At 40.8% G+C, this 557,996-nt stretch overlaps 4 protein-coding genes, 3 long non-coding RNA genes and 3 pseudogenes across 29 annotated transcripts; 5 read left to right on the forward strand and 5 right to left on the reverse strand.

The window, feature by feature from the left end:
- Positions 1 to 120,413: 120,413 nt before the first annotated feature.
- Positions 120,414 to 126,293, reverse strand: LOC110344557 (uncharacterized). The gene is made up of 2 exons (XR_002387191.2): positions 125,802 to 126,293; positions 120,414 to 120,893 (listed from the first exon to the last, which is right to left on the reverse strand). It is a non-coding gene; the product is annotated as an uncharacterized LOC110344557 (long non-coding RNA).
- Positions 126,294 to 192,162: 65,869 nt separating this feature from the next.
- Positions 192,163 to 427,699, forward strand: Chd6 (chromodomain helicase DNA binding protein 6). 5 transcript variants are annotated; one of them, XM_021239068.2, is made up of 38 exons: positions 192,288 to 192,421; positions 193,839 to 193,924; positions 260,536 to 260,591; positions 266,339 to 266,859; positions 295,602 to 295,749; positions 297,559 to 297,708; positions 316,002 to 316,064; positions 317,068 to 317,126; positions 317,791 to 317,908; positions 322,935 to 323,021; positions 323,217 to 323,351; positions 326,523 to 326,644; positions 333,829 to 334,072; positions 335,596 to 335,772; positions 336,255 to 336,398; positions 340,009 to 340,264; positions 341,086 to 341,296; positions 350,977 to 351,172; positions 363,499 to 363,663; positions 364,954 to 365,133; positions 366,984 to 367,094; positions 368,904 to 369,106; positions 369,795 to 369,994; positions 370,691 to 370,850; positions 374,883 to 374,972; positions 377,385 to 377,488; positions 380,349 to 380,478; positions 382,695 to 382,755; positions 401,653 to 401,713; positions 402,322 to 402,538; positions 403,963 to 404,171; positions 405,155 to 406,738; positions 411,185 to 411,336; positions 411,916 to 412,122; positions 413,187 to 413,639; positions 415,793 to 415,984; positions 417,110 to 417,229; positions 424,643 to 427,699. In XM_021239068.2, exons 3-38 carry the CDS (start codon positions 260,559 to 260,561, stop codon positions 425,537 to 425,539), a joined length of 8,160 nt encoding a protein of 2,719 aa, XP_021094727.1. In that variant the 5' UTR covers positions 192,288 to 192,421; positions 193,839 to 193,924; positions 260,536 to 260,558; the 3' UTR covers positions 425,540 to 427,699. The 5 variants fall into 5 exon arrangements, with proteins under 5 accessions (XP_004858277.1, XP_087054028.1, XP_021094727.1 ...); XM_004858220.3 differs by lacking the exon at positions 193,839 to 193,924 and having other exon boundaries at positions 192,163 to 192,421; XM_087197900.1 differs by lacking the exons at positions 192,288 to 192,421; positions 193,839 to 193,924 and adding an exon at positions 221,748 to 221,785.
- LOC147822214 (U2 spliceosomal RNA) lies at positions 229,590 to 229,737 on the reverse strand (annotated as a pseudogene).
- Positions 338,953 to 339,091, reverse strand: LOC147822215 (signal recognition particle RNA; annotated as a pseudogene).
- A 5,904-nt stretch (positions 427,700 to 433,603) lies between the features above and the next one.
- LOC147822216 (uncharacterized) lies at positions 433,604 to 439,248 on the forward strand. Its single transcript, XR_015446108.1, has 3 exons — positions 433,604 to 433,720; positions 434,104 to 434,146; positions 439,143 to 439,248. It is a non-coding gene; the product is annotated as an uncharacterized LOC147822216 (long non-coding RNA).
- An 18,677-nt stretch (positions 439,249 to 457,925) lies between these two features.
- Positions 457,926 to 463,520, forward strand: Emilin3 (elastin microfibril interfacer 3). Its single transcript, XM_004858221.3, has 4 exons — positions 457,926 to 458,344; positions 459,447 to 459,569; positions 460,676 to 460,899; positions 461,154 to 463,520. The coding sequence occupies exons 1-4, from the start codon at positions 458,178 to 458,180 to the stop codon at positions 462,938 to 462,940; spliced, it is 2,301 nt and encodes a 766-aa protein (XP_004858278.2). The 5' UTR covers positions 457,926 to 458,177; the 3' UTR covers positions 462,941 to 463,520.
- Positions 463,521 to 463,618: 98 nt separating this feature from the next.
- Lpin3 (lipin 3) lies at positions 463,619 to 480,974 on the reverse strand. Of its 17 annotated transcripts, none has more exons than XR_002387165.2 (20): positions 480,786 to 480,973; positions 476,549 to 476,746; positions 475,193 to 475,288; positions 474,131 to 474,384; positions 473,879 to 473,962; positions 473,127 to 473,247; positions 472,617 to 472,965; positions 471,155 to 471,538; positions 470,685 to 470,778; positions 470,540 to 470,609; positions 468,816 to 468,908; positions 468,697 to 468,740; positions 467,933 to 468,071; positions 466,807 to 466,955; positions 466,513 to 466,599; positions 465,914 to 466,066; positions 465,622 to 465,736; positions 465,430 to 465,533; positions 465,023 to 465,239; positions 463,619 to 464,630 (listed from the first exon to the last, which is right to left on the reverse strand). XR_002387165.2 is itself a non-coding variant. In XM_087197911.1 (20 exons), the coding sequence occupies exons 2-20, from the start codon at positions 476,738 to 476,740 to the stop codon at positions 465,169 to 465,171; spliced, it is 2,568 nt and encodes an 855-aa protein (XP_087054037.1). In that variant the 5' UTR covers positions 476,741 to 476,746; positions 480,786 to 480,973; the 3' UTR covers positions 463,619 to 465,168. The 17 variants fall into 17 exon arrangements, 15 of the variants coding, with proteins under 15 accessions (XP_087054037.1, XP_087054036.1, XP_021094646.2 ...); XR_015446109.1 differs by having other exon boundaries at positions 465,023 to 465,334; XM_087197911.1 differs by having other exon boundaries at positions 463,619 to 465,334; positions 471,155 to 471,315; positions 471,439 to 471,538; positions 473,879 to 473,959.
- Positions 480,975 to 509,316, forward strand: LOC106010534 (olfactory receptor 2T27-like; annotated as a pseudogene). The gene is made up of 7 exons (XR_015446110.1): positions 480,975 to 481,276; positions 481,568 to 482,053; positions 482,571 to 482,683; positions 484,709 to 484,744; positions 484,949 to 485,054; positions 485,232 to 485,416; positions 504,848 to 509,316. The product of XR_015446110.1 is annotated as an olfactory receptor 2T27-like (transcript).
- Positions 481,773 to 501,297, reverse strand: LOC147822217 (olfactory receptor 14I1-like). Its single transcript, XM_087197756.1, has 2 exons — positions 500,788 to 501,297; positions 481,773 to 481,964 (listed from the first exon to the last, which is right to left on the reverse strand). The coding sequence occupies exons 1-2, from the start codon at positions 501,295 to 501,297 to the stop codon at positions 481,773 to 481,775; spliced, it is 702 nt and encodes a 233-aa protein (XP_087053882.1).
- A 21,916-nt stretch (positions 509,317 to 531,232) lies between the features above and the next one.
- On the forward strand, positions 531,233 to 553,381 carry LOC147822218 (uncharacterized). Of its 2 annotated transcripts, none has more exons than XR_015446111.1 (5): positions 531,233 to 536,050; positions 537,589 to 537,666; positions 542,838 to 542,958; positions 545,349 to 545,401; positions 546,370 to 553,381. It is a non-coding gene; the product is annotated as an uncharacterized LOC147822218 (long non-coding RNA). The 2 variants fall into 2 exon arrangements; XR_015446112.1 differs by having other exon boundaries at positions 552,662 to 553,346.
- The last annotated feature ends 4,615 nt before the right edge of the window (positions 553,382 to 557,996 follow it).

Genomic DNA, 557,996 nt, shown 5'->3' on the forward strand with positions numbered 1-557,996 from the left:
TCCAGCAACTGCTAGATGATGCAAAGAAGAATAACATAAGACTGATTGGAGTCAATGAAGAAACAGGACAGAGTGCAGACGACATAAAAAAACTCTTCACAGAAGTGATGGCAGCAAACTTCCCAAGGAGGGGGAAAGAACTTGACATACAGATAAGTGAGGCATATAGGACTCCAGCTAGCCTTAATCAAAAAAAAAACTACACATAGGCATATAATAGTTAGGATTCCAGAAATCCAACAGAAGAACAAAATTCTACAGGCAGTGAGAGAAAAGAAACAAAGCACATACAAAGGAAAGCCCATCAGAATCACAGCAGACTTCTCAGTGCAAACCCTCAGGGCAAGAAGAGCTTGGAATGATGTATTTCAAGCCCAAAAGGAAAACAGCCTCCAACCCAGATTGATGTAGCCTGCAAAACTATCTTTCAAAATTGATGGAGAAATAATATACTTTCATGATAAAGAGCACCTCAGGAATTTCATGAATACCAAACCAGCACTCCAAAAAATTTTAGACAATACCCTAGGAAAAGACAATGAGGATCACAACCGCAGGAAACCCAGCAGAATGAATCCATTGGGTGTGACAAATTAAACGCAAAGGGGGAGAATCCAACAAAAAGAAAAAGTCATGACAAAGCTTTTAAAACTTTTGACTTCATCTCCCTAATGAGTGTATAATTCAATCTTATTATTGTACTGATTAGTATTTTTCTGATTCTAGAGTTGCACACCATTCCTTGTGCTATACTGGCTATTTATCATCTTCTTATGTCTACATTTTAATTGGGTTGTCTATTAATGAGCTCTAAGAATTCTTTATATATTCTGCTCATAGGTTATATGCATTGTAAATATGGTCTGTTTAAGGACTACTTTTCATTTTCATGATGTCATTTACAGTTCTAAATTTTGATGGAATCTCATTTATCAATTTTTTTCTTTTATACATCATGTTTTTTGTATCCTAGGTAGTTCTTGCCTACCCTGAATTCATAAATATTTTCCCTTATAATTTCTTCTTAAACTTTTATACTTTTAGGCTTTCTTATTTAGGTTCATAGATCCCTTCAAGTTATTTTTATGTATGGAAAAAGGGGGTTGAGGTTAATTTTTTATATACGGATACCAGGTGTTCTAGTGCTGTTTGCTGAAGACACTATCTCTTCCTCGGCTCTTGAATCGAGTTTGTATTCTATAAAATGCTAATGTTAAATAATCTTTCAAAACTCAGTGGACCATATATGTGTGGTTCTATTTCTAGATTCTCTGCTTTATTCAAATGATCTATATGTCTTTTCTTACACCAACACTGCCTTGATTACTGTAGCTTTAGAAGAAGTCTTAAAATTGGGTGCTAAACATCTTCCAACACTGTTTTTGTTGTTTTTGTTTTTGTTTTTGGCTTTTCTGGGTCCTTTGTACTCCTACATAACTTTTAAATTTCAATATCCAATTCTTCATTTATAGCAAGTATACACAGACCTGAATTTTTATATATACCTTGTGTTTTCTAATCCTGCTAAATTCAACTACAAGTTCTAGGGGCTCCTAGAGATTTCTTAGTATTTTCTCTGTAGATGATCATTTCATCTACATATAAAGATTTTGCTTCTGCCATGCCAATCCTATCCTAGTTGTGTCATTTTATTGCCAGACTATTTTGGTGGGGACTAGGTTTCAAAGTTTAATGGACAGATAAAGAGTAAACATATCTGCCCTTGTTCCCCACCTTAAGGAGAAAGAAAGCATTGTATCTTCTCCATTCATACAAGGCATTCTCTCTGGAAGTTTGGAGTACATGTCTTTAATCTGTTGAGAAGTTTCTGTTCTACTTCTAGTCTCCTGATAGCTTTTACCATGAACAGCTGTAGAATTTGATCCAATACTTTTTCTCCAACTACTAACAGGATCATATGGCTTTTTCCTCTCCTCTGTTAAAATGATGACTTTTGGGGGTGGATCTTCCAATGCTGAACCAACACTGCCATCCCTATAACAAAACCACTTTCTACATCCTGCCAGATCTGACTTCGAATAGTTTGTTTTGTTAAACAAATTTCTATCTATATTCATACTTTTTTCTTCTATTATCTTTATCCAATTTTAGGATTAACACAATGTTGAGTTCCTTAAATGAGAGGAGAAGTGTTCCTTCTTTTTTCTGCTTTAATTGTTTGATATAATTGATCAGTTAAAATGTTTATGAGCCTGCTGTTGTCATATAGGTAGGTTTTCAAGGTAGGAATATACTTTCTTTAATAGGTGCTATTCAAATTTTATATTTCCTCCAGAGTTAGTTTCATTAATTTGTCTTCTAAGTTACTTCTTAGAAGTTGTCAAATTTATTTCAAAAAAGATTTTTGTAATATGCTTTCTATATCCTTTTAAATTCTGTAAAATCTGTGGTAATGTCTCCTAGATCTTAATATTGTAATTTTAAAAATGTATAACTGATATTGTGTAATAGGAAGAAAAGGTCTAAAAGAGCAGGGGAATTGGGAGGGATAGGGGAAGGGAAAAAAGGGAAAGGAAAAAGTATGAGAAGAGGAAAAAAATGGAAACAAGGTCTTTGCAAATAGGGAAGGGTGGAGGGGGTGAAGGGAGGGCAAGGGAAGAGGAAAAAAAAAAAGAACCAAGAGACTCATGTAATGGTACAAGATCCCAATGATGAATGTAACTGTATTGTATACCTAAAATGTGCCAATAAAGTTAATGGGAGGGAAAAAAAAGACGAGAAGGCGTCCAAGAGCGAGAACAGGTCAGATTTTCAAAAATGAGTAGGACTGTGTCAGGCAGAGTAGAAGGGGAAGGTATGCCATTGCGCAGTCCAAAATGCAAAGGTGAGAAAACCCGGGGCAGGGATTGAACAATTGGACTGGACCACAGGATAAAGGGGAGCCCCTGGAGAGAAGACTGAAAAAAATAGTGAGTGTATCGTGAATGACCTCGCAGGTAAATATAAACTTGAACTTTCCTGTGCTAAAAGAAGGGGAAGGAGAACGGAGAGGAAACCCCTCCTTGATTCCCTAATCCTCACACAATCAAATTAATATTTTAACAAGATTAACTTAACCATAAAACACATAGTATATCAGATAAAGGAAAGTCAAGTGTTAGATGGGTCAAGGCCAAAGACTAGAAGAACTGCAGGTCACCTTCAATGTTCAATTTCTTACCTGTCCAAAGTTATGATTTGATAGGAATGATATCATATTAATTTGATGTGCCTATTAAAACATAATTCACATTAAAATATGATTCATAAAAAAAGAAAAAGAAAATAGAATCATCAAAGATTATCCCTAAATCAAAAGTTACAATGGTATTTGCTTGAAATTGCAAGCACTAATTTTTGACCAAGCCATTTCTCAGTCTGGCACCTTTTTACCCCAGGACAAAGTTCAATTTGCTGGAAGCTGATAAATGTTCATGTCAATCAGAAGAAGATAGCGGTCTATGATAAGATTTGAAATGGAGTAACTTGTTTGCTGGAAGACAAGGTGAATGAGATAAAACCATCAAATATGGGAAATGAGAAAGCAGTGGGGAAGGCATGGTTAAAATAAATAAACAAACAAACAACAAACAGGCAAATTCAGACACCAAAGAAAGGTGAAAAAGAGGGCTAATGACAGAGGAACCTTCTCCTCGATATTCAGAATCATACTTAAAAACAATGCTCCATAAGCACTAAATAAGATCAATCCAAAGGGACTCACACCAAAGCACATTATAATCAAATTGTCAAAAGTTAAAGACAAAGAGAAATGGTGCTCCATCCCAAGCCATCCACTAGAGAGCATGACTAGGAAAATGGACTTTACTATGGTGGAAGTTTAAAACTGAACAAATATGTACTGAACACCTAAAATTCATTGATTGGTCAAACAGCTGTTTGATTTTCAACAATGATTAAAACATATAGTCTCAGGGCCAGGGATTTACCTCCTGAGTTCGACCCCCGGTACCCCCCAAAAAAACAACCATATAGTCTCCGCCCTTACAGGTCGGGTTATGGTAGAAAAGAGTAAATAGGGAGAAAGTTTAACAACACTTCATTGGGATTTGTGACATTTTATGACAGGAGAGTTAGAAAGTGCTGCGGGAGCACAAGGAGAGTATTATATCAATCAACTTAGATGATTTGCCTCAGTAACAAACAAACCCCAGATTCCAATTGCATTTAACCATGAATGTTTAGTTTTTACTGTTGTTAATATCCCCTCCAGGTCAGCTATGGCTCTGCTTCACCTGGTGTTCATTCTTTTTTTTAATTAATTTTATTGGTACATTTTAGGTATACAATATAATTACATTCATCAATGGAAATTTGCACCTTTACATAATCTCTCTTGGTTCTTATTTTTTCACACTTCCCCTGCCCTCCATTCAACCCCTCCAACCCTCCCTATTTACAAAGAGTTTGTTTCCAGTTTTTCAATTTCTCATATTAATTCCATTCCCTTCTTTCCTTTCCCCTAGCCCTCCCACTTCTCCTTCCCCTTTGCCCCTTTTCTTCCTATTTCACATTATCTATTATACCTTTTAGTCCTTATTTACACTTTCAGTTTCTCACACTGGAGAAACCATTCAGTATTTACACGTGTGTCCTATTTATTTCACTTAAGAGTATCACCTCAATGTGCATCCATTTAGCTATAAATGTTTCTAATTTCTCATTTTTTGTGGCTGAGTAGTACTCTATTTAATTTTTAAAAACCACATTTTCTTTATCCAGCTGATGGGCATTTGGGCTGCTTCCAAGTTTTAGCTATTACAAACTGTGCTGCTATAAACATGGGTGTACATATATCACTGTGGTATCATTCTTCTTTGGGGAAGATACCCAGTAGGGGAATACCGGGGTCAAATGGGACTTCCAGTCCTAGTTCTTTGAGGTATCTCCATACTGATTTCCACAGTGCTTGCACCAGTCTACACTCCCACCAGCAGTGGAGCAGGGTTCCTCTTTCCCCACAGCCCCGCCAGCATTTGGTGTTGGTTGATTTCATGATAGCAGCCATTCTTTCTGGAGTGAGGTGGAATCTCAGCATTGTTTTCATTTGCATCTCTCAAATGACCAGTGATGTTGAACATTTTTTCATGTATTTATTTGCTATTTCTACTTCTTTATCTGAGATATGTCTGTTCATTTCAGATGCCCATTTTTGGATTGGGTCTTTAAATTTGAGAGGTCTGATCTTTTTAAGTTCTTTATAAATTCAAGATAGTAGACCTTTGTCTGAGGAACAGCAGGTCCTCAAGATTTTTTCCCACATTGTGGGTTGTCTCTTCACACTGCTGGTGGTTTCTCTTGCTGTGCAGAAGCTTTTTAGTAAGAAGAGATCCCACTCATTGATTGTTTGTGCTAGTTCTTGGGCAACTGAGGTTTTATTCATAAAATCTTTTCCTACATCAATGTCTTTAAGAGTTCTACCTAACCTCTGTTCCAGCCGGTTCAGCATTTCTGTTTTAATATTTAGATCTTTCATCTATTTTGATTTTAATTTAGTACATGGTGAGAGATATAGGTCTAGTTTTAATCTTTGGCAAGTTGAAACCCAATTTTTCCAGCACCATTTATTAAAGAGGCTATCTTTCCTCCAGTGAGGGTGTTTGGCTCCTTTGTTGAAGATGAGGTGGCTGAGTGTGTTTGGAATTGTTTCTGCATCTTCTAATCTGTTCCACTGGTCCTCAGGTCTATTTCTTTGCTAGTACCATGCTGTTTTTATCACAGTAGCTTTGTAGTATAGTTTCAAGTTGGGGGTTGTGATACCCCTGCCATGTCTCTGTTGCCTAGGATTGCTTTTGCTATTCTAGGTCTCTTCTTGTTCCAAATGAATTTTTGAATTGTTTTCTCAACAATTTTTGTATTGTTTTTCTTTTGGTAATGGGGATCAAACTCAGGACCTTGCACTTATGAGGCAGGTGGCAGAACCACCCGGTGTTCATTCTAGGACACAGGATGGATTACTAACTTCTAGGCCAATCACATACCAGAAAGAAACACAATGATATGACCAAGCAATGACTCTTAGAGCTTCTAAACAGAAATAGTATTCATTCTTTCTACCATATTTCATTGCACTAAACAAGTCACACAGCCAGTGGAAAGTAAAATGTTCCCACAAGGATAGGTCCTGTGAAAAAGATCCCAGACAAAAGAGGCAGTGAATATTTTGGAAAAATATAATAAAATTTATCACAGTATTATAAAAAAGCATAGATTCAACAAAAGATTACTATACTAATATCCATGGCAACAATATTCATCATAGACAAAAAAATCCAGAAATAATTGAAATGTCTATTAAGAATAGAAGGAATTGGGTGGGGGATTTAGCTCAGTGGTTCTGCCGCCTGCCTTGCAAGCACAAGATCCCGAGTTCAACCCCCGGTACCAAAAATAAAAAAGAATAGAATGAATCAAAAGATTATTGTAGAATGCCATAAATATGTGCCAATTAAAAATAAAACCTTTTAAAATATAGTATATGCATACAATGAACCATAGAGTGAAACAGTATACAGGAAAGAAAAAAGAATGAGTTGCCACCATGTTTCAACATAAATGAGTAAAGAGACAGATTATAAAAGTAAATACTGCTTGATTATATTTACATGAGGTTTAAAAACAATCAACAATTATCTATGGGAATAGAGGTCAGAACAACAAACATATGCTAAAGAAACATAGGGGATGATGCAGATATTTTATAAATATACAATGGTACCTCGGTTCATGAACTTAATTTGTTCTATGACTTTGGAAAAGATGGCCACAGTTGTGTTTGCCACCTGATGCAGAGTTTGCAAACCAAAATAAAATTTTGCCAAACACTTCTGTTTGCAAACCAAATTGTTTGCAAACAAAAGCATATTTCACTCAAACTACCACTGTATGCTTTAAAATGGATCCAATTTACTGTAGGTATACTGTACCCTAATGAAAAGAATAAGGGGGGGCAGGAAGGGAAAGAGGGAGGAGGGGAGGGAGGGGGGAAATGGAGGGAGAGAGGGAAGAAGAAAGAAAGAAAGAAAGAAAGAAAGAAAGAAAGAAAGAAAGAAAGAAAGAAAGAAAGAAAGAAAGAAAGAGAGAGAGGGACAGAAATGAAGGAAGGAAGGGAGAAAGAGAAAGAGAGAGAGAGAGAGAGGAGGGAGGGAAAAGAAAAGAGAAAAAGAGAAATCTCTACCATAGACCTCTAACCCACAGAGGTGGGTAGCCATTCAGTGAAGGCTCTCCAGAGGAAGTCATTCGTAAACTCAGTCTTGAATAATGAGTAGAACATAGTCACATATATCAGAGGAACACATTGTAGCCAGAGGGACCCACCTAGGTAAAGACTAGAGACAAGAGAAGGGATATAACAAGCAAGATGCTATAATACATTCTAAATAGCTAGCATATCAGCTGCCAAGGGAAGTATCAAGAGCCATGATTGCTGGGACATTGCAAACCTTAGGGACATGTTGTTTTCTTTTTTTCTTTATGTGAAGAGCACTGAGAATCTACTAAATGGTTTTGAACAGGAAAATGGTATGGTCATATTTTCATTTGGGGAAGAGATCTGTCTGTTGACAGCAAAAATTAAGTGGAAAGGGGAAAGGGAAGGCTGGAAGGCATTTAGGAGAATGCTGCAGTTCTTGTGGCCAGGGAAGAGATAGATAAAAAAAAGAGAGTCAAGGATATGAATTGCCACATGGCTTTTGGGGGGTTTTTCTATGTTAATTGATTATCACAGTAAGAGAAAAAAACAGATTCAAAATATATTTAGGAGCAAGAATTGACAGGATTGCCAAGACGTCATTTGGTGAATGCTAAAGAAAACCAGGGTTTGTTCATTTGGAGAAGAATATGCAACATGCCAGCCCTGATGTGAAGGGCTGTTGGGTGGAGAAAGAAGGGAAGATGCTTAGGAAAATTAGATTCAATGGGCAACATCAAGGAGGTGTTCCTGCCTCTCTGTCCACCCTAGTAAGGAAACATAAAATTACAGACATAGCTAGAGCTAAACAAACACTGGATCATTACCTTGCAAAGATTGTGTAGAGAAAAGCCAAATATCAAGTGAAGGCTGCACTAGTTAACAACCTACAAGGTCCTAAATTGCTAAAAAAAAAAAAAAAAATCCTATGAACAAGAGTCATTTCATTCATCTCCTTTGAGACTAAATCTTACAACACTTTAGATCTGATCTGTGATGATATTTACCACAATTTACATAACGTGATCTGGGATTTCTGCCCAAAATATGCCCATCACCCCTATCTATCTTAATTACTCTAGTTTCATGAATGTGTCAGGGTGTATTTAAAACTTTTTCTGTGTTCACCAATCCCCATGAGAGTCTGCATCAAGGATAATGTCTGTGATGGTTAATTTTATTTGTCAACTTGACTGGACTAAAGGATGTCCAAGTAGCTGGTAAAACATTATTTCTTGGTGTGGCTCTGAAGGTGTTTCTAGAAGACAGCATTTGAATCAGTAGTCTGAATACAGAAAATCTCCCCTTCCCAATGTAGATGGACATCATCCAATCTGTTAGAGGCCCTGATAGAGCAATAAAGGAGGAGGAAGGACAAAATTGCCCTATCTACTTGATCTGGGCTATCCATCATTTGTTGCTGTTGGACATGAGCACTCTTGGCTTTTGGGCCTTTGGATACAGACTGAGATTTACATCAGTTGTCAGGCCTAAGGGCATGGACTAGAACTATACTACTCACTTTCCAGGGCCTCCAATTTACAGGCAGAAGGTTGTACATCCTAATCTGTCTTATGTATGTCTGCATATATCCTATTGTTTCTGATTTTCTGGAGAACACTGACTAATGCAATGTCTTACAAATTTCAGTTTACAACAACCTATCACATAGCCAGGTGTTATCAAGAGGATGAGCAGATATTTGGATAAGAGATCAGAGATGAAGCTGTGGATTAGGAATCAGGATTACATAAAGAGTTGTTGAATAGGAGCTTTGAAGAGCTCACCAAGGGCGAGGTTAGGGAGAGTTTCAGACTCATACTCATGGAAGTCTTGCTGAATCAGGGTTCATCTCCCACCTCTGACAATCCTGCTTCCCTTCCTTTCCTTCTGTCGTGCTTGGTCCAAAGCATTCTCCAAAAAATTTTCATGCTAATGTCCACCTTGGAGTCTTTTTCCCATGGAACCTAACCTAAAATCAATAGTGTCAGCCACAGCCATAAAGAAGACACATTGTCTGGCTCCATGGTCAAATGATGCTCATTTCTTTTGGGGAACCCCTGAAAAGCCATCTAGAATGTGCCTCAAGATTGTCCCATCAGGACACAAGGAGGCTGGGCCTTTTTTATAATCTATTGCTTGCTGAGCAGTACCTGAGCAAGGCTGAGCAGGCTGCTGAAACTTTGGAGGAAACAGCAAAAATAGATGTCATAGCACAACCTTGATGTGAGATGCTAACTAAATTATTACTATCCACTCCACTTGCTCCAAAATCAGATAGGCTGAAGGGGTATGGCATAGAGTATGACAGGAATCTGCTACAGTTATCACTTCTATTTCTTTTGGGTGAGAAGTGTGTATCAAAAAGAATCAGTTGTTTGCCTCTTACCTCCTACAACTCAGTACACACTTGTGAATAGAAACTGAGAATTTTCTTCTTATTTAAAAAAAGTGAATTAATTCTAAGGCCTTGGCAGGAAATGTAAGTTATTAATATTCAACACCTCAGTGGGAAATGCAGGTTTCACTTCCTCTGACTGACAGCGTCTAATGACAGCAATAAACTAAGGCTCCTGGATTGGCCAAACAGATGTTCTGAATTGACAAAGGGGGACCAGACACTGGCCCACTTGATGTCATTTCTGTGTTTTCTAATTGCTAAGCCCTGTTTAAATGTCTGAGGTTTAATATGTATTTGCTTTATCACCAATGAAAGGGTTCTACAGACAACAGGAACAAGCACCCTGATAAAACCAGAAAAGGGATATAATCAACACACAAATGGATGTGGATAGGAGTTCTGCCTGTTTTCCTGAAGTACTTCAAAGCAAATCCAGAATGAAATGGAGTGGGAGAGAAGGGTAGTGGTGCAGAAAGACAGAGAGATTAAGGTTAATTATTCTTGTTACTATGGTAGCAACCCAGAACATGCAAGTTAGACACACATTTAAAGTGAATCTTACACAGGACCATGTGCCCTCCTTCATCAAATAACTGGAAACACACAGTTAGCAGAAATAAATAACATTCTTAACCCACCTTACTCCAAAAAGTTTTCATCCTTGGTCATTTTAGGCCTGTAATAGCAGTGCCACCTGAACCCAAATATGCCGTAATAGTTTCTATACTGGCCTTTCTTTTAGGATGACCTATTGGGTTGTGTCTTGGTTGTGGTCCCTCAAAATTGGATTGTGGGTTCTGGGAAAATGGTGGAGCAGTACACAGCAATAAATCAACCTCTCCAAGATTCAGAATTCAGACATTGGAATATAAAAACTTGGAGAAGAAGAGGAAGGAAGTGGATCCTTGGGATCCAGGAAGAATCTGAAGAGAAAATTGGAACCTATACAGAAAGTGAAGAGACAGACCTCAACACTGAAAACGAAGGTAGTAAACTGAACTTTTGCCTCAGCATCTAGCTCGTGGCATAAGAGAGGATGCTCAAATCTAGAGACACAGTGAGGACAGGCGACTCCAGAGGCCTCCAGGGAGAAATACACCAGTAGAGTGGAGCAGTAGATGCTGTGAACTACCGCTGCTGGTGAGTGACTCCAGTCCAAGCGTCAGCCGTGTCCCCTGGAGAGGGTGCCTAGCCAGATGCCATTTTAGGGAGGAGCCAACTGAAGCCAGGACTCAGAGTACCCCTGAGTTGGCTTCATCTCAGGGCTTTCAATGACTGGATGAGGGACAAATGTGGGTGACATCCATGGTCAGGGAGCCTTGGTCAGACAAGTAAGAGACACCCAGAGTGTTGTGAGCTGAACAACTCAGGTCCCAACCCCAGAACCTGAGGCCAAGATCAGCTTAAATTTCTGTAGAGTTGAAAGTACCAGAATCATAATCCCATCCTATTTCTAATGCAGACTTGCTGGGGTTATCCAGCACCCTACTCTAATCCTATAGCAGGCTTGCTGTGTTCATCCAACATGGATCAGGGCTCTGTCTGCCTTTTTGTCTACCAGTGACAGCAGAGACACCCCCAGAATTCGACACTACCACAAAACTGTAGACCCCAGAAGATAACCACAGGCTTGAAATCATAAAGAAATCTCTTTTCTTTTTTGTTTGTTTGCATTTTTTCCTTCCTTTGTTTATGTTTTTTCATGTATATGAACATTGCTTTTAGTTTCTTTTGTTTCATTCTTATTTTGAGTTTTTCCTTTGTTCTTTCCTTCTTGTCTTCTTCACCAGATAGATATATCATGTACATGTACAAATTCTCTATAATGAATGTGGTCATTATGTATGTCAAGAGGGCACCAATACAATTAATTAATTTTTTAAATTGGTCCTAAAATAAAGATTCAACTGAAAGTAGTTTGGAAGAATGGGAGTGCAGGGGGAGGAGAACGGCCACAGGAAGCACCAGTCATAGAGTGGAGAAGTCAATAGGGAAGAGAAGGGAGCTAAAAAATGTACAGCAAGTTTCCGCGCTGGACCATTAGGATATTGTCCCACTGGGGAACTTGGGAAGACAACTTAGAACATGTGCTTCTTATCTACTTCTAGAACTGAAGTTGATGAGCTCCCACTAAACTGCTCAGGGCATACCCAGAACTAAACACACAAAAAACAGGTGTCAGTGATTCCAGCTGGAGGAGTAAGGCGTATTAATTAGGGTCCCAAGAGGAAACATATTCACTCCAGATGTTTCAAATTAGGAGACCTTAATCAAGAGACTACTTATAGCAGTGGGCCTTCTAGGTGAGCACGCATCACAATCACTCAGGGGAGGGGAGCTGGACAAAAACCAGATTTCTGTCCCCCACCCTCTAGAGTTTAATGGGGTGGGGTGACCTGAGAATTTGCATTTCCAACAAGTTCTTATAGAATGCTGATGCTGTTGCTCTGAAGACCACCTTTTGAGAACCCCTGACTCACAGAATTAAGAATTAAAAAGACTGTGGTATGGTCATATGGTGGAATATTTTACAGTCATAATAACAAAGTATTAATACATGCTACAACTTGGATGAACCACAAAAACATTATACTAAGTGAAAGAAGCCAGACACAAAAGACCACATAGAATAGACTCTTTTCATATAAAACATCCAGAATAAGCAAACCTATGGAGTCAGAAAGCAAACTCATGGTTGCTAGGGGCTGAGGACCAGGGAGAAATGGGGAGTGGTTATTGGATGTTTTTAACAGGTGTTCTTCAGTGGTGATAAGGTTTTGAAACTAGACAGGTGTGCTTCTAATATTACAAGGTTTCTTGTGTGATCCACAACAATGTAAATGTAATAAATGCCACTGAATCATACATCTTAAAATCATTAATTGTAGGGCCGGGGATTTAGCTCAGTGGCACTGTGCCTGCATCCCAAGAGCAAGGTCTTGAGTTTGATCCCCAGTACCAAAAAAACCCCAAAAACATTAATTGTATGTTATGAGAATTTTAATTCAACTTTTTTTAAAAAGGAGTTAAGGTGAGAAACTGATGACAAAATCCAAGGACACTAGGAAGAGCCAGACTTGTGCCTTTATAGCCCTGAAGAAACAAGGCAAGTTATAAGTGAAGCCCACAGAGAATGGGCACAAAAGGATTAGGATCACTAGGCTAGCACTAGAAATGGAAGTGTGCTGCTACCACCACCAGACATGGCACCAACACAGGGAGGGAGGGAATAGGAAAGAAGAATCCACATCTCTCTCTTTGCACCCTCTATTGTGTTCTCATTGGCCAGACCCAAGCAGAAGCCAAGTAAGGAAGCTCAGGTCATGCAGTCTATAGATGTTAGCCTTACAGGACCCAGATCAAGATGAGGCATGTGCAAAATAGATCTGGTGCACATGTGAGGCAAGCAGAATACCCAGCACACCCTGGTGAGTTGGCAGGGCTGGAACAACCCAACCAAATTTTAGCCAGTTTCTTTTCAAATTTTGTGGAGGAAGATGTGCTTAAAATCAGATACAGCTCAAACCCATCCGAGGGTAAGGGTCCCTTCCAATAAGTGAACCACAGGCTTCACAGACACTGTCCTCTTAGCCATGCCAGGAAGCAGAAAGAAATTTAATTCAAAGCAGCCTTTCCCATTCTATTGCCCAGCTTCAAACAGTTCTTTGGTCTCATGCTGCTTGCCTGAGTCATAGAATATTTTCCGTCCACAGATGAACAAAATACAGCCGCTGTCACCTGGTACCAGAAGGCCTCTTATTACCTATCTTCCTGTCCTCTTGAGTAGGGAAAAAGAAATATCCATGAGCAACTGTAGATTGTACAAATCACCCCTTAAAAATCTCAGATGCACTGATCATTTTCCCACTTTCTTGACCCTCTGATTTCACTGATGAGGCATCTTTTCAAATGAGAACCTTTCCACACATCCTTCTGAAAGCAGCCTTGGTTTAGCTAAGGACAGTCCAGGTCTGTCGGGCTCCACCTGCTGACACCACACAGCCTCCTGTGCTATAGGAAAGTCCAGACAGAGGTGATATTTGGCCAATGGCTGCTGTTTAAAGACAGCCTTCCTGAATGCCAGCCACCATCTGTTGTTCTGTCCCACAGAGAACCCTTTCAAAAGGAACTGCATGGGGTAGTTTCTCAGATCACTGCTCTTCATTGGTTCTGAGTTACTGGGAAAACACAGAAAAATCACATTAATCAAGAAAATGGAACTTTGGTCTGAAACATCACAAGAGTCTCTGCCCCCAGGAAAAGGCCTTCCCTCCAGCCAGAGAAATAGAACCACAGATAGCCTGAAGCCAGAATCCTGTTCCTTATACTTGTTTTTCAATTCCAAGTTCAAGAGATTTGATTAATGAAAGTTTTTAGATTTTAACCTCATAGATGAATTTCTCAGCCAACATTGATGAATTTCTCCCATCCATCACCATGCTTTAGTGTGACATGACTCTTGCAAAGTATTTATGCCTCCAACTTTGTTCAGAAATAAATAGAAAGGAATGAAGGAGAAAACCTCAGAATTTTGCTGTCTTAGAGCCTAGACATACAACGTACACACCCAAATAATACCCTCTGAGGACCACCACCTGCTATGAAGTTTGCAGGAGAGGAACAGTATCACAAACCATGTCCTTACATGCTTGTTTTCTGTGGGAAAACTCTTACTTATCCTTCAAAACCCAACTCATAAGCCACCTGTTCTTTGTGTTCTTCCACTCTGGATCTATTGTTGCTCTTTTCACATTTTATTGTAACTTTTGTTTGCATCTATCTCTTCTAAACTCTGTCACCCTGCACTCCCAGAACCTAGCACAATACCTAGGACATGGTAGGTGCTAAATAAATGCTCACTGGATTAGACAGAATCAGGAGACTTAAATTCTAGTTCTAGATTATAAGTCTTAAATAGTTTCACATCTTGACATTTCCATTTCCTGGAGTACTGGATGGGATCAATCACTTAGTATGCTACTTAAGTCCTAGGGTCAAAGTTGAAATATATATGTGTGTGAACTTTGAAGTTCTGCTTAGGTGTAAAGGATGACCTCAGGATAACTACCAAGCAAAGCCAAGACTGATATGAGCCTTGTGTCTCACCAGCTCACTTCTCCCTTGACCTTTAGGACTGGAAATCAGTAGCATCAGTCAAGTCAGAATATGCTACTTCATCTGTCATAAAATGCTACTCATGAAGTTCCAATGACTTTCATCTGATGGATGAGGAAAGGGAAACTTAATTTTTCTCCTAAAAAGTCTACCATGACTCATTCCCTGGCTTGATGAATTGCTGAGTGTGAAACTGTCATTTGGCCACAGGGTGTTCCATTCAACACTAGACCCTAAAATCCCAACAGGTAGTCCATGAAAATATAATAAGACCTAATAGATGAATGTATGGTCCAAAAATCTGGGAAACACTGGCTAAAACAAAGGTCAAAAAGTTTCCTTCCTGCAGGACTTCTCAGACCCTTTATTATTCAGCTATTCAAAGAAAATCTTCAATCATGGGGCTATAGTATGCTTCCTTAGGAAATTGGCAAATGGGGATTCTGGCTATGTCTGCTTCTCTCAATAAGAGATAAAACTAAGTATCAAGTTAATTATTGAATTTTAAATCCTTCCAACAACCCTGTGGATTAGGGAGCATTCATGCTCCCACCTCCTATCTGCTATATAGCATTCCTGTATCTTGGTCAATAATTCCTACGGTATATGAAATATGTATTTTTCCCACCTGCAAAAAAAGAAACTTTCTTGAGGAATACCAATAGTAGTGTCAGAACAAACTGAATTAGTTATAAATTCAAAAAGAGCTAAGAGCTTACAGTGGAATCATTGAAGCATTTGCTCCCAACCATAACCAAAGCATCACACTGCTATAATTCCTCAGCCTCACTAGGCCTTTGGAAGGTAGGATGACTGTATTGTTACATTTTGTCATATATCATTCCATTAGAAAACCAAGATGAACATCACTATATTGATGGATTATTTATGGATATGATTTAATATGATTATTCTCATTCTTTGGTACAAACAACTGAATTTCCTTAACCTCATATGAACTGTAAATAAATGCATCTTTAGAAAACTTTGGTACTTTTTATTGATCTATACAGATAAGGAAACTTAGAGTGGAGAGTTTATTACAAAAATACACCTCCCAAAACAGGTCGACTAGGCACTCTTTCCCTATTCCCACCGGATGTTAGCCTGAGCTGCTTCTACATGGAAATTCTACAGCTATGACTCTATCATCCCCAGAAAACTGAGGCTATGCAGTTGTAAAGCCTGCCTAGGGTCAGTCAACAAATTCAAGAGCTCAAGCTACTCTTGTTCTTTTATGTGGGTCTACTTATGGGGAACAGGGCAGACATACCATTATCAGAGCTCAACTGAAAGGCCAAAGCCAAATAAGCCAGGGTTGGACTTGGGGATGAGATCTTGAGAATGTGGTGCAAACTGGCTCCTGTCTCCATGCATCTCAGTGAGATGTAGTTAAAGAACTGAGCATGCACTGGAGTCAAGGGCATGGGTCCAAGTGCATGAAGCACAAGGAGCTGGAAGGTGACTCCTAACTTTGCAATCCATAATAATCCTAACCAGCTTTAAGACATAGCAACCCCTTCCCTATAGCAATCTCCCCTTCCTCAAAATTCTGACATATAGTTAGACCTGTTTCTCTATGCCTCTCCTGCAACTGTCAGAATTTTGTGTCAAATTGATGTATGAATTTGTAGCTATGTTCTAGTTAGGACTTAAATAGGGTGACTTAGGCAGTCCACAATCATAAAATCAAAAAGGCATTAAGCATGTGGATGGAGAATTGGGTACTAAAAGAAATACCTCTTAGTATGCTTATTATCTTCAACAGAGCAAAACAAATGTATGCAAGTTGCATTGACGCTGTAGGAAAGGACAATACTAAAAACTCTGGACAGCCCTAGTACATAGAACTTAATGGTACAGTACCTGTTGTGGCTCTTTGGCCAATTTGAGATACAAAAAGAAAAGTCATTAGGGCCAGGGATTTAGCTCAGTGGCTTCGTTGCCTGCTGCGCAAGGGCAAGGATCCGAGATCGATCCCCAGTACCAAAAACAAAAAAAAAGAAGGAAAAGTCATTGTCATTATCTTTGTTAAAGATGTTGCTATTGCCTTGATTTTATAAGTATAAAATGTATTTGCAAGGAGTTTCATAAGTTTTAAACTATGTTGGTCTCATATTTTTTCCTAAATTTTTATTATATAATTTCTTGCCATGAAAGTCTTTAGAACTATATTATATTTACAGTTGGAGAGAAGCTAGTTATATCTTTCTTCATGAATGAAATCATCATCAAAGCAAACATTCACACCATAAGCCTAGGGTCATCCTCAAGAGTTGTCCTGTGTAACTGTCTCCCTCACCCCCACATTTGATCTGATATATAGTTTTACCTCTTCCACAGCTATTCCCTCTGGCTCCAAGATTCCATTTACAGTGTCAAAGTGTTAATTCATCTCTTGCTTAGACCTTTCCTCCAGGTCCAGCTGATTTCCTTTACTACAGACAGATTTCTACCAGGAAAATCTGACCAGGTTACTACCCTACTTAAAACCCTTCAAAACACCTAATTCGTTATCAGCTGAGAAGTCCTTCCTTGTTGGGAGCAATTCCACATAATTTTGGGGAAAAATCATTTCACAATTAAATTATGATTAGGCCTAGTTTTCCTGTCTACAGGCATGTCAATACATAACTCCATTTTCACATCTGGTCACAGCTAAAACCTCGATGGTCCAGTGATGCTGTGATGCTCCAGGGCGGGATTACACCAGTTGAAGACATCCTTGGAAGGAACAAAATCTTCATTTACATAAATTCCTCATTGTTCTAGGATTATTGCCGGTGCCCTGAGTCATCCGTTACACCTGATGTACCAATGTAATGAATAAAGGTGTGGCAAGCTTGGAGTCTTTCATCTTTGCTGCCCAGAGCAACATTGATCAGGCCCAAAGCTCAGCTTCTTCTCTAAGTCTCATTTCTATTAATTAATTTGCTTTGTGCTGCCATGGCTCACAGGAGACTAGGACTTACTGCAGGAGTTCTAGTAACATCCCCTTTCCCTGTTCCCTACACTTCCTGGCCTGGCCCCTGCCTTAGAGTAACCTTGGGACTCTAATATAGACTCGCCAATTAATACAATTTCAATCAGCTATGTGGCTTTGGAAATATCACTTAACCTCTCTGGGTCACCTCCACCTCATTAGTAAATATAAATAATACCTATCTCATCGAATTGTTATGGGTACCAACCAGTGGAGTATAACATTAATTTTGTCATAAAGGGGACTAAACATGGGTGTTTCACACCCATATTTATTCTGTAGAATATTTTTATGATGAATTATCAATTTTAATTTTATAAGTTTTATTATATTAAACAATGATGGAGACCACCCTGAGAAAGCTACAAATTCATAAATTGGCTTTTTCTATTAGAAGTCTGAGTCTGCCTATTAACCCACAATGGCTTGCCTGAGGAGCCAGCAGTTGGTGTGTGGTAAGAGAACAATGCCCTACTCCACTGGTTACAGCAGAGGTCTCAGTGACCTGTGACATTGTGGCATCTTGGATGGCAAGACAATAGTGCAGCTAAGGGCAGCATGAATCATACAGAAAACTCCTATGGAGGTAAAATTTAGTCCATGGGAAGAAACCAATTTCCCATTAATCTATGAGGTGTTTCTACTAGGATATCTTGTTCCCTTATTGCTAGGACCCTGCTTGTGTCATTGCTCTCCACTTCACTGTTTCCCACACTGCCCCTTACCTCTTCTAGAAGTTGCATGATCAATAAATAGTGGCAAGCTCCAAGAGATAGTTTCTTAGCCAGATGAGAGCTTTGACTGTCCTGGGCCCCCCATTTATACATTAAGATCTTGTCTTTTCTTTTATTTTCCTGCCACCATATCCTTGGTCACATGATTGGGAGTTTGCACAGCTGCCAATAAAACAATAAATACTTAACAGGAAAAAATTACAAGAATAAATTATAGAACTTTTAATATTTATTGAATGTTTATAAAACAGCATCAGAATTTTCAACATCAACTTTTTTTTGGTAAATAAAGTCTAAAAAAGAACAACAAATAAATTCCTATGTGAACTCCAATGAAAATACCAATAGTACTCTTCAAAAAAATAACCTTTACTTTAATTATCACATCTAAGGCAATCTTCAAACAAAACAACAACATGTTCCATACACATGTATCACTTACACTGACAGCATATGTGCTTTGCTTTCCTGTCCTTTTTGTAGGACACACATGACATCTCACTGGTCTTGCTGTTTTGTCAGGAGGCTCTTATTATATTATACAATGTATAGTTAATATAAACATAAAATATCAATAAAATAAAGTATGAAATTATTAATATGTATTGCACATTTAGAATGAACATCAACATTTTCACATCAGCTGTGTACTTGTTTATAAAACCTAGAAGATAACATCAGAAATAAAAACCTATATTAAAAAAAAAACACCTATATGAACTACAATGAAAATACCAATAGAATATTACTACAAAAATAACCTTTGCTTCAATGTCACACCCAGGCAGTCTTCACACATGAAAACTGCATGGTCCATAAACAAGTATCACTTACAACGATAGCACGTATGTTTTGTTTCCCTATCCTGTCACCTGCAGGACACGGTTGACATCTTTTTGGCTTTCCTGTTGTCATAGGTCTTTGGGATGCTGTGACTGCCTGTTCACCTGTCAGCTTACCAGTGTGCTCCACAATTTTTTGTGTGTAGTTCCCTGAGCAGAAACATTTTGTTTTTCCTCTGCTATAAATGATCTCTGATGAGTTCCAGCATCAATCCTCTAAGAAAATTTCTCCATGGTATTTTGCACTTGTTATTTTCTTTGTAAACTATCAAACTATTTATGCCCCATATGTTTAGAATTGAGTAAAGCACAACCATTGGCCAGTGCTTTGTGTTTCAAGTGACATCATAGTTGTTGAATAACTCATCAATATCTACTCCACCTTTGGTTTTGTTGTAGAAAGTGCCCATCTCAGGCTTCCATTTTGTCAAGGTTTCTTCAACAGTATTTCCAACATGGTGCAACGTTGACATCAGTAGTACCAGTTTGTTTTTCTTTGCCATATAAGAGGCCGATGTAAATCTTTCTGAAATCCAAAGATTGTACTACAAAATGCTCAGTTTTGAAATTGCAACATTTCATTTGGAATTTCTGCTTTGTTCCTGCATACAGGTCCTGCACTGGTCCACTTGTGCTCTGTTGGCAAATGTAACAGCAATTGGAAACTGGTAAACCAATTGTCAAAAGTCACATTCCAACCTTACTGAGGTCCCCAGTCACACGGAACACACGCCGAATCAGCCCGCTGCAGACAGGCAGGTCTGTGCACGCCCTACCAAGGTCCTGAGTCACGCAGAAGACGCCTAATCACCCCGCTTTAGACAGGCAGGTCTGCCCATGCCCTACCGAGGTCCTGAGTCGCGTGGAAGACACCGAATCACCCCGCTGCAGACAGGCAGCCACCTGATTCCACACTACAAAGACGCAGAGGACACCAGACCACCAGACCAAGGTACTGAGTCCCACTGTTCCCGGCCCAGAGGTAGGGGCTTCTGAGCCATCGTCTCACTGCTCCTGGTCCAGAGGAAGGGGCTTCCAAGTCACCATCCCTCCCGCTGCTCCCAGCCCAGAGGAAAGGGCTTTTGAGCCACCTTCTGTCCCGCTGCTCCTGGCCCAGAGGAAGGGGCTTCTAAGCCACCATCCCACGGCTCCTGGTCCAGAGGAAGGGGTTTCCCAGCCACCATCCCTCCGGCTGCTCCCAGGCCACAGGAAAGGGCTTTTGGGTCACCATCCCTACTGCTGCTCGCGGCCCCTGTCCCACCTCACCCAGCTCAGAGGAGGTAATCCGTGCAGATGCTAACAGCCCCCCGCCCCAGTCGAAATGAGAAAACAAGTAAATAAGTCTCAAAGCCAGACTTCCAGATCACCTACAGCAACCCCAAAGGGAAATGAGATGAAACACTCTGATACTTAACCACCTGGACCCACTGAACTGGCAACAAAAGGGGATCCGGAAAAAATGAAATCAGAAATAATTTCTCAGATAACAGGAGAAATTGTGCCCCTAGTGCAAGACATGATTAATAAATCTAGAGAGGAGCTGAGGAACATGATGGAATCTCAACATAAGAAACAAATGGAATCCATAAAACAGATGCAAATAGATTTCCAAGACATGAAAAACTCCATTGAAAGTCTACACAGCAGAATGAGCCAATGTGAGGACAGATTTTCAGATATAGAAAATAAGATTGCAATTAGTGACCAGGAAAAGAAAAATCACTTCAAAATTATAAGGGAACATGAGAAATCGATCCAGCAGCTGCTAGATGATGCAAAGAAGAATAACATAAGACTGATTGGGCTCAATGAAGAAACAGGAGAGAATGCAGATGACATAAAAAATCTCTTCACAGAAATAATGGCAGAAAACTTCCCAAGCAGGGGAAAAGACCTTGACATACAGATAAGTGAGGCATATAGGACTCCAAATAGCCTTGATCAAAAAAAATCTACCCATAGGCATAGAATTGTTAAGATTCCAGAAACACAACAGAAAAACAAAATTCTACAAGCAGTCAGAGAAAAGAAACAAATCACATACAAAGGACAGCCCATCAGAATCACAGCAGACTTCTCAACACAAACCATCAAGGCAAGAAGAGCTTGGAGTGACATATTCCAAGCCCTAAAAGAAAACAGCTTCCAACCCAGATTGATGTACCCTGCAAAACTATCTTTCAAAATGGATGGAGAAATATACTTTCATGACAAAGAGCACCTTAGGAACTTTGTGAATAACAAACCAGCACTCCAAAGAATTTTACACAATATCCTAGGAACAGACATTGAGGACCACAACCCCAGGAAGCAAAGCAGAATGAACCCATCTGGCATGACAAGAAATTAAATGTAAAGGGGGAGAACCCAACAAAAAGAAAAAGTCATGGCAATGACAAGTCAATACGTTTCAGTTATAACCATCAACGTTAATGGTCTCAATTTACCAATCAAAACAAATAGACTGGCAGAAGGGGTCAAGAAGCAAAATCCAACAATATGCTGCATACAAGAAACACAATTAATTCAAAAGGAAACTCATAGACTGAAAGTTAAAGGGTGGAAAACAATACTGCATGTGACAGGAAGCCAAAAAAAAGCGGGAGTAGCTATACTCTTGGCAGATCAAGTAGATTTCAAACCAACACTGATTAAGAGAGATGAAGAAGGACACTACATCCTTGTAAAGGGAACAATCCAAGAGGAAGAGATGACAATCATAAATATCCATGGACCAAACACTAGCGCACCCACCTATATAAAACAAATACTAATGGACATGAAAAGTCATATATGCACTAATACAATTGTACTGGGGGACCTCAACACCCCACTGTCACAAATAGATAGATCAACTAGACTAAAAATAAGTAATGAAATACTAGAACTCAATCGAACTCTTGAACAAATGAACTTAACAGATGTTTACAGAGTCTTCCACCCCACAAAATTAGAAAACACATTCTTTTCAGCTGCACATGGGTCATTCTCAAAAATAGACCACATACTCACACATAGAACATGTTTAAGTAAGTGCAAAGGAATTGAAGTTGTGCCCTGTACATTATCAGACCATAGTGCAATGAAATTGGAGATCCATAGCAAAAGAAACTCAAAAAATTTCATAAACATGTGGAAATTGAACAACACTCTTCTGAATAACCAATGGGTCACAGAGGAAATTAAAGAAGAAATCAGACAGTTCCTTCAATTAAATGACAATGACAACACAACATATCAGAATCTATGGGACACAATGAAAGCTGTTTTACGAGGGAAATTCATAGCAGTGAATACGCATATTAGGAAAACAGAACGAGCCCAATTAAACAACCTGATGCTGAACCTCAAGCGTCTAGAAAAAGAAGAGCAGGACAACCCCAAAGCTCATACAAGGGAGCAAATTATGAAATCAGAGGAGAAATCAATGCAATGGAGACTAAGAGAACAATACAAAAAATCAATGAAGCCAAGAGTTGGTTCTTCGAAAGAATCAACAAAATTGACAAACCTTTAGCCAACCTTGTCAGAAAAAGGAAAGAAAAGGCCCAAATCCATGCAATTAGGAATGAAAAGGGTGAAATTACAACAGACCCAGCAGAAATCCAGAGGATCATCAATACCTACTTCCAGAACCTATATAACAATAAGATGGAAAACACAGAAGAAATGGACAGATTCCTAGACACATATGAAATACCAGAGTTGAATGAAGAAGACCTAAAAATTGTAAACAACCCAATATCAATCAATGAAATTGAAAATGTAATTAAAAACTTACCAACAAGAAAAGGCCAGGTCCTGCTGGCTTCACTGCTGAATTCTACAAGAGATTTAGAGAGGAACTACTCCCACTACTGTTTAAACTTTTCAATGAAATTGAAAGGGAGGCAATACGCCTGAATTCATTCCTGAAAGCAAGCATCACCTTGATCCCCAAAGCAGAGAAAGACCCAACCGAAAAAGAGAACTATAGGCCAATCTCACTCATGAACATAGATGCAAAAATCCTTAATAAGATAATGGCAAACAGAATGCAGGAGATAATCAAGAAGATTATACTCCCTGATCAAGTGGGATTGATCCCAGGGATGCAGGGATGGTTCAATATATGAAAATCAATCAATGTAATACACAATATCAATAGAGCCAAGGAAAAAACCCATATAATTATCTCCATAGATGCAGAAAAAGCATTTGACAAAATCCAACATGCATTTATGATAAAAACCCTACAAAAAATTGGAATAGATGGTCTCTACCCCAAACTGATAGAAGCCATCTATGAAAAACCAACAGCCAATATCATACTAAATGGTCAAAAACTGAAATCCGTCACACTAAAATCAGGAACAAGACAAGGATGTCCACTGTCACCACTCTTGTTCAATAGAGTTTTGGAAACATTAGCCACAGCAATTAGACAAGAGAAAGAAATAAAAGGAATAAAGATAGGAAATGAAGAAGTCAAATTGTCATTATTTGCAGATGACATGATACTCTATATAGAAGACCCCAAGAAATCCACAAAAAGTCTTCTAGACTTAATAACCAAATTCAGTCAAGCAGCTGGTTACAAGGTCAACACACAAAAATCAATAGCTTTCCTCTACACCAATGACAGACTCACTGAGAGAGAAATAGGGCAAATAATTCCTTTCACAATAGCATCCAAAAAAACTGAAATACCTAGGAATCATCCTAAGGAAAGAAATCAAAGACCTCTTCTCTGAAAACTATGGCACTCTGAAAAGACAGATTGAAGATGCTATCAGAAAATGAACAGACATCCCCTGCTCCTGGGTAGGAGGGATTAATATAGTGAAAATGGCCATACTTCCAAAACTGCTATATAGATTTAATGCAATTCCAATTGAGATCCCAGCAGCATACTTCATGGACCTCGAGAAAACAATCCAAAAATTCATTTGGAGCAAGAAGAGACCCAGAATAGCAAAAGCAATTCTAGGTAACAGAGACATGGCAGGGGGTATGACAACCCCCAACCTGCAACTATACTACAAAGCTACTGTGATAAAAACAGCATGGTACTGGCAAAGAAACAGACCTGAGGACCAGTGGAACAGATTAGAAGATGCAGAAACAACGCCAGACACACTCAGCCATCTCATCTTCGACACAGGAGCCAAACACCCTCACTGGAGGAAAGATAGCCTCTTTAATAAATGGTGCTGGAAAAATTGGGGTTCAACTGGCCAAAGATTCAAACTAGACCTATATCTCTCACCATGCACTAAACTAAAATCAAAATGGATTAAAGATCTAAATATTAAAATAGAAACTCTGAACCAGTTGGAACAGAGGTTAGGTGCAACCCTTGTGTAGGAAAAGATTTTATGAACAAAACCTCAGTTGCCCGTGAACTAGCACAAACAATCAACAAGTGGGATTTCTTCTTATTAAAAGGCTTCTGCACAGCAAGAGAAACCACCAGCAATGTGAAGAGACAACCCACAATGTGGGAAAAAATCTTCACCTGCTCTTCCTCAGACAAAGGTCTACTATCTCGAATCTATAAAGAACTTAAAAAGATCAGACATCCCAAATTTAAAGACCCAACCTGAAAATGGGCATCTGAAATGAACAGACATTTCTTACACAAAGAAGTAGAAATAGCAAATAAATACATGAAAAAATGCTCAACATCACTGGTCATTTGAGATGCAAATGAAAACAACGCTGAGATTCCACCTCACTCCAGAAAGAATGGCTGCTATCATGAAATCAACCAATAACAAATGCTGGTGGGGCTGTGGGGAAAGAGGAACCCTGCTCCACTGCTGGTGGGAGTGTAGACTGGTGCAAGCACTGTGGAAATCAGTATGGAGATACCTCAAAGAACTAGGACTGGAAGTCCTATTTGACTCTGCTATTCCACTGCTGGGGATCTTCCCCAAAGAATTAAAAGAATCATACCACAGTGATATATGTGCACCCATGTTCATAGCAGCACAGTTTGTAATAGCTAAAACTTGGAAACAGCCCAAATGCCCATCAACTGGAGACTGGATAAAGAAAATGTGGTTTCTTAATAAAATGGAGTACTACTCAGCCATCAAAAATAAGAAATTAGAGACATTTATAGCTAAGTGGATGCACATTGAGGCAATACTCTTAAGTGAAATAAATAGGACACACATGTATAAATACCGAATAGTTTCTCTGGTGTGAGAAACTGAAAGTGTAAATAAGGACTAAATATATAATAGGTAATGTGAAATAGGAAGAAAAGGGGGAAAGGGGAAGGAAGTGGGAGGGCTAGGGGAAAGGATAGAAGGGAATGGGATTCATATGAGAAAATGGAAAAATAGGAACAAAATCTTTGTAAATAGGGAGGAATGGAGGGGTTGAAGGGAGGGTTGGGCAAGGGTGAAAAATAAGAACCAAGAGAGACTATGTAAAGGTGCAAATTTCCTTATATTGTATACCTAAAATGTACCAATGATTAGAATGAATAATTGATAATGTAAAATAGGAAGACAAGGTCCAAAGGGGTAGGGGTAGTGGGAGGGGCAGGGGAAAGGAAAGAGGGGAAAGGAAAAAATGATGAGAAATGGAAAAAATGGAAATAAAGTCTTTGTAAATAGGGAAGGGTGGAGGGCATGAAGGGAGGGCTAGGAATGGGGAAAAAATAAGAACCAAGATGCATTATGTAAAGGTACAATTCCCAATGAGAAATGTAATTGTGTTGTATACCTACAATGTACCAATAAAAGAATTTAATACAAAAAAAAAAGTCACATTCCGATTAGTTTGGGTGATGGTAGCAACAAATGTGTCAACAACATCATTTGGTTTATTACTATACAAATAAGGACCTTATGCCTGAGTTTCATGATAAATTTATAAATTGAAAGCATAGTAAGTCTTGGCATCTACAAGAGCATAAATTTTTATGCCATATTTTGACCCATCAATTTTCCATAAGTCTTATACATTCCTATGATTACCATGAAAAATCCCTGCTAAGTACAGCAGACCTATGAATGCTTTCAGTTCAGCTAGTCATGTGTTATAATAAATACATTTTTAATATAGCTATTGGTGCACACAGAACATTTTACTTGTATTTCTGCCTTTGTGTATTTCACAGCATCTTGTAGCATTTCATCTGTTACAATTAACACTGAATGGCAGTGCTGGCATTCTCTCTGATATGTCTCACCCCTGACGAAACCTTAACTGTATTTTTGGATCTACTTCTAACATTGCATCATTCCATTTGGTTGCACAACCATTTTGCAACATTTTGACTAGTCAAATACGTACTCATATTGCTGTTTTCATCATCATCTGAATCAAGGATGTCTGCATTCCCTGTGTCTGTATCAGTCGATTCTTGCTCCACTTCACTTTCACAGGAACTTTGTCTTACATGGCCAACATCGAAGTCATCATCATCATCGTCATCATAAACTCACACCTCTCTTAATGTTATAAAAACATGTATTTTACCATAATGGATCATCTTCATCATCCATGCATGAATAATCTAATGATTCACTTTTGATCTCCTCCAAAACTTCAAAATCTGGTTTTTCATGGGCCATTGTACTGAATTGGGCTACTTGTACCAGAAAAACTAAAAGAAAACTACTTTTCTTAAAACAAATCCTCGAGTGGTGTTGGTGCATTATATCCTCTGCAAAGCTCAGGTAAACATACACAAAACCTCTTAGGTGGAGCATAATATGGGTGTAAATTCCAATTTGACACTTTGGCACAGGTGCACACACTTTGTCTTTCATCATACCAAATGGGAAAACACAAAGATTGCTTCCTATATCCCTCAGGAAAGTACTGAGACACACAGCTGGCTACTATTATGCTAAAGTAAAAATTTTCAGCAGAAAAGTATAAGATGGGTTGTTGTAACCCAGTGTTACGTCCTATGGGTTAAAATCCCCTATGCACTCAACTCAGTGAGTCCTCAATAAATTTTCATTGAAAATAAATCTCAGTAGAACTCTGAGACAATCAAAATTGGAAGAGGCAAGGAGCTAAATGTACCTGTTTCCTCATTAGCTGTTGGAGAGACAGTACTATATAACTGAGGAAAAACCACATTTTACCTTTATAATATCCATAATTTCAAGATTTGTAATCTTTATTTAGCAGAAACTGTTAGTTGTGCCTCAATATCCATTTTTTTTCTATTTGTATAGTGATAAAAACTCTGGATTCTTAGGCATTTGGCCAACCAGAATAAATACATACAATTCCAAGACTCCCCCACAGCTAGATGTGGTTGTATGGTTAAGATGGTTAAGTTCTGACGAATGAGATATGAACAGAAAGTCATGTGTGCAACTCCCAGTTCTGCCTTTAGACAGAAAAGGTAGGCTCTGCTCTCTCTCTTTTCTCTTTCCACAGAAAACATAGTGGTAGTATTACTGGATTGAGGGTTTTGTCCAGGTTTTTGATGTCCTAACCAAAGAATTGAGCAGGATAATCAAGAGTAACAGTAGGACCGATGATCTCTTTGAAAGAGAAGATGATACATTCCACAGGGTGGCAGCAGGCTAGAGAGAAGAGCTCACAGCACCTAGAAGGTTTAGTGTTGAGAGTTTTAAGCATCAGGATTTGGGGTGGGATGAGGGGTTGATGTAAAGTTTGACTCCTGTCAATAAATGGCTGGGCTCAGCCCTTCCATTAGGGCAGTGGAGTTTTTTACTTTTATGACCCTTTGAGGAACTGTCACAGCATCCAAAGCCAATGGTTGCAGAAGACTACTGGGCACATACCCAGGGACCTATTGTGTATAAGCTAAATTATCTGGTGACTTTTCCCTATTGTGTTTAAATGTGGGTATCCTAGTCCTGAACCAATGTTTAACTCAAAAGATAGATTTAGTCCCAGAAAGCAGGCACCAAGATGAGCCCTTCCCTTTTTTTCCCAGCTGTTTCCTCGGTTACTTTCTGCTGCAGATCTAGCAAAGAAGTGGACCCCAAGATGGGCCGGCCTTCCCTTCTTTCTTCAAGCTTTACCTTAGCTATGTCCTGCCTCCATGATGGTGCATCATATTGGACCATATGCAGAGATATAATATTCCGCAAACTGAGAAGTAAATACAGAAGGAGCTTGGGTCTTTGAGTGCCATCAAACAATAGAGCAGCCACACCAGCTTGGACTTTTGTGTATGAAAGAAATAAGTTCTTCATTTATTAAACCACTCATCTGAAGTCTTCCTAGACCAGCTAGAAACTCTACCACAACTAATATAATTTCAAACACATTTCATTTACCTTTTGGATCCACAGCCCCAGAAATATGGAGGGAGGGGAATGGTCTTTTCTGCAATGTCCACTTCTTCAAGTCTCTTGCAGTTCAGACCCAGGTGAGGTAGGCCCTGTCTTTCAATCAGTGAAGCTAAGAATTGTAAAAAGTGCCTGCAGAATTATATGCCAAAGACTTTCTATTATTACTGTATCAGTATGTCAAAACTGAAAAGCATGTAAGATTTCTCCAGAGAGGCCATCCATAATGCATTGCTGAACTGTGTAGGTGTTTTATGAAATGTGTTTTATTCAAGCTAGGATATACAACACTAACATTATTGAAAGAAATTGAGGGCCTGGTTTTCTCTTTTTAGTATGTTCATTATTCATGTTATGGTCCTTCAACAAAAAAGTAAAGTCATATACATATTCAATTTAATTTAAAATTTCATTGTACCTGCTATTCATCTTGGGTGTCCAATGAAGAAGAAATATTCCCTTATTATTCTTATATTAGTTTCTGACAGTTCAATTTCTCTGACTGCTATGTCTCAGACAACCTCCACTGAAAAAGCATATAGGTGATTGCTTTGATCAAAATTTCATGCCAAATCTGTTAGGTTCCATGTAGATTACAGCCTCTGAACAGAGACCCATAGAATGGAGCCTGCAGACTTCTCCATTAAAAGCATGCCTGCAGACTGGGAATCATTCAGGAGAATAAAAATATACTGATGCCAAGGTGCCATCCCACGCTTCTATATAACTGAATAGGGACACCAGGCATCAGGAAATCAAGGCAGAGCCTGGGCTGTGAATTACTAATTTCTAAGTTTGATAGGATGTGGTAATACCACAGGGATTACACAGAGAACCCTGTTTGCATCACTGACTTTTCCACATAGTTTCATTGTTTTGTGGTTTTCTACAGCTTTGTTGAAATATTCACACATACAATCTACCCATATAATGTATACAATTCAGTGAGTTTTAATAAATTCAAAGATTTGTACGAGCATTACTACAAAATAATTTAAAAATACAGTTATCATTGGTATCCACAAGTAATTGGTTTCAGGTCATCCCATAGATACCAAAATCCAAAGTTGCTCAAATCTCATAAAATGGCATAGTATTGGCATATAACTTACAGACATCCTCCTATATACTTTAAATCAGCTCTCAGTTACTTATACTTCCTAATACAATGTAAATGTTATGCAAGGGTTGTTGTGATATATTGTTTAGGGAATAATGATAAGGAAAAAATCTTGTACATGTTCAGTACAGATTCAATTTTTTAAAACATTTTCAAGTGGAATCATGTATACCTGATAACGCCGCCTGCTGCACAGATGCAAGGACCCAAATTTGATACCAGGTACCAAAAAAAAAAAAAAAACAAATATGTATACCTGATAAGAAACCTCACATTTCTTACCTTTCACCTGCCCTAGTCTCCCCATCAGCCCCCAAACCCTAGGCAATCACTAATCCACTTTCTAACTCTATAGATTTCCCTATCCTGGACATTTCCTATAAATGGAGTCACCTTTACTTAGCATAATGTTTTCAAGTTTCATCCATGTTATAACATATATCAGCATTTTTATTTCTTTTAAAGATGAATAGTTTTCTGTCATACAGCTATACCACAGTTTGTTTAATTATTCATCAGCTAATGGACATATGGTTTGTTTCCACTTTGGGCTACTATGAATATTAGTAATCCTGCTATGAACACTCATACACAAGGTTTTCTGTGACCATATGTTTCATTTCTCTTGGGTATGTACCCAAGACCAAATCTATTGTACCTCTATGTTTAGCCATCTGAGGAACTTCCCGGCTATTTTCCAAACTGGTTCCACTATTTTTCACTTATACCAACAGAGGAAGAGCTTTCTAATTTCTCTATATTCCCATTAAGACTTATATCTGTCTTTTTTATTGCAGCCATCCTGTTGGGAACTGCACACATAATCTCTGTGAAATCTTTAATAATTCTTTTATTTCTCTAATAGCTCTCAGTTACTCATCTGTAAAATGGGGTGATAGGAGATATGTCACAGTATTGTTATAAAAATTGAATGAAACAGGACATGGAAAATACTTAAGCTTATTTAACCCAAGCATTGTGAGCTAGTCGTGATCATTAATTAATGAAATAACAGCAGCTATAAGCAGGTAAGAAGGTAAAAAGACCAACACCAAAGGAATATCTCTTTGAATCAGTTATTTCTGTCCAGTGAAGGATAATTTTCTAAGATATACCCACTCAGAATAATTATTGTCTTGCCACTTAACTACTATCTTTGGCAAGTTATTTATTTTCTGAGCTTCAATTTCTTTTGAAGTCTTACACTTTTTAGTGAGAGGTAAAATTCAAATGAGATTATGTAATTAAGGCACTTTGTATTTGACACAAAACAGGTGACTATCAAACTTTTATTTTCAATTACTTTCTTTGTACAAGAATTTGAAAAAGGATAGGTCTAGAACAAGGGACAGTTTTATGGGACTGGAAGAGACTGAGCAAGTCATGAATGACCAAACAAGAATGGAGAGAATTTCTCCAGACTTAACACTGCTATGAAAGACAACCGTCCCAGGCTGTCTGGTCTTAGTTACTCCTTCAGAGATAGAACCCTGTGCTTCATGGAACAGCAATCAGTCCTAAGGAGGAAAATCTCTTATCGCTACATTCTCTGGGCTTCATGAAGGGAAAGCAGTCAGATGGAAGACGGTGGTAATCTGGGTCTCTGACTTTCTGCCTCATCCCATACTACCGGGCATAACTACTTGTGGCAAGATGTTTAAAAACTGTAAGTTGGCCTCTTTAGAAAGACCCAAAAGAAGGACATGTTGGACTTAGAAGCCTTCCCGGTGATCTATTATGACAGAATTTCTCAAGGCTTAATGTGTACACACATCACCTGGGGAGCTTGTTACAATGCAAATTCTGATCGAATATGGCTGGGGCAATCCTCAAGATTCCCCTTTTTTATTATTAAATTCTTTTATTAGTACATTTCAGGTACACAACACAATTACATTTCTCATTGGGAATTGTACCTTTACATAATGCATCTTGGTTCTTATTTTTTCCCCATTCCTAGCCCTCCCTTCATGCCCTCCACCCTTCCCTACTTACAAAGACTTTATTTCCATTTTTTCCATTTCTCATCATTTTTCCTTTCCCTTCTTTCCTTTCCCATGCCCCTCCCACTACCCCTACCCCTTTGGACCTTGTCTTCCTATTTTACATTATCGATTATTCATTCTAATCATTGGTACATTTTAGGTATACAATATAAGGACATTCATCATTGGAAATTTGCACCTTTACATAGTCTCTCTTGGTTCTTATTTTTCACCCTTGCCCAACCCTCCCTTCAACCCCTCCATTCCTCCCTATTGACAAAGATTTTGCTCCTATTTTTCCATTTTCTCATATGAATCCCATTCCCTTCTATCCTTTCCCCTAGCCCTCCCACTTCCTTCCCCTTTGCCCCTTTTCTTCCTATTTCACATTACCTATTATACATTTTAGTCCTTATTTACACTTTCAGTTTCTCACACCAGAGAAACTATTCGGTATTTATACATGTGTGTCCTATTTATTTCACTTAAGAGTATTGCCTCAATGTGCATCCACTTAGCTATAAATGTCTCTAATTTCTCATTTTTTATGGCTGAGTAGTACTCCATTTTATTAAAAAACCACATTTTCTTTATCCAGTCTCCAGTTGATGGACATTTGGGCTGTTTCCAAGTTTTAGCTATCACAAACTGTGTTGCTATGAACATGGGTGCACATACATCACTGTGGTATGATTCTTTTAATTCTTTGGGGAAGATCCCCAGCAGTGGAATAGCGGGGTCAAATGGGACTTCCAGTCCTAGTTCTTTGAGGTATGTCCATACTGATTTCCACAGTGCTTGCACCAGTCTACACTCCTATCAGCAGTGGAGGAGGGATCCTCTTTCCCCACAGCCCCGCCAGCATTTGTTATTGGTTGATTTCATGATAGCAGCCATTCTTTCTGGAGTGAAGTGGAATCCCAGCGTTGTTTTCATTTGCATCTCTCAAATGACCCGTGATGTTGAACATTTTTTCTTATGTTTATTTGCTATTTCTACTTCTTTGTCTGAGAAATGTCTGTTCATTTCAGATGCCCATTTTCAGATTGGGTCTTTAAATTTGGGAGGTCTGATCTTTTTAAGTTCTTTATAGATTCGAGATAGTAGACCTTTGTCTGAGGAAGAGCAGGTGAAGATTTTTTCCCACATTGTGGGTTGTCTCTTCACACTGCTGGTGGTTTCTCTTGCTGTGCAGAAGCCTTTTAATAAGAAGAAATCCCACTTGTTGATTGTTTGTGCTAGTTCACGGGCAACTGAGGTTTTGTTCATAAAATCTTTTCCTACACAAGGGTTGCACCTAACCTCTGTTCCAACTGGTTCAGAGTTTCTATTTTAATATTTAGATCTTTAATCCATTTTGATTTTAGTTTAGTGCATGGTGAGAGATACAGGTCTAGTTTGAATCTTTGGCCAGTTGAACCCCAATTTTTCCAGGACCATTTATTAAAGAGGCTATCTTTCCTCCAGTGAGGGTGTTTGGCTCCTTTATCAAAGATGAGATGGCTGAGTGTGTCTGGCATTGTTTCTGCATCTTCTAATCTGTTCCACTGGTCCTCAGGTCTGTTTCTTTGCCAGTACCATGCTGTTTTTATCACAGTAGCTTTGTAGTATAGTTGCAGGTTGGGGATTGTGATACCCCCTGCCATGTCTCTGTTACCTAGAATTGCTTTTGCTATTCTGGGTCTCTTCTTGCTCCAAATGAATTTTTGGATTGTTTTCTCAAGGTCCGTGAAGTATACTGCTGGGATCTCAATTGGAATTGCATTAAATCTATAGAGCAGTTTTGGAAGTATGGCCATTTTCACTATATTAATCCTTCCTACCCAGGAGCAGGGGATGTCTGTCCATTTGCTGATATCATCTTCAATCTCTCTTTTCAGAGTGCCATAGTTTTCAGAAAAGAGGTCTTTGATTTCTTTCATTAGGTTGATTCCTAGGTATTTCAGTTTTTTGGATGCTATTGTGAACGGAATTATTTACCCTATTTCTCTCTCAGTGAATCTGTCATTCGTGTAGAGAAAAGCTATTGATTTTTGTGTGTTGACCTTGTAACCAGCTACTTCACTGAATTTCATTATTAAGTCTAGAAGACTTTTGGTGGATTTCTTGGGGTCTTATATAGAGAGTATCATGTCATCTGCAAATAATGACAATTTGACTTCTTCATTTCCTATCTTTATTCCTTTTATTTCTTTCTCTTGTCTAATTGCCGTGGTCTATGTTTCCAGAACCATATTGAACAAGAGTGGTGACAGTGGACATCCTTGTCTTGTTCCTGACTTTAGTGTGAAGGATTTCAGTTTTTGACCATTTAATATGATATTGGCTGTTGGTTTTTCATAGATGGCTTCTATCAGTTTGGGGTAGAGACCATCTATTCCAATTTTTTGTAGGGTTTTTATCATAAATGCATGTTGGATTTTGTCAAATGCTTTTTCTGCATCTATGGAGATAATTATATGGTTTTTTCCTTGGCTCTATTGATATAGTGTATTACATTGATTGATTTGCGTATATTGAACCATCCCTGCATCACTAGGATGAATCCCAGTTGATCAGGGTGTATGATCTTCTTGATGATCTTCTGCATTCTGTTTGCCAGTAAGATTCCCCTTTTTAACAAGCTCCCCGGTGATATCTATACTATCCTTTCACAAAACCATGTCTTGAGGAGCAAGATATTAACCTTAGTTGTTTTGTTATTGTTTCATTTTACTGGAGCAAGAAAAGACCCACCTGTGGAGATGCTAGGAAGAAAAAAATAAAGACAGTTTTAAAGAGAAACAGGAAGTTTTCTAGAGCCTTTAGGATCTGCCCTGGGCCTAAAAACTGTTTCCTTAATTTGAATATTGAAAGGTAGTATCCCCTTCATATACAAAACTATGCCACAGAACTTTAACTATTTGTTTGAAAAATTAAAATGCACTAAGTATATCAGTGCCCATATCTCTATTAAGATATTGTACTATAGTTTTGAAAGATGCTACTTCTGGGGCTGAGGATGTAGCTCAATGGTAGAGTTTTTGCCTGTCATGCATGAGGCCTTGGGTTTGATCCCCAGCACTACCAAAAAAAGAGTTACTTCTATATTATTCTATGACTGTATATTATTTCTTACCATTGAATGTGAATCTATATTTCAAAATAAAAGTCTAACCTTAAAAACTATAATAAAAATTGTTATAACTCTAATGAGATGTTTAATCCTTTAGTAGTCTCAGTTTCCAATTCTGTGCTTTCAACAAAATAGGGAAGGTACTATTAAAATTGTTTGACCTACAGCTGCTTCCATACCTAGTGAACCTAACTTGATGGTTATAAAGACTGTAACCTACTCTTGTAACAAGTAGTGAAATCTCAGTCAATTGTTCAAAACATGTTCAAATAAGACAGATGTCAGCTATAACCAATGAAATGTCTCTACTCACTTCTGCATTCTGTAGGTTACATCCTTTTCTCTAACTATAAATATGTGGTAAGTGGAGCTTTCTGAACCATTTTTGGTCCAGACTGCTTCCTGATTCTAAAATTACAAATAAAACCAATTAAGAAGTGCAAAACTAGATTTCCTATAATTTTATCTTTTAATGGTACTTAATCAAGATGTTGATGGCAGAAGATTAAAAGTAGTCGGATGACTTTTTAAAGTACATTAGGAAGAAAATGATTTGTGGTTGTCGTAAATAAGTATCAACTCTAGATATGCTATATACATGTACAAACTCACCAAATGAATGCAACTATTATGTATTGCAAACATAAATTAATAATAAAAATATAAAAATAAACCAACTTCTGATGTAATGTAGAAAGGAAGGGATGGTTTTGTTTTTTAAATATTAAGATAAAACATATATTATTCTTATTTGACAGCCCAAAAACACAAAATTCTGGCATATAACATGATAAATGAAAGATAGAAAAGGCAGTAAAAGAGCAGAATGGAAGGACTGAATAAAATGGAGATGGAATGAAACACAGAGACAAAATAGAAAAATGAGTAGGTTTAGAAGTTTCTAAAGTAAGATCTATGCAGAGCCTGTTAAACCCAGAAGGCCTCTCAAACAGAGGAAAATGTTTAACAACTTGCCTGGGTAGAAGGTGGGTAGAAAAGCCCTAATTTGGAGCATTTGCCAATATCCATAATGTAAATATTCCCACCAAGATCATTTTAGGCCACCAACATAGGCCACCAACTGCTCACACAGTTGGAAAAAGATACCCAATCAGTTCTCATGAGCTGGTATGAACCACCTCCGTACACTGTGGCTCTGCCCCAACCCCATCATTTCACAGACAAGGGCCTGAAAACAAAGAGGAAAAGTACTTTGTCCATGTAAAAAGAGCCTGCAAGTGGTAGAGTTGAAATGAAAACCCAAGACTTTCAGGCCTCAGGCTAATAATTTTCAAAAAAACATATTCTTTCCCCCTTCATCCTTATTAATAACTTTCATTTGAAAATACATTTCACATTCCTAGACTCCAAAGCAGCTAGAGGATACCTATGTAGGCCTCGTTTGAGGCAATAAAATGAGAAAAGATTTTTGGTAAAAAGAGAATTGCTGGGCACAGAGGCACACATCTGTGATCTCAGAACACTGGAGAGGCTGACACAAGAGGATCATAAGTTCAAGTGCAGCCTGGGCAACTTAGTGACTTAGCAAGACCATGTCTCAAAATAAAAACTTAAAAATCTCAGTATGAAGGCCCTGAGTTCAATCCCCAGTACCACAAATAAAGCGGTTAGAGCAGAATTACCTTTTTCCCATCTCCTAAACATCTTGCAACCAAGAGATTAAAATTCCATAATGATGAAACTGAATGTGGTTTCCCCCACCAAAACACACGTTGCAGCTTGATCCCCCAATGTAACAGTGTTGGCGCCTTTGAGAGAAACTAATGCTCTTCTCATGGAAGAGATTTCTTGCTCTTGTGGGACTAGACTGGTAAAAGTACGTTGTTATAAAGCAAGCCTGCCACTGCCCCTTGGTCTTTCACACACATGTTCTTCCACTCTTGCTGCCTGTTGCTTTCCTGCCTTGAGATGCCATCTGTCATGTTATGATACAGCATGACACCCTCACCATCTGTGGCTACCCTAGTTTAGGCTTTTCAGCTTCCAAAACTGAGAATCCAAATAAACCTTTTTTTCTTACAAAATATGCACTCTCAGGTATTTTGTTATTGCAACATAAAACAGATTAAAATATTTAATGGTGTTTAGATTCCTGGCAACTTCTTGTACCAGCTGCAGCAGACCTAGACTTCCTGTTACGTGAAAAAAAATGAACCCAGCCAGCTTGGTTAAATCACCATCGTCAGGTTTCTGTTTCATGAAACCAACTGCAATCCCAGCTGCTATACAACCCCTCTGTGGTCAGATGGACAACAAATTAGAAACATCTTCTGAGTTTTACACCTAAAATAAACATTTATTTCCCCCATGGAATTCTACAGTTTTATATATATGTAAGGAAATGATTTACATTTTAGCAACGCACTTGGGAACTTCAGAAGCATCAGTTCCTTTGACAGTCAGCAGCTGTCTGATTGCCTTATATTCATTCTTTAAGAGATTGGACGTACTATATTTAGTTGGAATCAATGTATTCTGTATCTTTTGTGCAAAGGAAAAAGTTTTTAAAAACTAGATTACAATCTGAAGAATCCACTTAGCCACACTGTATCTCAAGAATCCAAAAACTATCCAAGGTGATTCTACTACAAATACAACTCGAATTAGTATCTGTTTTGAGTAAAGGTGACCAGGTGTTTTGATGTATTAGATGAGGTAAATCTTCCAGGTTACTTCTTCAAAGCCCCTGAAATCTGGGGCTGAAGTTTGAAATACTTATCAAATCAACGTCAGTTACATCATATGGCCTGGATAAGATAATACAGAGTCTGCCAAAAAAAAAAAATGTACACACACTTTAAGAAAAGAAAAACTTGTATAAATATTTTAATACTAAATTTATTGAGAAATCATGAGATTAATACATGTTACCTTTGGCCTCTACAATTACAAGAGGTCCTCAAAGTGGTGACCATTAGCTTCCAGACATTGATTAGTACACAAACTGGTACTAATTGGTACTATTAGGGTAACCTTGGTCATTGAGACTGCTGCACATGCATTTTCCATTTCTTCTCTAAGGGCCAGAAGTGTAGTGGGTTTTCTGTGATATACGACATCCTCTAGGGTCCCCATACGAGGGTAACACCAGCTGTTGAAAAGCATCATAGTATTTTTCTTTTCCTAAATGTGTATACAGTTTTTTGACAGACTCTGTATATCTTCAATGTCATTTCCTGGAACTCTCTCAGGGATTTATCTTCTTTAAAGAAATAAACTTTATTTAAATAGCATCCTCAAATAATTAGCATATTCTGTAACAATTAGAGTTTTAAAAACAAAAAAATCATATTTAAGGCAAGAATTTAAAGTTAAGCATTTGGTTCTGTTCCAGACTCTTTCCCCTGTTGCTTTCATCAGTATTACCTTGACCTAATTTGGGGTTCCTAAAGGCAGACTGCCTTCTTTTCTCTTATGTTATTACCAATACCATCCACACTGTCAAGCACTCTGTTTGAAACAACTCCAGAAGCAAAGTCTTCAATATGCTGCTCTTAGAAATATTAAAAAAGTATATTTCAAAAGGCATGATCACTCTGAAGTGCAATTTAACAACAAATATTAAAAATATGCTTACCCATTGCCCTCAGCAATTCCATTTCTAGAAATGGATCATGAATAAATACAAAAACCTGGCAGCACATTTTAAAAGAAAGAAAAGTAGAAAACAACCTAAATACTCAACAATAGGCAATTAATTAAATTATAGTATGCTATATAATGGAGGCATTAAAATAGTTTTAACATGGGAAAATAACACGTAACATAGGAATATGTTTCATAACATAGGAAAATATTCACAATATATGAAAAAGCAAAAACATATAACATGAATCTATTGGATAAATGTGTACGTGGGAGGACATACACAAAAATGGCCTTTTATATAAGTAACTATTACTTTCTTTATGTTTGTCTATGTTTTAAATAAATATATACATGACTTAAAGGGTTTTTCTTTTTTAAAAATTGCTGTTGCTGCTGCCACTGCCACTGCCACCTTTTACTACTGAGGAAATTATGCTTAATGGCCTTTCATATATCATCAGAGAGAATGGCAGGAAGAAAGCTCATCAGCCATGAGGATGGCAAGTTACTGAGAAGGAAAGCAGACACATAAGGTACCAGAGAATGATGACCAGAATGGACCAAATCAAATTTAATAGGGCTAGGGCCAAAGTCCTGCCTGGGAGATCATGAAAGCCTCTCTGCACAGTCCCAGAAAGGGTGGCTCAGCTTCAAAGCTTTGTGGATGAGAAATGATCTCCCCTCAAAGCCAGCTACATTAAGAAAAATTACATCAACTGCATTTTAAGGACATGAGCACACTGGAATAGGTCCTAAGAAAAATGGTCAGGATCCAGTGACAGCTAGAAGTTATAGAGTGAGGGAGACAGTTGAAGGAGTAGGAATTTTCACCCAGACAGAAAATGGCATGTGAGAGACCAAATAGAGGACACAGGAGCTATCTGCAAAAACGTGAGGCAATGCCATTCAGAAGACATCCAATCTCAAGTGCAAGTCTGGGCTGGTGAACATTTCAGCAAGGCTAATTTTAGTTGAAAATAAGGTTTAAAAATGTTTAAAAGACTAGAACTACCCGTTTCAATTGAGGGCACGGTGAGAGATAGTGAGTCCTTGCTAAGACCTAGTTTGTTTCCACACTCAAGTTTGTGTGTGTGTGCATGGTGAATTCTGCCCCACCTTTTATGATGGACCTAGTTAGTCAGTGATGTCTGCCCTCAGGCTGTTGTCACTTGGGCAGCTCCCATGTGCTATGTCCCTCTGAGCACCCTAATCACAGATTTCTCCACCTAGCTTTATGGCCTGTGGGTTTCTGAGGTCTCTCTCCCCACCAGAAGACACTCGGTCTGTTCACCCCATCTGTCTTGATTTGCCTATGACAGTCTGGCTCTGGAAAATATCTTTACTTCAAAACTTTTGTGTTCTTGAAAGTTCAAATATGTATTTTTCTGGTTAAAGCAATAGGCAGCCCAAGAATTAAGCTGGGGAATCCCAAGACCTTCAGATATGTAAATGAAGTGTTTGACTTCTGCCTAGAATTCAACTTCTTATCAAAGGTAAAATCATCTTGGATGGTTTTTATCACATTCAGCACATGTACTAGAACTGCCAAGTGGCAAATGAAAATATTAATTTGTACACTGATACCAGTATGCCTTTGGAATAGTCCATGATTTTGAAATGCTGAAAAAATTAGTTCTTTTAAATCTTTGTAGGAAATCTAATTTAAAAATGATAAACTTGTTTTAAAAAAACTAGAACTACCCAGAAACAGCCTTATAATACTGAGTTCCCCATCACTGAAGACATTAAGGCAAAGAATGGGTAACTATTAAAATATTCTGTAATGGAATTTCTGCATCCTATGGGAAATTAGACCTCAAAAACTTGTTTTCTTGCAGTTCAAAAATGTTACTATTCTAGAATAGGCAGCTTTCTTGAGGACAGAAGTAAGTTCCGACTTATCAGTTCTTGCCAAAAATTTCCTAGAGATTAACTCCTTTGACTTCATCTTCTTTCAAAATTAAGAAACTACTGAAGATAAAACTGTATTTTAAGCTGTTATCAATTACAGTTACCTACCTCTATGTGAATGAGTGGCCCTTTCCCAAGAATAGGTTGCCATGATGGTTGATGAGAAGCATAAAATGGCCCTGAGCCATAAAAGCAGCTATTTGGGAGCCACTTAAAGGGAGGGAAAGGGCACTCCAAGGACCAAGTTCACAATCTTATATATATCAACAAACCAACCTGGTTCTTGAAACTTCGTTTTAATTTCTATCCCATGGTCCAGTGCATGTGCCAATTACTCTCACTGTTTCTTTAATCCAAGGGTGGTTAATGAGCACCAGACCAGGCTCTCTTGGACTATATGAGAGAATGCCCACTCCACAATTGCCAGCCAGCTGTGCTGCTGAAATTAACTTGCTCAGCTGGCTCTCCAAATAAAGCCATTTAAAGAGTGCAATGTACCATAGAAAGCAATTTGTTTCCTTAAGATTTAGTACCCCACATGAAGATTGATTTTGATTTGAAAGACAGAAGCTACTGCAAGGTGAATAATTTTAAGTTTAACATATTCCTCCTCTCAAGGAGCCAAATGCATTAAAATTAGGAGCAAAGTGCTTCTAATTTGTCAATCACTCCCTGGATAATTCTGTTCCTACATTACCAGAGAAATTGCCCAAGAGACCTGGCTTTTGGCTCCTTTCATCTCTACTATTCTTTTAACTTGATCATGGCTGCAGTATGCAAATGGGCCTCCACTGCTAGAGGTGGGTTAAGAGGATATCCAAGATGAAGACAGCCTCAAGCCTACATTAAGTTTGTCAGGAGTTCAGAGGTTCGACAGGCCTCCTAAGCTTTGACATACATCAGGTTGTAGGGCAGAGCACTCCATGAAACAGTGATGGGGAAGACATTCTTCCACTATTTGAGATCTTGCAAGTGCGTGCTTTCCCTCTGTCTATTGGCAAGCACTCCATGAGGGCCTGCTTTGTATGAGACTCTGTTCTTGGCCCTTGGACATGCAGATGGCCAAGGACAGATTCAGCCTTCAAGGAGCTCAAACATCAGAGATAAGAAAAACCCCAGTTTCCCCTAAGGAGAAGAGTGCTGGATGGGAAGTCAGCACAGGACCCTGAGACCATTGAGGAGGGTGCCTGTTACAGCCTGAGGGTGTATGCAAAGCCTCTGGAGAAGGGAATGGCCTTGAGAATGGCATGACCAGACTGCGTAGATGATGGAGGATGGATCCAGAAGGAAAACTGGATACAAAGAGCATGTAGAGTCACTGCTAACGATTGTTAGATGCACTGGACATTCCAGGCACCATCATATGCACTTTACAGGTGTTTTCTCATTTAATCCTCACAACAACCCTCTTCAGTAGGCTCTATTACAAGGAAGACGCTATCATTATTCCAGTTTTACAGATGAGGAACCTGAGGTGTTGAAAAATTAAATGGCATGCATGAGGTAACAGCTTCTAACTAAGCCAGGATTCAAACTCAGTAAGCCTGGTACAAAGTCTGTGTAAATGCACTGCCTCTGAAAGACATGGATGGCTGGGAAAACTCACAGCTAGAGAGGAGGGAGGTGGTTCCACACCTCAAAGGACAGCTGAACATGCAGATGGAGTTCTCCTTGGAATCTGTGGGTTAACATTTGAAAAACTCCCAGCACAGAACCCAACGTGTAATAAGTGCTCCATAAATTATATTGATGATCATGATGATAAGCATTTGTGCAAAAATAGCAGGACGAAAGGCCAAGTACTTCAGCAACTTGCAAGGAGGGTCTTTTGTGTCATGCAAGGTCTGGACATTATCCTGAAAGTAGCAAAGATTCATTCTTGGTATGGAGGGGACATGCCTGTGGTTTAGGTATAGAAAGGTGAGCACAGAGAAGATGGAAGGCAGAGGGCAGAAAGACCTTGGAGGCATTGGCTGTGCCTTGAAGAAAAACACTAAAATTGGCTGGCATAAGTAGGAAGCAGGGAGGACAAGAGGTGGGATGTTTAGTTAGAAAACAGAGAAAGATTGAAAGTGGTAAGGAAGAGAAACATTTCTGCCTTAGCCAATTAGATGAATAGTAGTGCCATTTCCAAAACAAAAAAAAAATGTGAGGAAGGAAATGATGGATTGTGTTGTAAGATAGAAGGAAGCAACTATGGGGTTTACATGTGGGAATGAATGGTCAGTGGGTCTTCGGAAACTGTTACAGCTTAGATATGAAATATCTCCCCAAGGCTTGTGCGTTGAAGGCATAGTTCCCAGTGCAGGAGTGTTCAGAAGCAGGGCCTTCAGGACAGTGATTGGATCACAGAAACTCTAACCTCATCAGTGGATTTATTTATAATGTAATGGGCTGTTGGGAGGTGATGGAAACTTAGGAGGTGGGACCTAGTTAAAGGGAGTGGGTCATGGGGTTATTTCTTGTCCCTGGCCCTTCCTTTTCTGGCTTGCTCTCCACTTCCTGGTGGCTATGAGATGAGTAGCTCTCCTCCATCATGCCCTTCCATCATAATATTTCTGCCTCACCACAAGCCTAAAGGCAATTCTGACCATGGACTGAAACCTCTGAGACCATGAGCCAAAATAAATCTTTCCTCCTTTATGCTGATTTTTTTCAGTCTGTTGTTGTTTCACAGCAACATAAAGCTGACTAACAATGTAATACATACATAATCAAATCCATCTGATTGGAGTAAAAAGAAAGTGCCATCCCTACATGGCTCCAACAATCATACAGGATGACTTTAACTCCTGCTCACAGACCACAAAAAGAGGCCTCCAACACAAATTTGTCCCCTTCTCTGCCTTAGTCCTGACCTGTGTACCCTGCCTTACCTGCATGCTATAAGGCCTAGAATATAGGCCAGTGATGGCAAAACTTTTAGAGACCAAGAACCCAAACTGCAACCCAAAACCCATTTATTTATTTACTGCAAAGTGCCAACCCTGTAATTAACCCTGAACACTGAGATTTTAGTTTAGAACAATCCAATGTTTGTCTGCTGGGGTGACTTGGCTTGCATGCTGACAGAGAGGGTTCAATATGTCCATTGTGGCACACATGCCATAGGTTCACTACCACTGCTATAGGCCATTCCTCTCAGGGATTCCAAATTGCAGTTGCTTGATCTGCAACCTCCCAGCTTCAGGGTTTGCTCTCTCTCTGACCTTCAGATCTTCTCTCTGGCCTCTTACCATAAAGGCCCTGCCTTAGGCCCCCTGAAAAAGCCCCTCAGTCTTCTAACTCAGCACTAGCTGCCTATGGACTTGGCTTCTGAGAGCGCTGACCTAGTATTTTATGAGGAACTTGGACAAGAACGGAATGAGATGGAGAGAATGGGAAATGAGGCCTGCAGAGTCTCATTCCTTCAAGTTCAACAAGCAAGCCCCCAAATGGCCCACCCATGCCCATAGCATTGTCCAATGCCACATCTTCCATGAAGCTAACATCTGGATGATCCTGGCCCAAGATGAGCATTATTTTTGCTGAACTCAGATTGGTAAATTGCAAAGTTTTCTGAAAGGAAGATGTGCACATGGGAAAAATGAACTGATCTTTGTCAATTGCTCCACCTGCTGCTTTTGCTGAGAATGAGGCAAGCAGGAGCCATGGAGAGTAGAAGCCCTCCCCATCTTCCATGCTGCTCTAATCTTGGGCACTTCAGCTCAAGCAGGCTTTTTCGCTTTTCATCCTGTTCCTATGCCAGGATCTACAGTATCTCACACTGGGCCTGGCACATGGGAACAAAGCTTATCACTTGGCTATCACTTACTGAGGAACTACTATGCCAAGCACTTTACATCTTACCACAGTGTACAGACCAAGCCAGAGCTGGCACTCAACTGCTTCCTGTGAATGAGGCCTCCTTTCCAAGAAAACTTTCCCAGGTCTTTCACATAATGACCTTCATTTGAGTAGAGTTCTGTTGAATTGGGAGAGAAGGAAGCAATGGGCAAAGATGGGGAAGGGGTAAACCAGCACCCCTGTGAAGAAGAGTATCAAAGCTAGAAGACGAAAGACAGATGTCTACTGGGAGAATCAGGGCACCAACAGTGCTTCTTCAAGACCCAAACAACAAAGTATAGCAGAAATGGGAATGGAGTCCCTCTCCCCACTCTCCCTCAGGGAAGGGCAAATGTCTTGCTTTGCCTGCTCCAATGCAAAGACAAAGACCTGGTATGGCCAGATCTGATAGCCACACACTGACCAGGTCTTACTTTTAGATGAGTTACTTCTTATGAATTCATAGAGAGATTCCACAAATACTGCTTTTTTGCAATACACAAGAGGTGGCTATTCATGTACTCGTAGCATGGTGAACTTGGAGATGTGGACACCAAATTAATAAAGGCTGAACAAACTCCATCTTATGTTTGATAGTTGGACTTTTTGTTTATCAAAATAGACTCTTCAAGGGGTAATGAGGACTCCAGTCTTGGAAACACCTAGGCATAGATGGACGTACAAGCAAGAATGATTTTAAAAATGGGAGTTGAGCCATAATAAACTTTATGAGTGTCTTTCTATAACTTGTTCAAGGTTGCAAGGGTAGAGAATGGCAGAGCTGGGACTAGGATCCAGGTCTCTAGTAGCTATATTCAGCGCCTTAGCACATTGGCAACAGGAACAGGATTCCCTCCAAGACTCCGGCATTCACTGATCTCCAAAAGAAGGAAGAGTTGCAGTTAGCACTCTACAGCATGTAAGGCTTACTTCTTACCCTGTACAACTGATAACTATTCTGTCTTTGATATCCGATTCACTAACATCAACTCAGGAGGAGCCTTCCTGCTACTTCTGTACCAGAAATACTGCAAATTATTTCAGGTAGGGGAATAGAAACTAATCAAAGTGAACTGGCTCTTAAGTTGTTACTGGTTCCCTTGCCACATGAAAACCAAAGCTACTAAGAAGAAAAAGGAACCTGGGCTCATGGGCCCAGAGAGCCATAGGTGAGCCCACATGTGGGCCCTGCAAATGCTTTGTGAAAGACAAATGGCACACTGATACATTTGTTTCAGAAACAAAGCACCTAGCATTGCCTGCCAAAGACCAAGCCTGCCATCCCCCCAACAGCCAAACCTGAGAATGCTTTGCACCCACATGGAACTCTTGTCCCTGAATGGCTGAATCACTTTTGAATTTGTATAATAACAGGCTGTCATTAGAGTCATCTTTCCAGCTCTCTGTTCCAAATGTCCCCTAGCAAGAAGAGATCTGATCATTCCTGGCAGCAAAGTCGGGGCTCCAAGTAAGGTGCAAAACAACAGATAGGCACATTTGCCGCAAAGACTCACAGGGGAATTTGCTTTCAACATATGATGCTCAGTCAAGTCCCTTGATAAAAATCTCTTCTTCCTGAAAGCACTCAGGAAATAGCACCTTTAAAATTAGGGAAGCTCATTAGAGAAGAAGTTGGAGGGGACATAAGAGAGAATGTCTCAGCTCCCAGCTATATTTGAGCTGATGCCTATTGACGAGGTAGCAGCTCTGCAAGGTGCCAGAAAGAAGTGTTTCTAATCATCCAGGACATCCATTCAGCAATGGTGTACACAAGGGCTAGACTGAGAGGGTCCTGAAGGTAGAAAAGGTGAGGGTAGACATGGTGGTAATTGTAGCCTGAGTTTAAAAGAAACTAAGTGTTCCACCTGGTCTATTCAAGATGCAGTGCTTGTCAAGGAGCCCAATTTTAGGGCGGGAATGGGTGGACCTTTCAAACAGAGTAAACAATATTTAGGGTCAACAAGGAGCAAATGGGATATTCATGATGAACAGCCAAGAATGGACCTGGTGCTGCTGATAGCTAAAGAGACACCCAGATCCAGCAAGAAATTCAAATGCGGAAGGGAAAGTGAGACAGAAACCCAATGCCATAGATAAAAGAACACTACAGCTCAGAGTGTAACAGAAGTGTCTAGCATAATGTAAGTAATTAATCAATATTGCTTGACCAGAATCTGTTTTAATACATATATATTTATTTGTATTTATTTATTTATATGTATTTATAGGTATTATATATTTATTTATATGTATTTGATACATATATCATATATCATATATATGACACAAATCTTAAAGGTCTATGAATTTTTACCTATTGCACATCCATATGTACAACACTCAGACCAATACATACATTTCTTCTAGTTATAGTTCATTACTACAAAAGGCTTCTCATGTCCCTTCACAATCACAAGGGAACCACTATCCATCTATCCACACCATAGATTAGTTTTCCCTGCTTATTTTTGAACTTCACATATATGGAATTATACAGTATGTATATAGTGGCTTTTTAAAATAATGTAACATTTGGTCCACCCCTGTGTTGTTGCATGTAGCAGTAAGACCTTCTTTTTCAGTGCTATATACATAGTAGAGGTATTCTGAAGTTGAACACACTGCATATATATTCTATGTTGATAGACATTTTGGTCGTTTTTTTCAGTTTTTGGCTATTATAAATAATACTTGCTACCAACATGCTCATAATTGTCTTTGTTATTGATTCATGGTAGACATATACACTCATTTCTCTCTATTTATGTACCCAGGATTCGAACTGTTGATCATGGAATAGGAATACACTCAGCTTTACTAAACAGTTTTGCCATTGTACTTTATATCTTCATAGATATGTTCATGCATGACTCTGCCCACTGTTATGTGTTCTTGCTGGACTGACCGGCTTATTATTATACAATGTCCCTCTCTGTCTCTGGTGACTTTCTGTCTTCTGAAATCTATCTTATTTGATATTAATAGAGTCACTGTAATTTTTTTATTAATGTTTGCATGATGTGTCTTTTTTCATCCTTTTACTTTCAACCTGCATGTATTGTTATATTTAAAATGAGTATCTTCTAGGGGCCAGGGATTTAGCTCAGTGGTTCCACCGCCTGCCTCGCAAGCACAAGGATCCGAGTTCTATCCCTGGTACCCAAAACAAACAAACAAAAAATGAGTATCTTACTTTTAAGTGAAATAAATAGGACACATATGTGTAAATACCAATAGTTTCTCTAGTGTGAGAAACTGAAAGTGTAAATAAGGACTAAAAGTTATAATAGATAATGTGAAATAGGAAGAAAAGGGGCAAAGGGGAGGGGGAAGTGGAAGGGGTGGGGGAAAGGAAAGAAGGAAATGGAATTAATATGAGAAAATGAAAAATTGGAAACAAAGTCTTTGTAAATAGGGAAGGATGGAGGGGTTGAAGAGAGGGCAGGCGAAGGGGGAAAAAATAAGAACCAAGAGAGTATGTAAAGGTGCACATCTCCAGTGATGAATGTCACTATATTGTACACCTAAAATGTACAAATAAAAGGATATACAAAAAAAAAATTAGTATCTTCTAAGGGTTGAGGGATTTAGCTCAGTGGTGCCACCGCCTGCCTCACAAGTGCAAGGTCCTGAGTTTAATCCCTGGTACATAAATAAATAAATAAATAAATAAATAAATAAATAAAGTGTCTTCTACACAGCATGTAGTTGGGTCATGTCTTTACCCTACTCTCCCAGCCTCTATCTTTTTGCAGTTGTGCTTGGACCATTAACATTTAATGCTATTGATATGATAGGGCTTAAGTCTGACATCTTTGTTTTCTTTGATTTTTGTTTTTCTCTTTCATGTCTTGATCTAGATTATTTGAATACTTTGCATCTCCTTGTATAATTTCTAAATATAACATATATGCATAATTTATCAGTCTATTAATACCATTATCTTACACATTTGAGTGAAATACAAAAACCTGATTTCCCTTTATATCCTTTTATTTCCCCACTTATGATTGCCTTAAATATTTAATTTATATACATCTAGAACCACATCAGTGTTGGCATAAAATCTGCTTCCATTGTCAAATATTATTTAGAAAACTCAAGGGAAAAAAATGCTACTGTTTTTAGCCATATTTTGCTTTCTTTCATTTTCTTTTTCTCTTTGCAGATGTTCCAAAATTCCTTATTTTATCATTTCATTTCAAAAGAGAACTTCTGTTAGCCATTTTTTTAGAGTATGTCTGTCGATGACAAATTACCTACATTGCTCCTCTTCTGAGAATGTCTTTTACTTTCCCTTCACTCTCGAGTAATATCTTCACTAAGTGTACAATGCTAAGTTCAACTTCTTTTTCTTTCAGCCCTTAAAAAATACACCACTTACTTATTGGTTCCATGGTTTCTGAGGAGCAATCTGCTGTCATTCAAGTGGTTTCTCACCTGCACAGTAGGTGTTTTTCTTTTGTTACTTTCAAAAAATGAATCACAATACACTTCTTGATATGTATTTCCTTGGGTTTGTCTTTTTAGGGCTTTTTTGCCTTCTTGAGTCAATAGCTAATATCTCTTACCAAATTTGGAAAGTTTGTAGCCATTATTTGGGTATTTGTTTTTATCTCTGTCCTTTTCACAATTCTGAGCCCCCAGTAATATGAATATCAGAGTTTTTGTTATACACCCACATCTCTCTGAGGCTCTGCTTAACTTTTTCAGTCTATTTTCTCCCTGTGCTGCCTTGATTGAATTATTTCTATTGTTGTGTCTTTCATGTCACCAATTTTCTCCTCAGTTTGCTGCATTCTGCTGCTAAGCCTGTCCATTGAGTTTGTATTTTAGTTCATATTTTTTTCTCTAAAATTTCTATTTAGTTATTTAATATCTCCTATTTCTTTTCTAAGACTTTCTATTTCTTTGCTGATCCTTTTTTTATTCATTTCAAGAATATTCATAATTGTTCACTGAAGCACCTGATGTCTGCCTTTAAAATCCTTGCCAGATAATTCTAACATCTCTATCATCTTAGTGTTAGAATCCATTGATCATCTTTTTTCCATTACATTTAAGATCTTCCTTGCTCTTGGTATGATGAGTGATCTGGGGATGAAACTTAAACATTTTCATATTATATTCTGAGAGTCTGGGTCTTATTTATGGCTTGTGTTTTAGCTGGCACTAAAACACTGCTCCAATAGATTAAGAGCAAGGGATAGGGACACTACCTCATTACTGCTATGTGGACAGAGAAGGCCAAGTTTCCCCTCAGCTTCTATTGGCACCCAAGGTCGAAGAGTCCTTATTACTGCTTGCCAGGCAGCAGTGGAAATTCCAGCCCCACACATGGTCTCCACTGAAACCACAATTAGCTTAGCCATGATGTAAGTCCTGATTCTCCACTTAGCCTCTTCAAACAACAACCCAAGAGATACAGAAAAGGGCACCTTTTTACTGCCACGTGAAGAGGAAGCCCAGACTTCCAGTAGTCTCCACTGCCACACTGAAGGGAGCATTAAGTGGAGTTGTTATGGACTGATGAAGATGAAAGTCCCAGTTTTTGGCCTTCTCTGATACCATCCCAGAAGGAACACTGGACTGCCTCAGAGGGGAGTTTCAGGCTCCATACCTGGCCTTTGCTGGCATAGGTGAAAGTGGACTACAACTTTTTCTGTAGTAGTTAGCTACAGTAGAGCAATTACAGTATTGTTAAAAGTTTTCAGTCTTGCGAGGCTGCTACAGCTCTGTTGTTTTGGCTAGAGAGAGCACTTTTTTGTTGAAGTTTTTGATCTTCGCCTGTTGGCATTTCCAAATTGTCAATTTTTCACATCCAAGTTTAAAAATTCAGAAGCAAAAATAAAACCCAAGGAGCTTATCACTTTGTCATTCCTCAGGTTCTGAGGTCCCCAGCTTGTCTACATTCTTCTCTCTACTTTAAATGTAATACTCAGGGTTTTAACTGGACTGAACAATAAGAATAGGGAAAAGCATTCCTAACTTTAATTTCTCAAAAGCAGACATCCAATTCAATTTTTAAGGACAGTTAAAATTTTTCTAGACAGACATGAGCAAGTCACAAAACTATCTGCTTTCCCAGCCCTTCTTATCTTCAGGGAACTATAATCTTTAACCTGGGAGCTCGGCTGGAGCTGACCCATGGGGTCAGATGGGGTCAACATTAGAAGGTCTAGTGACAGGTAGAGAGAGGCTAGAGCTGACCTTGTTCTCCTAAGACTCAAAGCCACAAGCTTAGCGAAAATATGCACAATTTCATGACCAGCAAGTACAGGCCCTCTGATCCTGGACCCTGCCAGGAGTGCCCTCTTCAACCTCTTTCCCTGAGCCTCCACTCCTGCCTAGATTTTGCCACCCCTCCTTTTGAGTCAGGCCTTTATCCTGGTACCCCTTACTGGGAGTTCTCCTAAACTAAAGACCTGATCTTGATTCACAGCTCACCTGCCAAACCTGATGCTACGTACAGATTCAAATTGCAACCCTCCCCTACTTGTATCCCACCCACCAAACGTCACAGACACTTGGACAATGTCACCACATGCATCTTGAACTCACTGCATAAACCTCATCCTCCCCGCTGGAAGCCCATCCCAGATTCTGCTACTCCAGAGCACTCATAATCCCAACCTCATCACCCATGGCCTCTGAGAGCCTGAACATGCAACTGGCTTCTCCGAGCTTTAATTTTCTAATCTGTAAAACTGAAGAAATGTACTTTTCTCAAACAGCTGCTAGGATGGTTAACTGGTGGAACATATGTGCAGCCCTCAGCAGTAAATAGATGGAGATTAAAATGCTTAACTTCACTAATAACCAGAACATATAGAGGAGATATTACTTCCTAATCCACCAAAAAAAAAGTTGGTAAGAATTATTAGAAAAATATACTCTCACACATGTGGTAGAGATATAGTAATGGTTTTTTAGATGAAAATGTGATAACATGTACTGGAAAATGTACATCCAAGCCTATTGATCCTGTGGTTTTTAATTACAAGAATGAATCCATTTAAAAATAAGTAATTACACACATGCAAAAAAGGCTGAATATACAAGGACATTGATTGCAGCATTGTTTATAATAGTGAAAAAATAGCAACAACCTAAATGGTCATCAATAGGGAGATGGATAAATAGACTGTGTTGTACTCATCTGGTGGAGAAGCTATGCAGCAATTAAAAGAATAAGGCCAATCTGCACATGACCATGAATATGTTCCCAAGACTTTCTAATACTGTTTTGAACCACAAAACAATATTAGACTTAACAATACTGTTCTCTGTACATATGTAATGGATGCTTATAAAAAAGTGTATGAGAGTAAGTACAGACAGAATTGGGGCAGAGGTTGGGGTAAGGAGCCTGAGATTAGGATGGGAGGCCAAAGGAGACTTAAACCTACCCTGTACTGTTTTTATTTTTACCAGGATATGTTCTTTTTGCATTACTGACGTATTCAAAAATAAATAAATATTACCAATGTTGGTTTCCTAGTTTGACAAATACACCATGGTAATATAAGATGTTAACAGTTAGGGGAAACTCGGTGATAAGTATAGAGACTCTGTATTCTCTTTGCAAATTTTCCATAGATATAAAATTATTTTAAGATAAGCTTAGTTTTAAAAATCATGAAAAAAATTAATGAAAATACAAAAAGAAAACATAAGATATTTATATTATAGATTTTAATGTAGTAATATTGCAAAATATGTCAATAAAATAATATTCTGCCATTGAATCATCCCCAAAATATTACAAGGACAAAAAATATTGTCTCAGAACAATGAATATGATAAATCTCAGCTATGCACACACAAAAAAGAGTCCATGAACATGCCTGGTGTACAAATGAGCAGAAAACTGAGCATCCACACCTTAAGCCAGGAAAATTTCTGTAAAGGACCAGTGTTATGGCTTGTGTCTAGATGTCCCCCATAAGCCTCATGCAGCTATAGGTGGGGCTTTTTCAGAGGTAGCTGAATTTAGAGCGTGTGATTGATTCACAGTGCAGTGCTAGGATTAAGGGTATGTGATCACTAAATCAGTCCACTGATTGGTTTGGCACCACCCTAATCCTGGTAGCCTGAATACAATATAAGGGACAGAAAGAGGCTTGTCTTGTCCCTTGCTTGCTTGCTTTTACTGTCTTCTGCCTGCCATGAACTGTTTCACCTCTGTGATGCCCCTGTGGCATGCCACCCTGCCTTGGAGCCAGCCAATTATGGACTGAAAGTTCTATAAACTGTGAGCTAAATAAACCTTTCTTCCCTGAACTTGTGAGTGTTAAGTATTTTGTCTCAGCAATGACAAACATAACTAACATAGATAGCAAATATGTGGTTCATCTTGGCTTTTTATGACAACTATTCAACTCTGCCATTGTAGCATGAAGCCAGTCATAGATATATCCAAGTGAAAGGGCATGACTGCATTCCAATAAAACCTTACTTACAAAAACAATTTGCAGAGCCAGGTGTAGTGGTGCATGCCTGTAATCCTAGCACTCAGGAGGCTTAGGCAGGAGGATTGCTGCAAATTCCAGGCCAGCCTGGGCTACAAAGTGAGTTCAAGACCAGCCTGAACTACATAGTGAGACCCTGCCTCAAAAACTATTTGTTTTTGCAGGATATATTTGGTGCTATTTACTGTAAAGAATAAATTATTTGTTAAAATAATTAACAAAAAAGTATTAATTCATTATTTGTATTATAAATAATGAATATTTTTAATAATATAAATACGAATAAATAGGATATCCTAATGCAGTGGCTAGTATAAAGAAGTATTCAATAAATTTTGCTTCTTATCTCCTATATCCACCACCATCCTGCAACTGAAATCCCAACATGCCTGCATGGTTAACCTGCCAAGCCATTACAATTACTGTTCCATGCAACCAGGGTACCTGGGGAGAGAAATAAGAGTACAGCAGGTGCCACAGTTCAGCACTAAAATGAGCTCTGACTCCCTTATCTGCTTCTTCCTCCTGCAAAGACTTCCCAGGAGTCCCAGTCAGGCACAGGAATCTTCCAGAAATCTCTGGGCCCTCTCGGGAAGAACTGCTAAGGAGTATGCTAATTGGCACTCAGGCTGAGTGACAGTTATGTTCAGGAATGATTTGCAAATGGCATTCTCCTGCAGCTTATTAGGGGACTCATTAACAGTACAACAGTACATTACTTTCTAAAATTCTGATCTAAGCAGAAAATTAAAATTATTTGCTAAATGACCTCATAAAATTGAATAAAATATGCTGAGAAAATGAAAACTGCAATAGATCATCCTACAGAATTTGGCTAAAAAATATTTTTGTCACTGAGGGGCAGCATTGTGCTCTTTGTGCAGCCTTGGATGGGCCTGGTCCATGATTCAGATGAGATCAGTCACACTCAGGGTGGTATGGCCATAGACTGGCCCATGCTAGAGTCTGGCCAATCCCACCTGCAGAATGACTCAGTAGGCAGGTAGGGCTGTTAACTGGAACTCGTATTCCAACCTAAAACCATAGCAGCCACCTGCACCTCCCACATGTACACCCCTCTCAACCACCTAGTTCAGGCCTCCCCATCCTGTTATTTCAACCATGATCTAACTGACCTTCCTGTCTCCTGACATGGTCTCTACGATTTTTATCAAAATGTTCTTTCCAAAATGCACATTTGACTTTGTCATCCTCCTTAGTAATGTTCAGGAGAGCCAACTGCTTGAAGATCCAAAGTCCTTAGCAGTGATTCTCAAAGTGAGGTCCCTGGCCTCGCAGCATCACCAGGGCACAAGTTAGAAATGTTAGTTTTCAGACCTACTGAATCAGAAACTCTCAGGGTGGGGCCTAGCAATCTGAGTTTTCACAGCACTAATGGTGAGTCCCATGTATGCTTATATTTAAGAACTACTGCTCTGAAGCATGGCATAAAAGAAATTCTCCAGTCTGGCCTTGATTTTCCTGATTCCTGCACTCACTCCCTACTCTACCTTCCATCCATACCCAACCACACAGCTTTGTGACCCATCTAAAAGACTGAGTTTGTACCTTCTTCTCCCTCAGAGAAATTCCCTCCCTTTTGCTCGGGAAACACCACATCCTTCAAAGACCCAGCATTACAACATTCATTTAGTTTCCCATTTGAAGGGCCTCTCTTGCTTATATAAGTCCCAAAGTTAGCTCCTCAGTGCATCTGAAGAACAGCTTTGCCTGAGAGCCCTGGGAGGTAATTTTCTTCCCCAGCAGGCCCTGCTTAGCTTTCTGTGTTTCCCTTAATATCTGTTTAGACTAGCTACCTTACTTAACTGGGGGACTGGGGTCAAAATGACATCTTCTCAGGACCTCACACTGAACCTAGATAGAAGTTAATCCTTAGAAAACACTTGCATAAAAAAAAAGAATCTTACCAACTGAAGTATATGAGGAAAGTCTCTAAAAATCAGTGCAATTCACAGATAGATGAGCTCAGAGAGACAAAGATTTTCAAAACAGCAAGTTCTCCCCATCTGAACCACCTCCCACCCCCATGGAAGGGTAGCAGTTAGACTCAATATGTTGAATACAAATGATCAAGCTCACATGTGTTTTTATCACAAGTTAACAGCTCACTTAGCTGGAAAAGATGTGAGTATAGAGGTGTTGCCAACCAGCACAGGCAGAGTTTACAGCAGCCAGCAGAGGCCCAGATGTTTGGCAGTCATCCCTTCGGAGCATGTGAGGCCCAGATGATATATTTATCCACCTAGGACATATCTGAACTCATTCAACTTAACAAGAAATCAAAATCAACTCTAACAGTATTACTTAACCCATTTAATTCATTAATCTCTTTGGAGGACCAGTCAGCCCCCTGGAGAACATGTGTGGGTCATGAACCCCAAAACATTTGAATCAGTACCAGCCCCAGACTCTCAATTTTGAGGCCCTGAGAAATGACCTGGGAGAAGCTATGGGTCCCTAAAAGCACAATTTTAAAACTGAGAGAGAGAACTCAGTACTGAAGATTCTTAAGCAGCACCTTCAACCAGCTACTGGCCAATCTCAGTGGAGCCAAGCTCACCTCCTTCCCAAAAGTTAACTCAAAGTTTGGCATTGTGGCCTGATTGCCCAGGAGTATCACATTATTTTAGCTATGAGAAGAAACCTTAAATATCGTTTAACTCAGTGATTACAGACCCAAGATCTCTGAGCTACTATCATTATTTCAAAAAAAGCAAAAACAAAGAAAACAAGCTATTGGCCAAAAATCAGAGTGACCAGGCTATTATTCAAATACATATTTTATTTCTGAGAAAAACTAATAATCTCCAAAAGTATGAGACCCCAAAAAAAGAAAATTGATTTAAGGAAGCCTATGTATTGAAAGGACAGACATCTATAACTTCTCTCTTTTGTTGGGATAATAACAGCAAAGCTCTTAGCTAAACGGAGTAGCAAGTACAAAAAATCAAGTTTCCCTTCATTAGCTTGGTGCTTTCTTAGTAATATACCAGCTATCATTCATAAAATTGGGAGAATTTAATCCCTGGACAGCAACATCAGGATTCCAAAGGAGCATGTTAGAAATTCAAATTTGGGGGCCCATCCCTGACTTGCTGAATCAAAAACATAAGAAGTATCCCAACAGGGTGTGTTTTAATAATTTCTTCAGGTAATTCTCACACTGAAAAGCTTAAGAATCACTGCTACCTACCAGGAAAGAACACATTTACCACCTGCTGTTTTTTTCAGTTCAGGTGGAAGGGTGCACCCTGTAACAATATTAGGTGAACAAATCAGAGACTTTAGGTTGCTAGCCAGAAGCTTTCTTGGAAGTTTAGTCTAAACTGCTCACCTGAACTGGGGAAAACATTCAATGTCCAGTATACAGTACTATTTCTCCCATAGCCAGGATTCACAGGTCCAGAAATCAAAGAGTAAGAATAGGAGTGGCACCAATAGCAATTATCCTTAATGACTCATTAGCAAAATCTTTGCTTCCTATTTCTATGACCATAAGTTCTTAGGCTGGCCAAAAGGTCTTAGTCTTTAAGGGAGTATGCTTGCCCAAGGAAAAGCCACTGAACTACAAGTAGACTGCCAGCCACTTTGAACTTCTGCTCCTCAATCAACAGGCAAGGAAAGGAGTTACAGTGCAGGTTAGGATGATTAAGCCTGACTACCCAGAGGAAGATGGACTGCTACTGTATGATAGAGGTAAAGAGCCTATCTGGAACACAGGGGATCCCTAGGGCAGTGATGGCAAACATTTTAGAGCTTCCAATGATACAAACAACCTGCAGCAGTACACATGCCACAGATTCGTCACCACTGCCTTAGGGAATCTCTTAGTATTTCCGTGACATGATTAAAGTCAATGCAAAGATATAACAATGAAAATCAGGCAGGACTAACAATGGCTTACCCTATACCTTTCAAGAATGAGGATTTGTATAAACCCATCAGGTAAAGAACCACAACTTACTAACGTGCATGCCAAAGGCCATGAATACATAATGGATAGTAAAATAAGATAGTCTTAAATACCAGCTGTGGCCATATGACCAGTTACAGAAATAAGGTCTGAAATTATCATGAGTATTTCGTCCTTATTTTGTTATGAATATGCTTGTATGTGTGTCTATTTAGCAAATATCTTTGTTTTCTTTCTTCTTGTATCACATTATCAAATAACATGTGTTGACTTTATATCACATTGTTTATTGTTAACTGTAAATCATAGTATTTAATTATAAGATATCAAGGAGAAGAGCAAACACCATTTAAGTACTTCTCATTTTCTAGAGAAAGGGTTAGTGTTTGGGGGTTGTACACAGACTAGATGTTAAATGTTAGGTAAAGCATAACTTTGTTGTTGATTTTATTTGGAGAATAGGTATGGCTCATGGAGATGTGCATGGATGTCAAGTTGCCACAAGGTGGACTTGTGATGGTTACTCTTACATGTCAACCTGGCTAAGCCATGACACATGGATGTTTGGTCAAACACCAGTCTAGATGCTACCATAAGGGTATTTCAGATGATATTTGCATTTAAATCAGTAAACTTTGTTTTAAATCAAATTACCTTCCACAATGTGAGTTAAGCTCATTCAATCAGTTGAAAGCCTTAAGAGAAAGTAGAAGTCCTTTGGAAAAGAAACAATTCTGCCTCCAGATTGTCTTTGGACTCCAGCTACAATATCAACCCTTCCCTGGGTATCAAACCTGCGGATTTGGACATGCTGACCCCCACAATCACATGACCTAATTCTTTAATATAAATTAAGGTTAAAAATGAGAGGGACAGGGAAAGGAAAAGGGAGAGGAAGAGAGTGACCAGGGGGGAAGGGGAGAGATTTTCTATTGCTTTCCCTTTCCCCTGCCCTGAAACTGACCAGTACTCAATATGCCCTGGAACTGACCATCAATCTTTAGGCACATGTCCCCAGGCTAGAAAGTCACCATCCCTCTAAGATGCCTTTGCCTTTACTGGAAAGTTCTTAGGTTAGAAATTTATTCATGTGGTCAAGAAAAATCTGCTCCCTTACCATTCACCCTCTGTCTATCTCAGGCCTGCACCTTCTACATGGCCACTCCCAGCCCTGCATGCCTCACCTTCATTGGGACCTCAGGATGATTGCTCCGTGGCTGCCCCAGTCCCATGGAAGAGCAGTCACTGGTAAAAGTTGTCAAGCCTATGCCCAAATAATCTTACTTTCTATGGATTTTCTTAAAAGAACATCAAGGTCAGGGCAAAGGAAGGCGGGAGGGAAGAAAGGAGGAAAAAAGGAAGAAAGGAAAAAGGAAGGTAGAAAGGCTTTTCAAATATCTGCGAATTATTGTGCACATAATCCACAAAATAACACTAGGAAATGGATATTTTATTCTCTACTATTTTAAAGATTAGGGAACATAAGTTCCACAGGTATTAAAATAAATTGTCAGTGTTGATCCTCAGTGTCTCCTCCCTTCTTAGTAGGTCTTTTCTTCATCATGGCAAGATCATTGGCAGTAGTTTCTAATTAGCAGCCCAGTAGCCTAACACTTAATCTGTTGGTTCTTCGAGACACAAGACTGGTTCTCATTGGTCTATCTCAACTCACATGCCCATCCATGAACTAATCACAATGACCAAGGGAATGTAATGCTTTGAGTGACCTGGCCAAGATAATATGTCTTTCCCTGGCCCAGAGGTAGGAGCAGCCTCAGCTAAATGGAGAGAAGACAGAGGAAGGATACTACTAGCCAAGGAACAGGGAATGAGTGCTGGAAACAAGCAAGCAAGCAAAAAGTGTAGAAAAATGATTACAACAAAAGGAATTCCTGAAAGTACAATTAATGTCTCTTTATACTTGGTTAATCTCGTTCTGTTCAGAAATCGAGATAGATTGATGATGATGAGGAGGAGGCTGATGATGATGATGATGATGATGATGACAGATGACAGATGATAGATTCTGCTTTAAATTTTTAAAGCGTAATAATAATTGTTAACTTGGACAGTGGGTAATTCCAGCTAGCATAAATTTGGTGTCTACCCCACAACCCTAATCTGAAGTGCAGATTTGCTCTGTTCTCTTTACAGGGATGGACTGGGGCACATCTCTCATCCCCGGAGGAAAGTCTAATCTTTAAGATTCTTTCCCAGTTATTTTTCCCATTTGCATCATCACTATTTGAAACATATTTTTTTAATTTCTTGGATATTTCTAAGATGCTAAATTAGTTAAAACTCATTGACATTGCTTGTTCCCCAGTACTCAACATTATTTGGCTCAGTTATGGCCTTTAGCACCAGCCTGTATTTCATGAGAGGTCCCAATATTAAGCCTTTACAAATCAAATGTACACCCTATAATACATGTTACAAAAACTCCCCATACCACCCCAATAATAATTACTCATATCTATTACTCATACATAGTTACCATATATTTAAAAAGTAATTTACAATTCTGAATATTTAAAACTACACAGTGTTTAATATCATGAACACATTTTTACTAACTTTCAACTATGAACAACAATGTTTAATCTTAAAATTCCCTATGGCTTTAAGTAGAAAACAACTTTATAATTTTGGATTTATTCTTAGGTTTCAAAAATGTATTCTTGGCATATATGAGCTCTGGGTCTAGCATTTAAGAGCTTCAGACCGGATTGATAACTAGAGCCCTTACAGATACTTTCATTTAATCTTTCCTTTTGCTAAAGTTAGGAGCTTTGTAAATTCCTACTTATAAGGTAGACAAGGAAAGGCATTGAATACCTTCTGATTATTCCCTCACAGCTCCCTTGCCTGATATTTTCTTCGGACAAATCCACAGAAGAGAAAACGAAGAATAGACCATATTCATTCATTCAACAGATCCTCTGTGTGTGTGTGTGTGTGTGTGTGTGTGTGTGTGTGTGTAACTCTTTTCAAAAATTTCATTGCTGGAACATAACAATGGACACCTAAAGTTAAAAGACGAAAGGTTTATTTTAGTTCACAGTTTAGAAGTTTCAGTCCATAGTCAGCTGGCTCCAAATCAGGTGACATAGCAGAGGGGTATGGCAAAGGGGAAACAATCCATGGCAGGGCAGGCAAGAAGCAGCAAGCAGAAAGCCTCCCTATTCCATTCAGTCTACAAGCATATTGGTTGGTGCCACCCACACCCAGGGTGGGCCTTCCCATTATTCACACCCACAACTTTGCTAAACCAACCAGTAGACTAATTCAGTTATCACACACCCTTAATCCACATTCACATACCCTAGATCCAGCCACCTCCAAAAAGGCTCACCTATGAGGACATGGGGCTTCGGGGGAAATTCTAGATATAAGCTATAACAGTGACCATTGTGTATCAGGCACTGTGATGGGTACTGGGTATAGGATAGAGATGTTCTCTATCTTCATGAGATTTTTGGTACAGTATTAAGATAATCAAACTATAACCTTAGGCTAAATCTGGCCTACCTCTTGTTTTTGCAACCCACAAGCTACCAATGCTGTTTACACTTTAAATTGTTGAAGAAAATTTTTTTAAAAAATATTTTGTGAAATGTAGAAATTATATAAAATTCCCATTTCAATGGCCATAAATAAAGTTACATTGGAATACAGCCATGCCTATTCATTTACATATTGTCCTTAGCTTGTTTCACATAGTCGCAAATTTGAACAGTTGCAACAGAGACCATATGGATGACTAAAATGTTTACTGCCTCACACTTTACAGAATAAGTTTTCCAACCCCTGGGATGGTAAGGAAATGGGATGAAAAGGATATGACTACCTCCTGATTGTGAAACAGACCTGTTTCCCAACTAATAGATGAGGAGGCCATTGACTGCACTGTTTCTAGCCAAGGCTTTTGCTTATTGATTCTTCATAACTCTAACCTGACTTTTCCATTTGAAAGCCACCCGCTTCTTGCCCATTTGCTAATCGACTATAGACCTCCACATCTTCCTCCACCCATCCAGATCCCCTTGATCTATTTCTAGAGACATTTGATCAAGATAGTATCAAAGTACCTGGGGTACTTTGAACAATTCCAGTGGGCATCATGCACATGAAGCCCAGCCCATAATGCCCTCTACTATCTTTGTTCCTATGACATTGGTAATGGTGCCATTTAGCACCTAACTGCTAAATGTTTCCTGCCCCTTAGGAAAGTGAGTTCTGCCAACTGTGTCTTATCTACTGTTAATATTTTTCACAAAAGACTAGATGCACTATTTTTTGTTGTATTAGTTGTGTGCATGAGCTAGAGTGATATCAAGGATAAGGTCTCATCCTAGAGATGGAAGAATTCAATCCACACTCTACTCTTGCCACATAACATCTTGGCAACATTTTGCCAGACTCTGTATCTATAGCTCTAAAATGGAGATGATATCTCCTAGTTCACTGATTTGTTTAAATATTACTTAAGAGCAATGATTTTCAACCTGGAGAACTAATCAAAACACAGATTTCTTACCCCTACAACCAGAGATTCTGATTCAGTTATTCTAGAGTAAGACTTGAAATTTGCATTTGCTGCTTATGATAGTGTAGTGAAGAACACATGAAGGACACATTGTGATTCCCTTGCAAAGAAATGATAGTGATGATGATGGTAATGATGACGGTAGTAGTGGTGGTGGTGATGATGATGGTGATGATAGTGGTGAAACAATAATTCCTGAACTTAAGTGTTACATTATATGCGAGCTTCCTATTGTAGTAATTTCAACTTCATTCAGACATTGTGAAGATGGGATACTTTCTTCATAACCACATGAAAAAAATGATGTACTTAATTGTGTCACACAAGTCAGGAACAATTTTACTAGCAGAAAATATGCCTGTATTATATGTATACAGGTTTTTACATCTCAAAAAATAATAATACATAAAACACTCCTTTAAAAATCACATTTTAAATTTCTTGATAGTAATTATTGTATATTCATTTTTTCGCTCAGTTTAAAGAAAATTTATGGGAAAAATGTTAAAATTGAGAAAGTTCTATCATGATATCTTGATATTTTTGATGAAATAGAATAGGCCAGTACCGCATGATTGTAGTGTTCCCTGAGGGCATGGTTTGAGACCACATAGCAGCACAACTATAGCAAGTCAGTGATGAGTACGGTGAGACATGGCATTTTGGCAAGACTACCATGGCATTGATTTGATCCATAACACTGCAGGATGAGAAATGCAAAACAGAATGGACTTTGGAGGGCAGACCACATATATATGTTCACAGGGGTCAGATGCCACTTTATTAATTTGGGAAATACAACTGCCAGGATACTACCCATTCTTTGTGATTTCTCTGTTCCCCTCTCTTAGTGCATTTCATGTTTCTATGACAGAACACATGACATTGGGTACCCTATAAGTAAGGATATTTATTTGCTCACAGTTTTAGATGCTGACAACCCAAGATTGGGCAGCCCCATCAGATTGGCCCCAGGTGAAGGCCTGACTGTGCCACAACATGGCAGGTGGCATCACATGGAGACAGCATTGTGTGGGAGATTTGCAGCAAGAGAAGAAGTAAGGGTGCAAGCCAAGGAGGCCAAACTCACTTTGCAACAATCTGGGCTGGTAATAACCAATCCAGTCCCATAAGAAAGAAAATATTCCCTCTTAAAGACCTATTCACCTCTCAAAGGCCCAATACTATTATACTGGGGACCAAGACTTCAGCACATGACCCTGTAGAGGGATAAGCTATACTCAAACCATAGTACCTTTGGAAAGAATTCCTTTTTTATGGTACCAGGGATCGAACTCGAGACCTTGCACTTGTGAGGGACCACTGAGCTAAATCCCTGGTCCCAAGAACTCCTTTTTTAAACTCATCAAATTACCCAGTTTGAGTGTGTCATTGTTTTCCCAGTAGGATCCAACAATGACTTGAAAACCCTGCCTTGCAGAGATGTGATGTCACCAAAAGGAGTGTAGCTTGATCTAGTGTTGGAACTGTGAACAACCCTGAGACAGCAGTTAACACAGTGCCCAGAGGATGTCATGTTTCCCACAAAACACTTAAAATATCCCACAACACCAGTCTGAATTTGCTGTGGTGCTCTGTAGCACAGTGACACATAGTTTAGGAACTATGGATGTAGCATCATTCTCACTCTCTTGCATTCTTCTTTTCTATAGTTTAAGTAGGAAAAAGAAAGGCGAAGTTATGGCTAGCTCAATAAGAATTGTACCTAAGTATGTGTCTCTGCCTAGGAAAATCAGCTTGTGAATGGCTGAATTAGGGTAATAAAAAGAGCATAAAAGAGGTACTCCATGACTAGCTGACTCCATCTATTGAATTCGACTTTTCATAATCCTGCTGCATTTGACCTTGACTCTCAACCCTGAAAGTAACCCTCCACCCTCCTTGGGGCCAGTAAGCTTCCCTTCTGTTTCTACAGAGACGCCCTAAGTAGTTGCAGTAGTGTTCTTCCTCTATATTCTCTGTCTCTCTATGAGAAAAGTCAAGCAACAATTTGGCTCTGGTATTCACTGTTCTGAACTTTATTTTTCTTTAGGTCTCTTATCTCCTCTGTTCAAAGCCAATGTCTATTGCCACTTTGCAGCCAACATGGCCAGAGATGAAAGATTCTGCCATTATTTTCCCTACATAACAAATCACAAAGCTGCTTTATCCAATTCCTTGATTGCCTCTGTTTCAAGACTCATTGTTTCTAACTATCAGAGGCACATATGAATTTCCTTTTTATGCCTTTTCTCTTCCATTCCCTGCAAACACTTAGCCATTTATTCATTTTTATCAACACAAACATCGGTAACACTTCAGAATAATCAGCTTCACTATGATAGCTCATTTATTATTCATTGCAATAACCTTCAACTCACTCCACATCAATAAAGCAGAGAAGAACCAACTGAGCCCTCCCATGTGTGGCATGTGTGGCTCGGTGTGTGCTCTCAGGGCTGCCAGGCAAAGCCCTCTGCACACAGAACAGGCAAGATGCCCAGACTCTGCACTGGAGCCCACTGCACCACCACCCCAAAGCACCAGAAATCAATCAGGCTATAGGGCTCATGGCGAATCTCCCCCATATACTCCCTGCTGTTTCCACTAAGATGGAGCTGCAAAGAAAGGAAGTTTATGTCAGACAGTCTCAGCTTTCTTCCCAGCTGTGCTGTTCACCAGCAGATGACTATGAGCAGGTGACTTAACCCCTTTAAGACTCATTTTTTCCATCTGCAAAATGAGGTTATTATTACCTACCTCAGAGGTATATTATACAAGTAGTGAGTGAACTATGTGACATGTATAATGTTGGCACACAGTAGGGGCCGTACTGTATTACAGACCATGAGTCCACCTACACAGAGAAGCTCGGCTTTCAGGCTTCACAGTAATGAGGAGAGGCAACAAAGAACTTGCACACATAGACTTTCAAGCCAGACACTGGATGTATTGAGGCCATTTCTCCGCTTCCAGTGTCACTGTCCATGTATTAGTCCCTTAAACCCCTCTAAGCTTCTATAAATGGTGAATAATAATAACCCTCCTGCACAGAGTTGTTGTGAGGATTGCTGTGTTTCAGTGCATGGGATACATTAACACGTTGTCTGCGACATGCTAAGTATATAGCGAGTGTTCGATGGGGTGTTTTCACAACCATTATTAACATTAGCCAAAATTCCAGGCCACACCACACTAAAAACAGACGACAATAATATTACCGGGAAGGTTTCTTTTGCTTTCACTATGTATACCAGTGAAGGGTATTTAATCCTCAAAGACTCTCCTGTACTAGGGGTGTCCCTGAGAATTACACGCAGGTGTCTCAGTTACTTCCTATCTCTAGCTTCAGGGAGGGTCTGCTACATGGCTTGTCAAGGCTGGAAAAGCCCTAGAGAGAAGAATAATGTTGCTCCTGACTCAGGATTCTGCTCTTGGCCTAGAAGCCACCTTGAGTCAAAACTATGGGGTGCTCTTCAGAAGTAAGCTACCAGAATGGCACTTCCCACACATAGGAGGACTCTCACACCCTCCCCAGTGGACTACATACCAATACATGTGCTCTGTGAGACACTACCTTTGTTCTCCACATCTCTCAGGATTCGGTTGAAGCTTCAGGGAAGTTGAAAATTGGATTGGAAGCCTTCACATGCTCTCTTTTCTCCTCCATTCCAGCTTCTGTTACATTCTGTTGGCTCCCTGCCAATGTGCCTCTCTTAGAAAAGAGTATTCACATGAATAGCACACAGATATGCAGAGTGAAGTACTGCAAAGTGTACAGGGAAAGGAGGACTTGAGACTAGGACTGGCATGGTTCACTGCTGAAAGAAAAATGTCAGCCCTTTTTTAAAGTTCCCCCACTTTTGCCCAGTCTTGAGGACTTAGACAGAGAATGTCCTGGAAGCATCACAGGCCACTTGCATGCTAGAGTTGTTCAAATCTACAAGATGTTTAAGCAGGAAACTTAGCTTCCTCAGTCCCATTAGAAGATCTGAAGGATCAGAGTTATATTACTTATCTGCAATTACATAACAAATTACCATAACACTTAGCAGCTCAACACAACATAAACCCACTATCTCAGTTTCCGAGGTCCAAGAATCCAGGCATGACTGAGCTGGGTGCTCTTCCCAGGCCCTCTGAATAGGACTTCAGTCCACCTGTCTTATGTGACAGGCTGTGATCTCATGTGAAACCTCAACTGGGGACGCCATTTAAAAGTTCAGTCACTTGGTTGTTGGCAGGATTTGTTTCCTCGCGATGTCCAGAGGCTCGTCTTAGTTCTTTGTACACGGGGCTCTCCATAGAGCAGAACGTGGCAACTGGCTTGCTTTAGAATAAGCAGGCAAGCAAAGAAGAGAAAGAAAGCAACCAAAACAAAAACAGCATCTGGGTTTTTTGTATGTTTGTTGGAACATGTATTTGTAAACATGTATCAGTTAATGGCTTTTTCTTTTATCTTTCCATGAGTAATAGGTAGAAAGAGTACCTACTTCTCAGAGTTGTACATGAGAAATAAAGCATATCACAGATGTTCAAAATGCTTACCCCACTTGCCACTTCCCTAGACACAAGGGCCTGGGCAATAAATCCAGCTTTAGGAAATAAAACTGAATATTGTCCATCCAAAAAGGACTTCTTTTTACTTCATAGTCAGTCCTTTTATAACCTAATCTCGTAATTAACATCTCTTTACTTTTACCATATTCTCCTTGTTAGACATGAGTCACTAAGTCAGGCCCACCCTCAAAGGCAGAGGATTACACAGGGCATGAAAACCAGAAGGCAGGGATCTATGGGGCCCACCTTAGAGGCTGCCTCCAACAAAGGTGGTCTACAAAGAAGCCAGAAAATTAGAGCCAACAGGAAGCTTTTCTAAGTAGCCCTAGTGAAAGCAAAGAAAAAGCACATGAACAGGATATCCAAAGGGAGATTTCTGTAGGCAGCAATGACATAGTCCTCTTAGAATACCCACCAGTCCTGATTCAGTTTTCTGGTTGGCTAGGACTCTGGCCTCAGACAGATCTGCTTCAAATACCAGCCCCACTACTCTGTGCTGTGTGCTCTTTGGCATGTTACTTAACCTTTCTAAGCTTTAATTTCCTACTCTTTAAAATGAGGCTCGAACAAATCAAGCCACCTCATAGGATTGCTGTTAAGATGAAATAGACAATGCTCATATGGGCACAGTGCCCTGAACAGAGAAATTATTTAATGAATAACCATCATTAAGTGGCTAATAAAGAAACTGCTAATTTTGCCTCCCAGGTACCCTCCACTATGCGAGGGAAAATTGAATGAAGGGTCTGGGTTTTCTGACCAATGGAAAGATCTCTTCTCAACCTAAAATTAGTCCAGTGGTCTTTGACTCCTAAGAGCTCATCATAGGAGACTGGCTTTTATGGGTTCCCCACCTGTCCACAGGGAAATAAACAAAAAATGGGTACATCAGTTAGGAGTGCCATAATAAATTTCCACAGAACCAAGGCGTCAACAGGGTTGGTTTCTTCTGAGACCGCTCTCCTTGGCTTCTAAATGACCACTATCATGGTAAATTCTAAGTGTCAGCTTGATTGGGCTAAGAGATGCCCGATCACTGACAAAAGATTATTTCTAGGTGTGTCTGTGAGGGGGTTTTGAGAAGACATTCTCACAGAATAACTAAGGAAATCCATCCTGCCAATGTAAATGGGCACCGTACAATCTTCTGAGGGCCTGAATAAAAAAAGAAGGAGGAAGGGTAAATATCCCCTCTGTTAGGCTAGAACATCTTCTCCTGTCCTTGGGCATTGGAGCTCCAGGTTCTCAAGCCTTTGGGCTAATACTGAATTACACTACTGACTCCCCTGGGCCTTTATCTTGTGGACAGCAGATCATGGGACTTCTCAGCCACCCTAATCACATGAGCTAACTACTGTAGTAAATCTCTTCCTGTCTACATAGATATCCTATCTATATCTATCTCTATCTCCTATTAGTTCTGTCCCTCTGGAGAACTGTAACTAAGGCAGCCATCTTATCTTCACCTGGTCTTTCCTCTGAGCATGTCTGCATCCTAGTCTTATAAGGACACCACTTCTATAGGATTAGGGCACACTTTCAATACCTCACTAGCTTTAATTACTTTCTAAAAGACTCTGCCTCCAAATATGCAGTCATATTATAGGCATTGGAGGTTATGTGAATTTTGGAGAGACACAACTTAGCCATAACTATAGGCAAAACACTTCGAGGTGAGGAGATAACAGTGCCCTCTTCAAAACCTGAGTTGCTGGTGTTTCTGATTCTGTCGCATGAATGTACCATGTGTTCATCCTGCCACAGGGATCTCAACTCCATCCTCCCACCCAGTGAAGCCTTTCTTATCAAACATCCCTGTCTCGTCTCTCACTTACATAGCCTATACTTGCATCAGGAACAGCAGGGGAAATTCCTGAAGAGAATCACAAAAGAATATGAGGAAAATTATCACCTGTGTGGTGTGATGTGAACCCATGTTCCACCTCTACAATGGGGGGGGGGGGGGGACACAGGATACTACAAGGAGCAGCATATGTGGGACCCAGGTGACTTGAATAAAGGCATCTCTGAGGAGCACAGCAGGCCCCACAACCATTGCCATCCCTGCTAGAGGCAGGGAAGCTCTTCAGGGTGGAGGGGTGGACCGTACGGATCCCACAGAGCTGGAGCTACTCCCATGCTCCTCTGTGGGGGGCTAAGAAGTTGGACATAATTACAGCAGTGATTATAATTGTGGTGACCTTTGGACACAGAACTGGAAAAGGATTTTATAACAAGGTGTTGATGAGGCTGAATAGGATGTAAATGGTTCAAAGAGAGCCTTGAAGTGGGGCAGATGCATGGGTGTATGTGTGTGTTTTGTGTGTGCTATAGCAGACTTGCTTCTTTCCCAAAGACATTTCTCCTTCAGAGGCAGTCCTTCAAAGAACAGAGACAGGCACTCATGTGAGACACAGACAGAGCAACAGGGTGCTCCCTGACATGAAACAGGGTGCTCAGCATAGTTAGATCCACTGGGGATGTTGACCTCACCCTTGGACCTCATGTCAGCTAAGCTGATGGAGAAGAACCCTGATATCATATTTACCATGCAGCAGACACTATTGTGTTCTAACACACTCCAGCCCAGTTTGATCTTCATGGCTGTTTGTGATATAGGTATGAGTCCATTTTACAGATAAGAAATTGAAGCACAGAGAGGTTCAGTCATTTGGCCAAAGCCATACAGCCAGTAAGAAGCCATGTAGCACAGCTTCAAGGTCCAATCTTAGCTTTTTTACCTTCCAGATTGAGAAACAAGGATGAGCTGAGAATTCAGATTCCATGGTCAGTAAGAAGCCCACAAGGTCACCATGGCCACAATGAGAGGGCTTGGTCAGGACTCCAAGTTACCAGAAGTGACAGATACTGGATAGTAAGGGCTGAGAAGTGTTGGAGGGAGTGACACCAGACAAACAAGAGTGGGGACCTCTTAATCCTCCCCTTTGGCCCATCCATAGCTGCTTCCTCCTTCAAGTCACATCCCCCATCCTCCACTTTGCCCTGCCCCTGGCTTAGCCATCCTGCTTTACTCAACTCCAGGACCATGAGGCACATTACAAAAATGCTATGCCAGTCGACCCTGCTCAAAAGAAGAAAGAAAAGTTCTTTATGATGCACAGGATGGAAGGGGGCCTCCAAGAGAGACCTGTTACCTTTGCATTGGGAGTCTATTTTGTCTTTTACTCCTCTGGGTGAAAAGCAGAGACATTATGAGGTTTGAGCGATTTTTATTTTAAAAAATCTATTCATTCATGTATTCATCCACTCAACACATTTATTGAGCTCCTAATATGTGTTAAGATATAATAGAGATCTAAGTAGCGTCATCCTTGCCCTTCTGCAGCCAAGTGAGACAGTCATCAGACAATCACACAGATCGATGCAAAAGTATAATTGTAGTTAAGGGCAAAGGTAGTGAGTAACACAGTAGGAAAGCTTGGAGAACAGAACTTTGATCTAAGGAATGAAGGGATCCAGCCCAGCGAGAGTCTACCAGACAACAGTAGAGCACACTCAAAAGCAATATGACTGGAGGGAGTGTATTACTTAGCTACTGCTGTGTAAGTCTTACAAGCACAGGGTTAAGCTCATTCTTATTTAAAATTCTGTTATTGTGATCAACATAAATTTGTTTCATTGATTTTGATTTTTTCAAATAATCCAATACTCTGTCTTGGTTACTTTTACAACCTGAAGCAAGTGTCTCACTTGTCTCACCCTAGCCTCGGTCCTGAAACAGGGGCAGGGCCTGGTTCTTAGAAGGAGAAAGGCAATTATCTCTACCTGAATAGACCACGGACATTTCTAAAGGAGGCAGAGCCTGGACGGTTCCTGAGAGGTCAATAGGAAACAAGCACATAGATAAGACAAACTAAGCACAAAGTGAACAAAGTGTGCAAATTCTCAGAGATATGAAACAGCTGAGCCATAAAACAGGGGCAAATAGGAACTGAGGGGTTGGTTTCAGGAAGAAGTAGAAATCTACTGCCCAGGTCCTCAAGTACCATGCTGACCAACTCAGCCTCTGCTTTGTGGGTCCTGGAGGTTTGGAGCTTTGAAGCATGGAGAAGGAATGATTGAACTCCATTTATTTAACAAATAATGATTTAGCAATCACTGTGTGTCAGGTGGTCTAGAACAACAAATCTGTGAAGTGGGTCCATCTAGCAGATGAAGAAACTAAGGTACGGAAAGAATAAATGGTTTTTCCAAGTTCCCACAGTTAACAAGAGGCAGATGCAGGATAAGAGACAGGTAGCCTGTCTCTGAAGTCTCCATTCTTTTTTTTTTTTTTGGTACCGGGGATCGAACTCGGGTCCTTGCGCTTGCGCAGTAGGCAGTGAAAACACTGAGCTAAATCCCCGGCTGGAGTCTCCATTCTTAATCATTGTGCTTTGCTGCTTCTCTCCAACTCATAGTTTAGAGAGGTTGCTTTAGCCAACGTGTGAATTAACAGGAAGGCAGAAATGCAGAGAGGGATGTAGGGGATACAGAAGGAGACTGGTGCAGGGAATGAAGCCGGAGACTGATGCAAAAGCTGCTCTGAGTTGCCCTGGAAGGCAATTTGGGTAGCTTTAGTTAGGCAAGGAAATCAGTGCAAGGACTACGGATGTGGAATACATGCACTGTGTAGAAAAGGGAGAGGTCCAGGGTGATGACTCAGAAAGAGAGGGCAGGCTGGGAACCAGCCTTAGATGAACAGACCTTGGCAGGGACAGAGAAGCATGGTTAATGGTGGAGGAAAGACTGTGCCAAAGCGGGTTGCAGAGTACCATGACAAAAGCTTCAAAGCAAAAGAACATTTTACAGGGCCGGGGATTTACCTCAGTGGTTTCGCCACCTGCTGCACAAGTGCAAGGACCTGAGTTCGGTCCTGGTACCAAAAAAAAAGAACATTTTACATAGAATGGGAGATGCCTGCTTTGCAAGCAGCAGTAGAAAGCAAGGATGCTGTCGATGCTGCTTTCTCAGGACCATGAAAAGTGTGATGGGGGAAGAAAGAGCATCCTCCATTGGAGCAGGTAGAAAAGCTACAACATCTTGGGGAGGGCTATGTTTTTGAAGGCCAGGAGGTGGATGAAGCATCCTGTAACACATACGTTTGTATATAGCAAAAAGGCAAGAAATGCTAGTAGACAGTCTTGGTTCTTCATAGGAGAAAGGAGGGAAATACAAATGCCCTTTATCTCCACACTTAACCAGATCAATGATATGCTACTCCTGTCACAGGCAGAACTGTAGGCACAGGTAGCAAAAAGGGGAAGGAAACTTAAAGCTTTTCTAGTCAATGCTGCTTATTGCACAGATGGAGACTTTAGCTCATCGCTGCACTTCAGAGGATGGTTATCGCAAAACATTCATAATTCTCTCCCAAGACTTTTTTCTGGCTGCAAGGGAGCCAAAAGCCCCTAGATATAACCCTCCACAAATGGTAGCCTGGGAGCTGACAAGTAAATAGCCAGCTTCCTTGTACTTAAAATGGGACAACTTCCAGGTGTGCATAGCCAAAGTCCTTCAGAAGAATTGCGGCCCAGTTGCTCTAAGTGTAACCTGATGGATAACACACAATTTATGATAACATACGTGCTTGACAATGCACACTTTATTGACCTCCTTCGTTTTCCTATCTTACTTTTTATTCCTTACCAGGGCTTCATCTTGTTACCTCCCAAATAAACTACTTGCATTTAAATCCTCATGTCTGAGTCTTTCTAGAGACATCTAAAGCAAGGACACTAAGACCCAGAGAGGGAAGAAATTTGCCCTTAGCCACAATGTTTCTCAGTACAGAGCCATGACCCAAACTCAGGTCTCCCAACTCCAAATTCACTGAAGGAAACAAAAGCAAAACATATATGGTCACAAATATCTGGGTTAATTCATTTGCACATTATTATGGGTTAACTCACATTATTATTCTCTGTTCTCTACCTTTCCTGTAAGAGAATTAAACATCTTTGAAATAAATTACAGTATATCCCTATGTGAGGAGTAAACATCCTCACCCCAGTGAGAGAAGTCTTGGCTATGTGACCTCCTTGAACCAACAAGATGTGAGCAGAAGTGATAAATGCCAATTCTGAGCAGAAGTATTACAATCATAGCTAGTGTCATTGGTTCTCTTACTTTTTCTCTTCCTCTCCTTCCATGAGAATAGCATGTCCCCAGACAGGGGCTGCTCTTTTAGCCTGGATCCTGGAATTAAGACAAGCAACATAAAACAGCTGACTCATGAGAGGCATAAGATATGGGGAGAGAAAAAACTTAGTTATTTTAAACCACTGAGATTTGAGGACTCATTTGTTACTACAACATAACAAGAGCTGACTAATACATTCACCACATATAGGCTGCATTACTGAAAGCAAGTAGCTAAGCCACTGTGAGCCTTAGTTTCTTCCTTTACAGGACTGACTAATAGTAATATTATCTACTTAATGAGACTTTTGTGGAATCACACAAGAAGTTTTAGTACAGTGTCTGGCAAAAAATAAACACCAGGTAAATGTTGGCTGTTATTATGGTTTTCTCTGCTGCACAAGGTTTTCTTCTAAATGTTAAATTCCTCAGAGAAAACATAAAGCTCCTATAGGGCTCACCTTGCCTTGTTTATTAAAGGTACTTACTTTCCCTTCTGAATGGCCCTGCTCAAAAGTGTTTTGCCCCCACCAAAAGGCCACAAAAAGTGCCAAGCAAGGTGACCATGTGCTAGCAGGCCTGCATGCAGGAAACCCATAGCAGTTAATGAATCCCCATGGAGAGGTCCAGATTAGCCCTGGTTTAATACCCTGAAATGGCAGGGAGTCATTTATCCATGAGCTATGGCCTCTCTCTGTTGCCTGTGCATTACGAGTTATTTATGAGGCAATTTGCACAGTTTCACACTGGCTGGCCATTATACTGCTGTCTGCTAACCACTAGGAGGGTTGCTGAACCCAGAGACAAAATGGTCCTCCCCTGCCTCTACTTTGCCAGTGACAATAAGCCAGTGGTTTCCCCCTAGTGGAGCACATTTGCTCTTTGAGGATGAGAGCAGAGCCCAAAGCTGGATGAAGAGAAATCCTGTCACATCTGCAGCCCAGCAGCAGGATGCACTTGGGGGGCTTATTATGAAAGGCCAGGCCCCAAAAAAGAGCCTACAGGAAAACCACTGTTTGCAAGAGAGATTATTTTTATATGCACTCTAAGAAAGTATGCAGTTATGTCAGGGACATCCCTTCATTACTGTGATAGGAAAATGGCATAATCTTGTGAAATATTTGCATCTGGTTTGGCACGTAGAAAATTCTCAGTAAATGTTACCTGTTGTTATCATGATGATGACCCACATCCCAGCTTGTTCCCATTATCTTGGACATCATTCTGTAATGCCCTAGTAGATGTGCTGCCCCTGCCAGTTCATTCCATGACTACAGAAGCTTATGATTCCACCTAAATGGACATCACCAACTGTACTGAGGATCATCCTACCAACAAGTGAGGATCTGAAAGACAATTTGAGTCCATATGCCCCAAAGCAACACCATGCAGTACTATCTACTAGTAACAGTTGTTACCTTTGAAAGCTCAGCTTCATATCCTTGAAGTTCTTGGGTAAAGTGGTGTAACCGTTAAGCTAGATTGTCAATTTGATCGGCTAGCAAGCTGCCAAGGAGATTAGTAAAGCACACTTCTGGATGAGTCTGGGTGGTCATGGAGCCATGATCTTGGGTTTTATATCTGCTCCCTGGCCCTCCTTCTTTGGCCCTGTTCCTCTGATTTGCTTCCTTGCTGCCATGGGTAGAGAAGCTTTCCTCCACCAGGCCCTTTTCCTATCCCATTTCTGCCTTGGAGCGGCCAACCATGGACTAAACCCTCTGAAACTGTGAACCAAAATTAACCTCTTCTCCTTTAAGTTATGGGCATTGGATATTGCGTCCCAGTAACAAAAAGCTGACTAATACAAATGGCTTATGTGTCCCAATTACTACTGCTTATTACCATGATGGCTCCATACCACACAAGAGGTTCTGGAGAAGAGGTTCCACTGTGAGACTCCACATTCATTGGCAGAGGGGTTTATTGCTCTTCACAATGTAGGCAGGGAAAAGAACATATCTGAACTGAATGTATCCTAACTCTAGTGCCCTTTCTTCCAAGGTAACATCCTATCTACTATCCTCAAAACATGTCACTTTCTGCAATGATTTACCCCTTTAAGCCTTACTTATTCACTGTTTCATTCCATATCATGTTGTTCTTGGAACAAAAGCATGAGCCATTGTTTCCTATCATTTTTCCTCATAACAATGTCTATGCCTGAATGCTTCCCCCTTCAATTTCAGTAGAATGAATAAATCAGATATTGGTGGTATAATCTATTCAGTGCTTGCCTTGTGCCTGGCTCACTTTAAGTGTCTTGCATGTCTTATCTCTTTTAATCTTCACAATCAGCCAGTAAAGTCTGGGCCATCATAATTCCTATCCAACAAATAAGGGTAGGGAGACTACATGACTTGTCCAAGATCACACAGTGAATCAGAAGACCAACCTGAGTTTTGAATGCAAGTAGTCTGATTTCAGAGTGGGAGTTTGTAACACATTCAGTTTGTGTTCCATTCATGTCTCTCCAGGCTTCACCACTCCTATCTGTGTGATCTATCTGTGTGATCTGCCGCCAAAGTGGACTAGAAATACCAGGCCAACCAATGGCTTGGTGAATAAATATCCCAACCCCCTCATCCCTTAAAGGGGCTAACCCTGAAATGTGTGTTCTGTTCTGGCTCCCTATGCTCCTAATGGAATTAATATCCATCTATCCAAAGTGGTGATCTGATTGAGAAGGCAACTTTATATAGAGTTCCTCTCCTTCCCTGTCTCACTTTCCAGTGTTTCCTACAAGTGTTTTCTGGAATCCAATCCTAAATATGATATGTGCCGGGGATTTAGCTCAGTGGTTTCGCTGCCTGCTATGCAAGCATAAGGACCCGAGTTCGATCCCCGGTACCAAAAAAAAGAAAAACAACACCTAAATATGATATGTGTTTTCCAATCTGAGTCTCAGTGTCTGTTCCCAGGAAAACTCAAACTAAGACAATGATCTCTCCCCAAATCGACCCGATTCATTTCCTTTTTTTACAACTACAGTTCTTTACTCACTGAACCTACAAAATTCCTGAGCAGTTTTCAGAAATTTTATTCACTCAATCTATAATTGCCAAACAAAGGTAAAGGACAGCTGGTAGGTAGAGGTTATTTACTTATCTGCTTCATACAGACAGAGCATCAGTTCTACATTTTCCTGCATACCCAAAATAACTGACACCACAATTAGAAAAGTGTTCATGCATGCTATCTGCCTCAAGGACAGCTCAGACTCATTCAAATAGACCCAAACTACAAGCAATTCCCATAATTATGACTCCCAAGTGTTCACTTTTCTAGAGCAGATAATCTTTGTTTTACTGATGCACATCAACAACAACAAGATGATAAGTTTGCTGACAATTGCAGCCATTAGATAATGGAGGAGAAACTGAAGAGGACTGAATAGAATCTGATTAAATTGTGTAATTTCTACCAAGGAAGAAAAGCTGAGAGGAAACAATCTTCACTACCTCCATGGAAATCAGTCCCAAAGACTACAGGAAAAATACCCTCCCCACTTCCAGCAGAAAAGTACCCTTCATAACTCTAACCCTCTCATACTTGTCCTCAACCAAACTGTCACAGGTAGTCAACCACTGGATAGGTCATTTCACTCCTCTGACTTTTAGTTTCCTCATCACAAAATGCGAATAATAGTACCTACATCATTCATTCAACAACCTCCTACTGAATGTTAACTATGTGCCTTATAAGGATTAAAAGACATGATGTGTGAAGGACTTGCTACATAATAAGCATTCAATGACTTTTAACTAAAATCCTTAATTATCACTGTTGTTTGTATTTTATCCTTCAAACAAAACTGTACAGTAGCTGTTCTTATCTCAATTTTATAGATGAATAAATCAAAGGCTAAGAGAAAAGAGATTATCTGAGAAGAGCTGCACAGTCAGAATTTCTACCCAGAGATCCTGACTTGAAGTTTTCACCTCACCTAATGGGAGCTCTCCTCTCTTCCCACCTTCCAGTGACAAGATACCCCAGGAGATGATAACAGAATGACCTTTGTCATAAAGAGAAGAGACTTCTCAATGATGCCCTTATGCATGCCACACCCTTGCATCACGAGTTGTCAGTCTGGCAGGAACTTGAAGAAGAGCAAAGTTTGGACGTTCAAAGGTGGGAACTGGTCTCGATCCTCCCCTGACCCCATGCTCTCACGTCCCCCTGGTGGAGGATCTAGGAGACACTGTTTCATCAACCCACTAAATGTCAAGCTCACCAGCTAGAGAGAATATGTTTTGCAATCTGGGGAAAAGAGAAAGCCAGAAACAAGAAAACAAGAAATCTTGCCTTGTGTCAGGGAAATATGAGCATTTATGCACATACTAATTAAAACTGGCTCAGTCACCATAGGCAAACAGATAAAGGGGCTGGAATTCTAGACATCAACACCAAACAAAAGCTGCCTTCAAAGTACAATGTGTTATACAGGCTCCTGACAAAACCAAGTAACCATTTCCAGTGGTTTTACAGGAAATCAATCCCACAAATATTTAGCAAGCACCCATTGTATGCCCAGTTGATGTGCAACAGTCTAAAATACAAAGATGACTAAATAAAAAGTCAAGCACTGCTAGAGAAATAAGAAACCCAAAGATACAAATAAAGAGCAAAATAAGAGAGATGATAGGAAACGGAGATAGGCTTTGTGGAGGTGGGCAGACCTGGGAAGGAGGGCAATAGGGCCAGGTGGGGGAGGGCAGTACAGACAACCAAGAGGTAATCTGTGTATGTAGCACATACACAAACGAATGTGACTATTATATCGCACATACACACGAATCATAAAATAAGCAAATAGAGCGCCCACAGCCGGTACTGTCACCAGGGCAGAAGCACAGATAAAGAAGAGCTGTTTCTGCCTGAAGAGCTCATCTCGGGGGCGGGGGGGTGATGATGGAGGAGCTGAATCTACAGAAAGGGGTTCCCACAAAAACAAACCTGCTCCAAACGCTTGGAGGCAGGAAAGTTCATGGTTTGGAAGAGCAAGTAATTTGATGTAACCAAAATATCCCCAATGCGGAAGAAGGGGAAGGAGATGGTTTTTTTCATCACCCCAGCCTCAGTTCAAATGTCACCCGCTTCTTACAGACATATTTACTAACCATCCTACCAAAATACTATTATTTTCTATTGTATCACCATGTTTTGCTTGCTATAAAGCAAAGATTATCTAAAGTTCCTCTCATTATTTGTTTATTTGTTGGCATTCTCCCAACCAAAATATAAATTCTTTATACAAGCAGAGACCTTATTTGTCTTGCTCTTCCCTGTATTTCCAGCAGGAAGAGCAGGGCCACTAGAATATTGCTCAATAAATACTTACTTTTAAAACTGAATGGATAAATAAATCAATAAATAAGGGGTTTGCAATTTGGGTTCGTAGAGAACTTCAAATCAGGACAGCCATTATATAGGACAGCTTTGTAAGTTTTAATAATACTAGCTGCTATAACAAATAAACCAAACATGTCAATATTTTCACACAATAGGAATTTACTTCTCACTGCCTTAAAATTCCAATGCAAGTATTCACAGTTGGCAGTTGGCTTTCCTCCACATGTTAATTTAGAAGCCCAGGGTTCTTCCATCTTGTGACTCTACTATCCCCTGGAAGCATCAGAGACCTTTATTTCCAACTAGCAAAGGGAGAAAGAAAATATAAGAAACCCGATAAGCATCTTCAAAGCTGTAGCTCAGAAGTGACACAGCCCTGCCACTGCCTTTCCATTGGTGAGAACTGGTATCATGGCCCCATTAAGATGGAAGTACAATGGTTATATGAAATTTCCTATTTAGTGGGCACCTCTCAGTGACAACACCACACCATGAAGAAGGAGAATAAGTTTGCAATAGACATATCACCGTCTCAGTCACAACAGCTCTGTGTTCAGAAAGGCTAAACCATTTATCCAAGAATATTCTGGTCTCAAATCGTGGAACTGTCTCATCAGTAAAAGAAGTGGCCAAGTCTTTCCCATTCCCACCCCTCACCCTCAACTGAAGGCAGATGACATTGATCTGTCCTTGCCCAAGATTCTGAAGGATTTACCTATCAAAATCCTGTATCATTATGAGCAAAGTTTTACTTATTCTCTTCCTGGGGTAACCAAGAAGAATATGCTCGAATTATCCCAGGAGTCAAAAGAGGGAGCTAAGCAGAGCAGCAGACAGGATGCCAAAAGGGAATGGGGGAACTACACAACTAGAAAAAAATCTGACAAGGTTTCTTCCCACCACTGCAACCCTCCAATAATAAAAACAACAGCAAAAAATAATATTGATTTGACATTTACTGTAGGCTAAGTACTTCATAACCATTCCCTCATATGTCTTCAAAAAAAATCAAATATGGTAAAGAATCTACTGCTAGCCTCATTTTTGCAGATTAAAAAACTGAAGTTCAAAGATTCTAAACAACTAGTCAAGGAAGAGCCAGAATTCAGAAAGTCTGAAGTCAGAACCCAAACTCCAGTACCACCTTCAGCTGTCTACAGTTAGAATAGGGTCTCTGTGCCCATCACCACATAGGCAAGAGCTGCACAAAGCTACAGGACCTCAGCTATCAAAATTCCAAAAGCAGGGCTAGTAACTGAGGCTGCAAAGCTTCAGGCATGGCCTAGAATCTTATTTCCTGAAGGCCTAGCCCTGGGAGGATGGACTCTGTTGGTTTTTAGAAGCCAATCTTCTCTCTTGAATTCTTCCAAAAGAACAGGGTATTTTTAGGCATTAAGATGCCTTCCAAGCACAGCAGGGTTTGTTCAACTTGCCTTGACATTTCTGTTTTGCCTTCAACATATGAATATTTTTTTTCTTTCCCTTTCTTGCAATGAACCGTGCTATACTTCTAAACCAAACAGTGTGACATACATTCAAATTACAGTCTTCACTTATGCTGATTCGAGTCTCTTAAGTAACCAATCATTCTGACTTTGAGTGAGTTTAATTATCAGGGTACTTTAGTGAATAAATAACCATGTACACCATGTTAGCCTGGCTGACAGCTCTAATGGAACCCAGAGGTCTAGTCTCCTCTGGTAAAAATCTCTGAACTTTGGTCCTTTATACTGCATTGTCAGGATGTCTGAAAGGACCAGGCAAGAGGAGATGTGAGGTCCCAAGGCTGAACTCCTTTAGGGAAGACCTAACTCTCTTCTCTTTAAATAGCAACTAGACTAAGAAGCGGAAAAAAATATGGGTAACTTTTAAAATTCTTCAATGAAAGCATTCATCTTCAAAATGTTTTCAGACTCAGCATCTCATTTAATTCAGACAGTGGTTGTAGAGGTATCATTCTCCTACACAGTGCCTGGTATTTAATCAATATTTATTGAATGAATAACAATTCATTGATGAGGAAACCAGCACTCAGAAGTTACACATTGATCCACGCTGGCCCATTTAGTCCAGGACAAAGTCTGGCTCCTAATCTCAAATTTGCAAACTCAGTTATCAGATGACAAATCTGGGACCAGTGAGGCAACCAGCATCCCTGATCAGGTCATCCTCCCAGACCTAAGTCCACCAGACTTTAGCAGGTCCTAGGACTCAAGTTCTTCTAGTTCCATCTTCTATCCTGTTGTGTAGGAAAGACCTGAGGACCATCCAGGAACAAACCTCAGCACCAACAGCAACTTTGTAAAAAGTCAGGACACTTAGTTCCAAAACCCTCCCAACATATCCTCTCAGTTTTTCCCTCGACTATAATCCACTTCTATAAGCTCAAAAGATAAGAATGCCTCTAGTCATCTGCCCCTTTCTGCACTGTCCTACCCAGAGTTTCTGAATCTGTTTTGTTCAAGTATTCCTTAGCAATCTATTGAAGCCTATGAGTTATTTCTCAGAATACCACAGTTAAATGGATAAAATAAAACACAATGGATAGCAAAGATAACCAATCTGGGGTGCTCAAGCTGATAGCTGGAAAGAAATGCAGTCATCAAAGTCTTTTCTAAATGTGTTACAGGGATATATGTATTTCTTTATTAGTGCATTAAACAACATCTATTACAGAGTCTAATAACTTCTGTAATTTCACAATAGTGAACACAATGTTTGTAATATCAATAATAACTACCATGTGAAATGAAAATATCTGATTTTTTATTATTAACAAAGTCATATATACTGCTAAATTACTATAATTTGCTACCTACATTCAATAACTGAAGGAAATGGTAACTCAATTCCATTTTAGGAAAAATAACAGTGTAATATTTTCCAATCTAAGTTCATAGGCTTTCAGAATTCTATTGAAAACCCTTCAGTGGACCCCAAGTTAAGAAGCTCTGCTCTAACTAAGGACTGAACTGGCACTTTATCCCTATCTGGTACTGGATAAGGAAGAGTTTTCTAAGACAGCAACCTTGACCCACGCTCCACTCAGAGTCCTGGAACCTCACCATTTCAGAACCTTGATCCCCATTTTTCCACCCATGGCTATTTCCTAGAACTATGATTTCCTACCTGCTATTAGTTTTAGTATTTCATTATTTCCTTTCTGGCCAAATTTTCTATTTATTTATACATAAAACACACCCCATTATTTCTTTCCAATCTCCATAAATTACCCTTCTTTACAATATCTTCACTTAGAGGCTCACAGTGCATATTACACAAAATCACAATAGACATTGGCAAGAGAACACCAATCCTCACTCATTTAAAGTAGGTACCTTGATATCCATCCCTGTCACAGTTGGAGGAGAAACAGTAATTGCCTTGGAATTATTCCCTAATATACTGTGAAGACCAGGCCCTTCACCCTGAGTTCACCTTACATAATGTTAAGAAGCATGAACTCTGTCTTAATATCTACTATTTCATCCTCCTTTTACAGATAAGGAAATGAGCTCAGAAAAGGGAAGTAAAGTACTAACATTCACACAGCTACCATCATGGAACCAGGATACAGGAAAATCTGAAGGAAACTATTCTGTTATACCTGTCCCAACTTACTAGTTCTTTAGAGAAAATTTAAGTTGGATAGCTATCACTCTTTATATCAAAGTAAAATTCTGATGAACCAAAAATATAAACATAACAAGGCCATGCAAAAGAAGGCCATAAGGAAATTTAGGTAAGTAATTTTTATAATTCCAGTATGGTATTTTAAAAATGGTGAAGGCATTTTTAAAATATTGTGTCGAGAACAGAATCCAAACAGGAAAGACTGACATATTGTGGTACATAAAAATGTGAAACTTCTGTCTGACCAATAAATAAGCTTGGAAAAATATTTTCAACATATGTTACAGACAAAGGTTACCATTACTCATAGAGACAGAAAACTTACAAAAAAGTAGGTGAACACCACATTTTTTTAAGTTGGTAAGCAGAAAGAGATAATTCGCAGAAGACACATAAATAGGTAGTCAATAACTGATCTTCTCGATACAACTGGGAAAGATACTAAGGATTTAATGAAGTATCATAAGAGAACTCAACCATATTATTGATTTCTGCTACTTAGGAGAAACATGACTGTAATACCCACATGTAACCACTCCCCAAGATGATTGTAAGCTACATGAATTACAAACATGTGCTAATAAAATAAATTATAAAAAGAAGAAACATGAGTTTCTTAAGCCCAGGAAAAATGAATAGAGGCTTTTGTGCCTAGGGGCTGGGCAGTGAAATGTTATCTCATTCAACTCTAGGAAAGTGAATAAAAAGTGAGACAGGAAGTGGGAGCTAGAGAATACAATGAAAGGCAATACCCAGTCAAGAGGAGATTACCTTGGGGCTAAGCCTGAGAGGAGCTTTTCATGCAAATTTTCCATTTGAGGGAGAGCTCTTTGATCAAATTTGTAAGCAAAAATATTAAGAAAAACTAAGTTCAAAAAAGCAGAAGGAAAGAATAAAGATTAGAGCAAAAGATAATGAAATAGAAACAGAAAAAATAAAAGCAATAAAACTGAAAGTTGACTCTTTGAAAAAATCAACGAAATTAACAAATCACTAGCTAAAAATAGATTTAAAACAGAGAAAAATTTAAATTACTAAAATCAGAAATGAAAGAGGAGACATTACTAATGATCTGAAAGGGTAAAACAGGATTCTATGGCAGTACCACGAACAAATTTATGCCAGCATATTATATAACTTACATGAAATAGACAAACTACCAAAACTTATTAAAGAAGAAATAGAAAATTTGATAGGGTTATGAAAAGTAAAAAGATTGATGTTATTTTAGAACACAAAGAAAGCCTCAGGCACAGATAGCTTTACTAGTGTACTCTACCTGTCTTAGTCGCTATACTTTTCTCATTGCTGAGACAAAATACCCAACACCCCAAGTTAAAGGCGGAAAGGATTTTTGTAGCTCACAGTTTGTAGAGGTTTCAGTTTATAGTAGGCTGGCTCCAAGGCAGGGCAGAGGAGCATTGCAGAGCAGGCAGAAGGCAGCAAGCAACAAACACCAACAGTAATAAGCAACAAGCAACAAACCTTTTTGTACTTTATACCACATCCAGGGTTCCCACCCTTAAGGTGAGTAGCACTCACACCCTTAATCCTAGCATCGCATCCTTGATCCCAGCATCACACATCCTAGATCCAGCCACCTCCTAAAGTCCCCATCTATGACTGCATGAGGCTTTGGGGGAACATCTAGATACAAGCCACAACACTGACAAACATTTAAAGAATAAGTAAAACCATTTCTTTCAAAAACTAAAAGAGGAGGGAACACTGCCCAACTCACTCTGAGGCCAGTGTTACTCTGAGGCCAAAATAAGTTGGACAAATCACAAACAAAAAAAACTACATACTAATATCTCTTGTGAACATAGACACAAAAAGTGTTCAACAAAATACTAGTAAACCGATTCTGACAATATATAAAAAAGGATCATATACCATGACAAAGTGGGAATTTATCCCAGAAATTAAAAGTTAGCTTATCTACCTAAAAAAAATTGATGTAATACTACATATTAATAAGAGGCAAAACCCAATGATCATCTTGCAGATAAAGGAAAAGTGAACACCCTACATAATAAAAACCCTCACAAACAAACAATAGAACAAAATTTAAACTGATAAAGGAGATCGACAAAAGCCCACTGTCAAAGTACTTAATGAAAGACTAAATATTTTCCCCCTAACATCAGTAACAAAATAAGGATGTTAACCTCTATTTCACATTGTTTTGGAGGTACTAACAAGACCAATTAGGCTAGAGAAAGGAAGAAAAGTTATCCATATTGGAAAGTAAGAAATAAACTATCTCTGTTTACAGCAGATATGCTATATATGCAGTAAATTCTAAGGAACTCTAGAAGACTAGACTAGAACAAAGAACTAGAACTAGAAGTAGAAGACTAGAACAATTATCTTAGCAAGGTCCCAGGGTATAAAATCAATATTCAAAATCAACTGTATATTTATATACCGCCAATAAACAATCTACAAAGTAAACAACTCCATTTATAGTAGCACTAAAAAGAATAAAATAGTTGAGTAAAATTAACAAATGAAGTGCAAAACTTTTATTCTGAAAACTACAACATAATTAACTATCAAGGAAATGCAAATCAAACCACAACAGGGTACTGGTTCAACCGTTATATGGTCTATAATCAAAAAGACATAATAATAAGTGTTGGTGAGACTGTGTAGAAATTAAAATTCTCATACACTGCTGGTGTAAAAATGATGCAATTGTTATGGAAAGCAATGTGTTGGTTCTCCAAAAAGTTAATCTGAGTTACTAAATGGCCTAATAACTCCATGCTTAGGTATATACTCAACAAAAATGAAAATACATGTTCACAAAAAAAAATATATGAATCCTCATAGCAGAGTTATTCATAATAACCAAAAACTGGAAACAACCCAAACATCTATCAAGTACTTGAAAATAAGTAAAAGAAGCCAGCCAAAAGTGAATACATACCATATTATATGGTTCCATTTATATGAAGTAAACAGACTAGGTAAAACTATAGAGATAAAAGTAGATTAGTGATTGCCTACGGCTCAGATGATTGGTACAGAGAGTGACTGTTAATGGGTATAGGGTTGCCTTTTGGGATGATAAAAATATTCTAAAATTAATTGTGGTGATGGTTACACAATTCTAAAATACTAAAACCCATAAAATTGTGCACTTTAAATGGGTGGATTGTTTAATACATGAATTATATCTCAATAAAGAGGTTATATAAAAAGGAATTAATGATTTTTACAGTAATATCAAATTTTAACTCAAACAAAAAAGATATTAAAGTGGAAGAATGGAACCAATTATAATGAAAGTTTTATTCCACATGAAAATATAGACACTCTGAATCTTTAAGTACTCCATAGCATGTGTCATCAAAATATATAGTAAAAAGCTGTTGTAAATGTAAGAACTTAATTTTTAAAAGAGACTCACAGTTCTTATTGCAGGACAGATCACGAGGACTAAAAATAAGCAGGACTACACAGGATCTAATTAATGAAACTGGTAAAATTGATCCAACAGATAAGATTCAAACTGTGTAATCTCAAAAAAATAAAATAAACAGCACATTATTTTTAGGTGCCCATGAAGCATTTACAGACACTAACTCTGAAATAAAACCTTAAAAAGAAGAAATAACACATAACATATTTTCCAAACAAAATACAATAAGACCTAAGAATAAGAACACAAAATTGACACAAATTTTTTAAAAAACCAAATTATTATGACTTAAATTAGCTCTTAACAACTTTTGCTTCTAACAGCTATCAAAACCGATATTGCATTAAATTTTATAATCCATAAATTTAAAAACTAGGTTGCTCTTAAATGTTTTGCAGACCAAGTTTTTCCACAAAAGCATGACTAGGTAGATGATATATCTCCTTCCTATTTATGTTGCTGGCTCCAACTGGCATAAAAACTAACCTGTATCCTTATATTTGTTCATAGACATTTAATTTTTCTTTGTCCTTTATTTATGTCCACTTATTTCTAAACTACTGTGTCATGTATTCTTATATTATACTTATTTATCTAATGGTTATTTTCACCTTATTTAAAAACTCTAGTATCAAAGGCAATGACTTTCAGTTGATAATACCTTTGGTTGCATCTCAAAAGAAACATTTTTAAACTTTTTTCTGATTATAAAAGTAACACATTTTTGTAAATATAAGGTAAATATTTAGTAATGTATGACTTAGATGAGAAAATTTTTTTTATTTTTTTGAGACAGGGTATGCACTGTGTAGCCCAAACTGGCCTTGAACTCACAGTGATTCTCCTGCCTCAACTTCCCAAATGCTGGGATTCTAGGCATGTGTCATCATGCCTGGCTGAGAAAGTCTTGTTTTCTGTTATTCTATTCCTTATTTCACTGTTTCATTCTTAACTAATTTTATAATAATCAAAATTTTGTAAATATTCCTTCAAATTTTACTAGGTTATTAAGACTGTATGACCAGGGATTTAGCACAGTGGTTCCGCTGCCTGCCTCAAAAGTACAAGGTCCCAAGTTCCATCCCCAGTACCAAAAAAATTTTTTTAAAGACTATATATGTATATAATAATCTCTTTATCTGAACTGGAATCATACTTTCATACTTTACATAAAATTAATTCTTTCATCTTAGGCACATTAATGGTAATTTCCCATAATAGCATATACAGGCTTCTTTCAGTGGTATATAATTGTATGAATGTAATCATGCATTTAACAAATTCACCATTGGTTGGTATTTCAGTAGTTACCAATTTTAGATATTACAAATACTGCTGCAGTGAACATTTTTACTCATGCATCTTTGTGGTCATACAAATATTACTATAGGATTTGTAGTTTTCTCCTTATTATTCCACAGGTACAAAACAAGTTTGCCTAGGGCTGCAAACAAGATTGTCCATGACCTCAGACCCCATTTCTAACTAGCAACGACAGACAAAACAACAAGTACATGCCTAATATGGTTTCAGGATAGATGATATTGGAAATCCCCCAAGAGAGATACAGGAAAGGACCTGAATGGGAGTTTTTAAAACAACAGATCAAAGGAAGAAGGATTTCAGGTTTTATAAATGTTTGAAAGTAAATTTTTAGATTTGAAAACTTTTGGGGCAATACAGACCACTTTCTACCCTACTGACTCTACTCAGTCAGTACCGATAAGAGCTCACATGCACACCACTTTGTTCTACTAGTCAATGGGGCTATAGAGAAGGAACTACACACTAAGACGCAAATTCTAGGATCAAAGCAAGCAAGATCAACTACCAGGGTGTCCTCCATCCTCTCACTGCTGCCATGGGGCTGAGACCACCTGGGTGAGGAAAACAAGGGACTGAGCCCATCTGGATTGGGAAGTCAACACAGCCAAGTAATCCTAACCAGAGGGGACAGAAAAAGTAACTGAAGAGAACAGAAATCAATTAATTTGAAAGTAGAGCTGAACTAGTTATTTTTCAAAAACTCCCAGAATTTATATTTTTTAAATTTATTAAAATAGACTTGTGTACTCTCAAGCTGAGTAGTGTACTCTGGCATTCAGGAAGAAATAGTAATGGGGTACAAGGCAAGGTATGATGAGAGATAATGGCAGGAAGGAAGACAGGTGCCAAGCCACGAATCACACTAAAGCACGTTGATTCTACCTGGGAACAATTGGGACTGGTTTGTTCAATCTTAATCAGAAGAGCAGCATGATTACTCTAATTTAAGCTACATTAAATCTTTGCTGGAACAAAGATGAGCTATAAGTTCATTGGACTTGGAGTGATGGATGCTGCCTTAGTCTGTTTGTGCTGTTACGATAGAATACCTGAGGCTGGGTAATGTATAACGAAGAGAAATTTATCTCTTACATTCTGGAGACTGGGAAATCCAAGATCTATATGCTAGCACGTGGTGTCTGATGAGAGTCTTTTTGCTGCTGCCTCACCTAGAGACAAGGTGAAAGGGAAAAGGGGAGACAATATTCCGACCTCACATTGCAAAAGAACAGAGGAGAGTGAACTAAACATAATCCCTTTTCATAGTGCCATTAATCCACTCATGAGAATAGAGACTAAGGTCCTGAATTCCCCCCCTCTCCCCGTTAGGCTTTACCTCTCTACATGGTTCCACTGGGGCTTAAGTTTCCAGCACATGAATATGAGGATCACACTCAGATGATAGCAGATAGAAGTGCCCCACAAATGTGATCTGCTCCCATTTATTACCAACACTGACACATCCGTGAACACCTGTGAGTTTAGAGACAGTGAGTTGGCAGTGCTGGGCCAGTCAGAGGGGTGGCTCAGTGGGCTCTGCCCCACAAGTGATTCCAGTTGGAACTAGCGGCCTAGAAGAAAAGCCAAAGGTTGTCAAACAAATCTGGGAGTTGTAAGCTCAGCAGGTCGGAAATCAGGGCACACATTGTGAGCCAGACACCATTCTGGACATATTGTGCATGTTTTTTCTCTCTTAATTCTGCCAGGGGTTTGGCTCAGTGGTGCCATGCCTGCCTCACAAGCACAAGGTCCTGAGTTCAATCCCTAGTAACGGAAAAAAAAAATTATGTCTTAATTCTCAGAGCACATTTACAAGGATAATGTTATTTAAAGAAAAAAAATTTTAACTTATAGATGAGAAAATTTGAGGATTTCAGAGGTTAATTAGCCTCATCAGTGGGACTCAGGGGGCCCACCCTGACTTCTCCTTGGTGCTTCCCCGTGATGCATAACCCTGTGTGTGCAAAAGGGCAGAGCTGTGGTTCAAAAGTTATGTACACAGCAGCCCTCCCTGGCTTTGGCCCACACAGGTGGGGAATGGGCCTGGTGGGGAATGGGCACAGCCAGCAGGCAGAGGTATTATGGGGAGAGGAAACACCATGTCCGCTCCACGCTCTTATTTATTGTCTTTCCTTAAGTCACAGGCAGCTGCAGTTCCCTCCTTTCCCCTGGCAAGACCCTGATGGCCATACTCTTTCTTTCTTTGATGGTCATCCCTGTTGTCAAAGTGATGCTGACCTCCCAAGGACCTTGCTCATGCTATGGCACAGTCTAGTACCTGTGCCCTCTCACGACATGAAAAACAAAAACAAAAGTTACCGCTTGTGGCTACTTCCAGCTGAGTTGGGAAGGAACACTTTAAGGTTAGCACTGTCCATTGTCCCTCAATTATTCTCACCTTTGATAGCCAGCCACCTCTCTGGTTTACAACTTAGCTTAACTCTAAATATAGGGTTTCTGGCTGCCCCAGGAGTGTTCCTGTGGCAAAATCCTGCTAGGATCACCACAGTGCCTGCCCAACCTTGATTTTGCTTCTACCAAGTCCTGTGGTGCTGACCCAATCCCTACTCCCCACCAAGCACATACACACACCCCTCAAGAGGTTGGGTGTCCATTTAAGCCATGCTCTTAAGTGAAATAAATAGGACACATGTGTAAATACCAAATAGTTTCTCTGATGTGAGAAACTGAGAGTGTAAATGAGGATCAAAATGTATAATCGATAAAGTGAAACAGGAAGAAAAGGTCCAAAGGAGAAGGGGAAGTGGGAGAGGTGGGGGAAAGGAAAGAAGGGAAAGGAGAAACTATGACAAAAGGGAAAAATGGAAACAAAGTCTTTGTAAATAGGGAGGGGTGAAGGGGCTGAAGGGAGGGCAGGGGAAGGGGAAAAAATAAGAACTAAGATATATAACATAAAGGTACAAATTCCCAATGATGAACGTCATCATACTGTATACCTAAAATCTACCAATAAACTTAATGAATAAAAACAAAAGAGATTGGCTGTCTTGGATGACCATTAGCTACCAGGAATGAGAGTTTGCAGGGACAGAGCAGTGCAACAAGATCTACCCAGTATAACAGGAGAAACAGAAGAATTCAGAATCTGTGGGTTCAAACACTAGGGGCGATGAGCCACCGGACTGCAGTTAACATCGGAGACACAGAAAAACAGAGGAAGTGAAAAGAACAGAGCCAGGTCGGAGCAAGGGCAGAGGTGGGGCAGGTGCTATGAATCCCAGTGATGTTCACAACTGCCCTGATGGGCCAAGGGAAAGGTGTGTGGGAGAACCCCCAAAAGCTCACAAGGAAGAGAGAAGGTTTGGTGCCACCAACAAGGCAGTGTCAGCGGCAGGGTGACTGACCAGAGAAAGCGCTCCCAGGATGTCCATGACCTTCATCAAGGCTGGCACTGACACTCTTCTCACCTTAGTCCCAGACCTGACCCCAGAGAAAGTCTCAAAGCAGAAATCAGCATCAAGAACCTGGAAAAGTTGGACTCAGAACCAGAGAGGGTTAACATCTCAGAGCAAGGCTCCTAAAGGTATATGCTCCGAGTTTGTCTCACATAAAGAAACTGCAGCTCAGGGAGTCAAGGAGGCTGGCCCTTGGTCCAAGGCATCCACACAGACTCCCCTGGCTCTAGAGACCAGAGCTCAGCCAGAACCTTGCAGACCAGTCCTGAGCTAAGTCTATCAGAGGTGGAGGTCTTGGAATCCTGGCATCCCTGCCAGGGATTTTAGCCCCCAACTTTAATGGATAATGCGTTTATAATGATTTACTGAATAAATAAATGAGGTGAAGGGATTGAGAAGGCTATAAGGGCAAAGAATTCAACAATCATAAGGAAAGTGGGAATGTTTTTTAGTAGCTACTGTGTGATACATTATACATCAGCTGAGGACAGAGGGCAGGGACTTTCTAAACCCAAACTGATAAGGTTGTTCCTCTGCTTAAAATTCCTCAATGACTCCCTACCAAAATCAAGGTAAAATCTGAGTATTTTAAGGAAGTTTACAAGGCTTCACAAGCCCTGGCCCTTCCATACCTTTCCAGTCTCGCCTCTTGCCAGCCCCAGCCCCAACCTTTCCACCTCATGCTTACCTGCCCTTCATTCTGCATCCAGTCTATAGCTGATATTTTCTTTCAAATATAATCCTGCCATTTGCTTTCATCATTCAATGTTTCACTGATACCTGGATATATTCATACTTGACACAGTATGTGCATGATCTCATTTAAGCCTCCCAACAAAACTGCAGAAAAGGGATAATTATACTTATTTTACAATAAAACCTTTTATTTTACAAGAAAAGAAGCTAAGGCTGAGAGGATAAGTGACTTGTCCAAAGTGAATACTGATGCCAAGACATGTTTCCTGTACCAGGAATTCCATCAGTCAGTTCCAAAGGTGACCAACAAGCACAATATGGCAGGGCAAATCACTAGCTTTTCACAGTTTAATAGCTCTGAAACAATGAGTGGTGGGAGGAAAAAGGGGCCAAGGACTAACAGGAGTATGATGAGAGAGTGGCTCATGGCAACCACTTCATTCTGATTTGCCCAGAATTTTCCGGCCTTAGCACTGAAAGTCACACATCTCAGAAACCACCAACCCTAGTTTAAAAACTAAAAACTCTGGAGCCCACACCAGCCAGCCACATCCGCGGATGCCACAGAGGAATCCCCGGTCACAGAGAACCTGCCCCATGCAGCCTGCACCCCCAGCAGTGATCCACTTAGCCATGCAGGCGCCTGCAGGACCCCACTGCTCTGCTAGCCTCTTGGCTGCACTGCCACCTGGTTCCACACTACAAAGACACAGGGGACACCAGACCACCAGACCACCATACTGGGTAAGTTGGAGGGATCATCACCTCGCATTGGAACCAGGACTATCTTCAGGGGAAGGGCAGCTGGAACTTGCAGTACAACCCTGCAGAGTTCAACCCTACAGGAGGACAGGGAGCTCAACTTGGGACTTGCAGCCAGAAATCTGCCTGCATCTCACAGGTCTGCGACTGGCCTGCTGAAACTCATTGATTTATAGCTGCACCCTGCTATCCATGTTGTCTATTGTGACAGCAGAGACATACCCTGAAGTAGGCTCTTCATTTTCATTTTTACTTTTTATTTCCAAAATTAGTATTATTGGTTTGTGGTTTTTTTCTCCTCTTATCTTTATTTTTTTTCCTACTCTTTGCAAATTTTGGGTTTTCTCTCCTTTTTTTCTGCTTTCTTTTCTCTTTCCTTTCTCTCTCTCTTACACACACTCTCTTGCTGTCCCACACTGTTCATCTCGCTTTTTGTTCCTGTTCTGGCCCTCATTTGGATTTCTTTTTTATTTTTCTATCATTTTCTTTTTCCTTCTCTTGCCTGTGTCCTCTGGCCTCACTGCTAACCTTCCCCATCCTTCTACCTATCCCTCCCTCCCCAACTCCTTCTAACTCCCCATCCTTAAGGGTAAAATTGTTATATTGAAGAGTTTACTCACTATAAACATATGTTGGGTTGGTCCTCAATTTTGATTTAATTCACACAGTTAAAGGTGATAGATTAATAACTACCACAAAATGTCATTTTCTAAGATGTACTTGATGCTATGGTGTTGCTGATTGTCTCACTTGGGCTAAGGTGCTGTGATTGATCTAGTCAGCGGTCCTTCCTGGTATAATGAAAATGAGATATCCTCAGAGTCATTAGAGACTCAAAACTTAAAGACCAGCTATATCTGGAAGACACCTCTGAGAAGCAATCATTCCATAAGGGTTCTAATTACAAGCAACAAAGATACTTACAATAAGCAATTTTGAAGTATCAACCCAGGAGTTAAACCAAAGACAATACCAAAAACAAAAATGAGAAGACTTTTAAGCAATGCACAAACTCAGACTACTACCCCACCATGGGTAAACCCCGGGGGAAACGAAGTGGAAAAGTCCAATAATCAACCACCTGGACACCCTGAACTGATAGCACAGGAGGTAACAAAACAGATGAATGAGGCTCTAGAAAACTTCAAAGCACAAATAATTTCCCAGATAACTACAGAGATGGTGAGCAGAGTGAAAGACATGATTAGAGGCTCCAGAACAGAAACAGACTAAAAAAAAATAGATGAGCTCAGAAACATGCTGGAAGCCATGAATGCCCAGCATAAGAAAGAAATGGAAACCATGTTCACCCAACATAAGAGAGAAATGGAATCCATGAAACAGATTCAAACAGATATTCAGGAGATTAAAAACTCCACTGAAAGTAACCACAGCAGATTAAGGGAATCTGAAGATAGAATATCAGATATAGAAGATAGGATCACTGTTAAGGACCATGAAAACAGAGATTTCTTAAAAATAGTAAGGGAGCACGAGAAATCAATCCAGCAGCTCCTAGACAATACAAAGAAGAATAACATAAGACTGATAGGAGTCCATGAAAAAACAGAAGAAAGTACAATTGACATAAAAAAACTGTTCACAGAAATAACAGTAGAAAACTTCCCAGACAGAGGTGGAGAATTGGACATACAGATAAGTGAGGCATATAGAACTCCAACTAGCCATGATAAAAAAAAAATCTACATCTAGATATATAATAGTCAAGATCCCAGAAATCCAACAGAAGAACAAAATCCTACAAGCAATTAGAGAAAAGAAACAAATCACCTACAAAGGAAAGCCCATCAGAATCACAGCACACTTCTCAACACAAACCCTCAACTCAAGGAGAGCCTGGAGTGAAATATTTCAAACCCTAAAAGAAAATAACTTCCAACCTAGACTGTTGTATCCTGCAAAATTATCTTTCAAAATTGATGGGGAAGGGCTGGGGACTTAGCTCAGTGGCTTCACTGCCTGCTGCACAAGCACAAGGACCCAAGTTCAATCCCCAGTACCAAAAAAAAAAAAGAGAGAGAACATTGGAATATTTAAAAAAAAAATTGATGGGGAAATTAGATATTTCCACAACAAAGAACACCTGAGAAACTTCATGAACACCAAACCAGCACTACAAGCAACTCTAAACAATATCCTAGAAAAAAACAATGAAAGTCACAACTCCATGAGGCCCAACAGAGGGAAGCCACCAGGCAAGGTAAGAAACTAAAGGGAAAGGGGGAAAAAATAAATAAAAGAGCCAACAAAAGGAAAACATCATGACAAGGATGAATCAATATCTATCAATTATAACCATCAATGTTAATGGCCTCAATTCACCAATCAAAAGAAACAGACTGACAGAATGGATTAAGAAGCAAAATCCAACAATATGCTTGTATACAAGAAACATGCCTAACAAAAAGAAATTCATAGACTGAAAATAAAAGGATGGAAAACAGTTCTCCATGCGACAGGAACCCGGAAAAAAAGCAGGGGTAGCAGTCTTATTTGCAGACAAAGTAGATTTCAAACCAAAACTAATTAAAAGAAACAAAGATGGTCACTACATCCTTGTGAAGGGAACAATCCAAGAGGAAGAGATGACAATCATAAATACATATGGGCCAAATATGAATGCCCCCAACTATACAAAACAATATTAATGGACATGAAAAACCAAATAAGCACTAATACAATTGTAGTGAGGGACCTCAATACTCCACTATCACAAAGAGACAGATCATCTAGACAAAAAATTAACAAGGAAATTCTAGAAATGAGCCAAGTTATTGAACAAATGGACTTAATAGATGTTTACAGAGTACTCCATCACACAAAATCAGAATACACATTCTTTTTGGCTGCACACAGGTCATTCTCCAGAATAGACCACATGCTAGCTCATAGGACATGTCTAAGTAAATGTAAAAGAATTGAAGTTACCCCCTGTATATTATCACACGATAGTGCAATAAAATTGGAGACCAATAACATAAGAAACTGCAAAACCCCCACAAACACATGGAAACTGAATAACACCCTCCTGAACAATCAATGGGTCACAGAGGAAAGAAGAAATTAAACAGTTTCTACAAGTAAATGATAATGCCAGTAAAACATACAGGAATCTATGGGACACAATGAAAGCAATTCTACACAGGAAATTCATCGCAGTGAATGCCCATATTAAGAAAACAGAGAGAGAACTCAGATAAATAATGTAATGCAGAACCTAAAGCTCCTAGAAAAAGAAGAGCATAATAAACCCAAAGCTCATACAAGAGAGGAAATTATAAAGATCAGAGCAGAAATCAATGCAATGGAGACTAAGAGAATGATACAAAAAATCAATGAATCAAAGAGTTGGTTTTTTGAAAGAATAAATAAAATTGATAAACTTTTAGTCAACCTGATCAAAAAAAGGAAAGAAAACACTCAAATACATGCAATTAAGAATGAAAAAGGAGAAGTCACAGCAGATCCAACAGAAATCCAGAGGATCATCAATACCTACTTCGAGAACCTGTACTCTAATAAAATGGAAAACACAGAAGAAATGGACAGATTCCTAGATACATATGAATTTGCCAAAGTTAAATGAAGATACAGAAATTCTAAACACCCCAATTACAATGAGTGAAATTGAAAATGTAATAAAAAATTTACCAACAAAGAAAAGCCCAGGTCCTGATGGCTTCACTGCTGAATTCTACAAGACATTTAAAGAAGAACTATTGCCATTACTCTTTAAACTCTTCAAGGAAATTGAAAGGGAAGCAAGGCTTCCAAATTCATTCCTGGAAGCAAGTGTTACTTTGATTCCAAAACCAGGGAAAGACCCAACCCGAAAAGAGAACTACAGGCCAATCTCCCTAATGAACATAGATGCAAAAATCCTCAACAAGATACTGGCAAACAGAATACAGAGTGTCATCAAGAAGATCATACACCCTGACCAAGTCAGATTTATCCCAGGGATGCAAGGATGGTTCAACATCCATAAATCAATAAATGTAATACACTATATTAACAGAGTCAAGGACAAAAACCACATGATCATCTCAATAGATGCAGAAAAAGCATTTGACAAAATCCAACACCCATTCATGATAAAAACCCTACAGAAAATTGGAATAGAAGGGCTTTATCTCAACCTGATTAAGGCTATCTATGAAAAACCAACAGCCAACATCATACTAAATGGTCAAAAACTGAAAACTTTCACACTAAAATCAGGAACAAGACTAGGATGCCCACTATCACCACTCTTGTTCAATATAGTTCTGGAAACATTAGCCCCAGCAATTAGAAAAGAGAAACTAATAAAAAGAATAAAGATAGGAAAGGAAGAAGTTAAACTGTCATTATTTGCTGATGATATGATACTTTACATAGAAGACCCAGAAAACTCCACCAAAAGACTTCTAGACTTAATTGACAGATTCAGTAGAGTAGCTGGATACAAGGTCAACACTCAAAAAACAATAGCCTTCTTGTACACAAATAACAGACTCACTGAGAGAGAAATTAGGGAAACAATTCCTTTTACAATAGCATCCAAAAAAAATGAAATATCTAGGAATCAATCTAACAAAGGAAGCAAAAGACCTCTACACTGAAAACTACAGCACTCTGAAAAAAGAGATTGAAGAGGATACAAGAAAATGGAAAGACATCCCTTGTTCCTGGGTAGGAAGAATCAATATAGTGAAAATGGCCATACTTCCAAAACTACTATATAGATTCAATGCAATACTGATTGAAATTCCAACAATAAGCTTCACAGAACTAGAGAAAACAACCCAAAAATTCATTTGGAACCAGAAGAGACCTAGAATAGCAAAAGCAATTCTAAGCAACAGAGAGATGGCAGGGGGTATCACAATCCCCAAAACTACAAAGCTACTGTGATAAAAACAGCATGCTACTGGCAAAAGAACAGACCGGAGGATCAGTGGAATAGATTAGAAGACGCAGAAGCAACTCCAGACACTCTCAGCCACCTCATCTTTCACAAAGGAGCCAACCACCCTCATTGGAGGAAAGATAGCCTATTTAATAAATGGTGTTGGGAAACTGGATTTCAACCTGCCAAAGATTAAAACTAGACCCATACCTATCACCATGCACTAAACTAAGATCGAAGTGGATTAAAGATCTCAATATTAAAACAGAAACACTAAACTTGCTGGAAGACAAATTAGGTAGAACTCTTGAAGGCATTGGCATAGGAAAAGACTTTATGAACAAAACCTCAGCACGGAAACCAGCAGAAAGAATCAACAACTGGGATCTCATCTTATTAAAAAGCTTCTGCACTGCAAAAGAAACCACCAACAGAGCTAAGAGACAACCTACAATGTGGGAAAAAAATTTTAGCAGCTGTTCCTCAGACAAAGGACTACTATCTAGAATATATAAAGAAGTGAAAAAAAATCAGACCCCCCCAAAATTCAAAGACCCAATTCAAAAATGGGCATCTGAAATGAACAGACATTTCTCAGACAAAGAAGTAAAAGCAGCAAACAAAGATATGAAAAAATGTTCAACATCACTGGTCATTCGAGAGATGCCGATGAAAACAACACTGAGATTTCACCTCACCCCAGAAAGAATAGCTGCTATCAAGAAATCAAACAACAACAAATGCTAGCGGGGGTGTGGAGAGAAAGGAACCCTTCTCCATTGTTGGTGGGAGTGCAGAATGTTGCAACCACTGTGGAAATCCATATGGAGAAACCTCAAAGAACTAGGACTAGAGGTCCCATTTGACCCAGCTATTCCCCTACCGGGTATCTTCCCCAAAGAATTAAAAGAATCATACCACAGCAATATATGTGCACCCATGTTTATAGTGGCACAATTTGCAATAGCTAAAGCTTGGAAGCAGCCCAGGTGCCCATCAACTGGAATCTGGATAAAGATGTGGTTTTTTTATAAAATGGAGTACTACTCAGCCATAAAGAACAAGAAACTAGAGTCATTTATAGCTAAATGGATGCATATCGAGGCCATACTTTTAAGTGAAATAAATAGGACACACATGTAAATACCGAATAGTTTCTCTAGTGTGAGAAATTGTAAGTGTAAATAAGGGTTAAAATGATTAAAATGAATAATTATTAATTTGAAATAGGAAAAAAGGTCCAAAGAGGTAGGGGGGAAGGGGGGAAGGGGAAAGGAAAGAAGGGGGAAAGGAAAAATTATGAGAAAAGAAAAAAAATGGAAATGATGTCTATGTAAACAGGGAAGAGGGGGTGAAGGGCTCACAGGTAATGGGGAAAAAATAAGAATCAAGATACATCAGGTACAGGTGCAAACAACCAATGATAAATGTAAACGTATTGTATACCTACAATGTACCAATAAAAGAATTTAAGAATTAAAAAAAAAACTGAAAAGTCTGCATCGTAGAGATATCTCCATCCTCAGTCCCAAATAAATGAGGTTGGTTAGTCACCCTAACTAACTCAACTCAGTTTTTTTTTCCATCAAAAGAGATAGCTGAGGACAGGATGAACCCCTGGGGATTTACTCAGATGCAGCATTAAAGCTACAATTCAAATAAACAAGTACAGCAAAATCCAAAAAAATGGAAATGAGAAGAAGGAGTCCTACCATGGACAATGGCTGGCCATAATCAAGCTGGAGAAGAGGACAAAAGGGGCCAGAAGGGAAACTCAAGTCCAAATCTCTGGTTGTCTTATTTGAAGTTATATTTCTAATTCCTAGCACAGTACCTGGAACATAACAAGTGTTCAATGTAGGATGAATGAACGAATGAATGAATGGGCCATCACTACTAAATGTCAACCATTATGCAGCTACAGCACAGCCTCCCACCAAGTGGAACCCAAGGGACAAGTTGGACCCTGGAGAAGATGTAAGGGGTCAGGATAGAAAACTCCAATGGAGACAAGTTTGTGCTGGAGAGAACAACTAGTGGGAACTATGCTAATGGGCTCGCTGTGCCAAGGTTCTGGGGGAGGAACAGCCCTTTCAAGTCCAGCTATTTTCCTTTCTCTTAGGGTAAACCCAGCTTTTGGCAAACATGACCACAAAAGCAAGGCTTTCACAGAGCCTCCTCCAAAAAGCTTCACTGTGAGGAAGTTTTCATCAGTGGGCAAAATTCAAGACTAGTCAAGAAGGATTTCCATTGGGCAACCACTTCTAACTTGCGAAGAACTTTTCAAGGTACTAATTATTCCTGCAGCTGCAGGTGCCCTCTCTATGCTTAGGCCTAGAAAGCAGCACCACCACCACCTGGTGGCTCTTTTGAGAACACCATAGGGCTGTCAGTCCCTTCACCGTCTGGGTGTGCACAACCCACAATTTCTGAGAATTCACAACTTTGGTATCTTAATAAGGATATCTGCTGGGCCATTTGACAATCCAATCCACTGCTTAACCTTTACAAAGCTCAAAAACTTAAAATCAATCCCCAAATTCAGCCAGGAAGCAGTGACATGTAACCTTTCTTTTCAGAAGATTCAGTTTCCCAGGGAAAAAAAATGCACACTGGCCAAGCTAACTGGTGTGCAATACACAAGTGTAGATTAGAGAAAAACTACACTTCACAAGTCTTCCATCTTCTACCCATTGAGGTGCACTTTTCTTGCTCATAAATGGAAATATTGATTTTTTTTTAACTAAATGGTTTGTTCATTCATTTAGCAAATGTTTATTGAGTCGTTCTTACATCTCAATCCCTGTACAGGTACTGGGAGTATAACAATGAAGAAAAGAAATGTGATGCCTATCTACCATGAGGCTTATAGAGTGGCACTATGTGCAGGTGATGGAATAAGTAAAATAACTGCTGAAATACTAGTGCCCTGAAGAAAGTGCTAGGAAGGAGGACACAAGTGTGATGGAACAAGGAGTATGGTGTAGTCCAAAGTGTCAAATAGAGCTGTTCCTATGATGTGTTCAGATAAAACTAGATCTGAGTTCCCTTCTGGGAAATTCAGAGGACATGAATTTTCAAGGTTCCTGATGGGAGCTGATTTCTGTGTACAATGGGGTTTGAATAGACCCCTCCTACACACACAACAGTAGGGTTTTATCTGGTTCCTTTTCATTCCCTTCCCCATTTAAAACACACATGTACATGCACACACATCTATATTCACACACACGTACAACTGATTTCTCATTTCTTTGTGCTGAAGAGGAATTAAATTACATACAGATGAAACCTGCAGTCTGGTGCTCAGGTAGGGAAGAGCTGAAAGGCTCTTTATAAGAAAAACCTTATCTCTAAAGTTCAGACAAGCTGGGTCTGTAGAAAAGCACCTGAGCCTGCCCCAGGGCAGCAAGTCTCCAGCCTGTGGAAGGGAAGATGAGGTTACAGCTTAACACAGCTGGGAGAATTCATAGGTACAAACATTCAGACTTGAAAGAAGACCTTAAAGCTCACTCCCTCCTCATGTTTGAACAAGGATGACAGACTGCACATAAATCCTGAGTTAGACAGACATGGACCCTAACCCCAGTTACAGTATGATTTTCCAAATTCACTTCTCTGACCCATTTCATCATCTGTAAAATGAAATTAAGAATCTCTATGCTGCAGTGAGCCTCAAAGTCTATTATGGTCCCCCCAATCAGGATCTGACCCCTAAAAGCCCCAGACCTTCTGCCCTGCATGAGAGAACCAAGTATGATTGGCTCATTCTTTCTGAAAAACAATAATTCAAACTTCAGAATTTTAAACTTGTATTAATGTTGCATAGATTAGATGTTTTCAGCTGGGTATGGTAGTAGCCCATGTGTCTAATCACAGCACTCAAAAGACTGAAGCAGGAGGATTGAAAGTTCAAAATCATTTTTTCTGGGGTAAGATGAAATCTCAGTGTTGCTTTAATTTGCACTTCTCTAATGTCCAGAGATGTTGTGTATTTATTGGCCCTTTGTACTTCTTTCCTTAAGTGTCTATTAATTTCACTAGCCCATTTTTGATTGAGTCTTTTATTTTTGGGTGTCTACAGACGAATGCATGAAAAAAATGTGGAACTTACATACAATCGAGTACTATAATGTCATATTATAAAGTCATGAAAAAGAAAAAAGCAGATATATACAGGAAGATACAGTACCATATTTTCTTTATGGCACTATAAAGAATAAACGAGTCATGTGTAGGAAAATGGATGCACATTGAGACTATAATATTAAGTGATGTAAATCACAAACACAAGCTTACATATCGCATGGTTTCTGTTATATGAAAAAGCCAAACTATGAGTAAAGCCAAACAAAACATAACAGGAAGTAGGGAGATAGATCTTTCTCAAATAGGAAAGGTAGCAAGAGATGGAGGGAAGGGAGAGAGGGGAGGGAACAGGGATGAAAAAAAGTAACAAAGATGTGTTATGTGCTATGTGTATGTACTACCAACTCCACAAAGGAATGTAAACATTATGTACTGCAAACATGCACTAATAAAAACTTGTTTTAGTCAGAAGAAGAAAGTTCAAAGGGGCCGGGGATTTAGCTCAGTGGTTCCACCACCTGCCTTGCAAGTGCGAGGTCCCAAGATCAATCCTGGGTACCAAAAAAAAATGAAAAGAAAAGAAAAAGAAAGTTCAAGACCAGCCTGACCCCTCCTTTAAAAAACAGAGAGAGAGGTTTTTTAAAACATGCTTATTTTCCATACTAACATAAATATAAATGCATTATCGAGTAAGTCAATTGATAGAAAGGAACAGCTCATCCATACAGAAGAATACCAAATAATAAATATGCAAGGAAATATGGAAATAGAAAATAACCATTAAGCAGATAACACTTCATAATTGTTGGAAGCAAGATATTTGTCAGCATGAATGGGAAAATAGTAACTTCACAGTGAAGAAACCTGGCAAACTTCACATCCGCCAAGAGATTGGTGTTAACATCACAAGTAATAAGACAAATAGACATCAGTGAGACAATACCCAGAGAAAGGTGTGACATTGCTTCCGGGGTATTCTCACCCCCCAAAAAGTGTATACTCTTACTCTAATCATAGGAAAACGTCCAACAAACCCAAATTGGAGTCATTCTACAAAATGACTCACCTGTACTTTTCAAAAATGTCAAGGTTGTAAAAGACAAAAAAGACGGAGAGACTCTCACAAACTAAAGAAGACTAAGAAGACATGACAATAACATGCAATATAGAGCACCAGACTGGATCCTGGATCAGAAAATAAAGAACTGGTAACACTCAAATGATGCCTGTAGATTAGTCAATACCATTATATTAATGTCAATTTTATTGAGCTATTTAGTTATGAAAAAACCTCTGGAACAATTTGAACAATACAGAAGAGTATAAAGTAGAAATATCCCTCCCAAAGTCCTACCTTCTCTAGGCAACCACTGTTAATAGTTTAGTGTTTTTTACATGTATATAAAACGAAAAAGCAGGTGTATATTTTTATATGTCTCATGTACCTATACAACTATGTATTCACAACTACACATATAAATAGTTCATAACATGCTATACTCAACAAAGTGTCTTAGTTTTCGATATGGGTCTGCTTTTTTCTTTTTCATGACTTTATAATATTACATTATAATGACAGTCATTAATTTCTTTAATAGCCCAATATTTGTCTTCAAGTTTTCCTTACTATAAATTATACTTCTATTTTTTAAAAAACTATGTATTTGTTGTATCTATGTATGTAACTATCTTAAAAGTAGAGTGGTTGAGTCATAAGAAGAAGAATTTAAATTTTGATCATGCTTGTACCAGCAGTGAATAAAACTATTTCCTCATATCCCAGAAAATAATAAATCATTGGGTTTTTTTATCCGAATATCAATCCAAGGCCTCTGCCCATACTGCAAAGGAATTGTGAGTGCCTTGAGTGAGTTTCAGTTTCTCCACTTGATGGCCAAGTCACTTAAGCTCTCTTGTAGTAGCCAGGTTCTAGGATGGCCCCTAGTGATCTTGGTCTACCAGTACTCATGTGCTGATGAGATTTCTTCCCATACAGTATCAAAACTAATCTGCATGACCAAAAGAATATAGTAGATGTGATGGCAGGTGGCTTCTGAATCCAGCTCATAAAAAGACAAGTGGCTCTTCCTTGTCCTTCTTTGGATAGCTGGGATTTGTGAAAGCCAGCCCTGTTAATAAACTGATACTCAAAACCTCTATGGAGGGCTTGTCAGTTCTGCAGGAGAAACTGAAGCCTGCTGCCAACAGCCATGTGAGGCACTGTCTTTAAAAAAGAAAAATTATGCATCCCTGGCCAAGCTTTCAGACAACCACAGCCCAAGCCAACATCCTCCTTCAGCCTCATGAGAGACCCAAAATCAGAACCACCCAGCTAAGCCACCCCAGGTTGCTGGTACTCAGAAACTACTTGGAATAAGAAATGCTTGTTACTTTAAGCCACTAGGTTTTGGAGTAATTTGTTGTACAGCAATAGATAACCCAATGCACTCTCTGTGCCTCAAGTTCTTTATCTATAAGATGAAAATGATACTTAAGAATGCCTAATACACAGAGAAAAGCAGAAGAGGTGTCTGCCATCGGAGTGGTCCATGAGTCTTAGTGTCTCTCCCCTCTCTCCTTGAGAGAGCCTGTCACAGGCTGACAGCCCTGACTATACAGAGGGAATGTTTTGAGCTGTGATGCCTTTGACCTTTTCATTTAAAATGCACGTCAAATCAGCTTCTAATTCATTTAAGACACATTATTCTGGGAACGAAACGAGGAGTGAACTTTGTTGCAACGTGTTTCCTGCCCTTTTTTGTGATGAAATTACAAAGCAAACCATCCTGTTGCGCTGGTCTTCAGAGAGCTGCCAAACCCTCTCTGGGTAATCAGTGAATGGCTGCTGGGGGACCCTGGCCAGGGACAAGGTAGTGTGAAGGGCCAAAGAGAAGAGCTTCCTGCCTTAGTGTATATGCCAGGACAGGAAGCCTCGCCTTTGCTTCCAATCCTTGCAGACATACGTCCCAAAAATAAATTACTCCTCCTTTCCCAACTAAGGGATGTCCTCAGTGGATGGACTGATTGAGCCTAGTGGTGGTAAGGATGAGAAGAGGAAAGCCAGGAGCCGTGAAATCCCCAAGCAGGCTGGTCCTCCAGAATCCAGCCCAGTGAATCCTGAGGCCAGATCCTGAGCTGGCAACACAGGACCAACTGGCTGCTCCTCTTCCTTTGAGCAGCCCACTTTCTGCCAGCCCAGGCCAGCTTGGGACCTCCTCCTTAGATCATCTGTGAAAGCCCAGTCATGGATTCAGCTTCTATCCACAAATCCAAGTTCACTCAGACTAACTAGTGGTGCTCTCCACAGTGCCATCTCATGGCCGTTGTTAGCAACTGCAGCTTTCCCACAGGTCAGCCGCGTTCAAGGGAATGTCTTCCACCCTTTGTTAGCAACAATTTCTCCCCTCCTATATGAGTGACAAGGCTTTTTCGTTAGCCCTCCATGCCCAAGAACTTGACAACATTTCCAAGAAGGGCATCTGTCTTCGTCCGTTTCAGCTGATATAACAAAGTACTGTGGAGTGAGTGGTTTATAAAAAAGAGAAATATATTTCTCAGAATTCTGGAAGCTGAAAATCCAGATGAGGGTGGCAGCGTGGTTGAGCTCTGGCAAGGGCCCGCTTCCAAATTTCAGGCTGCCAACTTGTCATTGTATCCTCACATGGCAGAGAGAACAGAGAGCCAAAGCAAACTCTCCTTTTATAAGCTGAATCTTTTTATAAGGACACTAGTTCCATAATGAGGGTTCTACTCTTATGACCTAATCTAATCACAAGGAGCTCATAGTTTATCAATGGAGATAGAAGAAATGACATAATCCAAATGGGTATGGGGTAAAAGTAGCAGGTAATATTTATATAGAACCTAATTTATTCCAGGATATAATCTTGAAAACAGTCTGTCTTGGACACTTTCTTGTCACTGGGACAAATACCTGACACTCACTTAAAGGAGAAGAGGTTATTTTGGCTAATGTTTTTAGTCCCTAGTCATCTGGCTCCAAGGCAGGAAGGGCATGGTGGAAGGATCTGGCAGAGGAAAGCTGCTCACCTCATGGAGGCCAGGAAATAGAGAGAGAAGGAGGATCCAAGGAGGGAGACATACCCTTGTAGATCACACCCCTAGTGACCTTCCTCCAACCAAGCTGTGCCTCCTAATAGCAAGTCAGCTGTACCGCCCCCATAATCCAATCACATTCTACAAGCTCTGCTTCTGTGTACATGAGGCTTTGGTGGAACATTCCAGATCCAAACCACAACACAGTCCTTTGAAGTAGATAGTGTTCTTTTCCCCACTTTTCACGTAAGAAAGCTGAAAAAAGACACTACTAGGTCTAAAGTCATAGATATAAGAAATAGCAAAACTATAATTTAAGCACAGGTACTGAGGAACTATAAGCCACGCACTTAGCCACTGTATAGTCTGTCAGCCCTAGCAGTCTGTGTCCCTTTCTCTAAACACATAACGTTTTTTTCTTATTGAAGCACAATATATTAGTCAGCTTTTCTGTTGCTAGGACAAATTATGCAACAGCCATATTTAAATAAGGAGAGGTTTAATCTGACTCATGGTTTCAGGACATCCATTCCATGGTCAGGTGGCTCCAAAGCAGGTACATCATGGTGGAAGGTCGAGGCAGAAGGGTGTGACAGAGCAAAGCTGCTTAGTTCACAGCAGCCAGGAACCAGAGCAGGGAAGCAGTGCCAGAGAAGGGGTTAGGGACCATATAGACAGTCCAAGAGCACATATCTATGACCCACCCAGGTGCACCCAGAAGTGTGCTGTATAAATCCCTAGGGCATTTCCTAATCCAATCAATTTGACATACTACAATTAAGTCACACAAAGAAAAACAAAGTAACATGCCAAAGTTCATGTAAATAGTAAATGTAAGAATAAGGACCTAAGTCAAGATCAGCTAGCTCCCCTAGCAGAGAAGACCTGACCCTCAATCCTGTGTCTTGGGGAGGAGGCAAGGGATGAGGGAAGCCCTGGTAGAAGTGATCTATGCAGCCAGTACAGAGGCTAAAATGCATGTCCTGGAGAAAATATGGGTGAAATCAAGCCAAGCATCAAGACACTGGCTGAGGTTTGCAACGGGAACTGGGTGTGGAGTCAAAAGGAGAAAGCAGTGAATAAAGGACCCTAAAATTGAGGACCAAGCAGAAGATTGCACTCTCTGGAGGAAACATGGTTTGAGAACACCTGCTGTTGATAATTCAGGCTGGCTTAGTGGACCTGCCTTTCTACTTTGCACAGAGTTTGCCAACAATTCGCTAACATTCCCAGTCCCCGTACTCAAAGGCAAGGGCTTCCGACCATTTGGCTCTGAGACCACCCTTTATTCATTCCTTGACCCATCTATTGTAGGTCAACCACACTGAGGCCTTCTGTAGGACACTGGAGCCCTGGAACAGTTAGAGTTCCGATGCCATATACCCCGAGAGAGGCAAGGAAAAAAGAGCTGTGACCCACTGAAGGTGTGGCAACACCCGCTGGTTACTTCCTGAGCTCCTGGTCCAACGTTACCCTAGGAACAGACCAGCATAAGCAGATCAGTGACGGGGTGCTCACCCTGCTGAGGCTTTTGGAGCCACACAATATGCTTGATTGAAAGGCTCTTTGAGAAGCCTGATCTTTTTAACATTAAAGAATTAAATCAATGATGCCCCCATTTCAGCTTCTCTGTGATTACGTCCTTTGTGTCTTGTTTACTATTTAGTTAAAAACGTTCTAAAAATTACAACCTATGTCCTCTACGCCAAAGGAAATCAAGGAAGGGAGAAAGCAAAGAAAGAAATTAATGGGAAGTAAGTAGCCTACTATGTACTGAGCACTGTTCTAGGGATATTATATCGATTATCTGAGGATAAAAAAATATGATGTGTAACACCATTTATAAAAAAATTCTAGAAAGGGGGATGCAAACTAATCCACTGGGACAGAAAACACATCAGTCAGTGGTTGCCCAGGAATGAGGGTGAAGTGGAAGGAAACTTGGAGATGAGAGGTTGTTATGGGCTGAACTGTGTCCTGGAAAAAGGCCTAGGTTGAAGTCCTAACCCCTACTACTCCAGCATATGACTATATTTGGGGGTATGGCCTTTAAAGAGGTCATTGAAGTTAATGAGGTCATGGAGGAGGGCTGTAATCCAATAAAACCAATGTCTTCGTATGAAGAGATTAGGACTCAGACATGCACAGGGGGAAAACAGAGTGAGGACAAAAAGCGAAGATGCCATCTGCAACCCAAAGACAGAGGCAGACCCAGAAATAACCACACCTCCCAACAACTTAATCTTGGACTTCCAGCCTCCAGAACTGTGAGAACATGTATTCTATTGTTGAAACCACGCAGCCTATGGTTTTTGGTTAGAGTGGCTATAGCAAGGACATATAGATAGGTCCTTCACCTGGATTGTGGTGGTGGTTTTAAGGGTTCACACAAATGTCAAAACTCATCAGATGATATAATTTAAATATATACAGTTTATTGGATGTCAATTAGACCTCAATAAAGTTCTGGTTTCATTTTGTTTTGTTGTTTTGTTTTTGCAGTACTGGAGATTGAACACACTGTTTTTGCATTGAGCTACATCCCCATCCCTTTTTTATTTTTTATTTTGACACAGGGTCTCACTAAGTCATTAAGTTGCCTAGCTCCAACTTTCAAGCCTCCTGCCTTAGCCTCCCAGAGTACTGGAATTAACAGGTATGTACCACCATACCCAAAACTTCTCTTTAAACCTACTGTTAAATTACTGTTTTAATGTTGCCTCCAGCTGTGCTCCAGCAGGGAGGACCCAATGCTGGACCAGTGGAGACCCAGAGAGGGGGACATAGTTGCTCAGTGTCGTGAAAAGAGTCATCAGCAGAGCTAGAACCACACAGAAGCTCCCTGCCACCTATCAAGGCCCATGCATCTATCTCAACTTTGCCTGCACCTTTGAATGACCTGGCAAGGTTATTAAGCTCCCCACAACTGGGCAGCTCCCATTAATTTAATCAAGATATGTGAAGGTAAAACTGAGGCCTGAGTATTTCTTTAAGCTCCCTGTGTGATTCTAATGTGTACCCAAGGCTAAGCAACCAGTGCTTTACTTTCCCCTCCAGGAAGCCTATCTTAGAAAAACAGGCTTGCTATAGTACCTAGCTGAGCCCAGCCAGGCACAATGACACACTCACCTGCACTGATTGGGAAACTTAATTGCCTTAAGGCTCTATGCAGAGCCACCTGAGACTTAATCATTCCACCCACATCAAAATATTTACTCCAAATAGTCATTACCACCTGGAAGGGGCTTGCAGGTAGCTAAGGCAGAGGGGTGGGAAAGCAGCAGGGATCAGCACACCCTGTGAAGGAAGCAGGCTATTTGCAAAGGCTGCTGTCCATCATCTAATGCTCAGCTATCCCCCAAGAGATTTCTAAGTGTTTGCACTTTAATGCTGCACGGCCTAAATCATCCTATTCTGTCTGGTGCAGGTGCTGGAGGTTGGGAACATATAGTAGATGATTTGCATAAAGTGAGTAAAATTTGCATGGAGTGGGAAATTTGCATGCAGTAAATAGCTAAGGGGAGGATAAAATTATAGCCCAGAAATGGCCTAAAATAATGTGTTAATTTATAGCCCCAGTGTAATCTGCGTCCTTTTCTGAAAAGTCTCTGCCTCCAAAGAGGGACAGCTATCCCATTTCTGCATCATGGTTTATGGCAGGATTAAGAAGGAGAGGGCTGGGGGTGTAGTTCAGTGTTAGAGTGCCATTACGAATGAGGCCTTGGGTTCAGATGGACCTCCCCAGCATGGGGTGGAGTCTAGAAAAATGTGTGCTTCTGAAGAGGGAAACTAAAAAGTCCAGATATGAAGGGAGCTTATATTTCACATCATATCCTCTTGTACTATTTTAATTTTACATTTATTATTTTAAGAAAATAATAATAATATAAAATACACACCATCTAGTACCAGTAAATTATTAAACTTTAATAATTATGTATTAAATGTTTATTAAATTTCATTTCATAAGTATTATATTAAACTTCAATTTAAAATATATTGACTACTATGATTTTATTGTAATAAATTAATATTTAGTTCTTTCAGCAAACATGATATTCCAAGGGCTCTTGCCTCTGAGTTTGGAATGCCTATCTCCAACCTCCTTGCTTTCTCTCTTTTTATCCAAGGACAGTAAGAAACAGGAAACTGTGGAGACCAACTTTCTATTTTTGGTCTTCTCTGGAAAGAACAATTCCACCTGGACACATTCGTGAGCCAGCACAGCCCAGGCTACCTCTGAGAAAAGGTGTGAGGCTCAATTAGAGGTGCTGGGAATGGGCCAAGATTACTCCAGCAGGTGGAATCCTGCTACTGCAGCCCAGGAAAGGGGTCCCAGAGAAAACATTTGTCCCTGAGCGTAACCTTGGCTCCAGAGTTTGTAGTTGAAGGTGACTGCCACCTTTACTACCGTGTGTTCAGCCGGGGGCGGGGGCAATTGGTGTGACCAGGGAAAGCTGGGCACTTCGTCCCCAGTATAGCCACCTGCCAGCCTCGGACAGCCAAGCAGGGAAGATGTCAGTGTGGTCGCTGAATAACACCCCCCAAATATGTCTACATGCTAATGCTTGGAACCTGTAAATGTTACCTACAGAACAAAAGGAATTTGCAGATGCGATTAAGGGAAGGATCACAAGACAGGTAGGCGATCCTATACTATCTGGATAGGCCCAATGTAATCAGAGTGATCCTTACAAGAGGATGCAGGACAATATTAAGAAAGGAGTCTAATACTTGGAATATTAAGACTTGAGTTATGGTTTTGAATATGTCACATGGTCTCTCTGGGCCTCAGTTTCCATAACTTGAAAATTGTAGCAGTTACCTCCAACAGCATGTACTTTGTCTGCTTGGTGTGTCTGTGTTCCAAGGAAACTACAAAGGTCAATGCAAAGTCAAGACTGCCTATCTTTTAACAACCCATGAGCCCTTTCACAAGCTAAAAAGAACCTAATTGTTGGAGGACAGCCAACTGTCTCCCCTAAAAACAGCAGTGTGTTTCTACTGAAATCTCAATTTTTAATAGTTTAATTTCTATGCATTTTAGCTTTGGAGAACAATTTCTAATTTGAGAGCTTCATTTTTTTAATGTAAATTGGCTTTGACTTCCAAAGAACTGAGACGGAGTTCTGGGGTGTGGCCTCCAATCTTAATGACCATATTTGCATATCAATGGCCTCTCACTTCATTTGCTGCTTTGGCCGCCCTGGGAGCTTAGGTGGCTCAAGACGTAATGGAAAGATGGAAGAAATGCTGGTTGTTCTTCCTTTTCAAAAAGTTTAAATATAGGAACTGCTTTGAAATAAAAATTTCCCCATGGACTTTTGAAGTCAGACTGAGTAGATAAAACATAATATTTTATCAAACTTACTAAGTCTGTAAAATAGTATGGAATGAATTCTTTAACATTTGTATGAGTACACAAGCCCTTTGGAACTCTCATTAAACCTCCTAGAGATCATTCGTGCACCCTCAAATATTTACTGAGGGCTTATTTAGTGCCAGGTACTGTGCTACATGCTAGGGCTACCAAGGGAAGAAAGCAGATATAATCATCGTCCTTCAGAGTTTGGACACAAAAAAGACAGATCTTATAATATTGAACAACTGCAAAAACATAATCTGTAATAAGAGCAATGAGTAGAAGAATGGAGTACTCTGAGAATGTATAAAAAGCAGACTTCTCTGATTAATGAACAAAGGTGTGGAGAAAGAAAACACAGTAAAAGACAACACATATGCGCACGCGCGCGCACACACACACACACACACACACATCTCAGGGAACATAAGAGGAAAAGAGTTGTTTGGGACTTAAAAAACTGAAGAGGGGACAGTAAGGCATCATCAAAGACAGTAAGGCGGATAATGGTACACAAAGATGCCATAAATAAGATGCCAGGAGCCTCAGTCTTTTTTGGAAAGAGCAGTTGGATGCTATTGAAGAATTCTAAGTAGGAAGATAGTGTGGTCAGATTTTAAAAGATACTTTAGCTGCTATACAGAGAACAGATTCAGAAGGAGCCTGTGTGGAAGCCAGGAGAACAGTGAGGAGGCCATGGTATAGTGGCTTGGGCTAAACTGATGGTAGAGAAGATGGAGAGAATAAGTGGATTTGATTGCTGTTTAGGTGGGAAAGAAAAAGAGAAAGAGAAGCAAGTACCAAGGATGATGCCAATGTGTTAGTCAGCTTTCCCACTGCTAGGACAAGATACCCTGTGCACACAATTTAAAGCTTTTGTTATTTCATTCTCCACCTCTCTTAGAACAATGAATGCAAGAATAACCATAGGATGCTGTTAGAATTAAATGGAGGAAATGGAGTGACTCACTCACCTCTGTTGTTTCTAACTGTACTAAAGTTATAATCAAGATTAATGATCATACTCAGGTTTCTGACTCAAATAACTGAATGGGTGGTGGTGCCATTAATAGAGATGGAAACCCAGGAGGAAGAGCAAGCTTGGGATGGGGCTGGTGTGGAGACTCAAAAGAACAGTGTTGAAGGGGCCAGGGATGTAGCTCAGTGGTGCTGTGCCTGTCTTGCAAGTGCAAGGTCCTGAGTTCAATCCCCGGTGATGAGGGGGAGGAATATTTTGAATATGAGGAAACCTTGAGACATCTCTGAGATGAAAAGGTTGGTGTCAGAAGAGTAAGAAGACCAGTGGAACCTTGAACAACTCCAGCACTCTATAAAATTGCCTCTATCACAAATGTTAGCCCTTGCCCCAAGAAGTTTCTCTATGTGCTGTGTGTGCGATATTTGCACCTCCCTCCTGATGTACTTTTTTCTTTTTCTAATCCAAACCTCTTGACACATGTTCTATGTAGTATGTATTCTTGCCAAAAATTATACTCTGAATGAACTTACAAGGAAATAATCCAGACACCTCAGATCACAGGAAAATATATAGGACGAGGAGACTGCCCCTTTCAAAAATCCCAATGCCATGAAAGACGTAAAAATAAAAACAAGGGGACAATTTGGATTTTAAGTTGAAAGGACAAATTATAAAGGATATATTGGTAATGGTATGGGAAAATTAAATACGGCATATCTGAGGTTACTGTATCAATGCTAACATTCTTGCATGTAGACATGATGTTAGGATTGTGTAAGAATGTCCTGGTTCTCAGGAGGCACATCCTGAAGCACTTCAAGATATGTCTGTGGCTTTCAACTAGTCCAGAAAAAAAAATGTTCATATACAGATAAAGAGAAAAATAAAGGAAATATAGGAATTTTTTTATTTTTGGAGACTCAAAATGAAAGGTATTTGGGTTTTCTATGTGCTACTGTTGTAAATATTCTTTAAATCTCAAATTTTTTAAATAAAACATTAGGGAAGTTACAATAATACCTGAGTTTAACTACCCAAAATTAGGCTATACTTCACCATAGAGAGCGCTCCACAAGGCTGCCTTTTTAAATTAATTTTATTAGTACTATATATATATATATATCTCACACTTTCATCATAAGGAATTTGTACCTGTACATAATATTTGTTGATACTTCTTTTTCCCCCACTCCCCTCCCCTCCCTACAACCCTTCTTCCCCTCCTTATTTACAAAAGCTTTACTTCCATTTTTTTCCTTCTACTCTCTTTTTTCTTTTTCCTTCATTCTTTTCCCTCTGCCCCTCCCTTGTACCCCTTCCCATTTGAACATATTCATCCTACTTTCCCAATATATACCATCCATTTAAGTCCTTATTTACACTTTCAGTTTTCCACACAAGTGAAACAATACTATATTTAAATGTGTGTCTCTGATTTATTTCACTTACAAGTATGGTTTCAAGATGCATTCATTTACCTAAAAATGTCTCCACTTTATGCTACTTTATGACAAAGTACTATTCCATTTTTATAAAAACCACATTCTTTTTCCATTTATCCCCTGATAAACATCTGGGCTGTTTCCAAGATTTAGCTATTACAAATTGTGCATATATCGCTGCTGTGAGATGCTTTTAATTCTTTCAGAAAGATACCAAGAAGGGGACTAGCTGGGTCAAATGCAACCTTCAGTTTTAGTTTTCTGAGGAATCTCCACACCAATTTCCATATTTTCCATATTGGTTGCACCAAATTACACTCCCACAAACAGTAGAGAAGGGTTCCTTTTCCCCTACAGCCTCACCAGCGAGGTTGATTTCTTGATGAGAGCAATTCTTTCTGAAGTGCGATCGAATCTCAGTGTTGTTTTTATGTGCATTTCTTGAAGGAAGAGTGATAGTGAACATTTTTTCATATATTTATTTGCTGTTTGTACTGCTTCAACTGAGAAGTGTCTATTAATTTCAATACTCATTTTTGGATTGGGTCTTTATTTTAGGGGTCTGATTTTTTTACTTCTTTATATATTCTAGATATTAGCCCTTTGTCTGAGGAATAGCTGGTAAAAATTTTTTCCCATTTTGTAGCTTTGTAGGTTTTTGCTGAGCAAAAGCTGATTAATACGATGAGATTCCAGTTGTTGATTCTTTGATATTTACTGTGTGATCAGGGTTCTGTTCATAAAGTCTTTGCCTACACTAATGTCTTCAAGAGTTCTGCCTATTCTATCTTCCAGCAGATTAAGTGTTTCTGTTTTAGTAATTAGATCTTGGACCCACTTCAATATTAGTTTAGTGCACGGTGAGATATATGAGTGTAGGTTTAATCTTTGACATGTGGAAATCCAGTCTTCCCAGCACAATTTATCTAAAGGGGTATCTTTCACTGAATGTGTTTGGCTACTTTGTCAAAGATAAGGTAGCTGAGTGTATTTCGAGTTGTTTCTGGATCTTCTAATCTATTCCATTGGTCTGTTTTTTGCCAGTACTATGTTGTTTTTATCACAGTAGCTTTGTAGTATAATTTCAAGTCGGGGATTGTGATGTCCCCTGCCTTGCCTTTATTGTCTAGAATTGCTTTTGCTATTCTAGGTCTCTTCTGGTTCCAATGAATTGTAGGATTGTTTTCTCTAATTCTTTGTGGTGTGCTATTGGTATTTTGATCAGGATTGCATTAATTCTATATAACAATTTTGGCAGTATGGCCATTTTCACAATATTGGTTAGTCCATAGTTGGCTGGCTCCAAGGCAGGGTGGCACAATTCATGGTGGCACGGCAGAGAGCCAACAGTTCATGGTGATGGAAGATAGCAAAAGCAACAAGAGACCTTAACAGTGTCTTTCTGACCCTTTTATCTTATCCAGACTATTTAGGGAAGGTAGCATTCAGACTCTTAATCGTAGTGCCCTTATGCATTACACCATGAATCAATTCCACAGTCACACACCCTAGATCCAGCCACTTCTAAAAGAGCCCAATCGATGACCACATGAGGCTTTGGGGAGGCATCTTAACACAAGCCATAGGGCCAGGGATGTAGCTCAGTGGCACCATGCCTGCCTGACGAGTACAAGGTCCTGAGTTCGGTTCCTGGTACCAGGGAGGAAAAAAACAAATAAACACAAGCCATAACACTTAGCATCAGACACCAGCCCCAAGATTGAGGTCCTCAGGCCATGATCACATCTGACTAGCTGACCACAAAATCAGGGGTTCCCACTACCCATCTCAACTTCAACAATTTACTAGAATTACTCAGAAAAGTGTTACAGTCAGAAAAGTGCTAAACTTAGCATTATAGTTTCATTAGAACAAAGGATAAAAACTAGAACCAACCAAAAGGAGGAGCACATAGTGAGTTCTGGGAGGCTGCCCAATGCACAAGTTCCACTGCTATCTCCCTATGGAGTCAGAATGTGTTACCCTCCACATTTATGTGTGACAATTTGAAGTACTGTCAACCAGGAAGGTTCACCTGAACTACAGTGTTCAGAGTTTTTACTTGGGGTTCCATTATGTAAGCATCACTGATTGATCCCTGGCTATTCCCTTCCTCCCCTCCTTATAGGTCAGGCTGACCTATCAAATGGCTCAATCCTCTAATCATATCATGGTCAGGCCCCATCCCGAGTCATATCTCATTAGGATAACCTATCAGGGCCAATGATAAATGGCAAAGACATTCTTTTTTTTTTTTTTCGGTACCGGGAGTCAAACTCAGCTCCTCACGCTTACCAGGTAGGCAGTGCACATTACCAGCCAGCAAAGACATTCTTATCACTCAGGAAATTCCAAGGACTTAGAGTTACCTTCCAGGAATCAAGGACAAAGGCCACCCACATTTCTGTATTAAACATACATAAGATTTTAAAATAAATTTTAAATTAAACATTCTTAAGTCTTTATGAAAAATAACTATTGGGAAATAGGAGTGTAGCTCAGTGGTACAGTGCTTGCCTAGCATGTAAAAGACCCTAGGTTTGATTCCAGCAAGGCAAAAAAACAAAAACAAGAACCACAGTAGATAGGCCTAGAACACCTGAATCAAAAACTATCCAGATCCAGAGCCAGGCATGGTGATTCATGCCTATAATCCTAGCACTCATAAGTCTGAGCCAGGAAGATTGCCATTAGTTGGAGGCCAGCCTGTGCTACATAATGAGTTCATGACCTGCGTAAACTACATAGTGAAACCCTGCCTTGGACAAAAAAAAAAAAAAAAACTATTCATTACTATCTCAGCTATATGGATTTTCCAGCAGCAGCAGAGTCTGTTAGTCTGTTTGCATCTTGAGTTTAAAGAGACCACTGGGAAGCCAGGCATGGTGGCACATACCTGTAATCCTAGCAGTCTGAAAGGCTGAGGCAGAAGGACTGCAAGTTCAAACCCAGCCTGGGTAATTTAGCCACTAGCAAAACCCTGTTTCAAAAGAAAAAAATTAAAAAGGGCTGGGGTTGTAGCTTAGTGAGAAGGCTCTGAGTTCAATCCCCAGTACACACACACACACACACACACACACACACACACACACCACTGGGGTGTCTCAACAGTTTCTATTTCAAAGACTTTAGGATAAGTCACTTCACTTTCTACCCAGGGTCAGCTATAAATTGTAAACATGCAGTTGTGTAGGAGTGAGAATTAGAAGAAAATAACTTACATTTATTGCCCAATATGTAGTACTTTCCAATTCAATTTAACATGCCAAATTCTTATGGTAATCACTGCCTATACTACTCCAATCAAATCACAGCCTACTAACTCTCCAACCCAAACAGGGAGGAAGTCAGAATTCCACAAGCAGTGTGAAAAAATCACTGTATAATTGCAAATTAGAGCCATAATCAGCCCTCTGGCCCTTGAGCCTTCTTCATCATGAGGCTGTGAACCAAAATGACTTTCTGTGAGTATATCTGTAGGAGAAGAGATTCAAAGCACAAGACAGAGAGAGCTGCCTTGTTCACAGAGCCAGCTGGAGGGTAGAAGGAAGAAATGTTCATGAAAAATGAAAAGAGAAGACTTGTTATCCAGCAAATAGAGGTTCTAGAAGCATCGGTATTTTCTCTGTAACTAGTTTGTTTTAAATATGAAAGTGATACATGCAAATGGTTGGCCTCTTTGCAGTTTTTTGTTTGTTTAAGCATTCAAACAGGAAAAGGGTATAATAGGAGTGACATTCAAACTATTTAACAACTGTTTCAAGGATGCAGACCAATCAGAAGAAATTCTATCCACTCTGCTCTACTGGGAAGTACCCACTGAATAACAGCCTGATGTACAACAAAGAGGTCCAGTGTTAATTCCTTAGGATTCCTTCCAGAAATCAAGTTGGGGATGTAGTTCAGTGGTACAGCACTTGTCTAGCATCCACAAGGCCCAGGGTTCAATTCCAAGTACTGCAAAAAAAGAAGAAGGAGGAGAAGAAGGAGGAGGGGAAGGAGGAGAAGGAAGAAGAAGAGGAAAAAGAAAGTAAATTTCATGTCTGGATTTATGTTTTTGAAAATTGGCATATAGCATGGTTTTTCCTATAATAATGTTTTGCTGTGGGTATAAATGTGTCCCCCAAAATGTCACATGTTGGAAATAATCATCAAATTCATATGTTAATGGTATTTGGAGATGAGGTCTTTAGGGTGTAATAGTAGGCTTAATTGAGATCATAAGGATGAAGCAAAATCCTCACAGTAGCATTAGTGGCTTTATAAAAGAGGTAGAAAGACCTAAGCTAGCATGCTTGCTCTGTCTTATCATGTAATACCCTCTGCCAGCAATTCTCTCCTCAGACGCTAAGCAGATGCTAGCACCACGCTCTTGGACTTCCTAGCCTCCAAAACCATAAACCAAATAAATTTCTATTCTTTATAAATCACCATTCTCAGATATTTTGGTATGGCAACCTAAAATTGATTAAGGGTCTTAAGTATCTTTTTACATCCGTACACGTAGAGATACCTCCTTTTTAAGCTTCAGCAATGCTATTCAAGTGGTCCGCATGCCAGTGCTGGCCCATGAACAGTTTGTTACTGGTCTGATAAATATAAGGAGGAGTTTGTGTGTGAATGAGTATCAACTATGTATCTAAACTGATTGTTGGTGTTCTTTGGCTGAGATTTTTTGTTTGTTTTTGTTTTTTCAGTAAGACTCTCTTGGTAAAGTCATTGATTTGCACTCTGGCTCAAGACCTTTATTTGCTAGTAGATGAGGAACAAACAGTAGATTGTCTTCTCAGAGCAACACAGGCACAGACAACTACCCTAACTTGTTTAACCACTCCCCTCTTGATGAGCACTTGGGTTCCTACATTCGCTCATACACCTACATCTTTATGCACTTACTTGGAAGATGTTTCTGTAAGACAAATCCTAGGAGTGGAATCAAGCATTAGGCAAGTCATGGAAAAGCTAATCGTGAGGGTTCCAGAAAGTTAGGAGCAACTTCCACGATACCTAGGGCAACTCTTACATTTCATCAATGAGAAAATGCAAGTTGAGAGTAAAAGCAAGTTTCCAAGTCAACCAATATCTCTGAAAGATACTGGGCATCAGTGAAGCAATGTCTTAGACATAGTCTTAGAACCTAGCTCTAGGCATGGATGGAGTGACTGTCTCCTATAACAGTACAATTACAGATATCTGACGGTCATCCTGACCCCTGGTCCACAAGAAATCCAAGTCCTATTTCCATGGGTGTTGCCAGGCCTCCTGTGAAGATCTGTAAGGGAGACAATGGAACATACTGAGGAAAAAAAGAAAAAAGTTCTGAGGATGTATCTCAGTGGTGCCGCACCTGCCTCACAAGCACAAGGTCTTGAGTTCGATCTCTGGTACCAAAAGAAAAAAAAAAGAAAAAAGTTGCATTAGGACCACTTATCCCAAGAAAGGTGATAATTCACCTGAAATTTAGATGGTCAGAGGAAGGGAAAAAATGACAAAAAGGAACTAGGGGAAATGAAGAACTAAAAGAGTAGAGAACAAGTCATTTGGGCATGGTAACACAGGCCTGTAATCCCTGTACTTGGGAGGCTGAGGCAGACAGATCACGAATTCGAGTCCACCCTGGGCTACATAGCAAGACTCAAAAAACAATAAAAAATAGAAAACAGAGCTGTATAGGATGGTGGTATAGGTATAGATACTGTATAGGAACAAAAGCTAAGGGAAGTGATCACAGATTTAGAAGGAGAAACAGTGGAGTCCTGGAAGCAAAGAGAACAAAATTCGAAGAAAGAATAAGCAGGTAATAGCATCAAAGCTCCGGAGCAAGCAAATGAGATGTGAAATTTAAGATACCCACTAGATTTGGCAATGAAGAAACCACTGGTGACCTTGGTGAGAATCACTTCAGGAAAGCAGTGACAGCAAACTCCAGATTGTAATGGGTTGAGAAGAAAATAGGAAATGAGAATGGAGCTATTGAATACAGCTAACCCTTAGGCAAACCGGTGGAGAAGGAGGAGAGAGAACGGTGAGGTAGAAAGTGGCAGCTGGGAAAACTAGGAGTAAGTCGTAGAAGACCTTCAGTCAATTTCTCCATTCACAAGCAGGTCACTCACTGTCAGAGCCAGAAGCGGCTGGCAAGAGAAAGGTGAGCCCAGCTCCCTGCACCAGCCTCCACTGAATGGTGGTGCCCTGGGGATTTGTATAAATTATCCACAGAAATAGAACTCTCTGCCCACACTGTTTGCAAGATGTATGCATACAGTATGATAATAACAATAGCCATTTATTAATAGGCTATTTATGCAAAGACATTAAAGCTAAGAGCTTTACATAAATTCTCATTTAATCCCCACAACAACCCTGTGAGGTAGGCCTTATTATTTTCTTCAACTTGAAATGATGAAAATTGAGATACAAACTGCTTAATTAGCCTGTTACAAGCTATCCAGAAAATAAATGAGAGCATCAAGGTGCACAGCCAGGTTCACCCTATTCACACCTAAGCTCCTTCCTAACTATGAAGCCAGAATCTTACAAGATGAACTATATGAATCAGAGCCATCAGGAACATGTGGGAAGCTTTGTAATATGCAAAAGATGTACTTGCTTTTTTAATGAAAATTGGAGCCCAGACTCTGCAAGCTCCATAAATGATTAAATTTAATTCCATAAATGGTTCCCATGTTCACAGAAGTTTTCTTAGGCTAAGTATTTACCTCTTTACTCTGAACTACCTGTCATTGGTCTTCACACATGTTGGGATTCATACTCTTCCCTGAAGATGAAAAAAAAAAGTCCCTGACTGGTTATTTGAGAGAAAGAAGTTTCCCTTGCCTCAGCCTGGACCTAATGAATGAGCATTTCCAGGGGAGAAGCCTGGCACTCTGTGTATTTAGCAAGTTTCCCAGGTTAATTCTTATCTTCACTGAAGATTAAGCAACACTGTTTTGTCATTTCCAGCTAAGAATATCCTAAGTGCCATCCTGGACTCTAATTTGGATTCTTACAATCATTCTAAGATTCATAAAATGGGCATAAATAGGGCCACTGTTTAGATTAGATACTATACCAATTAGATTAAGATTTACCTGATTATAACAAAAACAAGGTAACAGTAGCTTAAACAAATGAGTTTAGAGGCAGAGGTAAACAATGCAGAACTGGTATGAGATCTCTAATCATTGGAAAAGAAGATTCTTGCTATCTGCCTGCCTTTTTTTTTTTTGTACGAGGAATCGAACTTAGGACCTTGTACTTGTGAGCCAGGAGACAGAACCACTGAGCTAAATCCCCAGCTGCCTTTTCATTATTAACATATCACCTCGTGACATAAAATGGCTACTCAGGCTGCAGCCACTGTGTCTATTGTTCTGACTAAAGGAAGAGAAGAGGGAATGCACCTCCCAGAAGAATCAGATCCTTTTAAGGTTTCTAAAGGTCCTTATAACACTTCTTGCTCATATTGCATTGACCAGAACTTGATCACAGGGCCACAACTAGTTCAAGGAAACTGAGGAACTCAATCTTTTATTTAAACATCAGGTCTCTGCCTCCTCAAACCAAACTTCAGTTATTTACAAAGAAAGGACAATAAATATTGATGTTGTAGCCATAAAAATGCATCTCTGCAGACCTCTTACTGCTGGGAGCTGAGAATTACAGTTTCTGTTCTTTGAAATCCATTGGCCACACTTCCCAGAGGGAGGCACCACCAATGGCTAAGTGTAATAGGGTACAAAGTTGGACTTGATCTTGAGAGATAAGATGGTGGACTGGCTCAAGGACTGACTGTCCGACTGCTTTGCAGAACTTTATTATTCTGCATCTTCCTTAGGCTAAAGGGCAATCTGAATGCTAACCACTCAACCCCTCCCACAACCCTCACTGGAGCTGATGGCTCTCCTGGCCTTCATTAGCTTCCTCTCCATTTCCTTCCACACAGTGATCTCTCCTAGTAAAATACTTGCATAATAATCTCATCTTGGCATCTGTATCTCAAAATACCTGGACCAGCAAAATTGACAAGGCAGTTCACAGTCCCTAGTGCAGATAATGCACATAACACTTCTGTAATTCAGTGATGGCCATGTAGTCCCCATCAATAAGTGATAACATATTGATCAACTTATCATCAATAAGTGATAACTGAGGGGTGATAATGGTGGGGGGGGCAGGAGGATGAAGTACTGCAGAGCAAGCCAAGGAGAAAGGAGTGTTTTACAAACACAGGGGACAGAAGGTCTGAAGCAAATCACTCTGTTTTATTCTCCTTCACCTCCAGAATGTTTCTAATACACTAAAATCTGGTTAAAATCAGCACCAAAGTCAATATGAAAAGCAGAGTATAGACTCTAGAAAGTTGTCATCACAGGCCAACTGAACTGTTATTACTTAACACCTGCCATTTCAAGTGATTTTTCAGCAAAAAGAAAAAAAGGCAGGGGAGCAGCCCTTGAGCCAAAATTGGACAAAATAAACCCAATTTCCTGAGCAACTCTTGTTCTCATATTGGAAAAATGATGAACAGAGATTAGTTGTCATGATGACCTAAGAACACTATTCTTAAGAAAAAGTGTTCAATGTAGAAGCTAAAGAATATGCAAATCTCAACAAAAATAACAAAGAAATACCAAGGAGAGAACAGTGAGGGAAGGTACAGTGAAGGTGAAAGGTAGAAGTGACTTTATATATGACACAAATGGCCCATGAGTCTGAGCAACGAACCTGACACATGGTAGGAGCTTAATAAATGATGGTTGAACAGATAAGTGAATGGCTCAGTCAAGGTTACAGTTCACCATTCATTCATTTATTAAAGAAGGATTTGTAGGGAGTCTCCTATTGCCAAGCTCTGTGGTAGACATTGAGGATGTTGCAGTAAGCAAGATAGTTGAAGTTCCCCCTATCCTTCTGCAGAAAAATCTTTTTTGCAGACATTTTATATGAACTCCTCTACTTCTGTCTTTCTACATTCACAGACTGAATGGGAGCCAGTGTCTAGAAAATTTAAAGCCCATACATTGTTTCAGAAATTCCTTCTTAGACTCTAAAATAAAGCTGACTCACCAATATAAAATTATCACTGATAAAACCTCGAATTTCTATTGACTTTATATTAATTATTGCTGCATAACAAATTACTTGTGATAGCCAGCTTTTCATCACTGTGACAAATTAATCAACTTATAAGAGGAAAGGTTTATTTTGGCTCAAGTTTCAGAGGTTTCAGTCCATGGAAGGGGACACAGTCCCAATATCCTCTTCAAGACATAACTTCCTTCCATGAGGCCACACCTCCTAAAGGTTCTACCACCTCCCAATAACACAGGCTGATGACCAAGCTTTCGACACAGGGGACTTTAAAGGACCTTTATCCACATTGTAGCAATTTCCCAAGATTTAGCAGCTTACAATAGCAAACATTTATTATCTCACAGAGATAAGGGGTGACTTAGCTGATGATGTGATTTGTGGTCTCTCATAAGTCATGATGTTAGCTGGGAATTCAGTCTCAGCTTTGACCTGGACCAGAAGATCTGTTTCCACAGTGGCACACTGACATGACCAGCAAGTTGACACTAGCTGTTGCCAGTAGGCTCAGTTCTTTACTACATGGGCCTCTCCTTAGGGCTTCTCATGACATGCAGCTGGTTTCCCCCTAGAAGATATAACACAATATTCCAAAAACAGAGATAAAAACATAGACAGAGAGAAGCTATGAGGTCTTTTATAAACTGCTCTGGGAAATAACATCGAAGGAAATAACATACAATAACTTCTCTCATACTCTCTTGGCCACACAGACTGCCCCTGGTAACATGGCAGAAGACCAGACAGGGTATGAAAACCAAGAAGTCGGGATCACTGAAAGGCCATCTTAGAGACTAGGGTCTCCAAGGAGAGTTCTCTCTTCCCAAATTCCACCCAAATTCTGAGGTAGGGTATTGGGAGCCGGCTCAAGATCAGGCCATGATCAAGAGGCATTTTGTTTGTTTTTTATATTTTGTGACTTTTTCTGTGTGTGTCTCGATTTATTTTGTTAAAATAGATAGCCTAGAGTATATACTCTGTTTATTATAGTCCTAGTTGACATAGTCCTAAAAACAACAGGCTTGCCTCTCCCTCTTCCCATCAACCTTATCAGTCAGCTAGTCTCGAAATATATATTAAAACAACAAATTACCAAAGACACCCTGTTCCATCTCCTTGTTTATGCTTCCCCTCCTCATGCCTTAAATAAAATAACACACAGGCTGCGGTGTTCTCTGCTCAACAGGCGGGGAGGCTCCGCCCGGTCCCGCTTTCATTCCCTCTTGTTTTCTTCATCTCCCATCACCCTACTCAGGCCCCAGACCCTGGCCACGAAGTACCGTGTAGGGGATACAAATATCACTATTTGAAAATACAGAAGCAAATAATGAATTTACTCAGTCCAGGAAACCTATGTTTTGAATTCTATAAAACTGATTTTCCTCAAAAAAAAATAAAACTGATTTTCCTATTTCTTACACATTTGTGGAAACTAAAAAACTGATCTTCTAGAAGATCAGAGTGAAATAGTGGTTGCCAGAGACTGGGACAGGCAGCGGGAGATGGGAGATGGAAACGAGTCAGACAAGCAGCCCCAAAACAGAGAAGAATTCATTCTGACTTTCTATAGCACAGTAGGGTGACTACTGGTTACAACAATCTATGATATATTTCAAAATAACTAGAAAAAAAAGTACAAAAGTTCCCAACACATAGACACTATTAATATTTGAAGACATAGGAGTGCTTATTACCCTGACCTGATCATTACCCATTATTTACATGTATTGGATTATCCAACTGTGGCCCATAAAAAACTACAAATGCTATGTTTCCATTTAAAAAAACGCTTGATTATCCTCAATTGTACTTCAGCATCATGCCACAGACAGAATAGAAGGACATCATAAGAAATTACTCCACTTACTTCATTGCTGTTTTCATAGCATTGTTCAATCAGGGGACCCTCAGGAAAAATTTCTTTCTAGTCTCAGGGTCAAGAAAAGTTGAGCTTCTACTAAATTAGTACTTTGTTTTTCCAGTAGAAAGTCTGGAATTCTGTTCCACTTGAATTTCCCTCTTCTGCTGTTCAGAAACTTGGGAGCCAAGTGTGTGAGCCCCTGCTGGCATTGTTCTAAAGCTAATGCCATCCGAAGTTACTTCTTTTACTGGTTTTCTATTTTCTCCAATTCCTTCAACTTTTTATCTCATTCTTTTGTACATTTTGTGCTTTTATAATTCCTATCAAAGCTTTTGTGAATTTGAATTAGCTTTTGTGGAGTTTTTAATGCCTGAAGTTTTTGCCAAAAAAGCCTGATGACCTGCAGCACATGTGCCATCTAGTGGTGCGAGAAACAACTGCCAGAATACAAATCTTGATTCTTCAGTTGTGTTTGTGTTGGGAAGGCTGGGAGTACTGGGTGAGGGGTATGGAAAAAGACCAGGAATCCTCTCTGTGCTATGCTCAGGAGTTGAGACTGCTGAGAATTAAACGGAATCCGGCTGGGCCAAAGAGCAGGTGACTGAATGACTGGAATCCAAGATAATTTATTAGAATTTGAAGAAATAGCCAAAAAGGAGTGAATATCTTCCAAGTGAGGAAGGCACTGGTAGTGGAAGGATTAGGTGAAAGGTGTTAGAAAGAGTAAACAATGAAAATAGGTCAGATTCAACCAAATGATCATCTGAAAGTTGCTTAATAGGAATTGACTGCAAATGTGAATCATTAGTTTTTAAATACTTGCTTTAACTATATAAAAAAAAAAACTTAGAGTCTAATGTTTCATTGAACTCATGAGTTCCAACTGAGACACAAAGTCATGGAACACAATGTCAAAGGTCATACAGCCTGTTGGTTAGAGGTCCAGGATGACTCTTGGGCCAGTCCTCCTTCTCTAGCACCACTAATCATATGTAGCAGATGCTCTTTTGGGGTTCCATTTTGTACACAATGTTTCAAAATAAAAATCATTTTTAAATGCTAGATGCAGCATGTTTCCAATAGATTATTACTCACTGGTTTTACAACTTCCCCTTGATACTCCTTCCCCCAAAAAATGCAAACTGGAGATAATGGTTATGAAGGTGTGGTTTCATTAATCTTCACTGCCTGCCAAAAGCTATCGGTTTGAAATGCTAGGGAACGTTTCTAGAAGCCAATCACAGTAGGTGAAGAGAGCACTAGGCTGGGAGAGAAAAGGTAAGTTCATTCACACCATGTTAACATAGTACCTGTTCTGGGAAAAGTTCTGAGCAGGATGCTGGGGTGGCACTATCAACAACGCAGACCATCTCCTAAGCATATGCATTCCATCTGTCTGTATCCTGATGTGTATTTTTGAGCACAGATCTTCCTACAGCTGAGCACAGCCTGGATCTGGAGAGTCCTTGAAGACCTAGCCTGCAGGTTTGTAGTCTCAGACTGAATGTCTTGGAAACATCCTGGAGTCAGAGACCACTGAGACGGTTGGAAATACTGTCTTAAATAGAATCTTGAGACTTCACCATATTGGACAGCATAGAGAGAGAATATTTAATCTTCTCAGAGAGTTCTTTTGGACAGTACTAGCCAAAAGCTCCTTCTTGGATTTTCTGCTTCCCTGTGTTCTATGCGATCTTCCAGGCCCTACAGAGACTGATTTAAGCAGAGACTGATATGAGTCATGGTTCTGGAAAAGGCAGATCCCCTATATAAAGACTGTTCCAGGCCGATGTCCTCAGAGGTACGCGACATACCAGAGGTATGTGACATACCAAAAATAGAGGACATTTGGAGTTCAGTTCCTTAAACTTTTCAGGCTTCTGTGCTGGCAAAAGGTGTTAAAATGGGAGCAAGGGGAACAGAGGAAACAATAGGAGACTCAAGCTTTGAGGTCAGAAAGACCTAGATTCCTATCCCAGGTTTCTCATTACTAATTGAGTGCTTTTTGGTCAAGCCTTGGGTACCAGTTTTCTTGCTAGCAAAAAGAAGCAAAGATCACAATTGTCATGAGGATTAAATGATACAATGGATAACACAGTATCTGGCCCATGATAAGCATGTATCAGTGTGGATTTGTTACTCATCTCTTCTCCCTCTTCCCAATCCCCACGCTGGGGATAGAACCCAGCCCCCCACGAATGCCAGGCAGGCACTCTGCCACTGAACTATACTCCCAGGCCCACTTTTTCACTCTTTTGTACGCTAATCTCCACTCTGCTGTGGATAGGAGCCACGGGTCACTTTCTCATCAAGTTAGTTATGGCTAGCTTCTCTAATCATCTTCTCTATAGATATTTATTATGGAAATTCCAACTGCCTGGCTTCGTGTTCTGCATCATTCAGAAATAGAAGACAAGTCCCTGAAAGGAGGAGCTCACTGCCTCATGGGAAAGATTGGTATTCAAAGCGGTAATTACATACTAGAGGGACCATAAGTTAATTAAGAGTGCACAGGGAGAAGGACACACAGGAGGTGATATTTCAGCCAAGACAGGTACGTAGAAGTTAGCCTGCAAGCACAGAAGATAGGGCATGCCCAGGAGAGGTAAAAGTACACGTCAAAAAGGGAAGGCTGGAAAGCAGGATAAATCCAGTTAGGAAGATTCTTAATAACTGGAATGAAGGGCTGGGGATTTAGCTCAGTGGTTCTGCTGTCTGACTCACAAGTGCAAGAACCTGAGTTTGATCCCCGGTACCAAAAAAAAAAAAAAAAAAAAACAGAACTGTAATGAAGAATTTGAACTAAAATTTGTAGTGGACACAAAGTTCCAAAGGGAGTAAGGTTGTCATATTTGAGTATTGAAATTTTTTCTATATTGCCAGTGTGGGAGTAGTTTAGAAGTTGCAGGGCTGGAAAAAATGAGGCTAGACTCTATTCGGTCCATTCTCTCCTTTCCTTACTGTGCTGTGGTCCCAAAGGACATCTCACGAGTTCTTTGAATAACAAAATATCAAGCTCTTTCCCACTCACAGCCATTACTACTGTTCCTTCTGCCTGGACCACTTTTCTCTTGGCTGTTACAGATGTTCCGTTTTCTAAGCCTTCGGGTCTCAGATCAAGCATTTCTTTTTCCGTAATTTCTCAGTCTAATGTGTGTTCCCCTCCATTATTCTCTCTTGAAGTGTCCTGTTTCTTTATTATTATTATTATTATTATTACAATTTGACACTGTATTATTTGTATGATGTAATCAGTATCTGTCTTCCCTAATAAACTAAACTCCATGAGGGGTGGGGTCATGTCTGCTCCCATTCAAAACCATGTCCTCAGCATTCATCACAATGTCTAGAAATGTGCTCGCACTTTCGATAGGTACTGTATGTATATAAAACTGTCAGAACAGCCACAGTGATCAAGGCTCGAACTCAGGAAGTAACAGAAAACTTGAGGAGACTAACACCTCACGAAGTATACAGGTCAGGTCTGAGACAAGAATCAGAATGAGTTCTAACTACACTTACAGCTGTATAGCCCCAAAAGCTCAACAACTCTTTAGCCATCCCACTCTGAATTTCCCCTCGGTAAAATGAGAACGACCCGCCCCTCATGTTTACCAGACAGAGCGTCCTTGAAGACAGAAATAAGGCTAAGGCTGGGTTGAAGGGCCATGCCGGATCCAATGAGAACACCTGGCAGACCAGGTAACGCTCCTGAAAGGAGGAAGTTACCTCCCGAGAAAAGTCTTGACATCAAACTTATCCCCCTCGTACTCAGCGCCATGCTTCTTTGTAACCTCACAAAACGTCCGATGAGCAGCACACGCGGGAAGTAATTACGGGCCGTTATCATTTCTTTCACATGGCTTCGCCATTTCTGAGCAAACCTCTCTAAATTTTATTTAATCGAAACCTAAACCTGAAGGGCGGTCACTATTGCGTGATAGAAGGAAAATTCTCAGGCAGATGTCCACGTGCACCGCCACCTAGCGGGAAGGGAGGAGCCACAGCGGAAGGCCTGACCTCCCACACCTCTTTCCCGCCGGCTCTTCCAAGAGTACTGGACCTCGGCTATACTACAATTCCCAGAGGACCTCACGGCCGGCCGCCCCTCCCCCCCTCTCCCCCCTCCCTCCCCCCCTCCCCCTCCTCTCTCTCTCTCTCTCTCTCTCTCTCTCTCCCTCCCTCCCTCCCTCCCTCCCTCCCTCCCTCCCTCTCTCTCTCTCTCTCTCTCTCTGTCCCTCCCTCCCTCCCTCCCTCCCTCTCCCTCTCCCTCTCCCCCCTACTCTCACCAAAAGGCCACACTCTCTTCTCCCGCTTCGAGAAGGCCACATTACTTAATCGAGAAGATTTAACCTGTCCACTCCCCGCCCCACCCCCCACAACTCCCATCTAGCGCTCCAGGACGAGCAGCCACCGCAAGGCGCTCTGGGAAACGTAGTTTCTAAAAGTTATCTGAGCAACGGAGTCAAAAGGAGAATGAGCTTTTTCAGCCAATTAGAGGTGGGCTTCGGCGATTCACGTTACCTTCGTTGTCAACAGTTCCGAGACTTTGTGTTTTTTTCGGAGTTATTAAGAATCCGGATGTCTGGATAGTAGCTCCTTCTAGTGCCTGGGCTTGACTTCTGGATTTGCCTCTCCCATCTCCGCTCTGTTTTTGTTGCCCAAACCGAGGGTCGGCCGCGTATTTGCGTATACCTAAGCGCGGCCTCGCTCTCTGTAACTTGCAGGCTCTGTGGTACTTCGCCATACTATTCTACGCACTGTCTCTGCAACAGCCAAACTGAACCATTGGAGCTTCTTCACAACTTTAGTGAAGTTATTTGATCACCTCATCTTTAAGGACCTTTTTACTACTTGTTCTCACTCCACGAACTAGCCTAAATCACAAATGTCATCGCCCACCTGATATCCTTATGTAACTCCAAACCGTAGGTTGACACAATTGCCTGCTTTTGGTTTGCTAGGTACTCCTGGAAGGGGAAACATACTGTACCTGTTCTAACATGTTTGTACCACTGCAGTCAAAGAGCTAAGCCCTAACTCGGTGATTATAGCATGAGGGTGGGGGCTAAATAATAGTAGAGGCGAGGAATCTGCTGCTGAGAACCCTGGAGGCAGTACAAGACCATGGAAGGGGTATTTCTGTGGCCTTCCACTCCACACTTACACTTCATAGTTGTCCTTCTCAAAAGACATGATAATGAAATGTGGAACAAAGCAAAATATTAGGGGATTGGTAATAAAGTACAAGATACTGTGAAGACTTAGAAATGTAACATACAAAGAATGATAAAAAATAGCAAGAATATATAGCAGACACTACATTGGTTTGTTAAAAGAGTTAAATGAGTCCACAAAACAAGTGATAAAGTATTTTCCAAAGCATTGTGATGGAAAGAGATAGTTTCTGATGGAAAGCCAGGCATATGCAATGTTTTTTTTAGCTTTCTAGAAGATTAAAAGATTATACCCAAAAGAATTCCCTTGAGAAGTAGCAGGTCTATGAGGACCCTGGAAAGCAGTAAGTAATCCTAGCTTCAAAAAAAATTTTAATGAATCTTTTTGAGGAGAAAAGGAGATCCAAAACAGGGGCACATCAGAAGCCCCTGCTGGGCTGCATCTGCAGAGGAAGAATCCCATGAAGACTGAGGCCCTGCTGACACACAGCTATTAAGCAAGCTTCAAGCCCCTGGTGATACCCATACAGCCTAACACTTCTCAGGAAGTGTGTGCCAAGCACTGGAGAGGAGATTTGGTTTGGTTTTTTTCTCTTACAATAATAATGTTTTGAGGGGTTGAAGGGAGGGCAAGGGAATGGGCAAAAAATAAGAAAAAAATAATAATAATGTTTTATTAATTTGTATGTTTCATTCCTCTGTAGCATAAGATTCATTTATCATTCATACACTCCATGAAATGCCTTAAAACGTATCTAATTATCTTCCTGTACCATGTGATATATGATATAATTAAGCAACAAACAGGTAAGTTAACAGTCAATTGTAGAGGTTATTGCATGGAAAGCAATCCAATTTCTTGCACTTCTACATATCAACCTTAAAACCTGATTCTAAATTTAAAGACATGCCATTTACCAACAGGAAATTACAACTACATTTACATGTGTCTCGGGGGGAAATGCATGCAGAAAATAACCACAATTTTATATATGCATGGCAAATAACTGGAACGAAACAAAACAATTCTAGAATCCCACATAAAATTAATATTTTAAGATTAGAGTATAAGACTCTCAAGGAATAAGAAAATCTACGTGTTTTGGAAAAGAAAAATCATATGGACATTAGTTTTGAGTAAGAGCAACACATCTTAAATTATTGGTGCAGAACCATTCGGGTTTTTGATGACTTGTGTCATTGCATACTAATAATTTGGTAAACTAAGAATTTATTTCTGGGAAAAAATTAAGTAGTTAATTATAAAATACAATATACAGCACCATTTTTTTAAATTTTTATTTTATTGGTACATTTTAGGTATACAATATAATTACATTCATCATTGGAACAGCACCATTTTTAAATTCTTAGATTCAGCCTATATAAAAACACTCTAAAATTGCAGTACAAGTTCCCAAACACTTAAGCTTAATTCTGTATTTAATTTACAGCAGACCAGCTCACCAACCCACACTTGACTGAGGTTAATATTTTGACTAATACAGAGATAAAACATCTAAAAATGGAGATTTTTTTTCCAGAATCATATTATTTATTGCTCCCTAACTTAAACTTTCATTGTTTTTAAAGCACTGGCTTCTAATGAAGTAGTAATTATTTTTAAAAACTTTTTATTAGTACATGTTTGCAGTGCATAATGTTTACATTCACCTTAGGGAGCAGGTACATGTACTTAACATATCTTAATGCTTTTTATTTCACACCCCCCCCATCTTTTGATCCCCTTCCCATTTCCAAAAGATATTCCTCCCTATTTCCTATTGTCTTTTATTTTGTTTCTTATATAAAAGAAGGTATACGATGTTTATGCTTGTGTATCTTATTTATCACACTTGGCATTATGGTCTTGAAGTGCATCCATTTTCCTACAGGTGACTCAAATCTATCCTTCTTTGTGGCAGAGTAGTACTCCATTGTGTATAAATATATTTTCTTTATCCATTCATCTGTTGATGGATATATAGGCTGCTTTCAAGCCTTAGCTATTATGAGTTGTGCTGCTATAAACATGGGTATGCATGTATCACTGTAATATGATATATTTAACTCTTTTGGGAAGATGCCTGGAAGGAGGATAGCTGGGTCAAATGGAATTTCTAGTTTTAGTTTTTTGAGGAGTCTCCATACTGATTACCATAGTGGTTGTACAAGTTTTACATTCCCACCAAAAATATAGCAAGGTCCCCCTATCCTCCTGAAGCCTTACCAATATTTGTCATTGCTTGCTGTTTTAATGATACCCATTCTTTCTGGAGTAAGATGGAATCTCAATGTTGTTTTAATTTGCATTTCTCTGATGGCCAAGATGTGGAGCATTTTTTCATATATTTATTTGCCATTTGCACCTTTTCTAAGAAGTATCTGTTTATTTCAGTTGTCCATTATTTGATTGGGTCTATTATTGTGGAGGTCTGTTTTTTTGGCTTTTTTAGTTGTTTGTAAATTCTAGATATTAATCTTCTGTCAAAGGAGTAGCTAGCAAAAAAAAATGTTTTTCCATTCTGTATGTTGTTTCTTCACTTTGTTGGTTGTTTCCTTTGCTGTGCAGAAGCTTTGTAATTTGATATAATCTTATTTGTTAATTCTTTTTTTGTGTGTACCAGGGATCGAACTCAGGACCTTCCACTTGTGAGGCAGGTGGCAGCACCAATGAGCTAAATTCCCAGCCCTGTTGATTCTTAATATTATTTCATATGTAATTGAGGTTCTGTTCAGAAAGTCCTTCCCTACACTTATGTCTTCAAGAGTTTTGCCTATTTTATCTTCGAGCAAATTGTTTTAGTATCTATGTCTTTTTTTTCTTTTTTGGCTTTTTGAAACAGGGTCTTGCTATGTAGTTCAGGCTGGACTTGAACTCATGATGCAGCACAGGCTGGCAGTCCTCCTGCCTCAGCCCCCTAGTACTGAGATTACAGGCATGCATCACCATGCCCAACTATATCTCTGTCTTTGATCCATTTTTATTTTCTTTTGGTGCATGGTGATAGAAACGTGTCTAGATTCAATCTGCATGTGTGTAACCAGTTTTCCCAGCAGAGGCTATTTTTCCTCCAGGGTATGTTTTTGACCTCTTTGTCAGAGATTAGATGACCTAATGGGTCTGAGATTGTTTATCTTCTAGTCTGTTCCACTGATCCACATGCCTGTTTTTATACCAGTACTATGCTGTTTTTATCACTCTAGCTTTGTAGTATAACTTGAAATCTGGGCGTGTGTTTCTTCATGCTTTGTTCTTGTTGCCCAGAATGGCTGTCTTGGTTACTTTCTCTTTGCTAAGACACAATATCTGACACCCAAAACTGTAGGAAAGAAAAGCTTATTTTGTCTCACAGTTTGTAGGGGTTTCAGTCGTAGTTGGCTGGCTCCAAGCCAAAGCAGCATGGCAGAGGGAAACAGCCTTGTGGCTTAGTGGCAGGAAGAAGAAAGTGATCAATGGAGAAGGGAGGAAGATATAACTTCCAGGCCACACCCCCAGTGACCTACCTCCTCCAACCAGGCTTCACCTTCACATTTAGCTATAAACTCCTCAGTGGACTGATACACTGAAGAGTATCATGCACCCATAATAAAATCACCTCCCAAAGGCCCCACCTACAGATGCATAAGGCTTTGAGGGGACATCTAGATATGAACTACAACAGTTGGTTTTGCTGTTATGGGTCTCTTCTGGTTCAGTATAAATCTGAATAGTTTTGTTTAGTTCTGTGAGGAATGCTATTGGTATTTTATTGGGATCGCATTAAATCTATATGTCAATTTTGGTAACATGGCCAGTTTGACAATATTGGCTCTGCCTACCCAGGAAGACGGGGCTATCTTTCCATTTTCTGATGTCCTCTTTGATTTCCTTTTTCAGAGTACAGTGTTTTCATTATAGAGATCTTTTACTTCTTTGCTTAGGTTAATTCCTAAGTGTTTAATTTCTCTTGATGATATTGTGAATGTTACTGTTTTCCTGATTTCTCAGTGAGTTCATTATTGGTGCACAGGAGCGCTATTGATTTTTGTGTGTTGATTTTGTATCCTCCTATATTGCTGAATTTGTCTTTTGGTGGAATTTCTTGGGTCTTCCATGTAGAAGGTGATGTCATTTGCAAATAAGGATAATTTGACTTCTTCCTTTCCTATACATAACCTTTTTCTTTCTCTTGCCTGACTGCTCTAGCTAATGTTTCAAGTACTGTCTTGAACAGGAGTGGTGATAATGGGTATCCTTGTCTTGTTCCTGATTTCAGAGGGAAAGTTTTCAGCTTTTCCTGATTTAATATGATGTTGACAATAGGTTTATCATAAATGGCTCTTATCAGGTTGAGATAAAGTCCTTTTATATCAGTTTTCTTCACAGTTTTTTTTTATCATAAATAGATGTTGGGTTTTGTCAGAGTCTTTTTCTGCATCTATCAAGATGATCATGTGGTTTTTGTCCTTGCTTCTGTTTCTGTGGTACATTAAATGTGTTGATTTACATATGTTGAACCATCCTTACATCCCTGGGATGAAACCTACTTGGTCATAATGTATGATGTTTTTTATGATTTGTTGCATCTGTGTTCATTAAAGAGATTGGCCTGTGGTTTTCTCCTTTTGTTGGATTCTCGTTTTGGAATAAGGATAACACTAGCTTCTAGAAATGAGTTTGGAAGTATTCCTTCCCTTTGGATTTCATTAAAGAGTATGAGGAATATTGGCATTATATCCTCCCTGAAGTTCTTAAAGAATTCAGAGGTGAATCCATTGGGTCCTGGACTCTTCTTACTTGGTAGGTTTTTTATAATTGCCTCAATTTCATTGCCTGTTATTAGATTATTCAAGAGTTTTATATCTTCTTGGTTCAGTTTTGGTTCAGAACCTAATTGGATTTGAAATAAAATCTATATTCCTATGAACAAGTGAAATTTTTATGATATTATATTTTCCTGTAAATGTTCAAAATATGTTTTTCTATTTAGGTCATCTTTGAGATTTTTGTATCATTTTTTAGAGTTTCTTCGTAAATGTTTTAAATATCTTTTGTTAAATTTATTACAAGATGCTTTATCATTTCTTAATGTTATAAATGACATCTTTTGAAAAACTAGATTTTCTAATTCTTTATGCCTGACCCATAGGAAAACAATTGAATTGCCTTGCTAAACTCTCATATTAACCCGAAAAATCTGTACTTTATCTTGGATTTTGTTATGTAAACAAGTGTAGAAATCGGTGAATCATTTCATGTAGGTGACGTGTAGTAGGCTGGAAGATGCTCTCCTCCAAAGACGTCGCTATGGCTTGTATCTAGATGTCTCCCAAAGCCTCATGTGTTCATAGATGGAGTTTTTCAGAGTTGGCTGGATCTAGGACATGGCATTAATGGTATGTGGCGCTAAATTAGCCCACTGATTGGAATTAGCATATTTCTGGCTGTGAATAGTGGAAATCCCACCCTGGGTGTGGGTGGCACCCATCAATAGGCTCATAGCCTGGATGGAACATAAAGGGAGAAAGAGAAGGCAGGCTGGCTGCTGCTGCTCGCTACTTCAATGTCTCCTGCCTGCTTTGCATGGACTATCCCTATTCTGTGATGCCCCTCTGCTATGCCACCCTGCCTTAGAGCCAGCCAACTATGGACTCAAACCTCTACAAACTGTGAGCTGAAATAAACCTTTCCTCCTTAACTTTGAGTGTTGGGCATTTTGTCTTAGCAATGAGAAAAGTAACTAAGATATATTTCCACACCCCGATTGCCAAAACTTGTGGATATGTTACCTTACATAGCACACAGGATTTTTTTGATGTGACTGAATTAAGTACCTTCAGATAGAGAGATTTTCCTGTATTATATAGGTGGGCCTGATGCAATCACAGGGTTGTTTTGATTTGGTTTTGGTTTTGGGTTTTTTTGGTTTTTTGTTTATTTTGGGTTTTTTAATTTGTTTTTGCTTTACTGGGGATTGAACCCAAGACCTTTCCATTGAGCTATGTCCTCAGCCCTTTTCTATTTTTTTATTTTGAGATAAGGATGTTCTTTTAAGGGAGATGCAGGAGGGTCAAAGTCAGAGAAAGCTATGTGATGACAGTCGTAGAGAAAAGAGAGGTAATAACAGAAGCAAACATAACTAACTAACCAGCCACATGACTAACATAGTCTCATGATTTTTTTCCTAATTTATTTGCTTTTTTTTATTTCACTAAATGTGTATGTTAGGGCTTGTGTCTTGATGTCCCCCCCAAGCCTCATACAGTCATAGGTGGGGAGTTTTAAAAGTGGCTAGGTTAGTGTGTGATGCACGATTAAGGGTATGTATTTACTAAGTTAGTCTACTGATTGGTTTGGCATAGTTCTGTGCATGGATAATGGGAAGGCCCAAACTGGGTGTGAGTGACACCACACATAGGGTGGGTAGCCTAGAAGGGATAAAAGGGAGAGACAGGCTGCTGCTGTTTCACTTGCTGCTTGTTGCTTGCTGCTTGCTGCTTCACTACTTCACTGTTTTGCCTGCTTTGCTGCATTCTGCATGCCATGAACTATTTCTCCTCTGTGATGCCCCTCTGCCATACCACCCTGCCTTGGAGCCAGTGATTATGGACTGAAATCTCTACAAATTGTGAGCCAAAATAAACCTTTCCTCCTTTAACTTTGTGAGTCAGGTATTTTGTCTCAGCAATAAGAAAAGTAACTAAGACACTGTATATGTTACTAAATGATACCTTGTTTATGTTTGCTTGCTTTTAAACATAGAAACAGCATCACTCCGTGTCGTTCCTAAGGGTTAACCTATCCACATAGTGATGGTCCATTATCTTTTCATTACAGTGTACCATTAGGTTGTGTGAAGATACTATGATTTATTTTCCCAACCATAGACATTATGTTATTTCCTTTTTTTTATTAGTCTATCATGTATACTAGTGTGATAGTTTCTTTCCCTCGCTTCCTTTATAAAGCTTGTCTTAATCAGTTACTGGATCTTCTGAGCTAACACTAGAATTTCCCTGACTCCTCTCTTTTTATTTCTTTGTATTTTTCTTCTACTATCTCAGAGAATTCCTGAAATGATACTGTACCTTACCTATTGAGTTTTTTATTTATGCTATCATGTTTTAAATTTTCAAGAACTCCAATTCTCTGGATATTCTTTTTTAGCTGTTCTGTTTTCATAAAAATGAGACTCACAAGGTCTAGAATTTTTCTTGAAATTTTCTTTTTCTTTCTGCATTTTCTTTTTCTAATATGGCTGATTGCATAATTGCTTGGTTCACAAATCTTTCATGTCAGTTTCTCCCCTGTGATGACAAGTGCTGCATAAGTAAAGGTAGCACAATGATGATCTAAATGCATAGATTGAGGCTCTCTTCCAGTTGTGTTCACAGTATGGTGTTTGGGTGGGGATACACCTGCTTCACTGGGAAAACACCAACTGTTATTAGGTCTTTTCTTTTGGCCTACTCAGTACACACACACACACACACACACACACATACACATATGCACACACCTTCCTTTCTTCTCCCTAGTGAGTATAGCTTGTCTGTCATTCTATGGCTACTGAGCAGGGAAAGTGAGTTGAGGGCTTGGCCATTCACAGATAGACTTTCACTTATGCCAGTTTTTAGTATAGGTCCTTGTTCTCAACTGTGATTGGGACCTTCAAATCCACAGCCTCTTTGTTTGAATATCCCATCCTCTTGCAATGAAGAGGAAGGTAGTTGCTTAGTTGTATAAAGTGGGGGTAAAGATCTAAGAGTCTCACTGCTTCTCAGATAGCCAAGATGTGTTTCTTATTTTTGGCCCGCTCCACTCCTATCTTCAGGTGTTTTCTACTTGGGGTCCTGTGGCAAAGAATTTATTTGTTTCTTTTCATCATGCACAACTCTCTTTTTTAGGTTTAAACTTCAACTTTCTCTGCTTTTCTACATCAGTTACCACTGACTTTCAGCTTCCAAAATGTGCTTGACATCTATCATCTGTTTCTATACCCTTGACAATTTTCTTTGTCCTTGTGTATTTAAGTGTTTTTGTTGTAATTTCTTTACCATCATTTTGAGGATCTAGGGAGGAGAAAAAAGAACTGCATGCGTTATCAAAAAACAGTATCGCCACCCTGCGATGCAGAGATGGATAAGTACCTGAGAGGAGATGCATTGGAAACTGCAGGATGTCTGCAGGGCCTCGCGGGTGTCTGTGGCAGCCTCTGATTTTCAGAGGCCTCTGTTGGCCGACTGCCTACCACTGTCAGTATTTGGTTAAGTGGCAAGTCAGGAGGAATTCTCTGCATGTGTGTTCAGACCAGCAATGGTTTTGCAAAGAGTAGCTGAGGAAAGTGCTGGTAAACTAGGGAAAGAGAGTTAGGCTAGGTGGAGCAATTAAGTCTGTCGGCAAAGCACTGATAACCAAAAGCTAGATGAATCTCCTCCATGCCACATTCCCCCTTTCAAGAGTTCATTCTGGAGAAAGAAGGAAAGGAGACAGTCTTGGGTGCACTGAAGGAATAGCCCAAGGTCACAGAGTTCACACAGACCGACCCCAGTTCAGACTGGATGAGCTGATGTGGACCTGACTGTAGCACCTAAGGTCAAGTCCCTGAAGGGTAAACAAGATTTCTCATTCCCAGACTGAGGGCCCCCTCAAAAGCCATGACTTGGTTTATTTCTGTACCCCCTGCATTGCTTCTGGTGTGGGGCAAATCACCACAAACAGGAGAGCTGTGCCTCAGACAGAATAGCAGTTTGCCTTTTGCATTCACCAAACAAAGGTAGATGAGGACAGCACAGTCACTCTCTACAGGGGTGCATTGTCTCAGGTAGCCAGAGAGGCCATCTTCCATCTAGGAGGAAAGGTATGCTATTGCAGATCCCCAGATCTTGGGGTAAATGCTTACTTTTCTCTTCTGATGATGAGGATACTTCAAGCTGCAGACCTCCTGAGTGGCCAAATCATGCCTGAGAAGTTCAGATAATGGGAGAAGGGCCTGGAACAATACCTCTTGTCTTGATGACTCAGCAGCCCCTGCTGCATCAGCAGGGATACCCGCTTCTGCTCTCTTCAGGGTGCTGGAGCCCCCACCAATGAGGAAACTCTTCTCCACTAGACTTTTCTGTGCTGTCACTTCCAAGGCCTGCACCTGCATCTCTTGCCCTTGAGCCTGGGAATCTGTGACCCCACAGGGGCAGCTCTAACAAATGGGTGATGAACATAGGAGTTTATTCCTCCAGCTGTCTTTCCAATGTGGGGGCAATCTTAAGGTGTCTCCAGAGAGACTGAATCAAAACCCTCCTTGGGACTTGCTGTCACACTCCTACTTGGCCTTCTTTCTTCCAGGGATGTCCTACCTATCCACTTTCCAACAAGTTTTCTCTGGGAGTACTTCTTAAATAACTTTTACATGAATCTTCTCAGAGTCTGCTTCTGGAAACTCAATCTAAGACAGCCTCCTATTTCAGAATCCCTTTCTGGTTCAGTGCTACTGAAAAATGGAAGGAATGGGAAGCCTTTTTTTAATCAAGACAATAAGAATGCTGGAGGCATAACTCATCTTGAGACAAGAAAGAAGTGGAGGCTTACATTAATTCTTCAAATTAAAAGCAGAGAACTGGGGTTTGGCAGGGAACAAAGGGTTTTAAAAGAGGAAGAAGTTGAGGGTTTAGAGGGGAGATGGCTGAGTGACAGTAGAAAAGCTGGCTGACTACTGCAATGAGCCTTCAGTAAAGACTGCTGCTCACACAAACTCTGCATGGGTGTGAGATTTGGAGCAAAGGAAATTGAATGAAAAGGCTGCACTGCAGAACAAAAGAGCACGATGGGAAGGCAAAGTGATCCTGCAACTGAATTCTGTCAGTGGAAGAGGAACTGTGAGCCAGAGCAGACTGAGGACTTTATCCACCAGGGGTTCACCACACGCATGCACATGTACCTGCACACTCACAGCCAACCCACTGAGACTGAAAGGAATCAAACAACTCCCCTGAGCGCTGGATTATACATGACAAGATAAGGTTGAAATAATTATTGGAGGAGAAGGTCTAAAATCCTCCCCAAGACCAAAATAGCATTTCCCAATGATTATTGATAAAGTGACTCCTTGGAAGGTGAGGGATACACTTAGACAGGAGGTGCTAAGGCATCTGTTCCCGTCACGATGCAGTGCATCCTGCAGTGTGACACCCTCCCCTCACCTATGACCTGAGCCACTTCCCCTCTCCTACAGGCCAGGGCAGCCCCAGGACTCCCTCCTCTCACTCCTGCCCATCCAAGGCTGAGCAGTTCATGCTGACAGCCCTGTGCTGCTCTCCCTCTTTTCAGCCCTGCTGTTGGCCTCCCTTCTCGGTATGACTAACATCCCAAAGATGGGTGATCCAGAGCCACGGAGATCCAGTGCAGGCAGGGAGCTGTGGACCTGCCTTTGAAGCCACTCCTGCCTCTGCATGACTCTTCTTTTCAAGCCTTTCTTCTACAAACAGCACCATTCAACAGGAACTGAGAGCTCTGTCCCTGCCTCAGTCCCTGATTATTTCTCTATCTCTCCCTGATTCCATCCCTGCCAGTGCTTTCCCCCTCTCACCACATCCCCCTCTTTTCTAAGTGTATCTTTTCTCCCAGTCCTGGCCTTTTTAAATCAAACTATCCTGTGTCTCTGAAGAAATATGACACAGCAAATTTGACAGTGCCCACAGTAACTGACACATCACGATGCAGTTCGTGCTAAGAGCTCCATTTTATTCTATTATAAATAATCATGCAAAGAACAGTATTTTAGATCTTTAGCTACATCTCTGAGTAATTCTTTTAGGCTGTTATGCTCTCTAGATGTTTTTCGGTCAAAGAGTACAAAAATTTTTAAGGCTTATGATTTTTTTAAAGACAGTCTCACTGTGTAGTCCAGGCTGAACTTGAACTCATTACATTAGTCCAGGCTGACCTCAAACTCATGGTGATCCTCCTGCTTCAGTTTCCCAAGTGCTGGGATTATAGGCATGTGCCACCATGCCCTGCTTTATGATGTATTTAGAAAAATCATTTTTACAGCATATGTACACTTAACTGGAGTTCAGATTCATAGCAATCTCAGATTTAAAGTTGGGTCACATGTGTTTTTCCAGGGTCCCTACAGGGATTCACATTCTGGAATATCTCTGCGGATTACTGTATCTGTAGAGGACATACCTAATCCCCTTTCTGGACCCTTAAATATTAATTCATCTGTTGATTTGTTCATTAACACATATCTATATCAAACATGTACCAACTGCAATCATGATGATTTAGTCTTGCCAAAATCAGAGCCAACTTCCTTCTTCAGTGGGCTCAATTTTGGTATTTGATATTTTAAAAATCAAAAAAGATGGAAATTTTCAAACACCACAAGACAGTGTGTGATCAAAGGTCATTTCCCCACCTATTTATTCTCTTCCCAGACAATACTAAACAGCATTCAACTCTCATCCACATTACCTTCAGTTGGTTGAAACTGCTCCTTTTTCCAAACATCTAAACAGCCTCAAATGTCCTATAATGTTTAGTCACTGGTTCGAAGGAAGGAGGTATTGGGGCCCTTTTTATTTTCTCCCTTAGGGCAAAATCCATGGGCCATAGTGTTCTTGATGCCCACTCATGGTGCCATGTGGGGAAGGTGCCTGGGGATTGAACATACATCCTCAAGCTTGCTAAGCAAGTGCTTTACCACTGAGCCACAGCCCCAGTCCCCACCCATATTCTTTTACCTCATTTGTGATGGGTTCAGTGGGCTGGATCCTCTGTATTATCCAGCAGAAACATGAAAATACACGCATTATATTTCCCTCTTGTTTCAGTATATGCTCACAGATCTTGTATAACCTACTCAATGATTACAGTTTTTAGCTTTATGGTGTCAAGAGGTTTTTTTAGGTCCACGATGAAAAATTTGACTGAAGGTCTCTCAGAACATTTAGGTGCCCTTAGAATCTCACAATCTAACGCGAGATACAGACATGTCAATCAAATAATCAGAAGACAGTATAACACACAAAGGCATTTCTGCCCTTGTACTCTTGGGGCTGTGGTATTTGGGGGAGAAACCAAAGGAAAAATCCTTAACACAATAAGCAAAGACAAGAGAACTTATTAGCTGTGAATTTTTCAGTCACTGCAACATAACAAATGCTGCAACAATCTCATTTACTGGGGCTAGAGATTTAGCTCAGTGGTGCTACCGCCTGCCTCACAAGAGCAAGGTCCCAAGTTCAATCCCCGGTACAATAAAAACCAAAACAAAACTGTAAGAACAATCTCAATTACTAAAAATACATACTTGTAGATTTCTCACTCAGGTGATGGCGGTTTACTGGGCATTGACCTTGATCTTGTCTGGGTTTAAATGGGCTTGACTTTACATCATGGATTCAGATCAAATCTGTTCTGTGCATATGGGGCCTCCTTGGACCTGTGGCTACCTGGTTACCATACTTAAAGACATGCAAGAGACAGTACCCAACATGTAAGTACATTTTAAGCCTCTGCTCACATTAAGTGCCCTTACATCCTCCTAGTCACATGGTGAAGTCCAAAGTCAAGGAGCAAGGAAATACAATTCCTTCTATGGAGATTGAGTGAGAAGAAGTGAATATATCGCTTCTCGGCTTTTTGGCTAAGATCAACTGTGGAGAAGAAGTGAATATTTGCTGAAGAATAATCTAGTTTACCACCAGGCAGATCTTGAAGATATTGTCTTAGAGATATATCTAGGGATATTGTCCTAAATAAAGGTGGGAGGAACCAGTGTTTCATGGAGAGGGACTCCATCAGGAAAGGATGCAAAGCACATTTAGGAAGTCGTGAGTGGTGCAAAGAGCAGAAGCTCAGGAGAATGTGGGAAAGGTTGAGAACCTGTAGGAAGCTGAGGCAGGAGAGAGAGACAGGAGCTAATATCTCAGGCCTGGAGGAAACCCAAAAGACCTAAACAGATTGACACAAAGTAGGAGCCTTGCCCTCTCCACTGTATTTTCAGAAGAATCCTGCCGTCTATTGGATTTTCTACTGTGTAGTGGGGAAAAATAAATAGTAAACTTTCCTATCATTTCTCTGTGCTCTCTACGCAACCAACATAACCAAACCCTTTTCCATCCAGTCATGTACAGAAACATACTAACTCTTCCTTTCCTCATCATCTCCTCCACTCAGCATGGCATCTAGTAAATCCTTATTGTATATACCCCAGAATGTGTAAACAACTGGGGAGTCTGTCTAAAAATATTTTATTTTTGATAAGGAACATTTATTGAAATAGTAGAACAAAATAGTAAATGTGAAAGATCTACTGCCTATCCCCAGAAACAGCCAGTCTTCTCTTCAATCTACAGCCTTCCAGATTATATAATTATATTAGATAACTAAATTATTTTTTCTGAACTAGGGTTTGAACTGAGACACTACATCACTGATCTATATCACCATGTATCCCCAGCCCCTAGCCCCATTTGTGCAGTAGAACTTTACACTGAGCTACATCTCCAGCCTGCCACCCCATTCAATTTTGTATTTTGAGACAGGGTGTGAGTTGTTAAACTGCCCAGAGTAGCCTCAAATTTATGACCCTCCTGCCTCAGCCTCCAAATAAGCTAGGATTACAGGTATGCACCACCACACCCTACTACAATTATACAGTGTTTCATGTTTAACTAGGTGCTGAATACTAACTCAAACATAACCGATCACATACTTTTAATGGCTGCATAGTATTTCATTGTTTGGCTAAGCTGTTACTTATTTAATCTGACTCCCAATTTTAAGAAATTGGGAAATTTCTGAAATTTTCAATTTCTCAGAAATTATCCACTGAATATATCCTTTTGATATGACTTTGCTTACTAATCTAGGTAGTTTTTCTAAGCACAAATTGCTAGAACTAGAACTATTTGTTCAAATGTAGATGTATATAAAGTTTTAATACAACTTGTCAAATTTCCTGCCAGAATGGTTTCACCATATTTCTCAAAGGTGGTGTCTGAAAATGACTTTTTCTCACATACTGACAGCCCTAGGTATTTTATATATTGTCAATATGAACAATTTTATCTCACTGTATTACAATAGAACAATCCCTTTTTACTTCCTATTGAGAAAATAATTTTTGAATTAGAATTATCCTAGCAGAGTCATCAACAAGTATGAGGGTAGAACATAGATGTTTTAGGAAAGATGAGTTATTAAATATTGAAGTAATAATCAATAAATTATCAAAAGATAAGTAAACTTGAGATAAATAAAATTGAGCTGTTTCTTTAAAAAGACTAAAGAAAAGAGGGTGGAACCAGGTGTGGTGGCACCCACCTGTGATCGCAGCACTCAGGAGGCTGAGGCAGGAGGATTGCCATGAGTTCGAGGCTAGCCTGGGCTACATACTGAGTTCCAGGCCAGCCTGAACTACATAATGAGACCCTGTCTAAAAAAAACAAAAAAGAGAAAAAGGGGAGTAGACTATCAAGCATGAGCAAGACAGAGAGAGAGAGAGAGAGGAGGGAAAAATGCCAAGTATAAGGAATAGTGTCTTTACCTCGACAAATAAATAAGAATTACATGTTACTAGAAAATTCTATGTTAAATTTTATGTTAATATGCCCAAAAAATTACTGAAAATAAATGGTATTCCTTGAAAATATAAGTTCCTAAATTTTACTCTAAAATAACTATACTCCAAGAATACACCAAAATCCATTGATAAAATGGAAAAAGTTGTAAATAGTCTATATCCCTCTTAAGCAACTTTTCCCCAAATGGTTTCATGAGTGAGTTCTAGGAAATATTATTTTAAAATACTATTTCTAAAGATGGAGAAACGGGGACAGTAGGGTAGGAGAAAGGAAAGTAAAAAGAATTAAGATGTGTTATGTACATGTACCAATTTCCCATGATGAATGTAATGATTATGTACTACACATATGTACTAATAAAAATAAATAAAAAAGTTTTTAAAATACCATTTCTTTGCTATTAGAATTAGCATCAAAATAAATAAATAAAATTAGCATCAGAAAATATGCAATTTATAATACAAAAGTGCACAGTTTATAATATGAAAGCATACTTAGGTACTTACAGATACGAAAGTTAAAATTAAATATTAGCAAGTCATACCCAGCAGTATATTAAAAAAATTATGCATCAGATTGAAATAGTGTATTACAGAAAGAATGATTGGCTTAACATTGAAAAATCTATGTCAAACCATTCTGTAATACATCAAATGGTGAAAAGGGAACAAAAAGCATACATTCATCTCAATATATGCCAAAATACATTAATTAAAGTATAACCTTCAGATGACTATCATAATGATGATGATGATGATAATGATGAGAAATGCCTTAATAAGGCAAGAATACTAGGGCCAAGGAAATTTTTTTAAATATCAGGAGCTACAACCAGCAAACTTAATAGTAAAATAGTAAACAATGGGGATGTATCTGTTAAATGGGATGCTCACTATTATTGCCAAAATGTTTCTGGGTCTCAGAACAACATCACTAGGTAAGAAAAATAAATGAAGGGAGTAGATATTAAAAGAAATAGCAAATTTTCTTTACTTCCAGACTATGTTCCTTTCTTCTTAGAAAAATCCATGAAAAATGCTGAAAGTATTATTGAAACCAAGATGTCAATAAAGTGGTGCAAGTTTGGCATGGTAGCACATGCCTGTAATCCCAGCACTCTGGGAGGCTGAGATGGGAGGATCAAAAGTTCAAGCCTACTTTGGGCAATTTAGCAACTTAGCAACCTTGTCTCAAAATAAAAAACAAACGCCAAGTACCACAAAAAAATTTTAATAAAAAAATGAAGTGGTGCAATACAAGAAACACATATACAGCTGGGTGTCATAGTGCATGCCTATAATCCCAGCACTCTGACAGGCTAAGTCAGAAAGATCACAAGTTTGAAACCAGTCTGGGCAATTTAGCAACTTAGGGAGACCTTGTCTCAAAATTTAAAATTTTTTAAAGGGCTGAGAATGTACCTCAGTGTGAAGACCCTGGATAGAACCTCCAGTACCACAATAAGTAAATATAAACACCTATATAAATCCATGACTTTCTTATACTCCAACAATAGCCAGTTAGTAAATACAGTGAGGAAAAAAGGAGATTCCACTTGTAATTGCATAACTATAAAATGTCTTTATGTGACCATAACCAGAAATATAGAAAATGTGAATGAAAATATTGAAAAATATTCCAAAAGAAAGAAAAACTGAAAAAGTTGGAGAAGTATACCACCCTTTCTGGTATAAAGACATTAGCTTTCCAGAATCATTTTATGAATTTAATACAGTTTCAATCAAAATCTCTACAGGATTATTTCAGAACTTGAAATATTTATTTTAAACTTCATATATGTCTGTAAGAATGTATGCATGAAAAAATGAAGAAACTTTTGAACAGGCTTATAGTCACACAAAATAATGAAGTGTTCATGAAACTGAGTTCTGACCAGTGAAACCCTTTTGTTGCTGCATCTGAAATCTTTTTTAAGGGACAATTTACATGGCAGATCCCAGCCAGAAGCAGTGTGAACCAGAGATGCATGGCTGCAGGTAGATCCCAGCCAGGGCCCGGCCCAGACAACACTGGGTCGGACACACAAGCCCAAGCAAAAGGGTGGCTCAGAAAAGAACTGCACAGATGCACAAGCATCAGCCAGAGACCCACCTCATACAATTAGTAAGTACATGGAGACCCTAGCCAGAAGCCTGCTCAGACACCAGGGTCTGGGTGCATAGCTCCCAGCCAAATGCCCTCCCAGACAACAGATACATAGGGGGGCAGGCCCTAGACAGAAGTATACCTAGATACCACCCCAAATCTGCACAGGCCCCAGCCAGAAACCCGCCCTTACAACAGGTCATCTCAGGAACCCAGAAGGCAAACATTCTGAACCCAGGAACTGGCACACTGGTGAGCAGCAGAGAAAAGGTTGCTCAGTGGCTTGCTGAGAATTGAAGACAACTGGGTGAGCAAAAAGTTGCCTCAACAAAAGCACAGCAGAGGAGGTGAACCTTCTGGGCCACCGTACCACCACACACCCCCAGCACCAAGGAGCAGAGCTGCCCTTAGCACAGAGGAGGTGAACCTTCCAGGACATGGTACCACCGCCCCCAGCAAAGAGGAAGTGGGCCACGTGGGCACCAGCAGAATACCACTGCCCCCACATTGAAATGAGAAGACATGCAAACAAATTTCAACACCAGACTTCCAGATTACCTAAGGCAACCCGAAAGGCAAACCAGATGGAACAATCTGATACTGAACCACCTGGACTCCCTGAACTGGCAACAAAAGAGGATCTTGAAAAAATGAAATCAGAAATAATTTTTCAGATAACACCAGGGATTGTGCCCATAGTGCAAGATATGTTTAATAAATCTAGAGCAGATGCAGATAAAAAAATAGAGGAGCTGAGGAACATGATGGAATCCCAACATAGGAAACAAATGGAATCCATAAAACAGATGCAAACAGATTTCCAGGAGATCAAAAACTTCATTGAAAGTCTACACAGCCGAATAAGCCAATGTGAGGACAGAATTTCAGATATACAAGATAAGATTGCAATTAGTGACCAGGAAAAGAAAAATTTCTTTAAAATAGTAAGGGACTAGAAGAAATCTATCCAGCAGCTGCTAGACAATGCAAAGAAGAATAACATAAGACTGATTGGAGTCAATGAAGAAACAGGAGAGAGTGCAGACAAAAAAAAAAAAAAAGCTTCACAGGAGTGATGGCAAAAACTTCCCAAGCAGGGGAAAAGAACTTGGCATACAGATAAGTGAGGCATATAGGATTCCAACTAGCCTTGATCCAAAAAAAACTACACATAGGTATAGAATTGTTAAGATTCCAGAAACAAAACAGAAGAACAAAATTCTACAAGCAGTTGGAGAAAAGAAACAAATCACATACAAAGGAAAGTCCACCAGAATCACAGCAGACTTCTCAACACAAACCCTCAAGACAAGAAAAGCTTGGAGTGACATATTCCAAGCCCTAAAGGAAAACAGCCTCCAACCCAGATTGATGTACCCTGCAAAACTATCTTTCAAAATTGATGGTGAAATAAGATATTTTCATGACAAGAGCACCTTAGGAACTTCATGAATGCCAAACCAGCACTCCAAAAAAATTTTAGACAATATCCTAGGAACAGACATTGAGGATCACAACCCCAGGAAGCAAAGCAGAATGAACCCATCTGGCATGACAAGAAATTAAATGTAAAGGGGGAGAACCCAACAAAAAGAAAAAGTCATGACAAGGATAAGTCAATACGTTTCAGTTATAACCATCAACGTTAATGGTCTCAATTTACCAATCAAAAGAAATAGACTGGCAGAATGGGCCAAGAAGCAAAATCCAACAATATGCTGCATACAAGAAACACACTTAATTCAAAAAGAAACTCATAGACTGAAAGTTAAAGGATGGAAAACAATACTCCATGTGACAGGAACCTGAAAAAAAGCAGGAATAGCTATCCTCTTTGCACATCAAGTGGATTTCAAATCAACACTGATTAAGAGAGACAAAGAAGGACACTACATCCTTGTAAAGGGAACAATCCAACAGGAAGAGATGACAATCATAAATATCTATGCACCAAACACTAGTGCGTCCAACTATATAAAACAAATACTAACAGACAGGAAAAGTCATATATGCACTAAAACAATAGTAGTGGGGGATATTAATACCCCACTGTCACAAAGAGATAGATCAACTAGACAAAAAATAAGTAAAGAAATATTAGAACTCAATCAAACTCTTGAACAAATGAACTTAACAGACATTTACAGAGTATTCCACCCCACAAAATCAGAATGCACATTCTTTTCAGCTGCACATGGTTCATCTCCAAAATAGACTATATACTCGCTCATAAAACATGTTTAAGTAAGTGCAAAGGAATTGAAGTTATCCCCTGTATATTAATAGTCCACAGTGCGAAGAAATTGGAGATCAATAGCAAAAGAAACCACAAGAATTTCATAAATACATGGAAATTGAAGAACATACTTCTGAACAACCAATGAGTCACAGAGGAAATTAAAGAAGAAATCAGTTTCTACACTTAAATGACAATGACAATGCCAGTACAACATATGTGAGTCTACGCGACGCAATGAAAGCAGTCTTAGAAGGGAAATTTAATAGAAGTGAATACTCATATTAGGAAAACAGAGGGAGCTCAATTAAACAACCTGATGGTGAACCTCAAGCTTCTAGAAAAAGAGGAGCAGGGCAAACCCAAAGCTCATACAAGAGAGGAAATTATAAAGATCAGAACAGAAATCAATGCAATGGAGTCTAAGAGAATGATACAAAAAAATCAATGAAGCAAAGAGTTGGTTCTTCAAAAGAATAAACAAAATTGGCAAACCATTAGCCAACCTTATCAGAAAAAGGGAAAAAAAGGCCCAAACTCATGCAATTATGAATGAAAAGGGTGAAATTACAACAAATCGAGCAGAAATCCAAAGGATCATCAATACGTACTTCGAGAACCTATATGCCAATAAGATGGAAAACACAGAAGAAATAGACAGATTCCTAGATACATGTGAATTACCAAAATTGAATGAAGAAGACCTAACAATTCTAAACAACCCAATGTCAATCAATGAAATTGAAGAACACGCCGAATCAGCCCGCTCCAGACAGACAGGTCTGCGCATGCCCTACCGAAGTCCCGAGTCACCCGGAACACGCTGAATCACCCCGCTGCAGACAAGCAGCCACCTGGTTCCACACTACAAAGACACAGAGGACAACAGACCACCAGACCACAGTACTGAGTCCCACTGCTCCCAGCCCAGAGGTAGGGGCTTCTGAGCCGTCGTACCACTGCTCCTGGTCCAGAGGAAGGGGCTTCCCGGTCACCATCCTTCCCGCTGCTCCCAGCCCAGAGGAAAGGGCTTTTGGGCCACCTTCTGTCCCGCTGCTCCTGGCACAAAGGAAGGGGCTTCTGGGCCACCATCCCTCCCACTGCTCCCAGGCCACAGGAAAGGGCTTTTGGGCCACCATCCCTACTGCTGCTCCCGGCCCCTGTCCCATCTCTCCCAGCTCAGAGGAGGTAATCTGGGCAGGCGCTAACAGTCCCCTGCCCCAGTTGAAATGAGAAAACACGTAAATAAGTCTCAAAACCAGACTTCCAGATCACCTACAGCAACCCCAAAGGGAAATGAGATGGAACACTCTGAGACTCAACCACCTGGACCCACTGAACTGGCAACAACAGGGGATCTGGAAAACATGAAATCAGAAATGATTTCTCAGGTAACAGGAGAAATTTTTCCCCTAGTGCAAGACATGATTAATAAATCTAGAGAGGAGCTCAGGAACATGATGGAATCCCAACATAGGAAACAAATGGAATCCATAAAACAGATGCAAATAGATTTCCAGGACGTGAAAAACTCCATTGAAAGTCTACACAGCAGAATGAGCCAATGTGAGGACAGAATTTCAGATATAGAAGATAAGATTGCAATTAGTGACCAGGAAAAGAAAAATCACTTCAAAATTATAAGGGAACATGAGAAATCAATCCAGCAGCTGCTAGATGATGCAAAGAAGAATAACATAAGATTGATTGGACTCAATGAAGAAACAGGAGAGACTGGAGATGACATAAAAAATCTCTTCACAGAAATAATGGCAGAAAACTTCCCAAGCAGGGGAAAAGAGCTTGGCATACAGGTAAGTGAGGCATATAGGACTCCAAATAGCCTTGATCAAAATAAATCTACACATAGACATATAATTGTTAAGATTCCAGAAACTCAACAGAAGAACAAAGTTCTACAAGTAGTCAGAGAAAAGAAACAAATCACATACAAAGGAAAGTCCATCAGAATCACAGCAGACTTCTCAACACAAACCATCAAGGCAAGAAGAGCTTGGAGTGACATATTCCAAGCCCTAAAAGAAAACAGCCTCCAACCCAGATTAATGTACCCTGGAAAACTGTCTTTCAAAATGGATGGAGAAATAAGATACTTTCATGACAAAGAGCACCTTAGGAACTTCGTGAATACCAAACCAGCACTCCAAAGAATTTTACACAATATCCTAGGAACAGACATTGAGGACCACAACCCCAGGAAGCAAAGCAGAATGAACCCATCTGGCATGACAAGAAATTAAATGGAAAGGGGGAGAACCCAACAAAAAGAAAAAGTCATGGCAATGACAAGTCAATACGTTTCAGTTATAACCATCAATGTTAATGGTCTCAATTCACCAATCAAAAGAAATAGACTGGCAGAATGGGTCAAGAAGCAAAATCCAACAATATGCTGCATACAAGAAACACACTTAATTCAAAAAGAAACTCATAGACTGAAAGTTAAAGGATGGAAAACAATACTCCATGTGACAGGAACCTGAAAAAAAGCAGGAGTAACTATCCTCTTTGCAGATCAAGTAGATTTCAAATCAACACTGATTAAGAGAGACAAAGAAGGACACCACATCCTTGTAAAGGGAACAATCCAACAGGAAGAGATGACAATCATAAATATGTATGCACCAAACACTAGTGCACCCAACTATATAAAACAAATACTAACGGACATGAAAAGTCATATGTGCACTAATACAATTGTAGTGGGGGACCTCAACACCCCACTGTCACAAATAGATAGATCAAATAGACAAAAAAATAAGTAATGAAATACTAGAACTCAATCGAACTCTTGAACAAATGAACTTAACAGATGTTTACAGAGTCTTCCACCCCACAAAATCAGAATACACATTCTTCTCAGCTGCACATGGGTCATTCTCAAAAATAGACCACATACTCACACACAGAACATGTTTAAGTAAGTGCAAAGGAATTGAAGTTATCCCCTGTATATTATCAGACCATAATGCAGTGAAATTGGTGATCCATAGCAAAAGAAACAAAAAATTTCATAAATACATGGAAATTGAACAATACACTTCTGAATAACGAATGGGTCACAGAGGAAATTAAAGAAGAAATCAGACAGTTCCTTCAATTAAATGACAATGACAATACAACATATTGGAATCTATGGGACACAATGAAAGCAGTCTTACGAGGGAAATTCATAGCAGTGAATATGCATATTAGGAAAACAGAATGAGCCCAATTAAACAACCTGATGCTGAACCTCAAGCTTCTAGAAAAAGAAGAGCAGGACAACCCCAAAGCTCATACAAGGGAGGAAATTATAAAGATCAGAGGAGAAATCAATGCAATGGAGACTAAGAGAACAATACAAAAAAATCAATGAAGCCAAGAGTTGGTTCTTTGAAAGAAACGACAAAATTGACAAACCCTCAGCCAACCTTGTCAGAAAAAGGAAAGAAAAGGCCCAAATCCATGCAATTGGGAATGAAAAGGGTGAAATTACAACAGAATCAGCAGAAATCCAGAGGATCACCAATACCTACTTCCAGAACCTATACACCAATAAGATGGAAAACACAGAAGAAATGGACAGATTCCTAGATACATATGAATTACAAAAGTTGAATGAAGAAGACCTAAAAATTCTGAACAACCCAATATCAACCAATGAAGTTGAAAATGTAATTAAAAACTTATCAACTAAGAAAAGCCAGGGCCCTGATGGCTTCACTGCTGAATTCTACAAGATATTTAGAGAGGAACTGCTGCCACTACTGTTTAAACTCTTCAATGAAATTGAAAGGCAAGCAATACTCCCAAATTCATTCCTGGAAGCAAGCATCACCTTGATCCCCAAAGCAGAGAAAGACCAAACTGAAAAAGAGAACTATAGGCCAATCTCACTAATAAACATAGATGCAAAAATCCTTAATAAGATAATGGCAAATGGAATGCAGAAGATCATCAAGAAGATCATACACCCTGATCAAGTGGGATTCATCCCAGGGATGCAGGGATGGTTCAACATACACAAATCAATCAATATAATAATACAATATATCAATAGACCCAAGGACAAAAACCATATGATCATCTCAATAGATGTAGAAAAAGCATTTGACAAAATCCAACATGCATTTATGATAAAAACCCTACAAAAATTGGAATAGACATTCTCTACCTCAATCTGATAAAAGCTATCATCTATGAAAATCCAACAGCCAATATCATACTAAATGGTCAAAAACTGAAATCCTTCACACTAAAATCAGGAACAAGACAAGGATGTCCACTATCACCACTCCTGTTCAATATAGTTTTGGAAACATTAGCCATGGCAATTAAACAAGAGAAAGAAATAAAAGGAATAAAGATAGGAAATGAAGAAGTCAAATTGTCATTAATTACAGATGACATGATACTCTATATAGAAGACCCCAAGAACTCCATCAAAAGTCTTCTAGACTTAATAACCAAATTCAGGAAAGTAGCTGGGTACAAAGTCAACACACAAAATTCAATAGCTTTCCTCTACATGAACAATAGACTCACTGAGACAGAAATAGGGCAAACAATTCCTTTAACAATAGCATCCAAAAACTGAAATACCTAGGAATCAACCTAACAAAAGAAATCAAAGACCTCTTCTCTGAAAACTACAGCACTCTGAAAAAAGAGTTCGAAGGTGATATCAGGAAATGGAAAGACATCCCTTGCTCCTGGGTAAGAAGAACCAAATAGTGAAAATGGCCATACTTCAAAAACTGCTATATAGATTCAGTGCAATCCCAATTGAAATTCCAGCAGCATACTTCACGGACCTTGAGAAAACAAACCAAAAATTCATTTGGAACAAGAAGAGACCCAGAATAGCAAAAGCAATTCTAGGCAACAAAGACAAGGTAGGGGGGTTGAAAATCCCCAACTTGAAACTATACTACAAAGCTACTGTGATAAAAACAACATGGTACTGGCAAAGAAACAGACCCAAGGACCAGTGGAACATATTCGAAGATGCAGAAGCAACGCCAGACACACTCAGCCACCTCATCTTCCACAACGGAGCCAAACAACCTCACTGGAAGAAAGATAGCCTCTTCAATAAATGGTGCTGGAAAAACTGGGTTTCAACTTGACAAAGACTAAAACTAGGCCTATATCTCTCACCATGCACTAAACTAAAATTGAAATGGATTGAAGGTCTAAATATTAAAACAGAAACACTAAACTGGCTGGAAGAGAGGTTAGGTAGAAATCTTGAAGCCATTGGTGTAGGAAAAGATTTTTTGAACAAAACCTCAGTTGCCCATGAACTAGCACAAACAATCAATAAGTGGGATCTCTTCTTACTAAAAAGCTTCTGCACAGCAAGAGAAACCACCAGCAGTGTGAAGAGACAACCCACAAAATATCTTCACCTTCTGTTCCTCACCTCAGACAAAGGTCTATTATCTCAAACCTATAAAGAACTTAAAAAAATCAGACCTCACAAATTTGAAGACCCAATCTGAAAATGGGCATCTGAAATGAACAGATATTTCTCAGACAAAGAAGTAGAAATACCAAATGAACATATGAAAAAATGTTCAACATCACTGATCATTTGAGAGATGCAGATGAAAACAATGCTCAGATTCTACCTCACCCCACAAAGAAAAAGAGAACTTTTTTTCTTTTGGACCTTGTGTTTTTGAGGCAGGCCACAGAACCACTGAGCTAAATCCTTGGCCCCGATGTTTAACTCTTTATTCCCAATTCTTATGTTAGCTATTTCATTTTTTTTGGCATTTTCTAGACTCTCCAAGACTTTAATAAATAATAACGAGCCATGCTTCTCACTTTTCATTCCTCTCCTCAATTGCACAGTTCCTCTACGTCTATCTTTCAATGGACTTCATCACATCTTACTTAAGGGCAAGAATAATATCTGATTTGTCAACACTCTTACCTAGTTCTCAGAATAGGTCAAACACTATAAAAATAAAAAATATCTACATTTCTAGAAGGGAGAAGTGACCAAATGTTGAGTTCAGCTATGATTAAAAGAGGATTCAAATGTGTTCTTTAGATTTAACAATAGGAAAGTCATTGAGGAACTTAGTGGCCATACTTCAGTGGTGAAGGCAGAAACCACTGGACAAAAATTGGCTTAAAAATTATTCTAGGCCTAATGAAACTTTTTTGTGGGAACATTAAGGAGCCTGAGCTTCTCTAGTGCTTATGAAAGACAAAAACATTTCAAGATGCCTGGAGCTCATGATGTACATGGAGAGCTAGAGATGATTTAAAACCATCCAAAAAGCAGAATACCCATTGAAGAACTGCAAATTAGACTTACTTTTTAGGACAATCACTCTTCCTAAAGAAAATAGAGCAGAATTCCTTGAATTCACCACTTCTCTCCATCACTTGCTTTATCTTTCCTTAAATCAAACTGTCCACCCTCTCCCCACTCATGGATTGCTGCAACAACTTCCTGCGCTCCTCCCATTCATCTTTATCTCCTGTCAATCTATTTTTCACACCACCTTTCAGGATAATTGCTTCACTTTATTTTCTGTTTTTGTTTTATTTTGTATATCAGAGTAATCTTGTATAGATTATAAATCTAATAATACATTTTTGTTTTAAAATAAATTATTAGAAATCATTAAAACATTAACCTGGCTTCTATATAGGCTCCAGCCTTCCCAGATAAGCTCTCAGGGGCATCAATAACTGTTCTGTGGTTGGTAGAATCCGTATCTGGGGAATAACCTATTCTTGGGGCTCCTAGAGAGAAACTCAGTTTCAGCTCTAGGAAAACAGAGTTCAATAAAAATCCAATGACCATTCTTTGAAGACTGAAGGCACAGATTTCCTGAAAACTTTTCCCCCCTACTGTGGAGCCACTTTAAATAGTGCTAAAACTTGGTGATGATGCTTTTCCCATTCTTCTGCTGAATGTTCCCTTCAGGGGGCCCTGATCCCTGCTGGAATGAAAGGATGAGTTTTTTTGTGAACACTGGTCTATAGGTCTATGGCTAAGGAAGGCACCCAGAAAATTTGGATGGGGTTTGGGGAAGAAGTTTCTTCTTGGAAGAGTTCATATTCAAACCAGTTCAGGCAAGGACTTGTTGATAATAATGGTGATAATGATGTGGTAGAATGGTTTTCCTTTCATATATCCCCCCCATCCTTTCAAAGTCTGGTTCCTCATGAAACTGAGCTCTGTAATCATGTAACTCAAGGTTGGGAAGGAGCGCACTCTTATTAGCATAATGAGACTCGGGAGAAATGTATCAATTTATTTAGCAAATATGTGCCAGATACTCTGTAATGAACATAATAATAAAAAATCTTTACACTTATGACACATACATTCTCATGGCAAGGAGGAACAAACATTAAACAAGTAAAATGCACAGCACAATGAGATAGTGATCAGTGTGCAGAAAAAAATAAAGTAGGAAATGAGCACAGAGTGTTGCAAGGAGAGCAAGTTAGCAATAGAATGGATTTCCAAGACACTCGAAGACCACAATAAATAATAACAGGTCATGTTTCATAGTTTTTATTCTTCCCATTGTACCCCAATAGTCAAAGGATGGTGATAAAACTCCACCTAAAAGATTGTTATTTGATTAAAGACATGAGGAGCCAAGGAAATGACCCACATACCCTGGCTACTTAGGATAAGGGCATTCCGGGAAGAGAGAAGAGTGAGGGCATAACCTCTGAGATTAGAGTACACTAATATGTTCGTGGAACTCAAAGAGGTCAGTATAGGCAGAGTGGCATGAACGAGGAGAAGGATAGCAAAGCACACAACCGGAAAAGTAATTGGACCTACGTATGATGGCACATGCCTGTATTTGTGAGACGGAGGCCAACCTGGGCTACATAGTGAGTTCAAGGCCAGCCTGGACTACATAGCGAGACCTTGTCTCAAATAACCAAAGAAAGAAGGGGAAAAAAAGGAAAAGGAAGGAAGGACGGAGGGAGGGAGAGAGAGAGAGAGAGAAAGAGAAAGAAAGAAAGAAAGAGAGAGAGAGAAAGAAAGAAAGAAGGAAAGAAAGAAAGAAAGAAAAAGAAGGTAGTTGAAGAAGATGATGTAGGGTCTTCTTGACCATTATAGGGCTTTATCTTCTTTTTTTTTGCTTAAATTCTTTTATTGGTACATTTTAGGCATACAATACGTTTACATTCATCATTGGGTGCTTGTACCTGTACATGATGTATCTTGGTTCTTATTTTTTCCTCATTACCTGTGCACTTTATCTTATCTCACTGATAGTAGAAGTGGTGCAACTTGGTCATATTCTGAATATATTTTGAAGATAGAACTAATGGAATTTATTTATAAATTGAATGTTGGATAGGAGAACAAGAAATGGGATCAGGATGAATCCAACGATCTTACCTGAACAACAGAAAACATAAAGTTACTATTTACCAGTATACAAGAAGCTTTGCATGAGCAAGTTTTGAAGAAGTCTGGAATTTAATTTTGGATGTGCTACATCTGAGATGCTATTAGACACCTAAACAATGTTATGAAGTAGGTAGTTACATATATAAGCCAAGAGCTCTTGGTTGAAGTCTGGGTTGGGGATGTAAATTTGGAGATGTTTAAAACTGTAAGACTGGATGAGGTTGCCAGGAAATAAGTAGGGACAGAAAAAAGAATCAAAAACTGAGCCTGGAGAAATCCAACATTTAGATGGGGAGATGAGGAAGAACTAACCAGAAGGCTGAGAAGGAGCAATCACTGAAGTAGAAGGAAAACTATAAAAAATAATGTTGTGGAAACTAACCATAGAAAGTGATTCCAGGGGCTGGGGATTTAGCTCAGTGGTTCCACTGCCTGCCTCGCAAGTGGAAGGACCCGAGTTTGATCCCCGGTACCAAAAAAAAAAAAAGAAAGAAAGGTATTCCAGGAGTGGAGAATTACCCACTGCAGACTAGGTTGTAATAGACAAGTAGAACTACCTCCTATAATGGAGTCATCCCCATAGCTCAGTGATATAAACAATTTAATTTCCCATTCATGTAAAGTATATTTGGCAATAGAGGGGAGGGATGAAAAGATGGAGAGAGAGGCTCTCTGCTTCATGATGACTGTCAGGCTTACCTGTAGACAGAGTCTGAGTATCTTGAGCTTGTGGCTCCCAAGGTCACTCTGGGTATCACCGTCCAGTCAGCAAATGGGGATGGAAGAGGAGGATTGTGCATGGGAAATATATTGATTAGACCCTGGCAAGAAATATAGTGCACATATAAGTCAGGTAATTTCAAACAGGCTTCATAAAGATACCACTTTAAAAAGTGTGTGTGGTTCCACTGCCTGCCCTGCAACCACAAGGACCCGAGTTCAATCCCCAGTACCAAAAAAATAAAATAAAAGTGTGAGCAGGAGCAGGAAACCATCAAATGATGTGCCATAAACCTGAAATGGTCAACAGTAAGCGCTGTTATGGTCCACGGGCTTGAAGAGGCAAAAGAAACTAGTTGTTAATAGAAATGAGAGAGAGAGAGATGTAGGGAGAAATGCTTGGCTGACCTTTCTGGAGAGGGAAGTGGCTAACTCGAAATATCCCCGTAAGAAGCCAGGGGAATAAATACCTCAAACTCACCCTCTTCCTTCCATTTTCCAGCAGGTATTTCTTCTTGACTTAACCCAACCAGAAACCAAAGGCTCACTGATAACACCCCTAATGGTTAGGCTCCCAAGGCATGAGCAGAGTGGAGAATGGTGAAGGTGTAGGAGGAGGAAGGGACAGGTGTTCAACATAGAAGGGTCTTGTGAGTCAGGCTTGAAAATTGCATGTATCCCTTACACTTACATTCCATTGGTCAGAATCTGTCACACGCCACATATAACTACAAATCAATCTGCAAAAGATGGTCTATGTAGTGCCCTGGAGGAAGGAGAGAGAGAGATTCAGTGAACAGCTAACCCCTTTCTACCATATGGTCAAACAATAGGAGAACTGATGATTGACCATTATATTTGGCTGTTTAGAAGCAACTGGTGATCTTGATAATCCAGTCTTGGTAGAGTGATGGTTGTCAAAGCCTGATTGAAGTGGATCCAAAAGACAACCAGAAGAGGCGAATTGGAGGTAGCAACTGCTAAAAACAGTAACCTCTTTTAGTAGATTTTGCTGCACACCAAGTGTGATGGTGCACACCTGTAATCCCAGCACTGTGGAAGCTAAGGCAGGAGGATTGCTTCAAGTTCCAGGCCAACCTGGGCTACACAGTGAGTTCAAAGCCAGCCTGAACTACATCACAAGACCCTGTCTCAAAAAGAAAAAGATATTACTGTAAAGGGAAGCAAAACAATGAGGTAGTAGCTAAAGAGTTTTGCTTTGGTTTTTGTTTTTTACAATGAAGAAATAGAAGCATGTTTTTATGCTGATAAGAATGTTCCAATGGAGAGGAAAATTGATGATGCAGGAAAGAGAGGGAAAATTGCTGGAGTGACGTCCTTGAGTAAGTAAGAAAGGATGGGATCTAGTGATAAGTAAAAGGATGGCCTTGGAGAAGAATACAGGCTGCTCATCTCTCAGAGAGAAAGCAGAATAATGGACAGGGTCCTGGTAAGGAGTAAATGTAGTTGGAGGAGGTTGTTGAAGTTCTCCCTAATTACTTGTATTTCCTCATTGAAAGGAGATGGAAAGTTCCCAACTGAGAGTGAAATTTGGGGAGGAATTGTTGGGAAGAATAAGATAATATGATATAGCCACTTAGAAAATGTGAGAAGTGCTGTCCATGTTAATTCTCCCAGTGAAAATGATCCAGTTGTTCCTGAGATGTTCCATTCCGAGACCATACCAGAGAAGACCTCCAGACTCACCCTTCTCTACTCTATCTGTAGACTTCAACTTGCCCTAAGAATAATAATAATAACAATAGCAATACTTTGAGCATTTATAATATCCAAGCACTGCTCTAAACACTTCACATGTAGTCACAACTCCTCCATGAAGTAGGCACTAATATTATCCACCACTATTTATAATGAGAAAATTGAGGCAGAAGGTAAATGACAGAGTAGATTCCTGAGATGCATTTAAACTCAAGCATTCTGTCTTTATGGCCCCTGCTCTTGACTTCTACATACATAGTTGGCCCTCTATATCCAAAATTCTGCATCTGCGGATTCAACAAACTGCATCAAAAAAACTGAAAACAATAACTGCATCTCTACTGGACATAAGTAAACTTTTCCCCTTGTCACTGTTCCCTAAACAATATAGTATATGGCAACTATTTACACTGTATTAGGTTTCAAAACTAATCTAGAAATGATTTAAAGTATACAAGGGAGGATTGTGTAGGTTATATGAAAATATGATACCATTTTATATAAGGGACTTGAGCATCCGTGGATTTTGGTATCTACTAGGGACCTGGAATCAACCCCCAAAATATACCAAGGATGATTACACATCCATACCCATTACAAGTGTCAAAAAGTGATAAACACTAAAGAGAGCTTGGATTAGGAGGAATAAATAAGAGCTTAAAATATCTGGTGCCAAGTAGATGCAGATGAGATTCTATGCTGGGAGAGGGCTGGCAAGAGCTTGGTTTTTGTTTGGGTTTTTTTGGTACTAGGAATCAAACTCAGGACCTTGTGCTTGCGAGGCAGGCGGCAGAACCACTAAGCTAAATCCCCAGCCCAAAAGCTTGGTGATAACCACATGGTGACCCTGAAAGACTAAGATCAAAGGGCAGAGCCAATATCAAGACCCCAAGGACAGGTGAACTAGGCTGAAGAAGACCCTCAGGAGTTTGTCTGTGTAGACTCTACATCAATCATCATATGATGTTTGACTTGATCTTAACTTAATAGTCTCTTGGTTCCTTGTATATTTCATTTGTTTCCATGATACCAATAATGATGGTGTGGTGAAAATTGTTCCCAATCAATGAGCGATGAGCTTTATAAGGAACTTTATCTGTGGGAATTTATCAATGAACCTAAAACCAAGAATTTTACTGACATTATCCAACTCAATGGTTATGACATCCCCGTGAGTTACAAGGGATTATTCCCATTTTCAGGTAAGAAAATTGTGGTCACAGCACATGACCAAGATCAGAGAGATAATATATAATGGAGGCCAGGGCTTGAGCCCATGGCTCTTATAGAGGCCAAAACCTACACTGACTACACTGTACCAGCTGTCTCTCTATTTTGGGATGAAGCATCAGGAGCACTAAGAAACCCTACAGGGTGCCACAGGCCTCTGGGGCAGGGCCTCTGGGTGAAAGGAACTCCCTTTAATGAAGGCAATTGAGAAACAATCCTCCTCTTTATTTGCTATAACAGGGGCTCAGAAAAGCTAATTATCTTCCCATGAACCAGTTAACTATTCAATTTTCTCCATTTGGGTAATTAATTATCAGAGTCAAATGCAGGATCCAGCTAATTTTAGAAACATGCAGCTGTAGGGTCATCTGAGGAACAAGCTCGGCTGAGAAAGGAGGAAGAGCAGGCGCCAGCTTCTGCCACGGTTTAAAGGGAGGAGGGAGTGTTGAGGGATGGGGAGAAGCATGCTTAAGGCTGGCTGGCTGGGATTCCCTCAGCACCAGAGAGTGGCAGTCAGTGTCCTGTAGATAAGAGCACAAAGCATCTATTGCAGCTGCCTGTACCACCTTAGGATAGAGAAAGCACTTCACAGAACAAATTCTTTAACTGCCTCCTTTCTCCTTTTTAAGGACCAGTGGGAACATCATGCCATTGGTTATCATATTCTCTCTTGAAGCCAGTTCATAATGGTGCCAAGCCACATAACACACACACACACACACACACACACACACACACACACACGGGGATGAGAGACAGAAAGAGACAGAGACAGAGAGAGAACACATTTGGGTCCTACCTATCTTTGGCCATCAATACATGTTAATGTCAACATTTGTCAAGAGCCAGGCATGTCACACCAAGGAGGTTAGGTACAGCTGCTTTTCTCTACTATAGACGAGAAAACAGGCTCAGAGAGAATATGAAACTTGCTCAAGATCTCATGGCTAGGATATGGCAGAAATTGGAATTTGAGCTCTATTCCTCCACTTGTATCACTGTTTCCTAAAGTAACATACTATTTGCACATGTTCTGAGCAGGACTAGGTGAAGATATTGGGATATTTTGAATGGCAAAGGTTAGAGAGGCACTTGGTTCACTAAAACAAAGTGAAGTAGTTGAGGATATTCAAATCCTCAACAAGCTCCTCAGCATTAGGGAACAGTCCTTCCATCTGCAAAAGCAGAGGGTCTAGAGTTCTGGCCACTACATACTCCCATGGGCTCCATGGTGTAGACTTGACCATAGACTCTCTTTTCTGGGCTATTTGCTGGAGATGAGGGTGATGGTGGGATTGATAGTGTTGATAGTTTTACTGAATACTTAGTATATACTTAGAAGTGTGATAATCACTTTAACATGCTTTTTTTTTTGTACCGGGGAACCAACTTGGGACCTTGCACGCTTTCGAGGCAGGTGCCGGAACCACTGAGCTAAATCCCCGGCCTTAACATGCATTATTCATCTCTAAAATGATCTGTCAAATTCTCATTTCTACTGTATAGATAGTTAATACAAAATTTAGTCCCTTACCCTTGGGGAGGAACTGAATTCAAATCTAGACAGTTCAAATCCATAGCCTACTTCCAAGTCAGCTGGGCTAAGGGCCGGAGTGGGGCTGTAAGGAACAGGGAAAGGGGACGTTACTAGAACCTCTGCAGTAAGTCCTAGTCTCCTGCAAGCCACGGCAGCACAAAGTGAATCACAGGAAAGGTAGAAAAATGAGACTGAGAAGAAGCTGAGCTTTGGGTCTGATCAGTGCTCCTCTGGGCAGCAAAGATGAAAGCCCCCAGTTTACCGCACCTTTTATTCAGTACATCAAGAGAAATAAATGTGACAAATGACTTGCAGAAAGTTCAGTACATCCGCATAAACAAGATGTAACAATCCAAGAACAATGCGGAACTGAGTAGATAGATGTTTGTTCCTCCCAGGATGTCTTCAGCTGGTGAAATCTTGTCCTGCAGAATCACAGCATCAACGGATCATTGAGGTCTCCGTTGTGACTGGAATTATGTCTCAGAATTCCATAGCTGGGCTGTAGGCAGGAGAATTAGGCTAACCAAATGATTTTACCCTAAAATTATGTAGCATTGCTCCCGACATGGGGACACCATGGACAGCTCCCCCACATCTATGAGGCTAGTTACGTCCCTGAGGCTGATTCATTGCACTTCTTGATGACCAAAAATGTGTATCCATTGTAAAGAGCTCTGCTACCTGACAGAGGGGAATTCTTCTTGGACTGAATGTTAGGGATCATATACTCTGGTTTGATTTAGGTCCCTGAGAAGTTTTTCTACAGTTGAGTCCTGAGCCAGGCACATCGTTCCTACAGGATCTATGACTTTTCTGTATAGCAGAACAGCTGCTGCACCCATCAGCCTATAGTGTGCCTCTTCCCGCCAGCTCTGCTCCCCCACGTATCCTGCCCTTCTGTGTCGCCATGGGGAAGGCAGTCTCCTCTGCCTCATCCTCCGCATTTCTATTTCTGACATCACCACAAACTCTCAGGGCCCAGACTGGGATTCCCCAGATTAGGTCCTCCTCCTTTGCCAGCCATGATGGAAGTTTCCAACTTCAAAGCCAGCCTCCCTGGCCCAAGCTGCTGGCCCAGAGCCCCAGCAGGTGCAGCATGGTTGCTAAGCAACATCTTGGGATCTCTGTGTGTTCCTGTCACATGATTACTGTTGCTAAGGAAACAAGTCCTCTGGCATCCCAGGATGCAGCAAGGCCTAATCAGTGGTGTGTTACCTGAGGCCTAACAAAAATCCTGTTGTCCCAAAACTGCTACAGGTGACTCTCAAGCTAATTCTTACCTTTTACTCAGGTACTGGCACTCGGAATGGAATGCCTAAACTGGAAGCTTGCCATTTTCTGGACACTCATGAAATCCAGGTTTTTGGGATGATTGGTGCAGAGATATATATTTATAGACTAGGTTCAGAAGACAATTTCATATCCCCAATTTCCCCTCATCTATAGATTCTTCCGTAGGAACAGAACAAAAAAGAATTTGTAGGATTGGAAAGCTGAGGAGGGGCTGTTGACAAGAGTTACATGAGAGCCCCAGGGCTGCAACAGCAAGAAAGCCAGACAGAGATTCCCCAGTCCCACCTCCCCACAACCACAGCTCAATCTTAGCGGGGAGTGGACCCCACAGCAAGGATGACACAGCTTCCCTGGATCTCTCAACCCAGACCTCCAGGGTTCTCTGCCCAAGATCAACCTAGAAATGAGGAAATCTCTCTGAAGGACAAAAGGATAAAGGGATGGACAATAGAAGAGGAAATATTTGAGACATGAGTTTCCATATTCCAAAAGTAGCCAACACAAAACACTGGAAATATTTTCACCCCAAATCACACCTCTGGAAAATATGCGACCACTGATGAAAAAGAGAAGATCCTAAAAGCTTCCAGAGAGTAAAAGCAATTTTCACAGAAAAGGTCAAAAATCATAATGACAATAGACTTCTCCAGTGGCAGATAGTCCATGGAATAATATCCCCTAATATCTCCAAGAAAAACGACTTTATTCTTTCCAATATAGGTGTTTTTATTTCCAAACTCTTTCATCTGATTGCCCCCTTTTGTAATACTCTGCCCTTTATTTTCATGCGTAGTGTCTAATCTAATCTTATCCTATCTTTTGAAGGCCTCAAACTTGGGTATCTATCTTTCACATTGGAGCCTTTTTCCTATATTTTCTCCTATATTTCCACTGGGGATGTTTAGCAGTTGTTTGGATATTTTGATGTTTGGGTTAAGATTAGGTTTAGATGTTTAGTTTGCCTGGTTAGACTTAAGAGTAAAACCCTAAAAACCCTGATCAGTCTATACACTTGACTGGAGCATATGGTCTTTGGGCTTCATTATAAGGTGATCTTTCTGGGTCCGTTTGTTAAGTCCTTTTTAGGCTGGCCAGATTCTCCAGGGAGAAAGACCTCCCATTCTCCTTCCCAAAGGACATAATCATGGCTGCCAGCTTTCTAACAGTTGTGAGAGAAGAAACAGGTTAAGAGTTTTATGTTTAGCATGCAAACTTACACTGAATTTTCTTGTTATTAGCAAAGAGCACCCATGCTTTTAAACATACCTGGCACCCCTCAATCTAGAAGCCCTTTTTTTTTTTTTTGCAGTACCACTGATCAAACTCAAGACCTTGTGCTTGCCAGGCAGGCCCAGCACCACTGCACTACATCCCAGCCCTAGAAGCCCTCTTTTATCTCCTCCAGAAAATAACCCTACAATCTTCACTAGAGTTGAGTAGGACTCCAAGAGTCTGTGTCTTAGCCTCGGAACCAATCTTCCTGTTTTAATCCCACCCAATGCTACCAATTCCCAAGCTTCTGGGGGTTTCTGCCAGGACACCATGTTGTTCTTTCTTGGCTTTTCCAATCCCAGCCTAGAATTTAGCTTTCTGAGTCTGGTAAGTCAGCTTCTGTTCATTCATCTGCTTTCCAGCTTCTAAAATTGTATTGCCACTTGAGGATACACTTTCGTGGTCTTTGTAGATTTAAACCTTTCTTTAAAATCCCTGCACTAATTTTAGTCAGATTTTGGGAGAGAGGCTTAGTAACTAATTACCTTTTTTCCATCTTCTGATGTGAACTCGGAGTATTTAAACTGAAAAACACACAGTATTAGAAAATCTGGATCCAGACTGCTCAAGTTCAAATGGTGGGTATAGCATAGATTAGCTGTTTAACTGTTTTTCTGTTGCTAATAACTCTGTGCCACAGTCTGGTTACCTTATAAGGAAAGGAGGTTCATTTTGGCTCATGGTTTTGGCTCAGGGTCAAGAGGTACCTGTAGCGATGGCCTTCTTGTTGTGAGTCCCAGGGTGATTCAGGGAGTTTCATGAAAGACAGCGAACTTATGAGAGACCTAGCTAAACTGACTTTTATAGCAGAGCCACTGTTGAGATAGTGCACTAACTCATTAATTCATTCATGAGTGCTGAGCCCTAATCACCTCTTAAAGGTCATACCTGGTCCCATTCAATCCTAATGGGGATTGAATTTCAACATGAGTTTCAGAATATGCAAACTGTGCATGGTGAAATTATAAAAACTCTGTTGTCCAGTTTCCATCTGTAAAATGAGTATAATAATGGTATATACTCTACATGATTATCTAGAGCTCTTCAAATAATGCCTAGAAAGTAGTAAATCATTCTACCAGAATTAATAATGGTTATAACTATTATTATTTAGTATTTATTTTTACTGTGTGCCAAAAACCTGAGGCAGGGAAAATGGGTCTGGAGAAATCAAGAGGAATATTCTGGGTTAATTTCCTCTCTTTCCAGCCTCAAACTGGTATGACCAGTTTTACTACTTGGGGCTATACCATGTAAATACAGTACGTACCCTAAGTAAATTATCAAACAGGTGGAAGATCTAGTTGTGCAAATATAGCTGGTAACAATGTAAATAGAGTATTCAAATGAACTGGAGACCAGCAGGGCAAGGCAGTTGTTTTCAAATGTGGTTGAATCCCTTAAGTATAATGGCCATAGGCATCATTCCCCAAATGACTTGCCCACACATTTATTTCTCAGCATCAAAATCTTGCTGTCTGTTACTTGTTTTGCAGGGCAAATGACACCATCTGGAGATTGAAAACAGCACATTCTTTCTGAAAGGTCTTAATCCCACCCCAGAAAAGTCCCAACAAAGTCTCCTCCCCTTGAAATGAGCGTCCTCATGTTTTCCTTCCTTCTGGTCTGCTGGTCTTTCATCTTTCTCCCGCTGCTCTCTTTGTCCTGCTGAGCAGGCAGCAAACTTCCAAGTTCTGCTATCTGATCTCATTGCTCAGCTTTAAGACAAATGAAAACAAAAACAAAACTCTTGCAATTTGTGAACTTTCCCTCCTGGAGGGTGTAAGCCATCAACTTCAGTGAAAGAAGCTATTCCAAGGAACTGGTCTTGAAACTGCAAAGGAGAAAAGATTGGGGGTGAGGGGAGCGCAAGGAGCTGAGGGAGCAAGGGAAGCCGGAGGAAGGGAAGGACCGAGGCCAGCCAGCCTCAGGCGGAACCATGCCTTCAGCCTTCAAGAAACAGTATTTCATTAACATAAGTGCAAGTACCAGCCAGGGAATTTCTACTGCAAATTCACTACCAGGCTGAGTACAGCTAGACATTTATAAAGTGATAGCAACCAGGTCTATCTTAGAAGATGCAGTCATTCAGGCCACTAACATCTGCATGCTACCACTCCCTGTGTTTGCACCCCTCTAATAACTTGCACTTTGCTCTTATCCCCATTTTCAAACACAGGACCACTGATTCCAGGCCAGAGCCTCACGTCAGATCATTCAGGAGTGCAGATCTCCCATGTGTTTATGAGCCTGGGAGGTTATTTTGAGAGGCTTCCAAGTGCACTCTTGTTTGGCTCCTGCCACCCGGTGATGGGTAAGGCTCTATCCATTGGCTAATACTCTCTTCCTCCAGGAACAGCTGGTGCTGTTGAGATGCACAGGATAACAAGGGGGCAATGCCTTGGGAACCAAGAGAAGACCTGTAGCTGTACTGCTTAAAGACGAGGATTTACAAAGTGTCTGGAGTAGCAACTCTTCCAGTTTTCCCATTTATAGCATGTTTTCATTTTCCAGAGTTCAGTGTTCAGTATCTCTCCCCTTTGTTATCGCTTCATGTCTGTCTCTCAGGCCAGTGCCCTCAGATTGTTAATTCCTGATCCCTAGAATCTAGAGCTGTCTTTGTTCCTGATATTTCCTAAAGTTTGAAATGGGACAAGGACACTTATGGGGAGAACAGTCAGGGATTCTCGGGCCTTAATACTTGACCTGCTACCCACAAAAGAAGATCGGTCTTTTTCCCTAACTTCACTTGTTAACAATGTATGGAATGTGCCTGCCCCTCAGGCTGAAGTCCCTTCCTTCTCAATTAAAGCTTTTGCCTGAAAATTCATGCTATGGCTTCAGTTTTATTTTCTATTATCACTGAAGCAATTTCCCATGTGCATCCTGTATCAAGCTGACTATTCAACTTTCTTTAAAATTCTGTGGACTCTGTTACAGTCTCTTTATTTTAATATTGCATATCTTGGACAAAGTCCAACCAGGAAAACAAAACCATTTTTAAAAAGAGGGAATTTAATGCAGAGAATTGGTTATAGCAGTTGTTATGGCTTAAATGTAAAATGTCCCCCCAAAGTCCCATGTGTTCAGAGGTGGGGCTTTGGCAGGTGATTGGATCATGAGAGTCCTGTACCCATCAGGGGATTAACCCACCGATGAGTTCATAGCTGAATGCACTGCTAGGAGGTGGGGCCTGGTTGAAGGAACAGATCACTGGGGGAGTGACCTGCAAGAGTGTGTTCATGTCCCTAGTCCCTTCCTCCCTGGTGGTGCTTTCTCTCTCTCTCTCTCTCTCTGTGTGTGTGTGTGTGTGTGTGTGTGTGTGCGCGCGCGCGCGCATGTGCGCTTTCTGCTTGCCTTGGGTTGAACAGCTTTCCTCCACCACTCTACCATGTCATTTCTGCTTTGGAGCCTGCCAACCATGGATTAAAATCTCTGAAACCATGTGCCAAAATCAACTTTTTCTCCTTTAAGTTGGGTATGTCAGGTATTTTGTTCCAGAAATAGGAATGTGACCAATACACAAGAGGTAGAAGAGCTGATCAGCCAAAGAGGACAGTGAAGCAACTCAGAGCTTAGCAACAGCAAGAAGCCACTACCATCACTAGGCTGGAGAGACAAGACGACTTGGTGTTACTGGAGCTCAGGGTTCAGGGTCAATGGGAAAAAGACAGGACCATGGCAAATACATCAGACGAGAGCTACAGTCAGAGCAGATGCAGCTACTGCTGAAGATCACACCTGTGGCAGAGAGGGGGAAATAAGAACCTTGGGTCCTCAGAGCTTTCCTCCTGACGTCCCATCTCTCACCAATACCCCCAAACTGCATTTTGCGCTAATCCTGCTGACAGAGGAGCCTAAGATAGGAGCCTGTGGGATCAACCCTACCATGACACAGAGCAAAGCAGGACAAGGACAAGAAATTGAACTAAGCACACAGACTTTGATCAGCACACACTCCATTACTTAAATTAAATTTGCTTAAGTATTATTTAATTTTTAGAACAAAATAAATTTAGCATTTCAACTATAAATAGCACTGTATATACATATATGTACACATATATGTTCAAAGTGTGTACACTATTATAACTCCTTATTAAATTCAGGTAGCATCTCACAAAACACAATAGGAAAGTCATCCCTATTAGAGGAAGGCACAGATTTTTTGTTTTTTGTTTTGCTTTTTTTGTTTTTTTGTGGTGCCAGGGATCAAACTCAGTCAAACTCAGGACCTTGAGCTTTCGAGGCAGATGCGGTGCCTCTGAGCTCAATCCCCAGCCTTAAGTTATCCCTATTACAGAAAGCTCTATCTTAGATATGGCAACTAAACTTTTCCCTTTCTTTATTGTTCATGCCAACAATGCTTCCTTAGACTCATGAATTTCTAAGAAGGGATCAGTAGCCCCTAAACAGCAGCTTTGCTAGCAGAAGTAGTACCCAGAGCCCTGGAGAAGTAAAAGAACAAATAGGGCAGTTAAGATTTTTCAACTTAGGAACACAAATCCTTGAGTTCCACACAAGTCCCTTGCCTTTTCTGAGTTACTTCCCTGCTGTTGATGATTACAAGATTAGGCTGGCTTCATATCAGAGCCCAGAGAAGGGGGGGGGGGCTTGGCATGACAATAGCACAAAGATAAAACAGGATTCTTTTTCTTATATAAGTTGTTCTTTTCTTACATAAGTTGTGTGTCAATAGACATTTTGTTAGGTGATTTAGCTTAGTTTAGTTTTGCTATTCTCACCATATAAGCAATACAAGTGTGCAAGTGGAGCACCCCATTGTATCAGCCTGTGCTGTCTTAAACGGATTCGCCAGCACTCTGCTCCAGCTTACATAATTCTGAGAAAGCAGTTCTAGTACAGCATTTAGCTCAGTCTCCATGAAATCAATGCTGGCTGTCCTCCCTGCAGGCATGAGAAAATGGTAAGCCTGAGGAATGGAGGAGTAGGGGAGGATATCGGGGTCTCAGAACAGGTACAGAGTAGATCCTTCATGTTTAATGCATTGACATTCAATGACAGAGTTAAGAGCAGAGAATAGGTCTGGTGTAAGCAAGCTGGATTCAGGGGCCCTTCTAGCTCAGACCCTGGTTCTGCTTTCCAGCCAGGATGCGAAATCTTCACCCATAGTGCACCTGGGTTTAGGTCTATTTCCCCCAGTGTCTGTCTTGTGATGAACTTCTCTCCAAAAAGTGGCAAAAGCTGAAGTTTCCACCCAGCTGTCTCATAGACACTTAAAATTTAATGTGTTGGCATATGAGTTTGTTCACACCACACATGGACACACACACACATGCACACACTTGTGCCATCTTCCTATCTCAGATAATAACGGTTTCTCCAGCCATTCAGCTTGCTAAGTTAGAAACCAAGATCTCAACCTTGAACCTGAGCTTCTCACCACCAGCATTTAATTCATTCTATCTCCCAAACATCCCTAGAGTCTAGTCATTTTCTTACATCCCTACAGCCATCACAACTGAAATCATCTGTTAATACTCGGACTGTACAGTCACCCCCTAACTGATTATTCTGGACACATTTTCCACACAGTTATCATTCATTCTTTCATTTCACGATTATTTACTGAGCATTTCTAGTATGCTGGGTGCTAGTGAAGCAGTAGTACAAAACAAAGTCCTCATCCTTGTAGAATTGCCAGCTGTCTTTCCTGAAGCACAAATATTGTCATATCTCTTCCCAGTTTGAAGCACATCAGTGGTATCTTACTGTCAGCATAAAACCCTAACTCTCTAATGGGCCTCACCTCTAGCTCATTGTACTCCATTACCTCCCTTGCTTACCTCCCCAGGCTTATGGAATCAGTTTCAATGGCTCAAATGAATCAGGCCTTCATATATCCTAGAAAATTCTAACCACCACTTCTCCTTTACTTAACAGCTATTTGTGCTTGAGGTCTCAGCCTAGGGTTCTCTTGGCCAAGGTTGCCAACTGAGATGAGTTAGGGCATATTGAGGACAATGGAATGTTGAGGATGCCCAGGATTCTTGAGACCTGAAACCTGCCTGCCATAATCACTATTGGCCATTCCTTCTTGCCAAAGCTTGAAAAGAAATATGAATCCAAAGCACAAGGCTAGAAAAATGCATACTCTTTTTTCTGCAGTTCTGGCCTCTCGTGTTAGATTGAGCAATCTGGAGGATTTCTTTGACTTGGGCTGGAGGAAAACCTAAATAATCTCAGAAGATATTTATCATTTTGGGCTCCTAAGCATCTGATCACCCATGCCATTTGGAAGGGAGCAGGACTACATTGAAGGGCTATATCCAATGACAGCAGTGCTGGCAGAAATGATCTAACTGAACTATTCCTATAGTAGGATCTTATCTGTCCTTTCTGAGGCCAGTTTTCCAGCCTTATTCTCACTGCTGTGAGCTACTTGACACTCTTCCAATGAATTCTTTTTTTTGTGGGATCACTGGATATGGTCTCTACTATTGGAATATAGAAAACCTGAATGGTACAATACTTTTCCTTCTCTTCTAATCCTTACCGTAAGACTCATTCCCAAGTCTCACTCCAATGGTACAAAATGGCACACCCAAGAAAGAATATACTAAGCAAGGTAGAGATTCTGAGTTTCATGGCAGATCTTGACTCACTGACCCACTTTTCCCCAATGGGTTGGCAACTCAATGACCCAGTCCATTTCCCTTTTTAGCCAGAGGAGGAAAAGAGAATTTCCAGACTTCTCTAATCTTACAAGAAGGAGATTTGCTTTTTGCTATGGTTAGTTTCCTGGCTGTTGGCCCATCCAAAATGGCATGTCTACTGCTTGATGGCAGAGCCAGGAAGAGAGATGCTGGATCTCTCTCTAGAGTGCAGCGATTGTGAGTAGGAAATGTTTGCTGCGTTTCCAGGCATTGTGTGATTCCCTGCAAAATGGGCACCACTGCTCCCTGCCTTTGTCACTTCACCATGCTCATGACTTAGCACTTATCTACCTCCATTTCTATCCCATAGCTTTGCTTCCTCTGGCAAAGAAACTGACTTCTTTTACCCCTATAAATCATTTATTCTCTCAGGGTCATAGTTGCTTTCCAGGCTCCTTTTGTCCGCCCCACAGCTTCTTCTGACTGATGACTTTGTTGCCCCACTGCCTTTTCTCTATGTTTCTTTCAACTTCCAACCATTATGCTGTTTAAGTCCATCTTTATCTCTTAGACTCAAGCTTCCAAACTTCTCAAAGGATGATGTAATTCAATCTGTTAATTACTAATCACATGGAGCCCCCCATAAGCTCTATTGTTTCTATGGCCACTTTTCTCAGAATGGCTAAAGATGTGGTGAACACATAGGCTAATGGATTTTCCCTTTAATCCAGTATTGGAGACACAATTTGTATGAAGTTAAGCATGTCGTCTTCATACATAGGTTAGCTGTTTTTCTGTGTTCCTTAACTCAGTGAATGTTCTGCTTTGGAGATCTTGTTTTCAAAATAAAGGCCCTTCTTGAAATTTACCTCTCTAGTTTCATCTCCTTCCACGCCCACTATGCTGCAAACACGTACCTTCTTCATACATCACTTAAAGCATGAAACCAGCTCTCTCCGTCCTCTGACCAAAGCACTGTCCCTTCAGTCACCCTCCACACCAAGGAACTTTATTTGCTCTTCCTTGTTTCTACTTTCATTCTGTTTCTCTTACAAGAACCCAGTGTGGAATATTTTAATACTCTGCCCTCATCTGCTAGACCAGTGGTGACAAACCTATGGCACGCATGCTGCAGCTGACTGTTTGTTACAATTGAAAGCTCTAAAATGTTCACCATCACTGTGCTAGGCCATGAACCCTCTGGGGCAGGAATAATGTCTCAGTAATCTTTGGGGCTGTCCATGGTGAGTGTCAGTGAGTATCTAAAGACTAACTCAGCAATGACCCTCAAACATCCTTCTCCTAGAATTTAGAGCACAGTCTATTATTAGTCCCCCATCCATTGGTCCAGCAGCTCACATTTGCGAGATGTGCAAAGCTGAGTGTCCTAGAGACATACTGGTTGGGTCTCACCGTCCCTTCCAGGAATGGAGCCTGCTCAGTATAAATAGGTCCTGAGAGCACTTCTCTCCAAAGAGTGGCACCAGCTGAGAAGACACAGCTGTGACCTAGGTGGTCTTTTGCCTGGGCTTCCAGAGGCTTTGGGCTGCCTGGCTGCTCCTACTGTCTTCCTATGGAATGAGCTCATTACCTCTTGCCGTGATTTCTCTTCTGATCCTGCAGGACTCTGGTCCAGGAGTGACTCAGCTGATTTACCTTCTGACATGTCTGAAGTAGAAAAGGGGAAGGAAAAAGGTAGGGGACCAATTTGGAACCAAGATTTGAGTCTTAATGTCATGAAGAAGCCTAGCCTTATGCATGGAGAGGGCCAGAAGGGTTAGGGCCAGGTCCTGGACTTACCTCAGGAGTGTGGCAGAGATTGTAGGAACCCTGACAGCTCAGAAAGGATTTAAGAGTTTGCAGGTTCTCACCCAAGCATAGGCTTCAAGAGTCTTCTACCAGGCAGCCAGAATTAGTGATGAGTCCAAATGGCAGGTGATATAAATCAAGGCTTATATTAGGCCCTCATAGCAAAGATTGAGACCAGAACCAATCCTCATAGAAAGTTGGAGGAGAAAGCAAATTAAACAAATCAGAGTAAGAGCAAGAGCCAGCACTGTGAATCTGAGTACACGCTGAGTGGAAAGAGAGACCAAGTCTCAGAAACACTCATCCATTCATCACCCCATCCTGGGCACCGGAAAGGCATGAGCATGGTCCTTGCCCTGCAGGAAATCCATGTTTAAGTTTGGTGGGAAGCCCAGGCATTTAAACAGAAACCACAATAGAACATAGCCAAGGCCATGGCAAGGTCAACACAGGGACTGTTGAGCACAGAAGGTGAGCACTTAACTCTGCCTTTTTTGAAGGAAGGTCAGGGAGTCTTTCATACTTGAGGTAAGTATATAAGTATATTGGTGGATATAAGAGCATTTACTAGTTGGAAAAGAGAACCCTGGGTATAGGCATGGAAGTATGTTACTGCAAAGCCTATGTGGGGCACTACAGGTAATTGGGTACACTGAGCACCTCTCAGTGTATGGCAGTCAACACTGCAGATGTTGAAGAAAGGGTGTGTTCCTGAAATTCTCCAATGTTTATAACTATATCATTTCCAGACTGAAAAGTTTCTTCTAGCACACATAAAAAGTGCTCATCTTACATACTCTGGGAGATCCACTTGCATGGGAGAGACATTGGGAAGCCCAGGTTCACTGTACAATAGTTGTGGGAATGGGAGAACAATGAAAATCCTACCTTTTAGTAAATATGGATTGTCATCTCACACCCCTAGCATCTGACCCAGCCAAATCATAACCCTTCCTCCAAAAGGGAGATGAGTGATAGTTGGCTTCTGTTTAGCACAAGTTCTTTTCTTCTTTTAAATGGGGGAGACTGACTTGGAATGACCTCAGGAGGACAAGGAAGCCGAAGCAAGAAATAAAAATGGAATTCAACTCAGTGGGTACTCAGGTGTTTGGACTCAACCTCAAACATGAATTTTAGCCTATTCGTTGAACCACATGTAGCCCCTGACCAGTCAGTATTGGTTCAGGAATGAGCCAAGACTAACCCTGCAGCTGGTTCCCTGGATGTTATATAGTGAAGTAGAAATTAGATACTGGTCAGAAAGCCCTGAGCCTTCTGAAAAGGCATGCACATGACTGAGAGGAATGAACATAGTTTTAGCCAGAATAGAGGCATACATCTATAATCCGAGCATAGGCACTGATGCAGGATGACTACACGTACATGGTCAGCCTGGGCAACAAACACAGCAACATAGCAGCACATCTCAAAAAAAAAAAGCAGTTTTAGGTTCAGAGTTTAAATACAGCCTATTAGCTCTGTGTCCCTCACCAAGCTACTTAGTCTCTGAGCCACTTCATGCTCAGCTGTAAAAGAGGGATCCTAGTACCAGCTTTCTAGGATTGTTGTGAAGATAGCACATGAGATAATTTGATGCATGTTGTATGTTCGAGAGGCCCAGGAAAGGGATGGGGGGAGAATTAGCATACAAAGAGCTAGTGCCTAAAATATATACACAGAGTGCTTTTAAATCAATCAGAGAAAGACTATCCCAACAGAAAAATAGATAAAATACAAAATTAATTTATAAAATAATGCATTTTAATAGCTATTAATCAAATATAAATATATATATTTTAAAAATTGGAGTTATAACAACAAAATATAATTTCCACTCAGCTTGACAATGTTTCTAAGGCATATAGTCATAAGTGCACTGAACTTCCTTTCACAATTTATAAATCATTTATATTCTTCATCTGTGAACTACCTATCCATATCTTATGCCCATTTTTCTGAAAGAATGCTGATCTTTTCTGATTGGTGCTTATCTTAGTTACTTTTCTCATTGCTGAGATAAATACCCAAAGTTAAAGGAGAAATGGTTTATTTGGCTCACAGTTTGTAGAGGTTTCATTTCATAGTTGGCTGGCTCTAAGGCAGGTTAGCATGGGAGAGGAGCATCACAGAGGAGAAACTGCATGCCAGGCAGAAGGCAGGAAGGCAGCAAAGCAGTGAAGTAGTGAAGTAGTGAGGAAGCAAGCAACAAGTGACAACCCTCTTTCTGTCCCTTATATTCCATCCAGGCTACTCACCCTTAGAGTAGGTAGCACTCACACCCAAGGTGGGGCACCCTTAATCCTACCCAGAACTATGCCAACCCCATCAGTGGACTAAGTTAGTAATCACACATCCTTGATCCCTGCATCACACACTCCAGATCCAGCTTCCTCCAAAAAGCCCCATCTATAACTGCATGAGGCTTTAGGAGGACATCTAGACACAAGCCATAACAGTGCATAAGAGCTCTTCACATATTTTATTTTAACCTTTTGATTGCCATATGTGCTAAAAATGATTTTCCAGCTTGTCGTTTATCTTCTGACTTTGTTTATGGTATTTTGGTTGTACAGAAAATTTTTTAAAATTTATATGACCAGAAGAATCAACAGATGTATCTTAGTCCATTTTCAGTTTCTGCACCAAAGTTTGAGACTGAGTAATTTATAGAAAATAAAAGTTAATTTCACTTACAGTGTTGGAGGCTGCAAACTACAAGAGCACAATGCTGGCATTTGCTCAGCATCTGGGGAGGGCCTTCTTCCTGCAGCCAATGTGGCAAGTGCATCACATTGAGAAGGAGAGCAAGTGAACTGGCTCACTTCTCTCTTCCTCTTATAAAGCCACACTGATGCCATCATGGGCTGCCCGCCATCATGATCTCATCTAATACTAGTTTCTGCCTAGGTCTTATCTCCAAATATCATTAACATGAATTTGAGAATCAAGTCTCCAATACTGAACTTTTGGGTGACACATTCAACTCCTAGTGAAATATTTTCTTTTCTAGTTTGGCAAAGAAGATAAAATTTCACAACACACAGTGTGAAAAACACTATTCATGAGATTGCTGGATGGAGTTAACTCAGACTGAACCCGCTTTATATTTAGGATCTTCTAAGTCTCACAGATCTGACTCTAAATTTCATATGTTGTCGTCTTCTTTTGAAGAATTTGTTTCCTGTATAGGTGTGAGCTCAGGAGGAAAATGCACTGATCACATAGACAGTATTCTAGTGGTTTCAAAAATTACATTTCACATTGAAAATTAATTGCCTGTGATCTGGTGTATACATTGCTCTATAAATTTACTTAATGTGAATCTGTCCTAGAGATGAATTTCTTCTTAGTGCTGACAAAAATCAAATTTCTTAGCTAAATCAGAGACCAGATCCTGGGATATGCTAATTCCTCAGACCTTTCTGAGAAATGTGTCTTACTACCTTGTCTCGGAAATAATCTTCAACATTTCCATGGTATATACATTCCTTTCTCAATAGTAATGATGAAGAATGCACCCCAAAACCCCATAACTAATAATAATTCATAGTCATGCTTACCACATTATTAAGCACTTTCTACTTATTTATTTATTTGTTTGTTTGCTTGTTTGTGGTGCTGAGGATAAAACCCAGGGCCCCCTATGTGCTTAGCATGAGCTCTACCACTGATCCGCAGTTTGGCATGGTTTTTTGTTTCGTCTTGTTTTTGTAGGGAGAGTCTTTCTATACTGTCCACACTGGCCTTGCACTCCTGGGCTCAAACCTTGCTCCACCTTCAGCCTCCCAAGTAGCTGGGACTGTAAGCACATGCCACCATGCTCCACATTCCTAAGCACTTTCTAGTTGTCCAGCACTGTTACTGTTTTTGGTACACTGAATGTACTAATAACCACAAGATTTATAGGATGTAACAACATTAGTTTGTAACTTATAAGGGTCCAAAAAATGGAGTAATTTAACTAAAGTCAAGAACGTGGTACTGCTAGTATTTAACACCTGGACTGTCTGCTTGCTTTTGGGCCTGTGTTTATGAGTCGATTATGACTTTATCTTGAAATCTCCCTTAAGCCTAGGGAGCTTTACTATTACTATCTTATTATTCCACTAACTATTCTAATAATACATTGGTGACCAATTTCTCACTAACTTTTCCATTTCTTCCTGAATTTTCAAATCTTCTGCACTAAATCATTCACATGAACGCTCTGTGAGTAACACAGGAATCTCCTGACAAACCTCTCTTCCCAAAATATCTGGGCTTCTATGCTTCCACTTATCAGAGGGTGATCAATCCTCTGACGGCCCAGAAAGGGAGGACAATGAGAGCTAAAGAAAAAAAGACCACAGAGGCTTGGTAATTTCAAAGTATATGGGGGGCTTGGAGGTCAGTGCCTCAGAGTGTGCAAAGACAAAGATTCTCCGAGCTGGTCACTATTCACTGGGTACACACAGTAACTGGGGGGACCACCAGGCGACTTGGTAACCCTATGACCACGAGGAATTTATGCTGATGAAGACCCTAGGTCACGAGGCTCTTATGTTGAGGAGAACTGTAAGAAGGGCATTCTTACAATAGCAGGTGAGAGAAGTTGTTAAGGAATTTGTCCCTCCCCAGGTGAAACCTTTCTCCTTCTACTCGGTTCTTAAGGAACCAGGAGGTCTTTAGCTGGTATAACCTGGTCCTGGAGTATCACAGCATCACTGGACCATTGAGGTCTCAGCTGTGACTGGAGGCAAAAATGGAGTTATGCCTCAAGCTACCATAGCTGGAAGCAGGAAAACTAAGCCTAATCATAATTTAATTGTGAAATGATTTTCCCCCAAAATTATGCAGAATTGCTCCTGACAGCCACTAGCTTCACAAATGCTGTGTTAAATTTAAAATATAAAGAATTTCTGGCTGGGGATTTAGCTCAGTGGTTCCGGTGCCTGCCTCCAAGCACAAGGCTCCGAGTTCGATCCCCGGTACCAAAAGAAAGAAAGAAAGAAAGAAAGAATTTCTTATGCATTGTCTTCCAGCCCCCAGAATTAGCTATAAGCTGATACATTCCATACACAGACTCAGGCCTCAAGGAAAATGTCTTTCCCTTACCATTTTCCAAAGTATTGATTTAGTTCTTTACTTCCTGAATGTGAATAGAGACTTATTTACCAGTTTCAGATGCTTTGGTAATGCTTAAATAAGTAAAATTGACCAGTCTATAATTGAATTTAGTTATTTGGAGGATATAAAAATACTGTTCAATTTCATTTTATGTGTTGCTATTTTTATGAGGGCTGGAAGGCATTCTGTAGATAGAAAAGTGGAAAATAGAAATGGAGACTGCATCGTGCTACAGGAAGGAATAAGTGAAAGAAACCTGGGAAGAAAGAAAGTGAATTAATTATTACTTACTTTTGCTAGCCACCATGCTGGATGTTTCACTTTGTATCATCGTATTTAATACCCACAACCACTCCAGAATATAAATTTATTGGACCCATTTCATGGATTAGAAAACTGAGGCCCAGAAAGGTTTAAGTAATTTGCTCAAGCTGGGCGTGATGGTAGAGACACCTGTAATCCCAGCACTCAGGAGGCTCAGGCAGGAGGATCACCACAAGTTCGAGGCCAGCCTGGGCTACATACTGAGTTCAAAGCCAGCCTGAACTGCACAGTGAGAACCTGTCTCAAAAAAACAAAAAATAAAAATAAAAATTTTTTAAAAATTTGCTCAAGAGAACATAGCTAGTTCATGCATAGCTAGGATTTGAGTGCAATTATCTTGGACTCTCAGTATGCAGGGTATGGAAAGTAAGAATAGATTATAAAACACAAACTGAAGCTTAACAGATAACTACAAAGATTAAAGTGAAACTAGCTATGAGAGAGGAGAAGAACGATGAGAGTGACAGATGAATATATGCTGACCATTAGTAAGAGGGATGGCTTCTGGATCTGCCCACCTAGAGCAGGCCAGAGGCAGGTGATGGAGCCGGCACTGATGGAAATCAGGGTGGGAGATGGCTGATGGGGCTCATAAAGGCAGAGAGGATGCTGGTGCGAGGACATATGAGTGAGAGGTATCTACGTGAAGGCAAACAGATGACAGGCTTGACACAGAGACAAGGGTCCTGGCCTACTCTAGGGCAAAGAAAATTCTGGGCAGAGGGAGTCTTAAGCTCACTGGTTGGCTCTTCCCTTTTGGAAGAACACTCTCCTTGACAAAGTCTTCCAGTCGATGACAGGACATGGGGGCACACGCCTGGAATCACAGCACTTGGGAGGCTGACGCAGGAGGATTGCTGAGCGTTTGAGGCCAGCCTAGGCTACACAGTGAGTTTAATGCCAGTCTGGACTATATAGTAAGACCCTGTCTCAAAAAAGAAAAAGAAAAGATTGAGTTGCCATGGCATCAATAATGTGCTAGCAGTCTTTCAATAGCTTTCCTAAAGATTGAATAGGAATGCCATTCACTTTTTTAAAAAGTCCTTACTAGCGCAAGCACAAGGACCCGAGTTTGATCCTCAGCACCAAAAAAAAAAAGTACTTACTGGATATTTTCTGTGTGCCAGACATGATGTAAGTGATAGAGATAAAATGACATGCAAAAACCTTTTGATCCCTGTCCTTGTGGAGTTCATGGTCTAGTGGAAGAGAATGACCTGATCCATGTGGTCATACAAATAAATGTAAATTGGAATTTTTGTGCTCCAAAAGAAGGATCTACAATACTGTAAAACCATACTAAGTAAAGATTTCTTGAGAAAGGAATGCTTGTGCTATAATGCAGGGAATGAGTACAAGTTAATGGCTTGAAAGAAGAGTATTATATTCCAAATAGAAAGACCATCAGTACAAAGATCACTTGTTTTAAATGGTGCATCGTGGAGAATGGAGTCTTAGTTCAGGATCAGGGCTTTGCACACATTTTTTATTGTATTTGGATGTCTTATTTTTCTAGTTAGAAAACTAGAAACTTTCCAAAATGCCCAACATTTCAGGTCAAAGATAATGTTTCTGTCTTAAAGGGTAAGATAGTTTTCATTTTTTCATACATATGTTTGTTCATCCATCCGATCAGATCTCCAACTAAGTATCTACTCACTTGTTTGCTACTGATTACCCATTCATATGTCTATTTAATTATCTATCATACCAGTCATCAATTCATGTTTGTCTTCTCTTCTGCCATCCCTATATTCATGTATCTATACATCTACCCACGTTTTATCTCCCCATGTCCTTATATATCAGTTTACCAACCATCCACCCATCTGTTTATCCACTTATTTACCTATGTAACCGTCTATTAATCTATTATCCACATATCCATTTATTCATTTATCTCTCCCTCAAACCAACTATTTTTTATAGAATCATTCATTTATCCTTCTATCCATTCTATCCACCCCCACACATACTCATCCACCTATCCATTTATCACTCATCCATTTAATTATCCAAGTATTTATCCATCTTCTGTGCACTTATTTACGTTTATTGATGTATTCATTCTTTTCTATTGTTGCTGTAATAAACTACAACTATTGTGGCTTAAAATAACACCTATTTGGGGGGTTACCAGGGATCAAATTCAGAAACTTGTGCCAGGCACAGTGCCACTGAGCTAAATCCCCGGCCCCAAAACAACACAGACTTATTACCTTAGAGTTCTAGAAGTCAGAATTCTATAATAGTTCCTAAGGGACCAAAACTAAACCCTTAGCCAAAACACAATCCTTTCCACAGGCCTTAGGGAAAAATCTATTTTCTTGACTTTTACAACTTAAGCCTACCTGTATTCTTGGTCTCATAACCAACTTTTTCCAACTTCAAAGCCAGCAGCATAGCATCTTCAAATCTCTGACTCTGTCTTCCACCTTTCGCTTACACTTATAAAGACCCTTATGATGATTTTGAGCCCTCTTCAATAATCCAGAATAATCTCTCCACTTTAAGGTTAGTTGACTAACAACATTAATTCCCCTTTCCATGCAAGCTAACATATATACAAGTTCCAGGAATTAAGACACAAACATCTTGCCTCCCACATTGTTCACCTACTTATGCATTTATCCATCCATTCATTCATTAATCCATCTTGGTGTTAATCCACCAATCCATCAGTTTATCCATGTATTTTCTCATATATATATATATACATATATACACATATACATATACATACATACAAGAATGTATGTATATATCCAATTGTCCATTTATCCAATGTCTATTTATTTATCAATTCATCCAACCAATCATTCACTTGTCTACTCTTCATTCAACAATCATCCATCCTAATTTCATTTATTTATTCAAAAATCCATTTATCTACCGAACAATCATACATCAATTCATCTACTCAACCCCTTATCTAATTATTCACGACTCATGAGATAATCTTATATCTTGCTTCTGACCCATTAATTAATGAAACAGTGCCCTTCCAAGATCACAAACATATGTGAGCTCATAGGCACACATGGACATTCACACCCCACAATTTGGAAATACTTAACAAAACAGGTAATTTTACCTGGATCTTTATTGTTTGTGCTCAACCACCTCTTTTTTTTAAATTTTAATATCAACCACCTCTTTTTCTGATACCAGCTCCAAATGACTTGGAGTTCCTGGCTCCTAACTCTAACTCAGTTTTGTTTGTAGTACTTTGTACTGGCTATGTAGTCTTCCTGGAATATTGCTTAGTTTACAAAGCCCCAACAGTATTGACTTTGTGTTGATCCTGATCTGCCATTCTCCTGGATGTTCCCTGAGGGAATGAGGACAATAAGTGACCCTGAAACATGTAAATATGTGTATAGGGGGTACTGGGTTAGAGCGATGTGTCTCCATGCGTTTTTCTACCACCCAATACCTCTTACTTCCATGATAAGGTTTGTCTAAAACCCATACTCCTCACGATTTAACTTGGTTGTTTTCCTGCACTACCCCAGGGAGGTAAGACAAATAGTACTATAAAATATTTGTAGTGTGATGGTCATAAAAGCATTTTGAAAATATTTGAATAATGCAAAGGCCATTTAAAGATCTCAAAAATTGCCACTATAAGAAAAGACTAAATAAATATGGCTAACTTTATTTTTTAAATTTTGTCTTTTCCCTAGACAAGTCCTATTAATAAGGTGAGAAAGTATATACTGAAATAAAAGCATAAATAATGGCCATAACTGTAAAATCACCACTCACAAACACAGCCATAATTTATAGTTGTCAAAACTGCTAATAGTCTTAGCATTATCCAAGATGTAGATATGGTGGTTTGTGGAATGTGTGAAATTCCCAGGGCTCAGCTAAAATATCACCTGCTGTGTTGCTCAGGAGAGCATATAAAAATGCAAATGAGTAAGAGTGACATTATGTTAAGAATAAAAGCTCCTATTTATTTTATTTTTTAAAAAGGTAAATCTTTCAGACTCTAGTACTTTATATACAATTAGTAACAATTTACTAGTTACATGCCTCATGACTGACCATGTCAAGACATGACTCCTGAGAACTTCGGCTAAATGACTGTTAAATTTTTGCACAGTTTTAAGACCAAGAATTCATCAGGGATACAAGATCTGGAATGGAACTGTTTGGACAAGTCCGAGTAGCCTAGCTTCTCTCCTGCAGATACCAGGCATTTGTTGGTTGAAGAAAAGTGTTAAGACTTTTTCATGGAGTTCAAAACTGGCCTACAAAAGCATGGTCTACTTTTTCAAAACTCTCCAAGAAAGTTTGAATGGAAAATATGCTGCCATCAGAAATGAAAAAAAGGGGCAATTCCCTATGACTGAGCAGCAGTCTGGTCTGGGAAGATGTCATTGCTCAACAATTTAACGATTCTAGGGCCCTGCGTCAAAAGATTTTGAAGGCACTTACATTTCAACAATGTAAGGTTACTTTGTAAATGTGGACTCTGACTAAGACATATATATGTACAAATTATACATTAACACTATATGCTTTGATGTTTCTCGTACAAAATGCTACATTCGAAATCCTCCATAATAATTCTTAGGTTTGCACTAAAGCTCTTTCACAATGCTGCAACTCATCTGATTCTCTTAACAAACTTAACTAATGGCCTGGATGGAGTTATATCCATTGTACAGATGAAATAACTACAGCTAGAAAGTCAAAGTCCAGAGATGGCAAATTGCTAGTTGATGGATAAGATCTGCCTGAACCACTGAATTGATAAGGACTCTGATATTAAATACAGGATTATCAAGAAAGGATTTGGTAAATTAGCTAGAAGTTTTCCATGGATGTGAGATGCTTGAGCAGAAACAAATGAGCCACACATTTCACATCACTTTTCTAATATTTTTCTTTACTCAACCCTTAACCAACATTGGCTGAGCATTGTAAGGTACTTATTAGGTGCTGAAAATACTGCAGAAGGAGGAAGAGGGGGAGGAGAAAGATGCAGGAAGAGGAGCAGGAAGGGTGAGGTGAGAAAAAGATATAGTTCATCTCTTGGAAGTCAAATTCCAGTCATTTTCATCATTCTAGTCTGTCCCTGATAAAAAAAAGATTGCTACATTTTCATCAACAATTCAGTGTTTCTTCCTGGGCACATAAGTAAACTACATTATTCAACCTCCCTTGTGGTTTAGTGTGACCTGTACTTACACCAATGATATGAGTTGGAACTGAGTCCCAACAAATGATATGTGAGTAGAAGTGAGGTGTATCATTTCCAGGGATATGCTTTCAGGAAGGGGGTGTGTCCTCATTACAATCTCTTTTCCTCCTACTTGGATGCCAACCATGATAAAAATCCTAGGGAATGATGTAGTCATGTTTTAGAAAGAAGTAGAAGACTGTATTTTATCCATTACAAATGCTTTTCTTGAAATGCCATATGAGCAAGAAACAGATTCTTTTTGGTGGAGCCATTATTCTCTTGTGGACATATTAGTTATAGCAGCTAATAAATGTTATACTACCTACTCTTAAATGACCTGGCTTCTTTGCCCTCCTTTCAACATGACTTTCACGCATCATGGTGGGAATTTAATTTATATTTTCAAGTTATGCTAGTTGGACACACTCCAACTTAGGCCACGAATTTGTTTTAACAGGGAGCACCAGAGGCATATTGAAGTTTCTTGCTTTATTCCATGCTTATGCTTATAAGGGAGTGATAATCATGTTTCTTTTGGGCTATAGTGGTGTTGTTCATTGTTGTCAAACTCTAAAACTGGCACTGTAATAAATACCCAGAGCAACCATGGGCTCTGGAGTCATATTGTCCAGGTTTAGCTTCAACTGAGTCTCCTAATTTAGTAAATATCAAATGTTTAGATCTAAGCATAGACTGCTTGCCCAACTTTCAGACTAGTTTGAGTTAGAGCCCAAGAATTTAGATTTCTATTCAATTCCTAGATTCTGCTGCTAATCCAGGAACCACACTTTGAGAACTATGGTTTTAAACCAAGTCAGTCAAGATAAGTTATGGTTGTTATCTTTTTAAATTAGCATGAGGCATCTGTATTAATTGGGTTTCTCTAGACTAGAGGAACAGAATAAAGAGGCTACACATAGTGAGTGCACACACACACAAGGATATTTATTATGGGAAATAGCTAATTTTATTGTGGTGGCTGAGAAGTTTCATCCATTGTCTGTAAGCTGGAAAATTATAGAAAGAAAGCAAATGGTGTAACCTCTTCTGATTCCAAAGGCCTGAGAAGCATAGGAGCCAATAATATAACTCATAGTCCAAGTCTGGAGGCCTGAAAACAGAGGATTGGGGTGGAGAAGGTGTAGGTGAAAGTCACAGAGTCTGATGGTCTGACAATCAGGAGCACCAATATCTGAGAGCAGGAGAATATGGTTTTCTGAGCTCAAGAAGAGATAATTCATATTTCTTCCATCTTTTTGCTCTATGTAGGCCCTCAATGGATTGGATGATGCCTACCAACATTGGTGAAACTGAACCTTTTCACTCCATGTACCTATTCTAATGCTAATCTCTTCTGGAAACACTCCCACAGAACCCCTAGAAATACTTTTATAATTTACTACCTGGGTGTCCCTGAGCCCAGTCAAGTAGACAGCTACAACTAATCATCACAGCATCTGGGTTTTGCAAACACTTTTTGTAATGCTTTTGTTTGTTTTCTTTTCACTTGTTCTTCTATAAAATCCCAGCCTTATTTTTGCTTGTGTTACCTGGAGCAGGAGCCAGAGGAACCTCAAACACTGGACTGAATTTCTAAAGGTGTGGCAGCTACTGTCCTTCTTCAGCAACTCAACCTGTGGCCCATAAACATAGATGGTTGACAGCTCTAGATGCCACTGCTTCCTTCCAGTAATGTGCCTCAGTTTTAACAACTGTAAAGGGAGGGTAATAATAAATTTTCCTTTATAAAAATGAAAGATGAGGATACATGTAAAGTATTTAGAATGGTGCCTGGTGCATATTAAATGTTCAATAAATATTATTATGAACTGTCAATGTAACAATCCATGTTTTATTATCATGGGATATCCTTCTCTCCAACTTACTTTCTTTTTAGGAAATATTTCTGGAAGCACCAAAAGAAGTAGTAGGAACTGGACTTTCTAGAATGTATAGTATTACATACAATAATTAAAATATATCATCGACAATGAATCATTGACAATGGATGGAATTTAATGGACAAATGAAGCTTGCTGCCATCAGTCTGGTTCAAGTTGCTGATGGTTGATCTGGATTCACTGTCACTAACAGGTTGTGAAACACGTAGTAAACACATGTTTGCTGATTGCAACTGAAATGAGCCATGGAACAACTTAAAATATCAAGACATCGACCATATGTTGAGAAAACACTTAAAATTGGGGGGCAAGCTTACAAAATAACCAAGCATAATTTACATTTATAGTAAATTAATGATGGATGCCACTAATATAATTTAATACTTAATACTGAGTGTATTTGTTAGCTATCACTGGAAAACAAATAACCCTCAAAGCTTGGTGGCTTAAAAGAAACGGTAAACATTTATTCTCTCACAGTTTCTGTCAGAAATTTGAGAATGACTTAGTTGGGTAAGGGGGTCTCTCGTAATGTTTCAGTCCAGATATTTTCTGGAGATGCAGTCTTAGCTGAAAGGTTGACTAACCATGGAGAATCCACTTCCAACTTGTCACATACTTACTTTCAGGAAGCCTCAGATCCTTGTCACACAGACCGCTCCGTAGGGCTGACTGAATGTCTTCATGGTATGGGTACTGACCAAATGATTAAAAGGAGGAAGGCTTCTGCTATGATGTCATTTGTGACCTAATCATGGTAGTCACGCTCTGTCACTTTCAAAATATCCTACTGGTTACTCAAATTGACTATACAATTGGAGATCTTTGGGCACCACCTTGGAGAATGGGTACCATGCTTTATTTCAGCAAAACCATGAGAACTAATTAATTAATTTTCAAAATGGCAGTGTTTTATTCCTAGAATGCAAAACAGTGTTGCTTCTTTTATTGTCAAATTACAGAGGGCAGCCTCTCTAAATTGGTCAGTAATGTTGATGGTAGAACTATATGTATAAGGGAAAAGATTCCACAGCAATTTGAGACTTAGTAAAAAGCCTCAATTTAAGCAAGTTTTTATGGGTAAAACTGTCTAACCATCATTGCAGGAAAGTATGTAGCTGTGTGAGGATGAAAGATTTATGCAGCTGTTTCAGGGTACAGTGACCAATATTTTTGAAAAATCCTGCCCAAGGTCATTTGTTGTACGACTTTCCATAAATCATAGTTAAATCATAAATAATCATTTATATGTGTAAACTCAGGTTTAAAAGTTCAGAATAGTAGTAATGCTATATATAGGTGAAAGTCCGAGCTCTTCTGTGCTGTAAGAGTTAAGTCAATCAGATTAATAGATGAAGGACAGAGGGCATGTATCAGCAGAAGGCACTAAAAGTCATGTCAGTTGACTTCAGTTGAATCAGCGTAAAGTTCATGTTTTGAAAAGAGCAAGTCAGTGTAAAGGGAATATGGGAAAATGGGTCCAGAGGGAAGGATATAACAGTAATGTAATAATAAATAATTTGTTGAACAGTTACCATGTACTAAGTACTGTGCCGGCAACATTTAGTTCACACAACTCTATTATTTGAATCAAGAAACTGTAAGTTAAGTGACTTTCTTAAGGTCATTAGTGGTAGAGCTGGGATTTCAATACAATCTATAGTGCTCCAAATAGTTGGCCTAAGTATTCTTATTCAGTTTTCTCTTGGGAAGTGGTACTTTAGCAGGAAGAATCCTTGTGGAAAATTCACCCCAGACATTGGACTGTTGTAGCTCCATGATACATACTAGCCATTTGTATCATCCCCTCAGTTCCAGGTTCCAGAAGTCAATTTCCAAAACTGACTTCTCTCCAATGCAAATGAAAACAACGCTGAGATTCCACCTCACTCCAGAAAGAATGGCTGCTATCATGAAATCAACCAATAACAAATGCTGGCAGGGCTGTGGGGAAAGAGGAACCCTGTTCCACTGCTGGTGGGAGTGTAGACTGGTGCAACCACTGTGGAAATCGGTATGGAGATACCTCAAAGAACTAGGACCGGAAGTCCCATTTGACCCCGCTATTCCACTGCTGGGGATCTTCCCCAAAGAATTAAAAGAATCATACCACAGTGATATATGTGCACCCATGCTCATAGCAGCACAACTTGTAATAGCTAAAACTTGGAAGTACCCCAGATGCCCATCAACTGGAGACTGGATAAAGAAAATGTGGTTTTTTAATAAAATGGAGTACTACTCACCACAAAAAAAATGAGAAATTAGAGACATTTATAGCTAAATGGATGCACATTGAAGTGATACTCTTAAGTGAAATAAATAGGACACATACGTGTAAATACCAATAGTTTTTCTAGTGTGAGAAACTGCAAGTGTAAATAAGGACTAAAAGGTATAATAGATAATGTGAACTAGGAAGAAAAGGGTCAAAGGGGAAGGGGAAGTGGGAGGGGTAGGGGAAAGGAAAGAATGGAATGCAATTAATATGAGAAAATGAAAAAATGGAAACAAAGTCTTTGTAAATAGGAAGGGATGGAGGGGTTGAAGGGAGGGCAGGGGAAGGGGGAAAAATAAGAACCAAGAGAGATTATGTAAAGGTGCAAATCTCCAATGATGAATGTCACTATATCGTATACCTAAAATGTACCAACAAAATAAAATTTAAAAAAAAATACTGAATCCTCTCCTGCAGAGAAAAAAAAAGAGGTCAGCATGAGATAAGACAGGCCAGGATACTCTGCAGGCACAATTCTCCAGGGGATTTAAAAAATATATTTTAAAAAATGTTTAAACTTGAAATATTTCAAATATATAGAAAATAATATGAAGCTACCACAAACTAGTCTTTATTAATATTTGGTTATGTTTGTTTCAGAGCTTTCCAAGAACTCTGAGAGGTTAAAACACAGGGACTTTAATGACAAACAGGTCTGAGACCAGTGCACCCATAAACCCTCAGAGTTGTTTACAAGGGCAGCATTATTGGAGGGTGGTCTTATGTTACCTTGAAGGACAAACCTCACTGGACAGATTAAGTTCTGACATACTTCAGATCTCAGCTCAAGGGCAGTTTTCCTGACCTTTCTGACCAAAATAGAGCCTTCAAGCACAATCTCACAGCATAATGTAACACTCTTTCTGGCACTTACCACTGTTGTGATGTTACATTTACTTTCACGACTGCTGGATTGATGCCTGTTACTGCCACATACTGCAAGTTCCATAAGGGCTGAATTTACGTCAAATTTTATTCATCATTTTATCCTCAACACATAGAACAGTGGTTGTCAGTAGTAGGCATTCAATAAATGTACTTTTAATGAGTACATTTTATTTTAAATATTAATCTCCTTAGTTACTTACCTATGAGAAATGAAATACATGTCCACACAAAGACTTGTATGTGAAGGTTTATAGCAATACTATTTATAGTAGCTCCAAAGTGGAAACAATTCAAATGTTCATCATTGAGTAAATGGATGAATAGAAGGCAGCATAGCCATACAATGGAATATCATTTAGCAACAAAAAAAGAATAAACTAACAAAATATTCTACAATATGGATAAACCACAAAAATATTATATGTGAAATAAGACAGACACATAAGAGTATATATTGTACTATTCTGTTAATATGAAATTTCTATAAAAGGCAAAAATACAAAGAAAAAAGCAGATTAATAGTTGCATGGGCCTAGGAGTGATCATTAAGAATTGACTGCAAATGGTAGCCAGGAAATTGGGGCGGGGTTTGACAGAAATGCTATAAAACTGGATTGTGGAATATGGGTTGCACAACTGTATAAATTTACTAAGCATCATCAATTTGCACACTTGTAGAAGGCAAATTACATGGTATATGAATTATACCACAGTAAAATGGCAAAAATGTTTTAAAAAATCAATTCCTTATTTAATCATTTTATCTCAACTTATGTTCTGTAGAACATTGTATCTTCAGGACATTGTACCAGAGACTGTTAGTTGAGTCTATTGGTTCTTTAGTAACAGGCCCAAGTTTTAACTCAGAACATAGAATATCAAAATAAAGTACATTTTCCAGCCTCCTTTGCAGCTTGCTGTGTCTGTGTGGCCAAATACTGGTCAAGAAGATGTAAGTAAAAGTGATGTGCAGTATTTCCTGGAAGCCCATTTAAGGGATTCAACCCTGCCTTTTCTATTTTGTCTTTCCTTTTCCCTTTTGAGGACATTCCAACTGATGCTGTATAGTCAGTTGAACCTTGAAGTGACCTTGAGATTGAAAGCTAAGAATGGTGGAACCAAAATATTGAAGTGTGGATTCCAAAGATACAGTAGAGCTTTCATGCCACTCTTGGGCTGCCTTCTCATATTTATTTTGTGGAAGATAAACAATTTTGTCAATATTATAATTCTTTCATTATTTCTATAACAGGCAGCCAACTCTAACCTTAAATAATGTCAATTTTAATCCATAAATGAAAAGAGAGTTCTATGGCCAAATCACTCTGAGAACTCTTACACTAGGGCAGTGATGGCGAACCTTTGAGAGCTTTCAGGGCCCTAAACAGGCTGCTGCAGTACATATGCCATAGGTTCGCCACCAGGAACTAGGGTTTACTAGATTTTATTAATGCAGGACTATTCAGTTTTCAATTAATTAAGTAACCTCCAAAACCCCCAAAAGGGGCTACATATGTACAATTCCCTCAAACAAAAGTGATCTCAAAATATCTTTTCAGTGGCTCATCTCATGGGATGAATAATTTGGAAGAGAGGACACGTTGCTTTAAGAAAAATCTGTATTTTGGGATCTTCCATCTTCTTCCTCTCCCTCTTCTTTTTCTTCTCCTTTTCCTCCTCTCTCCTTTTTCTCCTCCTCATCCATGCTCTCCTGTTCTTCTTCTCCTTCTCTTTCTTCCTTTTTAAACATTTTTTTTGATGCGATGGGGTCTTGCTATGTTGCCCAGGCTGACCCTGAATTCCTGGGCTCAAGCACTCTTAGTGTCCCAAGTAGCTGGGACTATAGATGGCTGCCACCATGTCCACCTGGCTCTCCTTTTCTAATCCATCCTTTTTGTAGGAAGCCAGAAAAATCTTTCTTAAACATAAAGCTGATGATAGCACATCTTTTTTATTTCCTTAAATAATTCCTATAGGATAAATTTTAAACTCCTTTATGCAACATAAAAGGCCTTTTAGGATCTGACCTTTGCCTTTTCTCTAGCCTTGCTCTAGCCATCTCATTGCCCCCTCACATCATGAATTTTTGGTGGTGCTGAGAACTGACTGTGTTCTTCCCAGTCTTTTTATCTGCTACACCCTCTTCATGGGCCATTTTCTACTTCCCACCTTTCCTGATCCCGATTCTGCCTCTAATCCTTTAGGACTAGATTCAGGTATCAGCTGATTAGCAATCATACTTTGAGCAATGCCTGCTTATGTGCCAGATTACACTAGGACTTGAATTACAAACACAATCCCTGCCTTGGAGGGGCATGGAATCATATGAAGTTAGGCAAGTACTTTATTAGGATACGCTAATGGCTACAACAATCTTCATTTCAACCTTCAACTTTCATTTTAATAACACTATCAGCTTATTTCTTGCTCACAGCATGTTCCAGTTCAGGTACCACTTTGCAATTACCCAGGGATCCAAAATCATGTTATTGCCATTTCCTGGACCTCCACTGGGTAATTTTGCAACTGGCCAGTAGATAGGAAAGGAAGAGAGTTTGGAGGATCCCATGGGAATTTTTAGGGGATGTCCATAAATGGGGCATTTATATTACTTCCGTTCATATCCTGCTATCTAGAGCTCAGTCACATGGGCCCACCTGATTACTGAGAAGTGTAATTTTGCTGTGAGCCTAGGAGGAAAACGGTACAGAAGTTCACGCCCCATTGGCATCTCCCCTGCAGCAGACCTTCAGTGGCCTAGTGTTGACCATCTCTTGTTCCAGCAGCTTCTTTGACATCCAGCTCTGCGGGCTCCATTTAATTGCATACAGCTGCATCTGATAGTGCTTTGCCTTATGGCCCTGCTGTGTGCCTCATGCCAGGGTCCCTGTGACATGAGTTTTGGGACACTACCAAAGCCCACTTGGCATCTAGGCATGAACAAGTTGTATGTATCTTTATCCAAAGAGAGACAAGCTGGTGGATAAATTTCCTTTCCTTCTTCTTCCTCCCATAAACTACTGAGGCTGATTTTATATGGCTTCTCAGAAGATAATCTGCTGAGCAGAAGCAATCAACCACACTTAGGAGAGGCGAGATTAATAACCATCCTAATAATTGGCTTTATTTCCTACTTTGTACTTTTGCCTCACTCCTACAGTACAGAATTGGGTTCTGATTTTAGATAGCCCCAAACCAGCAAAAAGCAACTTGGCTATCTCTGTTCCTCTCCCCACACACATACACACTCAGTGCTTCTCCACAGGTCCTTCCTGGCTGCTGTTTAAGTGCTTAAATCAGATTCCACTAAACCCCTTCAGTTCTGCAGACTTACTCTTTTCATGTTGAGCTTATAGCCTCTACTGCATATAGCCCCAGACCCTTCCTTAGTCCTACTCAGCTGTGAATCAATCATGACTTCTATTGATTCTTTGGTGACCTAACATTGTGTCTTTAGGTGTTTAATTTTTCTTGTGCTGCTGACTTTTCTCAATGTTTAAGAACAGCAATTACTGACAATTCTCCCTCTTGGTCCTGCACCTCTCCAAGACATCTCTTTTCTCCATGCCTTGCCACATACATGCTATTCACTCTGCCTGGAGTCCCATTTTCTTTCCCACCTCACTGACTAAAGCTGCTCTCAGGCTGATTCCTGGTCTGAGCTTCTTGAGCACTTTGAGGGCTCTGGAACCCTTGATTCTGGTGTTTGGGCTGAGGAGGCTGTGACTACAACTGCCTGGTCCTGATGCAAGTTCTGCTGGCTGCATCAACAGCTGGCTCAGGAGCTCAAGAAAGCTGTCCCTATTGAGCAACAGGGGAGGGGGGAACAAGCAGTTCTGTGTACTCACTCAATAGTGCCACAGGATGGGAGGTCCTCAGGATCTATGTGTCAATCTCCACCTTGTCCCCAACTAGACTATAAGTAAGTTCCTTGAGGACAAGGATGTCTGGCTTGCTTAATACTGTATTGTATTCATGCATCTAAAACAGTACCCAGAACACACCTGGTGCTTAATAAATATTTGCTTTAGAAAGAAAGAAAAAGAGGAGGAAGGAAAGGTTGTGAAACATCTTGGCCAGCCCTGACTCAAATGAAAGAAAGGTAGGGGAGTCAGATGGGTGGCAGGGTCTGCTACCTCTGTTTTTTAAAACTGTACAAATCTCTAATGTCTGGCAAGAAATGAAGAAGTATTCGGGCAGGGGATTTAGATCAGTGGTTCTGGCGCCTGCCTCGCAAGCGCAAGGTCCCTAGTTCGATCCCCGGTACCAAAAAAAAAAAAAAAAAAAAAAAAAGAAAGAAAGAAATGAAGAAGCATTACACAAAAGACAGGGCCCAAGGCTGAAAACCATAAGAAAACTGGGATTTCAAAGAAGCTAAAAATATTCTCTGTGGTGGTGCAGTAATGCTCTGCCAAATCCTTATAGTTAGCTATCCAGGACTCACTCAAGCTCTGCTCATCCTCAACTTACTGGACAAGATGCTCTTGGAATCATCAAACTCAGATTATTCCTCCTTTAACTAAGGTAAAATGAGACTCTAGTCAAAATCCAACCAGTTTCTCAGTGAGTACTGAAGATGGACCCACGCTATTGGAGGCAGGGAGTACGGAGGTAACTGCTAATTCTGATGGGAGGGGCAGTGATGGAATGCCAAAGGAGAATTCAGCCAAGCAGGGCAGACTCCCCATTCTTCCTTTCCTAATTGCTCCTTCCCATCACTGGACTATTGTCCTCCCTCCCTCCGTCTATTTTCTTTATGGCATTTATCACTAGCTGCTTCTTGTGTTTATTTTCTTTCACCTATTCCTTTAGAACAAGAGCTTTGTCCTATTGACTGCTGTATCTGTGGCCTTGGATCAATGTCTGGTACTTAGTGGGCACTTAAAAATTAGCTGCTAACGAACGAATTAGGGAATATAACAATTAGCTGAATCTCTGCCATATGCCGGGCTCTGTCCTTGAGGATGCTACAAGGGTGGTGGCAGAGATAGGTCCGAAAATAAATACGCCATGGCTCGACACCTGATTTTATAGCCAAGGAGCTGCAGGATCCCCAGGGCTCGGCAACTCCCGCGGTGTGCGAGAGCTCGGAGAAGCCAGGGAGCCAGACACAGCAGCAGGGGACGTCACTGGAGACCGACGCCGTGGCTCCTCTCTTCGCTTGGCCTCTCAGCATCTTTTCCTGATGTGCGGGAGCCTTGCCTCTCCTGGCGAGTATCTGCGTGACCTAGGCCCGAGCGAAACCCCTCTGTCTTGGGAATCCAGTCACATCCTCTCCCACCCCCGGACAAGCCAGCCTTGGACCTTCAGATAGCTCGCCCGCTACCTGCGAGACCTCCACCTGCTGGCCGAACCGTCGCCTTCGCCCCCGCCCGCGCACGCCCCAGGTCTCCGCCCCCTGGTGCGGTTTTGGCAGGCAGGACCCCGCCCCGCGCCCTCCGCCCCCGGGACCCCGGCCCCGCCCCGCCCCCGTGGCCCTGCCACTCTGCCCCCCCGGGGGGCGGGGCCGCGCGCAGCGGCTTCTCCGGCTGAGGGTGCAAGGCCGGGGGAGGGGGGGCGGGGCGGCCCCGTGTGAGCCAATCAGTGCAGCGATCACATCCATGCAAATACGAGCACAATGGAGCGAGCCCATCGCTCGCCCCTGCAAGCAAGCTTGAAATGGGCTTCTGCCTGAGCGGCAGCAGTGCTAACCAATGGCTCTGTGTTTGAGGCCTGCAAAGCCCAATGGTATGGCGGAAAAGGCGGGTCCGAGATGGGTTAGGGTGTCCTTGCAGGGTGTCTGAGCTAAACTTCACCAAATAATAGCTGTTTGTATTTTGGCTGCTGCAGGAGCCATTTTAGGTAAGTTCTTCTCTTAACTTTTTATTTTCCTTCCCGGCCTCGGCGAACCAGCCTTGTCCGCGGGCCCTCGGCCCCGCCCCGCTGGCCGGGCTGGGGTGCCCCTATGAATGGAGCTGGGATGAGGGGCTGCGTCGACGCCGAGGCCCAGCCCGGCCGGGGTCCGAGCGGGGCCCGCGGGAGGGCGGCCTGGCAGAGGGCAGGCAGCGGCCCGAGGCCTGAGGCGAAGGGCCGGCCTCCGCCGCGCCCTGCTCCTTCCGAAGCTCGGGCCGCGCTCTGACCCGGCAGCCGTCCTTGGAGTGCGCGCCGCGGGCCGCGCGCAGGGGCGGGGGTCCAGCGGACCCGGGTCGCGGGCCTGGCGGCGGGGCGGGGCGTGCGGAGGCCCCCCCCGGGGCGGGCACTGAGGGACCCTCCGGGCCCGCGGCGCCGGGGTAGGGAGGGGTGACCGCTGTCCCCGCGGCCGCCCCCGCGGAGAAGTTGATCCGTTCGCGTCCTGCGTCTGTTTGCAGGGGTGGAGGAGGGTGGGCTGGTGCCAGGCTGCTGCTCCGGGAGGGGCGGGGGCCCCGGCGAGTCCTCGGTTGGTGCACCCCCTCTGCCTCCTTCTTACGCACTCGTCCCGAAAATTGCAGCCCTAAGGGGCTCTAGCAATCCTTTTGCCAAGTTTTCTGCACTGTTAGATCGTATGTTTAAGCTTGGAAATAAAAAGAAAAAAAAAAAAAAGAATTTATCCCTTTCAGGGTATTTATTTTCTTCGCTGTTGAGAAGTAACGGAGTCCATCGCTCCCAAATTTCCAGGGACATGCCTTTCAGCTCTGCAGAGGGTTGGCAGCTTCTTGGTTTTTTAAAAAAAATGTTATTAGGAAATCCCCGCACTAGTGAGATAATTGAAATTTGAGTTTGTTTGCAGCTTCAGTTTTATTTGATCCAATTAAAAATGCATAAGCAGGCACTTTGTATTTGTGTACATAGAGTATTCCTAGTTTTAGTTATGACTAATATGACTGTGGTTTCGCTAGTGTGGTATCTAATAAGGGAGTATAATTCAATTTTGAGCTTGTAGGCCTGTGTTCTCCAAATTAGGGTTTATGGACCATTAGTAATCTGGCCAAGGCTCCTAGTGAATTTTTGGCATCTCTGAGCTTCTTTTCTTTGGGGCCGTGTGGGCCTTATTTCTCAGCCCTTAAAAACTGTTCATTTTTTCGTGACAGATATATGAACAGGAAAAAAAACACCATTTTTTGCAGCAAGCCAATATTTGCAGTTTGTAGAGTGTCTGGAATATTTTACCTAAGATTTCATTATTTCCCAAATGTTATATAAGAACACCAACCTCTTAGGCCCCAAATTTTGACATACTTCATGGGGATCTGCATGTGGCCTGTAGAAAGTTGGACAGTGACCACTGTGCTCTCTTCCCTAGGTTAATTGAGCATTCTGACTCATTTGGGGGTCCCAGTGGTGACAAATGGCACAGAAGTTTGACTGGAAGCCAAATTAGAAGATCAGGTTGGCAAATGGGGTGGGGAGGGTGGAGATTTGAGATTTTGTGAACTTAGTGGCTTTCAGGCAACAGAAAAGTTTGAGATCTGTGTATAATAAAATGATTAGGCATGAACTGTCAGGTAACATGGATTATGCCAAACACTGCAGGTGGTTTCATATAAGCAGTGCATCAACTGAAGGCCTGGGAAAATGGAGATTGGCAGAATTATTAATTTTGGAGTTCTTTCCATCCTAGGACAGACTATAGGTTACAGTATAATTCTTTTTGTATTTAGCAGCTTTCTTGGTTAATGCATGTGGTTAAAAGCTAACCTGTACACATTTTTTCCTCCCATTTTTGTTAGCTTTGAAATCTACCTGAAATAACCAGATTTCGATGCTTGATGTGGTCTGTCCATGAGCCAGATAGATCTCTTGGGAAATTATTGTGTTCAGTGGTGTTAAAGTCTCCATAGAGTCACATTTTTTATCCTGTAGTTACTTCTGTGCTTTACACATTTAGCTTTTTTGCTACAGCATCACAGACTCTTTCAATATGGTCATTTTCATCCCATAAATTATAAATTTTCTGTATCTTTTTTTTTAATAGGAAATCGAACTCATGGCCTCCCACTTGCCAGGCAAGTGCTGTGCCTCTGAGCTACATTCCAGCCCTATTTTCTGTATCTTTATAGTTATTTTTGTTAATAGTATAGTAGTAATATAGTTATTGGTTCTCTGACTACTCTACATTATTTCAGGCACAACCATATAAGACATTGAAAGACCAGGTAGAAGTGAAGTGAGAGAACCACACCTAACCCTGCTGCGTTTCTTTGGCAATTACATTGTTGTTTTTTTCTTTCTTTTTTTTGAATTTGATTACTTTTCTTATAACTATGTCAAATACCAAAGAAAATCTGAAGGAGAATTGTATGTCTTTAGGAACCACATCAGTATTGCAAAAAGCTTATTAGAAATAATAAGCCCTTCACAGTTTGTAATAGCTAAAACTTGGAAACAGCCCACTTGCCCATCAACTGGAGACTGGATGAAGATGTGGCTTTTTAATAAAATGGAGTACTGCTCAGCGATAAAGAATGAGAAACTAGAGTCATTTATAGCTGAGTGGATGCACATTGAGGCCATACTCTTTAAGTGAAATAAATAGGTCACATGTGTAAATACCAAATAGTTTCTCTGGTGTGAGAAACTGAAAATATAAATAAGAATCAAAATGTATAATAGATAATGTGAAACAGGAAGAAAAGTTCTAAAGGGAAAGAGGAACTGGAAGGAGTACAGGAAAGGAAAGAAGGGAAAGGAAAAAATATGAGAAGGAAAAAATGGAAACAAAGCCTTTGTAAATAGGGATGGGTGGAGAGATTGTAGGGAGGGGAGGGGAATGGGGAAAAAATAAGAACCAAGATATCTTTATTATGTAAAGGTGCATATTCCCAATGATGACTCATATTGTATACCTAAAAAAGATATAATAAGCCCTTGGGCTTTTGTGTCTTGGAGTTCTCTTTGGTTTATAGATGTTTTAAAGAAATTTTTGGTTTTCTTGGGAGGATAGCTTAGTCCCAAGCAGAGTTTGTGGTTATGTCTTTCTGTGTTAAACCACGAGGTTCCATTAAACTTAGGTTTCATTCTCACTGTGAATACTTAAGTTTTGCAAATTTTATGGGAAGACTTTGTATTGCAGTGACCAGATGTGTCACACATAAATCATACATGTTTCTGAATACCTTTGAACAGATTTTAGAATTCAGACTCTACCTGCAAAAATGTACTTTGATGATGGGCAATGATAATATCCAAATGAACTCAAGAAGTTATCACCCTCTTCTTCCAGCTGCCCCAGTATAGCAAGATTTGAAGAAGTCTTGTTTTTAATAAATATTTGGTAGATCTCTTATACTTCCATTCCTTGAAAAAGCTGTAGTTTAGGGCCCGGGATTTAGCTCAGTTGTTCCGCCACCTGCCTCACAAATGGAAGGTCTCAAGTTTGATCCCCGGTACCAAAAAAAAAAAGCTGTAGTTTAAAAGTGAAAAGCTGCAGTGAATTCCATGCATTCTCTTGTACCAGGTTATTATATTAAAAATTCTTTGAAATTCATAAAATAATAGGGCTTATATATCTATTCCCTAGAGAATATTTTTGTTTACAGTGGAATATGACGTACTTATGAGAGGAGCAAAAAGGACTAGCATTGATTGAATACCTGGTGTGTGTCTAGCACTCAGCCAGGTACTGGGGCTACAGAGATGAAAAGGTACCTCTGTTTTGATAGCCACTTCATGAAGTTTGACTGCTGCTCAGAGAAATGAAGTAACTTACTCAAGGCTATAAAGACAGTAGACGATAGAGCCAGAGTTTGAACCCAACTCATCTGAATCGAAAGCACACACTCTTTTCACCAGCTACTGTCTTTCCAAAGATTCCTTTAAAAGCTCACATATGCTGATGTGTTTTAGTAGTGTGGCCCTAGGTTAACACATCTTTCCTAAGTTCTTTTATACACACATCCATATTTACTTTTGCATTTCAAGAACTTGCCAACTGAAGAGGGGTAGGGAAGGCATCCTTTCCTCCCTTTTTCTAGAGTGCCCTTAGGGTTCAGGCAAAGCCTGGCAGTTAATAATCAATGTAGTACAGAAGGAGAATGCAGTCACTTTTTCCTTGCCAAAATAAAACGTTCTTTCCTTCATGTTGTGGAGGCGTTGATACCCTCATGAGAAATTCTGTTACATCCATAAAAGTCCTGAAGGTAGTAAAATGGAGTTATTTAAAAATATCTGTCCGTGTTCCTATTTCTGAACAAAACCATTTGCATAAATCCCAGAGGAAAATGTTTATTTTTGCCTGTACTACCTGTAATTGTTGGTTTTTACAGTCCGTTCTAGTGATTCTGTACATCCTTTTTTATTCTTTATGTTGTTTGCATCATTCTTCTATTCTGGCTCCTTCAGAATCTGTGATGGTATATAACAAACAGTTTCTTTCTTTCTGTTTTTTTTTTTTGGTACCAGGGATCGAACTTGGGTCTTTGCGCAAATAGTTTCTATTTTGAGGAATCAGGGTTTTGTTTTCTAATTGATGGATATTTTTTTCTTTTGAGTTATATGGAAGGACTTACTATTTTAGCAGGGAATAAACCCTGATTTTTCAATAGACTTCCATGATATTTCAGAAGAACTTAACATACTAAGACAGTATTTGAAAATTTCAGGAAAACTGGGAAGTAGAACTGTATAATAACCTTAGACACGAATCCAAATATACATAGAAAATGGTGATACTTGAATTTTCTAAGTATGCAAAAAGATTTGTTTTTCTGTCCTGTAAGGTTCTTTAGAGGGTATTCACTGATCTAATTTTATGGATCAAATGTGTGATTTTTAATCATGTAATTAAAATTTTAGTATACTTTGGATTCTCTCTTTTTTTTGGGGGGGTCCCGGGGATTGAACTTGGGTCCTTGCACTTGCACAACAGGCGGCGAAACCACTGAGCTAAATCCCGGGCCCTGGATTCTCTTATATACTGTGTGTCCAAGATGTTTTGGGAATCTCTATTTTTTTAATTCCAAGATTGTTTTTATATAAAAGGGCAGGCTTCAGGTCAAAAGAAGGCCTAACTGTTGCAAGTTTAAAGCCCGTTTGGGCTTTGTAGAGTATACAAGGCCAGCCTGGACTATGTAGCAAGACTTTGTTTCAAAAAAAAAAAAAGAGAGGAAGAAGAAGATGTAACTAATGTAACATTGACCTTTCATTCCTATCTAGTTATCTAGTTAGGTTCAGGCTTTTTAAAAAATCCCTGGGATGCAAGGATCCCCAGGGAGTCCTTTGGCTGGTCCATGAGTGCCACAAAATGGTATAGCAAATTTTTTATACGTTTTTATAGGAAGAGAATCCGCTGCTTTTTGTGATTTTTTTTTCTTTTTTTTTTTAACCGTTTACCTGTCCTCATCTCTTTGCACTCGCATACACTAACAACAATAAAATTGAGAATCAGTGATTTAGGTTGTTCCAAAACAGTTTTTTTACAGAAGCAGTCTGCTGCCTGGAGGCTGACTTCGTTGGGCCTATTTGCCCCGTAGCAAGTCCTGCCGTTTCAGCCTGAATCTGTGGGCCTGATCTTGGGGAAGTACTTCTGCTTCCCTTCGTGCCCCTTCCGGGCATTCCCTGGGGTCGTCCCCAGAGTTCTTCCCTCTGTGTGGCCCACTGAAAACTGCTGCATACCCTTGCTGCCTCCGAGAGTTAAAGGATGGAGTGGGAAATATGGGTTCAATGGGAAGACAAACTTACAGGTCCTAGGCCTCTCAGTTTCAGCCGTCTGCCTCTGCAGTTGGGTTAAAGGGGTGGCTATGGCAAAATCTTGTGACATTTCCTTGCTTTTAATACTTCCTATTCTTTATGTTATTGTTTTATTCAATATGTTAGGAGGAAAATGTTTTCTTATATTGAAAAGGAATAATTAAAAAGAATCTTTCCAATTTATATTTCAGAGACTTTAATGAGATTCTAGAGCAAGCAGAAATATTAATAGCAGCTCAAGAAGGTAGTTGAACTTGAAGTTATCCTGGAGCTTTTCTTATAGAAGTCTGTTTGTTGGGCCAAGCCAGAAATTGAGTACAAGAATCAGTTTGTTTGGGTTTATATTTATATTAGGGAAAATACTTAAGCTTTAGGCAGTTTGATGAAGTGGACTGACTCCTATAAGGGAACTCTGGTTTGTTAAGAAAAACCACCAGTATTCTTAGAATCTTTTGAAGGATTAGATCTGGTAAGCTGGGTCCAGATCCTAGACAGAGACTGTATTATTGCTTGTATATTTTGGCTTAATTCTTTGTAATTTAGCAGTATAAATTCAACTGTGGGTTCAATCAAAAGTTAAACCACAATCATTGTTGATCATGTGACAGAATCACATGAATGATGACACCGTTAGTTCCTTAAGCAAACCTGGCATAATGTCACTGTAAGGGATTTCGGGGTATACTGCTTAATGGAATTAACATTTTTGCCTTGAGTAAAAATACATTGAGAAAATGATAAATGATATAAAAGAAATGTTAATGAGAAACTTCAAAAAGTATAAAAATGTAAAAAGGCTTTCCAGATACCTGTAGGTTTACTCAAAGTAGTCCACAGATTTGTGGTTTGTGGACTGTTTCATGTCTGTAACATCACATGTACAGAATTTGTAAAAAAGTATGTAGATTTTTTACAGCAGTTTGTTTAAAAAAGAGTTGTCTTGAATCTAATAATAAAAGAATTATATTGCTGTCCTTGATTTATTTTTTCCTAGTAATCCACTATTCTGGTATTTTATAAAAGTATCAGCCTATAATTTATTGGGAAAGAATAAAAACAAAAAGCATAGAGAACACTTCAGAATGATGGGTAACATTGCCATTACCTTGGAGCTTGTTAGCTCAGAGGTGCTGCGCTTGCCTCGCAAGTGCAAGGTCCTGAGTTCGATCCCTGGTACAAAAAAAAAAAAAAAGAAATGAAAGACCTACTAAAATAGACTACTAGGATTAGGGCCAGGGAGAGAATATATGTGTGTGTGTGTGTGTGTGTGTGTGTGTGTGTGTGTGTGTTACTGTTTGATTGAACTCAGGGTGCTCTACCACTGAGCTACATCCTCAGCACCTGCCCTTTTAGAAACTTGATTTTGAGACAGTCTCACTAAGTTGCCCAGGTGGGACTTGAACTTGTACTCCTTCTGCCTTAACCTTCCCAAGTCATGGGATTATAGTTATGTGTTACTGTGCCTGGCAGGAATCTGTGTTTTTGTTGTTGTTATGAGACAAGTTTTCCACTATGTAGTTCAGTCTGGCCTTGAACTCACCATGTAGCCTAGGCTGGCCTCAAATTCTCAGGGCTCCTCCTGCCTCAGCCTGGGGCTGAGATTATAGGTGTGCACCACCATACCAGCTCATTCTGTGTTCTAACAAGCTATCCTGGTGATTTTTGTGCACATTGAAATTTAAGAAACATTCTTCCGATCAGCTCTGTCCAGTAGAACTTTCTGCTGTAATGGAAATGTCCAGTATCTGCCTGGGAGCTACTGGTCACATATGGTTTTTGAGCCCCTAAAATGTGACCATTATGACAAAGAGAATTTTAAATTTTATTTAATATTAGTTAATTTAAATATTCATGACTGTACATGGCTAATGCCACTGGTATTGGACCAGCACAGCTTTAAACCCTTTACTTCCAGTCCCCCTATGGAGATAAAGTAGATTTTTTTTCTCCAGCTGGAAAGGAAACTATGGTATGGAACAAGACTGTCCTTTAGTCTAAAATGAGACTAAGAAAGTTGTATAATTAAACTTTACACTTTATATTTACTTATTTATTTTTATCTGAAAGTTGATTTGAATCCTCAGAAAATAGTAGGATCAGAAAATAAGTTTGGATGTGTCTTGTAAGGCTTTATAAACAAGTTAGCTAGCTGTGCCAGTGAGGCCTTATGACTCTACATGTCTATAACCAACATGCATGATGTTGTTTAACCTGACTTCTGTAGCTCGTTCTTTCTTATAGTGATTTAAGATAGGCAGCTTTTAAGTGCAGTTGTATAGTTCTCCAGTTCTCGATAGAAAAAAATACTGCTTATAAGGATTCTCATTACTTTAGGTAGTAGAGAATTTTACTGTAAATTATCTCAGGTGTATCTGTCAGCTAACTTAAAGGGCAGTTATTCAGTTTATAAAGGAAATGTTTGTATGCTTATAATATTCACTAAGGCTCCCGTGAAAGACTGAGTCTTTTCCTCTGTCCTCTTCCCAATATATTTAAAAATTAATTTGATCAAAAAAGGGATTTCTTTTGCTCATTCAGGTTACATATACTTCTCTTTCTACCTTCCCCACCTGCCTGTACTTCAAATTTTAAACTTCTGAATATAAGATAGTGTTGATACTAGTATATTGATCAATATCCATTGGTAAATTGGAAATTACAATTAACAAGTAGATGGAAATTTAGCTATATAAGTAAATGAAGACCTGTGTGTGGAATCATAGCTTTAAAAAATGTTATCTGGTCATGATAAAATGAATCTAATCAAACAGCAATTTTATTAAACACATTTGCTACAGTTTAGATTTTCAGTAGGAAATTTTTAGTTATTTAGGCAGTGACTCTTAATGAAACAATAAAGGGTGTCTCATGGCTTGTGGCTTAGAATGTTAGGGTAAGAAGTTCCTAAAAGATTGTTTATAGAGCTGCCAACATAGCAAAACTTATAATGCAGTAGTGACTGTTTGGTGTGGCTTGAGTCAATGCTGTATTGTCAGTGATTGATGTTTATTACAAATGAGCACTGTTATCTCATTAATTTTGTTGAATGGATGGTCTTACACTCTGAAGGCCAAAGGAGTGAATGTGTTATCTGGGCAAGGGCTTCTGTTGAGCTGAAAATGACGTGAGTATCACTGATTGGAGGGCTTGAAATTTTATAGTATGGTGCTTTAGACTTTTTTGTGTAAATTTCTTCAAAGGATTTGAACTGACAGGTCTCTGAGCATGTATTGGAGTTCTAGGTCCCAAAGAATTAGAAAACTCTTCTCTTGGAACTGACAGTTGGTAGTTTGACAGATGCCAAGCTTTAAAACTTCAAGTTTATTCCCTTCAGTGCTACTGGTTTGACAGTGATTTCATAAGCCACACACAAATACTAGTTTCCTTATTTACTTGTAATAATCATACACTGTGCACTTATCTGCTGTCTGAATTTGCAGTGTTTCATGCTAGGCAAGGCTCTCCCTGGGTATTTTTTACTTTGTTGCCTATTCACTCTTGAACTAAGCTTTGTTGCTGCCATTATTAGTGTGATTTTGGCAGTTGTTTCTAGTTTAAGATTTATGATTTACCAGTTGACATCGTAACTAGATTCTTCTAAAGCAAAGCTTCTTGCTGGTTTCTTAGGAGTGGAGAAGAGTAGAGGTGGAAGAAGAGTAGAGCTTCTGAAGACATCTCGTTTCAATCTTATCATTTTATGAATAATTGAATGGGGTCCTTGACCTGAAAATATTTTGTGAAGCCACAGAGCTAATCTATGGCAAAGTCATAGTTAAGAGTTATTTTCTCCTTTTACTGTGTAGGGCTTCTTTCCCAGCCTCTAAGGTTTCAGATCTTGAGCCACATAGGAGAATTTCCCTTAAGAATGTATGGGGAGAGCTGGGGATTTAGCTCAGTGGTTTCGCCGCCTGCAGGCGCAAGGACCCGAGTTTGATCCCCGGTACCAAAAAAAAAAAAAGAATGTATGGGGAAACCCAGGATGTGGTGGCACATGCTCAGCTACTTGGAAGGCTGAGGCAGGAGGCTCACAAGTTCAGGGCTAGCTCAAGCAACTTAGTGAGACCCCATCTAAAAATAAAAAAAGGGCTTGGAATGTGGCTCATTGCTCCCTAGGTCCAATTCCTGGGTTAACCTCCCTCATCCCCATGGAGTATATAGAAGGAAGACTCTTAAGATTTGGAGTGAACCTGTAAAAGGCTGCATAATTTTTAAATGTTCTTTAAAATAAAACAGTAAAGATATTATCAGTGAAATTTTACAAGTCTTAAATGAGTAAGAAGGAGTAGTATTATTTTGGTAAGTTTTTTATAATGTCTTTGTGTACTAGAAATATTTTGGCGCGTACCCTTCTCTCATAGTGCAGTACTTTTGGCACTATTTTGGTAACTCCTGTGAACTTTTTTTTGCTTACTAGAAACTTCTTGGCATATCCTTTATGTATACTTGTACATTTATCTTTGCTTTATTGTACATAATGTATATAAGATTTCTTTCACATCTGCTTATTCAATTTTATGATTTAGGATTATTGAAATAGATCCCAGACCCCTCAGTTATCTTGCCAGTAATAATAGCTATGAATTACTGAGTGCTCACCACGTGCCAGGTATAGGGCTAGACTCTTCCATGGTGGGCTGCTTGTCAAGACTTTCACCAGTATTCTTTTTTTTTTTGGTACCGAGGATAGAACTCGGGACCTTGCGCTTGCAAGGCAGGTGGCAGAACCACTGAGCTAAATCCCTGGCCCAGTTTCACCAGTATTCTGCTTCTCTTTCTTCTGGGCACATGGTAGGATTGCACTTCTCTGTTACTGTGATGTTGGGCATGGCTGTGTGACTTGCTTTGGATATTGAAATATGAGAGGTTGTGATATGTGTCACTGCTAGGCAGATAGTTTTTCTTTTGAAAGAAATATGCATTTGTTACATAGTATAAGAAAATGAACCTTTGCTTTAAGCACGGGTTTTAAAAATGGTGTGTGAGATGTGTAAATACTGAATAGTTTCTCTAGTGTGAGAAACTGAAAGTGTAAATAAGGATTAAAAGGTATAATAGATAATGTGAAATAGGAAGAAAAGGGGCGAAGGGGAAGGGGACATGGGAGGGGTAGGGGAAAGGAAAGAAGGGAATGGAACTGATATGAGAAAAGGCAAAAATGGAAGCAAAGTCTTTGTAAATAGGGAGGGATGGAGGGGTTGAAGGGAGGGCAGGGGAAGGGGGAAAAATAAGAACCAAGAGAGATTATGTAAAGGTGCAAATTTCCAATGATGAATGTCATTAGATTGTATACCTAAAATGTACCAATAAAATTAATTTTAAAAATACTAAAACAGGGCCGGAGATTTAGCTCAGTGGTTTCGTTGCCTGCTGCGCAAGCGCAAGGACCTGAGTTCAATCCCTGGTACCAAAAAAAAAAAACCCCAAAAACTAAAAAAATAAAAATGGTGTGTGACTTAAGTCACTTTTTAATACCTGAGACACAGTACCTGACACCTGCAACTTAAAGGAGAGAGATTTATTTTGGCTCAGATTTTCATTGCATGTTTCCCAGGGTCCAAGGCAGAAATAGGATGATAGAGGGCCATGGAGGAAAAGAAGGTGTTCAAGCCATGTGGCCTGAAAGCAGAGAGTAAAAGGAGGAGCCAGGACAAGAATATACCTTTCCAGGTCACACCTCTAGTGACCCACCTCCAACCAGTCCTCCCCTCCAAACAGCGTATGTAGCTACTGAACTCATTAATGGAGAAATCCACTGATGAGTATTACACCCCATGATCCAATCACCTTCCAAACTTGCAAGCTGTGGGGGACGTTTTAGTTTTAAACTGTAACAGAATTCCTTGTTAACACAGCGTTAACTAAACCCCTCCTGGTGAATACACATGTATTATTTTGAATCCTCAGGAATAAGTGCCCATTAGCCCATGTTTTCCAGTGAGAGAACTGAGGTACAGGGATTGAGTTACTTATCCACAATTGCAGAATTAGTTTGACTTTTTGAGTCCATTCCTAAGCAGGATAATGTGCTGCCTTTCTCTATGCTCTACTATCTCAGTACTTGCTATTATGTATAGAATATAGGCTATACCCATGTATACCATCTTCATACTAAGGCTTATTTTTATCTTTCTATTCTGTCCCTTCTTACAAATGCTAGAAGCATTTGTAGAAGGATTTGTAAGAAGGCGTAGAAAGTTCCAGAGGTGCCTCATAACAGCTTTATCCTTCCCAATGTTGTACTGCAAAACCTCCATTCCTTTTTTTGTTACCTACTTCTACTGCCTTCTGAAATTCCTCCTTTTATGACATAGTAAGGATAGTTCCTTGCCTTAATTTAGTATCTTTGCATCTCTGATATTTTGAAGTTAAGTTTCTTAGGTCACAATTATCTTTATCAGTATGATGGCTGCTCAGCAATCACAAAGGCATTGTAGTATAGAGGGGAGATAAGATACACACAAATACCTGTACAGAGGTAATTATGCTATTTTGGCCCATGAAGTGTCATAGGACAAAGAAAAAAGGCCTTTGGGGGCTCAGAAAAGACAGAAATGGGAATCAGAAGGTATAGTGTCAAACGGCATTAAGTGAGATGGGAAGATAGGCAGGATTGGAATGTGGGGAGACTGGGCGAAATCCAGAAGAAGTCTCTAGATAGAAGGATGTGTAGGGTCAGAGGCCCATAGCACTGTACATCCATTCAGCAAATATTTATAGAAATCTTTGTTCAGGTGCTGATACAAACTTGGAGTGAAACAATAAACACAGCAAAACTCCTGTCTGTCCACAGGGTGCTTATGTTTTAGGGAATATTTAAATATACACAACTGTAAAGAAAACTAAAACAGCCTAATGAGAAAGAGAATAGGTTTCTACAACTAAGAAAAGCATAATTAATTTCAAATGTTTTTTAAGGATATCTTTTAAAGGAACCTAATGCAGAACTAAGTGGCTTTTCTTTTGTAATGGCTGGTTTCTGCTATTTCCTATAGTCATAGTTCTCTGACCCTCATTCTGGGCTCGTACAGATGTTTTTCTGCTCTTGAAACTTGAGAACAAGTCCCAGTGTCTTCCTGAGATCTTCCCTTTCTGTGACACATTTTGCCTATTTAATTAGGCATTTCATATTGAATTGCTATTGTTCTTTCTCATATCGTTACTCATTTGTTCCTTAAGTATGTGATGTCCATTTATTTAGTAGACACTTAAGGAATATTCATTATATTTTAACCATTACTGATCCAGGGAACTGGAAGATAACCGCAAATGGTCTCTGCCCTTGTGAAATGCACAGTCTATTTGAAGAGACAGGGAAACCATTGTTACATCATGATAAATGCCAAATTAGAGCTATATCCAAAGTTTTGTTAGAACATAAGGAGCAACCATCAACCCAGGGGAGTTTGTTAAGGCTTTTAAAAGGAGGGAACTTTTAAACTGGTTCTTGAAAGTTTCTTTGGGGGGAAAAAAAAAGAAAAAGAAAGTTTCTTTGGGGTTTAATAATCAGACTGGAATTAGTGTCCCTGAATTTAGAGGTTTTTATATGTAACAAATGCCTGTGAAAGCTCCAAGGCAAACATGGTGGCTGGAACATTATGGGGAGCCATGGAGTACTGGTGGGTGAGGCTGGAGATGTAGGTTGTTGAGATGCTTGCATAACAAGGAGTTTGGGTTTGTGTTGGCAGTGGGAAGTCATCAGAGGTTTTAATGCAGGAGAATGTCATATTTCCAAGCTTGGGGCAGTAAAGGTTGGCTTAGAACAGAGGTCCTCCAGCTTTGCTGCATATTAGAATCACTTGAAGAGTTTTTTAAAAATAGCAGTGCCCAGGATGCACACAATCACATCTGATTCTCTGGAGGAGAAATCAGGTGTTGGATTTTTTTTTTTTTATAACTTCCTAGGTGATTCCGAGGTGTGCCCAAGTTTGAGAGTCACTGTATTTTTTTCCAATTTTTTTATTGGTACATTTTAGAAACACATAAAAATCATATTCATCATAGGGAATTGGTACCTGTATATAAGATATCTTGCTCTCTTTTTTCTCATTCCCCTACCCTCGCTTCCACCCCTCTTCTCCTCTTTATTTATAAAAGCTTTCTGTTTTTTCCCTTGTAATCTTTTTTTTCTTGTCCCTTCTTTCCATTCCCACTCTTCCCTACCTGTTCCCCTTCTCATTTGAACATTTTCTTCCCATTTTCCAAAATCTGTTCGACATTGAAACTTTCAGTTTCCCATACCAGAGGAAAAATGAGGTATTTAAACATGTGGGTCCAATTTATTTCATTTAAGAGTATGATCTCAAGGTGCGTCCATTCACCTAGAAATGTTTCAAGCTTATCCTTCTTTATGGCAGAAGAGTACTCCATTGTATAAAAAACCCCCACATCTTTATCCATTCATTGGCTGATGGGCATTTGGCCTGTTTCCAAGATTTAGCTATTACAAACTGTCCCACTGTAAACATGGATGTGCATATACTGCTGTGGTATGATGCTTTTAATTCTTTCGGGAAGATATCAAGAAGGGGAATATCTGGGTCAAATGGAACTTCTAGTTTAATTTTATGAGGCATCTCCACAGTGAATTCCACAGTGGTTGCATCAGTCTACACTCCCACCAACAGTGGAGAAGGGTTCCTTTTCCCCCACAGCCCCACCAACATTTGTTATTGGTTGATTTCTTGATAGCAGCCATTCTTTCTGGGGTGAGGTAGAATCTCAGCTTTGTTTTAATTTGCATCTCTCAAATGACCAGTGATGCTTAACATTTTTTCATGTATTTATTTGCTGTTTCTACTTCATCTGAGAAGTGTCTATTCATTTCAGATGCCCATTTTTGGATTAGGTCTTTAAATTTGGAAGATGTCTGATTATTTTGAGTTCTTTATATATTCTAGATATTAGTTCTTTGTCTGAGGAACAGTTGGTAAAATTTTTTTCCCTTACTATGGGTTGTCTCTTCACTCTGTTGGTAGTTTCTTTTGCTGTGCAAAAGCTTTTTAGTAAGATGAGATCCTGTTGTGGATTCTTTGTAATATTTCCTGTGTGATCGGGGTTTTGTTCATAAAGTCTTTGCCTGCACCAGTAACTTCAAGAGTTCTACCTATTCTATCTTCTAGCAGATTTAGTGTTTCTGTTTTAATATTTAGATCTTTGACCCATTTCAATTTTAGTTCAGAGCATGGTGAAAGATATGGGTCTACGTTTTATCTTCTGCATGTGGAAAGCCAGTTTTTCCAGCACCATTTATTAAAGAAACTATCTTTCTTCCAGTGAAGGTGTTTGGCTCCTTTGTCAAAGATAAGGTTGCTTTGTATGTTTGGAGTTGTTTCTGAATTTTCTAATCTGTTCCATTTATCCTCGGGCCTGTTTTTTGTTTTGTTTTGTTTTGGTTTTTTGCCAAGTCATAGTAGCTTTGTAGTATAATTTCAAGTCAGAGATCATGATTCCATTTGCTTGGCCTTTGTTACCCAGAATTGCTTTTGCTATTCTAGTCCTCTTCTGGTTTTGTATGAATTTTAGAATTGTTTTCTCTAATTCTGTGAGATATGCTATTAGTATTTTGATTGGGATTGCATTAAATCTGTATAACAATTTTGGCAGTATGGTTATTTTCACTATATTGGTTCTTCCTACCCAAGAACAAAGGGTATCTTTCCATTTTCTGATATCTTCTTTGATCTTCTTTTTCAGTGTGCTGTGGTTTTCCATGTAAAAGTCTTTTACTTCTTTCATTAGATTGATTCCTAGGTATTTTCATTTTTCTTGATGCTGTTGTGAAAGATGTTGTTTCTCTAATTTCTCTCTCAGTGAGTTTGTTATTTGTGCACAGGAATGCTATTGATTTTTGAGTATTGACTTTCTATCCAGCTACTCTACTGAATTTGGTTATTAAGTCTAGAAGACTTTTGGTGGAGTTTTTGGAGTCTTCTATGTGGAGTATCATGTCATCCAAACATAATGATAATTTAACTTCTTTATTTCCTATCATTATTCTTTTTATTTCTTTCTCTTGTCTAATTGCTCTGGCTAGTTTTCCAGAACTATATTGAATAAGACTGGTGATAGTGGATATCCTTGTCTTGTTCTTGATTTTAGAATGAAAGCTTTCAGTTTTTGTCCATTTAATATGACATTGGCTGTTGGTTTGTCATAGATATCTTATATCAGATTAAGATAAAGACCATCTTTTCCAATTTTCTATAGGGTTTTTATCATGAATGAGCATTGGACTTTGTCAGATGCTTTTTCTGCATCTATTGAGATCATATGATTTTTGTCCTTGGCTCTGTTAATATGGTGTATTACATTTATTAATTTGCATATGTTGAACCATCTTTGCATCCCTGGAATGAATGGAATGAATCCTTCTTGATCATGGTATATAATCTTGATAATTTGCTGCATTCTGTTTGCCAGTATCTTATTGAGGATTTTTACATCTATGTTCATTAGGGAGATTGGCCTGAGTTCTCTTTTTTGCTTGAATCTTTCTCTGGTTTTGGTATCAGGGTAATGCTTGCTTCAGGAATAAGTTTGCGAATATTGCTTCCCTTTCAATTTCATTAAAGAGTTTGAGAAGTAGTGGCATTAGATCTTATCTAAATTTCTTGTAGGACTCAGCAGTGAATCCATCAAGGCCTGGGCTTTTTTGTTTGTTGGTAGGGTTTTTGTTGTTGTTTGTTTTTTGAGACAGAGTCTTGCTGTGTAGTTCAGGCTGGCTTTGAACTCACTGTGTAGTCCATGCTGGCCTTGAACTCGTGGCAGTTTTTCTGCTTCAGCCTCCTGAGCTCTGGGATCACAGGCGTGCACCACCCCGGCTGGCTGTTGGTAGATTTTTAATTACATTTTCAATTTCATTGACTGACACTGGTTTATTTAGAGTTTTTGTATCTTCTTGATTCAGCTTTGGTAATTCATATGTATTTAGGAATCTGTCCATTTATTCTGTGTTTCCAATCTTAATAGAATACAGGTTCTGGAAGTGGGTATTGATGATATTCTGGATTTCTGCAAGATCTGTTGTAATTTCACCCTTTTCCTTCCTAATTACACATATTTGAATCTTTTCTTTCCTTTTTTTTGATAAAGTTGGATAAGGGCTTTCAAAGAACCAACTCTTTGATTCATTGATTCTTTGTATTGTTTTCTGTGTCTCCATTGCATTAATTTCTTCTCTGATCTTTCTAATTTCCTCCCTCGTATGAGCTTGGGCTTAACTTGGTCTTCTTTTTTCTAGAAGCTTGAGGTTTAACATTAGGTTGTTTATTTGAGTGCACACTTTTTCTGATATGAGAATTGACCACTGTAAATTTCAGAGACTGCTTTCATTGCATCCCATAAGTTCTGATATGTTGTATTGGCAATATTGTTTAATTGTAGAAACTGTTTAATTTCTTCTTTAATTTCATTGGTGACCCATTGGTTGTTCAGGAGGATGTTATTTAATTTCCATGTGTTTATGAAATTTTTGTAGTTTCTTCTACCATTGATTTCCAGTTTCTTTGCACTATGGACTGATAATATTCACAGGATAATTTCATTTCCTTTGCATTTATTTAAGTATGTTCTGTGATCTGGTATGTAGTCTAATTTGGAGAGCATCCCATGTGCAACTGAGAAGAATGTGTATTCTGATGCCGTGGAGTGGAACATTCTGTAGACATCTACTAAACCCATTTATTCACACATTTGGTTCAGTTCTGATTTTTCTTTGTCAGTTTGTCAAGTTGACCTGTGTGTGATTGTGAGATATTGAGTTCCCCCATTACTATTGTACTAATGCTTATTTGATTTTTCACGTCCCTTACTATTTGTTTTATATAGTTGTGTGTGCTGGTATTTGGTGTATATATATTTATGATTGTTATCTCTTCCTCTTGGATTTTTCCCTTTACAAGGATGTAATACCCTTCTTTGTCTTTCTTCTTTTTGGGTACGAGGGGTGGAAAACTGAGGACCTTGCACTTGTGAGGCAGGTGGTGGAACTACTAAGCTAAATCCCCAGCCCTTTCTTTGTCTTTCTTAATCAGTCTTAGCTAGAATTCCACTTTGTCTGCAAATAGAATAGCTTTTTTCTGGCTTCCTGTAGCATCGAGTGTTGTTTTCTGTCCTTTGACTTTGTCTGTGAATTTCTTTTTGAATCAGATGTGTTTCTTGTATGCAGCGTATTATTGAATCTTGCTCCTTAATCCATTCTGTGTGTTTCTTTCAATTGGTGAATTGAGAACATTTACATTGATGGTTATAACTGATATGTATTGACTTATCCTTGTCATGTTATTTTCTTGTTGTTGGTTCCCTTTTTTTATTGCCTTTTTAATTACTTGGCTTGCCTGGTGGATTCATTCTGTTGGGGTTCATGGAGTTGTGGTGCTCGTTATCTCTTTCTAGAATGTCCTTTAGAAGTTTTTGGAGTACTCGTTTAGTGGTTATGAATTTCTTCAGGTGTTCTTGGTCAGGGAAGTATTTTATTTCTCCGTCAATTTTGAAAGATAGTTTTGCAAGGTTCATCTGTCTAGGCTGGAGGTTTTTTTTTTTTTAGGGCTTGAAATACCTGACTCCAAGCTCTCTAACTTGAGCGTTTGTGCTGAGAAGTATACTGTGATTCTAATGGGCTTTCCTTTATAGATGATTTGTTTCTTTTCTCTAACAGCTTTTAATATTCTGTTCTTGTATTGAATTTCTGGAATCTTGACTATTATATACCTTGGTGTAGTTTTTGTTATTTTTATTTTTTGATCATGGCTAATTGGAGTTCTATATGCCTCATTTATCTGCATGTCAAATTCTTTTTCCCTGCTTTAGAAACTTTTCTACCATTACTTCTGTGAGCCGTTTTTTTTATGTTGTTTTGTGCTATCTTCTGCTTTTTCATTGACTCCGGTCAATCTTATGTTATCCTTCTCTGCATTATTTACCAGCTGTTGGATTGATTTTTTGTGGTTCCTTGCTATTTTTAATAAATCTTCCTTTGCATGATTGCTAACTGCAATTCTGTTTTCTACCTTTAGTATTCTTTCCTCACATTGGCTTATTTTGCAATATATACTTTAGTGGAATTTTTAATCTCCTAGTTATCTGTTTGAATTTGTTTTATGGATTCCATTTCTTTCTTATGTTGAGAGTTCATGGTTTCCATCATTTTCTTAAGCTCCTCTATTTTTTTTTTTTTTTCTGTATGCGCTCTAGAGTAACTAAGTATGTCTTTCATTATGGTCACCATCTCTGTAGTTTTCTGAGAAATTATTTCTGATTTGATTTCCTTTTAGAGCCTCATTCACCTGCTTAGTTACTTCCACTGTCACCACTTCAGAGTCCAAGTGGGTGGCTTTTGAATTGTTCCACCTCATTGCAACTCTGGGTTTGCCTTTGGTGAGCCAGAAGTCTGGGATTGCATTTTCCATGTGTCTTCTCATCTTCTTTCTTCTTCTTCTTTTTTTTTTTTCAGTTTAATTCCTGTGTTGATGCTTGAAAATTGCTTTTGGCAGGTAGCTTTATTGCTAGTACTTAGAACCCATATGAAATGACTACTTCTTAGAGATGTTTTCCACATGTAGCTGGCTTCGAGTTTTGAGTCTGTTGCAAGATCCTACCTCTTCAATATTGGGGATGAGAGATTGCGGCCTATTTGGCCTAGCCCATGGTTCTTTGGCACTGGCCTATAGTGTTATGATCTTTAGGCAATCTGAGTCTTGGCATATCAGGAAGAACAACTGATTAGAACAATTATGTCACCTTGACTAAAGTACTACAATCAGCAATAACAATAGCATCAAATACAGTCTAAAAAATGGCAAACTGGTAACTATTAATTTGGCACCTTTAACCATATCAACTAGATTTGTGGTTATATATCAAAATCTAAAACAAATCAGAAAATTGCATCCAGTACATATACCCTCAATATGGTGATTTTACCCTCAGGGGAGAAAATTTCAAAGGGATTAGGGAGAAACAGAAGAAGAGGAAGAGATTAGAAGCAAGTCTGGAAGACAAGGGAATATTACACATTCTTTGGCAAGCTGGTGAAGAAGACAGGAGGGAGAGAGAAGGAAGAAATAAAAATCGTAACAGGGACAGCAACAAAAAACTAGAAACGATAGTCACACTTATATAAAAACAAGCAATAATCAAGAAAAAGAAAAGAAAACAAAACAAAAACAAAATAAAAAGAGGAAAAGCTGTCCACTTCAGGGCATGTCTCTGTTGTCACTGTTAGAGTGGGCAGACATAACCCAGATATGTGTTGATTAATCTCAGCAAACAGCAGTAGATTTAAGGTGGGTTAGTGGATAATCCCAGCAAACCCTCACCTTGTGTTCCACTGATGTTCAGGCTAATTTCTGGCTGTGAGGCTGGAAGCAGGTTTGTTCAGCCTGAAACACTGCGTGCCTCCTGCTGGTTTGAACTTGAGTCCTTGACCTCCTGCGGACTTGAACTCAATTTCATCTCACCCTGACACTGGGAGCCAGCCTGCAGCTGCTCTGAGTTCTGAGCTCAGTTTGCCTCTCTCCAAGATGGCTACAAGCCAATCACCCTCTCCTGGGGTACATTTGTACCTGAATAACTCTCAGCCCCTGCAGTCCGCTATGTTCTCTGCTGCATTCCACTGGTGCATTTCTTTGTGGAGAACCCTGGGGTTGCCAGCAGTCACCATGCATCTGCAAGTTCAAGCCATCCCTCCCACACAATGAGTCAGGGCTCAGGGAGAAAGCACTGCTTGCCTCTTTCCTCTTTTGCTTTGAGGTCCCTTCACTCTCCCATGGGCTTCAATTCTTGATTCAGATCCTTGCCTTCTCTCTTTCTTCTCTTCTTTATGTTGCTGTATTCTAGTGTCTGGACACCAAATCTTGGAGAGGCTCTTTCTCTCCTGTTCACGGCTCTGCTGTCTTCTGAGAACCACTAGTTTAGAGAGTTTTGCCAGTACAATAATGAATTAGGGGCCTATTGGGAAGACCTAAAAATCAGGATGAGAGGAGATAGCGCCAACCATAATTCTTTTCATTTAATTTTTTTCTAGACTTGACTTCAACAAAATTGAGACTTCCATAGCCAAGGTCCATTTGTACTTTGAATTCCTTATAGAAATTTGTACATAGTAGGTTCTTTGTTAAAATCTGTTTTCCTTTGTTCAGGTACTCATGTTGGAATACTTAGGCCATTTTAATTTAATTTACTTTTCTCTTATTTTGTGTGTGTCCTTTTTTCATATAAGTTACTGTATTTTTCAATTCCAAAATTTCTTTTTTTAGTATATGTTCGTAATTCAAAATACATTCATCTTGGGGAGTTGATACATGTATATATTGAATCTTCAGCCCGTTCCCTCCATCTCTTTTGATTTGCAAAAGATCTTTCTGTTTTCTGTTCTCTTTTATTTTGCTTTTTAAATTATTATTATTATTATTATTATTTTTTTTTTTGCCACCGGTAATCGAACTCAGGATGTTACACTTGCAAGGCAGGTGCAGTGCCACTGAGCTAAACCCCCAGCCCTGCTCTTTAAATTATTTATACTTTGCATTTCTCATATAAGATAAACCATGTGATAATTTAAACTTCTGTGTCTTATTTATTTTACATAGCATTATGATTTCAAGGTGGATCTATTTTCCTACAAATAACTCATTTATTCTTTTTATGGCTGAGTAGTACTCCATTCCTTTTTATTATTAAATAAAATCTTTAGGGATAACTTGGTATTTGTGTAAAATCCTATAATATACCCTTTAAATAAAGTATTAATATAATCTTTAAAATAAATAATCCAAATAAAAGCATCCAACAACATGTGAAAGGTGTACCTTAAAAATAACCCCTGATAATTTAAGTAGTCACTTAAGAATTTACCAGTGTGATATAGAGGCTGCTTTGGTTTGTACACTTCAGATAACCTGTCTTTGCCAAATAGTTGTGTGTGGTGTGTGTGTGGGGGGGGACAGAGGGAATGAGAGATGGAGGGAGAGAGTAGGGCTAGTGTTTACAAAATGCTGTGAAACATTTTTGAATCAGTTCTTCATTTTCCATTCTGATGGAAGGGAGTTGGAGCGTGTAGAAATTATAAAATGTTTTTTCTATTTGTTTTTTACGTTCTTCCTTTCAGTATCTTGAAAAACATCAAATGTACAAAATAATACAATAAATACCCATCTTCTCATTTACTTAGATTTACCAGTTATTAACATTTTGCCATATTTGGTTTTTAGTTGTCTCTCTGTATGTGGACTTTGCTTTGGCTATTCCATTTGATAGTTGCCTGCAGACATTGTGACACTTTATCCCTAAGAACTTTCATACATTTACCCTAGAAGGCATTATCCTACATGACTACAGTATAATTATATCACTCAAAAAACTTGATGTAAACCAATATGAAGTCCATATTTAAGTTTTTCCCATACAGTTGTGATTAATAGCCCCCATTAGGATCCAGTCAGGAATCCTCTATTGTATCAAGTACCATGTGTCCTACCTTTCAGTTTTGATTAGTTGATCTAGTAGTCACAGGATTTCAGATACGGAAATGAAAGCACCATTTGGAAAATGGTGTGACACAGCCTCTGGTCCTTATTCCCTGCTTACCTGCTTGCTTGCTCTCCATTGCAGGCTGGGAATCAGCCCTAGAAGACAGATGCAAAATTCTTAAGTAGACCCTAGCACTAGTGCACACCTATTTGTTCATGTCTTTCTGAGGTAGGAGAGCCTTTGCCCTGACAGAGTTATTTCCACTCTGTGATTAAAGCCATTAGGTCACCCATGTGCTTAATTTAAAAAATGTGATGGTGTTAATGAGACTTTGGGGAAAGATTTTCATAGCTGACTCTAAGTCATATGAAATTTTAAGAATTAAGAATTTTTCTGTATTTCTTAAGGACCATGAATAGCCAGTCTTTATATAGTTTGTAGGATTTTGTTTTATATATATATATATATATATATATTTTTTTTTTGGTACTGGAGATCGAACTCGGGTCCTTGTGTTCATGTAGCAGGTGGTGAAACTGCTGAGCTAAATCCCCGGCCCCTATACTATATATATATATTTCTTTTAATTATAAAGATCTATCTCCCCCTTTACATATTCTCAAGGGTCATGTCCTTTTGGTCCTTTCCCCTTGTAACTTTATACTTCTTCTAAGGCAGATTTCTGTTTTGCTGTTTTAATTCTTATGACTACAATCTGTATTTCCATCCCCACCCTCTCCTGTGTTCCAAATCTTCATTTTCAACCACATATTCAGCTGCTCTACCCTCTTCTCCCACATACAAAAGTGAACTCAGCATCTTTTCATGTAAACCTGAACACTGGTTGGATCATCACTGATGGTAAGGGTTAATTGTAAGTTGATTGGGAGCTGCTGAGGGGATTAGGAAAGGTCACTTCTGAGGGTATCTGTATGGGTCATGGGGTATAGGGGTGTAACTTTAGGCAGTGTATCTAGTCCTTTGTCCATTCATCTCTGGCACTGTTCCCATTCTCTGCTTCTTGGCCACCATGAACTAAGCATCTTTACTCTGCCACACCCTTCTGCCGTGATGTTCTGACTTGGAGCCAGCTGACCATGAACTGAACCCTCTGAAACTGTGAGCCAAATTAGGTTGGCACCTTTGACTTATGTGTAACAGGTCTTAGTGATAGGAAAGTTGCCTAATACAGTATATATACTTAATTCAAAGATTTGAATACTTGCTAATTATTTATTTATTTATTTTTTGAGGCAGGGTCTCACTATGTAGCCTAGGGCTGGCCTCAAACTCACGGCAATCTTTCCGCCTCAGCATCCCGAGTGCTGGGATTATAGGCATGTGCCACCACCAGCACTTGCTATTTATTTTATTTACTTATTTTTTATTTTTATTAATTTTATTGGTACATTTTAGGTATACAATATAATGAGATTCATCATTGGAAATTTGCACCTTTACATACTCTCTCGGTTCTTATTTTTTCCCCATTCCCCTGCCCTCCCTTCAACCCCTCCAACCTTCCCTATTTACAAAGATTTTGTTTCCATTTTTTCATTTTCTCATATTAATTCCATTCCCTTCTTTCCTTTCCCCTACCCCTCCCACATCCCCTTCCCCTTTGCCCCTTTTCTTCCTATTTCACATTATGTGTTATACCTTTGTGATACGACCTATTTTCTATTCTCTAGGCTTTTAAAATAGTTTTATTGAAATATACCATAAAACTCACCAGTTTTTATTCTGTACATTTTTAATTTAAAAAGAAATTCTGGTCTTCACCCACTGATTTGTAGAAGCCGGCAGGAAGAGCAGCATAGCTGGTCCAGAGACTAGCTACCAGAGAGGGGAGGGTCTTAACCTTGAGCGTTATGCTCAGTGCAGTCAGTGGACTATGTTTTAATAATTGTATTTAAATTTGAGAAGACTGTCAGTTTCACTCCTTATTGTGGGTTGAAGGCTAGAGAGCTTATGGCAGAGGCAGGGTGTAGGGAACTTTTTGAGCCTATGGATAAAATTCATCTGGTGGGCAGTCAGAGAGCTTGCTTCACAGAACATTGAAATGGGTACCACCATTCTGTGGTTTGTAGTGCCAGCATCTTCTCTCTTCTCTGAAAAAAAGCAAGAGAAAAGATTAAGGAGGGAAGATTGATCTCACATTAGAGAGTAGAACCTGGAATTATTCAAGTTCTCATTTAACTTACATCATCTGTAGGAATATTTGAGAGAATACTGTAGGGGCCTGGGTATTTGATTAGTTTGGTGTCATTAGTCTGTTGACAAGGTAGAAGGCACCAAGGAAATGAAACTGGAAGAACGAAGATGAGAGAGTCCAAAGAATGGGGTGTGGCTTTGCTGAGTGTGTTCATTTGGTCAGAGGGAAGCCCTGCATCCAAGAACTAATCAGTTGGGCAAGCAAGAAAGAGCAGGTGATAGAAAGACCCAGGGATTGTGTTTGGGAAGGGCAGGAATATGATAAGACCAAGTGACACTAAGGCATCCTTGACCCATCCTAGGGCCACAAGATAATTAGATCAAACATTTATTGAGTGCTTGATATACCCTGCCCTAAGCATTTTATATTTGAATTTCATTGAATCCTTTAACATCATGTGAGATTGTGGGTTTGTTATCATTCCCATTTTACTGAGACACAGAGAGGTAAAGTAGTTTGTTTATGGTGACATGGTTCCTAGTTCTTACACATATTCATGCAGGGCATTGGAGACCCTCCTGTATGGTGCAGCTTGACATAACTGAAGCTGTATTTAGGTGTAACTGCTGTGACTGCCCCTGAGTAACTCTTGCTGTTTTTTCTTGCACCATTTCTCACCAAATTATAGATAGGTAAGATTATTGAAGTCCTATTTGGGGCTTTACAATTGGACCATGATTTCAGGGGTGTGCCCCACTCTCTGATGTTATCTTTTTTTTTCTCTGATGTTATCTTGACATAACACAGGTATATTTCAGCCAGTATGTCACTTTTGTCCTAACCTGTAAATATGTCCTTTCTGACCCAAACTGCAGGGACTCCAATGGTATTGTTGCCACCCAGGACTATACTTCTTTCTGTGTGTCTTCAAATAAATTGTACCTGTGCAGTTCCAGATCTCTCTGCTTCTCTCTTTGGTCTTGCTCACATCACCTTGGGGCAAGTCCTTACATGCTAGGACTGGGTTGTTCCAGAACACATGTGTTGAAGCAGATGAACCTATTGCTTCTGGGATCATGACTGCTATACCGTATCTCCCTTTGGGACTGACTGTAGCTTACCTGGGAGGTCCCATAATCTTCATTTAGGTCATTGAGTCTCCAGATTGCTGTGCTGAGGTTCACTGGAAGTGAGTAATCACAATAACGAAAGTAGACGATATTTACAGTTTTTTTACTCCTTCTTCTTGAGTACAAACTGTACCTTATCTGGGAAATATTGAGAATCTCTAAAGTTTGGCTTTTACATTGTAGAGTACGTCCAGTAGTAGCCCTGTTTCCAGTCAGTTCAGTAAAAATTTCCATGCTTTATTAAGAGACCTGTCATAATTGGTGCTGGCGTGATAAATGTGAACACAGGGCAAATAGACATGATCAATATTTAAATTGCAATGAAAGAAAGCAGCTAGAACATTTAAAGGAATACAAAGGAGAGTGAAGAGGTTAGGAAGAACTTCCCAGAAGATTTAACATCTAAGTTGGGTTTTGAAGGATGCCTAGGAGTTTGCCAGGCAGGTAAACAGCCCCAGAAAAATGAAATGAAATTTTCTGGAAGGGTGGACAGAGGTTTTCTTCTAATATTCTCTAATATTACTACTGACTTTTTTTCTTTTGTGGTACTAGGGATTAAAGCCAGAGCCTTCACACTGAGCTATATCCGAAGTCCTTAAAAAAAATTTTTTTTAAATAAGATCTTGTTAAGTGGCTTAAATTTGTGATCCTCCTGCCTCAGCCTCCCTCCAGTGCTGAGATTACAGGCATGTGTCACCACACAAAGAAGAAAAGAACCTCAATTGTAAAAGTTTTTTTTTAAATCATAAAGATGTTGAGAGAGTGCTCAAAAGTTTTGGGTATAAGGAACCTGTGACCATTGGACCCACAGGAGACTGATTTGAAATTCTGTGAGCCTTGGTAGAGTGGTCTGCATATCTTATTGTCACCTTCCATCTTTGGAAATACTTGAGTGGTTGCAGCCTTATCCTCTAAACATATCTTCTGGATTTCTCAAGAGTCCTCCTCCATCACTAGCCTCTTCAGTTAGATGTATTTCAACAAAATAAGTCAGACTGAATCCTGCCTCCTCAGCAGAGAGAGGAGAAAGAGGAGTCTGTGGGTAACATTACATTAGAGAGTGTATCATATCTTTTATTTTTTATTTATTTATTTTTCTTAAATTCTTTTCTTGGTACATTTTAGGTATACAGTATTTACATTTATCTTTGGGTGCTTGTACCTGTACATGATGTATCTTGGTTCTTATTTTTTCCCCATTATCTGTGCACCCTTCACCCCTAAACCCTTCCCGATTTACATACTTCGTTTCCATTTTTTTTTCTTTTCATAATTTTTCCTTTCCATTCTTTCCTTTCCTCTTCCCCTCCCACCACCCCCTACCCCTTTGGACCTTTTCCAATTTCAAAGTATCATTTATTAGTTATTAATCCTTTTAGTCCTTTTTTACACTCTCAGTTTCTCACACTAGAGAAACTACTCGGTATTTACACATGTGTGTCTTATTTATTTCACTTAAGAGTATGGCCTCAATATGCATCCATTTAGCTATAAATGACTCTAGTTTCTTGTTCTTTATGGCTAAGTAGTACTCCATTTTATAAAAAAACCACATCTTTATCCAGTTTCCAGTTGATGGGCACTTGGGCTGTTTCCAAGCTTTAGCTATTACAAATTGTGCCACAGTAAACATGGGCACACATATATTGCTGTGGTATGATTCTTTTAATTCTTTTGGGAAAATACCCAGCAGGGGAATAGCTGGGTCAAATGGGACCTCCAGCCCTAGTTCTTTGAGGTATCTCCATACTGATTTCCACAGTGCTTGCACCAGTCTACACTCCCACCAACAATGGAGAAGGGTTCCTTTTTCTCCACACCCCCGCCAGCATTTGTTATTGGTTGATTTCTTGATAGTAGCCATTCTTTCTGGGGTGAGGTGGAATCTCAGTGTTGTTTTCATCTGCATCTCTCGAATGACCAGTGATGTTGAAAATTTTTTCATAGGTTTATTTGGTGCTTTTACTTCTTTGAGAAATGTCTGTTCATTTCAGATGCCCATTTTTGAATTGGGTCATTGAATTTGGGAGGTCTGATTTTTTTCAGTTCTTTATATATTCTCGATAGCCCTTTGTCTGAGTTAGAGCTGCTAAAAATTTTTTCCCACATTGTAGGTTATCTCTTAGCTCTGTTGGTGGTTTCTCTTGCAGTGCAGAAGCTTTTCAGTAAGATGAAATCCCAGTTGTTGATTCTTTCTGCTAGTTCCTGTGCTACTGAGGTTTTGTTCTTAAAGTCTTTTCCTATGCCAATGTCATTGAGAGTTCTACCTAACTTATCTTCCAGCAAGTTTAGTGTTTCTGTCTTAATATTTAGATCTTTAATCCACTTAGATCTCAGTTTAGTGTATGATGATAGATATGGGTCTAGTTTTAATCTGGCAGGTTGAAATCCAGTTTTTCCAACACCATTTATTAAATAGGCTATCTTTCCTCCAATGAGGGTGGTTGGCTCCTTTGCCAAAGATGAGGTGGCTGAGTATGTCTGAAGTTGTTTTTGCATCCTCTAATCTATTCCACTGATCCTCGGGTCTGTTTCTTTGCCAGTACCATGCTGTTTTTATCATAGTAGCTTTCTGGTATAGCTTCAGGTTGGGTATTGTGATACCCCCAGCCATGTCTCTGTTGCCCAGAATTGCTTTTGCTATTCTAGGTCTCTTCTGGTTCCAAATGAATGTTTAGATTGTTTTCTGTAGTTCTGTGAAGTATATTGTTGGAATTTCAATCGGCATTGCATTAAATCTATATAGTAGTTTTGGAAGTATGGCCGTTTTCACTACATTGATTGTTCCCAGGAACAAGGGATGTCTTTCCATTTTCTTATATCCTCTTCCATCTCCTTTTTCAGGGTGCTGTAGTTTTCAGCATAGAGGTCTTTTGCTTCCTTTGTTATATTGATTCCTAGATATTTCATTTTTTTTGGATGCTATTGTAAAAGGAATTGTTTCCCTAATTTCTCTCTCAATGAGTCTGCTATTTGTGTATAAGAAGGCTATTGTTTTTTGAGTGTTGACCTTATATCCAGTTATTCTCCCGAATCTGTCAATTAAGTCCAGAAGTCTTTTGGTAGAGCTTTTTGGGTCTTCTATGTACAGTATCATATCATTAGCAAATAATGAGAGTTTAACTTCTTGCTTTCCTATCTTTATTCCTTTTATTTCTTTCTCTTTTCTAATTGCTGTGGCTAATGTTTCCAGAACTATATTGAACAGGAGTGCTGATAGTGGGCATCCTTGTCTTGTTCCTGATTTTAGTGTGAAAGTTTTCAGTTTTTGACCATTTAGTATGATGTTGGCTGTTGGTTTTTCATAGATAGCCTTAATCAGGTTGAGATAAAGACCTCCTATTCCAATTTTCTGTAGGGTTTTTATCATGAATGGCTGTTGGATTTTGTCAAATGCTTTTTCTGCATCTATTGAGATGATCATGTGGTTTTTGTCCTTGACTCTGTTAATATAGTGTATTACATTTATTGATTTACGGATGTTGAACCATCCTTGCATCCCTGGGATAAATCCAACTTGGTCAGGGTGTATGATCTTCTTGATGACCCTCTGTATTCTGTTTTCCAGTATCTTGTTGAGGATTTTTGCATCTATGTTCATTAGGGAGATTGATCTGTAGCTCTCTTTTTGGGTTTTGTCTTTCCCTGGTTTTGGAATCAAAGCAACACTTGCTTCCAGGAATGAGTTTGGAAGCCTTGCTTCCCTTTCAATTTCCTTGATGAGTTTAAAGAGTAATGGTGACAGTTCTTCTTTAAATATCTTGTAGAATTCAGCAGTGAAGCCATCAGGACCTGGGCTTTTCTTTGTTGGTAAGTTTTTTATTACATTTTCAGTTTCACTCATTGTAATTGGGGTGTTTAGAATTTCTATATCTTCTTCATTTAACTTTGGCAATTTATATGTATCTAGGAATCTGTCCATTTCTTCTGTGTTTTCCATTTTATTAGAGTACAAGTTCTCAAAGTAGGTATTGATGATTCTGTAGATTTCTGCTGGATTTGTTGTGGCTTCACCTTTTTCATTCTTAATTGTATGTTTTGAGCCTTTTCTTTCCTCTTTTTGATAAGGTTGGCTAAATTTTATTTATTATTCGATTTTATTTATTCTTTCGAAAAACCAACTCTTCGATTCATTGATTTTTTTGTATCATTCTGTTAGTCTCCATTGCATTGATTTCTGCTCGGATCTTTATAATTTCCTTTTTTGTATGAGCTTTGGCTTTGTTATGCTCTTTTTTTCTAGGAGCTTGAGGTTCTGCATTAAGTTATTTAACTGAGTTTTCTCTGCTGTCCTAATATGGGCATTCACTGCTATGAATTTCCCACATAGAACTGCTTTCATTGTGTCCCACAGATTCCTGTATGTTGTACTGGCATTTTCATTTACTTGTAGAAACTGTCCGATTTCTTCTTTAATTTCCTCTGTGACCCATTGGTTGTTCAGGAGGGTGTTGTTCAATTTCCATGTGTTTGTGGGTGTTTTGCGGTTTCTTATGTTATTTATCTCCAATTGTATTGGACTATGGTCTGATAATATACACGGAATAACTTCAGTTCTTTTACATTTACTTAGATATGTACTGTGAGCTAGCATGTGATCTATTTTGGAGAATGACCCGTGTGCAGCTGAAAAGAATGTGTATTCTGATTTTGTGGGGTGGAATACTCTATAAACATCTATTAAGTCCATTTGTTCAGTAGTTTCGTTTAGTTCTAGAATTTCATTGTTAATTTTTTTCTTAGTTGTTCTGTTTGTTTGTGATAGAGGTGTGTTGAGGTCCCCCACTACAGTTGTATTAGTGCTTATTTGGTTTTTCATGTCCATTAATATTTGTTTTGTATAGTTGGGGTCATTTGTATTTGGTGCATATATATTTAGGATTGTCATTTCTTCCTCTTGGATTGTTCCTTTCACAAGGATGTAGTGACCATCTTTGTCTCTCTTAATTAATTTTGGTTTGAAATCTACTTTTTCTGCAAATAAGATTGCTATGCCTGCTTTTTTCTGGGTTCCTGTTGCATGGAGAACTGTTTTCCATCCTTTTACTTTCAGTCTATGGATTTCCTTTTGAGTTAGGTGTGTTTCTTGTATACAGCACATTGCTGGGTTTTCTTCTTAATCCATTCTGCCAGTTTATTTCTTTTGATTGGTGAATTGAGGCCATTAACATTGATAGTTATAATTGACAGATATTGACTTATCCTTGTCATGATGTTTTACTCTTGTTGGCTCTTTTCTTATTTTCCCCCCTTTCGCTTTAGTGTCTTACCTTGTGTGGTGCCTTCTCTCTGCTGGGCCTCATGGAGTTGTGACCTTCATTGTCTTTTTCTAGGATATTGCTTAAAATTGTTTGGAGTGCTGCTTTGGTGTTCATGAAGTTTCTCAGGTGTTCATGAAGTTTCTCAGGTGTTCTTTGTCATGAAAGTATCTAATTTCCCCATCGATTTTGAAAGATAATTTTGCCAGATACAACAGTCTAGGTTGGAAGTTATTTTCTTTTAGGGCTTGAAATACTTCACTCCAGGCTCTCTTTGATTTGAGGGTTTGTGTTGAGAAATCTGCCATGATTCTGATGGGCTTTCCTTTGTAGGTGATTTGTTTCTTTTCTCTAACTGCTGGTAGAATTTTGTTCTTCTGTTGGGTTTCTGGTATCTTGACTATGACATGTCTAGGTGTAGATTTTTTTTGGTCATGGCTGGATGGAGTTCTATATGCTTCACTTATCTGTATGTCCAACTCTCTACCTCTGTCTGGGAAGTTATTTACTATTATTTCTCTGAACAGTTTTTTTATGTCTGTTGTACTTTCTCCTGTTTTTTCATGGACTCCTATGAGTCTTATGTTATTCTTCTTTGCATCATCTAGCAGCTGTTGGATTGATTTCTCATGGTCCCTTACTATCTTTAAGAAATCTCTGTTTTCATGGTCCTTAACCGAAATCCTGTCTTCTATATCTGATATTCTGTCTTCAGATTGTCTTAGTTTGCTCTGCATGCTTTCAGTGGAGTTTTTAATTTCCTGAATATCTGTTTGAATCTGTTCCATGGATTCCATTTTTTTCTTATGTTGAGTGATCATGTTTTCCATTTCTTTCTTATACTGGGCATTCATGGCTTCCAGCATGTTTCTGATCTCATCTATTTTCTTATCTGTTTCTGCTCTAAAGCTTCTAATCATGTCTTTCACTCTGCTCACCTTGTCTGTATTTATCTGGGAGATTATTTCTGTTTTGAAATTTTCTGGAGTCTCATGCATCTGCTTTGTTACTTCCTGTGCTATCAGTTCAGGGTGTCCAAGTGGTTGCTTATCAGAGTTTTCCACTTCCTTTCCCCCAGAATTTCCTTTTTGTGGCGTGGAAGCCTGCATTTGTGCCTTGCTTAAGTGTCTTCTCATTTTTGTTTTTAGTACTGTCCTTGATTTAATTCCTGGGTTGATATTTCAAGATTGCTTAATGTAGGTATCTTTGTTGCTTGTGTTTTAAACCCTTGTGGAATGATTGCTTTTCAGAGGTGTCTTCTAGATATGGCTTGTGTTTGGGTTTTGAGACTCTAATGACTCTGAATCTATTATATTTTTCTTATACCAGGAAGGAAACCTAATTAGATCAATCACAACATGTTAGCCCAAATGACATAGTCAGCAATACCATAGCATCAAGCACAGCTTAGAAAATGACAATTTGTGGTAGTTATTAATCTATCACTTTTAATTATGTGAATTAAATTAAAACCGAGGACCAACCCCACATAAGTTTATAATGAATAAACTCTTCAATATAGCATCTTTCCCCTTTGGGGTGGGGAGCTAAAAGGAGTTGGGGAGGGAGGGACAGATAGAAAGAACAGGTAAGATTAGTGGTGAGGCCAGAAGACACAGAAAGATCACACAAACTCTAAGAAGTTGTTAAAGGCAAGAGAAAATGGCAGAATGAAAGAACAAAGATGTGAATAGAATCACCTAACAGCAACAGGGAGGCTAGATACCAAATTTACTTTCCTTTAAACCTAATGATAATCAAGAGAAGGAAAAAGAGAAGAAAAAAACAGTAAGGGAGAAATCCGAATCCAGTGCAGAAAGGAACAAATGGGGAGATGAGGGGCAATGTGGGACAGTGAGAGAATGAGACAGAGAGAAAGAAAAGATGAAAGAAAAGAAAGAAAAGTAAAACTTTGAAGAGTAGAAAAAAAGTAAAAATTAAAAATAAGAAAAAAAAATTTTTTTCTTTTTTGCAAATAGCAATAGAAATTATGGGCCTCCTTCAGGGTATGTCTCTGTTGTCACAGTAGGCCAGGTAGGAATCCCTGTGCATATACAAGTTGATGAGTCTCAGCAAGCCAGCAGCAGACCAAGTACAGTGGTCTGATGTGCCTTTATTGTAGAGATTCTCTTTACTTTTCTGCTGAGCTTCAGTTTTCTTCCAGGAGCCTGAGAAGCCCTCTTTCTGTTACTAACTTCTGCTCTATCTTGTGGCGCTCAGGACAAGGGTCTTTATAATCTCCTGTGCCTCTGTAGTGTGAGACCAGGTAGCAGAAAAGCCAGAAGGTAGGTGGCGCACGTGGTGGTGGGCCGCTGAGCGGACCTCACCGTGCCGTGGGCGTGGCCCGGGACAGCTGCGGGAGCTTCAAGCTGCTTGTCTTGTCTCTCCTTGTATAGTTTCTTTGGTGAAAGCTTAATTGATATGAGGCCTTTATTTTCTAACACAAGTTTTCAATTCTATAAACTTTCCTCTGAGCACTGCTTAAGTTATATTCCATAAATGAGCATATGTTGTGTTTTTATTATCATTCAACATATATTAAACTTTCTTTTGTTACTTCTATTTTGGCTCTGGTTTTGTTTAGAAGTGTCTTTTATTCCCATATTTTTGTAGATTTTATAGGTATCTTTCAGTTAATGATTTCAAATACATTCCTTTGTAGTAAGAGAATATTCTTTAGTGTAATTTCAGTTATTTTAAACTTGTTGACATCTGTTTTATGGCCAAGAATGGAGGCTACATTGGTCATTGTTCCATGTTTAGTTGGAAAGAATTATATTCTGCTCTTGTAGGGTGGAATTTTCTGCAAATCTTAATTAGGTCAAGTTGCTTGATAGTAATATTCATATCTTTTATATCCTTATAGACTTTTTTTCCTGCTTGCTCTATGGATTGCCAAAAAAGGAGTGTTGAATCTGCCAGCTATTATTATGGACATGTATATTTCTTTTATTTGTATCAGTTTTTCCATCAAGTGCATTTAAGTTCTCTAGTCAAGTATTAACCCTTCAGAGGTCACACCTGATCTGAGACATACAGACTCTCCTTACTATGGTAACACCTGACCTATGATCTCTGCAGGATTAAGAGTTACAGTGTATAATTTTGATAAAACTCCCATCACTATGGGAGCCTTTCTTCATTGCTTTGAATGTTCTGTTTTGTCAGTTCTGCTTTGTCTGATTTTAAACTTCTAGCTTTCTTTTGATTATTGTTTGTATGGTGTATCTTTCCCATTTTTTAACCTAATGACTTATAAAGTCTTTAAAATTGATTTGTTTTAGAAAATACATAACTGTGTGGTATGATAATCTCTGCCTTTTTGTTGGGATGTTTAGATCATTTACATTTAATGTAATTATGATATAGTTGGGTTTAAATCTGTCATTTTACTGGACTTCATCAGATCTGTTTCATCTGATCTGTTCCCCTTTTCCTCCTTATTCCTGCTTCTAGGTGGTTTGTTTGTTTAGCAATAAAATGGATTTTTTCTGTTTTTTCTTAAACATTTCAAATAGTGATGATGGTGATATTATTCCATCATAGAAAGCATATTATGTTGTGGTGGGGACTCTGCAACTAGACTGCTTGGATTTGAATCCTGGCTTAGCCACTTAACTAGCTCTATTTTCTTTGGCAAGTTATTTAACCTCTCTGTCCTTCAGTTCTTTATAATATGAGAAAAACAACAGTACCTATCTCATGAGATTATTATGATGATTAAACAGAGAATGCAATAAAGTTAGCTGCTGTATTCTAGCCTTTTAATTATTACTAACAGTGAATATTAGAAAGTCAAACTCAATTTTAAGTTCTTAAAAACATTGAGTAGGAAGACTTCTAATATCTGAATACTATTCATCATAACTACTTCTGTATAAATTACAAAATACCTTTACTTGGAATATTAACAGAAAAAGCTGAGCTAATTAATTTCTATCTTGTTAGTGGTAATGGTCTTTCTCTTTTATCCCAGGAACAGTCTATCCTGTTCCCAGGAGACTAAAATTAATAGAGCAATAGATTTCACAGACCAGCTTTCCCTACAACCAATTGTACATTTTCTTACAGTTTATTTTGAATTATAAATGTTAAAACTATATTCATCCTTGCCTTCTGATATCATTTGTTTGTATAATATCCCCTCCTTTTTCCTTCCATTATTGACCCAATCATGTTCAAAATACATACAGCAGATAAGATAGTCACCTTAAGGCAAGGATACCCTGGTGAAAGTTATTCAGTGTATTTCACAAATAGCTGTTGGGAAAATATTGTTAAGACTATCAAGGTGCAGTATTTTGGATTCATTATTTTCTTTACCTAAGAAGGTAAGGATAACAGACACAGTTACAGATCAAAAAGGAAGTGTTCTTGGGGCCAGGGATTTAGCTCAGTGGTTTCGCCGCCTGCTGCACAAGTGCAAGGGCCCGAGTTCGATCCCTGGTACCAAAAAAAAAAAGGGAAGTGTTCTTTGATGCCTATATTGTTTACCCCTTTTTTAGATTAGTGACTATCACATTTGAATAGTGTCTTCTTCTAAAACTGCAGTAGACTACTATTAGATGAAGTTTTGAAAAAAAAATAGGTGGCATATTTAATCTACAAACCTGTGATATAATTAGTTAATGTTTTAACGCTACTGATAGATACCATTTAAGAGGTAATACTAGCATGTACTAAGTTGGGAGAAATCACATGTAGAACAGATTGGTTTAAATATACTTTTTAAAAACCACGGTGATTTTTTTCTTATAATATTTCTTCAACTTATACAACAGTATTTATTTATATGAATATTGGAGAATCTTAAAAAGTACAAACAGATTAAACTGCTAAAGACTTAAAAATATGTATGTGCCACTTGCAAATGTATATCTTTAGCTGGGTGTGGTGGTGCACACCTGTATTCCTAGCCCTTTGGGAAGCTGAGGCAGGAAGATCAGAAGTTCAAACTCAAGCAAGACTGTCTCAAAATTTAAAAAAAGTTAAAAGGGCTGGGAGGATAGCTCATTTTCAAGGCCCTGAGTTCAATCCCCAATACTGGAATGAATGAAGGAAGGAAGGAATGAATGAATGATGCGTGTCAGTAGTAGTCAATTTCTTTGAATAATTTTTCACTGGATAGATGCTAGAAAGTTCAGTTTTGTATGAAGACATCTTGATTAAACCTTGGTTATAGACTATTGCTCACTTCAAAGCACACTTCTAAAGGAATATGGTAGGGGGATTTTTCCTGACCAAAAATACCTGCCCAAAGCATCGCACATACAGTTTTTAGAGGCCACTAGTGTCAGCTACTTTCATGTTTGTTTTACATATGTGAACTTTGAATAGTTCTTCTTGCCTCATTGATGGTGACCAAATGGTTGTGAATTTTCTCGTCCCTTCTTTCCCTCAACCTTAAAGTATTTATTTTTTATTTCATGAAATTTTAAACAATACAGTAGAGGAAGTAATACAGTGAATCCTTATGCCATTCTTGTTTTATCTATTCCTTCTCTTTTTTTTCCTGTAATACCTTTACAGAACATCCCAGATAACCTATCATTTCATTTTACCTGTAAATGTTTTAGTGTGCATATCAGGTATGGACTTTATAGAAAATAAAATGGTCATACCCAACAAATTTAATCCTAATTTCTTAATATTATCTAATATTAAATCTTTTTTCTACATTTTCTAAAAAAATGCCTTTTTATAGTTAATTCTTTAAATCAAGTCCAGATAAGACCCAGAGAGTACATTTGATTGATAAATCTTTTCAGTCTCTTTTAATCTATGATATACACACATACCCACCCATTTTTGCATCATGCCATTTATTTGTTGAGGAAACTGGGTCATTCCCTTTCCACACATTGTTGCTTGCTTACTGTATCCTTGTGTCATATAACATGTTACTCTTTCCCTTTATTAAGTGTAAATAGGTAGAGATTTGGAGGTATAACTTTTTATGGTTATTAACTATTCTTAGAGTTCTTAAAGGTACATTGGACTCCCTGTTCACATTAGAAGGTACATTGTATTTGTGTGTCCCACTTTGTACACTAAGATTAGTTGGTGACTTTATGTTGGCATAGCCCATGACCTCATTGAGCAATGAAACTCATGGGTGACATGTTAACAGTCTGCAAATTTCCAGGCTTATCCATCTTTCACATTGTAGTTCGAATTGAACATTCATTGATGTTTGCTGCCTAAATCATTTATTCCACAATCAGTACATTTTAAAAGTTGGAAAAACTTGTTTAAAAATGAAATGATTACAGTATTTTTTAAAAATGCAAGTAAAGTCTGAGGTGCCTGGAAAATTCAGTTATGCAAAGTACTTTTTTTCTCTGAATATGCCTAGTAAAAGGTATCATTGTGAAAGAAATTAATGTTGAAAAGCTCTGTTTAGCTGTATTAAACACCTCTTACTGTTTTTGAATGGAATGTCTTTAGAAGGGTTTATGGGAACAAATTTTACACTTGATCTTAGCCAAAAGGCTGAGAAGCAATACAAATTTTGAGCTGGAGCCATGCTTTTGGATTATTTTGCATTTGTGAAATGTTTTGTAATCTATGTTGAGATTTGTTCCTTTAACCAAGTAAAATAGAGTTCTAAAGTTCCTTTGGTTGAGGATTATGGATCATGGTAAAGATTTAACTTCAATCTATATAGGTCTTTTTTTCTTACTGCTGTTGTTACATATTTTTTCTGTGATGGCCATCTTGTGAATATCCATGGTACAGTAATATTTTACCTTGTATAGTATTTCCTATGTGCTAGATACAGTATTTTATAATTTGCATGTGCTAGTTTATTTCTCATATGATTATCATCTCTAACTTAGATAAGGAGTCTGAGCAAGGAGTGATTTCTTTTGTCTTGATCATACAAACAATAAATAGCAAGGATTTAGACCCTGGCAGTTTTGTAGAATGTGTGCTTTGACTTGTTACATTGGCCTTGGAAAATAAGTTTAATTGTGTTGTTATAAATAATGTACATACATATACTTATTTTATTCAGTTGTGTATATGTGTAGATGGAGTCTCCCTCCCTCTCCTCCTTTTTCTCTACTCTAAAACCCTTTTTGAATCTTCTGACTTTACCTTCTTTGACCAAGCAGAAACACCCCCAAGACCCTGGCATTCTCAACTGGCCTAAAGAGAACCTAAAAGTGGAAACTCAGTAATGACAAATCTTTTAGAGCTTTCAGTGTTAACAAACAGCCTACAGTGGCACTTGTGCCATAGCTTTGACACTACTGGAAGGAGTCAAGAGAAACCTGGCAGGCAAGTGAGTCACAGCCATATTCACACAGGATCCTGCTCTGGCCTTTGAACTTTGGCTGTTTTCCAAGCAGCCACTCAGGTAGATCTTAGGTACATAATTTTTTGATGCAGAAAGCCTATAGCTAGTATCTTAATAGCATAAAAACAAACTTTCAAATTCTCCAAATCATAATAAGCAGCAGCTGCAGATTCTGATTACAGAACCAAGAGTCAGAGGTACTGTAGAGACTACGTTGTTCCAGGTTTATCTATTGTCTCTTTGCTTAGTGTTTTGATTTTTTTAATTGCTTTTATTTGAAGTATCTTATATTTTAACAAAGTGTTCAATCTCTTTCCCTCTTTTCCATCCTTCATTCTGTTTTTACTTTAGCAAATGAGTTTATTATTTCTAGCAAATGTTAGTTCAGGTGGGAATAGTGAGTAATTTGTGTGGGCATGTTCTTTCACAGAAAAATCACTACCTTTCTCTGTTTTTATCTTTGAATTGTATTTATTTTATATTGATCTGATATGAAATTAATATATGTGGGTAAAAAATGACTAGATCCTTAGGAATCTGAATATTGTATTAACAATCTGATGGTTTGAACAGATGGATGTTATTAATAGGGATAAGCATTATGGAAAAAGATAATGAAGCTTCCCCAAGTCTGGTAGAGAAGATGGTTTTATCTCGTATTTTTGAATTTGTCTTTGAGGCTTCCCATGGTATGTGCCAGTGGTAAAATTTAACAGGAGAGGCTTGATTGAAGGTATTAGTTCTGTAGGTATTGTAGTAGAAATGGGTTTACAAACAACATACTTCTTAATTTTACTTATTTTGTTTATAAATTAAATATTGACATTGTATAAAATTTTGGAGATCATTATTACAGGATTAAATTTCCTCAAATAGAGAATTTATTCAAGTGCCTAACGTGTTTTAGTAAAGATGTTTTTACATTTCTGACAGAAGCAGATTTCCTGAATCATCTTCCTAACTTATCTGCAGCCTTTTTTTTTTAGTAAGTTTTGCCTGAAGTAAAAAATGAATTTTTCTCCTGTATTAAAAAAAAGCTGCTTTACTCAGCTAGAGAGAGAACTTAGTAAAACAGGGAACACATTACTGTTTTTGCAGGGTTCATTTCCCACATTTTTCCTCCTTGGTATGCTATATAGTTTTAGGAACTAGAGTCATAGGGTTATAGAGCTTTAGAACATTAGATGCTTCTAAAAGGAACATTAATTTTTTTAAAAAGCCTTTATCGTATCTTTTTTCTTTTTGGTACCGGAGGTCAAACTCGGGACTTTGCGCTTGTGAGGCAGGCACCAGAACCACTGAGCTAAATCCCCGGCCCAAAAGAGAGCTTTTTTGTTGTTGTTGTTACTGGGCATTGAACTTGGGACCTGGTGCTTGCGAGGCTGGCAGGCAGCAGAACCACTGAGCTAAATCCCCCGGCCCTGCCTTTATGGTATCATTGAAGAAACTGTCTGTTCTTTAGTTTCATTGGTGACTATTTTGCAGGTGTTCTCCTGTTGGTTGTTGAGTGAAGTGACCATCACCTCAGAGATAAGATAGGCTATAAAATGAAAGGGAGAAATTAGAGAATTGATTTGGTTTGGTGTAATAGAAATTCAAGATAATATTATGTTGGGTATTCATGAAGATAAGGTCAATGTGAGTTGCAGTTGTGTGGGGTTTTGTCTGATGGGTTAGGTGTGGTGCATTGTGGTGTCAGGGTGTGCTGCAGGTTAGCTTCCAAAGTCTGTCCTGTGTAAGTGGCCCTGCACCTTCACACTGGTCCCTGGAGTAGGCAATCATAGTCAGAGGTATGGAGCTGGTTTCACTGGGTGTGTGTGATGTGAACCATAGCAGGAAAGCGTGCAGTTTCTTTTTACAAAGTTATGTCTATGTTTGTGTGTATTTTAACTATCTTTTAAAGTCTTCTTCTTGATTTTCATGGTTTTTAATAGTTTCTTACAAGTTTACCAAATGAAGTCACATACTGTACATATATAAATAATTTTATATCTTTCTTTCCGGTTTATGTATCTCATAATCTTCTCCCATGTTCTCTAGAATGTTCAGAGCAACACTGATGGATGGCATCCTTGTTTTCTTCCTGACTTTTCATTTATTTTTTTTATTTTTGCTGGGGGGGGGGGTACCGGGGATTGAACTCGGGACCTTGTGCTAGCAAGGCAGGCAGATCCCTGGCCCCTTCCTGACTTTTTAATGAGAGAACCTGTAACATTTCACCATGAGGTCTGACGTGGTTTCAGATGGATATTTTTAAGAGTTGATACTACTTTTAACCTGATTAAGTACTTTAGTTCAGCTTTGATTTTGCAGTTAGAGGATACAGAACACAGAAGATAAGATAGAGTAGAAAATATATAGCTCACTAAGTAATACTTGAGTCAAGAAGTTATCAAATTAGAATATTTATCCTAGAAAAAACTAGATGATTTCATTACCTCCGAGTATAAGGAGAGTCCAGGCAGACAATTAAAAATTTCTAGATCATCTTTGAGAACGAGAAACAATCTTGTTTTTTTCCTTTGTTGAACTTTGTATTGAACAGAAATGCAGAGAAAAGCATTCAAAATTTAAATTATAGATAGTATGTCTGTCCCTCTCCCTACCCTTTCTTCCTCTTTCCATTCTCCCTCACTCTTTCTCTCCCTCTCCTCTTCTTCCTCTTCCTCTTTCCTTCCTCATTGTAGCCCTAGCTAAAATACTTGTGGGCCTCAGGGCATTGCAGACTTGAATTAAGGAGAAAGTTAGAGCCATTGTTTATCTGAACATTGAGCAACAAGGCCTTCTCTTTTACCTACATGTTTATATTGATCCTTGCCCTTTTCCTCTTTGTAAGGCCTGTGGTTAGGAGCTAGTGGGAGCTGGATTGCTTGTTGATAGTCCTCATCTGAGCTGTTTCTCTTGGCTTATGGTTAGAGAGCCCTTCTCTGCTTGGGATAAGATAGAATGAGCTCCCCAGCTTTCTTTGTCCTCCCTTCCATTCCTTATTGGGTGTGTTTAGAAATAAATTATTCAAACTTTTCATTGATAGTCTTTGTATGGCTCTTTAAAAAAAAACTCAGGTATTGATGTTTTTGGGTTTTTTGGTACGGTTTTGTTTCTTTTTGCATTGTTCTTTAGCTGTTTTGCTTAGCTCTCTTACTAGATCATGTTTTCATCCCACTTTTTGAGTCACAGTTATTTGTATCACTTTGAGCTTCTTATTTCCAATTCAGAGTTTTCAGAATTTAGTGCCTCCTTTTTACTTGGTCTTAGAAAGTTTAATTAAGATAATCTGCAATATCATATTTTCTCAGGGTTGTTATGTAACATTCACAATACAGGCTAAAAATGACTGAACATGAGAATTGAAGTTGCATATTAAGATTATTTCAATGTCAGGATTTTCATTCATTCAAAGAATATTTATAGAAAGTACTTTTTGCATGCTAGGCACAGGACTATGTAATGGAAGATAGTGACAAAATGACATTATCTCAGTCTTTATAGAATTGAGAGTCTGGAAAAATATTTTTAATTTCATCCAGAATGATGGTTATGGTGTCACTTTGGTTTTAGACTCAGTGTCCTGGGTTCAAACCTAAGCTCCACTATTTATTAAAGTTGGGTAACTTTAGAAAATTATTTATACTCTTAATAGGATAGGAGGGCCCCTTTCCAGTATTGGTGTTCACATTTCATTGGACAAGGTGTAGTGTTACGTCATTGAGTGGCACAGAAGCTCTCTGGGTTGCCTGGGTCAGAGTTATAGAAGTTGCCTGTTGCTAGGCAAGCAGAAAACAACCCTTTGGGGTAAGGTAGATGTAGATGAGGATGATGAATTAATTGGGCATGAGAATTCAGCACCCACATGGCGAAGGTCACAGGATACAACCTTTCAGGGTCCAGATGGGGCAAGTCTGTGGGCTGGCATGCAGAGGGAATTGTTATGTCTCTGTAACCCCGATGCCTAGAACACATGGTGTCTAGGTTTGGAGGGCTTCAGAAAAAACAATTCTCTGCTAAGTGAGTAGAAGCAGTCAGGATGTGTTGTGTTTGTGAAATCTGGAATCTCTGGTGTTTGTGTGTGGAGGACGACAGGAAGATGGTCACCAGGCCCAGATTGCAGATCGTGGTTGCTGAGGGACTGTGTGCTTTAGATATATGACTGGAGCAGAGTAACACCAGATGTCCCCACATACTCCACTGGTGACCATAGAGTAGAAGCAAGGACGAGCAAAACCACAGCACTAGAACCAGACTCTCTTTCTACTGCAGTGTCCCTCCAGCTCCCTCTACTGACCATACGTAGCATCATGATCTTTTAAGGAGACATGCAAGTCCAGTCCATTGTTGTAGAGCTAGTACAGAAGGTGTTTGGAGAGGCAATAAATTGATAACTGGTATAGAAGCAGGGCACAAGAGTACACATTATCTACTTCCACTTTTCTAAGGTACAAGAATGTGCAAAACTAATCTACAACACTGGTCGTATCAGGCTCATGGTTAGTTGTGGGAAAAAGTACTAGCACTCAGAAAGGAGGGTGGATGTTTGGTTTCCAGAAAGGAGTGTGGATGTTTGGTTTTTGTCTGTTTACAGGGCTGTGTGCAGATAATGAAGAGCTATACTTTTTAATGCATATTATGCTTTAGTAAAAATTAAAATGTGGCACATTGTGATTCAAAAAGTTAAAAAACCTAAAAACAGGATCCAGTATAAAATAGGGGAAATACCCAAAAACTCCATGGTATCTCAGTTTTTTAAATCAGTTGTCGAGAGTTATTTAACTTATGTCTAAAATGAGAGATCTAATTCATTCAACAAAAGTATTATCAGACTACCTTTCGAGATCAAATTGTTAATTATGAGGCCTTCTCTGGAGCATTGTATGCTGTCATTCTGTTGCCAGACACTCAGGTTCATACGTTCAGGCTTGTCTGCTCACCACTGACCAAATCAGAGGAGGCCACATATTTTGGTAAAAAGGAAAAAGGATTTTTTTCAGAGCTGTGTTTGAGGAAATGGAGGGGCCTATTTGCCTCAAATCACCATCTTACTGTGTATAAGTAGGAAAGGGTCTTTTATAGTAAGGAGCAGAGGGGAGGAGGAGCACCGAGAGTTAATATAGATCTCCACACTTGCTTTATCACTTCAGCTCATCCTGCCTTTTCTTGTGTAAAGGAAACCAGGCTCTGGCCTCCTGAGGCCAGCATCTGCACATTATGTCATTTCTTTTGGGCCAAGGAGAGAAGAGGATGTTGGTTGTATGTTCAGCAGGAGAAAGTTTGGAGAAATTGCTTGAAAAAAATCTAACTTTGAAAGTTCCATTTTGCAGTGCTGGTTACAGAAGTGGCTCAGTACTGTGGCTTGTTCAAGAGTAGGTAACTCTGGGAGTGGAATCTTAGGGAGTCTACAAAGTTGGGGGTTGAATGTGGATTTGGGGACTAGATATAGAATCTAGAAAAAAGTCACATGTATAGAGAGCAAAGGTGGCCAATAAACTATGACTTTAAACTATGGGTAGAATTCAAGGTGAATTTTATTCATTACTTATTTTTGAGACAAAGTTTCAACATATTGCCCAGGCTGACCTTGACCTCCTTTGCCTTAAGCTATCCATCCTGCTTCAGCCTTCTCAGTTTAAGAGTGCTGGGCTTCAGAGTAAATTTTAAAGTGGAACTGGCTGTTTAATATCTCAGTTGTTTGTTGTTAAAGTGAAATAACAGTAGTAGACTTGGAGTTACCTACTTTTCTGTACAAAGGTTGATATTTCTTAATATATGGGGTATGAGATTGTTTCTGTGCTTGGAGTGTCTGATGGTGATTTGGCTGGGCAAGGATTAACTTAAACAGAGAATCTGGAATGGTTTCTCTGCAAAAATTGTTTCTGTAGATTTTTTTACCCTTATTTATGGATTGAAGGAAGAAAATAATGTAAAAGGTGAAACTAGCCTGTGGGTCTTTTATTTTAAATTCAATGCACATACACCCCAACTAGTAAATGTGTACTTCTTATATAATTAGCCCATTCTAGGTTTTGGGGACACAGGTGAATCTGATGGAGTCCTTTCAACCTCTGGAGTATTATTATTATTTCAAGTTCCTCTCCTTAAAGGTTGCTTTTATCATTTGTCTGTTACACCCAGCTTTTTCAGCAACTCCAACTTAATGAGTTTCCTGACTTTATTTACTTCATTTTATTACTAGCCTGAGATATACTGCCACCAATGAAGACTTTCATTTCCAAATTTAGCATCTTGAGGAAAGGGTGCCAGTGATTGAAGATTTGAGGCTTATTCTGCATGTATATTCCAATGTGGCCTTTTGGAAATATGCTGCCCTCCAAACTGGACATCTGTGTTTAGAAACACCTTAAATTATGTCTCTTCCACTAGTTCCCAGTGCTTAGTTTGATGTTAAAGGAAGCATTGGAATAGGTAATATAAAAATATGTAAGCAGAAAAAAAATATGTAAGCTGGAGGTGATGTATATTAAGAAGTTAATTTTATATTTGCAAATGGTTGTCTTTTAATCTGGGAGTTGATAACTTTATGAGGAACTTAACAGGTTCCTCTCTGGTTCTCTTATTCATTCTGGGCATGAATTTTGTCATTTCTTAGACCTACCCCTTTAAAATTGTGTCCTTTGTCAGCCTGAAAACTTGCCATCTGTTACTTCTAAGCAAGGAATTAGGTGTTAGAAGTCAGTACTTTTAACAATATGTTGTTTGCTAATACAATATGAATTTAACGTAAGTGACCAGTCTATACCAATTTGTAAGCAAATTTTAAAAATTACAGTGTAGGGTAGTGTTAACAAATTTTAGTGGATTGGTTTAAATTTACACAAGGCTTGGGGTGTGGCTCGATAGTACAGTGCTTCCTTCCCATGCATGAGGACCCTGGGTTTGATTTCCAAAGAACAATGGCTCTCTTAAGTATTCTACATATTGTCTTTAGTGTGAAGCAACCAGATTTAGAGAAGCAGGACATTATATAATATCATTTGTTTGGCAGGAAATTTCTGTTGCCAGCCATGTACCCCACCATTTTTTCAAAAGTGGTCTTTGTTTACTTTTATAAGAATTTTTTTTTTTTTTTGAGACAGGCTCTTGAAATCTGGTTGGCCTTGAACTCTTTATGTGGCCCAGCCTGGCCGCAAACACTTTTTTTTTTTTTTTTTTTCTGAGCTACATCCTGTCCCTATGACAATTATTTTAAGGCTATCTTGAAATATTTACTATTTCCATGATTTTTTTTTGTATTAAATTCTTTTATTGGTACATTGTAGGTATAAAACACAATTACATTTCTCATTGGGAATTGTACCTTTGCATAATGCTTTTTGGTTCTCATTTTTTCCCCATTCCTAGCCCTCCCATCACGCCCTCCACCCTTCCCTATTTACAAAGACTTTATTTCCATTTTTTCCATTTCTCATCATTTTTCCCTTCCCTTCGTTCCTTTCCCATGCCCCTCCCACTACCCCTACCCCTTTGGACCTTTTCTTCCTATTTTACATTATCGATTATTCATTCTAATAATTGGTACACTTTAGGTATACAATATAAGGACATTCATCATTGGAAATTTGCACCTTTACATAGTCTCTCTTGGTTCTTATTTTTCACCCTTGCCAAGCCCTCCCTTCAACCCCTCCAGTCCTCCCTATTTACAAAGATTTTGTTCCTATTTTTCCATTTTCTCGTATGAATCCCATTCCCTTCTATCCTTTCCCCTAGCCCTCCCACTTCCTTCCCCTTTGCCCCTTTTCTTCCTATTTCACATTACCTATTACACATTTAGTCCTTATTTACACTTCCAGTTTCTCACACCAGAGAAACTATTCGGTATTTATACATGTGTGTCCTATTTATTTCACTTAAGAGTATTGCCTCAATGTGCATCCACTTAGCTATAAATGTCTCTAATTTCTCATTTTTTATGGCTGAGTAGTACTCCATTTTATTAAAAAACCACATTTTCTTGATCCAGTCTCCAGTTGATGGGCATTTGGGCTGTTTCCAAGTTTTAGCTATTACAAACTGCGCTGCTATGAACATGGGCGCACGTATATCACTGTGGTATGATTCTTTTAATTCTGTGGGGAAGATCCCCAGCAGTGGAATAGCAGAGTCAAACGGGACTTCCAGTCCTAGTTCTTTGAGGTATCTCCATACTGATTTCCACAGTGGTTGCACCAGTCTACACTCCCACCAGCAGTGGAGCAGGGTTCCTCTTTCCCCACAGCCTCGCCAGCATTTGTTATTGGTTGATTCCTTGATAGCAGCCATTCTTTCTGGAGTGAAGTGGAATCTCAGTGTTGTTTTCATTTGCATCTCTCGAATGATCAGTGATGTTGAACTTTTTTTCATGTATTTATTTGCTATTTCTACTTCTTTGTCTGAGAAATGTCTGTTCATTTCAGCTGCCCATTTTTGGATTGGGTCTTTAAATTTGGGAGGTTCGATCTTTTTAAGTTCTTTATAGATTCGAGATAGTAGACCTTTGTCTGAGGAGGAGCAAGTGAAGATTTTTTCCCACATTGTGGGTTGTCTCTTTACACTGCTGGTGGTTTCTCTGGCTGTGCAGAAGCCTTTTAATAAGAAGAGATCCCATTTGTTGATTGTTTGTGCTAGTTCACAGGCAACTGAGGTTTTGTTCATAAAATCTTTTCCTGCACCGATGTCTTCAAAGGTTCTACCTAACCTCTGTTCCAACTGGTTCAGAGTTTCTATTTTAATATTTAGATCTTTAATCCATTTTGATTTTAGTTTAGTGCATGGTGAGAGATATAGGTCTAGTTTGAATCTTCGGCAAGTTGAAGCCCAATTTTTCCAGCACCATTTATTAAAGAGGCTATCTTTCCTCCAATGAGGGTGTTTGGCTCCTTTGTCAAAGATGAGATGGCTGAGTGTGTCTGGCATTGTTTCTGCATCTTGTAATCTGTTCCACTGGTCCTCAAGTCTGTTTCTTTGCCAGTACCATGCTGTTTTTATCACAGTAGCTTTGTAGTAGAGTTGCAGGTTGGGGATTGTGATACTCCCTGCCATGTCTCTGTTACCTAGAATTGCTTTTGCTATTCTGGGTCTCTTCTTGTTCCAAATGAATTTTTGGATTGTTTTCTCGAGGTCCATGAAGTATGCTGCTGGGATCTCAATTGGAATTGCATTAAATCTATAGAGCAGTTTTGGAAGTATGGCCATTTTCACTATATTAATCCTTCCTACCCAGGAACAGGGGATGTCTGTCCATTTTCTGATATCATCTTCAATCTCTCTTTTCAGAGTGCCATAGTTTTCAGAGAAGAGGTCTTTGATTTCTTTCGTTAGGATGATTCCTAGGTATTTCAGTTTTTTGGATGCTATTGTGAAAGGAATTGTTTGCCCTATTTCTCTCTCAGTGAGTCTGTCATTGGTGTAGAGGAAAGCTATTGATTTTTGTGTATTGACCTTGTAACCAGCTACTTGACTGAATTTGGTTATTAAGTCTAGAAGACATTTGGTGGTGTTCTTGGGGTCTTCTATATACAGTATCATGTCATCTGCAAATAATGACAATTTGACTTCTTCATTTCCTGTCTTTATTCCTTTTATTTCTTTCTCTTGTCTAATTGCCGTGGCTAATGTTTCCAGAACTATATTGAACAAGAGTGGTGATAGTGGACATCCTTGTCTTGTTCCTGATTTGAGTGTGAAGGATTTCAGTTTTTGACCATTTAGTATGATATTGGCTGTTGGATTTTCATAGATGGCTTCTATCAGTTTGAGGTAGAGACCATGTATTCCAATTTTTTGTAGGGTTTTTATCATAAATGCATGTTGGATTTTGTCAAATGCTTTTTCTGCATCTATGGAGATAATCATATGGTTTTTGTCCTTGGCTCTATTGATATAGTGTATTACATTGATTGATTTTTGTATATTGAACCATCCCTGCATCCCTGGGATGAATCCCACTTGATCAGGGTGTATGATCTTCTTGATGATCTTCTGCATTCGGTTTGCCATTATCTTATTAAGGATTTTTACATCTATGTTCATGAGTGAGATTGGCCCATAGTTCTCTTTTTCAGTTTGGTCTTTCTCTGCTTTGGGGATCAAGGTGATGCTTGCTTCCAGGAATGAATTTGGGAGTATTGCTTGCCTTTCAGTTTCATTGAAGAGTTTAAACAGTAGTGGCAGCAGTTCCTCTCTAAATGTCTTGTAGAATTCAGCAGTGAAGCCATCGTGGCCTGGGCTTTTCTTAGTTGATAAGTTTTTAATTACATTTTCCATTTCATTGGTTGATATTGGGTTGTTCAGAATTTTTAGGTCTTCTTCATTCAACTTTTGTAATTCATATGTATCTAGGAATCTGTCCATTTCTTCTGTGTTGTCCATTTTATTGGTGTATAGGTTCTGGAAGTAGGTATTGATGATCCTCTGGATTTCTGCTGGGTCTGTTGTCATTTCACCCTTTTCATTCCTAATGGCATGGATTTGGGCCTTTTCTTTCCTTTTTCTGACAAGGTTGGCTAAGGGTTTGTCAATTTTGTTGATTCTTTCAAAGAACCAACTCTTGACTTCATTGATTTTTTTGTATCATTCTCTTAGTCTTGATTGCATTGATTTCTCCTCTGATCTTTATAATTTCCTCCCTTGTATGAGCTTTGGGGTTGTCCTGCTCTTCTTTTTCTAGAAGCTTGAGGTTCAGCATCAGGTTGTTTAATTGGGCTCGTTCTGTTTTCCTAATATGAATATTCACTGCTCTGAATTTCCCTCGTAAGACAGCTTTCATTGTGTACCATAGATTCTGATATGTTGTATTGTCATTGTCATTTAATTGAAGGAACTGTCTGATTTCTTCTTTAATTTCCTCTGTGACCCATTGTTTATTCAGAAGTGTGTTGTTCAGTTTCTACGTGTTTGTCAAATTTTTTGAGTTTCTTTTGCTATGGATCTCCAATTTCATCGTACTATGGTCTGATAATATACAAGGGATAACTTCAATTCCTTTGCACTTACTTAACCATGTTCTATGTGTGCGTATGTGGTCTATTTTGGAGAATGACCCATGTGCAGCAGAAAAGAATGTGTATTCTGAATTTGTGGGTTGGAAGACTCTGTAAACGTCTGTTAAGTTCATTTGTTCAAGAGTTCGATAGAGTTCTAGTATTTCATTACTTATTTTTTTGTCTATTTGATCTATCTATTTGTGACAGTGGGGTGTTGAGATCCCCCACTACAATTGTATTAGTGCATATATGACTTTTCATGTCCGTTAGTATTTGTTTTATATAGTTGGGTGCATTTGTGTTTGGTGCATAGATATTTATGATTGTCATCTCTTCCTCTTGGATTCTTCCCTTTACCAGGATGTAGTGTCCTTCTTCATCTCTCTTAATCAGTGTTGGTTTGAAATCTACTTGATCTGCCAAGAGGATAGCTACTCATGCTTTTTTATGGGTTCCTGTCGCATGGAGTATTGTTTTCTACCCTTTAACTTTCAGTCTATGAGTTTCCTTTTGAATTAAGTGTGTTTCTTGTATGCAGCATATTGTTGGATTTTGCTTCTTGACCCCTTCTGCCAGTCTATTTCTTTTGAATGGTGAATTGAGACCATTAACATTGATGGTTATAACTGAAACATATTAACTTGTCATTGCCATGACTTTTTCTTTTTGTTGCGTTCTCCCCCTTTACATTTAATTTCTTATCATGCCAGATGGGTTCATTCTGCTTTGCTTCCTGGGGTTGTGATCCTCATGTCTGTTCCTAGGGTATTGTGTAAAATTCTTTGGAGTGCTGGTTTGGTAATCACAAAGTTCCTAAGGTGCTCTTTGTCATGAAAGTATCTTATTTCTCCATCCATTTTGAAAGATAGTTTTGTAGGGTACATCAGTCTGGGTTGGAAGCTGTTTTCTTTTAGGGCTTGGAATATGTCACTCCAAGCTCTTCTTGCCTTGATGGTTTGTGTTGAGAAGTCGGCTGTGATTCTGATGGGCTTTCCTTTGTATGTGATTTGTTTCTTTTCTCTGACTGCTTGGAGAACTTTGTTCTTCTGTTTTGTTTCTGGAATCTTAACAATTCTATGCCTATGTGTAGATTTTTTTTGATCAAGGCTATTTGGAGTCCTATATGCCTCACTTATCTGTATGTCAAGCTCTTTTCCCCTGCTTGGGAAGTGTTCTGCCATTATTTCTGTGAAGAGATTTTTTATGTCATCTCCACTCTCTCCTGTTTCTTCATTGACTCCAATCAGTCTTATGTTATTCTTCTTTGCATCATCTAGCAGCTGCTGGATCAATTTCTCATGTTCCCTTATAATTTTGAAGCAATTTTTCTTTTCCTGGTCACTAATTGCAAACTTATCTTCTATATCTGAAATTCTGTCCTCACATTGGCTCATTCTGCTGTGTAGACTTTCAATGGAGTTTTTCATGTCCTGGAAATCTATTTGCATCTGTTTTATGGATTCCATTTGTTTGTTATGTTGGGATTCCATCATGTTCCTGAGCTTCTCTCTAGATTTATTAATCATGTCTTGCACTAGGGGCACAATTTCTCCTGTTATCTGAGAAATTATTTCTGATTTCATTTTTTCCAGATCCCCTGTTGTTGCCAGTTCAGTGGGTCCATGTGGTTGAGTCTCAGAGTGTTCCATCTCATTTCCCTTTGGGGTTGCTGTAGGTGATGGGGAAGTCTGGTTTTGAGACTTATTTATGTCTTTTCTGATTTCGACTGCGGCAGGGGGCTGTTAGCGTCTGCACGGATTACCTCCTCTGAGCTGGGCGAGGTGGGCCAGGGACTGTGAGCAGCAGTAGGGATGGTGACCCAAAAGCCCTTTCCTGTGGCCTGGGAGCAGTGGGAGGGATGGTGGCCGGGAAGCTCCTTCCTTTGGATCAGGAGCAATGGGATGGTGGCTCAGAAGCCCCTCCCTCTGGGCCAGGAGCGGTGGGAGGGATGGTGGCCTGGAAGCCCCTTCCTCTGGGGCAGGAGCAGCGGCAGGGATGGTGACCTGGAAGCCCCTTCCTCTGGACCAGGAGCAGTGGTACGATGGCTCAGAAGCCCCTCCCTCTGGGCTAGGAGCAGCGGGACTCAGTACCTTGGTCTGGTGGTCTGGTGTCCTCTATGTCTTTGTAGTGTGGAACCAGGTGGCTGCCTGTCTGCAGCGGGGTGATTTGGTGTATTCCGCGCGACTCAGGACCTTGGTAGGGCATGCACAGACCTTCCTGTGTGCAGCGGGCTGATTCGCCGTGTTCTGTGCGACTCAGGACCTCGGTAGGGCATGCACAGACCTGCCTGTCTGCAGCGGGCTGCTTCCGCCTAAACTCTTAGTGATCCCCCAACCTCAGTCTCCTGAGTGCTGGCATTACAGTCATGCACCATCAGCAAAAAGTTTTTTTTTTTTTAAAGAAAATTTCTATCACTTTTTGGAAAGACTTGTTTGTGCCTTCTGCACATGAGGCAAACATGATAACCAAAACCAATTATGAGAACTCTTTACTTACAGTCATCATGTCATGCAGCATCTTGAGTTATATATTCCCCCATAGGCTAGTTTTGCATTGACCTCTGTACTGTAATAAGGTGGTTTATTTAGAAATGATTCGCTGATCAAAAGTATTCCAGGTTCTTCTTACCTCAAAGAGTTGAATGTTACAAGCCAATAAGTGCCAAAGAATTTTATTTGAAAAGTGCAGGGTAAACGAGTATGGGAGAAACCAGCTCTGCAGATCAAACTTGGGCCAAAGAGAAAAAAGGGGGTGAAACAAAAATAAAACTGCACACTACGTCTGAGAAACACTTCATTGTGGGCTGTCATGCAACGTTACACACGATAGTAGCCCTCTGTGATGGCTGCCCTTTTTTTTATGCCATCCACATCTCATGGGAGTTCCCAAGAAGTCCTAAATACAGGGTCCTTAGGTTGCCCTTGGGTCTTGTGATTGACAGGTCCTGCTCATTTCCCCTCCAGCTTTGCCATGCCCGTCTACTATGTCATTTCCCCCAAGAAACATAAATCCCATAAATTTTTATGGAGGGCTGAAGGAGTGGAGGTCTCTGTCTTCTATACCTTCTTCAAGCTGGAAGGGACAGTAGACCCTCCCTATTAGGGATTATGTACTCTGTAACTACCTTGGGGTATTATGGCTTGTTGGCTGGATTGAGGGAAGAAAAATGTCAGAATATAAGGAGAAGAGTTAATAACCTTAGAACTGCCTATTTGACGGAAGAAAGAAGCTTCACTATTAGTTCAGATCTGAGGAGCAGGTCCAACTTCTACACTTCCTATAGAAAAGAATGTATGTTAGAGAGGTATGTCAGGTAAATTATCAAGAATCTAAGAGCCATGGTCTTATCAAGGTCTTGTGTACTCATTTGTAGCAGTACTGGAGCTTTGGTTTTTGAAGAGAAATTTCAAGTCTTCCCAAGTTTCACGGGAGTAGCTTTTTTCTTTTGGGTGATTTTGTTCTTTAGACAGTTCAAATAGGACTAGGTTTAATCTAAAAAAAATGAATCCAGTTATCTGTCTCTGCCACTTTTATTTCAGTGAGTGTTGCAAGGATCACTGAAAAGAGGCCTTTCCATTTTGAGTTTAGCTAGTCAGCTGGTGTTCCCTCAAGTGACAATGGTGCCTATTTATTTATTTTCTTAGGACTCTTCATACCTTATGGGCCACTATGACTCTTTCAGGGTCAAATTGTTACCAAGTTTTAAGGACACAGCCTAATGGTAAGGCAGCTGGGATCTGCAGGGTGTCCCCCATGGTGCATTGGCCTACTGACTCCTTAGAGAGAAGTGTGGAGCCTGCTTAAGGAACTCCTGCTCAGAAACTCCCGTAAGATTAGAATGGAGCCCCCTGCCTGGGACTCCCTTAGCCACTTGAGAAACAATATCCCTTGCATTTACCTGGATAGTACAAAGATGGCTCTTCTTTTGCATTCTCACAGCTGCTTGAGTGACCTTTACTGGGTCTCTGCTCAGACCCTTAGATGTATATTCTAAATTATCTGAATTTCTACTTTTTTGCCAAATATAATACTAGGTTTTAGGGTGCTAAAGTCTCCTTCTAGAGGTGGTTTCCAGGTTCCTTCTGTCCTGAAGAAAGAATTGATCAAGACAAGTGCAAACAGTAGCAAAATTTCCCATTTATTAAAAGTAGGAAAAGAAACAGTCTCTGCCGAGTGTGTTTGGGCCAAGTAAAAGTAAGAAAATAAGTTCATTCTACAGGAAGAGAGTGGACTACAGGGAGAGAACACAGTAGCCATTTATCTTTTTTTTTTTTTTTAAGGAAAAAGGTTTGGGGAAGATCTCGAGTGTTTTACAATTTAACTTTAATGCAGCAGAGTTGTAGAAATAGTATGTGAGGAGTATCATTTTAGTGCTAGGAATTCCATAGATTTAGTTGAGAAGAGGTTTTTGGATTGCCACTTAGGCTGGCTCTTCTGTTCCTGAAGAATGAGTAATACTAAGCCTGACCACATATGTGTGCTTTTTCTTTTATTATCATTTCAAGTAACTCATCTCCCTGAGTAACATCTGTGTTAGTATCTTAGTTACTTTTCTCATTGCTGAGACAAAATACCCAACACGTACAAGTTAAAGGAGAAAAGGTTTATTTGGCTCACAGTTTGTAGAGGTTTCAGCCCATAACCGGTTGGCTCCAAGGCAGAGTGGCATGGCAGAGGGGCATCGCAAAGAAGTAATAGTCCATGGCAAGCAGGCAAGCAAGAGCACACTAGCCCTTTTTCTTTTGCTTATATTTTATGCAGGATACCTCCCCTAGGGCAAGTGTAGCACTCAACACCCTTAATCCTAGCCAGAACTATACCAAACCAATCAGTGGACTGATTGAATAATCATACACCCTTGATCCCAGCACCACACACTCTAGATCCAGCCTCCTCTGAAAAGCACCCTCTATGACTGCATGAGTTAGGATTCTGTTAACATGTAGACTGTGTTTCCCCACTTTCTTGGATAGCTGTCAGGTGATTTTATTCCTTACCATAAATTGCTTTAGAACAATTTTAACAATTTGGAACTTAAATGCAGATTAACAGAATTACTTACAGTTATGTCCCTCAGGACATTAACTGTACTTATTATATGAATTATTTGTATAAAACACTTTTGTTTCCTATATGTAATATTACCTAAAAGGACAATCCATTTCATTTAAAATGTACTTCTAAGGTTCTCTTGAATGATAATTTTATCAAATGTTTTAATTACTTCCTATGCATTCTGTCCATGGATTGAAACAATCCCTCCCACAGTCTTGTCTTTTTTGCCATGTTGCCTTTACTTTTCCTTTTTTCTCTGTATTAGTATCCTCAGAATATTTTGGATTTCTAACCATCTAGTTGTGTTATTGGATGGAGAGTCCTATGGGGACTTCTTTGTGGGTTTCTGGTGTCCCAAACAAAGAATTGGACAAAACACACAGAAAAGGCAGTGAAAGTGTACATTTATTGAAGGCAGACAGAAGTACACTCTTCAGAATGAGAGTGAGCTGGTGAAAAGGCTCACAGTGGCCCATGAAAATAAAGAAAAGGAGTTTTGTTGTATCCAAAATTCCCAGGTTATCTCTCATATAAATAAGGCATTGAGAAAGTTGCTCTGTCACTCACTCAGCATCATACCATGTATAAACTGTCCTATCCAGACACTCTTTTGGCTTCTATTACATGTAAATGAAGGATCGGGAATAGTATTTTTTCATTGGTTATGCACACATGCAAATGAAGGATTAAAAAGCATTTTCTGATTGGTCATGTGAACAGCACCAGATTCAGATGAAGGATTAAAAATAACAAGTTTCTTTTCGGTTCTGTGTACAGTGATGATGGCTTCATTGGGAGTGTCTCTCACCCTGTTGTCCTTAGTCATGGCTTTCAGTTTTTGTCTCTAGAATGTCAGATAAATGAAATCATTCAGTATACAGTCCTTTCAGTTTGGCTTCTCTCAACATAATGTATTTGAGATTCATCCATGTTGTGTATATCAATAGTTTGTTCCTTTTTATAACTATGTATGAGTTTTTAAAAAATACCTCCTATCGTTTTTTAGACTTTCCATTTTGAGTTGTGTTATGGCTTGTGTTTATACGTCCCCCCAAAGCCTCATGTGATCATAGGTGGGGCTTTTTCAGAGGTGGCTGGATCTAGAGTGTGTGCTTCATTCATGGGGCAATGCTGGGATTAAGGGTGTGTGATAACTAAATCAGTCCACTGATTGGTTTGGCACTGCCCTAATTCCCAGTAACCTAGATAGAGTATAAAAGGGGCAGAAAAAAGCTGCTAAGCTCCCTTGCTTGCTTTTGCTGTCTTCTGCCTGCCAGGAACTGTTTCTCCTCTGCGATGCCCCTCTACCATGTCACCCTGCCTTGGAGCCAGCCGATTATGAACTGAAACCTCTACAAAGTGTGAACTAAATGAACCTTTTCTCCCTTAACTTGTGGGTGTTGGATATTTGATCTCAGCAATGAGAAAAGCAACTAAGACAAATTGTGCATCTTTATATGCTTTCTTAGCAAACATGAAGAAAAACTATCTATAAAATCATTTTGGTGCCTCAACATATTTTAACTATTTAGTATAGGTGGCTTCTAAGTTTGATGTTAATAGAATAACTTTAAAAAACCTGTATAGCAAGGCCCAGGGATTTAGCTCAGTTGTTCCCCCACTTGCCTTGAAAGCTCAAGGTCCTGAGTTCGATCCCCAGTACCAAAAACAAAACGACAACAGCAACAAAACAACCACGTAGCAGCCTGATACAATTGTGTTTTTTTTAACCCATTCTACAGTTGAAGAAACTGAGACTCGGGGAGATACAGTAAATTGTCCAAATCACACCACCCTTGTGTTCAGAAGCTAGAAATCTTCGTTCCCAGGCTGCAAGTATTACTGTTCTACCATTAAAGGAATTAAACTATAATGAGTCAGGAGGTCTTACACTCCTGCTTAGGCCTCCTGAGACTGAATATAGAAAGAATATCATTTCAAAGATATTTAGCTTCCCACATGACATTATCACTTGAATTTTCAGGACTCTGAGCCTTGAGTGGGCTTGGCTGTCAGGAGATGGGTTATTTTCAGTCCTGCAATCAAAGATCACTGATTTTCATCAGTTATTATGGACGGAGTCTAAGAACAACAAAAAAGCCCAGTCATATTTTACCTTACAATGTAATCTTTAATAGTAGCTCTGAAGTGCCTGGCTGCTTGTTTCTGCTCCTACCTTTAGGTGATTCTTACCAAGCAAGTTGATTTTTATCACCAGATTAGGCATAAGAAATTATTTTCTCTGGCTGAAGAGATGAACTGGGATTTGGAATTGATATTTATCTTTCTGTTTTATGAAAACATGTCTCATTTTAATTGAAGCTAGTAAAACATTTGGCAGCATGACTGAAGATCCCATTCAGTTTTGATTCTGTGAATACAACATTGTTGAAATGTTTCTAGACTATAGAGAGCTTCCTTAGTTTATACCTTTATATCATCTCAGGTACAACAGATGATAGTGAAGAATTATAGCAACACAAGATGATGGAATGTGTCAATAGTAATTAAATAGCCAGGGGATAGTCTTCCAGTTAGTAAAAGCTTTGTGGTTCAGTAGTTGGCCTATGAAGAACTTCCCAAAGTGGACTTTTCTAACAGGCTTAGTCCATAACAAGAAGTTTTTATTTGTTTTTGAGACAGGGTCTCACTATGTACTTCAGGCTGGCCTTGAACTCACTGTGTAGCCCAGGACGGTCTTAAACTCATGGAGATCATGCCTCAGCCTCCAGAATGCTGGGATTACAAGAGTGCGCCACTACACCTGGCTCCATAACGAGTTTTTAAATAGCCTTACTAGGAGGTTACTGTTACTCTTACTGCTAGATACGTCTTCTCACAGACAAGGATTAAAATCGCTACTCTTGATTTGCCTATTGGCTTACCAGCATGCTGCAGGGTAAAAAAGCTTTTACTCTTATACAGTAAATTGAGTGTTTAGAACACTTGTTTTTTGAAGAGGAGAGTCTTAAGTTAATGTTAGTGGTGTCAATATATGCTTCGCAGCCAGCAAAGCAAAGGCTTCCTCAGTTTGAAAGTGGTGGCAGCACTAGTGCCTTGTCCTTAGTAATATTTAAATAGCTGATATTTCAAGTTAGGGACCTACCTTTTGGGGGATTTGGATTTTTAGTTTAAACCTCACATTTCCTTTGCACTTGTAAATGGTCCTTTTCTTTTGATCTACTTGTGATAAATGGATATATTATGTGAATATACTTATTCATTCTTAAAATATCAGGCTAGCATTGTACTAGATACACAGCATTCAGAATAGATGTGGGCCAGGCCCTCATGGCCCTCTTAGTCTTACATATGAGAATACTTTTTGACATGTAATCATGAATTTAAAGTGTATGTGTTAGTCAGCTTTCCATTGCTGTGAGCAGAATGTGTGAAAAGCCAGCCATGGTGGCTTGTACTCCCAGCACTCAAGAGGCTGAGGCAAGAGGATGATCAGGGGTTCAAGGCCAGCCTTGGCTACATAGTGAGTTAAAAGCCATGTTGAAAAACAGAGCAAGACCCTATCCCAAAAAACACAATGGAAGAGGAGAATACATGTTAAAAAAAAAAAAAAATCAACATAAGGGATGAAAGATTCATTTAGGCTCACAGTTTGAAAAGTTTCAGTCCATAGTCCCTTGGCTTCATTATTTCTGGGCCTGTTGTGAGGCAGAAGAACATCATGGAGGGAGATTCTACTTGTGTGATAGTTGGGAGGCAAAAAGGATGAGAGAGCCAGAGAAGAAGGGCCCCTGAGACAAATATGTTCTTCAAGGGTGTTCTTTCTACCTCCCCACCTCCTCCAACTAAGCCCCACCTCCCAAGTTTCTATCAGTTCCCAGTAGCCCATTAATGAATTCATCAAATATATTAGCCTTGTTGGTGAGATTAGAGTCTTTAATTTCCAGAGTCAGTCAATTTCCCAAGGCCCTGCTTTTGAACACTGCTGCATTGGAGTCCAAGCTTTCCAACCTGAGCCTTTGGGGGACATTTCATGTCCAAACCCTAACAGTATGTTATCGCTAACCTGTAGTGAAGAGCATCAAAGCTTCGCCATATAGACTTTGTCTACCCTGAGTTATACACAAGGGTAACTTGTCAAAGAAGATCTTATTTATACATAGATATAGATTTTTTTTTCACTTTTTTTTTGGTACCAGGGATTGAACTCGGGACCTTACGCTTGCAAGGCAGGTGCCAGAACACTGAGCTAAATCCCCAGCCCCAGAAGATCTTATTTATAAATTGTCATGCATTCATAGATTTAAAGAATTCATAGATGTTTTTAAAAATTCAGTGTATTTCGGTGCTATATGCAATCCGGAAAGTTACTTCTCACCCAGAACTCACTGGGTATGTATAGGAAACCTTCAAAACAGAGAAGCCTTTCCTCTTACCAGTTTGAACATTCTAGTTGTGTGGAAATGTTTTCACTAGATCATAAGGTTGTCTTTGAAAGGAAGGAGAGGTCGTTTGTCATTTGAATTCCCTTCCATTGTTGGTTAGTTGGCAAGGCTTTAACAGGCTATAAAAATAAAACATCAGAGCACAAAGAACAGTTATTGAATGTTAAATATTTTAGCCATCAAATAAGAAAAGTGGTGTTGAAAGATTAAGTTGAGGGCACCTCCTGTAAAGTAGAACATATGCAAAAGAGAGAAAAATCAGGGGTGCAGTCTGGAAGGTTGGTCATGCCAATAATAGCAACAGGAGTTCCATTTAAAAAAAATAGGAAGGGAATTAAAAGACATAATACAAGAGGATCTCTCATATCCAAAAGATCTGAAAGAATTTCCAGTTTCTAAGAGAGTCTACCAGGTACCCAACGCCATCTATAAAATTAACCCTGAGGCACATCATTGTGAAAAGATGACCCTAAAAGGCTTTTGAGAGGGAAGAGATATCACATATAAGCAAGAAGAAATCAAAATGGTTCAGATTCAAGGACAATTGGGCAATGCTCTCAAAATTCCAAAGAGAAAGCAGTCTCCAACCTGTGATTTTCTAGTCCAGTGATGCCGAACCTTTTAGAGCTTTCAATGATACAAACAGCTTGCTGTGGTACACATGCCGTAAGTTTGCCACCACTGCTCTAGTCAATAAATTGTCACAGTAGAATAGAAACATTTTCCCATATGAGGGTCTCAGTAACCTACCCATCATTCAGATATATCCTAGAGATGTCTTCACCAAAGTGAGAGTATAAAACCAGAGAGCAGAAACCTGGGAGTCTACCCTTGAGAGAGACAAAGGGAGTGAGTCCCCTGGAAGATGGTGACGAAGAACCTAGAAAGGTATTTATGAAGCCTGTTGGAGAAAATGATGGAGTGGTCCAGTGGAGGACTCCAGATATAATGAGCCACAGGAAAGATTTGAACTGAAATTGAGAGGAGTTTTAAGGTTTGGATAGAGTATTTTGGTATAAAATAGTGATTCATAGAAAACAAAACACATTTTAAAATGAAGTAATTATCATTAGGGAAAGTTACACAAGAAAAGTTTTTAGCATAGTATAGTTTATAACTATTAAATATTGTTAAATATTTATTGTTAAATAATTGTTTAAATTGATATTGATTTAATAAATAGTAGTGATGATTATTGGAAAAATAACATTTCTTCCATCAAAAGGAGACTTCCTGTTTTTATAATTACTTTGAAACCTAGTCATGTCCATTTATTTACATACTCTCTGTGGCTTCTTTTGCACTGCAGCAGAATTGAGAACAGTAGTCCCCCCCATCAACATTTTACTCTCCATGGTTTAAGTTATTCACAGTCAGCTGTAGCCCAAAAATATTCAGTGGAAAATTCCAGGAATAAATGATTCACAAATTCTCAATTGTGTGCCATTCTGAGTAGCTTAAGGAAAGCTTGTGCCATCCTGCCCCATCCAGCTGCAGGACGTGAATGATCCCTTTTCCTAGCATGTCCTTGCTATATATACTACTCACTGATCAGTCACTTAACAGCTACCTTGCTTATCAGATTGCTCTCCAGGTATCATAGAATTGTATTCAAGTAACTCTTACTTTATTTAACAGTGGTTCCAATGCACAAGAGTAGTGGTATTAACAATTCAAATATGAAGAAAAGCCATAAGTGCTTCCTTTAAGTGAAAAAGTAAAAGTATAATAAATTATGAGAGGGAGCAACCACATTCACATAACTTTTATTACAGTATATTGTTCTAATTTTTATTGTTAATTTCTTACTGTGTCTAATTTATAAATTAAACATTATAGATAGGTACATATAGAAAAAATATAATATGTGTGGGGTTCAATACTATCTGTACTTTGAAGCACCCACTGAGAGTCTCAGAATGTAGTGTTTTTGAGTAAGTTGTAGATGACTGAAGTTGAAACTGAGACTATATGATACGGCCCGCAAAAGCCTAAGATATTTGTCATTTGGCCTTTTACCAAAAAAAAAAAATTTGATGACTCCTGTTCTATAGGAGAAACCAATAGAATGTCTAAAAGAAAAAAAAAACTAATGACATTTATAAGTGATTTAACTGGATGGAAAGGAGCAAAAGGAACAGTTAAAGTTAAAATTATTGTTTCTGGGAAAAGTGAATCAGAAGAGGGGGAAGAGTAGGGTTAGAGGGCAATTTTTTTGTTTTCTTTTAAGCTTTATATTATTCTTAAGCCAAGCACCTACTGTACTTTGAAAATGTGTGAATGAATATGCAAATGCTGAGAAATTTGATTAGATTAGGACAAAATATATAGGAAAGACAAAAAAATGAAGAAAGTGGGAGCTCAAAGACTTTCTCTGTAAACACAGCACTCCCATTTATTCACATGCTCATTCCATAGAAAATCATGTAGTGCCCACATGTTACATGCCGAGCTCATTCTGCAGAACAGGGTTTCTTCCTGGAAGGCCCCTAGACACTCAATAGGTAATGGCACACACATGCAGTTAAAGATGATAACGATAACGTGTTGCTACTACAGATAAGTGTTTATCACAAGATACTTTTGGGGTTTAGGGAAGTTGGAAAACAGCCAAATTTTGAAGGGTGAGAAGCCAAGCAGAGTGATGGAAGAATTTTTCTAGGCAGACACAGCTTGAATGCGCGAGTCGTCAGGGTAGGTGTCAGGACTTGGCACAGGTGTTTAGTATGGTGAGAGTTAAGGTGGAAAATGATGTCAGAGCAATTAACAAGGACTTACAGGCCAGATTGCTTAGGTAGAGCTCTGCACTATGAGGAGCTGTTGTTGTGCTTGTTGTTGTTTGTTTGTATGTTTTTGAAGACACAGTACCTACTGAGGAGGTATGATTTAGTGTTGTTTGCATTTTAGGAAAACATACTCTTGGTAGCAGTGTGAGTAGTAAGATGAGGGTACAGCCAACATAGAGAGTGGAGAGGCACTTAGGAGGTTATTTTAGGCAAAAATGATGCCATAAATAAATAAATAGATAAATAAATGTGCGAATAAAACAATGTGACTGAATTTAGGCATTATAAAGGGGTTAAGGGAAAGAATCAAGAATGATTCTCAGTTCTGGGCTAGGGACTCTTGTGAGGACCACAGGAGCAAGTATGTGTGTGTCTGTGTTTGTCTTTATTTATGTATAAATAAAGGGTGGTATTTTAAGGTTGATTTTGAAGAATTGTGGGGTTTCTTGGTGGTACGTGTGGGTTTCCTCATTAGAAGTGGGCCAGGATTTGGTTGGATATGTCCACTTAGAGATCAGGAGATAGGCTTGGATTTGGAGATGTGCTGTGTAGAGAGATGAAGATTCGGAGTTGAATGGAAAACTCAGGGAACTTTCATAGTATTGGGCACATTGAATCCTGGGCACAGTGACATTTAAGAATTAAACACGCCGCGGATTTAGCTCAGTGGTTTCGCCGCCTGCTGCGCATGCACAAGGACCCAAGTTTGATCCCTGGTACTGGAAAAAAAAAAAAAAGAATTAAACACAATAGGAGGAGGCAGAGCCTGGGAGCCTGCAATTGTTTGGAAATTAGGAGAGACTGACCTTTGAGAAACCAGTGAGATGAGAATTTTAACAGTAAGTGGGCCATACTTTAAAATGCTGCAAGGAAGTCAGAATAACTAGGGAGTCATTGCTAAAAACAGCTTGAAGGAAGTATATGGGAGGAAGTGAAATTTCAGGTATGTGGAGGATTTGTTAGTGTTGTTACTATTTTGAGTTAAACCTGTTGCTTTGTTGCATGGAGAACTGTGGAAAGGGAGAAGTTTAGTGATATTATAGGAGGGGAAATGATCCTTCCACCCAGCAAATGTTGTTCACTGAGCATCTGCTATAGGCTCATGTTATTCCAGGCTCTGGGAGTGTAGCATGAGCAAAACAGCTAACATTCCAGTGTATGTGTATGTGATGGATACAGCTAATAAACCCATACTAATAAACAAAATGCCAGGGAGTATCACATGTCAGAAATAAAATTAAATTAGGGCAAAATGATGAGGGAGGGAGATGCAAGTGCTGTTTTCTATAGGGTGGCTACAGAAGACATCACTGATGAGGTAACATTCCAAGAGAGTCCTAAGTGAAAGAAGGAAAGACTAATTGAGGAACTGAGGAGAAATGGAAGAGAGTGGATCCAAAGTCCTGGTGGAATGAAGGGTTGCTTGTCTTCAGGAGCAAGGATACCCTGTCCTGATGAGGGAGAGAAGACTTAAAGGACCAGCAGCACAAATGACCAGCACATAGTTCATATAGTTCACTGGGCAGCAGACATAATTGGCATCCTTTTTAATTCTCCTAAGACCCTGTGAGGCAGATGTTGTCCCCATTTGACTATTGAGGAAGTAACATCTGGAAGAAGTTCTGCATATCTAATCATTGTTGGAGCCTGGAATCAGACTCAGCTTTTTGATTCTGCAACTCCCTGCTATTAAAATACCTCCTATGGACTCTTTCAAGCCTAGCAAAAGACAAAGATAAATTTGTCCATTTTGAGTCATAGCGGTTATTAGGATAAGGAAGTAGGAACTGAGTACTTTCTCACCCTAGACCCTCTTTGTGGTCAAGAAACTTGCTGAGAGCTTGGACAGGGGTTTCAGGAAGGTGGCATTCCCCAAGACAGCTCTACATTCTTCTTTAACTTTTTCCAGGTGAATTGCTTCTTATGTCCTATTTCTGCTCCCTTCTACCATTTTTACCCTATGACAATGTGGGTTTGCTTACTTATTCCTGCTGTTGTTACAGTGGTGCTTAAGAACTAGTCTGGAGGCCTATCAATAGCAAAGGTCTCCATCCTTACTGTTGTCAGCTACATCTACTGTTGTGTTTTGTGAATGTAAAGGACTGAGAGGAGTCTGCTGTGCATGCACTTGGCTTTGTTTGCCAAAACACACTCCCATACTGAAATAGACCTTTGTGCTGAGCAGGGATTGTTAAGATGTAAGCTCTCAAGATATAGTGAATTTAATTGATTTCTGAGGATGAATGGTGGTTGAATACTGTGAACCTTATGTGGGTTTTTTTGGAGTTTTTTGGTACCAGGGCTTGAACTCGGGACCTTGCGCTTGTGCGACAGGTGCGGCACCACTGAGCTAAATCCCCGGCCCTGTTTTGTTATTTTTTAGTGTTTATAACAGCACTGAGGAACTTGGAAATGGCACTTGGGCAGAATTTTTGAACTAGAGGGCGACAGTAAAAAGAAAAATTTTTTTTCAAAATGTTCTCATTGGAACCTCTCTCCCTTTAAAAAAAAAAAAAAAAATAGAAGCATTGTTGGGTAGGTGAGTGTAGGAAGGAATGAGAACTCTTATATTGTTTGCTTTTTATATTATCAATAGCATATCTTCTCAATAAGGTAATTAAATACTGCATTCATGCACAAGTATTGAAAGGCAGTGAGGAGAACCAGAGTCCTACCAGTTTTCAAGTGATTTAGAAGTTACACACACAATTTTTTTCCCTGTCAACAAATTTTCTGGCTTACTCACACAGTTGGTGGTTTTAGAATTGCTTATGTTTCTAATTAAGTGTTGGGGGACTGAAATTGCTGGATTTGTTCCTTATTGAGTCAAAAGGATCTAATCACAACTTCTCAGTGATGACAACACAACAAGAAACATAAAACCTTTTCCAGTGTTGTACAGAGGTACAAGCTTTAAGGTGTATCTATTCATCTATTCTTGGTACTAAAATTTAGCTTTACAAAAAGATTAGTTTCATTTTTATAAACAATGCTATAAAAAGCCTTACAAAGTAGAGGTAATTTAAGAGAATGTTTATAAATTGTGGAGTGCTCTTCAGAGAAGTAACAGTCAGTGAATGCTTATTGAACACTATTGATACTCATGACATCTGGTAATTGTGGGGTGGCAGCATATTGGTGTGTGGTTACCCATAGGGGTTCTAGAAAGGATTTTACAGCAATAAGTTGAGGTTGTAAAGGATTCCTTTCAGTTAACTGGAGCAGTAATTCTTGGAGTAACATCACTAACTCAGGTTTCATATATGCTTCCTCTTTTAGGGTACAGTGAAGTGAGGGGGAAAGACTTAGTTTAGAATCCTTCACCACCTCCTTTCCATCAGGCTGTACTTGCTTCAGTCCTACCTTCTTTCCAGTCTTTCTAGCCTGAGCTCATCTGCCTTTTGTAACCTTCTCCAGACTATTATGACACAGAGTTGAGGAGTAGTGGTCCCTGTCCAGGGCCCAAGCAAGCTCTGCTGTGATAGGTGTTTTCATATTCCACCCACCTCATCCCTGAGCTTTCTCTAAGTCTCAGGGATATTTCCTCCTGGCTTGTTGCCTGGGGGTATATTCCATGGAACTAGCATATAAGAATATTGGAACTATTTATAGATCTAGTGGCACATTGCCTGAATGATTTTCAGAAAACTTGGAACAATTAAAAGTGCCATTAGAAGTGATAAGTAGGACCTGTTTTCCCACATTCTTGACAGTGTTAGAATCCTTCCTTATGTGCTAGTTTGTGATGCTGAATGAGAAATTGTGTTTTTTGATGTTTCTACTGCTTTGTGCTGGTATCAGGTCTTTATATATTGAAAAGTAATTTTTCTTGGCATTGGTGGAATTTTCTGTATTTTTAAGTGATTTCATTTTGTTGGGGAGAATTTTATTTGAGCACATATTTCTTATTAATAATACTCTATTATTAGCTGGAATTTTTTCCCCAAACTTCTTTCTACATTTTTTTAGTTTGTGATGGTTGAAAATGTCAGTTTTGGGGCTCAGGATTTAGCTTAGGGATGCTGTGCCTGCCTGGCAAGTGCAAGGTCCTAAGGTCAATTACCCATACTCCCTCCCCAAGAAAGCAAAGAAAATGTCAGTTTTCTAGGACTGAGAATTTAAGTTGTGAGATAAAAGAGATAAACTTGTACTAACATGACTTACTTAGAATTGACTCCACTGTAAACTTAGGAGAGAATATTATTTTAAGTCTACCTGCTATAATTCAGAGCAGTTACAATTTCCTGGGAACTGATAGCTTTCTGGGTAAATAATTGCTGGTAAATAGTTGTTTCATCTAAAACTAACTCTTGCAGTGATTCTTAGAAGCATAATTTACTAGCAGTACTTTCCCTTTCCTGATTTAACCACTTCTCTTCCCTCCTGCACCTTGTTCACTTTCCAGCTTTGAATCTCCTTGGCCACTGTGCACTTTGCAAACTGCAGTAGCCTTGTAGATAGTCTTTAGGGAGAATCTACGACATTTTATAGCGTGTGCTCCCCCCACACCTTTTGGTACTGGGGATCAAACTCAGGACCTCGCGCTTGCCAGGCAGGCACTGTGCCACTGAGCTAAATCCCTGGCCCTTTTTATAGAAAACACCTCAAAATCTTGGAGGAAAAAACCCCCCAAAATTGATGGACATTAAAATGATGAACTGTAATTCATTTATTCATCCCGTGGTACCAAGGATGATTAGAATCACAAATCTTTCACTTTTCTGTTTATGTCAAACATGCCACTTCCAACTAGGACTATCTCACTTTTAATTATTTTTAAGTTAAAAAAGTGAAGAATTAAGATGTGTTATATACATGTACCAGCTCCCTATAATGAATGTAATCATGTACTGCAAATGCACTAATAAAAATGAAAATAAACTTTTGCTGTAAATTGACAAATGATGCTTGTTTATATTTGTGGGATACAAGATGATGTTAGGATTTATGAATATAAAATGGAATATTTAAATCAAGCTAATTAACATATCACTTTATTCGTAAAGCTCTACTTAATGCCTACACATCACATTTATTTGGATATAAGCAATAATTATGAAACTGAAAGATAATTGTGTGCCTCTGGGATAACTTCCTTGGTGGTTAGTGTTCTAGGTCTGTGTAGGATGTCCAGGAAATTAAAGTAAACTATAAGTATGAGGCACCGTCTGTATCTAGCCTGGAATCAGAAGCCAACGTTCTTTGATCCCTCACATGTTTGTATGAGAGTCATACCTAAGGCACTTACTTATAGTTAGTGATCTAGGCAGTCCCAAATTCTAGGTTTCTTTTCTCTAGAATGCTCTACTGCATATTAAAGCCAGTTGCTGGATTCTTACGGTCTTCATAAGCCATTTATTTGTTACAAGTTCAGTGTCTTGAAAGATATTATGGTTGGAGTGTGGAGATGGTGATAATAGGGAGAAAAAATGTAGTTCCCAACCTTCAGATATACTGAGTTCATTTTCCCCAAAATCGAAGAATGAGTTATAAGGAGCAACAGGGGTTAAGAACAGGAAAAATTTATTGAGAGAGAGAGCTCCTGAGAGACAGGAGGGGACCTGAAAGTGAGTTGCCACCGAGATCCATTGTCAGGGGTAATTTATACAGCCAAGTCACAATGTGGGTAGAACGTGGATCAAACTATAATCAACCTAAAGGATTACAAGTATGGCTGCTTAGCTAATACTGATCCAATAGGGAAGCAGGTCATGTAGCAAGGGTACATGGAAAGAACAAAGACCTTTTTTTAGGGATGGATCAGAAGGTCCTGGTTACCTACCTGGGAGACTGATGTCTATCTGTTGGACCAGATGAGTATAATCTTTAGTTTACTGCTTATCCCTCGGGGAGGCATGTAGGCCTGCTCATTCCATCTTTATCTTGAGGCCTGGCCTTCGACAGATGTGCCTCCAGCCACAGTTATAATATACTCTCGTCTTCTGCACTGACTCCCTTGAGGGCCTAGCCCTGTCTGGCTGCCTAAAATATTTCTACCTAACTTAGCTGTTTATAGTAATGGGGATTTAAGTCTTGAGAATAAATTCTGTCATATAAAAAATAAAATATTTTAATGGATTTATTTCATTATGTAATATATGCACACAGTTTAAAACATCAAATAATATAAGAAAGCTTATAATGAAATGTAAAAGTGACCTTCCCCACCTTAGCACCAGCTTCTGGTTGAGAAAATTACTTTGAACCCCTTTTAGGTCTCTTATTGTCTGTATTTATGTATTTCTATTTTATTGCAATGATTTGTCCATTGTAAACATTATTTATCGTTTTTCTTCCAAAGGGGAAGGGGCTGGTGATTTAGCTCAGTGGTTTCGCCACCTGCCTCACAAGCACAAGGTCCTGAGTTCGATCCCTGGTACCAAAAAACAAAGGGGATAAGGGCTTACTTTATTGTCACCCTCTTTCCCTATTTCTCTCATTAAATTCATTTATTTTTTATTCTTTTTTTATTTTTTATTTTGGCAGTGCTGGGGATTGAACCCAGGGGCTCTTACATGTTAGTCAAGAACTCTACCACTGAGCTGTATCCCCAACCATGTTGTGTTGTGTTGTGTTGTGTTGTGTTGTGTTGTAATGTTATGTTATTGTCTGGTTGGGTAGGATTATGCCTGCACTGGAGGTTGTTGGACATAAATGTCCTGTGGAAGTAATCCTCTATTTTGTGTTTTTTGTGTGTATCATGGTTAATCTGGGGTTAATATAAAATGTATTATTTCAGGTTTTACCATGATCTTTTCCTTTTTTGTGTTTTACAGAAATAAATACCTTCCTTCAGTAGATGAAAATGAAAATACAGAAGAAAGAGAAGCAGGTAATTGGCCTCATTTCTTTCAAGCGAACACATCCAGTATACTTGGTACTCTTAACAACAGGAAGTGACACTGGCAGCATTGGCTCATATCTTCATCTCTAGTTGGTCCCTGTTGCTTTTGTTTTTCATTCTCCATGTGACAATAGTGCTCTCTTCTGAATGGCTTAATATGTGGATTTTTCCTTTTGCTCAGGTTATCTCCTTATAAGAATAATATAATGAAAACTGTAAATCAGAATATCATTCAAAATTAGACCTGTCTAAAAGAGAAATGCTTCCTTTCTTGGAACAGCTTCCCAAGTTTTTCTGAGAGAGAGATGCAGCCCAGTCTCTACATATTGATCATTTTGGATATTTAGATAAATAAAAGCATTCATTTATGAAATTCTTACTTACAATAATCCATGGAGGGTTTTCCTAGAGGTAATAGTTTTCCTAGAAGAATGTATCAACTATTTGACATTTGGTTTCTTGAAGGTGGAGGGAGCTCATAATAATTTTGGCCTGTGTGACTTGCCCCAGATCTCTTTCCTTAGTGGGTACTTTTGTGCCCCGGGTGGTTTTATATTGAAAGAGACCCTGAACCCCCAATCTATGTGACTCAGGCAAGGGAGATAGAGAGATCTGCCTCTGTCTGTTTGTAAACAGGCTAATTCTGATGGGCTGGTATTCATTCCACAGAATTGCTTGACAGCTTGGTAACTGGGAGGATCTGAATCCTTGCCTTTCACTGGGATGCCCTACTTCTCCTGTCTGTTCCTGGGGAGCCTTAGTCAGAGGTGACTTAGGGATATGGTTACAAAGATTATTTTTTAGACTATCCCTAGAAGATAGGTTGACTTGGATTCATCTGCTGCTAGTTCTTAACAGGAAAAGCAGTGACTTAAGTGCTATCTACAGTAGCACTCTAATGAGTTAGTTGTCAACTGGTAGGCAAGCACCACAAAAAATAGTTTCTTCTCCTGGGAATTTATCCTATGGATGGACTCAGACAAGTGTTACAGAATTATTTATACAGAGCTTCTATTCTTGTTTCCATTAAGATAGCAAACATGGAAAAGAACTCATATATCCATCAAAAATGAGGGTATTTAAATTATATTACATCCCTTTAGTAGAATACTATGCTGTTGTTAAAAAGAATATAGCACTGAAGAGGCCTCAAAACTGTTGTCATTTATCATATGTGGGCAGGTTTACAGTTCTAAAGCAATTTGCTTATTTTAATTTTTAGGTGTTTTTTAAGGTGAACTTTTATTTAAATAAAAACATTCTATAGAAATTATCCCAAAATGAATTCTCATATCTTTCATGATTTTATTGGTTCCTCTTCAGACCTTTAGTATCAGCCTTAGTTAGCTGGATTTTCATTTTAGACACCTCAGTAATATTAGTGAGCAGAATAGGACCTTTAATTAAAAGTTAATATTACCTATAGTAGAGGAGCAGGTTAAATAACTAGAGCCACTTTGAGGAATTATCATATGGGTGACTGAACTTCAAGAAGTTGCAGAAAAATTACATTAGAGCTGAAGCAGTCTGTGGGCACCAGGATTGAACATGTGCCACTGAGTCCGGTGCCAAACAGAAGAGGCACCACTCCAGAAGAAACCTGGGCTTTGGTTTCCATGGAACAGGATTGAAACTCCTACTCTGGGGGAAGTTCAGCCTCCTTTGCTATCACTTACATGAAAAAAATACATGCTTCACATTATAGAAAGGGATTAATGAGGTGATTTGTCAAGTACTTTCAGTATATACCAGTGGCAATGGAAATCTTTAGTATAGCAATAAAAATACCATCAAACTTTTTTTCTTAACGCTTATTCTATAGTGTTATAAGTAGCGGCAAATAAAACATCTGCTCTTTAAAAACTTTCATTCCTCTTAATTCATTTTTTCTCTTTGGAGAAAAATGACATGTTAATGCATTTTGTTTTGTTTTGTTTTGGTTTTTTGGTATCATGGATCGAACTCGGGTCCTTGCACTTGCGCAGCAGGCGGCAAAACCACTGAGCTAAATCCCCGGGCCTGTTAATGCGTTTTGATCTTCAAAATTCTTCATTTTGTTGTTTTAAATCTTATCAAATTAAATTAAACTGAGATGATAGATTTTATAAATTAATCAAAACTCAGTAATAAATAATTACACTTATTAACCAAAAAGGCATTACAGAAGTAGTGTGTGAAGAACAAAGGGTTTATAGATTGACTTGTATTGCCTAAGGAAGTGTTGCAGGAAAAGTACTTTAGTTTCCTTTTTTTTTTTACTTTTTGGTACCGAGGATCAAACTTGGGTCCTTGTGCTTGTGCAGCAGGCAACAAAATCACTGAGCTAAATCCCCAGCCCAGGAAAAGTACTTTAATAAGACACTTAAAATGAATCATCTATATTAAAAAATATACTGCCTCTAAGAAAAGTATATATATTTCAGTTTCTAAGATAATTATGCAGTATTAGGCAGAAAAAAATAGACAACTAAAATGTGAATTCTAATCACTGAAAACCCATGTGGCACTATGCTTTTTTGTAAAGTGACACCTTCATTTAACAGTGACAAACCTATTATCTAGGAATATTGATTTTTGTTCATCTCAGCTTGTTGCTTGGTACTTAGAGAAGTATAAACTATGACAATTGTGAGATATATGACATATGATATGATCTGTGGCACTTGTAATCTTTAGAGAGTTTTTGGTGCATAAACCCAGTGTACAGCAATGAATGCAATAGAAGACTGTCCTAGTATTAAATGGAATTAAAACTTGGAATATAACCAGGAGGTAATATAGTCTTCATTAACTGTGGCAGAACCTTGCTTCCATGACCAAGAGTCAAGTAAGCACAGCTCTCAGTCTTAAATCTTCTGAGAAATATAAAGCAGGGTAGGAAGAGTTTTCTTCAGTTATGCTGTGGGAATCTCAAAGTCCTTCAGACTATTAGACCTTGTTTCCCTCTTTAGAGTGAATATGGACATAATTTATTTACCAAACAAACATTTGTTGAGATTTTCAACATTTACTCATCCAAGAAGTACTTGAGCCCTACTTGAGGCCAGGCTCAGCAATGACTAAAAAAAATGTTTTAGAAATTTATAAACTGGGTTCAGAGAAGCAGTTAAAGTGTAGGGGATGGCATATGCCTCAGAAGGGGCAAGGTTTTCCTTTCAGAGTGAAGAAGTAATGCTCAGGAATTGGAGAGTGTGGAGGATAGGAAATGTTGGCTTCACCAAAGAATCTGAAAGTATTTTAGAAGAGGTAGTACTCTCCTACTCTCTAGGAATTATAATCTTGTCATGTTGCTTCATCTCTCTGAACTGATTATCTTATCTGTAAAATGAGGGAATAGACTAGACAGTTATCTCTAGTTTCTGGGAATGGAATTGCTTGGACATCAAGCAGGCACATGTTTAGTTTTGTAACGAACTAGCCGACCATTTCCCAAAGTACTGAATATTCTATCACATTCTGTCCAATCTGTTGGGATTCTTTGAGAGGTCATAAAGTGCTCAATGAAATGAGCACTTTTTGCCAGAGTATTCAAATCCAAGGCCCCTCTGGTCATTAGTTTTGTGGCCTTGGGCGCCTACTACTTTAACATTGCTAATCTTCCATTTCTCCCTGTACAGAATGGCCATCTTTACATTCACTTTGTAGGATTGTTGTACAGGTTAGAGATCATCCATTGTGGTTCACAGAATCCTACTATATCCATATTAAATGTATGCAATAAATGTTAGCTACTATTATTATTGCCTCTTCATTGAATCACCCTATACAACCTCCGTCCAGTTTCTGTGGTGCTTTCTGTCCTGCGTAAAGAGGTCCTAACATGAGGTATGTGTGGAAGAGAGAGTTTCACTCTGACCTACAGCAAGCAGCCTTGGTGGAATTAGGTCTATTATAGGTTATCTTTGAAAGCCTCTTTAGTGAGCAAACCTGTGTCTCTTTGTTTTTTTTAGTCTGTCCACCCTTGCATGCTAAGAAAACTTAGTTCCAGATCTCTCTGGCAAAGAGGTGGCTGTGCAGTATCCCTCAGATGTCCATGCACAGGATCTTAGCTTTCATTAGATATCTCTAACCCACAGTTGGGTTTCTTCGTGCCTTATATTTCATTTTTTCTTAAATTGTTTTTAATGGTAGTAAAAAAAATGTGGCATAAAAACACCATTTTAACCATCTTCTTGTATTTGATTTTAAATTCCTTTTATGTCTGCTTAGCTCCTCCTTTTTCTAATCAATCTTAAGTATTTAAATCAGCAATGAGATAGTAGTTGAATTGCCTCCTTCCCCCACCCTAGAGTTCAAAGACCTTCCAGAACAACCAGCTCCCCCTGGATTTAGGCTTATGAGGCTAGGCTTAATTTATGATGAAGACCAACAATAACAAACAGTCTTTCTTTTCTTTTTTCTTTTTCTCCTGGTATTCTCAGTGTTGTGTTTGGGAGCATCTGACTGCGAAGAGGTGGGGTGGGGGGCAAGGACAGAAGGGGAAATTTGCAGCTGAATTTGCAGTCTCCATCACTCCCAAGGTTGGCTAGGAATTGTGAACACAGACTGGGTAACCAGCACAGTGGAGGAAAACCACACCACCTCGGCAAGTGTTTGTGTGTTTATCATATGCCAGGCCTCTTGCTATGAGTGTAGGCTACTCTCAAATGGTGCAGTTTCTAAGCTGTAATGGTAATCATCTTCAGGGAAAGACTGCTAGTCCTCTCTGGGCTGTTTTTATATAGTTCCTTTGTTCTAGACCAAGGAGAGTGTGCTATTCTCTAGAGCTAGCACCTACTTTATTATCTGATTATTGCCAATCTTAGCTTAGTTATAAAATGGCACATATTTTGGGGAATACCACAACTGAAAGTATAAGATGAAACTTCTCCTTCCAAAGGGATGTTTCCTTAAAAGTCACTTTGGGAGGCTGTACTTTTACTTAAATGGTACTCAAAAAGAGCTTTGAAATTGCCTTTTTAGAGCTGCCTTCACCACCTGTGACACATCCTTTCTAATGTTATCTGTCACAGTTAAGCTTCCTCTATAATGGACAACTTAGTTTTTGCAAGTGGCCAAAAGTTATCTAGGGCCAAATCTTATGACTAATTTAGATGATCATATAGAATAGCACCATTTTTAGTCACAGATGAAACTTTGAATTTTCTTTTTTCAAAATCAGCCCAGATGAATGTCAATGCTGCTTGATGATAGGTGAGAACAAGATTTGGGGAAATAAAGCTGCACAGGAATTTGCCACTGAATCCTTATCACCTTGGTGATAGCACCTTAATTCAGCACTGAGGCCTCAGAATGCATTTGAATAGTAGCTTTTGTGGATTAGTGTGATAAATGCCATTCTCAGTCTGATCAATATGCTTAGAACTGCTAGTGGCATCAAAAAGGTATTTTGTGGGAAAATATTGTACTGTATAGTTGCCTGTTTTAGACATAAAGCTTAACAGATATTTCAGATTTCTTCCTGTAATGTAGAATCTCACAAATTTTTATATGCTAATTATTATTATTTTTAAACATAACATGCCATATATCAATACCTTGATACAGCACCACAAGAGCAAAGGCCATATGTGTCCTGCTTTGCCACTGTATCCCCAAGGCCTCACAAAGTAGGAACTAACACATAGTAGGAACTCAGTAAATATTTGTAGAATAAATCTATGCATTCATACTTAATAGCACTCTATGAAGCCTGCAATGGAAGGGTAATATGCTTGTTTTTCTGTCTTTTACAGTTGTCAAATTTAAAAGTTTTAAATCACTCCCCAATGTCTGATGCCTCTGTCAATTTTGACTACAAATCCCCATCCCCATTTGACTGCAGCACTGATCAGGAAGAGAAAATTGAAGATGTTACCAGGCACTGTCTGCCCCAGCAGGACCTATACACTACTGAAGAGGAAGCTGACACCCTTTTCCCTAGGAAAGTGACATCCTGCAATGGGATGGAGGACAGTGGAGGTGGAGGTACTGGAGTAAAAAAGAAACGGAAGAAAAAGGAGCCAGGAGAGCAAGAAGGTGCAGCAAAGGGAAACAAGGACAGGGAGCCCAAGCCAAAGAGGAAGCGAGAACCTAAAGAGCCAAAGGAACCCAGGAAGGCCAAGGAGCCGAAGAAGACCAGGGAGCCCAAGGAGCCCAAGCAGAAAGATGGAGCAAAGAAGACTCGGAAGCCCCGAGAAGCCTCTGGCACCAAGGAGGCCAAAGAGAAGAGGAGCTGTGCTGACTCTACAGCCAGGACAAAGTCCAAGAAGACCAGGTGTGTATCTTCTTCCCTTCCCTGAGCCCTTGCTTCTACCTCCATGGAATGGTTTGCTTTTGGCATTAGCCCAAGTTCCTAGGCCTAGCTTTACTGCTGTTGGGTAAGTTTCATACCTCACTTGTGTAAAGTGAGGTTGGGGTTGACCGTTGACACTAATGCAAGGGGCAAATCTTGGAAGTTACTGTTTTCTGATTGCATTCCTGGAGTTATGGTGCTTCAAAAACATTTGTGCTTTTAGGATACTCCAAGAATTCCTCACCTTCTTCAGACCCCAACTGTCCTGTTTGGTTTGTGTACTTAGTATGTAGCATTTTTTTGTTCGGTTGCTGATATTCTACCTTGTGCCTCTGCCTGCCATATTGATGTGCTCTCTGTGTCCATATTAACAACCTTCAGCCAAAATTGAACCTCTTTTTTTTAAACTTCTCCTCCTTTCTCCTGGTGAGAAAGATAACCTTGTAATTTGGCCATGCCATTTCTTACTATTCCTTTTAGACTAAAAAGAATTAAAATGTTAATATGCACATGGTGCAAGGGAAGGGTCATCTCAGGCCTGATACAGTGAGGGCAGGGATTTTTGGAACTGCAGCAATGTTGAGGTAGAATGTACAGTCATGAGTGGGAATCAATGGTCCACTGGCCTGGCAGAGCCATGGGTGTGTGCAGAGTTCCATATCCGAGAGCACTGGCTCCCAGGGCTCCAAGCTCTGAGAACATGGCCATTAAGTTCAGTTCTTGGCATAATGCCTTACCTTTTTATAGCTGTTCAGTAAATGATGAGGCCTGAGGAGACCATAGTGACTTGGAGAGATCAGAGGCCTGGGTGCAGATTCACCATAGTGGGTGATACGAAAGAGCCTATCTGGATAGCATTGTATTCCTTAAACAGAGAATATGGTGTTTGTCTATACCAATCTAATTTCTCATTCTAAATTTTTTTGTGCAAAAGATTATATTTAAACTTTTTGAGGAACTATTAAAAAAATCACACACATGTCTCAAGGAATTTAAGTTTCTGATATCTAAGTGCAGAGGCAGGATACCTCTGTCTATCTCGTCTATTGTGTCAGAACAAGAGCACGTACAAAATCTCAGCAATTGATGTGAATGCTAGGAGAACATAATAAAGTGAGACTATCATACTTGTGTTGGGGCAGGCACGAAGGAGGTAAGCATTTTCAGTGCTGTGTGCTTCAACTTGGCATCTGTTGTGTGGTTCATTTCTTCCTTAGGACAGTTTGTTAGGACCAGATGGATAATTTCCTAATCCACATTAAATTTTTGCCCCTTAATATTCACTGTCTTCTGCCTGGCAGGGTATTTCATCTTTTAACAAAGGGGCTTGAGGGTAGAGGTGGGGCATGAATTCAGAGTGTGACCATAAAATACCTTATATTGTAGAAGGCTGAGAAGTAGGCAAAATTAGATTCTAACTTATGAAAAACTTACAGGCTTTGTTTCTCAGTCAACATAGTAAGAACATCCAATCTCATTGGGAGGAAGTGACAGAGTGACTTTTTGGCTTCTGTCAATAATTTTCATCTCTATATTACTTGGAGAAGCTAAAGTGTTTCTTTAGGGTAGTAGCATATTTGAAGAAGGAGAATCAGATCTGAGGTAGTGGAGTTAGTTATTTGGTTTTATGAAGAACGGTAAGGAATCAGAACAGTGTTTGAGAATTAAGGTAATCAGAGGACATCTCACAGCCCTAGTAAGGGTCTGGCTTGGTATGAAAGGCAGTAGAAAGCCAGATATATGAGCTCACTTAGCCACTGATCTTTGGTGCTTATGGTTTTATTAAACTCTTCTTAAAGGAATTCACATTTGCATTATTTGAGATATAAAACAAAGTGATAGTATGCAGACATTGTTACAAGTTCCAATTTGGGGAAATGAGGAATTGTTTCACAAAACAAGATTGAGTGTCAAATGTATAGGCAAAGTTAGGCTTTGTTATATATACATAGCATTAATTAAAGGACCATGATTTTGATCTAATTAGGCTGAATAAACTAAGTAAATTGGAGAAATGCTTGTAGTGTTTTTGAGGACTGTTAGAAGACAGCAGGACCTTTTGAGATTTAAAACTCAGGAACAGGCCCAGGGATTTAGCTCAGTGGTTTCACCGCCTGCTGCGCAAGTGCAAGGACCCGAGTTCGATCCCCGGTACCAAAAAATAAATAAATAAACAAACAAACAAACAATACAGCCTTTAGGGCCGGGGATTTAGCTCAGTGGTTCTGCTCCCTGCCTCGCAAGTGCAAGGTCCCGAGTTCAATCCCTGGTACCAAAAAAAAAAAATTCCAAAAAACTCAGGAAACCTCCTGTGAGAGGAGGCTGACATATAGATCGAGATGTCGTCTCTTTAGAAATGTGGATAAGTTACACAAGGCTTTTCTCTCTATTTTGAGGCTGTATGGTAAATTGACCTATAACATAATAGAATTCTTCTGTGTAGCTCAGATAGGGTTCTAGAATGGTTAGCCTTTGATTTCTTTTCTTTTGTGTCTTTATAAAATTATTTTGGTTTTTTTAATGATTCCACCGATCAGCAGAACCTGTTTTAGTTATGAAAAGATATTAATTGATTTAAAAATCTGCTGGTTATTAAGCCTTAGTTTTTTGTACCTTTTAATTTATTCTTTTGTGGGAGGGGGTGAGATAGGATCTCACTATGTAGGATGGCCTTGACCTCACTATGTAGTCTAAGCTGGCCCCAAATGTGCAGCAGTCCTCCTGCCTCAGCCTCTCAAGTGCTGGGATTCCAAGTGTGCACCACCATGCTCGGTGATGATTTGTTCTTGTAGATTGGCTCATGCACATGTTTTGATTTGGGCAGTTACTGATTTAGACTCTGGGTAATACTTGATGGTGGTAAGTGACTCACCAGATGTTTGGGTTGCTGTAGAAGCTCCCCTATAGATATACAGACTGTCAGCCTTCCCCTCCTTCAGTCCAACTTTCAAACACTCCTGTTGTTTGTGTTGACAGCCGGTAGGGGTGGTCATAAATCAAATCCTTTTTTTCCCCATCTCTTGATTCTGAATCATTTGAGAAATAGCCAACAAAGAAAGAGACCTAGTTACTAGCTTTATTATTTTTTAATTTGTTTTGTTTTTTGGTACTGGGGATTGAATCTAGCTTTATTATTGATAGACTAGACTGAAAATTTTCCATTGCCTTGTGCTTAAAATCATGCTTCTTGTTACTCCCTCAGTTGAGTTTATCCATCAGAACTTCAGGTAGTGGAGATGCTGAGCAAGGTAGATGCTGTTCCTTTTCCTAGGTTTACCAGTTGGCTATGTCCTCAATTAGAGAAAAGAAATGGGTTTGAATAGGGAAGAAAATATGTTTACAGTATTGCTCCCTCTTTGGGGACAAAACATGCTTTTCCTTATGAAATCATAGGGGTAAGAAAATGGGATTCTAAAAACAAATGGATCCAGCTCTGCTCCTTGAAAATAAGATTCATATAAGATATATTAACTCCCACCAGGCGTGGTGGTGTATGCCTGTAATCCCAGCACTCAGGAGGCTGAGGCAGGAGGATCACCATGAGTTCGAAGCCAACCTGAGCTACATAGTGAGTTCAAGGCCAGCCTGAACTACATAATGAGACCCTGTCTCAAAAAACCAAAGAATAAAAAAATAAGCTATATTAACTCCCATTGATAAATGACATTAGGTGGTAGCTGCACTTTATAATTAAAGAAATGGAAATATTTAAAGTTAAGTAACTTGGCCAAGGCACAAATTAATGAGCGACATTGTCAGGATTTGATTCGAGGTTCACTTGATGATAAAACCCATTGTTTCCCTATAGCTTTTTATTTCTTTATGCCTTGCAAGGGGACATGAAGCATGGAGATGGGAGATTCCAGTGTCAGAGAAATTGGTTTTTATTTGCAGGAAATGGCCCCTCTTCTATAGAATTTCAGCTTGTATACTCTGTGATAGCCTTTCAAGGACTAAAATGGTTCCAATCTTTTCTTGCTCTGTTTCTTTTTGCTTTGAGAGGCAGCAAACAAATCATCAAATATTACTTTTATAAATGGTGGTAGGTCGAATCTAATAAATTTTTCTTTTCAAAGGTGATATTAATAGTGAAAAATACGTAGGACTTAGGGGTGAAAGCCTAGAGCTTCCAAATAGAAGCGCTAAAAAAAAAAAAATTTACACTACTCTTCCTTTCTCTCCAGATTATTTTTTAGTATGAGTCACAGTGTAAAGCTGAAGCAAGAAAATACCTTCACAGAAGTCAGGTTAGGCTCTATCATGTCCTTGAATCTGAAATTAAAACTTTATTTACTATAATTTATTCACTTGTACTGATTTCTAATTTTTCCAAAGAGGATTGGGGTCACTTGCATAAAAAGATTTACACAGACCTGCAAACACATTGGTACATGGCCATATAGCCAGAGCAGGGGTTTAGAAAAGTAGATGTCAGATCATCTGGGGTCATGAAATGTTGATACAGGCTTTGGAGAAGTGCTTTGGTCCTAGAAAAGCAATGTGCCAGTTTCTCAGGGAAGCCAGATTTTTATCAATCAAGAAAAAAAAATTCTCAGTGGGGAACATTACGTGTTGTAATGGACACTATCTTCAGTAGTAGTTTTTGTATGTCATTCTTCTATGTGCTTGTGAATTTCATATTTTTTAAGCCCTTTCTTAAAAGCTAGGTTCAGAGGGTTACAGCACAGCTTGGTGAGAAGGAATGAAGACCCACACAGGGTGTACACATTGGTTTCTGGTGCTCTTACTTGATACCCAGGCAGTGAGTACCTGAGGATTATGGTGATGTTCAGCCCTTCAGATTGACTACTTTTGAACAGGGAGCTGTTTTGACTGAGCTAGAGGTTGCTGTTAAAATCTAGAGTGTTGAGTTTTGGTATTGATGTTGCTAATTAAAGAGATAGCATAAACTTTGAAATTTCTGTACATGTCAGAATGGTTTATATTCTTTCTTGAAGTCAAGAAATGAATCAGTATGTGGACCCAGGTGGAGGACTGTCTGAATCTTTGGTTCTCAGACTTTGCTAGGTCTAGGAAATCACCTGGACAGTTTATTGGAGAAGTAGACTCCCTGACCACATCCCCAGAGAGGATGATTTATTAAGTCTGAGATGGAGCCCAGGAATCTGCATTCCAAAAGTCTTCCTGGTAATTAGAAGGTAACTAGTTCTTCAACCATTCTTTGAGAAACATAGGTCTCAGATGAAAGATCACAGGGAAAATAGAGCATATTTAATTTAACATCTGCTAGGAATAAAAAGGCAAAAAAGAGGAGATGACAGGAATGGTGTGATTAGTACCAGTCTCTGTTTCAGCCTTTAAGCCACCATTTCTTTGGGTTTGTCTACCCAAAGCATATTTTTCTCCCAAATCCAATAAACTTAGTAATATTCTAGAAGAAAGGTTTTATCTTTCCTCTTTTTCTCTGGGAGGGTTGCTTCTGGAAAGAGTTAAACCTCAGGACTTCTCATTATACAGCTATTGAAGCCCTTTGATTGCCACCTCGTCAGCTGATACTGTGTGGTGCAGGAAGGGTAGTCAGAGTCTTCTAGTTCTCCTTAGAAGAGCTAACAGCTGTTTTACTGTCTGAAGGCTGATCACCTGTTTTTGCTTAGAGTGGAGAACTGTACTAACACTGGTTTAGGCTCAGGAGATTCCACTGATGGAATGTTTGATCATTTATTAAAATGAAGACAAAAGTTGTGTAGGTTCTGAGTAGAGACCCTGTGCTTGGAGCCCACTAAGAATTATGGTGAGTAGGGAAGAAATCTAAGTGATAATGGTAGAGATTCCTCCCCTCTGCCCCTTTGGACTAAGTGTACATTCAGAGCACCTGGAGTGCTTATTCTGTCATCCCCAGGTCCTTCCACATTAAGGTCTGATGCACAGTGACCTTTACTAAATCTGTAAGAGAACAGTTACTAAATAATTCTCGATAAATGCCTGGTCATTTTCTTATTTGTTATATTTTTAGTGCATCCTTCCTATCTTGCTTTGTTTATGAAGAATTTTATCGAGAATGGATTAATGAAGGAAGGAAGGTGATACATAAGTCTCTATGAGCTTTCATTAGAGAATCGGCCTTGCAAGAATTCAAGAAACAAGCAACAATATAAACAAATGAATAAACCGGGTATGACTGCATATAGGATAGCTGAAAGGATTTAGAAGATTAGAAGTGTTTCAGTTCTGGTCTAGGGAGTCCCTTGAAAGAGGTGAGTACTGAGCCAGGTATTAAAGAAATTAGTAGATGAGAAAGAGACCAAAAGACATTTAAACACATATTCTTGGGAAGATTCGAGGTTGAGATGGTAGACAAAACATATTTTTGTTTCCTGTTCTCCACATCTTAATAAAATGTCAGGAAGAACAGAGGAGAATAAATTCTTCCAAGATGAAAGATGACATTGCATTTCTGAAGAGGAAGCCTAGTGCTGCAATAGCAGTGGATAAATGCTGTGGAGGGACTCTGACTCAGAGTACATCCAAGAGTTGCATTTATAGCAGAGACAAAAGTGCATTCTCGCACTGGAACTGGCATCTGTGAGTGACTAGAGGAGAGCAGAAATGGAGGTGGCTGAGAAAGGGACTGTCTGCCGTTTCTCAGTCCTAGGCTGAAGTCAGGTGATTAACTACATCGAATAGTTTGCCCTGGGGAGGGCCCAAGCTCCAAATAAGGTCGGATATTCCCAAGAAGGGAGCAGTAACTGCTCTGCCTTTTCCCTTGTTACCCTACAAGTGAGGAGAGGGACAGACATTTTTCAGAAATCCTGCCCATGTGTTCAGAGGCCCAGGCCACGTCTTCCGCTCGGGAATGTGGCTTGTGGAGAAAGAAACTTACTCAGCACCAGACTAGAGCCTTACCAGATACCCCTATCAGCAACCTGTACAGATATTAAGTTAGAATTCCCAGATTCAAGAAGATAATGGGTCTAGAGGAGAAAAATGGGTTATGAAAAATGAGCAGTCAGAAAACAGTTAATGAAACTTTAAAACATAGTTCCCTAAACTAAAAGAAGTTTTAAAAATATATTCAGTAGGGACAAGAATAGGGGACGTATGTAAGATCTACATTCATCATTCCTATCAGGCCCTCTGTAGCCATTACTTAATGGTGGAAAATAAAAAACTGGAGACATGACATACTTGGAGTTAGGAAGATGTCTGTCAAAAGCACTTCTTGAGAAGGAGATTTGAAGCACTAGGCATTGCTTCTGTTTTTCTTTTCAAACTTCTATACTGTCTAAATTTTTATTTTCACTTGGTTTTACTTTTAATAAGTTTATTAGGTAGAACATTGTCTTTTTATCTTAGAAGTTGTGATTGTGTGTGTGTGTGTTTTTTCTCTTTAACTACAGTATTGAACTACCAGTGGTGGTTCAGAACTGCCCAGCAGCGAGATATATGAATTACGGTCCCATTATGAGCGTGTTAAAAATCTATACCAACTCTGTTCTCTGAATATATAGACTGAGGAAATATGACCATTGTATTAACTGCTTAACAGCTTATCCGGACCATCACTCTGGCACCACATTTGGTTTTTTTTGTTTTGTTTTTTGTTTTTAATATTATTTTATTGGTACATTTTAGATATACAATATAATGACATTCATCATTGGAAATTTGCACCTTTACATAATCTCTCTTGGTTCTTATTTTTCCCCCTTCCCCTGCCCTCCCTTCAACCCCTCCATCCCTTCCTATTTACAAAGACTTTGTTTCCATTTTTTCATTTTCTCATATTAATTGCATTCCATTCTTTCCTTTCCCCTACCCCTCCCACTTCCCCTTCCCCTTTGCCCCTTTTCTTCCTACTTCACATTACCTATTATACCTTTTAGTCCTCATTTACACTTGCAGTTTCTCACCCTAGAGAAACTATTCAGTATTCACACGTGTGTACTGTTTATTTCACTTAAGAGTATCGCCTCAGTGTACATCCATTTAGCTATAAATGTCTCTAATTTCTCATTTTTGATGGCTGAGTAGTACTCCATCTTATTATTTAAAAACCACATTTTCTTTATCCAGTCTCCAGTTGATGGGCATTCGGGCTGTTTCCAAGTTTTAGCTATTACAAACTGTGCTGCTATGAACATGGGTGCACATATATCACTGTGGTATGATTCTTTTAATTCTTTGGGGAAGATACCCAGCAGTGGAATAGCTGGGTCAAATGGGACTTCCAGTCCTAGTTCTTTGAGGTGTCTCCATACTGATTTCCACAGTGCTTGCACCAGTCCGCACTCCCACCAGCAGTGGAGCAGGGTTCCTCTTTCCCCACAGCCCCGCCAGCATTTGTTATTGGTTGATTTCATGATAGCAGCCATTCTTTCTGGAGTGAGGTGGAATTTCAGCTTTGTTTTCATTTGCATCTCTCGATTGACCAGTGATGTTGAGCATTTTTTCATATGTTTATTTGCTATTTCTACTTCTTTGTCTGAGAAATGTCTGTTCATTTCAGATGCCCATTTTCGGATTGGGTCTTTCAATTTGGGAGGTCTGATTTTTTTCAGTTCTTTATACATTCTAGGTAGTAGACCTTCGTCTGAGGAACAGCAGGTGAAGATTTTTTCCCACATTGTGGGTTGTCTCTTTACACTGTTGGTGGTTTCTCTTGCTGTGCAGAAGCTTTTTAATAAGAAGAGATCCCACTTGCTGATTGTTTGTGGTAGTTCACGGGCAACTGAGGTTTTGTTCATAAAATCTTTTCCTACACCAATGTCTTCAAGAGTTCTACCTAACCTCTGTTCCAGCTGAATCAGTATTTCTGTTTTAATATTTAGATCTTTAATCCATTTCAATTTTAGTTTAGTGCATGGTGAGAGATATAGGTCTAGTTTTAGTCTTTGTCAAGTTGAAACCCAATTTTTCCAGCAAAATTTATTGCTTTTTTTTGCATATCCTTTTATTGGTACATTTTAGGTGTACAATGTACTTGACATTCATCATTGGAGATATGCACCTTTACATACTCTCTTGGTTCTTATTTTTTTCCCCTTCTCCTGCCCTCCCTTCAACCCCTCCATCCGTCCCTATTTACAAAGACTTTGTTTACAGTTTTTCATTTTCTCATATTCCATTCCCTTCTTTCCTTTCCCCTACCCCTCCCACTTTCCCCTCCCCTTTGCCCCTTTTCTTCCTATTTCACATTATCTATTATACCTTTTAGTCCTTATTTACACTTTCAGTTTCTCACACTAGAGAAACTATTCAGTATTTACACATGTGTGTCCTGTTTATTTCACTTTCGCGTATCGCCTCAATGTGCATCCATTTGGCAATAAATGTCTCTAATTTCTCGTATTTGATGGCTGAGTAGTACTCCATTTTATTAAAAACCCCACATTTTCTTGATCCAGTCTCCAGTTGATGGGCATTTGGGCTGTTTCCAAGTTTTAGCTATTACAAACTGTGTCCAGCACCATTTATTAAAGAGGCTAGGCGCAGAACAAGCTGAATCAGCCCACGACCCAGCAACAATCCACTGCCCGCCCCCCACTCCTCTGTACAACCACCTGGTTCCACACTACAAAGTTGCAGAGAACACCGGACCACCAGACCACGGTACTGAGTCCTCCTGCTCCCAGCCCAGAGGTAGGGGCTTCTGAGCCACCATCCCACTGCTCCTGGTCCAGAGGAAGGGGCTTCCTGGCCACCATCCCTCCTGCTACTCCCAGCCCAGAAGAAAGGGCTCTTGGGCCACCTTCTGTCCCACCACTCCTGGCCCAGAGGAAGGGGCTTCCGGGCCACAATCCCTCCCGCTGCTCCCAGCTCACAGGAAAGGGCTTTTGAGCCACCATCCCTACCACTGGTCCCGGCCCCTGTCCCACCTCTCCCAGCTCAGAGGAGGTAATCCATTCAGGCGCCAACATCCCCCCCAGTTGAAATGAGAAAACACGTAAATAAGTCTCAAAACCAGACTTTCAGATCACCTACAGCAACCCCAAAGGGAAATGAGATGGAACACTCTGAGACTCAAGCACCTGGGCCCACTGAACTGGCAACAACAGGGGATCTGGAAAACATGAAATCAGAAATAATTTCTCAGGTAACAGGAGAAATTGTTCCCCTAGTGCAAGACATGATTAATAAATCTAGAGAGGAGCTCAGGAACATGATGGAATCCCAACATAGGAAACAAATGGAATCCATAAAACAGATGCAAATAGATTTCCAGGAGATGAAACTCTCCATTGAAAGTCTACACAGCAAAATGAGCCAATGTGAGGACAGAATTTCAGATATAGAAGATAAGATTGCAATTAGTGAACAGAAAAAGAAAAATCACTTCAAAATTATAAGGGAACATGAGAAATCAATCCAGCAGCTGCTAGATGATGCAAAGAAGAATAACATAAGACTGATTGGAGTCAATGAAGAAACAGGAGAGAGTGCAGATGACATAAACAAAATCTCTTCACAGAAACAATGGCAGAACACTTCCCAAGCAGTGGAAAAGAGCTTAACATACAGATAAGTGAGGCATATAGGACTCCAAATAGCCTTGATCAAAAAAAATCTGCGCACAGGCATATAATTGTTAAGATGCCAGAAACTCAACCGAAGAATTTCTACAAGAAGTTCTAGAATAAGTTCTGCTGTTCTACAAGGAGTCAGAGAAAAGAAACAAATCACATACAAAGGAAAGCCCATCAGAATCACAGCAGACTTCTCAACACAAACCATCAAAGCAAGAAGAGCTTGGAGTGACATATTCCAAGCCCTAAAAGAAAACAGCCTCCAACCCAGATTAATGTACCCTGGAAAACTGTCTTTCAAAATGGATAGAGAAATAAGATACTTTCATGACAAAGAGCACCTTAGGAACTTCGTGAATACCACATCAGCACTCCAAAGAATTTTACACAATATCCTAGGAACAGACATTGAGGATCACAAGCCCAGGAAGCAAAGCAGAATGAACCCATATGGCATGACAAGAAATTAAATGTAAAGGGGTAGAACCCAACAAAAAGAAAAAGTGATGGCAATGACAAGTCAATACATTTCAGTTATAACCATCAACGTTAATCGTCTCAATTCACCAATCAAAAGAAATAGACTGGCAGAATGGGCCAAGAAGCAAAATCCAACAATATGCTGCATACAAGAAACACACTTAATTCAAAAGGAAACTCATAGACTGAAAGTTAAAGGGTGGAAAACAATACTCCATGCGACAGGAACCAAAAAAAAAGCAGGAGTAGCTATCCTCTTGGCAGATCAAGGAGATTTCAAATCAACACTGATTAAGAGAGACAAAGAAGGACACTACATCCTTGTAAAGGGAAGAATCCAAGAGGAAGTGATGACAATCATAAATATCTATCCACCAAACACTAGTGCACCCAACTATATAAAACAATTACTAACGGACATGAAAAGTCATATGTGCACTAATACAATTGTAGTGGGGGACCTCAACACCCCACTGTCACAAATAGATAGATCAAATAGACAAAAAAATAAGTAATGAAATACTAGAACTCAATCGAACTCTTCAACAAATGAACTTAACAGATGTTCACAGAGTTTTCCAACCCACAAATTCAGAATACACATTCTTTTCAGCTGCACATGGGTCATTCTCAAAAATAGACCACATACTCACGCATAGAACATGGTTAAGTAAGTGCAAAGGGATTGAAGTTATCCCCTGTATATTATCAGACCATAGTGCGATGAAATTGGAGATCCATAGCAAAAGAAACTCAAAAAATTTGAAAAACGCGTGGAAATTGAACAACACACTTCTGAATAAACAATGGGTCACAGAGGAAATTAAAGAAGAAATCAGACAGTTCCTTCAATGAAATGACAATAACAGTAGAACATATCGAAATCGATGGGACACAATGAAACCAGTCTTACAAGGGAAATTCATAGCAGTGAATACTCAGATTAGGAAAACAGAACAAGCCCAATTAAACAACCTGATGCTGAACCTCAAGCTTCTAGAAAAAGAAGAGCAGGACAACCCCAGAACTCATACAAGGGAGGAAATTATAAAGATCAGAGGAGAAATCAATGCAATCGAGACTAAGAGAATGATACAAAAAATCAATGAAGCCAAGAGTTGGTTCTTCGAAAGAATCAACAAAATTGACAAACCCTTAGCCAACCATGTCAGAAAAAGGAAAGAAAAGGCCCAAATCCATGCAATTAGGAATGAAAAGGGTGAAATGACAACAGACCCAGCAGAAATCCAGAGGATCATCAATACCTACTTCCAGAACCTATACACCAATAAGATGGAAAACACAGAAGAAATGGACAGATTCCTAGACACATATGAATTACCAAAATTGAATGAAGAAGACCTAAAAATTCTGAACAACCCAATATCAACCAATGAAATGGAAAATGTAATTAAAAACTTATCAACTAAGAAAAGCCCAGGCCCTGATGGCTTCACTGCTGAATTCTACAAGACATTTAGAGAGGAACTGCTGCCACTACTGTTTAAACTCTTCAATGAAATTGAAAGGCAAGCAATACTCCCAAATTCATTCCTGGAAGCAAGCATCACCTTGATCCCCAAAGCAGAGAAAGACTCAACTGAAAAGGAGAACTATAGGCCAATCTCACTCATGAACATAGATGCAAAAATCCTTAATAAGATAATGGCAAACGGAATGCAGAAGATCATCAAGAAGATCATACACCCTGATCAAGTGGGATTCATCCCAGGGATGCAGGGATGGTTCAATATACAAAAATCAATCAATGTAATACACTATATCAATAGAGCCAAGGACAAAAACCATATGATTATCTCCACAGATGCAGAAAAAGCATTTGACAAAATCCAACATGCATTTATGATGAAATCCCTACAAAAAATTGCAATAGATGGTCTCTACCTCAAACTGATAGAAACCATCTATGAAAAACCAACAACCAGTATCGTACTAAATGGTCAAAAACTGAAATCCTTCACACTAAAATCAGGAACAAGACAAGGATGTCCACTATCACCACTCTTGTTCAATATAGTTTTGGAAACATTAGCCACGGCAATTAGACAAGACAAAGAAATAAAAGGAATAAAGATAGGAAATGAAGAAGTCAAATTGTCATTATTTGCAGATGACATGATACTCTATATAGAAGACCCCAAGAAATCCACAAAAAGTCTTCTAGACTTAATAACCAAATTCAGTCAAGTAGCTGGTTACAAGGTCAATATACAAAAATCAATAGCTTTCCTGTACACCAATGACAGACTCACTGAGAGAGAAATAGGGCAAACAATTCCTTTCACAATAGCATCCAAAAAACTGAAATACCTAGGAATCATCCTAACGAAAGAAATCAAAGACCTCTACTCTGAAAACTATGGCACTCTGAAAAGAGAGATTGAAGATGATATCAGAAAATGGACAGACATCCCCTGCTCCTGGGTAGGAAGGATTAATATAGTGAAAATGGCCATACTTCCAAAACTGCTCTATAGATTTAATGCAATTCCAATTGCGATCCCAGCAATATACTTCATGGACCTTGAGAAAATAATCCAAAAATTCATTTGGAACAAGAAGAGACCCAGAATAGCAAAAGCAATTCTAGGTAACAGAGACATGGCAGGGGGTATGACAATCCCGAACCTGCAACTCTGCTACAAAGCTACTGTGATAAAAACAACATGGTACTGGCAAAGAAACAGACCTGAGAACCAGTGGAACAGATTACAAGATGCAGAAACAACGCCAGACACACTCAGCCATCTCATCTTCGATAAAGGAGCCAAACACCCTCATTGGAGGAAAGATAGCCTCTTTAATAAATGGTGCTGGAAACATTGGGCTTCAACTTGCCAAAGATTCAAACTAGACCTATATCTCTCACCATGCACTAAACTAAAATCAAAATGGATTAAAGATCTAAATATTAAAATAGAAACTCTGAACCAGTTGGAACAGAGGTTAGGTAGAACCCTTGAAGACATCGGTGCAGGAAAAGATTTTATGAACAAAACCTCACTTGCCCGTGAAGCAGCACAAACAATCAACAAGTGGGATGTCTTCTTATTAAAAGGCTTCTGCACAGCCAGAGAAACCACCAGCAGTGTAAAGAGACAACCCACAATGTGGGAAGAAATCTTCACCTGCTTTTCCTCAGACAAAGGTCTACTATCTCAAATCTATAAAGAACTGAAAAAGATCAGACCTCCCAAATTTAAAGACCCAATCTGAAAATGGGCATCTGAAATGAACAGGCATTTCTCAAACAAAGAAGTAGAAATAGCAAATAAATGCATGAAAAAATGTTCAACATCACTGATCATTCGAGAGATGCAAATGAAAACATCGCTGAGATTCTACCTCACCCCAGAAAGAATGGCTGCTATCATGAAATCAACCAATAACAAATGCTGGCGAGGCTGTGGGGAAAGAGGAACCCTGCTCCACTGCTGGTGGGAGTGTAGACTGGTGCAACCACTGTGGAAATCATTATGGAGATACCTCAAAGAACTAGGACTGGAAGTCCCATTTGACCCCACTATTCCACTGCTGGGTATCTTCCCCAAAGAATTAAAAGAATCATACCACAGTGATATATGTGCGCCCATGTTCCTAGCAGCGCCGTTTGTAACAGCTAAAACTTGGAAACAGCCCAAATGCCCATCAACTGGAGACTGGATCAAGAAAATGTGGTTTTTTTATAAAATGGAGTACTACTCAGCCACAAAAAATGAGAAATTAGAGACATTCATAGCTAAGTGGATTCACATTGAGGCCATACTCTTAAGTGAAATAAATAGGACTCACATGTATAAATACCGAATAGTTTCTCTGATGTGAGAAGCTGAAGGTTTAAATAAGTACTAAAAGGTATAATAAGTAATGTGAAATAGGAAGAAAAGGGGCAAAGGGGAAGGAAGTGGGAGGGCTAGGGGAAAGGATAGAAGGGAGTGGGATTAATATGAGAAAATGGAAAAATAGGAACAAAATCTTTGTAAATAGGACTGGAGGGGTTGATGGGAGGGCTGGGCAAGGGTGAAAAATAAGAACCAAGAGAGACTATGTAAAGGTGCAAATTTCCAATGATGAATGTCATTATATTTTATACCTAAAATGTACCAATGATTAGAATGAATAATCGATAATGCAAAATAGGAAGAAAAGGTCCAAAAGGGTAGGGGTAGCGGGAGGGGCAGGGGAAAGGAAAAATGATGAGAAATGGAAGAAATGGAAATAAAGTCTTTTTAAATAGGGAAGGGTGGAGGGGATGAAGGGCGGGCTAGGAATGGGGAAAAAATAAGAACCAAGATGCATTATGTAAAGGTACAATTCCCAATGAGAAATGTAATTGTGTTGTATACCTACAATGTACCAATAAAAGAATTTAATAAAGTGAAAAAACAAAGAGGCTATCTTTCCTTCAGTGAGGGTGGGCTCCCTTATCAAAACTGAGATGGCTGAGAGTGTCTGGAGTTGTTTCTACATCTTCTAATCTGTTCCACTGATCCTCACGTCTGTTTCTTTGCCAGTACCATGCTGTTTGTATCACAGTAGCGTGTAGTATAGTTTCAAGTTGGGGATTGTGATAGCCTCTGCCATGTCTCTGTTACCTAGAATTGCTTTTGCTATTCTGGGTCTCTTCTTGTTCCAAATGAATTTTTGGATTGTTTTCTCATGGTCTGTGAAGTATGGTGCTGGAATTTCAATTGGGATTGCATTGAATCTATATAGCAGTTTTGGAAGTATGGCCATTTTCACTATATTGATCCTTCCTACCCAGGAGCAGTGTATGTCTTTCCATTTTCTGGTATCATCTTCAATCTCTCTTTTCAGAGTGATATAATTTTCAGAAAAGAGGTCTTTGATTTCTTTCTTTAGGTTGATTCTTAGGTATTTCAGTTTTTTGGATGCTATTGTGAAAGGAATTGTTTGCCCTATTTCTGTCTCAGCGAGTCTGTTGTTCGTGTAGAGGAAAGCTATTGATTTTTGTGTGTTGACCTTGTAACCAGCTACTTGACTGAATTTGGTTATTAAGTCTAGAAGACTTTTTGTGGATTTCTTGGGGTCTTCTATATAGAGTATCATGTCATCTGCAAATAATGACAATTTGACTTCTTCATTTCCTATCTTTATTCCTTTTATTTCTTTGTCTTGTCTAATTGCCGTGGCTAATGTTTCCAAAACTATATTGAACAAGAGTGGTGATAGTGGACATCCTTGTCTTGTTCCTGATTTTAGTGTGAAGTATTTCAGTTTTTGACCATTTAGTATGATATTGGCTGTTGGTTTTTCATAGATGGGTTTTATCAGATTGAAGTAGAGCATCTATTCCAATTTTTTGTAGGGTTTTTATCATAAATGCATGTCGGAGTTTTTCAAATGCTTTTTCTGCATCTATTGAGGTAATCATATGGTTTTTTTCCTTGGCTCTATTGATATAGTGTATTACATTGATTGATATGCATATGTTAAACCATCCCTGGGATGAATCCCACTTGATCAGGGTGTATGATCTTCTTGATGATCTTCTGCATTCTGTTTGCCATTATCTTATTTAGGATTTTTGCATCTATGTTCATGAGTGAGATTGGCCTATAGTTCTCTTTTTCGGTTGGGTCTTTCTCTGCTTTGGGGATCAAGGTGATGCTTGCTTTCAGGAATGAATTCAGGAGTACTGCCTCCCTTTCAATTTCATTGAAAAGTTTAAACAGTAGTGGGAGTAGTTCCTCTCTAAATCTCTTGTAGAATTCAGCAGTGAAGCCAGCAGGACCTGGACTTTTCTTGTTGGTAGGTTTTTAATTACATTTTCAATTTCATTGATTGATATTGGGTTGTTTACAATTTTTAGGTCTTCTTCATTCAACTTTGGTAATTCATATGTGTCTAGGAATCTGTCCATTTCTTCTGTGGTTTCCATCTTATTGTTATATAGGTTCTGGAAGTAGGTATTGATGATCCTCTGGATTTCTGCTGGGTCTGTTGTAATTTCATCCTTTTCATTCCTAATTGCATGGATTTGGGCCTTTTCTTTCCTTTTTCTGACATGGTTGGCTAAGGGTTTGTCAATTTTGTTTATTCTTTCAAAGAAGCAACTCTTTGCTTCATTGATTTTTTTTGTATCATTCTCTTAGTCTCGATTGCATTGATTTCTCCTCGATCTTTATAATTTCCTCCCTTGTATGAGATCTGGGGTTGTCCTGTTCTTCTTTTTCTAGAAGCTTGAGGCTCAGCATCAGATTGTTTAATTGGGCTCATTCTATTTTCTTAATGTGCGTATTCACTGCTATGAATTTCACTCCTAAGACTGCTTTCATTGTGTCCCCTAGATTCTGATATGTTATATTGTCACTGTCATTTAATTGAAGGAACTGTCTGATTTCTTCTTTAATTTCCTCTGTGATCCATTGATTATCCAGAAGTGTCTTGTTCAATTTCCGTGTGTTTATGAAATTCTTGCGGTTTCTTTTGCTATTGACCTCCAATTTCATCACACTGTGGTCTGATAATATACAAGGGATAACTTCAGTTCCTTTGTACTTCCTTAAACATGTTCTGTGAGTGAGCATGTGGTCTATTTTGGAGAACAACCTGTGTGCAGCTGAAAAGAATGTGTATTCTGATTTTGTGGGGTGGAACACTCTGTAAACATCTGTTAAGTTCATTTGTTGAAGAGTTCGATTGAGTTCTAGTATTTCATTACTTAATTTTTGTCTGTTTGTTCTGTGCATTTGTGACAGTGGGGTGTTGAGGTCCCCCGCTACTATTGTATTAGTGCATATATGACTTTTCATGTCCATTAGTGTTTGTTTTGTATAGTTGTGTGCACTAGTGTTTGGTGCATATATATTTATGATTGTCATCTCTTCCTGTTGGAATGTTCCCTTTACAAGGATGTAGTGTCCTTCTTTGCCTCTCTTAATCAGTGTTGGTTTGTAATCCACTTGATGTGGAAAGAGGATAAACTGATAGGTATTGCCTTATCATTGTCCTGACTTTTTTGTTGTTGTTGGATTCTCACCCTTTACATTTAATTTCTTGTTGCGCCCAATGGATTCATTCTGCTGTGCTTCCGGGGGTTGTGATCCTCATTGTCTGTACCTAGGATATTATCTAAAATTTTTTGGAGTCCTGGTTTAGTATTCATGAAGTTCCTAAGGTGCTCTTGTCATGAAAGTATCTTATTTCTCCATCAATTTTGAAAGATAGTTTTGCAGGTTACATCAAGGTGGGTTGGAGGCTATTTTCCTTTAGGGCTTCGAATATGTCACTCTAATCTCTTCTTGTCTTGAGGGTTTGCATTGAGAAGTCTGCTGTTGTTGTGTTGGGCTTTCCTTTGTATGTGATTTGTTTCTTTTCTCTAACTGTTTGTAGAACTTTGTTCTTCTGTTGAGTTTCTGGAATCTTAACAATTACATGTCTATGTGTACTTTTTTTTGATCAAGGGTATTTGGAGTCCTATATGCCTCACTTATCTGTAAGTCAGGTTCTTTTCCCCTGCTTGGGAAGTTTTCTGCCATTACTCCTGTGAACAATTTTTTTATGTCATCTGCACTCTCTCCTGTTTCTTCATTGACTCCAATCAGTCTTATGCTATTTTTCTTTGAATTGTCTAGCAGCTGCTGGATTGATTTCTCATGTTCCCTTATAATTTTGAAGCAATTTTTCTTTTCCTGGTCATTAATTGCAGATTTATCTTCTGTATTTGAAATTCTGTCCTCACATTGGCTCATTCTGCTGTGTAGACTTTCAGTGGAGTTTTTAATCTTCTGGAAATCTGTTTGCATCTGTTTTATGAATTCCATTTGTTTCCTATATTGGGATTCCATCATGTTCCTCAAATCCTCTATTTTGTTATCTGTCCTCTTTAGATTTATTAGTCATATCTTGCACTATGGGCAGAACCTCTGCTGTTTTCTGATAAATTATTTCTGATTTCATTTTTTCCACTTCCTCTTTTGTTGCCAGTTCAGGGAGTCCCGGTGGTTGAGTATCAGAGTGTTCCATCACATTTCCCTTTGGGGTTGCTGTAGGTGATCTGGAAGTCTGGGTTTGAGACTTGTTTGTGTGTCTTCTCATTTTTGGGGTGGGGGGTGCAATTGGCGCCCATGTGGCTCACCTCCTTTGGGCTGCAAGCTGTGGAACAGCAGCCCTGAAGGCCCTACCTCTGGGCTGGGAGCAGAGGATCAGTGGCCCCGAAGCCCCTTCCTCCTTGCTGGGAGCAGTAGAAAGGCGGCCTGGAAGCCCCTTCCTCTGGGCTGGGAGGCAGCACATTTGTTTACATACTATCCTGAACATCACTTGGGTAGGTGTTGAATGTTTTAAGTTATACCATACACTGAAAAAACATTGAATAAATTGATAAAATTGTCATTTCTGTAGTTCCTGTTTTATCACCTTATAAACATTAATGAAAAATATGCACTTTTTTGGTCATCCTTTATTTAAATAATTGGACTGGTAAATGGTTACATGCAAAAGAGCCTTTTCAGGGTATTACTGTCTATATCTTCTCAGTCTGATACTCCTGGGAAAAGGATCAAAGCCTCTTTGGAAGTTGAGCTAGAAGCTTCACTGAAGAGTTGTTCCTCAAGTGGAGTTGTGGTCCCTGGGCTGGACTGCCCAGCCTCCCCTTGCCTGTGGAAGTAGTAATTGGGATTATGAGCTATTTTCAGTGGCTGTGGTAGTAAGTTCATTCTTTCTTGCTAAGGCTATGATGTACATTTTATAAGGTTTTAATTTTAGGATGGGAAAATGAATCATTTTGAAGTAATACATTTTGGTTGATAAGATATTTCAATACCTACCATCCATGAGTACAAATTAATAACAGACTCATTGCATTACAATATTGTGACATATATTCAGATCTTTCTCATATGCAGATTCAGCACTCAGTTTCTAACTCATGAGTTCTTACAAAGAACCTAGAAGTTGGGAACTGAAGATAGATAGGGTTCGGAGGAAAGTTTTAGAAAGCCTGTCTGCCTAGTGATTATATTAGTATAATGTAATTTCCTTTTTTTTTTTTTTTTTTTGGTACTGGGGATTGAACTCAGGACCTTGCACTTGTGAGGCAGACAGTGGCAGCACCACTGAGCTAATTCCCTGGCCCTTCAATTTTCAATTTGGAAAATTAAAAACATTTACTTTTCTAATAGAAATTATAAAAAGCAAAGATGCACAAAATCTTCTTGCGTCAGGAAGCCTCATAGAAAATAAGTGTAGCTTTCAGGATGCGACCTAATAATAAACTGTTTGTGCTTATACCCGATAGTTTTCCTGCCTGATAGGTATAGTTTATATGTTGAGAGTTTCTTGCTTGTCATAAATGTATAATAGACATGTTCTCAGAGTGAATATGTTTTATTGTAAAATTATTTGATTTTGTTACTACTGAAAATAAGTATTTGAACCTCAAAACTCATAATGTCTTCCATTTTTTCCTCTCTTGCAAGTTAGTTTTTCTAACTCTGAAAGCTAGTAATGTGAGGATTATAGAAGATTGTTTTGATCTAGCCTCAAATGTCATTTAATGGTGAGAATATCAGGCCTTTGTATTACTCAAAACTTCTTGGTTACAAGTGACAGAAACTCAACTTGAATTAGCTTAATTTGAAAATAATAATAAACATGGAGCTCACTGGCTTAAGGAATCAGACTCAGGTGGTTTCATTGAGGTTGTTTCATTTCAGCAAAGTTCTTTGTCTCCAACTCTCCTCTGTCTTTCTCTGGATCCCCATCCTTTGCACATTCTCTCTTCTCAAGGCTGGAGTCATGGCAGCCTGTACTTGTGGCCTCACATCTATACAACTTCATGACCTGAGAGGAAAGAATTCCATTTTCCTGTCTACTCCTGCCTCAAAATTAATTTACTGAAAAAAGGAGAGCTTCTAATTTGGCCTGGCTGGATTATGTGTCTGTCTTTGTGGTCCAGTCACTTAGTAAATGAAATAGAACACCGTAACCTAGCCTGAGCTATGTCTACTCTTGTGATCTGGGAAGCAGATTTGGGTATCAGAAAAAAAGATGCAGAACAAACACAGTATCCACTTCAGCAGTGGAATAGGTATTGTTACATCTTGTGTCTAGATGTCCCCGCAGAGCCTCATACAGTCACAGGTGGGGCTTTTTCAGAGGTGGCCGGATTTAGAGTGTGTGATGCTGGGGTTGATTCATGGTGCAATGCTAGGCTCAAGGACACTAGGATTAAGGGTGTGAGTGCTACCCATTATAGATAAGCTGGATAAGATGTAAGAGATAGAAGAAGCTGTGGTCCTCCCTTGTTGCTTTGCTACCTTCTGCACACCATGAACTGTTTCTCCTCTGAGATGCCTCCCTGCCTTAGAATCATCTGATTATGGACTGAAACCTCTGCAAACTGAGCTAAATAAACATTTCCTTCTTTAACTTTCGATGTCGGGTATTTTGTCTCAGCAATAAGAAAAGTAAGTAAGACAGAATTTGGTACCAGCGAAGTGAGGTCATTGCTGTGACTGTACCTGACCATGTGGTTTAGGAGCCTTTAGAGCTGGCTTGTGGGAAGAGTTTGGAAAGGTTTGGAGATGTCGGCTGGAAAATTAGAGCTGAAACGCCTTAGGCTATACTTGATTACAGATTCTGATCAGAGCTCAGAAGACCAGAATGCTGACAGAAATGATGCTAGTAAAGACCAGGCTCAGGAGGTTTCTACTGGGAAGAAGGACTACATTAGCTGCCCTGACTCCAGATGATATGTGTTATGCCTTGGCAGAAAGTTTGTCTGCATTTCACTTTTGACCAGAGACTTTGCCTGAGACTGAGATTAAGGGCAGTGGACTAATTAATCTGGCAGAAGAAATTTCAAGGCAGTCTAATGTTGAGGTGGTGGCATGACTACTGTTGGGGGCTTTTAGCAAGATTACATTGAGAATCAAGAGCAAAGAGCCCAGCAGAATGATTTAAAACATTTTGAGTTTGGTCGGGAAGGAAGTTCCAGTAAAGCTGTGGACTGCAAAGACAGAGCAGAGGAGATCTTGATTGCTGAGAAGGAATGGGAGAATGGAAAAGGTGGCCTGAGGGTATCACAAGAAGTAGTAGGACTCCAAATTGTAGAGCACCATGTTCCAGAATGGCAGCAGCCTAGGGAAGGTGTTCCTTGGGATTTGGTTCATAAGCATTGGACCCCTATAGCCAAGAGAGGAGGAAGCCAGGCTACTGCTCCAGCTGGCAGCAGACATTGGTGTCATCCACGTGGTGCTGGTTTTAGGTGCATGCAGAATGCAAGAGTTGTGAGATCAGGAAGGCTTCCATCCAGATTTTAGAAGGCCTGGAAGACCAAGCACTTTCCCCGTGAGAGGGCAGTGTGTGAAGCTGTAAGTGTGAAGCCAGAGGTACAGTGGAGACCCCAGAAGTTTGGAGAAGCCAGGAATGTGGATTATCTGAGGAAAACTGCAAGGAAGGAGAAGAGCTGGCCCAAGATGAAGCCATGGAAGGTACAACCACCTCCAGTGTGGCAGGGTCAGAGCCACCCTTGCCCTTTGAGTTTACAACTTGCCACAGATTGCTGGGGATCCTGGAAGTGGGACTGCAATTTAACGTTTGCCCTGCTGGATTTGGGGTTTGCTTTGTTCCTATTCCTGTGTATTATTATGTATCTGTTGTCCACTGTAGTTTTTATTCTCTTATAAATTAATAAACAATTTGTAAAGAGACACTTTAAGATTTTGCAGATGTCCTGCTCCTCTTCAAATTGTTCTTCATGATGATTTTAAAGGGCACACATGTTTTCTATGTGGTTACAAAATGATTTTCTAACTCTGCCACTATTTGTACGTTTACAATTTGGACACTGTAATAAAAACAGCTCTCCTTTCCTCCTTATCATCATTATCATCACTATAGAGTCCCATTGTTTCCAGTGACTTTTAATTCTGAACTGTCCCCAATTTGGTGCTCAAGTTTGAGTGCATCTTTACTTTCTGATGTAGCAAGATGTTTCAGGCTCACCTTTTGTATTCCCTGCTTTAGCCTTGGAATTAGCTGTTTCTCTGAGGAGAAACCAAGATCTGACTGCTAGACATACCATACATTGCTAATGGGGCATCTGTACTTTTAGGCCCTTTCAGTTGTCAAGGTTAGGGGCAAAATACACATGTGCAAAACTTGCACATAGAAATAAATGTACACATATATAGACACACACACCAATATGTACACATATACAGTGGTACCTCAGTTCACAGACTTAATTCTTTCCACAGTTCTGGTCACAAACCAAATCAGATGAGAACTGAATCAAATTTCCCCATAAAGTCAACATTGAACATAACCATTGAATTTGATTCGGTTCTCATCCAATTTGATTTCCAGAATGGTGGAAGGAATTAAGTTCACGAACTGAGGTACCACTGTGCATTATATGTATTTATGTATACATAATTTATTATAGAAATTATACATGTTTGTAGCTTCTCCTTTCTCAGGGATAACCCCAGCTCCCAACATCACCACAGGTACTCATTTGCTTAATATGTATGTAAAATCACATATGAAATAGTTCCAGGATTGCTTCGGGCAACTATCAAAAAGTTCAGGTTTTACTTGCTGTTTTCCCCCTTTCTCTCAAAAGCTAAGAATACTGTGTTCGTAAACCCATGGAATTGAGGTCTTTTTCTTTCTGTGTAGTAAGGTTATACTAATATTCTTTTGAAACATTAGGATAAATTTGAGCTTACATTTTATTTTTATATTTTTAATTTTTTAATATGTAGACGTTTAACATACAAGGAATGGTCAGAAGATACAATGAATGTTTAAAATAAAAAACTCATTACAGTAAAAGTCACATTGCAAGGAGAGTATTTTGAGGGGCATTCATAGAAATGTGTCTTTCTGTAATACATTTTTAAAATTTGAATATTAAATACATATTAACAGTATGTATTTTTTTGATCACCACGTGTTGATCATCAAACGTTTAAGTCAATATCTGTAAAATAAATGTATTTTGTATGTCGTCACCCACCATATTCACTGGTTCTGGCACCCTGTGACTTTTGGCTCTTCCCCAAAGTCAAAATGACCGTGAAAGGTAAACATTTTGAATCTATTCACGACATCAAGGGAGCAGCAAGGCATAACTAAAGACAATCCTGAAAGAGGACTTACACAGCTGCTTCAGAAAGTGACAAGAATGATGGGATAAACGTGTTTGAAGCAAGGGGCAGTATTTTTGAATGGGATTAATGGCAGTTTGTCTTTTGCTGTAATAATTTGTTTTTTGTGGGGTTTTTTGGTACTGGGGATTGAACTCAGGACCTTGTGCTTATGAGGCAGGCGGCGGCTCCACTGAGCTAAATCCCCGGCCTAATAATTTGTTTTTAAATTTAAACATTCACCATATTTTTCATTCATTCCTCATATTTCCACAAGTCAAATCTGTGTAAAAAGGTGTACTCAGAAAGTGTTAGTTCTTCCTGTATTCCTCTCACCCTTTCTCTCTCTATCTTCTGTAGATATTTTTTTTTTTTTTTGCTTATCCATCCATTGTGTTTCTTTTTGTAATGACAAATAGATATGACAGTTTCTACCTTTGTTCTTATATGGGATATTCTCTTGTACTTTGCTTTTTCACTTAATATATCCTAGAACTGATTACATATTAGTTTATAAAATTTTTTTCTTAATCATTTTACAGATGCATAGTACTCCATTGTATGTATTCTAATTTATTCACTCACTTAGGTTTAGACATTTAGGTAGTTTTGTTATTTTGCAGTTACCAAATAATGCTCTGGTGAATAATGTGCATGTGTTTCCATACTGTTGGAGGTATTGTAGGTTTTATCTTTGGGTAAATTTTGGTAAGTGGAATTGCTAAGTCAAAGGATATATGTATGTAGTTTTGCTAGGTATTATTTGGCCACTATTTTTGAGGAACTTGGAACTTCAAGGAGCAAACAAGTATTCATGTAACAAATCCACCTATGTATATAGCAATGTAGAGATTAAATGTTTTCATTTATTTATTAAAACTCTGAATTGTAAGGTTTCTGAAACTAACTCCAAAGAGGGGAAAGATACATTTTTTTCTAGAGTCTTCCTGGAGGATAAATTCAAGTGATATTTTCTTGATTTCCTATTTGAAAGTCCCATTTGTACGCTTACAAGGAATCTTTTCTTCCTGATATTTGTCTTTATCAGAAGAGCTTCAGGAAGAATTTTTGGAACTCAAAATTGATTCTTGCCAAAGGTAACCTCCAGAAAAATCACTTTGAAGATTTCCCAGGTAGAGTATCTTCTTATTTATCCTCAGATAAGTGAACAGGTTTCAACAGGCATTTTCTAGTTTTACTGATATACTTGAGTAGGTGTCCTCTCTACCTCACCTACCCCCAGCCTCTAGCTAAGAAAAATCTCATAGTCCGCAGGCTTGACTTTAGAGTGCCTCACCATATCTCCTCCTTATTTTCATCATTTTATGTATTTCTGAAAATGCACATACGATTCACACTAAACTGTCTTATTTTGAAGAAGTTGTATTCCTTAATTATAATTTGGGTTTGTAAGTATGATGTTATACAATGAAGCACTTGTTTCTAGCATTCATCAATAGGGACAAATATTTAAAATGGGAAGTAAATATGTAGAGACAAAGTTTTCTAATAAAGTTCATTTAGTAGATAGATGAAATTAATTTCAAATGTTGAGAAGGATCTAAAGTTTTACAAGAGTCAGTCAGTGGGCCTCTGAGCATACAATTTGAATGGTACCTTGAGATGTTATCACTTTCTTTAAATTTGCATTAAAAATAAGGACAAACCTTATTTTGCTGACAGCCATAAAAATATGAACAACTGGATTTGTGATTTTTTTTTAAAAAATTGATCATTGGAAATTTTTTTGTTGCTGATTCTCTTAATCATTTATTTTGAGATTCAAATAACATTAAAGGAGATCTAATTTTTTTGTCTATCAAAAGGGCTAGAATTTAAAAAATAATAGTCAGGAAATACATGGTATGGGGAAAAAAACACCCTGGAACTTAGGTGAGCTGAGCATTGTCCTTTGCTCTACTGCTGACCTTGGGACCTTTCCTGTCTTAAGCATCAGTTTCTTCATCTGGAATGTGAGAATTATTTTCTATGGCTCCCTGATGGGACTGAGGTTGTAACACCTCAATCGCAGTGTGTAAGTACTGTGTAGAATATAAGTACTATATACTATTCTTAGTGAGAAACCTTATAACATGAGATAAATATTCCTGTCAAAATTTAGTGTCTTTAAAACATTTTACTTGAGTTTTTTCTTTACTAATGTAAGTGGAAGCCTTTTTGCTTTTTCCCCTCTATTAAACACTGTAAACTTCTAAAATGGCTGGATTTCCTTGAGTTTCACTGCCTCAGGTTGGACTAGAATAGTTTTCATTGTGAACTTTCTCAGTAGATAGGTAAACAGCCAGTCTTCATCCTACAGTATCAAAAATAGGCTGGTTTTGTGCTGGCCTTGGTGAGGGGTGAAAGTATCTGAGAGAACAGATTGATTCATTGGTCATTGGTAGGCTTTCTGGACCTCACATCCCTAAACAAGGCCATCCCATTTCCCTCTTTTCCCACACACTGTCCACCAACTCACCTGATGGGAAATACCAGTAATGTGAGTTCTTTCCTCTTCCCTATTCTGTTGCTTGTTGAGACTTAATACTTGTACTTCTGGGGAACCTTTCAGAGCATTCTCGTGATTGAGACCTCATTGGCTGTATCTAGGGTATGTAATCAGTCCCTCTTACCTGCACTTGCTATTGTGGCACTTTCCTCACATGGCAAAGTCTAAACTCCCTGGCTTTCTATACCCTTAATTTTTCCTTCCAAATCTGTCACATGGTGTTTCTGTGCACTTGCTCTGTCATCCAGCCACACAGCTGACTTTTAGGAAATATACCTGTGACACTTACATTCCCCGGTGCCATGTTGAGTAAGAGCACAGTTTCTGCCTGGGTTCAGATACTGTCTCCACTGTTTCCTAGCCTTGTTACTCTGGAAATCTAACTAACCTCACTTTGCCTCAGATTCCTCACAATAAAATGAGAATAAAGATACTGTCTGCTTCATAATGTTATTGGAAAGAGATTGTTATGGCTTGTGTCTAGATGTCCCTCCAAAGCCTCATGCTGTCATAGGTGGGGCTTTTTCAGAGGTGGTTAGATCTAGAGTGTGTGCGGCTGGAATTGATTCATGGTGTAGTGCTAGGCTCAAGGGCACTAGGATTAAGAGGACAGCGCTACCTGCCCTAAGTAGGCTGGATAAGATATAAGGGACAGAGGGCTGGGGATTTAACTCAGTGGCACCGCCTCCCTCAAAAGCACAAGGTCCCAAGTTCGATCCCTAGTACCAAAAAAAAAAAAAAGATGTAAGAGATAGAAAGAGCTGTGTTTGGCCCTCTTGTTGCTTTTGATATGTTCCGCCGCCATGAACTATTCCCCTCTGCTGTGTCATCCTGTCTTGGAGCCAGCCAATTATGGACTGAAACCTCTACAAACTGTGACCTTTCCTCCTTTAATTTTGAGTGTCTCAGCAAGGAGAAAAGTAATTAAGACAGAGATAATCCATGTAAAGGACTTAGAACTGTGCCTGCCTGAATATTTTAAGTGTTATGTATAAGTATTAGCTGCAGTTGTCATTATTAATTACTGTTACTACTGTTTCTATCTAACATCTATCAAAATTCTTTGTATATCTCTGCTCAAGTAGTTTTCTTAAGTCTTCCAAACCACAAGCAATCTTATCCATTCTTGAATTTATCCATGTACCCTTTGCTTAAATCTTTTTAAGACCTGCTTAAATATTGAGTGCTTATGTGTACAAGGCTTAACTACTCATTCAGAGGAATACAAAACTTAAGTTAAACTTAATCACATGCCCTTTAGGAACTTAGAGTCCGGTAGAACATATCAGAGAGTATAAAATGTTCATCCATTGTGCAAATATTTTTTGAATAACAGCAGAAGATCCAGTCATTGTATGTAGTTACCCAAACACCTGAGCCTGGTGTCATGGTTTATGACTAACTTAGGTGAAAGATTAGAGATTGCATACTTTAAGCAAACCACAGTTGAAGTGTCTGGGGAGTGTGGAAAAAGAGTTTACTGTCTAGGAGGGTCAGCCAAGGCCTTTTAGAGAAGAATGTTCCCATCTCAGCAGGCTCGTGCAGTATGTTTGGACTTTTCCCATTTCTGCATCACTGAGGAAGCATTCAGCTGTGACTGTAGATGGGCTGTAGCATTTTTGTAACTGTAAGCTCCTCAAGGGTGAAGATAGTTTTCTCTTCATTTTTGAGCTCCTAGTGATTATTCCAGGTTTTATAAATAGACTTTGCTTAATAGAGGAGGATGACAGATTAGGAAGATGTCTCTTCCTATGTAACTTATAGGGACATTATAGTTTGATTTTTAATATCTGAAGCAATCAAACTTCATAGTGAAGACATTTGTTTAAACTGGAAGTGAGGTCTTTGGACATATTCATGTCATTTCTTATTACATTAATCATAGCCACAGTAGTCATTATAGGAATGTAATAAAATGAATTCTGCATCAATCCATGAAGATGTTTCTTCCTATATTTCTGTACATTTCTGGGAAGAAACTCTTGTAGGTTTCCCTATTAAAGCCTTCCCTGGACCTAGAATTCCAGGATGTGATTTCATGACTTTGATCATATGAGAAATCTCAGTTTTCAAAATTTCCCAACAGTTTTAATTCTGAATTTCTCCTTGTAGCAAGGAGCAAGGACCAACCCCAGTGGAGAGAAAGAAGAAAGGAAAAAGGAAAAGTGAAACAACAGTGGAGAGTTTAGAGCTGGATCAGGGCCTGCCGAACTCATCCCTGCGGAGTCCTGAGGAGTCCACTGAGTCTGCTGACAGCCAGGTACAGCTGTGACCAGGAGTTGCTGGAGGTGATGACTGCTGGACAGGGTCTTGCTGACACTGATCCTGGTGCTCTTCTATGCCTGTCTCTAGCCTACTATACCCTATGCACAGACTTGAGCTGGGCTTTTTCTGTCTTGCTGGGTGAGCAGGTAGACCACAAGCATTTTCCTTAGCCTGGCCTTCATACAGATAATCTCCCAGTTTTGTTTTTTGGTTGTTTTGTTTTGTTTCTTTAGTGGTATTGGGTTTCTTAGAAAGTAGTATGATATTAGGCTGCAGACAAAGTTGATGCAGAAAATGAAGTTTGAAGCCAAGCTAAGTAAGGTTCAGGGTGCCTATTTAGCCTCGTAGGTAATGCATTCAGTGATCAGAGGGTTAGGTCAGGGATACTTCATAATTCTAGATGCTGGAAAACCCAGGGTTGTACTCATTATGCCAAAATAGTAAGAGATGTTTGGCTAAATACGGAAAGAAGTAGTTGCCCGTCTGTTCAGTTCCTAAATATATGGCAAAGTGTGCCTAGGACACTGATGGTGATTTTTCCCTCTGTGTTCAGGCAGCTTTTCTAAGACATGAATTCTAATATTTGAAAGTGCTATTTCCTCATATCGGTAGCAGTTTATCTAAACCATGCTGCTACAAGGAAACCATTTAGAAGTAAGACTAACCTAGTGTACCTTCCAAGGTCACCTGGGTCCCCTTTAGTTTTTCAGTGATCTTCACTGTAGGAAGGTGTCAGCTTATCATAACATCATACTGTTCCTAAGTCCTAGTGTCTGATATCAGAGAAGAACCCCCTTCACTGCCTTTAAGCTGGAGCTATTAGGTATCCAGGTAGGTGGAAGACCAAGCACATCAATTTGATGGGATTTGGCAGGGAATTAAGTGTTTATAGCATTGTGATCTGTGTTTGAGAATGGAAAAGAGGGTTTTTGGTGGAGTACCTCACCTAAAATTAAACATTACAGAGGTGCCATAGTGAAAAAAAAGTGATGGGGAACATAGACGGATGCTCAGGAGGTATCCTTTACAGGAAAAGAGAGTTGAGAGTTTGGTGTTTGTTTTTTAGGGTTCAATATTTGAGATTGTGCTAGCAGGTATATAGATCCCTGAGGTCATTCTGCTGTTGGGGTGTGATACGTTTGTAGAAGTAAACTGTGTTTTTCTGTTTGAGGAGAGCTATTGTACGGCTTTGTTGATACATGTTGTTTATCCAAAAGATACAAGCTACTTAATTAGACATGAGGTTTAGATAGTAACTTGCCATTTTGTCACAATTAAGATGTGTCCCTGAATTTCAGAAGTATTAGGAAATTCTCAAAGTAAGTCCTAATAAAATTGATATTGATTAGTTTTTCAAACTACATTTTTAGGAGTTTTTCGTAAGTATGGTGAATTCAAGCAAAAATAAATAAAACTGTCATCATTGTCATAAAGTCTGAGCTTCCAGCTAATGCTAGAGTAGACCTCAAAAATAACTGGATGTTCTCCCATTCCTGTTTTATGGAAATAAAAACCAATTCCATAAAGGAGGGAAAATATCACTGCTATTGATAAATAAAACATCTCCCTCCTCTCTCTACATTGTTTTAGTGGATCATGGCAGTTTCAAGGTTAGACTTTTTCTCTCTCTCACTCAGGTAAATCCCATTTTGAGTGAATTTAGCCCTTGAGAGAGTTGGGTTTAAGATTCCTTTTGTAAGGTGAGAAAGCTTTGCTTGACATGGAAGTATGGATGAGGGTATATTTATACAGGCTTTTGCCTTTGACTCATAGAGCTGCTCTGACAGATGTGTTTTTCCTGTAGAAACGACGCTCAGGTCGACAAGTGAAACGCAGAAAATACAATGAGGACCTTGACTTTAAAGTGGTGGATGATGATGGAGAGACCATCGCTGTTCTTGGAGCTGGCCGAACATCTGCGCTCTCAGCTTCTACACTGGCTTGGCAGGCAGAGGTATGGCCATTTCATGAAGGTACTGACCTATGCTACATAGCCATCATGGCCTCCTTGATGGAGTTGTTCTGTAGCTCACTGCTAAACATAAGTTACATCATTTTAATAACTGCTAGTGACCTTTGAATGACTTTCTATTACACTTAGAATAAAATTCAGACTTTTTAGTATGCCCAGAAGCAGCCTCTGTGATCACACACATTCCTTATTTTACCAAATTCCCATTTTAGATAAACAACTTTTTCCTATCAGTATTCTCCAGCTAAAAGGCTAGCCATCTTTAATGAACTGAACTAACAGTTTTTTCCCCACCCACAGACCTTTGCCTGTGCTATTCCTTCTGCTTGGAATGCTTTCCACAATTTATGACACTGGTTGCCAACATTTAAGTTGTACCTAAAATAGTATTTCCTTAGAGAGGGCTTTCCTGTCTCCTTATCTAAAGTAGAAATGTGCCTCTCATCCCAGTGATTCATGGTTTAAACTAGTTGATTTCCTTCATAGAACTTACCCCAATTTGTAGCTAATATCTGATCTTATTTTGTTTCTTTGTGATTAGAATGTAAAAATCTTACATGTGCTAAATACATTAAATTTAGAGATTAAAGTCAAAAGAACTAGTAATTACATTGGAAACTCTGATTTGACAATTTTATATTGAGGGTCAGCTACAAAGCCAGGTCTTGGGTTACAGGGATGAGTATCAAGATATGGTTCCTTCCTCTGCACAACTTTGTCTAGAAGAAAGGACACATGGCTTTCTAATACCATGATAAATACAGGCTTAGAAATATATTCTAGATACAGTAACCACACAAAAAGAGGACTGGACAGACGTTCAGGAAAACAAAGAACTAGGAAGTACATTTGTACCATGAACTAAAGACTCAGAACCTGAATGGCACCATGGGTTATGTTATGACCAATGGATGAGTGTGGCCGAATGGTAGGGTTATGAGCTGAGGAGTGGTGGGGCATAAGGGCTGGGAGGTTGGAAGAGTCACTTGGATATTGGCTAAGGTGTGCAGCCTTTAAACTGTAGGTTAAATGAGGAGCAGAATGCTCATATTTGCCTGTTAGCAGTTCCTATTGGCAGCAAAGTCGAGGAGGATGGTAGAATTAGGACTTAGCAGGAAAAGTGTTAAATGCTAAAAATGAGGAGGCCTGTGCTGAGGAGCTCATAGAGAAATGAAAGAGAAAAGCAATAGCATGCTGTGTACGTAGGAGAGCATCATTGCCAGCAGCACATTCTGGGACACAGGCTGTCTGTTATTCTGGAGCCACTTGCTGACTTGGCAGAATCTGCTATGCATTTGGAGCGGCAGTAGCACAGATACCTGTCCCTCCCCAACCCTAGTATGTCTTACAGAAGCTAGTATTACTTTATCTTCTTCAGTCACCTTGCCCCCAATTTCAGAGTGTTTTCATACAGTTTCACTTGTCCTTTCACTCTGTCTTTGCATGGAAAGTAGCAAGGATGAGGGGCTTATTGACCCTATTTTAACAGTCAAGAAATTGAGGCATAGAATGATCCAGATCAGAGTTACATAGTAACTATTCATCAGTAGCTAGCAAGTAAGATTTGATTTCATGTCTCTGCTAGTGAGTATTCAACTAATGAATATAATATTTAAGAGGAATAATAATTTTATGTATTACCATTAAGGTACTTCTCAACCAAATAGTTAAAAATAGCTTTTTCAAGACTACTATAGGATGATAGGATTGTGTTGCTTTATAATAGGTTTTCCTTTCTTGGGGATTTTATGGTTGATTTGGTAGTTAAAACTCTATAAGGGATTTTATTTTCTCCTAGTAGCCATTTAGCCTAAGCCATTAAGCACCTTTCAGATGTTGTTATGGCTTCTCTGCTGGCACCTGAAGGGCAGCAGTGACAGAAATAATTTGGAAATATTTATGTATCTTATCAAGACTCCTTTTTCCTCTAAGGGTTCAACAAAAAGGGTTTATATATGGAGAAACGTAAGATAAAAATCTCAATTTACATTAGTTATGCCTCAAAAAATTGTACAAAATTTAAAAAAGAAAGAGGCCTGATATGTGGTTTTGGATTTGAGGATCAAATGTAGTCATGTTGTAGTCATATGGATCTGAACTGATTCTAAGGTCTATTTCGTAGTTTCCTGTGATAAGTCTCTGTTCTCCTTGATCTGTTACCAGACTAATTTTCCCAAAACACCAAGGAGAATTGTAGGTTCTTCGCAGTTTCTTGCTTAGGAATTGGAGGTGGTATTAGATCAAAACATTAAATATGGCCATACACTCCCCATTTTAGCCCCCCCATTCAGTATGGTTTTACTCTAAAAAAAAGATTACTTCATGTTCCAGATATGATATTCTTATGCTGTCCTCGTGTTGTCCTTTAGGTTCCTTTTGTTATGCTTTTGTCTTTGCTATCCTCTTTATAAGCCATTATTCATCCTTTTTTTTTTTTTTGGTACTGGGGATCGAACTCGGGACTTTGCGCTTGTAAGGCAGGCAGCGGAACCACTGAGTTAAATCCCCGGCCCTGTGAGCCATTATTTTTAAACTAAACCACTTAAAATCTTACCTCTTCCATGTAACCGAAGCTTTTCTCACTGAACTTGTTTCTTTTTTTTTTTTTGGTACTGGGGATTGAACTCGGGTCCTTGCATTTGCGTAGCAGGTGACGAAACCACTGAGCTAAATCCCCGGCTGACTGAACTTGTGACTGTCACACCATTCAACATTTGCCCTGGAACAGACTAAGACTAAACATGTTTATTTTATTTTTCCTGAGTGAGTATGCACCTTTTAAAACCAGGTCCCGGGCTGTACACCACTTTTGAACCCTTCATGGTACTCGGTAAATACTTGTTAATTTGAAAACTGGTTTGCTTCTTGTTAGAACCCCCCTTATGGGTAGCTGAATAGAAGTATATGAAGTATTTAGGTGAGAATGGGGTTGAATAGTTTTTGAGATTTTCTGTATAAAGTCTTTTAAATATATGAATCTGACATACAAATGAATGGATTAAAATGGTCTTCTTTAAAGGATAATTTGAAAAGATTCCAAGCAGTTAAGAACAGATGGTTGTTATGGAAGTGTGTTTGGCAGACAGACTTAGTTTATATCTGTGTGTATCTGTATACACTAAGTGTTTATACACACATGATCATACTTACGCACAATCTCGATTTAAGAAAAAAAATCCTGATTTTCCAATTTTTTTGTGACTTTGATGTGTATTTTGGAAATGCTTCTCCCTTTTTCTTTTAGTAAGATAAAACAGAAACCTGTTCTCAGTGTTTTCCTGACCATATTTTTTTAAATTTTCACAGTAGAATTTCATTTATATAAAGCTAAAAAGAGGCAAACTATATTGTTCGGAGATGAATACATGGACAGTAAAACTCTAAAGAAAATCAGGTAAATTAGAGCTCTGCAAGTCAGAATGGTGATCACTTTGGAAAACAGTAGGCTTCAGAGGAGAAGGCAAACACAGGATACTTTGATTTTTATTTTTTTTAAACCTGGGTGGTGGATATGACCTGAGCATTTCCTTTATAACTCTTTGCTAAGCTGTAGATTGTTTGTATGTATGTATGTATGCATGCATGCATGTATTTATTTATTTGTTTTTGGTTTTTTCAGACAGGGTCTCAACAATGTAGTACAGGTTGTTCTTCAACTCACTGTGTCTTGAACTTGGGGTGATCCTCCTGCCTCAGCCTCCTGAGTGCCAAGATTAAATGTGTTCACTACCATGCCCAGATTTGTAGATGCTTTTTTTTTCATTAAGTTTATTGGTACATTTTAGGTATAAAATATGATGACATTCATCATTGGGAATTTGTGCCTTTACATGATATATTTTGGTTCTTACTTTTCCCCCCGTCCCCTGCCCTCCCTTCAACCCCTCCATCCCTCCCTATTTACAAAGACTTTATTTTCATTTTTTCCTTTTCTCATATTTTTTCCTTTCCTTTCTTTCCTTTCCCCTACTCCTCCCACTTCCTTCCCCTTTAGACCTTTTCTTCCTATTTCACATTATCTATTATATATTTTGATTCTTATTTACACTTTCAGTTTCTCACACCAGAGAAACTATATGGTTATTTGCACATGTGTGTTCTATTTATTTCACTTAAGAGTATGGCTTCATTGTGCATCCATTTAGCTATAAATGTCTCTAGTTTCTCATTCTTTATGGTGAAATAGTACTCCATTTTATTTTTTAAAAAACCACATCTTCTTTATCCAGTCTCCAGTTGATGGGCAATTGGGCTGTTTCCAAGTTTTAGCTATTACAAACTGTGCCATTGTAAACATGAGTGTGCATATATTACTTTGGTATGTTTCTTTTGATTCTTTTGGGAAGATACCCAGCAGGGGAATAGCTGGGTCAAATGAGACCTCTAATACTAGTTTTTTGAGGTATCTCCATACTGATCGCCACAGTGGTTACACCAGTCTGCACTCCCACCAACAATGGAAAAGGGTTCCTTACTTCCTACAACCCCGCCAGCATTTGTTATTGATTGATTTCTGGATAGCAGCCATTCTTTCTGGAGTGAGAAGGAATCTCAGTGTTGTTTCATCTGCAACTCTTGAATGACCAGTGATGTTGAACATTTTTTCATATGTTTATTTGCTGCTTTTACTTCTTTGCCTGAGAAATGTCTGTTCATTTCAGATGCCCATTTTTGAATTGGGTCTTTAAATTTGGGGGGTCTGATTTTTTTAAGTTCTTTATATATTTTAGATAGTAGACCTTTGTCTGAGGAATAGCTAGTAAAAATTTTTTCCCACATTGTAAGTTGTCCCTTAGCTCTGTTGGTAGTTTCTCTTACAGTGCAGAAGTTTTTTGTGGGTTTTTTTGGTACTGGGGATCGAACTCAGGACCTTGCGCTTGTGAGGCAGGCGGCAGAACCACTGATCTAAATCCCTGGCCCAGTGCAGAAGCTTTTTCATAGGATGAGATCCCAGTTGATGATTCTCTGTGCTAGCTCTCGTGCTACTGAAGCTTTGTTCATCAAGTCTTTTCCTATGCCAGTGTCTTTAAGAGTTCTACCTAACCTGTCTTCCAGCAAGGTTAGTGGTTCTGTTTTAATATTTAGATCTTTGATCCACTTTGATTTTAGATTAGTGCTTGGTGAAAGATATGGGTCTAGTTTTAATCTGTGGCAGGTTGAAATCTAGTTTTTCCAGCACCATTTTTTTTTCCTCTTATTAAGTTTATTGGTACATTTTAGGTATAAAATACAGTTACATTCATCATTAGGATCTTGTACCTTTACATGATTTATCTTGGTTCTTATTTTTTCCCCTTCCCCTGCCCTCCCTTCACCCCCTCCACCCTTCCCTATTTGCAAAGACTTTGTTTCCATTTTTTTTCTTTTCTCATATTTTTTCTTTTCCCTTCTTTCCTTTCCCCTACCGCTCCCACTTCCCCTACTCCTTTAGACATTTTCTTCCTATTATACAATATCAATTATACATTTTTAAAATTACAGTATCAAGATCTAGAAGACATTACCACAGATTTTACAGAATGTAAAAGGATAGAAAGCATATTACAAAAATCTTTTTTGAAATGAATTTGACAACTTCTAAGAAGTACCTTGGAAGACAAATTAAGGAAACTAACTCTGGAGGAAATATAAAATTTGAATAGCACCTATTAAAGAAAGTATATTCCTAGCTTGAAAACCTACCTGTATTCCAGCACCATTTATTAAAGAGACCAACTTTCCTCTAATGAGGGTGGTTGGCTCCTTTGTCAAAGGTGAGATGGCTGAGTGTGTCTGAAGTTGTGTCTGCGTCTTCTAATCTATTCCACTGATCCTCGGGTCTGTTTCTTTGCTAGTACCATGCTGTTTTTATCACAGTGGCTTTTTAGTATAGTTTCATGTTAGGAATTGTATCATGTCTTTGTTGCCCAGAATTGCTTTTGCTATTCTAGGTTTCTTCTGTATCCAAATGAATTTTTAGATTGTTTTCTCTAGTTCTGTGAAGTATGTTGTTGGAATTTCAATTGGCATTGCATTGAATCTATAGAGTAGTTTTGGAAGTATGACCATTTTCACTATATTGATTCTTCCTACCCAGGAACAAGGGATGTCTTTCCATTTTCTTATATCCTCTTCAATCTCCTTCAGAGTGCTGTAGTTTTCAGTGTAGAGGTCTTTTGCTTCCTTTGTTAGGTTGATTCCTAGATATTTCATTTTTTTAGATGCTATTGTAAAAGGAATTGTTTCCCTAATTTCTCTCTCAGTGAGTCTGTTATTTGTGTACAAGAAGGCTATCGTTTTTTGAGTCTTGACTTTGTATCCAGCTACTCTACTGAATCTGTCAATTAGGTGTAGAAGACTTTTGACTTTTTTTGGGTCTTCTATGTAAAATATCATATCATTAGCAAATAATGACAGTTTAACTTCTTCCTTTCCTGTCTTTATTCCTTTTATTTCTTTCTCTTGTCTAATTGCTATGGCTAATGTTTCCAGAATAATATTGAACAGGAGTGGTGATAGTGGACATCCTTGTCTTATTCCTGATTTTAGTGTGAAAGCTTTCGGCTTTTGACCATTTAGTATGATGTTGACTGTTGGTTTTGCATAGATAGCCTTTGTCAGATTGAGGTAAAGACCATCAATTCCAGTTTTCTGTAGGGTTTTTATCATGAATAAGTGTTGGATTTTGTGGAATGCTTTTTTACCATCTATTGAGATGACCATATGGTTTTTGTCCTCAAGTCTATTAATATACTGCATTACATTTATTGATTTACATATGTTGAACCATCCTTGTATCCCTGGGATGAATCCCACTTGGACAGGGTGTATGATCTTGCTGATGATCCTCTGTATTCTGTTTGCCAGTATCTTATTGAGGATTTTTTTTAGGGAGATTGGCCTGTAGTTCTCTTTTTTAGTTGGGTCTTTCTCTGCTTTCAGCGTCAAAGTAATGCTTGCTTCCAGGAATGAATTTGGGAGTATTGGTTCCCTTTCAATTTCATTAAAGAGTTTGAGAAGTAGTGGCATTAGCTCTTCCCTAAATTTCTTGTAGAATTCAGCAGTGAAGCCATCAGGACCTGGGCTTTTCTTTGTTGGTAAATGTTTAATTATGTTTTCAATAAAACTGATTTAAATTGGGTGTTTAGAATTTTTATATCTCCTTCATTCAGCTTTGGTAATTCATATGTATCTAGGAATCTGCCCATGTCTTCTTTGTTTTCCATTGTATTGGAGTATAGGTTCTTGAAGTAGGTATTGATATTCCTCTGAATTTCTGCTGGATCTGTTATGATTTCTCCCTTTTCATTCCTAATTGCATGGATTTGAGCCTTTTCTTTGTTTTTTTGATAAGGTTGCCTAAGGGTTTATTGATTTTATTTACTCTTTCGAAGAACCCACTCTTTGATTCATTAATTTTTTTTTTATCGTTCTCTTGTATTGTTCTCCATTGCATTGATTTCTGCTCTGATCGCTATAATTCTTCCCTTATACGGCTTTGAATTTGTCTTGCTCTTCTTTTTCTAGGAGCTTGAGGTTCAGCATTAAACTGTTTATTTGAGCTTGCTCTCTTTTCCTAGTATGGGCGTGCACTGCTATGAATTTCCCTCATGGAACTGCTTTCATTGTGTCTGACTGGTTCCTGTATGTTACATTAGCATTATCATTTAATTGTAGAAAGTAATTTCTTTAATTTCCTGTAACCCATTGGTTGTTCAGGAGAGTGTTATTCAGTTTCCATGTGTTTGTGGAGTTCTTGTGTTTTCTTATGCTGTTGATCTCCAGTTTAATTGCACTATGATCTGATAATATACAGGGAATAACTTCAGTTTCTTTGCATTTACTTAAACATGTTCTAGAGCTAACATGTCTTCTGTTTTGGAGAATGACCCATGTGCAGCTGAAAAGAATGTATATTCTGATGTCGTGGGGTGTAATACCCTTCGACATCTATTAAGTCCATTTGTTCAAAAGTTTGGTTCAGTTCTAGTATTTCGTTGTTGATTTTCTGTATAGGTGATCTGTCTATTTGTGACAGTAGGGTATTAAGGTCCCCCACTACAATTGTATTAGTGCTTCTTTGGTTTTTCTTGTCCGTTAATATTTGTTTTATATGGCTGGGACCACTAGTATTTGGTGCATGTATATTTGTGATTGTCATCTCTTCCTCTTGGATTGTTCCTTTTACAAGGATGTAGTGACCTTCTTTGTCTCTCTTAGTTAGTTTTGGTTTGAGATCTACCTTGTCTGCAAATAAGATAGCTACCCCTCCTTTTTTCCAGGTTCCTGTCACATGGAGAATTGTTTTCGAACCCTTTACTTTCAGTCTATGAATTACTTTGTGAATTAAGTATGCATATTGTTGGATTTTGCTTCTTAATCCATTCTGCCAGTCTGTTTCTTTTGATTGGTGAATTGAGGCCATTAACATTGATGATTATAATTGATATGTATTGACTTATCCTTGTCATTATATTTTCCTATTTTTGGCTCTTTTATTTTTTATTTTTTCCCCCTTTCCCTTTAATTTCTTGCCTTGCCGGATGTCTTTACTCTTTTGGGCCTCATGGAGTTGTGACCCTCACTGTCTTTTTCAAGAGTATTGTTTAGAATTTTTTTGGAGTGCTGGTTTGGTATTCATGAAGTTTCTCGGGTGTTCTTTGTCGTGGAAGTATTTAATTTCCCCATCGATTTTGAACAATACAGGATATAACAGTTTTACAGGATACAACAATCTAGGCTGAAGGTTATTTTCGTTTGAGCCTGAAATACTTCACTCCAGGCTCTCCTTGACTTGAGGGTTTGTGTTGAAAAGTCTGAATTTGATGGGCTTTCCTTTGCATGTGATTTGTTTCTTTTCTCTAACTGCTTGTAGGATTTTGTTCTTCTGTTGGGTTTTTGGGATCTTGACTACTATATGTCTAGGCGTAGTTTTTTTTTTTTTTTTGATCATGGCTAGTTGGAATCGTATATGCCACATTTAATCGGTATGTCAAATTCTTTTCCTCTGCTTTGGAAGTTTTCTGCCATTACTTCTGTGAACAGTTTTTTTTAAATATCATTTGTACTTTCTCCTACTTTTTTGTGGACTCCTGTCAGTCTTATGTTACTGTTCTTTGCATCATCTAGCAGCTGCTGGATCGATTTCTCATGGTCTCTTACTATTTTTAAGAAATCTCTCTTTTTATGGTCACTAACCACAGTCCTGTCTTCTATATCTGGTATTGTATCTTTACATTGGATCATTGTGCTGTGAATACTTTAAATGGAGTTTTTAATCCCCTGTATATCTGTTTGAATCTGTTTCATGGATTCCATTTCTTTCCTTTGTTGGGTTTTCATGGTTCCCATTTCTTTCCTATGCTGGATATTCATGGCTTCCATCATGGTCCTGAGCTCATCTATTTTTTATCTGTTTCTATTCTAGAGTCTCTAATCATCCCTTTCATTCTGCTCACCATCTCCTGTTATCTGGGAAATTATTTCTGGTTTGAATTTTTCTAGAGCCTCATTCTTCTGTTTTGTTACTTCCTGTGCTGTTGGTTCAGGGTGTCCAGGTGGTTGATTTATCAGATTTTTCCACTTCATTGCCCCCAGAATTTGCCTGTGATGAGCTGGAAGTCTGGGTTTGTGCTTTGTTTAGGTGTCTTCTCATTTCTATTTTTGTTGTTGCTGCTGTTTTTGGTTTAATTCCTGGGCTGATACATCAGTATTGCTTATTGTGAGTATCTTTATTGCTTGTATTTAGAACCCTTATGGAATGATTGCTTCTCAGAGGTGTCTTCCAGGTATAGCTGACCTTTAGGCTTTGAGTCCCTAATGACTCTTAGGCAATCTCATTTTCAGCATAGCAGCGAGGACAGCTGATTAGATCAGTCACAGCCCAAGTGATACAGTCAGCATCAACAATAGCATGAGACACAGCTTAGAAATTGACAGTTTGTGGTAGCTATTAATTGGTCACCTTTGACCACATGAGCTAGTTCAAAATTGAGGATGAGCCCAAAATATGTTTGTAGTAAATAAACCATTCGATATAGCAAATTTACCTGTTGGGATGAGGACTTAGAAGGAGTTGGGGAGGGAGGTATAGAGAGATAGAAGGAGAGGAAAAGGTTAGAAGCAAGGCTAGAGGACACAGGAAGATCACGCAGATTTTGGGAAACTGTTGAAGACAAGAGGAAAAGACAGAGCAAAGGAACAAAGACAAGAACAGAACATACTAACAGCAATAGGTGAGCTAGAAACTGTATTCACCGTGCTGTAAGAATAATGAAAAAAACAAAAGAATAATGACAGTCAAGAGAAGGAAAGAGAGAAAAACAATCCAAAACAAGGACAGGAACAAGAAAAAAACAAGGACAGGAACAAGAACAAAGAGGGAGAGAAGTGCAGAACTAGAAAGGAGAGAGAGAGAAAAAGAATTTAAAATAAATTTAAAGGAAAAAAAAGGGGCCTCCTTCTGGATATGTCTCTGCTGTTACGGCATGGGCAGCAATGTGCAGATCTAAGTCGATTAGTCTCAGCAAGCCAACTGTAGTCCACTGAGATTCAGGCTGATTTCTGCCTGCAGGGCCCAAGTTGAGGTCCCTGACTTCCTGCAGGATTGAACTCTGCAGTGTTTTACCACAGGTTTCAGCTGCCCTTCCCTCAAAGCAAGTCAGGGTTCCTATGGGAGGTACTAATCCCACCAATTTAGCAACCACGATGGTCCAGTGTGCCTTTATTGCAGAACTTTTCTTGCCTTTCCCAGTGGGCTTCAATTTTCATTGAGGAGTCTCAGAAGCCCTCTCTCTGTTGTTCACTTCTGCTCTATCTTCTGGAGCTCATATCCATGGCCTTTATGCCCCCCTGCCCCAACACCTCTGCAGTGTGAATTGAGATACCACAGGGCCACTAGGCTATCGTATCTGGGAGCGGCTGGCCTCTGGGCTGCATGATCGGAGGGGGGGGAGGCTGGCCTCCACTTGACTGTTCCGGGGTGGGGGTGTAGATGCTTTTTTGTTTTGTTGTTTTTGTTTTTGGTACTGGGAATTGAACTCAGGACCTTGCGCTTGTGAGGCAGGTGTCGGTAGCACTGAACTAAATCCCCGGCCCTGTAGATGCTTTTTTAAAAGATACATTATTGATTCTTTAACACTGGCCCCCACTTCCCATTCTTTAGCAAATGCCAAAAAATAAGCTGAAGTTTTATTTCAAGCTCCTTCAATTTTACTTAGAAACTTTCTATAATGAAGAATGTTTTAAGCCTTCCATCCTATTAATGGTCAGAGTAAAGTCCTGTGCTTTCTTTATGCATGTATTAATGTTTCCTTACATTTAGTCCTAGTAAAATAAATCAAAACACACAACTACCAGAAACCATCTTTATCTGTTCTTCATGGTATGTAAGAATAAGAGAGTATTTGAATCAATCTGGTTGTGGGGAAAAAACATTGTTCCTTTTGGCATGTTACATACATATGTGAATGCTTTCTGTTAGTCTGGAGCAGGTAGAAAGTGGCCAGCAGTTGAGAAAGTTGTGTACTGGTTGGTAGATCTAACTCATATGTCACTTCATTCCCAAAGCCTCCTAATTCACCCAGTGCTCCTCTTGCTACTGTGTTCCCATAGCACTTGTATTATACTATTATTACCATGTCCAACCAAAAAAAATCTCATAACATTATTTATTATGAAATATTTATTGAGTACTTGCTACATGCCAGAACTTCCTGGATCCTGGAGATAACACTAAGGAACAAAAGAGACAAAAATCCCTGCCCTCAAAAAATAGGGGAACAGAGAGGAACCCTGCAGCAAACACTGACCTGGCCTTTTCCTCCAGACTTTTGCCAGCTTTTGAACCTACATGAGATGAGAGGCCAGAGGGTTAAGACCAAAATGTCCAAAAGGTAGAAATAACTAGGGAGGGGCTGGTAATTAACATAATAAATAAGAAAATTATGTAGTATATCAGTAACAAATGCTATGGGAATAGATAAGGAAATTATATGGAATTCAAGGTTGAAGATTATACTTTTAATAAGATAAACAGTTGCTTTATTAAAAAGGTAACATTTCAGCAAATGATTGAAAGAGATAAAAGAGGGATGAAGTCATGTAGGGGAGAGGAACATTTCATGGAGAGGGAAAAACCTATGCAGAGAGGGCCAGGGATTTTGCTCAGTGGTTCCATGGCCTGCCTCGCAAGCGCAAGGACCCGAGTTCGATCCCTGGTACAAAAAAAAAAAAACCCCATGCAGAGTTTCTGAGATAGAAGTCTGCCTGGTACATATGAGGAATAGACAAGGAGACATAGGAGGTAGCAGATAAGGGGAGCTATAGGATAGGTGAGAGGGAAGTTACAGATCCTGCAGGTTTTAAAGACCATTGGAAGGTCTTCAGTTTTTGCTCTGAGATAAAGAGAAACCTTTAAGGGTGTGTAAGTACAAGAGTGACAGTTAAAACAGTCATTCTGAATATTGTGGTGAGAATGGACTAGTGGAAGAAGAACAGAAGCCAGTAGACTAGTTAGGAGGCTCTTGGGAATAATTTGAGAAAAGTGAAGGTGGTATGGATCAGGATAAAAGAAATGGAGAGGATGAGAAATGGGCTGGATTCTGAATATATTTTGAAGATAGAGCCTACAAGATTTCTCGGCCAATTTAATATGGTGTATGAAAAGAAAAGGGTCAAGAATTACAGGTTTTTGGTTTCAGCACCTAAACTCAAATGGGAGAGGACTGTAGGTATAGACTACAGAGATGAGGATGAGAGGCATGAGACAAGACCAGGAGTTTGGTTTGGGGATATTTTAAATTTAAAACATCTCAAGTTGTTCAAGTGGAGATGACAAGCAACAATTAGACAGGAGTCTGTAGTTGGGGGAACAATTTTCAGTTGAATGTGTAAATTTGGCAGTAATGATAATGGAGCCAACATTTGAAATCATGAGACTGGGGTGAGATCACCAAGAGAATGAATATGGATGGAAAAGAGAAGAAATCCAAAAATTAGGGTCCAGAGTCTCCTATAATGGTGTTAATGTTGAAAGATTTTCCTCTGACAGGTAAAGTCGTAGCAGGCCAACACTCATCTACAGAGAGGGGAGATAAATTACAAAAAGCATGTTTTAAAAAGTCATCTGATAGCCATAGAAGCAACAAGAATTAGATGAACTAAAATTCCAAACAGTGAAAAACCATCCTAGGTGAGCTGACAATCATTGGCTACTTTCTTCTCAGGAGACATCCCTCAATTCTAGAGCCGTCTGAAGATAAGGCTTGGCCCAGAGAGACTGTTCTGGGTTGAATAAATCCTCTGAGCCTGCTGGTGATAGAGTATGCAGGGCTGAAATGATGGAAGCTGAAAGGAATCCCCAAACCAAGGGGATTTCTCCTAGAGACTTGTTGCATTTGGAGGTACCCCATGAAGCTAGGGGCTCAGCTAGGACATAAGTTGAAATCTCATAGTCTCACAGTAGTAATGTGACAGAATTCACTAGAGGGTATCCTACCACAAAAAACCCTGACTCTCCCTTAAGGTATTGCCAGATTTTTAACTTCCTTGGGGTTGGGGAATTAAAAGGTAAACTCAAAAGCTTCATAGGGAGTATGTTTCAAGGCTCAAAAGAAAAAACACCTGCCAGTCTTTCAGTCAGTGAGCTTGGACATTTGTGCTCAAGGAATATGGTATGGAATCTTAAAACAGTAACCCAGTCCTAATCCAACTCAGCTGGATCTTCTCCCAGTTTGTCTAAGTGAAAATATGAAATATTTGTGGTAGAAACTATTATTTGGAATTGTTATACTTCTTTTATCTACGTTGGAAATAAAAAATTACCAGATGTTCAAACAGCCTGGAAAATGTGACTAAAAATCTAGAGAATAAGCATGTAATACAAGCAGACTTCAGGTGACCCAGATACTGAACAGAAAAGAACTTAAAATTACTATGTTACAGAAAATAAGGAAAAGATGGACAAGATAAATTTTCAACTGAAGTTTCCCAACAGAGGATTGAATCAGTAAAAAGAATCAAATCAACTGTCTTGAACTAAAAACTTTATTTATAAAATTCAGAACCTAGTTTCAGAATAAATTTAGTCTGTGGCTCTACCACTCTGAACATGCCTGATCTTGTCAGAATAAGTTTAAAAGCAGGTTACCTATTATAGAAGATTAGTAAATATGAAGACAGATCAATAGAACATTTATAAACTGAAGCACAACAGAGAGAACAGGTAGAACAGAGTGAAGCATAAGAGACAAGCAGGACACAATGAAAAGGTCTGATAGACTGCTCACTATAGTCCTAGGCATAGAGAGGGTTGGAGTAGAGCAGTATTTGAAGATATAATTAAGGATCAAGAATTCCATAAACAAATGGACAGTATCAACCAGTAGACTCAAAGTCAACCCCCTAAGCAGGAGAAATATAAAAAGGAAAACCCAACCTAGACGTGTCTTAAGCTGTAGAAATAAAAACTGAGAAAACATCTTAAAAGCCATCTAAAACAATTGACAGCTAATGTAAGGGGTTTAAAATTGAATGTACTCCCTCTGAATTTTGGAGTAAGTGAAAGATTCCACTGTCATCATCTATATTCAGAAATACTCTGAAGGATCTGACTACCACAATAAGAAAAAAAGTAAAAAGTTTAAAGATTTGAAAGGAAGGCTGAAAACTGTTTTTTGTAGGTGACATCTATATATGTCAGAATCTACAGACTTTTAGTGTTAATAAATGTAGATTTAGCTAAGTTGCCATATATAAAGATAAGATATATCAAAACTATTTTAGGTCTATAAACTAGCAACACAAAAATCAGGAAAGGATAATTGTAAAATTCCGTTTGTGACAGCATCAGAAAATCGGATTCTCTGGAATAACTCAAAAGATATGCAAGTCCACTATACTAAAACATGTTGCTGAGAGAAATTAAAGAAGACCTAAACAAGTGGAGAGATACCCTATATGCATGTATTCAATACTACTGAGATGTCTATATTTCAGTCCCAGTCACAATCCAGGCAGGGCATTTTTTTGTGGGGAGAAGTTTATATGGAAATGCTGAAGACCTAGAATAGCCTGAGATAATCTTGAAAAAGAACTAAGTTGGAAGACTTACTCTAATCAAGAGTTTATAATCAAACTACAAAAATGAAGACAAGATAATATTGTTGTGAGAATAGACAAGTAAACCAATGGAACAAAATAGAGCTATATTGTCTGGTATGGATACTACTAGCCACATGTGGCTAGTGAGCACTTGACATGTGGCTAGCCCAAATTCAGATGTGTAAAGAACATGTGTAAGTGTAAAGAACACACTGTATTTTAAAGACATACTATGAGAAAAATAGTTAAAAATGTTTTAATGTTTATATGAATTATATGTGAAAATGACAATATTTTGGATATATTGGTTTAAAGAAATATATTATTAGGGCCAGTTACTCCTATTTCTATTTACTTTGTTAATGTAACCGCTAGAAAACTTAAAATTACATCTGAATTAATGACTTTGGTGGCAATAAAGATTTCTTAAGCAGGGTACAAAAATGCTACTCAGAAGAGACAAAGTGGACTATGTAAAACTTCTGTGTGTCAAAAGATGCGTTAAGAGATTGAAAAGGTAGGCCATAAACTGGTAGAAAATGTTGGTGATCTATATGATTTACCCTTTTAAAGGGCTTCAAATAAAAAAACATAATCTTTAAAATGGTCAAGTGACTTGAATAGGAAGTGCATAAAAAAAGGATATCCACTGGCTAGTAATCTTATAAAAAGGTGTTCCTTCTCAGTTTTCCTGGGAAATGTGAATTGATGACACAATACTACATACCCACTAGAAAGGCTAATGTGTTAAAGACATCACATCATCTGGAACTTCCATACATTGCTGGTGAGTGTAAGAATTGGTACAGTGAAAATACTGCACATTATTTTAAAAATGAACAGCCCACATGTATATGTGGTTTCATATACATGAAGTCTAATAGGTGAAACCATGGTGGTAGAAGTCTCAATAGTGATTACTGTCAGTGGGCATAAAAGGGTCTTCCAGAATTCTGGAAAGATTTTATAACTTGATCTTAGGAATACTTGTATAAGTGTGCACATATGTAAAAATTTATCACATTATACACTTGAGATGTATTTACTCTGTACATACGCCATACCTCAGTAAGCATTATTAGCACATCATAGTTCCTTCATGATGAAGACTGTGTGTGTGTGTGTGTGTGTGTGTGTGTGTGTGTGTGTGTATAAAATTTATGTATGGAAGACTGGTACATAAATATCAAAAGTACACAGTAAATAATGTGGGATGGAAATGTGGGAAAGAAATGAGTTCATTAATCTTGCTTCTGTTTGCTTGGTACCTGTTCCTTTGCTCACTGTCCATTTGGAGTAGTCAAGTGAAAGCACACCTAGCTTTGGCCCTTTGCAGTTGTAGTCTAGATATGTGATGTGTCTGAGTATATAGAGAAAGAAGAGATATAGATCAAGAATAATAATCGTGTCCGGTCTGTGGCCTCCGAGTTTGATTCTTATTTCTTCAATACATTTCCTTCTATGTCTTTTCCTCTTCTTTATTTAGCATTCCACAGGTATCTACTGAATACCTATTGTTACCAGACATTTTCAAGGCAAGTAGCTATATCAGTGACTCAAACAAAAAAGGATCCCTGTCCTCCCTCAGAAGATTTACATGTAAAAGTTCAAAACAAGCAATAAACAAAATCAGCTTTCTTCTTTCTTTGCCTTTGCATAAGGAGCAAGAAAAACAAATACTTAAGCAGAAAAACAGAAGCTTATATTTCTGTCCCGTCTGTTTAGTTGCCTTCTTGTTGATCAGTGAGAAAGGACTTTTGTCAGTTTGGATTAACTTGAGCATGACACCTAGCACAATGCCATGTGTCTGGGAAGTGTAGTAAATATTTGTAACCTTTGAGAGCATCTGTCTGTGTGCCTGCTTGCTGATTCCCATAATTCTTTGCTGCCATATGCCTTCTTTGTCTTTTATCTTTTTTAACTATCACATTTCTGAGAAAAGTTAATTTAAGATCTCTAGATACATTAATGTTTTCTGTACTACTGTGGCTTTGGGACAGTTGAGCCTTAGAATGAGTCTACCACAGGTGATAGTGCCACACAAATTGTACTCTGGAATGTGCCATCCTGAAGTCTAGCATATTAAGTTTAGCAGCTGGGGTTGTTGTGGTAAGTATTCTTTTCATATATTATTTTAAATCTTAACACTGTGATGGAGTTGGAAAGATCATAGTACATATGAAACTAGCAAAATGAAACTGCAAAGTCTTGGAAAGAATGTGAAGAGTACTCTGACTCAATGCATCCTTTTTGAAGTTTGTCATTTTTAATGCAGATTTTTTTAATGATAAATACTGTCTACATAGGAATTTCTTGCTGTGTATCTTGGGCAAGAAGGAATTTATTTGTTTTCTGTTGAGATGAGATTTGCATTCAAAGGGTGATCAGTGAACAGAAAGTCATTTCCAGGTACACAGAGGAAAGATGATACAATGTGGTAGAACAGTTATACCTTGTTTTTGCATAGTGCTTACTGCTCACAAAATGTTTTCACATATCATGCTACCCTCCTAGTAACCCAGTGTACCTTTTCCTACTATTCCATCTACCATATGGAAACTAAGAGATAATCAGTTGACTTGCCCAAATAGCTGGTGGGTGTTAGAATTGGGACTTTCTGATTACAAGGTACACAGCTTCTTTCTGTTACAGCTTTCTGAAAATTTTCTGCAGCAACTGTAGGAAGTTTTAAGAGAAAGGAAGTTCCAAGGCCAGTTTTAGTGGTGCTTAAGGTAGATCTGAAATTCAGTCTGAAAAGCAGAATGGTTTCTCTGCCTATGAGAGGGATGTGCCCTGAAATTAGAATACACCTTTTGAATTCTAGCTTTACAAAACATTTGTGATCTTTTGACTCTGGGCTGATGGGAAGGGTGCTTCAATACTCAAAGGTAGTCTTTGAAATGAAGTAGTACAGGTTGAGCATTCCTAATCCAAAATTGCCAAATCGAGAATGCTGTGAAATCTGAAAATTTTTGAGTTCTGACATGATTCTCAATGGTTTTGAATTTCAGATTTTAAGATTAGGGATACTCATTTGATAGTTTGTACCAACACCCAAAATCTAAGAAGCTCTGAAACCTCAAACACTTTTGGTCCTAAGCATTTCAGATAAAGGATATTCAGCCTATACTTCTTAGAGAATTATTCTCTTGGATTCTATTTGCAGTAATATTCTTTTTAATCTCTATTTCCAGGAGCCTCCAGAAGATGATGCAAACATCATAGAGAAGATCCTGGCTTCTAAGACTGTCCAGGAGGTTAGTGGCTCATGTTTCTAGTTTTATGTAACTAGCACAGATTATGCCCTCTGTGAAGAAATACTTTAGCTAGAGAATCTGGAATAGTTGTTCCTGAGTGGAGTGAGAGTTTGGCAGTAATATTGTCTGGCTAGTCAACACTTACTTTTACCTCCATGAAAGATTTTAGGACGTAAAATTATTAAATATATAGAATGGCTCAAATTTATAGTTTTCTCCATTGTTATTCTAACCATAGATATTTTTACCCCTCAGTATTTATTTAGCTAATTAAAAATTTTCAGTAGGGCTGGGGATTTAGCTTAGCAGCACCTAGCCTGCCTTGAAAGTGCAGGGTCCTGAGTTCAATCCCCAGTACCAAAAAAAAAAAAAATTATCAGTGGCTGAAAACAAAAGGAAAAAGAGTCCTAATAGATTCAGTCCCCGGTACCAAAAAAACAAACAAACAAAAAAAGCTGACTCTAAGAGTCCTAATAGAACTGTGTTGGTATTTTTTTTCTTTAGACATCTCAGAGCCATTATAAACCTCCCCTAGATAGAACTGTTCAAGTGAGAGAGTATGTTGTCACCCGTGAGAGCATAGCTTTATTTGTACTTCCTGTATTTGTGAATGTAGACTTCCTTGCCCTTGCTTAATGGGAGGGGTATGGGGGATGCCAGCCATAAATGAAGTCGCCTCTTCACCAGGCTGCATTCCTGACACTTCTCAGAGTCCTGGACCAACTCTGGTTTATTAGCTAAATGCTGTCCCCACCTGAATGTTGCCTTCTTGGAAGAATACCACTCTTTTTTTTTTTAAGTTTAACATATAACAAATAGCTCTGTATTTGGCCTTTGGAAAACTTAACCAATAGCTTGTTTGGAAAAAGCCTAGGAAAATGAAAATATCCTCAAGAGATCTTTATTCAAACTAGGCCGAGGTATTGATTTATCTGTTTTCTTTCGGTGTGGAAGGGTGATTTGCCTGGGATCTGGACTGATAACAGGTTGCTATTTGTTACAGGTTCACCCAGGAGAACCTCCGTTCGACCTAGAGCTATTCTACGTTAAGTATAGAAATTTGTACGTTTATTTAATATATATATTTGGATTTTATATGAATAAAAATTCTTTTTCCTTGACATTTTATTCTCTTTCTTCTGTATTTTCGTAAACTGGCCCCTAAGGCATGACCCACAGATTTTGGCTGAATCAGTTCTCCTTAGGCAGTAGCATTTAATTTTGGTTACCTGTAGACTTCCCTGGAAGCCTTTTTAAAAACTACTGAAATCCCTCTTCCACCGAAGACGCATTGACTCAGACTCAGAGTGGGCCCCAAGGAGTGATATTTTTTTAAAACTCCCTGGGCAATTCTCATGTGCACCTAGGGTAGAAAACTGCTGTCCTGTAGTGTATGCCCTGTTCTCATTTGCATTTTTCTCCCTCTCTGCTGCCTGTACATTTTCACTAATGTGCATTTGATAGCTTGCTCATATCTGACCATCCTTCTGCTCTGAGCCAAGTTTCTGTAGAAGCTTCAAAGAGATCAGTTCCTTACAATTACACTGTTTTGTGGGGTTTTTGTTGTGGGCCTCAAGGTCAAGGCCTTTCCAAGCACAGTCTCCAGCATTTTCATGACAGACCATTCTGCTGCCTCTCTGTAAGATCGTCACTCTGTTTATGGAAATCTTAAAGCTCAGTCATTTGCTAGCTATGTGTATCTCACTATTTGTGTATCTTTGGATAGTTCCTACTTACACTGTAAATGGGCTACAATGGAAGAGCTGGAAAAGGATCCTCGCATCGCACAGAAGATCAAGCGATTTAGAAATAAACAAGCGCAGATGAAGCACATTTTTACTGAGGTGAAGCAAAATTTACTGACTCACTGAACTGCTGCTTTTCTTGCAGATTAAATACTGGGTTTAAGTTTCAGTCCAAGTTGAAGTCACAGATCTGTTGTTCAGGTCAAAATGTGTGCTATGTTATATACACTGTTTACCTCTGGATAGTAGCATGACTAGGTCTACCTGTCAGAAGAGCGATGTGGCAAGAGGCATCAGATGTCCCAGAGCCTCCATACCCTTTGTCCCTGAAATTCTATCATTTATTTTAAGGAAATTGTCAAGTCTACACAAAGATTTAGCTATAAAGGGTTGTTTATATTTGGTGAAAAATTGAAAGGAAACAAAATGTTATAATAGGCATTTGTTACTATTTTTCAATTTTTATCAGTGCATGTTTGTAGTACACAGTGACTATGTTCATTATGGGGAGCTGGTATGTAACACATCTTAGTTCTTTTTATGTCTCCTCCTTTTCACCTCTTCCCTCCCTTTTCCCTCCCTGCATCTCAGTCCCATCCCATTTGCAAAAGATCTATCTCCTTGTTTACTACTTGCTGTCTTTTATTTGCTCTTTAATTATTTATACTTTGGATGTTTTTTTTGACAGAGTCTTGCTATGTAGAGACCTTGAAATCACTAAGTAGCCTAGCCTGCCCTCAAACTTGCGGAGTTACTTCTGCCTCAGCCTCCTGAGTGCTGGGATTACAGACATGCACCACACACTTGGCTTGGATTTTTCATATAAGAGAAATCATGCTTGTGTGTCTTATTTCACCTAAAATTATGGTCTCTTAATTGTGACTGATAATCACTGTAAATATATCCTAGAGAATGGAATACTGTATGTCTAGTAAAAAGAATATTGGAGAAAAATTATTAGTGATTTGGAAATTGCTTGGTGTTACGAACTGTTGTTAGAAAATGTCAGGCTCCAACATTATATGGGAAAGTTCCATTTGGGTGGTGCAGGAGAAAAGAAGCACTAAATAATACATAGAAAATGTCTTGAATAAATACAAGAAAATGTTGATACCATTTTCTGAGGTTGTTGGGATTTTGGTAAATTCTATTTTCTTCTCCTTTTTAACATGTAGTTTTCAATTTTGAATAGATAATGTTTGAAGAAAAGAAGCAACAAAACTTAATCTTACAGGGCCAGGGATTTAGCTCAGTGGCACCATGCCTGCCTCTCAAGTGCAAGGTCCCGAGTTCGATCCTCAGTACCAGAAAACAAAACAAAACTTATTCTTACAATGTAAAGTCATTAATACTAGACCCTATTGAGTGCACTCAGATGTCATCAAATTATGGTTAACTGCTGTGTAGACTTTAATAAATTCACATTGTGTTCTATTTCCTCCAGTGATAAAAATTAATTTAGAATAATCTCAATAAACATTCTCTTTAGAATCCTTCCTATTTAACCTTAAAGTTTGGCCTCTGCCCTCTTCATGACTGTATTAAAAGCTGTGAAAACTGTTTTTCATGGCAGTGTTCATCTAATAGGGACTTGGTGAAAGAAAGATGACAATTGGAACCATTCTTTTTTGAGACAGGAACTTGCTCTGTAATTCAGGCTAGCCTTGAAGTCACAATGTAGCCCAGCCTAGCCTTGAACTCCTGGCAATCCTCCTGCCTCAGCCTTCCGAGTGCTGGGATTACAGGTGTGCACCACCACACCCAGCAGAAGAACCATTCTTGAAACCCCATTGGTTATTCTATTTCTTAGAACATTTTATTCACTCTCATTTCTTAGCAACTGTTTGCAATGCAGTAAATTGTTAACATATCACATTCTTCTGTTTTAAGCCCTGCAAGATAAGACAGTCCATATCTTCCTCCTATTTCTATCACTGGCACTAGGCACAAGGTCAGTGCCCAGTAGTTATTTGTCTGTCCCCAGGTAAGGGAGAGGGCTTGCCTTGCACCAGTCCCCTGCTTCAGACTCTTCAGCATTTCCCTTTTTCTTGGAATAAAGTTCAAACTCCATAATATAGCCTACACAGCCTTGTGTGTCTGCTTTCTGATATATTCCCATGGGAGTTCTTCCTTGCTTGGGGACAGAGAAGAAACTGTGAAGGGGGGGGGGGTCTAGAAATAATGAAACAGGAGTTCACACTATGGTGGGAAAAAAAGGCATTTGAGACAGTTAGAGCATATCACGAAATTAAAATTGAGTAATAGCGGGGAGTAGTTCCAAAACAGCATCTTTGATCTCGACATAGTTGACATTTTTATTAGTAACTTGAATAAATATTCTTGTAATTTTTGAGTAGAGCATCTTAAAGGCCACTATATCCAACTGCTTTTTGAGGTAGCCAAGGCACATGTGATGACCCAACCTAAGAGGCTGCAGGATCCCACCCAGCACAGAGGTAGGGGCCTTCTGACTCAAAATCCCAACTCCTGAAAACCCAGACTTTCCAGCCACATCAGTGCTGGGAGAGCAAATGGCAAAGTCAAAGTTCAAATTTGCCTGTCCAGGCTAGCATGAGTAAAACAGAAATAAATGTAATGTCCTACAGTGGTATTTTAAGAAACGTTAGTTTTAAAATTGAAAAAAGTGATAGCAGTTCTAGGGAGAAAGGGTACTGCCAGTTTATTTTTCTGTAAGTTTACTATGTGCAGAGTCACACAAATCCCAGTCTGCATCACTAGAAGAGCCCTTCTGTGCCTTGCTGTTTTCATTCCTTAGTGTGATGTTCTTTTGAGAACCAGGACTCATTGAGGACTTTGAAAAACCTAAGAGCAGCTGCAAGAGGACTGTAGTGGTTGTAGAGGGACAGAAGCATAGCTGAGCAAGTAAGAACAAAGGTGGAAAGTGGACTGCACGATGGTCAGACCCGGGCTTTCTAATCAGACTGCTGAGGCTTCCTCCCATCACACACACATACGAAGAGCTGGGAACTTTGAGCCACCTGCATAAATTCCGTTAAACTCACCATCGTCATATATACAAAGTGGGACTTCTACGCTAAAAACCTTGCAGAAGACCTATACATAAGTGACACAGTGCTGTTGTTTTTTCAGCTTTTTTGAGGTCTTATCAACAAAGATTGTGTATAATTTGATGTTTTGATGAAGTAATCTATCCTCTTGGCAAATTTCAAGTATGCAATACAATATTTTTGACTGTTGTCACTATGTTGTACTCTGGATCTTCAGAATATTTATCTACATTACCGAAATTTTTGTACCCTTTACCAACATCTGTCCCTCCCCTGTGCCCCGGCAGCCACCATTCTACTCTTTGCTTCTATGAGTTTAGTATATTCCACATATAAGTGAGATCATATAGTTTTTGTCTTTCTGTGCCTGGCTTATTGCACTTAGCATAGTGTCCTCCATATTCATCCATGTTGTTGCCAATGGCAAGATTTTCTTCTTTTTCTAAGGCTAAGTAATACTCCACTGTGTGTATACAAAAAACACACTTTCTTTATCTGTTTATTATGGATGAACACTTAGTTTGTTTGCATATCTTGGCTGTTGTGGACAATAAATGGCACAGTGGATATAGAGGGGTTTAACATAGTTCCTGACTCATAACCACTATAAATATTCCATAAATATTAGTTGTCTGTATCATCCAGAGGTCTGGCAATAGAATGTATGAAGAATAGTTTGACAACTTAGCTTTAACTAGGGAAGAAATGTTAAAGACCCGGCACAGAGGAGAGAATCAGATTTGTGGTACCTCAATTCACAAACTTAATTCTTCCCACAATTCTGGTCACAAACCAAACTGGATAGAAACCGAATCAAATTTCCCCATAAGGTCAACATTGAACCTAACTATTGAATTTGATTTGGTTCTCGTCGAGTTTGGTTTGCAACTAGAATCATGGAAAAAATTAAGTTCATGAACAAAGGTACCACTATACTTGCTGCTCCTGTAGTGGAAGCTGTTCACATTAGTGAGTGAGAATTACAAGGAAGGAAGTTAGGCTATAATTATCAAATAATGATACAGCCTGTGATACTATTAAACAGGTAGAGGTAAAGCTGTTTTGGCAATGGATCAAGGTAGTAAATTTCTTAACAGGAGCAATTGAGGTTTTCCAGGGATGCTGTAAAAAGTATTTCTGCACTGATTAGACAATGAAACTGGATACCCCTAAAGTGCCTTCCAGCCTAAGAGGCAATAAGAACATCCCAGCAGTCCAGGAAGAGGGTCTATAGGTAAGAAAGACCTGGGTGACCATTTCTGTTTACACAGCTCTATGACCTTGGTCATAATGCTTAACCTCTTTGATTCAGTTTCCTCATTTATAAGGTAATTTTAGCATTTACTGTCTCTGTAAGGTAGTTCTGAGCATAAATAAAAGCACTCAGCATAACTTGGGACATGCATTAAATACTCCTAGATGTTGCTTATTGTTGATTTGTAAATCTTTTTCAACACATAGTAAACATAAATTCTAAGTGTTCGTCTCAATGAATTTTTACAAAATAAACACTTTTAACTCAGCCTAGATCAAGAAATATTACTTCATCAGTACCCAGTAAATTCCCTTTATTCCCCTTCTAATGTTAACTCTTGTCCTTATTAAGAAGGAAAAGAAACTTTAATTCCAAGTTGCCAAGGGAACCGAGGACCAGTAACACAAAGGGAACCCTTGTGATTTTTCTACATTCCCGTGATGACCAACAGGAAAGTCTTACCTAGCCATGGTGCACCCTCTAAGATATTTGTATCAATTGCTTTAAATTTAATCATGGAGACCAGAATTTGGGGACAGTAAAGAAGTTGTCTATGAGGTGACTTTTTCTCAAGCAGTCTTTGCTGGGGTTTTTTTGTTCTTCGTTTTTTGCGACGGTCTCACTGTGTAGTTTAGACTGGCCTTGAATTTAGTATGTAGCCCAGGCTGGCCTTGAGCTGTTGGAGATCGGCTGCCTCAGCCTCCCAAATGCTCGGATTATAGGCGTGTGTCACCCCACCTGGTGTTTTCTCATAGGGTCCAGAGTATCACTTAAAATGCTGGGTTTTAGATTTGAGGGAAAGGAGTTATACTTCTTAACTGTTCTCTTCTGTTTGTGTTAGCCTGATGAAGATTTGTTCAACCCAGACTATGTAGAAGTTGACCGCATCTTAGAGGTGGCCCACACGAAGGATGCAGAGACAGGGGAGGTGAGTATGTTGCCTTTTGCCTCTTCTAAAGCATTGTCCTTTTTTCCCATGTTTTGCTTGTTTGGTTAACATATGGTGTGTAATAATATTCACATTTTGTCACAAAAGGTAGATTCAGTGGCTCGCAGAGTATGATTGATGACACCTTTAATCCAGTAGAAAGAACACCTAAGTTTCTCTCCTGTTTCCCACTAGGAAGTAACACATTACCTGGTGAAGTGGTGCTCCTTGCCATATGAAGAAAGCACATGGGAGCTAGAGGAAGATGTGGATCCTGCAAAAGTTAAGGAATTTGAATCTCTGCAGATTCTTCCTGAAATTAAGCATGTGGTAATGTATCTAGATCTCTGTCTGATGTCTCCTATAACATGTAATTTTATGAACGTGGTGATTACGCTGCCCATTTGGCTGTACTCCTATGTAGTTTCTATGGCATCTTTGTCATTCCCTACATTGAGCCTTGCAGTTCAGGGTGTTTTTCTCCCCAAATCACACTTTCCCTGCACCTTGGTTATCTTCAGGTCTGGGCTCCATTTGAACATGTGCAACATTTAAGAAGCTTGGCTGTGTGCTTCAGTTTCTTAATGGGGCTGTCATGTGGAGTCAGTAAGATGGGATGTGTAAGGAATGCTGGTGTGCAGACGAAGGTTAATTGATAGTGTCTTGCTTCCTATTTCTTACCTCTTTCTCCATCAGTGATCTCTTTTCTTTTTTTAATAGTAAAATAATGTATTGTAAATAATCAAATAGGTGAGGAAAATGTAATAATAAAACAATGCTCGATTAGTGGTAAAGATATAAATGCAGAAGAGTGAAAGGTAAATAAGAGATTGGACAATTGAAACAAGGCATAGAAAAATGGTAGCCTGTTCTTAATTCAGTTTATCGGTCATATAGTAAGCATCTGCTGAGGTTGATTCGTATGAGTAATAATAAGAAACAAGGTATAAGCCCTATCCCTAGGAGCTCAGTCTAATAGAAGAAACGTGTACATGACAAAGTGCAGCAAAAAGCTGATTGTGATGTGTGGCATACTGCAGAAAACAATTAAGTGTGGGAGCAGAAAGGAGAGAGAATTTCATTCTGAAGCTAATTTAATTTATCATCTAGAAGTAATCAGAATTCATACTCATTCTCCCAGCCCAACTCCCACTTGTTCCTTAATCTGACTGTGCATTTGGCAGGAAAATGAATTCTCAAGTGTTTTCAGGTGATTTCACATTTCCTTTACTTCTTTGCAGTTGTGACACTGTTGTCCTCCCCAGCCCTTTGAGTCATAGAATCCTTTCACATTTGTCTTTTTTTCTAACTTATCTTATTGAAAATGTATACTTTGAAATTTTATCTCAAAAATTCTGAACTGAAATGGTAGCTAAAAATATAATTAAGCTGTCTTTTTTATATGTTAAGAAAAAGGCTGATAAGTGATATTTCCACTGAATAAGTTTAAGATCTTAGTCTGCACGTTGAAGTTCAGGATGACCTTACCAATCCATGGAAATAGGACATTCAGTATCTGAAATCACTGAAAGAGGAAAAACCTGGAGCAATGCCTAGATCAGCGAGCAATGCCTCCAGATTACCGCACTTCCACGGCAGTGAATAGAAATCAACAGTGAAATCACTCTATTCTGTAATGTCTGCATTGCAGCAAGCTAGGAGCTTGAGTCCCTAGAGGCAAAGATGCTTCCAGAAAGTCTCCATCATGTCTAGTACAATATGGAAGAATGGCCAGTAGGCTGAGTGCTTGGAGCTTTAGGGTTCCAGGCTGAGTGATTCCTGTAGGCTAATAAGCATAAGGTAATTTCTTTACAGGACAAGAACAGAACTTGTATAGGAATATCTTTGCTCAAAACATACTGGGTATGTCTTTAAATTTTTTTAATGGTACCGGGGACACTTTACCACTGAGCCTACACCCTCACTCTTTTAAAAAAAATTCCCACAAGGAATGTAAACATTATGTACTACACATATATGCTAATAAACTAAAATTTAAAGATTTTTTTTTTTTTTTTTTAATTTTGAGGCAAGTTCTCACTATATTCCCCAGGCTGACGTCAAACTTGCTATCTTCCTGCATTAGCCTCCCAAGTAGTTGGAATTACAGCATAATGCAGTCTTTTCTCTTTTATTTCTAATAATACCTGGAACTATGTGCTGGTAATAATATTCAACAGTGTTCCATTTCAAAGTGCTTAGTTTAACCACACCTAAAGCAGTTTTGCAGGTAAGTTGTAATATGATTTTTCTGAGAAACCATAGATGGCTTACACTCATCACCAAAGTGATGTAATTAAGGATTTTTTAAAAAAATCTCATCACATGCAAATGGGTTGGCTTTTTCATGTGTAAACCTTATTGTAACAGCACAAAGTAGAATAACCATAGACTAACATTGTTGTATAGAGAACTTTAATCTTAATACTCTCATTTATAACTATGGGCATAGTTAAGAATTTTAATTTTTAAGATCTTAAAGTGTCAGTGTAGGAGTCAATTGGTCTATAAGCAAAATAGCCATTCTGTTTCTAAATAATAATTTTTTAAAAACCTAACACACAAAACTTTGAATGGAAAAGCTCAACTCAAAGACTTAAATTATCTCCAAATTAATAAATTCATTGTAATTCTAATTGAAATTCCAGTAAGATTTTAAGAGAACTTGACAAATTGATTCTAAAGTTGTACAGAATAATAAGACAGAAAAGGCATTTTTGAAAAATAATTTCCCAAGCCAGGGATTAAGCTCAGTGGTTTCACTGCCTTTCTTGCAAGCACTCGGTCCTGAGTTCAATCCCCAGTACCAAAAAAAAAAAAAGAAAGAAGAATAATTTCCCATCAGATTATAGATATAGTAATTAAAGAGTGTGGCTTTATTGCAGACAAACAAGGCATTGGAAAAAATGAAGAATCCAGATACAGCTCCGTGGGTATTTTGGAGCTTAACATATAATTGTGTCTCAGATCAACAAAGAAAAAATTATTATTTTTAGGACCTGGTGTTTCATGTGGAATAATAAAGTAGTAATAAGACTGTTGCCACTGTTGTTTGAGAAGAATTTATGGAATTTGCAGTTTTGATGATACAAATTTTTTGCTGTATTTTCTAAATTTAGAAACTAACCAAGCCAGTATTTGACCCACTATGCTTTCTCCTAAGCTGGTACTGTAGACACAAAGAAGTACCAAGAAGAAATTCTGTTTATAAAAATTTAAAAATTTGACTAATAGTTTGCGGGGGAAATTGAAGTGTGAGAGTGGCATCCAAGAATCTAAGTAAAGCAGCACCACACTCAGAATTTTAGATAGGTCTGTTTTTCTTATTAATACTTGCAGTCTTAATCTAGTGAAGTCTAGATTAGTGAACATTATTAAGAAAATAATAACTCCAGCTTGAAATTAACCTTAGGATAGTGTTTGAGATTTACACCTACCTCATAATTATCTGTTATGCGCCTGACACCCTTCTCTACAGTCCGCTTCTTGCTTTCTCCTCAGGATCGGCCCGCTTCAGACTCCTGGCAGAAACTTGAAAAGTCTCGCGAATATAAGAACAGTAATCAGCTCCGCGAGTACCAGTTGGAAGGGATGAACTGGCTTCTTTTTAATTGGTATAACAGGTGAGGGACCAGAACCAGACCAGATGTTTATAGCTATAGGTATGTTGTTGCCTTAGCCTGGCAAAAAAAAAAGTCTAACCAAAAAGCTTAGAATAACCCTAGATGACCCTCTAATGAATGCTGTTGGGAAGGGGCAGGCAGTGGCACCTCTGAGCCAAATCCCCGGGCTTGTAATGCTGTTTTTTCTTTCTTTCTTTTTTTTTTTTGTAATGCTGTTTTCTATTTCTCAGTTTTAGTCCCACCACACTTCCCCATCTAAAAGGTAATGGATCTGGATTCTTAGGCTCCACTCTACTTATATATGAACCATAGATGTACTGGACTCATGCTATAGCACTTAGTTTTGAACTCTTTGTGTTCTGATTTTTTTATCAGAATCTAGCTGAACCAGATGAAATTTGAGAAGTCGGGTTGAGATTTTCTCAATATTCTAAGTTATACCTCATAGTAGTGACTTTAAGATTGTGTTGTAATGCAAAACATACTTAGATGAGGTTCTGGATGCCTTTGTTCTAGCACAGTCACTGCCACTTAGGGAGCATAATTCAACCAGACCAGCTCTTAGATTGCCAGTCTGAACAGTTAGGGAGTGAAACTAGATGGTTTTCGCACTCCTTCTAGGGGCATAGCTCTGGTGTGCCATCTGTGATTTTGGATCACCAGAAGAGATCAGCTTTTTACTGTGATAAGGGGTTTATTATTTTGGTTAAAATCTTGTCCTTTTGTAACATGCCAATGGTAGCTGATGAGAATCATGTGGCTTGATATCTTTTTATTTTTACCTTGAATTCATTTTTTAGGGGGAGTGGCCTTATTTTATTAGTACATTTTAAATATACATAATAATAACATTCATCACAAGGAATTTCTACCTAAACATGATGTATTTTGCTGCTTCTTTTTTTTCCATTCCCCTCCTCTCCCTTCAGCACTCTTCCCCTCCTATCTACAAAAGCTGTTTTCATTTTTTTCCTATTCTCTTTTTTTTGTTTCTTATTCCTTCGTTCTTTCCCCCCTGCTCCCCCTCCTTGTTCTCCTTCTCATTTGAACATTTTCTTCCCATTTCCCAATATCTGTTATACATTTTGGCCTTTATTTACATTTTTGGTTTCCCATACCAGAGAAACAATGTGGTATTTAAACATGTGTATCCAATGTATTTCACTTAAGAGTATGGTCTCAAGGTGCATCCATTTATCTAGAAATGTTTCACGCTTATCCTTCTTTATGGCAGAGTAGTACTCTGTCATATTAAAAAAAAAACACATCTTCTTTATCCATTCATCCATTGATGGACATTTGGGCTACTTCCAAGATTTAGGTAATACAAACTGCCACTATAAACATGTATGCATATATCACTGTGATATGAAGCTTTCGGGTAGACACCAAGAAGAGGAATAGCTAGGTCAAATGGAACCTATAGGTTTAGTTTTTTGAGGAATCTCCACACTGATTTCCACAGTGGTTGCACCAGTCTACACTCCCACCAACAATGGAGAAAGGTTCCTTTTTACCCACAGCCCCAGCAGCATTTGTTGTTGGTTGATTTCTTGATAATAGCCATTTTTTCTGGGGTGAGATGGGGTCTCAGCATTGTTTTAATTTGTATTTCTTGAATGACCAGTGATATTGAATATTTTATCATGTATTTATTTGCTGTTTCTATTTCATCTGAGAAGTGTCTATTCATTTCAGGCACCCATTTTTGGATTAGGTCTTTAAATTCGAGGGAGTCTGATTTTTTTTAGTTCTTTATATATTCTAGATATTAGTGCTTTGTCTGAGAAACAGCTGGCAAAACTTTTTCCCACGCTGTGGGTTGTCTCTTCATTCTGTTGATGGTTTCTTTTGCTGTGCAGAAGCTTTTTAATAAGATAAGATCCCAGTTGCTGATTCTTTGTGACATTTTCTGTGCAATTGGGGTTTTGTTCATAAAGTCTTTGCCTATACCAATGTCTTCAAGAGCTCTACCTATTCTGCCTTCCAGCAATTTTAGTGTTTTTGTTTTAATACTTAGATCTTTGATCTGTTTCAATTTTAGTTTAGTGCATGATGAAAGATACGGGTCTAGTTTTAATATTTGCATGTAGAAAACCAGTTTTTCCAGCACCATTTATTAAAGAGACCATCTTTTTCCAGTGAAGCTGTTTGGCTCTTTTGTCAAAGATAAGGTCGCTGTGTATGTTTGGAGTTGCTTCTGGATCTTCTAATCTGCTCCACTGATCCTTGGGTCTGTTTTCTTGCCAGTACTGTGCTATTTTTAGCACAATAGGTTCGTAGTATAATTTCAAGTCAGGGATTGTGATGCTCCCTGCCTTGCTTTTGATGCCTAGAATTGCTTTTGCTATTCTAACTCTCTTCTGATTCCAAATGAATTTTAGGATAGTTTTCTCTAATTCCATGAGATATGCTATTGGTATTTTGATCAGGATTGCATTAAATCTGTATAACAATTTTGAAAGTATGGCCATATCCACTATATTGGTTCTTCCATTTTCTGATATTTTTTGATCTTTTTCTTTTCTTTCTTTTCTTTTCTTTTCTTTCTTTCTTTTTTTTTTTTCTGCATGCTAAATTGTTTACATGTTTGATTGATTTGCTGCATTCTGTTTTCCAGTATATTATTGAGGATTTTTACATCTGTGTTCATTAGGGAGGTTGGCCTATAGTTCTCTTTTTTGGTTGGGTCCTTCTCTGGTTTTGATTTCAGGTTAATGCTTGCTTCCAAGAATGAATTTAGGAGTATTGCTTCTCTTTCAATTTCATTAAAGAGTTAGAGGAATAATGACATTAGATCTTCTGTAAGTATCTTGTAGAATTCATCAGTGAATCCCTTAGGACCTGGGCTTCTCTTTGTTGGTAAGTTTTTGTTTACATCTTCAATTTCATTGACTGTATTGGTTTATTTAAAATTTTTATATCTTGTTGATTCAGCTTTAGTAATTCATATCTATCTAGTAATCTGTCCATTCTGTGTTTTCCATTTTATTAGAATACAGGTTCTCAAATTAAGTGTTGATCTTTGGATTTCTGCAGGGTCAGTTGGGATTTCACCCTTTTTATTCCTATTTGCATGGGTTAGTCTTTTCTTTCTCTTTTCTGATAAGGTTGGATAAAGGTTTGTCAGTTTTCTTTAATCTTTCAAAGAACCAATTCTTCAATTCATTGATGCTTTGTATTGTTTTCTTAGTCTCAGTTGCATTAATATCTGCTCTAATCTTTATAATTTCCTCCCTCGTATGAGCTTTGGGCTTGAGTTGCTCTTCTTTTTCTAGAGGTTTGAGGTTCAACATTAGGCTGTTTATTTGAGCTCACTCTGTTGTTCTGATGTGGGGTTCACTGCTATAAATTTCTCTCATAGGCCTGCTTTCATTGCATCCCATAAGTTCTGGTATGTTGTATTTGCATTACCATTTAATTGTGGAAACTATCGAATTTCTTCCTTAATTTCATCTGTGACCCATTGGTTGTAGAGGAAGGTTTTATTTAATTTCCATGTGTTTATGTAGTTTTTGTGGTTTCTATTGCCATTGATTTCCAATTTCATTGCACTATGGTCTGATTATATGCATGGGATCATTTCAATTCCTTTGCATCTACTTAACCATGTTGTATGAGCTAGTATGTGGTCTATTTTGGAGAACGTCCCGTATACAGGTGAGAAGAATGTGTATTCTGATGTTGTGGGGTAGAACTGGAAACATGTACTAAGTCCATTTGTTCAAAAGTTTGGCTCTGTTCTGATATTTCTTTGTTGATTTTTTTTTTTTTTTTTTTGTCTAGTTGACCTGTCTGTTTGTGACAGTGAGGTATTTATTGAGTTTTTTATAGTTGGGTATGCTGGTGTGTGTGGATAAATATTTATGATTGTTATTTCTTCCTCTTGGATTGTTCCCTTTACAAGGATGGTAGTAACCTTCTTTGTCTCTCTTAATCAGTCTTGGCTTGAAATCCACTTTGTCTGCAAATAGAATAGCTACCCCTGCTTTTTTCCAGCTTCCTGTTGCATGGAGTGTTGTTTTCCATTCTTTGACTAAATTAAATGTGTTTCTCTTATGCAGCATATTGTTAGATCTTGCTTCTTGATCCATTCTGCCAATCTGTTTCTTTCAGTTGATGAATTGAGACCATTTACATTGATAGTTGTAACTGATATGTATTGACTTATCTTTTTCATGTTATTTTCGTGTTGTTGGTTCATTTTTTTATTCCCTTCTTTTTAATTACTTGCCTTGCCTGGATTCATTCTGTTGGGGTTCATGGAGTTGTACTGCTCGTTATCTCTTTCTAGAACGTCCTTTAGAACTTTTTGGAGTACTGGTTTAGTGGTCATGAATTTCTTTAGGTGTTCTTTGTCAGGGAAGTATCTTATTTCTCCATCAATTTTTTTTTTTTTTGTACCAAGGATTGAACTCAGAACCTTGCACTTGCGAGGCAGGTGGCAGCATCACTGAGCTAAATCCCTGGCCCTCTCCATCAATTTTGAAAGGTAGTTTTGCAAGGTTCGTCTGTCTAAGCAGGAGGTTGTCTTCTTTTAGGGTTTGAAATACTTGACTCCAAGCTCTCTTTGACTTAAGGGTTTCTGTTGAGAAGTATGCTGTGATTCTGATGGGCTTTCCTTTGTAGATGATTTGTTTCTTTTCTCTAACAGCTTTTAATATTCTGTTCTTGTGTTGAATTTCTGGAATCTTAACTATTTATTATATGCCTTGGTGTAGTTTTCGTTTTTTAATCATAGCTAATTGGACTTCTCTATGCCTCATTTACCTGTATGTCAAATTCTTTTTACCTGCTTGGGAACTTTTCTACCATTATTTCTGTGAGCAGGTTTTTTGTGTTGTTTGATGCTATCTTCTGCTTTTTCATTGAGTTTGATCAATCTTATATTATTCTTCTTTGCATCATCTACCAGCTGTTGGATTGACTTTTTGTGGTTCCTTGATATTTTTAAGAAATCTTTCTTTTCATGATCTCTAACTGCAATCCTATCTTATATATGACATTCTGTCCTCACATTCACTCATTCTGTTGTGTATATTTTCAATAGAATTTTTAATCTCCTGGGTATGTGTTTGAATCTGTTTCATGGATTTCATTTCTTTCCTATGTTGGTTGTTCATGGTTTCCATCATTTTCCTAAGCTCCTCTATTTTTTTATCTGTATCCAAAGTCACTAATGATGGTCATTGCGGTTGCCATCTCTGTAGTTATCTGAGAAGTTATTTTTGATTTGATTTTTTTCTACAGCCTCATTTATCTGCTTTGTTACTTCTGGTGTCACTACTTCCGAAAGTCCAAGTAGGTAGCTTTCGAATTGTTCTACCTCATTGCCCCCTGCATTTGCCTTTGATGAGCCGGAAATCTTGGGTTGCATCTTGCTTCTCTGTCTTCTCTCTCTCTTTTTTTTTTTTTAGTTTAATTCTAGGGTTGATGCTTGTAGATTCCTTATAGTAGGTACCTTTATCGCTTATTGAGAACCCTTAGGAAATGACAGCTTCTCAAAGATGTCTTCCAGGTACAGCTGGCTTTTGGGTTTGAGTGTGTTCCTAAATCCTACCTCTTCAATTTTGGGGGGAATGAGAATTTGCTATTTGGCCTAACTGTTGGTTCCTTGGCACTGGTATTGTTTATGACCCTTAGGCAATCTCAGTCTTGGCATACCAGGAAGGACAATTGATTAGAACAATTGTATCACCTTGGCTAAAGTAGTATAATCAGTAATAACAATAGCATCAAATACAGCCTAGAAAATGAAACTGGTAACTATTAATTTGCCACCTTTAACTGTATGAACTAGATTTGTGGTTATATAACAAGATCTACAGTAAATATGCCCTCAATATGGTGATTTTCCCCTCAAATTTAAGAGAAAATTTAAAAGAGATTAGGGTGAAAAAAATAGAGAACTAGTAGAAGAGGAAGGGATTAGAAGCAAGGCTGGAGCACAAAGGAAGATTATGTCACCTTTGGAGCACTGGTGAAGACAGGAGGGAAAGAGAAGGAAGAAATAAAAGCAAGAGTAGAACAGAACAATATAGAAACAGTGTTCACACTCATAAAAACAAGAACAAACAATTGAGAAAAAAAGTCTCACTTCAGGGTGTGTGTCTCTGCTGTCACTGGTAGACAGGGTGGGCAGACTGAACCCAGATCCGTATTAATCCCAGTAAGCTTGCCATAGATTTTTGGTGGGATAGTGGATAATCCCAGCAATCCTGCACCTTTAATTCCACTGAAGTTCTGGCTGTGAGGTTGGAACCCAATTTGTTCAGCCTACACATGTGCCCCCTGCCAACTTGAAATCGGCTCTTTGACCTCCTTCTGACTAACTCGGTTTCACCTCACCCTGACACTGGGAGCCACTAGATGGAGCCAGCCGGCAGCTGCTGTGTGTTCTGCTCTCAGTTGGCCCCTCTTCAAGGTGGCAACTGGCCAGTCTCCCTCTCCTGGGGGATGTCTGATCCAGAATAACTCACCAACCATTGTAGTCCACTGGGTTCACTGCTCTATTTTCCTCATGTGTTTCTCTGTGGAGGCCTCTGGGGTTGCCAGTAGTCACCATGCATATGCAGGTTCAAGTCCTCCCTCTCATGCAGCAAGTCAGAGCTCTAGGAGAAAGCGCCACTTGCCACCTCTTTCTTTTGCATTGAGGTATCTCTTCTCACTCTCCCCATGGGCTTCAATTCTCACGTCAGATCTTTTCTGGGTCCCAGGAACTCACTTCCCTCCTTCTCTTCCTCATGTTGCTGTATTCCAGCATCTGAACACCAAATCTCAGAGAAGCTGTTTCTCTGTTGTTTACCACTCCACCATCTTCCTGGAAGTCCCTACCTTGAGTTCTAAGAAGTTTCTCAGTTATGAAAAGTGGCTTAGTATGAGACAGTTTTTTTCTCTTTGTCTTAATATTATTTTAATTTTCAGTATTTTTATTTTTTTATTTTAACAGACTTATTTCATATATGTTCTCCAAGTTCCATTTTGGCACAGTTTCTCTTTGGAAGTAGGCAGGATATGAACAATAGCAAAAACCAGCCTCAGTTTTATCTCTGTAAAATGATGATAAACCCTTCATTAATAACTTTAAGATGATAGTATATTTCTGAAGCATTTTTCAGTCTTAACTAACCCTTATAACTTTACTATATTGATCATGAATTACTTGTATTTTTTACCCTCTGCAGGAAAAACTGTATTTTGGCTGATGAGATGGGCCTAGGCAAAACCATTCAGTCCATCACATTCCTTTCAGAAATATTCCTCAGGGGGATCCATGGCCCTTTTCTCATCATTGCACCTCTCTCTACTATCACCAACTGGGAGAGGGAGTTCCGGACATGGACAGAGATGAACGCCATTGTGTACCACGGCAGCCAGATCAGCAGGCAAATGATCCAGCAGTATGAGATGGTGTACAGGGATACACAGGTGAGCCTCACATCCATCACAAAGACTCAGAGATTGCCTGAGCTCAGAGTGGCCTTTGTGCCTCTTATCTTCAGGGGTTTCAGAGCCCTAGGTTACTGTTGACTGACCTTGTGAGTTATATATTTGTTGAAGCTGATTTCATGCTCTTCCTTCTTGGTTTATTTTAATTTATGATAAAGCACAGTATTTAAGGGAGTGCTTTCTCATCTTTCTGAGATATACCAGAGTTCTTTTTTAGGATACTGAAAGCTTAGCTTATTGATTAGCTTATAAAGTTGCTTTTGTATATAAAAGATTTTATATGAATTGTCATCTGATCAGGGAAAGAAGTGAGAAGAATTAGTGTATAGTGGATGGATTGCCAGCCAGGAGTTTGGAAAGGAGGGGAACAGACTGGACAGGGAAAAATAAAGGAAAAGCAGGTTTCGTATTATTAAAACCACAAAAGAACTTTTAAGTTTTTGGTACATGTCATCGCTCTGCTGAGTTTGGTTATATGCTTGTCCAAGACCAGTAAGAATTAAATTATCCCAGTCAGAGGAAATCTTGTATGCTTTTCCCAGGGGTTTCATAGATAGCAGGAGACACTTGGAAGACATCATGCTCTAACATGATGTAGGTCTGCTCTTGAAATGTGATGGCAACACTAAAACTGGTTAGGAAACCAAGATGTGTTCTCTCTAGTAACACTTATCTTGAGTGAATTGGGATGTATGCCTAAAACTGAGTTATAAGGTGAAATTAGGTGAAAATTAATTTTTTACAAAACAGTGAAATTAACTAAATCTGAAAAGTAGCAGAGGGTTTTCTTGGTCATTCAATCCATGGATAATTTAGACCAACTTCTGTCTAGGGATGATACCTCAATCATTCCCATCTATTTTCCTTATTATGACAATTAATAAATAAAAGGGGATCTGGGGAAGGGAGGAGCTCACAGGACCAGGGTGAGGAAAAATAAAAGGATTAAGATGGGATATGTATATGTACCCATACCCACAAAGAATATATTCATTATGTATCACATATATAACACTAATAAAAAAGAAATGGAAATAAGTAAATAAAAAATTCCCTTGCTGTGCTTTTGGCATCCATCTTACCTCTGTGTGTGTGTGTGTGTGTGTGTGTGTGTGTGTGTGTGTTTGTGTGTTTGTGTACACGCACACATGCAATAGTGGAGTTTGAATATAAAGCTTTTGCACTGAGCTATGTCCCCATCTCCCATTCCCCTCTTTTGTTGGTACAAGGTCTTGGTAATTCACTAAATTTCCCCCCTGCGTTCAAACTTGGATTCTTCCTGCCTCAGTCTCTCAAGAGTGCTGGCACTATGGGCCTGCACCACCAGGCCAGTTACTCTCTCACTCCTTTTTCACTGATGCTGTGAGGTCTGTCTTTTCTAAATACTGTAGCTGGTCATATATTCTTGCCTTTCTCAAATGAATAGCCCTCCCTTCTCTTAATCTGGCAGATAGTCTATTAATCATGATATAAAGCTGTGTCTTTGATTGTGTCATTCTCAGGGAAACCCCCTTTCAGGAGTTTTCAAATTCCATGTCGTCATCACAACATTTGAGATGATCCTGGCCGATTGCCCAGAGTTGAAGAAGATTCACTGGAGCTGTGTGATAATTGATGAGGCCCACAGATTGAAGAATAGGAACTGCAAACTTCTAGAGGGGTTAAAGCTCATGGCCCTGGTAAGAGCCAGGTTTTTACATAAATAAACACAGATAACTTTTATTCAGAGAAGTGTTCCTTAGCCATTCTGCATGTTATTTACTTATGTATAGTCTTTTTGGCCACCTGTTCTCAAAAGAACTCGGGGAACTTTCACATATCATGAAATTTGTGACCTGAAAATTTAAAGTGTTTTAGTTTGTTTTTAGGTATTGACTTGGAAGAGTGTCCAGTATATGGTGGGCAGTTACCCAATTTTTAGTGAATTAGTGGATGGTTGCTTTCATTAACATAAAATTCTATTAGTCTTAGACTCAGGGATCTGAAAGTTGATCTTTTTAATGACTATACCCCTGTGAAATGTTGGGACCCTGTCTTTTCATTAAATCAGAATAGAATTGCTCCAAATTGAGCACAGAATGCCTGGGCTTAGTTTTCCCTGCTAAAATGTATTGTTTTGGGAGCTCAAACATTGTTTGTCATTTATGCCTAATTTATACAGGAACATAAAGTGCTACTCACCGGGACACCTTTACAAAACTCTGTGGAAGAGCTCTTCAGTTTGCTAAATTTTCTGGAGCCAACACAGTTTCCTTCAGAGACTGCATTCTTGGAGGAGTTTGGAGATCTGAAAACAGAGGAACAGGTAATTAGGAGCCTGAAGGATTGAAGGCAATATATGCGGGTCACTTTCGTATCAAGGAAAGAGCAAGAGTTCTGTTATTATGGAGATAGGATTTAGCAAATTCTCACATCTCTGCTGCAATGAGCATTGCTTGCTTCATTTTGTATATTTGTTTATGTTGGGGAAGGCCACTTGATTGTTAGCAATTAGTCAGCATCCAGAATATCTTAAATTAGCATATTAGGCATCCTGGTTCACTGAACTCCCCTGTACATTCATTCAGTGATTTTGCTTATAGCTCTGGTCTCAAGAACATGGTGCTTTGTTCTACTTCTTTCATCCTTCACCCTTCATCTTATATAATCTGCTACATGTTCCCAGGCCCATCTTCTTGATTACAATACAGTATATGAGTAGTAAAGAAAACGAGGCAGTCAGGTAAATAAATTTTTGTTTAGTTCCATTTTGTCCAGATGAACTGATTTTACCTCAGTTTTTAAGATCTAGTCCCAAGTCTAATGTGTTGGACTTAAACCTAATTCAAAACAACCAATATTAATAAATATGTACTATGGGTAGATATCTCTACTAGGAATTATGGAAATAAGCCAGACAAGTTTAAATGCCCTATGAGGAACAGAGTTGGGGACTTTAAAGGAAGGAAAGGTCACATCTGTTTGAGAATCAGGGATGACTTTAGGGAGAGAATATGATTTACAAATGCATTTTGAGGGATAGAGAAGAGGTGATGACTACTTTGCATAGGAAAAAAAGCCCCATACAATCTGAGCTGTGGGATTTACTCAGTAGTGAGGAGTCATCTGATTGAATTGAAAACAGAGTAGATGAACAGGGAAATGTATAAGGCCAGTGGGGTTTACAGTTGTAGAAAGATCTTGAAAGACAGGTTGAAAAATCAGTAGGTATTAATAGAGAAACCATGCAAGGCTTTTATTGCAGGAATGACAATTAGTTCTGTTAAATTAATCTAGCAGTAGTGTGGAAATGGGATGGGATAGAGAGAATTTAGGGACTAGAAGGGTTTGGGAATTTCACTAACAGGTGTCAAGAGTACATTCTATTGGCTGCAGTCTGTTTCTTTCCACTTGTGGTACAAGTCAGACTTTGAGAACAATGAATAATCAAACGTAATTCCCCCTCTGCATTTTGCAGTACCTCCTGATCCTTTGAAAGCCAGCCCCAACCCTCTCTTCATTTTTGGACCATTAGAAATGCATCCTCTTCTCCCATTGCACTTAATTTTTGGTATGCATCTTTTCTTCTTCCTAGACAATGACCTCCTTGAGGACAAGGCCCACATCTTCTCCAAAGTTGTGTTTGTTGTATTGACCAGCACAGTGTCTGGCATATAGTATACCCTAAATGATTCAAGGTACGAACCAAGTGAAGGGCAAAAGTTGAACCCAGCATGTGGCAGATTGACATTCGTCCCTATCTTTAACGATTAGCCAGCTGTGTTTTGTCTTTGGGCTCTTATATAGTAATTCCTTACCCATTGGGGGGGATTAGATTCCTAAGTACCATTGATTGGTAAAATCAGGTTTCATAAAAAGAGTTAGAAGATTGGGGTTAGTTAGAAGAAAACCATAAAAGAGGCATCAAATGTCTTGGTTTTTTTTGTTTTTTTTTTTAATTTCTTAAAGCATTATGTATTTTAACTGACAAAAATTACATATATTTATTGAGTACATATTTATTAAGTACACCGTAATGTTTTAAAATATGTATACATAGTAGAATGGCTAAATAGAACTAGTTAACATAGCATTACTTTGCCAACTTTTGTTGTGAGAACATTCAAATTCACTCTAAGGTGATCCTCAGAAACACAATGCATTATTAATAATTGTAGACTCACATTGTACAGTAGATCTCTTAAACTTATTCCTTCTGTCTAACTGAAATTTTGTACTCTTTGATCACTGTTTCCCCAACCCCCGTACCTCATCTGTCTCTGGTAACCACTATTCTACTGTCTGCTTGTATGAAACATCTATATTTTAAAACATAGTAAATAAAAGTGCTAGAAACTGTTTCCAGAGTAAAGCATATACGTCATTGTCTAAAACCTACTCCAGTAAGTAACTCTCCTGATCACTGTCAGTCATGTTACATTGCTTTGGGAAGCACTGCTGCCATACATTCTATGCCTTTAAAACTTTTTGAACAACCTTTTCTGACTTGAAACTTGCACTTTCATTTTCCTTTTATTTCCACATCAGGGTTAATTTTTTGTATATATTATTTTATTGGTACATTTTAGGTATACAGTATAGTGTCATTCATCATTGGGAATTTGTACCTTTACATGCTCTATCTTGGTTCTTACATATTTCCCCCATCTCCTGCCCTCCCTTCAACCCCTCACCCCTCTCTATTTACAAAGACTTTGTTTCCATTTTTTCATTTTCTCATATTAATTCCATTCCCTTCTTTCCTTTCCCCTACCCTTCCCACTTCCCCTTCCCCTTTGCCCCTTTTCTTCCTGTTTCACATTATCTGTTTTTTGGGGTTTTTTTTGGTTTTTTTTGGTTTTGTTTTGGAGGGGAGTGGTTTGAGGCAGGGTCTCCCTTTGTAGTTCAGGCTGGTCCTGAACTCATTATGTAGACCAGGCTGGCCTCGAACTCAAGGAGATCCTCCTGCCTCAGCCTCCCAAGTGCTTGGGATTACAGGTGTGCACCACCACACCCGGCTTCACATTATGTATTTTACCTTTTATTCCTTATTTATACTTTCATTTTGTCACACTAGAGAAACTATTTGGTATTTACACATATGTGTCCTATTTATTTCACTTAAGAGTATTGCCTCAATGTGCATTCATTTAGCTATAAATGTCTCTTAATTTCTCTTTATGGCTGAATAGTACTCCATTTTATAGAAAACCCACATAAGGTTAATCTTAATTAGTATGCATCATGTTTTAGCTCAGGGTTACCTTAGGTGCATTATTTTTGAGTCCTTTATCCTTTCATTGTCTTCCTGCATGAGAGAACAAGACACCTTGCTGGTTCAGTGAAGTGAGTGGAGGTCTCTAGCCTCTAAGGGCTCTTAGGGACATAGTAGGGAAACAGTATCAAGCTTGAGGTGCCCTGATGTGACATCTCCCATTATAGCATGGAACAACATTATTTCTTTACACACTGCTACTCCCAAACACACATGCTGCTGCTGTTATTTAAATAATGTAGGAGGGCTCCATTTTCAGATTGTCTACTTCCTCTGTTCTTTCAGCAAAGTCTCCCTTTGTAATATATCATTTGTACCTCCTAACAAAACTTAAAATATTCTTCAGTTAATTCCTGTGCATGTATATGTGTTAGAGAAAGAATCAAAGATGTCTGTTTTCTCCATCCTAGAGAACAAATAATGTCTTCTTTTTCTCCTTTTTTATCTTGTGAGATTACCACATAGGTTCTTGGTAATTTTTGAGTTTAAGCCAGATTCTTTTTTCCCTTCATGTACTGTTGTAAACTCTCCATTTTCAAGAATCAGTCATGATCTTTCTTTTAGTCTGTTGTCCAGATGAGTAGCTAGTGAAGATTGGAATATCCTCCTAATCGTTCCATCAGGATTGGGGCAGGTAAATAGATATGGTTTCCCTGAACAGGTAAAGAAACTGCAGTCTATCCTAAAACCAATGATGCTTCGGCGCCTGAAAGATGATGTGGAAAAGAACCTTGCCCCAAAACAAGAGACCATCATTGAAGTAGAACTGACCAATATCCAGAAAAAGTACTACCGTGCTATCCTGGAGAAAAATTTTTCTTTCCTGACTAAGGGAGCAAATCAGCACAACATGCCCAACCTCATCAACACCATGATGGAGCTGAGAAAGTGCTGTAACCATCCCTACTTGATCAATGGTGAGTTGGGGCAGAAAGGAGTAACTCAGAGCTGGCGTGGACCTCTGTCAGAAGCAATGATAATCAAAGACTTCATGTAGTAAGTTTTCATTAGATGCTAGAACATACGTATAAAACTGAGGTTCAGAGAAGTTGATGGATTTGCATAAATAATTTAACTCATAAATACTGTACACAGCCATGTTTGAAATTTCAAATTCTCTGCCTCTGCAGTTCATAGTCTGCCTGGCAAAAGGTGGATAATACTCTGCCTTTTGTTACTCTTATTTACTCACAGTCTGGCTCACACTTTCCATTTATGGCCAAAGAAATATGTCACTTCATTGAATTAATGAAAATGTTGCAATGAGATTAAACTGCTGATGAATTAACAGTTTACCACGGTAGAGATGATGTTAGGAGAGTTTTCTTTACAGTGAAACTTCTGGAGAAATTTTTACACTTGATCTTAGCCAAAAGGCCGAGAAGCAATGAGAAATTTTTAAATTAAAACATGGCTTGGATATTCTTATAGCTAGTCTTGTGATGACAGAAAGTAGGAAGGTCTTTATTGTCAGCTTGCTGAGATTTCTTTACATGGGTGAATCAGTTTAGGATCCAACATCTTAATCCTTAACAAAGTACCCTTGATCTCAATGAGGTGAAGTAGCAAATCCTGCCACAATGAGCTCTATGAAGGCGTAGACCAGGAATACACACTCATTATATCTTCTCTGAACTGCAGGTCCAGGACCTAAGAATTCATGTTTCCCAGGATCTGAAAAACAGAGGTTTTATCCTCATGTTTTGTTAAAGAAGAATTTTGTTCCATTCCTTTTCAGGGGCAGAAGAAAAAATTCTGGAAGATTTCCGAAAAACCCACAGCCCTGATGCCCCTGACTTTCAGCTACAGGCCATGATTCAGGCAGCAGGGAAGCTGGTGCTGATTGATAAACTGCTTCCTAAACTGATTGCAGGTGGCCACAAAGTGCTCATCTTCTCGCAGATGGTGCGCTGCCTTGATATCCTTGAAGATTATCTCATCCAGAGAAGGTGAGACGTACATCAAATCTCTGCACCCAGTGCTGTCAGTTCTTTTTCTTTGGTATCTTTTTGATACATTCATGTTAAGCTTTAACAACAAGAAAACATTCTAAAATGGAGAAAATAAATCTCCTCTTAATTGAAATTCAGAATTAATTTTATGACCAAGTATACTGAAATTTAACTGGAGTGAATTTCATAGCCAATAATGTGGAGTCCCAATATGTATTTATATTCACTTTAGTTGTAAAGAACGAAATCAAAGTAGCATTAGAAAAGGTTAAGAAAATAACGTAGTTACATTTTTGTTGCTTAATAATAATGAGAAACACATTCTGGAAGGCATCACTAATTCAAATTTCTGAAAGCACATAAGCTGACAACTCAGAGAAAGAATTTTCTATCCTTTCTCAGCGGACTCTCTAAGGTTTTATGACACACTGGCTGTGATATCCTAATTTATTTTCTTGTTTGTATTCATATAATTCCTTGAACCTGAATTCTGTCACTCATACAAACAAAAAGTGTATAGATGTGGGTTATTTGGACTGTGTGTGGGAACTACATTTGTTATATCTTACACCATACCTTAGGTTTTAAGTTATTGCAATACATCGATGATCTGAAGATAAGAAAAAAAGATATTTCAAGATCAGAGAAACTAATAGCCTAAGCATTGCTAAGTTTAAGGAAAATCTTTGTTTTCAAATAGTAAAATTATAGCGAATCTCAGCCATGTTAACAGGTGTTCTTATCCTTTAAGATTCTGTTTCCCCTTATAAATTAACATGCACTTTGTGATAAATTTAACTATATGTACTCCAGTACTTAATGTTACATAAATAATTTTTTCAAGTCTTGTTAGGCAATAGAAGGATTTGTATGGTAGAGATGTGCATGTAGAGAATGATTGAGACCTGTGATTTTTCTTGGAGGAAGCTCCTATGAATAAACCAAAACTGGCACAGCAGTTTTATACTTTATAAATTCACTGTAATTCAGAAACTCATTGCCAAAGCACTTGCTTCTTATACTGTAGCCTTCAAAATTTATAGAACTAATAATTTGTAGGAAACACCCCCAAAATGAGTAACTCTCCCCATAATGAATAACAGATTTTTATAAGTACAAGTTTTTTTAGCTCCCTTTTTTGCTATTTTTCCCTTTATTGCTTATTACAATTCTGTGTTCAAATTAAGTATTACGATTTCTCTTGAAAATGTGGAAACATTTAACATCACCACCCTGTAGAAGTTCCTGTTCATGATTGGGTGCTTATCTTTTTAGTCTTTTTTCTTTGTACATATGTATGCTTAGTTTTATTGTTTGTTTGAATTGCTGTATCTACAGTCTACTGTATAATTGACATTTTTTTATTTAATATGCTATGGATTTTTTTGTTTTTCTACAACAAAATCTTGATGATCTACATGATATTCCTACAGATTGTTTCAATTTTTCTGCATTTTAAGGGAGTCAAAATGAATATCCCTTTATGACCATCATGAATGTTCCCAGTTATTTCCTTTTAATGTATGTTTTTAAATAAATTTGATATATATTTCCAAAATATACTCTAGTAAGAGTGTTTTACTTATGTGCTTTCAACTCTATATGAGAATGCTTTTTTTCCCTACTCTGATCAATATTTTTTCTGTTCCTTAATCTTTGCTAATTCAGTAAGCCAAAGTTATCATCTTACTTTAATTTTTACTTTTGATTACTAATGAGGATGGATTTTTTGGTATTTATTAGCTATTTGTATCTTTTTTATATAGATTTCTTATTCATGTTATTCCTCCATTTACGGTTGTTCTTTGACTTTTTTTTTTTTTTTTTTGGTACCGGGGATCGAACTCGGGTCCTTGCTCTTGCAAGGCAGGCGACAGAACCACTGAGCTAAATCTCCAGCCCCATGGCTTTTTATTAATTTATGAGAATTGCTTAAGAATATTTTGCAAACCCTTTTCCCAGATTTGTTTTTGCTTTTTAATTTTGTTTATGAATGTGGATTTTGTTCTAGTTTTTAGAAGCTCTACATTTTACAGTAGTCAAATGTTAGTCCTAAAATCTTTGTTTAAATTTTTTCTGCTTGATTCTAAGCCTAAGTACTTACATTAATGTGCTTTAAAAGTTTCTTTCATTTCTTAACCATGAGATTATATAAGTATTTTGTTCTTTTTACTCTTATGGTTTCTTTACCCCAGCTACATCCAACAAGATTCTTTTATATTATTATGATGCTGTCTGTCTCTGTCTCTTTCTCTTTTTTTTTTTTTCATTGAGTTTGTTGGTACAGTTTAAGTATACAATACAGTTACATTCATCATTGGGATCTTGTACCTCTACATGAGGTGTCTTGGTTCTTTTTTTTCCCCATTCCCCTGCCCTCCCTTCACCCGCTTCTTTTATCTGTCTTGATGGGAGTTCAGAATATTGAACCCAGGACCTTTGCACTGAGCTACATCCCCACCCCTTTTCACTTTCTTTTTTGAGACAGAGTCTCACTAAGTTGTTAAGTTGCCCAAGCTGAGCTTAAATTTACAGTTCTCCTGCCTCAGCCTCCCAGAGTGCTGGGATTATAGGCATTAATTTCATATCCAGTAATTACTTTTGTCTTTTTAATCAACTTTATTTTCATCAAAGTTATGCATGCACATAATTTAAAAAGTCCAATCATTCTGTTAGACTTCTGCATTTTCTAATTTTCTAGTTCATTATCTCCTTCTTCCAGTTTCTAAACCCCAGAAATAATTACTTTGAACTCTTTATTCTATTTCTTTGATATGTAGAAGTCTGTCTAAATAATATTATTACTTGGAATTTCTTGATATTTTTTAGTTTTAGGAATTATCTGTTATGACTCTGGAAAATCAGTTTTTAGTCTTCTTTCATTGCCCCTCATAATCATTGTATATTCAACTTCCTGTCCTCCCATCTTCCCAGGACATTATGTGATGTTTTGAGTTAGATTAATATTCTGGGTTTACCATATGATTTATGTTAAATTACAGCTTAACCATGTAGTATTCTACTTTTTCTTTCTTGTACAATTTTTATTTTTTCTAAAGCTAAAAACTATTATTTGATTGCTTATTCTTCTATACACTTATAATAATTCATGTGCAAACTGTGTCCTACTTGTAAAAATTTCCTTTTGCTGTGTCCCAGCACATCAGTATCAGGGCCACATCTCCTGGAGCCTCTGCTGTCCTCTCTGGCCTGTTCTTTTCACCTAGCACATGGAGGTCACTAACCTGCCTTCTTTGATCAATTCCTTTTGATTCAGATCTCCTTTGGTGGATCCATGTTGGAGCATCTCTTCTAGGAGAGTTTGAGCAAGGGTAAATGAGAGGTCTGACTATTTTTAGTCTGTCATCATTCTTGGTTAGCAGTTTGGCTGGAACTGAGATTCTAGGTTAGAAATTCTCTACAAAATTTTGAAGGTGTTTACTGTCTTCTGTCGAAATTGCTGTAGACAAGTTCAAAGGCCTTCAAATTCCTGTTCTGTATGTGATGCATTTTTTCTTTTTAGAATCTTTGATATATTCTCTTTGTCCCCAGTCCTATGAAATTTTACAAAGACCTGCTTCACTGTACTAGATTCTAAATAGATCTTTCCCACTTGAAATTGAAGTCCCTTCTTTCAGTTCTGGAGAATTTCCTCAGATTTATCTTTTTTCTATAGTTTTCTTTGTTAAACTCCTGTTAGTGACATGTCAGACCCTCTGGACTGATCACTTAATTTTCCCTTTTTTCTATTTTATATCTCATTATCTCTCCCCTTACCTTCTGGTGAAATTTGTTTACTTTATCTTCCAATGTAAATCCCTAGGTTTTGTTTCCATAGTTCTAGTTTTAAATTGATTCTCAGAACATTTTCTTACGGTTTTTCTTTTTTTTTTTTTATAGCACCAGTTATTTCACGATGGATATCTTTTTAAGGTTAATCAGAATTTTTTTAGCTGTCTTTTTGGTTCAAGTCTTATTTTTCTCTTTGATTATGTCTCTGTCTTTTATACTAGAATTCCAAGTCTACATTTTCCCCCCACCATTTAAGTGTTTTCCAGTGGGTTTTGGCCCCCATGGTTTCTGACAGAAGGTTCTATAGTCATTCAAATCATTCCCCTGTATGTAATGTGTTGATTTACTCTGCTTCCAAGGTTTCTTCTAATTTTTAGTTTTCAGCAGTTTATGATATCTAGAGTTCATCCAGAATTCTGAACTTCAACTTCACCGAGCTTCTTAATTTTATCAAATGAATGTCTTTTTTAGGCTGCTTTTGGCCACTTGTCTTTCAATTTCTTTTTGCCTCATTATCTTGTTTCTCTGTGAGACTCCAGTCACCTGTGTATTTGACCTTTAGATATTGTCCCACAAGTCCATAGATTCTGGGTTTTTAAAAAAATGTTTTTTATCTGTCTTTTGTTGCAGTTTATCTGCCTTCAAGTTTATTGAGTTCTCTGTAATCTCCATGATGCTTATTAAGCCAACCAGTGCTTTATCATAAGAAACTGTATTTTTTAGCTCTTAAGATTTTCATTTGATTCTTTATAAACTTTTTTCTTCACTCATTACTTACATCCTTCTACTTCATTGAGTAAATTCTAATAGTTGCTTTAAAGTTCTAGTCTGAACTGTAGAATCAAAGATTTGGCATCTGTTGATTATCTTTTCTCTTGAGAATGGGTTACATTTTCCTGTCCTACGTGTTACATAATTTCACTTTTTTTTTTTCCTAGACCTTTTGAATGCCATGTTGTAGAGATGTAGGATTCTGTAATATTGCTCTGAAGATGTTGTTGGTTGTTTTTTGGAGACAGTTAACTGGGGGACACTGAAAGTGCTGAATGTATCGATGTCTCTGGCAGGTAGCAGCTCCTGTCCCAGTCCAGACTGACAGTCTGCCCCAAGTAAATATGAGTCGGAGGTTCAGCCAGAGTAGAGTTCATATCCAGAGTTTGGAGTATTCTCCCCACCCCACCCCTTTCTGGGGAGTCCCTCTCTCTGGCAGTCATACTTGCTTAGGCTTCTTCCCATGGTGCTTTTTCTCATGAGTAGTAGCTGCCCTACGTCTCTGCCATTGTAATTGCAACCTCACCTCTACCCAAACCACAGTTTCTGTTCCTTTCCAAAATCTGCCTGCTCTTGTTAATTTCCAGTGCCGTCAGTAGGTTTTTCTGCTCATTTGTTTGCTTTTGTTTACATTTTGTGCAGGCTTTGTATTTATTTATTGCAGAGTTGGTATGTTAGGACCTCACCCCACCATAGCAGAAGTAGAACCTCATGTTTCAGGTCAGGGGCTTTCTTGGGATGTCTGCTGTCCTCAGCCATGAGATGGTGAGGCACTGTTGAATCAAAGTTCTGAGTATGTGAATGAGGCTTGTTAGCTGTGAGCTTCACTCTCCATATGTGAATACTACTCATCTGTCTGAATCATCTCACTGGGAACCCTCCAGTGTCAGTATATTTATCTCTATTTCTCTCCTCTGTTTTGCCTAGAAAGCAGAGACTTGAATGTGCTCTGCATTGGTTGTGGGGGAAGGGTAAGAAAAACTAGCCGTTTCTCATATTTCTCTCTCACATTTCTCCTCTTGATCTTTGGTCATAACTCCCAGAATAGAGAAGACTGTGATCCTTTATTTTACCTTTTTAAATGGTGGATTGAGTAGTCTAGAGGGTAATTGATACTTCAACAAATATCCCACCACTTCCCCTGTGTTTAGACGCTCCACGCTCCCACTTTTAGGAACCGTAGTGCCACCAATGTCTAATACCTTCAGATACCCTGCAGCATTAAGTCACACTGTTTCTTGCCTGGATTTAGCCTTCTTCAATACAAATACCACTTGGTATGCTTTCTAGCTTCCAGAATGTTGCTACTTTTGTTCTCTCTTGTGGATTTATTGGGAGAGTGATGCATAATGATTCTTACTACCATTTTACTAGAGGTTTGGGAAGATCCATAAATTAAATAGACATTTTAATTCATAATCCTTTCCTGGATTTCTTTTTTCATTTTAGTCTTCATGCCTTCTGTCATTTTGGTAAATGACATTAATGGAAGTTTCTTTCCAAATATGTCTTGATTCCCTAATTTTCTATTTACTAAAATAGTCTTTCCCCCGTTGACATAAAATACTATTCATTAAATACACTGAGATATTATATATGCTATGCATGTCTAGCCTTTCCATTCTTTTGGTCAATACTTCTCTTCTTCTGCTCATGTATTATTTCAGGTGAACTTTATAGAGTTATTGTTTAGACCTATCTCTGGCCTCTGCAGCTTGTAACTCTAGAAAAGTATGTTTATACACATGTATACATTTACATATCTATATAGATGGTTATCCATATGATAAGATTTTTATTGGCTTTTACTCATTAAATAGGGGAGGATTGCCATCTTTGCAAATTTAAAGAACATGCTACTCCTTATACTTCAGTCTTTTATGCACACAGTCGAGTCAATATATATGAAGTATCTACCTTGTGCTAGAGCCCCTTTCGATGTTACAGATATAATGGCTAAGAGAACACCATAGCTCCTACCTAGTGTCACATTACCGAGTTTTTGTATTTCTTATTGAATTCAATCCTAAGCATGTTGTATGTTTGTGGCAGTTGTGAGTGTAATTTTTTTCTTTCTGTCTATCTGTGTTTTCCAACTGGTCATTGCTAAGAGACAAGAACATTGTTCATTTCCCTTCAGGCCTTCTGAGGTCAGCATTTCTTGTGCCAGACATGTGACACTCCCCCCTCCATCCCACCTCCTGGCCAGTCCTTGGAGGTTTTCCCAGGGTGCCACCTGCTTCTTATGGAGATTTGACAGTGACTGTGAATTACAGTTTGATGAGCAACAGCAACTCCTAGGGATCTTATTCAGATACAGTTGTCACAGAGAGTTCATTGCTATGCTGGAGTTCGATGGGGAAAATTTCAGGACGTCTGATTCCTTCTTTCAGACTTATCAGCCCACAAGGTTTGCTTTGTTCTTGAGCCTCTTTGCCTCTCCAGCTGTCAGTCTGGTTTTGTTCCCACTTAATTTCATGCCAGACTCATACAGTGATGAGGGCACAGCTAGAGGATCTGGCTCAGAAGTGGGGGGAAAGTGGAAAATGATTTAAAAGAGCTCAAATAATTCCATTTTTAATTTTGTGTTCTTTGAGAGCATGCCCTCGAAACCTAAACGAGTGTCAGAAATGAGAGGTATTGTTCTAAACATCCTGCACAGGTTTCATTCCTTAAAACTTGTTACAGGGCTGGAGATTTAGCTCAGTGGTTCCGCCATCTGCCTCACAAGTTCAAGGTCCTGAGTTCGATCCCCAGTACCAAAAAAACCCCAAAACTGTTGTTACATCATAGCTGGCAAAACACTTAGCTAATTTTATGGGAATTTTTTCCCCTGGGTGACGGTCAAGCTACATCACTGCCATTTATTGATTTCTTCTTCCCCAAAGGCTGTGGTAATTCCCAGCTTCCCACTGATCCATATGTCATATACAGGCCTCATTCTCCTCTCTGATGTCCAGGGGTATCTAGTCCAAGAGCACCAAGTCCTCTGTTGCTGCAGCATTGCTCGTTTATGTGTGTAGGTGTGGGGGCAGCAAATAATATTTAATTGACTGTCAGCCTGTCTTCTCCAAATTCTGTGCTGCTTTTGCTCTATCACATACATAGCCAGAATTTGATTAAATGATTATAGATTGTCAGAGTACTGATTTATCAAAATCATTTTGCTATTTAGATATACCTTCTGTTCCACCTTCTGTTAGAGTTACAAGTTTCCAAATTTTACTAGTGTCTCCTTAATTTATTTTCTGTTTTAAAGAAAACATTTCTGTCCTACTACATGGAAATGTAAGGTACTGTGTGAAAGCCATCAGTCAGGTAGACCTGGCTTCAACTCAGTTACTAGCTATGTGACTGAACAAGATATTTTACTAATGGCTTTTAGTTTTCTTTCTCAGTTTCCTCAATTGTAAAAAGGGGATAATAATAAAAACGTGCAGGACTGTGGTAAGAATTAAACGTGATAGTGTATATCAGGCACAAAATGGATACTTAGAGCTTCCTCTAATATTACTGTTGTGGCTATTATAAATGAGATCTATATAATGTACATATTTAACCCTTAACCTTCATCTTATAACACAAAATCTTTTTGGTCTGCCTTTGTGACAACTGTTGCCTGTTTCATTTTCTACTATAGTTCCCATATAATATTGTTCTTGAACATACTCTAACATTTAAAAAAAGAAGAAACAAACCAAAAAAACATAGTCATACTTCCAGGACTGGTTATATTGTGGCTTTTTAAAAAAGAAGGCAGTATTTTTAGGCTTGTTCTTTTGTGTTATATCCCTTGCAAGTCTGAGTTGCTCAGGTTTCTTTATATGCACTATTTCCTCCTTGGCTTGTTTCTTTATATAGCTTTTCTTTTTCTTCTAGCAAGGCAGGGTTCTGTTGTCAGATTTAGTTTTCTAAGCCATCCCTGCACCAAGTCAACTACCCCTAGAATGTCTATTCTTATACTCTTATCAGCTCTTTCTCTTTATCTGAGTTTTAGAACTTAAATTCTAGGCTACACATAATATTTTTGCCAAGATTCATGGTCTTGGCTAATGTTGGGTTTAGATAACTTGGTCCTTTCATCACAAGTTCCTATTCTACTTGATCAGCCAGTTTTTCCTTGTTGGTCAGAATTGAGTCCAGAGTAACATCCCCTTGTTAATTCATTTGTTATCATTGGAGAAAACAAGAAAAGAATAAAAACAGAGTAAGATAGGAGAGAACAAGATTGCTATTATATTTTGGATATAATCAAGATCAGATATAATCTTGGATAGAGATCATGGATAAATTTCACAGTTTCTGTCATAAAGGTCCCTTCTGTATTTTCTCTTGATGGACAGTAATGATATATGACCCTCACATATATGTTCTTTTTCCTCTTTCCATTACCCCCACCATGCTATCCACCTTAGTTCTTAACTATCTACACAGGTTTATGCCTTCTTCCTGATATTCAGCTTTACTCTCTAACATTGTTTTCTTCTAAATATTCTTCAGTCTCCCTGCCTCTGATGTGCCATAGGCACTACTCCTAATTGCTTAGCCATATACTTCCCAAAAGACTGGTTTTAGCTATAGACTTGGAAGTTTTCCTGAGTACATCTAAAGTTTTAAGAAACTAGTAAACTAGAAATGATCAGCCCATATATAAAAGGAATACCTGGCAGTGTAGTCTTCTTACCACTCTTAGTTACCCTGAGGAGCTGGAGACTGAAGTGAACTCTGAGTTCTTGTTGTGAGTTCTGCTTACAGTCCATAAATAGTTGAGGCTTGTATTTGCTTTTTCTGGTCTTATGATTCGATTCACTGCAAATATAAGCTAGAGAATTCTTGAGAGTAAGTTGCTTGGACAATATTGAGGATCAATATTTGGTGTTTATAATTCTTCTTGTCCTTAGTTGGTGGCTAGTTTTTTGTTTCGGTTTTTTTGTTTGTTTGGAGGGAGGCATTTTCCAATGTAGTTTTAAGAGTCTGCTGTGATTCATATGTAGGGGGTGGGAATCCTTCTAGACTGCTATCATTCCTTTGGGCAAGAGCTTCCTGCATTATTTGCTATTCTCCATTGAAGTCATAATTAACACCTGGGCTTTCATTCATTTGGGTCCCCTCAGATACACCTATGAGCGAATTGATGGGCGAGTACGGGGAAACCTGCGCCAGGCAGCCATCGACCGATTCTGTAAACCAGACTCAGACCGCTTTGTCTTTCTTCTGTGCACCAGAGCGGGAGGCCTGGGGATCAATCTCACAGCTGCTGATACCTGCATCATATTTGATTCTGACTGGAACCCACAAAATGACTTGCAGGTAACCTTTAGGATGATTGCTCTTTACCTTAGCTGCCCTAAATCCCATAGTATAGTGACAGGGTCTGGCTTGGCTATAGATTATCTGCCATGCTCCATGCTGTGGTGTTAGCTTAGGGTCTTGGTCAGGAGATGAAATCTAGTGAAAAGTAAATTTTGTCCCTTCCCACTAATCATAGAATGTTTCTGTCCTTTTGCTTTAAATGAAGTGGTGTTTCGTAGAGATGGCCTCCAAATATATAGCAGAACTACTACTATTATCAGACATAAAGATACTTGGCATTTTTCTCTCAATTTGTTTATTAGTAGTCATATGTCATATACAGTAAACAACCTAACCCAAAGAGACAGGAAAGTACCCTGGAGTGGCAGCAGTGACAGAGGCCCTCTCAGTCTAGTACATTTGCTCTCTAAACTTAATACAGCATGTTAGAGTTTATATGTGCCTTAAGTGATTTTGCAGATTCTGTTTTCTAGTTTTAACCAAACTAAATAAATAAGACGCTTAAATGATTACTGCAAAAGTAAATTTTAGAAAGTAGAACAAGAAAATGACAGAGCGTGGCTTGGAGTTCTTCACTAACCCTATTTCAAAGTAAAAACAGTGATAGTCTAATCAGATTGGGCAGTGGATGAGCCAAAAGGATTCTAACTTGTCAAGAAGCCTATTTATATATACATTTTCAACCATTATTAATAATGATGAACTTCATCCCTAGTGTGTATTATATCTTGTAATATTTATTAATACAAGAATTGTGAGTGGAGTAGGGAAGGTAAGGAGATGGCTCAAAACATTTTTTCATAGATTGATCAAAGGAAGTTTGGAGGCTGAAGCTTCACATAACTCAAGAGGGGTCCCTGGGGATACTGCAAGGGAGAGAATGCCGGGAAGATGGCTCTGAGCTCATGGATATCTGAGCTTCTTCCTACCCACTCACTTCGATAGAGTCATTTGGCTTTGCTTGTTTCATTTAATGAGTTCCCAAATAAGCTGTTGTTTGAAAAACACTCTAGTAGGTAGCTGAAAAACCAGTGCTTTAAATTATTAAATTGATGGTGGCTGGCTAAAATGCAGGAAAAATATGGTAGTTATCATAAAGCAAATTGCATGGCACTACCTTCAACATGCAGCTTCAAAGAAAACCAGTAGTTATGAATAGCTCTCTATGAGCTCTTTCTCCTGGTGAAAGAATGTTTGGATAAAATGAGTTGCTAGATATAATAAGTAATCCATTTTTAAAAGAGTAACATATACTCAACACTAAAATAATAATAAGCAAAAGCTAACTATCAAGAACTGAATTAGGATAATGATACAGATTAGAGTGTGGAAAAATAATTCTTTTTTCCCCCCACTGCCTTTTAAAAAATAGTTGTTTTTTGCTTTTTGGGTTTTTTGGTACTGAGGATCGAACTTGGGACCTTGCACTTGCGAGTCAGGCAGCAATACCACTGAGCTAAATCCCCGGCCCTTAAAAATAGTTTTATTGAAATACAGTGACATCCATTCTTATATGTAACTTTTCTAGTCAATTTCATGTTACAGGAATTGAATAGTTGGAATAGAAATAACATATCTCACAAAACCTAAATTATTTACTATCAGGCCATTGGCCAACTGCCAAACTGGTGATATCTTAAGTTCTTGGTAGCAGTAATCTTCTATATTCCTTTGTGATGCTTACCTGACTCTGAGGCACAGTACCGTACCTAGGAGAATGATAGTACAAGAAACCATAAGTCCAATTTGTAGCCATGTCAGCAAGACATGTTTGAAGGGATATTTAGAAGAGAAATTTGAGGCATTAATGCAAGAGGCAAAGATTTTGGAATCACCCTACTTTTACCAAGTGAAGTATGAACATTACCAGTGAAATAGATGCAGTGCCAAGAAATGGGGAAAGTGAGAATCTTCAGTCCTTATGGAGGAGGTGAAGTCATCTCAGGTGATTGATTTATATATATAGCAACCAGAGGAAATGGGTGGAGCTATCCAGAATTAAGATCTGGGGACAAGGGAGAAGCTTTGGAATAGCTATTGTTAATATGCACTGTTCAGCCAGGAATAGTGGTGCACGCCTGTAAACCTAGCACCCAGGAGGCTGAGGCAGGAGGATCACCGCAAGTTCAGGGCTAGCCTGGGATACACAGTGAGCTCAAGGTGAGCCTGAACTACATAGTGAGACCCCATCTCAAAAGGAAAGGAAGGAGGGAAGAAAGAAAAGAAAAGAAAGCACACATGCACTGTTCAGGAACTAGCAAAAGATGGATTAAGGAAAAGCAGTGAAGTCCAAACTGTAACTGGATAGTATAGATTTTTTTGTGTGCTAAGTCCATTTCTGAACTTCACTTAGTGTTCAACATGAATTAAGCAACAAAAAGACCAACAGTGCCTATGATGCAGAGTGGCAGCTTGTACCCTAGAGCCTATCAAAAGCTTAATGAGTGAGGGAGTCATTGATAATGGCAGCCCACATCAGAATGAGAGTTAGAATTTTCCAACTTTTGATTTTCCAGACTGGCTTCTTTCTTACTAATCCACTGCTTTCTGTTTTCTTCATTATTATTGAGGTTTTATGATTCAGAGGGAATGTTGCTTTTTTCTTTTTTTAATGTCTACCAAACTGGGTAGAGATAAAAGTAGGAAATTTAATTTTAAGACAGGGAATTAGATCAGTGATTATTGAGGAGTGGGATTTGTGGACTATAGAGAAGGTCCAAATTCTCAGTCTCCCAGAGACTGCTCACTTGATATGACGGGAAAGAGAGCCCCAGACAAATACACACAGAACGGTGCACACACCTACATTCTCACCCTTTGCCCTATGCCCTCGCACCCAGGTATTGCAAATGTAAGAGAAGAGAATGTGTAGAGACTAGGATCCTGAAACCGTCCTGTGATTTCCAGGACTGCAGCGAAGTCAGCTATAAAGATTAATGAAATAAGACCCTTACCCAACAGAAATGAAAACTTAAATAGACTCTTTTCAAGTACTGTTTTTGCTAGGTAAGTCATGTTCCCACAATCATTTGTGCCAATTTTCACACTCTAGTATTTTTAATAAATGAATGAAAACTTTCAGCCACCTGCAGTTATTTGGGATTATTGCCTTTAGAAGATGGGTTTAGCCATAAAACATTTATATGAGAAAGTATTGAGGCACATACTACATGATATAAATGTTGAGACATAGAAAAGACAGTCCCATCATGAACAGAGTCATACCTCACTCTAGTGGAATTCAGAGGTCTCAGTTGGTATGATAGAAACATGTGTTCCCACTCTAGCTCAAACAGCCTGGCAAGATCTGAGACAGTCCATGGCTGTCCCAGTCAGGACACGTGGGGAGGCAGTATCAGCTTGAGGACAGTCTGTTCTCCTGACTGATGCCAAGAAGATCTCCACAGCACCTTAAAAGTGAAGCTAGATTGATTGTGAGGAGACTGGGTTCAGTCCACATAGCCTTGATTTCTTTTGTTAGTCAGCTTTCTGTTACTGTAACAAAATACCTTAACCAAGCAACTTTAAAAACAGGAAGGTTTGTTTTGGCTCACAGTTTCAGTAGTTTCAGTCTATGATCAGTAGGACCTGTTGCTTTGAACCTGTGGCCAGGCAGCATATCATAGCAGGAAGCACATGGTAGAACAGCCTGCTTTTCTTGTGGTAGTACGAAGCAAAGAGAGACAGGAAGAGGTCAGGTCCCCAGTATCTTCTTCAGGGGCATGCCTGGATGACCTAATTTCTTCCCACTAAGTCCCGCCTCTTAAAAGCTTCCACCATTTTCCAGTTGCTCCAAACCGAGGACCAAGTGTTTAACAGATACAAACTGTAACAGTTCCTGAGGCTGACCTCCAAGATAAAACAGTTTCCAGGCTGGAGAACAGAGCTCCATTCTCTGAAAAATCAGCTGAGTCAGCCTTACTTCCTCTGGTGCTTTTTTATTGTTGTTACCAAAGTCCATTTAGTAATTTTTCTGATCATTTTGGCGCGCACGCGCGCGCGTGCTTGTGTGTGTGTGTGTGTGTGTACACTTTTTGGGTAGAGTAAGAGGTTTAAGACTTGCTATAGATATTTTTTAAAATCTAAGTCTCATGAAACAGTGACATTGAATGTCATGTGCTGTTTCTTTTATCTTGTTAGAGTCTGAAGAATCCAATGAATCATATCACTCCTCTATGCCTAGATCTGAACCAATTGGAAGTAGACACATGAGTTATGATAGAGGATCAAAACAGAACTAGGCTTCTTAAGACTCCTGCACATACACACCCTCATCCCTAGGTTAAACTTACCCAACAGGCCTTCGGGCAGCCATCTACAGAGCAGGGGCTACCCTAGTAAACCTGCCAGTGACAAGAAGACTCGTGTGTTCAAGAGACAGGGAAGGGTAGCCAATCTGCACAAGCTCAAACCCTGCCCCATGTTTCATTGGTCTGGTAAGTCACTCCTTTAGGGTGGAGAGAGGAGGGGAGGTAGAGAGATTTGTTAGGTTTCCTCTTGGAAAAATGAAGGGCAAAAAATAAGACTCAATCCACACTACAGTATCTATTCTGCTAGCCTAGTATCACTTCTTGCCTTCAGAAATCCTCCTTCCAGAAAAGTGAAGGCACAAATTCATTAGGACACAAAATAGGAACGGGGCACTACTTAGAAACAACAAAAGAGATTAAAGTTAGTAACAAAAAATGTTATTGTTTTATCTCGACTATCAGAGGGAAATCAATTTTTTTGTTCCCCATACTAGAGACATCTTATCTAGAGATATTACATAAATGTCTATATCTCCTCTCAAACCTTGAATATGTTGGTTTTGGCATCATTATATGTAGAATATTAAATAGTATAAATTCACCTTTGGCCACCCTCATTTGAAAGGCACAAGCCCACAGTTTCAGCAAAGGTTCAGACCCACAGTTTCAGCAGCAGCAAGTGCTTTCTAGGTTTCCTGTAACACTTAAGCTGAAAACATGGCAAAGGGAGGTGACAGCAACCTGAGAAAGAAAAAGAGAAATGAAAAATGTGTAGCTTTTCTTCTTTCTATTTTTTTTTTTTTTTTTTTTTTGCTTTTCTTCTTTCTTAGAAAGAAGGCAGTCTTGCTGCTTGCCATAAAGGCAGAGATGGGAATAGCAGGGTATCCCCACCACCACCACCACAAGCATCTTCCTTTCTTTTTTTTAAGACAGGGTCTCACTAATTAGTAATTCAAACTGGGCTTGAATTTACGATCCTCCTGCCTCATATCCCAGAGTGCTGGGACTATAGGCATGTGCTACCCATCCAGCTATGCCTTTTTTTTACATCTTTCTCTTTAATTACTCTGTGATACCTGTTTTGGGTTCTCTAGCAGGCTTTTTGCACTGTAAGGTAAGAGTTCCTTGGGATTAAACCGTTCAACAGGGCTTAGCAATTCCATGACCTACCTTTGACTGAGGTCCCTGGAATCAGAATTCAGAAAATGTGGGAAGAAGTGTCCTGGCCAAGAGCTGCAGTCTGTAGGATTTTGGAAGGGAGGAGCGAATCCACCCTGAGGAGGCTGAACCCCTTCCATGATCACAGGAGCAGTACTTCAGGAGCTTACACACTGCTCCAAGAGAATGGCTGGTTTCCTTGGCCACTTCATCTGCTACCAGCTTAATACTATCACACCCTATTTCTTGATGTTATGTGTATGTCTGAGCTTGGAAGATTACACCAGTTTGCCAAAAGAAAGCAAGAGTTTGTAGGTGCATGCACAAATGCTCCATTATGTGATCCATTTATTCAGTATCTCTTGAACCCAAGAGGTGCCAGGAATTCTTTAAGTACTAGAGACACAGTGGTGAGCTAGATCGATAGTTAACACTCGTGGAGCATTCATTTCTATGGAGTAGGCAGTGAATGAGGAGAAATAAATACAGTAGCAGTATTTGTTATAAAGTAAATCAAGTAGAATGAAGAAATAAGAGTTAAGTGCCCTGATTTACAAAGAATGGTCTAAGAAGACTTCTTTAAGAAGGTAAAATTTGGACCTAAATGATAAGAAGGATCTTAAATTGTGAGATAAGAAAGAAGAATGTTCCAAACAGAGAAAACAGAAGTATGACCACATAGAGTGGGAATGAGCAGATGGACACACTGCTGCTCAGGGTGGGACAGGTCCTGACCGAACGGCATCAGTCCCAAGTAATGAGTCAGTTTTTTGTCTAGTATTTTCCTGCCTTTCTTTTTATTGTCTTCTCTTTCTTATTCCCTTTTTTCTGCTGCCCCAAAACACTTCTTTCCCATAATAAAAATTCATCTGTCCCTCTTGTTCTTAGCTGGCTCTCAACTGACTTAGCTGGGATACTTAGCTGAGCCCTGGACACAGTGATAGGTTGTGGGGAAACCAAAGTGGTGGTCTGAATCCCACAGTAGAAAGTGCAACAGAAAGCTCTGTGTGCTGCTTCTTTCCATTTTAGAAGAGAAAGATACTTTTCCCCAAGGAATGAGGCTGGAAAGTGTAGATTCAATTGTAAGCCTGCAAAGGACTTTGAAGGTGGGCAGATTCCTGGTCTCCCCAGTTCATACTGCATGGATAGCCCTTGATACCTTTGCTTTGTGAGTAGGTAGCCCATGAATGCAAACTTTTAAGATGTCAGGAGAAAAAATCCCTCAGCTTACAATAAAATACTTGTACATAGAAAACAGGATAAGAAACTTACTAGCCTGCTAAAAATGATTGGGTTGTGTGGGATTATTGGCTGTTTTTAACCTCTGCAAATACACAGTTTCATTAAGGAACAAGTACCGAGTATTAAAATATATTTTTAATGTAATAGAGCTAATGATTTAGAAAAATAGTACATGGGACAAAAGAAGAAGCAAATGTGTGTTTGGTTTTCTGAACCACCCATTTCATTTTCACACAATGCAATTGTAAAGATGCAGCATAAGGTTTTGCCAAGTTCTGAACTTGGGACTGGCAGTAGTAAATTGAAAATCAGTTTACAATCTGTCACTATTTGGGCACCTAAGCCATGCCCCCTTTCTTTGCATTGGAGTCACTGAGATCTGTATCTGTTTTATTTTCTGCATCCATTCCTGCAAATCATGACTCATTTCTCTTTGACTTTTGTTCTTCTCAATGTATCAAAAGATAGAGAGAAAACTATGAGCCTGCAAATCATCCAGGAGAATACTGTCATTTTCCCAAAGGTGTGGCAGGGTTGTGGAGTCACTGTCCCCGATTGTGTTCTACTCCAAAGGTTTCTGTGATTATTCTTCAGCTGACACATCTCATTTGGACCTTATTACAGTTACTGCCTTGCTTCTGAATGCTTTACTTTCTGTTTTACATCATGTTTTTGTGAGCTCTAATTTAAAAAATAAGGAATGGTTTGAGATTTGACTGTAAAATGACAAGTCTCTTAAATGTGACAAAATTCACCCTGTTGTAATTTCAGGTAAGTTGTTTTAGGAAAGTGCATGTTTTTCTCCTGCTGTCTGATACACTCTTCACCCAACTTCCTTCGATGTTAACATCTTATGTAACCATAGTATAATTATTGGAACCAGAAAAATTAACATGGATATAATACTATTAACTAATCTCCAGACCTTATTTGTATTCCTTCAGTTTCCCATAAATGATCTTTTTCTGGTCCAGGATCCAATCCAGGATTTCACATTCCATTTAGAGGTCATGAGTCTTTAGACTCCTGTAATCTGTGATAGCTTGTTTTGCTTTATTTTGGAGACAGGGCCTTGCTATGAAGTTCAGGCAGGCATTGGGCTCACTGTGTAGCACAGGCTGACCTTGAACTCATGGTGATCCTTCTGCCTCAGCCTCCCGAGTGCTGGGACTACAGGCGTGTGCCACCATGGCCAGCTTGTAATAGCTTCTTTGTCTTTTCTTGTCTTTTAGGACCTTGACACAAAGGATAGTGATAAGCTGTTTTGCAGAATGTTCCTCAGTTTGTGTTTGCCTGTTTTTTCGTGATTAGATTTGAAGTTACGCATTTTGTGCAAGAATATTACTAAGTGATGGTATGTTCTTTTCAGTGCATCATATCAGAGGATACATGATGTTAGTATGTCTCATTACTTGTGATGCAACTTTGAACATTTGGTTAAGGTGGTGTCTGTCAGGTTTCTCGGCAGAAAGGTGATCTTTATTTTTAAAAATTGGTTGAATATCATGCGAGTAGGTATCTTGAGGTTTTATAAATAGACTATTTCTCGTCCTATTTGTTTCTCACTATTATTAACATACCTCAGTGGTACTTGCCTTCAGTAATTATTACCTTCTGTAATAATTATGGTGTTTAACTAATGGTAATTTTCTAGTTCTGTCATTCTTCATTCATTAGTGGGAATTCTGTGAAGAACATTTATTTACTTATATTAGTATAAACTTGTGGATATTTATTTTATTTACTTGTGATTTTTTTTTCGATATTGGAGGTTGAGCCCCGGACCTTACATATACTCCTAGACAAGTGCTCTAGCCCTGAACTACATCCCCAGTTCTTTTCATTTTGGGACAAGGCCTTGCCCAGGCTGACTTTAAACTTGTGTTTTTGTTGTTGTTGCTTGTTTGTATTGATTTGATGTGGTTTCTTTATTATACTCAGGCTGGCCTCAAACTCCTAGCCTCAGGTGATGCTCCTGCCTTCGTCTCTGAGTAGCTGAGACTACAAGCACACCTAGTTATTTTATTTTATAATCCATTGCTCTGACTTACTTTGTTCTCATCTTTTTCCAGTTTGGCAGTAGCTTCTCTCAGTTTGATTCCTGTGTCCTTTGACATGCTCTCGTCCTTTTCTGAGGACTTCCTTACCTTCTGCCACTAGAAGATGTTCAGGTTCATGCCATGCTTTTTTCTGACAGAAATGGAATTGACCATTTCCCCAAGGGTCTCTTATTCTTTTTATTTGAGAATAGCATTTAGAAACTAAGATCTAGCTACTAGGTATGCCCATTCCTACTGGAGTTTTATTCCTCCTAGACCCTCTGTGAGATTTCTGATTCTAGTCTAACACTACACAGTTCATTTATAGCCTTCTGTTCCTTATTTGAAACTTCTTTCACTGACAGGGAGAAGCTTAGATATCCATATCAGAACTTAATATATTTCCTCACTTATTCAATCCTAGAATAAAAATGTCAAGTAGTCTTAGAATTGGTAGCTAATATTTTACCAAAAACAAAGTTACTAGAGTTTAATATTGATTATACTAGGCTGTTTGATCATTAGAATTACACTGTATAATCAAAATACCATTTTCCAAAATTACTTACCTCTCTTTTCAGTGTGGTTAAATTATTGGTGATACGGTCATCTTTTAAGATTCAAAAGCAAACTAAGACTATGTACATCAAACCTAACTCTCAGAGAGGAATTATTCTACATATTTAATACTTTTGTATGTTTTATTTTTATAAAACTTTACCTTGCAACTCTTTGCCTGAAGTAGTCATCACTGTGATGGTTACAAAGTGGTGAGTTTTCTTTCTCTCTCTCTCTCTCTTTTGTTTTTTTGTTTTTTGAGACAAGGTCTCACAGACTGGCCCTGAACTTATTATATACCCAGGCTGGCCTCAGATTCTCAGAAATCATCCTGCCTCAGCTTCCCAAGTGCTGGGATTACAAGTGTGTGCCACCACACCTGGCTTAAAGTGGTGATTTTTCTAATTCTGTCACTTGTTAATGTGTTTGTTACTTGGAATTCTAAGGAAGCATTTCTTCTTTTTCTTCCATTTATTTTTGTGTGAGTCATAGGTTTTTTATGCAGTGAGTTATAATTTATCAGTATCTGTTTTGATATTTATATAGTCCTAGACTTAGCCAGTTGGAGACTTTTCAAGCTTCAAGTGTTATTTTGATAGGTGTCCATCACGCCTTGAACTACTTCCTTCCATCACACACAGTGATGTGTTTCAGGCTCATCTTGTACTTTTCTTGCTCCAGCCCTACCTACAGTTAATCATTTCTCTGATATTTCTTGAATTTCTTATGGAGAGTTGATAGCTACAAACAAGGATCTGGACATTGGGTGTGTTCATTGATACTGGGATAACACTGCTTCTAGGCCTTCTCAGTGGATGCAGCTAGAATATGCATAGATACTTAAAAACAGAATAGAAATACACCTATTTTATAACATGCATTCACTTGTATATGAGTATAAACATATACAAATGTATCTATATATATTTCTACATTTGTGTATATGTATGTGTATACACACACCCACACCTCACCATAGTTTATACTTTATTCCTCCCATCCGTTCTAACACCATAGAGTTTTTCATAGTTTTCCTCCTTTCTATATTTGTAACATTCTCCAACAGTGAAAGCTTGTATTCCTGTTACCTCCAGTATATTTGCTCAGTACTAGATTACACAAAAAGTAGTTTCAGGATTGCTAACCCTGCTACTGCATAATAAAAGTTCTTTCTTCTTGTGTGTGTTGAAAACATTGTAGTTTGACTGGACATACTTAGTAGGGTATATAATAATCCTAAGAATGGGGACACCCAAAATTTTATACTGTTGTCCGTAATTATGTTTTGGTTGGGTTGTAATGGTATTATTCTCTTGAAACTGCAGTAAACACACAGACAGACATGAGTTCAATCAAATGAGCAATGATATTGAGGTGATTGAAAAGAAATAGAGATGTGAGGTTGATGAAGTTTTTTTTTTTATTTCAGAGGATGAAACTTGAGGTTTCACACATGCCAAGCAAGTGCTCTACCACTGAGCTGCATCCCTAGCCCTTGATGAAGTTTTTAAACTAAAAATATTAATACGACTGCATGATATATTTTGTTTTAAATATGTACATGATGTTCTACACATACCTATATACACATAGCACACTTGTACAATACTTATACACATACCATAAGTTCATACTGATTCTTCCAAATCCATTCTAACACTGCAGAGTTTATTCTAGTCTTTTGTTCCGTAACTGACTGGTTAATGTTAAAAGAACTTGGAACTTAAAGGCTCTCATGGGTCATATATGAATAGCAATGAGAATAATTACTGCAGTGGAATAAAAAACAGCAACATAGTTCAACACATGGTTTCATTGTGTTCCATTTAAAAATAAAAATAAAGGGCCGGGGGTTTAGCTCAGTGGTTCCAGCGCCCTCCTCACAAGCGCAAGGTCCCGAATTCGATCCCCATTACCAAAAATAAAATAAAATAAAATAAAAATAAAAATCTTCATTAGTCACACTGGAGGATAATTTGGGAGGCTGATTAAATAAAGGGACTAAAATGTTTAGCTTGTTTTCCTATTATTAATGGTACATCAGGGTAGCCAAAAAAAAACAAACAAAAAACTGATGGGAGAAAAATATATCCACTAATAAATTAATGGATTTAGGTACTGAGAATAGTTTAGAAAAAGACAAGCAGATAAAATGTGCCTCTTGGTGGAAATTGAAAGTTCACCTATGAAATATTTTGCCAAACATCAGCTCTTAGCCTGATCAAGTCTTAAGATAAAGCTCAATTTAGAGGATACGTAGGGAACAGAGGCACTGGCTCAGTGACACAACAGAATGCCATCAGCAAGATGTCAACTATGGGAAACCACAAGACAAATGCCTGGTCTCTTTAACAGATAAGTTGTTTTTGAAAAGAAGAGCAATAGAACGTGGGAAATATCTAAGATAGAAAGACTTGAAACATCAACTGATTGCAATATATAAGCTTTATTTGGCTCATTCAACAAGCAAATTTAAAGTTAAATTATGAGATAAGCAGGAAGGTTGGAACACTGTTTAGGTGGTTGGCACTAAGAATTTGAATGTAACAGTGGTAATATGACATGTTTTACAGCATACTTTATAAATACATACTGAAATGCACAAGGATGAAATAGTGTGATGCCTAGGATTTGCCTCCTCACAATCTTGGAGGGTGAGAGCATGGTAGAAACAAGGTTGTCCATAAGAGGTCATTATACTTTTCTCTGTTTTTGTCTGTATTTAAACTTTTCTATAGTAAAATTTTACATTTTTAAATTTAAGTGCTGTTGCCAGCTCTGGAATATTTCCCAGAGGAAAGAACAGCTTCCTGGGAATGAAGCACCTCACAGGTGCTCGCACATGAACCGCAAGCTTACCTTTGCTTTATTTCTGGTAGTAATTAGTAAACAATGGGTGAAGAAATGAGTGATCCCAAGATGGCAACTGACACTTGGAGGAGTTCTGTTCTGAAACCATTCCTGTGGCACATAAGTGTGAGAACTGGCCACTCACATTACCTGTGTAAGCACTCCTATTCCCAGGCTGTTGTCATTATGTACATGTGATGCAACACATGACCCTCCTCCTTCCCAGGCTCAGGCCCGATGTCACCGTATAGGCCAGAGCAAAGCTGTGAAGGTGTATCGCCTCATCACTCGAAACTCCTATGAGCGGGAAATGTTTGACAAGGCCAGTCTAAAGCTGGGCCTGGACAAGGCTGTCCTTCAGGACATCAACCGAAAAGGCGGCACCAATGGAGTAAGTATGCCGGAGCTGCTCTGGAGAGTGAGAAGTACTTATGTAGCACAGGTCTCTCTGGGTTATTCCTCCTGACTGTTGTTTCTGGATTCCTGTTACCATATTGAGTCAGCCCACACATCAAGTTGGATAATTCTCTACAGTAGAGGATAATTTGGGGTCAGGTCTGTGCATTTTCTAAGTGAATAATGAAAATCTCTAGGAATAGTTTTGACCAACATGCAATATTTTAGAAAACAGTTTTTAACCATGCCCATTAAGGAAGCCATTAGATCTTAACATTCTTTACTGTGTAAATACATATTTGTTACATGCCTTATCTCATAATCCAGACTTTGAGCTTCTTAATGATATAATAGTGTTATTTGTGTCCATCGTGGACCCCAGCAGTACAGAGCATATTAAAGATGCTCCCTGTGGCATGGTCAATGAATAATGAATGAATAAATTAGCAGCTATGGCAGTTAAAATGTTTTTTCTCTTTCAAGGAAGGGATTAAAATTGTAGCTAAGACTCTTAAATAGTCTTAAAGTATAGCAAACATCAGAATATCTCCTTAATCTCTGGGTTTAGGGCATCAAAGATTGGGAATTAAAACTTCTAAGTGAATTTTCTTCAGTCCAGATGTTCTTTATCCTCTTAGTTTGCATATGTTGCTAAGTATAATACTTCAGATTACTCATCCTTAGAGTTATGGAATTTTGTCTTGTGATTGATATAAGAAGACCCAGATTCTTAATTAGAACCAGGAAAGTGTGTTTTGAATCCCATTTCCTGTTTTCAACAAGAAGTTAAGAAGGTCACACTTGGCACAGGATCCTTTTTTTTTTTTTAGTTAAAAAATGACATTCACTTCCAATACTAATGTATTTGTTTAATAATGAATAAATCATTCTTCAGCTTATTTTGTACATCTGGAGGTTTTTAATCATACGGTCTCAAACTAAATTTTTTTTTAATATGTCAAATATATGTGCTTCAATAGTGCATAGTTTCAATGGCTTATGACGTTTGATAGCCAACATCCCAAAGAACATTAGGACTCTTGGATCATGTGGTGGGCTTTATTCCAGAGCTCCCTGTAGAAAATTGTCTATCTACCCTCTCCAGAGAAAATACAGGATACCTTTATCTAGGTTTTCATTTTTTGAAGTTTGTTGTTCCTGTCCTTTGTTCATTCTGATATCTGCAATTAGTGGAGGAACTGTATAGTGAATCATAAGGCCAGATTTGAGGCTTTTTCTCCTATATATTTTCCACTTTGTGAGTAGCCTGTGGTGACTTGTTCAGGTACAGCAGCTCTCAAAAATGGAGGTGGAAGATTTGCTCCGGAAAGGTGCTTATGGAGCCTTAATGGATGAGGAGGATGAAGGCTCCAAGTTCTGTGAAGAAGATATAGACCAGATTCTGCAAAGGAGAACTCACACCATCACCATCCAGTCTGAAGGGAAAGGGTCCACTTTTGCCAAGGTACAGGACCTTCTGTCATTGTGGGTAGGAAAGAAAAGAACGTTGTTTATTCTTCAACCCTTTTTAGCAACCCTTCTATTTCTCCAAATGCAAACTCTGGAAATTGTCTGACTGCACATGTGATCTGTGACTTCCTGGAAAATGTAGATGCAAATGTGTAGGGAAGGTCAGTAATGAGTGTGGGGCTGTAGAAGGAAAGAACTGAGCCTTTGAGAGCTGATGGTTAGCAGGAAGGTAGATACTAGCCTGCACTTGACTCTCTCTACTCTTCATGAGGGCTGCTCCAGAACCTTTGAGTAGTTATCTTGGTTCTCTTGTAGAGCACTCCTTGACCACTGTCAGAGAGTGGATCATCAGTGAATATTCCATTCCTCACACTCAACAAGCATGTTGCTCATTTCTTGGAAAAAAGATTTCATATGAGATTCCTAGCTTCTAGTCTTGGGGCCTCCTTCCTGTGCTATCTAGATCACTGGCTTTAGAAGTTTACAGATGACTCTTAGGTCACCCTGGCCATAGGCTTTGCTATTTTGTCTGTGAGCTTTGTGATCTGTTTGATTCAGTCTCCTATTTGATGACTCGTGCAGGACGTTTTTGTAGGAAGTTTTGTGCTCTGCAGGAAGAAACATGAGTAATGTGTTGCTTCAGTGCCTTTTCTAGAGTAAACATTTGGTTAACTGTTGAATTGAAGGAAAAATTTAGAAAAACCTTGAAGAATCAACCCTTTATAAAAGGGAACTATACACCAAATAACACATTAGTGTTACATACCAAATAACACTGCTGTTGTGTTCCAAGGGTTTTTTTCCTGCTTCTAAGTTTAATATGTTCACAAGGGAGCTGTAATTTGTATGTCTCGCTGCTAGGTGGCTCTGATTTGAAATCGCTCATTCCCACTGGCTTGAACGACTGGTAGTACATGCATGACTGTCCCATTGTGTGGCTTGTACTGATTTTCAGGTCTTTGATTACAAAAATGCAATAAAAGGCATTGATTTAACAGACCAGATGTCATCATATTATTCAGTGCCTTGAGGAAACCACTAACATGTTCCCGTTGGATTGAACCACTGGTGGTACATGCATGACTGTCCCATCAGGTGGTGAACCACCAGTGGTTAGCTATTTAACATTAAATTATGGAATTTAAATCAGAGCCACCCACCATCGAGACATACAAATTATGGCCCCATCGTGAACGTGTTAAAATGGTATAAAAATTATAATACAGCTAATTTGCAATTGTAAAAGCATATTATATACACCAGCAATGAGGTACTTGTGAGATTTCCATGTTAAAATTTAATGAGTTAATTATTGATAAACTGTTTGTTCACAAATGTAAATATTTTTTACATTAATGAAATAAATGTTTTAATTATTGTAATAATTTTAATTAGTATGAATAGTGTTAATTAATATTTTATATTGGGCAATAATTATTCAGATTCAAGCAACTAACTAGATTTGGTCCATTTATAGACTTTTTAATTAATTTTATTAGTAAAAAGACCAATAAAAATTATTAGATATATTTGTATCACTAATGATACGAGCCACCCAATGGAATAGTCATGCATGTACTACTGGTGGTTCAAGCCAGCAGGAATGTGTTAAGTTCCAAAAATCCATCTCAATTGAAATTGTGATCTCCTCACCAAGTCTTTAAAATAAAATTTTTAAAAAAAGAGTAGCCTTGAAATTTTCACATTTATTTTAGAAGCACTGTTAAGGATTTTTGTTTTGATATAGACAGATAATATATTTAACTTTCTGGTGCTTTGGAAATAATATAACTTTTATATGTACCTTGTTAAGCCACAGTTTATTGACTCTTATATCCTTCACAGGCTAGCTTTGTGGCTTCAGGAAACCGGACAGATATTTCCTTGGATGATCCTAACTTTTGGCAGAAATGGGCTAAAATAGCTGAACTGGACACTGAAGCAAAGAATGAAAAGGTACAGCATATTTTATTCCACTGACCACTTCATTGCTCTCTCATATATGTTCATAAATTTCTACATAGCTCAAGTCATTATTCAATCCTGTATCTTGGTTCTTAACTGAGATACTATTGTAATACACTTAAAACTTGCTGGACACATAGACAACACTTATAAATGTTAGCTATTATAACTCTATAATGACCTAATGGGACATACAGTCTACTGCAGATCTGGGAGATTTCACAAATGCAGTTATTGCTGGGACTGGCCAAACAGATCAAGTTCAGCTTCTTGTCTCTGCCATCATACCATCCCTGGCATGTGACTGTTTACCTGTTTCAATACTTCCTGTGAAAGCCATCTCATCTCTGACAAGTAAAAAGAAGAGGGATAAAAAACATGACAAAGAAAAGGTTATTGGCATTTCCTCCATTTTTTTCAATGCTCAAGTTTTCCTGTTTCTGAACATGAGGAAGAAAATGGGCTTTGTAATGAAACCAGTGTGCCTTTGGGTAAGGTGATCAACACAAGTGGAAAAAAATGAAGTAGGAAAGCCTATACTGCAGGCAGGATGAAAGGTCACATTTGTAAATATAACTGGCACTGGTGCCCAGCCAACTGTGAGACACCCATAAAATGTTACTTTCCCTTCCTCGGGTTCTAACCTGTCACCTCTGTTTAGGAGAAGTACATATCCTTTCTACCTCTCTTAGTTGAGTGTTGAACTCTTGTGGGTCGACAAACCCATGAGACAGTCCCTACTTACGTGTAGCTAAGGCAATGGCAAGCATCCAGCTATAACTTTTTCTGTAAGACCTCCAGCATTTGATTAATCCAGAATCCTTTCTCCCAATAGAAATGTTCTTCTTTGGGCTGGGGATTTAGCTCACTGGTGCCACCATCTGCCTTGCGAGCATAAGGTCCTGAGTTCAATCCCTGGTACCAAAAAAAAAAAAGGAAATGTTCTTCTCTCTTATATAAGAAGCTTCTGAATCTCTCTTAGTAATCTGCTTTAAGTGTTTTACAGTGTCATTATCAAGAAGCCACTCTGTGTGCAAAACTGTGGGGAAGAGAGGGAAAGGAAGACCTCCTGCCCTATAGGCAGCGAAAAAGCAGTGGGAGCATTTCAAGGTGGGAAGCAAGGTCATTGAGGCAGAGATGACACTGGAATTTGGCTGTCTGAACTAAGAGTTTGCAGGATATCCTGGCTCTGGAAGAAATGGGGACGGGGTGAGAAAAAGGAAATGATAAGATTGGAGAAGGCAGTGAGTGTGGTCAGGGGAGCCACCAGAATGAGTGAGATTCCCAAGCTAGGGATTTTGTGTTTTGGCAAAAGACAAAAGATTAGTGGATAGTACCAGAGTAAGCAGATGATGAAGCAGAAGGATATATATTTATCTTTAGAAAGTTGCCGCACATATGGAATTCTCTGACCTGTCCTGTCTCCAGAGCACAGACTGCTTTGTTCATGCCAGCTCACCACTCCAGTCTTTCTTGGCAAGCGCAGGTTGCCACTCTGGGCACTCAGGGACTTTGCCTGCATATACTCCTGTTAGAGTGACAGCAGGTGGTGGCCAAGAGGCCCTGGGGGCCAGGGAACATGCCAACTTGAGCAAGTCCCAGAAAAATCCCCTCTGCTTTTGCTGTAGTGATAGAGACAGCAGGTGTGCTATGAAGAGCCTTTCCTGCCAGAGGATGAGATGGGGTGTGGTACTACTTTCTCAGAAGTGCCCTGAGGATCCGCAGCAGGATGCATTTGTGCATTGTGATGACAGTGGAGAAAAGAGGGGCCTTCTATCCAACAGTCCTCTCCATTTCTAGGAAAGCTTAGTGATCGACCGGCCTCGCGTAAGAAAGCAAACCAAACACTACAACTCATTTGAGGAGGACGAGCTTATGGAGTTTTCAGAGTTAGACAGTGACTCAGATGAAAGACCCACGAGATCCAGACGCCTCAATGACAAAGCCAGGCGCTACCTCCGAGCTGAGTGCTTCCGAGTAGAGAAGAACCTGCTCATCTTCGGGTGGGTATTGGCTCTGCTTGATATGATACTGCTGTTGTTTTCCCATTTCTCAGCCTGAGATTTGTTCCTGGTATCTATCCAAACCCTGTGTAGTTACAGGGCTGATAAGATCAGCTGGCACAGGAGAGAGCTGTACTTTCTGCCCAGAATCCCTAACTTACTATGTGCTTTGCAGTCAGTGTACAGGTGCTATAGTTTCCTCAAATGCTTGACATGGCAAATCTCTGATATTAATTTTCTGCCTGGTGCTAATTACCTGCGTTTTACCTCCCCAAGGATATATAAGGAGTCAGTGAAACAGATGTTATAGTCAAGGCATGGTATGTGCAGAGCTCTGGCTCTGTAGAAGTGGAAGGCTCAGCTTCTTTAAGCTCACCCTTGCTTTTGAATGCTACAGCTGGACTGTTTCAGTTCTGCTTATTCCCTGCATCCAATATTTTGGTCCATCCTTTCTTAATAACCTAGCAGCCATATGAAGCTCTCAGTGTCCAAAGTTCAGATCACCTTAGTGACATTTGGTGTGCTGCAATGATGTAGTCTTCAAAGGCCTTAGAAAAAAAGCTCACAAGGTGATTAACAGACCCAAAAGAGGATGAAACATGCTTTTGACTTTTGTTTATCCTGTTGTGTGGAAGTTTAATGCATGGTCCTTCCTCCTTCTAATGCCCTTTTGTATTTCCACCATCAGCTGGGGCCGGTGGAAGGACATCCTGACTCATGGGCGATTCAAATGGCACCTGAATGAGAAAGATATGGAGATGATTTGTCGGGCCTTGCTGGTGTACTGTGTCAAACATTATAAGGGGGACGAGAAGATCAAGAGTTTCATTTGGGAACTGATCACACCTACCAAAGATGGACAGGCCCAGACCCTCCAGAACCACTCAGGTGAGTGGTACAAGAGCTCCCATGTACTTTCATCTCCTCTTCTTTGTGGGCCCACACTGCTGTGCTTTGGGTAATTTCTTTTTCTAGGTATATTTTGGAATGGTACCTATGTGGAAGGATGGTGATGCTCTCACTTCTCCCTTAGAATCATCCATTTTTGCCTGTGTTATTTTGTTTAAGGACTGTTGGGCCTCTTAGAGTTTCCCACATGCAGTCCTACCCACTAACCTGTATGTCACAGGGCTCCTACCCTAAGGTGGTGACTCACAACTGAGCTCTGTGACTCACCTTTTGCATTTCACCATTCTCTTCCTGTTCCACCTCTGTCTTGCCTTTACTTGTGCTGTACTTCTTCCTTGTACTTGACCAAACCTTTCCTTCAAGTTTCAAATCTGATCTTCCTTTCTTCTATAAGGAAAATCATAATGGCCTTAAGCGCACAGGCTATATTACACTGTTGTTGGTTCTCACGGGGTACTCGGTAAATCTTAGTGACTGATTAAAGGGTCCTAGAGATGACTAAGTAGGAAATCAAATACATCACCTCACTGCCTGTGGACTGAGGGGTGGGGCCTGTCCTCCAGGGCCCACTAAGCATGTCTTCGCTGCCTCCTTGCAACTCTAGTCCAGCTCTGATTTTATGCCCGTGTTGAAGCCCCCTGGGCTCATCCACATGCCCTGCACTTTCTATTTCAGGATTGTCTGCTCCAGTCCCTAGAGGGAGGAAAGGAAAGAAGATGAAGAACCAGCTACTGCTCCCAGAACTAAAGAATGCAGACTGGCTCACCACCTGCAACCCCGAGGTGGTCTTGCATGATGATGGCTATAAGAAACACCTCAAGCAGCACTGTAACAAGTGAGTGTGCCCCTCCCATCCCCTAGGGACAGCCTTGCTCAGGCTCTCTAGCTCCTGGGAACTCTACAGGGTGGCCACTTCTCCTATACTACTTATTATACAAGGTCTGGAAAGACAGGCTAGGGGATCTGTGGCCTAAGTTGGCTCGGAGTTCATTTCATACTATAGGTTCCGTAACTCCTGTCACAGTATCTCTTGTTTCCCGCAATGCATTGTGTACACCTGAAGATTTTTCTCATCTGTTTCTCAAAAGCCACTCAGGTTCCCCTCTGCCTCTGAGGTCATGTTAGCAAGGGCAGAACACTGTCCTTAGTGGCCACTACTCTCAGCACCCTATGCCAGCTTGCTTTTTCCTTTACTTTTCTGTTGCTATCATGGCCTCCAGTCACTTCATAGGCATGCCTTTGAGATAGTATTCTTTACATTCATAGGCTAACAGCTAAGGTGGGGTGGGGGCAGCAACAAACAGATAAAAAATAAAATTGTGTTCTTGCATAGTTTATCTTGGGCAGTTAGGACACTCAGCCACACAAAAGTGACAGTTTTACATGTTGCTATTTGTATCACTATACAGTGTATCTGACCCTTAGAAACCAGGTACCAGCTGGGATTGTGTAGGCCATACAAGAGTTACCTTCCCAGCATTCCTAGTGTGCAGTAAGAAGGCATCTTCTTACACGCCACTAGTTAGCAAGAGCTTATTACCTTATGGATTAAGATGTTTTGTTTCCTATATCCCTATAACATCAACCTACTAGCTCTCTAGTTGTGAGGTTGTAAGGCTTTTTGGTTTTGTTTTATACAGGTGAAGTCTCCTTTTCTCTTGATCATTCCATTTTAAGATAGGTCCTATGCCCAATACTATAATGAAAGCTACACAAAATATAGTAGTTTTGCATCTCACCATTCTGTCCCTGTTCCACTTCTGTCTTAAAGGACACTTACTGTTGATAGTAGAGCCCAGCTAGGGTAGATCCAAAAACATGTTTGATGCTACAATGTTAGAGTTATTACACAGGGAACAGGCAAAGAAGAAGCTGTCTGGGTAAGAGGGCTTATTGATTGTATACCTGGCAAGTAAAGATTTTACCGTTAAGCACATAGCAACAATATTTCTTGAACTAGTGAGACTTGTGACTAAAAAGTGAAATTTGAGGAGAAACTCTAGTCTAGCAACAGTTTGCAGGGTGGAGTAAGGTGAACCAAGAGCTGAATAGCAATTGAAAGAGTTCAGTCATAATTAACAAATTCACTGTCATCCTATATTAGATAAGGGTCAAGATAGGCTCTGGGGTCAAGATAGCCTAGATTTAAGTCCTGACCTAATTATTTAGCCAGCAGGTGAGTTATTTAACTTCTATGTGCCTTTTTTCCTTTGTTCACAAAGTGATGACAATAGTTCATACCTGTTAGCATTGTTAGGAAGATTAAAAGAGGTAATACATGCCTAGCACACAGTAAGCATTCATAATGCATTGTTTGTTATTATTAGTAGCATTTTATTTAGAGGCATAAAATTAGCATTAGAAGAACTTTAAAAAGTTAAAAAGCACCTACTTTAAGGTAACAGAAGTCGGGGTAGGGGTTCTCCTTTGGGGGAAGGACAGTGATTGGATGGGAGTCCAACAGTACTTCTTGGGAAATGTTCTGCTGCCTGATTGGAGTGCTAAACAAAAAGTTGTGTTCTGTTTATGGCAATTTATCAAAGCCATACATTTATGCACAGTGTACTTACAAAGGTATATTTCACATTAATATCATGTCTTTGAAAAAGAAAGAAAAACAACAATCCTGCCACCCAGAATATTAATGGGTTGCTTTGTTTGGCTAAAGCAAGGTGAGGCCTACTTGGTTCGCTGTCCCTTTTCTATGGGCTTATCTCAAATTGGGCTTTATCATCCCAGTCTTGGAGGAAGTAGTTCTGTATGAGGAATTGCCCATCTGTCCTTTGAAATGAGTGGCTTTCATGGGCTGGGGATTTAGCTCAGAGGTTCCCCCGCCTGCCTCACAAGTGCAAGGTCCGGAGTTCGATCCCCAGTACCAAAAAAAAAAAAAAAAAAAGAAATGAGTGGCTTTCATTTTGGAGAATAAGTAGATACTATTGACTTTAACTTCTATTCTCTTGTGCTACAGACATTGCCAAACATCAACATATTTGCTTCTCTTTAGAGACAGAAATAACTCTCCCAGTCTTATATCTTCAGATGGAGCTAGATCTCAGCAGGCAAGACTCTGACTTTGTGTTTCCGTTCTTACTAAGGAGGCTGGGTTAGTTACTTTTCTCTTGTTGCTGAGACAAAATACCCGACACCCAAAATTAGAGGGGAAGGGGTTTATTTGGCTTACAGTTCATAGAGGTTTCGGTCCATAGTCGGCTGGCTTCAAGACAGGGATGACAAACAGGCCTTGTAAAGGAGAAACAACATGGTATACACAGGGTAGCAAAGGCAACAAGAGGCCTTCACCGCGTCTTTCTGCCTCTGTTATCCCATCCAGACTACTGAGATTGGGGTGGTGCCAAGCCACTCACTCACAGGTAGTGGTTTAGTAATCGCAGGCCCTGAATCCCAGCGTCGCACATTCCAGATTCAGCCACCTCTGACCAAATGAGCCTTTGAGGGGACATCCAGACCCAAACCATATGTAGAGGCCACCAGCTCCTACCAGCTAAGCATAAGGGTCAGCAGTGGTTATAAATTCTTAGGGTTCTTCCCTAGGCTTTAGGAGGAAGAAAAATCTCAAAATTACTTGACTTGCTTAGCAGCTGAGTTAAGAATAGATAATAGGCATAAGGGTTCTTTCTAGTCTAAAAGTTCTAACTTTGTGTATCTACATTTATAACTTGAGCCCACGGTGGCATTGTCTACCCAGATCTAGTAGAAATTATGCCTTTTAGAGCACACGGCCTTCATTATTAACTTCTTTGAAGTAAGTCATACAGATGTGTTTTAAAAAATAAAAATCTGTCAAAAGTCTCTTTTCCCTTCGCCTTTAATTCCCTTGTTACCCTCTTGTCTTCCTTAAAATAATACGTATTGTACATACTGTCTGTGGGCCCTTTTCCAAAAACGAATTTTCTGGAAGTCATTTCCTGTGTAAGTACTGGAAATGTAAACAGATTTCTATTTCTGATGGCTAGCCTTCACTCTTGAGTGGTGTTGAGTGAATTGGAAGTACTTCTCCAGACCTCTTGGCTGCTTGGCCTTGAACGTGACATGCCTCCTCAATGGTGGCCTGCCTCTCCACTCGCTCTTGCTATGCACTCCTGCCTAAGCCCTTACAGTCATCTTCTCTACTCTCACTCTTCCCATGATTAGTCTTATTTCACAACTGCACTGTTGTAGGCTCCTCAAAATGAGGTTGAATTGTTTACTTTGTATATACTTCACAGCATTCAGCATGATGCAGGGAATATAGTGGTTGTTCAACAAATACTTATTTAATTGCTTTGTCTGAAATATAGTTGGTGTATTGTCATGGAACCTGAGCATGGCCTCTGCAGAATTAAAATACTATGAAAAAGTAACTTCTGATCTTTAAATATTCATTTCATTCTATATGAGTAAAACTGTTTGAAAATACTGCCAATCAGCATTGTTCACACTGGCAACTGGCATCTTGGACACCAGCTCTGCCTCCAAGGTCATTGTGGCCTTGAGGAAGGAGTATATACTCTTTTTTTTTTTTGTATTGGGGATCGAACTCGGGTCCTTGCGCTTGCGCAGCAGGCGGCGAAACCACTGAGCTAAATCCCCGGCCCTGGAGTATATACTCTTAAAGATCAGAAGACATACTCACAGGCCAGTCCAATAGATAACTAAGGAGATGGTTGCTTTCTTGGGAAAGACAGGATCATCATACTAGCATCTGCCATTGGTACATGGTGATTGTTTTCCTGGTGCTTCCTGGCATACTACTTCATACTACTAACTACATAGGAATGCCCATAATTTCCCAGTGTCAGTTTAGGGTGGAGGTCACAGATAGTCGTGCATTCTAATGTGTTTACATCAATGTGTTCACCTTTCATAGAGTCCTTTTGCGAGTCCGGATGCTGTACTACCTAAAAGCTGAAATACTGGGAGAAGCAGCTGATAAAGCATTTGAGGGAACTCCTGCCAGGTAAAACAAATCAACCTTAGCTCTGAGGGTTCAAGAATGGACATTAAATGCTTGTGCATGGACTGGCCAAACTGCCCACTACCAGTAACCCAAATGGTAGGCAGAGAGAAGGACAATTCCATCAGGATATCTTCAAGTAAAAGAAGGGAGAAAATAGGCTTCTGGAAACACAGCTTTTGGAAGGTTTTTAGTTTCTTCCCTCCCCACCCACCATGCTTTTGTAAGACTGCTTTTGAAACAGTCACTGCTCTACTTTAGGTAATCTTTTAGAATAAGTGTTAGTTACTCTGATTGGCTTAGTCTGCCAGGTATAGACTAAACTTTTTCTCAGAATCCCATTTTGGCCTTAGTACTCTTAATGCATTTGAGTATTTCTTGTTGACCTATTTGATTTGTTGCATCTTTGAGTCTCCCAAGATCTCATGGAATGAAAACTCTCTGCTGCTACTTGATAGAGCTGTTAGAAAGTCACAGTTAGGGCCGGGGGTTTAGCTCAGTGGTTCTGGCACCTGCCTCACAAGCACAAGGTCCCGAGTTCAATCCCTGGTACCAAAAAACAAGGAAAAGATAAAAATAAATAAATAGAAAGTCACAGTTAATAGGCGGAATCACCAGACAACCTCCTTCACCTTCCCTGGAGCTGCAGTTTTCCCTACACTCTGGTCATTCCTAGACAACACCAGGAATGCTGAGATTACCTGTGGCCATGGTTTCTTCTCCCCCCCCCCCACCCATTGGCCAGTGGTTTTAACAGTCATAGGAGCAGTAAAGGAGAGAAAAGCATAAGCAGCCTGACCATGGACAAATTATAATTAGGACCAGTCCTCACAATTATTATTACTTAACGTGCCTTCTGGAGACATGTAGTAATTTATAGCAGGAATAGGGAGTGGTGTTTTGGTAGATAGGTTCCAATCATATAAATACAGTAATATTCAACTTGATAGTTTATATCAGGTGTTACCTGGCAGAAATTGTATTAACTTACTCATTGCCCATCATATGCTTTCACAGACGTATAGATGGGTGTTACTCTGTAGAGGAAGGACAGGTTATTGCCCACTCTTTTCTTTCCTCTGCTTTTTTCTCAGTTTTTCACTGGTCTTACTGATGTTTAATGTCATGATGAAGAGCACTTGCCCTGAGGCATGGAGAATAGTTGTCCCTGAAAAGTCATTTAGCCGCTATGTAGGCAGAACAGTGATTTTCTGGAAAGCTGGGGACCAGGGAACACTAACCTCACAGAGGGAACTGGACCTACGAAGGGTTAGTCAGGCTTGTGTCACAATCAAAAGAGCTTGATGGAAGGAGAACTTGCAAATGTTGCAAAGAAGCCATCCTAAGTAGGGAGGAGGGAGGAGGAAGAGCCATCCTCACTGCTGTGTGCTAACCCTCAAAACCTTCAAAGACCAAGGGCTTCTCAGATGAATGATGACAGTGAGTTACGGGTCCACATGTTCTCCCAGAACATGAACAGAATTTACAGAGGGCTGATGAAACAAGACTGCGAACTATGCATGTCTGCACCCTGAAACAAATTATGTTTATCCCTTTGGCTAGTAGCAGTGCAACTTATGATCAGTTTTGACCCAACAGACTGTCAACAGATCATTCATTACTGGGAGGTGTTACCTATTGTGGCACTTGTCCTCTAACAGGCCCTCTTTGTATCCCAACTGTACCATGCCGACTCTTTTGTTTTCAAGTAGTGCTTGAGTCCTGTACATATTGAGGCAACATGTTGAGCCAGGATGATTTGGACACTATTGTTTTAAGAATTTAGTCATGTTTGAGTTCAGCTATTTGAGGGAAATTCTACCCTTCAATGACCAGTACTTATCAGTGGCTTTTGCTGTGCTTGTCAATTAAAGGTGCACATCAGAATTACCTTTTATATATAGATCCCAGGGCCAAATAACAATGGCCTCTCCAGGCATTGCTTCAAGGCTCGGTATCTGTTAGTCTAAAGTAGAATCTTGTCAGGTGTGATGGCGCATGTTAGTAACCACAGCATTCTGGAAGGCTGAGGCAGGCTGATAGCAAGTGTATGCCCAGCCTGAGCAACTTGTACCTTAACAAGACTCATCTCAAAATAGAAAGGGGCTGGGATATAGGTCAGTGTGAACCCTTGGATTCAACCCCAATAGAGAAAAGGTGGGTGGTGGGGAGGAAGGAAATCTGGAAATCAAGTACCTAGGTTTAGATAGTTCCCTATCTGACCCTGATGCAAATTCCTGTTTAAGAAATACTAGCCTACCGCCTTCTGAATCCTTCTCTTTGTCCTTAATTCAGCATCTCAGCTTGTAGCCAGGAATCTCGTTGAGAACCAGTGTTGGGATGGTAGCTTTTGCATTGTTTTATGTTTGTGCTGAAGGAACATACTCAAAACAGTCTACACCCTTCCTTCCACAGGGAACTGGATGTGCCTCTGCCTGACATTGACTACATGGAGATACCAGTGGACTGGTGGGATGCTGAAGCTGATAAGTCCCTTCTCATTGGTGTTTTTAAGCATGGTGTGTATTGCAGTAAAATTTTTCCCTTCTGGATCAGATCCCCCAGGAAAAATGATTCAAGCATTCTTTTACTAAGTTTCACATGCTCCTACAAAATTCCACAGTCCTATTAAACATTCGTCTCAGAAAACAGAGCCTTACCCCTGCCCTCTTGGGAGTCTTGACCAGTTGAATATATAACTCATGACAATGCTGTAAATATGTTGAGAAATTTCAAGAGAGGCACTGTGGTCACAAAGAACTCACTTGGTATTTTTCTTCCTTGCTTGCCTGTTTGTACTTGAGGGGAGACTGCCTCCCTCTCATTCACTTTTACTGGTCCTGGTGTCTGACCTAGTGCCTGGCTCATAGTGTCTAACTCAATGTTCTTGATTGAACGAATAAATAAATGAGGAAAATGCTAGGTTTTACCATTTCATATGTACATAGAATTCTAAGGTCATTGAAGATAATCTACATGTTCTTAGTGTATATCTTTTGTCCTATCAATTGAAAAGCATAGAAGATGGCATGGACCATCATTTTTTGTTTTCTTTTTTTTAACCAAGAGATTAAAGGAACTGAGAGAGGATTTTAATCATTTGGAAAAGCTCAGAATAAATGCTTTTGTCTTCATTTCTGGCAGTTTTAAGGTCCTGCTCTCTATTTCAGGTGACTGTGAACCTGTAGATAATTTACTTTTCAGGGATTATGTATCAGAAAGCCCACTCTGCCTCACCTCTATCCCTTGGTTAAGTGTGTGATGTAGTGCTATAAACGTTTTCACCTGTGTGTAGACTGGGGTTTTTGTTGGTCTTTTAGTCCACCCCAGTCCGCCTACCACAGATATGCTTAAAGGAGAGGAATATTACCATAGCTCTATCTCCATACCACCACTGCAAGGTCCCTATAGCAAGCCTAGTCAGAATGATGCTCTTAACAATTCTGAATTGCATTAAGTAACTCCTGCCCTGTAGGGCAGCCTGGATTTATAAAATGTTCCTCAAAATACAGATTTTTGTATTTCTGTTCATATTCTTAAGAGAGGAGCTTGTAGGCTAAGTGGAAAGAGGCAGACAGCCTCTCCCGAAAGACCTGTCATTTTGCTGCTGTCTTTGTTTTGTCATTGTTGCTCTGCTAGATCTTTTTAGGGCAGTTGTTATGGTTTTCCAGGGAGCTGAATGAACCTCTTTTCCTCACCTCCAGCTTCACAGTTAAGTAAGAAATAGAAATATAGAATCTGTACTGACGTCAGGCCCACACATGACAAGAAAGTCTACAGAGTAGAAGAAGATCCCACCTACTTCATGTTCTGTCAAGCTCAGAGTGTGAAGGCGGAACACCCACAGACAGCTAGCCTCCCTCAGTAGTAAAGGGACAGTGAAGGAGAGCTTTCACTGTCTTTCTGTCAGATAAATCACTGCTCTTTTTATGAGGAGGAGCAAGTGGAAACAATGGCAGGAATTTCTGTAAGACAACAAGAGTAGTTTTATGTGAGCTAAGGCAGAACATAGGGACAGGATGAGGATGGTTCTTCCTACAGTGATGATTGGAAGAGAATCACCAAAACTGACTCACCTTGTCAGTTGTCTTGTGTGCAGTGTCAGGCCCTGTACTAGGGCTAAAATTTGATGATGAGCAAATGGTAGAGATTGTGTTCCTAGGGAGCCTACAGTCTCATGAGAGAGGCCTACAATAATAAAATAATTGTCCTAAGGAGTAAGTGAATGAAGAACATGAGGCACTGCAATTTGTAGAACCATGTGCCTCCATGGACAGAACTTGTCTTGCAGAATCACACTGAATTAAAAGATCAAGTACCAGCAGCTCCTTAGAGAAAAAGTACCGGGTGCTGCCTACAGGTGAAGAATATAATTGCATCAACAGTGATACAAGAACAAAAACCAAAAATTGAAATACCCAGCAAAGTAAAATCGGGTCTGTTCTTAACCAAGCTGATCCTTGTTTACAGTCAGCTTTTCTATCCCCTGTGATGGGGTCTCTGTACATACTACAGAACTAGAGATTGACTTTGTAATGAGAAACATCAAAAAAGTTTTGATGATCATAAAGGAGTTTCCCCCAGGATAGTTTAATATGACAGGAGATTGGGACTTTTCCACAGCCAGATCCTGCTTCCTTATAAAAGTATATTAGTTGCAATACAATAATAACACAGTCTCACATTTGAACTTTATCAAATTGAAAGTGATTTTTCATTGTTTTGCCTCCCTTTTGAGTTCCCTCTTCTCCATCCAAATGCCCCATCTGTTGACTTTGGGGAGGTGGTGAGAGCAATTCCAAAGCCAATGTGGATTAGGGTTTCATCTTGAGTTTGGAAATATAGAGGCAACAGGTCCATTTTAACCCAATAAACAATCTCAGCAGTCGTTCTGTGTTTCAACCCTCACTTACATTCATCATTTTGTTCATCTTCCTTTGTAGCTCATGGGATAGAATTGGACTGCAAGAAAACAAGGCCTATTTAGGATATAACAAGTGTCCAGAGTTGAGGGATAGGAGGAAGAGGTTACAAAACTAACTTCCTGCAACTCCCTTTGCTGTCCAAAAGCGGTAACCTGGTGAGAATCTGGACCCTGCATCTGTTCACAGATACAAAGTAGTTACATAAACTTTCAGTTTTGGTCAGATACTGCCCAGAGGTGTGTGCTTTAGCTCCAGAGTCCTTCCCTGCTAGGAAGTCTCATAGGATCTCATTAACCCTAAATAAGTTTTTTTTTTGTTTGTGATTGTTTTGTCTTAATTTTTTTTACCTAATAGGGGAAACAAAATGACAATCTAGGGCCCAAGGCAGGTTTGAAGAGTTCTGACATGACTTCTGCTGTTTCTTATTGCTGATGTCTCGGTATTGCTTGATCAGGTTATGAAAGGTACAATGCCATGCGAGCAGACCCAGCCCTCTGCTTCCTGGAGAAAGTCGGGATGCCAGATGAGAAGTCCCTTTCAGCAGAACAGGGTGGTACAGATGGGACCTCAGACATTCCTGAAAGGTGAGACGTCTCATAAACTGACCTGATGTAACGTATCTGACACCAATCTGTGACCCCTTCCACATGTATTCAGTCTTTGTATCTGTTTTCCTCAGTGACTGTCATCTCCTTTAAATCTTGCTATGCTGCACTTTCCTCCCCAAATTGCTACTTTGGGTCTAACCTTCTATGCCTCAGACTTCCAAGCACTTTGAACAAAACACCAGTCTTGTCCTTCTTGGGTTCCCCGGGCTGCCCATCATCCTGTTCAGCTTGTTAACCTCTCATCTGGTCAGACAGTTCTCAAGAAAGAATTCAGACCTCTCACACCTGTTAGAAATCTGAGAGAGGCCCAACAAGTACAGGCTTCTTATTCTTGAAGTTCCTCATTTGAAATGCCAATATTATTTAAGGATTGCATGGTCCGAGAGAGGTAGATTTAGGAGCCAGTGCTTGATGGCTGTGGCATTTCAGCTTGTCAGTGGGTAGTGTGCAAAAATGTACAGAAGTGTCATCTTTGGCTGAGTTTTATGTACTGGTGGCATAACCCCAGAATCTAAAAATTCAGCCAGACGTGTTGGCACATGCCTGAAATCCCAGCACTCTGGAAGGCTGAGGGAGGAGGATCTCAAGTTCAAGCCCAGGTTGGACAACTTAGTAACTTAGTGAGACCCTGTCTCAGAAAAAATTTTAAAGGGCTGTGGCTATAGCTCAGTGTAAAGGCCCTGGGTTCAATCCCCAGTAACCCCCTCAAGCGCCCCCCAAAAAGATCTCAAGAAAGATAATGTAACTAAAACTATAGTTCTCCCCCAAATATGCACATTTTTGGAAAACATATCATTTATTACTTGGCTTCTGTTTAGTAAGCTCTTGGCTCAATCATCTCCTTAAAAGTAGCAGATACTACTTTACATTTCCAAGGGCTGTGATCAGGCCTGGCTATGAGAGCTTGGCACCAACAGGAGCCCCTAACCATCTGCTCAGATCAAGAAAAGTGACATGAATTTTTAATCCTTAGTGAACACTTTAGCTGTCATGATATTCTTTGCCCCAAAGCCATTTCCTATGGACAGATAATAAAATGCATTTTGGGAGATATTAACGAAAGCCCAATGACTGGTGATCCTGTTGTCAGATTCACTGGTTCAAGAAAATCACTCCCTGGGTAAGGTACCTGAATGTGTCATAAAGTTTATATTTTTGTGGGTAGCTGTCCTCTTGTGGTTAACATTAAAGATAGGCGATTTCCTGTCTCTAGGACGTGACCAGCAAGCATAAGCACATTTGGGACAAGAATGTTTCCAAGTCAGTTTTAAAAGGAATGTGAGAAACAGGCATCAGCTACAGTTAAGCTTATGAGAAAGACATTAGGTGGCTAACCTAGCTGCAAGTGTCTGATGGCAAAGAAGGCAAAATGCCTTTTCTTCCCAGCATGGAAGCAGAGCTCCCTTCCAAAAAAGTGATTTGCCAGATGTAATGATTCTCTGGGAAGATTCAGCCCTCTGTTGCCTCAGATTGGTGCATCGGGCCTCAATTGGTTAGTGTAACCTTTGGTCTATGTTTAAAAATGCAAAATAGGGCCCAGGATTTAGCTCAGTGGTTCTGCCATCTGCCCCACAAGTGCAAGGTCCCAAGTTCGTTCCCCGGTACCAAAAAATAAATAAATAAAAATGCAAAATATGTGAGTCAAAAACTTACAGAACTAAAAAGGATAAATTCACAATTATAGTTGGAGACTTTCATATCCTTCTCTCAACACTTGATAAAGCAACTAGACAGAAAATCAACAAGAATATAGAAGAACATAACTTTATCAGCTATCAAGATATAGTCAGTATATATGAAACATCCTACGCAACAAAACCAAACTACAAACACAAACATGTGTTTGCCACATATGCAAACAGCTCTTGAGGACCAGTAATGGCCTTTTTTCTGATAGTATCATCACTAAATAGCCAGCTTCAGAACTTGCCTGAGTAGACCCTGAGGCTCCAGGCTCATGCTGCCACCTCATTTGAGTGGAGGTCATTGCCCATAGAAGTGATGGTACCGTTCATGATAGTTTGTCTCATTCTTAATGTCTCTTGAGTTCTCTTAAAAAGGAAAGGAAAAACTAAAAAATTTGAGCGCCTGTGGAGGAAGGATATATTATTCCCTTTAGTTACGGATTTATGAGTTCTCTTCAAGCATGTGACAGAATAACTCCTGGATGGTATGTGGTTACTTTTATTTAGAAGCAACATGGATAAAGAAGACAATGCTGAAGACAAATTAGATGGCCTCCAGAAACAAACGGTGAGTCAAATGTGCTGTATTGATCATCTACGCTTTCTTTCATATTAAGGCAAAAACCTTCATTTTGGTAGTAGAGGTCTTGAGGAACTTTATTGCATTCCTACAGTTGCATGGTATTTTCACCAGGCTTTTATTATGGAAATTTCAAACATACAAACTGTGTTGCATTTTTTATTCTTCTATTTTCAGATAGCTGTAGATTTTAGATGAAATTGTAAAATCCAGTACAAAGATGTCCTGGGAACCCTTTATCCAGTTTACCTCTATAGTAATACCTTGCAAAATTGTAGTACAACAAAGATACATCCATAGCCCCACAACCACAAATATCATGATATTGCTGTCTCATAAGCACACCTGTTCTCTTTCACTTTCACCCCTTAGTCACTGATAACCATTAATCTCCATTTCTGTAATTTTATCTTTTTTATTTTTTGGTACCAGGGATCTAACTTAGGTCCTTGCACTTGCATAGCAGGTGGCAGAACCACTAAGCTAAATCCCCAGCCCCAAGTTTTAATTTTTTAAAGAAACTGCCAAGAGGCTGAGGCAGCAAAATTACAAGTTTCAGCCTAGCCTGGGCAATTTAGCAAGTTCCTGACTAAATTTAAGGGGTGGGGAGGGGTTCGGGGGCCCCCTCCCATGCAAAGACCTTAAATTCAATCACCAGTGAGAAAGAGAGAGACAGAGAGAGAGAGAGAGAAAGACACTGTTATTTCAGAGTGCTATACCATTTTACATTCTCACTAGCAATGAAATGTGATCTGCTTTCTCTGCATCCTCTGTCTTCACCAACTTTTGGGGGGGGGATCAAACTCAGGACCTTGCACTTGAGAGGCAGGCGCAGGCACCACTGAGCTAAATCCCCCGCCCATCGCTAACATTTAATGTAGTATTTTTTGATTGGGCCATTCTGATAGATACATGGTAATACTTCATTGTGGTTTTCATTTGCATTTTGCTAGTGGATAATGATTGTTGAACTTTGTTTTATATGTTTAATTGCCATCTTTATATGTTCTTCAGTAAAATATTTCTTCATATTCTTTGTCCATATTCTAATTTGGCCTTTTTTGTTTTACTATTGATATTTTAGCAAGTTCTTTATAGGTTCTAGATCCTACTCTTTTGTCAAATAAATGTTTTATAAACATTTTCTATACTCTGTGATTTATCTCATTTTATCTTATTCACGCTGCCCTTCACAGAGCACAAGCTTTTAATTTTATGAAGTCAACTTATCAATTTTTGCATTTATTGATTTTTTTTTTTTTTTTTTTTGGTACCAGGGATCGAACTCAGGTCCTTGTGCTTCCGCAGCAGGTGGTGAAACCACTGAGCTAAATCCCCGGCCCTGCATTTATTGATCTTGCTTGTGGTGTCAAGTGAAACACCTACCTGTCGATCCTGAAATTCTCTTCTCTTCTTTTTCTAAGTGTTATAGTTTTACATTTAAGTTTGTGATCTACTTTAATTTTCATGTAAGAGAATTAGATCAAGATTCATTTGTGCTTTTTTTTTTTTAACCCTATTGATATCCTATAACTTAAGAACCATTTATTTTCTCCATTGAGTTACTTTTAAGCCTTTGTCAAAAAATCCGTTGACTATATTTGTGTGGTTCTGTTTCTGGGTTTTCTGTTTGTCCCATTGATCTATTTGTTCTCTGCCAACAGCACAGTCTGGATTATTGTAGCTATATTATAAGTCTTAAAATGGTGTATACTAATTTATTTGACTGTATTCTTTTTCAAAATTGCTCTAGCTTTTCTTATTCCTTGGTCTTTTCATGTAAATTTTAGAATAAAATTATATCTCCAGAAATTCTTGCTGGGATTATGGTAGGAATTATATCACTCTGGGAAGAATTGACATCATTATTGTGTTGAGCTTTTACTATACTGAACCTTATACGTTTTTCTATTTCAGTCTTTGTAAAATTTCTTTCATCAACATTTTGTAGTTTTCAGCAAGCCAAGTCCTATACGTGTTTCTTAGATTACACCTCAGTACTTCATTTCTTGGGGGGGTAATTGTAAATGTTGTTGTGTGTACATGTTCATTACTAGTGTACATAAATATAATTGATTTTATGTTTATCTTGTATCTTGCAACAGTGCTACACTCTTTATCAGTACTAGGAGCTTTTTTCATGAGTATCTTGGGATTTTCCTTGTCAACAATCATGTCTGCAAATGGAGTCAATTTTATTTCTTCCTTTCTGACTTGTATACCTTTTATTTCTTTTTCTTGCCTCATTGCACTGGCTAAAACTAACACTGTTGAATGAGAGTAGGGAAGCAGACATCCTTGCCTTATCTCTGATATTAAAAGAAAGAAATTTGTCTTTCACTATTAAATGTAATGTTAACTACAGAATATTTTTTTGCAGTTGCTGTTTTTGAGACAGGGTCTTGCTATGTAGTTTAGGCTGGCCTGAACTATGTGGCTCACAGTTGCCTCAAACTTGGGCGATCCACATGCCTCAGCCTCCTGAGTGCTGGGATTGCAGACATGCTCCCCTATGCCCTGCTCACTCTAGAATTTTTGTAGATCTCTATAAAAAACGAAGACATTCCTCTGTATTCCTCATTTTCTGAGATTTTGTCATATGCAATTTTTACACTAATTGATATGGTGGTAATTTTTTCCCCTTATTGAGATCATTAATATGATGAGTTACATTGATTTTTGAGTATTGAGACAACCTAACATCATTAGTGTAAGCTCCACTTAATTATAATGTATAATTCTTTTTATATATTTTTAATTAATTTTATTGGTACATTTTAGGTATACAGTATAATGACATTCATCATTGGAAATTTGCACCTTTACATAATCTATCTTGCTTCTTATTTTTTCCCCTTCCCCTGCCTTCAACCCCTCTACCCCTCCCTATCTACAAAGACTTTGTTTCCATTTTTTCTTTTTCTCTTATTAATTCTATTCCCTTCTTTCCTTTCCCCTACCCCTCCCACTTCCTTCCCATTTGCCCCTTTTCTTCCTATTTCACATTATCTATTATACCTTTCAGTCCTTATTTACACTTTCAGTTACTCACACCAGAGAAACTATTCGGTATTTACACGTGTGTCCTATTTATTTCACTGAAGAGTATCGTCTCAGTGTGCATCCGTTTAGCTATAAATGTCTCTAGTTTCTCATTCTTTATGGGTGAGTAGTACTCCATTTTATTTTAAAAACACATTTTCTTTATCCAGTCTCCAGTTGATGGGCAATTGGCTTCCAAGCTTTAGCTATTACAAACTGTGCTGCTATGAACATGGGTACACATATATCACTGTGGTATGATTCTTTTAATTCTCTGGGGAAGATCCCCAGCAGGGGAATAGCTGGGTCAAATGGGGCTTCCAGTCCTAGTCTTTGAGGTATCTCCATACTGATTTCCACAGTGGTTGCTTCTTTTTATATTTTTATTAAGAGTTTTTATAGCTGTATTCATGAGGAATATTAGTGTACATCTATATTCATGAGGGATCTTTGTCTAGTTTTCATATCAGAGTAATGTAAGTTTCAGGAAATGAATTGTGCGTTCCCTCCACTCCTGTTTTCTGGAAGAGATTCTCTGGAATTGGCATTAATTCTTTAAACATTTGGTAAAGTCTTCCTCTGAAACTATCTGGGCCTGGAGGTATCTTTGGAAAGTTTTTAAATTATGAATTTCATTATCTATTTTATATTGGGTTCTGATAGTTTGTATTTTTAAGGAATTGGTCTATTTCATCTACGCTGTCAAATTTGTGTGTGTTGAATTGTTCATAGCATTTCCTTATTATTTTAATAGTAGGATTTGCAAGGTTTGTAGGGCTTTACTATTTCATTCCTGATTTTGATAATTGGTGTCTTTTTTCTTTTTTTGTCTACCTTTTTTAGAGAACCAGTTTTTTGTTTTATTAATTTTCCTCCATTTTTCTGAATTTTTTATGGTGGGTATTTGTGGGGTTGGTTGGTTTGTTTCTGTTTTCAGTGCTGGGTATTGAACCCAAGATCTTCCCACTGAGCTACATCCACTGTCCTTTTTAAATTTTTCTTTTTTTTAAGGTTTATTTTCTTTTTTGAGACAAGGTCTTGCTATGTAGTTCAGGCTGGCCTTGAAATATGTAGCCCAGGCTATGACCAACCTGCCTCAGTCTTCCAACTGCTGGGATGTAGGTGTGTGCTACCATACCCTTTTGTAATTTTTGAGACAAGGCTTTCACTAAATTGCTACATTGCCCAAGCTGTGTTTGAACTTTGGAGCTTTCTGCCTCAGCCTTTCAGGTTGTTGAAATTACAGGTGTGCATTGCCATGCCTGACTTAATTTCCTGTTTTTTAATTTTATTTCTCCTCTTTCTTTCCTTCTGATTGTTTTCGTTTTATTTTCCTCTTTTCCTAGTTTTTTTTTTTTTTAATCATACTGGGGACTGAATGCAGGGCCTCATATAAGCTAAGCAAGTGCTGTAACACTGAACTACAACCCCAGCCTTGTTTTAAAATTTTATTTTGAGCCATTGTTTCACTAAGTTGCCCAGAATGGTTCTCTTACCTCACCCTCCTGAGAAGCTGGAATTGTAGGCATCCTTGCCTGGGTCTTTCTCTAAAAGATTATTGATTTGAAATTTTTCCATTTGTCTAACATATGTAGATAGCATAACAAATTTTCCTCAGCATTGCTTTAGCTGTATCCAACAAATTTTGCTGTCCTCTACTTTTACTTTCATTCAGTTTATTGTATTTTAGAAAAATTTCTCTTCAGACTTCCTTTTTTGACCTATGGTTTATTTAGATATTTATCATTTAATTTCTAAGTGTTTGGAAATGTTCCTATTACCTGTCACTTCATCTCTAGGTTGATCTCATTCTGATCAGAGATCACATACTATATGATTTTGATTGTTTTAGTTTTTTTATGGTTTGGTTTATGGCCTAGGATATATATGCTGTGTGACAGAAAAATATGGTGAATATTTAGGTTTATTACAGTAAAAACCAATGCTGTTAATCCTTCTCAAAATATTCCTTCTCTTCAAACACACTTATCCCACCCTTGCTATTTTCTGAGGCAGTTCTGGAAGTCCTCTTTGTTTTTTTCGGTTGTGGTATGGTGGCTGCCTCAGTGTCCTTAATTCAAAACATTTACTTTTTAACATCCTTTTGTCTTTGGGAAAGAAACCTGAAGTCACTGGATCAGGATCCCAGATCTGGTGAGTAAGGTTGAAGAGGACACACTCTTTCTGTTGGATGACAGTTGGCAGCTGAATTCACCATAATTTTGAATCACACCTTGTAAAGACATGAAAGAGGACTTTCAGAACTGCTTCTGAAAATGAAAATGTATTCAAAAGAAGGGGGAGTATTTTGAGGGGGATTAATGGCAGTGTATCTTTCATTATAATAATTTTTTAATTTAAACATTCACCATATTTTTATCACACCTGTATTTTAGTATGTATTCTATCTGCACTTGAAAAGAATGTCCATTCTGATTTCATTGAGTAGATGTTCCATATATGTTAACTGTATCTTGATAGTTGATAAAGCTATGTTCTACTTACTTGCTGATTTTCTGTCTAGTTGTTTAATCAATTGTTGAGAGAACGATACGAAAGTCTCCAACTATAATTGTGAATTTATCCTTGTCAGTTCTGTCAGTTTTTGACTCACATATTTTGCAGTTTTAAACATTTGCGGCATACATTTTTAGAATTATATGTTCTTGGTAGATTGACATTACTATTGTTATATAATATTCCTCTCTAGCTTTTGTAATTTTCTTTGCTCTGATATGTATTGATATTAATATAGCTACTCCCAGTTTCTTCTAGTTAATATTTGCATAAACAGAATGCCTCCATTCTTTTACTTTAATTTTATTGAGTCATTCTTTTTTTTTTTTTAGTACTGGGGATCGAACTCAGGACCTTGCACTTGTGAGGCAGGCAGCAGAACCACTGAGCTAAATCCCCAGCCCCTGAGTCATTCTTTTTCTTTGTCACTGCCTTCTGATTGGTGTTTTCCTACCATTTACATTTGATGTCACTATGATACAAACCCTCTGTTCCTCATACTGGGTTGCAGACACCTGTACCATACCTTTCTAATAAAAATAAGTACTTTAGCATAACAGTAGCCAGCTGTGTGTCTTACTAGCCACACTGGGGGAATACAGGAACCAATCTCTGTGTTCACTCACTTGATACTATGGGCAGCAAGGCATATACACGTGTGTCAAAGTGTAAATGGGTGGGTTTTACTCACATTATGTGCCACATTACATTTTTGTGTACTTATAACTTTTTTATTAAATGTTTTCTTTTGATTTTTCTTGTAGAATTAGCTCAGTTCAGTACAATGTTGCATGAAAGTCCACTTTTACAACTTTGGGAAGAGGTTAAAAGTGAGTCATCAGGTGACTCAGCTACCAATGGTGATTTGGATCATGTAAGCCAGAGAAGTTAGCAATTTATGACAGATATGACCGATAGAGATATGACAGAAAGAAAAGTACAGAATGAAGACCTTGATTCAGATGAGAAAGAAAACAGTAATGTAAGTAAATGTTTGACTAGTCAAAATGCTACAAAATGGTCATGTATACCTAAACAATCCAGGGTTAGTGCTAGGTCAGAAAATGTTACTAGGTTCTTCCCAGGGGTGAAACCTATGTGATTCAGTATTGGAAATTGTGTGTAATAGATGATAGCTACAAGATGTTTTGTAATACCCTAATAATGAAATACGAGAAAACATTCTATGTGCATCAGGAGTGGTACTCAAAAGTATATTTATCATGACACCTCACTATCTAAACTAAAAGCCTTCATAGGGCCGGGGATTTAGCTCAGTGGTTCTGCCTCCTGCCTCGCAAGTGAAAGGACCCGAGTTCGATCCCCGGTACGAAAAAAAAAAAGCCTTCATAGCAAGATTTTATCATTCTGATCATCAGAATCTAAAGGATGTATGGAGAAGTAACAGATGTGACATTGAGATTTTTAGAACAATAAACTCGAGATTTGGTTTCCTTCAGAATTGCATACATTTTGATGATAAAAAGACCCACCAAGAAAGAAAAAAATCCAACAGTATGGCTGCTGGAAAGCTTTCTTTCAAACTGTCAAGCAAATTATACGCCATCTGAATATATGCCCTGGAAGATGCAAAGACATTGTACACCTTGAATTTAGAAATGTACCTTGGAACTCAGCCAACCAGTTGTCTTCATTCAATAATAAACTGTGATTTTGTGAACAGATTTGTTGCAACTATTTCAAAAGTAATCCAAATGTTACGTTCAATAGTTGATTCACTAGTTACCCATTGATGTTGCATTTGCTAAAAGAACACCAGTTGACCAGCTCAGGAACTATTCACAAGAACAAAGCTGAGATTCTTGAAAAATATGACAGGTACACAATAGAGAAATGTATGGTGCAATCTTTGGACTTCAGAGAGACATAACATTGGCCTCCTATATGGCAAAGTAAAACAAAATGGTATTGATACTGTCAACATTATATCATGATGATGAGATTGATAGTGAGGCCAGGCCTTGTGCTGCACACCTGTAATCCCACCACTCAGGAGGCTGAGGCAGGAGGATCCTAAACCTGTGCTACATAGCGAGTTCCAGGCTAGCCTGGACTACATAGCAAGACCCTGTCTCAAACCAAACAAACAAACAGAAGAAGACTGATAGTGAATTCTCAAGACAAATGAAGCTAGAAATGGTCAGATTTTAAAACAAAACAAAAGGCAGAGTATATTGTTGATGAATTATGCAGCAACTATGTCACTCTAAACACAAAGCAATGGCCAATGGTTGTGTTTTACTCTATCCTAAATATGTCAGGCTTACTTTCATAGATTACAAAGAAAATAACAAGCACAAAATATTACAGAGAAATTTTCTTAGAGGATTGGGACTGGAATGGATAAATGATCGATTACAACAGTGGAAGAACACTTATGTATCTGCCAAAAGAACTCCACAAAAGAATTTTGGAGCAGCCCAGTGAACAGACAGGTGAAACATCACAAGAACGTCCCAGGAAAACAAGATGTCAAGTGTGTCCTAGCAAAGAAGACAGGAAAACAACACACACGTGCTATCAGTATACGCAGTACTTGTATATAGAACATGTTCTTATGAAAACTGCCTTAGATGTGATAATTAAAGATTATTTTTGTGGTAGAGTTTTATTTGTATTTTCATTGTAGTCCACATAGGAATTTATTTCTGCTGATATTTTTTAGATCTTGTAAGCAGGTAAACAGTTGATGTTGAAAATGTTGATGTTTATTCTAAACACTCATTATATATTTTATTTTAATGATATTTTATTTTCCTGCTAAGTGGACATTGTGTAATATAATAGGAAGCTCTTGTCAAAAGAGAAAGACAGGGCCAGGGATGTAGCTCAGTAGTGCCGCACCTGCCTGGCAAATGCAAGGTCCCTCACCATCCCTGGTACCGGAAAAAAAAAAGTGCTATGAAAGGAGGAAGACAAGAGAGGTGGCAAGTATGGCCTGCTAAACAGGAGAGTAAAGCTTAGCATACATGCTTGTATATAGAACATGCTGTTGTCATTTGTGAAGTCTGCCTTAGGTGTGATAATTGAAGCAAAGATTATTTTTATGTTAGAGTTTTGTTTGTATTTTCGTTGTACTTCACATATCTCTGGTGTTATCTTTTAGATCTTGTAGGCAGATAAACTGTTGATATTTATTCTATATGCTCATTACATATTACAATTTTAATATTTTATTTCCTGTTAAATACACATTGTTTAATATAATAAAACTCAAAATTAAAATTAATAATTCATCAATAGAAATAATCCTAAAAAATAAATGTGGGCGTTACACACACACACATAAGGCAACTTTTCTAAAAATTTGCCATGATGTCCCCAGGGCTATGGTTAAGTGTATCATTTTATTGTTTTCTCTGATTTCTTATTGTCTGTTTTCTTTTTCCTGACTTCTGGGTTACTTGAATATTTTTATTCCATTTTGGTTTATCTACATTAAGACCAAGTTTAACAAAGAGGACATGTTCTGAGAAATGAATCACTAGGTGATTTTGTTGTTTTGCACACATCAGCGTGTACTTAAACTAAGGTGGCAGTGATATCACTAAGCAATTTAATTTTATGGCACCACTGTCACGTATGTGGTCTGTTGTTGATAGAAACATTCTTACACAGCACAAGATTATATATTTTTTATAGCTTCTTGTTGTGTTTCATCATATATATGTCACATATCACAGTCTGCCATACCATCGTTTCAAGTGCAGAAACGTCACTTTTACTTTTGTCCCTTTATCTTCCCTCATTTATAATGTAATTATCTTAAATATTTCTTTTGCATGCATTTAGAATCATATCAGATAATGTTATAGTTTTTGTTTCACTGTCAAATTAATTTAGAAAACTGAGGAAGGAATGTCCACTATATATATTCATATTTGTGCTCACTGTGATTTTTCTTCTTGGTATTCCAGGGTTTCTTTTTTTGTCTTTCTCCTGGTACTGGGGATCGAACTCAGGACCTTGCACTTGCAAGGCAGGTGTGGCGCCACTGAGCTAAATCCCCAGCTCTCCAGAGTTTCTTCTTTTATTGTTTTGGTTTTGGGAAATTTCTTTAACTATTCTTTTAGAGTAAGTCTGATCGTTATGATCCTCATAGTTTGTGTTTATCTTAGGACATCTTTTTTTAAATTAGTGCATATTACTATCACCACTCCTGTTCAATATTGTTCTGGAAACATTAGCCATAGCAATTAGACAAGAGAAAGACATAAAAGGAATAAAGATAGGAAAGGAAGAAGTGAAACTGTCATTATTTGCTGATGATATGATACTTTACATAGAAGACCCAAAAAACTCAGTCAAAAGCCTTCTAGACCTAATTGACAGATTCAATAGAGTAGCTGGATATAAGGTTAACACTCAAAAGACAATAGCCTTCTTATATGCAAATAGCAGACCCATTGAGAGAGAAATTTGGGAAATAATTCCTTTTACAATAGCATCTAAAAAAATGAAATATCTAGGAATCAACCTAACAAAGGAAGCAAAAGACCTCTACACTGAAAACTACAGCACTCTGAAGGAGATCGAAGAGGATATAAGAAAATGGAAAGATATCCCTTGTTCCTGGGTAGGAAGAATCAATATAGTGAAAATGGCCATACTATATAGATTTAATGCAATACCGATTGAAATTCCAACAATATACTTCACAAAACTAGAGAAAACAATCCAAAAATTCATTTGGAAGCAGAAGAAACCTAGAATAGCAAAAGCAGTTCTGGGCAACAGAGACGTGGCTGGGGGTATCACAATCCCCAACTTGAAACTACTACAAAGCTACTGTGATAAAAACAGCATGGTACTGGCAAAGAAACAGACCTGAGGATCAGTGGAATAGATTAGAAGATGCAGAAACAACTCCAGACATACTCAGCCACCTCATCTTTAACAAAGAAGCCAATAGCCCTCATTGGAGAAAAGATATCCTGTTCAATAAATGGTGTTGGAAAAACTGGATTTCAACCTGCCAAAGATTAAAACTAGACCCATACCTATCACTGTGCACTAAACTAAGATTGAAGTGGATTAAAGAGCTAAATATCAAGACAGAAAACTAAACTTGCTGGAAGATAAGTTAGGTAGAACTCTCAGTGACATTGGCATAGGAAAAGACTTTATGAACAAAACTTCAGTAGCACGGGAACTAGCACAAAGAATCAACAACTGGGACTTCATCTTATTAAAAAGCTTCTGCACTGCAAGAGAAACTACCAACAGAACTAAGAGACAACCTACAATATGGGAAGAAATTTTTAGCAGCTGTACCTCAGACAAAGGTCTATCTAGAATATATAAAGAATTGAAAAAAATCAGACCCCCCCAAATTCAAAGACCCAATTCAAAAATGGGCATCTGAAATGAACAGACATTTCTCAGACAAAGAAGTAAAGCCAGCAAATAAATATATGAAAAAATGTTCAACATCACTGGTCATTTGAGAGATGCAGATGAAAACAACACTGAGATTCCACCTCACCCCACAAAGAATGGCTGCTATCAAGAAATCAACCAATAACAAATGCTGGCAGGGGTGTGGAGAGAAAGGAACCCTTCTCCATTGTTGGTGGGAGTGCAGAATGTTGCAACGACTGTGGAAATCCATATGGAGAAACCGCAAAGAACTAGGACTAGAGGTCCCATTTGACCCAGCTATTCCCCTACTGGGTATCTTCCCCAAAGAATTAAAAGAATCATACCACAGTGATATATGTGCACCTGTGTTTATAGCGGCACAGTTTGTAACAGCTAAGGTTTGGAAACAGCCCAAGTGCCCATCAACTGGAGACTGGATAAAGAAGATGGGTTTTTTTTTTATAAAATGGAGTACTACCCAGCCATAAAGAACGAGAAACTAGAGTCATTTATAGCTAAATGGATGCATATTGAGGCCATACTCATAAGTGAAATAAATAGGACACACATGTGTAAATACCGAGTAGTTTCTCTAGTGTGAGAAACTGAAAGTGTAAATAGGGATGAAAATGATTAAAATGAATAATTGATAATTTGAAATAGGAAAAGGTCCAAAGGTGTAGGAGTGGTGGGAGGGGAAGGAGAAAGGGAAGAAAGGAAAGGAAAAAGTATGAGAAAGAAAAAAAATGGAAACAAATAAATTAGTGCATATTAGTTTTTCATAATGGTGGGTTTCATTTTGAAATATTTGTACATGCATAAAACATTCTTTGATCATTTTAATCCCCACATTACCCCTCTTTCTCTTCCCTTCCCCAATCCCCTTCTTCTCTAATAGTCTCCTTTATCTCCTTCATTCCTGAAGGAGATTTTCTCTGGGTATAGGATTCTGGATTGATGCTTCTTTTCCTTCCTTTCTTGAAAAATGTGCCACTTCCTTCTGTCCTCCATAGTTTTTTGATGAGAAATCAGCAGGCATTCAAATTGGTTTTCTCTTACATAAGGTATCTTTTCTCTTTTGCTGCTTTCAAGAATTTTTTCTTTCTGTTTCTCAGAAGGTTAACTATGATATTTTTAGAGTGGATTTCTTTGACTTTATCCTGTTCAGAGTTTATTCACCTTCTTGAATCTGTAAGTTTATATCTTGTGCTAAGTGTGGGGTGTTTCCAGCCCTGATTTCTTAGAGCATTTTTTCTACTCTGCTCTTTTTTTTCTCCCCTTTTAGGATGCAAACAAAATGAATATTAGATCATTTGTTAGATTCTTACAGGTCTCTATTTAATATTTTTTCCTAATCTGTTTGTTTCTGTTCACATTTCTTTTTATTATTCTTCCTTAAAGTTTACTTTTTTTTTTTCCTCTTCCATCGTGCTGTTGATCCTGCCAAGGATTTTTTTATGTGTGGTTTTTGGAGAGTTTTTTTCTATTTTATTTTTCAGATCTAAAACTTCCTTTTGATTCTTCTTTGGATTTTGGTTTCTTTGCCAAAATTTGCTTAGCAAGCATGTTTCCAATTGCTTATTGATGATTTTTAAGTTCTTATGTCAGTAATTAAAATTTCTGTTATCCCAGGGTTGGCATCTGTTGAATATCTTTCTTTTTTTACTTTAAGGTCTTTCTAATACTTATGTAAGTAATTTTTTATTGAAACTTGGGGTATTATATTGTGAGACTCTAGATCTTACTTAAATTTTTTTTAATGTTTTAGTTGACTTCTTGTGAAGGTAAACAGGGATGGAGGGACCACCATATTTCTGTGAGGTAGGGGCAGGCCTTTGTGTTTCAGGTCTGTTCCCAGTAACACCTGAAAGGGATGTTTCTCATTACTCTTGGGCACATAGCCTTTGCTGACACCACGGGTTGAGGTGAAACTTCTCATTACTACCTATCGGGCTGAAAGTCCTGGCCCCTACTTAGCTTTTTCTGGCATCACCCCAACAAGGGAATGGATAGCTCTGTTAGCACCTCAACAAGGTAGACGTCAAGGCTCCCCCAACTTGGCCTTTGCTGGTTGAGCCCATTTTTGTTTTTAATTGTGTGTGTGTGTCTTTACATGTGTACACATGTAGTTTTATTGTAACAAAGCAGCTTGTATACTTTGAACGTTTAGAATTGCGCATCACCTTTTCCTTTCCAGTGAAAACAAAAAAGAATTTAAAAATAAGCCAACAAAATTACAATAAAGAATGTCAGTCCCAAGTAAGACCCTGTAAATTCTGTTGATTCTCCCATCAAGTGACAGGGCTCAAGTCATCATTAGGAGTGTTTTTAATTTCTTTTCTCTGTAATTCTGTATTGTTGGGCTGGAGTAAAGCAGTTATTGTCTTTGCATTATCTATGTTCTTAACCTGCTTTTTCAGAGTCCTTTGCTAGAGAAAGCAGGCCTTTATTGCAGTTGTTTGTTTGTTTGTTTTAACTACACCCTATGGCATTTATAGGTAGCTGACTTCTTTACCTCCAAATCCAGAATATGTGAGGCAAAAGAAAATCCAAGGAACTCACCACCATGTTGTTCCTTGAGTTGAGGTCCCTAGTTTGTCCTCCCTTCTTTTCTTTACCTTTCAGAGTTTTCTTATATTTGTTTCATGTGTAATATTAATATCCAGCGATTTTAGTTAGACACAGAATGAGAAGTAGGGATATGTGCATGTCCTAGAAACAAAAGTATTCATTGTATTTTTAAGATTCTGGGTCTTTGCATAAGCAGACTGAAATTTCATCTTGGCCATAGCAACATTTGACTACATCTTCTCTTGCTTTGAGCAGTAGAACAAATGTGTCTGTTAAGAAACTTGTGGATTCTGGATCCCAGAGGTTTACATACCACTTCACCAAAATGACTCCATTACCAGGGTCATCCATCTCTCTTCTCCTGATCATCCCCGAAGAGTTTTCCATTCTTTCTCTTTTACACTATTGATTGTAGCCTGCAGAATGTGTGGTATTTACTTAGGCCTTACCAGATTTGATTTCTATAATAGTAACAATGACACTACTATCCCAATGGGAAATAAGTATTTTTTGAGGACATGTTTCCCTGCGTTCCCAAGGTTTGACAAGCAGAGAATTGAAGCAAATCCACATGAAGTTTCAGACTCTGGACCTGAAGAAAGTTGGCTTCTGGTCTTGACACGAAAAACTCCTTTGTAGGGAAGGAGGAACTCAAATAGTGTTAGCTAGCTGAAAAATACAATCAGACAACACATAAACAGTGTTTCCTTACTCACATCTCTCTCTAAACCCTGCAGTCTCTCCATAATAAAATCCTTGAAGCCAGGCATGTAGCACATCTGTAATCTCAACTATTCTAGAGGCTGAGGCAGGAGGAGGATGAATTTGAGGCCAGCCTAGGCAACTTAGTAAGACTGTGCCTCAAAATCTTAAAAAAAAAGTAATAATAATAATAAAAAGGGTGCCTGCCTTGAAAGCGCAAGGTCCTCTGAGTTTGATCCCCGGTACTGAAATAATAAAAAGGGCAGTTGGGTATGTAGTTTAGTGCTTCTGGGGTTCAATCCTAGTACTAACACCACCATCCCCCAGAAAAATTCCTTTATTTCACATTTATATTTGATGTATAATATCTGTGTGAAGGTTATGCAAAAGTAGGATACTTGATTTTTCTACAAAATGAAAACCCCTGAGAGTCTTCATGACTCTGGCTTCACATACTTTGTTGCTTCTACACAGAGACCTTGTGTTCTTCTGGCAAACTCCTGTGTAACTTTCAGTATCTAGCACAAGGGGCACCTCTTAGGTGTCCTTCCCTCTGCCTGATTTGGGCCTGGCAGAGTTGGTGACTCTTATTTTTCCACTTTGTTTAAAAGCATTTAACACTGCATGTTAACCGTTTGTGTTTCATAAGTACTATGCTGGGCTCCAGATAAGGTTTCTACCTCTTTCACTATTACAGTCCCAGAACCAAGCACTCATTGTTTGACTAATTGTAAGAAGACAGGTCATCCATCACCTGTTGCATTGTTGCTGAGGTTTTATAAGAGTACAGAAGAAATTGCCCGTGCTTTCAGGACCCACCTGACATGCCCTCCCACTGCTATTCCCACTACCTCAACCAAGCCAAGACCAAATAGGGGAGGAATTCGGCCCTGGAGGGGCATCCAAGAGCAAGGGAGTAACTTAGTTTTGGATAAGAAAATGGAGCCTGTGTGGAGTTAAGTTGCATTAGTTACCAGTGCTTTTGTTTTTTGTTTTGTTTCAATACCATTTATTAAATTTTTTTTTTAACTTTAGGTTTATTTTCCTCTTCATTCAATGATTGATTTTTTTTTAAGTACATGTTTGCAGTACATAATAATTACAGTGCTCTTGAGTCAATTCAGGTTTTTTTTTTTCATCCACCAGAGCAGTTCTACACAGGGGTTAAGAGCTCATCCTCTGGAGTCAGACCTTCTGGGTTTGGATTCCATCTCACCACTTAATAACTACTTGTAATCTTGAACCACATTATCAACCTCTCCATTCCATAATTTCCTCTTATCTAAAATGGGTTGTTAAAATTAGTAAGTGAAAAAGTGCATATAAAGTACCAAATGCATTGGGCCGGGCATTTAGCTCAGTGGTTCTGCCGCCTGCTTCGCAAGTGCAAGCTCAAGGACCCGAGTTCGATCCCTGGTAGCAAAAAAAAAAGTACCAAGTGCAGTATCTGACAACTGACCTGTGCTCAGTAGACTCATTATTGCAAAGTTTTGTTGTGTTATGAAGACTTTTTTAAAAATATATACGTTAGTTAAAAGATAGAAATATTAAGTGCTGATCTAGTAGTCAGACTGCTTTTCAGTTTTTCCTCAGACTTGGGTATCATTTGATGGACAGGCTTTGTGCCACCATTTGATTAAGTACTTTCCATGCTTCTACTGATTTGTGTCTTACAATCCCCTATAAAATAAGCGTTATTGTCTCCATTTTGGAAAATAAATGAACTTGAAAGAGATTAAAGCAACTTTCCCAAGGCTAGAAAGCCATGGACTGTCAGACTCCAAACCACGTATGTCCTAAAGTTGGGAGAATTGTGTGTTGTAACCAACCCATGTCCTTTGTTGTTAACCCTCTGTGGTCAGCAGTGTGGGATCCTCACTCTGAAATGATTGATTCATACTTCTAAGATGAGTCAGTGATATGTAAGTAGAAATTGAGATGTTAAATGTTAAACTGCGCAGTTCAGGTACAAGGCCTTCTACATGCCAGCGAACTTCCTGTGACCCAGAGCTGTCACTACTCTAGCACATCACATGCATTAAATGGGTTGTTAACTTAACCAGGCATGGTGACACATTCCTATAATCCCACTAACTGGGGAGGCTGAGGCAGGAAGATCATAAGTTCGAGACCAGCCTCAGCATTTTAAGAAGGCTTTGGGCCAGGGATTTAGCTCAGTGATTCCACCACCTGCCTCACAAGTGCAATGTCCCGAGTTCGATCCCTGGTACCAAAAAAAAGGCCTTGTCTCAAAGTTAAAAGGTCTGGAGTTACAGCCCAGCACTAGAGTGCTTGCCTATCATTTTGGAGGCTCTGGGTTCAAACCCCAGTTCCACAATTAATTAATTGTTAATAATTAAAATTCTCATATCCTTTTCACTTGAGCCACTGATAAGCTGATTCTTCTCTATTATGTGATTTCTAGAGAGGGGAGTACTGCTGAGAGAGGTCAGGATACAGAAAAGGACAGTTGCTAATACCAAAAGCTTTCCATACCTGAGTTTTACGTCAGCCTGTTCATGTTTACTGAACTGTACACCAGCAGAAACTGTTGAATGGCCTGGAAGGAAATCCTGTGTACCCTTGTGCCTAGCTCACACCAAGCTGGGAGCCTGCACCCATGAGTTTGGGATACGATGATTGTATGTTAGCCACCAGCGCATTACGATGATGTACATGGTGGTTCCAGAGCTCACTGCCCTGGTTTTATAGACAGTAGAACATTTTTCTCCTGGAAGTGTTGATACTGGTAAATTTCAGCATTGAAAGGATCTTCATAAGTACTTTGAGTATGTCCAATGAGGTTTTCTCTGACAGGAAGATGTATGAGTCATTTTGGGTTGGTTTGGGTATTTTTATTTTTGTTTAACTGCCTAAATTGTAGGACAAGATGAAATGACATACTAAAGTGCCACTTCAAATGGTAGTTTCCAGGCCGGGGATTTAGCTCAGTGGTTCTGGCACCTGCCTTGAAAGCGCAAGGTCCCAAGTTTGATTCCCAAGTTTGATCTCCAGTACAAAAAAAAATGGTAGTTTCCACTCTTCACTGACATTACATGGCAGAAGATAGCTCTGGCTCCCAGTTTTAAATATGTCTTCACTCACCAAAACAGATTTTCATTTGAGATTCTCGTGTTGCCCATTTTTTAGATAGCTTGGAGTGTGACTTTCAGATTAAACTACCTGTATTTGAATCCCAGCAGTGCTGCTTACTTAGCCATGTTGATGACCTTGGACAAATTACTGAACTTTCTGAAGACTTATTTTCTGGATCTGTAAAAATGAGGTCTGAAATGATTTCTACCTCCTGAGCCAGTTCACATAACTAAACAAGATAAGCCAAATAAAGGGTTTTACACAATGCTTAACACAGTTCTTGGTAATATTAGTAACTATTTTCACCATTCTACATAAGAGAGAAAAGCATTCAGAAAATGCATTTCTGTTCCTTTTTACTTTTTCAGAGTTTTCTCTTTCAGCTCTTTCTATGGTGCCAGGGCCCCAAGAGAGTAATTTGAGTTGTAATTATTGGTATTCTTATATATCTATCCGTTCCTGTGGTATCTAGGTATTGGTCTCCCATCTAAAGAGCAGCAAATACTTTGAGTAAAAGACCAGATAGTAAATATCATGCGCTAGGGAACTACATATAGTCTTTGTCCACATATTCTTCTTCCTTTTTTATAACACTTTTTAAAAAGATAAGAACGGGGCTGGGGATTTAGCTCAGTGGTTCTGCCACCTGCCTCGCAAGCGCAAGGACCCGAGTTCAATCCCCGGTACCAAAAAAAAAAACCAGATAAGATAAGAACCATTCTTAACTTGAGGGCTACAGAAAAATGAATGTAGGATATGCTTTGCTGACTCTTGTTCTCTTTAACCTCATGCTTTAGAGTGGCAGAGTTTTGAATCCTAAGGCTATTTAGCACCATCATTTAGGTAAATGATAGTAATAGGAAAGCAGTAAGTTAACAGTTTAAAGTGGAGTCCAGCTGAAAAATAATATGATCTTTTTTCCCACCTACATGGGCCAGATGGTGCTCTTGTAAAGGATTTTGTAAAGTTCCATTCCTAAGACCAAGACAGGGTTGTGAAAGGATCTTCTAGCTTCAGCTAGACAAATACACCAACTTGAACAAGCTCTGTGCCTGTGATCTTACTCCAGATTCACTTGGAGCTTCAAATTGTAATTTTAACTTTAAATTCCTGGGGTTTTCCACCAGCAGGACTCATGTCTGGAACAGTCATGTTTAATGAAAATAGTGTCTGTTGCTGTGAAGCTAACTATAAGCATGACACTTTTTCACAGCAAAAAACAAAAATGCAAGCACATTCTTTGTAAAATGACAGTATTAAGTTGCAAGTGACAGTAATAAAGCAAATATTTAAATTCACAGCTAAAATAGTGCTTGTAAAATATAATTGCCAGGGAGACTGCCAGTTCATTATTCTTTAAGCTTATTCTCTGTGGAAAAAATTATTCCAAGGAAAATAAATGCTTATTTCACATGAACTTCTTTCAAGCTGCGTTTATCAGGTACTGTCTTGGTCCCTAAGATGTCCATAGGCAGGGATGCCGTTTGTGCATGCCCATTCTTCCATGTGGAGCCCGTCTGAGGTGGCGTCTTCTAAGTTCGCTCTTGCTGATGGAGTGGTTTTCTTTATCCCTAGGAGAATTCCAGTGATGGTGGTGAAGGCATTTTTGGTGAAAAGAAGGATGACAGCCAGTCAGGTGAGACTGTGTCCTTCTGAAGGCAAAGAAAAATAAAGTCCAAGTTTGTGGTTACTTGGAGTTTGTATGTATTAAAATGCTATTTTTAAGGATACTCTTAAAAAGCCAAGTAAGTTGACCTTTACACTCCCCTAGTCACACATGGTTCTGGCCCTCTTCTCCCTGACATTGAAATGCAAAATAAAATGATGTCTTAAATTAGGATGGACTCTAACAGGTAAAAAGGAATTAGATTTTGTTGCTTTTTTGTTTTGTTTAGAAAAGTTAGAATTTGCATTTTCTGAATTCAAACTTAATAGAGGCTTTGGCAGTTGGACAGACCAGCTACACGGAAACCCGTAGTACTCCGTGGAGAAAACAATAAAGGGTTTGCTCATTCCTGAGCTGTAGAGCAAGGTCCTCAAATCGGTTGTACCTTCACAGGATAGGAGAGTTATTGGAGAGATAACAGCAGACTACCACATAAAGTTGTCCTTCCTGCTATGCTGGGCTGATTGTTAAACTACTTCGATGAAGTTACTGTGTCAGCTTTGTTTTTATTTAAACAGAACCAAACTCTTATTTCTAGTTCTGTACATAAATACTAATATCCTCACTGATGTTTGAAGCCCAGGATAGCTCCGACCCAGACAAATCACCCTGGCCAGTTTCATCTGCTCTCACAGCTCGTCTCCGGCGTCTGGTCACTATTTACCAGCGCTGCAACCGTAAAGAGCTCTGCCGACCTGAAACCCTAGGACCAGGTAACCAAGGATACTGGGTTCAAGAGGAGATGTTCAGGAGAACCTCAGAAATGGACCTCATCAACAAGGAAGCCCAGAAGAGGTAAAGGCCAAGGGCCAAAAGGACGTGCTAGACTGTTCACTGGGTAAAAATAACAAAAGATAAAGCTGATAGCTGAGGAGAAAGTACATTTATGCTCTCAGGTAAAGTTACACGGTCTCCGGAATTTATTAAAGGCACCCTCAACAGTGACAGTGTTGTCATGGTGACTGGGGAGTTTGATGAGGTCTGAGACATCCTCTGCTCAGAATTTCCAGACTTTAATGACTTTCCCAACTTGACATCTACCCTGAGTCAGAGACTTCCCCCCAGTCTGTGGGGATGTGGCTTAAAAACACCACATTGGCATATATGAGACCATCTCAGTCAGACTCCCTACTTTTTCTAGCAACAAAGGACATAGTGTACATTGAAGCTGTCTTTATAGCTATTTTTATCAAACCTTTGAGAGCAATAAATATCATAAAAAGCAAGCCCAGAAAGAAGGTATAAATTACCAGTAATTACTTGTTCATCTAAGAATTAAGGTAACAAAGGGTAAAGTAGGCCAGCACAATATCACAAAGTTGCAGTTCTTTGAGTCTTTATGTCTTTCAGTCCAGTGAACCATTCAGTGAATTAAAGAAACACCATATAGCAAATCCAATTAATTCTCTCTATTCTTTCTGAAATTTGGTAATTTAGACAGAATATTTCTCCTATCTGGCACAGCTGCAGAGAGAAAAACCAGAGCCCCTTCCCTGCTTCTCACTCTTCCATGGACTCTTACTCCTCTGCCTAGCTGGGGTGGAGAACACGAAGGCCAAGAACTCCTCATACAGACTGTGGTGGCATGTAATTATCCCACCCCTAAGTCATTATCTTTATCCTATGGGATTTAAAGACTAGAGGACCTTTGTGTCTCAGAGGAAAAACTGACATGGACACCCCATCTAAAGAACCAGTGGGAGATGGGGAGTTAGGACATATGCACTGAGATGATGCTTCTCTTCCCTTCTCATCTCCAGTTTCCTCAGTTGTAAGATGAAGAGATTGACTTTAATGGTCTGGAAAGTCCTTCTAGGATCCTGTGATTCCATGTTGTCGTAGATATTTAAGCATATATAATATTTTAAAACTTTTTATCTCCTACAAGTGCAAATTAAGTAGATAATTCCTAAAATTAATCACTCAAGAGATAGCAAAGTCTGCACACATGATCTTGAAATAGAGACGTAAATACCAGAAGGGAGCACTGAAGACTTGAAAACAGTTCTCTCCTTGAGAGTGGGGTTATAGCCTGTTTCATTTAGAAGCCTATCAGATAAATTTAATTTAAATAAAAATACATAGTGACATAAACTAGTTCCACCAGCTTTCTTGATTTCATGGGTTCTTATAGTATGTGCTCAATAAGCAGTTAGATTTCTTTAAAAAAAATAATACAAGGGGATAAAAACAGTTCTTCTCGCTGATTAAATCTTAAGGTGGACCAGGAGAGAGCAAGCAGACTTCTATAGAACAGTGTCTTCTTTTGGCGTTGTTTATGATCAAGAGAAGAAAACCTTTGACTGGACCCAGTTCCGCATCATTTCCCGTCTGGACAAGAAGTCAGATGAGAGCCTGGAACACTATTTTTATAATTTTGTGGCGATGTGCCAGAATGTCTGTCGTCTGCCTGCATGGAAAGACGGTGGTGAGAAAATTGTTTGTCAGCATGTTAGCGGAGACAGGGAATGAAAATGCTGGTATTCAAATTGCAGAATTACTTTAGCTATAACTGAAAAAAAAGTCTACCTGAGGCTTTCAGGTAGGGACATGTAGGTTCTTAGAAATTCATGTACTTTTAATTGGGTTTACCCTCAATTAAAATACTGTATCTCTCCCACATGATGTAACTTCAGTCTAATTAAAATCTTACAAGCCAGGCTTGGTGCTACACACCTGTAAGCCCAGCACTCAGGAGGCTGAGGCAGTAGGGTCTGAGGCCAGCCTGGATTGCATAATGAGACCCTGTCTTAAAAAATGAGAAACTACCATTTACTTTTTGCGAGGTTTAAAGTTTTTTTTAAGTCATATCAAGATTTATGCTACTTTGAGCTTTGTACCTTTCTTATATTAGACTTTAATAACTTTAAATGTTTTATCATGTATTGACTTACAGAAAGTAAATGGGTTTTATGTAAACATCCCCTGATCAGATAGAGACCCCGTCTGTAACCTCATCCTGGTTGGAATTTGAAACAACTTCCTTTAGGCCCCCCTTCAGCCTCATATTTGTAGCTACTGTATGCTAGATATTGTATATTAGAAAGATCTGGACCTTTAGTTTTGGAACCTATTTTGTCATCCTTAAAACAGGAATGATGAAAATATATCATAGGATTTCTGTGAGCACTAGATAACACCTAACAATATAAAGTAGCTAGTATAGACAGAGCACATAGCATATGCTTATTAAATGGGAACTAATACTACTTACAGAACTGATGTTTTCCTGCTCTTCTTTCACCCTCACTTGTTTTATTTTTATTCATTCCCTTTTAGCTTCGAGTTTTAATGGGTCCCACACATATTAAAACTGCCAGGGTAAACTGTAAGACCAAAGATGCAGGGGGTTAGCAGGGCAAGAAGTATTCAAAACCACCTGAAATGATAGGCTCTGCATCTCCCTTCCAGGTCCCCCTGATGCCACCATCTACATTGAACCCATCACTGAGGAACGGGCTGCAAGAACTCTGTATCGCATTGAATTGTTACGGAAAGTCCGAGAGCAGGTACTCAGGTGTCCTCAACTGCATGAGCGCCTCCAGCTCTGCAGGCCCAGCCTCTACCTCCCAGTCTGGTGGGAGTGTGGGAAGCATGATCGAGACCTGCTCATTGGTACGGCCAAGCATGGGCTTAACCGTACTGACTATTACATCATGAATGACCCCCAGCTGTCCTTCCTGGATGCCTACAGAAACTATTCCCAGCATAAAAGAACTGATACTCAGGCACCAGACAGTCTCTGTTGTCTTTACCAGACCAACTCCAAATTATATGAATCTCTTACCTATACTCAAATGAATAGGACTTCAGAGTCTCTGGAAAGTGAACCTGAGAATCTGGTGAAAATTGAAAGCAGAGATGATCATCTTGGTCTGCCTGGGGGCAGCTTTCCTGATGTGACTTGTGACAACTTTATTTCTAAAGTTCAGGATGTCATTTCTATCAACCATGATGAAAGTCTGCTTCCTGAGTCCTTGGAGAACATGATGTATGGTAAGAAGGTACTCAGCCGAGAGCCAGGCTCTTTTCAGGAAGGCCCAATTATCAATACAGAATCCAGAAAAGATGCTGTTGCCATGTTGGCAAGCAAAAACACTAGCTGCCGGCCCAGTGACCGTGAGGCAGAAATAGCTTCGGTCTCTGTTATGGATAGCTTGGAAGCAGGAGTAGCTCAAATGAACATTAAAAGTGGAAAATCTTTGTTGACACCCATTTCAAAAGAAAGGGAGCGCTGCTGCAGTGAGGCAGGGCAGAGACCTGAAAGCATACGGCAGCTGGAAGCCAAATGCTTACCTTCCCCTCCCTTGGATTCAGAAAATGAAAGTGGGTTTGTAGATATGTGCAGTCTTAGTGTCTGTGACTCTAAAAGAAATCTCTCATCAGATCAGAAATTAATTGATTTATTAGAAAACAAAAGTTTAGAAAATAAGTTGATTTTGAGTCAGAACCAGAGTGATGAGGAGGAGGAAGAGGAAGGTGAAAATGAGGAAGAAACTTTAGCCATGGCAGCAGGCACAAGAGAAAAGCCAGAGATTTTGCATCTCACGAAGCCCATTGCTAACATCCCAAGGGAAAAGAACCAAGGCTTCCATCTGGATGAAGCCAAGAAAGGAAGCCTAGAGATGGTGAGCCAGACTCCTGGACCATCAAGGGCATTTCCTCCAGCATCCTGTCAGTGCCACTGCAAACACATGGAAAGGTGGTTGCATGACCTCGGGAATGATGAATTTGAAGTGGAGAAATCCAAGGCTTATAACCCAGACCTGTACAAAAGCAAAGCCAATAATACCACAGTGGAAGGGGAACCCACTGCTATCCCATCAGAGCCATTTAAAGTGAAGCCTGAGCTTTTTAAAGAACCTTGGAAAGAAAGTACAGAAGGGAAAAAAGGTTTCTCCACATATGCTCCTGAAGGAAGTGAGCCCAAGTCAGAAGACATGGATTTCGAGAATAAAGATGATTATGACAGAGATGGGACCTGCCATAGTCAAGGTACAGTATGTAGAATCTTACAGTATTTTGGATAAACCAGTCCTCCATGAAAAGAAAGAGAAGGAAGGTGGGTGGAAAGGTCACAAGTTTTACGATTTCTGAAAGGGACCTACCTACTTTGACCGTGTGTTCAAACCAAAAGTCATGAATATTAGAATAGCTCAACAGTGATCAACCCAGAAAACTAAGGATGATCATTGACAGTCATAGCACTTTTTTTTTTGGTATCAGGGATCAAACTTGGGTCCTTGTGCTTGTGAGGCAGGCGGCAGATCCACTGAGCTAAATCCCCGGCCCCAGTCATAGCACTTCTGCTGCATCAGCCATGTGATTTAGACAGGGCTTATATGCTTTTATGCAATAGATGCAGTGTTCTTGCACTCGATCAGTTTCTCCAAACTGAGTAAAACCACTTTAGGACATCAGAGACCTGCAACTAAAATAGATGCCAGTAATTTGCAGGAACTCCAAAAATACAAATTACAAAAATACATAAACCACTTAACAGTTTACCTCAAGTGCCATTCAGGCAGCAAGTTTGTTTATCCACCAAGTGTTGCTTGGGCAGGTGTCCTTTCAACCAGTCGATTCTTGGATTCTTGTTTGCACAAGATAAACTTGTACATCTGTTTATTTGTATTACATTTTTTTGCATACTTTCTTCTTGTTGTTTGGTTTTTTTGTTAGTTTTTTTTGGGGGGGGGGTTTGTTCTTTTGGTACCAGGGATCAAACTCGGGACCTTGAAACGTTTGCAGGGCAGGCGGCAGAACCACTGAGCTGAATTCCCAGCCCTTTTGCATACTGTTTTATTTAGAACATTGTATTTGCCTTTGATGTTTGTTTCTAGTGAAATCTAATAATGAGTTCTGGTTATTTTCTTTTACTAATTCGTGTTTATTTTATTTGTGAAAAATAACCTATAATCTGGTCTACAATTTATAAAAATCCTTATCGTAAGTACTTTAGATATGATTTTTATACTTCTCCAGAACTCTGATATTCTTTTACAGTACAAAACAGACATGTTTGGGACACTTGAGACCAAATAGGAAGGAAGTGCCAAAAGATCTACAAAAGAAAAATTGTAAAAGAAAAAACTGAGAAAGGGAGAAATGCTAGCAAATCAGAGAGGAAAAGTCTATGAAATGGAAAGAGAAAAAAAGATGTCTCTTTATTGTCAACTATTCATAATACAGAAATGTTGGAACTTTGTTTTTTTTGGTACTGGGGATCAAACTTGGGACCTCGCACTTTTGAGGCAAGAAATGTTGGAACCTGAAAGAAGTTAAATTTTAAAAATTCCAATAGTGGTCAATGACTATAATAATTCTATGGGTAGTGTTGACAGAGTTCACCAAAATCTCACAAGGTATCCTGTAATCAAAAAGTGAGGAACGTCTCGGGCTGGGGATTTAGCTCAGTGGTTTCGCCGCCTGCCTCACAAGCTCAAGGACCCGAGTTCGATCCCTGGTACCAAAAAAAAAAAGTGAGGAAAAAATATTATTATAAAATATTCATGCACCTTCTGGAACAAACCATGTGGAACTCCTTTGTTATTTATTCAAAACAAGGGAGTTCAGAAAGTCATTAACAATTTAGATTAGGTCTAATAGACCAAATTGAAAAATATGGGAAGTGAAATGCCAATCCATCATCAGCATCTTCACCATTACGTTTAGTGGGTAGACATTTTATTGAAATTATACCACCCACAGAAAAAAAGGAAAGGCCAACATGACAGTGTTAAAGTGTGTTGTTCAAAGAAAGACAATAATGCAAAAAGAATTCGAAAAGAGACTAAATATTACTGTTCAGATTGTAACATCAGGTTGTGTATTGAATGTTTTAAGATACACCACACACAGAAAAATTATTGAATAAATTTGATAAAATTGCCATTGTTGTATTTCCTGTAATATTATCTTATAAAAATTAACAAAAAATGCAATTTTTTGGTTATCCTGTATTTAAATAATTGGACCGGTAAGTGGTTAAGTTGGGCATTGAAAGCAGCATTTATTTGGTTTAGATTCTTTTCAGTAGCTCAACACAAAAATAATACAATTATAAGTAACTAAAAAATAGATTTGAGGGCCGGGGATTTAGCTCAGTGATTCCTGCGCTTGCGCAGCGAGCGGCGAAACCACTGAGCTAAGTCCCCGGCCAATTTGACCTTTTTAAATAGGGAGATCGTAGGTAAGGATTCAAGTTAGAAGAAATTTCTAAATGTTAAAAAAAATCTAAGTGGCCCTAAAATTCTTTATGCTTTGTGGGAATATAAATATAGCGATCAGGAATCCTGAGGAACAACAACACATGAATTGTACTTGTTTTTATTTCCTCAGATTCAAGAGGACATATTAGGGTGAAAAATAGCTCCTTTATTCTTGCCATTATTTAAAACAAAAACAACCCTGTTGTTGTCTGCGTGGTGTCAATGGTGGCTCTCAAGGAAACTCACCCGACCTCTTTTCCTAGGACAGTGATTCTGTATTACACAGGGAAAGAGAAGAACAAAGCTAAGCTTCTTAAATTGTCTAGCATCTTTTTATTTTTTTGTTTTTTTAAATTTTTTGGTATGGGGGATTGAACTCCGGTCCTTGCGCTTGTGCAGCAGGTGGCAGAACCACTGAGCTACATCCCCAGCCCGTCTTTTTATTTTTAAACTCCCCCTACTTTTGGTTTTGGTCGCTGATTAATGACTGTCTTGGGAAGGAACAATTATGAACCCAAATCAAAATTTACATGCTAGGTAGGATAAGGACTGAGAAACTAAACTAAAAATAGCTTGATGGAATTGTGGCCCCAGCAACCCAGGAAGAGCCAATCTGCAGTCACGCCCCATTCCGGCTTCCATCTGGATGAAGCTGAGAAAGGAAGCTTCCAGGTGGTAAGCCAGACTCCTGGGCCACTGAGGCCCTTTCCTCCAGCAGCCATTAGGGATCTCTGCCATGTGTTAAATTACAAAACCCACATTGCTTTTTGAACCTTGTTGTGGGAAAAATCACCAAATAATCAGTCTTTGGAAACTCGAACAGTTAAATGAGCACAGTATAAATGTGATTGAGAGAAGAAAATAATTTCCTCTTTCCCTTCTTTGATGTTAGGCCAGCCTTACCTGAATCAAAGCAGACCCGGCTGCCAGTCGTGGACCTGGTGATCCCCATAACTGGATAAGCATTGAGTACCAGCATTGGTGGGGTCCCCTACACCAGTGCTTCTAAAAGTAACTTTGCAGAGGCCAGTGGGGATTCTTCACACACTGGAAATACAGGATAGGTGATACAGGAAGGTTAGCTGTCTTTGGAGCCTAGAAATCTGCAGTCCTGACAGTCCATTGCTCCTGGCCTCTTGATTCCTCAGCATGTCCAGCATCCCCTTCCTGGGTATTCCCTCTCTACCAGCCTACCTAAGTAGATTCTTCCCTTTTTATTTCCCATCACAATACCTTGTTTCCTTCTCTTTCTAGCACTTGTCATGGCTTATAATTTTCGTTATTCCTTTATTGCTACTGCTCTCTTGTCTGCCCTCATGAAACTGAGAACCTGAAGGTCCAGGCCATGGCTCTTGTTTATTCTAGAGACTACCAAGCCTAGCAAGTCCTATTCATAGTAAGGGGTCTCTGCAGCTCCACAGGAGACTCACTGCACAGTCAGAAGTGAAATCTCCACATCTCTTAAGGATAAACATTTTTTGTCATTTCACAAAGAAAAAAGGCCCATAGCGTTTATGCCTTGGACACTTATTTCATTGCCACCTGTTCATTCCATCACTACTGATAGGTGGGTCTTTGCGGATCTACTTCACATTGATAAAACTTTTGCCATTATTTAAACTTGGAAGAATGAGTTGCATTTCCATTTTCTTCTATCAGGGAAGTAATTGAGGTGTTCCGGGGATTTTTTGCATGGGGGGAGAGGGTGGCAGGGTCTCACTATGTAGTCCAGGCTGGCCTTGAACTCACTATGTAGCCCCGGCCAGCCTTGAATTCATAGCAATGCTCCTGCCTCAGCCTCCTGAGTGTCTTTGCATTATTTTTTACATGAATCAGATCTATTTTACCTTTGTTATAAGATCTGTGAATTTTAATTCTTCCTCATTGATATCACCCTCTACTGTGTTACATTACATACTACATATACCGTCCCTTCAAATGTGTCAAAGTATTGTAATGTTCAGTTTCTCCTTGTCCACTATACCAATGAGAAATGTGGTCATTCATCTCCTCTTACTCTTGGATACACAGAGAAATTTCCCTTCTCTTTTGTTGTTGGAGTGTGACGATTTAGTTCTCCTGCCTGGAAATAGAAGATATAGTAATCAGTATTCAATTTGAAATAGCACAGAGTGGGATAATTTTTAGAAAAGACAAATCAGATGTCCTAATCTCTCAGATCACTGCTATCTCCTAAGTGCTTAATTGGTTTTTTAACCTCTTTTCCCAGACTATCCAGGGAAATTCTCTGAAGAGGAGAGCAAGAGCTCAGCATCAGGTGTTGCAGGAGACCTTGGGGATGACCCACAGGAGGCCCGTGCTCCTACCATTGCTCAGCTGCTGCAGGAGAAAACCCTCTACTCCTTCTCAGAGTGGCCAAAGGTATCTCCCAGAGCTTGCACACTCCACCTCAAGCATTTTCAGCTGCAATTATTTCAAGCCTTATAAAGTGTAACTATGAAACAAACTGAGGAATGTTCAGTATTTTTAAAGGGTAGTAGTTATGTCACATTTAGCATTAAAGATGTATGCACTTGACTAATTAAGCCATAAGATGAGTGTATCAAATTGTCCTCGTATTTCTAGCACCGTGAATTTAATCTTCATTCCAGACTAGAAATTTACTGTAAGGCTTATAAAGTGAGTCTGTTTGAGTGTTCTTTTCCTCTTTTTTTTTTTTCCCCCCAAGCTTACTATATACTGTTTTTATTTTTTAATATTTATTTTTAGTAATACATGTTTGTAGTACATAATGATTACATTTATTATGAGAAGTTGGTACATGCACATAATACATCTTAATTCTCTTCTAATACCCACCCCCCACCCCACCCCCCACCCGCACTCCTTGCATTTCTTGGTCTCCTTCCCATCTGAGTGCTCTTTTCTGATCACCTCCTTTGGATCTCAAAGAACTTTGCTCGGGGCTTACTTCTCAAAGCTGGTATTTTTTTTCCCCAGGATCGGGTGATAATTAATCGCCTAGATAGCATCTGCCATGTGGTGTTAAAGGGGAAGTGGCCTTCCAGCCAGCAGTATGAGCCCTCAGGCATACTGTCCACCCCAGTCTTGGCCAACAGTGCTGGTTCTCGGAACAGCCTCTCAGAGCCAGAAGCGGCAGAACACAGTTTCAGCAGTGGTGCCACACTGGCGGCTCAGGTCCAGAAGGTAAGACCATAAGGGTGGTGTGGACCACAGAACAACAAACTGTGACCACATTCCATTTCACATTTGGTTGTTCAGTCAACAAGTACCCACTGAATGGACAGTGGGATGTTTGAGTTTTTTGTTTTTTGTTCTTGTCAAGCCATTACTATTAATTAAAGAATTTGGACTTGATCCTGTAGGTTGTGGAGAGCTATTAAAAAGTTTAGGGATGGGCCAGGGATTTAGCTCAGTCGTTTTGCCGCCTGCCGCACAAGCACAAGGACCCGAGTTTGATACCCGGTACCAAAGAAAAAAGTTTAGGGCTATAGCACAAGGTAAAAAGCAGGGTTTTACAGCTCAGCTGAAGTCTGTGGGTTGGCAGAGGAGGTGACGAGAAGGGAGAAGATGCCTCAGCTGGGGGCCAAGTGGGGAACTAATGCAGAGAGAAAGCTTTAGACCAAGTTAGAGGCAGAGTGAAGACAAAGAGAGGGAGAAACTTGATGACTGGTAATATGTAAGGAGAAGGAGGAGTGATGGATATGTAGTCCTTAGATGACTGAGAGAACAATGGCAGCTGGTAGAAATTTGGAAATCGAGGCAAGATTAAGCATTTCTGTTTGAATATGATGAATTTTTTGAAGTTAGTTGTTAGTATACTGGTTCTCATTCTTGACTGCTATCAGAATCAGAAGGGACCTTGAAAAGTTACTGATTCTAATTTAATTAGTCTGGGTAATGGCCTACATATTAGGATTGTTTTTTCTTTTTTTGACTTCCAAATGATTCCTATTTACAGTTGAGGCTGAGAATCCAAGTCATAATCGTGCAACTGCAAGTGTAGTCTATGACTAGCAACTTTGTCAGCATCTGGGAACCTGTTAAAAATGCAGTCTTAGGCTCTGCATGCCCACCAAAGTAGAATCTGCATTTTAACAAGCCAACCAGATGATGTGGTACTAGCATTTAAGAAGGCTTGAGTTCATAGAACTTCTAAGAAGATGAGTAGGGAAGTCAAACCAGGAGTTGGAGCTACTTCGGCCACAAAAGTGGCATTCAAACCTCTTTTGCCATGTGTGTGTTCACAGGAGAGCTTCTTAGCTCCAGTATTCACAAAAGATGAACAAAAGCACAGACGTCCCTATGATTTTGAGGTGGAGAGGGATGCCAAGGCTCGGAGCCTAGAACAGTTCTCTGCCACCCACGGGCATCCCCCCATCGTCCTCAATGGCTGGCATGGGGAGTCAGCTATAGACCTCTCCTGCTCATCAGAGGGGTCCCCAGGAGCCACATCCCCTTTCCCAGTGAATACCAACACGCCTAAGATTGGGGCCATCGGTTCACTTCAAGGAGCCCTTGGCATGGACTTGTCTGGGATCCTGCAAGCTGGGCTCATCCACCCAGTGACTGGACAAATTGTCAATGGAAGCCTCAGAAGAGATGATGCTGCCATGAGGAGGCGGAGAGGAAGACGGAAACATGTTGAAGGAGGGATGGACCTCATCTTTTTGAAGGAGCAAACACTTCAGGCGGGAATCTTGGTGGGTATACAAGACCCCTAAAAGTACAAACATTGACCCTTCTACATAGAGAAATAAACCCTTCTTTCTCAGGCACTGAAGTATTTTGGTTTGTGAATGAATCTTTTATCCCTGTTTCAGTTGGCCTATTTATTTTCTCTGATTATGAGTTACCTGCCTCCATCTTTTCTAGAAATAGATAGACACTAACCATTAATGGCCCTTAATCTGCATGCAACCTGGAGATGAACCATGAGATCATGTCACTTCAAATAGAAGCAGCCCAAAGCCTCCAGTGTCTCAGAAGGGCCACAGCCAATTGAATAAGCAAAGAATGAGGACAGAGTTGAGTTTTTGCTTCTCTAGCATAGTGAGGCTCTCCAGGAGCCAAGGTGTGGGAGAAGAAGCAGAAGTCAGGACCAGCTGAATGTTGATCCCCAGCTATACTATCTGATATTGGGCGACAGCAGACAAAACACTTAAGTCTCACATTTCTTTGTATAAATTGGGGAGCAACCGCTACTGCAGAGGGTTGCTGTGACTCTCGGAGACCACACTGAGACAGTACACTCTAGACTCAGACGTTAGACATAGTGGTGCATGCTTATAATCCCAGCAGTCTTACAGCCTGAGGCAAGAGGATTTCGAGAAGCAAAATAAAGAATAAATTAGGGCTGGAGATGTAGCTCAGTGCATAAGCCCAGGGTTCGATCCCAAGTACCCCATATATACATATGTACATACATACATACATGCATGCATGCATGCATGAATACTTGAGATGTTGGTGAACATTTGAGGAAGCCAGAAACTGTGTGCCTGACCAGGAGAAATCCCCTTCATACTGTGCTTAATGTTGTATTTTGAGTTTCCCCATTTATTGGATTTTGAGCCCCAGAATAGGAATTACATATTGTGTTTTATTTTAAAAGAAATAATGCCATTATTCATTGGGTACCTACTGTGTGGCAGGCATTGTGTTCAGGATTTTTCATGATTGTCCTATTTGATCCTCACAACAGCCTTGTGAAGCTAAGTGTTTTATAGATGAGTAAACTGAAGTTTAAAAGCATTAAATAATTTACCCAAAATTATCCAGCTGCTAAGTGGCCAAACAGGAAACCCAAGCTAAGGACCTTGTACTCTAGATGCTGAGAGCTTCACTGCCTAAGTTACATTATTTGGTATACATCTTCCTCTTAGACTTCCTATATAATTTAGGAGGTTTAAATGTCAAGTTCTTTCCCTACCTAATCCTTCAAGCTTATTTTAAGTTACATTTTTTTAAAAGTAGAAATCCATGATTTCTCTGTAATACTCATAGAATTACAATGGAATGGCAGGTTAAAATTTTTTTCCTTGTTTTCACAGTGTTTTTTAACACATTCCCACCAGCGTGAACCGTTGGTGGCACAAGCATAACTGTCCCATCAGGCAGCTTGTACCCACCAGTGGTTCAGAGCTGCCCAACAGCAGGACTTATGAATTAAGGCCCCATCATGAATCAGTTAAATTTATTAATGCAGACACTTATTTAGCACTGGTATTGTATTTTGCAAGTAGACCCCAGTCTAGGCAATGGTAACCTATAGATGAGTAAGGCAGGTAGTCAAACTATAGAGAGACAATGAGTGAGCAGGTCATAGTGTAGCATTTGCTGTTACCTGAGAGAGTCATGAACAGGGTGCTATGGGGACAGGACCTGGAACAGCCAGTGTTGCCTAGGACAGTCAGTGATAACAGGAAATTGGAGCAATCAGGATGGAGTTGGTTTGGCGCATAGACGAGGGAGAAGGTCACTTCAGTAGAAAGAGCATCCAACCTGTACAGTACCAGTGGTCAGTTGCGATTGTATATGGATCTAATTCAAGCACTCCAGCCATGTCAGGGTAAAAATAGGTGGAAGCCAGGCGAGGTGGTGCATGCCTATAATTCCAGCACTCAGGAGGATGGCCTTGAGTTCAAGGCCATGCTGGCTACATAGTGAGTTCAAGGCCAGCCTGAACTACATAGCAAGACCCTGTCTCAAAATAAATAAATTAAAAATTTTTTAAAAAATAAATAGGTAGAAAAGTTTAAAGAACACCTTACATATTTAACTTTTAGGAACTAGTTTTCCTTCTGTTTTAATTAACTACACATACTCATTAGATATTCATTTTTCCTTTGTCCAGGAAGTCCACGAAGATCCAGGACAGGCCACCTTGAGCACTACACACCCTGAAGCCCCAGGACCTACCACCTCGGCCCCTGAGCCAGCAGCAGCAGCCAGTGGCCAGGCTGAGAAAGCCATTCCCAGCAAGAGCTTGCTTGACTGGCTGCGGCAGCAGGCTGACTACTCCTTAGATGTTCCTGGCTTTGGGGCAGTAAGTGTTTGTTGGTGCTGCCTAAGACTGCTGTTAAATTCCTCCTAACTTGGAGCTATTTTTGATCAGCGCATGCTGAGGGAAACCAGAAGGTGGAAGCTATTTGGGAGAAATCTATGTTGATTGAGAACATTTTAAAGTCGATTTTGTTTTGTATTATTTTTGTTTTTTAAAGTTTAAATTTTTGGCCAGGCATGGTGGCACATGCCTGTGATCTCAGCACTTGGGAGGCTGAGGCAGGAGGATCACCACATGTTTGAGACCAGCCTGGGCTACATAGGGAGTTCAAGGCCAGCCTGGACTACATAGCAAGACACTGTCTCAAAGAAAAAATAAATAAAGTTTAAATTTTTGTTAAATCCTCCAGTAACAGAAATTACAGCCCACATCATAATACTGTGCCAAGAAGTATATATGCACAATTTTAAGAGGATAGAACATGCCTCTTTGCCCCCCAAAATGACAAGATGTCATAAGCTCACAGAGAATTCTTGAGGTTGCATAAACTCTACCATTTGATGAAAATATTCCAAGTTAATATATTACTACAGGGGTTGAGTGGCTGCATTCTTAGTTACAGTTACTGGTTTGGGTCATAACCTTCAAGTCATCTTGCTGCTTTTGCTCTAAAACTTCCAGTTAGGAATCTTTAGGAGGCTCCTGAGCTGATATTTTTTCTTGATTTTTCTTTTCTCACTTGCTCATTTACCCTATCACCATGTTTGTCCACGGTACATGTGACTAATAAGATGCATAGGTAGAGAGTGCACAAGAAATAAGAGAACGGATTCACAGGTGCATAACTGATGACATACAAAACCACCTGGGTGGGTTGCAGTGGAGAGAATATCAGAGGAGCAGGCTAGGAATTCAGCAGTGCCCTGGGAAGCTGCTGGGTAAGTTGGGTGCTCTAATCTTAATGGCTCAGGGCCCACACAGCCTGTTTTCCAGCTTGCTGCAGGAATTCTGGTGCTCCAAGAAGAGAAAGCCTAGGTGAGGGCTGGCAGTAGGATCCTGTGCAGCGGGCCATCAATGAGAAAATAACAAAACAGCTAAAAAGCACCCCTCTTCTCAGAAGACTCTGTGACAGAATGTTTTGTAATATGGTCTCCATTTGCCTCCTAGAATTTTTCAGACAAACCAAAGCAGAGGAGGCCACGCTGTAAAGAACCTGGAAAATTAGACATCAGCTCTCTGAGTGGAAAAGAAAGGGTTCCTGCTGTCCCCAAGGAGCCAGGACTGAGGGTAGGAAGAAGGTCACGGGTGTGGGGGCAAAGGGAGCATCCTCTTGGAGCTACTCGTTGCATACTTAAGAGAAAGCCCCAGATGGAAGTAGGTAGCTGAGAAGTGGGTGACATTTTGCAAAGGACAAGAGGCCAGCACAGGAAGTTGGTAAACAGTGTTAAGTGGTGCCGAGGGCATTTTTGAGCAGCAGTGTGACTTTCCATGATTATTTGTTTCAACCTTTACTTCCTAAACAATTAAACCATTCCCAGTGCCTGTTTTTGTCTCTATTTTAGAATTATAAGAGAAAAGAAAACTTAACCCTGGGCAGCAGTGTTGCCCAGTGTTTACCAAATTTCATTATTGGAAATTTTTATTTCTTATCCAAGTGTTTTTGACTTCCATTTAAGATGCTTTTTCCTAGTACATCCTCACTAGCAATGAAAAACAGCTGATTCCAAGCACTGCCCTTTTCCTGTTATAGAATCATGAGCCTGGAAGGGACTTCAAAGACATCTGCAGAATACTTGGAGTGTAACGAATCTGGGTTAATTATAGTTTACAGATGAGTATTAATTTGGACTAAAATAACCATAACCTCTAGGGGGCAGCACTAACATTTCATTTGAAAATAACATTAAGCATGGGCATATTGCACATCAGTGAGCTTTTAACCTCCTCAAATTGTATCCTCTCCAAGTAGGAGCTTCTGAAAGTCTTCTTGGGGACATTTGCTCTTCCCAGGCTGCTCCATAAACTCCTGCTGTCCTGAACACTGTCTCTTCAGTGCTGTACCAGCTGCAGCTTCCCTGAGTATGTTCTTTCTTGGTAGGATTGCCTGAGTATAGTTTCTTACGTTAGCTGCAAAAGACCACCCACCCTAGTCATTTCCTCTTTCTGCAGAAAGGAATTATTTAATGTTCCCAGAGAATTTGTCGCTGGCTTTGTTACTCACCGTGCAGCTCCATAACAACTGTTCTCGTTCATCAGTATGCATGACCACAGTCAGAGCAAGGCCTGGGCCCAGTTCCCCAAGTTTGTCCTCGTGGAAAAGCTGTCCTTCTTACCTGCTCTGTTGTCAGAAAATGTCTTTACCAGCCCCTTCTTGGACCTATTTGTGCTATATGCGCAGATCCGGTTTCTGTTTTTATCCTGTCCTTCCTCACCTTTCCCCTTGTGTTTCGTGCATGGCAGGTGTCTCCATTAAGTCATCAGGTAAAGGCCTCCAGCTCCTTTCCTCATTGGAGCCCCTGAGCTCTTGATTTAGACATGTCGGACAGCTGTGTGCTTTCCCCCTTGACTTTCTCACTTCTATTTGTCTAACAATTTCCGTCACTTCTCTGGGAGCTAATGTTCATTCCAACTCTGCAGACACTGGCCCTTTCCAGAATATCTAATTCTAAGTTGCTCTTGCAAGCCAGTTTCCTCCCAGAGATACATTTTTCCTCCTTGGTTAAGTAAACACATTCCCTGCCTCTGAGGCCCTTTTTCTGCAGGAAGGCAAGAATGGGAAGCTCTTGTCCATGTGGTCCTTGGGGCCCTCAGCCTTTCCAGCAGGGACAAGCCTATGTCCTCCACTTGGCTCCAGGTGGGCTGCGTGTGCCTGCAGCTCTTCCTGGGACCTAAGCCCTCCAGGATGTTCTGCACCCCTTCTTCTCACAGAAACTCTTCATCCAAGTGAGTGCTATAACAAATGGCTTATAGACAACAGAAATTATTTCTCATAGTTCTGAAAGTTGGGAAGTCCAAGATTAAGATCTGGCCTCTGGTAAGGGCTCAAGCCTCACAGATAGTCATCTTCGTGCTGTTTCTTCACATGTAGGAAGGAACAGACAAACTCTCCAGGGTCTTTTATAAGGACACACCTCTTTCATGACTGTATAACCCTATGATCTAATCACTCCCCAAAGACCTCACCTCTTTATGCCTTTGTTAGTAGGATTTCATCATATGAATTTGGGGGGGAGACAAACTCTTAGTCCATACCAGAAACCCTACCCCTTCTAGAAATGCATAAAAATCTCACAAGGAACTCCCTTCCTCTATTCTCTGAGGTCACATAGCCCTTCTGCTATGTGTGCTATAGTTTAGGTGGGAGCAGTCCACAGATTTGGCATAACACAAGCTACACAGAAGGCACTGGGCCTCAGCTTTGTAATGCCTGCTACATGGTGGTTGCTTATTAACTATATGTATGCACACATATTTAGTTTATATATGTAAATTATGAGTATATGTTATAAGTAAATATGTTTTTATTTTTGCTGAGCCATATGACAGTAAATTTTAGAAGTGATACATCACTCCTGAATACTTAGGCATGCATCCCCTAAGAACATTTTCCTTTGTAATTATTTCCATTACCTTGCATGTGATTATTAATAAGTTCTGATATCTAATTCATATTCAGATTTCACCAGTTGTACAAAAAGCGTCCTTAAGAGCTGGCTTCTGCTGGTTTGGTTTGGGGAATATTAAGTGAAGAGCCACACATTGCATTTGGTTTTTGGATGTCTTTTCACCCAGTGAGTAGTTGTTATGATACAGGGATGATATAGATGAAGTAGGACCTCAAATGATATAAGGGAAATATTATAATTTCCAACCTGTTAGATGTCTGATACATCAAGTTTGTGTTCCCTAAAATCAAAGAATGAATTCTAGGAACAACAGAGGTTAAGAATGGGAACTACTGGGCTGGGGATTTAGCTCAGTGGTTCCGCCGCCTGCCTCACAAGCACAAGGTCCAGAGTTCGATCCCTGGCACCCAAAAAAACCAAAAAACAAAAAAAAAGAATAGGAAATATTGGACCAGGGATTTAGCTCAGTGGTTCTGGCACCTGCCTCACAATCTCAAGGTCCCAAGTTGGATCCCCAGTACCGAAAAAAAAAAAAAAAAAAGAATAGGAAATATTTATTGAGAGGATAGCCCTTGAGAGGCAGGAGGGGTCTTTAATGGATAGCCAGGGACCCCAGTTCCAGGGAAGTTTTATAGAGCAAAAACCACATGGGTACAACGTGGGTTAAAGCTGTGATCAACCAATACGATTACAAGTATAGTCAGTTAGTTAATAGTGATCCAGTGGGGAAGGAAACAAGTCATGTAACAAGTGTGCATGGAAAGAACAAAGACTTTTTCTAGGAAATGATGGATCTGGAGGTCTAGATCACCCACTATGGTGACTGATGTCTAGCTAAGACTTCAGTAGAACAGGTGTTACCACTTATCTTGTCCTTTGGGGAAGCAGGCCTGGTCATTTCATCATTATCTTGAGGCCTGGTCTCCAACAGACACATCTCTGGCCACAGTTGTAATGTGTTTTACTTTGTCCTGACTTGAGGACCTAGCCCTATCTGACTGCCTATAATATTTCTACATAACTCAGCTGTCTATAATAATTGGGTGAACCTGTTAAGCTTCCGGGGCAGAGTAAAGGAAGCTTTGATGGCCACCTTCTCTAACCTCCACCCAAGAGTTTTAGAGTCGGAGTAAACATTGTTGTGTATTGAGGATTTTTAGGTAGGAATATGCCCATGCAGTCATCTGGAAAAGCAACTTTGCCCGTGGTGTTGCTTGAATGTAAGGACTCTCCTTTTCCTTGCTTTCTCTGCCTCCCCTGGAAAAGGAAGCAGGTTTGCTCCCAGGGTATAATTACCAAGAGAGACAGCTGCCAAAGCCCGATGTGGACGCTGTGTGTGGTCGCTGAGCTGCTGGGAGGGGCACCTGCCTGGGGTGGGTAGCAGCTGGGTGACTGGAGCAACTCTCCCTCCACAGGAAGTGGTAAATGCTGACTTCCTCTGTTAGAATTTCTCTTGCTGTGGTGTAGATGAAGAGCTCCTTTCTGCCCCTAGCCCTTTTACTGTTGCTCTCTAGACCTGAAGAGAAAAGACTAGCCTGTTCCTTTTTTAAAAGCTCTCATTTTTGAAAGGGCCCTACATTCTCTCTGTAGCTGTAGTTCTCATAAAGGACAGAGAATGGGTGTTTGTGGACATCCTGATGCCTGAGGAGTATTCTGTGTACCAAGCAGACAGGGCTTCATAGGCTGGTCTTAAATGAGTTATTTAGTCCTAGATACCCTGATGAGGAACTCAATTTATGGCAGACTGTTTGAAAATAAGGTGGAGGTATTATTCAACAAAGTGCTGGGCTTGTTTTCTTCCTAACAGAAAGACTTCTGATATCAAACATGCATCTCACAGAGTTATAAGGGAATGTGTGTATATAAAAGAAGACATTCCACAGTACCTTTCCCTGGCTCTTGACTGTGGGTTGCCTGCAGGCAGGAGGCCTTAGAGAAGCCTTGAGGGGAGTTGTGCTTACCTGGCCAGGGCCCTACGCCAAGGTTATGAGCCATAAAGGGCCCAAGATTGCACAGGGGAAACAGAATGTCTGGCTCAGAATGAAGTGGTTTGCACTGATGAACTCAGGAAAAACTGGTAAAAAGTCATCTTCTTAGCTTGGTCCTGTCTATTAGATCTTACTTTCTCTCTTTAGGAACAAGAACTAGCCAGGGCTATCTCCCTGGTGATTGTCCACAGAGCTGGGACATGCACTTGCCCAGAACAAACCATCTTCACACCTAGCCAAGTGGCTGGTCATTTTGGGAAGAAGAGGAACATGATATGGAAAGAGTCCTGGACTATTGCCTGCTCTGTCCCTAACCAGGGAAATCCTTGTCCTTCTGTTAGTGAAAGGGAAAGGCAACCAAACATGACTCTTAGAGATTCCTTCCAGCTCTGTGATAGTAAACCAAGTTTTTTTGAGAAGAATTTTCTCCTGAGAGTTGCCATCTCAAAGCTTTTTATCCATAATGGGCTAGTTTTTCTTGAATATTCTTTGGATAGTTGAATGAAAAATAACTATGTCTGAGGAGTCAGAAATATCAAATGCACATATTTCCACATGTCTGTGAATCTGTGAGTTCTCAGTGAAGTGTCCGTGGTAGTAGTGTGAGCCTTAGTGTTGTTGTGATGGTTAGTTGAGATGGTGCAATTGAGCCCTTGGCTTGGTGTCTGGCACATGGTAGGTGCTTCTTTAGCTGCTGCTTTTCCTGTTAACCACCACTCCTTCCTGAACACTGCTCTGTGCCAGTTTCCCTGCTGCTCACTGCTCCCTGCTCCCTGCTTCCACTTCCTGCTGGGGAAATGGACACAGCCCAACAGCTTCTCCCCGGAGAGCCCCCTGCACATGTCCTCAGAGTGCCCTGAGAGCCAGAACCAGTGTTGCCAGCTATCTTTGCAACTACCCCTTAAGCAAAACTTTGTTGAGTTTCCTAAGAATTTTACTCATTTTGGGAGAAGAGAGTGAAACAAATGGGAAATGCCAGAGACATGAATCAGTTTTATAAATCAGTCCATGGGCAAACGCTAAATAGACTTAAATAGACTTAGCGCCTCTTCGGCCCCGTCCACAGTCTCAGCCCTTAGATTAGCTGCCCTGACTTCTCTCTCCACGTTCTCTAGGACTCCAGGTCCTAGTATTAGGGGTTGGGTTTTTTGGGGGGTGTCCTTCTGGTGTCTCTTAGTGAGATCCACACACACCCCTTTTATTGCCCCAAGTGTCTGCTCCATTGAGAAGGGCAGCCAGGTCCTTGCTTCTTATTCTCAAAGACAGAAAGGAGGCTGTGAGCTAGGAGAGCCTCAGTCAGCTGCTTCTTGCCAGATTCCTGTTGCCCACTCACTCCAGACTGGCAGAAGGGAAGGTGTTTACACAAAGGAGAGTCCTGAAAACGCACCAGGAGTACCTCCTAGAGACCCATGGAACTGGAGGCTGATTGAGCTCTCCCACCTCACACTGCTTTGCCAGCTCCACATTCCAGCCTCACAGCCAGGACACTGTTCTCAGTATGAATCCAGTGTCTTCGGACCCATCAGTACCACCCTGAACATCCTAGCTTCACCATTGCTCAAATCAAGGCAAGGTGGTAAAGAGACACTGGCTTTATACCGACCATAGGAAGGGGACAGTGGGGTGAGAAGGGCCACTGCACTGCAGTGTGGCTGGGAAGGGCTGGCTGACCTCCCAGGCACCAAGAGGGAAGGGCTTTTTATCTTCCCCTTCTGTACAAGAAGACTGTCCACCCGACAACATGAATATAAGTCACCTTCTGTGCAGGTAGAGGGGAGCTACTAGTAATTGAACCCAGGGCCTTCATACGAGCTATATCCCTGGCCCTTTTTATTTTTCATTTTGAGACGGGGTCTCACTAACTTGACCAGGCTGGGCTCAGACTTGTGGTCCTCCTGCCCCAACCTCTTTCAGCATGTGCCACTGCACCCAGTTTTAAGTCACTTTTTTTAAAATCCTGTGGACATACTTTACTTGATAAGAGCAGTGAAAAGTGGAGGGCAATAGAGAGAAAGGGATATGCGTAGTTATCCAGGGAGGAGCACAGGGATTGTGGGCAGTAAGTCGTGAAAGAAATGGCTCCCTTTCAGTGGGGAAAACATTTTTCTCTTTAAGTGGAGGTTGTTTGCATCATCTGTGAAACAGATTCAGAGATTAATCCATCGTAATTGCAATGGTTGGTTTAATTACCTCTCTGCCTCCAGACCCTGTTTTCCAGGTGGCCGTTCCCAGCTGCATCCTTCCTGCCCCTAAGATCCTGAACCACCTTCTCAGAGAAAGGAGGGTATAGGGCCACAGCCTGGGCTTTCCTTGTCACCATGCTGCTGCCTTCTCACTGCCACCGTTAAGGCACTGTACTCTGATTCTGTGTGGCATAATTCTCCTGGTGTGTGATGAGGAAGGGTCCAAATGTGTAATGCTAGAAGCGCTGTGAGCAGAATGCTAACTGTGAAGCTTTTTACTAATGAAGAAAGTTGGAGAGTAAACTTCCAAAGAGAAGAAAAATACATGGGGTGGGGGTGGGGGTCCCAAGCAAGCTTTGCCTCCTGTGAGTCAGGTGATGTGTTAGATACTCCACTGTCAGTGACTTTAAGATAGGTATTGTTATCATTTTTCTCCAAAACTGACGTGTTAACTGACTCTCCTGAGCCCCACAGCAAGAGTGCTGCAGAGCCAGGATTTAAAAACTAGAATCCGTCTGGCTCCAAAACCCTGTCTTGCATTCTGTGCTTTGTTGCTTCGATACAAACCTTACTGTGTCATGACGAACGTGAATGTTGCCTCCTGGTGAAGGGGTTACAGCCTTGAATCTCAGCAAGACCCTGTGCATCTTCAATGCTGGTCTCCAACTCCTGGTTCTCTGCTAGCTTCTCACACAGTGGACCCTGCTCTTGCCAGTGAGAGTATTGGAAGCACTGCTTGGCGGTGACAGGCACCCTGGTTGTTCCCAAGCCACCAAATGCTCTTGACCTGCGTGAGCCCTTCGTGGAGCTGGGGACAGTGCAGAGCCCCAGTCATCATCACCCCAAGCTGACCCCCTGCAATCCAGTAACCTTCAGCATCTTATGTTTCTTTGTCCTTTTCAGGGGTTTCTCCCAGAAAACAAGTTCAATCACACCCTGGCTGAGCCTGTACTTCGGGATGCAGGCCCCCGCAGGAGGGGGAGGCGGCCTCGGAGTGAACTCCTCAAAGCTCCAGCCATTGTGGCAGACTCTCCCTCTGGAATGGGGCCACTATTCATGAACGGGTTGATTGCAGGCATGGACCTGGTGGGATTGCAGAATGTGAGAAATATGCCAGGCATCCCTCTCACCGGGCTGGTGGGTTTCCCAGCTGGCTTTGCAACCATGCCTACCGGTGAAGAGGTGAAAAGCACCCTCAGCATGCTGCCCATGATGCTGCCAGGCATGGCCACAGTACCCCAAATGTTTGGTGTTGGGGGACTCCTCAATACTCCCCTGGCAACCACCTGCACATCTACTGCTCCAGCCTCTCTCTCAAGCACAACAAAAAGTGGTACGACAGCCATTGAAAAGACTGCAGAGGACAAACCCAGCAGCCACGATGTAAAAGCAGACACATTAGCTGAAGACAAGCCTGGTCCTAGTCCATTTTCTGATCAGTCTGAACCCACAATAACTGCTAGTAGCCCTGTGGCTTTTAACCCATTTCTCATCCCAGGAGTGTCTCCTGGACTCATTTACCCATCCATGTTTCTCTCCCCTGGTATGGGCATGGCTCTGCCAGCCATGCAGCAGGCCAGACACTCTGAGATAGTTGGCCTGGAGAGCCAGAAGAGGAAGAAGAAGAAAACAAAGGGGGACAACCCAAACCCCAACCCAGAGCCTGCTCCCAGCTGCAAAAGGGAGCCAGGCCGTGATCAGAACTGCATCGAATCTAGTACCCCTTTACCCCCAGAGAGAGAACATGTGGCACAGGCTGGAGAAGGGGGACTCAAAGACTCCAATAATGACACCAATTAGAACTTTTTCGTTTAAGAAATTATTGTGACTTGTAAGTTTCTTATCCCATAAAGGTTTGTTACTTCCCTCACTTCACCTTCATAAGAACCTGTGTTTCCATAAGTAATATGACCTACCTAATTTCCTGTTTGAGAACTATGGTAACAGATGTTAATAGTTTCAGGGTCTTGCCACTTTGTTAGATAAGTGTCGTCTACCTAGTCTAGGAGGCACAGAATTCTCATTCAGTTATTCAGTCGTTCATTCCAGCAATTGTAGTTAATACAGTACTTGGTGACACACCCTGCCCCCTTCTCTTCCAAGTTTCCCACTTATCTGAGAAAAATGGCAAAAGAAAGCTGTCCAGGATTTACCATTGAAGGATCGAAGAACAGATACAAAGAGGAGCTCTTTTTCTTGTGAGCTAGGTTGAATAGGAAAAATGTAGCAAGAACACCAAAAAGCACAGAAAAAGGAAGTGCTGGTGTGTATTTTTGAGTTAAAATATATCCCTATTTTATCATGATTTCTGAATGAGTAGTATAGTCCGAAGTTTATAACTAATGGTTGAAAATGCATATATTGATTTTTATTTTGTTTGGTACTGAGGATTTAACTCAGGACCTTGCACTTGTGAGGTAGGCGTGGTGCCACTGATCTAAATCCCTGGCCTTTGATTTCTTTATAAAAAACAAAAACGTTGCCAGTAGTAATATAATTTCCCCCGTCATGGTTATTCAGTTACATGCAGGAAGAACTAATACTAGCTGACTAGGCATTATTTTATGTATATGTATCACACTTCTCCTCAGTTAAAAGGTGACTCTAAATTGGAGAAAGCTTCACACGCTTTTGAGTTACCACCAGCAGCCAGGGTGGGGCAAGGGCTCACACTTGCAGAGTTGCACGTTGCTTCACAAACACACCACCAGAACTGTGCTCTCACCTCCTTCTCCCAAAACCTCCTCTGGTCACTCATTTGTCTCATTGTGTTCCAAGAGTTCTAATGGGTTTTTATTTGTGCTTTCCTTCATCAGGAATAAGGCTTTCAGAGCCTGGGAGAAGATAGTCACTCAACACTTGGAAGGTTCTATCTTCAGGGTTATTCGAGGTTGTCAAAATGCACGAACCATCTTTCACACTACAACTGTGGAAAGTTTTTTCCCCTCTCTCCATTACTGCTTTACTCTTTATATCTTACAGTTGGGCCCAGATTCCAAATTATCACTTAGCTGAGACTGTTGCAAGTCAGCAATGTTCTCTGTCGTTCCTCTGCTTGCCCATGTTTAGGAACTGAGTGGGGAAGGACCCGCCCAAGCAGCACTTCCCATTTGCTTTCACCTTTGCACATGTGCATCACATCCCTCCCGATGCTCTTCTCCTTCATGGACAGCTCACAGTGGATCGGAGGCTTGAGAGGAGATTGCAGATCAGCACTCTAGGGGCACAGGGCTTGCAGGGCCATTGGAAGTGTTATGAGTGTTACTAGTACCAGTTTCACTTTGTGTTGTCACAATTCACTGTATTTTTTACCGTTTCTGTTACAGTTTTGCTAATTTATCAGAAGGTCCAAAAGTTTGACATAACTGTTTCAGTTCACATTATTTATTTATGATGCTTTTGTCATTGTCTTTTATACATTTGGAATTATAAATTATGTAAATGTTAAAATGAGCATCTCAAAGAAGTCTGTTAAGTTGTGACCAAAAAAATTCAATCAGATGTATTTTCAAAAAGCAGAGTCCCAGTTTTATGAATCAGAGATATAAACTAGAAATGCTATAACTGATCCTATGAGAAGAAAGAATCTGAAAATTGAATAAAACCTATTTAATGACATTCTTGTAGTGTAGATGGCCTATAATGCTGACAACAGATTTCTTAGAAATGCTGCTCTCTATTTAACTAACATTTTCTTCATTTTGCCTCCAGTGGAAGCAGAAAGGGTTTTTTCAGCTGTTAAATCCTAAAAATCAATATAATTTATTTATGTAAAAGAAAAAAATCACTCAATCGATATATTTTTGAACCTTTTAAGTACTAATTTTCTTTTTATCAAGTAGAAAAAAATGTATTTGCCCTAAATCCTTAAAATACAAATGCTATAAAAATTCCTGTATCTTGAAAGCCTTACTGCAAATGAGTATTATAGACATCCAGCACAGTCTGGTTTTCGTTGTTGTCCTTGTGTTGTTGTTGTTTTGTATGGAAAAGCTGCTTTCCCCAGGTTCCACGTAAACCTCCAGTAGGTCGCAGGGTTGAATGTGGATCTGACGTAAAAACCTACCAGCATGCTCAACCCCTTGTTATATCTTACCGAACCTGTATGTTAACTCGGGTGTTCAGGCTTCTGTTTGACTGCTTATTGTGACCCTGTTTTTGCAAAATGAAACTGACACTCTGTGGATTACTTGCTCTGTAAGGCATAAGTGCTTCTTATGATTATTTTGATATTTTTAAGAGCAAACCCCAAATTTAAACTCTCTTCAGCAAACTTGAGCCTTTTCATCTAATTCCATGTTACTTACAGCCATAACTTTTCTTGATCATTCTTCACCCCATGTCTCACATAATAAATTGTCTGTGGTCTTGATCCTGAATTTAAAAAAAAAATGTTTAAAAATCAAATTTGTATTTGAGGAATTCAGTGGCACTTGCATGTCTCTTACAGCCTTGGCATTTTACAAATGCATCATAGGTACTCAAGGAATCTACTGTCTTTCCTATGTGCCTCGTTCATGCTGAGCACCCTGTTGAAGCTTGCTAAATACTTAGCCATGAGTATTGGCCTGACCTGTATCTCACCCTCCCAGAGTACCACATTAAAATGTACCCTGGAAGGGAGTTGGCAGCACAGCTTCCTGCTCCCACACCTGGGTACCAACACTGTCAGCTGATGCCTCGCCAGCACCTTCACTCCTTACCAGATGTCCTGCCTCAAAATATGCACCTGGGACTTCTAAGGGAACTAGACTTTCTGAGTTGGAGCAGGTCCATAAGACACAGGGAACCAATAGTTGAAGTTCTCAAGGCTTTCTAAGAATTTTGTGGTCCTTTGAGAATCATGACTCACTGGGTATGAAGTTATCACTGAAGCCAGCAGGAAAGCACCAAACCCTCATTTAAGGCTGAGCAGACCCAGCCTCACCTTTTTGAGTCCCTACCAGGTGCCAACAGATAGGTGCAAGAATGGCCTGAGGAACACAAGTAGTATTGTTAAAGAAAGCCTGGGGTGGGGGGAGCCCTCTGGTACTGTTTTTTTGTTTTTGTTTTTGTTTTCAAGTGAAGTATTACAGGCTTTATATATCTAATCAAGACTTAGTCCTCCTGGATAGAGTAATAACTTACACAGAATCCGTAGTAAAGTCTTGGTTTCATTTTTGTCTCAGACCTTGTCCCAGTAAGTCCTACATCCGTAAACAAGGGCAGAATATATAGCTAGTCCAGTACCCTGGGCCAGTGTCGTGTTCTTGCCATAAGTGACCTCGTTTGTCCTCACAGCATTGAGGAAGCTGAGTAGAGGGAGGCTGCAGCTGATCTGACTAATGAAAGCCAACAAGCTGCCAAGACCATCATCAACCACAGAAAGCAGAGCTGGGGCTAGACCCCATGGTCCCATAGCTGGAGGAGGCAGCACCCAGTCCTGGCTTTTGTGAATCTGGGGGAAGGGATTGGACTCAGAAATATTGACACTGGGAAGAGTGGAACACTTGAAAAAGTGTCACCATCTGGCCCTCTGGAAAATTTTATGGTTGATTCATTTACACAGAATTCCTTAAAATTGTGTCTTGCAAGAATTACTGTTCATTTGTCTGACCTGGAAACTGCAGAAAGACTTCTTTCTTAAGTGAGCCCAGTGACTAAGATCTTGCTTCTAGACTGGCTGTGTTCTTGGCTTCTCCAAACCCAGCCTGTGTGGTTCAGGAGCTCAAGGCAGAGTCCTGAGACACACAGTTTATGCTTCTAGTGGCCACCATACTTGCAGAGCATCTGTGGGATTAGATGGGGGACAGGGAAAGGGTAAGTTAAGTTCTGTCTCCTACTAGGAAGACACTCCATGAGGTCAATGTGGAAATGGAAAGGAGGAGGAACTGTGATAAGTTTGTGCTGCGTGGAGTGCCATGGTGCTAGAGTTCTGGCTCGTCCCCAGCCCAAACCTTGGAGGACAAAGGAAGAGCTAGACTGAGAAGGGAAGGGGAATAGAGGCCCTGGCAGAGATACAGCTTCCATGAGGAAGAGGAAACAACACCTCTGCTTTCTTCATCTGTTTCCTCATCTGTAAAATGGGCAGAATTTCAATTTGTACCTAAAGGATTGTAGGTGGGATTGATGAAAATGTCAACTGCTTAATACTGTGCCCATTCTATTATAAGTCATTTATCTTTACTCCTTTTAAATAGCCAGTGAGGGAGGATTACCAGTCCCATTGGAAAGAGGAAAATCAAGAATATGGAAAGGGCAAAGAAGAGCTTGCTCCAAGTCCCAAGGCAAGTACAGAGGGGACCTGGGATTGGACTCAAAGCAGGGCAGGAAACCAGCTTTCTAGCCTGACTGTCCCAAAGGCCCTGCACATAAGAAAGAATCCTTTCTTATGTGCAGGGGATGAAGAGGCTATTGTGGAGCAGGGGATGGAGATGCCTGCAGATGTGAAGCCTCCCTCCATGTAAGGTTGCCAGACTTAGGGGAGAGAAGAGACATTTAAATTTAAGTTTCAGAATAACATTTTTAGTGTATCCCATGCAGTATTTGGTACATACTAATACTAAAAAAAAAAAAAAATCACTGCTTATCTGGGATTTAAATTAGATATCCTACATTTTATCTGTAGTACAGTACACATTTATAGTAGGCATTTCCTCTAGATGAGGTTTGCTCAAAGTGCTTTATGGCCATGTTCTGAATCCCTACAATAATGCTTTGAAATCACCTCCATATAGATGAGGGAACTAAGACCCAGAGACACTAAACAACTTGCCCAACCTTCTAGATGGCTGATATCAGAGAGCCCAGGACTGTTTCCAGAGTAGCACTGAGACCTATGGGGAAGCCAGGATAGAGGCAGGCTGCACCTCTGCAGTATAGTATGACAAAATAGCATGAACCATGATGAGCAGGGGAGAAGGGCTGTGGTGGTCCATGCTGCCAGTCCAGAGGCCAGTAGGGAGGCAGTAACTCATTTCTTCCCCATCGCTCCTATGCTGGTGTTCAGAGGCATCTGGGCGGGGCTTCAGTTTAGGGTCATCCTGGTGTCCAGGCTCAGACTCACCAGCCTCGGGCCTAAGGGCCACGTGAGAAGCAGCGTCTCCTTTGGTGGAAAGAGGGATGATGGGCTTGAGTGTAGAAGGGCCCAAGTGATGGAGGGGACCTGTCTGGGAAGGGGGAGACGGTGCATCTCAGCTACTGTGCTCTGGCTGTGACCTGTCCTCATATGCAGCACTAAAAGTTGCTCCAGCACAGCTTGGTTGGTCCTGCTCTGCAGGCCACTGTGCCAGGCTTTGATAGGCCTGAGCTCATTTTAACACAGGTTCCCCAGATGAAGACCCAGCTCAGGTCAGTGGTCACCTGCCTTCAGCAATACAACTAATGAGTAGAAAAGCAAGAATCTAGAAATAGGTCTGATTCCAAAATCTAGTATCCTTGCTCTGGTGTTGGCTTTGTACATGAAGCCACAGGCCCCAGACTAGCTTGACATTTATGAATTATGGAAGAAAGCAAAAGAATAGTTCATGAACATGAAAATTATATGAAATTCAAATTTCAGTGACCATAAATATTTATTAGAGCACAACCAACCACAATCATTTCCCTTATAGATTTTCTATGGCTGCTTTTATGCTAAAGCTGCAGTTGTCACAGAGGCCCTGTGGCCTGCAAATCCAAAATATTTTACTACCTGGCCCTTTATAAATACAGTTTGCCAAGCCCTGTCCCATAACGTCATTTCCATTAGTAGATTGAGTACAAAAACCAAGTCATTTAAAATATTTGATATTAAGTCATGTAGTTTTGTAGAACTATGAATCATAATAGAATGTGAGATACATTATATCCACATTTAAGATGAAACAGACTTCTGAGCAGCTCTGGACTTTAGGCAGGCCTCTCAAAGGGCCACTGTCAGGGCCCTAGGGCACCCTTTCACTTTGGCAAAAAATTGGAGCCACCCAGCCCCGCTTTCTCCATGCTGGATCTTGTTTGTGAGTTGTAAGAAAGCCAAGAGAGGACAGATTTGAATATGCCAACAAGAAAGAGGAAGAGGATCCAAAAAGCACAGGAAGAGGAGAGTTGGGAAGACACAGAGGAGACCAGGAAGCAAAACTATCCATGACTAAGGAAGGAGGCCCACATGAGAAGGTCCTCAGTCTGTGGCTGTGGGCTGACCCACCTACAGAGTGGGCCACAGGGAAACCTCACAGGAAGGCAGGCCTGGAGGATAGACACAGTGCTCACATTCTCAACTGAAGTCTAGGCAACAGGAAGGCCAGGCATGGGCAACTTAGTCCCAAAAGTGGTTCCAGGTCCATGCCAGGGCCCTGGCCCAGGCTGCCTGGTAGCCATGTCCTAGGAAACAGAGCTTAAAGAAAGACAGCAAAGAGCAAGTGAGACTCTGCAGAGTAAGAGAGACCCCCTCTCACTCTTCCCACACGCAGTAGCCAGGGCAGCAAGCATACCCCATGAGCCCCTTCCCATTGCCAACTTGACAGAGTTGATGAGCCAGCCTTGACCATCTGACAGAGATGATGAGCTGGCCTCCCAGAGGCACTGGGCTCTTGGAAGCAGATTGGGGACTTCCAGGCTCTCCTACATTGGGTCAAGCTGGCTGTGCCCTGCCATTGGTGACCTGAGTATGGTTGGAGGCCAGGATGACCTGCAGAGCAATTAGATCCATAATCATTGCCACCTCCTAACTCAACACCAGGTAGGGGGACTTGAGACTCAGTGGATCGTTACATTGCATTCAAGTCTCCTGTTGGCCTGTGTGCACTATGACACAGTGATGGTGCCATCGGTGCCCTCTGAATTGTCATGAGTGGCATTGGTCTGGGAGATTAGGCAGAGAAAGTACCACAGTTTTCAAAAGAGGAAAATGAAGGTTTACCTATCTATAGCCTAGTAAATTTGCATCAATTCCAGTGGGCAAAATTGTACAAAGACTTTTAAAGAATTTGTATTAATCTGCTTCAGCTTCCACAACAAAATACCATAGATGGGAGGAGTAAACAACAGACATTTATTTCCCACTATCTGGAGACCAGCGGTCCAAGATCAAGGTTCAGAAAGACCAGTTGGGTTTCTGGTGAGGGTTCTCTTGCTGGTTCGCAGATGCCATCTCATTGCAGGCTCACATGGGATCCCCTCGGTACAGACACATGGAAAAAGCAAGGTCTCTGGTGTCTCTAAGGACACTGATCCTGTGGCATCAGGACCCCACCCTTATAACCTCAGTTACCCTTAACCACTTTCTTAGAGACCCTATCACAAATACAACCTCACTGGGCTCAAATACAATTCATATGGGTTGGGAAGGGAGATACCAATATTCAGTCCACATTGTGCCCACAGTTTACTAAGGGCCATGAAGAGAGCAGCCATAGTGATGGACAAACTGGAGAATGATGGATATCCAATCCCCACTTGTATGACTGTACACAAAGGGAGCTAAGGAGCAGGCCTGTGTCCATCTAGAGAGACATCCATGGCTCATGGGCTCTTTTCTCAGATAAAGTGTGTAAACTCATGTGCCTTCCTGCATGACATGGGTGTGATTTAAGGCATGAGACATAGTAGAGACTCAAAACTCAACGTCTCTTGACTGTAAGAAGCCCCTGGTGCTGGCCATAGTCTGTGGATGCCAGGCAGGAGTATGGGCTCTGTGTTGCCTGGTATTTCATTCATCAGAGGACAGAAATTCAGATATTTATGTAAAATCCCCTGATTTTTAAGTGTGAAATAAATTCTGTTTTTTGACAGCCCACTAGGCAGACACGTATCTGTCCACAGGTTGAGACTAGTGTGCAGCATACAAGTTTGCTGCTTACGTAATTGTAGAACTACAGGCACTGACCGACTCCTGATATAACCAACAGGTGACCTGTGGACATAGAAGCAAGAGAGATTTAGAGGGAAATGATTCTTCTGTCCCCCACTGCCATGTCAGCTGGCTCTCAGAAGCAGACTACTACTAAAGGGTCAGGAGTCCAAGTAAGTGCAATGTACAGGCCTGGCTAAGAAGCCTTGCAGAGTCCCCTTGATCTAACCCATCAGAGGCCTCACAACTCTGTGGCTCCCACCACAATCTTGGGGTGACAACTGTGTCCTCAACCTTCTCTATCCCCAGCACATTTGGGCTCCAGAATTCTCCAAGATTTCCAGAGAGTGAGTAAGCTCACTACAGCCCCCTGCAGGTCAGAATGAGGAGGAAAGAAAGAGTCCAGGAGGGGCCCAGGCCTGGCCTCAGCTTTCCTTAGATGTTAAGTCTCCTTTCTGGCTCCAACCCAGAGGGGTCAGCCAAGGTCACTCCAGCAGTCTGACACCACTCCCCCCACCCCCTACTCCAGCTCTGATCCAGGCTTTTTCATTCACAGAACTCAGACTTTCCAGGCTGCAAATCAGGATGACAGAGGCAAGGTGAGTGTCTTCGGTGGGAGGGAAAGAGAAGAGAAAGCTGTTGGAAGGGTCAGTGGGGATTGGACCAAAGGAGCCAGCCTCTCTGAGGGCATCCCATCCATATCCAGCACCCAGAACCCTCCTAGAGCTGAGTACCAGCCAAAGACTTCTGGCCTCCTTTTCACAGGGTATCCCACAAGCTACCCTTCCCCTTTTGGCCATAGCACCTCCCTCAATGCAGCCCACAGGCCTCCCATTGACAGGCCAGTGAGAGGCACTGCCATCTATGCCCTGAGCTGTCCCTCAGGATCCATTCTTACCCCACAAGATAGTTCTCAGCATTCTGGGACACCTGAAAGACCCCGTGCCAACAGAGTGGAGATCCCCAAGTAGCAGTTGTTGGTACCAGTGTAGAAGAGTCCTCCCTTGTGCCTCTGTGGGACTGCATGCACGAAGCCTGAGGCCCCCTGCCCTCAAATTAGGTGAACACTGGGGAAACTCCACCCCATGCTCAAACACTGGTTGATCTGGGCCTTGGGTTCCCCAGAGTCCTGGGGAAAGAGCAACCAGGCCCCCAAGCCTGCAGCCTGGAGACCCTGCAGATTGACAGCAGCACAGAGCTGCCTGCAGGTGGGGCAGACCCAAGCTCTCCATAGTAGCTCACCAGGGCCAGGGACTGCAGGATCCCAGAGGGAGCCTGGCTTCTGGATGGCCTGGCGCATCTCTCTGGGGTTCTTCTTCCCTGTGAGTGAAGGCTGAGCTGGCTAACCCGGGGGTCCCACCAGCTCTGCCACCCTTGGCATGAAACCCTGAGATGCTGTGGTGGTCCTCAAACAAAGCTTAGCCTCAGGCTTTGGGGCCCCCTCTGGCTGAAGCTCAGCAGCTGATGTTTCTGTTCAATCTTGAGACTTGCAGCGGGGGTCCTGAGCCCCCCAAGCAGGGTCCCCACCTGCCTGTTAGGCTATTTCCCATGAGTCTTTTTATAAAGAGTTTGGCTGGGAGCCAGGGAAATTTTGGAAAGTATATGGGCCAAGCCAAGCTGTACAAACCTGTCTTCTTCCCAGAGCTGAAAGAGGCCAGGTTGTTCCCAAGTGTAGAGGCGGAGGCAGGAGATGGAAGAAGGAAGACAGCTATTTTAGGAGACCTTACATACTGCAGAGCCCCAAGCAGCAGTCCAGGGAAGGATAAGATGGGTAGGTACAGCCAGAGGAAGCACGGTTGGGGGCCTAGTACCAAATGTCTCCAGTAGTAACACAAATGAAGCATGCACACACACCGACTCAAAAGCAGTGAGGTACAGATATGGTTACACAGGTACCACAGTATGCAAATGTGTATAAACTTACGCTACTGTGTACAGAAATACACATAGACACCTATACCTAGGTAGTTACTCTAGATGCAGAGACATGCACAAACATGCCCGTATAGACAGACAGTGGTACACATCTGTAAAGATACACATTTAAAGAGGCACCCTGCCGACTGAGCCATGCCAGGCCAAACCCAGGAAACTGGGAGAGGCTTGAATTCCCTGTCCATCCAAGTCTCTGGGACCTAACATACACAAACATATGCGCACATGCTCACACACACACACACACCCTGGGAGGGAACCACTTTCTTCATGGGAGCTTTTTGGATCCAGCACAACATGCAATCAAGACCTTGTGCTGGGAAAGAAAGCGCCTTTGTCTGCTGGGACTGGGGCAGTGGGAGCAGCTGCAGCCTCCTCCAGAATAAGGGCCAGGCCAATTCCTCACCCCTGGGAAGAAGGTCAGGTCAGGCCTGGGATGGGGAGGCTAGGAGGTGGGGGCTCTGGCAGGCCCTGCCACCAATCCCAGGATGCAGCTTCTGGCTGGTGGCACAAAGCCTAGAAAGCAAGTTGTCCCGGCCCTCTGACCTGGTCTGGCCCAGTCCCCAGAACAACAGTGGTTCTGACCTTCAGCCCTGGTGCTACGCTGACCTGACTGAGGCCTGCTCTGTGTCTTCTGTGTGCCTATAGCCTCACTAATTTTTTTTTTTTTTTTTTTTTTTTTTTAGCAGAGAAAAAGGTCAGGCTCTGGAATTAGAAAGATCTGAAATTAATAATCCCAGCATTCTGGGTGGCTGTTTCAGGAGGATCGAAAGTCCACGCCCAGCCTGGGCAATTTAGCAAGACACTCTCAAAATTTAGTAAAAAAAAAAAAAAAATTAAAAAGGGCTGATAATGTAGCTCTGTGCAAAGGCCCTGGGTCCAATCCCCAGTACAAGAGGTTGGGGGAGGTTAGGAAGGAAGGAATTGAGCTATGGTTTCATCTCTGTCTAGTTGGGTGACTTTGAGAACATGCTAAATACTCTTGAGCCCTAAATTTGAGCTATTACTTTTACATGGTCAGTGTTCAAAATACAGAAGCAAGTCCTCTTTACTCAGCCCAGAGTGTTCAGTGGCCTTCTCTCTGTGCACACAGTATCTGTGGACCTGGGAACGCTGGCCAGGGCCAGCTCCAGGCAGTCTCTCCTGCTTCTGTAGTCCCAGAGAGAGCAGTTCCCAGGTCCCATTTGCAGGGCTTCCCTCTTTGGAGCTCTCTTCTTCCTTTTGCACTTTTCCCACTCCCAAGCACCCTGCCATGGTGCCACAGAGGGCCCAGTGCCCTCTGCACCTCCTCACCACGTTCTGAAGGTGCCTAAGACCTGTTCCCTTGAATCTGAGTACCAAACCTTAATTAGGAACAACCAACCCCATTTTCTAACTCAAGAAAAGTGCTATGGTTAGGGGTGGTTTGTCCCTTCCAAAATTCATCCTGCAATTTAATCCCCAAAGTCATAGTGTTGAGAGGTGGTAGAAGTGTGTGGGTCACAGGCAACGCCTTCCTGAGGGGATTGACACTATTCTCTGCTCACGAGAGTGGGTTCATTCTCACAAGAGGGGCCTGTTCCAAAGCAACGCCACCCTCTTGCCTTTCCTCTCTCCTCCACACACTGGTGTTCCCTTCCACTTTTCCACCACGTCATGATGCAGCAGAAGACCCTCAGGTGTGGCTGCCCAATCTTGAAATTCTACCCTCTAGAACTGTGAGCTAAATAGTGTCAGGTTTTTTGTTATAGCAATGCAAAATGGACTAAGAAAAAATTATTTAACCTTGGGAGCTGTAATCACCCTGCAAGTGCAGACACACTTCTTTCTTTGCAACACCCTAAAACTTCGGAATGTTGCTCTCACAGCTCTTTTTTGCCTCCAAGTGGTTCCCTGGTAGACTGTGGACATCTCAAGGGCAGGGGTGTGCCTGGCCCACAGCCTGCTGGGAGCCTCTCATAGTGGACCCAACAGTGGCTTTCAGTAGTTCAAGTGCATTCAGGTACCAATATTCCTTGGTATATTTCTCTCTTTTGATCCTATTGTAACTTGGCATCTGTCTTAATTACGATATAATTAATGAGACATAATTTAATCATAGTTCAATAACTTGTGTCCTTATTTTTAATAAAATCATTGTTTCTGGAAAGAAATGGACTGAACCTGAAACTTGGCTAGGGGAGTGTCAGCTCAGTCCTTGTGCTGTCACCCTTGGTCTGCTTAACTGGTTCATATAATAGTGGTTGAACATTTTCCCCGCACCAGACCTGGAGCGGGGAACAAGGCCCAGGGAAAGACCATTCTAGACCCATCGTGTGGATGCTCCCAGTCCATTTTCTGTTGCAGTAACTGACCACAAACTGGATTAATTTATAAAGAATAGAGATTCATTCAGCCCACAGTTCTGGGGACTGGGTAGGCTAAGCACAGGGTACTGGCAACTGAGGGGCAGGGCTTCTTGCTGCTTCATAACAGTGAAGGGCCTCATATCTCATAAAGATGGAGGACATGGGTGGGGATTTAGCTCAATGGTTCCTCTGCCTGCCTCAAAAGTGGAAGGTCCCAAGTTTGTTCCCTGGTACCAAATAAATAAATAAATAAAGACAGAGGACTTATGTGTCAGCTCAAGTCTCTTCCTCTTCTTATAAAGCCACTAGTCTAATCATGGGGGTCCCACCTTGGTGACTTCATCTAACCTAAGTACTTCCGAAGGCCCCACCCCTGACCATTAACATAGGAATGTGGAGATTTGAGGGTGGTGTTCAAACTAGTGCAGGGACCTAGGTAGTTGAGCAGAGAATGGCAATCGAGTGTGACAAGGCCTGTGGGACCCCAACGGGAGTTTCCTGGGTGGGGTAGAGAAGAATTGGATCAAAGATGGTTCTGCAGTCCAGGGAATATTTGAGCTGAACCCTGAGTAGCAGTTGGATTTGTTTCAGGTAGAGATGAGAGAGGGCAAGCCAGACAGACCAGCATTTGCAAAATTCATGGAAATAGGGAAATGTCTGATGTGTGAGAAGGAATGGAAAAGTGTTCCATGTCCTAGGTGGAGAGAGAGGAGACAGTTTGGGCTGAGCCAGGGAAACAACTGGCATGAGACAGGACTGTGACTGCCAGGGAGGGAGACTGGGGAACCCCTGCCGCAGGAAGGGCCCCCAGCTCTAGCCTGGAGCTGCCCTCGGGAGCTGTCCCTGCTCGCTGCAGCTCAGCCCCACCCTCCCCACCTTCATCCTGGGAAACTCTGCCTTCATTGTGGTCAGATTCCCCTCTGCTGTGGCTTAGGGAACAAAATTATGAAGCAGACATTCTTGTGTGAGCTCTTTACATATTAAAATCTTGACCCTTTTTTTCCCAATTTGACCTTTATTTTATTTTGTTTTGATGGAAAGAAGCCTCACATTGTTATGTTATAATAATCTTTTAAGCTATTCGTATGTTCTCTGTCCTAAAATTGCATGAGTGCTATGGGTCTTTTTATGGTTTAATGTCTAACATTTTTTTCCTAACATTTAAACCTTAAAGCCATCTGCAGTTTATTTTGGTGTAAGGTAGGAATCTAATTTTATTTTTTCCAAACCGTTAGCCAGTTATCCACTCCCATTTTCAGAGCAATTCATCATTTCTGCACTAGTTTGTTTATTTTTTTCAAATTTTCATTTTCCCTCTACTCAATTTTTAAAGGTCTAGTTGCTATTAAGAAAAAAGAAGAATGAGAAGAAGAAATATGGAAATATATCGCTCAGAAAGTAAAAGCCCTCACTTCTCACCTCCCCAAGGTAATACCCACTAACTGTTATACCTTCATTACTGTGTTGTAACACATATTAGGTTTCTCTTAAATAGAGGTATATGGAGGAGAAAATCCAAACAGGATCACATCTCTAGATAACATTAAAAATATGTTGACTTTAAACACACACACACACACACACACACACACACACACACACAGCTAGGCATGGCACTGTCTACCTGGAGTCCCAGCACTCTAGAAAGCTGAGGCAGGAGGATAGCAAGTTCAAGCCAATTTGGTCAATCTAGCAAGACCCTGTTCCAAAATAAAAAATAAAAGAACTGAGGAGGTAGCTCAGTGAAAAGGGGTTCAATCCCATACACCCTAAAAAAAGAAATAACGTACAGATGATGTTGGAAAAGTCAAACAATTCTGAAAGATACAAAATGAAAAATAAGTACTTCTCCTCTCACTCACTTCAGTCTCATACCAAGTCCTTGTCCCCAAAGGTAACCATGGTCAAAAGTTCTTATTTGCTTTAGTTTGAAGTGCGTTTCTCTGCCATATTCCACACTTTCATCTGTAGACAACTCTATTTCTGGACTTTGTTGTCTATGTCATCCCTTTCTCTGCTATTCTGGTACTAGTACCAGACTGTTTAAAGTATTTGAGTTTTACTGTATGTTTCAACAGCTGGGAGGGCAAGTCCTGCCTCGCTGTTCTTCATTTACAGAAATGCAGTGACTATCCTATACTTATTTTCCACATCAACTTTATATCGCACCTCCAAGCATTTGATTGGAATTTTGTTGAAATTGTATTGTTCTCATGGCTTCATTAGGGGAGGCTATTTTCTTTATATAAGAGCTTCCCGTTTGACACCTCTGTCCTGTGACTGCATGCAGACTCTGAGACTTTTCTTGTTTGGGAGCTTGAGCGTCCCTCAGCAGAGCATCTTAATCTCAGCCTGTCTGGTGTTGCAGCTGCAGCCATCTAAAAGGAAAAGGATTGGCGACCTGGTCTTCCTGCACCCAAGGGCCATGAGTTAGGAGAAGGGTGTACGCTGCTCAGCAAAGCTCCAGAGAGCAAAACTCAGACCAGTTGGGGGTCACCCAGAGGCCACCTTTGGCTCAGCAGTCGGAAAAATGTTCTATCTGTTGGAGCTGCAGGGCCATGGAACAAGCTGCAGAAGGGGGGCGGAGAGCTCTCCACTACTGGCTCTGTTCCAGTGTTCCAGGGAAAATGCAGCCTATGATACCCAGAGGCCTCCTGGTTGGTGACAGGCATGGGGAAGGATGCTGGGTCAGCAGGGCCCCGGGTCTTTCCACTCTGCTCAGAAAGCCCCAAGGCTTTCCAACCCCACTTTGTCCTGCTTACCTTATTTCCCTTTTTGCAATGACCCTTCCAGGTGGAATAGTGTTACTCTATCTTCCATGCAAAGGCAGGGAGTCTCAGCATACCAAGTGACTTAACAAAGATCACCCAGCAAGGACTGGTGCCACTGGGATTCCAAAGCATGTCCTCCTGAACTGCCTTCCTATGATTGTCTCCTGGGAGTCCCTGCTCACAGTCATGGCTGACAATAGAGGGCCCAGGGCACCTTTCCCACCTTTCAGTCCAGAGACAGCTGCTGGCCAGGTGAGTAGCCCAGCGGGCAGCAAGAAGTCACCTTCAGCCTGTCTTCCATCCCTGGTTCTGCACGTAGGGCTGCCTCTCTCCCCCGGGCAGCTCTTAGCTTGGCTCACAATGTCCCCAGGGGGCCAATGGGCTTCTTGATTCCAGGCTGCACATCTGGAAGTTGACACTATTAAAACAAACCCCATTATATAACAAACGGACATCTGGAACCCATTAACACAGAGTTTTTAGGAAAAGAAATTGTTTTGGATGTGCTCTCTCCTTAGAATGTGGCAAAGTGCCCTTCCCCTGACTGTCCAGGAACCCAGGGACAAGTGGCTTCTCCTGAGCCCTCCATCTCAGGCCAGGCCAGAGGTGGACTTGGCAGAAATAGGGACAGATCTCTCACCAGACAGGCAATTTCATTGACTCCTGCTGCGTGCATTTCCTCAAGCCTCCTTTCTAATTTAATTTAAATATGTAGTTAGCAAACACTTGAATGCCTACTATGTGCAGCTGTTCCATATCATTCACATGCTGCCCCACACCCCCAACTCACTGAACCTAAGTCATCCATCATGGCTTGAGAAAAAAAGACCATGAATCAGGTGTGGTACACATGGGTGGTTTAGTTCCAGCTATTCAGGAAACTGAGAAGCAGGATGACTTGAGCTCATGCATATGGCACCAGGCTGGGCACCATAGTGAGACTCCATCTCGAAAACAAACAAAAAAAGAAAAAAGACCGTGGACTTCCCAGGGTTTGAAACAGCTGTGTTCCAACATTTCTGGGCCTCACGTCCCTCGAACACCAGGCCGGAACACCTTAGCTGATCTCTAGAACTCCCAGGCACCCTCAAGCCTCTCCCAGAATTGAGCCCTACTCTTCATCCCTGGGCACAGGCATACCAGCAACTAAACAATGGCTGAGGCACTGTACACAAATGACTGGGGCATGAGGTGGTTGTCTCTGAGTGGACCTTGATATAGCAATGAAGAGCCTTTGTGAGAAATATCTGGCTAACGTTTTCAAATAGAAATTTTATTTTCTTAACCCCCCTAACAGTTTATAATGAAAATGTTCCAATATATAGAAAATTTGAAAGAATTAAACACCCATGTATGTATACCCACCACCTAGATTGTAAAACTATTAACAATGTGCTATATTTGCATTTTTACCTAAGTATTCCAACCATCAAATCAAAAGTAATTTTCAGACATCAGTACACTTTACCCCTTAATACTATGCAGGCATATTATTAACTAGAGTGTAGTGTTTCTTTCTGGTTTTCTTTGAGGCAAAATTGACAGAGTGAGATGCACAATTCTTTTTTTTTTTTTTTAGTACTGGGGATCGAACTTGGGACCTTGAGCTTGCAAAGCAGGCACCGGAACCACTGAGCTAAATCCCCGGCCCAAGATGCACACTTCTTAAGTAAACTATTTCAGTGAGCTTGACAAATACAGATACCTGCATAGCTCCAACCCCTATCATGATATACAACATATCATCAACCCCAGAAGTTCCCCATGCCCCATCCCAGTACATCTCCAACCCACACTCCTCCCAGAGGCAGCCACTATTTTCGCTATTTTCACATAGATAAGGTATTATGGGCTGAATTGTGATCTCTCAAAATTTGTATCTTGAAGTACTAACCCTTAGTACTTCCAAATGGGACTGCATTGTTTAAAGGATGTTTAAAGAAAGAGGTGTTTAAAGAGGTAATTCAGTAAAAATGAGGTCATTAGGGTGGGCCCTAGTCCAGCATGACTGGCGTCCTCATAAAAAGAGGAAATTAGGACACTGGTACAGGGAGGAAACCATGTGGCGACTCGGCGAGGACAGTCACTTAGGAGCCCATGGGAGAGGCCTCAGAAAGAGCAACTTGTTCCACACCTTCTCCAGAAGTGGCAGGGAAAACAGAGCTCGGTCACTTAAGGCACCAGTCTGGGGTACTCGGCACTCTGCCTTGGCGGCCCTGGCAGACTATATACTAGGTTTGCCCTTTTAGGGGGTGGGGGTGGAGACAGGATCTCACTATGTAGTTCAAGCTGGTCTTGAATTCACTGTGTATCCCAGGCTGGCTTAAAACTTATGGCAAACCTCCTGCCTCAGCCTCCAGAGTATGAGGATTACAGATATGAGCCACTATGCCTGGCTTGCCTTTTATAGAATTTAATATAAATAAAGTTAAATGCAGTTATTAATTTGTGTCTGGTTGTTTTGCCCAACATAAGACTGTTGGAATTCAACCATGTTGCTATGAGAACCAGTGCTTTGCTCCTTTCGTTGTTGACTAGTATTCCATTATATCACTATTCCAAAATTTGTTTAGAATTTGGGCAATTTTTTTTAATAACAAGAATCATTTGGTAATGGTTCACTTTATGTCAGCTCAGCAACAGAGTGGATATTCTACTCACAAGGGAGCTTCAGAACTGCTGAGTGCCTGTTCATCCTGATAAAGCATATTGTATGCCTCCTGGAATGAAAAGCTCCCCAAGATGTGATTCAATGGTAGCACATCATTTTTATCTGTGCTGATGCAGACAAATCCATGCCACAGGGGCCTCAGATTATCATCCATCTGGTGACAAATAACACAGCGATTACACAAGATTTGGAATCGGGACGCCATGGCATTGAGTCGTCCTTGCTCTGTGTCCACTTCATCTCTCTGAGCCTCATGTTCCTCCCAGGGAAAAGAAGCTCATGGTTCTTTCCTCAGGCCGCTTGAAGGTTGAAGGAACTGATACGTATAGTGCAGAAAAAGCGAAGGCTCAGAAAGTGTTCCGTGTTGTGATTTGTCTTACTCGGCAGCCATTAGGGCCTGAACCTCTCACAGGAAGGGGCAGCAAATGTGGATTTACGGGCCACCAAGAGTAGAAAATTAGCTTCCTGCACTGTCCTATGTAATAGCTGAGACCAAGGAGCAGGGTGGGGAAGACCGTGTCAAATCACCACGCTGCCGAGATCAATTAAACTGACGCAATCGTAGCAGAGGTAGTACTTTAGGGTTTCATAAAGCACACCCTCAATTGTGGGATCAAAGTGCTCCCAGTGTGCCCAAGTTTTGCATGTGTTTGACTGTTTCCATGTGTTATTTTGTTCCATCTGAATGGGGCAGTTCAGAAATTTACTTCACTTTGTCACGATCATTTCTGGCAAAGTATGAATTTAAATTTGATGGTCTAGGAACCGACACTTTATAGTAGATATTAATACTTTTCCTTTGACAAAATGGGAGAAATGCATAATCCAAATTGCCATCATTTGTTTTATTTCAGAAATTCTTTTCTTCTGAAAGAAACATTTTCAACTTTGAAGTCCTTAGGAATTACTTTTTGGCATAATTTATCCACTCTGTCCCAAGTGGCCTTGAAAGGCAAATAATTTAGCTCTGATGATTATCCTTTTTTGGCTTCTAAAGACAAGGAAAAATGTCTATATTTCACTTTGAAGCTTATTAGAAGAAAATTCCTATGACACTTATCCTAGAATAAAGAAATTTAAAACAAAAGATAAATTCAGATTTGGAAACAATGATGGCAATTCGATTGGGTCACCTGTGGGATGTGAAGAGTCATTTACTACAATTTCCTGTGGCTTGGCAGTGTGTGATGTGTCCATTTGCAGCTGAAGATGCCTTGAGAGGCCCAGCACAAAATGTGCTGGAAAGAATTCACCCTGCCTCCTCACAGTTCATCTTCACCTGCTTCCACAAGCTTGGAAAACTCTCTTCATAGGTATATCCTGTCATGCCAAGAACAGAACTGAGAGCATTTAAGGTTCTCTCCTTTCCTCCTCAAATGACATTACCATGACCAAAAGAAATATAGAAACTCCTCAACCCTCCTTCAGTACTGCTCAGGTTTCTGTGCACACTTGCCGTGTAGCTACGTGTGTCATCTTGGACCTGGCCAGAGGGGTTTATTCAAATCAATTGCACTTGGCTGGTTTTTTGAGAATTTTTTTCTTTTTTTTTAGAGGGTGGAGAAAGTTGCAAGGGATCAATTCCAGGGCCTCACACATGCTAAGCACACACTCTGCCTCTGAGCTACACCTCTAACCTGCTCTATTTTATAATCTTGTGCTAGAGGGTTGATCTCAGTCATCTCAACAACATCCATGAAACCAAAAACCTCTCTCTCTCTCTTTCTCTCTCTCTTTCTCTCTCTCTCTTTCACTGAGACGGGGCCTCACCAAGTTGCCAAAGCTGGCCTCAAACTTACAGTTTGCCTGCCTCAACCTCCTGAGTGACCAGGATGCCATGTGTGCACATCACAAGCCTCTCTTTAGTCAAATCTTGCCAATGATGGCAGCTTGAAAGTCCCACTGCCCTCCTTTCCCAGCTCCAAAAGTGCTGCAGTGGCTGGGCTAAGCTCCAGCATCAGCTAGCAGCCAGACCTGACGGGTAGGGCAGTGCCTAAGTGCTGAGAGGTTTGGCTCAAGATTTAGTCTCCCTCTAGGCCAGACAGTAGAGACTGGCCCCAGAGAGCCCTGGGTGAGAATCAGATCTCCACTGTTACAGAAGAGAGCTTGGCATAGGATCCACCAGAGAAGAGGCCCAGTCAGTAGCCCTGGATGGGCCTGAGTGGACACATACATCCCCCCGCCCCCGGGGCTGACAGATGGAGAAGCAGAGTGCTCCCTCCTGGAGCACAGCAAGGCACAGTGAGTTTGTCAGCTGGATGTGGGCCATAGGAATGATGATTGCTACAAGAAGACAGAGGGAGGGAAGACTGCACCTGAGGAAATCCAGCAACCAGGAAGGAAAAGCCTGCGATATGCTGGGAGCTGCAGGAAGAGACCAGCTGCAACCTGCAAGATGACAGGAAAAAGAACATAAAACAATAGGAATACTTTTTTTAAAATCAGATAAAAAATAAAATTCTTTCCTAAATGAGGAAACATGGTTTTAGATTTAGAATTAATTGGAGGAGGGATGGAAATTTGCAGGAACCAAGTGGAAGTGATAATCAGAAACCCAAAGCAAAACTGTACAAGAAAAATGGCATAAAGAAAAATAACCATCTAGGAAGACAGGGATCTAGGAGGCATAGTTCATGAATGATAAAAATAAGCATTAAAATCCTACGAGGAAAACAAAGCACAAATGGAAGAGAAGCAGTCGTTTTTTAAATAGGCAAACTTTCCGTGGTTTGGAGAATGCCTTGGGTTCGCAGATTGGAAGGCTCCTTGAGTTGCAGGCAGGAAGGATGGAAAAAGACACACAACGATGCAGAATCTGGGAAGATTCCGAAATTCCATGGTTAAAGAGAAAAGTCATATAAACTTCCCGAAGAAAATAAGTCGACAGAACTAGGAGAATCAGAGTAAAATCAGTGCTGGGAGGCAGTGTGAATCACCTCCCCAGTCCACGGAGAAAGCCTCCCTGTACCAGCCGGCCTGCCATTGCCTAGCCAGGGAGGAAAAAGCCAAAGGCCAGAGAATTTCGTCACACAGAGGAAGATAAGACAGACATCTAATCAGCCAATAAATGAATCCAGTGGAGATGTGAGAAATGAAGAGAAGAGGAAGCCATGGTGAGCCATGAACCAAAATCTTGGTGTGGTAAGTCAGCACCAAGGGAATAAAGATGAGACAGTGCTATGGTCTGAATCACCCCTCAAAGACTCACACTGATACAGCTATGGTGGTGTAAATTTCTAATAACAGCTACTTGGAAGGCTGAGGCAGGAGGATCAGGAGTTCAAGGCCAGCCTGGGCAACTTACTGAAACCTTGTCTCAAAATAAAATTTTATACAGCCTAGCTCAGTGGTAGAGCTCTTGCCTAGCACATGAGAGGCCATGAGTCCAATCCCTAATACTGAAAAAAAATTCATGTCGAAATTCAGTTGCCACTGTGCCAGTATTAAGAGGTGGAACCAGCTGAATGGTGGTGCACGTCTGTAATTCCAGTGCTCTGAGGCTGAGGCAAGACAATGCCAAGTTTGAGCCCAGCCTGGGCAATTTAGCAAGATGGTGTCTTAGAATGAAAGACTTTGAAAGGGCTGTGGATGTAGCTCAGTGCAAAGGCCCTGGGTTTAATCTCCAGAAAGAGGTAGTACATTTAAAAAGTGATTAAATCATGGGGTGGGGCATGAATGGATCCAGGCCATCATCACAGAAGTGGGTAAATTCTAATCAGTCCTCAGCCCTTTAAAAATACGGGGTGGGCTGGGGATGTAGCTCAGTGGTGCCTCCGCCTGCCTCATAAGTGCAAGGTCCTGAGTTCAATCCCCGGTACCAAAAATAAATAAATAAATAAATTAATTAATTAAAATATAGGGCCATACTATAGCAGCAAGAAGGCTGAAGTTTGTCACCCATATGGCCTCTCGATCTTGGACTTACAAGACTCCAGAGCTGTGAGTCAAATGAACTTTTATGTATAATTTACATAGTCTGTAGTATTCTGTTATAGCACGAAAAAGTGGACCAAGACAGATGGAATGTGTAATATAAACCCTAAATAAGTATTTTCTTTTAAACGGGAGAGATGGCAATAAAAACCATCCCTAACCTACAACTAACTGTGCTAAATGTTCTTGGCAAAATGTAGTTGAAAAGGAGAGAGGGGGCCAGCAAAAGCATTTTAAATATCTTTTATTGGCTGGGGAGGAGAAATACAGGAAGAGAGCCCCTTGGTGGAAGGAATTAATTGGTACCTAGTTACCATGGAAGTTTTTTCATTACAAAACCCAGAAAAGGCAAAGTCAGTCTTGAAGGAAAACAGCATGTAGTGGAGCTTCCAAAATAAGAAAGGGAAAAGATGACGGGAATCTATTGTCAGTTGTTCCATCTCTTCTTTTTTTTTTTTTTTAAACTTTTATTATGGAAATTTCTAAACTCATACTACAAAAGGGAGAATAACACAATAAATCCCCGTGGACCCAACACTGGGGCCCAATGACTGCATTATTAAAACCTGAGGATATTGATGGTCATAAAAACTTGCAATGTTTCCATTTTTTGTTTTCCTAGCAATTTCATTTAGAATTTGCAGAAATTAGTGCTGACCATCACTGGCCAAAAGATTTCTTCTCCTTCAGTTTTGCTTCTGATCCACTACTCCAGAATTATGCCTTCATCAGGACTACAAGCTGTGCTTTTTGCCTGGTAAACAATATTCTACCTTCTCCATGGCTAACTTTTTTTTTCTGTGCTGCAGATGGAACCCAGGGTCCTGGGCATCCTACGCAAGCGCTCTACCCCTGAGCTACATTCCCAGCCCCACAGCTGACTTTTTACTTTTTTTTTTTGGTACCGGGGATCGAACTCGGGTCCTTGCACTTACAGGGCAGGCAGTGGAACCACTGAGCTAAATCCCCAGCCCAGAGCTGACTTTTTAAATGGCAGACAACTGGTAAAAATCACCAAATGTAAAATCCTTCTGATTACAAAGGTTCAAAAATCCTAGCATTGACACTAGACTTTTTGGTGCCAATTCTTTTAATTTGTGAACTCAACCAGCATTTATTTTCACTCAATAAGGGGACACCTGGTTTAGAACAGCTTCGTTCACCCTCTGCTTCATTTTGGTGCCAGATGTTGATGACTCTGGAAAACTCTGTACCATCACTTAATTCCCGGTGAGTTCTTAGTGGAAAAGAGCAACAAATAGTCCTTACCTAATCCAATGGAAACCACAGGCACCCTGGGTGAAAACATCAAAAAGTAAAAAAGGATAGGAAATATTGACAAGCACATCTATAAACAAGCAGGTGAGCAGGTGGACACCAGCCAGGTAAAGAGGGGCTGTGGAAATGCCAGCCAAGTTATTGCCAAACATTCCTATTTTCCTTCATTTTTTTCTTCTTTTTCTGAAAATGTGTGACTTTTTTTTACATTTCCACTGTCTTAGTTCAGACTCTGTCATAAATGAACCCCTGAGACTGGGTAGCTTATAAAGGAAGGATGTTTATTTTGCCTCAGGGCTCTGGAGGTCCAACAGCATGATATTGGCATTTTCTCAGGTTCTGACACAGGCCAGGTGCTTCTCCATGCATGATGAAAAAGGAGAAAAGCAAGCAGGAGCATTTGGAAAAGAGGAGAGGACAGAGGAGCACTTTATAACATCAGCCTACTCCCTAGTGAGACCTAATCTCTTCCCGAGAGAACTAACCCAGTCTTGAAGACATTCTGAAAGGTCCCACTACCCAACACCATTACAGTGGCAACTGAATTTGAACAGTTTGGTGAGGACAGAAGCATAGCAGCCATAAAGCAAACTGTAGTGTTATGATTCATAATTTACATACTTGGTTACAGGTAGTTTTGAAAGCCCTGTCATGATTCTGCTGATTCTAAATTTATTTCCCCCTGGGAACCTGGTCAGAGTTCATTGATCCTTACCACCCCTGCCCTCCAGGTTCTCCCCCACTCCCAAGTTCTTTCTCTGCAGCCCTGCATATACCGAATAAGCCACGTTTTTGTCTCCACCCTTAAGCTCCAGGAAGCTGCAGACAGTGGGTAGTCACTGGGTCCTTGAAGCCTTGTAGCCACTGCAGATGCTGGGGTGTAGCTCTTCTTCAGACTCACTTCTTGTGGACCTCATCTAAATATCCCTTCAACCCCACCCCAAATCTCAGGAGAAAACCCCACCTCCCATTTAGCACAAGAAGCAAAGGCCATTTCTACTTCCCGCCAGCCCTGCAAACCTTACCACACTCGCCTGCCTCTTCTTCCCAACCCTGCATCCTTCTCCCACCCTTGTCCCTTGGGCCTGAGTCCTTCCCTTCCAAGGCCTGGCCTCCCTGTCTTTGACTCCATCCCCTCTGCCTAGAAACCTCAGCCCTTCCATCCTGGCATTCCCACCCTTCTTGGACCTCACTCATTCCCATTCACCTGCCTGACTTTGTCCTTCCTCCTCCCTCGTCCCTCCTTAGCCTCCACTCTACTCCCTGACCCCTGCAGCACCCTTCACCCTGGCTCCCCAGCATGGCCCAGGCACAGGGCACTGCTTCCCTCTGGACATCCAAGCCCTCACCTGTGACCTCTGGGTTTCTGGGAAACCTCTCCTCTGCTCTTGGCTCCCTGTCTCTCTTTCTGCATCTCTGTCTCTGCGTCTCTCTCTCTCTCTCTCTCTCTCTCTCTCTCTCTCCCCCTCCCTCCCCCCCTCCCCCCCTTCTCCTTGCCCACACCCACCATGCCCAACACCCCTCCTCCTGCTTCTCTGACCACATTTCTCTGATCTCCTTCGCAGACCCTTTTCCTTGTTTTTCACCTTTACTGTCCCCAGCTTTCTCCTTACACCACACCAGCTCTCTTGGAGATCTCTTTGCTCCCCTCTTTCGCCAGTGAGCTTAATTTCTCTCCAATTTCTGATAAATGAGATAGTGTGGGTTTTGAATATTCATCTTGTTTTTGTTATGAAGACTTTCTTTATTTGTCTCTCTCTTCCATTGCATTAGAAATCCCTGAGCCCAAGCCCAGTCTCCTGAAGAGCACAACCCTCCACCCAGTGCATGGAGACATTTCCCTGCTCTTCCCAGCAAGGCCGGCCTGACTGTCACAAGAGTGCCTAAAGCTCAGAGCCCTCAATGTACAGAACTCCAGTTTCTCCATTGCTGACAATTTTGGCTCCAGCTGGGGCTGGAGCAATCCAGGTTCTTCCTGACTCTAGGCAAAGGAACAGAATGAGGTTCGGGGGAGAGGAGAGGGAGGGTCACCAGGAGGAAAGCTCAGAGAGCACCGGGAGAGGCTGGGAGGAAAGGGTAGGGGTGGGGGACTTACCAGGGACCCAAAGCTGAAAGGATGGACAGTGGACAGCAGCTGCCTGGAGGAGCCGGACCAGCACAACAGGGAGGGACAGCCTCGGGGGCTGCAGCCAGCCACCTGGTCTGCCCGATAGGCCCTTCGTGTCCTATGACCAGGTCTTCACCAGTTATTTGGGAGGAGAGGGAGGTCACCCAGACTACCAGCCAACTTCTTGCCTGTGCTCCAGGAGGAGTCCGAGGCACCATCGGGATGTGCATGGAATGGGCCTCCTGATCTTCCACCGGAGGGCTATGTTAGGTACACCCAAGCATCCCCAAGCTGGGAAGCAGCAGTAAACCGTCCCTCCAACTATGGACATATCCTCTTGCCCTGGGATATCTTTCTCCTCTGGGTAATCCACAGATATCCTCCAATTCAACCTGACTTCCCTTCAAACTTGTGTCACCTTTCTTTCCTCACCTCACTAACAGGGACCCTCAAGTCAGAAACCCAAAGTCATCCTGGAAACCCTCAGAAGTCACCAGGCTCCGTAATCTCTCTGCATGCTTTCTGGTCCCGTCCATCCTCTCTGATGTACAGAGGCTCTGGCCTGCAGCTTGGGCACCAGTATGACTTTCTGACTGGCATGGCAGCTGCTCATCTTGTTCTCCTCCTCATACCTGCTCTAAGACTCCATGGTGGATAGCTGGCTGGCAGTGGGACCTTTCATGATACCCAAGACCCAGGGGAGAGAGGACCGAGGTAGTACAGGGCAAATGGGGAGGTATGAAATGCAGCCAGGGAGGAAGATGCTGGAGTCCTAGCACAGCCCCCAAGGCAGAGGAGAGAAGGGAAGAATCAAGTCCCACCATGAAAGCCTTGTGTCCACTCCTTCCCAAAGAAACAGGCTACCAACCAATGCCAGCAAGGCCAGGAATGTGGAAGCTCCTGCTCCAGAAGCTTAACCTGGGAAAGGCCCCAAAGGTCACATGGTAGGTGACAAGAGCAGGTGGATGGGTCCCAGGCTAAAGAAGAAGGCTGAGCTGCTAGAGGGCAGGGGTCAGAGCCGTCAGGCCCTGGCAGGGAACCCTTTTGAGTGGATGGCAAATATATCATCTAGCCTGAAGCATGAGACAGTAGCTGAGGCCCCACCAGGGTTGGCCCCATGACTCTGACCTTAGCCCTGACCCTTCTCTAGCCAGCTCACTGAAACCTGGCAGCTCTCCCTCCAGAATGCCCACCCTCTGTCTCCAGCAGCTCCTGCTGGCCTAGAGCACCCTTCTCATGGCTACAGAGTGACCCGTCTAAAACCCATGGTTCATCTATTCAGCAATCATGGTCAGGAAATGGCCTCATATCCAGGACCACCAGACTGGAGGCGAGCTCAGCACAGGGACTGACGTGGGCAGGGTCATGTAGGACGTGGTCTCAAGTGGATTCACAGGGGCTGGAGACCAAGCACCTCCATCCACCACTTCCCCAGCCTCCCCAGTCCTCCACCTGCATACAGCCCTTCCTGGGCACCAGCATCCCTGCCTGAGCACCTCCCTTGACTGGAGCACATTTCCCACACCCAGAACACCCTCTCTCTAGGCAGGCCCCTTCTGACTCTTCCTGGGACTTCTCCCAACTCTCATCCACCTCTGCCCTTCCCAGCCTTGCACCCTGAGGCCAGTTTGTCTGTGCTTCCTGCACCAAGAAGGTGCCCAGCAAATGTCCCAGTGAAGAGAAGTCACAGCAGAGCAGGTCTGCGATAAGAACAGTGTCTGGTTGAAGGTCAGGTCCTGCCTGTCCAAGGGTGAGCTTTCCGTAGCAATGACCTGCCCTTCCCTCCCCGGAGGGCATCCTGTTTTGGCCTCTCAGTACCCACTCATCTCATGCCTGCACTGCCGACTCCATCACCAGCCGGTAATCCTGTGTGCTTTTCACTCTAGTGCCCAGGAATAGAAGAGGAAAGCATGTGGGAGTCCTTCCCAGGGCCTTGCGCACACACATACCCCCACCACAGGGCCTGGCAGCTCTGCTGCCCCCGTGGCCTTTCCCCATCCCTGTCCTAGACAGGCCCAGGCTCCAGCCCCTCCAGCAGGGAGCGGCTCCAGCCCACTCTGGCATCAGAGCGACTGTGGCACACACCCTTGGTCAGCAGCTGCCTTCCCAAGGCCTCCCAGCTCAAGGCTCAGCCTGACTCTGGCTGTTGAGGGCACAGAGAATGCAGACCCTAGCCCTACTCCCTGCATTTGAACACATGGACCATCCCTGCCCCAGGACTGATGTTTTGTTTCCCCTCTGCCTGGCATCTTCCAGACACCTTCCCACACTCACAGCCTCCAAATCAGCCACCAGCCCTTTGCTCTGTTCCTTACCTTGAGTGCCTGTTGGCCTGGTGGCTGACAGTTGCAGGGCCCGCCCCACTGGTCCCCCACTCCTATGCCTGCTCCAGGCAGCAGCAGCCACAGGAAGTTTTTCAGGCAGTTCTGCACACAGAACAAGAGTCTATAAGTTCATACTCTTCACTGGGGCATTCAAGGCCCCTCTTGTCTGGCTCCTGCCAATCTCTGCTGGGGTCTGGGCCACCCAGAGCTCTGTACTCTTCTCCAAACACACCAGGATCCCTCCTGCCTCTAGGCCATGCGCGCTCCATATGACCAAGTCTGGAATGGGCTGTCTCATGATGCACCGTCTGACTCTCCCCAAGCTCAGGCACCTAGCCAGTCTGTCCTCTGAGGATACGCACCATCCTGTGGTCCCTTGTATTATGTTCACTGACCCCTTTGTTTGCAAGTCTGCCTCCCTGACTGGGCTTAGGTTCCCCAGAAGTGGAGCCTTGAAACAGAGATCTGGGTTCAGGAAATTTATTAAGGGCAAGGATGGCTCTCAAGAGAAAGCCATAGGGAAGGAGGGAGGCGGGAGACAAAAGGCACATGGGGGAATGAATGTCAGGTAAAGTCTAGGTAGAGCCTGACCCAAGGGCTCTGCAACATAAACCACACTGCTGACCTGTCCCCTAGGGTGAGGAAGGAGCCTTTGTGTTCCTGTATCACCCAGTCATTGGCTGTGGGGTGAGGGATCCATAACTTCACAGGGTTGGTGGCTATCATCAGCCAGGGGCGATTCACAGCACAAGGGGTAGATGTGAGCAGTAGCAGTTATCACATCCACAGTGAAGAGTGTACTGGCCAGGTCAAGGCGGACTGGGCTGTGTCCCCGCAGCCCCTGTTGAGGAAGACCTCTAACAGGTTTCTGAATGGATGAGAAGTATGTGGACTCCTGGCTCACCCAACTCTGGCATCCCCCAGCCTCACAGCTACATGTGCTGCCCTGGGAAAAGGTCCTGCCCACAGCCAGGGGAGTTGCCACTGTAGGGACCAGAAAGGAGCCTAGACATCCAGTCTCCAGAGAAGGGCTCTACACTGAACCCTGCCTGACTCATTGAACATCTGCTATGTGCCCAACCATTCGATGGGAGCATTAACCAAAGACCTCATCTATTCCTTATAATATCCATCTTACAGATAGAAAAACAGAGGCTCAGAGGAGGGACAGGACTCCAGGTAGGTCATGCAACTTGTAAGTGGAAGACTTGGGATTCAAACTGGCCTGAATGACTTCCTGCCTGGTTTCTTTCCCCCAAAGCCAGGAGGATCTGGTAGCTCAGCCATTCCTGCCCACTGTAAGAGGCCGGTGAGTCCAGGGTCATCTCTCTGCCCCCCAGCTGTGCTCAGCTAAACTCAGAATCCCCAAGGGTCACATCTGGCATTTGCAGTAGTTGGGAGGCCCACACATACATTTTGCATATAAATTTGTATCATGGTTGCATCTGGTTTGCATATGTCCACACTGAGAACTCATCAGCACTGCACAATTTTTAAAATGCTTCGAAGCCACCCTCAGTGGAAGTCCATCAGAGCTTTACAGAGTCCAGTGTCTATGATTTCTTGGCTCTCTGGCTCTCGCCTTCAAACTGTGTCTCTACCCACTCCAGGTTCTGGACAAGCCACACCTTTGTCCAGGTGGAAGAGGGTACTGTAAACACCTGCCTTAGAAACTTATGCGGATTTGGTAGTCACCTTTTTTGATGATGCACTTGTCATAAAAATGTTGAGTGTGCTTTGAGCGTACTGGGGTTGGGCACAGTGCTGCTGCCTAGAACTGCCAAAGGTGGCCCCATGGGTAAGGAGGCCCAGGTGTGTACTCTTAGGAAAGGAGAGGATGGTGAACAGGGACCAGGGACTGGACAGTGTCTGGAGCCTGTACTGTAGGGCCAGTGGCACCACAGGTTGGCTTGGGGGGAGTAGGGGCTGAGTGTCTCTGAGCAGCAGAGGGCTCATCTGCCAGAAAGCTGGCATATTCCGTGCTTTCTATTTCTGTCTCTTTAGGAGACTACATTCCATAAAACTTTGTGACCTTCTGGGTGAATCCTGGATAAAAGAGGAGAGACAAAGCCTAGGTGAAGTGGAAGGAGCCTGCAGAGAGGATGGAACCTCGATTTTAAGAAGCACAGAGGCAGGGAAAGGGTATCCCAGACATATGGGATGCCCAGTGCCAGGGCTCCATGCTCATTTACCACCAGGCAAGCATCTTCCAAGGACCCATTCCCGAATTTTTTCTGCCCCAGGAGGCCCAGAGAGGAAGGTAGAAAGTTTCAGTGTCCAGCAGAGGTTTTCTTATGTCTCCCCACTGGGCAACTCTAAATGCAAGGCTTTATTCTTATGTCTGTGTCGGATAATTGTATCATCCTGCAGTTTTCCCAAGGAGAGAGGTAGCGCATCTGTCACAGGAGGCAGTGAAGACAGCGAAAGTATGTGTATGCAGGCGTGCACACGAGTGATCATGGAGTGGAGGGTGGGCCAAACTCTGTTCCTGTGTGTGGCCCCTTCGCCTGTCTCTGTCCAGGTGGAGAAGCTCCAGTCTAAGGCAGGGAGAACACGACTGTTTGCCTCCCGCCCCTGCCGCTGGCCTCCCTAGGTTTCCTGTCTGGCAGATGTGAAGTGGCCTCATCATCCATGGGGAGACCCCAGGCTCTGCCTGCATCCAGCCAAGACCCTAAGCATCTCTCTATGCTGACACCCTCCGCCTCCTCCCGGATGAGGCCCAGGCCCTGGCTCCTCAAACTGATCCAGTTAAAGAGGGAGCATGGTTTTGATGTCGGCCACCTGGAAAAGGAGGAGGCGGGCTCTAGCTGTCCTTCTAGGCCCCTGTTACGTGGACATTTCCCACTTGAAGCAGGGTCCAGCCTCCTTCCTGTGAGTTGTGGGCCCCACATCTGGGGCTGGGGAAGGGAGTGAAAGGAAAAGGGTGGGAGCCCTTGGGAAAGATCACAGTTTCTGGGGTGGGGGAGAGTTCTCCCAGAGCCAGCTGGGCGGTGCTGCCAAGCGGCCAGAAACCAGCCTCTGAAGAGCAGCTGAGCTCTATTCATTTCCCCCTCAGACATCTCTCACTTTCTGAAAACCAGGTTAGCGGTTACCAGATCGAGAACTTGTTGTGGATACTATGTATCTGCCCCCATCAAAATGACTCCTAACATCTCCATGAAAGGCTACAGAATGGAACATTCCAAGGGTGTATAGGTAGGGTACAAGACTGTTTTAAGCCTTCTTTACTTGCCTAATCCATTCAAACTAGCTCAAAGGTAGGTTATTGGAAACAGACGGGGAAAGCCATGGCTTGTCACCAAATGACTATATATTTCAGCCTGAGTTCCACAGCACCCTGTATCAGCCCTCTTCTCCCCTGCCAACCCTCCTTCTCAGTTCCTCATAGCTCCTGCGGAGCCATGGCTTCAGCATGCCATGCTGTGTCCTCTTATCACCCCAAAGGCTCCAGTAGTGGATCGAACAGAGCCTCTCCCCCCCCCAATTCATATCCACTGGGATCCCAGAATGTGACCTTACTTGAAAACAGGGTGCTTACCAATATAATTACCTAAGATAAAGTTATGTTGGGCCTTAAATTCAGAGACTGCTGTCCTTTGAAAAGGACATACAATCACAGAGGGGGAAAAAAAGTGAAGGTGGCCATGTGAAGACAAAATCAGAGTTTGGAGTGATACAGCTGCAAGCCAAAGCACTCCAAGGATTGCTGGGAGCCACCAGAAAACTGGAAGAGGTAAGAGGATTCTTCCCTAGAGTCTTTGGAGGGAATATGGCCCATGGACACCTTGCTTCTGATTTCTATCTTCCAGAATTGGGGGACAATAAGGTTCTGTTGTTTTAAGCCTCTGAATTTGTGATTGTTACTACAACCCTAGGAAATAAATGAAATCTACAGCTGGAAGCTGGATTCCCTTCAGCCTCTGTTCCATAATTCCAAAGCCCAGGAGAAAGGATAATCAGTCTGGCTTTGGTTAGGTATCTGTCCCCAGGGATGGATGACCCACAGGCTGGAAGAGGGGCAGGGCATGGATCTGGGCTTCAGAGCTGCCCCTTCCGGTATCCTCTGATACCATCACCTTACCCGGAAGCTGTTTGTTCACATCTCAGAGTTGGTTTTTGAAAGGTCTCTCCAGGCAGGCCCAGGAGTCCTGTGAATTCTATACGCCAGCCAGCCTCTTGTGTGAAGACACGTGGCTGTGGTCAGCTGTTTAGATGAGACCTAGACAGGAAGAGGTGCCACTCTGTTGAATGGCAGAACCAGGATACAAAAGGCACCTTGCAGATTAGAAAGTTAACAAGATGATGTTGCATAAGGATGACTACAAAGAACAACTCTTGGATTCTAAGAGCCGATTTCGAAAGCAAAGTATGAAGGAAACTGGCTTAACACAGCCGAGACCTGAAGGTTTTCTTTATCCACATGCTAGTAATAAACCAGAGCCAGAGCCCAGGAAGAGCAGCAGAGCACTCTTGTCTGAGCTGAGAGATGGTGGGCATTTGCATCCCATACAGAGACTGGAGACAACACTGATTCTATGAGAAAAGCAGAGGGGCGCTGTGTCCACTCAGCTGGGTCGCACAGGTCGTGGGGAGAGGAGCCTAAAGGGCTATCAGATCTCATCCGCAGCCCCCCCACCCCCATCACGATGAGTGAGGAGCCAGAGGCAGCCAGCCCACAGGGACAGACTGGGGTCAGTTCCAGGAAGATGACTGGGTGTGTGGTGCTGGTCCACCCCGAAACCCGATATTCTCGGCTCCAGAGCCCTGATCTCCGAGGACACACGGACTTTCAAGACCAGAGTATCTAGAGGGTGGGCTGCACCTTGAGAACCCCTTGCCCAGGCCAACCCAGGGGTCGGCATCTCTGCCTCTCCTCTGGTATCTGTGAGCAGGCGAGGTAGTAGCTGGTGGTGTTTGGGGGAGTTCCGAGAGCGCGCGGCGGCCTGCTTAACTCACGCTTACAGGCGGCCCCTCGGGCGCCCGCTCAGCGCCGGGCTAGGGGCTGGCGGTGGAGGCGGGGGCTGGCGGAGGAGAGCGGCGCGGCCCGAGTTTATGCTAATCAGCGCAGAGCCCGCCTCCCGCCTCCCCTCTGCGGCCCCAGCCGCGGGCAGCGCCGGCCACTCGGAGGGACGAAGCCGCCGCGAAGGGCCAGGCGACTAAGTGAGCGAGCTCCGGGGTCCGCGAGTGGCTGTGGGGCCCCGTCCGGCGAGTGGAGGTGGCAGCGTGGCGGGCGGACACCCGCGGGGTCCGCCGCCCGGGGCCAGGTGGAGACGCGGTGGCCGCAATGGGTCGCCGCCGCCTGCCGGTCTGGCTGTGCGCCGTCGCGGCGCTGCTCTCGGGGGCGCAGGGTAAGGGCGCGCCGCTCCTCTCTCGGCCAGTGCAGCCCGGCGCCTCCCGCTACAGCCTCTACACGACGGGATGGCGCCCCCGGCTGCGCCCGGGGCCGCACAAGTAAGCGCGGGCCGTGCGGCGGGAAGCGGGAGGGATGGGGCTCTCCCACCTGCCCAGACCCTCGAGGGCCATGGAGGCCCCTGGCACCAGAGGCCGCGGCGTGGAGGGGCGGTGCCCGGACTGAGCCCGCGCGGGAGCAGGAGCACCGTGCTCCGGGGGCTGCGGGGCTGGCGAAGAGAACTAAACTGGGGGGCCCTGGCGCGGCGGCAGGGATCCTGGCAGTGCCCGCGGAAACCCTTCTGGAGAAGTAACATTTTCCAGCTGCCCCGAGTGCAAACTGTGGGCGCAGCGGACCAGGTGGAGGGAGCGGAGCGAGGGCTCCGCCGCGCCTCTGAGGCCTCGCGTCTCTCCTCTGCCCCTCTGGGTAGGAGGTGGAGCCGTGCACCCGGATCTCTTCTCCCCCTTCCCGAGGCGACCCCAGTCCTAGTAACTTCTAGGGAGGGAGCCCCGACGTGGCTGGGCCACAGAGCTGGTGGTGGCTCCGGATTCCAGGTCCAGTATTCTGGAAATGGCAGGGGGCCTCAGTGGTTAGCTCAGGCCCGAATTTGAGCTCTAACTGAATCTGAGCGGTATTGTAGGAGGGTGCCCAGGCATAGCCAACACGAAGTTTGCTGAGGTGCAGCAAAGCAGGCTTCCTGAAGGAGGCAGCGCAAGACCTGGTCTAAGTGAGAAAAAACTACATCTGGGGAGGAAAGAGGAGAAGCCTTGTCTCAAAAGAGCCACTAAACTGGAATCTCAGAACTTCACAGGCAAAGATAAGGCACTTGGAGGTAGAGGGCGGGAAGTGTGGCAGGCACTTGAGGGACAATCCAGGGAGGTCTCTTCCCCCCCAGTCAGGGAGGACAGGGTCCTAGTTTGGTATGACACTGAGCTCGGTGGCACCACTGAGGACACTGGGATCAGAATGTCAGCAGTAGAGCTGGGCCTGGCCCAGAATACTCTGGACTCCAGCCAAGGGCCCTGACTTCTAGGGACAAGGAGAACAGGCAAAAGAGATGGAGGTCTGGTTCCCTGTTGAAACCAACAGGTAGGGGAAAGAGGGTAGGGGCCTCACTGGGCCTGGCTCAGGCCAGATATTCCAGGGGACCACTTTCCCTTGTAGGGCCCTCTGTGCCTATGTTGTGCACAGGAATGTGACCTGCATTCTACAGGAGGGAGCAGAGAGCTACATAAAGGCTGAATTCCGGCAGTGTGGATGGGGGCCCAAGTGCCCTGGAACAGTCACGTGAGTGCACCCCCTCCCACCCACTTGGGATCCCCGTGCACAAGCCCCATTTCTGTCTTCACCTGGGAGGAGAGCCACCTCTGCTGCAGCTCCAGAACACCAGAGAGCTCCCCTGAGCCCCAGAGTGGGCCAGGGCCTTTTGAAGTTGTGCCAGGGCATCACTCAGAGGCAGAAGGAGCTTGGAAACCACAGAGGGATGAGGAGAATGTGGCAAGGGAAGAAGCAGGATCTGGCTAGGAGGAAGGGACAGGTGGCAAGGGGGTGGGGGGGGAGAACCAAGGGTCACTGAGGCAACGGTTGATGCCACAGGGGGCTGAGGCAGATCCAGGGAGGACTGTGGTGACCATGAGAAGGTGGCCTAAGGGTGAGGGGTGGAAGCCAGAGTACTGGGGATTAGGCAGACAGGCAGTCGGCATGGGAGGGACAGACATGATGTACAGGTTTGCACTTGGAGGGGTCTGAGTGTGCATCTGGAAACAGATCTGTTCTCCAGTGTGTCAGTGGGTGAACAGGTGAGGAGGGTCCCATCATGAGCTCTGCCTTTATCTTTAGGCCTTCCCCTCCCTGCTGAAAATCGGAGGTGCCCTCCCTCCAGCCTGTGACCAGAGTGGATTCCTAGAGTAGGCTGAAGGAGTGGCAGGAACTACAGAGGGCTAGTGGGAGTCAAGAGTGGCTCCAAGGCAATGGGAGGAACCACCAGCCTCAGCTCCAGGGCAATACTCCTTTGCATCCATAGGGGAGGGCTTGGAGCTTTGTTCTCCAAGACACCACTTGGAGCCCAAGTAGAATTTTTTGTGGCTACATGAACTAAAGAGGATCTGTATGGTCTGGGGAGGATTGGAGCTAAATTTGCTATCCTTCCCAAACAGGATGGATGGGGCTTCTACCTGAATCCTCCACTCAGAGCCCTTAGAGCCCCTGGAAAGCCCCCACCCCACACCTCTGCCACCTTCAGCCCCTAGAAAAAGGAAAACCCTTGGGGTTTTCCCCAAGGGAAAGAAACAAACTTCAGGCAGGCATCTGAGGGTGACCCCAAATGCCAGCTAGGGGACAGGACTCTCAGCCTGCAGGTATATGATCTTGCTCTCTCACTCTTGCTGGCACAGGTACCGCACAGTGCTCAGACCCAAATACAAGGTTGGCTACAGGACAGTGACAGACCTCACCTGGCGTTGCTGCCCAGGCCTCACTGGAGAACGCTGCCCTGAGCACCTCACGGATCATGGGGCCACCCCACCCCAGCTGAATCCTGAAGCCCAGGTTCCCTCAGGGCAGGCGGGCTCAGGTCCCAGGCCCCCTGCTTACAGCCAGGTGGCCCCGGGTCCCCATGGTGAGTCTGACTCGGGATACCTTCCCAGGTGCCCGGGTGTCTTGGGCTCGGTGACAGGGGCAGGGAGGAGACTGACCCAGGCTCCTGAGGTCTGGCAGGGTTGGGGAGGGCATGTCTCACCCTGAGTAGGCAAACGGGAAGTTGTGCCCGGTGAAAATGCAGGCTTAGAGCAGGAGGCCTCCCAGGGGGCCTGGGAGCACAATGCCCTGGAGAGCGGGGCTGGTGATGCTCCTGGAGTCTCTCATCTTTTCCAGGAAGAAAAGGCCTAGGGCTATTGGGTGAGCGCCTGGGACGCCTGGAGGGTGATGTCCAGCGCCTGGCACAAGTATATAGCACCCTCAGTGGTCTGGTGGCTAGCCATGAGGACCCCAACAGGATAACTGGGGACTCCAGAGCTCCTGCTGCCCCTGTGGGTTTGGGGGTCTTCCCAGAAGGGCATGTGGATCCAGGAGACAGAGCAGGAGGACCACTCACAGCTCCCCTGGGTGAGATCCTGAGCAAGTTAACAGAAGTGAGCAACACGCTTCGCAGCAAGGTGCAGCTGCTAGACGAGGTGCATGGACTCGCCCTCAGCCACGAGGCCCACCTGCAGCAGCTTCGGGAAGCCCCGCCATCCCCGCTGACCTCTCTGGCACTGCTGGAGGAATATGTGGATCAACGGCTACAGCGACTCTGGGGGAGCCTGCTGGGTGGCTTTGAGCAGAAGCTGCAAGGCATCCAGAGCGAGTGTGACCTTCGGGTGCGGGAGGTGCGGCAACAGTGTGAGGAGGGCCAGGCAGCCAGCCAGCAGCTACACCAGAGCCTTGACGGCCGGGAGCTGGCCCTGCGCCGGGAGCTCTCACAGCTGGGCACTCAGCTGCAAGGCCTGAGTGTGGCTGGCGGGGCCAGTTGCTGCGGCCAGCTGGCCTTGATCAGTGCCCGTGTGGACAATCTTGGGAAGAACCTGCGGGCAGTTGTGGAGGCCCACAAGGGCCCTGGCACCTCAGCCAGGGATGAGCTTGAGCATCTGTCTGCTGCCATGATTGAGGGAGGTGTGGATGGGCTGCTTGAGGGCCTGGAGACCCTCAATGGGACAGAGAATGGAGCGAGCAGCTGCTGTCTGAGGATGGAGCTGGGAAGCTGGGGTGTGGGTGGCTTCGGGTCCATGCTGGAAGAGCGTGTGCAGAACCTAGAGGATCGCCTGGCGACATTAATTGGAGAGCTAAATCAGGACAGCATCCCACTGGGCAGGTCTGTGCGGCCCCTCGTGCCGACAGAGCTGGCCGTGCTAGAACAACGGCTGGTCTCCCTGGAGACCTCATGCACCCCCAGTACCACGTCAGCCACCCTGGACAACCTCGTGTCAGAGGTGAAGGCCTGGCAGAGCCGGAGCGAGACCCTCCTACACCAGGTGGCCAGCCACACGGCTCTGCTACAGCAGCTCAATGGCACTGTGGCTGAAGTCCAGGGGCAGCTGGCAGGAGGGACGGGCAGCTCACTCCAAGGTGAAATCACTCTACTGAAGGTCAACCTGAACTCAGTGAGCAAGTCGCTCACAGGCCTCAGTGACTCTGTCAGCCAGTACTCTGATGCTTTCTTGGCTGCCAATACATCTCTGGATGAGCGGGAACGCAAGGTGGAGGCTGAAGTCCACGCCATCCAGGACCAGGTCAGCAGCCAAGGCTCAAGGCTCCGGGCTGGCCACAGGCAGGTCCTGAACCTGCAGGGGGAGCTAGCGCAGCTCAAGGCTGGTATGGCCAATGTGGCCAGGGGGCTGAGCCGCTGCCAGGACACCACCCGAGAACTCCAGCGTGCCGTGGGCCACTTCGACCAGCGGGTGGCACAAGTGGAGGGCATGTGCAGGAGGCTCGGCCTACTGGCTGCCAGCCTGGACAGCTTGCCCACCGAGCCACTTAGGTCCAGGGAGGGCCTGTGGGGCCACGTGGACCAGCTGAATCGCACACTAGCCCAGCACACAGAGGACATCGCCCATCTCCGAGATGACCTGCTGGACTGCCGGGCCCAATTGGCTGAGCAGGTGAGGCTAGGGCAAGCCGACTAGGCAGCCTGGATAGGATCCAAGCATCAGATCGCATCAACTCTGGGAACAGCATCCCAGAGCCCAGTCTTACCCAGCCGGGCCTCCAGGCCTCCCGGGACCAGCCCAGCTGCCACCTCAGAGGCCGTTGGACCAACAGTATCAGTCCAGCGTCGTATGACTATCCTGGTCATCAGTGTTCCACAAACTAGACAATTCAGGATAGTGATCAAGGCAAGGATGTCATGCATGAAGGCCAGGATGGACTTCAAAGAGCACACATTCCATGGCCTACAACTTGCTTTTTTACAGACACATTGGAGTTAGCAACTGTGCAAGTTCTCCTTGCCCATTCTCAGACAGGGGCCTATCCACAGCTCCCTTTGCCCACAGTGGGTAGCGTCAGCCCTTGGAGATTTCTGTTCCCTTGTACCTTGGCTTCTACCATAGCCATCTGGATGAGGGTTCTGCAGGAAAGTGGTCCCCACTGGAACTATCCTCACACATGGCAGCTTCATGGATGCTGTTTCTGAACCAAGGACCAGAAGCCACCAGAGGTTTCCAACTCCCCACATCCTTCAGAACTGAAGGGAAGCACAGAGACCCACTGAGGGTTTTCTTTATTTTTTCTGATCCTCCCTCAAGGTGAGGACTGAGGCAGCTGTAGATTCCTAGACCAAAGAGTGATATCCAGGCAATCTGTTTGGAGACTTCACTTTATTTTTTTTTTTTCCTTTCCTTCCCCCAAAGACGTTTTCAGGGCTCTGGTCCTCTTCTTTCCAGTTGGAGAAAAATCTCCTGTTCCCACAGATCAGTACCTCTCTCCTAAGTGTGGCTTTAATGTATATGGAGGCCCAAAGGAAGCCAGACCCTGAGAAAGCCATAGCTGGGGAAACAGGAGATTAGGCCTTGCTTTTAACACCCTTACAAAACCCTAGCCCTGCCAGGATGATCACAGAGAGGTAAGCAATTCAGGTATGAAACCATCAAGGCACAACTGGAAAAACACAAGTGTTCCTCAGGCCCACACAATTCCCACCTGTGCCGAGGCTGTTGGCCTTGGTTCCCCTCACGGTGGCATGGGCCTCCTGTGCTGTCTGCAGGACCCCTTCTGAACATTCGGTGCTGTGCCCTCCACCCTGGCACCATGGGAGGAGGGCAGATTCTGGATTAAAGCTTTCAGCCAGTCTAAAAGTGCTTTTTTTCCCCAAAGGCAGTGTGAGGGAAGACTGCTGGGGGTGTCACCCTGTGCCTCAAGTGAGAGCTCTCTCAGCAGCTGAACACTGCACTGACTCTCAGAGGCCAGGCGAGGTGGTCAGCAGACACCACCTACCAGGGCCAGGTGTGAGGCTGAGTCCTCAAAGGATGTTCTGAGAGGATCAGGGACAGTGGCCAGGCTGCGATGGGGCAAGCAGGAGCCACGTTTCCTCAGTCCTTGTGGGATCCGAGTTTCCTTTTTCTGACGTCAGGCACCAGCGAGGGAGGCAGTGATGCCCAGCTCGGGAACTGAGCAGGGGTGGGGCCGTGGAGAAGCTGCTTTGCAGGGCACAGTCTAGGCTCCCACAGGAGCACGGCTTGAGCACGGTGTTCTTTCCCAGTGCCACTCAGCCATGCCCTGCTGCCACTGATGCCCTCTTCCCTATACAGATAGGCCTCAAGTCTCAGAGTCTTCCTCTTGTCTGACATGTTGAGTTCAGGCAAAGTCCCAGGGTGGCTGGGACAGGACAGACGGACACATTAAAGACAAAGACAAACCCTGGAAGGGCCTAAGTGACTTTTTTTTTTTTTTTTTTTGCCGTGCTGGAGATGGAATCTAGGGCCTCATACTTGCTAGGCAAGCTACATCCTCAACCCTTTTTATTTTGAGACAAGGTATTACTAAGTTGCCCAGGCCAGGCTCACTGGCAGTCCTCCTATCTCAGCCTCCCAAGTAGCTGGAATTACCGGCATATGCCAGCATGCCCAGTAGTACCATGCTATAGGTCAAAGACACACAGATCTATGGCAGCTGCCCTATACCCTTTGTCTGGGACATGGGAGTCTCTGTGGCTACAAGTCAGTGTGTACCCGCCCCCCTTCCTTTAGTGTTTTAGAAGCCTGTTGTACCTGGCTTCTAACCCCTTGTACCTCCAGATGCCCAGTCCTGGACCAGACCAGTGAGGGGCAGCTGGGGCTGGCTCAGGCCAGGGTATCAAGGTCCACGGCAGGTAATGGCTGCCGCCAGTAGCAGAAATTGCTGTACTCAGGGTTGATCAGGTCTGTGCTGGGGCCACGGGCCACAGGCGGGAAGAGGAGCTCAACCACCTCACCAAGCCGTTCATACCTACAGGCAGAACAGGGTGGCACTGAGAGCCTGAGTCACTGCCAGAGCTTGGCCTCTGCCACAGCAGGTGGGGGCTCAGCATCCTGCCCAGGATCCTACCAGGAGAGGAGGTAAAATTGGGGCCCAGGGAGAGGCCAGGGCAGGGGGACATGGCACAGCACAGGGGGCATGTGGCAGGGTTTGGCCTCACGTGGATTTGTGGTTCTTCATGAGCTCCTGAATGAGTTCTCCCCGGGGGTTGACTGTGAAGATTCGAGATTCAGGTAGGCCTACCTGTCGGTAGGCAAAGACATCCTGTGGAACAAGGACATGGGTGGTAAAAGTGAGGCTGCTGGGGGCTAGGGAGGAGGGGGCTCAGCCCGTGGGGAGGGGGCACACTCACATTAGCCCTGTTCCCAAAGGCAGCATAGAAGGGCTGTCCATGGGGCAGAAAGAGCTGCTGGATGTCACTCAGACAGGCAACCTTGAACACCTCTGGCTTCTTCTCAATCACCTCCCTGGAGCAGCCATGGCCACAGGCAGGGAAGAGAGCCAAGTAGGGGCAGTAACCAGAGGGGGCAAGGGCAGGTGACCCTGCCCCAGCTCACACCCAAGAACAAACACTAGCTAGGCTGGGCTGGCCATGCATCTGCCCCTCCCCACAGGGACCCCGGGCTTGTGTATGGGGTGGTTACCTGTGGAGGGCAGAGAAGAGGCTGCTGGGAGACAGCAAGATGGGGCCCTTGGGGAGGCCGCAGCCACCCTCGCTCACCCACTGCAGGTACCCCTTGGTGAGGTCAGCCATGCCAATAGCCCTTGCTGAGCAGTACAGGAACTTGTACCCATTTCTGGGGGAGAGGGTGAGGTGGCTCAGAGTTATCAGAGACTAGCCACTCCTACCCCACCCCTTGGCTTTGGCCACCCCACCCCAGCCCAGCCCGTGGTTCTGGCCTTCAAAGTCAGAGGGCTTTGCAGGGAGGAGACTTAAGGAAAATGGCAAGACCAGGCCTGAAAGAGATGGCCTCAGTGGCTGTCCCTGCTAGAAGCTCAGGCACATTCCTGAGACCCAGTGGGTCAGGCTCCCACCCAGGCTGAGGCCAGGGGTTAGATGGCTCATAGGAGAACTAAGAACCAGGAAGGTCTCAGTGCTCCATGGACCTCCCAGGCTGACCCTCTTGTGGCCCCTATTGGTTCCTAAGCTTGGCTTCCAAGGGCAGAGGTCAGAGTGGTCTAAGACATCCTGTTATCCCCCTTCTACATGGGGGCCCTGGCTCAGTCCGAGCCCAGCACTCACAGGTGGATTTTGTTGTAGAGACTAATGATGCCTTGATGTGTCCAGTCTTTCCCCAGCTGGGGCAGAATGTGTCCTAGAGCATCCGACCTACAGTCAGAAAGGGTCACTCTGAGGCCATCCTACATGGCCCTCAACCTCCATGGGTGGGGCCCAGTGGGGTTCGGCCCCCACCCAGGATGGCCTGATAGAAAGGGAGGGCCTCCCACACTGTTCCCTGCCCCTCCACACACCCAACACAGAAAGAAGTGAGTCCTCAGGCCCTCCCTGCCCTCCTCCTGGTCAGCAGGGCCTCACTTGGTGATGGTGCCATCGATGTCAGAGACGATCACCTGGTCATCCCATTTCCACAGGTAGATGGTGGCCTTGCAGCGGCAGGTGCCCTGGTACTGGGTGGTCACGCTGAAGACTACATCATTGGCACCTTCATGGAGGTTCAGGCGCCGCTGGAGCCAAGCAAGGGAAGGGGTTGTGACCTGCCGCTGTCAGACACTATCTACCTCTTTCCACCCAGACTGTGGCCTTTGACCCTCACAGGCCACTCATTCTCCTGTTCCAGTTCAGAGGCCATTCCTAAAGGGTCTAAAGACAGCCACACACAGACCCACATGGGCAGAGAGTATCCGTGCTGACCTGGGCCCTGCACGGCTCGGGCACAGGAGCCCTGACACCCCCCGCCCTCTTTTACTCCCTTAGGATGTGAATCTCAGACAAGCCACAAGTCTGGGACTCCCTACCCAGGTTTCCAGGGTGATCCCAAGGCTTGGGCTATTCCTAGAGGGAGACACCCCTCTCTATAGATGGGGTCCCTGTGGGATCTTCACAGGAAGCCCTTACCTGGGGCTAGGGTACTTGACTCAACATTCCCCTAAAGAGAGACCTAGTCCTCTATGTGGGCCATAGAGAAGGATGAGGACAGCAGCTCTACCAAAGCCAGGTAACTTCCAACCCCTGGCTGATCCTGAAGTAGGAGTGAGCTCCAGAGTACCAGGTCAATGGTGGCTGCTGTGTACCAGACTGGTCAGCCCCTCCTGCACACTTCCCTGACCTTGGTGCCACACTCAAGAGGGAAACTTATTATAGGAGCCACTAGTTACAAGCTTAGGGAACTCATAACAGCCCAAATCTGAAGGACTTATCAGCATTTGTTTCTTTTAGTGTGGTTTCCAAGGGCAGACCCAGAACCAGCTTGTTCACTGCAGGCACATGTCTCAGTCAAAGCATTCGACAGAAAAATGGGTTGGTGTGGAAGAAGTGAGGCCCCTGTCCCTGATGGCATTCAAGCAGAGGCTGGCAGGGAGCATGCCCAGAGGATGGATTCTGGCCTTTGGTGACCCGTGCCTCAGCTTTGCCCCAAAAGACTGGGACAGAATTAGATCACCCCTGCTAGGAGGTTCAACTCACCCTGTGTGTGTGCACTTACAATCTGATCAGAAGAGAGGCGGAGGGACTTCTTGTAGGTAGGAATGTAGGCTGGGGCTGAGGGTGGTGGGGAGGGGACCTCCAGGATCACAGGGCTGTCTGGGGCATCGTCATCACTGCTTGGGACTTCTGTCTTCTCCCTGCAGGCAGGACCCACACTCAGGCCACCTCCCCAGCAGAAGGCCAGTCATTTGAAGTAGATGTTCTCTCAACCCAGCCCATGAGCAGCCTGGGGCTTGTCCTTGTCCTTCCAAAGACCACCCTCCCCTCTAGGTGCCACCATGTGTGTGGGGGGTGGTGGCAGACACTGGGGCTGGCTGGTCATGTCCAGGGTGCAAGGCCTGGCCTGGAGATGTTTACCTAAAACACCTAACATGCATCCTGGGACCTATTCCTAGTTCCACTGCTGTGGTCTTAGCCAGTCCATCCTTGGTCACCCTCCACCCAACTTCATGTGGCTGGGTCACTTTGGAGGTGAAAAAAGCAAACCAGATCATCTGACCCCTGTGAGCTGGGGAGAGAGAGGCCTCACCTCTCCTAAACATGGCAGCCCCTTGTCCAGGCCAGGAGTCTGAGCCCCTGTTCCAGTTCCGGCTGAGGGACATTTAATATGTCTCTAGATCTAAATTTTCCCATCTGTGCAGTATGGACATGTTCAGGAATGAAGAACCAGAGCTGGGGAAGGTGCTGCTCCACGTCCCCCACTCCCTACAGCAATCCTCCCCAAGCTCTCGCTGCAGAGCCCTGCCAGGAGCTCCAACTCACCCCTGGTGCTCCCTGGCTGTGAGGTTCTCCCTCTGGACACCCTGCTGCAGAGGAACAGCCATCAGTGAATTTTGCCTCCTGTCCTGTGCTCGCCCCACCTTGTGTCCATGACCACCCACCTCCTCTGCTGGGAAATCCCTTCGTCGCCAGGAAAACCACCACCGCCCACCCTTCTGGGGCATCTTCTCCTTCTCCAGCTTGTCCACGGTGCTCTGTGGGCAGACAAAGTTCTTTCTGCACCCTACAAACCTACCTTACGTTCCCCAAGGGGCCCCCATGAGTCCAAAGTCAGGACCAACCCTACAGCATTACACTGTGAACATCAACAGGCTGAGAAATCATGTTCACCTCCCTTCAGAGATTCCAAGTGATGACTCAAGAAGCTTTGTATGGGAGATTAGGGCCATTACTGTTCCTCAGCCCTGACCTAGCTCCAGCCCCACCTCAGCCTGGCCTCAGCCACAGAGAATAGCTGAAGGTAGTGCTGCCCTGGGAGTTTCTTAAAAACTGGTATTCCATGCATGATGCTGCCAAGTGGCAGCAGAAAGGAGTCTATAGCTAGAACACCCCTCAAACTCCAAGGCAGACATAAGCAAGCCACTGAAGTCAGTAATCCTCTCCCATGAACAGCCTCCCGCTCTGTATGTTCTCGTTACCATCTGATTGGGGCAATATGACCTTGTGAAAAATGCTGATTAGATCTGTGCTAAATAACCCCAGGGACAGCCCAGGCCAGGGCCCACCTGAAAGACACCAGCACATGTACAGACCCAGAATGGAGAGCCCTAGTTCAGGAAGACATGGGCTTAGGGACACCAGCCAGGGTACTCCTTGTGCTGGAAGCAGGTTGGGTGGGGTTCCTCAGGGGCCTCAAGTAGCGAGTCTGTCTGGGTAAGACCAGGAGAGCCAAGCAAAGGGGTGGCTGTCTTCCTTCTCACTAGGTAGAATAGTGTCATATAAGGGAGATGGCTGTCAACATCTGACTAGTAATGCTCTTTGGCCAAGCCTAACCTATCCAAGAACAATGATTCATGCCAGGGTGGGGCCCTAGAAAGCTTCCAGAGGCACAGGCTGGAAATGCCCAGCAAGGCACTGTCCTCTGAGTGAGAGCCAGATGGAGCTTCTGGAAGAGAATGAAGAGGCTGGGTCATTTTCCACCTCTGGGAATCTGTACCTGCTACTCCCTGCCTCAAACTGCTCAGGGCAAACTTACTCTCCAGTCTGCCAGGGGGCCCCTGGCTCAGCAACCCACCCCCCATTGTAGGCTCTTGCAGCACACTAGTCCTCTCCTCCCCAGCATACAGCTGAATTTTATATTGACTGAATGATTTCTTTGATTAAACCCATCTTCCCAGAAGTTGAGGACAGTTTCTGTTTGGTTCATGACTGTCCCCAATCTGGGCCTAGCACATACTAGGTACTCAACAAATGTGTTCTGATTAAGTGAGTAAGCAGCCCTCTGCCTTTCCTGGAGGGGTAGTTTTAGAGGAAGAGGAAGGATGAGACCCTTGTCTCCCAAGACTCATTTTTCAGACCCAAAATCTTCCCATCAGAGGCACATCTTAGTTTAGGCATCCGTTGGATGTTTATGACCCTCTGGTGCGTCCTGAGCTCCCTCCTCTGAAGTAAAGTCCCAGTGAAATAGGATCCACCCATGGCTAGGAAACCCCAGAGAGGTGGGGCTTTGTACGTATGAGATGAGATCAGGCTTGGGGACCTCTGTCTCCCCTCTCAGAGTTGGTCTTGCAACTAGCAGCTGCAGGCCCTCAGGCCTGTCTCTCCCCTCGCTTGTTAGGGGCCTCTCTATTCCAAGCTATGGCCCCAACCATGTTCCAACCATTACCTTGGGCAAGTTCTTCTGGTAAGCTTGCAGGGAAAGGATCATGGGGGCAGCCACAGCCCAGTTATAGTACCTAGAGAGACAGGATGGGTGTTGAGATTGCAGTGGGTGAGTCTTGGGCCACCAGCAGCCCCAGCCTGCTACTTACTTCTCATTGATTTTCACCACGAGGTTTGAGTCATCCAGGAGCCCAGGGTTTTTGGTGAGATCCTGGTAGGAGACGATGTGCTCGTTGAATTTCTCTGGGCACACAGGCAGAGAATGAGGGCTGAGGCCAGCACGCCCCACGTGACCTGCTATCCCCCTGTGACTCCAAGCTCCCACACTCTATTACACATCTCCCGCCAGTTGGTTCTTTGACCTGGCAGGAGTCCTCCTTATCTGTGGTTTTGCACCTGTTCACACCCCAAGGATCACAGGAAAGTCACAGCTTCGTGGCATTTGCTTCACAGGGACTTGGGAATGCCCAGCCTGTGCTGACCAAGAGAGGCCTCCAGGGAAGAGGATGGCAGGGAAGCTGGCCTAGCCTCACGGCTGCTCTGGAGGTCTTCCCTGCTGTCCCCTGTCCTTTGTGCTCCACACTAACCCTTAGAAAGGCTCCGTTCCTGTCAAACCTACCCTGGGAAATGTTCCGGCTGTCAGCCAGTCCACCGCAGAGGGACAGTGCTATGATGTCCACTGAGTCTGGAGTGGATTCCGGTTCACGTTCAGGGTTGGGGCTCCCCAGGAGCTTCTGGCTGCAGGGTTCACTCCACCGCCTGGCTCCTAGCCCACAGTTGCTGGGGGCAAAGGTGTTGACAATGATATAAATACAAAGAAGAAAGGGGCAGGTTCCCACTCCTTCCAGTAGCTTGACAGTGGACCTTTGGCCCCCTGGGGCCTTGGCACCTAGAACCCAGCACCTTTGAGGGAAGTAAAGAGCTGCATTCTCAGAGTCCAGGGAGGACAAGTCATCCAGGTAGATGTCACTGGGGCCCAAGTGCTGGCCTTTCTTCTGAGAGCCTAAGGACAGAGGAAGGACATATGCTCAGTGGCACGAACAGCACGTGTCCCCTTGCCTTATGACTCCCCCAAGTCATCGCTGTGCAACAGAACTGACTGCAATGATAGAAATGTCCCGTATCTTCACTGTCCAATATGGTAGCCACTAGCCATACATGGCTATTAAAAACCTTTAACAGGGTTGGTGTGACAGAGAAACAAAATATTAAGTATAATTAATATATATATTTTTCCTTTTAAACTGGGGATTGAACCCAGGGTCTTTACACTGAGCTATACCGCCAGCCCTTTTGTACTTTTTATTTTGAGATAGGGTCTTGCTATGTTGCCCAGGCTGGGCTAAAACTTGCTATCCTCAGGTCTCATCCTCTGAGAGTGCTGGGACCATTGGTGTATACCACCACACCTGGCTTGCTTAGTTTTTTAAAGCTGCATATAAGCCAGTGGCTACTGATTTGTTTTTGGTACTGGGGATTGAACTCTGGACCTTGCACTTGGGAGGCAGGTGACGTTGCCACTGAGCCGAATCCCCGGCCCCCAGTGGCTGCTGATCTGGATGGTGCAGCCCAAGTGCCTCCCGTCACTCTTTGCTAAGGCCCAGCCTGTGAGCTAGGGAAGGCCCATCTCTTTGCATTTTGCAGACTTCTTATCCCAACCCTCTCCCCTTCCTCACTCAAGACTTCGCAGCTGCCCTCAGTTCCTAGACAGGAAACCTCTCCCCCTTCATCTCCTCCTCATGCTGTTTCCTCTGTCTAGAAGTCTCCTGTTCCTTATTTGGGTAGATCTTTATCATCCATGACTCAGCTCCAACATCACCTGCTCAGAGAAGCTTTCCCTGATCACTTGATTTAAATAATCCCCTTTCCAACCAACTGCTTTGTTCCCATGTGGCCCATGCCATGGTCTTCCTTGTTACAATGTGCCGTTTGTCTCTCCCGGTGGACTGGCAGCCCCAGGAGAGCTGGTCCAAGCACAGTTCCTAGTGCAGTAGGTACTCAGAATGTACTTGAAGTCCCAGAGCCCACCCAGGGGATAGCATGAGGGCAGGAAGCAGTACAAATGGTCAGCCAGCACTCACTTTTCCCCCTGGAGACTTCCGGCTGCCCAGTGGGAGCAGTATCCTCCAGAAGGGCCCAGTTCCATGATTTAGCAGCAGGAAGGAGGTTTGCATCCTTGGAGCTCTGAACCTTTGTTTCTTCACCCACTGGGGAGGACTGAGGGCAATCCATCAGGGTTTTCCTCCAGCGGGACTCCACATCAGGCCCAAACAGATTAGCACTGTCCCCTGTTTGTGGGATTTCGAGTCCCAAAGGGCCCAGGGCAGCCACAGAGGAGAAAGAGGTGCTGGGTCCCCTTTGAAGAGGAGTGGTTGTTCCAGTGCCACATACAGGGACTACTGAGGACTCAGGCTGCTCAGCTTTGGCCACCTTCAAACAAACACGGGAAGAGATTGGCTGGTGCTGGCCTGCCTCCCATGCCCCACAAAGCCTTGAGGAAGGTGGCCCAAGTCTCAGTCACTCCAATCCCAACCCACAGGGCCCAGGCGCCCGTGAAAAGCAGAGACAGGGGCTTATACAGAAGAACTTACCTTCGGCAGCCTCCCCCAGGCCCACTGCATATGGGACTCAGCTATCAAGGGACTGGATTCTGAGGCCCGCAGCTCCAACTCTGAGTCACTCTTAGGGAATATTAGGCCACCTGACAAGAGACTGTAGGAAATATACTCAGAGGCCTCCCTGACCCAGCCCCCACCCTCTGCCGCCCAGTCTGAGGGGAAAATATCTGCAACATAATTTGTGTCCATGTTGAACTCAGGATATACAAAGAAATGTAAAGATATAAACACTATATAAATATACAAAGAAGTCCCATAAATCAAAAATAAGACCATCTAGTTTAAGAAAAAAAAAAAATGAGGGCAGGATATGATTGTTCCATGAAAACAAGGTTTCCTTTGAGAGTGATGGAAAGTTCTAGAACTAAAAGTGGTGGTGGCTACGTAACATCCTGAATGTACTTAATGTGACTGAATTGAACACTTTGAATTGATTAAAATGCTAAAATTTTTTTTAAATTTTGGTACTGGGGATCGAACTCTGGACCTTGCACTTGTGAGGCAGGCGGCGGCACCGCTGAGCTAAATCCCCAGCCCTAAAAAGCTAAATTTTATGTTGTGTGTATTTTACTGCAATTTTAAAATTAGCAAAAGACTTGAACATTACAGAGAAATACAAATGGGCAGCAAACACATGAAAGGGGTTCTATGTCATTAGTCATCAGAAAGAGGCACTCTGAGACCTGGGTCTAGAGAGCCAGGCTGCAGCCCACCTGGGCGCTTACCTGTCCTGGGGGAAGCACTCGCCATCAGAGCAGGGGTAGATGTCTTTCGGCTGCAGTGACAATTCCCTTTCCAACTGAGCACTGCTGAAGGACCACAGGGAAATAGTCACCAACAGGGTAGGACACACCAGGCAGGGGACAGGAGTCTGGATATCAGGGGTTTGGGGAGGTGAAGCAGCTAAAGCCCAGAGTCCTACAGCAACCCCAGATTGGTGTCCCCATAACCACAGCCTTCGCCGGATTCCTACACACCCTAGGGACTCTGGCTTCAGCTTTCCCAGAGGGGACAATTCACTCTCGGCTCCAGCCTCCAGCTCCTCAGAACTAGACTCAGTTGCTACTGCATCCTCCTTTCGCCTGGATTTCTTCCTTCGACGCTTCTTCCTCCGGCCCTTGATGATGAGGCCTTCAGGCTCACTGGTGGTGCCAACCTGGGAGTCTGAGGGGAAGCCAGACAGGCCGCCCCAGGGGATGGGGGAGGTGCACAGGCGGGGAGGCACGTCTTCCTGTGGAGCAGACAGCTGCAGAGCTGAGGTGGGATGCCACATCTACAGCCATCCTGAGCCCTACCTGAGGCCCAGGCCTTGCAGTAAGCTCATTCAGGGTCAGAAAGGCCAGTGTGGACACTGGGCAGAGGTAGCAGCAGCATGGCCCATAGCCAAGCTGATCACAGTGGTCCCTCAGAGAGTAAAGCAACCCCAGGGAGCCACCTACCACCCCGGCAGGCCAGGCAGAAGCAGCGGCGCTGCCCCTCATCTCCTCCTCTGTCCAAGTCTGTTACAAGGAAATACCAACTTCTTCAAGGCTCTGCCTAACGTTACCTCCTCCAGGAAGCTTGCCCTGACTATTTCCAACCCCAATTCTAATTCCCTTCACTGTAGTGACCAAACAGGTTTATGTGTCTGTCTCCCTGACTAGCCAGGAACTTTCTTTGAAGGCAGGGGTCACCCCTTGTCTGAGTCTGCTACATAATCTCTAGCATACACATAGTTTGTAAGTTCAGCCACTTTAAACTCCTCCATGGGCTTGTGCTGGGCCTTCTCCTCTCCAGGCTGCTCAGGGACGGGGGCGGGGGGGGGGGGCTCCCGGAATCCCTTGGGGGTAGCTCAGAGGCCCGCTATTCTGAGACCTGGAAGTAGCTCCAGCCAGAGCTGGCGCCTTCTCTGGGCCCAAAGCCACCCCCCACTGACCCCCCGACATCAGACCTCTGCCAACGGGGTGCTCCCAAGGGTGGGGACAGTGGCAAATCCCGAGGCCCCACCCAGAGGCGGCACCTGTGATGGGGCAGGCTCAGGCTCGGAGGGCAGCCCTCACCTCATCACTCTCCAGCTCCTGGACAAAGAAGGCCTCCCCACTGTCCCCCAGCTTCATTTGCAAGTCCACCGGCTCCCCATTGATCTCAATGTCCACCTGCAACGGGAAGGGGGAATGTGTGGTCCACACCACAGGCCCTCATGCCATGCTCTAGTCCACTGCAGACACAGCTCCTTGCTGCCCCAAGCTCTGCCCTGACTGAAACCTTCTAATCCAGACCTAAGTGTGCCTGGCTACTTGTTTAGCACTTGGTTTCCACATTCTTCTCTTTCCCATGCCTCATGAGCACAGTGACATGATCTGTCCTGTTCCAGTCCCTAGGTTGTTGACTGCATGAACAATGGTGAAATTCACTGCTTACTGGGTACTTTGTATGTTTTTTTGCACAAATTACCTTTTCAATCTTCACAACAACCTCTTGCAGTCACTCCTATTATCATTTCCACTTTATAGATGAAGACAAGGCTTACAGGGAGTTTAAGTCCTTTGTGAGGAAGTGGCCTCACAGCAAGTGAGTCTACGAACCCAGAAAACCTGAGTCCACCACCCAAACTCTTAACCTCTGAGTATACTGTCTCTCATAGATTACACTTTCCTGTAAGCATTCTGGAAAGTTCATAGTCACCTCCACGTAAAGGAAATTAGGGATCCACCTACCATTGTTCACACCTGGGGCGTTGGGGCTAACAAAAATCTCTATCACATTCACCTGAGCCAGGTTTCCTAAGGGAGAGGAATGAACCTTGGAGCGTCCCCACATAGCTGGCCCTGAGGCGGCATTATCAGTTCCTGTTTACTCTTCCAATCCATACCAAGACCACCACCACCGACAGGTAGTGAGGTCACAGACACAGGTGAAGCGGCCGGGCTCACACATGAGGTGATTTAGCAAGAGCAAGGGTGAAGTCTTAGTAAACTCCAGCCAGGTCTGACGGCTGCAGCAGTTGGTCTGGCCTGCCAGGCCTCTTCTATGGAAACATGGGGGGGTCTTCCCAGGGTCCGGACCCCAAAACCTTCAATGAAAATGCAAAATAAGAGAAACTTTCCCAAAGGACAGATGCCCACCCAAGAGAGGCCTGGGTCCTCTCCTGGGACTGAAGTGGATGTCCTGCCCTAAAGGGCCAGATGTTGTGGCACATGCTGGAAATCCCATCACTCTGGGAGGCTGAGGCAGGGAGATCATAAATTTAAGCCTAGCCTGGGCAACTTAGTGACTTAGCGAGACCCTTTCTCTAAATAAAAAATAAAAAGGGGCTGGAGATGTAGCTTAATGTGAAGGCCCTGGGTTCAATTCCCAGCACTGATTAAAAAAAAAAAAAATCTCACAGCGGCCACCTGACCAGCCAGAGCACTCACCACCTTCTCCCGAGATCGAAGGACGCCCAGTTTGCCAAACCGGACATGGAAGGGCGAGCACCGGAAGGAGCCATCCACCTGCTTCACCACCAGCACGTCGATGCCACCACTCAGGGTGGTGGGGTTCAGGCCCCGGTAGAGCTCCTTCACAGTCCCAAACACCGTTTCCGCCAGTTGCCCCACGTAGTTCATGGCTGCCTGTGGCAAAGAGAGGCAGTGCTGTAGAGCAAGGCTCCCTCTGTAGAGGGATCAGCCTTCTGTGGCCTGATCATCCAGATGCCAGGTTTATGTTGAGTCCTGCCTGAGAGCAGGAGTGAGTGCCTCTGCACAGAGAGCTGTGGGATGTGAGATGCTCCCAAAGACAAGGGTCTACCCCTGGCTTGCCCACCAGCCTCCCGTGGGGCCTTCAGACGGCAGGCTCCCTTCCCCAACTGCTGATCTCTGCATCTGCAAAAATAAAGGCACAGGGTATGACAATACCTATGTGCCTGTGCTTCTAAATGCCATGACTCATGGTAATGACCATAGGGCTCAGTGGGCATGGCTCATTTAATTGTCGCAACAACCTGTGAGGCTGGCAGAGTGAGTATTACTACTCCTGTTTACAGGTGAGCCAGCTGAGGCTCTGAGAGGTGGAATGACTTGCCTAAGATCTCACATCTAGTAAGGACAGGACCTAGGATCCGAGCCCAGACTGTGGAGTGAACCATTGGTGTGACTCAACTGTGGAGACAGGAAAGGGTGGGCAATGGGGGCAGTTTCATGATAAATCAGCCCCAGGGCCCTGCTGGGTAATGAGTGACAATCTTAAAGGAAGCGGGCAGGAGGGGTCTCTGCTTGTCCATCTGAGAAAGGGGTTCTGCTGTCTCATTGTCTCCTGGTTCTGGGGATTAGAAGGGGGTTTGGTGGGTCACTGTGGCTCATCTGTGGGGGACCAAGAGTGGGGGTATCCAAGAGAGCTAAGGCTCTGCTCAGCCCTACTTCTGGAATCAGATACCCAAGGCAAGGTGTCTCCTAGAGCTGGGGGACCAAGGCTCCAAACCTCAAATTCCTTCTTAGTTTTCCTGATGGGATCCATGTCCATGGCTGGCCAGGTCCACAGCCTGACTCTAGGACCTTCAGATCAGCCCCCAGTTTCAGACCAAGATTCAGCCAGGAAGGTCCTTGGACCCTTGCTGAGGACTTGGACAGAAGCTGCTTCTTTCCCCAGTCAGACTGGTCCCTCCAGCTTTCTCACATCAAGCAGGGCTGAGTGAAGCAGAAGCAGGAGGCTATGGCAGCAGTGGAGAAAAGCCAGGCTGTAATAAGAGCTGCCTCCAAGCTGGCATGATGTCCATGCTGCCAGCCTCAGCTCATCGTTCCTGCCTTGGGGTCCAGGCCAGTGAATTGCTGCACCTTTGCATGCCAGGACCCAGACTGTCCCATCTCCATAGTGCCTCTCTCAGGCCCTGCATCATCAGAACCACTGGAGGATGCAGCCTGCCATGTAAGACCACCCCCCAAAGAAGCTAAATGACCTATCCAAGGTTAAGTGATTTATCCATGCTCTATTAAGCTAACAGGGTACAGATGTATGTGTATGTGTGTGTGTGTGTGTGTGTACGCGCGCGTATGCGAGCCAGTGTGTTGATGGCTCATATCCAGGTCTGTTGATTCCATGCTATGGGCTCCTTCTAGTCCATGGTCCCAAAACCACATCACAGTTGTCTGCAGAGAGGGCAGCACAGCCCACAGCCTCCTCTGTGCTGCCTTACATTGAAATGTGGTCCATGATCCAGCGGCATCAGCATTGTCCCTGGGGGCCTGTTAGAAACAGAAACTTGGGCCCAACACAGCCTCCCTGAGTCCACATCTGCACTTTAACAAGATCCTCTGATGATGCGGCACCCTTTTGGGTTTGAGAAAAGCTGTCTGTGTGCACAGTGCAAGGCCTACTCTTGGAAGAGACTGAATGACAGGACTCCCAGGGTCGGCATTGCTCAGGTAATGCTGCTACCCTTCCTGTCCAGGGATGGCAAACCAAGCAGTGGATTCCCTCAGTCTATGCTGGAACTTCACCCACAATTTGAATTGCTAAAGTGACTGTGGAGTGAAATGAAACTCTTCAAAGTTCATAGTCATCTCGACGTAAAGATTTGGGCCCACATGTCCTAACATCCTAAGACAGGATCCCTAACATGTCACTCAAATTCAGTAACTATTTTATCTGCAAGTCACCTGCTTATTGTGTGCTACAAGCTTCCAGAAACAAAAGAGCAAACACGGGAGAGGCAGAGCAGGAGAAGGGTCTTAGCTACTGGGGGCCCATGTCTGAGCCACCTGCCCTGCTGAGGGATAAAGAGCTGGCGTGGAGAGGATGGTGGCGGGTTCAGCTTGCTCTAGCAATTTCTCACCTTCAGGATTACTACCACTTGGTGCTAGAAAATTCTCTGCTGTGGGCTGCTGTGCACGGCGCATCCCTGACCTCTTCCCAATAGATAGGTACCAGTAGCACTTCCTCTCCCCAACTCCAGGTCGTGCATCTGAATTGCCTACTGTCATTGCTAAATGTCACCTGGAGCGCAAAATCGCCCTGATTGAGAACCAATGATCTAGTAGAAAGAGATCAAGGACCAGAGACGGGCACCGAAGGGACACTTGGGTCCTATTCAAATCCATTCATGGAGTTTTTCAGGCAAGTAACTTGCTGGCCTCAGTTTTCCTTTCTATGAAACAGGCCTCAGCTCAGACTCATTTCAGCTCAGATGTCACAGGAGTCCGGAATTCTTTCCTCTTTCGGTTCCCCTGTCCCACCACTGGCTGCCCCACCTCACCTGCCAGCTCAGCATTTTGGGCTCCTCCCCCTACCTACACCTACCCTTGAGGGCACATTCTTTCCCCAGGATTCTACTGTCTCCTCCCCCCACCCCCTCCTCCATGTTCCGACAAGGACCTCTGTTGGCTCCCTTCTACCCTCAAAGGAACATGTCTAAAATCAGCACTTCATCTTTGTCCCTGGAAGCCCAGGCCTCTGAACGTCTCCCAGAGCTCATTGGCACTCCTCCCTTGTAGGCCTTCTGCTCTTATCACCCAGTTCCTGGTCCTCCAGCTGACCTAGTTCAAAGCCTTATCACCAAGATCCCCAGGGCCGGGGATTTAGCTCAGTGGTTCCACTGCCTGCCTTGAAAGCGCAAGGTCCTGAGTTTGATCCCCAGTACCCCCCCGCCCCCCCCCCAAAAAAAACCCAAACCAAGATCCCCAGATCATGGGTGGCCTCGGGGCATTATGGGTCAGGGCACAAGACCACCTGGGTTCTAATCTGCATTATGCCGATTACTAGCTGTGACTCTGGGCAAGTCACATCATCTCTCTGGCTCTATTTTCTGTCTTTGGTGGGGATTTTATCAGGTATTGGTGAGTAACTGAGATAATTTGTATCAAGCTCTGCTGTGTAATAAATGGCCATGTGTGTCACCTAGCAGGAGCAACAGCATCTTCTGTGGCATCATGACAGCCCTGCTCACTCAGGCATAGGGCAGGCTCTGATGCACTGTCTCTGCTTGCAGTTGAGAGTTTAGGCACATTAACTTGTTATTCACTGCCCTGCACAAAGGTGGGCCCACTCTTTGCAAAATGAGCAGATGGGCTCCAGGCAGGCCTGAAGGGTGCCTTGCCTAAGCCTCAGGCTCCACTCAGAATATCCACAGGCCTCCCAGGGTAGTTCTCAGCTCTACTTCAGGGAGCCAGAACAACCGCCCTGGATGAGTTCTCTACCCTCCTGGGTTTCAGATCTGGGTGGCAGGGATATGGCTCTCCACCTAGGACCAGAGGGAGCAGGAGGATAACCACTTCTATTGTCCTCCAAGAGAAAGAGTGCCCCCCCCCCGCCCCCCAGACTGATTCACCCAGTCCCGAGGCATTCTGGGCAAGGGTCAGACCATGTTTTCCCACTGAGGACACCATACCAGAGGTGAGCATTCTCCCCAAGGTCACACAATCAACCCGGGGTAAAGCAGGGCCTGTCTCCACCAGAGGCTTTGGCATCTTCTCTGGAGATTCTATCTTCAGCCTATCTGGGAAGCCCACAGCCTTTGGGCCAGAGAGGGAAGGAAAGGAGTCGGGCCCCTCCACTCCCGAGTTCCCAGCTGATAGCTACAGTTGACACGGACCCGCGAACATACAGCAGAGAAGTTCTGGGCAGATGAACACGGCAGGAGGGGAGAGGGACATCTCTTCCCCGGCCCAGGTCGGGCCCTACCTGGGAAGCTGCCCACTGGATCTGGACCCGGAGCTTCCGCCTCTACCTGTGTGCAAGGGATCAACAGGTAAGAGTCCTCGGCCGCACTCCCACTCCCGGCTTCCGCCTTCCCGGGGACTGGGTAAGATCTCAGCTCCACCCCTTCATCTGCAAGGTGCGACCTCGGCAGTCTCCCCTCCGTCCAAGTTCCGCCCCGACCCGGAAGGAAAGACCCCGCCCCGACCGGTCTCCCCCGCCGGAGGCGGCCCTCTCCTCTGGCCCTCCGGCTCCACCAGGACCCCGCCCCGCCCCGAGAGCGGCTACGGGTGGAGCGTCCCTGGGGCCGGCCACCTGCTCCGCCGCCAGCCGGGTTTGAGGTGGACTTTGGAAAACAGCAGACCGCGGTCCTCCTGAATTTGCCTCCAGCTCGCGCAAATTCTTCCCCCAGTCTGAGCTCGTTTCCCGCGAGTCACTTGACATGACATTTGAGATGACACGAAATGACTTGTGAGGTGCTTGGCGCTCAAATTCCCCATTCAGGAGCAGCTTTCCCTGACTCTGTCACCCTGGTCTAGACAAGGTCCTACTGTCGTATGCTCACAGCCCGTGGTTGTAATTCCTTATTTGTTTGAATGCTTATTTGATTAACATCAGTCTCTTAAAATGTTTATTTATTGATTGGTTGGTTGATTGGCTGATTGGTTTTTGTAGTGCTGAGGATGGAACCCAGGGCCTGGCCCAGGCTAGCCAGCGCTCTACCGCTGAGTTATAGCCCCAGCCCTGAATGCCTTCCTCTTTATTAGGGTTTGAACTCCGTCGGAGCAGATCACGTTCATCCTTAAACTCCAGCGCTCAGCACAGTGTCTGATACGCAAGGGCGCTCAATAAATGCCTTGCTCCTTCGTTCCTCTCGCCCAACTCACTGTGCAGCGGCAGTGTGGGCTCAATACAGCCTCTGGCCAGCAGAGGGCAGATGATGACCCGCCCTCTCACGCAGCCTTGCTCTTTTCACTGGTATGCGCCACGGGAGGCAGACACAGGTGTGCCCAGGTGAGGAGAGGGCTGGGTTTCCGACAGGTCGGTCGCCTCTTGTACCACTGGCGAGGGCTGGACCCCAGAACGGCTTTTCCCTTTGGATCTGTGATTCGCCATCTTCTCTCGATCAAAGACCTCTCTGACAACCTCTGAGGATGCACGCTTCTGTGGGATATGCCGAGACAGATCAAAGGTGAAGGAGTTCGCAGAACAAGCCCAATGAGAGGAGAGGGCCGGCGATGGAGAAAAGCCAGGTATAAAAAATACCGCAGGAGCCAATTCCAGCATTCTGGGAGGCTGAGGCAGGAGGATCGAAAGTTTGAGCCTAGGGCCGGGGATTTAGCTCAGTGGTTCTGCTGCCTGCCTCACAAGCCAAGGACCCAAGTTCGATCCCCGGTACCAAAAAAAAAAAAAGACAGAAAATTTGAGCCTAGCCTGTGCCATTTAGTGATTTAGCAAGATCCTGTCTCACAATTAAAAAGGGCCAGGGGATGTGGCTTAGTGTGAAGTCCCAGGTTCAATCCCCATTCTGGAGGGAGGGAGGGAGAGAGAGAGAGAGAGAGAGAGAGAGAGAGAGAGAGAGAGAGAGAGAGAGGGAGGGAGGGAGAGTGGGAGGGAGAGTGGGAGGGAGCCCAGAAGGACCTGGAGAGGGATGGGGGAGGGTGAGATGCTGCCATCATTTTTCTGTGACTCAAAGTGACAGAGCTTGTTTGGCCTCAGTTGTTCTCACGTTCGTCTGAGTCTCTTCTCTTTCTTCCTTTTTTGAGACAGAGTCTCACTGCACGGTTCAGACCGGCCTTGAACTCACTGTGTAGCCCAGGCTGGCCTCAAGTGAACCTGTGGCTCGCCTCCTTGTCTCAGCCTTCCAAGTGTTGGAGTTACAGGTGTGCACCACCACGCCCAACTGGTACCAGTCTTGAACCTAGTGTCAGGTTGCTACCACAGAATAGCACTGCCAGGAAGCACAGATGGTTTGAGGGGCGGTGCCGTGCCAGAAACATGTCCCTGGCAGCATAACCACTACATGTGACAGTAAAACTCTGGAAACATCAAGGATTTCCTGAAGGAACCTGAGAGGGAAGGAAGGATGTGGTCACAGGTTGGAGGTACAGATGCCAGAGCTGATCTACCTTTTTGAGCCTCAATTTCACCTGCAAAATGGTGATAAAATTTACCTTGCTGGATTTTGCTGTGAAAATTTACAGCATAAACCAAATCAATAGTTCTCTCTTGGCTGTACACACTGATGATCAGGGTACTGGGATTTAAACTCTCCAGGTGGTTATAATGTGCAGCCAAGGCTGAAAACCATGGAGCTAAATAAAATGCTGAACACAGTACAGGGCACAGTAGGTATGCAGTAATGCTCATCACACTTTTTAGTTCGCTTGAAAAAAAAAACGGATCTTTTTTTTTTTTTTGGTACTGGAGATCGAACTTAGGTCTTTGCTAGAGGCAGGATCTTTATTGCTCAGGCTGAACTCAAACTCCTGAGTTTAATTACATGATCTCCTGCTTCAGCTTCCTGAGTAGCTGAGATGAGGGGTGTGTTCCACCATGCCTGGCTTTAGCTCACAATTTTAAAGATGGAGCACAAATTTTTTTCATTGTTCTTTGTTAGGGGGGAAAAACTTGATATAAAAGTTGTTGCAGAAATTGGATTTCCAACTGGCTTTTTTCCAGAACTGTGAATAATTGGCGGGGGAGGAAGGGGTGGGGTAGGCAGAGGCAATCCCTGGTAGTATGACTTGTCCTAACACCCAGATGCCTATATCTGGAGTGAAGGGCAGAGGCCAGCTTTTCCTCTCCTTGGGTACATACCTTAGATGGGCCTAGACCACTGGCAGCTGTTGGTTTCTCATTAATCAGAGTGGAGGTGGTACTTCCTTCTTTATGGAACTTGATAGCCTATGTGCTTTATTAACTCACTGATCTGTGATCACTGATGTACCCTGTCCTCTGCTTTCTTGCTGGCTGACTTGGCAGCGGTGAGTAGTCCCTCTCACCCAGGATTGCAGCTGTGGTTGTGTGTCATGGGAAGCGAAACTGGCTGCTGCAAGCATTTCTTTGACCACTGCTGGTGGACTTGGTCAATGTGGGAAGGAGCATGATGGACACTGGGGTTGTCTCCCTGTAGCATGCATCCTTGGGGGATGGGAGGCAAGCAACTGGTGTGAGAGTAGAGTTGCCAGATTTTACAAATAGATCTGTCACCTCTTGTGCTGCCGGCAAGGTCGAGACCATGGGTTTTTCAAGAATTCAAAGACAATGCAAATGAAGAACTTAGCATGATGTCTGCACATAAAAGAAAAAGACACCAATTAAATTTGAATTTCAGATACACAATGTGTGTTTTTTAGTATAAGTATGGCCAGTGCAATCTTCAGGACACACTACAAAAATGATTCATTGTTCATCTGAAATTCAAATTTAATTGGGTATCTGTTATTTTTATTTGCTAAATCTGGCAAACCTATGTCTGTCCAAACAGGCAAATCTCCAGGACATGGCACTTGCTGCCCATAATAGCCCCCTGCCCGACTTCACCTGTCACTGCGGGGCTCCAGAACCCTTCATGGTTCCCAGCTGCTTCCACAGTGCAATTAGGACTCCCTGGCTACTGTGCTGGGTCTTAGCTCTTCTACCACCCCAGCTGACCACTGTGGACCCTTCTCCACCTCTCCTGTCCTTGTTTACCATACCTGGAATGTCTCCTGCCCAGTACCAGGAGCAAGTGCTAATGCTGAGTACCTACTCATTACAGACACCATGCTGAGTTCATTTTCATTGTGGCTTTAAATTCTCCAAAAACCCAGAAGACAGGGAACAGCAGTTATTCTCATTTTACCGATGAAGAGACTGCTGCTCTAAAACAGTGACTTTTCTTTTTTTTTCTTTTTTTTTTTCAGTGCTGGGGATGGAACCCACGGTGTCACACATGCTAGGTAAGTACTATACTAAGCAACATCCCCAACCCTGACATTGATTCTTAAAATGTGGTCCCTAGACTAGCAGCATTAGCAGTACCTGCGAACTTGTTAGAACTGAACATTCTCAGGCCCCAGCCCCAACTTAACAAGTCAGAAACTCTGGGGTAGGGTGGGGTAGCAGTCTGAATTTTGATAAGTTCCTTCCCTCTCTCCCCTCAGGTGATTCTGATGCTTTAGTTTGAGATCTGTTGCTCTAAGAGACCAAGCAACCTCGGGAGTCTCCCATTCCTTGCTGCAGAGGAAGAGAGATGGCAGAAGCTGCTGGGTAGGTTATGATCTTATTGACACCATGCTTGGGGTCACACTGGACATGCCCCAGGGACCCCACAGTCTCTCTGTGTGTGTGTGGTACTGAGGATTGAACCCAGGGCCTTCCCACTGAGCTACATCCCTAGTCACTTAAAAAACATTAAAAAAAAAAATCTGTCTCACTAAATTGCAGATGCTGGGCTCGAATTAGTGATCCTCCTGCATCAGCCTCAAAGAGTGGTGGGATTCCAGGTGTGCACTGCCACACCTGGCTCACAGTCTTGGAGGCTCAGAGGGAAAGAGCAGACACCAATGAGGCAGCTTCGTTGTAAGATGATGAAAGCTGAGATAGAAAAAGCCCAGGAGCCTATCAGCGAGGTAAGAGAGGACACAGAAAGCTTTCCCAAGTAGATAGGTCAACAAAATCAGCTGGAATTCGATGGGAATGGGTGGGATAGTGTTCCAGGTGTGGGAACTTGTTTGGACCACGGCCGTGAGAAGTCACCTGGAAGAGGTTCACTGTTGGAGGTGGAGCAATATGAGAGTGTTTTGTGGAGTTCCCTGCTCTCAGAGCAAACGAGGTCTTAGGTACTGAGAAAGAGCCCTCTGGCTTCCAGCAGAATAAGCACTGGAGAGGATGGATGGTGGTGGGGAAGAGAGACCCAGGGGCTCCAGACCTTCTCTCTCTTAGATCGAGAGAGCGTCTACTCTCCCAGGTGTTTGCACAGAATCAACCACCAATTGCAGCCGTGGGCAGGTGTACCAGCACTTCCGCAATGAGGGGAGAGGCGGGACGGGGAAAGAAGCTCTGCCCCGCCCCCTGCTTCCAGTCGTCCCACCACCCCGCTCGGTCCTCAGGTCCCCTTCCGTTTCTGGCCCTGGATGTGATTACGGATCACCTACTTCGAGCACAGGCGACTTCCGTTGCCAAAGAAGCCTTTGCTGCCAGCCGAGGCCTGACCAGTCTTGGCTAGATTGCTTAGTAGTGCAGTACGGGGCTGGGCAGTTCCAGGCTCTAAGTAGCCTTCCCGAAAAGACGTGAGATTCCCGAGGCATTTTGGAATTCATTTGTGATTTCTAGTCTAGAGAAGAATGCTGAAAGATCATTAACCTCTGTATGAAGTGGAACTTTCTGTGTGCTAAAAATTATTTTAGGACTTAGCGATTGTTCCCCACCTCCCATGCATTTGGACCACTTCTCATTATGCTGCGTAACTCAAGGAGGGGATAGCATGGTGCCCCCCCCCCACGCACTTAGATACTATAGATGCTCAAAAACATCATTTAGGGAAGATTAGGAACAGAAATGTACCTCAGTGGTACAGCATTTGCCTAGCATGTTTGAGGCAATGGAATGGATCCCAAACACCGCAAAACAAATAAATAAATAATAAATAGAGGAAAGACCAATTTATGATGTGTCTTAAAATATAGATGGTACATATATAGTAGGGCAACAGAGAGCCTAAGTGGTGAATGAAGGCACTGATGCTGGATAAAGTGACCACAAGGGGCTGGGGATTTAGCTCAGTGGTTTTGCTGCCGGCTGCACAAGTGCAAGGACCCGATTTCAATCCCCGGTACCAATAAATAAATAAATAAATAAATAAATAAAGTGGCCACAAGGACTCACTGGCCTTGAATATGGTACAAAATCATGAACATTGGGCAAAACCACAAACAAGAATTATTGAATGATTTGAGAACAGTGCATATTTCCAGATTGCATGGTATGATATCCTTCACGTAGCATCATATATATATGTTTTTAAATGTGCAACCATCTTTCCAAAGATGGGCTCCTTGGTTTTCCCAAAGGCTTCTCTTAATCCTTACTTAAATTATTTTGAAACTACTCCCTGATTACCATCTTTTTCCAATTTGATATTACCAGTATCTGTCAATACTGTGTGGAATTCAGTTCTCCAACTTCTTTTTCATCGGCTCCGTAAAATTCAACATCTTTGGCAGGGTGGCAGTTTTATTTTACTCTCTACTCACGTCGCATAGTCAGAAGCCAAAGGTGCCTGACAGCAGGATGCTGTTAAAACCAAAGTTAGTTCTCTCCAAGACCCTCCAATGGCTCCCAGTTAGCCGCCCCTTCTCAGCCCTCCTCTCTCACTTCCCCCTCATTTGCTCTGCAGCTGCCATTCACTCGATCATGGCTCCTCAAAGCCCACCAGACGCATCACTTTTCTGCTTCTTGGTGGAGCTTCCTCCATCTAGAATGCTCTTTCCCCAGATACTCACAGGATTACCTCCCTCTCCTCCCTCACAGCTACTCATTTGAATGTCACCTTCTCAGTGACCACTCCTAGGCACCTTTCTCTGCTCTAGTCTTTTCCAGAAGCACTAATTACTTCCTCACATGCTATCTAACTTACTTCTTGATGAGGTCTAGCGTCTGTCTCCCTCCAGAAGAATGGAAGCCCTGTGAAGACGTTTGATCTGTCCTCACTGACATCCTAAGATCAGTGTCTGGTACATAATGAGGCTCCAGTAAAGATTAGTGAGTAGATATCCACATCTTAGATGATCTGGCCTCTGCCTTGAAGTTTCTGTCCTTTGCTGCTGCCAGTGGATGAGTTCCCCACACTTCTGGGCCCCGTCTCAGGGAACAAGACTTGTTGCTCCACAGCTGCCTGACTCAGGAGGGCCTTCCTAGTGCACCAGTGTCTTGACCTTGTTTTGTCCTTGCCAAGTCACTAGCATATGTGAAATACTCAATTCCAGCTTCTTGTTTTTTAATGGCAAGAGGGTTAAAAAGGAGCCAGGAGAAGGGAGACAATGAGAGAAGCAACAGAGTGGAGAGGTGGAAAAAAATATAATCATAGATTTTCCTGGGGTCCCCACCCTGTCAGCTTTCCAAGAGACTCAGCAGTAGTGAGCAGTAAGCCAAGGCTGTGTGCCGAGTATACTGAGCTGTGGGCCACATGGCAGAAGCAGGCCTGTTGAGTCATGGGATGCTCAGCTACTCTGCTTTGTAGAGTTTGGTGTGTAGAATGTTTTGTTATTTACAGTCCAGCTGTCTGTGTAATGACTTCCTTCCTGTGGCCTTGTTCACCCAAGTGCACCTGAGTGACTAGCTGAGTCGCTGCATTCCTTGCTGCTTTAGACACTGGCCCCAGCCCCAAGGAAAAGTCCCTTCATATAGATGGGATCTTAGGGAGCTGCCAAAGAGTGTCCAGGGAAGACCCCTGTCCTTAATCTGAACCCCTCCTCCAAAACATGATTTTTAAAAAGCACAAGTAAAAATAGACAAGAAGTTCCATGTGTTAAGTTCCTGGGGAATGACCAAAGCCTTGTCCCACAGCCTGAAGAATTATTGGTCAACAACCATTATGTCAATACTAAATGGATGTAGTAGGAGCACCGCAAGAATCAAAACCCATTGCCTGTCTTTTTGCAGTATAAAGGCTCATAAACTCAAATGAAGAGCCTGGGAACTCTCAGGGCCAGCTGGTGGGAATATCAGCTTGCCTAGCCTCTCTATAAAATAAGGAGGTAGTTCTCATTAGAAAAATAAAGTATGCATAGGGCTTATAAGTGCAGCTAGCTCACTCCTGGGAATCAAGCTGGGAGGTTATTGGCTGTAGTAATATTCATGGATAGGAGAGAAGTGGAAACAAAGGAAGCCCTGAGAGATGAGTTAGTAAAACTTGGTAGTTTCATACCTTAGAATTCCTAGTGAAAAGCTATGAATTAGATATACTGAAACAGCATGGATGGAGCTTAGAGTAGGGAAAAAAGAGATTTTAAAAATATTTTTTTCAGTTTTATAAAGGTATAGTTGACACACAATATATCACACATTTAAAATACAGAGTATGAGTTCTGATGTGTCTATGTCCTTGTGAAACCACTGCTGCAATTAAAATAATGAATATACCTATCACCCCAAAATATGAAGTACATATATATGTATTAAAATGGATAATGTTTAATACCTACAATTAAGTTTAAAGGTTCAATAGTATGTGTAGTATAATCCTATATATACAGTATAATCATAAATAATGTTTAGATAACTTGAAAAAAATACAGGGGAATATGTACCACAATTATGTTTATTATTGGACATCTTTTTGAAATTGCCTGGCCAAATTTACACACATCTCCGTCCATCTCTGTGTGTATTTTGCTAAGGTGCCTGGCACCTCAGAACTTGTATGTGCCTGTTGTTGTTCCATATCATGGACTTCAGGGTCACTTGAAGATTTAGCACTCTAGAAACGGGTTATTGTGGCTCCCTAACTGAGAGATTCCATTAAATATCACTCTATTAAATATCCCACAGAGTGGGAGGGGTAGGGGAAAGGAAAGAAGGGGAAGGAAAAAATATGAGCAAAGGGAAAAATGGAAACAAAGTCTTTGTAAACAGGGAAGAGTGGAGGGAGTGAAGGGAGGGCAGGAAAATGGGGAAAAAATAAGAACCAAGATACATCATGTAAAGGTACAAGTTCCTAATAATAAACGTAAATGTATTGTATACCTATAATGTACCAATAAAAGAATTTAAGGGAAAAAAAATCCCACAGAAAGGTACCTGACCCTATTGTTCTCTGCCTTCACAACAGGGAGGTATGTCAGTAACTTCCTTGAGCTTACTCACCTCTAGGACCAATTTCTCTCCATCTCTCCAAGGAGGAGATATTCCAGAAGAGGCTTGGTTGTCTGTGGATGGGTACAAAATGGTGACTCATCAACTTGTTACCATGAAATATGTCTTAGCACCACTTCTGCATTCATAAGTAAAGTAGTGGTGGAAGCTTATGGGGGTCGGGGCATGTTAATTTTTGACTGGTTATGAGTTTTAGATAAAGGTAGTCATAAGGTATGTGTTGTTTTGTGTCTGGGTTTTTTGGCTCCACTTTCTTTTTGTTTGTGTTTAAAGCAGGGCCTCACCATGTAGCCCAGGCTGGCCTCAAACACATGATCCTCCTGCCCCAGCCCCCTGAGTACTGGGATTACTGGTGTGAGCCACCATACCAGGCCGAAAAAGGGTATAAGTATCAAAATATAACCAAACCCAAGGATACATGATAGGAAGACAGAACCTAACTAAAGAGATCTTTACAGTAGTGACAGAGTTTTTCTACCCTAACTGATCTCCAGACAATGCAAAAACAATAGAAATATGAGAAAACAATGCAACAAGGTATCCCCCATCAACCCCTAAGTCTCCAAAAGCTGATCTTATGGGCATTAAGTAGAGGAAGCTATAGGCAAAGAACTCAAAAATAAAATATTAAAAATGTTTCAGGAGATAAAAATAAGAAACTTAGGGCTGGGGATTTTGCTCAGTGGCACCATACCTGTCTTATAAGCTCATGGTCCTGAGTTCAATCCCTAGTACCAAAAGAAAAAAAGAAAAGAAAAAAGAAAGAAACTTAGAAGCAAATAGATAAGATGTTTAATGATCTCAAAGAGGACTTAACTAAACAGATAAAGCATTTTACCAAAGAAATGCTCAAGGAGCTTAAAGATGAAACAAACAATAAACTGAGTTAAGCAAGAAAATACGAGACATAAATGACCATTTTGGAAAAGAATTAGAAAGTATGAAAAGAAAGCAAGCAGAGTCAGATGATATGAAAAAGTCAATGGAAAGTGGGAGTAGCAGAATTGACCACTGTGAGGACAGAGTGTCAGAAATAGAAGAGAAGGCAGATGTATAGGCTATAAACTCAATGATAGCCTAAAAACAAGACACCATGCAAGCTAGACCCAATACCTGCTATGATTCAAAAGAAAAAAACCATCCTCAGAATTATAGAAATAAGGGGAAAATTAGAAAATGACTCAAAAGGTGTAAAAACTTTATTCACTGAAATGATAGCAGGAAAGTTCCCAGATCTAGAGCAAAAAACCATATTCAAGGCCAAGAGGCATATGGAATCTCCAAATAGCCACAACCAGAAAAGAATCTCTCCACAGCACATCATAATCAAAATCCCAGAAATTCAACAAAAGGAGAGAGTAGTAAAAGCTGTTAGAGAAAAATAGCGAGTAACCTAGACAGGCAAGCCCATCAGAGTAGCTACAGATTTCTCAGCACAAACCTTAAAGGCCTGGAGAACCTTGAGTGAAATTTTTCAAGCCCTAAAAGAAATTGTTTTCTTTGAAATTGTCTGTCAACCCAGTCATTTATGTCCTGGAAAATCAGCCTTCAAAATTGACAGAGAAGTAAAGACTTTCTATGACAAAGAAATCCTGCAGAAAGAGTTGACCACTACATCAGCCTTGCAGGAAGTACTTGGTAGAACCCTACATAGAGACAGAGAGGCCATCAGTGTCAAAGAGCCCTAAGGAAAGTGTACCTGTGACTGGGAGAGTTGCTAGACCGAAGGAAAGAGCAAAGGAATCAGAACTGGAAAAATAACGCAAGGACAAGACTTAATAAACAGACACCTTACAGTGATAATGCTCAGTGTTATGCATCTCAACTCCCCAGTGAAAAGACACAGTGTGGACAGACTGGATTAAAAAAACATAACACAACCAAAAATTAGCTGCAGGAGACACACCTCATCCAAAAGGAAGTACACAGACTGAAAGTGAAAGCATGGAGAACAGCACTCCATTTAAGAGGAGCCTGAAAACAAGCAGGAGTAGCTATCTTATTTTTAGATTCATCAGACTTCAAGCTAAAACTGGTCAGAAGAGATAAAGAGGGTCACCACATGCTGGTAAAGGGAACAATTTAACAGGAAGAGATAACAGTTGTAAATATGTATGCACCAAATGTTGGCAGACTCGATTGCATGAAACAAAACTACTAGACTTAAAACAGCAGAGAGATACCAATACAGGCATAGTGAGGAGCTTCAACACACTACTCTCATAATTAGATCAACCATGGTACAAGATCCCAATGATGAATGTAACTGTATTTTATACCTAAAATGTACCAATAAACTTATTGGGGGGAAAAATTAGGTCAACCAAACAAAAAAACCCAAAGAAACATTACAGTTAAGCTACATCATTGAGCAAATGCACTTAACATATATCCACAGAGTGTTTTATCCAGAAATAGAATACACATTTTTCTCAACAGTATGCAGAAGTTTTTCCAAAACAGACCATGTCATAGGCCATAAAGTATGAAGAACTGAAACAGTCAGTGGTATATTCCAAATCATAGTGGAATGAAGCTAGAAATCAGCAAAAGAAGCCACAGAAACTATGCAAGCATGTAGTATTAAATAATACATTAATAATCAATGGACCACCGAGGAAGTCAGGGAAAAAATTAAAATTTTTCTAGAATCAAATGACACTGGGCTAAGCCAGGCATGGTGGCACATACCTATAATCCCAGATGAGACAGGAGGATTGCCATGATGAGACAGCCTGGATTACATAGTGAGTTCAAGTCCAGTCTGAGCTACAGATTTTCCTCCAGATTTTTCAATGAATCAGTAGATTGGCTTTTAATTTCCAGAGTTAAATTATAAAATTATGTCACTCTGGTTCTTCTTTTTGCCTTCCTACCTAGAACATGTTATTTTTATTGGTGGCTTCATAAAATTCAATTTTCGCATTTCTTGTTGTGTTTTTTGAACTAATGTATTGTCATGAGTTAGACTGCTTCAATCATCAAACTTAAGCATTTGTTCTGGGAAAGGTTTTAGTTTTCAAAATTTTTGTTTTTAGTAATTTAATGTATTAAATCATTCATTGACAAATAACATTCATATCTAATTCTGGGATGAAGTGTGTTTCTTTAGGTTTTACTAAATAGAATATTTAAATGAGTTGAATTAAGAATTCTATCATTCAATATACTTATGGGTTTTGGCTGTGAAACCCTTGAAATCTACTTTTTTCAGCACATGAATAATATGCAATGGACTACTATTATGATCTTCATTCTGTGAAACTGATCACTCTTATAGCTTGTATCTAGTTGTCCCCCCAAAATCTTATGCACTCATGGGTAGGGCTTTTCCAGGGAGGCTGAACCTAGGGTGTGTGTTGCTGGGACCACCTTGTGTGATGGTAAAATTAAGGGTGTGTGATCCCTAAATTGGTCTGCTGATTGGTAAAGCATGGTTCCAGGTGTTGATAATGGGGAGGCTGCCCTGGGTGTGGGTTGCTCCATTCAGGTGGACTGTGGATTATGGTGGGCAAGGCCAAGTAAAAGCCATTAGAGTTGTCTCTACCTGGGAAAACAGAAAAATAAAAAAGTCACATCCCTTGGAAGGATTGTGTAAATTATTGTCAACAAAAGGACTTGAAAGATACAAGGGTGGTAGCTGTCATCACGTCCTCAATTAACTCTCCTATTTGATGTGTGTAGAAGACAGATGATCTCAGATGATGGTGCATTTCCATAAGATTAATCAAAGGGTGATTGAAACTGTAGCTGCTATACCAGTCGTGGCTTGCTTATTTGAGCAGATTAACACATCTGCTTGTAGTTGGTATGCAGGTATTAATTTGGCAAATGCCTTTTTCTCCATTCCTGTCCACAAGGCCCACCACAAGCAACTTTCACTCATCTGGCAAGGCCAGTAATACACCTTCACTACTGTGCCTCAAGAATATATCCACTCTCTGGACCTGTGTCACACTTAGTTCACAGGGAGCTTCATCATCTTTCTCTTTCACAAGGTATCACACTGGTCTATTACACTGGTGATATTATGCATATTGGACTGAATGAACAAGAGTAGTGGCCACTCTGAAGTGAAACATTTGCATGCCAGACAATGGGAAATAAATCCTCCTAAATCTCAAGAGAGCTTCCAGGCCTTTGACAATGAAGTGGTGCTGCATCATTGATCCTTCTTCTCCTGAGCTTCCTTCTTGAACTGAGCAGCTACTGGACTCTCCAGCTTTCCAGCATGCACTCAGCCGCTGAAGACTCTTCCATCCCTCATCCTGTAACCCTACCTTATAAGTCCCCATGGATATTATACATATATTTTCTGTTGATTCTATTCTTAGAGAACCCTAAACAATACAGGAAGCAAGCCTGAAGAAAAGACACTGGGAGAAAACTAGTAAAAAGCCAAAAAAGTAGAGTGAAGAAGGAATAAAGTCATCGCTATATAGTACACTTGAAGCTAATCAAACAAAACAAAATGTAATACAAGTAATTTCCTTTGAAGGAATAATCTAATATGCCAAAAATACAAAATGAGTCAAGTGTAAAGTGGCCTGAGAATTAATTAGCTGTTGCATTTTCTTCAATAAACTTCCTTGAAAGGACAGGTGAAAATCCTGACAGGAGAGGGTGTGAGACCAGGTGGGAGAAGAAGAGCTAAACAGCAGAGTTGGTGAAGCATTCAATTAAAGAAGGGGCAGAGACACTGCCTCAGATCAGGAGGATCAGGGTGCTTGTCAGCAATTATGCTGACAGCTTTGCTTGTTCCTGTGGAAGCTCCACCTGTCTTCATATTCCTCAGATCCACTCTATACAGATCAGTGGGCAAAATGTAGAGAAAGCAAAAACAAAGCTTTTAGAAGACAAGATAGGGAATATCTTGCATAGGAAGAGATTATGTAAACAAGACATGAAATTCTCCAATATAAATGAAAATATAGGTAATTTATTTTATATAAAAACCAACTATATAAAATATAGGTCAGAAACTAGCAGATCATATAAAAAACAGAAAAAGTTCTTCATATGTATTAAAATAATCTTATCCATGAACAAAATAAGGTATGTGATGCAAAAAGGGCCATAGACTCCATAGGTTCTTTACAAAAGAGAAACTCTAAATGATGGGTAGATCAAAGAAACACTCATCAATGTGAATAGAAAACCCAAGAATATATTTTAAAGTCATTTTTAGCAGAAGTAGATATGAAATGGATTTGCAAATATTAAAAATCCAAAACACTAAATTTAAATCTGTTTAAATCTGAAGCTTCTCTGTTGGTGGGACTCTACAGTGCTATATTTATATTGAAGTATAAATTCTAGTGTATTTTAATGTTTGAATTCTTTTTGGTTCATAAATTCTACCCTTCAGCATAGGCCTTAGTTTTTGCATTTAAAAATAAGGACACAGGTACAGAATCATTCTCAACAGCCCCAACCTGGAAACAGGATACATAGGTAAGAGCCATCGAATGGGTGTGTTAGCTCTAGTATATGCATCCAGTGGAGTGTCATATACTAAGGAAAATGTGCAAACTATTTCTATACAAGATAGTGCAGAAAGTAATACAAATGTAATACTATACTTGCTAAAGAAGAAAATGCCAAAAAAATTTTTCTAAACACTTTCTGTTACCTTGCTTATTTATATTTTTCATTCATTAATTGTATTGGTACTTTTTGCAGTACATAGTGATCACATTCATCTTGGGAAATTGCACCTGTACATAACACATCTTAATTCTTTTTTGGTCCCTTTTTCCCCCTCCCTCCAATATTTCTTCCCCTCCCCCTTTACAAAATCTCTAGCTCCATTTCTTTCTCCTTCAATTCTTTTTTTTCTTTAAATCCCTTTTCCCTTCTTTTTCTCCTCCAAACCCACTTCTTTTCCCCTACACATTTGACCAAGTTCTTACTAATACCTATCCTCCAGCAAATCTAAGGACATCAAGTACAAGGCAAGTCCAATTTAAAAGGTAAACATAGGAAAAAAACTATGCTGTAAAATGTACATGAAGGTAGAACTGTGAAAAAGACAGAGGAGACCAGTCTGCAGTGGCTCTCACGGTACCTTTCCATCCATTGGGCCTGGGTGGCTGTGATCATGTGCTCTGGGACCGGGCAGCACCCTGCAGAGCCCTGTGTGCTGCTGGTCTCCAGAGGCTGGGGTGCAGGAACCATCAGCACACTGCCTTTCAGGGGGCTGCACAGACCCTGCACTGTGCTGCAGCTTCCCTGTGATCCAGGGGTGCAAAACAGAAGGGGACATTGCCTGGGTTTGCAGGGCTGCTAACTGGTGCTGCAGGTGAGAAAAAGTAGTATCTTTTCCTGTCCCAGACAGCTTCATGAAAAAAGAGGGATCAACAAAAGCATGACAAATTCATTAATGTAATTTTTGTGGAACTGGAGGCTTCAGAAACAAAACTCCAAAGATCCAGGGGAAAATGTGTGCTTTCATGATGGTCATGCAGGAGTCTGATTGGAAGATACTGTGATGTAATCTCATGGTAATAACTTCAGGGAGGGGAACTGGGCAAGGCTGGGTCCTTCCTGGCTTGTTTGTGAAGTCTCCTCCCTTTGGTAGCAGGGCAGGACCCTTCTAGAATGAGGGTTTCCTTTCAGACTGAGGGTAGAGAAATCATCCATGGGAGCTCTCAGGGAGTGAATAAGAAGGAGGTAATGGGATGCCCTTTCTGCTTCTGCAGTTTTCTCAGTTTCTTTCAGCCTAAAATATTCAGGACACCATGGTCTCATATTCTGGGTTGTCATATTGTGAGACCTGAGATTTGGATTTAAAACTTTTCACATTCATGGACATAGTCATAATAGACTAAACTAGTTAAAGCAGTTAAATGACATAATCAACTCTGTCAAACAAAAGCGTCCTTATCAGTCAGTGTCTTCACATCCATAGCAATCCAACCATCCCTGGGTGGGCCTGTGAGAGGAGGGAGACTGGGGAGGTGGGAAGGGGACTAGGAATGGAGGGCAATGGGGAGAAAGTGGAAGTAAAAAGTATGAAGATGGGATATGTACAGGAACCTAATCCCAATGGAGAATGTATACCCAATAAAATAAATACAAAGAGAGGAGATGAGTACCTCATCACCCCACCCACAGAAGAGCTTCCTGTCACAGAAAAGCATTTCCAGATGTGACAAAAAGTGGCACTGGCAAATGTGTTAGGTGGAATCAAAGAAGTCTACACTGAGAAGGCAGTGTGAGTACTCACAGAGTGAGCTGCAGGCCAGGCTGGGGTGCTTATGTGTTCTTGGGGGTGCTGGGGACTTAGGATGTGTTTCCCTATTGTCTGTCAGGCTACCCAGTAGTGGGATGATTCAGAATGGAAACCATTTGCATGTGTTTGAAGTTTATACATAGTGTGTATATAACACTGCATCTGGGGGTGAATGTCTGTGGAATTTGTGAACCTGTAGTATTAGAGGAAAAGAACAGACATAATTTATAAGAGAACAGTACAGCCTCAGTTTATAAGCTTATTGTACCTTAAAGCCCTCTTTATTTTTATTTTATTTTATTTATTTATTTATTTATTTATTTATTTATTTATTTATTTTTGCATTGTGAGTATCCTGGAAAGGAAAATAGGCATGGTAACTTTGGGTAAATATTTCTATTTACTAGAAGAAGGAAGCAGGATGCTTATCTGATATTACATACAAAAATAATTTAAAAACTTCATCCCTTAAGACCTTATTCTGTGTAATTACTAGAAGAGAATGTAGGAGAATTGCTTACTTCATTCAGCTGGGCAAAAACTTGTTGGATGTGTTGGCTAATCTGAGACAGCAACACAAATTAGCAAAATTTCACATTAGAGTGCATTAAACTAAACATTTTTCTTCATGACAAAATAAAAAATATAGAGAGTAAAGGAACAACTTGCAGAATGGAAGAAAGTATTTGTACTCCATATACTGAGATGTGACTAATATGGAAATATATTTGGAACTGAAGCAACTGGATATAGAGAACATAAATAATCCAGTCCAAGAGGACAGAGCACCTACATAGACTGTTCTCAGAAGAAGATGTGAAGTGGCAATAGATACATGGAGAATATCTCATCACGACCAGTCATCTGGAAATGTAAACTTAACCTGCAAGGAGACATCACCTGACATCTGTTAAGATGGCTATTGTCACAAAGATGAAAGGTAACAATGTGGGTGAGGTGTAGAGTACAATAATCCTGGGCCCCATTGGCAGATTTGTACATTAGCACAGTCATCATGGGAAACAGCATGGAGGTCCCTCAATATACTAACTACGGAGTTACCATATGGTGGAGGAATCCCCTCCCCTGTATCTAAGGACTGGAATCAATCTACTGAAGGAATATGTGTGCTCTCTTTATGGATGCATTGTTCACATAGCTAAGATATGGAAGCAAGCAATGTTCCCTCATCAGATAAGGAGTGAGACAATGTAACATATACACTGGGTGGAAAATTATACAGTCTTAAAAACGGGAGAAGTTTTTTTGATTTGCACCAACATGGCTGCACCTGGAGGACATTTTTCTGTCACCTAAGGCAGGCACAGGAAGACAAACACTTAATGACCTCATGTAAACGTGAAGTCTAATAACTTTGAATTCATAGATCTACAGAGTAAAATTAATTTTAATATGTCCTTGCAGAGAGGGTTTGATTGCAATAGGAAAATATTGACTAAACTACATAAGATTTCAATGAAACACAAAGAACAAAGTTTAGTGATCTACTGCACAGAAAGACCACTATAAGTATAATGCATTATATAGTTTTCAATTCCTGAAACAAGTAGATTTTAAAAGTTTCACACCCCAAATTTGCCACAATTAAACATTCCACAGTGTAAAACTTATATCAAAGTACTATAAGTAAATGCAATTGTTATTTGTCAATGAAAAAATAAACAAATATATTTACAAAAATGAAAAAAATTAGAAAGAAAAATGACCAGGGAAAAAGATTAGGTTATAATACTACATTATCTGAAACTACACAAACATAAATTTAAAATGGAATTTCTTAAGTCCCTTAATATATAATAAGTTCTAGGTAGACAGTCAACACAAATAAGAACTAGAGTTGCACAGTTTAAAATTAACACAGAAAACTAGAAGTGAATCTAGTTGTTCATTCAAATATTTTAATAAATACTAGGACAGGAAGTCTACAAATAAATTTAGATGGAAATAAAATAACTGGGTAAAATAAATTCATATTAAATATTCAATGATTCAGAACTGTTAACTCGCTACCTTTTTAAGAGTGTTACTTAAATATAAATTTGAAAGTGATATTTTTTCCTTCAAAACAGCTATGAAAATGACCCAGGTACAGACATATTTTGAAAAGAAATGTGGATTTGGTGGTTAGCTTGGTTGGGGAAAATATTTCACAGGAAATGGAAAAATCAAATCAAGATTTGCACCTTACACTCAGAGAATTTTCAATGTCACCTATACCTAGATAAAGCTGGAGAAAACAGATGTAGCCTCCTCAGAGATGAAACATTGAAAGTTGAGGTATCTCAGGCATCAGAGGAGGGTGAGGCACATCCAGACTTTCACTAGGGCACGATATCTGGATGACAGGAGGTCCATGGTTCCAAACATCATTTGTTTCTGTCAGGAGCAATAAGTATGGGGATGCAGGTAGCCTGATGCATCTGTTGTTCCAGTGCTGGACTGGGACTAAATGGGCACTAGCATTTCCACGCTGTTGTTTTCCTAGACAGGTCTTCTAGATGAAAAAGGAGGGAAGTTTTGATTCAGTTCTGAAATAGAAAATTGCTAATATGTACTTTAGTCACCAGAATGGAGATTCAGCTCTTAGAAGTTAGAAAAATAAAACAGTTTCCATTTTGAGTGAATGTATTTGATGAGAAAACTGTTCCACTCAGTGCAAGCATCACCTGCTGCTCTCCAGGCAAATCCCAGTGGCAGTCATCACTCCATCTGTCTCCATGCTGTGATACAACTCATTGCCTTCCTTATCCAGATAGTTTGAGTGAATTAGCATGGCTGCATCTTTTCATCTAAAGCACAGAGAGGAAAAAACACTCCCAAACTACAATTTTTTGAAGGCCAATTGTTTTGTGCCCTAATTTTCATTGAATATATAAAGAGCATTTTAGAAGATGAAGCATAAAGTGGTGGTGAGGATCTGTGTTAACTGCCCCATTGTGCCCTCAGGCCTGGGTTGTCCCCCTGTCTAATCTCTTTGTTACTTATCCCAGCCTGAGTGGAAGAGCGAGTGCAAAGAGCACAGTGCAGACAGCAGGGTCTTCTCACAGGACCACTCAGTGCGCTTCTCCAGGTTGGTCAGATCCAGCACCTGAGGTTCTTTTCTCACAATAACACAAGTGTCTGTTAATGTGGAACTCATACTCCATGCCCTGCTCCTTAAAGTGCCTTAGTTTTTTGCTAAAAGTTATCCTAAATATTTTCAAACAACTTTTTAGTATAGACCAAACTTACAGTGTTTCAAAAAGCATGAAATATACAACAAACTTAGCATGAATAGTAAAACAATGATTTCTACGTCAACATAACAAATGCAAACAACAAAAATATGCAGAGACAACTGAAACACGATAATCCACAGGTTAGACTCCAGGCTTAAAACATACATAACATATGAATTAAGCTACTTTCAACTGATAGATTTATATTTATGTTTTAATTGAGAAAAACCTTGACTGGGAACTCAGAGAATCTGTTTAACATTCTTCTCAGAGCAGCACTGATCTCCCTGTTGCATAGACAGTAGATGATGGGGTTCATGAATGGGACACCGTGCTGTAGAACATGGCAGTCAGCAGATTCCTAAAGGATGGTTTTTTTTGCAGTGGGCCCTAAAACTGTCACTAACTCAGAAATGAGAACCAATAAAAGAATGGCCAGCTGGAGGGTACAGGTGAATATGGCTTTGTTATGGGCTTCCACAGAATGTATCTTAAGCACAATTGAAAATATAGTAAGATATGACATGAACATAAATGTAAAACATAGTAAGACCAGGCAAACACTTATAAAAATCAATACAACTTCAGAAAACTGGACATCTGAGGATGATATCCTCAGAATTTGAGGAATATCACCACAATATTGCTGAATTACATTGGTCCTGGAGAAGGGAAGCCTGAACAGAGCACCTGTGTGGATAGCAGAGTAGACCAAACCAGAGGCCCAGGAACCAGCTGCAGCTTGGGAGAACAGAATCAGGGTGATGATGAGCCCATAGTGCAGAGGGTAGCAAATGGCCACATAGTAGTCAAAGGACATGACCACCAGGAGGGCAATCTCTACTGCTCCAAAAAGGATGTTCAGGAAAATCTGTGAAGCACACTCTTTCAAGGATATCATCTTATTGCCTGTCAGGGAATTCAGTATGTTCTTGGGAACAATAACTGAGATGCTTCCAAGGTCTATGAGGGCCACATTGCTTATAAAAAAGTACATGGGAGAGTGCAGACATGTGTCTGTCATGATGACAATGACAGTCACTAGATTCCCTGTTAGTGCTCCCAGATAAATTCCTAAGAACAGCACACCTTGCAGTACCTGGAGCTCCCTGGAGCCTGAAACACCCATGAGGATGAATTCTGTAAAGATGGTGAGGTTATCCATATCTGCCTACCAGCCATGGTCTCTGCAGAGTCACAGGTTAAAGTGATATGGTGATGTTCCCAGCAGAATGTAGACCACTTATGAGAACTACAGTGTGGCTTCTAATCAGGAGCTCGGGATACAGTAAATGGACATAGTTATCTTGAAATGCAGTGAATGGACATTTTCCATTTCATTTTCCTTTCCCAAACTGTTGATACATATTGTATTAGTTTGTATAATCATCAAATGGGAGAAGTAATCAGTAAAGTACTTAAAACGCATCCAAGTCCCCACAATCTTTTACTTATTTGGGATATTTAAGTGTTTTATAGTCCTAATGGACACCTCAAATATTTTTCCCATTTGCTTCAGTGTTGGGTGGCTTTCCCTTACCTACTCTATGTGAGATTCTGTAACAACCCCAGGTATTCAAAATTCCACATCTGCTCCTCATTCTCTATGTTCCAGAGTGGAGAATAACTGTGATGCAGTCCCTCTTCTAGCTGATGCTGTCATCAGTTTTCCCTTAACAGAACTAATACATGAACCTGTGCATGTTTGATGATGATTTTGATTCAAATGACATCAGGCTCATCATGCTGCACCATTCTCTCACTTCAGATGCTCTTCCAGACCTGTGTGTGAGCTCTTTATTTCCCCCTTTGCACCATCATCTATGCAAGATGTTATTTTATGTAGGAAGTAACAGTTCTCTTTTATATTGGCAGTGTAAAGGCTGTTCCCATCTTGTATGGCCTTGTCTATGTATTGTATAAAAAGAAGAAAGGGAGAGAGAGAAAAACTTATTGAAGTAGTTTTCCTACATGCAAGCTTCTCCTCAGAATAGATTCTTATATTTAATGAAGTGCCAACATTCTACTCAGAATTCCCATCTGCTTGCTTTCATATCTTTTGCTAAAACCTCATTATTCTTAAATTATTGTTTTATATTTAATTTATTTACCTGTTCTTGTTTTGATGCATTCAAATCACAAATAATCTGTTTGGAAATTACCTTTTCAGTGTTAAAATTCGTTATATGAAAAGGTCTAATCAGTATTATTTTCTTTTCATTGGCAAAACCCAGAATTGTTGGATTATAGTATTGAAAATATTATCATCACACCTTTAATACTTTGTAGATAATTACTTGGCCATTATAACAACATTTACAATTCTGAATTTCATTTGCAAAAATCTAATTATTTCCTGATAGTGGTACATTCATATGGCTTTCAATGTTTTCAAATACTTTATAGGAATTTTTGGTGTGGTAATTCTTTGAATTACATCTGTTATTTTCACTTAGCCTTGTTTCTCCAGTGAAGAGAAAATCCTTTGAGCACAGAAGGTCAATTTCGAATCCCTTGCTACCTGATTGGGCTGTTGCTGCAACATGGTGCACATCACTGCTGTAAACCACACTAGGGCAATTTTGGATATCTTCATCAAAATAACAGATGGGGTCATTAGAAACCTGGTTCTTTTTTCCATCTCTTCTAATTACATCTCCTTCCTTCCAATTGCAATCAAATGCTCAAGCTCCCTGAGCTGAATTTACCTTACATTTCCATTCAGCACAGTGCATCTTGATCCTGTGAAGAAAAGGAAATCCAAGGATTATTCCCTCTTGTTTAGGTTCTTAGAGAAACCTTGGAATTATTTGACCCACAATTTTAAAATGTGGACAACAGAATGAGTGTGATTGCTAATTCCTCATAAATTGTGAAATGGGTGAAATACAAAAATATATCTAAAAATCAATATTATGATTTTATATGATATGAAATCCAGTTTTTATAAAAATTAACCAAAATAATGACTACACTGGACATCTCAACATTTTTGTTAATATAAGGACTATGTTTACTTACGTGCTTTTATCTCCATGAAATGCCCTCATAAATTTCATTAGCTTATAGATTTTTCAGTTACCCTTTATATATTTTTTTAATTTTTTTTGGTACCAGGGATCAAACTCAGGACCTTGCCCTTGGGAGGCAGGTGGCAGAACCACTGAGCTAAATAACCAACGCTTTAGTTACCCCTTTTAATTCCAGCTCAAGGAAATATTAAATTCTCATGTGCTGATGCTCTCTTCCAGGGTGAATTTCCCTCTCTATGGTTTCTGCCTTTGGACCTGGGCCACATATGAAACACAGGTCCTAAGAAAACATTGGAAGAAGTAATTACCTAAAATAAATACCAGAACTGATACAGTCTGTCTATTCTACAAGTACACATACATTGCATGGAGCTGAAATAGTTATCTTAGCTTCAGATTTTGAAGTCCATATTTCACAGGTACTATGTGACTTACACATTATGAATGTTAATGGAAATGAAGAAATTCACATGGATAAATTTACCTGAGCAGTGAAGCACTGAGTCCAACCTCACCAACATGAATATTGTTTTTGCTCCATGTGAAGAGACTTGATGAGATTCTTGGTTCTGCTTCTTTCTTCACTGAGTAAATTCAAAATCACTTCTCAGTGAGACTCCCAGTGTGGACTGTTCATGCAGCCCGGCTTCTGAACTCCTGGTTACCATAGTAGATAATGCAGATCCACATGATGCCAAAAGAGATTGTCCATACAACTTACATATGTGGTAAAATATATATTTATAATCTAGTGCCTAAGAGTAAAGTCTCTTTTGAGAGGCAATATCATCTAGTATTATTTAAATCATCATCTCTCCTTTTTATTAAAACTTATATATTCTTTATTACTCTCATTTCACTTAATCATGTTAAGTTGTATGTTAATAAGCAGTAGGATTTTTTGCTAAAGGAGGGAAAATAAATACCCTTTGATCATAAATATGATTTTTTTTCCTTTGATAATTGTTTTCTGCTAGTTTTTGGGTTGCTTTATTTCTTCTCACACCCCATAGCTCTTGTGGTTTATTTTTCAGCATGAAATCATTATCTTCAAGAGACAAACACCTAGAAAATATGTTAAGCAATTGAATTTTACAATTTAAAAACTTGTCAAGATTGACATAAATTGGTAAAATCCATGTGACTATCTCTCCATAGGCAAAGCACATGTTCCTGCTGGGTGGCTCTGACTCAGGACTCTCAGTGTAAAAGCTGGAGTCTAATGTGCAGAAAAGGGGAGGGGTCATCGTCAGGCCCTTTACTGTTCCATTTCTATTTATTTGGGGTGGTTCAGTTTTTACTCTTTTCTGTGTATCAGCTTCAAGGTGATATTTGGTCTGTGTGTGTGTGTGTGTGTGTGTGTGTGTGTGTGTGTGTGAGAGAGAGAGAGAGAGAATAAATTCTCATAAACCATAGTCATAGACAGGCTTCCTTGTGACCTCTTACAGGTAGCCAGCCAGCAATAGTCAGCAAGCAGCACATCCTTCTTGAGTGGATTCTTGAGGGAACACTGGCGTGACTTGACATAGCACAGTCCTGCTCAGGATGTTCTCCTGGGAATTAAGATTTGAGCTTTGTAAGATGAGAATAACATCTGTACATCTGCTGAGCTGCCCAGGACCCCATCACCTGACATTCCCCAACTTGCTCTCCCACCATTTCTCTCTACTGTGTCACCTACAGGACTGCCGAGTGGGGCAATTACTCCATGTATTCAGACTTTGTCCTCCTGGGATTGCTCAGCATCTCCCTGTTCCACTGGCTTCTCTCTGTGCTCATCTTGCTGGTCTTCCTGATCTCCACAGCCAACAACACTGCCCTGATTATGCTCCTCTGTGTGGACTCCTGGCTGCAGATGGCCATGTACATCCTCCTCAGCCAGCTCTCCCACATGGACATGCTGTACATCTCCATCATCATGGCCAAGATGCTGTTGGACCAAGGAATGGGCCAGTGAGCCATCTCCTTTGCAGGCTGCATGGCCTAGCACTTCCTCTACTTGACCTTGGTGGGGGCCAAGTTCTTTCTGCTGGGCCTCATGGCCTATGACCACTACATGGCTGTGTGCACCCTGCTGTGCTACCTGGTGCTCATGAGCCGCAGGGTCTGCCTGCTGATCATGGCAGTGGCCTGGCTGGGCGGCTCAGTGAATGGCTTCCTGGTGACCCATGTCACCATGCAGTTCCCCTTCTGCGCATCCCAGGAGATCAACCACTTCTTCTGCAAGGTCCCCGTACTCCTGAAGCTGTCCTTCAGTGACACTTTGGACTACGAGACAGCCATGTACATGTGCTTCATCCTCATGCTGCTCATCCCCTTCTCTGTCATCTTGGCCTCTATGCCCATATCCTGCTGGCTGTGTGCAGCATGCATGAGGCCGAGGGCCAGCAAAAGGCTGTGGCCACCTGCTCCTCACACATGGTAGTTGTCACCCACTTCTAGGGGGATGCCATGTACACCTACATGTTGCCTCACTCCTACCACACTCCTGAGCAGGACAAGGCCATGTCTACTTTCTACACCATCCTCACACCCATGCTCAACCTGCTCATCTACAGCTTGAGGAACAGGGAGATGGCCGGGGCCATGCGGAAGGCCCTGGGCTGGTGCCTGTCCTTGGGGAAGGTGACTGCTTTCTGAAGACTGGTGCTTTCTGCCAAATGTTTGCAAACCAGGACACAGGGCCTGGTCATTCCCTTTGAGTGTAGCTGCCCCTCTGTGGGGAAACTCCACATGTCACCAGGGCCAGTTGTTTAGGCCATGCTTGGGACTTGGAAGGCTGAGGTTTGGGGAACTTGGTCTGTGTGTTTGGAAGCCATGAGTCATCTGAGCACTGGTCCATCATGGTTGGAGAGTGAAGTGGAGATCTCAGCAGTCCCCCTCTGCTTCCAAAAGGCCCTGTCTTCCTAGCAGCCTCCTGGCTGCCAAGCAGTCCCAGCAGAGGAGACTCAGCTGCTCCCATCAGCTACTCCTTCAGCCTCTCCCTCCACACTCACCCCTACCAGGAAGCAGTTCCTCACACTCAATTTCGACTCTTTTCCACATATTAATTCAGCGTCACACTGACTTTCCCCCATGTGAGTTTTTGGCATTTATAGAAATATTTCCTTCCATCAGGGCATCATTCCTTCTTGGAAAAAATAGTTCTCACTCTATGCAGTGTGTTCTTGACTCAATTCTCTCAGCACTGCTTGTAGCCTCAAAGGTATGTGTCACACTTTGGAAGAGACCAGATCTTTGAGATCTGCATTTATGTTTTGCTATAGTGTTTTTGCTGAAATCATCCTAGAACAATGAATTGAGTCTTTAAAATGTGATTGTGTGGTGTTGGTAAAAATGGACAGCTCCATTTTCTACTGCCCATGCAGTGACTCCTGATGATATAATTTAACAGGAAAAACTGGGGAAATATATGTCACATCTGTATTTTACTTTTGAATCCTCATGCAAAATAATAGAACTATTTTGAAAGTTAAATGTTTGTTCTTGAGTAAATAATGTACAATTCTCACCTTTTTCTATCTTTTATATTTTAATTTAGCTTAGTATATTTAATTATTCCAACACTTTTTCTCTTTTGTACTAAATAAAGTGGAGAAAATTATATTTATTTCTCTTTTCTTTAGCTTTTGACCACTTGTCTAAACTCATTTTAATTTGACTTCTCTGTGTTTCCATTTTCCTATAACTTCAGAATTTCTCATCTTATATTTCAGTATCTGAGAAGGAAATCATTACAAAGAACAAAATGCACCTATCTGAAAGCTCATTTTGAAACTTAAACAATTTAGTTATCTAAATATATTAGAAGACATATCTGGAAGTTGACATGTGTTTTAGAAAATTCTAAGCTTCTCCTCTTGGAAAAGAAAGGAAGCAACTTGATATGGAGTTTTCAGTTATTTTTTCTGTTTTGCATTTCCAGAGTGGACAGGGTGGAGGATGACATTGTTTCTTAACCCTAAATGTCCTGTCTTTGTCAGTGACACCCAGCTTGGAACTACAAGTTGGAGTTGGCTTTAGATTGTGTCATGACATTGTGTCCTGGGATTCCTCTCCCCAGGCCCTCACTCACTGTGAATTTTATTTCCTCCCCCTGAGCCATGAAGAGAATGAAGTAGGTTGTGATCAGAAGCTGTGGCTATGTTATGATGTGGAAACAATGGGTCTGCCTCCTAAATGGACAGGAAAGAATGGGTGATGTCAAGGCAACTGTATTCTCATCAAAGAGAAGCTTCCCAGGATAAATCTGTATGCTCCAGTTAAAGATATTTATTGTGTCAGGTTGGATACTTTAATTTGTCTTCTTGTATCCCTGTTTTTCAATATACTAAATTAGGCTGCTCTAATGCAATTCTTACTTCATAGGGTAGTACTGAGGGAGAATGAGGTAACTAACCAGTACAAACCCCATTTGGCTAAGGAAGGTGCTCTGTACCACAAGGTGTTATTATAATTAATTCATCACTGGGCCAGGGATTTAGCTCAGTGCTTCCGGTGCCTGCTTTGCAAGTGCAAGGTCCCAAGTTTGATCCCTGTTACCAAAGAAAAAAAATTAATTTGTCATTGTCCAGAAGGGAAAATGAAGCCTTCCCCCCACACACTTTTACTCCAGGGTGGTCTTGCACCGTGACATTACCCTCCAAGCAGGATTCTTTCCTGCAGGGAAGAGGCTACATAAATGAAGGATGTCTTCAAACAACAAATGATCATTAATAAAAGGTGCTTTATAGATTGCTGTCCTGGCTGGGCATCACATAGCCCTGTAATAACAGAGCAGTCATTCCTCTAGTGCATCATGGATAGCTGAGGTATCACACAGTACTCTTGATTCTGATTTACACTAATTTTAGAAGCAAAAGAAAAAAGGCAAAATACCCAAATATGAGGAAATATTTTGGGGAAGGAAATTACTTAACCAGATTTGTAGGGCTTAACTCCCTCCTATATCAACCCAGTCAATCAAGAGTTCTCATACCTTGAGGTGTATCTTTGCATGCTGAGTTTTTGATACAGTGTGAACACTAAAATTTTATAAATTAAATGAATTATTTTACTGTAGCATGCTCTCTTCAATATCAGCCATTCTCACCATCCTCTCCTTCTTTACCAATATCTATTCTCCTCCTTACATTTTGACTGCCCTCCCTTACCTGTAACTTCCACATCACCCACCTCTCCAATCTCATGCACTTGAGTCTGTGTCTGGCCATAACCCATGTGGCTCTGTGGAGCGATCCTCACACCCTATGGAAGTGTCTGCTCCAGCTGCTGATTGGAGATCATGGAAAATGTTCTTTAGAAATAATTATTTATAGAGTAGTGTCCTAAATGGTTGCAAATGTGTTAAATTTTGCTTCATCTGTAATTGGAAATCATAAGCTGTAAGTCTGTGTCTAATGATCAGTAGTGAGTAGATATCAAGTTAGTAATGCACTTATTAGGTGGTTTTAGTGCATGGAAAGTCTTCAGTTATTATCTTCACTGATCTCCTGCTTCCCAAACAAGATCATTTTTTTCTTTAAATTGTTCTCCTTGGATAAATAAAGTACGAGAAATTTCAGTTTCCCTAATGCAATGTCTTAATATACTCACGTGAAGGATTTTAAAGCATGTATGGCTTGTATTTTTCTCCATTGCTATTTATTTCTTTCTCCTTTCCTTTTTTCTTTTCCCCTGGGCCCTTCCCTTCATTTTATCTTACTTCACTTTCCTTTCTGTTTCTCCTGTCTCCTTGTTTTCCCAATGCATTTGATAGATGAATAATTCTGAAAAGCACTAAATGTTTGTAAGTTTTAAATGGTATATTTTAAATACAATTTTCTCTAACCAAAATAAGCCACTGACTTGGAAGAGAAGGCCTCTAGCCATCACAGCACTATTTATTACTCCAGAGGGATCCCAGGCTAGATAAGAAGTTTCTGTGATGAAATATCAAGAAACAGTTCCAGTCTTTCCCTTGGAAAAGTGTGCAGCTCTGTCTGGCCAGAGGGAATGGCCTCCACTGTGGCAGAAGGCTATGCAAGTGAACCTGGATTAACTGATACCCCAGAGGTCACTACTGGGGATCGTGGAAATCCACTATTAATCAGCTTCGCTTGGCTGTGGCCTCACCTCCCTCCCCAGGTATTTACAACACTTTCATCCCGCTGCTACCTTACTGTAGCATGTGCTAGGCTGCTCTGAGGTAGAATCTTAGATTTTTATGTGATCAGAGAAGGGATTACCCAAATGTCTGGGCATTTTCTTTGGCCATCACCCTGTAACTTTGGGAAGGCCACCTGGAGTCACTTTACCTGAGAAGAGCTATGTCGGTGATCTCTTTTGGATTGAGGATGATGAATACAGGTATTCACTTTTTTGCAAGCAGATTGAAAAGGGGATGGATTTGCTGAAAACACAGGGATAAGAGGAGACTGGTGATGGTTTTCAGGTGCATGAATGAGCTTGCAGAAGGGGAAAAATGCATGTGGGAGCTAAAGGTTAGAAGAGGCTGCTCAGCATTCATTATGAGGACTCTTCAGATGCTGCTGGGCAGGGTGCAGGGAGTATAATATTAATGCAGCAGCATGGATTGCTGCCTTTTGAATATTGCTAAGACAGGAATGCATTGTGTATGTAGTCATGTGTGGGTCAGATTTCCCTGCGTGGTTGGGAAGAAATGAAAGTGCTGAGTATGATCTTTTCTGTTTCTGTTATTTTCTAACCACCCACCTCTTTTTTAATTTCTTCATAAGATGCACACATGTGCTTGTGATGATTTGTTCATAACCAGCTATATTCCATTCATAAATCCACTGGGTGCCAGCCTAGCATGCTGCATGAGAGGCTATCAGGCTGAGCAACTAAAGCAGGACGTGGTGCTGTCTCCTGTTGGACACCTAGCACCTAGGGTGGAATATCGAACACATTGTGTGTGGGGCTCTTGGTCTCTGCTTCTCACTTTGTCCCATCACTGCTGGTTGTGAATAAACTGCCTCTGGTGACCCCTATTTCCTTCCCTACGCCATCAGTGGGGTGGAATAAATGGGCCACATGTATGCCAGATGCTTTGGCTTCCATTGATACCACCCATGCCAACCCTGCTGTTGGGAGAGAGTAGCAGCCCGCTTCTGGTGGGGGCAGCTGGCAGCTTCACTCAGTGCTCCAGGAGCCCAAGTGTACTTTTTTTCTGGTTCATTGTTGGTATTTTTTGTTGGTACTGGGGGTTGAATCCCAGGTCCATTGTTGGTATCTTTGACAATATTTGTTTTAAATATGTTGGCATCCTAGATTATCTTCCTATGGAACAAATTCTTGGTTTAGTGGGTGTTCAATAACTGCCACCCACACATCATTACAGCATTAATTTTTGAAATAAGAGCCTCTCCTATCTTCTTTATTTTGTACTGTGGAATTTCTAAATTGACTGTGAGAGTGAGCAGGGATTGTAAAAAGCTTAACTTTTGAGTAACTTTAATTAAAAATTATAATGCACACTGTGAATACATTAAATGACTTCAACGTGAAGAACGAAATTAGTGTTAAGAAAATATGTAGGCTTACATATCTGAAATATATATATATACATACACGCAATAAGGAGATTGCAAATATGTCACATTTCTTATTTAAAAATACAATGAAACCATCACCCATGAATATGAATCTAGATGTCCCTTATATTCACTACCATTTGGAATTCTATTATGTGCTAAAACTTAATTTAGTATGACTTCAATTAGCAAATCCTTCAATTACCTCTGCTCCATTATTACTGGAAATAGCACCAATATGAATTGTTTTACAGTAAGTTGACCACTCATTTGACCATCTCCATACTACAGTTTCTGAGGAGTAGAAATTTACGATTTTCACACCCTTAACAGTGAATAGGTAGTCTCTCAAAAATCAAAGTCATTCTCATTCAAAGCAGCAATGTGTGTGAGTCCTCCCTGCACCCCAGTGTTCACACCACCCAGCCTCTGCTAGAGGTTCAAGTTGAATGGGGTTGGCTGAAATCTCATTTCTACGGGGCAGCCTCTCCTCCCTGATCTTTGGGCTTTGCAGCAGAAGGAAAAGAGACCAGTGCTCAGTTTCTAGTTCTTCTTTTTTGTGAACTTTGTTCACAACCTAGTTACCCCATAACCAAGTGGCTTAATTTTAAGCCACAGGAAAAAAAATTCTCAAATTTATATGTATTAACCTCACTGATTGGCAAGTAAATTTTATTGCTGTTTGCCATGGTAGATCTGTTTTCTATGGCAATTTTATTTTGGATTAAAATGCACATAAAGCTTTCATATTTGTCTTCAGTACATTTTATATAAAAACATAGTAATACTTTAGGTCATACTACTAGCAAGGTATCATGTTAAGAAAAATAACATATCCACAATTTCCTTTGTATTGACTATACATGTTTTAAGATCCTTCATTTATTTATTGAGCAAATATTTACCATGTGCCAGTCAAACCTTTAGATGGCAGGGTACCCAGTTCATCAAATAGGCCCCTGTCTTGACTATGTGAGAATTAAGAGACAAATGCTAAGCTAAGTAGGGACACAGTGTGCCAGGTGGGGTTAGGAGATGGGCAGGAGTGTGAGGCCATCAAGTAGGGTGGGACTAAGGCCCCTCTGAGCAGGGGACTTTGCACAAAGCCCTGAGGAACATGAGGCCATGACCTTGCCCAGACATGGGCACTGGCTAGGTGAGCTGTGGAGATGGAGGCCATGGGCTGGGGTCCCTCGAGAGGGGACAGAGGGCAGGAGATTGCTGCTGTACAAGGCACTGAACCAACAGACTGGAAGAGGCAAAGGGTCCAGAGCCCGATGGGTCCTGAGGTGGAGAGCAGCGTCGTACATGCAGTGCAGGCTCCAGCATCAGTGTAACTTCCATGCTGAGAGGAGACTAGAGGGACAGATGGTAAAGAAGAGAGGTCACAGACAGCTCCCAGAAGACCGGGAGGACACAGTGCTGGACTAGACCAGGTTGCTAGGCATGAGTGTGTTCAGAAGTGCTCCTGCTTCATTTGAAGAGGTTTATTACTTTTGGAAAAATGTTTTGATTCTCTTAATAAACTATGTGATGTAATCTCTCACTCTTAGTATGGATTAGCTTCATTAAGTTTTTAAATCTAAAATAGAATTTTTTTTATATTCACAGACATGTATAAAATGTATCTTAGATAATATTTATTTCCACTTGTCTGGGGGAGGTGGAGGAGAACTTGAATGAATTTGTGGGAGGTGGGGTCTCACCTCGAGGCCCTCAGTGCTGAGCACAGGGTTCTGGGGCAACTAGAGTAGGAGGCAGCCTGAAGTCCTGCACAGTAATCAGGACGAGCAACCAGCAGAGTTTGCAGTGAGACTTTATAATGCTGATACCAGAATCTCGCTTCCATATCCAATATTGATTGTGTTTTACTGATTCTGTTAGCAACTTTTTCATTGTCATTAAAATTCTTAGATTCTGTAAAGCTCAGTATGACTTTGGCGTGGTAAAGGACAAGCATCCAGATTCCAATCTCAGATAAATGATGATTTTTGTTAGTGTAAGTGTTTCACAAACATGTGAAAATAAATTTTAAATGTTTATCTGACAGGAAAGATTACTCAGCCTCCTGTATTTTCATTTACTACCTCAGGGGATCCTAGTTCCTGGGTCAAAGGCCCTGGTTCTATGACCAGAGAAACAGTAAACTCACAGCATAGGCCCAGGCTTGCCCCTGGATTGGACTCTGATTCTGACATATACAGACATTTGATGCCAAGTCACAAAGGCCTGGGACTGTAGGAGGAGGAGAACATTTTATCACAAGTATGTTTGTTTTCCTTTTTGCTTTTTAATAAATCTTTAATCCATCTGGTAAGAGGAAGAGGTGAAAATCCCTTTGCACCTGCAGCCAGTTGCTATCTCGCTCCTTTACCTGCTCTCCATAGCTCTTTGGTCCAGGGCTAAGTCCTGACCTCACTGCAGGTGAACATCAGCAGACATCTGTATGGTTAATGGTTAATTCCTTGCTCCTATTCTCTCTTGGTGACATGGATCCAACATGCTAACATTTTTTTACCTCCTTCACCTGTTCCCCAAACCCACAGTACTAGTGAGGAGCAATAAGGAAATCAGTCTGGCATACTCTAAACTGTGCCGCTATGAACATGGGGTCACATCTATCACTGTGGTATGATTCTTTTAATTCTTTGGGGAAGATCCCCAGCAGGGGAATAGCTGGGTCAAACGGGACCTCCAGCCCTAGTTCTTTGAGGTATCTCCATACTGATTTCCACAGTGGCTGCACCAGTCTACACTCCCACCAGCAGTGGAGAAGGGTTCCTTTCTCCCCACAACCCTGCCAGCGTTTGTGATTGGATGATTTCTTGATAGCAGCCATTCTTTGTGGTGTGAGGTGGAATCTCAGTGTTGTTTTCATCTGCATCTCTTGAATGATGAGTGATGTTGAACATTTTTTCATATATTTGTTTGCTGCTTTTACTTCTTTGAGAAATGTCTGTTCCCTTCAGGTGCCCATGTTTGAAATGGGTCTTTGAATCTGGGGGGTCAGATTCTTTTCAGTTCTTTATATATTCTAGAGAACAGTCCTTCTGTCATTTTTCTTGCCTTGTTTCTTTAATGAATACATTTTCTCTCTTCACTTAGCATGTCAATTATACCTTTTAAAAATGTTTGTGTGGGGCAAGGATTTAGCTCAGTGGCTTTGCCGCCTGCTGCGCAAGTGCAAGGACCAGAGTTCAATCCCCAGTACCAAAAGGAAATATTAAATAAATAAAAATTTAAAAAAAATGTTAGTGCTTGGCATAGAGTTTGCAATATATATTTACAGCTTATCTAAGACCACCAAGTCTCACTTGTTTGTTTCAAATAACAGTATACTGCTTCTCTGGTAACATAGGTACCTTATAGCGGAGAATTCTCAATTCCCCCGTGTTACTGCTCCCTATGCCAGTGGTGGCAAACCTATGGCACTTGTGCTGCAGCAGGCTGTTGTATCACTGAAAGCTATAAAAGATTCACCATTCCTGCCACTGTTGCTGTCACCGATTCCACTCATTCATAAACTATATGCACCCAATATAGTGTTGCTACTATTACTTTGAGCAGTTGTCTAATAGATTAAGAATAAAATGTTCTATTTTACCATTCTTTATTCCTCTCCAATGCCCTTTCTTTCTCCCTTCCCTTGTTACTGTCCGCCTCTCCCCACCTCTTTTCCTCCCCCTCTCCTATCTTTCTTCCTTCTACCTTCCTTAATTCCTTCTTTCCTTTCTGCTTCCTTGGTCTCTTTCTTGTCATATTTGATTTCTATCTCTAAAGAACTTATTGGAACATTTCTTGTCTAGCGTATCTGTTGGCATTACATTTCTTCAGTTGTTATTTGAGAAAGACATTTTTCTTTATGTCAGAAATAAAGTTTGGCATACAAAGAATTTTAGCATTGTACGGATGGGTTATTTGTTTCAACACCTTACATATTTTCCTGCATTCTCTTCTTGCTTACATGATTTCTGAGAACGCTGGTGTAATTCTTACCTTTGCCTTTCCGTAGGTAAGGTCTTATCTCCCTGCTTTTTACAAGATTTTCTTTGTTTTTGATTTTTACCCATTGAATTTGATACGTGTACTTATAATTTTTTCTGTATTTACCTTGCTTATTGTTGTAAAGGTTCTTAAACCTGAGATTTGGTGTGTGTCCTTCATTTTAGAAAATTCTGAGCTACTATTACTTCAGTTATTTTTTACGTTCCTCTCTTCTTCTAGAGTTCCCATTATGGGCATGTTATGCCTTTTGTAATTGTCCCACAATTCTTGAATGTTCTGGGTTTTTTTTTTAAATTCTTTTGTTTTCTCTTTGTCTTTCAGCCTAGGGAGTTTCGATTGACTTATCATCCAGCTCACTGATCTTTTCCCCAGTCATTTCTAATCTGATCATCCTTCAAGGCATTCTTCATTTCTGCCACAATGTTTTCTTGTATCTCCCATTTCCTTTTGATTGTTTGTTAGAGGTTCTATTTCTTTTTGATTATGTTACTGAACTGTTCTTTCTTATAGGTATTAATTTTAGGGTATAGTAGTTTTTATAAAGGCTGGTTTTCATTGCGGGATTTTCATACAGGCCTATAACATATTTTGATCATATCTAGCCCCCTATTACCCTGCCTCACACCTACTTCTTCCTCTTCTTTATTCCCTTTCTCTGGTCAAGTAGTGTCCCTCCTGCTTTCACGTCCAGTTTTTAAAAATCCATGTACTTATTTTCTGAGTCTGGCTTATTTCACTTATTGTGATGGTCTTTATGTCCATCGGCCACTGGAGGGCAGCAAAGCCCTGCACTGAGATCAGGCCCTGAGGTTGCCAGGGGCCCCAGCTCTGCCAGTACTTTATGAGGATGCATAGCATAAAGAGAATATGTTCGTATATTCGTGCTTATTTCTACCACCTTATTCTCTCTTCCTCTCTCTCTTGCTTTCTCTAAGTGGGCTTGAAGCTTTTCATTATTTCTTCAGAAGTAATTCACCTCACTGTTTTCTTTTTCAGAGAGAGAAGGAGAGAGAGAGAGAGAGAGAGAGAGAGAAAGAGAGAGAGAGAGAGAGAGAGAGAGAGAGAGAGAGAGAGAGAGAGAGAGAGAGAGAGAGTAGGTTTTTCTCAGTAGCCCAGATTGGTCTCGACCTCACAGAGGTGCTCCTGCCTCAGTGTCCGAGATCTGAGATTGGTGGGAAGCACCACCATGCCTGACTTTTCCTTTTCTCTTGCAGTTAGGAGTGATGTATCTGGTTTCTGGTGCTTCCCTAGTGACCGTAGAAATCACACCCTGAAGTTTTGCTTGTTCAATTCAGGTCTTTAAATTTCTTGATTAACTTTTGTTTGGAAGAGGTTTAGCTTCCAGGAAAACTGAGAGAATGCCGGGCTGGCACAGCTCAGAGCGAGGGTGGGGACCTAGGCTCCCCAGAGGGCAGAGCATCTCCATCAAGCACTGGGGACTCCTCTGCATAGGAGGACCCTGCCCTTTCCCGGTTACCTGATGGTTTGTTCCTGGGGCCACAGTGACGCCCCGCTGGGATCCTTGCCCTGAGGGCTCCGCTGGGCGCCTGAGCTGAGCTCCTCAATGGCACAGGCGGGTCTCAAGTGAGCTGTTTGCCGCCCTGGCACTCTGCCTTCCTGTGGCCTGGGGCCTTCCGCGTCCTGCGACAGGCGCTTCCTTTCTTGTCCCGAAGGCCTCTCAGGGACCCTGGTGGCTGCGCTGAGCTGACAGGGAGAGTGAATTCTGGACCTCGCTGGTCCCGGCTTCCTCCCTTCCTGTTCGCCCACTCTCAGAGCTGCTCTCCTGGCTTCCACATGGTCCTCTGCGTGGCAGTGTCCCCGCTGTCCTGGTCCGGGAGGAAGCCTGTAGGGGCGCCACTTCTGCTGGGCTTCTGCACCCCGGAAGCTCCTCACTCTCCTGGGTGCCGAAGGGCAGAGCACGCAGCGAGCCCACACGGCCAGCAGGGGGCGCCCGAGCCCGCCAGGTGACCCTGGTCCCTGAGGTGCTGTGTCAGAGGCTGTGCGAGCGGTTCCAGCCCGGCCTGGTCGGGCCCCAGGAAACACCGGGTCCCGCCTGAGGAGGAGCCCCTTTCCTCCTCATGGCCACGCGAGTGTGGACACCGGCGAGCCCGGAGCTGGGCTAGTTTAGTGCATGGTGATAGGTATGGGTCTAGTTTGAATCTTTGGCAGGTTGAAATCCAGTTGTTCCAGCACCATTTATTAAATAGGCTATCTTTCAGGGAGGAGGATTTTAGTGAAACTCAAAGAAGCTTAGATCACATGACAGCACCCACCACACCACATGACCTAGGAGTCCAGGTCAGGGCCCCCATGACCAGGAGGCACTAGGGATCATGGAACATCTTAGAAAAGAGCCTATAGTCCCAAGAGCTGAAGGAGGAAAAGAGGCAGATTGTAGATGTCCAGAGGAAATTGCCAGCACCCTCTTACCACTTAGCTTGGCCACCCGGATCCAGTGCTCCACCACCCTGGCCCTGTCTCCAGCCCTCGTGCTGGGACCCCCAAAGCAGGAGGTGATCGTGCAGTTGGCCACTTGATTAAAATGTGTGATAGTGGTCCGAATGATGGGCGCCAGAGGTTCTTTGCCCTTTTTGTTTCTCCGGGTCCAGATGGAGCCCAGGCAGTCCCAGGGCACCACATTCTTGAACAGCTCCTGTGCAGGAAGACAGCATCCCATGGGCAGAACCCACCCCAGATAGTCGATGGCTTCAGCCATCCACAGGCAGGTGGCCGTGGCCTGAGCTGGACATCAGGAAGCTGCAGATATGGACAGAGACTTCTGCAAATGGCCGGTTTTCCTCCACTGCCCACTAGTGATGTCCAACTTATGACCTAGGACCTAGCACTGATGTGAAAATCAGTGGCATTTTCCCCGTGCCCATCCTCCCAAACCTCCAGCACAAGCAGGCATCTCAGTCCCGCTCATTCTGAGGTATTGTCTTCTTTCCAACCTCACCTGTCCTCTGCTCCTTTGCCCAGGTCAGTGGCACATTTCCTGGGACAGCTAGGACTGGGGGCTCTGTGTGGGTGTGTGCTGTAGAACCCATGAATCTCAAATGCCTACAAAGTGATAAGGCTGGCCAGGTCTCCTGGAATGATGGCAAGGTGAAACATGGTCTTGCCTGCACCTCAGTGCACACCCTCCTTGGCCAGTTGGTCCAACTCCCGGCCCTGTTTCCCAATTGTTCAATCTCAGTTGACATCACAGTCACTGTGTGAAGTGGGCATGTGAGTGCCCTGTCTCTACTGTGGACCTCCACCCAAGGACAGGAGTGGCTTGGGGCTGAGAGACAAGTATAGGTGATGCAGTTGGTAGAAGAAGGAACTTTGATCTGGGAAACTGGGAGTGCCAGGACTGAGGAGATCAGTGCGAGAAGGATGGGTGTCCCCCACCCCACCCCACCCCACAGAGCTCAGCTGCTCACCACACCCATCAAGGTCAGCTGCTCTGCCAGCAGCTTGGGAGAGAAGGCTAAGAGCACCTTCTGCAAGGACCTGTCCTTGTCACCAGCAGCAGAGAGGCAGGAGTGCTGTGGAGCTGGCTTCTGCTTCTCTCCTGTCTCCAGAGGAGGCTCTATCTCTGGTGCTGGCTCTGGCTGCAGAGCAGGCCCATGGTGTTCTGGACATGGAGCCGGAGCTAGGAGGAGGAAAGTTCAGCAGTGTCGGTCACTTGCCAGTTCCCTGCGGAGCATAGAAAAGACATCCTGGCCATTTGGGGGATTCCAATGCCCAACCAAAAGCCATGAAAGCCTTCCGGACTGCTGTGGCCCTCACCACCTGTTTCGGCCTCGTGGGGCTCTAGATATTCCACCTGAGCAAGGGGAAGGCACAAGGGAGGCTCCATGTCTGCTCCAGGTGAGTTCACTTGCAAGCCGGCCTTTTTGATCTTGATTTGGGGAATGTCCAGTGGATGGTGCCATTCGGACCAGGTTTCCAAAATGGGAGAGGTCATGCTGGGGAGAGATGAGTGAGCAGCAGAGTCAGAGGCCCGGGCTTTTCTTCCACCCTGCCTCTCTGAGACAGCGTCGCGTCTTGGGTGGTCCTCCGTCCCTCAGTGTAGAGGAGAGCTGACCCCACCCCAAGCCCTCTGTGACTGTCCTAGCCTTGGCTGACTTTGTCCCACTAGGCTAATGCTAACATGGGTTTCCACTTCACACTGATGATCCTTTCTGAGCAAGGCAGGCACAAAACTCCGTGCACCTGAGCGCTCGGGGCTGGGCTCCAAGCAAAGTAGTCCACAACAATCTGTATGGTAGCAGTCCACAATGTTTGCTGTACCTCCAGCCATGAAGTGGGGGCTGCGGGGGTGGGGGTGGGGCAGCGGGACAGAGCTCTGACACCTCATGGCCTGCCCCTTTCCAAGCAGGCCCCTTACATACCCTGAGCGCAAGGGGAAGCACTGCCCATGAGAGGTCACGGCTGGTGCTGACATCCAGGATGGGCACTGGGCTGCCTCTCTCACATGTGGGTTCCCCCTGAACATTAGCTGGAAACATCTGTGGCCAGAGCTGAGCCAAGGCCGGAAAAGGCTTGGATTGCAGTCCTTTCTGTGGCTAGACCTTCAGAAAGTGGGAAAATGGCAACAGCTCATCCTCCCCTCTCCACTGTCTCCCTCCAAGGGGTCAGGACGGGAGACAGCTTCAGAAGTGCACCCAGCTTTGTTGTGTTCTAATACCAAGGAAGTGAGGTCGCATCCTCAAAGTTTCACTACAGTTAGGGTGAGGAAGTGGCTTAGGATGAAGGGGCAAGGTGCAGTTTGGGTTGTGGTTTTTGTTGGGATTTGTTTGAGTTTTAGGAATACATTTAGGGTTCTATCATGGCTGAGGGTGGGAGAGTCAGTGTTAGAAATTTGGCCTGCAGTTTACATTGTTGTTTATTTTTATTGTGCAGTTCACAATCATTTGAGGAGTGGCTACGTGTACATAACAGAGCTTGAAGGGCTGGGGATTTAGCTCAGTGGCACCATGCCTGCCTCACCAGCACAAGGTCCTGAGTTCAATCCCCGGTACCAAAAGAAAGCAAAACCAAAAACACAGCAACTCATAATACAGCTTGTATATATTACGAGTTTTAGGTTTATATCCAATTAAGATGGTGTCAGGTAAAAGGGCCGAAGACCAAGATCAGACCAGGCCACAGTAAGCCTTTATTAGGGGAATAGATCTGCTGGGCTCTCTCTCAACAAAGGAGAGACAAAAGCAATATGGCCGGGGCAGGGAGAGTCTTTTATAGAGACTGGGGTGGGGTTTGTAGGGGCTGAGGTGGGGTTGAGTGAGGTAGTGACTAGGGAATGGAGGAGCCAGTGATGTCACTAGGTTGTAGGAGGTGAGTATTAGGTTACTTTCTAGGTGGGAACAGGGGCATGCTGGGAAGAAGGGTTTATTCTTTGGTGGGAGCAACCATCTTGGCATGACATCACACAGGGTAGGGGGTGAGGCACCATAGGAAGAGGGCAGCTACTGTACATAATAGCTGCTGAGGTGGTGGGAGACCTATCATTCCAGGCTTTTGTTGTATGATAGTTGGGCGAAGGTCTCTTCTTCTGGAGCTGCTTCCTGCTGACCAGGGGCGAAGATCGGGGCTAGACCTGGATCTGATGAGGCCGGTGGCAAGTGGGGACCTCTTCCTTTTGCCGTACTGGCTGGTACCCTGCCATGATGAACTCTGTGACTGTCTGGCTGGTGAATGCCCTCAATCGTTCCTGCAAGAAATTTTGAAAACAGCAAACCAGGCACAGTCCAAAACAGAGAATTAAACAGATAATACTGAGGGGTCCCAAGAGTAGTAATAGCCAGGCGAGCCATGAGTTCCAGGAACCAAACGTACCCCACTATTGATTAGTACCTTGGGGGGCATAGCTATCTGGCCCATTGAGTTTTAATTTTTTTCATTTGACATGTAATTTTTAATTTATTATTTACATAGGTTTTACAGAGACAGCTGGATGTTTAGGGGCCCATTTGTTATAGAAGTAAGAGACTGTTATGGAAGAGATCATAGCTCCTGATCTAAGGGCCCCTGTGTCATGTCCTTGCTCTTAGAGAATGAGTGGAAAAGTGATAAACACAATTTCTATAATCTTTATAATCCTTTGTTTGGAATATAAAAGGTGTATGTAACTGAGCAAATGTCTTTTGGACGCCAACCTACTGATGAGTGTAGTGTTACTATGAACCTGACTTCTCCTTTAAATTCAAGGCCAGGACAGTTTGATTCCTGTATCTCTCAGTTTTTGGAAGCCTCCTAGATATATTTAAAAATAAAGAGAACTGATAACCTCCACAAGGACCCTGGCCAACTTGAGGCAATCAAGTGTAACATAAAAGGCTTGATCTTTTTAGATACGGGTAGGTATCCAGGAAATATGAGCACAGTGAGAAGCACCATCATAAACAGAGAACAAGGATGTACATTATTTTAAAAGGAATAAATCTTGTAGCTGCTTGGTATAGAACTTATCCTGACTGTGGCTGACAAGCAGGTGATTTTTTTTCCCAATACTCTTACTTTATGGTTTTTGTTGGTTTTTTTTTTGATCCCTACACAATAGTTAGTTAGTTATCACAGAATCAGAAAAACACCTATCTAAAAGGAGAGATCTGGAGACCAGTGGTTTCTAGGATTGGGTATCCGTAAAGAACTTCTTTTAATTTTTTTGAAAAGAATCTGTACACACTTGTAGCTAATTAATGATTTTTGCTTCTATTTAGTACCCAAAGTTTTGTCTTTTTGAAATGGCTGTGTCATGAGTGAAGCAAAAGATTTTAATGGGTGGGCTATGTCTTAATTTTTCTGAACCTAGCTTTATTATTATGTCATTGTTTTATACCTCTTTTGGTTATTTTTTCTGCTGGGTGTTTAAGACCAAGTTAAAGCGAGACCTATGTCAATCAATATGAACGTCTTGTTATCTATTAAGGTCAGCTAAGTCTCCCCACGCCATTACTTTGGAACCATGCATAGTGCCTCTCTGCTCCTCTGTCAGTGTCAGCCGTCTGGATGGGTCATGGCCTTGCTTGACCAAGTTGCTTTCAGTGAAAGCATTGGAGATATTTTTCTTGGTGACCCTCCTTTGGCACACAGTATATTGTCCTCTGGTGTCCAGCAATCTCCCAGTTTAGGAGGTTGAGTGACTTACCAAAGATGTAGGACCCTGTAGAGAAGGTTCCCTCATGTCCTGGAATGTTGTTGACCTTGAGAGGCCAGGGCCAAAATATTGGCTGTCCTCATAGCCCAGTTACCTTTCAGTCCTGGTCTCCAGACTTTAGTTGTTGAACATCCAGAAGAGAAAGTCAATAGCGTTAGCATCGTAACAAGAATAATGAACTTAACTATTATAGTTTTACTGGAATAGCAAGCATTTTGGAATTTAAAATATAGAGAGCTCTTACTGTTATCATCATGGTTGTTTTTTAGTTGTTGAATTCCTGTAGAATATTAACAGAAAAAGAGCCACAAATAATATTTTAACATGACAATTATGATGACTTTACCTTTGTAACACATTTAAATGTCCATCTTGATATAAAATAGCCATTGTTAAATGTACTCATTTTTTAAAAACACCAAAAGTTTTTACCTAAATTATTATCTTTAAAAAACAAATAAATAAATAATCATTTGATAGGATACCATCTAAAGAAAGTAGCCCATATATGTATCTGTTATCATAAATAGCTAGAGTGTATGGAAAGGCAAATACCTGAATTGAAAAGAGCTTAGCATCATAAACAAATATTAGAAAACCTGTACAGTCAGAAAGTACAAATACATTTAGTACACTAGAAAAAATAAAACCTTGTTATTGTTGTTTTTTACAGGATATTTAGTCCTTTAAAAATGACCAGTGTAAGCACACCATAATAACATATTTAGAATTTATCCCTTTGTTGACAATTGATATAAACAGTATAATAATATATTTAAATAATATTTATTCCTGTAAGTCTTTTATAAGGCTATGAAAACTATCGGGTCAGTCTGTGGTAAGACGAAAACTGTTGAGGTCCCCCTAGTGAACAAAGATTGGAAAATATTTCCATGTGGCTGCTCCTTTGTTCACCAAGGGGAGCATGCCTTGAACTTAATAACCTTTATCCATAAACAAAACAGCTGTACGATTGGACAAAAAACAAAGATATAAGACAATTTCTAAAACTAGGGTGCACTCAAATATATTTAGCCCAAAGGAATTATAATCTCTTTATAATTTTAGGTTTATAATTATCAATAAGACTATTTAAAACTTTTGGTAAGTCAATTAACAGAGATGTCTTGTAGAATTAAAATCAGAAGGAATGAAACCTCTATTCCCATAAACCTTTTATAACAAACTTGAAACCAACAAGTAAACATATATATTTCCTTCATAAATCATTTCCACACACCTTCTTCATGTACCTAGGACTTTTGGTCTTGTCCTGCTAACAAGACAAAAGTATGACATTCTTTTATTTCTAAGAGGGGTGTAATTCTGAATCTGTTTCCTGATCAACAGTGTGAAGTGGAAACCCATGTTAGAATTAGCCTAGTGGTACAAAGTCAGCCAATTCTAGGACAGTCACAGAGGGCTTGGGGTGGGGTCAGCTTTCCTTAATGCATGCTCTGAACTTTGGCACCCAAAGAAGCCAGGAGCTTCCTGGGCGCAGAAGCCCAGCAGAGGCGGCCCCCCTACAGGCCTCCTCCCGGACCAGGACAGCGGGGACACTGCCACACAGAGGATCGTGTGGAAGACAGGAGAGCGGCTCAGAGCGCGGGCGAACAGGAAGGGAGGAAGCTGGGACCAGCGCAGCCCAGAATTCACTCTCCCTGTCAGCTCAGCGCAGCCACCGGTGTCCCTGAGAGGCCTCCGGGAGAAGGAAGGAAGCGCCTGTCGCAGGATGCGGAAGGCCCCGGGCCACAGGGAGGCAGAGCGCCAGGGCGGGCGAACAGCTCACTTGAGACCCCCCTGTGCCACTGCGGAGCTCAGCTCAGGCGCCCAGCGGAGCCCTCAGGGCAATGATCCCGGCGGGGCGTCACTGTGGCCCCAGGAACAAACCATCAGATAACCGGGAAAGGGCAGGGTCCTCCTAGGCAGAGGAGTAAGGAGTGCTTGTTGGAGATGCTCTGCCCTCTGGGGAGCCTAGGTCCCCGCCCTTGCTCTGAGCTGTACCAGGCCAGCATTCTCTCAGTTTTCCTGGAAACTAAGCCTCTTCCAAACAAAAGTTAATCAAGAAATTTAAAGACCTAAATTTAACAAGCAAAAGCTCAGGGTGTGATATCTAAGGTCACTACGGAAAATCCAGAGACCAGATACATCACTCCTAACTGCAAGACAAAAGGAAAAGTCAGGTGTGGTGGTGCTTCCCAGCAATCTCAGATCTCGGACACTGAGCAAGACCTAAAGACTTTCTCTCTCTCTCTCTCTGAAAAAGAAACAGTGAGGTGAATTACTTCTGAAGAAATAATGAAAAGCTTCCAGCCTACTTAGAGAAAGCAAGACAGAGAGGAAGACAGAATAAGGTGGTAGAAATAAGCACGAATATACGAACATATTCTCTTTATGCTAGGCATCCTCATACAATCCTGGCAGAGCTGGGGCCCCTGGCAACCTCAGCGCGTGATCTCAGCACAGGGCTCTGCTGCCCTCCGGTGGCCGCTCGGTGTCACTGCACGCCCCGCCTGCTCTGGTCCCAGGAGGAGAGAGCTCCAGCTTGGGAAGCTGACCTGCAGGGATGGGTGCCCCTCCTCCTGCCCCCAAGTCGCCCTCCCATCCCTCTCCCTTGGGGACAGTTTAGAGCTACCTGTCCGCACAGCCTCACGCACTCACAAGCCGCCTCTGGGAGGTGATTGCCTCATGGGCGTGGTACACCTGGGTTGACAGGAGGTGGGATCTGGGCTGAGAGAAATCGCCTGGTTCAGGGCCTGGGAGCCTTCATCTCGCTGCCTCTGCTCCCTGGACTCTGCTTTCTGTCTGCCAGGCCCCTCTGCCATGCCGCGCTGCCTTTGAGCTGCTGACTAGGGACTGAAACCTCTCCCAAGTGCGAGCCGAGATAAACCTCTCCTCGGTTAACTTGTGTGTGTCCCGTAGCGTGTCTCGGTGACCAAGTCACTCCCCTCGAGGTCCTGCCCTTGACACCTGCACGGCACGTGAGTGACACCTCTCGGGGGCAGGTCCAACCTTGGCTGTTGGGGAGGTTCTGGAGACGCGGTGGGGCAGCCCCCGGTGAGTCCTGGACGGGTCTAGGCCCCTGCCCCAGGTGTGTGGTCAAAAACAGTACATTGTGTGGGTGCAGGAGTGGCTCTGCCTGTGTCCGACGCTCTCCACAAGGCCCCGGCAGCTTCCCGGCCACACCTGTGCCCACCTCAGCCTGAGGGTGTGGGCCCACCTGAGCCACACTAGAGCTCCTGACCTGGCAAGACCCGTGGGGTCCTGAGCCTTCCACGAGCTCTAGGAAGGCTCGATTGGTCTCTGGGAGGGCCTGACTCCCCTGCTGCTCAGCCACCACACAGCGCCCAGTCACGTCCTGTCCTCCTGGGATTTCTTCCCCAGCTAGCAAGGGCGGCCCATTGTGACCTCACTGGTGCATAGGGCTGTCTTAGTCTGCAAGCTGCAGTCCTTCTGCCCCAAGACCTCTGCTGCTTTGCTGATCTCAAGACACTGACAATATTGCTTGCTGTCTGCTCAGGGCCTGGTTGTCTCCATGGCAAAAGTCTTTGGCCATTCATACCCGTGTCCATCCGTTGCCTCAGCCTTTCTCTTCAGCCATGGCAAGTGTCCTAGAAGAGGTTCTTCAGCCTTAGTCAGCCCACTTTAGCTTGCTCCTTTTCTTCCTCGTAGGCACAACAGGCATTGGGCTCTCCCATCCCAACAGCAGCAATATGCATCCTTTTCAACTGGAATAAATTTTAAAGTGATTTTTTAAATCATGTCACCCATAATTCATTCATTCATTCATCTGTTATGGCCGAATTTGGGACCCATATCATTTAACCATATTTCAGGCTAAAAGTAAGAAATAAATTTGAAAGCCTTAAGCAACGAAAAGCTGGTTTGTTTGTTCAATTCTGACATCTGACTTCAGGAAGGATTAAAAAACTTCCAGCATTCACTGTGTTGTTCTCCTTCCTCAGACCTGGCTCCACTTCTGGGTTCTTCGGCATACCTTCTCTTATCTATTCCAGGCTTCCCTCGGGCTGTAGCAGCTCTCAGATGATTTCCCAAGATGAGAAGGCTCTCATTTCCATCATTTCAAATAACATTCTTCACGTTTGTTCTGATTGGGTTTGTGTAAAGGATTTAGTCATAACCAACCTGTATAACCATGGAAATGACTATCCTCATTGGGTTTAATCCAAACAAAATCCCCTCCCAAATGTACACAGTGGAGGTCTTGGGTTGAAGGTGGAGGTGTTCTCCCAAAATGAGCTGCGATGTTCCTACAACTGTGCGTGACAAAAAGTGTCTGTTACACGGTTCCAACTGTCCCTGGGCATAAACGTACACATCCCATCCTCTTCCTCAGACATTACGTTGCCTAAATCCTCACCCAATACAGTCCCAGCTTCCATTCTTTGTTGCATTTCTAATTCAAACATTTAGGTGTGAAACACATGTCACGTACACACATCCTTGACATCCACACCTGATTCGGTCTGAGATCACCTAAGCTGAAATAGCCCTGATAGCCACACTGTTCTTGATTATCACTAGTCAATGCTTCTGTGAAATTAATATCTCCTGCTGATGCAGGTACAAGTGACCAAAAGAGAAATGAGGAAAGAAACACAGTTCAGAAACCCATCTGTGCACTCATTTCACAGTTATAAATACTTCAAGGGCCAAACTACTACTGCAAACAGAACAGGGCGTTGGAGCAAAACGTGAAAATAAAAACTCATCATCAGTACTAACTCCCATTCTGTCCATCTTAACGTGCATTATTGAAAAGAAAATTGTCTTCAATAAATTGTAAGGTTTTATGCTCTAAATATTGCCTAGATTTCTTATAACACTTCTAGATCACTTATCAGAAATGGCATCCTTTTATGGAAACTACAGGTTATGGATTCTATCTGGATGTCACCCTCAAGCCCCTTGCACCCAGAGGTGAGGGCTTCCAGAGGGTGATTAGGTGATGGGGGTGCTACGCCAGGCTTGGTGTCAGGATGTGGGCCTGGTTGGAAGAGGTGGGTCAGCTCGGGTGTGACCTGGGAGGGTGTATCTTGCTCCCTGGCCCACACTTTACCATGTGCCTCCTGGCCTCCACCAGGCAAGCAGCATTTCTATCAATGTGCACCTCTGACATGCCATCCTGCCATCCTGGAACTAGCTAACTAGGAACTGAAATGTGAGCTGAAACAAACCTCTCTTCCCTTAATGTGTAGCGCTGAGTATTGTGTTCAGGGACAAGAAAGTGGGTGATACAGATGTTGGTACAAGAAGTCCGGTCACTGCAGCGACTGTACCTCACCAGGTGGTTCAGAGGCCTGTGGAAGTGGTCCACAGCAGTTTGGAAAGGTTTGGAGGTGCCAGCTGGGGAAGCAGCCCTAGAATGCTATCATCTGAGCTTGATGGAAGATTCTGGTCCGAGCTCAGAAGACCAGAGTGCAGAGAGATTGCAGATGAGAAAGGCCAGACTTAGGAGGTTCCCGTTGAGAAGAAGGATGCCAGTGGCAGCTGGATCCAGGCCATGTGTGTTGTGCTCCAGCAGAAAATAGGACTGTATTGTGTTCATGTCCTGAGATTTGTGTGAGACTGATACGAAGGGTGGAAGGATCATTCATCTGATGGAGAAAATATCAAGGTAGCCTAAATATCAGGCCGTAGCATGGATGCTGCTTGCTACTTTGAGCCAGGTTTGTGCTGAAAATGAGGAGCAAAAGCCCATTTAAAAACTTTTCAGCCCCCCACCCCCACCCCAAAGAAAGGCCTGTAAAGATGGAGCAATGGACAGCCTGGTGGATTAAAGATTAGCATTAAAAAGAATCCAAGTACTTTACAATAGGACAATGGAAAAGATGCCCTGAAGACATATAAGGAACCCAGAAGGCCCAAGCTTTCCAAGGCTCACAGTTGCAAAAGGGACTTTGTTTTGAGAGGAGAGCCCCAGGGCACCCTGCTTGAGAAGGGCCACCTCGGCGGGTTCCCTGGGATTCATTCAGTTCACGGTGCTCAGCCATCCAGGCCCATGGATGCTTCTGCAGCCATGATGCACAAAGGCCTAAGGACTGCTTGGAGCCAGTGGTAGAACTTTGTGTCATCTACAGGGTGCTGTTTTCACAGGTATGCAGAACACAAGAGTTGAGTCAGGAAGGCTTCCGCCCAAATTTCCAAAGAAGGCCTGGCAGGCCAGGCTGGGTGTCCCTGAGAGGGCAGAGCATGCAGCTGTGAGAGTTCAGCCAAGGGTGCACTGGAGAACCCAGCATGAGGGTGCAGTCAGGAACATGGAACACCTGCAGAAAGCCACGCACCCAAACATGTAACCCTCATCTAATCAGGAAGGAAACGTCAGGAAAACTTAAATTGAGGGACATTCTGTAAGATATCAGCTCAGTCATCCTCCAAACTGTCAGCTCATACAAAACAAAAAAAGGAAAACTTGTGAAAACGTCAGTCAAGGGGCATCTGAGGGATGCAACAATGAAATGCAATGTGGCAGCCCGGACAGGACTGCAGATTGTTGTGGAGAGCAAGTGGTGAAGGTGGATCTTAGGTAGTAATTATACATCAATATCTGCTCACTCCTTGTACAGGATGTACTAGACTAAGGGATGACATTAATAACAGGAAATGGAAGAACTGGGTGGCCATCTTAGTTGTATATAAATCTAAAACTCGTCATGTATATAAGCTGTACTACGAGTTGTTGTTGTTTTAGTATTTTTGGTTTTTCCTTCTTTTGGTACCGGGGATTGAACTCAGGACCTTGTGCTGGTGAGGCAGGCATGGTGCCACTGAGCTAAATCCCCGGCCCTTCAAGCTCTGTTATGTACACGTAGCCACTCCTCAAATGATTGTGAACTGCACAATAAAAATAAACAACAATGTAAACTGCAGGCCAAATTTCTAACACTGACTCTCCCACCCTCAGCCATGATAGAACCCTAAATGTATTCCTAAAACTCAAACAAATCCCAACAAAAACCACAACCCAAACTGCACCTTGCCCCTTCGTCCTAAGCCACTTCCTCACCCTAACTGTAGCGAAACTTTGAGGATGCGACCTCACTTCCTTGGTATTAGAACACAACGAAGCTGGGTGCACTTCTGAAGCTGTCTCCCGTCCTGACCCATTGGAGGGAGACAGTGGAGAGGGGAGGATGAGCTGTTGCCATTTTCCCACTTTCCGAAGGTCTAGCCACAGAAAGGACCGCAATCCGAGATTTTTCCGACCTTGGCTCGGCTCTGGCCGCAGATGTTTCCGGCTAATGTTCAGGAGGAACCCACATGTGAGAGAGGCAGCCCAGTGCCCATCCTGGACGTCAGTGCCAGCCGTGAGCTCTCATGGGCAGTGCTTCCCCTTGCGCTCAGGGTATGTAAGGGGCCTGCTTGGACAGGGTCAGGCTGTGAGGTGTCAGAGCTCTGTCCCGCCGCCCCAACCCCCCGCAGCCCCCACTTCATGGCTGGAGGTACAGCAAACATTGCGGCCTGCTAGGGTATGGATTGTTTTGGACTACTTGGCTTGGAGCCCAGCCCCGAGCACTCAGGTGCACGGAGTTTTGTGCCTGCCTCACTCAGAAAGGATCATCAGTGTGAAGTGGAAACCCATGTTAGCATTAGCCTAGTGGGACAAAGTCAGCCGAGGCTAGGACAGTCACAGAGGGCTTGGGGTGGGGTCAGCTTTCCTCTACACCGAGGCACAGAGGACCACCCAAGACACGACGCTGTCTCAGAGAGGCAGGGTGGAAGAAAAGCCCGGGCCTCTGACTCTGCTGCTCACTCATCTCTCCCCAGCATGACCTCTCCCATTTTGGAAACCTGGTCCGAATGGCACCATCCACCAGACATTCCCCAAATCAAGATCAAAAGGGCCGGCTTGCAAGTGAACTCACCTGGAGCAGACATGGAGCCTCCCTTGTGCCTTCCCCTTGCTCAGGTGGAATATCTAGAGCCCCACAAGGCCGAAACAGATGGTGAGGGCCACAGCAGTCCGGAAGGCTTTCATGGCTTTTGCTTGGGCATTGGAATCCCCCAAATGGCCAGGATGTCTTTGCTATGCTCCGCAGGGAGCTGGCAAGTGACTGACACTACTGAGCTTTCCTCCTCCTAGCTCCGGCTCCATGTCCAGAACACCATGGGCCTGCTCTGCAGCCAGAGCCAGCACCAGAGAAGGAGCCTCCTCTGGAGACAGGAGAGAAGCAGAAGCCAGCTCCACAGCACTCCTGCCTCTCTGCTGCCGCTGACGAGGACAGGCCCTTGCAGAAGGTGCGCTTAGCCTTCTCTCCCAAGCTGCTGGCAGAGCAGCTGACCTTGATGGGTTCGGTGAGCAGCTGAGCTTGGTGGGGTGGGGTGGGGTCGGGCCGGGGACAGCCATCCTTCTCACACTGATCTCCTCAGTCCTGACATTCCCAGTTGACCAGATCAAAGTTCCTTCTTCTACGAATTGCATCACCTATACTTGTCTCAGCCCCAAGCCACTCCTGTCCTTGGGTGGAGGTCCACAGTAGAGACAGGGCACTCACATGCCTGCTTCACACAGTGACTGTGATGTCAACTGCGATTGGACAATTGGGAAACACAGCGGGGACTCAGACCAACTGGCCAAGGAGGGTGTGCACTGAGGTGCAGGCAGGACCATGTGTCACCTTGCCATCATCCCAGGAGACCTGGCCAGCCTTATCACTTTGTAGGCATTTGAGATTCATGGGTTCTACAGCACACACCCACACAGAGCCCCCAGTCATAGCTGTCCCAGGAAATGTGCCACTGACCTGGGCGGGCAAAGGAGCAGAGGGCAGGTGAGGTTGGAAAGAAGACAATACCTCAGAATGAGCGGGACTCAGATGTCTGCTCGTGCTGGAGGTTTGGGAGGATGGGCACGGGGACAATGCCACTGATTTTCACGTCAGTGCTAGGTCCTAGGTCATGAGTTGGACATCACTAGTGGGCAGTGGAGGAAAACCGGCCATTTGCAGAAGTCTCTGTCCATATCTGCAGCTTCCTGATGTCCAGCTCAGGCCATGGCCACCTGCCTGTGGATGGCTGAAGCCATCGACTTTCTGGGGTGGGTTCTGCCCGTGTGATGCTGTCTTCCTCCACAGGAGCTGTTCAAGAATGTGGTGCCCTGGGACTGCCTGGGCTCCATCTGGACCCGGAGAAACAAAAGGGGCAAAGAACCTCTGGCGCCCACCGTTCGGGCCACTATCACATATTTTAATCATGTGGCCAACTGCACGATCACCTCCTGCTTTGGGGGTCCCAGCACGAGGGCTGGAGACAGGGCCAGGGTGGTGGAGCACTGCATCCGGGTGGCCAAGCTAAGTGGTAAGAGGGTGCTGGCAATTTCCTCTGGACATCTACAATCTGCCTCTTTTCCTCCTTCAGCTCTTGGGACTATAGGCTCTTTTCTAAGATGTTCCATGATCCCTAGTGCCTCCTTGTCGTGGGGACCCTGACCTGGACTCCTAGGTCATGTGGTGTGGTGGGTGCTGTCATGTGATCTAAGCTTCTTTGAGTTTCACTAAAATCCTCCTCCCCGAAAGATAGCCTATTTAATAAATGGTGCTGGAACAACTGGATTTCAACCTGCCAAAGATTCAAACTAGACCCATACCTATCACCATGCACTAAACTAGCCCCAGCTCCGGGCTCGCCGGTGTCCACACTCTCGTGGCCGCGAGGCGGAAAGGGGGAGCCCCTCAGGCGGGACCCGGTGCTTCCTGGGGCCCGGCCAGGCCGGGCTGGAACCACCCGCACAGCCTGGGACCCAGCACCTCAGGGGCCAAGGTCACCGCGCGGGCTCACTGCGTGCTCTGCCCTTCCGCACCCAGGGGAGCGAGGAGCTTCCGGGGTGCAGAAGCCCAGCAGAGGCGGCCCCCCTACAGGCCTCCTCCTGGACCAGGACAGCGGGGACACTGCCACGCAGAGGACCGTGTGGAAGCCAGGAGAGCGGCTCAGAGCGCGGGCGAACAGGAAGGGAGGAAGCCGGGACCAGCGTGGCGCAGAATGCACTCTCCCTGTCAGCTGGGCGCAGCCACCGGGGTCCCTGAGAGAGGCCTTCAGGACAAGGAAGGAAGCGCGGAAGGCCCGGGCCACAGGAAGGCAGAGCGCCAGGGCGGCGAACAGCTCACTTGAGACCCCCCTGTGCCACTGCAGAGCTCAGCTCAGGCGCCCAGCGGAGCCCTCAGGGCGATGATCCCTGCGCGGGGGGGGGGGGGGCGTCACTGTGGCCCCAGGAACAAACCATCAGATAACCGGGAAAGGGCAGGGTCCTCCTAGGCAGAGGAGTAAGGAGTGCTTGTTGGAGATGCTCCACCCTCTGGGGAGCCCAGGTCCCCGCCCGCCCTTGCTCAGAGCTGTGCCAGGCCAGCATTCTCTCGGTTTTCCTGGAAGCTAAACCTCTTCCAAACAAAAGTTAATCAAGAAATTTAAAGACCTACATTTAACAAGCAAAAGTTCAGGGTGTGATATCTAAGGTCACTACGGAAAAACCAGAGACCAGATACATCACTCCTAACTGCAAGAGAAAAGGAAAAGTCAGGTGTGGTGGTGCTTCCCAGCAATCTCAGATCTCGGACACGGAGCAAGACCTATTCTCTCTCTCTCTCTGTCTCTCTCTGAAAAAGAAACAGTGAGGTGAATTACTTCTGAAGAAATAACGAAAAGTTTCCAGCCTACTTTGAGGAAGCAAGACAGAGAGGAAGACAGAATAAGGTGGTAGAAATAAGCACGAATATACGAACATATTCTCTTTCCCCTGGCAACCTGAGCGCGGGATCTCAGCGCAGGGCTCTGCTGCCCTCCGGTGGCCGCTCAGTGTCACTGCACGCCCCGCCTGCTCTGGTCCCAGGAGGAGAGAGCTCCAGCTTGGGAAGCTGACCTGCAGGGATGCGCGCCCCTCCTCCTGCCCCCAAGGTCACCCTCCCATCCCCCTCCCTTGGGGACAGTTTAGAGCTACCTGTCCGCAGAGCCTCACGCACTCACAAGTCGCCTCTGGGAGGTGATGGCCTCATGGGCGTGGTACACCTGGGTTGTCAGGAGGTGGGATCTGGGCTGAGACAAATCGCCTGGTTCAGGGCCCGGAAGCCTTCATCTCACTGCCTCTGCTCCCTGGACTCTGCTTTCTGTCTGCCAGGCCCCTCTGCCATGCCGCGCTGCCTTTGAGCTGCTGACTAGGCACTGAAACCTCTCCCAAGTGCGAGCCGAGATAAACCTCTCCTCGGTTAACTTGTGTGTGTCCCGTAGCGTGTCTCGGTGACCAAGTCACTCCCCTCGAGGTCCTGCCCTTGACACCTGCACGGCACGTGAGTGACACCTCTCGGGGGCAGGTCCAACCTTGGCTCTTGGGGAGGTTCTGGAGACTCGGTGGGGCAGCCCCTGGTGAGTCCTGGACGGGTCTAGGCCCCTGCCCCAGGTGTGTGGTCAAAAACAGTACATTGTGTGGGTGCAGGAGTGGCTCTGTCTGTGTCCAACGCTCTCCACAAGGCCCCGGCAGCTTCCCGGCCACACCTGTGCCCACCTCAGCCTGAGGGTGTGGGCCCACCTGAGCCATACTAGAGCTCCTGACCTGGCAAGACCCGTGGGGTCCTGAGCCTTCCACGAGCTCTAGAAAGGCTCGATCGGTCTCTGGGAGGGCCTGACTCCCCTGCTGCTCAGCCACCACACAGCGCCCAGTCATGGCCTGTCCTCCTGGGATTTCTTCCCCAGCTAGCAAGGGTGGTCCATTGTGACCTCACTTGTGTGTAGGGCTGTCTTAGTCTGCAAGCTGAAGTCCTTCTGCCCCAAGACCTCTGCTGCTTTGCTGATCTCAAGACACTGACAATATTGCTTGCTGTCTGCCCAGGGCCTGGTCGTCTCCATGGCAAAAGTCTTTGGCCATTCCTACCCATGTCCATCCATTGCCTCGGCCTTTCTCTTCAGCCATAGCAAGTGTCCTAGAAGAGGTTCTTCAGCCTTAGTCAGCCCACTTTAGCTTGCTCCTTTTCTTCCTCGTAGGCACAACAGGCATTGGGCTCTCCCATCCCAACAGCAACATATGCATCCTTTTCAACTGGAATAAATTTTAAAGTGATTTTTTAAATCATGTCACCCGTAATTCATTCATTCATCTGTTATGGCCAAATTTGGGACCCATATCATTTAACCATATTTCAGGCTAAAAGTAAGAAATAAATTTGAAAGCCTTAAGTAACGAACAGCTGGTTTGTTCAATTCTGACATCTGACTTCAGGGGGGATTAAAAAACTTCCAGCATTCACTGTGTTGTTCTCCTTCCTCAGACCTGGCTCCACTTCTTGGTTCTTAAGCATTCCATCTCCTATGTATTCCAGGCTTCCCTCAGGCAATAGCAGCTCTCAGATGATTTCCCCAGATGAGAAGATATGCATTTCCATCATTTCAAATAACATTCTTCATATGTGTTCTGATTGGCCTTTTGTAAATGATTTATTCATAACCAACCTGTACAGCCATGGAAATGACTGTTCTTATTTGGTTAAATCCGAAATAATCCACTCCTGAAAGTACAGATTGGAGGTCTTGGGTTGAAGGTGGAGGTGTTTTCCCAAAAGAAGCTGGGATGTTCCTACAACTATGCATGTCAAAAGTGTCTTTTACAGGGTTCCAACTGTCCCTGGGCATAAATGTATACCTCCCAACCTCTTCCTTAGAGAATATGTTGTGTAAATCCTCACCCAATACAATCCCTTAGACTGTTGAACTATTAAAGTAGAAGAGGTGTCTGATTTGGGAGATGTTTCTGAGAATCTCTAAGACCTCTTGGCTACATATGGACAAGGAGTAAATAAAGACCCCTGAGGTTTCTAGCTGGAGGTTCTGGGTTCGTAGTAAGACTGCCAACTGGTAGAGGGAATTTCATAAGAGCAAGGCAGGTGTAATGATAAAGAGATTGATATTTGACATGCTGTAATAAAAGACCCTATGGAGATTCCATGGGGAACAGGAACCAAAAAAATAAAAGGCCCTTAACTGCAATGAGGGAAAAGGTATCTTTATAGTGGAGAAAGCTGGAAGACACCACCTCAACTCAATGATTAGTCAACACCAAGTCCTATGACATGCCTTCTGAGACAACACACCACAGGGATGCAAACCTTATCACGTATGAACTTCTACCTCCAATTCATAACCTGATTTTGAGATATCAGGAGATAACACGGAATAGATGGACACATTATACAAAACAACCATGCTGTCTTCTTAAAAAAAGTCAATGCCAGACCTGGGGATTTAGCTCAGTGGTAGAGCACTGGCCTAGCATGGATGAAGCTGTGGGTTGGATTCCAAATACTACAAAACAACCTCAAAATGTGAATGTCATTAAAGACAAACTGAAAAACTGATTATGGTAGCACAACTCATAAGAGAGAAATCTTCTAAGCAGCCTTTATGTCCATCAAGGCATGAATGGATATAGAAAATATAGTCTTTACACAAGTGTCGTATTAATACTATGTCATATATAAGGATTATCTTGAAGCAAACTTGGTAGAAAATATGTAGGAAAATAGATGCACCTTGAGACCATAATGTTAAGTGAAATAAATCAGACACACAAGCTTAAATATGACATAGTTTCTCTTGTATAAGAAACCCAAAATATAAATAAAGAGGAAAATAAAATAAAAATCAGAGAGATAGATTTTTGCAAAAGGGAAGGGGACCAAGAGATGAATGGAGGAGAAAAAGGATGAAGGGAAAGGAATGGAAAAAGAATTAAGATGTGTTATGTACATTTACCAACTCCCCAAGAGGAATTCAATCATTATGTACTGCAATAATGTACTAATAAAACTTAATAAAGAAAAATGAAAAATGACACGATAGCAAATTGCAGTGTGTAGTCCTGGGTGGGGTCTTGGATCAGGCAGATTAAGGGACGTAAAAAATCCCCACTATTGAAGTTCTCCTACAGCCTAGTTGAACTTGTAGGACTCTATGCGTTGATGTCAAGGCATATTTTGCGCCTCCTTCAGTACTACTTCCTGCACATGCGCACTCTTAGGTACCTGCGCAACAATGGGCGTGCATTGTAAGAACATCCGGGCATCACAGGTGTCGTAAGAACATCCGGGAACTTCCCAACTGGCGCGCACTTGGCGACCATTAGCAGTACATTCCGGAGCGGCTGCGGTGCCTGACTGCGGCGGTGGAGTCTCAGTCTTGTGAGAGGTTTCTTAAACTGACGTATGTAAAAAATGTGATTGAGGCCCAGTCCTCCAGACCCCTCTGTACTGAACAAGATTTGTGGGCTTTGCCTCCTCACGTTTCTGTTTGTTCTTTTGGTTTGGCTGTAGGTTGGAAGGGAGGGAAGTGGCTGGCTGCCATGGCGAACCGCTCTCCAGGTGGGGCAGCTTTCCACAGATATGAGTGGCTAGCTGTACTGGGATGGTTCAGACTCAGAGCGAGGGAGGTTTTCCCCAAGACTGTGTCCTAGCAGGCTTAGAAAAAGCAGGTAGAGCCACAGAGTAGACATCCAGTGTATGGGTTATTGGCATGTTTAAAAGATTCCAGAGCAAACGGAAGTTTTTTTAAAGTTGAGGGAAAACATTCAATGGTCGGTTTGAAAACACCTAGCCCTAGCCAAAGTAAAACTGACAAATCCATCCAGGACCAGGGTATAAGCAACCAATGTTTTAAATTTCGAAAGTAGGGGCCAGGGGTTAACGCAACAGTGCCGCACCTGCCTGGCAAGCGCAAGGTCCTGAGTTCAATTCTTGGTACCAAAAAAAAAAAAAATTAATGGTAAAACATGTCAAAGGTTCTCGGAAAGAATAAAAAAATTAAAAAGGAAAAATTATATAAGGCTTTGGTTGAGCGTCACAGGGTAGAGAACTCACAAGACTCTCACTGTGCATGTGTGTGTAATGGTGTGTAATATTTTTACCGGGAAACCAATACTTATCCAGTCATGTATGAAATCCTCAATTAATGATACAAGAGATAAGAAACTCCCTCCCTCTGATAAAATCAACTCATAGATGCACTACAAATATCTGAAAGATTAATAAAAATTTTTGAAGTAACGATGCATGGTAGAAGTCCTGATGGTGAGGATAACATTGAAATTAGGATGTAAGTCCAAAACGACAATTTTAAATGTTTTAAAAGCACTACAAACATTAAAACCCAGCAGTTTGCCATACTAATAAATGTCTGGAAGTGCACAGACACCACTTTGAGCACCTCTTGTAATGGTAGAGGCCAAAGGTAACTTACATTAATCTCACGATGTCTCAATAAATTGAGTATTAAAATATTTATGTTTTTTTCTGAAGTATGTATACATTATTTTTGGTGGACTATATGTGAAAACATGTTGTACACTTTAAATATGTATAATACAAACATGTGTGTTTGTAAGAACTTTTACATGTGATTGAAACATTTTAACTATATGAAAGACATTTAAAAATACACACGAATATGCAATTCCAGTATCTCAGTGACATAATTTCTCATTTGTTTGAAATCTTTTAATATTTTTATCCATATGAACATATTGCTAAGTTGATAAAACTACATTTTATGCACTTATACATTTTACAGATTTTGTAACAATAATTTGGAACTATGCCTCTTTTTTCACTTTTTTGTAGAATTTTTAAGAGCTGTGTTACATCCACTGTATTTGTATATTACATGTTTTATTTAATCATTTTCTTATTACTAGATGCCAGTGCTATTTTTTGAAATTATAAATAACTCTGCTCTATGCCACACAGAGGGGTGCCTATAATCCTAGAATCAAGAGGCTGAGACAGGAGGATTTTGGAGAGTGCAGCACCAGTCTGAGTGACATAGTAAGTATAAGGCCGTTTTAGATTACATCACAAGATCCTATCTCAAAAAACAAAGCAAAGAGGGCCGGGGATTTAGTTCAGTGGTTTCACCACCTGCTGTGCAAGCACAAGGACCCGAGTTCGATCCCTGGTACCAAAACAAAACAAAACAAAACCAATCCAACTTCCCAGGTTAATTTGGGCAAGGGATTTAGCTCAGTGGTTTTGCCACCTGCTACGCAAGCACAAGGACCCGAGTTTGATCACTGGTACCAAAAAGAAAAAAAAAAGCAAAGAAACAAAAGCTAAGTCTGCTTTGAGTATATTTTTGTATATGGATTTTTCTCCTTTAAAATTTTCATACTTCTTTTATTCCAAGGTATACATATTCTTTTATTGTGTATCAAGTAATATTTTAGTATATTTGGTTTTTCCTTTTTAAAAATTATTGAATTGATATTAAATTCTAAAGTTAAAACTTAGAGTTGGAGAAATAGAGCAATCCCAAATATAAATTTGGAATAGGGGGTTTCCTAAGTCAAACAAGTTTATGATACTTGATAAGTATATTCAAAATGTCTCCTTAAACTGTTTTGCCAGTAACATCAGCATGGGTGTGCGCTGCAGTTTTTCTATAGCTTTTCCAGCATATGTATTTTCCTGATTTTTAATAGTTTTAATAGATGTCAATTATTTCCTTATTATTATTTGACTTAATTTAACTAGTTTACTCTATGTGAAAAAGCTATGGATGTAAAGAGAACAAAAGACAAAATTTGAAGTCATTTAAAAAATCAGATACAAACACTTTGATGTTTCGTCAGTAACTTTGTGGAGAAAAAGTCAGAGTTCTTGGCTCTTATCTTTCCATATGTTACGTCTGTTCCTCTGCCACATGCAAAACTGGAAGAATTCTGGACAACTGCTTTATAAAATCAAAGAAACTTTAGCTAGATGAACCATTAAAAATCATCTGGTTAGGGACCAGGGATTTAGCTCAGTGGTTCCACTGCCTGCCTTGCAAGCACAAGGTCCCAAGTTTGATCTCCAGTACAAAAAAAAAAAAAAGAAGAAGAATCATCTGTTTAAACCCTTCATTTTAATAAGATTAAATAAAAACCCATTGAGATTCAAATTATTCAAGATTTTTCAATTAGTAGGTGCCAGGGTGCAATTTAAGACCAAGGTTCCAGACCTTTCTATCAGGCATGCTGCCTTTCTGATGCAAATTCCATCTGGGGGCTAATCATGTACCTACAGTTGTCCTTGACATTTAGGCTGAGAAGTGTAAAATTTAGGCTTAGTGTACTAATTCTTACTAAATAAAATAAGAGAGTGAATTTCTGTGGTCTTGGACTTATGAGTATAAAGCCAAACCTATATCTGAATAGGTTGCACAAAATGAGAAGCACATTTCATGAACTGTCTCTAATAGGCTTATGCAAAGAATTCTGCAGAAGGTGTCTTAAGCATAGTAATTCCAATGGCAGGTGATTAAATCCTCTGGAAGACTGGATCATCATGATCTTGATTTTTTTTCTTGCTGTTGATTGTCTTGTTACCTATTCAATATGAGTTTGTTCACCATTTCTAGGCCAAATTAGGAACTGAATTTTACAACTGAAGAAAAGCACCCATTTATTGTATCACCTTTATCATTGCATTTTCAATCTTTCTGGTTTATAAAATGTTCCCACAACCAGTAACACGAGTCTCAGACTTTAATAATCTTTGACAGCAAAGGGCATACTTCAGATTCGAGCCCAGCTTCCATGGTGTAAGCTCAAATCAGCAAAACTGCAGAAAACTGTCCTTCCTCCAATTATTTCCCTATTTCTGATGTCCCCAGGTTAGTGCCTAATGAATATTCAGGCCCAGTCACTTTTGACCCCTGCCTTTTCGTCTTTCTTCTGGGCAGTAATGCTGCTGGATATCACTGTCTTCCCCTGATGACCACTGATGATTCATCCTATTATGGTCTCCAAGCAAGGTCATTCCTTCTCCAAATTCCTCATATCTAAAATGTGCTAAAATCATCCACTTTATCTTGAAAATCAAGGAAAAGAAACTTAAAACAGAATAATTTACAACAGCCAGGAGAATTAGATAGGTTTAGAACTGACACATCCAAACTGAAACTATGAAACCCTGCCTCATTCCCACATCCATCCTATGGTAGGGAGGCAGATCAGGGAGGCAAGAGACAGGCGACTCTGGGTACCTCCCTACTTTGGGACTGAGGTCCAATTTTTCCCATCTTAGAGAAGGAAGTTCTCCAAACTGTCTCAACCTGGGCCTGGCATTGTTTTACTGCCCTGGAATGTGTTCTTCCCATGATGACTGACAAAAGAAACATCCATACTCTTGGGGGTAGTGGAAATCCTGTATTTGCTTCACAGCTTACACAAGATAATCACAATAGTAGGTTGTATATAGTCTGAAGTTTGGGCTATACATTCTTAAATTTATGCCTTTACAGGAAAAAAAGTCGTACTCTCTATTGGGTTATCTTGTTCTTTGGGAGCTGTTTTACAACTTTGTAAATGATTGATAATAGATAGAAATGCAAAGCATTTATTGTTTATAAACAAATTATTTCCTGTCTGGCAAAGGAGAGAAGCTCAGTCTCTCTCTCCTATGATGGAAAAGCCAATCTTGCCTCAATTTGCACATTCATTTCACTGTTTTTCCCCTATACATTGGACCCTCAAGGTATGACTGGCCTGACATACGAACAACTTGGGTTAGTTAGGTTAATGGACCTAAGTCTGCCTTTTGTTATCTATAGTGTGCACCCAGGTAAATATTCAGATCTCAGCTGTATTGACTTACAACCAACTTGAGTTACAACCAGTCCTTGGAAACTGATTGAGTTTGTAAGTCAAGAGTCCACTCTATTTGTGTCTATTCATTGTTTTTTTTTTTTTTTTTTGGTACCAGGGATCGAACTTGAGTCCTTGCGCTTGTGCGGCACGCAGCAAAATCACTGAGCTAAATCCCTGGCCCTTGTGTCTATTCTTTGGATTCTCTTTTAAACTGGTTAATACCTTAACATTTTTCAAATTAATGAGCAGAGTAAAATCTTTAACATGTTTATTTTTGTATAGGAGAATCATGATTTTATCATTTAAAAATTATCTTTTAACACCATGTATGAGATCCTAAAATATGGCTACTCTTTGCTACCTTAAATCTAGTTATATAAATCTCATTATATTTTCCTATCACTATGAAGAATCCAAAGGATCCAACTTGTGGGTATTCTCTCCTCACATAATACGCACACACACAGTACACATGCCCATAAACACAACCCCCCAAAATAAGCAATAATGGTTATCCATAAAACAGTTGAAAATCCATGTGTAAGAAGCAAACATTCTCTAGTGCATGGAAGACACAGTTCTGATGATCCATCAGGCAGAATGTGTACTATCTCAGTTTGAATGGTCTATTTGGGTTACTTACCCATTTTCAGGAGTTCTTCAGGAATGTAGAATAGATGGTTTCTATTTATACCACGGATTTTTCTGGGCACTGTTAACATTTTGGACCAGACGCTTCTTCAATGTGGGAGCAGTCCTGTGCACTGTGGGAAGCTTAGCAGCTTTGCTGGCCTCTACCCATTAGATGGCAGTGTCACATCCCCCAAATGGCTCCAGACACTGCCCTGGCCAAAATTGCTCCACTTGAGAATCCCTGATGTATTTTATGAAAGGACACAGAAAATAACTTATCCTATAGAAGAGGGAGGATCTCTCCAAAGACGTGTGTATACTCAATTAACATATATCAGCATGGATGGGTCTCAGTGGTAATGTTGTGTGATCACAGCAAGTTACAGAATGATTTGAACAGCATGATCATATTTATGTAAATTTTAAAATCACAAAACTTACAGTGTATATTGCTTATAGGGCCATGGATGTGGGGTGAAAATCATAAAACCGTGAACATGAATAGACACCAATTTAATGAGTTTCATTGTGTTTGGGAAAACAGGAAGGAAATTAGGATAGGTTATGTTTAAAAGAAAAGTCAGCTCTTTAACGTTTTTCTCACTTTCAAAATAGGTCAAAAACACTATTGCAAATGTTACCTTTTTTGATCTGGCTAACTTATATGGAGACATTGTTATTCTACCAACTTTATTTGACAGAAAAATCCATAAAAAGATATGAAACATGAAGCTTAAATTTTATATAGTACTTTGATGCTGTTATTTTTCAATCATCTGTTTTATATTGTTCATATGACTGCTTGCCTTCCTAATTAAGAGTAGCTTTGAATTGGCAGTGTTTTATACAGCAATTTTCTGGTTCAGACTCTAATGACAACCATAATATAAACGTTCTGACCTTATATTTGTGGAGTGCTTTATCTTTTCTCAGTACTCTTACATCTGTCTTCTCATTTTGTGTTCACAATTTCTTTCACCATCAATCTTAGTTTCAAATCTATTCACCATGTTAATGCATGTTTCATCTTTCTATTGCAGTTACCTTAAGTTTGGGTTACTGACCCTGAGATACCAGATCCCAGGGCAGTTTACGTAGGAAGTGACCCACAAAACACTGGTAGGTAAAGTGAGACAGGGAGAGAAAGAAGTTCAGAGGCAGCACGTGTAGAGCAGCTTACTGTTTAGGGCTACTGAGGCTCAATTTGACTCCTTTGTGTAAACTCCTGTGGATGGCTTTCACAATAGAAAGACACAGTGAGTCTTTTGTGATAGAAGTTGGCAAAACCAGAAGTACTTATTATCAAGCCCTTTACAAGCATAGTTGGCTAACCTGTGCTCTAGAGCATAAAACTGGGGAAGCATCCATATTTTCAAGAGTTCTGAGAGTTTCCAGTGTGAAGAAATGTGCAAGAAGGAAAATATCCATAAACATTTCATTTTTAAAGAAGTAGGTTAGGGACAAAATAGTACTTCTATAAGAACAAATATTGATCGTTTGGCCTAAAAAATGATCAAGATCCAAGCAGACACTTGAGACAGTTATAACTCTACTATGGAATGTGTTGGAAACAGTTCAGGCTTAGGAAAGAGTGATCATTCATTGTGCCAAACAACAACTAAGTAAAGATTATGGTAGTAATTAGCCAAGACTATGTTCAGGCTGGGAACAGGAAGAGATAGTGGTTGCCAATAATGACTGCAGAAAACTAACGAAGCTTACCTGTCATTCCAGGAGAGGAGAAAACAAAAACAACAAAACTAAAATCCGTGAATGAAAGGGAACATGTAGTGTTCCCTTCCTGTGTCCTCAGGGTGATAAGGAAGACTGGAGAAGGAAAATCTACCTACTGCAGGTAGGTTTAGAAGGTATCTAAAAGTGATAGCTATTTTTGTTAAATTAATAGACTGGTTTTTAGAATTTAGTTTTACAGAAATTTGAGTCAATAGTACAGGGTTCCCATAGATTTTCTTCTCCACAGTTTCCCTTCATATTAACATCTTGCATTAGTGTGGTACATTTGATACAGTTAAGGAACCAACACTTTTATATGTTTTATTAAGTAAAGACTATAGTTTACATTAAGGTTCACTCTGTGTTGTGTAATTCTATGAATTTTGACAAATGCATAATGTTATATATCCATCCTAATAGTATTGTATGGAATAATTTCTTTACGCTGAAACTTCCCTGTTCTTCATATATTTACACCTCCCCTCCCATTTGCCCCCAAACCTAATAACCTAATAACCTGGTGACACCTGATGCTTTCTAATGTATACCTATATCTATATCTACATCTACATCTATATATTTGTCCCCACACTGCAAGGAATTGAACATAGGTCCTCCAGCATGGTAGGCAGTGCTCTACCACTGAGCTCTAAGCTCACTCCCTAGCCCAAGTGCCTGTAATTTTGCCTTTTCCAGATGTCATTCAGTTGGAGTAATACAGTAGGGAGGATTTTTAGGCCAAATACTTTCAATTAGCAATATGTACGGAAGGTTTCTCCATGCATCTCCCCCCCCCCCCCTTACTGGAAGTTGAATACAGGAAGCACTGAACTTCATTCTTAACCCTTTTCAATTTTATTTTGAGATCTAATCTCACCAAGTTACCCAAGCTGGTCTCGAACATGTGGTCTTCTTGCCGCATCCTTCTAAGTACCTGAAGTTAACAGCATGTGCCACCACACCTGGCTTCTTTGCATGTATATTTCCTTTTGTTTTGTTGCTGATATTCAGTCCTGGAGATTGAACCCAAGGCCTTGAACATACTAGGCAAGCAGGCTACCACTACACTACATACCAGCCCCTCTTTTGATCTTGTTATTGCTTTTTTCATTACTTCATGATATTCCATTGTATGAATGTACTAAAGGTTGTTCATCCGCTCATTTATTGATATCATTTGGTTGTTTCTAGTTTCTGGCATTTTGTTTCTCCTATATATTTTGTAGATTGTATCTTGCAGGGAATTGGTCCATTTCATTTAAATTATCAAATTTGTGACATAGTGTAGCCGACCCACCCCACTGGCCATGTCAAGCCTTCTACTGGGACCTAGACCTGGTACTTTGGTCTTCTTGACCTGGGGGCAAGCAAGGATGAATGACAAAGAGACGTGAATTCATTTAACTTTGGGCAGCCAGGGGGCTCTTGCCTCTTAGGAGCCCCAGCATCTGGCTCATCTTGTATTTATTCACCTAAACACTGGTACAAGCAATCAAAGTAGCACAAGGTTCATCTGCTTTCCAATATCCACTAGTACTTACTCCAGTGAACAACTTAATCTTAGGTGTTCTAGCTTTTCCCTGGAACCCGAAATATGGAGTCACCCTGAATTCAGCCTTTCTCCTTTGTGCTCAGAGAGGCCAGTTAGGCCTCACTTCTCTGGTCTCTGACAGCATAGAGTTGTTCAGAATACTGTTAATTATCTTCTTCATTTCAATGAGCTCAGTATTGATGTCCTCTCTTGTTTGTGATATTAGTAATTGACCTCTTTCTCTCTTTGTCTTGATTAGCCTGGTTAGGATTTATCGATTTCATTGATCTTCAAAGAACCATATTCTGCTTTTAGCAATATTTAAAAATTTTTCTATTTTTCAATTGTATTGATTTATGCAATAATTTTTATTGTTTTTTTCTTTTGTTTGCATTCATTTTATTTATTTCTTTATTTGGGTACCGGGGATCGAACTTGGGACCTTGCACTTGTGAGGCAGGTGGTAGAACCACTGAGCTCAATCCCCAGCCCTTAGATTCATTTTATATTGCTCTCACTTGTGTAGCTTCCTAAAGTGAAAGCTTAGATTACTGTTTCTTTTTTTCTAACACTATGCTTTCAATGTTATCAACTTTCCTCTATGCACTGATTTTGCTGCCTTCACCATGTTTTGATAATTTGTGTTCTCATCATTTACTTTAAAATATTTTAAAGTTTCTTGAGACACTCCTGATAAATGTTATTTGGAAGTGTGTTACAGTCTACATATTTTGGAAATTTTCTAGCTATGTCTCTATTATTGATATTGAGCTTAATTTCATTGTAGTACAAGAACAAACTATGATTTGTTAACATCTGTCCCATGTCCTAGAACGGGGTCTGTCTTAGTAAATGTTCCCTGTGAGCTTCAAGAGAATTTCTTCTGCTTTGTTGGATGAAGTATTTATGAAATGTCAGTTACATCCGATGAATTGATGGTGGCCTTTCATTCAACTATGCACCTCCATTTTTTCTTTCAGCTGCATCTATCAATTACTGATTGAAGAGTGTTGAAGTTTCCAACTATAATAAGGTATGTGTCTATTTCTTCTGGTAGCTCTAATGGTCTTTATTCCCCCATATTTTGAGAATCAGTTGTTCAGGTGCATATATGTTAAGATTTACTATGCTTTCTTGGAGAGCTGACTCCATTTATCATTATCTAGTACAATGCTTTATCCCTGAATCTTTCTTGAAGTCTGCTTTGTCTGAAATTGATATTGCTAGTTCAGATTTCATTGGGTTGTGTTGCCATGGTATATCATCCTTCTCTATCCTTCCACTTTCACTTATGTCCAATGGAATTATGCAGACTAGAAAAGCTATACTTGAATTTTTTTCAAAAGTATACTCTGACAGTCTTTATGTTTAAATTGATATATTTAGGTAATTCAGATTAACAATAATCATTGATATAGTTCAGTTAATCTCTACCATGCTTGTGTTTTCTAGTCATGACAGTTTTTCATTTCTTCAAAAATCTTCCCTCGTTTTTCTTTTGTTGCTTTGTTAATTTCTAAATTTTAAGCTCTTTTATTGGTACATTTCAGGTATATGATTCATTTCCATTTATCATTGGGTGTGTGTACCTGTACATGATGTATCTTGGTTCTTATTTTTTTCTCCCATTACCTGTGTGCCCTTCTCCCCCTCCACCCTTCCCTATTTACATAGACATCATTTCCATTTATGTTTTCTTTTCTCATAGTTTTTCCTTTCCCTCTTTATCTTTCCCATTCCCCTCCCTTCACCCCTTCGTCTTTGGACCTTTTTTCCTATTTCAAATGATCCATTATCCATTTTAATCACTTTAACCCTTGTTTACACTATCAGTTTCTCACACTAGCCAAAGTATTTGGTATTTACACATGTGTGTCCTATTTGTTTCCCTGAAGAGCATGGCCTTGATATACATCCATTTAGCTATAAATGACTCTAGTTTTTCATTCTTTTTCATTCTTTATGGCTTTTATTAAAAACCCGCACATTTTCTTTATCCAGGTTCCAGTTGATGGCCACTTGGGCTGCCTCCAAGCTTTAGCTATTACCAACTGTGCCGCTATGAACATGGGGTCACATATATCACTGTGGTATGATTCTTTTAATTCTTTGGGGAAGATCCCCAGCAGGGGAATAGCTGGGTCAAATGGGACCTCTGGCCCTAGTTCTTTGAGGTATCTCCATACTGATTTCCACCGTGGCTGCACCAGTCTATACTCCCACCAGCAGTGGAGAAGGGTTCCTTTCTCCCCACAACCCTGCCAGCGTTTGTGATTGGATGATTTCTTGATAGCAGCCATTCTTTGTGGTGTGAGGTGGAATCTCAGTGTTGTTTTCATCTGCATCTCTTGAATGATGAGTGATGTTGAACATTTTTTCATATATTTGTTTGCTGCTTTTACTTCTTTGAGAAATGTCTGTTCCCTTCAGGTGCCCATGTTTGAATTGGGTCTTTGAATCTTGGGGGTCAGATTCTTTTCAGTTCTTTATATATTCTAGAGAGCAGTCCTTCTGTCATTTTTCTTGCCTTGTTTCTTTAATGAATACATTTTCTCTCTTCACTTAGCATAGCAATTGTACCTTTTAAAAATGTTTGTGTGGGGCAAGGATTTAGCTCAGTGGTTTTGCCGCCTGCTGCGCAAGTGCAAGGACCAGAGTTCAATCCCCAGTACCAAAAAGAAATATTAAATATATAAAAATTTTAAAAAAATGTTAGTGCTTGGCATAGAGTTTGCAATATATATTTACAGCTTATCTAAGACCACCAAGTCTCACTTGTTCGTTTCAAATAACAGTATACTGCTTCTCTGCTAACATAGGTACCTTAGAGCGGAGGATTCTCAATTCCCCCGTGCTACTACTCCCTATGCCAGTGGTGGCAAACCTATGGCACTTGTGCTGCAGCAGGCTGTTTGTATCATTGAAAGCTATAAAAGTTTCACCATCCCTGCCACTGTTGCTGTCACCGATTCCACTCATTCATAAATTATATGCACCCAATACAGTGTTGCTACTATTACTTTGAGCAGTTGTCTAATAGATTAAGAATAAAATGTTCTATTTTACCATTCTTTATTCCTCTCCAATGCCTTTTCTTTCTCCCTTCCCTTGTTACTGTCCGCCTCTCCCCACCTCTTTTCCTCCCCCTCTCCTGTCTTTCTTCCTTCTACCTTCCTTAATTCCTTCTTTCCTTTCTGCTTCCTTGGTCTCTTTCTTGTCATATTTGATTTCTATCTCTAAAGAACTTATTGGAACATTTCTTGTCTAGCATATCTGTTAGCATTACATTTCTTCAGTTGTTATTTGAAAAAGACATTTTTCTTTATGTCAGAAATAAACTTTGGTGTACGAAGAATTTTAGCATTGTATGGATGGGTTATTTATTCCAACACCTTACATATTTTCCTGCATTCTCTTCTTGCTTACATGATTTCTGAGAATGATGGTGTAATTCTTACCTTTGTCTTTCCGTAGGTAAGGTCTTATCTCCCTGCTTTTTACAAGATTTTCTTTGTTTTTGATTTTTACACATTGAGTTTGATACGTGTACTTATAATTTTTTCTGTATTTACCTTGCTTATTGTTGTAAAGGTTCTTGAACGTGAGATTTGGTGTGTGTCCTTCATTTTAGAAAATTCTGAGCTACTATTACTTCAGTTATTTTGTATGTTCCTCTCTTCTTCTAGAGTTCCCATTATGGGCATGTTATGACTTTTGTAATTGTCCCACAATTCTTAAATGTTCTGGGGTGTTTTTTTTTTGTTCTTTTGTTTTCTCTTTGTCTTTCAGCCTAGGGAGTTTCTGTTGACTTATCATCCAGCTCACTGATCTTTTCCCCAGTCATTTCTAGCCTGATCATCCTTCAAGGCATTCTTCATTTCTGCTACAATGTTTTTTTGTATCTCACATTTCCTTTTGATCCTTTGTTAGAGTTTCCATTTCTTATTGATTATGTTATTGAACTCTTCTTTTTTATAGGTATTAATTTTGGGGTACCGTTGTTTTAAAAAATGCTTGTTTTCTTTGTGGGATTTTCATACAGGCATATAACATATTTTGATCATATCTAGCCCCCTATTACCCTGCCTCACACCTACTTCTTCCTCTTCTTTATTCCCTTTCTCTGGTCAAGTAGTGTCTCTCCTGCTTTCATGTACTTTTTGTAAAAAATCCATGTACTTATCTTTCTCAGTCTGGCTTATTTCACTTATTGTGATGGTCTTTATTTCCATCCATTTACCATAAATGACTTAATTTTGTGTCTTCTATGGCTGAATAACACTCCATTGCTTGTACATATCATATTTTCTTCAACCATTTATCTGTTTTCATCTAGCCTGATTCCATATCTTGGCTATTTTGAATTTATGCCACCATAAACAATGATATACAAATTTCTCTGTAGCATACTGACTGTAATTCTTCTGTTCCACATGTGTTCTTAAATGTTTTCTACTTTTTCCATTGTTTCTTGCTCTTATTCAATTCTACTCATTGCAGTTTGATTCTGGCACCATCTGTAATTCACAATTTAATTGTTTAGCCCTCCATAAAACTGCCTCTTACTCTAGATGCCAGCAGCAAGTGTAGTCCCCATATTTCCTATGCTTCTGACTGACAAGCTATAAATTTTGAAGTCTCAATAACCATTCCAATTTTGATAATTCACTCTAATGGTTCACAGAACACATTAAAAATGCTGTACTGCTGGGGATTTAGCTCAGTGGTTCTACCGCCAGGCTCAAAAGTGCAGCTTCCGGAAAATGCTGTTCTTAAAGATACAGTTTTATTATGAAGGAAACACACAGGAAAAGTTCTGGAAGGCCCGGGATTCAGTGCTCTTGTATCATTTCTATGGAATCTGGATGTAGTATTGTGTGTGCACTGCAGTGTGTTCATCATTTGGGATGCTCCACTCGGTGTCCAGAGTTTTCGTATGGGCTGTCATCACACAGGCATGACTGTGTAAACCACTGGGTATGTGACTGAGTTCAATCTTCAGTGCTTTCTCCTTCATGGAGGTCAGACTGGCCCAGGATTCCAGCTTTCTAATCATGAGTTTGGTCTCTCTAGTGACCAGCCCTGATCCTGAAGCTAATTAGGCATCTACTGTGAGTCATTTCATTAAGATCAACAGTAACACAAACATGCCCATAACTCAGGAAGTTCCAAGGGATTTTGAAATTCTTTGCCAGGAATGGGATCAAAGACCAAATAAATTCTTTAGCATACCATAAAACCTTTAATATATCAATCACAGTTGTTGTAAGCTTCTTATCTGACAATTTCAAAATCTGTGTTATATCTGAATCCAGTACTGATGCTCATTCTGTTTCTTCAGATCGCATGTTCTTCCTGCCTTTAGTATATCCAAAATTTTGTTGTTGGGCACTGAGTCAGTCAGGCTATCAGTATAAAGATGATATTAGTCTGGCCATGACCTGGGTGTTTCCTATTTAAGGTTTATTATAACTGTGCACTAAAGATTCCATTTTTCTCTAATTTCCCATTGTTTTCCACTTCCATGCTGTCTCCAAGTCTCCTAAGAACCTCTTCTTAAATAGAATGTCTCTCTTAGGTGTCTCATTTGTAACCCACTGTTTTTATATAGGAGCTCTGTCAGTGTAGGGATAAGATTTTGAGGAAGGGAAACATTCCACCTTAAAATTATATATCAGTTTTTTTAATGGACTTGAGTTCCTGAGTTGTAGCCATCAGTAACTTTTCTCAACTTTCTTTTCCTCTTATGCAAGACAGAAAATCTAGAATGACTAACAATGTCTAGTTGCTCTTCCTCTTCATCAGATAAGGCTGTAGCAAAGTAGCTTCCCTTGAGCAAAATCTCATTAGAGAAAGTAGAACTGTCTGGGCTTATTTCAAAGTGGTTAATTCTGTTCTTCACTGCTCACAGAAGAGAAGATTGTCTCTCATATTTTACTCACCCCTGGTGGGTCTTCTGAAGGCCAAACCCACACCAGTATAGGAGGCTCCCTAAAACTGGGTACAGTGGATTTTAACTCTGGAGTTAGTCTGAAGTCAGCTTTCAGCAGTTCATCAGTTGCTGTTTATTTTTTCCTACCAGTTTCTATCTCCATATGTCTCTGGTCCTGGTAAACTGTGATTCTCTATATTTGCATGTCTGTCTGGTTTTTGCTGTGGCAGTTTGTGATGTGACCTCAGTGCTCTTACAGATCTAATTAAAGTTGCTGATTTTTAGTTTGTTCAGCTGTTTTTGTATAGTCAGAACATGAAAGATAATTTCAGAGCTCTTTGTGTGTCAGAGCTAATCAGGAGGCATGACCAGTATGCAACTAGAAGCAGGAGTCTGAAATCCATATGTACTTAGGCCATGGCCCATGGGGACAGGCATATTGATTACTTCCAGTGGTCACTGACTCCTTCATAAAACCAGCTTTTCAGCTAAACTGCATTCTAAAAATTTACTACTTGCTAGGTTACTGGTCAGTTAAATGCAGTCTTCAAAAGAAAGACCTTTTAGTGAGATTTGGCTTTGTGATTTGAATTGGCCTTTTTGTTTCCACTCTGTCCAATCTCAGAGGCCTTTTCAGCTGGTGAATGGGTTTCTCATACGTTCTGTGCATTCCTATTACTCTTAATGTATTCTAGAACATGACTTTTTCTGGCTTGTAAGCATCTCCAACCCAACTTATGAGTTTTCAGCTCTTTGGATTTAAATCAGAAACATTTTAGTAAGTCTGAGCCCTAGAGACCCACTAGTAATAAGACTATCACTAGGATGAATGGATGAAGGTGTGTGTGTGTGTTCAAACCTGTATCAGTGATTTTATAAATTTATACCTATGTTATAAATTTATGTATCTGATTTCTATGCTAGGTCTAGTAATATATATATACACTTATGTAAATCTTTTTGAACAATTATATAATAAGAATTATTTAATACCTATCTTTGTAAGCACATTTATAAACTTTTGACGAGATTTGTAAGTTCCTAACCAGCATTAATACTATATTAAGAAATTTGTAATAAAAGTGTCTAACATCTCTTTTCATAAAATATATAACAGTTTAGAAAAATAGTGTATTTTAACGCATATGTGGAGCAAACTGACATTCTTTCATCTACAGAAGTTGCAAGAAGTTCATGAGAAACAAAAAGATTGAGTTGTCAGCATTCATAGTGCTTCTCCCTGTTCATTTATTACTTTGTGCACCAGCATATTCTGGTAAATGCTTAATAACTGGTTCGCCCAAAAGAAATGCCCCAAGTGTGGAATCTATTAACTTCTTTAGTGCAAATACCCCCATAATGGTCAATTCCAGGGCTGTGTAACACTGAGTAGCAGAGGCATGCACTAATCAGATCTCATTAGGTCCTAAGGACTGACTGGAGCATTTGCTGCCTGTAAACAGGAGACAAAGGATTGTTAGGGGCATCATAACTGTCTGAGAGTGTTGGGAGCAATGCTACATAATACTAGGGAAAAATCATTTGAGTAGGCCTAGTTCTCTGGCCTACAGCCCAGCTAGGACATTCCAGACATAATTGCATTTTGGCCTCTGGTCACAACTGAGACCTCAGTGATCCCCCCCACCCCCATGCTGCAATCTGCAGGACAAGACCACACCTGTGAGAGATGCCAGGGAGGAACCAAATCTTCATCTGCATAATTCCTCATTGTTCTTAGATTTCCATTGTCCCCCAGCTTTTTGTTACACCTTGTTTATCCCAATGTGAAGTACTGAACTCTATTTTTCACTTGTTACATTTGTTTCCCCATGTACTGAATAAAAGGTGCTGGAAGCTAGACGGTTTTTGTCTTTGCCACCCAGAGCAGCACTGATCAGACCCAAAGCTCAGCTTCTTCTCAGTCTCATTTGTCTACCTTTCCTGTAATTCTCTGTGTGCTGCCATGGCTCACAGGTGACTAGGACTTACTGCAGAGGTTCTGGTAATGTCCCCTTCTCCTGTTCCCTACATGAGAGTGTTCATATTTTATAAAGATGAGGGGAAAGTCAGAGGTTGGGGCTGGTGAGGCTTCTCAGTGATTTTTCATGGAGATTTTGCTGGTTTTTGAGTGACGATGTGGGCTTTAAAAATATATGGACCATTTGATTTTCAGATACCTAGGCAATCAAGGTGATATTTGTGTTATCATGCTTTTTGTGTGTCAGGTAGGAAGAAAATTGTCAGTTGGGAAATAATGCTTTTTTTTATTCCTTAGCATTTAGAGTTTAAATATAATGACTTTAGTAATAATCCTACTAATAACTATATGTGTCTTGGTAAGATATACTATTTTTTCCACAGTATTGACCATTTAATCATTGAAGGTGTTATGTGAAGAGAATATGATGACTCTGAGAATGTTGCTGGTACTGAAGTTTTGATGGGATCCAAAGAGTGTTAACGGTTCCCTAATGATGAAAGTGGACCAAGGTTATTTGTTGGTATCTTGATAGAACAGACTGTGTCCTTAAATGTATTTATCACATGGATCTACTTAGGTTCCGGTCAAGACATCACTGTGTACATACATGTTTATTAATGGAGCTTTCCAGGTATGCAGGCAAGTGATAAGGAAGGATAGATAACACCCTTGACTGACACTGAGAAACCATGAAATTAGAACTGTGACACTGGAACTTGTGTTCTCAAGTCTTTTGCTCTCCCATCAAGCTCTTTCCAAGTGCACAGAGATGAGCTGCTGTTACATTTCTCATTAAAGATCTTGTTTCCAGACATCAAGGTAGTTAATGATACTGTTGAAATTCTTCTACTGAAATTGTTTTTGGTATGTGTGCAGATGAAATAATGGCCAGCTTAAGTGGAATACTCAGCTTAACTGAGGGTGATTCCGCATGTGGGTGACCCACCTAATGATTGTTGCCAGAACTGCATAAAAGGAGGATAGGAGGGGAGGAATGCTGGCTGCTGATTTCCCAGGAGAAGCTTTGTTGGAACTGGAACTCAATGGCTTTTCTTGCTGTTTGCTCCCTCAGTGGGTGGGGGGTTGCTGGTCTTTGCCTTTGTCTTGAGTGTCACTCCCTGGTTCCAGTGCAGATCCCTCAGTGTTCTGGCACAGATTGTTCACCTGCTGGCATAGACTTTTGAGCTTCTACCACTGGCCCTTGGGCCTTTTGATGCAGATTCTTGATATGAACTTGCATGAGACATTGCTGAGGGCTGTAGGCCTCTGGCTGGACTCATGTGGAATATTATGTGGAAAGATCTATTGCACTTTTCTGGGTTTGACTTTTTGGGAGACTATTGTAAGACAGTCCTATAAATTTGTATATCCTGTGGTAAATCTGTTTCCTTGGAAACACTGACTAGCTATTATGTTTATATAGGTAAAAAATAAATTTGTAACAGTAAACATGGATTTTTCTTTATTTGCAGGTATAGACATGCAATGAGATGTGCACCAAAACACTGGGATTTTTAGATTTCTGTCAAGACCTTATAGTAACCCTTTCAACTGTTGGTCAGCACACCATGTAGGTAGGTGGTTTCATGTAGATTCTGACGTAGGCCCAGACCACAGCACAGCTTGGCAATCTTACTGGTTTTACCTTCTCAAGTATTCTTAAAGATGTATTTTCTAAAGCCTTTTCAGATTTGTATCATGAGATTACAGTTAATCTAACATCAGCCTTTAATGGCAGACATTGCTTTTATGCAAACAAATGCTGATGTAGACCAAAACTAAAGCACAGACCACCTGATCTTCAGATCACATGAGGCAAGTGGTTATGGTTTTGCTACCACTTGCCATCACGATTTCTTTGCCAGTATTCAGGTGAGGAATAATAATAATAACATCCTTAGGAACACTTGAAACCATGCAGTTTCTTTCTGTATTTTCAGAGAGAATGTGTAACCCTGTAAGGAGGTTGCACATATCCAAGTATTTATCACATAGTCCCAACTATAGTAATCATAGGAACTAGGCAGATATTCCACGAAGAAATATTGTCTTATCTGACATTATCCTTGACCTTGGAGAACCACAAGAATCCAGGTAGAGTCCTGTGATCATGGATGTAATAGAAGCTATTCAACAGTTCCTGGTAGGTTGTCTTGATTCTGTCAAGGGTTAACAGTGAATTTAAAAAGTTCATTATCAGGAGATATTTCTGTATTAGAGTAAATATTTTCATGTACAGCACATGCCAGACCGACATTAGATCATCAAATATCTGGGTCAGTGATGTTTATTTCCCTACAATTTTTATCATATGATTTAAAAATGTAAGTATGTAGATAAAGAATACAGTATTTCATATTCTAGAAACAATATTATTGCATTATCTTACATTTAGAGAGAATTTACCCTGGGAATTTCAAATGACTTTCATGTACTCAGGTTATTATTATGCATTTATGCATCATGGTAGTTAACAAGTTAAATATTAGCATCATGAGATAATGAGGTTTGGAACAATGATGTTCATCCTAAAATTATCAAGAATACAAGTAGAGTTGATGAGTCCAGGTAGAAATGAAATCTTGCAATAATGACAATAAAGAAAGTTATTTGAAGGGTCCCAGTAGAAAAGTCTTACCATACATATACTTGTCACCCATGTTTTTACATTTCCATGCAGATACGGTGGTAAGTCTCATGATGACCAACAGTGACAATTTGTTGAACCCATGGCCATGATGATCAAGAGGGATATTGTAAGTGTGGGGTTCTTACATTTATTTTAGCATGTTTCCTGTACATATTTAGTAAAGGAATGATTCTGTTTACCACTGCTAGTAACAAGTAGCTTATTATATAAATTTTGATAAACTCTGAATTTAATCCTAGGAGGTGTGGAGGCATATGCAGGGATCCATGTAAGTTATTCAACTGATCCACATCACAGTATTGACCATAATTTTTTCTACAGGTAGCAGTCAAAAGAAAATGGTGTGAAGAACATCTCTGACCTTGAAGTTCTAAAGATCTAAGTACTTCAGTTGGTTTCCCTGATGATGGAGGGTGAAAAAATTTTAAAGTTGTCCTTTTTTTTCTCCCCTCAGGAGAAAGATGATGCTTCTAAACACACATCTCAAAGTGTTGTCTAAGATCCAACATTTATTAATTTATATTAGATTGAAACTAATAGTGGTAATATTTATGAAATGTTATGACTAACCTGGTAATTAAGAAATTGTCCCTACCAAGATGCCAACAGATAACCTTCAGATTTCTTGGTAAAGTGGATGGGATATCTAAACACAATGTTACCCTGGCTTTTTGGCAGGTATTCCATTAAGTTTTATCCTAGTGTACAGGTTTGTTGACTTTAAATCATTAGAGGCATTTCTTATTTTTTGGTATTTATATCATGAATGATGCTTTTGAACTCCTGTGGTAACCTCTGCTTAGAACACAGTTCAAAATATGATTTTTCAGTAATGCTTTTTGTAAATATGACATTGTACTATGGACTTATTTAGAGATTGTGATAGGTTATTGTATAGGGATGCAGGTCATTGACCATATTTCCTATCCCTAGTATTGACCATGGGAATTTTGCTAGTGTTTCTTCCAAACAAGATGGTATTTCTTAGTAGGCTTTTACCTCAGTGTTCAGCTTTAGCCATGTAATTGTGATAAGAATATGATTTGTCATGTTGAACGCCATGACCAAGGGAATGTGTCAATGTCTTCCTTGAATGACATAGGTTCCAAAATCATTTTTCATGATTTGATTTTCAAGTTCCTCTGAAGACACTGTGATTATCCTACCCATGGGAGTGAGTAAAGTCCATAGAGGGTTATGAGGTAAGTGCTGAGGTACCCTAAACCAGATCTTCATCTATAGAGGAAAGGGATGAGGGTGTCCTGACTATTACTAGAGTTAGTGGTCACTGCTCCTATAAGAAATAATTTTGTCCTTCACAGTTCTAGTAAATATGAGTTTATCCTTTTATATGCCATAGGGAAAATTGGTGTTTTAGCAAGGACTGCTGAGGGAGTGATTATGAACTGGTTAATTGAAATTATCGTGGAACTCTAGGACTGCAGTAAGCATAGGTTAATTTCCAGGGTGTGGAGATGACAAAATATGGGCTCTCTGACAATACTGTTTTTTGTTTGGTGAATCCAAGTATCCTGAGGAGTTTAGCTGTCCTTTAGCAATGGACATTAAAAAGGGAGTGGGCTCATGTTCTGACACAGCACCTTCTATGCCAAACTGGCTTTGTATTTTTTTCAGATGCCCTTCAAGAGAACACAGTGATCCAGAAAAGATGGTTGTTGCAGTCACCCTAGTAACAAGGTAAATGATAAAATGGTCATAGTCCAGTGAAGGCTGTTTGATCTTCTATAATCCTGGCAAGTTCCTAACTAGGTGCTCAGATGTTAAGGTCTTGGCTAGTGTATTGGTCTGGGATGATAGTCACTCACTAGTGACATCTCATTTTCAGCAATTCATTTTATGACTGTGTTAGGCTTTATTATATTCCCCCACTTCTGGTGATACATGTTTTCAAAACATATTATCACCTTAATATTACAAGGATACATCAAATGTCATTGCATCTTTTCTGGAATGTAATAGATGTAATTGCTTGTATTGCTACTGGTGGAGAAGAGATTTTCATGTAATTTTCACTGAGTCCATCTCTGAAATATTGTCCTTGGAAGGTTTGCATGTATCACTGAAGACAGACAACACTCTCTTACAAGGCTTTTATCCATGGAAGCCTGAAAGTATCTAGATAACATAAGTGGATGCTGAAATGATGAAGTGACATACGGAATTTGGAGTTGTATAAGTGCAAATGAGACATATACCAAATCAGAAGTCTATGACAAGAGTCCATAGATGGGTGAATACATCACAGCAAGCAAAATAAGTTTGTAAAGTAGAACACTACTGATCTCTCTATAAGTGCTAATGTGGGTTTCACCACATCACAGGAAATCAGATCTTCATATACAGGGATGAGTGATGAGGATGTCCTTGACACTTGTTACTGAGGTTTTGTTACAAGTACTAATGGATGAAATGAGAGACATGATGAAAATATCTAGTGAATGCAATACTGCATTTTGTATGAGACAGAAATGAATATTGAACCTGTACAATTTCAGGGATCCATCACATCATGGTTGGATGTAGACATGGTGGTGTTATAACACAACAGTAAACATTGAAAAATTTACAGATGGCTCTATTACACATTTGGACATGCCAGAGAATACAATTTACATAGAATTAAGGACTCTATTGACACATAGCTGAAGGATGTTTCCGTTTCTGGGTGAGGGGAGAAAGAGTCAGTGACATGGAAGAGCAAGATGAGAGCTAAATGACAGTTTTCTGTAGGTGCTTTCAAGTTAATGGAAGTGATCATTGAATGAGTGTGTTGAAAAAACCTTGAACAAAACAAGGAAAAACAAAAGTATAAATTACAGCCCATTGGCACCCATCCAATCTTCAATATCCAGGTGGCTAGCATAAGGGTAATAGCCTAATGAGATGTTGTCATGTGCTGGATTCTTATGCCAGGAAGGTCACTGTGACTGTCGAGTTCTGAGCTGACCCCACATTCACACATCAGAGACCTTATTTTCAGATGTTTTTCATTGTTGATAGTGAAACTCTGAGGTAGTCTCCTTTATTTGGCAAGTGTGAGGTTA

The sequence above is a fragment of the Heterocephalus glaber genome, unplaced genomic scaffold (assembly GCF_053883595.1).
Source record: "Heterocephalus glaber isolate CG9 unplaced genomic scaffold, H.glaber_assembly_v1.0 deba00001673, whole genome shotgun sequence".
Lineage (NCBI taxonomy): Eukaryota > Metazoa > Chordata > Mammalia > Rodentia > Bathyergidae > Heterocephalus > Heterocephalus glaber.

Excerpts from the sequence above, each read along its gene's own strand:
- Lpin3 (XM_087197903.1), bottom strand. The coding sequence starts at position 476,740 with ATGAACTACGTGGGGCAACTGGCGGAAACGGTGTTTGGGACTGTGAAG. Across the intron at positions 470,779-471,154 it reads CAGCCGGAACATTTCCCAGG|AGAAATTCAACGAGCACATC; the intron begins GTAGGTTTGACA and ends CTGTGTGCCCAG. Across the intron at positions 466,067-466,512 it reads CTCTACAACAAAATCCACCT|AAATGGGTACAAGTTCCTGT; the intron begins GTGAGTGCTGGG and ends CCTCTCCCCCAG.
- LOC147822217 (XM_087197756.1), bottom strand. The coding sequence starts at position 501,297 with ATGGATAACCTCACCATCTTTACAGAATTCATCCTCATGGGTGTTTCA. Across the intron at positions 481,965-500,787 it reads TTCCCTTCTCCAGGACCAAT|AAGCGTGCATCCTCAGAGGT; the intron begins GTAATTCAGCAA and ends CATATCCCACAG.
- Emilin3 (XM_004858221.3), top strand. The coding sequence starts at position 458,178 with ATGGGTCGCCGCCGCCTGCCGGTCTGGCTGTGCGCCGTCGCGGCGCTG. Across the intron at positions 458,345-459,446 it reads CTGCGCCCGGGGCCGCACAA|GGCCCTCTGTGCCTATGTTG; the intron begins GTAAGCGCGGGC and ends TTTCCCTTGTAG. Across the intron at positions 459,570-460,675 it reads AAGTGCCCTGGAACAGTCAC|GTACCGCACAGTGCTCAGAC; the intron begins GTGAGTGCACCC and ends TTGCTGGCACAG.
- Chd6 (XM_004858220.3), top strand. The coding sequence starts at position 260,559 with ATGAAAATGAAAATACAGAAGAAAGAGAAGCAG. Across the intron at positions 335,773-336,254 it reads GGTTAAAGCTCATGGCCCTG|GAACATAAAGTGCTACTCAC; the intron begins GTAAGAGCCAGG and ends TAATTTATACAG. Across the intron at positions 340,265-341,085 it reads CCATCCCTACTTGATCAATG|GGGCAGAAGAAAAAATTCTG; the intron begins GTGAGTTGGGGC and ends ATTCCTTTTCAG.